The sequence below is a fragment of the Heteronotia binoei genome, chromosome 20 (assembly GCF_032191835.1).
Source record: "Heteronotia binoei isolate CCM8104 ecotype False Entrance Well chromosome 20, APGP_CSIRO_Hbin_v1, whole genome shotgun sequence".
Taxonomy (NCBI): Eukaryota; Metazoa; Chordata; class Lepidosauria; order Squamata; family Gekkonidae; genus Heteronotia; species Heteronotia binoei.
This window is the reverse complement of record NC_083242.1, coordinates 17,711,469-18,245,157: the sequence shown is the minus strand read 5'-3', so window position 1 is coordinate 18,245,157 and position 533,689 is coordinate 17,711,469. Positions and strand designations below refer to the sequence as shown.

General features: G+C 46.3%; 1 protein-coding gene and 1 non-coding gene across 2 annotated transcripts; both read left to right on the top strand.

Moving 5' to 3' along the window:
• The first annotated feature begins 68,202 nt into the window (after positions 1–68,202).
• Positions 68,203–528,004, top strand: SHISA9 (shisa family member 9). The gene is given in 5 exon segments (XM_060260483.1): positions 68,203–68,321; positions 68,323–68,666; positions 96,685–96,812; positions 463,355–463,510; positions 527,621–528,004. Coding segments are annotated over 5 exon segments (1,062 nt in total). The 5' UTR covers positions 68,203–68,246; the 3' UTR covers positions 527,980–528,004.
• TRNAL-AAG (transfer RNA leucine (anticodon AAG)) lies at positions 511,228–511,298 on the top strand. Its single transcript has one exon. It is a non-coding gene; the product is annotated as a tRNA-Leu (tRNA).
• Positions 528,005–533,689: the final 5,685 nt, after the last annotated feature.

Below are 533,689 nucleotides of genomic sequence, written 5' to 3'. Positions count from 1 at the left end.
TGTCTGATGAAGTGTGCTTAGAGAGCACACAAAAGCTTACGCTCTGAATAAAACTTGGTCTTAAAGGTGCAACTTGACTCCTGCCTTGTTTCAGTAACTAGTTAACGACACCGCTTCCCCTCCATAATGTGATTAAACAGTAAAATGGCACAGCATTTAACATGAATAACAAAATAAAAAATACCCCTGATTAAAAATACCTTTCTGGGACAGTGAGGTGTATTGTTTAGACTGGGGTGGCCAAATTTGCTTAATGTAAGAGCCACATGGAATAAATGTCAGATGTTTGAGAGCTAGAAAACACAAATGTCAGATGAGAGAGCAGGAAGGCAGCCAGGCAAATAGATGGAGGGGAGGGGAGAGGAGAGAAGTGTTAGAAAGAAAGCAACTTTTAACTCTTAGGAGTTGTCCTTGAAAGGGCAGCTTCTGAGAGAGCTCTCTCAGCCCTACAGGGTGTCTGTTGTGTGTGTGGGGGGGGGGGTAGAGGAGATTGTGAGCCACTCTTAGACTCTGAGAGTGGCTTCAGACTGGGAAATTGATGCAATAGTATCCCAAGGCGGAAAAAACTGATTCAGACAGTTTTAGGGAGATCAGACAGCCATCAAAGTGGCAGCACCCCGGCAGCTTCTGCCTTCAGACTGCTAGCTCGGCTCCACTGCAGAAAGGGTAGTTTTTCCGTGAAGGGCCCCTGTGTGTGCACTCATGCCAAGAAGCGCACAAGTGCACCGTGGAGAGGGGTAGGGGGGAAAAAACACCCTGACTGTGCTGGAAACGGTTTGGCACAATCACACAGCTCTTCCGTTCATGACTTGCACCGGGACATTCAGATAGCAGCCAGTTATGCGACCTGCAATCGATTCAGGGGGATGCTACTGGGAGAATCCAGGTAGCTTTTAAATGCAGATAGAAGGCTGCTGGGAACGCGGCTGGGCTCGGAGACCAGATGTGCTTGTGTGAATGTGCGCCTTTGAATCGAACTGGAGGTGTTCCTAGGTCAGCTCTCGTGTGAAACCACCCTGAGATTCAGAGTATAGGGTGGGGTATAAATCCAATATCTTCTTCGATTAAAAGCAGACCTAAAAAAATCAGTACCTTGCTGTTCTAAAAGCTGGTCGAGGATTCATTCCAGCAGTTTCGCTGACCAAGCTCACACGCAGTCACTTCGAAAGGCCGTTGCTAATCTGTAGAATATTTGAGCTATTTGCTATGTGTGAGTGATTTAAATAAGTTTGAAGCTTGTAGAGGCCTTGTGTGAAACAGGGCAGTATGTGCATCCCTGTTGCTGTTATGTGCCTTGCTGTCATTCTTCTCTACACCGGCTACTGCTGAAAGAAGCTGGAGCATTGGACTCTATTTTCACGACCTATCTTACCACATCTCGGACCTACCACTTTAAGGAATAAGAGCATTTGTTGTAAATGGAGGGCCGTTGTATTCGGGTGTGATATGCATTGCACTTTTGTATAAGTTTTCTATGTTATAAATTTATGAATTTTCATACTTGAGACTGGTTTATTGTGGATGCCTTAGTGCTTCTTACCTGCTTCTGATTTGTGGCAACTTCATTAAGGTTTTCAAGGCAAGAGACTTCCAAGGTGGTTTGCCATTGCCTGGCTCGATGTAATAACCCTGGTATTCCCTGGTGGTCGCCTTACCCACTCCTGAGAGCCAGCTTGATGTTGTAGTTAAGTGTGCAGACTCTTCTCTGGGCAAACCAGATCTCGGAGAACCAGACTTTTATCTGGGAGAACCCCACTCCTCCACATGCACCAGCTGGAGTGACCTTGAGTCACTCACAAGTTCTCACAGAGCTACTCCTCTCGAGCAGTTTCGCCAGAAGTCTCTCAGTCCTATCTACCTCACAGCCCTACCTACTTCACAGGGTGTCTGTTGTGGGGAGGGGAAGGGAAAAGAGATTGCAAGTTGCTTTGAGACTCCTTTGAGTAACGAAGGGTGGGGTATAAATCCAATCTCCTCCTCCTCCTCCTCCTCTTCTTCTTCTTGTAAACTCCCCAGGATCTACCTTCCCCTTAAGACCAAGATAATAAATTGAAATAATCTACATGAGAGTCAGTTTTGTGTAGTGGTTAGGAGCATGGACTCTAAACTGGGAGAACCAAGTTTGATTCCCTACTTCTCCACTTGCAGCTGATGAGTGATCATGAGCAAGCCACAGTTCTCTCAGAGCTGTTCTCTCAGCAGTTCTCTCAGAGCTCTCTCAGCCCTACCTACCTCATAGGATGTCTGTTGTGGGGAAAGGAAGGAAAGGAGATTGTAAGCCGCTCTGAGAGTCTGAGTGAGGGGTGTGGTATAAAAACCAACTCCTCTTCCTCCTCCTTCTTCCTATCCAAATACTAACCCAGGGCGATCCTGCTTAGCTTTTGAGATCTGCCGAGATCAGGCTAGCCAGCATGCCAGAGCTTGCTTCTCTCTTAACTCAAAACAATTCAGCAATGTTGTGTTATCCCTACGGTGGATTTCTTTCATAAAGCGCTGCAGGTTTTAAGGCTCGACAAATGTCTCCGTTCTGTTTTAGATGCTAGCTGTGCTCTCAAACACTTCCCAGAAACAGTGCTTATTTATTTATTTAAAGCATCAATGCATTTGCCAAGGCAACAAGATCCACAGAGGGGGAAAGTGACAGGGCTTAATTTATGTATTGAATAGAACCTTGATTTCAGACCAGGATTCAGGGACCTGCTGATTCTCTACCAAAATATTAATATCTCCTTCAGAGACCCTGTGGCAAATGTCCTGTGTTACCAAGGTATATTTATTCATGCAAGGCAGGGATGGCCAACGGTAGCTCTCCAGATCTCTTCTGCCTACAACTCCCATCTGCCCCAGCCATTGGCCATGCTGGCTGGGGCTGATGGGAGTTGTAGGCAAAAAAACATCTGGAGAGCTACCATTGGCCACCCCTGATTTAAGAGACAAGGTAGTGGCACTTTGAGGAACTCCCTTCTCACCCATGTCTACCAGGTACCACCTCTGCTAAGCCTTTAGTGAGAGGATTTAAAAATGCTTTTTTGGAAGGAAAAAAAGAACAGGCGCTTTTTGGGAAAGGGTGTTCTGTGTGCAATGGCAGGCTCCAGGGCCATTCATTTCTTCCCTCTGTATTGTATCCCACCCTTCCAAGCAGCTCAGAGCAGCATCTTTGTTTCTACCTTCTTCCATTTTATGTTCACAACAACTCTGTGCTGGAGAGCTGGCAAGTTCAAACCATCATCACCGAGTGGGGATTTGAACCAGGGTCTTCCATGTCCTAGTCCAACCCTTGAACCTCTACACCAGTTCTCCAGGGACATTTCTGATCCTTGGGGACATTGTATTTGTGAAGCTGAATAAGGCAGTAAGGAAAGTTATTTTCAGGGCTTTTTGTGTAGAAAAAGCCCAGCAGGAGCTCATTTGCATATTAGGCTACACCCCTTGATACCAAGCCAGTTGGAACTGTGTTCTGGTGCATTCCTGCTTTTTTTTTTTTTTTTAAGCCCTGGCTATTTTTTTCATCAGGGTTTTTTTTGTAGTACTAGTACTCATTTTAAGGCCTAGGTAGGGTTGCCAGCCTCCAGGTAGGGCCTGGAGATTTCCCACTTTTACAACTGATCTCCAGCTGGCAGAGAGCAGATCCCCTGGAAGAAATGGCTGCTTGGAAGGGTAGACTTTCTGGCATTGCACCCTGCTGAGGCCCCTCCCCTCCCCAAACCCCACCCTCTCCTGGATCCATCTCCAAAGTCTCCAAGTATTATCCAACACAGACCTGGCAGCCTTAGGTGTATGTGATTCCACCTTCCCCTCCTTTATCCTCACAATATCATCCTGTAAGGTAGGCTAGTAACTGGCTTAAGATGGTTATCTGGCTTAAGATCACCTAGTGAGCTTCATGATGGCTGAATGGGGAGTGGAAATGTCTTTCCTGGTCGATACGCTGATGTTATGGTTCCAGTGCTTTGGAACCAAGATCCAAATACTTGGCTTGCTTGTTAGCTGAACTAGATGACCACCGATCTAATCGAGCCAAAACATGAGGGGTTTATTTATTTATTTATTGTTCCAATTTATATGCCACCAGTGTTCCCTCTAAACTGTGGGGTCTTGTGAGCAAAACTTCTACTTTGTGAGCTACTGGAATAAAGTTGTGAGCTACTAGCAATAAAACTGTGAGCTACTGCATAAATTACTTTGCTCTGGGGCCATTTTTCCTGAGCTAAGACAAAAATGTGTGAGCCGGAGGCTAAAAATCTGTGAGCCAGCACACACTAACTCAGCTTAGAGGGAACACTGTATGCCACCAGCCTCCCTGCAAGTGGGCTCAAGGCGGATCACGACGCAAAGATAAAAGCATATACAATCAATATAGATCATTTTAAACCAGCAAAACAGGATACATTTATGGAACATCAGGGTTTCCAGCTGGGATTGTTGCTCTCCAAACTGGACACTTTCCCTTTCCTGCTGTTTTAGCATAAGGGAAAGTCTCCCTATTTGTTTTGGTGGCTGCAAAATCGCACCCATCTTATCCAGAAACCCATGCAGTTGGTTGTCATAAAGATAATTGAGAATTTTATTGTGCGTTTTCTTCTGTGATTGTTTTCTTTTATTGCTTCTCCAAAGAGGATTGTACCTAATTTGTTGGAATTGTTTTCACATTATCTCTTTATAATGCCCCTTTCTTTCGATCTCTGGTCAAGGTAGTAAATTATTTTCACAGGAACAGCAATGTTAACAGTTACATCTAGCCATTTGAGACCAACCCTGAGAAGCTAACATGCAAAGTATAACATATATAGATATAAAACCCCAGCTCCTGGCTTGAAGAGGAAGACGACCTCTGAATATGGATGTTTCCAAGCTTCATTTTGGACAGGAGCTCATTGTGCTCTTTCTTTCTTTCTTTCTTTCTTTCTTTCTTTCTTTCTTTCTTTCTTTCTTTCTTTCTTTCTTTCTTTCTTTCTTTCTTTCTTTCTTTCTTTCTTTCTTTCTTTCTTTCTTTCTTTCTTTCTTTCTCCCCTCCCCCCAAATACCTGTTTCTGGGCTCCATTGTTCAAGCCTCCTGTGAGAATTTGGCTGAACTCTAAGATTTGACAAACTTTCTAATATCCCCCCCCCCCCACCAAAAAATGGAAAAATAACCCAAACATATAAAGCAGACAGATGGAAATCTTCATCATGCCCCTGTGGCCCCATAGGAGAAAGGAATTTAAAAAGTATGATGGGAGTATGACCATTCTAATCCAAGAAGCATTTTCAGGTAGATGCTGAGCTGATGTAATTTAGACCTTCCAGTGATGTCAGGGGTGTGTGGCATACGCAAGTGAGTTATGCAAATGAGTTGTGCTAATGAGCTTTTTCTACGAAATGACCCTTGGATGTTTCATTCTTAGTCATCATGATCAATAGTCCATACTAGGGTTGCCAAGTCCTCTTCATCCCCCGGCGGGGGACATTCGCACGGGGGACATTCGGGTACATACCGAAATGATGTCACCCGGAAGTGACATCATTAAAATGGCGGCACCTGTGTGGGGCCGCTCTAGGCGTTTCCGGGAAAACTATGGTTTTTCCAAACGCTCTAGACATTTGTAAGGTTAAAACTCTATGGCACCTATTGTACCATAGAGTTTTACCTCCCAAATGGCTAGAACATCTGGGAAAACCATAGAGTTTTCCCAGAAATGCCTAGAGTGGCCCCGCATGGGCATCACCATTTTGATGACATCACTTCTGGGTGATGTCATTGCGCCAGTGATGCAAGGGGAGGTTCCCCCCACCGGGCTGGCGGGTTGGGAACCTCCCGGGCATAGGGTTGCCAAGTCCAATTCAAGAAATATCTGGGGACTTTGGAGGCAGAGCCAGGAGATTAGGGGTGCAGCCAAGATCAAGGCGGTGACAAGCATAATTGATCTCCAAAGGGCGTTCTGGCCATCATATTTAAAGGGACGGCACACCTTTTCAATTCCTTCCTTCCATAGGAAATAATGAAGGATAGAGCACCTTCTTTTGGGGTTCATAGAATTGGACCCCCTGGTCCAATCTTTTTTAAACTTGAGGGGTATTTTGGGGGGAGGCACTAGATGCTATACTGAAAATTTGGTGCCTCTACCCCAAAAGACAGCACCCCCCCCCCAGAACCCCAGATACCCGCAGATCAATTCTCCATGATTTTCTATGGGAATAAATCTCCATAGGGAATAATAGAGTTCCCAGGAGACATTTCTTCCCCTCCCCCCGCTTTCTGACAACCCTGAGGTGGGGGAGGGTCTCCAAACCGGGGGATTCCCTGCCCCCACCTGGGAATTGGCAACCCTACCCGGGCAGGAGATTTCCTGCCCAGACTGGGGGTTTGGCAACCCTAGTCCATGCAACGAAACTCTAGGAATTTGTTTAAAGATGCACACACATGTGCACAACTGTATTTGTTATCCCAGCTTTCTGCCAAAAGGGTCAGGGGCTTTCTACCTATTCTACCTCTTCCCATATTCTCCTCAAAATAGTCCTGTAAGGTTGGTTAAGCTGAAAGAAAATGAGTGACCCAAGGGAATGAGGGACTGACAGGGCAGTCTTGTGCAGAGTCTGGGGTTGCCAAGTCAAATTCCAGAAATATCTGGGGACTTTGGGGGTGGAGCCAGGAGACACTGGGGTGGAGCTAGGAGCAAGGATGTGACAAGCACAATTGAACTCCAACGGGAGTTCTGTCCATCACAATTAAAGGGACCTCACAACTTTTTAAATGCCTTCCTTCCCTCCACCCTCCCCTTCTCTGATTTCACCTCAGAGGTGGAGTGGAGCGGGCGACGCCGCTGCGCTGCTGCCGCCTCTTCTCCGCTTCACCGTAGCAGCTCCTCCGAGATGGGCTCAGCCTGAGCCCATCTCGGAGGAGCAGCTACGGTGAAGCGGAGAAAAGGCGGCAGCGCAGCGGCGTCGCCCGCTCCGCCTCTGAGGTGAAATCAGAGAAGGGGAGGGTGGAGGCAGGCCAGGAGCATGGCGAGTCGTGAGTCCGGGTCCTAGAAGGAACAAGATTCACGACTCGCCATGCTCCTGGCCTGCCTCCACCCTCTCCTTCTCTGATTTTACCTCAGAGGCGGAGCGGGCGATGCCGCTGCGCTGTTGCCGCCTCTTCTCTGCTTCATCTTAGCTGCTCCTCCGAGATGGGCTCAGCCTGAGCCCATCTCGGAGGAGCAGCTACGGTGAAGCGGAGAAGAGGCGGCAGCCGCACAGCGGCGTCGCCCGCTCCAATATGGGGCGGCTTGCCATGCTCCTTGGCGCCGTTTCCCCCCTCCCCCCGCTTTCGTTTTTTTTTTGAAAACGGGGGAAGAGGCTGGAAATCCTGGGGTCCCCTGCCATTGCGGGAGGGTTGGGAAGCCTAGCAGAGTCACTCCAGTCTAAATCCGCTGGTTTCAAAAGGCTTAGTCTGAAATAAATTCTACATGGGGTTGCACTGTGAGTCCATTGTAAAAGATAGTCTTTTCTAATCGTGGGATGTTAACTGAGATGCCTTTGTGATGGCGCATTCACCTCCTCTCAAGCGTGAAGGTGACTAACAGCATTCCCCCACCCTTTTGTTGAAGTGGGGTGCTGATCCATGAAGGCAGAGGACAGTCAGAGAAGGCAATCTCTTACTGTCTGGAACAGGGGTGGCCAAACTTGTTTAATGTAAGAGCCACACAGAATAAACTTGGAGGGAACTTGGAAGTAGGGCTGCCAACCCCCCCGGTCCGGGGCGAACCTCCCCCTGCATCGCTGGCACGATAATGTCACCCGGAAGGGACATCATCAAAATGGCAGCACACATGCAGGGTTGCTCTAGGCATTTCTGGGAAAACTCTATGGTTTTCCCAGATGCTCTAGCCATTTGGGAGGTAAAACTCTATGGTACAATAGTTACCACAGAGTTTTAACCTCCCAAACGGCTAGAGCATCTGGGAAAACCATAGATTTTTCCCGGAAACACCTAGAGTGGCCCCACACGGGTGCCACCATTTTGATGACGTCACTTCTGGGTGACATTATTTTGTCACAGGCATTGTGCACGCAAATGCCCCCCACCGGGGGAGGACTTGGCAACCCTAATTGGAAGCCTACCCTTGCCTAAATATGGCCTGTTCCTTTCCCTGGCTTTCATTACTCTCCAGTCAGTTCACAAGTTGGTAATAAAGGGTAGGGCTGGATTAACCATTACGCAAAGTAGGCACTGACCTATGGGCCCCCATGCCTTTAGGGGCCCTGGGCCAGCTTCCCCTCCACCATTTCTCCTCCTCTTGCAGCCCTCCCAGCCTGCAAAGGCAGCCAGCAACTGAGCCACTCTTTGCCCGACTTGCCTGGTGTGGCTGCTGGCATGGGGGCCATGGGTGGTGGGGCAGGTGCTCCAACTCTGAGATAATTTACGAGGGGCCTCCCAATATTTTGACTGCCTAGGGGCCTCCACAGGGTTTAATCTGGCACTGATAAAGGGACAGAGCATAAAGGGCTGATTGGCCCGTAGTTGGATGAGTCCGCTTTTTCTCCCTTCTTATAAACTGATATTGTGATAACATGTCTCCAGGCAAGTGGCCGTTTAACTCCTGTCTCATTTATCTGAATGAATTCAGTTGCAAATAGAATCATAGAAGCATAGAATCATAGAGTTGGGCCCTCCAGGGTCATCTAGTCCAACCCCCTGCACAATGCAGGATCCTTCTATAGATAGGATCCTTCTATAAATAGATCCTTCTACCATGAAATATTGGCTTTGAAAAGTTCTGGGGGAATTGATTCTGCACCAGGGGCCTTCCCATTCTTTGAGAAATCAGAAGACTATTTTCAGCTGGTCAAGCAGGGGGCCACTCTGGTAGTTCATCTAGGTTCCAATTACTCTGATAATTACAGTTACTATAAGAACTAGCAAAGACATTAGTGAAAGTGTTCCTCCAAGGTATGCAAGGAGATACTAGATGAATGTGGATTCCAAGTTTGTAAAACAGAGTTAACCATAGGGCCGCCAATCCCCAGGTGGGGAGAGGAGAAAACAAGCCCTAAAAAGAATAAGATATTAGATTTATATCCCGCCCTCCACTCCAAAGAGTCTCAGAGCAGCTCACAATCTCCTTTACCTTCCTCCCCCACAACAGACACCCTGTGAGGTGGGTGGGGCTGGAGAGGGCTCTCACAGCAGCTGCCCTTTCAAGGACAACCTCTGCCAGAGCTATGGCTGACCCAAGGCCATGCTAGCAGGTACAAGTGGAGGAGTGGGGAATCAAACCCAGTTCTCCCAGATAAGAGTCCTCACACTTCACCATTACACCAGACTGGCTCTCCTAAGGCATCCACAAAAGACCAGCCTCAATTATAAAAATATAAAGTTTATCAAACAGTAGCAAAAATACAAAAAATCACCCGGAAACCCAACGTCCTTTCAATTCATAATAGAAATTAATAGTCTTTATGGTGGAGATCTGGGAAAGAAGTTGGCAAAGTCGTGAATGGAGAGTCCGATGCTCCAGAGGTTTCTTTCAATACATGCCAATATAGGGACAATTGGCAGCCCAGCACAAGAACGCAACAGGGAAGCACATATTGCCCTGTTTCACAGAAGGCTTTACAAGCTTCAAAGTACATTCAAAAATTTACAAGAGGCACAAAGCTCAATTATTCTGCAGAGTACAAAAGGCCGTTTGTACTCTGCAGAATATTTGAGCTTTGTGCCTCTTGTAAATTTTTGAATGTACTTTGACAGACATGCAAATAATGTTGGGAAATGTGTACATTTGAGCAGGAAAAAACTATCCCAGGGAAACAGAAAATGATGCAAAAGGGGGGGAGGGGAAGAGAGAGGAACAAAAACTAGAATGGGGATATTTGAAATGTGGTTGGGGAAGGCAATGGCAAACCACCCCGTAAAAAGTCTGCCGTGAAAACATTATGAAAGCAACATCACCCCAGAATCGAAAAGGACTGGTGCTTGCACAGGGGACTACCTTTACCTTTTTTTTTTTTTTAATCCTCTCTAGTAGGAGATCTATTCACATATTCCAATGTGTCTTTTGATATTTAAAGGTAAAGCTGAACTGTTTAAAATGTAGGCTGACCTTATTAACACATCTGGAATTCATGGAAGTTAGAATATCAAGGATTTGTAAAACAACTCACCGAAGATTCTTTGACAGCTACTTGTAATGTGCCCTGATCAACATGAAACTTTGAAGGAGGAAAATGATGTAACGCAGGAAACCAAACCCTGCAATACAAGCACTTATACCACCGTATGTGCTGTTAGACCCCAGGTATTAAGAAAAGCTGGTTAACCTTGGGGAGGGAAATGAGGAAAATCTGCAAACTGGTAAAATATTCAGACACTTTAAAACCAAAGAATACCCGCAGCTGGTAAACGGATTACAGCTACGTGAGAGACTCACAGAAAGAAGATCAAAATCCAAAAGAGAGGAAAAAACGTGATAATATTACTAAATGAAACACGAAACATCCCAAAAGGACGTTTGAATTTTATTGCTTCATTATACTGAAGAAGCCGATACAATGTTTTGAAGTCCACATTTGTTTGAAGAAGGAAAGCAGAAAGAACAGACTTTTACAATGAGGTCAGTATTCAGTTGGTTGCCATTGGTACACATCTCAGCAAGTTAATTATATTGTGATGATTTACGGAAGAAACTTCAACAGCGCTAGATATTTATTAATTTCAATATTTATTTATGGACTTTCATGCAGACTTTTCTATAAAATGATTTATGTGGTGGGTTATTGATAAACTTTATTCAGATGTGAGTAGTTTGATAATTACACGTTGATAATTATACATTAATATATCTTCATATTTCATTTCGTAATAGTATCAAGGGTTTCTGTGAGAGCCGGTTTGGTGTGGTGATTAAGTGTGTGGACTCTTATCTGGGAGAACTGGGTTTGATTCCCCACTCCTCCACTTGCACCTGCTGGAATGGCCTTGGGTCAGCCATAGCTCTCTCAGAGGTTGTCCTTGAAAGGGCAGCTGCTGTGAGAGTCCTCTCAGCCCCACCCACCTCACAGGTGCCTGCTGTGGGGGGAAGGAGATAAAGGAGATTGTAAGCCGCTCTGAGACTGATTCAAAGAGAAGGGCGGGGTATAAATTTTCAGTCTTCTTCTTGTCCATTGGTAAGCAGATTAAAGCCTTAATGGTCGCAGATACAGCCATGTGTGAATGGCATGAATAAATATTTTGAATCCTACCACAGCCATACTCTTCTCTCATCAGGAGTTTTGGATCAGCCAGGAAGAGCAGGCTCAATTGTAGCAAATTATCAACTGCAAAGCAGAAGGTTCATTTTAGAATATTTCTGCACCAGATTACAAAGCCACAGGGTGGCGAACTGTATTCTGGCATCCCACCGTTGGATGATATGTGCCGCTTTCTTTCCACAGCTCGACAGATGCAGCGATGGCTACTGGCTTTGATAGCTTCAAATGGGGGTGAGGTAAATTCACAGAGGAGAGTTCTATCAATGGCAATAGATCATGATGACTTAAAAGGACCTCTGAATACCAGTTACTGGGGTCAAAAGTCATGGAGGACTGTTCCCATCATGCCCTACTTCAGTTGGCTTTGGGTCACTCAGTTACAGGGTTATCATGGAGGTCAAATCAGGGGTTGTTTTGTAGAAAAAGAGGTGCTGGAGCTCATTAGCACAGCTCATTTGCATATGTCACACTCCCCTGATGTCACCGGAAGGTGTACTAAATTATATGGATTCCTCTCTAACAATGGAGACCCAAGTAGCTGCCACTGCTAAGTCAGCTTTCTACCATCTGCGGATGGTAAGGCAGTTGATCCCCTTTCTCGAACGCGATGGCTTGGCAACTGATCCTTGCTACGGTCACCTCGAGGCTGGATTACTGTAATGCCCTCTCCATGGGGCTGCCCTTGTTCCAAATCCGGTGACTCCAGCTAGTGTAGAATGCCGCCACCAGGCTGTTAATGGGAGTTCCTTTACGGGAACACATTCAGCCTGTGCTGAAAGCACTGCACTGGCTACCAATAATGTACCGGACTCGCTTCAAGGTGCTGGTCTTAACCTTTAAAGCCCTACATGGCCAGGGTCCTACATACCTTAGGGACCGCCTTTCCCCGCATATGCCCCAGCGAGCACTTCAGTCCGGGTCTCAAAACCTGTGGACAGTCCCCAGCATCAGAGAAGCCAGGCTTAAGTCAACTAGAGCCAGGGCCTAGCTGGTGGAATGAGCTGCCAGAGGAGGTTAGAGCCCTGGGAGAGCTTCTATAGTTCTACAGGGCCTGTAAAACGGCACTCTTCCACCATGCTTTCTCCTAATGGTAACATCTATAGCAACGGATTAGGCCCATAAACCTAAACATTACTCAGGATTTCTCTTAGCATGCTATGGCGTCCCTGGGTCCTCTTTGGAACACTTAATACTGACCAACTCGCCATCTGCTGTCACTGGTATTCTAACTGTCTGTATGAATTATTGCATTAGCACCTATTGATATTGATGTTTTAATAATTGTTTTATGTCTTATGTTTTATTGCTGTTTTATCTTGTTTGGTCATTGTTTGACCCTAACCTGTGAGTCGCCCTGAACCTGCCTTTGGCAGGGAGGACGGGATATAAATTAATTAAACAAATAAATATATCAGCTCAGCATCTACCTGAAAATGCTTCTTGAATTAGAATTGTCATAATAAAACCTTACTCCCATCATCATACTTTTAAAATTACTTTCTCCTCTGTGGTCATAGGATGAAGAGTTCCATCTGTCTGCTTTAGATGTTTTGGTTTTTTCCCCATTGGTGGTGGGGGGAAATATTAGAAAGTTTGTCAAATCTTAAGAGCTCAGCAAAATTCTCTCAGGAGGGTTTGAACAATGGAGCCGAGAAGCAAGTTTTTCTTTTTCTGGTTGTGGTGATGAGGGTTTAAGTAAGGAAGAGCACAATAAAATTTAGAGGTTCTGGAGCTCTGCTCCTGTTAGCTCCTGCCCCAAATAAGGTCTAGGCCAAATGAAGAAAAGTGGTCTAAAGTGGAGGAGAGTTGTTGGAGAATGGGTGGGCTAAAAATGGCTAAAGAGAGCTCAAGGAAATGTCACAGACTTCTGTACCGCAACAAATTATTTGCATCATTGATATTCTAACTTTCTCCCCTATTGAGACCCAAAGCAGTCCACATCCTTCTCTTCTCTTTCAACACCATGCTGGGAATTATTAGGAAGGGGATTGAAAACAAATCAGCCAGTATCATAATGCCCCTGTATAAATCGATGGTGCGGTCTCATTTGGAATACTGTGTGCAATTCTGGTCACCACACTTCAAAAAGGATATTATAGCATTGGAAAAAGTGCAGAAAAGGGCAATTAGAATGATTAAAGGTTTGGAACACTTTCCCTACGAAGAAAGGTTAAAACGCTTGGGGCTCTTTAGCTTGGAGAAACGTCGACTGTGGGGTAACATGATAGAGGTTTACAAGATTAAGCATGGGATGGAGAAAGTAGAGAAAGAAGTACTTTTCTCCCTTTCTCACAGTACAAGAACTCGTGGGCATTCAATGAAATTGCTGAGCAATCGTGTTAGAATGGATAAAAGGAAGTCCTTCTTCACCCAAAGGATGATCTTACTCAATTCCGCAGGGCCTGTAAGACAACCCTCTTCCGGCTGGCCCACAACTAACCGGCCCTGTATCCCTGTATACCTGTATACTGATTACTGAATATTGAATATGGAACACCGGAATGCTGAAGACGGTATACCGAATCAGTATTTGAATTTGAATAGAGTGTAGCTTCACGACCGCTGTCTGATTTTTAACGATATGTATATTTATAACAAATGTTGGATTTTAATTATTTAATATGAAATGTTAATTTTAAAGTGTAATTTATTTTTATGTTAGTTTTACATATGTTGTAAGCCGCCCTGAGCCACTCGGTGGGAAGGGCGGGATATAAATCCCAGATAAATAAAATAAATAAATAAACATGTGGGATTCACTGCTACAGGAGGTGGTGGCGGCTACATGCATAGACAGCTTCAATAGGGGACTGGATAAAAATATGGAGCAGAGGTCCATCAGTGGCTATTAGCCACAGTGTGTGTGTGTGTGTGTGTATTGGCCACTGTGTGACACAGAGTGTTGGACTGGATGGGCCATTGGCCAGATCCAACATGGCTTCTCTTATGTTCTTTATCTTCACATTGACCCGGTGAGGTAGGTTATGCAATTGACCAGCCAAAGGTCAGTCAGTGAACTTCCATGGTAGAGTGGGCAGTCGAAACTGGGTCTCTCAGATCCTAGTCTGACGCTCTAAGTACTACACCGCATGGGTAGAATTTAAGAAATTCTACCAGTTAACTGGCATTAACCATCTAAGGCAGGCAAGTGGCATTCACTCTGATCGGGAGAACTGGGTTTGATTCCCCACTCTTCTTCCATTTGCGGCTGCTGGGTGACCTTGAGTCACACAGTTCTCTTGGAGCCATTCTCTCAAGAGCAGTTTCTCTCAGAGCTCTTTCAACCCCACTGACCTCACCAGGTGTCTGTTATGGAGAGAGGAAGGGAAGGAGATTGTAAGCCACTCTGAGACTCCAAGCGAAGGGCGGGGTATAAAACCCAACTTTCTTGTTCTTCTTCCTCTTTTCCCCTCTTCTCCTCCTCCTCTTTACATTTGGAATGGCCTTCCCATTGAGGCTTACCTGGCACCTATTTTTTTCACTGGCTTTCAGGTGCCAGACAAAAGGATTTCATTTTATCCAGACTTTTAAGTAAGGGGGTTCTACTGTTTTCAGCAGGGCTTTTTTGTGGGGGGGGGGGGAAGCCCAGCAGGAACTCATTTGCATATTAGGCCACACCCCCTGATGGCACCATTGTCCTAGGGCCTTTTTGTAGAAAAAGCCCAGAGGGGACTCATTTGCATATTAGGCCGCATCCCCTGACACCAAGCCAGCCAGAACTACATTCCTGTGCGTTCCTGCTCAAAAAAGCCCTGCTTTTAAGCATGTGTGTGTGTGTCAATGTCTTGAGCATCGTTTTTATGAGTATAATTTTAAGCAGTTTTATGTTGTTTTATGCTGTTTTCATACCTTTGGTTTCTTGTTACTGTTGTTATTTTATTTTTTTTAACCCTCTGCAAGCTGCCTCTGGAGAGGCAACATTTACATTTTCTAAATAAACTCATAAAGAGGATAAGAATAAAGTCCAGAACAAACTCCGGAGGAATGAAAGAATCAAAAGACGGAACTCGGGAGGGATAGATCAGTGCGCCATTTTTCCTTTCATGGGCCATCACTGTCAGCTTTTGATTTAGTCATTTTTCTTACCACTGTTCCAATCGATTTTTTTTTGTTTAATGCTTTTTTTTTTTAAAGCATTGAATGGAGGCATGCCACTTACATGTAATTGATGTGAAACTAATGTTTAAAATAAGGGTTCATTGTAATGGGAACAATGAGGTGTTAGGAAAACAAAAGATGATGCAGGAGCCCAAATTCACCCATGTGATTCCTGCGCTGGATAAAGGAAACCGAAATGGGATTTGAGACAAACCAGGCAGCAGGGCTTTTTTTGTAGCAGGAACTCCCTTGCATATTAGGCCACACCCTCTGATGTAGCCAATCCTCCTGGAGCTTACAGTAAGCCCTGTACGAAGAGCCCTGTACTAAGAGAGTCAGTTTGGTGTAGTGGTTAAGTGCCTGGACTCTTATCTGGGAGAACCGGGTTTGATTCCCCACTCCTCCACTTGCAGCTGCTGGAATGGCCTTGGGTCAGCCATAGCTCTCGCAGGAGTTGTCCTTGAAAGGGCAGCTGCTGCAGTTCCGGATTAAACTCTATGGAGGTCCCTAAGCAGTCAAAATCTTGGGGCCCCCTCACAAATTATCTCAGAATCCAAGCGCCCGCCCTACCACCCACGGCCCCCGCTGCAGCCTGCAGGCACTTTCTCAAAAGTGCCTTTGACAAAGCTGCAGGGGAGAGGCAGAGAAAGGCATACTTGGTGACAATGCCAGCAGCAGCCGTACCAGGCAAATCAGGCAAAGAGCAGCTCAGTCGCTGGCTGCATGTGCAGGCTGGGAGAACTGCAAGCTGGGGGAAAAGCCAGCCCGGGGTCCCTAAAGGCATGGGGGCCCATAGGCCAGTGCCTACTTGGCCTAATTATTAATCCAGCCCTGAGTTGCTGTGAGAGCCCTATCAGCCCCACCCACCTCACAGGGTGTCTGTTGTGGGTGGAGAAGATAAAGGAGATTGTTCACGAATTTGAGCAGAGTTCAGAGGATGGTGGAAGACAGGAGGGCTTGGCGTGACTTTGCCCATGGGTTCGCAAAGAGTTAGACTCGACTGTGTGACTGAACAACAACAAAACCTGCTCTGAGTCTCTGATTCAGAGAGAAGGGTGGGGTATAAATCTGCAGTCTTCTTCTTCTTCTTCTTGGAAGCTTGGCTACATCAGGGGTGTGTGGCCTAATATGCAAAGGAGTCCCTGCTGCTAAAAAAAAAGCCCTGCCAGCCGGAATGAGAGATTCAAAAGCATCTGTTGATATTAGCTCATTGTTAGGGTGGGGGGAAAAATGGCCAGGCAGTGCTGTGGGCTTTGTATGCACATATCTGGGCCAGCTGTTCACTAAGAGAACACTTGCTGTTCTTGGTGCGAGTGACAGCCATTTGGCATTAATTAGACAGTATTAGCAGGGACAAAATTTCCTCGGGTAATGGGAGAGTGAGTGAAGCAGGGACTTGAGATTCTCAAAGTGTGAATGAGTCATCACAATGGAGTGGATTAGCTGACTTGTTCACATTTGCACACGTGCTTTGAACACACACGCACGCAAATCCAAAGGGGGGGGGGGAGCTGCTTGCTCTACTTTTACCAGAAGACAGAATCCCAGTCCTCAAAAAAACCAGTGGCGTACCTTGCAGCTTATGGGTGTTGTCAGGTGCATCAGTGTTTTTGCATCTCATTGTATAGAAGTTGGTTAGTTTGTCAGAGCAGTTTTTTGGGGGGATTTTTTGCTAGGGTGTGGACTGAACTGGCATCGATTGTTTCCACAGTTAATCCGCGCTAATTGATTTTTATCTGAGTCATTCAGTGTGGGCAGGCTCCATTTGTTCAAGAAACCTATAATATGTTCCTTGATTCACTGTAATGAGGAGAGTGAGGAGAACAATGTCATGACGCAAGCCCTTCACAATGGTCCTTGTCCACCAAACCGCTGGTTTTCATTGCAACAAATTTTTGTCCTGTAGAGATTGTCCTTTGTGCAATGGGGTTTACCTGGAGGAGGCAGATGTTTAAGATGAATCTCTTGATTAGAAGTGCTTTGCTTCAACAAAACCTACTTTAAAAAAAATGTATATGGATGGTGACGAGGGGTGGAATTCTAGCAGGAGCTCCTTTGCATATTAGGCCACACACCCCTGATGTAGCCAATCCTCCAAGAGCTTATAAGGCTCTTTCTTGTAAGCTCTTGGAGGATTGGCTACATCAGGGGTGTGTGGCCTAATATGCAAAGGAGCTCCTGCTAGAATTCTACCCCTGATGGTGACCAATACTCCCCTCTAAGCTGTGGAGTCTTGTGAGCAAAAATTCTACTTCATTAACTACTGGCATTAAAGTTGTGAGCTACTGCATACATTATTTTGCTTTGGAACCATTTTTCCTGAGCTGGAGGCTAAGAACCCGTGAGCTAGCTCATGAATACTCAGCTTAGAGGGAACACTGCGCTTCTTGTTGTGCTTTCAGTTGAGCTGGAGTTTGCAAAAGGCTGTCCAATGTTTGAGAGTGAGTTCAGGGCAGTACTCTTAACCCTTGTTCTCATTGAGATGGTTAGCTTGTGTCTAGGTCTTTAGTGGGGGAGCGCGGGATACGCTTTCATGCAAAAAAAAAAAAAGTCCCTGCTCACAGAAAAGGTAGATCCAAGCGGGCAGCCGTGTTAGTCTGAAGCAATAGAACAAAACAGTAGACAAGTGGCACCTTTAAGACCAACTTGGTCTTAAGGTGGTCTTAAAGGTACCCTTTGTCTACTGCTTTGTTCCACAGAAAAGGTAGTACATTTAGTGCGGGGGTGATCAAACTTGCTTAATATAAGAGCCACATAGAATAAATGTCAGATGTTTGAGAGCCACAAGAAATGAACATCAGATGTTTGAGAGCTGCAAGACAGGAGGGAAGGATGGAAGGAAATAGATGGGGAGGGAGGGAGAGGTAGAAGGAAAGCAATTTTAACTTTAAATGCATTCTCCAAGCTGCCAGCTGGCTTGGCAAAGTGATTTAAAGAGAGAAATGCCTTCTCCAAGTTGGCCAATGGGGCAGTGGGGACTTTGAGAGCCACACAATATGTGTGAAAGAGCCACATGTGGCTCCTGAGCAACAGTTTGGCCACTCCTGATCTAGCACATTGTGTGTTCGGTTGAGGGCGAAGAGGGAAGAAAAGGTTCGGGGGGGGTATACTCTTATGTATAAACTGGGTACGGCCATATTTACATTGCCAGCAGTATGCCCCCTTTTCCTAGGGTTGCCATCCTCCAGATGAAGTCCAGAGATCTCCTGGGATTACAACTGATTTCCAAGCAATGGAAATCAGTTCACCTGGAGAAAATGTTTTGGAACTCTATGGCATTATATCCAGGACTTTTTTTTGGCAGGAACACAGTTCCAGCTGGATCGGCATCAGGGGGTGTGGCCTAATATGCAAATGAGTTTCACTGAGGTCCCTCCCCAAACCTTGCCCTTTTCAGGCTCCACTCCCAAAATTTGGTTTGGTCAAAAGGTATCTGGTCACAATTGGTCCAACTTGTGTATATTGTACACTTTTATTCTGCATGGAGGCTACAAGCCCATAATTTGAAACTAATTAATAATAAATGTGTATTTTTGATGATATTTTAAATTATAATTACAGTTTTTAATCACTGGCCCTTTTACTTTATATGCAACTAACTTTTCAGGTACTTGACTTTTATCCAGCCCATGAGCAACTGTTGCAAGGGAGGGAAGAAGAGGAAGAGGAAGAGGAGGAGGAGGGAGAAGGAGAAGAAGAAGGAGAAAAAGAAAAAGAGGAGGAAAAAGAAGAAGGAGAAGAAGAAGAGGAGGAGGAGGAAAAAGAAGAAGAAGAAAAGGAGGAAGAGGAGGAAGAAGAAGAGGGAGAAGAAGAAGGAGAAGGAGAAGGAGAAGAGGAGAAGGAGGAAGAAGAAGAAGAAGAAAAGGAGGAAGAGGAGGAAGAAGAGGAGGAGGAGGGGGAAGGAGAGGGGGAGATTGGATATATACCCCACCCTTCACTATCTGAAGGCATCTCAGAGCGGTTTACAATCTCCTCTCCCTTCCCTCCCCACAGCAGACACCCTGTGAGGCATGCAGGACTGAGAGAACTCACCAAGAACTGCTCTTGAGCAGAACAGCTCTGAGAGAACTTTTGATTGATCCAAGGTCACACCAGCAGTCGCATGTGGAGGAGGAGTGGGGAATCAAACCCGGTTCTTCAGATTAGAGTTTGTCACTCTTAACCACTACACCGAACTGGCTCTTGAAGCAGCAAGACCACTATTCACCATCTTCTCCTGGGGAACTTCCCTTTCTCTATTCAAAAAAAAAATTGTAGCCTTCCGCTTGAGAGGAGTGAAATAATGAAATGAGCTGAAACAGAAGGAACCAAATGTAATGTCTTAGTGATTGTTAAGGTGCAAGGAGCGGAACCGGGTACAAACATTTAGTAACCATAGCACAGGGGTAGTAGCCATTGTTAAAACGCAGAAGCCGAAAAGAAATAACACGGCTGAACAAGCCATGGCAACAGTAAAGATTAATAGCAATCGAGATTAATAAGCAGCAAGTACGCAGGCGTAATCAAGTAATGAATATTAACTGACACACCCCACCTCGGGGAAAGGTAAATTTAAATGCACATGCAATGTATGTAACGGGAGGGGTACATATCAAGGAGGGGGTGAAGTAGGCGTGCCGGGTAGCCTGTACCCTCTAAGTACCTCAGCCTATGGGGAAAGGAGGAGGGACTCATCGGCCGGGAGTAAAGGATAAAATGGCATGTATGGAACTAATCAGGGAGCTCGTTGAAAAGCGACTCCCCTCTTTCTTGATATCAATAAAGTTGTATACTTCAAAGGAGACTCCCGACTGACAGCTCTTTTTCTTTGCATCTCCTGGAGGGGCCAGGGGAGGCATACAAATTGTCTCTAACACGCTTGATGAAGAGTTCTGGAGTGCTCAAAAGCTCTTGCACTGTTATGTGATATTTGGACAGTAGTCAGAGCTTTTTTTGAGCAGGAACACAGTTCCGTTTGGCTTGGTGTCAGGGGGTGTGGCCTAACATGCAAATGAGTTCCTGCTGGGCTCCTTCTACAAAAAGCCCCTTGTGAAACAATGGTAATACCAGGGGGTGTGGCCTCATATGCAAATGAATTCCTGCTGGGCCTTCCTTTTCTATTTTAAAAAAGCCCTGAGGGTAGTAATATGCAGATTGTGCTATGGCAGCTCACAGCATTCTAAAAATGCAAACCACAGTCAGTATCAAATGTACAAACATACATATCATAGTCTTCTGCTGGGGGAGGGGGAGAGGAATGGTTTCATGGTCTTGCTCCCTCTATCTGCCTCTGCCAGCGGATGCTCTGTGGTAGAATTTAATTTGCAGCACAGTAAAAATAATATTTTATTAGCCAGCCGCGTGAGGGGGCGGGCAGTGGCTTTATAGCGGAGCCCCTGCTTCCCACGCAGAAGGCCGGATTCTGTCTCTGGTTGAAGGATCTCAGGGTAGCTGAGCTTGGCGAAGATCTCTCTCTGCCCAAGACCCTGCAGAGCTCCTGCCAGGCTGCATAAGCTGCCCAAAGTTAATTGGATTGGTGTTCAGGTTTCAGAGAGGGCAGCTGCATATTCACTTGCATTCCCCCCCTCCCCCCCCAAAAAAATCTGCACAGAATACTCAAAAAAGCAGGTGATTTCCATTCATTATATTGATCACGAGCCACATGTGGCATTTTCACACATATTGCTTGGCTCTCAAAGCCCCTCCCCCCCCCGCATTGGTCAGCTTGGAGAAGGCATCTGTCTCTTTAAATCACTTTTCCGAGCCAAGCCTCCTTTCTGTAGGCTAGAGTATTTTTTGTGTAATACAGCTTGGAAAATGCATTTAAAGTTGCTTTCGTTCCATCTCTCCCCCCTCCTCATCTTCCTTCCTTCCTTCCTTCCTTCCTTCCTTCCTTCCTTCCTTCCTTCCTTCCTTCCTTCCTTCCTTCCTTCCTTCCTTCCTTCCTTCCTCTGCAGAGCTGGATTAACAATTAGGCCAAGTAGGCACTAGCTTATGGGCTCCCACACCTTTAGGGGCCCCAGGCCAGCTCCCCCCCTCTCCCGTTTCCTCCTGCTTGCAGCCCTCCCAGCATGCGCAGCCAGCAACTGAGCTGCCCTTTACCCAACTTGCCTGGTGTGGCAGCTGGTGGCGTTGTCGCCAAGCTTGCCTCTCTCTGCCTCTCCCCCACAGCTTAGTCCAAGAAGGTGCCTCCAGGCTGCAGTGGGGGCTGTGGGTGGTGGAGTGGGTGCTCAGACTCTGAGATAATTTGCGAGGGGCCCCCCAAGATTTTGACTGCCTTGGGACCTTCACAGGATTTAATCTGGTACTGTTCATATGAACATATGAAGCTGCCTTCTACTGAATCAGACCCTGGGTCCATAAAAGTCAGTATTGTCTACTTAGACTGGTAGCGGCTTTCCAGGGTCTCACACTTACTTGCCTGGACCCTTTTTAGTTGGAGATGCTGGGGATTGAACCTGGGACCTTCTGCTTACCAAGCAGATGCTCTACCACTGAGCCACCATCCCTCCTCATTTGATGTTCATCTGACATTCATGTCTTGCAGCTCTCAAACATCTGATGTTTAATCTGTGTGGCTCTTCCATTAAGCAAGTTTGGCCACCCCTGATATAGATCTTGGCAGATTAGTTTCCCGACATTCTCCCTGGTTCACAGCCTGGCAAAACAACCAGGGTGGGTATAATATAGTGGGTTCCATACATGGAAGAGGTGAGGTGGTAGTGAATCATAAGCTCTTTATTGATTTCAGCATATTAAGGCCTAAGTATAAGACTGGGGAAAAGGGCCGATGACCACTCCTTATATACATGTCAGGGTTCCCACGCTAGTGTTCTATTGGCCCATTCAAACCAGCAGGGGGCTCGTGATTGGATCAGGGCAGCAGGGATTTGGATCGTTGCCTATTGTTCCCAAGTCCCCAACCTTTGGTTGTCTGGCTCCAATGAGCCCTGAGGGAATGCCCAGTTCAGTTCTCACTTGAGTCCACATACATAACGTGGGTATTAAGCAGTAGTCACACACCCCAAAGCAATAGCAGGGTGGGGTGGGTTTTTCTTTTTTTTTGGCCCTGAAATTTGTCTCTGTGTTGGAGAAGTTGAAATCAACTTCCCCATCAAGCCACCAGCTGGCTTGGCTTAGAGAAGTGATTTAAAAACACAAATGCCTTTTCCAAGCTGGCTGATGGAGCAATGGGGGCTTCGAGAGCCTCACAATACGTGCGAAAGAGTCCCATGTGGCTCCTGAGCCACAGTTTGGCCACGCCTGTTCTAGGCTGACTCTGCATTGAGCAGGGGATTGGACTATATGGCCCTTATGGCCCCTTCCAACTCTATGGTTCTCCCAGAAGTCCTTGAGAAGAAGAATTGCAGATTTATACCACGCCCTTCTTGTCAAGCATTATTTATTTATTTATGATGATAGCTATCAAAATATAGAAATGTTACTAACCATGAATAAAACTCAGGCACATCAAAGTAGAGAACTCTTTCACTTTTACTAACAAATGCGGGAATGCACTCCTTGAAGATAAAACCTCCTGGGACCAATTCCCAGGCCAGCCAGGCTTGGACCCAGGAAGCGCCAGCCATAATAGAGATAAGAAAGTTACAGTGTGAAGTTTCACACGTGAATGTAGAATGGTTTAGAGAATGTAGAATTGTTTATAGAAGCCTTTGATGTGCCATCTTTAAGTATGCATCTCACTGTTATACTGCATCAGTGCCAATACCCAGCTCGGCTGAGCCACATGGATTATCAATAAACCAAACTTTGTTTCAAAAATCCAAGGACTGGTTATTTTGAAATCGCATGCTTGACACTTCTCTCTGAATCAGAGACTCAGAGTGGTTTACAATCTCCTTCATCTTCTCCCCCCCACAACAGACACCCTGTGAGGTGGGTGGGGCTGAGAGGGCTCTCACAGCAGCTGCCCTTTCAAGGACAGAGTCTCAGAGTGGCCTACAATCTCCTTTACCTTCCTCCCCCACAACAGACACCCTATGAGGTGGGTGGGGCTGAGAGGGCTCTCACAGCAGCTGCCCTTTCAAGGACAACCTCTGCCAGAGCTATGGCTGACCCAAGACCATTCCAGCAGTTGCAAGTGGAGGAGTGGGGAATCAAACCTGGATCTCCCAGAAAAGAGTCTACGCACTTAACCACTGCACCAAACTGGGCCAGATCCATTGAGTGGGAATGGATCTGGCCCAGCAGCCAGACCCAGATATCTGGGCCATAGTTTTTCTAGGCAGAGGCTGCCAGGTGGTGTCAGGGAGCTAAAGACAGAGAGGCAGATGAAGGCATGCTGCCTGTTGGGTAGGATGGAGGGAGGGAAGCTGGAAAATGGGAGAGGTTCTGGGGTTTTCAGGGAAGGGGGAAAGGGAATCGTAGAGGACGGGGAAATTTGATGGCCCTCCCTACAAGTCCTTGTGGTTTCCACTTGTGTGTGTGTGTGTGTGTATTGTTCACCTTCCTGATGATGAGAGAGAATCACTTTTTTTAAAAAGTGCTTTCATGATAATGCATCCGAAACCAGCAAATTAACCCAAGTACCATTTTTCCAGATGGGCCCGTATCATCTGTAGACATTTTCATTGCTGTCAAATGGTGGTGGGCATATGGATCTTAATAGCATGCAGACAGGAGAGGCGTGATCTGTTCAACAAAAGACGAGAGAGTCTAGGTAAACAGCATTGTTTGCAGGGGGGTTTTTTGTAGCAGGAACTTCTTTGTGTATTAAGCCACACACCCCTGATGTAGCCAATCCTCCTGGAGCTTACAGCAGGCCCTGGAAGAAGAGCCCTGTAAGCTTCAAGAGGATTGGCTACATCAGGGCTGTGTGGCCTAATATGCAAAGGAGTTCCTGCTACAAAAAAAGCCCTGATTGTTTTTATCTCTGCATATACATCTTCTGCCTAGCAGCCTCCACAGGGTTTAATCCGGCACTGACTGAAGCATCAGGGAAGTAGGTAGTCTGCTCCTTCCCACCTTCAGGGTGGCAAGGCACGGCAAATGCCACCTTCCTGCCTCTAGGCCCACCTTCCTATAATAGGGTTGCCAATCCCCAGGTGGAAAAAAAATACAATAGAGAGAATCACGGAAACGTCGGGGAATCTTCAGATATATTCCTTTTGGAAGAAAAATCTTCACAGGCACCTTGACTTACAAGCACTTTGTAGCACTAAGCACTTTAAATTAATTGTTTTGATGTAACTGTGCTTAGATGTGTTTTGTAAATGAATTATATGTACTTACCTTATAATATTAATTATTGAAATGGATCATGACAATCAAATACTTTGAAATTTCATATACTAATAATTACAAGTATATTTTCGATTGTACTCATTAATCCCCAGGTGGGGGCAGGGAATCCCCCGGTTTGGAGGCCCTCCCCCCACTTGTGGGTTATCAGGAAGCATGGGGTGGGGGGGAGGAAATGACTGCTGGACACTCATATCCTATGCAGACTAGTCCCCATAGAGTATAATGGAGAATCGATCTGTGGCTCTGTGGGCCCCCGTTTTTTGAAGTAAAGGCACCAAATTTTCAGCATAGCATCTGGTGCCTCTACTCAAAACCTCCCCCCCAAGTTTCAAAAGGATTGGACCGGGTACCCAAAAAAGGTGCCCCCATCCTCCATTATTTCCAATGGAGGGGGGCATTTAAAAGGCATGCAGTCCCTCTAAATGTGATGGCTGGAACCAGGGCCAGTGCTAGGCTCTCTGGCACCCTAGGCGAATCACCCACTAGCCCCCCCCCCATTGTTAAAAAAATATAGGGAAAACGAAGAGCGCCAAACTTGAAACTTTTCACATTTTAAATTAATTGATTTTTAATGTTAATTTTTAAAAAAAATGTGATATATTATAAAAAAATTGTGAGAATAAGTGCTTGCTGGCCAGGAAAGAGGGTGGCGGGATAGGATGAGGTGGGAGACCAAGTCGCACATTGGGGAGAGGGGGATGGCTTGGCTTTGTTGAGGGCAGTTTGGTGATGGAAGAAGACAAGGTGACAGTGGTCAGGAGCCAGAGTCATGCATCTGGAAGGGGGCACCCAATGGTGCCCCTAGGCCAGGTGGCACCCTAGGCGATTGCCTGCTTTGCGTACTCCCACGCACCGGCCCTGGCTGGAACTCCCTTTGGAGTTCAATTGTGCTTGTCACACCCTTTGCTTCTGGCTCCAGCTCCAAAGTTCTGAGTCAGACCTGACAACCCTATATAAGTATGGTGGGGAGGTGAGGCAGGTGAGTGTCAGTGTGCTGCTCACTGTCCATTTAAAATACCTCACAGGGTTGTTGTAACAGTAATATGGAGAAGAGAGCCATGTATGCCTCCTCTCAGATCCTTGGAAGAGGGACAGCGTTGAAATGTGTTGTTTATTAAGTGCTAAGTGTGTGCGCATGAGCAGTGCATGCGCACGCATACTTAACATTTTTGACATCAGCAAAACTCTGTACCTGGGTCATACAATTTGGCTGGTGTACCGTTCGCCTAGCGCACCGGCCAACGCCTTACCGTCCCTGCTCGAGGCGGTGGCAGGCTGGGCATTGGAGCACCCAAGGCTGGTGATCCTGGGTAACTTCAACGTCCATGCGGATGACCCGGCCTCTAGTCAGGCGACGGACCTAGTGTCATCCATGGCGACACTAGGACTCTCTCAATTTGTAACATCCCCCACGCACCAGGCCAGGCACATGTTAGACTTGATCTTTGCGGCCGGGGTTGTGGTGGATGATATAACTATAGAAACTGTGCCATGGTCGGACCACCGCAACCTTAGGGCTCGTGTGAACGCCCCACCCCAAACCTGCTTAGGCAGTGAGCCTATTTTGGCTCACCTGCGGAGCCAAATGGACCCGGAACGGTTCCAAATGGCTCTTCGGGATCCCTGGCCCTCTGGCGATTCCCTGGAGGCCCTGGTCGAGGCCTGGCATAGCCAACTCTCCAGGGCTATTGAAGAGATCGCACCTCAACGCCCTCTGCGACCCCGGACTAGGCTGGCGCCGTGGTATACCCTGGAACTACGCCAGCTGAAACAAGGCCTCAGACGGCTAGAGAGGCAATGGCAGCGTACTCGAGATGAAGCGATTAGAGCATCTTATAGGAAATTTATGAGATCCTATGAGATGGCAGTCAAGGCCACAAAGAAAACGTTCTTTGCGGCTAAGATTGCGTCTGCAAATTCGTGCCCGGCACAATTATTTAGGATAATTCGAACGCTTACTATATTGCCACAGGGCAAACCAAATGTTAAGGAATTAGAGATAGGCTGGGAGGCTTTTCCGAAACATTTTGCAGACAAGGTCCAATCATTCCGCCGCGACTGCCCTGCCATATTGGATTCAGTATGTAAACTCGAGGCCCCGTGCCCGCCTTCCAGTTTGATCCTGGATCGTTTTGACCCGCTCAGCTTGGAGGAAGTTGGCAGAGTCCTCTCTGCTGCATGTGCAACAACTTGTGATCTTGACCCGTGTCCCTCCTGGCTAATTAAAGCTTGCCTGGAGGAGCTAAGATGTCCTATACGGGGCATCATAAATAGATCTCTTTCAGAGGGCCGTTTTCCTGCCCCTCTGAAAGAGGCAGTGGTCCGCCCTCTCTTAAAAAAGGTTACATCATTCCCGACCGAATTGGCACATTACCGGCCGGTCTCAAATTTGCCCTTTTTGGGCAAAGTTATTGAGAAGGCTGTTGCATTGCAGCTGCAGAGTTTTCTGGAGGACGCTTCCACCTTAGATCCATTCCAGTCCGGCTTCCGCCCGGGACATGGGACAGAGACAGTCTTGGTCGCTTTCATGGACGATCTCCGGAGGCACCTGGATCGAGGCGGCGCGGCAGTTTTGCTGCTGTTAGACATATCGGCTGCGTTCGATATGGTCAATCACCGGCTGCTGACCCGCCGCCTCGCCGACGCAGGGATTCAGGGGTCAGCTTTACAATGGCTTTCCTCTTTCCTTGAGGGTCGGGGACAAAGGGTGGCAATTGGGGGAGAGCTGCCCCAAAGGCACTCACTTGATTGTGGGGTGCCACAGGGAGCAGTTCTCTCTCCGATGCTATTTAACATCTTTATGTGCCCCCTTGCCCGGATAGCCCGGAGATATGGGCTGGGTTGTCATCAGTACGCTGATGATACCCAGCTCTATCTATTGATGGGTGACCGGACTGGCAATGCCCCAGAAAATTTGAACCGGGCGTTGCAAGCCGTGGCAGACTGGATTAAGCTGAGTGGGCTGAAATTGAATCCAGCGAAGACGGAGGTCCTTTGCCTGGGCCGTGGCGGTTCAGGGAATGGGGTCCCTCTCCCAGTTTTTGATGGGGCACAACTGGTAGCAGTGCGCAGAGTTAAGAGCTTGGGAGTCTTACTGGAGCCTTCCTTGACTATGGAGGCCCCGATAGCAGCTACTGCCAAGTCCGCCTTTTTTCATCTTAGATGGGCGAGGCAGTTGGCTTCCTCCCTGGAGCGCAGCGACCTGGCAAAAGTGATCCACGCAACAGTCACCTCGAGGCTAGACTACTGTAATGCCCTCTACATGGGGCTGCCCCTGTACTGAACCCGGAAACTGCAGCTAGTGCAAAATGCAGCAGCCAGGCTGTTATTGGTACTGCCTTGGTGGGAACATGTGCAGCCTGGGCTGCGGGAGTTGCACTGGCTGCCAATTGTTTACCGGGTCCGTTACAAGGTGCTGGTTATTACCTTTAAAGCCCTATATGGTCGAGGACCTGCCTACCTGAGGGACCGCCTCTCTCCATATGTTCCCCAGAGAGCACTATGATCAAGCTCAAAAAATCTCGAAATCCCTGGGCCAAAAGAAACCAAACTAAAAACTACCAGAGAACAAGCGTTCTCTACGAAGGCCCCCCAATGGTGGAATCAACTGCCGGAAGAGGTGCGGGCCCTGCGGGATTTTAACCAATTCCGTAGGGCCTGCAAAACTGTCCTCTTCCAGCTAGCTTTTTAAGACGGAACCCCTGATAACATCAATAACACCGAGCCATCTTACACACAAGTTGATTATAGTATAATGTTATACTGTTTTATTGGTTTTACTGTTTAAATTATTAATTATATTATATATTGTTTTATTGTATCATGGCTTTACCATGTCTTGTTAGCCGCCCTGAGCCTGCCTTGGCGGGGAGGGTGGGATATAAATAAAAGTTTATTATTATTATACAGATTCTGAGCCTAGGCAAAACCGCATTCTATTTATTTATTTATATTTCGATTTGTATCCCGCCCTTCCCACTGGAGTTTTCTGTGGAGTTTTCTCTGCTATACTCCTGAGTGTAGACGTTGTAGGTTTTTCTATTATTTATACTTCTGATACATTGGGAGAGGGTTTTAAAAAAAGTTTTCAATGCTCTTTCCACTGGCACAGAAAACACTGCATGTTCTTACCCTGTGAAATTTCCTTACCCTGTGAAATTTTCTTACCCTGTGAAATATCCTTACCCTGTGAAATTTCACCTAGAATTGTGCAAGTCTGCAAATAAAAGGCTAGGGAAAGGGAAGAGGGAAGGGAAGACTTCCTTATTCCTAGTGGGAGCAGATGCGCGAAATGCTTAGCAGCAGGTTCAGTAGCAGGCAGGGGTGGAATTCTGGCAGGAGCTCCTTTGCATATTAGGCCCCACCCAACCCCAGTATAGCCAGTCCTCCAAGAGTTTACAAGAGTCTTTTTTTGTAAGCTCTTGGAGAATTGGCTACATCAGGGGTGTGTGGCCTAATATGCAAAAGAGCTCCCGCTAGAATTCCACCCCTGGAAGCAGACCTTATGCTAGGCTGTGAGTTTCAGTGGATGCCCTCTCCCCCCCTCCTGCCAGCTGACCCTTGATGTCAACCCCGATTGGGTCTCTTGGAGGGAGGTGGGGGGAAAGAGCTTTCCCTCTCGCTCTCCTCTTATGCAATTTGAATCGCTGAACGGTTCGGCCAACTCCCTTCTGTGCTAACACTCCATCTCAAAAAACATTTCTAAATTAAACAAGCTTTCACAATCCAATTTCCAGTTTAATTTGGCTTCCCCTCAGGTACACAAGCTTGAAATATTTCTCGACGGACAAGCTCGGCGGTGGCTTCGCCCTCCTTGCCTTCCAGCAGAGAGATGTCAGACACACGCTCACCTTGGAAATCGCCGAGGTGCAACCGCGCATGCTGTACTGCCAGTGGCACCGTGCAGGTGCCGGCTGGAATGGACTCGGCTCCCTGATGATTTTGGTATAAATATTCATACCTTTCACCAATCACTTTAAAACACATGAGTGCCAGCTCAGGGCACCACTGGTGCAGCAAGATCACTCAAGGGGAGACAAGGAAAAGCTTACTCCCCTAACATTTCACAATTCAAAAACAGGAGCATTGTACACATGACTCTCATGCCAAGAAGAAGAAGAGGAGGAGGAGGAAGATATTGGATTTATACCCTACCTTTTACTCAGAGTCTCAGAGCAGTTTACAATCTCCTTTCCCTTCCTCTCCCTACAACAGACACCTTGTGAGGCAGGTGGGGCTGAGAGAGCTCTGAGCGAACTGCTCTTGAGAGAACAGCTCTGAGAGAACTTGTGACAGACCCAAGGTCACTCAGCAGGTGCAAGTGGAGGAGTGGGGAATTAAACACATTCTCCCAGATAAGAGTCCATGCACTTAACCACGACACCAAACTGGAACATAAGAATTGCTATGTTGGATCAGACCAGTGGTCAATCCAGCCCAAAATCCTGTCTCACACAAAGGCCAACCAGTTCTTCTGGTCATAAAGGCTGAGGCCTTCCCTGGTGTTGTCTCATGGGACTGTTATTCTGAGATTTGCTGCCTTGAATGTGAGGGTTCCTACAGTCACCATGGCTCGAATCTGTGAACCTGCCTAATCCATTTTTAAAGGTGTCTATTCCTACAGCCATCTTCTGGCAGTGAATTTCACATTTTAATTATTGGTTGAATAAAGAAGTATTTCCTTTTGTCCATCCTGCACTTCAACTTCCTTGGATGTCCTTGAGTGCTAGTATTTCGGAAGAAGGGAGAAAAGTTCTCTCTTTCTATTCTCTACTCCAGGGACATCAAACATGCAGTTCAGGGGACGAATCAGGCCTCCGGAGGTCTCCTATCAGACCCCCGAGCAACTGGCTGTCATCTGCTTGCTTCTCCCTCTCTCTTAGAATCATAGAGTTGGAAGGGACCTCCATGGTCATCTAGTCCAACCCCCTGCACAATGCAGGAAACTCACAAACACCTCCCCCTAAATTCACAGGATCTTCATTGCTCTCAGATGGCCATCTAGCCTCTGTTTAAAAACCTCCAAGGAAGGAGAGCCCACCAACTCCTGAGAAAGCCTGTTCCACTGAGGAATCGCTCTAACAGTCAGGAAGTTCTTCCTAATGTTGAGCCGGAAACTCTTCTGATTTAATTTCAACCCATTGGTTTTGGTCCTACCTTCCGGGGCCACAGAAAACAATTCCACACCATCCTCTAGATGACAGCCCTTCAAGTATTTGCAGAACTTTACATTTATCCCCGTTAAAATTCATTTTATTGATTTTAACCCAGTTTTCCAGCCTGTCAAAGTCATCCTGTATTCTGTTTCTGTCTTCTGTGTTTGCAACCCCTCCCAATTTAGTATCATCTGCAAATTTAATAAGCATTCCCTCTATTCCTTCATCCAAATCATTGATAAAGATGTTGAACAAAACAGGTCCCAGGACAGATCCTTGAGGCACTCCACGTCACTCCAAGAGGATGAGGAACCATTCACAAGCACTCTTTGGGTGCGATCTGTCAACCAGTTACAGATCCACTTAACGTTAACAGGATCCAAACCACATTTTACCAACTTATCAACAAGGACATTATGTGGAACCTTATCAAAAGCCTTACTGAAATCAAGATAAACGATGTCTACAGCATTCCCCTGATCCAGCAAGGTAGTCACTTTCTCACAAAAAGAGATCAGGTTAGTCTGACATGACTTGTTCTTGAGAAAACCATGCCGGCTCTTAGTAATCACATCCATTCTTTCTAAATGTTCCAGAACTGACTGTTTGATGATTTGTTCTAAAACTTTTCCAGGTATCGATGTCAAGCTGATGGGTCGGTAGTTACCCAAATAGTCTTTTTTCCCCTTCTTGAAGATGGAGACAACATTCGCCCGCCTCCAATCTTCCGGCACCTCTCTTGTTCTCCAAGAATTCTCAAAAATAACAGCCAGAGGCTCAGAAATTACATCCGCAAGCTCTTTTAGAACCCTTGGATGCAATTCATCTGGCCCTGAGGACTTAGTTTCATTTAAAGAAACTAAGTGTTTATGTACTACCCCTATGCTGATCCTAGGTTGGAACTTCATACCCTCCTTATATGTTCTGTTTTTGCCATGTTGAGCACCATTTCCTTCAGAAGAGAAGACTGAGGAAAAGTAGGAATTGAACAGTTCCGCCCTCTCTTCATTACCTGTTACAATTTCACTTTCTTGCCCTCGCCATGGGCCTACCATGTCCTTGCTCTTTTTCTTACTCTGAACATAAGAAAAGAACCTTTTTTGTTGTTGTTTTTAGCATCTTTGGCCAGCCTAAGCTTTAGCTTTCCTAACTTTTTCTCTACTGGTGATTTGTTTATATTCATCCTTAGTTATAAGGCCCTCCTTCCAATTCCTAAAGGAGTCTTTTTTATTTCTCAAGTCTTTAGAGAGCTGTTTATGAAGCCACTTCGGCTTCTTTAGGCTTTTTCCATTTTTTCTTCTCATAGGAATCGTCTGTGATTGCGCTTTCAGTATTTCACTTTTAAGAAACTCCCACCCCTCCTGAACCCCCTCCCTCCTAAGTATTTCTGACCATGGGATTTTACCCAGCATAGTTCTAAGTTTATCAAAGTTTGCCTTTCTGAAGTCCAACCTGTAAGTCTCACTATGTATAGCTTTTCCCTTCCCTAAGACTGTAAATTACAAAATCACATGGTCACTACTTCCCAGAGTGCCCACTATTTCCACTTCTTCAATCAATTCTTCCTTGTTGGTGAGAATCAAATCCAAGATAGCAGATCCCCTTGTTTCCTTCTTCACTTTCTGGAAAAGGAAGTTGTCAGTAAGACAAGTCAGGAATCTATTTGACTTTTCATTTTTAGCAGAGTTGGACTTCCAACAGATGTCCAGGTAATTGAAATCTCCCATGATCACTGTATCCCTTCTCTTGGAGAACTTTGCAATCTGCTGTAGAAATATCTCATCCAAGTCCTCTGCCTGACTTGGTGGTCTATAGCAGACCCCCCCCCCCCACAATAATATCACTGTTATTTCTTACTCCTTTTATTTTTACCCAGAGACTCTCAACTGAGCTGCCATGTTCAGATTCACATATTTCCTCATAAGTATATATTTCCTTCACATATACTGCTACGCCTCTGCCCTTTCTCATTTGCCTGTCCCTTTTAAATAAGTTGTACCCCTGAATCCTAATATTCCAGTTGTGAATCTCATCCCACCAAGTTTCAGTAAGGCCTATTAGGTCATAGTCTCCCTTTATTAGAACTTCCAGTTCCTCCTGTTTGTTTCCCTTACTCTGTGCATTAGTGTAGAGACATCCGAGTCCATGTTTTATGCATCCCGAGGGTTTAGTTTCCATACAAGCCTGCAAGTTAACATTATCCAGCGTATGTGCCACTCTTTGCAAATCTTTAACGTTCTTATCCCCAGTTTCTGCCATCATACAAGGCTTTGAATTATTGTCTCGCTCCCCCATACAATTTAGTTTAAAGTCCTCAGCAGGTTAGCAAGGCTGTTACCAAACACCCTTTTCCCTTCTGCCGTAAGGTGCAAATCATCTCCCAATAGAAGACCACCATCTCAAAAGCATAAGCCATGGTCCAGAATGTCAAGTTTGGCTTTAACTCTGGCTCAAAGGCAGAGCATGCTGGGTAGAACCGAAATGTAACCAAGTGCTGCTAGCAAATCCTCTCCTGTTCCCCCTCCCTCCTCTTAGAAGATATCCCAGCTTTGAAATGGTGATGTGAAAATGTGAAAAGTGAAATGTGAAAAGTCTTATCTGAGCCTTCTCAGCCCAGGCTCGGGGGAGCGGAAGGAGCCTGAGAGCATCAAGGCCAGCTGGGCCTCTAATCAACATGAGAATGTATTTGTTACATCTATGTGTGAATGTCCTCTGCACAATTCCCCTACCTGTAGGAATCCTTTTGAAGTATACCTTATATGCAATGTATCTACTGTACGGCCTTTAGTCTTTTCAAGCCTTGGCTTAGGCCACAAGTATTCAGTATCAATAAAATAGTTTCTTTGTACCTACATCGACTCATCATTGAATCTGCAGACTTGACACAGAAATCTGAATCTTTCCTGACGACATCATCGATGTAGCCAGTCATTTATTTGAAGTATTCTTCTTTCTCATCCTAAGCCATGGCCTTCAACAGGAAGCACTGATGAGAACACAACCTGTGCGCCCTGCTCCTTCACCTTCTGACCCAGAGCCACATAGTCTTTTCTAATACGTTCAGGGCTATAATGGACAGTATCATTCGTTCCCACGTGAATCAGCAAGAAAGGATAGTAATCCGTGGGCTTGATAAGTCTTCCAATCCTTTCTGTCACGTGCTGGATGCGTGCACCCAGCAGACAGCAGACATCTCAGGATGACAAGTCCGGTCGGCACACTTTGGGCTCCACCTCTCTGAGCAAGGAGTCTCCAATCACCTTCCTCTGCCTATATTGGGGAGCAGAAGCTCCAGGCTTCTTATCCACAGGATCCTGAGAAACTTTCTTCAAGCTTCGTGGAGGCTGGGGAAATAGCCCTTGTTGCAATGGTTCAGAATCAGTTACTGTGGGGAGATCCTCGAACCTATTGCTGAGCAGCAGGGGCTCAGAACATCTCCTGATTTTCTTTCTCCTTCGGGTTACATCTTGCTTCCTTCTACATTACAGCTTGCTTTACAAGGCTTGCTCAATGGCACAGGAGCTACAGAGCAAAACCTCTTTTCTCCATTGGCTGAGGCTCCTTCCTTGGGGAGGGAGGGATAGCTTGCTTTCCCAGGCTCTCTCAATCCCACAACAGAGCTACCGAGCCAAGCCTCTCTTCCTTCTATTGGCTGAGCACCCCCCCCCCCCAGTCCCCTGGGGAAAGAAGAAAAGAGCCAGAGCTTCCTTTGCCCAGTACCCTGGATCCCATGGGAGAAATACAAAGAAAGCATCTTTAAGACCAATGAGTGCTAACGTTTTAAGAATGTTTTAAGTTTAAAAATATATATATTTGTGTCTGTGTTCTTTATAAAATGTATACATCTGCTATCTAATCTTAAATAGGTACACACATGGCCCGGCATGACATGGCTTGGCCCAACCCAACATGGCCCGACCCAACAAGGTCTCATTTTTGTCAGATCCGGCCCTCATAACAAATAAGTTCGACACCCCTGCTCTACTCCATGTATAATTATAGAAACCTCTATAATGTCCCTACTTAGTTGTCTTTCTCTAAACTGAAATGTCCAGGCCTCTTCAGCCTTTCTTCATGGGAATGGTGGCCCAACCCCCTGTTCATCTTGGTTGTATTCTTCTGTACTTTTTCCTTTTTGAGATGGGGAAGCTTTTCAGATGGCCGATTTATTTCAGTATAGTAACTGGATAGTAACATTTTTTTTCCTGTCGTTTCAGACAGATTTGTTAGCGACTGGCTACTAAAAAAGGGTAAATGTGGTCCCCTGTGCAAGTACCGAGTTGTTACTGACCCATGGAGTGACGCCACATCAGGATGTTTCTTGGCAGACTTCTATGGGCTGGTTGCCCTTGCCTTCCCCAGCCGTCTATACTTTACCCCCAGCAAGCTGGGGACTCATTTGACTGATCTCGGAAGGGTGGAAGGCTGAGCCAACCTTGAAGTGGCTATTACCGGAACACATTTTACCCGTTCACACAATCCTGGTTGCCTCCCGTTGTTGAGGCATGCCTGAGGCTTTGTTGATGAAGACTGCTTCCATCCCATTTTGAACCTCTTCTTCCGGATCTGAATTGCAATGGTCGGCTGTGTAAAATGCCCTGTAGTGCCATCTGGAACAACAGATTTTTTTGTGCCCTTCTTCTTCTTTTTTTTTTTTTTAAAAAAAACACCCATTATATTGGGAGCACTATGGGACTGAAATGCCAGACAACCAAATGGTGGTGCTATTCCACTGTGTTGTGGCCCTGTTTCAGTGCCATAGCACTCCCAAAAGAAAGTAAAAAGAAAACCTCTGAGGCAGATCACATGCAGCGAAAAAGAGCGGGAAATGGAAAATGGTGCAGTTTGAATTGACATAGAATCATAGAGTTAGAAGGAACCTCCAGCATCTAGTCCAGCCCCCTGCAGAATGCAGGAAACTCACAAATACCTCCCCCTAAATTCACAGGATCCTCATTGCTGTCACATGCCCATCTAGCCTCTGTTTAAAAACCTCCAAGGAAGGAGAGCCCATCTCCTCCTGAGGAAGCCTGTTCCACTGAGGAATTGCTCCAACAGTCAGGAAGTTCTTCCTAATGTTGAGCCGGAAAACCACAGAAAACAATTCCACACCATCCTCTATATGACAGCCCTTCAAGTACTTGAAGAAGGTGATCATATCACCTCTCAGCCACCTCCTCTCCAAGCTAAACATCCCCAGCTCCTTCAACCTTTGCTCATAAGACTTGGTCTCCAGACCCCTCACCATCTTCGACGCCCTCCTCTGGACCCATTCCAGCTTGTCTATATCCTTCTTAAAATGTGGCGCCCAAAACGGAACACAATACAGGTGAGGTCTTACCAGAGCACAGTAAAGTGTTACCATCACATGATCTGGACACTATACTTCTGTTGATACAACCCAAAATTGCATTTGCCTTCTGATTAGAATTCCATATAGTGCTGTGAAAGGCATTAAGATCCTAGGGAAGAAAAGTAGAATACTTTAGAGGACAGATTAGAGGCTAGATAGGAGCCAAAACCTAATGTTGTTAGAGTATTATAGGAGCGAGAGAGACAGAAGCTGTCAGAAAGGTGAGTTAGGAAAACAAAGGAGGATTTGAGAGTGAAGAGTGTGTGAAATAAAAGAGTGACACCTCAGTCAGAAGCAGGACTTTTTTTTTAAGCAGGAGCTCCTTTGCCTATTAGGCCACTCACCCCTGATGTAGCCAATCCACCAAGCGCTTACAGGACTCTTAGTACAGGGCCTACTGTAAGCTCCAGGAGGATTGGCTACAGAAATCTCATGGTCAATGCTTTGAACCTAAGACCCAGGAGAAAACATGAAATTGCTGGTCATTGTGACCTTCTGCACATGTGGCTTTATGTGCTGGTCAGCCAATGGAGAAAATAGAGGCTTTGCTCTGTATCTCCTGTGCAATTGAGGAAGCCTGGCAAAGCAAGCTGTGATGCAGAAGAAGGCAAGAGAGAGAGAAGGAAGCAGATGACAGTGAGTTGTTCGTGGGCCTGATAGGAGCCCTGCAGGGGCCTGATGTGGCCCTTGGGCCGCATGTTTGACACCTCTGGTTTAAAATACACTTCAGCCATTGCAGAGTGCAAGACGGCAAGTATTGTCCTGTATGGAGCCTTTAGTGTTCATGTGTGCATGCTTATATGCATTCAAATTTGAGACGAGACATATCCAATGTTCCCTCTAAGCTGCAGAGTCTTGTGAGTAAAAATTCTACTTTGTGAGCTATTGGCATTAATGTTGTGAGCTACTGCATAAATTAGTGTGCTCTGGGGCCATTCTTCCTGAGCTAAGACAAAAATGTGTGAGCTGGAGGCTAAAAATCTGTGCACTAGCTCACGCTAACTCAGCTTAGAGGGAATATTGGACACATCTATTCCCTGGTCAGAATTTTGACTTCTAAAGAACTGAAGCATGCAGGGTAGTGAAATTCGGAACAGAGACCTGAATTTTAAAAGGTCAAACGTTGACTAACATCTAGGCTGCTTCTATCTTCCCCCTACCCCCGTATTTTCAGCAATGCAGAGCACATCAAAATGCAGAGAAGAGGGAAAGGCAAAAATGAATTGCAATGTGATCTCACATGCTGTGATTCTGGAATTAATTTTTTAAAATTCTCATACTTAAACCAGAATTAAGGAGGGAATGAATGCCACACAGAGCAAATTTCCATTAATAATGACAAAGCAGGATGAAGAAAATCTGTTCCTTCCTCCGCTGGCTGTAATCCCTCCATAAGTCCTGCTAGTTCTCTCTAGCTTCAAAATTTCAGCAAATCTTGACCGTGTCTGTTTTGTTGTTGTTCCATCTTTGTCCTGTGGGCTAGATGCTTGCTCTTACTTTCCCGCAAAAACTGGAAAAAAGTGCTCTCAGGGCATTGAATTCTAGTGACAATGCTGTTGCTGAGCCAATTTGATGTAGTGGTTGAGAGCATGACTATGATTTGGGAGAACTGGGTTTGATTCCCCACTCCCCCTCCACATGCAACTGCTGGGTGACCTTGGGTCAGTTCTAGTTCTCCCAGAGCTGTTCTCTCAAGAGCAGTTCTCTCAGCACTCTCTCAGCCCTGCTTAACTCACAGGGCATCTGTTGTGGGGAGAGGAAGGGAAAAGAGATTGTAAACTGCTCTGAGACTCTGAGTGAAGGGCAGGGTATAAATCCAATCTCTCATCTTGTTCTCTCAAGAGCAGTTCTTGAAAGAGCTCTCTCAGCCCTGCTTACCTCACAGGGCATCTGTAGTGGGGAGAGGAAGCAAAAAGAGATTGTAAATTGCTCTGAGACTCTGAGTGAAGGGCAGGGTATAAATCCAATCTCTCATCTTGTTCTCTCAAGAGCAGTTCTTGAAAGAGCTCTCTCAGCCCTGCTTACCTCACAGGGCATCTGTAGTGGGGAGAGGAAGCAAAAAGAGATTGTAAATTGCTCTGAGTGAAGGACAGGGTATAAATCCAATCTCCTCCTTCTCCACTTCTTCTTCTTTGGTATAGTTTGGTGTAGTGGTTAAGTGTGCGGACTCTTATCTGGGAGAACTGGGTTTGATTCCCCACTCTTCCACTTGCAGCTGCTGGAATGGCCTTGGGTCAGCCATAGCTCTTGAAAGAGTTGTCCTTGAAAGGGCAGCTTCTGGGAGAGCTCTCTCAGCCCCACCCACCTCACATGGTGTCTGTTGTGGGGGAGAAAGATAAAGGAGATTGTAAGCCGCTCTGAGACTCTGGTTAAGAGAGAAGGGTGGGGTATAAATCTGCAGTTCTTCTTCTCCCACACCCCTCCTCTCTGTCTCTCTCTGAGCATTAGGGATTTTTTCCTGACTCACTGCTCCGTCAGTAATCCCCTCCTCTTTATTATAACACCCTCTCTCTATTACTCGACACCTTTCCCCCCTCCGCCTCCTCATAAGTTTAGAGTCACTGACAGAACTGCAAGAGAAGTGCAGTAAGTTAATTCCTTCATTTGAATAATTAAACATTTAAAATATTCCCTCCATACTTGAGATGTCGAGCTGCGGATACATTATTCATGCTCAGCCCTCACTGTGTACCGAAATCAAGAATTAGGTACATAATTTTCTAGTGCTTGGGGAGGGAATCATTTTCCTGACACTCACAATTTACTCCTCTTCTGTCAGAAGTTACCTTAGCCAAGGCTGGACTAGCTTCATACTGTAATAATTATACCACCCAAATGCGATACTTCCTCCTTTTATGAAAAATGCTGCACTTGGAGAATTCACTGCTATTACATTTTCGGTTTTGAAAAATGGCTGGGGCTGGTTCTCGAGTCTGCATTCAATAAAGAAAACCTGGTCTTTAGAACAATGGAGGGTCTTTAGAACATTATTTAACTTTGTACCAAGGATCGCATTTCTCTCTTACCTTAAGGCCATTCGTTGGAAGGAAATTGAAATTCAGCGGCAGTGGATTCTGCAGGGAAAATTCAGGAGCAGTCAAGGAACAGAGGAGACCTTGTTTATCCCTGATTTCAAACATCAGATTTTTTAATTTCGAAAAAAAAATGCAGTAGTTAAAATTCTGTCTTCTGCGCAAATGTTAAATGTTCACAAAGCCCCTTCCTCCCTTGCATGTAGTCACTGTGGCCAGATGGTTTGTTAGCTGCTTCAAATCAGGATACCCAGAGATCAACTTGGATGAAAGCCCTGCATGAGAAACTGATGAAAGCCGGAATGCCGATTGATGATATTTTTGAGATGGACAAAACCAAAGCATTTTCTCTGATCAAAAAGCGAGTCCTCAAAATCGACCATTGTAGTTTGAACCTGAGAGCCTGAAGAGTATGCTCACCCATATTTTTTGGGTATTTCTTATCCAAAATCTTTACTTTGCTACACTTACTATCCTACCATCCCATGTTGTTGCAGAGCTTTTTTGTTTGCAAGACTGAACATTATACCTTATAACGTTAGGGAGGGACAGTGGCTCAGTGGTAGAGCATCTGCTCAGTAAGCAGAAGGTCCCAGGTTCAGTCCCCGGCATCTCCAATTCAAAAGGTTCCAGGCCAAATAGGCATGAAAGACCTCAGCTTTGAGACCCTGGAGAACCGCGGTCAGGCAGGGGAGGGATGGTGGCTCAGTGGTAGAGAATCTGCTCGTTAAGCAGAAGGTCGCAGGTTCAATCCCCGACTTCTCCAACTAAAAGGGTCCAGGCAAATAGGCGTGAAAAACCTCAGCTTGAGATCCTGGAGAGCTGCTGCCAGTCTGAGTAGACAATACTGACTTTGATGGACCGAGGGTCTGATTCAGTGGAAGGCAGCTTCATGTGTTCATGTGTACCTATACTGATTTTGTGAGAGATTTTTGAATAGGCCCTACACTGATAGCATCTGCCCCAGTAGCCTTAATGGGACTGATACAGCCTTTCACACTCTGCTGGAATGCAGTTAAAAAAAAAAAACATTATGAGGGATTACTACATTAAGCATTTATTCAACCAATCATCTCCACTCTACTCCAGGAACTGTGGCTCTTTTGCTCCGTGAGATGGATCCTAAGAACACTCTAAAAAAGGTAGTCCCCTGTGCAAGCACCAGTTGTTTCCGACTCTGGGGTGACGTTGCTTTCACAATGTTTTCATGGCAGACTTTTTTAACGGGGTGGTTTGCCATTGCCTTCCCCAGTCATCTACACTTTCCCCCCCAGCAAGCTGGGTACTCATTTTACCTACCTCGGAAGGATGGAAGGCTGAGTCAACCTTGAGCCGGCTACCTGAAACCAGCTTCCGCTGGGATCGAACTCAGGTCGTGAGCAGAGAGTTCAGACTGCAGTACTGCAGCTTTACCACTCTGCACTACGGGGCTGTTAAGAACACTTTAGCACTTGAAAAATTAGTCATTTTAACCCTTGCATCAAAAAATACAAAATAAGTATCTTCTGCTGCTCAAAATTTGTGAATCTATGAGCTTCTAAGGGTACAAAAGGAAAGGAAAGGATACCGAGTGCAGGAAATAAATTTTCCAAGATGTATATTGCCATTGGGAATCATTAAGGTGCCATGAGGCTTTTGTTTCACATTGTAATATGATGTATACTTTACATGCAAAGCCACAGCCTGGTTCCCACAATGAGTTGGACATTTAGACTGCAATTTTGCCATATGAAGCTGCCTTATACTGAATGGGATTATTGGTCTTTCAAGATCTGCTCTGACTAGCACTCGTTGTCCTTTTTTCACATCATTTACCACCTGGTGGAACTCTCTGCCAAGTATCATCTGTGCCTTGTGGGACCTACAGCAGTTTCCACAGGCAGAGATGTCCCACCAGGAATTTGGTTGAGGACAACCAAGGTTTCATCTGCTGGCACCCCTAGTGCTTACTCCCTGCCTCCTCCATGAGGCAGTGAAACCGTTGGTTATTTCTTAGCATCAGCTTTTAGGTGGATTGTTGTTGTATTGTGATTTTAACTGTCTTAATTTACGCAGGGCTCTTTTTTTGTAGAAAAATCCCAGCAGAAACTCATTTGCAAATCAGACCACACCCCCTGACACTAACCCAGCTGGAACTGCATTCCTGCGCATTCTGACTCAAAAAAAGCCCTGAATTCATGCAATTTTTTGGTTATGCCTTATGTTGTACATCACCCTGAGCCAGGGCTATTTTTTATAGCAGGAACTCCTTTGCTTATTAAGGCCACACATCCCTGATGTAGCCAATCCTCCAAGAGCTTCCAGTAGGCCCTATAAGAAGAGCCTTGTAAACTCTTGGAGGATTGGCTATGTCAGGGGGGGCATAGCCTCATATGCAAAGGCGTTCCTGCTACAAAAAAGGCCTGCCCTGAGCTGTTTTTACAGGGGAGAGTGATTTAAAATCTAATTGGTGATGATGATAATCCTGATTCACATCATCTACTACCTGATTGCATGGCTTCCCCCCTCCCATTTTATCCCCAGAACAATGCTGTGAAGCTGGGGTCAGGCTCTGAGGAGAAGGAAGATGAGAGGAGGAGAAGGAGGAGAAGAAGAAGATTTTGGATTTATATCCCGCCCTATACTCTGAATCTCAGAGTCTCAGAGCGGTCACAATCTCCTCTACCTCCCCCCCCCCCACAACAAACACCCTGTGAGGTAGGTGGTGCTGAGAGTGCTTTTATAGCAGCTTCTTTGAAAGCTATGGCTGACCCAAGGCCATCTCAGCAGATGCAAGTGGAGCAGTGGGGAATCAAACCCGGTTCTCCCAGATAAGAGTCCGCGCACTTATCCACTACACCAAACTGGCTCTCAGAAGAAGGAGGAGGAGAAGGAGGAGGAGAAGAAGAGGAGGAGGAGGTTGAATTTATACCCTGCGCTTCACTTGGAGTCTCAGAGTGGCTTGCAATCTTCTTTCCCTTCCTCTCCCCACAACAGACCCCCTGTGAGGTAGTTGGGGCTGAGAGAGCTCTGAGAGAACTGTGACTGGCCCAGGGTCACCCTGCTGACTGCATGTGAAGGAGCGGGCAATCAAACCAGGTGCTCCCAGATTAGAACCCACACACTTAACCACAACACCAGACTGAGTGCATGACTGGCCCAAGATCACCCAACGAGATTCAGAGAAGAGTTTTCATCTTAGACCTTCCCAATCCTTGTCCAACATTATTACCACCACACCACCACTGGCTTTTATTAACCAGGTGAATTTCATATGAATCCCAAAACTGGAGCAAGTCCAACCTGCCCTATCTCAGGAGAGCCGAAGTGCTGCGCTCACGGTTCTCCAGCTGGCGGTTTCTCCAGAGAACAGTCCGGAAGCATCTCTTGACAGCTGTTTCTTCAGCATTTTCTACATCCTCCAGTGGGATTTTGGTAGCTTCCCTAGGCAGCTTTGCGATGGCACTGTAACAGCTCTTGCACTGAGACAGGTTCTTTCCCATGGGAAAAACCACATACGGGGAAGCAGTCCTGCGGTTGTTGCATTGAGCTTTGACATTGCGTTGTGTTCAGGTGTCTGCCATTTTGTCATTTGTGCTACTCAGTAAGCCTCCTAGGAGAATCATCAGGCGAGAGCTTCTCTGTAGGCTTGCTCTGCACACGCAGTAGAATGAGGTGGTAAATCCCTGAGGTGGTAGAATGGGCTGCACCACTCCAGACTGTGGCCCATGAGTGCTTCTGCCCTCCCCACTGACGGGAAAACTCACTGCAACGAAAGAACTAGGACATCATCAGAGAGACAGGACTCTGTTTAGTTCATCTCTTGTTGAGCTATTTTTTATGTCCTTCTAGGGAGATTTATATCCACAGAAGCATTCAGAAATTTGAGGGGCCCCCCGCCCTATCCCGCCTGCACTCTCTGTTGGTACTGTCCGCTCTATCACCCCAGAATTCTACCATTTAATTTTGCTGCATGTGTTGATCTGTGAAATACATTTTCATCATGCTTGTGTTTCATTCTTCCACCAGGGGTTTTTCATGGCAGCTCCCCATTTGATCATTCCATATGAACATATGAAGCTGCTTTCTACTGAACTCACGGCCTGGTTGCTAACAGGCCACAGACCGGGGGTTTGGGACCTATGAGCTAAACAATGCGAACTGGTAAACCTATTTAACCCTATCATGACTGAACATAGACATTGCCTAATGCAATATAAATACTCAGAATTCCAACAGATTTCAGATCAGGCTGGCAAAAGAAATAAGTAAATAAAAAAATAAAACCTTCAGCTCCAGTTCATGAGTCTGCTGTGCTTTCAGACCGTAAAAACTGGATGTGTAAGAAATACGGAAGGGGAGTTGATGCAATGTCAAATTGGGAAGCCTGCTTCTCTGTGGGGTGCGGAATTTGTTTTTGCTGTGCTCACAGTTCATGCCAGATGTTGGCTCAGAATAAAGGAGATTGTGGGATTCCATTGGGTGGCCAAGAGGGATTTGATTTGGATTTTGGGACAACGCTGGTTCAGTTGGACAGTTCAAGTTTCTGAATGTGGCAGGATACTTAACAGAGAATAAGGGTTTTAAAAATAAATTTGATTTGAAGGTGAAGGTGATTGTTGCTGATTGATTAGGAGTGGCTGTGTTCCCCACCCTCTTTGCATTATTAAGCTGTGCCTTGCCAGAGAGCTAAAGGGCTCTTGGCCTGTGGCTCTTAGCCTGGGGGCTCTGTAAGGACCAGGAACCCAGATTCCTTGTGCTCCCAATAAGGTAAGTAGACTCTCCAGGCGGGGAGCCACATAAACAAACAGGGTATAAAAGGGGACTGTATATTTTTAAAAAGCTATCATGAAGGTAGAATGCCAGCAGAGGGGTGGGGGCTTTCCAGTGTTTTGCATTGAGTGTCACATGTATGACTATCTGCCCACAGGCAGAAGTCTTGGGTGTGTGCTCGATGCAAGGAGCTCCTGGTCCTCAGGGAACGAGTTCGTGCCCTTGAGGCTGAGGTGACTGACCTGGAGAAGCAGAGACAGTCAGTTAGGCACTCGGAGAAGACTCTTGGGGACGTGTTAGATGAGCCCCACTCTGAACGTGGCAGCCCCGTTGCTGCCAGGGAGCATGAGGGTCGAGAGGGAACAGGGCACCGGGCTGAGGATAAGGGGAATGCACCCTCAGAAGGGACCTCTTCTTCAGTTGGTGAGTGGGAATCCTTTCGCGCCAAGGAACCATCCCTGGGCAGGGAGAGTGGGGGGGGGGGTCTTGGTAGTTGGTGATTCGATCCTTAGGCAAGTAGTCAGCTGGGTGGCAAAAGCGCGTACTGACCGTATGGTGACTTGCCTGCCTGGTGCGAAGGTAGCAGACATTACGCGTGTAGTAGATAGGCTGATAGACAGTGCGGAGGTGGAGCTGGTGGTCGTGGTGCATGTTGGCACCAACGATGTGAGGAAATGCAGTCGTGAGGTCCTGGAGGAAAAATTTAGGCTGCTAGGCAGGAGACTTAAGGACAGGACCTCCAAGATAGCCTTCTCAGAAGTGCTACCTGTTCCACGTGCAGGATTGGAGAGACAGGCACAAATTAGAAGTCTCAATGTGTGGATGAGACGATGGGGTAAGGAGGAAGAGTTTCAGTTCGTTAGGCACTGGGATGCTTTCTAGAACAAGCGGGAGCTGTACAAAAAAGACGGTCTCCACTTGTCCCCGGATGGAACCAGGCTGCTGGCGCTTAAAATCAAAAAGGTGGCAGAGCAGTTTTTAAACTAAATCTTGGGGGAAAGCTGACAGGAGATGAAATGTCTCTGGTTCGGGAGGACTCATCTCAAAGAGATGAAGGGTTAGCTGTTACTTTTCTACCGAGTAATGGATCAGAGTTGTCCACTGAGATGGTGACAAACAGAATGGACTAACTGCCAGAGTCTCGAGGCGGCAGGAGGAAGGTGGCGGGCCTAGCTTGCCTGGGAAATTATAGATGTTTGTACACAAATGCTAGAAGTCTTCAAAGTAAAATTGGTGAGTTGGAATGTTTAGTGTTGGGAGAAAACATAGACATTATGGGAATTTCAGAAACTTGGTGGAATGAGGAGAATCAGTGGGACACGGTGATTCCTGGATATAAGTTATGCCAGAAGGATAGGGAGGGAAGGGCTGGAGGTGGGGTGGCTCTGTATGTCAGAGAGGGCATACGGTCCAGTAAGACTGAGGTCAGAAAATTAGATTCCCTTCTAGAAATGCTTTGGGTTGAAATAGAGGGCCCAAAAGGAAATTTAACTATGGGAGTTTGTTATCGCCCACCAAATCAAAAGATAGAAGATGACTATAATATGATGGAAGGCTTAAAGGTAGTGGCTAGACATAAAAACTGTGTTGTCATAGGTGATTTTAACTACCCGCAGATTGATTGGGTCAATATGTGTTCTGGTCGAGAGAAAGAGATTGAGTTTCTAGATGCTCTCAATGACTGTGCTATGGAGCAGATGGTCTCTGAACCTATCAGAGGTGGGGCGATCCTGGATTTGGTCCGAAGTAATGCCCAAGACGTGGTGAGAGATGTAAAAGTGATCGCACCGTTTGGGAGCAGTGACCATAACGTTATTGATTTCACCATTCGTATAAATAGAGAGTTGCCCCAAAAGACAGGCACAACCACGTTTAACTTTAAAAGGGGTAAATTTTCTGAGATGAGGAGGCATGTGAAGAGGAAACTGAAAGGAAAGGTAAATACAGTCAAAACCCTTGGGAAGCTTGGAGGCTATTTAAAACTACAATCCTAGAAGCTCAGATAATATATATACCACAAGTTAGGAAAGGCACAAACAGGTATAAGAGAAGGCCTGCATGGTTAACAAACAAAGTAATGGAAGCTGTAAAAGGTAAGAAGGACTCCTTTAAGCGGTGGAAAGCTAGTCCAAGTGAGATTAATAAAAGGGAACAGGCAGTGGCAAAACAAATGCAAGACTGTGATCAGGCAGGCAAAAAGGGACTATGAGGAGCATATTGCAAAAAACATAAAGACCAAGAATAAACATTTCTTCAAATATATTAGAAGCAGGAAACCAGCCAGGGAGGCAGTGGGGCCCTTGGATGACCAAGGGGTCAAAGGATTACTGGAGGAGGATAGGGAAATGGCTGAGAAGCTGAATGCATTTTTTGCCTCCGTCTTCACTGTGGAAGATGAGAAGTGTTTGTCTGCTCCAGAACCACTTATATTGGAAGGGGTGTTGAAAGACCTGAGTCAGATTGAGGTGACAAGAGAGGAGGTCCTATAACTGATAGACAAATTAATAACTAATAAGTCACCAGGTCTGGATGGCATACATCCAAGAGTTCTGAAAGAACTCATAGTTGAACTTGTGGATTTTCTGACAAAAATATGTAATCTTTCATTGAAATCTGCCTCCGTTCCTGAGGACTGGAAGGTAGCAAATGTCACCCCCATCTTTAAAAAGGGTTCCAGAGGAGATCCGGGAAACTACAGGTCAGTCAGTCTGACTTCAATACCGGGAAAGTTGGCAGAAAACATTATCAAGGACAGAATGAGTAGGCACATTGATGAACATGAGTTATTGAGGAAGACTCTGCATGGGTTCTGTAAGAGAAGATCTTGCCTCACTAACCTGTTACATTTCTTTGAGGGGGGTGAACAAACATGTGGACAAAGGAGACCCAATAGATATTGTTTACCTTGACTTCCAGAAAGCTTTTGATAAAGTTCCTCATCAAAGGCTCCTTAGTAAGCTTGAGAGTCATGGAGTAAAAGGACAGGTCCTCTTGTGGATCAAAAACTGGCTAATTAATAGGAAGCAGAGAGTGAGTATAAATGGGCAGTCTTCGCAGTGGAGGATGGTAAGCAGTGGAGTGCCGCAGGGCTCGGTACTGGGTCCCATGCTCTTTAACTTGTTCATAAATGATTTGGAGTTGAGAGTAAGCAGTGAAGTGGCCAAGTTTGCGGATGACACTAAATTGTTCAGGGTGGTAAAAACCAGAGAGGATTGTGAGGAACTCCAAAGGGATCTGTTAAGGCTTGGTGAAAGGGCGTCAACGTGGCAGATGAGGTTCAATGTGGCCAAGTGCGAAGTAATACACATTGGGGCCAAGAATCCCAGCTACAAATACAAGTTGATGGGGTGTGAACTGGCAGAGACTGACCAAGAGGGAGATCTTGGGGTCGTGGTAGATAACACACTGAAAATGTCAAGACAGTGTGCAATTGCAATAAAAAGGCCAATGCCATGCTGGGAATTATTAGGAAGGGAATTGAAAACAAATCAGCCAGTATCATAATGTCCCTGTATAAATCGATGGTGCAGTCTCATTTGGAATACTGTGTGCAATTCTGGTCACCGCACCTCAAAAAGGATATTATAGCATTGGAAGTGAAGAAAAGGGTAACTAGAATGATTAAAGGTTTGGAACACTTTCTCTATGAAGAAAGGTTAAAACGCTTGGGGCTCTTTAGCTTGGAGAAACGTCGACTGCGGGGTGACATGATAGAGGTTTACAAGATTATGCATGGGATGGAGAAGGTAGAGAAAGAAGTACTTTTCTCCCTTTCTCACAATACAAGAACTCGTGGGCATTCAATGAAATTGCTGAGCAGTCGGGTTAGAACGGATAAAAGGAGGTACTTCTTCACCCAAAGGTGACATGTGGAATTCACTGCCACAGGAGGTGGTGGCAGCCACAAGCATGGCCAGCTTCAAGAGGGGGTTAGATAAAAATATGGAGCAGAGGTCCATCAGTGGCTATTTGCCACAGTGTGTGTGTGTGTGTGTATAAATTTTTTGGCCCCTGTGTGACACAGAGTGTTGGACTGGATGAGCCATTGGCCTGATACAACATGGCTTCTCTTATGTTCTTATGATTTTGAATTTTTAAGGGAATACAGAGTGAAAAAGGGGAAGAGGAAAAAAACGAATGAGAGATATAATTACTAGAAACACAATGTAAAGGGCAGTAAAGGGCAGATATTAAGGACATTATATACATGTGTATATAAAAATTGTATATGGCATAAGAACATAAGAGAAGACATTTCTCCAAGCTAAAGAGCCCCAAGTGCTTTAACCTTTCTTCATAGGGAAAGTGTTCCAACCCTTTCAACATTCTAGTTGCCTTTTGCTGGACTGCCCATGAGAGGGAGCTCACCACCTCCCCAGGTAGCTGATTCCACAACCTACTCGTATGGTAGAAAAAAAGTTTTTCCTAATAGCCAACTGGCACCTTCCTGCCCTTAATTTAAACCCATTGTTGCGAGTCCTCTCCTCTGCTGCCATCAGGAACAGCTCCCTGCCCTCCTCCTCTTTGGCAGCCCTTCAAATACTTCAAGAGTGCCATCATGTTGCCCCTAAGCCTCTTCTTCTCCAGACTGAACATTCCCAAGTCCCTCAGCCTTCCCTCACAGGCCCTTGAATATTCTCGTCGCTCTCCTCTGCACCCGCTCCGTTCTGTCCACATCCTTCTTGACGTGAGGCCTCCAGAACTGCACACAATACTCCAGGTGCGGCTTGACCAATGTAGTGTACAGTGGGACCGTGACATCTTGCGATTTGGATGTTATGCCTCTGTTTATACTCCCCAAGATGGCATTAGCCTTTTTTGTTGCTGCATCACATGGACGGCTCATATTTAACTTATGGTCCACCTGTACCCCAAGATCTTGAGAATCAGTTAAAGGAGGGTGGAGGAGAGACATGTCTCCTCCATTCCCATGCAGCTCTTAGAGACCTTGAAGGGTAGCATGGGGGAGATAAGATTTGAGGTGGTCCCAACCTCCCCCCACTACAATTCCTTTTTGGGTTGTTATTTTCAATAGACTCTGCACCAGAGCACTTCCTGGTGGACTGAGTCCCAGGTGCCTCACAAAAGCAATTCTGTCAAGCTTCATCTGCTGTCCAGAGAGTTTGATCCCCACGCTCTTTCTTCCAATAACATAGCTTGCAACTAGTGATTTTTCTCTCCAAGGCTGGTATCACCCTGGAGACCAGCAAAACAAACCTCTCGGGGAGTTTAATTTGAGTGCTATTCTGAGGACTGACTGAATGCTAAAGCAGCGTTAAGTAACAACAGGTCAGTGTGTAAGAGGCATGCATGCTTGGCAGAGGGGGCAAAAGCAACATTCGCTTGCTCACACTTGACTACGGAGTGTTCGGCAGTTCCAGAAAAGAGTTTTTAAGATCCCAATGTAGCACCCACCCAATCCATGTCATGGGGGGTGGTGGTGGTAAATACTGGGTCCCCCAGTTCCATTTCAGCTCTTGTGTGACAGCCAGGACTTTTTTGTAGCAGAAACTCCTTTGCAGGCCACACCCCCCATGATGTAGCCAATCCTCCTGGAGCTTACAGGAGGCCCTGTACGAAGAGCCCTGTAAGCTCTTGGAGGATTGGCTACATCACAGGGATGTGTGGCTTAACATTCAAAGGAGTTCCTGCTACCAAAAAAGCCCTGGCAAAGGCTCTACAACAGGGATGGCCAAAGTTTGTTAATGTAAGAGCCACACAGAATAAATGCCAGATGTTTGAGAGCTCCAAGGAAGGAAGACTTTTTTTGTAGCAGGAGCTCCTTTGCGTATTAGGCCACAAACCCCCGATGTAGCCTGTCCTCCAAGAGTTTACAGAGCTCTTAGTACAGGGCCTACTGTAAGCTCCAGGAGGACTGGCTACACCAGGGTGTATGTGGCTTAATATGGAAACGAGTTCCTGCTACTAAAAAAGTCTTGGAAAGGAGGGAGGGAGGGAGGGAGGGAGGGAAGGAAGGAAGGAAGGAAGGAAGGAAGGAAGGAGGAAGGAAGGAAGGAAGGAAGGAAGGAAGGAAGGAAGGAAGGAAGGAAGGAAGGAAGGAAGGAAGGAAGGAAGGAAGGAAGGAAGGAAGGAAGGAAGGAAGGAAGGAAGGAAGGAAGGAAGGAAGGAAGGAAGGAAGGAATATAGATGGGGAGGGAGGGTGGAAAGAGATCAACTTTAATTTTTAATGCATTTTCCAAGTCATCAGCTGGGTTGGCTAAGAGAAGTGATTTAAAGAGAGAAATGTCCTCTCCATGCTGACCAACGGGGCAGTGGGAAATGGGAGAGCCACCCCACTCTACGACTTTCCTTTCAAAAGAGGATAGTCTCAGTCAGTGTGCCCTCTGAGCTGAGTTAGTGTGAGCTAGCTCACAGTTCCCTTAGCCGCCAGCTCACACATTATTTGTCTGAGCTCAGGAAGGATGGCCCCAGAGCAAACGAACTTACGCAGGAGCTCACAACTTGAGTGCCAGTAGCTCGCCAAGTAGAATGTTTGCTCACAGGACTCCACAGCTTAAAGGGCCATAGCCAGCAGGAGGTGCCCCCTATAGACTCTGCAGCACCCCCATCCAATTTCCCCCAATTAAGGCAGATTGGGTGAGGGTGCTGCCAATTCTATAGTGGACGCTGCCCCTGTGGCTCCCTACTGCCTAGGGCCCTGATCAGCGGCCTTCCACAGCAAAAGCAGTGATGGCAAATGGAAAGCTGACTTTCATAGACCCGTAGACTGCTGCTGACAGCTCATATTCATCTACTGTGGCAGTGGTGATTCATTTGCATATGTATTTGATGGCATTTGTAGTCCAGCTGTCTCAAGAAGGGCAAAAAAGGAGGGCTGCCATTCTTAGCTTCTCCCGCTGCTACCAGCTTTAGAGCCAGTTTGGCATAAAGAGTCAGTGTGGTGCAATGGTTCAGAGCTGCAGCCTCTAATCTGGAGAACCGGGTTTGAATCCCTATTCTTCCACATGCAGCCATCTGGGTGACCTTGGGTCAGTCACTGTTCTCCCAGAGCAGTTCTCTCAGAGCTCTTTCAGCCCCAACTACCTCACAGGGTGTCTGTTCTGGGGAGAGGAAGGGAAGGTGATTGTAAGCTGCCCTGAGACTCCAAGTGAAGGGTGGGGTACAAATCCAGTTCTTCTTCTTCCTCCTCCTCTTCCTGCTGTCCTGGAGAGTCAGTTTGGTGTGGCAGACTCTCATCTGAGAGAACTAGGTCTGATTCCCTGCTCCTCCACTTGCACTTGCTGATTTGACCTTGGGTCAGTCGCAAGTTCTGTTCTACTCAACAGCAGTTCTGGGAGAGCTCTCTCAGCCCCGCCTACCTTACATGGTGTCTGCTGTGGGGAAGAGAAGGGAAATGAGATTGTAGGCCATTCTGAGACTCCATCGGGTAGTGTAGAGCGGGGCATAAATCCAATCTCTCCTCCTCCTCCTCTTCTTCCTCCCGTTTACCTCACTGCTTATCTCTCCCCTGCCTCCTTGCCAATATTCCTGAGACAGGAGGCAAATATTTTTCTACCTCCTCACCTTGGTACAACAGGCTTGGAAAAAGAAATGCAATTTGAACATAACTACTGGAATATCAGCCTTACTTGAAATGACAAAAGATCACTGTCCTGCCACAGTGCAGCATTTCCAGCTCCCCTTGACTTCACCAGGGAGTTTTAAATCTCTCCCCAGTGAAAGATGAGAGTGCTTTCTTCTAGCTGGATTGTGTCCAGTGAGAGAGTGGGGGTGCATTCAAATGAGTCTCTGGGATGAGGCTTGCGATTGTGGCATCGGAATGTCCATTCCGTAACCGTGATTGAGACGTGTCGTCTTCCTCGGGAGACTAACAATGGCCCGGCAGGGAACGTTGGCTTCTGGATCTCACCCTGGCACAGTGATTAATCTCCAGGGGAATGTCCTGATGTCAGGAGAGCTATCATTGAAACGCAACAAATTGAAATACGGATATTTGAAATGGTGATTGTGCTTGGCACGCACGGCGTCCCCCAGGGAATGAATCCTCTGCCTATGAGGCCATTACATTTCACTCTGCATTCCGTTCAGCCCGTCGTTATTATTTCTTAATTGATTCCTCCTCCTGTTTTTTTTTTAAAAACTTATAGCAGCCTCGGCTACCCATAATGAAAAACTGGAACAATTCCTGCCAGCGCTACAAGAAAGCTGTCCGAACATGATACTGCAGAGCGGTTAAAGCGGCGTGTGCCTTTGCCTTTATCCATGTCCCTAGTGGAATTAGGGCAATGATAACCAAGGAGCTGTTCTGCATCTGAATGCAGTTAATAAATTGATACAGATGAATGATCTGGAGGTTCCACCCACCACCGCCCTCATTCCTGAAGGATCGGCAATGCAAAATGGTTGCTGATTATGAACAGGCCATGGGCGTCGTGCACCAAAGTCATTCTAGCAACAATGTGGCATTGCCCAGCAGTGCCGGATTAAACCCTGTGGAGGCCCCTAGGCAGTCAGTTTGGTGTAGAGCCAGTTTGGTGTAGTGGTTAAGTGTGCCGACTCTTATCCGGGAGAACTGGGTTTGATTCCCCACTCTTCCGCTTGCAGCTGCTGGAATGGCCTTGGGTCAGTCATAGCTCTTGTACGAGTTGTCCTTGAAAGGGCAGCTGCTGTGAGAGCCCTCTCAACCCCACCTACCTCACAGGGTGTCTGTTGTGAGGGAGGAAGGTAAAGGAGATTGTGAGCTGCTATGAGATTCAGAGTGAAGGGTGGGGTATAAATCCAATATCTTCTTCAGAGAGCCAGTTTGGTGTAGTGGTTAAGTGTGCGGACTCTTATCTGGGAGAACCGGGTTTGATTCCCCACTCCTCCACTTGGACCTGCTGGAATGGCCTTGGGTCGGCCATAGCTCTGGCAGAGGTTGTCCTTGAAAGGGCAGCTGCTGTGAGAGCTCTCTCAGCCCCACCCACCTCACAGGGTGTCTGTTGTGGGGGAGACGATATAGGAGATAGTAAGCCGCTCTGAGTCTCTGATTCAGGGAGAAGGGTGGGGTATAAATCTGCAATTCTTCTTCTTCTTCAGTCAAAGTTTTGGGAGCTCACAATTGCAAATTATCTCAGAGTTGGAACACCTGCCTTGCCACCTGTGGTCCCCACTGCAGCCTGCAGGCATTTCCCAAAAGCCCCTTTGACAAAGCTGTGGGGGAGAGGCAGAGAGAGGCAAAATTGGCAATGATGCCAGCAGCAGCCGCACAGGGCGAGTTGGGCAAAGAGCGGCTCAGTTGCTGGCTGCGCGTGGAAGCTGAGAGAGCTGCAAGCGGAGGGTGGGGGGAAGCCAGCCCCTAAAGGCATGGGGGTCCATAGGCCAGTGCCTACTTGGCCTAATTGTTAATCCAACGCTGTTGCCCAGATTGGACTCCATGCAGGCCTCATTTTGGGCAGGAGCTCACAGGAGTGGAGCTCCAGAACCTCTACGTTTTATTATGCTTTTTCTTAACCCTTCCCCCTCCCCATAATTGCTTTTGGGCTCCATTGTTCAAACACCCTGTGAGAATTTTCCTGAACTTTAAGATTTGACAAATTTTCTCATATCCCCCCCCCCCCCCAAAAAAAAACCTGGGGAGAAAACCAAAACATATAAAGCAGACAGATGGAAATCTTCATCATGCCACTGTGGCCACATAACATAAAGTAATTTTAAAAGCATGAAGGGAAGGAAAAGGAGGAAAGGTCCCCTGTACAAGCACCAGTCATTTCCAATTCTGAGGTGATGTTGCTTTCACAACGTTTTCACAACAGACTTTTTACAGGGTGGTTTGCCATTGCCTTCCCCAGTCATCTACACTTCCCCCCCAGCAAGTTGGGTACTCATTTGACCGACCTTGGAAGGATGGAAGGCAGTCAACCTTGAGCCAGCTACCTGAACTCAGCTTCCGCCAGAGATCGAACTCAGGTCGTGAGCAGAGCTTAGGACTGCAGTACTGCAGCTTTAACACTCTGTGCCACGGGGCTCTAGTATGAGGGGAGTAAGGTTTTATTAAGACAATTATAATTCAAGAAATGTTTTTAAGTAGATGCTGAGCCGATGCAATTTAGTTCACCTTCCGGTGATGTCAGGGTTGTGTGGTGTATGCAAATGAGTTATGCAAAATGAGTTGTGCTAATGAGCTCCGGCACCTCTTTTTCTATTAAACGAACCCTGTGCATGCACAAGGACTGAGAACACAAGCATGGGAATTTATACTAGAAACTTCCATGTCAGGCATCACTTGGCAGCAGTGTGCCGAAAATGGAGACCGATGTACCAGAGTAAATCGGGGTGAGGTAACGGTTTGAAAGATGAAATATGGAAGTCAAGGATGGCTGGGTGGGAACAGTGTTGATGATTTTCTTCTGGCCTGAAAGCCCCCCGTTTTACTTCTCACCGCCAGCCGAGAATATCTGTCTGGCTTTCAGAATTTTTAGCGGAAATCCTCAGTGAGTCTCCCAGTCTGTTTTAAAGAGGAGGCCAAGAAGTGGCAATCAGCAGCACAACAGTCTTCTCCAATTTCGGAAAGTCTGCGTTGTCCTCTGACTCACCTTATTATTTATTTGCTGCACCTTAACGATTTATGGAGGAAGTTAGCCGAAGTTCTCTGTGCACATCAGCAATTCAGATCTTTCGATAAAAAAGAGGGCGAAAGGGAATTGCGGAGAACAACCCACTGGGGTGAAGTCCAGCTACTGAGGAGCCTTTTCGGCCTGGATTCTGATCCTTTGGTCTCATGCAATAAGTAGGTGAAATCTTAAGCAAACCCTGGTCACTGTCATGAGAAGTGGTTGTGCCAAGGCGGAACAGTGTTGACTGGCTATGCTTGGTAAAAGAAGGACAAGAGAAGAGGAGATTGGATTTATATCTTACCCTTCACTCAGAGTCTCAGAGTGGCTTACAATCTCCTTCCCTTTCCCCTCCCCACAACAGACACCCTGTGAGCAATGGTCCCGCTAAGCTGCAGAGTCTTGTGAGCAAAAATTCTACTTTGTGAGCTACTGATATTAAAGTTGTGAGCTCCTGGCATTAAAGTTGTGAGCTCCCAGAGTTAAAGTTGTGAGTTACTGCATAAATTATTGTGCTCTGGCGTCATCCTTCCTGAACAAAGACAAAAATGTGTGAGCTGGAGGCTAAGAATCTGTGAGCTAGCTCACGCTAACTCAGCTTAGAGGGAACACTGCCTGTGTGGTAGGTGGGGCTGAGAGAGCCAGGGCTTTTTTTGTAGCAGCTACTGATTCCTTTGCATATTAGGCCACATACCCCTGATGTAGCCAATCCTGCTTTCAGGGCTCAGATTACAGGGCCATTGTAAGCTCTTGGAGGATTGGCTACATCATGGAGGTGTGGTCTAATATGCAAAGGAGTTCCTGTTAAAAAAAAAAAGCCCTGGAGGAAGTTCTTTTGAGAACTGCTCTTGAGAGAACAGCTCTGAGAGAACAGGGACTGACCCAAGATCACCCAGCTGGCTGCATGTGGAGGAGTGGGGAACTGAAACTGGTTCGCCAGATTAGTCCACTGCTCTTAAGCACTACACCAAACCAGATAAAATATTGGCCTGGTTTATAAACCATCATATGTCCCAGTTCCTTTTAATTTTTTTAAAGTTCAGAATAATATATGATTAAAAATATACAAAGTCAAAATTGACAGTTTACAAATAGATTGTTACATGTTCATATAAGATATAAAAATAATTGGTCATTAATGCCAAACCAACAAACTAGAATTAGATGCAGCCTGTCCAAAAATACCACAAGCAAAATAAGCTTAAGAAAAAGGGTAGACTTGCGACCTGGTCTCATCGTACCACCTGGATTGTGAGCATTTTTATCCAAGATAAAATATTCCCAGCACTTACTCAGCCAGACAACCGAGGGAGGCGAATTTAACCTCCAATTTGTCGCTATTGCAAACTTTGCTGCAGTTAGCAGAAGGATATTGACTCCTTCTTCTGCTCAGATATCCTCCCAGCCCTCCCAGAGATGGAGAAGGCAAATTTTAGGGGATTGTGGGATCCAGACATCTGTAATAAAAGTCCTTCAGCTCCTTCATGTCCTCTAGGCCAGGGGTCTCCAACCTCCGGACCGTGGACTGATACTTGTCCATGGCCTGTTAACAACCGATCTGTGAGTTGTGATATATAATGAAATAATTATACAATGTAGTAATAATAACAATAAGAAGACATTGGATTTATATCCTTCCCTCCACGCCGAATCTCAGAGCAGCTCACAATCTCCTTTATTTTCTCCCCCCAAAACAGACTTCCTGTGAGGTAGGTGGGGCTGAGAGAGCTCTCCCAGAAGCTGCCCTTTCAAGGACAACTCTGCGACAGCTATGGCTGACCCAAGGCCATTCCAGCAGCTGCAAGTGGAGGAGCAGGGAATCAAACCCAGTTCTCCCATATAAGAGTCTGCACACTTAACCACCACACCAAAATAAAGTGCACAATTGTATCATCCCGAAATCATCCCCCTTTCCCGGTCCGTGGAAAAATTGCCTTCTACAAAACTGATCCCTGGTGCCAAAAAAGGTTGGGGACCACTGCTCTAGGCTTTGTGTGAAGGGAAAAAACAAAGGGGACATACCTTTAATCGACATTAAGTAACACACATCTCTAAATCAGGGGTGGCCAACGGTAGCTTTCCAGATGTTTTTGTCTACAACTACCATCAGCCTCAGCCAGCACGGCCAATGGCTGGGACTGATGGGAGTTGTAGGCAAAAAACAACTGGAGAGCTACCATTGGCCACCCCTGCTCTAAATGACTGCACTAAACGGAACATGAATCCAACATCGCATTTTCCGCAGACTCTCTCCTTTGTCCTTGATGCACAATGTGCTTTATAAATCCGCAAGGAAATAAATACAGGCAGCAACCTAACCCACACTTACCACAGGCAGCCACTGCCGCGAGGGCTCGTTCAGCAAAAAGATGCTGAATTGCAGAGGTGATGAACCTGATGCGAATGAATAATTGTTGTGAGGGTTTTTTGGTTGTTTTTTTTTTAAAAACCCTTTTTGAATTATCAGGTGGCAGCGCTAAGCCCAACATGTTGAATCCATTTGACGTTGCTTCTCATTTGCCATGAAACTCCAATTTTGCAGCGGCAAAGTTGCAAAGTTGAAGGCATAGGACAGCGGGCACGCAACCACAACGTCACAAGCACAGTTCTGCACTCTTTCTCCCTCTCCTATTGAAGATCCACTGACTGGTAACATTTTTATTATGCTCTTTTTCTGAAGTTCTCAAGGTGATGTGCAAGCTGCTGCCCTGTGAGGTAGGTTAAGTTGAAAGACAGCGAATGCACAAAGTCAAGGGAGTGAGCTTCAGATGCAGGTCTCCACAGTCCTTGTCCGGCACTCTTAACCACTGCATCATAAGGGAACATAAGGGAAGTCATGTTGGATCAGGCCAGTGGCCCATCCAGTCCAGCACTCTGTGTCACATAGTGGACAAAAATCCCAGGCACGATCAGGAGGTCCATAAGTGGGGTCAGGACACTAGAACCCTCTCACTGTCTGTCCATTCCCCCCACCCCCAGCACCAAGAATATCGAGCATAACTTGCCCCAGACAGAGAGTTCCATCTGCACCCTGTGGCTAATAGTCACTAGTGGACCTCTGCTCCATATGTTTATCCAATCCCCTCTTGAAGCTGGCCTTGCTTGTAGCTGCCACCACCTTCTGTGGCAGTGAATTCCACATGTTAATCACCCTTTAGGTGAAGAAGTACCTCCTTTTATCCATTCTAACCTGACTGCTCAGCAATTTCATTGAGTGCCCCCGAGTTCTTGTATAATGAGAAAAACACATATTTCTCTACCTTCTCTATCCCATGCATAAACCTGTAAACAAGGCTTTTTTTTTTGTAGCAGGAACTCCTTTGCATGTTAGGTCACACACCCTTGATGTAGCCAATCCTTCAAGAGCTTACAGAACTCTTAGTACAGGGCCTACTGTAAGCTCCAGTAGGATTGGCTACATCAGGAGTGTGTGGTCTAACATGCAAAGGAGTTCCTGCTACAAAAAAAGCACTGTTTGTAAACCTCTATCACAGGGGTGGCCAAACTGCAGCTCAGGAGTCACATGTGGCTCTTTCACATGTATTGTGTGGCTCTCAAAGCCCCCACCACTCTGTTGGGCTGGCTTAGAGAAGAAGCTATTTGTCTCTTTAAATCACTTCTCCAAGCCAAGCCAGAATGCATTTAAAGTTACAGTTGCTTTCTTTCCACCTCTCTCTCCCCATATTCCTTCCTTCCTGTTCTCAGACATCTTACATTCATGTCTTGTAGCTCTCAAACATCTGATGTTTATTCTGTGTGCCTCCTACATTAAGCAAGTTTGGCCACCCCTGCTCTATCATGTCACCCTTCAGCCATCGTTTCTCCAAGGACTGAGACTGAGGACTGAGAACACAGTATCTCTTTGTATGCATGCATGACTGCTGGGACTGCCTGGCCTCCATCTCATCCATGGAATCAGGATGTAATCATGGACCATTACATACAGTTCTCACTTCCCTTCTTGGAAGCCAATAGAAGATTTCTTGTGCTGGCAAACATGATCAAACTGGTAACACATTAGACAGTTGGGAGAGGAGAGATGGCCCTGGTGGTTATGTCTTGTACAGTAAGATGTGTAGGAATCATGAATTCCTCCCAGTCTTTTTTGTTAGTCCAGGAGAGGCCAAACTTGCTTAACATAAAAGCCACACAGAATAAATGTCAGATGTTTGAGAGCCAGGAGGGAGGGAGGGAGGGAGGAAGGAAGGAAGGAAGGAAGGAAGGAAGGAAGGAAGGAAGGAAGGAAGGAAGGAAGGAAGGAAGGAAGGGAGGAAGGAAGGAAGGGAGGGAGGGAGGGAAGGGAGGGAGGGAGGGAGGGAGGAAGGAAGGAAGGAAGGAAGGAAGGAAGGAAGGAAGGGAGGGAGGGAGGGAGGGAGGAAGGGAAGGAAGGAAGGAAGGAAGGGAGGGAGGGAGGAAGGGAGGGAGGGAGGAAGGAAGGAAGGAAGGAAGGAAGGAAGGAAGGAAGGAAGGAAGGAAGGGAGGAAGGAAGGAAGGAAGGAAGGAAGGAAGGAAGGAAGGAAGGAAGGAAGGAAGGAAGGAAGGAAGGAAGGAAGGAAGGAAGGAAGGAAGGAAGGAAGGAAGGAAGGAGTCAGACAACTGGCCAGTCAAGGTCAATATTGTCTACTTTGGCTGGCAGCAGCTCGCCAGGGTCCTAGGTGGAGGTGTTTCCCATTACCTGCTCCTTGATTCTTTTCGCTGGGAATGCTAGAAAATTGAACTTGGGACCTTCTGCATGCAAAGTTTGGTGTAGTGCCCATTTTGGTGTACTGCCAGGAGAGCCAGTTTGGTGTAGTGATTAAGATCAGCAGACTCTAATCTGGAGAACCGGGTTTGATTCCCCCATTCCTCCACATAAATCCAGCTGAGTGACCCTGGGCCAGTCACAGTTCTCTAAGAACTCTCTCAACCGCACCTGCCTCAAAGGGTGTCTGTTGTGAGGAGAGGAAGGGACGGAGTTTGTAAGTCACTCTGAGAATTCTTCTTCTTCCTCCTCCTCCTCCTATTCTTTTCTATCACTGACCCACAACCCTTCTTCTCTTCCCCACGTCAGAGAGGACATTCTGGTCACATTACTGACTGTGTGGCTTGTGAGGGACCGCACAGCTCATACTGTGATTGGAAAATTCAGACACCACAACAGTCTACAATTAGTGCAAATTGTGCCCAATGAATTTATTGGGCTATAAACCCCATGTCTGAATCTTGCCTTGGAGTTACCCCCTGGCAGTGCCAGATTAAACCCTGTGGAGGCCCCTAGGCAGTCAAAATCTTTGGGGGGGGCCTCACAAATTATCTCAGAGTCAGAGCACCCGCCCGACTGCTTGTGGCCCCTGCTGCAGCCTTCAGGCCCCTTCTCAAAGCCCCCTTGACAAAGCTGCGGGGGAGAGGCAGAGAGGGGCAAACTCGGCAATGACACCAGCAGCAACCGCACCAGGCAACTCGGGCAAAGAGTGGCTCAATTGCTGGCTGCAAGCAGGGAAAAAACCTGGGGGGGGGGGAGTCAGCCCGGGGCAGCTATTATTATTATTGTTGTTGTTGTTGTTGTTGTTGTTATTTTGCTTCATCCCAGCCAATGCCGGGATCTAGGCAATGTACAACAAAAGGTACACATAAAATCATTAAAACCAGTTGCAACCCAATGGACATACTTCATAGTGTGCTGTAATTCTGCTTTCCAGGCATTGGGAGCAGTTCCCCCCTTAAGTGGGGGGTGGGGGGAGGGGAGTGCCAGCCCAGTGGAACATCTCTGCTTTTCAGGCCCTGCAGAATTCTAAAAGATTCCACAGGGCCCTGGTGTCTTCCGACAGAGAGTTCCACCAGGTTGGGGCCATGACTGAAAAAGTCCTGGCCCTCGTTGAGGACAGCCGGACCTCTTTAGGGCCAGGGGTCACCAATAGATTTTGACCGGTAGAGCGTAGTGCTCTTCCAGGGACAATAGTGGAGGAGGCGGCCCCATAGATACATCGGTCCCAGACTGCTCAAAGCCTTAAAGGTCATCACCAAAACCTTGACTCTAACTCGGTCATCAGAAGCCTAAAGGCATGGGGGCCCATAGGCCAGTGCCTACTTGGAATACTTGTTAATCCGGCCCTGCCCCCTGAGCCTTCTGCATTCAGAGGGCACAACCATGGTTTAACCATGGTGGCACCTTTGTGTTTAGAGAGTTGTTCGGTCTCCAGGCAGTGGTTTTTAATCCACTAAGGGATGGAGAAGAGTTAAGAAACGGAATGAATGTTGGACATTTGTCAGCGCTCAAATGGCTCTTCAGATAAGTAGCTTTCCTGTTTTTTCCCCTTAAGCTTCACAATGTAAATGTATCCTCTGGATTGCCAGTCGGCTGCAATAGCAGATAAAGCAACTTTTCAAAACTGTTTATCCAAGACAAACGTCAAACCCTAACAAGCAAGAGGAGTAGGATATCTTTTCTGGCAGTCTCTGCAGATAGGATTTCGTTCAGCCTCATTTCCGTAAGGCCTGAGTCCTGACCTGGCATTGTTGTTGGAAATGTCAGCTCTGAACCAGCTTTGTGTCTCTCCGTGGCCATGAATTCCCTCGATTGCCTTAGGCAAGCCATTTCCTCTGTGCCTCTCTCAACCCTTTTGTTGGCAATCCTCCCGTGCTCCTTTCTCCAGAACTGTTGCTTCTACGGAAGCCCACAGGGCTCACCTTCTCCTGACAAGGAGCTAGCAAGAGATGCTCTCCCAATGATTATCTCTGCTTAATGAAATATTCCCCCAGCATTCCAGAGTTGCTTCACTCAAACAAAGGAAGGGAAACAGCCAGCAGCTAGGATCCCACCCCACAAGCAGTGGCGGACTGGGTCTAGAAATATTGGTTGCCAGGAGATTAAGAACTTCTATTATATTGGAACTTCGATTATATTTTCAAGCTACTAAAACAGGGATGGCCAAACTTGCTAAATGTAAGAGCCACAAGACATGAATGGGGAACTGCGCAGACTCGGAGAAAGGCAAACGCTTGTTTCTTCGCTCCTAAAAACACTAAGTTGTTTTCCATCTTCTAACTTTTATCTTGCCTTGATAGAAGGAATTGTTTTTAAATAGTCTTATCTTATCACCTCACTTTTAATTTTTGGTGCAGCTGTTTCGTCTTTCTCAAGCTCTGGCTGTTTAATCAGTTAATAAGCTTCTGCTTTCGCTTTCTGACTCAGAAGCTGCTGCAGCTAACGAACTACAGCTGATGTTTTATTATGTTTTACAAAGTCTTACATTGTCCCTCAAAGACAGGATTTTTTTTAGAGTCTCTTAATTTGAACTGTGAACTGTTGAAATTAAGTGAAGAAATAAATAAAATGCAACCCCACAAACGGAGGAGGGAGAGTGATGAATCTGTACTTCCTGATTCTAAACAAACTAAGATTGAAGACTTTTCCCCCACAGATACCCTAGAATCAGCAGATGCCTTCCAAATACCTCTTTCCAACCGCTTTTTCTTGCTAGGAGGGGACACCATTGACCTTTCTGAGAGTATATACTTTGATTTACCAACTGTAACACCCAGTAGTAGATTAATTAACAGCGATAATGAAGCTCCTGACTCCTCTGTTATCCACCCTGAGGCAGCTTCTCTGGTCAGCAAAACCCATGCAGACTTGCACCAAGAGGTCCTCTTGGTGCAAATCAATGGACTTTATCTGCAGAAGACTAAATTCCCTACATTCAAAACTTGAGAATGTTGCTGAGTCACTTTCAAGTTTAGTCAGATACAAGGATGCCGGAAGTAAAAACAATTCAACTGATAAGCCCTCACCTCCACAGATGTCGTGTTTGAATCATCTTAAGCATGACCTTGATACTCAAGCTACTACAGATTTGAGGTCATTTAGTTTTTATCATCAACAACCCAAGCAAACAACCCAAGATCCATGGCAGCTGGCTTGGCAACCTTATTCAGTTTGCTTGACTGTTTGTAAATTCAGAGGAGCGTTCCTGTCTTGGAAGACCCCTATCCTGGTCAGGAGACACTTACATAATTTATTTGGCTCCCAAACTGGAATTGTAGACTTAAGGTCGGTAGAATTGCTACATAGCGTATTTCCAACTCAAAGGGTTCTTTTATCATTTCAACCTTACCTAACTTAATTTTTAAGGAAAAAGCTTACCTAAAGTCAAAAGGGATTTTTCCTACACAGGTCTTTCACAATGCAAATATTGTGCCACTCATTCCTGTGGGCACAACTGGGAAATTTCCAGCTAGTCCCAATGTCATCCATAAGAAGTTGCCACTGTTTTCTGAGACCCAACTCAAGGATATCGATCCTTCGGATCAAGAAGCTGTTGATCAAGAGGTCCAGAACCTCTTTAGTGGTCTCTCTATATCTGAAAAGGCAGCGATAGTTGATAGAATGGAAACAATGGAGCCTGCCTGCGAAGAAACGTTTTGGATGTTACAAGCCACTCGCCCATTACACTATCATCCCCAGCAGAAATCGCTAAGGACCCCAACAACCCCTGAGAGGATCATTTATCTTTCAACTCAAGCTGAGATACATACTACTATCTTGGGGACCAATAATTCCCCCTCTAGTGAGGGGTTTAAAGTAACTCAGCAAAACCTGCAAGAAACAATCTCCGACCTTCAAAGTGGTTCAGCCAATGGCTGCGTATTCCATGATATGAACAACTCTCTTGACCAACTTTCTGCAGCAAACTGACTTTCAGTTACTCCTCCTCCAACTACATTAAAAATAATTTCCTGGAACATTGCAGGATGGAGGAGGAAGATTAATGACGCCAATTTCTTAGTTATTTAAAAAGTTTTGATATCATACTTTTGCAGGAAACATGGTCTCACAATGTGATCTAATTAGAAGGATTCAATTCCTTCTGTCCTCCCAGCCTATAGAGTCAAACCTAAAGGTCGTTTTCAAGTTGGGCTGTCTATTTTCATTTCCTTATCATTAAACTGTAGAGCTACTATGTTACCATCGGATACGTATTCAGAACAAGCTGTCAAACTTGATTTTGAAAGCTCCATTTTGATTATTGTTAATCTATATGTGTCCCCTGCCTAAATAGCCATGCCCTTTCACAACATTGGGAACATTTGTCTATTTTTATGGGAACATTAGAAGGAAATTTCCCTCTGCTGAAATTATTCTGGCTGGGGATTTTAATGCAAGAGCAGTCAGGACCATCTGATATTTTTCAGAGCTCTTGAAGTCAACCAGAATGACACCCTTCCCCCTCTTTTTTCCTCAGAGAGATTATCTAAAGACTGCTACATAAATTCGGCTGGCCTACATCTCACTAAATTTTGCCTTCAGTTCAATAGAGTATGGCTGAATGGACTTATCTGTTTCCCTAAAGCCAGCTAATTCACTTTTGTTTCTATAATAGAATGTAGCGTAATTGATTACTTTCTAGTGTCTCCTCTTTTGGAACTTTGGAACTTTGAGATTGGGGATTTTGTTATTAGTGACCACTTGCCTCTGATCCTAATACTCAGAACCAGTCTTTTTGCTGCCCCTTTCCATCCACCAGTTTCTCTGACCTCTGAACCAGAAATCTTACTTAAAATTGTATAGAATGACCATTCTATGCAGGTGGCATCTCAACTACTTCAACTCAGATCTTTTTCTGATCTTAGAGTCTCTATAATTGATAGCATGGATCTCACACCAAAGATCGCAGCTTACAATACTCTGATTTCCCATTTTTCTCAGTCCGTCAGTATAAAACAAAGAGAGCAATAGGCGCATCAACTTTTGGTTCACTGAAGACTGCAGAGTATTAAAAACTCAATTACGTAATATCTATAGCCAATTCCGAATCTCTAACAACTCCTCTTTTCTTTTAGAGTACTTCCAGGTAAAAAAACAGCTAAGGGAGAGCATGACAAGGAAAAAATTAGAGTATTTGCACCATCAGTCGGATCAACTATACCAAGCCACTATTCTAAACAATTCTAAGAAGTTCTGGGGTATAACCTCAGGGTCTGAACGTGTGGGGCCTCTCCCCATGTCTGTGATTCCATCATGTGCAAAGTTTCAATATTTCTCTGACTTGTTTCAGCAAAATCAAAATTTTACCATTAAGTCATGTGATTGTATGATAAGGACTTACCAGCTTGGCCACCTGTGACACCAGACGAAGTAATAGAATTAATTAACCAACTGAAAACTGGGAAAGTTCCCATCCCTGATTTTATTCCCCCAGAGCTCTTAAAGTTAGATCCAGAATTGTGATCTGTCCCTCTTGCTTCTCTTTTTACCATGATTAATCAAATGGGTCTTATTCCTCATGCTTGGTGAAATGCAATTGTAGTCCCGCTCTACAAGAAAGGTGACTGTACAATTCCTTCTAATTACAGGCCAATCAGCCTCCTTTCCATTATAGACAAACTATACGCCAAGCATCTATTAACTAAATTAACTTCTTGGATGTTCCAGCAAAGAGTCTTAGGCCCTGAACAAATTGGGTTAGTAAGGGTAAATCTACTGTAGATCACTGTATCACTCTAGCACATCTGGCTGACAAATATACTACCCCTAGGAATTCCAAACTTTATGCAGCTTTTTTGAACCTTAAAGGGGCATTTGACTGTGTAGATAGAGAGTGACTATGGATTAAACTCCATCAACTGGGCTTTGATAAGAAACTTCTCAAACTAATCATAACTCTACATTCCTCCACCACTTGCCAAATCAAAACTTCAACTACTGGGGAACTGACACCTAAAATTCCCTTCAATAAAGGAGTTAAACAAAGATGCATACTTGCTTCTTTTTTATTCTATCTATTTCTCAATGATTTGGCTCCTGTACTAACAGAAGTAGACTGCCTCTGCCACTCCCCCAAAATTGGGCTCTATGTGCGTACCCATCTATATGCAGATGACACAGTACTCCTTTCTCATATGAGGGTTGGGCTTAGACGACTATTAAATAGATGTCTCAGTTTTTTTTCAAGAAATCAAACTGCATTTGAATTACAAAAAATCTAAGGTTCTGTTTTTTGCTAAGTCTTGTAAAATCCACAAATGGCTATTCGATGGGAACAAAATAGAACAGGTCAGGAATTTTAAATACCTAGGTCTCCATTTTAATTACAATATGTCCCGATCATGTCACCGTAACTCTGCAGTTAACTTAGCAGCCATTACCACATCAGCCATTTCCCGGTTTTTCTTTAATGAAGGAAACTAGCTTGTTCCAGCGGCTTTAAAAATCTATAAGGCCAAAGTAATCCCACAGTTATTGTATGGTATTCCAACTTGGATTAGTGCCTTTGGGTCTGATATTGAAAGAGTTCAGTCCAAATTTGCTAGCAAAATTATGGGCCTACCATGCTGTGTCTCATATGCCACTCTTTGTCTAGAAACAGGCCTCAATATGTTAGAAACTAGAGCATGGCTTATATCAATCAAATATTGGCTACGTGTGCACTATTCTGCCAGCTATGGGAGTTATTTATATCAAATGCTGTCTGAATCCACCTCATCCAAATGGATTTCCTGGATAGAGAGGAATATAATCACCTTAGGTTTGTCTATGGATTCTCTTTACATGCTTCCTCTTACAAATGCATACTATGTAATTAAATGCAGAATTTTAGATAATGAATTACAAAAACGAATGAGTGCTGTGAACAAATCTTGCTCCCCTCTTGATTTTTGGAATTTCCCCAACTATTGGTCATCTTCCTTCTTATTTATCAACTCTCCATGATCCAAAATTGTGTAGAGCATTTACCCTTGTTAGATGCAATACAATCCCATCAGCAGTTACCTACAGTAGATATAAAAAAATCCCACTTTCATTAAGGCTATGTATATGTAATTTAAAACAAGTTGACTCATTGTCCCATATTCTTCTTTATTGTCCCCTGTATGATACTATATGCCTTAGTTTTCTAGATCCAATTCTGTTCAATATGACAGGCTGCTCAGACGTTGTAAAGGTTTGCCGTCTTCTGAATGATTTGTCATCTGAAATAACTGAAAGGGTTGCTTTATTCTTGAGTCTGGTTATCAAGGATCAATTGTATAGCTGCATATGACAGTTTTATTATTTCTGTGGCTGTTTGTTTGTTTATAATCTGATATATGCCAATAAAGGCTTTTGATTGATTGATTGACATGAATGTCAGAGGCTTGAGAGCCGCAAGACCAGGTAGAAAGGAAGTAACTTTAAATGCATTCTCCAAGCCGCCATCTGGCTTGGCTTGGAGAAGTGATTTAAACAGAGAAATGCCTTTTCCAAGCCGGCCAACAGGGCAATGGGGGCTTCAAGAGCCACACAATATGTCTGAAAGAACCACATGTGGCTCCTGAGCCAGTTTGGCCACCCCTGTAGTAAAAGATCATTAACATTTTAAACATACTATCTTATGTTTACGGGCCCCACTTCAACAGAGGCCCACAGGGCCCACTTGCCATCGGGCAAGCTGACACCCTGGCCAGTCCGTCACTGCTGCCATAGAGGGTGGGCTGGTCTCAAGGTGAACGGGACGTTTCCTACATGTACACCCAACCCTCTTTCCTAGACAACCACTTCCTTTGTTTGGGTTTTTTGCCATTGCAGATGGAACCAAGGTCGAGGCTAGGAAGAACTGGCTTCAGCCCTGGATGTCTCCGGTACAGGAGAGAAAGCAGAAGCCAGCTTAGCTTGCGTTTTGGCTTGCCTTTGGTTTCTCCCTCCGCCCGCCCAAAGGAAACTGGCCCGAGAAAATCCTAACTTGAGAGGGGGGTGGGGTGGGGGTGTTTTCTTGGGTGAGCCCCGGTGTGACTTTTCAGCCGAGAGAGGAGCGGAAAAAACTAGCAGGGAGGCAGGAAGGAGGGGGGGGGGGACAGACCCTCCCCTCCCGAACTCCTATGCAGTTCTACATTCTCCGCCCCTTCGCCTTGGGTGGTGGTGGGGGGAGGGGAGAGGGCGGGGAGCGTCGCCCAGCGAGAGTTTCCCCGCCGGAGAACTTGGCGAGCTCCTCTCCAGGGGGAGCTGGAAAAGCAAGCGCGGCGCTGTGCGATCCCTCGCCTTCCATCGGCTGCGGACCTGCTTTCCCCTGTTCCCCTCCGGCGAGGCTCGGAGCCGGCCGCCCTCCGGGCCCACCGCCGGCGTCTCCCCGGAGGGCTCCCCTCGCTCGCTCGTTCGTCCGTCGCCAGCCCCCCACGGCTCTTCTTCGCCGCGCCGCCGCCTCCTCTCCTCCGCCTCCGCCTCCTCCCGCTCCAGCTCTCCCTCCTCCGTCCCTCGCTCCACAAGTGCCGCGCGCAGTCCACTCCCCTCGCTCGGCGGCGGCTCCGAGGCAGGCGAAGCGAAGCGGAGGACGCAGCGAGGGAGCGAAGGTGGTGGGATTCGGCCCCTTTCCCAGGCTCCGACGCGGCGGGCGCTCAGAGCTCTCCGCGGTGCTGAAAGGTAGCGCCGCGTCGGGCGTTAGGAGCTCTCCGCGGTGCTGAAAGGCTGCGCCGCGGCGGGCGCTCGGAGCTCTGGATGGCGCTGAAAGGCAGCGCCGCGTCGGGCGCTAGGAGCTCTCCATGGTGCTGAAAGACTGCGCCGCGGCGGGCGCTCGGAGCTGTCCATGGTGCTGAAAGGCAGCGCGGGCTGAGCAGCGGGGGGGAGAGAGCGGAGCTGAGCGCCGCCGCCGCGCTTCTTCTGCCTTCTTCTGCTTCGCCCCTGCATGCGCCCGGCTGGGCGCCGCCGCCGCCGCCGCGCAGCAGCAGCGTCGAGCGGCTCCGACTGCGGCGCCGGAGGGAGACAGCCTGGCCGCCGGCGCCGCTGGGGAGAATGGAGGGCTTCCTCCGGCTGCTTTTGGGCTACCTGGCGGCGGCGGACCTGGTGGCCCTGCGGTGCTGGGCGCAGGAGAGAGAAGGCCAGCACGTGGGCAGTATCGTGATGCTCTCCGGGGGCAACCAGAGCGGTCTCGGGGGGCCCGCCGACCCCTCGGAGCCGCCCCCCACCACCGGAGGAGTGCCGCGGCTACTTCGACGTGATGGGCCAGTGGGACCCGTCCTTCAACTGCAGCGTGCGGGAGTACCCCTTCTGCTGCGGCACTTGTGGCTTCCGCTTCTGCTGCAAGTACCAGAAGGGCCGCTTGGATCAGGAAATCTGCACCAACTACCACAAGCCCCGCTGGGTGAGCGCCGGCAAGCCCCCCATGCGCCCCATCGACTCATCCCACGACCCCACCAGGGACAAGACCAACCTCATCGTCTACATTATCTGCGGGGTGGTGGCCGTCATGGTGCTTGTGGGAATCTTCACCAAACTGGGGCTGGAGAAAGCACACAGACCCCAGCGAGAGCACATGTCCAGGTAAGGCTCGGCAGCTATCTGGAGTCTTGATGCCCACCGGTCCAGATGCCTAGCGGGCAATTCCTGCCAGCCCCAAGCTTTAAACCGGTTCCCCTAATTCCCTCTCCATTCAAGGCGTAGGGGCTCCCTACCCACCCAGCCACAGACCCCACTGGGAGACTAGGCAAGGGTGGTCATCCTTTGGTGCATCGGCAGAGAGTTGCACAAGGAGTAACCCACATTTCTTCTGTAGCTACAGCCAAACAGCTCCAGAGGGTGAAGAGATGGGAAACACACACACACATGCACACACATATGCACACGCACATGCACTCTCTGTCTCTCACATGCATATTACAAAGACACACAGCCGCACCAGCAAAGGCGGCACTGGACTGGGCACGGAAAGGTGTGCTGGTAGTTTCTCCCTTCCAACTGTTGCAAGTCATCATGTGCGGGGCAAACTTCTCCGCAGAGGCATGGATAAACACCCAGCTCCTTCCACCCGCCTCTTTTGTTTCCAGCGACAAAATAAAAATGGGAGCATTGCTTTCCCATCCTCCCTTTGGAAAGCACGAGCCACCATTAAATAGGTCTAACATTAATTTAAAAAAATTAATAAACTGGTATAAAACAAGGAAAGACCACAGCATCAAAGGTTTCATCTAAATATGTTGTATCAGAAGGATTCCCAGGGAGCTTCAGCTTGAACACTCCCCCAATAAGTAAAATGTGGCCTAGTGTGTGGTGAAAGTCCTTGCACAGTTGGTGTGCATGCTTATGTGCATGTGTGGTTTGTGTTCTGCATCTTATCAAGTGACTGCTATTTTAGAGCAAAGAGCTCACTTCTCTCACCCAAGCAAGGCTGGGGGGGGGGGTCATACTCCAGCCATCAGGAGGCTGGGGGGCTGCCACAGGATCGACTCCAGCTTGGCTATTTCTCCTTGAAGTTCTTAAGCCCACCCCACCACCCCCCTTCCCAGATTGAGGCACCAGTAGGGAATCAAAGCCCATTTGTCAAGTTTTCAGTCTGTCTGATTCATTATGCTAATACCCAATACATGAAAACAAAACAGATGGGGAAAGACATTTGCAGATTAAAATAAAAACAATTGTTAATAGCTCTGTTAAATGGATCTCAGTATCTGGGCAATGAACTTTCTTTTCTTTTTTTTAAGGCAAGCGACATTTCAGAGCTGGTCTGCCATTGCCTGCTTCTGTGTCACACCCCTGGTATTCCTTGGAGGTCACCCTTCCAAATACTATCCAAGGCTGAATACTATCCAAAGCCGAGATCAGGCTAACATGGGTATCTGGGTCAGGGCCAGGCAGGGAACTTTCCAGAGGAATGTTGCACTTGCAGGAAGACTCTCTATCGAGCACAGGCTGGTGTGCCCTGAAACAGAAGGGTAACTCAAAGGCAGAGTCCCACTTCCTTCTCTCCCTCCTGGAATAAACACCTGGAGTACCTTCCTTGTCCAACAGCTTATCTGCTTGGTGATTAACAGCCTCCCCCTGTACTGAGACACCCAAAATAGTTTTCGGAATGCATCACCAGTTCTTTCACTGGCAATTATTTGCTATTTATAAAACAGGCTGATGGGTGATCATTTTTACTACCAACGAAGAAAGCAGAGCTTGGAGATTTGTAGGCAATTCAACATGCGTGTGTGAGCAGGTAACCTGGGAGAGACCGTAAATTGGGAGAGCAAAGAAACCCCCCTCCCAACAGCTTTGAGGAACCTAATCCACTTAACTGAGGAAGGCCAAAACATGGTTTTTAAATTGACATTATCTCCTCAGCTTCTCTAGCTCTTGGGAGAAGTAGTATCATATTCCTTTCTCTCCTGCTTCTAGAGACTGTCCACAGAGAGATATAATTAAAGGTGAGTCTGAACTCTGTGGTGAAGGAGAACATGGGACATGGAAGCAGAATGGCTTGTGTCTGGTTCAGTCAGAGCTATGGCATCTAGATCAGGGTATCAAACATGAAGCCTGGGAGCCAAATCAAGCCACCACTGGAGGGCTCCTATCAGGCCCCCGAGCAACTGGCTGTCATCTACTTCCTTCTCCCTATCTCTTGTTTCCTTCTGCATCACAGCTTGCTTTAAAAGGCTTGCTCAATCACACAGCAGAGCTACTGAAGCTAGCCTCCACTTGCTTCTATTGGCTGAGGCTCCTCCCCTCCTGGTCCCCTGGGGAAGGAAGGAATGAGTCAGAGCTTCCTTTGCCCAGTTTCCTGGGTCCCATGGGAGAAATGCAAAGAAAGCACCTTTAAGATCAATGAATGCTAATGTTTTAATTAAAAAAAAAAAAATCTTTGTGTTTGTCCTGTGTCCCTTACAAAGTTTATATCTCTGCTACCTAATCTTAAATAGGTATACACATGGCCCAGCCCGACAAAGTCTCATTTATATCAGACTCAGCCCTCATAACAACATGAGTTTGACACCCCTGATCTAGGACATCTTGCAGACATTCAGTTTCAAAAGCACAGGAGAAGATTTTATACAGCAAAGGCTGGTTTCCCCTTTAAACCAGGAATTTCTTCTCAGAAGATGCCTGGATGGGGCTGTCTTTTCCTCACCATGGCCCTTCTCAAGACCCACCTTGCCCAATAAAAGCCATGCCCAGGGCTTTTTTTGTTTTTGTAGCAGGAACTCCTTTGCTTATTAGGCCACATCCCCTGATGTAGCTAATCCTCCAAGAGCTCACAGGCTTTTCCTTACAGGGCCTACTGTAAGCTTCAGGAGGATTGGCTACATCAGGGTGTGTGTGGCCTAATATGCAAAGGAGTTTCTGCTGCAAAATAAAAGTGCTGACCATGTTCATAATTCCAAATTTCCTCTATCCTAAACTTCTTTTCCAACAGCAACCAAGACCTCATGAATGTATGTGTTTTTGTCGCTGGGCTCACCTTTGTCCATTTATCCAAAGAGCTCAGTTGATTCTCCCTTCACTGCAAGGCAGGCTAGTCTGACAGAGAGAGAGACAGGCCCAAGGTCACCGGGAGAGTTGTGCAGCTGTGCGAGGACTTGAAATGGATCGCTTAAGACCTCGTCTAACACTTTTCCTCTTCGTTGACTCCTTGCATTTCCCCTCCTCCTTGTTCCTTTTGTTGCCTCCCCGCAGTCAAACTTTAAGTTGTGCTCTGCTTTGGGGGGGGGGACAATTGTCTTTTGGGGGGGCACACCTGTGTACATTGACCATATGGGCTGCCATCCTAAGAGTGCTTTTCTTGGCAGTAAGCCCCACAGACTGAAATGGGACTCACTTCCTCGTAGACCTCCTTGGGATTGCTCTTTTAGTCATTTATACGGCACCAGCAACGTGCCTGGAATTTTACAGCATCGAAAGCTCCTCCTTGCCTTAAGGAGCTTTCGATTTCAGCACAGTGAGGGGGAGGGGGGGTGGATGGCAAAAGAGAGACAGAGAAGAACAGGTGAAGAAATGCGCTGCTCTCAGCGTATGCTGATGTGCGCCAGGGCTGTAGCCAGGATTTCATGTTTGGTGGGGCCCACAGTAGGATTTGTTTGTTGTGTGTGTGTGTGTGGGGGGGGGGGGTGGCGAGGGCTACCCAGTTTGGCAGCTCTGGGCTCTCAGCACTGTAAGCTGCCTTGAGTTCCACAAGCTAACCCCTCTTCATGCCTGGGCAGTCACAGCAACTCTGCTCCCCCCACCCCTTTCTTATGTGCCCCTCTCTCAGAGAAAACAGAGATCTCTTGACTCCCCACTCCCTTCGCTCTGCAAGGTGTTAGGGAAGGGAAGAGCAAAAAAGTGGAAAGACCATCAGCAATGCTCTGTGGCATTTGTTTGGTGTAGTGGTTGGTGTAGAGCCAGTTTGGTGCAGTGGTTAAGTGTGAAGACTCTTATCTGGGAGAACCGGGTTTGATTCCCCACTTCTCTGCTTGCAGCTGCTGGAATGGCCTTGGGTCAGCCATAGTTATATCGCAGGAGTTGTCCTTGAAAGGGCAGCTGCTGTGAGAGTCCTCTCAGCCGCACCTACCTCACAGGGTGTCTGTTGTGGGGGAAGGAGATTGTAAGCCACTCTGAGTCTCTGATTCAGAGAGAAGGACAGGGTATACATCTGCAGTCTTCTTCTTCTACTACTTGTTCAGAGTGGGTGGTGAGCAAAGGGGACAGGTTGGGGGCCCTCCAATGGGGGGCATATAGTTTGAAGGGGGGTTGAAAGGATGGGCCTGGCTCCTCCCAGGCACCACTGTAGCTACGGGCCTGAATGTGCGCGATTGACTATTGGAGGCACTGCAGACTGATCATCAATAATCATCGCAGCTGCCGCGATGAGCGCATCGCCCCGTCTTCTAGTTATCCACTTTCCCTGTCGATTCAATTCTGATGGGAACGTGCCTCAGAGGCTGGAGTGATTCCTGAGGAAGTATGCGCGGGGGGGGGGGAGGGGAATGCCTCCTGTCAGTGAACTTGGTCTCGTTCCTTCCCGCTGCCCTTTCCACAATGCAGCCACGCACCATCTTTTATTGCTAAGTAGCGCTTTCGGGCTGCAAGCCGCTCCAGAAGGTATCCCCAGGCTGCAAGAAAGGTTTCCCCCCACTCTGCACCCTTCAGTAATGATCGCTTCAATCGCTTTCCACTGCAAATGTCTTCTCAGCTGTCTCCAGCGCCACGAAAGAAGTAAAAAGTGCACAGCATTTTTTTTTTAAAAATAAATCCCCTTTGCTTATCAGACTGAAGTTTTTTGACAGATCTTGTGAGTTTCATTAGCCTCGGATAAGGGATGGAATCTCTTGAACCCTGTTCAAGCAGCTATCTGGTTGAAATGCTTTTCTTTGTGCTCAAAAGGGGCCATCTGTTTGTTGGCATTAGTTCATGATCTTTGGATTGCGGTACAGTCTTATTGATCCGTACAAGACTTCAGACTATGACAGTTTTTAAGAACACAGTACAAAGATGTGGGATGACATGGTGTCTCTCTGTGTGCAAAACTGCAAACTGCCACCCAGCAAGGAGAACAGCTTCCTGAGAAAACCACACAGTTTAGAGCAGAGGTGTCAAACACATTTGTTATGAGGGATGGATCTGACATAAATGAGACCTTGTTGGGCCGAGCCATGTTGGGCCAGGCTGTGTGTGTACCTATTTAAAATTAGGTAGCAGAGATATACACGTTATACAAAAACAAACACAAAAAACTTAAAAACATGCTTAAAACATTAGCACTCATTGGTTTAAAAGGTGCTTTCTTTTGTATTTCTCCCATGGGATCCAGGGAACTGGGCAAAGGCAGCTCTGGCTCTTTCCCTTCCTTCCCCAGGGGACCAGGAGAGGGAAGAGCCTCAGCCAATAGAAGGAAGAGAGGCTTGGCTCAGTAGCTCTTCTGTCTGATTGAAAGCCTGGAAAAGGAAGCTATTCCTCCCCCCCCTTCCTCCCTTAGAGTGGAGTCTCAGCCAATGGAGAAAACAGAGGATTTGCTCTGTTGTTCCTATGCGATTGAGCAAGCCTTGCAAAGCAAGCTGTTATTCAGAAGGAAGCAAGAGAGAGAGGGAGAAGGAAGCAGACGACAGCCAGTTGCTCGGGGGCCTGATTGGAGCCCTCCAAGGGCCTGATTTGGCCCATGGGCTGCTTGTTTGACACCCCTGCTTTAGAGGATTTGCCAGTGAGCCAAAAATGGAATAAGGTGCCAACTATTTGTCGGGTTGAATCTGGAGACTCCCTTCTGCTAAGGGGGGGAGACTTGCTGTGGAGGAAGGCACTTGGGAGGGGAACAACAAACATTGTTTTTTCCCTCTGGAGCATATAAATCCTCACTCATTATAGCAGTGGTGCCGAATTCATTTGTTATGAGAACCGGATCTGACATAAATGAGACCTTGCTGGGCCAGACCATGTTGGGTCGGGCCAAGTCCTGTTGGGCTGGGCCATGTGTGTACCTATTTAAGATTAGGTAGCAGAGACATAAATTTTATAAAGAACACAAACACAAATATATATATTTTTTAAAACTTAAAAAATGCTTAACATGTTAGCACTCATTGGTCTTGAGGATGCTTTCTTTGTATTTCTCCCATGGGATCCAGGAAACTGGGCAAAGGAAGCTCTGGCTTTTTCCTTCCTTCCCCAGGGGTCTTGGGGGGTGCTCAGCCAACAGAGCTTGGCTCAGTAGCTCTGCTGTGCAATTGAAAGAGCCTGGCAAGGCAAGCTATTCCTTCCTCCCCAAGGGAGGAACCTCAGCTAATGGAGAAAACAGAGGCTTTTTTCTCTCTAGCTCTTGTGCAATTGAGCAAGTCTTACAAAGCAAGCTGTGATGCAGAAGGAAGCAAGAGAGAGGGAGAAGAAAGCAGATGACAGCCAGTTGCTCAGGGGCCTGATAGGAGCCCTCCGGGGGCCTGATTCAGCCCCTGAACTGCATAGTTGACTCGACACCCCTGTGTTAGAGGAAAGTTGTAGGATGGGATCCAACCCATTATGATTAGTAGAAAGAATTTAATACAGTAAATGTTTCAAACCAACCTTCTCTTTCTACTTTTTTTTTAACTTTTATTTAAATTTTATCATAGATTACAAACCAACAAAATAAAAAAACCTAAATAAATAGATAAACAAATAAAAATCCTAAGCAGAACAAAGTAGCCTTATATTCGAGGTAAACTGTATACAAGTAAGGGTCAAGTTGTAGAAAAAGAAGGGCCAGAACTCATTAGCATAACCTATGTGCACAACTCATTGCCATATGTCACACACTGCTGATATTACCATCTACCTTAAAATGCTTCTTGAATTATAATTGTCGTAATAAAACCTTATGCCCATCATACTTTTTTAATTAGATAGGTTTTATTTAGGGCAAAAGCCAACATCGTAAACAAAAGAATAAGAATAAGATATTGGATTTATATCCCGCCCCCCACTCCAAAGAGTCTCAGAGCGGCTCACAATCTCCTTTACCTTCCTCCCCCACAACAGACACCCTGTGAGGTGGGTGGGGCTGGAGAGGGCTCTCACAGCAGCTGCCCTTTCAAGGACAACCTCTGCCAGAGCTATGACTGACCCAAGGCCATGCTAGCAGGTGCAAGTGGAGGAGTGGGGAATCAAACCCGGTTCTCCCAGATAAGAGTCTGCACACTTAACCACTACACCAAACTATACATATCCATAAGAACTATCTGTAAAAACATGAAAAAAGTATTAGAAGATTATTAAAACTGAAAAATACACAGAAATGGCCATTAAAACAAATGTATTCCAGCATCTTAAGCTACTAGTAATTTAAATTACTTTCTGCCACAGGGGCAGGAAGTTTGGGTTATTTTCCTGTTTTGCATGGGGGGAGAAGATTAGAAACTTTGCCAAATCTTAGAGTTCAGCAAAATTCTCAAAGGGGGGTTGAACAATGGAGCCCAGAAGGAAGTATGGGGGGAAGAGGTGTGTGGTTAAGAAAGAAAGAGCACAATAAAATTTAGAGATTCCAGAGCTCTGCTCTTGTGAGCTCCTGCCCCAAACCAGACTTGATTCAAAGCAATCCACATACACTTTTATACTGTAATACAGGGGTGGCCAACGGTAGCTCTCCAGATGTTTTTTGCCTACAACTCCCATCAGCCCCAGCCAGCATGGCCAATGGCTGGGGCTGATGGGAGCTGTAGGCAAAAACCATCTGGAGAGCTACTGTTGGCCACCCCTGCAGTACTTACAACAACCCTGCAAAGCAGGTCAGTATTCGTCTCCCCATATTTCAGGGTTGAGGGGTTGAGGGTAAGAGATGGTAGCTTGTCCAAAGTCGCTTGCAAGTGGGTTTTAAAGCCAAGATGCATTCAGAGGTGGTTGGCCATTGCCTGTCTCTGCATAGCGACCCTGGGCTTCCTTGGTGATCTCCCATCTGAGTACCAACCAGGGCTGACCTGGCTGAGCTTCTGAGATCTGAAGAGATCAGGCAAGCCTGGGCCATCCTGTTGATAGAGTTAAACCAGAGATCTCTCCATTTGGAGCTCAGTCTGTTACAGAGCAATCCTAAACAGAGTTATACCTTTTTTAGCCCATCGACTCCAATGAATTTAAGAGGGCGTAGCTCTGCTTAGGATTCCACTGCTAAATCCTGTATCGCACCATCTCGTTGCTTTCCTTCACGTCGTCAGTTGACTGTGGAGGAGAACAAGCAGGAGACCCATTCTTGTCTTCTAGGCTTTCTTCTCACTGAGGTGGTTAGCCTATGCCTGGACTGGATCGTGTCAGACTGCAGGAAAGAGAGTTACATATACTTCTGCAAATGCAAAAATCCCCTGCATATAGAATATTAGAGGGTACTTTCCTTCTCCCCAATATGCTAGTTTTCTTTGCATGAGGATACTCATGTGAGTATCCATCTGAAGCCTGAAATGGTACAACATAGACAGAGGCTGACTACTTATTTGAGTGCTGAGCCTGGAACACTGCGGCTTTGATACTGAAGATCATAGAATCTTAGAGTTGGAAGCAGGGGAGGAATCCTAGCAGGAGCTCCTTTGCATATTAAGCCACACCCCCTGATGCAGCTAATCCTCCAAGAGCTTACAAGGCTCTTTTTTGCAAGCTCTTGGAGGATTGGCTACATCAGGGGGTGTGGCTTAATATGTAAAGGAGCTCCTGCTAGGATTCCACCCCTGGACTTGGAAGGGACTCCAGTGACCTGCACAATGCAGGAAACTCACAAATGCCTCCCCCCCACACAGTGACACCTGCTTCACGCCCAGAAGCTGGCAAAACAAAACAAAACAAAACCCCTCCAGGATCCCTGGCCAAACTGGCCTGGAGAAAAATGGCTGCCTGACCCCTAAAGTGGCGACCAGCAGTTCCCTGTGTAAGAAAGGGCCGATGCAGCACTTCCTGCTCTTCCTTCTACCAGGACATATTACAAGTGGTTACCCATTTTTGCCAGGTTGCTGGAAATGCCTCTTTACCTGCTCTAAAAGAGTTCCTTGCAAGATAAATGAAGTGCTGGATAACAGACTTAGAGAGAGATCTGAGTGGGCTGGAATATCACCCCAAATATGCATAATTCCTCAATTAATTATACAGAGCTCTGCAGGGTGTCCAATTTGTTGTAATCATCCTGTTTCCTGTCTACCCAGCAACCTGTGTGGTAGATTAGTCTTCCAGCATGTGACTGGCCTCAGGGCACTGTGCAGGTTTCAGGGCAGAGCAGACATTGGAACCTGGCTCTTCCCAACCTTAGCCAGTTCTGCTTTCTCACAACTATACCACACTGGCTGACCCTGCTGATAATTCTATAGCTGATTGTATTCGACTGAGAGCTACTGCACCATAGCGGCTAACAGAACTAAGCTGTGAATTTTCTTTATTGCATTGACCGGTGAGGGTCAGGATGAGATGAGGAGGACGTGTTCCTTGTAGTCCCAGACCTGAGCTGTAGACTGCAGGAAAGTTTGGAGCTGTTAATTGGCGCTGGCGGACCCATGCTTCAGGCACTCCAGGGTACCAGGAGCCCCTGCCCTCAACACCCCCAGACTCCTGGAAAGATATAAGCATGCTCCCTTATCCTCAGGGCAAGGATAGGAAGGGGAGAGAATTCTGCTTCTTAATTGACAGAATGATATTTTTCTGCATAACCAAACAGTCCTTTTCTTGTGTGTGTGTGTGTGTAGGGGGGCATTTTATGGTGACTGACCCCTGCTGGGGGCCTGGAGAATATTCAGAGAGGTGGCTGAATAAATCCTGCCCCTGCCCTACCCACTGCTGGTATTCCAAGGAGGTCTCCCATCCAAGCACTTGCCAGAGAAGAACCTGGAAGTCCTGGCATCCTCTGGTGACTGATCACTACTTGGGCGCCTGGAGGATATTCAGAGAGGCGGTTGAATAAAGTGCCTCTGCCTCCCGACTGCTGGTATTCCAAGGAGGTCTCCCATCCAAGTACTTGCCAGAGAAGAACCTGGGAGTCCTGGTGACCTCTGGTGACTGACCCCTACTGGGGGCCTGGAGGATATTCAGGGAGGTGGCTGAATAGAGCCTGCCCCTGCCCTCCGGATTGCTGGTATTCCAAGGAGGTCTCCCATCCAAGTACTTGCCAGAGAAGAATCTGGAAGTCCTGGTGACCTCTGGTGACTGACCCCTACTGGGGCCTGGAGGATATTCAGGGAGGTGGCTGAATAGAGCCTGCCCCTGCCCTCCTGACTGCTGGTATTCCAAGGAGGTCTCCCATCCAAGGACTTGCCAGAGAAGAACCTGGAAGTCCTGGTGACCTCTGTTGACTGATGCCTACTGGGGGCCTGGAGGGATATTCAGAGAGGTGGCTGAATAGAGCCTGTCCCTACCCTCCTGACTGCTGGTATTCCAAGGAGGTCTCCCACCCAAGGACTTGCCAGCGGGGCTTTTTTGAGCAGCAACTCTTAAGGCTATGTAGCTGAATTTCAGCATATGATTCTATTTAATAGAAACTCTTTTTTTTTATAATTAATATTTTATTGGAATTTTTAATACGGAACAATGATAATACAAATAACATTAGTCTACTGAGTATCAAAATACAACCAAGCAATAAGTATGAAAGAAAAACCAAAATAAGATCATAAGTACATTTCCAGTTCTTACGACTGTAAAGCTAGATTTGAAAATGTAGATCAATCTTCCAAAACGAGAATGCTTACAAAACTTTCTTAAATGCCACATGTTATAAACCCACTGCAATACTTTTTTTTTTTGAGGAGTGGGCAGGGTACCAAACCTAGTTGTGGGACATCCAGGTACAAATCCTTATTCTGCCACAAAGCTACCTATGTGACCTTGTAATTCTTTCTCAACCAAACCTGCCTCACAGGGGTATCATGAGGATACAATGGAGGAACGAAGAACCAGTGGTGGAATTCTAGCAGGAGCTCCTTTGCATATTAGGCCACATACCCCGATGTAGCCAATCCTCCAAGAGCTTGCAAAAAAGAGCCTTGTAAACTCTTGGAGGATTGGCTACATCAAGGGTGTGTGGAATAATATGCAAAGGAGCTCCTGCTAGAATTCCACCCCTGTGAAGAACGACACACACTGCCCTGAGCACAGCGCCATACCCAGCAGGGGGCACAGGGGGCGGTGCCCTCTATAGAATCTGCAGCATCCCCCCTTCCAGTGAACAATGCCCCCTGCTGGCTACGGCCCTTCCTGAGCACCATCGTGGAAGCTTAGGACACTAATGTGCTGAATAGATTTTTTAAAAAAACATTGTCACATTTTCAGTCATGGAATCCAGAGGAAGCATATGAATGAATAAAAGGATACCGCAACCCCCAGCCATTACTCAGACCTCCCCGCAACCCCACAACACAGCAATGCAACACTAATTTTAGTACAGTATATCTTTAAGTACTTTTGGTACCACACATTGTCAGATTCAGGGTACTGGTTCAGTTGGATCATTGTTTTGACGGTATAAGAAAACAGCAATGTAATGTATGCATTTGGGTGTCCTTGGAAAGGCCGGGCTTTTTTTGTAGCAGGAGCTCCTTTGCATATTAGGCCACACACCCCTGACGTAGCCAATCCTCCAAGAGCTTACAGGGCTCTTAGTACAGGGCCTACTGTAAGCTCCAGGAGGATTGGCTGCACCAGAGGGGTGTGGCCTAATATGCAAAGGAACTCCTGCTACAAAGAAAAGGCCTGCAGAAAGGAATTTAACACTAGGCAAGGGACTAAGCTGTCAAATTTCTACCTGGGTCTGAGGGTCAATCTCCTGATATGAACATATGAAGCTGCCTTACACTGAATCAGACCCTTGGTCCATTAAAGTCACTATTGTCTACTCAGACTGGCAGCAGCTCTCTAGGGTCTCAAGCTGAGGTTTTTCACACCTATTTGCCTGGATCCTTTTATAGTTGGAGATGCCAGGGATTGAACCTGGGACCTTCTGCTTACCAAGCAGATGCTCTACCACCGTCCCTCCCCTATCCCAGTGCTGAAACACCAGCAAGCTGTTGTTGTTGTTGTTGATGTTATTGTTATTGTTGTCATTGTTATTATTGTTATTTAAATTTATGAATTGCTGCAACCTGGCCAATGCCGGGCTCTAAGCGATGTACAACAAAAAGTACACATAAAATAAATAAAACTAGTAATTTAAAACAGTTGCAACCTAATGAACATACTTTATAGTGTGCTGTTGGTATGCATATCCCACTTCTCAGGGGCAACAACAGGGGGCGCCCTTGGCCTCTCTACCCTCTTTGTAGGAGCATCTGGACAGCCACCATGGGAGGAACAGGATGCTGGACAAAACGGACCCTTGGTTCTGTTCCGAAGCTACTCTTTCCATGCTTATGTATTGCTTGGTTCCTTTAAACTCCACTAAATTGACTCCTACATTTCTTGGAACATTGTGCAACTAGTATTTGCAATTCACATTTGTCTTCCCTTCCTTCTTCTAATGTGAAGTGTTGTCTCCTGCATTCTTATATCATATTTGCAGACTCAGTTTTTGTTTTGTTTTGTTGGGCTGGCAGTTTTTCTGTATCAAGAAAATTCTAACTGGGTATGTGTGTGCCTTTCTGTGGCTCACTCAGCTAACCAAGCCCTGCTGGGTCCTTTTGATGTCTTTGAGCCGAATTATAATAATATTTTCCTCCCTATTTAACATACACAGCCCTTTGAGGTTTTTACTAGCTCTATAGATTCCTCATTCTAGCTGTATTGGCTAAATCTGCAGTTGTGGGTCTGGAATGTCAAAAATCACTTATTCACTTAATTTATAGTCCCCCAAGCCCTATGGCACAGAGTGTTAAAGCTGCAATACTGCAGTCCTAAGCTTTGCTCATGACCTGAATTCAATTCTCGGTGGAAGCTGGGTTTTCAGGTAGCCGGCTCGAGGTTGACTCAGCCTTCCATCCTTCCGAGGTCAATAAAATGAGTACCCAGCTTGCTGGGGGGAAAGTGTAGAGGACTGGGGAAGGCAAGGGCAAACCACCCCGTAATAAGTCTGTTGTGAAAACGTGATGTGACGTCACCCCAGAGTTGGAAACGACTGGTGCTTGCACAAGGGGCCTTTCCTTTCCTTTCTCATTGAAATCCAAGGCAGAGTCTAGGGTTGCCAGGTCTGTGTTGAAAAATACCTGGAGACTTTGGGGGTGGATCTGGGAGCGGGAGGGGTTTGGGGAGGGGAGGAGCCTCAGCATGGTACAAGGCCATAGAGTCCACCCTTCAAAGCAGCCATTTTCTCCAGGGGAGCTTGTCTTTGTCAGCTAGAGATCATAGAATCATAGAGTTGGAAGGGACCTCCAGAGTCATCTAGTCCAACCCCCTGCACAATGCAGGAAACTCACAAACACTTCCCCCTAAATTCACAGGAGCTTCATTGCTGTCAGATGGCCATCTAGCCTCTGTTTAAAAACCTCCAAGGAAGGAGAGCCCACCACCTCCCGAGGAGGAAGCCTGTTCCACCGAGGAACCGCTCTAACGGTCAGGAAATTCTTCCTAATGTTGAGCTGGAAACTCTTTTGATTTAATTTCAACCCATTGGTTCTGGTCCTACCTTCCGGAGCCACAGAAAACAATTCCACACCATCCTCTCTAGGACAGCCCTTCAAGTACTTGAAGATGGGGATCCTATCACCTCTCAGCTACCTCCTCTCCAGGCTAAACATGCCCAGCTCCTTCAACCTTTCCTCATAGGACTTGGTCTCCAGACCCCTCCCCATCAGTTGTAAAAGAGGGAGATCTAGGGTTGCCAGGTCTATGTTGGAAATACCTGGAGACTTTGAGGGTGGATCTGGGAGAGGGTGGGGCTTGGGGAGGGGCCTCAGCAAGGGACAACACCCTAGAGCCCACCCTTCCAAGCAGCCATTTTCTCCAGGGGAGCTGGTCTCTGCCAGCTGGAGATAATTTGGAAAAGCGGGAGGTCTCCAGGCCCCACCTGCAGGCTCACAGCCCCTAGCAAAGCTGTCGTGGCTACCTCCCTTTACAAATTTCCTTTTGCCACATCAAGCGAGCAGTTTTTTTTATAGAAGAACCTTGTGATCAGAAATCTGTCCAACATTTTAATGACACAACACTGCCCACAGTCAAAAATCACTGAATATCGTGTGTAATTAGCTAGACACGGAGGCGTGGCCGTTTGAGAGGAGAATCTGGCCCTAAAATTCCTTTCACTGCTTGGCTCTCAAGAGCATCCAGAGGGGCTTGGCTAGCTGTTATACAATTAATTCTGCAGGCCAGGGTCCAGCTAAACTGAGGGCCTTGGTGTAGCTTAACGATCTGGCGTTTTTCCAACATGAGGAACATTTATCACTGGATAGAACTGTAAAAGGGCTGGTCTCTGCGCAGCTCGCAAAAAGGAGCAAAAGTGGGTTGCTCACAGACAAAATAGAGATTGTTACAATCGGGGCTTTTGGGGTATAAAAAGCCCAACAGGAGCTCATCTGCATATTAGACCACACCCCCTGACCACCACCATTGTTTCACGCAGGACTTTTTTCTAGAAAAAGTCCAGCAGGAACCCTGGCTGGTGCATGGGAGTAGTTGAGGCAGGCAGCCAGCTGGGGCACCACCTCCCCCTCCCCTCCCCCTGGGTCGAAGCTGAGAGCAGTGGGATGGCGCATTGGGGTGTGCTCTCTTCTGAGCCAGGCTTCCCTTGCAAGGGAAGCCTGGCTGGGAGAAGAACGGCCCCACCTGTCTGTTCTCACCTTCAAGGCGAGAGCACCTGGGTGGGGTGTTGGCGCGGCTTCTTGGAGCTGGGCTTCTTTTGCAAGGAAGCCCAGCTCAGAGAATACCCCCCACCCAGCAGCTCTCGCCTTCAGGGAAAGAGCAGCCAGATGGGCAGCCTTGAGAGGGAAGCCAGGCTTGGAAGAAAGCGCACTGTGCAGGTGCAGCTTGGCTGGAACCTGCCCAGCCCCCCTTCCACACTGCTGCACCTGCTGTCCCCGCAGGTGGGGGTGCAGCAGTGGGCCAGGCGCAGGGGCAGCACAGGGCAGGTGTCAACTTGGAGTGCCTGAGGCCCTAGTGCCGGGCCTGGCAGGAACTCCTTTGCATATTAGGCCACAGCCCTGATGCCAAGCCAGCCAGAACAGCTAAAAAAAGCGCCCTGATTACAATATTCAGGAGATTCTCTGCGTATTCAGGGGGGGGGGGGGGATGACTTTGTAAATTAACAAAAAACCCAAAACACACACCTACAAAACCTGCCTGAGGAAAACTGTACCAGGAGGCACAGAGTGTTGAGAGCAGTCGAGAACCTTGCTCAAGGGTTTTTATCATTCTAAAGGCAAATGATGCCAGCGTTCTGATTACAAGAACATCGGAGAGCCAGTGCGATAAAGCCAATCTGCATAACAGAAACTATGAAATTGAAGATGACTGATAACGGACATGTTGATCAATAATCCATAATGCTTCTGCCGTCCAAACACTCATTGCAAATCTGCATTTAGGAAATAGTAATAAATATATATGGGAGCACCCTATACAATTGTTTTCGTACACTGGCGCAGATCTGTGTATGGTTTGCACTGGGGTTAATGGCAACTGTCCACTCCTATCATTTTGCTTTCCATTAAGCATCTTAAAGTCACCCTTTAATTCCATGAAGATATTTGACTGACTTTTCCTTCACACATGGGCTATCTAACATCCCACTAGTCTACCTAAGAGTTCATTTTTTAAAGAACCATAATTGGTTCCCTACTGAGCAACATTTTACTTTTGAGCTATTGGTTGCAGACTCTGATCATATTGGAGGGGAAAAGGGGAGGAAAGTACCAGCTGGATATTAGGAAAAGCCTTTTAACAGTCAGAGTTGTTCAACAGTGGAATCAGCTACCAAGGGAGGTGGGGAGCTCTCCCTCACTGGCAGTCTTTGAGCAGCAGCTGGACAAACCCTTGTCAGGGATGCTCCAGGCTGATCCTGCATTGAGCAGGGGGTTGGACTAGATGGCCTCTATGGTCCCTTCCAACTCTGTGATTCTATGAATTATCAGCTTGTTCAAGCCCTTGGTGGTGGGTGGGATTTATTGAATTTCCCCTTTTCCCATAATTTCTTGCAGGCATCAGGCTTGTGTAATATATTTATAACTATACTCAAAAAAACCCAAACCTAAGGCAGTTTCTGATAAAACAGAATACAATAAAAGAATAAAAGCATCAAGGAGCATAGAAAGCATGAATCAGCAAATACTGGTGGCATAAAATCATAAGCATAAATGCAAAACATCATAAAAGAACAACAGAATAACAGAGCATGTAAATGCTATAAGTGAACTGAGAGAGAATTTTTGGCGTTCTTACCTGTTATCTGAAATGGATTTGTGAAGCTTGAAGAAGCAACTGCAAAACAAGGACATGAGTACAGCCTTGTTGGAATAACTGGACTGCTGGCTGCTGTATAAATCAGATTTGGACTGCTATGACACCATCCTTCTTCTTCTCACCATCGGATTCCTCGACAAGAAGATACCATTGGATTGCTTATGAGTTGGAGTTTAGTTCTGATGATCTTTTGAGCTGTTCTGTTTTGTTTAAATGATTGCATGGAATTTTGCTGCTTTTCATTATATATTATATGAGTTTTGATAGTTTCTTGGAATTTGTTAATTATTGAGGCTGGTATTCACGGAAGCCTTGCATTTTCTCTTTCTACCTACTACCGTGATTCTCATTTTGGTTTACTCAGCCTCCTGGTGGGGCCTGGAGTTCTCCTAGAATTACAAGCTACATAGATCCATTACCTTGGAGAAAATGCAATTAGGCTTCCTAATCCCTAGGTCCCAGCGGGGGATCCCCCGGTTTTACAGGTTTTCCCCCACCCCCAGCCAGCTGGCCGGTGGGGGGAAGCCCCGCCCCCACAGCCACCATGTATCTCTAGAGCTCCGGCAGGTTTAGAAACCGGCAAACAGGTCTGTTCTTAAAATGAGTGCCTTTAAAGTTGAGCAGGAAGCAGGAAACAGGAAGCGCTTCATGGGAAAGGTCAGCAACAGTTTCCTCAGAGCACAGACCCTCCATTTGTTTTGCTTTCATTCTCAGAGCAAGTAAAGTTGTGGAGGAACCAGACCCAGTAAGTGTGTGTGTGTGTGTGTGTGAGAGAGAGAGGGAGGGGGCAGGGGATTCCCAGGTTTGGAGGCCCTCCCCTCGCTTTAGAAAGCAAGGGGGGGGGGAGAGAAATGTCTACTGGGCACTCTATTATTCCCTATGGAGAACGATTCTCATAGGGAATAATAGGGAATAATGGAGAATTGATCTGCGGGTGTCTGGGGCTCTGGGGGGCAGGTGTTCTTTGAGGTCGAGGCACTAAATTTGCAGCATAGCATCTGATGCCTTTCCTCAAAAGACCCTCCAAGTTTCAAAAGGATTGGACCAGGGGGGAATTCTATGAGCCCCCAAAGAAGGTGCCCCTATCCTTCATTATTTCTAATGGAGGGAAGGCATTGAAAAGGTGTGCAGTGCCTTTCAATGTGATGGCCAGAACTCCATTTGGAGTTCAATTGTACTTGTTCCAACCTTGCTCATGACCCCACCCCAATGTCTTCTGGCCCCACCCCCAAAGTCTCCTGGCTCCACCCCCAAAGTCCCCAGATATTTCTTGAATTGGACTTGGCAACCCTAAATGCAATCTTTATAGAGCAGACTCTGGTATACTGTAGATTTCTCCCTCAAATCTCTAGGAATTTTCCAGGCTAGGGCTGGCACCCCTTGGACAGGCATGTGTAGTTCCCCCATGGCTGCCAATACAGCACAACAGCAACAGGACTTCCACATGGCTGGTTTCACCAGTTTCCTTATCCCAGTCCCTGGCAGTGGACTCCCCCACCTCACAACACTGGGGCCTTTTCACTTTAAAAACAAGAGTTGATCTATACAACATTAGAACAATATGTGCAACAGGTTCTCTGACCTCCTGGCTTTTTATTTTTTTTTAAGCAAGTCCCTAAAATCTTTTGTTGTGGAGGTATGCCTTTCCCCTTCTATTTATGTGAAAGAATATGCTAGAGATTGACTTTGGGAACCCCCCCCCCCCACTAAAGTTCAGAGAACAAGTTGCACATATTGTCACAATGTTATAGCGATATTTATTTATTTCATATGTTTTCTAACCTGTTCTCCCCGGAACTAGCTCAGGGTGAGTGACAACAATCCATACTATAGTTACAATATAACCTTCTAAAATACAGCATATGTTAATAACGGACAATAAAATCAGTACAACAATTAACATAGAATTTAGTTTAGGCTTTCCAATCCCCCAGTCCCAGCGGAGGATCCCCTGGTTTTACAGGCTCCACTCCACCCCCAGCCAGCTGACTGGCAGGGGGAAGCCCTGCCCCCACAGCCACCATGTACCTCTAGATTTCTAGCAGGTTTAGAAACCTGCAAACAGGTCCCATTTTAAAATGTGTGTGTGTGTGCCTTTAAATTTGAGCAGGAAGTGAAAGCTTCATGGGGAAAAGCCAGCAGCAGACCCATGTGAAAGCAGAATCCCTTAGTTTGTTTTGCTTTCACTTCAGAGCAAGTAAGTGTGTGCGTGTGAGAAAGAAAGAAAGAAAGAAAGAAAGAAAGAAAGAAAGAAAGAAAGAAAGAAAGAAAGAAAGAAAGAAAGAAGGAAGGAAGGAAAGAAGGAAGAAAAGAAGGAAAGAAAGAAAGAAGGAAAGAAAGAAAGAAAGAAAGAAAGAAAGAAAGAAAGAAAGAAAGAAAGAAAGAAAGAAAGAAAGCGAGTAAGCACAGTCTCTGTGCTTTTCAGAAGTCTTTGTGGAGGAACCAGAGCCAGTAAGTGTGTGTGTGTGAGAGAGAAAGAAAGAAAGCGAGCAAGCACAGCCCCTGTACTTTGCAGAGGTCTTTGTGGAGGAACCAGAGCCAGTAAGTGTGTGTGTGTGTGTGAGAGAGAGCGAGAGAGCACGTCAGAGTACAGTTTCTGTGCTTGTTTTGCATTGGTTTCAGAGTCTTTGTATAGGAACCTGTTTATGTGATGGAGGAAAACTCCACCTCTCTCTTTTTAGTGTAAAAACAATTATATCACTATTTCATTTACTTCTCTCAAATAAAAGTCAATATGTTGCATCACATTTCCCCCTCCCCCTCCTCCCTTTCAAGACTTCCCCAGTGTTACTTACAATATAAAAGCAATAAAGGTAATTTAACATTTAAAAAAAACTGTTTAAAAAGAAAAAAGGAACTTATACTTCTTTATGGTTATTACCTCATTTGATTAATGATCCAATATATTACTAAATTAAGTCATATTATCTATCTTATTATAATCTTTTAAGAAAGAACAAAATATTTTCTCATACTCTCATTTTAATTATCATTCTTATCTCAGTAAATTAAAAATAGCTGATAAACAAGTTATCCATTATCAAATATCACCAAGTGTCCTTTCACTCTCCAGTGTTCTTCCACATAGTTCTGAAACTTTCGCCATTCATTATTAAATTTTTCCATATCAAGTTCCTTTAGTGTTCTTGTTAATTTGTCCATTTCACTCCAGTGCAGTTTTCTAGCAGGTTTAGAAACCTGCAAACAGGTCCCATTTTAAAATGTGTGTGTCTGCCTTTAAATTTGAGCAGGAAGTGAAAGCTTCATGGGGAAAAGCCAGCAGCAGAGCCATGTGAAAGCAGAATCCCTTAGTTTGTTTTGCTTTCACTTCAGAGCAAGTGTGTGTGTGTGTGTGTGAGAAAGCCGGTGTTAGCCTGAAGAACAGCAGTTCCTGTGAGTAAAGCCCCAGTGAGATCACAAAAATTTGTGCTTGCAAACTCTGTGCATTTTGTCTGCTTTGTGTGTGTTCACTATCATTTACTAGAATTGCAGCTATTGGGGGATGAGGAAATTATGACTATTCAGGTGAACTGCACTGCTGTATTTTTATGTAGTTATTTGGGAATGGGAAAGTCTCCCGGCTTCACCCAAAAGCCTCCTGGCTCCAACCCCAAAGTCCCCAGATATATTCTGAATTAGAATTGGCAATTCTATTACAGTTTAAGATGGCATACTCAAACAGAGGGGTGATATAAAACATCTGAATAAGGGAAGAAAAGGGGGGGGGGGAAGCAGGGAGAGGAGGGAAGGGACGAGGGGGAACCCAAAACTTGCTGTAGCTATCAGTTAGGAGCCCAATATTGCCCTCAACCATAGGCCTGGTGGAACAACTGTTTGCAGGCCCTGTGGATATTAAAAATATGATACATTAAATTACCAACTCAAAAAAGTGGTGGTGGGAAGAAATGGCTGCTGTGGGGGCAGGTCCAGTTAAAATTTGAACTTTCCCACCATGGATAGGGTTGCCAGCCTCCAGGTGGGGCCTGGAGATCTCCCACTTTTACAACTGATCTCCAGCTGGCAGAGATCAGCTCCCCTGGAGAAAATGGCTACTTTGAAAACTGGACTCTATGGCCTTGTACCATGCTGAGGCCCCTCCCTTCTCCAAACCCTCCCCTCTCCCAGATCCATCCCCAAAGCCTCCAGGTATTTTCTAACGCAGACCTGGCAACCCTACTCACCAATGGGGCAACCACCCAGGCTTTGCTGTAATTTTCCTATAGATTTGGAGCAAAAGCAGATCTGGGCAAGATCCTAGAAGTTCAAGAGATTCACAAAATGCATCACAAAGCTGTGAAGAAGGGTTTTTTTTGTGGGAGGGGGGGATTCTGCTTTCCAATTGCATTGAACCTGGGGCAGACAACATGTGGCTATGGCTTGGAATTCATTCACTCAATGAAACTGATGGGCAGGAGATCCCACACAAAAAGGTTGTACTTCAGGCAATGCTTAGTTAACTTTGGAACTCACCACCACAGGTTGTGGTGAAGGACCACTTAGATGGCTTAAAAAAAAAGATTTGACAAATATTGTTGTTAGGTAGGGTTGCCAGGTCTGGCAAATATCTGGGGAGTTTGGCAGGGCTGGATCTAGGGGGGAGCAGAGGGGGCGTTTGCCCCTGGTGCTGCTGGAGGCAAGGGGCGCCAAATCGGGTATGAAGTCCATTCTATTCTATGGGCCCATGAGATAGAATGGGCCCATAAGGAGGCGTCATCTATAAATTTTGCAGCTCCTCAAAAAACATGTAGATCTGGCCCTTCTTTGGGGGTGGAGCCAGGGGACTTTGGGGGTGGACCAGAAGCAAGGGTGTGACAAGCATGACTGAACTCCAAAAGTAGTTCTGGCCATCACATTTAAAGGGACTGCACACCTTTTAAATGCCTTCCCTCCATTTGGAAATAATGGATAGGGGTACCTTCTTTGCGGGCTCATAGAATTGGACCCCCTGGTCCAATCATTTTGAAACTTGGGCAGGTTTTTTGAGGAGAGGGACCAGATGCTATGCTGAAAATTTCGTGCATATATCTAAACAAAAAAATCCCCCTCCACAGCCCCTAATACCCAATTCTCCATTATACCCTATGGGAACCAGTCTCCATAGCATATAATGGTGCCTAGTAGATATTTCTGTCCCCTCACTTTCTGCTAACCCTGAAGTGGATAAATAAAAAAACCGCTAAGACACACCATAAATTTTAAACAAGACAGTGTAATGTCAAGGTCAGTGGTGTACTGACAAAACTTGCACATAGAACTTCAAATAGAAAGCATGTAGCAATAAAAGCATAAACAGAAGACAGTTCAAAAGCAGTCTTTCCAATGACAAAGGAGTTACAATAGTCCAGTATTTAGTTCATGGAACTAAAAGAAGCCCTTCCAAAAGATGTCTGTTCTAGATATCAAGACATTTCATCTGTCTTTCTTCAGTTTGGAGACTTATTTATCACTGAAACCCAATCTTTACAATACATTTGTCAAGCAAGTGGATCTCAAAGTAACCAGTCCTTGAGTTGAAACAAAGTATAGGTTTATTGATAATCCACGTGCTTCTATTGAGCCAAGAATTGGAACTGATACATAGGAATAGTAGAAGGCATACTTAAAGATGGCACATCAAAGGTTCTATCAACAAAGCTACAATTACTAAACAGTCCTGTATTCATGTGTGAAAATTCACACAGTACTTTCTTCATCTCCCTGCGGTTATTCTTCCTGGGTCCAGGCCTGGCCTGGGAATATGTCCCTGGAGGCTTTATCTTCAAAGAACGAATTCCTGCATTTGTTAGTAAAAGCGAAAGAGGCACAGGAAGGAGGCGCCGGCTAACTCTCTCCTTTGATGTGCCTCAGCTTTGTTTTAGGGTTAGTAATAGCAGTTATATTCTGATAAACATAGGCAGTTATATTCTGATAAACATAGACAGTCATAGTAAGATCAAGCATTGCTTGACAACATTCACAGGAGACCAACAAGTTTCAGAACATGTCTGTAAGATTTCCAGGTTCTGAACCTTGTTGATTTCCTGTAAGATTTCCTGAAGTGGGGGCAGGGCCTCCATACTGGGGGATCCCCTGCCCCCAACTGGGGTTTGGCAACCCTATGGGCCTGGAGGATTACCGGAGTTACAACTGATCTCCAGACTACAGAGATCAGTCCCTCCTAGAGAAAATGGCCGCTTCAGTGAGCAGCTGCTACAGCGTCACATTCCTGCTGAGTTCCCTCCCTATAGTCTGCCCATAAACCTCCAGGAATTTCCCAACCTGGAGCTGGCAACCCTAAATCTTGCAGTGGAAATACAAACAGGGATCTTCATATCCTGTTTTCTCACCCTATACATTTAAATGGGTGCCAGAGATTGACTTTACCACATTCTGTTTGAAAAGCAAGTGTTCTGCAACTAAAGAAACTATTTAAATAGGCCTATTCAAAAATAACTTCCATTTTATTACTCAGAAAAGTTTTCTTAGGTTTGCAGCCTAAGCCGCCAACACATACTTTCTGTCTCTACTGCATACCTGTCATAGATATTCTGAAAGTTCCTGCCAGATTCCATTGTACTTTCCCTCCCATTATTTCCACATCAGGGATAGCAATAGTGGCAGTTGTATATTGTGGCTTCCCCCAAAGGATCATGGGAACTGTAGTTTGGGAAGAGTGCTGAGGATTCAGACTAATCTATAGAACCCTCTTTGTAATTTATTCAAAACACTCCAATTTGTTTTAAGTTCAGCATAAAATACAAACTCCTCTCCCCCCTATTGTTTAGAGTTCAAGAAAAAAAAAGACTTCAACGTGATAGACGCGTTAAAGTTATGCTGAGGTATTTGCTTGCCTCAGCCCCTGTTCTAAGCCATTGACTTGAATGGATTTATTTATTTAAATAAAGTTTATTTAGAGCAGGGGTGGGGAACGTCAGGCCCGAGGGCCATTTACGGCTCTTGAGATCATTTGGTCTGGCCCTCGGGGACAGATGGGCCACGTCTCTCTCTCTCTCGTGGGCATTGTGAAGGTCTGCTGCTGGGCTTTGTGGGTGCCTTTAAAGGTCTGCTGGGAGCAGCAGGAGGGAGGGAGGGCTGGCAGGGGTGGGGGATGGGAGCCAGCTACCACCAGTTCAATTTGCATGTGATTATCCCAGATGGTGTGGCCTAATATGCTAATTAGGGTTGCCAAGTCCAATTCAAGAAATATCTGGGGACTTTGGGGGTGGAGCCAGGAGACATTGGGGGTGGAGCCAGGAGCAAGGGTGTGACAAGCATAATTGAACTTCAAGGGAGTTCTGGCCATCACATTTAAAGGGACCACACATCTTTTAAATCCCTTCCCTCCATAGGAAATAATGAAGGATAGGGGCATCTTCTTTTGGGGCTCATAGAATTGGACCTCCTGGTCCAATCTTTTTGAAACTTGGGGGGTATTTTGGGGAGAGGTACTGGATGCTATGCTGCAAATCTGGTGCCTCAACCTCAATAAACAGCACCCCCAGAGCCCCAGATACTCGCGGATCAATTCTCCATTATTTCCTATGAGAAGTCTCCACAGGGAATAATAGAGTTCCCTCCCCTCTCCCCGTTTTCTCTCTCTCACTCACACACACACTTACTGTCTCTGGTGCAAGTGGGCAGCCGTGTTGGTCTGAAGCAGTAGAATAAAGCAGTGCCTCCACAACAAGGTCTGGAAAGTTCAGGGGCTACATTGCTCTTTTACACACACGCACACACACACTCACTTGTCCGTAAGGAAAGCAAAACAAACAGAGGGGCTGCACTCTCACCAGGTCTGCTGTTGCTAACCCTTCCTCATGAAGTACTTCCTGCTCCAATTTAAAGGCACACACACATTTTAAAACTGGACCTGTTTGCAGGTCCTGCCCAAGATCTAGAGGTACAGGGTGGCTGTGGGGGAGGAGCTTCCCCCACCAGCCAGCTGACTGGGGGTGGGGGGAAGCCTGTAAAACTGGGGAATCCCCTGCTGGGACCTGGGGATTAGGAAACCTAATGCTAATATTAGGAGTTGTGGTCTAATATGCTTGGATCTAGGCATTTGCCTAGGATGGCAGGCCGGGGTGTGTGTGTGTGCTGAATTAGGCTCTCCCCACGTGACTTCAAGTAGAAAAAACAATTATTTGCATTAATTTTGCTGGCCTGAATTGTTCTCCCTTGGTGAAGCACTGTTTTTTAAGTTGATAATGTTGTATTTATTTATTTATTTTTCGCATTTATATCCCGCCCTCCCCGCCGAAGCAGGCTCAGGGCGGCTAACAACATCATTAAATATCCACAATAAAACAACAAAACCATAAAGCAATAAAAACATGGTCCACGAATGATGTTATAAATATCCAAATGGCCCTTGAAAGAAAAAAGGTTCTTCACCTCTGATTTAGAGGCTTGAATGGATTTAGAAGGGTGTAGCCCTCCTTATAACTGTACTGCTTGTGAGCTCCAGGGCTTAGTGGAAGTTTAAACATAGAGGACCCCAACTTGGATTCTGCTTCCTTAATGGCTGTATAACTGTGGAGAAAGAGAGAGAAAGAGGAAGTGTAAGTCTTTCAGGGCTTTATTTCAGGGGTGTCAAACATGCGGCTCAGTGGCCAAATCAGGCCCCCTGAGAGGGTTCCTATCAGGCCCCCGAGCAACTGGCTCTCGTCTGCTTCCATCTCCCTCTCTCTTGCTTCCTGCTGCATCTCAGCTTGCTTTACAAGGCTTGCTCTATCGCACAGAAGCTACAAAGGAAAACCTCAATTTTCTCCATTGGTTGAGGCTCCTTCCCCTCCTGGTCCCCTGGGGAGGGAGGGAAAGCTTCCTTTGCCCAGTTCCCTGGATCCCAGGGGAGAAATACAAAGAAAGCACCTTTAAGACCAACAAGAGCTAATGTTTTAAGCATGTTTTATTTTAAGGTGTTTTTTTTTGTCATGTTTGTTTGTGTCCTTTAAAAAGTTTATATCTCTGCTACCTAATCTTAAATAGGTATACACAGGGCCCAGCCTAGGGTTGCCAAGTCCAATTCAAGAAATATCTGGGGACTTTGGGGGTGGAGCCAGGAGACATTAGGGGTGGAGCCAAGATCAAGGGTATGACAAGCATAATTGAACTCCAAAGGGAGTTCTGGCCATCACATTTAAAGGGACTGCACACCTTTTCAATTCCTTCCTTCCATAGGAAATAATGAAGGATAGGGACACCTCCTTTTGGGGCTCATAGAACTGGACCCCCTGGTCCAATCTTTTTAAAACTAGGGGGGTATTTTGGGGAGAGGCACTGGATGCTATACTGAAAATTTGGTGCCTCTACCTCAAAAAACAGCCCCCCCCCGAGCCCCAGATGCCTGCAGATCAGTTATCCATGATTTTCTATGGGAATAATAGAGTTCCCAGCAGACATTTCCCTCCCCTCCCCCCGCTTTCTGACGACCCTGAAGCAGGGGGAGAGTCTCCAAACCGGGGGATCCCCTGCCCCCACCTGGGGATTGGCAACCCTAGCCCAGCCTGACATGGCCCGGCCTGGCCCAACAAGGTCTCATTTATATCAGTTCCATCCCTCATAACAAATGAGTTCAACTCCTCTGCTTTATTTATTAAAAATCACACTGGAAAAAAACAACAGTATTTAGTTTTAAAAAGAGAGGGATAAAACCACCGTAAACATTAATTTGCAAGCTAAGTGTAGATTACAAAATTTTATAACGGTCCCTAAATAACAACAAACTTTCAGAAATACTTTATTTATTATTAATATTTTTAAAGGATACTGTTGACTGCGTTGTGGGCCCTGGTTTAGAAATGCTTAAGTGATTGCTGGGGAGAGGTTTTGGCAGGAGTTGCCTGGCTGGTGAGTTCTTGGGAAGGAGGAAACGGAAAGGAGAAGTCTGGGGGGAGGGGAAAAGCTGCGGTGTTTCCTGAGGAAGTGGTGGATTTGCTTCAGCAGAGTAGGAGACAAAGAGCAGTTGGTTGGCAAGAGAGGGGCCACAGTTCTGGGTGTGTTTGTTTTTTAGTACCTCAGAATTTACGGTGGGCTTCTCCGTTTGTGAGGAGAAACTACTCCTCAGAGCCTCTTAAGTTACCTCACAGGGTTGTTGCAAGGATAAAATGGAAGGGAAAAATGCTTTGAGGTCCTCACTTGAGGAGAAAGGGCAGAGCTGACTGCACATATCACACCTCAACACACACATTTTCTACCTGCCTTCATCCACAGAAAGCACCCAGACCATTTGTGTACACAACTCAGAGATTCAAGAGACTTCCCCCCTCACACTGATTTTATTTAGATCCAGGTGGGCAGCTGTGTTGGTCTGTAGCAATAGAACAAAGTTGGCGTCCAGTGGCACCTGTAAGACCAACAAAGTTTTATTCAAGGTATGAGCTTTCATATTCAGGCACACTTCTTCAGTTCATACCTTGAATGAAACTTTGTTGGTCTTAACGGTGCCACTGGACTCAGACTTTGTTCTATTGACTTTATTTATTTAGTACATGTCTACATTTAGTGCATTTATATCTCTCCTTCAAGGAGCTCACAGAAGTGTAGGTCATTCCCCAGTCCTCACAATTACCCCGTGAGGTAAATTACGCTGACAGAATGGCTGGCCTAGGGGTTAACCAGCAAATTTATGTTTCTCCTTTCAGCAATCCTGTCAAGTAGGTAGGCTTCCCAATCCCCAGGTCTCAGCGGGGGATCCCCCAGTTTTACAGGCTTCCCCCTGCCCCCAGCCAGCTGGCCGGTGGGGGGAAGCCCCACGCCCACAGCTACCATGTACCTCTAGAGCTCCAGCAGGTTTAGAAACCTGCAAACAGGTCCAGTTTTAAACTGTGTGTGTGTGTTTCTGTGTTTGTGTGCCTTTAAAGTTGAGCAGGAAGCAGGAAACAGGAAGCACTTCATGGGGTCAGTAGCAGCTTCGTCAAAGCATAGCCCTTCCGTTTGTTTTGCTTTCGTTTTCAGAGCAAGTAAGTGTGTAAAAGAGAGCCGCTTGTAACCCCTGTACTTTTCAGATGTCCTTGTGGAGGAACCAGATCAAGTAAGTGTGCGTGTGTGAGAGAGAGAGGGAGGGTTGCCAATCCCCTGGTGGGGGCAGGGGATTCCCCGGTTTGGAGGCCTTCCCCAGCTTTAGAAAGCAGGAGGGGGTGGAATGTCTACTGGGCACTCTATTATTCCTTATGGAGAACGATTCCCATAGGGAATAATGGGGAATTGATCCGCGGGTGTCTGGGGCTCTGGGGGTGGGGTGTTCTTTGAGGTAGAGGCACCAAATTTGCAGCATAGCATCTGATGCCTTTCCTCAAAACATCCTCCAAGTTTCCAAAGGATTGGACAAGGGGGGGGGCAATTTTATGAACCTCCAAAGAAGGTGCCCCTATTGTTGGTTATTTCTAATGGAGGGAAGGCATTGAAAAGATGTGCAGTCCCTTTCAATTTGATGGCCAGAACTCCCTTTGGAGTTCAATTGTACTTGTTCCAACCTTGCTCATGGCTCCAACTCAGTGTCTCCTGGCCACACCCCAAACAGTCCTTTGAGGTAGATGAGGGAGGGAGAGAAAAAGAATTCATGACTTTCCCAAAGTCACCCAGCAAACTTCATGGCAAAATGAGAATATGAACTCCCACTTCAGTACTTCTTTATTTCTGCCTTTAAAATAAAAAATTGTATTTTGTTTATGTGCCAGCTGAAGTTTGAATGGGGCAACAGCTTCCTCTGTGACAGTTAAAAGATTTACAGCTCACACCTTTCAAAGCTGAAAGGGTTATGGAAGTTTGACTCTAATTCTGTCCTCCCAACATTTCTCTCCCCCATCAATACTTGTAGAGCTCTTGCTGATGTTATGAGACCAGAAGCTCCCTGCACGACGGATCATATGGAACGAGATCTCAACATCGTTGTCCATGTGCAACATTATGAGAACATGGAAAACCGGCCATCTGCCAATAACATGCGTGAGTAGACTTTGTCTTTTTTCTCTCTTCCATGCTTTGTTAGAGATGATTTTATGGCTGCTAGAGAGTGGAAACAGGTTCTAGAGAAATGTATCATTTTATTTTCTTGTCATTGAATTCAACAGTGGAAAAGACTTCGTACTGGATATGATCAAATACCAGTAGAATGTGGAATTCATTATTTATATTTGAATGGTTTTCCATCTCACCCCCCTTTTTATTTTCTTCCCTTCTTAATAGAAATCCCCTTAGTCATTTCATCACCTAATAGTTTATTTTGGATTACAAGGTTCATCTCAGTGGGCAGTGTTGCAGCCTGAATCCTATATGTGTGAACTCAGTTTTGCTTTCAGTGGGACTTAAGTAAGTGCCTATAGGTTTGTAGACTTTGATAAAGCAGAAGTGACCAGACAGGGTACACTCTGCAAAGTGATAAAATGATAGTGTTCCGAATTTCCCCAGAGAGGTGTATTTCCTCGGCCAAAGCTGAAATAGTATTGAAATGTCCCTTGGGTAGCAGAAAGACTGATAAGGGTGTTGTGGTGTGTAGATTGCACGAAGGAAAGAGGATATTCTGTATTGGTGGTCAGAGATTTCCCCATCAAAGTGATAATAAAACCAGCTTTATGAATCTAGAAATCATTTTAGCTTTTCAGCAGAGGGTGGGCAGGGAGTAAGCTGTTCTGTAGAATACTTGCCTCTAGTTTTTATGACTGGGTACAGGCCTGGCTTTAGACCAAGTAACAAGCATCTTCACCGTCAATTTTTACATTTATTCAGTGTCTCATTTTCTACTGCCTCCGTAGCCTGTTTTCACAACTTTGATGTATGACCTGCATGTATGATTTATCCCTGTTGTATAATACTATCATGTTCAGTAATGACAGAAACACTGAAGTTAAAGATGTGAAAGTGAATTTGATTTTTTTTTACTAATCTTGCAATGTTTGATTATTTTGATTGTATCACAGCCACTTACACGCACAGCCATTTGTTGGGCAGGTAGCAATGCTGTAGATTTTCCTGTGAATTATTTTTGAAAACTTTAGCACCAGCATGCTATAGAAGATGACCTGGTATGTTATTTATTTCAGTTGCTGGGTAGATGATTGAATACGTGAGTCTCCCTTTCCCCCTTCAACTTTGGTGCCCTGAGAAGTCACCTGAGTTACCTGTCCTTAAATCTGTTTCTGAGATAAAGGCAAAATTCTGCCTGAGGAAAATTATTTACATGATTATATAATCTTAACACTGAAGTCTCATATTGGGTTTTTGTTTTCAGAATGAAAAAGATGAGTAATTTTTTAAAAGGGAAAAAATGTATTTTCTACCAAGAAATTTTCTACCCAAGAATTGCCTTTGGTAGAGATTCATCCCAAATAACTCCATATTCAGGGGAGATGTACAAAACCATGTTGCTACAAGTTGACTGTTCCAGCTTCTCCTGTCCATGGGTCCATCGTTCTGTTCTTGTATAACAAAGGAATTGTTAGACCATCAGCGGACTATATCTTTAAATTGAAAATTGCTCTTTGATTCATTTTAGAGGCAAATTGCAAGTGGCAAAATGCTTATTTGAGCCCTTATTCATTTGTATTTGGTGAACTCTTCAAATGCTATTTTTCCTTCTTTTGTTGATGACTGCCAGAGATCCTTGAGCACTTTCGTAAAGGCTATTTTTGTCTAGGATAAGAAATCTTCAATGGGGCCAGTCTTAAAGTAGCATAAGGGACCACCTCTTCTCTTCATAATCGCTGTGCACTTTTGAAGTAATACTGCTGTATTGGATATGGCTTTGGACCATGGTAGTATATCCTGTATGTCAGAGCTAGGATTGGATGGATTTTACCTGTTGCATTCTATATTTGTCCTGTAGGTTTGCTGCATGAAGTGTTGCATTCCCACATCCTTTGGCTGACCCACTGCAGTTTCTGTGGACTATTACTGTGGATGAACAAAGCAGGAGTCAAGTTGCACCTTTAAGACCAATAAAGTTTTATTCAGAATGTAAACTTTCGTGTAGGGATTAGAGAGCACACGAAAGCTTACGTTCTGAATAAAACTTTGTTGGTCTTAAAGGTGCAAATTGCTTTGTTCAACTGCTTCAGACCAACACAGCTGTCCTCTTGGATCTATTACTGTGGATGCATGCATAGCAAATATTTTGATAATGTTACACATATTAATTTATGTTGCCCGCCTTACTTTCAGTAGTTCTTCAATAATGATTATATGCATCCTTCTGATGTGCATACAACATTCAAATATACTGTGTGTGCCCCCCCCCCTTACCCAATGCAGGACACGCTAGCAGTAAGTCTATGTGAAGAAGACATAAGCAGGTCTGTTCCAGGACATGAACAATTCTGGTCAAAACATTGTACTCTATTAAGGATTCCTATTGGACAGGAATTTGGGAACATTCTTACAATGAATAAGTTTACATATGGAGAGCCAGTTTGGTGTAGTGGTTAAGTGTGCAGACTCTTATCTGGGAGAACCGGGTTTGATTCCCCACTCCTCCACTTGCACCTGCTAGCATGGCCTTGGGTCAGCCATAGCTCTGGCAGAGGTTGTCCTTGAAGGGGCAGCTGCTGTGACGGCCCTCTCCAGCCCCACCTACCTCACAGGGTGTCTGTTGTGGGGGAGGAAGGTAAAGGAGATTGTGAGCTGCTCTGAGACTCTTCGGAGTGGAGGGCGGGATATAAATCCAATATTGCTTTATTGCTCCCACTTTTTGCTCCCACTCTATCCAGGGCTTTTTTTGTAGCAGGAACTCCTTCACATATTAAGCCACACACCCCTGATGTAGGCGATCCTCCAAGAGTTTACAAGGCTCTTAGCACAGGGCCTACTGTAAGCTCCAGGAGGATTGGCTACATCAGTGGGGTGCAACCTAATATGCAAAGGAGTTCCTGCTACAAAAAAAGCCCAAAGTCTATCTAGTTTTCTGTCTTGGGCTATGTTTACATTGGTCTCCAATTAGCAAACTGAATGACTTAAAGTGATTAGGTGTTGTCATGTGGCAGTCTGCAACCAAACAACAAGGGATTCAACTGCTTCCCAAGTTTCCATTGGATTCACAGGAGAGTTGGCATTCCTGCTCTCGGTGGCATGATACGCCCCACTGTCCTCCATCTAGGAAGGAATAGCCCATGTAGTTTGCAACTAAAGAAATAGAACAACTGTGGAACATTACATAACTTTCATAACCTGTAGATGAGGATCAAACCATACATGTCCACAGCAATGTTTGCTTCCAGACTGATTCGAAAGAGGGCAAATTGGATCTGAGGCATGACATTGGGAAGGAAAGGTCCCCTGTGCAAGCACCAGTCGTTTCCGACTCTGGGGTGACATTGCTTTCACATCGTTTTCACGGCAGACTTTTTACGGGGTGGTTTGCCATTGCCTTCCCTGGTCATTTACACTTTACCCCCAGCAAGCTGGGCACTCATTTTACCAACCTCGGAAGGATGGAAGGCTGAGTCAACTTTGAGCCAGCAACCTGAACCAGCTTTTGCTGGGATTGAACTCAGGTCGTGAGCAGAGTTTAGGACTGCGGCACTGCAGCTTTAACACACTGCGCCATGGGGCTCTTAATGACATTGGGAGAAAGGGTTTAATCTTTTCCTATGATGTTTCTACTGGAAATTTCTCTAAGCTACTATTAGTTACAATGGTGGTGGTGGTGGTGGTTAGGGGTGGGCAGGGCTTTTTTTGTAGAAAAAGCCCAGCAGGAGCTCATTTACATATTAGGCCACACCCCCTGATGTCACCATAGTTTCACATGGGGCATTTTTGTAGAAAAGCCACACCTCCTGATGCCAAGTCACAATTTTGTGAAGGAAAGATTTAAATCCCCCCTCCTAGTTTGCCCCGTGGCGCAGAGTGGTAAAGCTGCAGTCCTGCAGTCCGAGCCCTCTGCTAGCGACCTGAGTTCGATCACCGGCAGAAGCTGGGCTCCGGTAGCTGGCTCAAGGTTGACTCGGCCTTCCTTCCGAGGAAAACAGTGTGATGCGACATCACGCCATAGGTCATTAATGACTTGCACAGGGGACTACCTTTACCTTCCCCCCCTGGTTTTGCAGGCCTGACATAATCTGACACTCACATGCTTTTGAGTCCCCCACAACAAACACCCTGTGAGGTGGGTGGGCATGATAGAGCTCTTCCATAAACTGCCCTTTCAAGGACAACTCTTGTAAGAGAGCTCTGGCTGACCCAAGGCCATTCCAGCAGCTATAAGTGGAGGAGTGGGGAATCAAACCCGGTTCTCCCAGAGAAGAGTCCACGCACTTAACCACTTCACCAAACTGGCTCTCTGTTGTTTAGCAGTACTGCTGTTTAACATCTCCCCAAAACACATAAGGGCAACAGGTTTCCCAATGCTTCTGTAGCCAAAGAGGATCTAGTTTTGTTTGGTGTATTGCCATTTTTCCCCACAATGTTGGTAGTGGGTCTTGTAAAAGGGCAAAGACTTGTTCCATGGACAACTTAATTTAGAAAGATGCACGTTTCTTGCTGAAGCTTGTCTTGACCTTTCATGCTTGTTGTGTTTCATATTTATCTCTTTTACTGTAGGGCCTTGTTTCAAACTAGTCATGCCCCCAGACTGCTGCTAACTTGGAAAATCACAAACAAGGTAGCATTTGTGCAAGGTAGCATTTGTGCAATTTGCCAGTGCTATTTGGGCAATTCGATTGGTGGCTAATGGATCGTTTTATGCACAAGGTTTTTTTGAAAAACAAAAATGTGCTTCTATGTATCTGAGCATTCAGACCGGATAATAATAATAACAGCTGCTTAACCAACAATCAAAAGATTGGTCTTCAGTCTCTCTGATAAGGGGCTGATGTCAGTCAAGGATGTAGAATCCTGTGTTCCAGTCACAGGAACAATGAAACCTATCCTGAACCTTTTCTGGAATGCCAGAGGAACTTAAATAATTGACTGCCTTCGAACAGCTGCAGTGTTTGAGAGCAGGGCTCTTCTTTTCAGTAGTGTCAGAATTGGGAATCTCGTGCACAGATGAGTGCAAACGGCAGCATTCATGCTCAGTGTATGTGTGAGGTGTCAGTTTGCATCTTGCACATACTTTTGGACCTATCCAGCAGTAAAGGATTACTTTCATACCCTAGCAGAATGCTTTTGTGAGCAAATCCTTAGAACGGGCTACTTAGATCGATTTCTCACTAGGGTTGTTCTAGTCTTGGGGCCCTTTCCCTCCTGGTGCTTCTTTCCATTTTTGCACAAGTTGCTACAGGACTGTGACTTGCCCCACCTCTTTCCTTTGGCAAGCAGAAGCCAGTTTTCAGAGGATCTTGCTTGCTGCGGGAAAGAGGTGGGGCAAGTCACAGCCCTGCGGCAGCTTGTGCGAAATCAGAGGCTCTGAGACTGGAACAAGCCTAATGAGAAATCGGTCTCTTTTAATCTGTGCAGTCTAGAAGCTTTTCAGCCTGCCTCATTTGTGAAATATGCCTCCTCTCATATGCACATCTCCCAATAGCGTATTTGGGGGGCCAACTATATCTTGGGAGTTTCAATCACAGGACCACAGGATGGTAGTTTTTTATGTGAGGGAAGACAGCATGGTATTATAGTCCAATCATCAGATCTTGGAAGCTAAGCAGGGTCAGTACTTGGAAGGGAGACCATCAAGGGACATTCTGTAGGAGAAGGCAATGGCAGACCACCTCTGCTTCTCACTTGCCTTGACAGCCCCTTGTTGAGGGCTTGCTGCAACTTGATAGCGCTTTACACACACACACACGTTTTTATATTTTTTGTTTTATTTATATTGCACACTGCCTTGAGTTCCTCAAGGTAGAAAGAGTAGCATATATATATATATATATATATATATATATATATATATATATATATATATATATATATATATATATAAATTACACCATCACATGATGTTTGACCCAAATTTAGAGCTGGCAGGTCCTCTCACGCATCCAATGAGAGGATTTGGGGGGCATTCTGGGAGTGGGCAAGGATGTCACGTGATGTCCCTGACATAATGACATCACCCAGAAGTGACATCATCATATCAGGAACATCATGTGAGGATTATCTGGTATTTGGGTGAAACTCCATGGGGTTTTTTGTCCTCAAAATCATAGAGTTTGGCCAAATACCAGAGTGTCCTTGTGTGACATCCCTGTTTAGGGGAAGGGTTTCCCTCACCAGCCAGCTGGTCCATGGTGGAGAGGAGCCCCCCCAAACCAGGTGATTCCCCCTCTGGGACCTAGGGATTGGAAACCCTACCCATATGGTATAGACCAATGCTTTTTTTTGAGCAGGAACACACAGGAATGCAGTTCCGGCTGGTTTGGCCAGAGTTCTGGCTAAAAAAAAGATCTTTGGTAGAGGGAAGGCACTAGGCAGCCATGTGCTTCTAGACTGCACACTCCATCCTCTCTGCCTCCAATGAGCTTGTGAAAAGAGCGAGAGATACAGAGCTGCCCATGAGCACCCCATTCCAGGAGAAGCTAGGCCTGCCACTTGCCACTCTGCCACATGTGGCTCTCTCTCTCCAGTCATGCTGTGGGGGGGGGGGCAAGGTCTCTCATTGGGCTGTGTGAGAATACACAGCCATGAAATGCAGCTGATGGCACTAAACCATTCTGTGTCAATATGTGGAAAGTAATCTACCAAACGGATGATGTCACTTCTGGTGATGTCAAGGTGTGTGGTCTTAATATGCAAATGAGTTCCTGCTGTGCTTTTTCTACAAAAAAGCCCTGTGATTGTGAGCAGAAGATGGAGGACAGGGAAGGTGGAAGGGGAAGCTAAATATGTAAATGACAGATAATGAAAAAAAAACCAAGAAGAAGAAAAAGACTGCAGATTTATACCCCGCCCTTCTCCGTGAATCAGAGACTCAGAGCGGCTTACAATCTCCTGTATCTTCTCCCCTCACAACAGACACCATGTGAGGTGGGTGGGGTTGAGAGGGCTCTCATAGCAGCTGCCCTTTCAAGGACAACCTCTGCCAGAGGCTGACCCAAGGCCATTCCAGCAGCTGCAAGTGGAGGAGTGGGGAATCAAACCCGGTCTCCCAGATAAGAGTCCGCACACTTAACCACTACACCAAACTGGCTCTCTACAGCAACAACCCTGAAGGTACAGCTCAGTCCAATCAGATTTTAATGGCAGTGGAAAAGGTGGTTCTGAGTCCTGGTGTCTGAAAGCCCTTCTAACTGGAGTTATCAGAAAGTGAACCTGTGACTTTACCCTACAGCACAGGCGCTCAGCCACCAAACGATGCCTTATTCGCTTGCTTGACTCTACAGGTCTCTCATTCCATCAGACAAAATTACAGCCTTTTGATCTGAAGCCACTTGGCAGATTTCTGTGTACGTTGCTACACAAAAACTGATTTAGAACCCCAAAGGGGCTATTCCCCCTCCTCTCGCCTTAATATGGAAATGTTCATTTATGTCTGAACTTTTAATTGACTCTGGAGAGTGCCATTTTAAACCTTTCCCTTAAACATATAGAAATATGCAGATGAAGATTGACAGTGTGCGTAAAACAAGAAACGGAGATTTGTCTGGCTTTAATGAGAACTCAGCAGGCTAGTGGCACAGAAGATCTATAGCAGTGGTTATAAAAGACCATCATGGAATGGTAAAGCATATTTAAGAACTGATTCATTCCCTATGAAAAAGGTAAAGGTACTCTCCTGTGCAAGCACCAGTCGTTTTTGACTCCCTATAGTATGCTGTTATTTGTTCTTAACCTGATATATGCCCCTCTTGTCTCTCTCTCTCTCTGTCTCTCTGTTTTTGTGTATTTGCATGCCTGGAAGTCATGGTTGCTTCTGTCAATCCCTAGTGGGGCTAGGATGTTTTCCCAAGAGGTGGCTTCTATTGCTTGCCTCTCCCCCCTGCTCCTGGTATTCCAAGGAGGTCTCCCATACAAGTACTTGCAAGGGTCAGCCCTGGATAGCTTCTGAAATCTGATGAGATCGGGCTTACCTGGGCTATCCATTAGTTCTTAATCTTTCAATTATTTGTATTAGTATTAGGAAGACAGCTTTACTGGAGTTGTTTAATTCTAGCTTCTCTTTTTGGGTTATATTTTATGGTACCATAATTGGAAGGTTTTTTTTTTTTTAAGAACTGCATTTTGGGAAACTATTGGCCATTTTAGGATTCAATCATTTTCAGATCCATCCTATGTTATTCTCATTATTATTATTTTTTCTCCAACTATCTCCAGTATATATTTATTCCACCCTTCCTCCAATAGAGGGGGACATACATGGTTCTCCTTTCCTTATTTTCAGGGCTCAGATTCAGCTGGAGCTCAGAGGAGCACAGCTCCTGAACCTTTCTGATGGCCCCCCTCCTCCTCCCCAACTTCCTACCTTGTTCACTGAATAGTAGGTGCAGCTGCGTAACAATCCCTGGATCAGGAAAGTGAGAAGTTAGCCAGCCATCTGGGGCTTTGCCATGCCCCCAGCAGCCCTCATTAACCTCTGGAGAAGTCCACGCCACACTTTCTCCACTTCTTATGTGATTTTGGCGCGGGTGGCTTGCTGGCCTTTTGACTGGGGTGGCGGTGGCCCAAGAGAGCCCCAGGTGAGTGAGGCCTGCTTCAGCTGGCTGGATCTCTAGCTAGCCCAAGCAGGCCTTGCTCGTTCTGGGCTCTCTTTTCTTGCATCAGGTTGCTTTTAGCTAGTGGGGGGGGGGCAGCACATACTAATGAGTTACGCTAATGAGCTCTACCACCTATTTTTCTACAAAACGACCCCTGGGGCTATCCATTAGTTCTTAACCTTTCGATAATTTGTATTAGAATTAGGAAGACAGCTTGTTGTTTAATTCTAGCTTCTCTTTCTTGGTTATAATTAGAAGGCTTTTTTTTGAAGAATTGCATTTTAGAAAATTATTGGCCATTTTAGGGTTCAATCATTTTTAGATTCATCCTATGTTATTATCATTATTTTTTTGTCCATATGCCTCCTGTATATATTTATGCCACCCTTCCAATAAACTTAGGGGGACATACATGGTTTTCCTTTCCCTATTCTATCCTCACAATAGCCCTATGAGATAGCTTAGCCCAAGAGAAAGTGACTAGCCCTCCCAGCAATGTTTGTGAGCTCTTTTTGTGGTTCAGTGGCCTCATCGCAACATGGTGAGTCCTTCTTTGAGGCATTATTGAATGATATCATCTAAATTGTGCTACAGTTCTGGTTAGGGTTGCCAGTCTCCAGGTGGGGGCAGGGGATCCCCCGGTTTGGAGGCCCTCCCCCTGTTTCAGGATCATCAGAAAGCAAGGGGGGGGGGAATGTCTGCTGGGCACTCATTATTCCCTATGGAGACCAATTCCCATAGGGAATAATGGAGAATTGATCTGCAAGTAACTGGGGCTCCGGGGGGGGGGACTGTTTTTTGAGGTAGAGGCACCAAACTTGCAGCACAGCATCCAATGCCTCTCCTCAAAAGTCTCTCCAAGTTTCAAAATGGTTGGACCAGGGAGTCCAATTCTATGAGCCCCCAAAGAAGGTGCCCCCATCCTTCATTATTTCCAATGGAGGGAAGGCATTTAAAAAGTGTGCGGTCGCTTTAAATGTGATGGCCAAAACTCCCTTTGGATTTCAATTATGCTTGTCACAAGCCTGCTCTTGGCTCCACCCCCAGTATCTCCTGGCTTCACCCCCCAAATCCCCAGATATTTCTTGAATTGGACTTGGCAACCCTAGTTTTGGTCCATTCACACAGTCAAGTGATCTTGCCTGTCGTCCAGGAATTAGCATTCATGAGTGCACTGATCTCTAAAGAACAAAGATCTTAGTAGATCAGGTGTTCGGTATTTCTCTTCACCAACTTTGTCTCTTCTCTTTCTGCCCCTCCAGCGCTTGAAATTGTTGTATTGCTGTCTAGAAGTTAAGGCTGAACGCAGTTTTGCTTGGGTTAGATGCACAAAGCAAGTTGTTCTGTAATTTCTCTGAGGATATATAGTCTGTTCTGATTTTGACAATGATTAGCTGGTAGCAAAAGAAAGCAGAGACAGAAAACAAATGGAGATGCTTGGTAAGTGTGGGCTAATAGCATTATTCAAAAATACTTTGTATATGATTCACTGGGAAATTTGCCCATGCAAACCCTATTGAACTGATGGGAAGCTGTCTAGCTGCAGGGGTGTTGAACTCATTTGTTATGGGGGCCAGATCTGACATAAATGAGACCTTCTCAGGCTGGGTGGGGCCATGTTGGGTCAGACCATGTGGATACCTATTTAAGATTAGGTAGCGCAAGGGTGGAATTCTAGCAGGAGCTCCTTTGCATAGTAGGCGGCACACCCTTGATGTAGCCAATCCTCTAAGAGCTTACAGTAGGCCCTGTAAGAAGAGCTCTGTAAGCTCTTGGAGGATTGGCTACATCAGGGGTGTGTGGCCTAATATGCAAAGCAGCTCCTGCTAGAATTCCACCCCTGGGTAGCAGAGATATAAACTTTTTAAAGGACATAGACAAACATAACTAAAGGTTTTTTTTTTTAAAAAAAACACCTTAAAATAAAACATGCTTTCTTTGCATTCTCCAATGGGATTCAGGGAACTGGGCAAACGAAGCTCTGGCTCTTTCCCTCCCTCCCCAGGGGACAAGGAGTCAGAGGAGCCTCAACCAATGGAGAAATAGAGGCTTCGCTCTGTAGCTCCTGTGCGATTGAGCAAGACTGGCAAAGCAAGCTGAGATGTAGAAAGAAGTAAGAGAGAGGGAGAAGGAAGCAGAGAAGAGCAAGTTGCTTGGGGGCTTGATAGGAGTCCTCTGGGGGCCTGATTCGGTCCTTGGGCTGCATATTTGACACCCATGAGTCAAGTATCTGCAAGCAAAGGTTTTTTTAAATGGTCATTCTGGATGCCTTCTACTTTTGGGCAGGAGACCAAGCCCTATGAGAAAAGGCTAAGTAACTTGGGAATGTTCAGTGTGGAGACAAGGAGGTTTCCCCCTTCTCTCCCCTTCAGTAAAGAGGCTGCTAGATTTAAACCCACACACCAATGGTGTCTTGTCCACAGTGACCAAATGTCTAGAATGTTGTTTATCCAGAGACCCTTTTGAGGGAGCTCACAAACAATGCAATGGAATCATCATCATCATCATCATCATCATCATCAAAATGGTCATTGACCCGCAGAAGTCCTATCAAAGTTCACAACCCCTCTAAAGAAGCACTTAAAAATTAACTCCCACATGCAATGTGTAATGAGTAAAATTATTATTATTTTTTTTCAATAAGCATAAGTAAAAAGCTTAAGCCACTTATCTGACAGATTTTACAAGCTACCGCACAAAACTTCGCACTGAGTGCTGAAATCAGTGGGTTTTCATTTATAAATAACATTCTAGCATACACTGAGTCTGAACCGCAATACCTATTAAGTAAGGGAAGGTGTTTGGTTTTTGCCAACTTCACTTCCTGTCGTCATGAGTTAATTAATTGTTTGTTTATGTATGCTGATGTTTAGCCAGTGAGTTGAAAGATCTATCAGACCTATCAGAATGTCTCCATGTATTTCCTGCCAGAAACTAGGTGTCAATATGCATAATGACCAGTAAGGGAAATACGTGATTGGATAATCAATACTTTTGGGGTCGGTCTGAGGGAAAGCATTAAACTTAGAACAAATCTCTTGACAAAAAAGGCAACAAAGTAGTGCGTGTTCTGTAGTTTTGATCTCCCCTGAGCCACAGGGCCATAGCCTGTCTGCCTTAGGAACCTTTTTATATTGTCTGTCTGTGACCCCAGAAGGGAGTGCTTGACATCTGGCAGGGGAGAATGCCCTCCTGTAAGTAGGAATCTCCAATTGGGAGAGATAAGCTGCCAGGAAACGACATATCTAGAGCTTTCCAAGGATAGATAAGCCAGTGACCTCCCTAAGTCTGTCTGTCGCTCAGTATCCATCATTCTTTGCTTTAAAATTTGTTTCGCCTGCTCATATCCCATTTCCAAGACAGAATGAGGGCAAAAACCCAAACTTGCCAATTTGTTATTATCTGCCTTATCCATGTGGATTGATGACTATCTCAAAGAGTCAAGGGAGTTCAAGTCTGAGGTTTAAGATTTAGCTATAGCCAAAGATTAATGGAGGCATGTAAGTGTTGTTTATCCAGAGATGGCTTGCAAAGTAACAACAAGGCAATGAAATCATCATAATCATTATTATTAAATCAAAAAGTTCCAACGTAAGACTGATCAATATAAAAATAAGCCATGAGAACAGCTTGAGATAACATTCATCAGCCTAAAATCATAATCTTTGCATCAAGCAGGCAAGTAATCATGTGGTAAAAATGCCTGTCACAGACCTTGCTTTCTATATGCCTAATAACCGAATCACATAACTATCAAAAGCCCATTTCCCCCAATCCCAGAGGGCAAGGGTTGTTTGGTAGAAAAATAGGTGGTGGAGCTCATTAGCATAACTCATTAGCATATGCTACCAGCCCCCCACCAGCCAAAAGCAAGAAAAGAGAGCCCCAGCTGAGCGAGACCTTCCTGGGCTGGCTTGAGATTCGTCAGCCCAAGGAGGCCTCGCTTGCCTGGGGCCCCCTTGGGCCACCCCCCCCCTGCCCCACAGTCAAAAGGCCAGCAAGCCACTTGCCATCCAAAATCACATAAGAAGTGGAGAAAGGGTGGCGTGGGCTTCTCCATGGGTTAATGAGGGCTGTTGGTGGTGTGGCAAAGCTCCTGGTGGGTGGGTGGCTGCCCGTTCTCCTAATCCAGGGATTGTTATGTAGCTGCACCTACTATCAATGGACAAGGTAGGTGGGGAGGAGGAGGGGGAACCCTCAGGAAGGTTCAGGAGCTGTGTTCCTGTGAGCTCCTGCTTCATCCAAGACCTGCCAGTGGGGTATTCTTGGAACAAGAGGATATTGGTATATCATCCAAGGAAAGGCTCCCTTCTAAGGGATCACATCTTTCCTCCTCAGACTGAGGCCCTCTAACCTCAATATATCAATCAATCATTAACCTTTATTGGCATGATAAACCTCAAGATAGGGTTGACAGCCTGGAGATCTCCCTCTTTTACAGCTGATCTCCAATTGACATGATAGGGGTGACATGATAGAGGTGTACAAGATTATGCACAGGATGGAGAAAGTGGAGAAAGAAGTACTTTTCTCCCTTTCTCACAATACAAGAACTCGTGGACATTCAATGAAATTGTTGAGCAGTCGGGTTAGAACGGATAAAAGGAAGTACTTCACCAGAAGGGTGATTAACATGTGGAATTCACTGCCACAGGAGGTGGTGGCGGCTACAAGCATAGCCAGCTTCAAGAGGGGATTGGATAAACATATGGAACAGAGGTCCATCAGTGGCTATTAGCCACAGCATATTATTGGAACTGTCTGGGGCAGTGATGCTCTGTATTCTTGGTGCTTCTGGGGGTGGGGGAGTGGAAGGGCTTCTAGCTCCACTTGTGAACCTCCTGATGCCACGAGGTTTTTTTGGGCCCCTGTGTGACACAGAGTGTTGGACTGGATGGGCCATTGGCCTGAACCAACATGGCTTCTCTTATGTTCTTATGTACAGAGTGTTGGACTGAATGGGCTATTGGCCTGATCCAATATGGCTTCTCTTATGTTCTTATGTACAGAGTGTTGGACTGGATGGGCCATTGGCCTGACCCAACATGGCTTGTCTTGTGTTCTTATGTACAGAGTGTTGGACTGGATGGGCCATTGGCCTGATCCAGCATGGCTTCTCTTATGTTCTTATGAGATCAACTTCCCTGGAGGAAATAGCTGCTTTGAAGGGTGGACTCTGTGGCATTGCACCATGTAAGGCCCCTCCCCAAACCCCGCCCTCTCCTGGATTCACACCCAGAGTTGCCAGGCATTTTCCAACACAGGCCTGGCAACCCTACCTCAAGGCTCTCACCCTCCAAACTGCAGAAGAGCTATCAGCACAGAAGTGGGATTTATTGATTTGTGCTAAGTAGCCATTTGTGATGTGTGGACGTCTTGGCCTACCTCGCATAAATTGCTGTACAATTTTATTGTGCCAGGTTTATTTATGTCACTGTTCAGTGATACTGTTTCGGCTATTCTGGGGCTTGTTTCAGGGCTGCTTGCTATTGTATTGCTAGTAGGGTGGTTTTTATGTAGAAAGCTTTACTGATTTTTACTGATGTGCAATCCATTCTTCTGCAGGTCTTTTAATGAGATGTTCTTGTTTTACACATTTTTGCAGTCTCTTGTGCAGAGAGGAAGGGAATAAAGATATTAAAATTACACTGCTAGTCTGATATTAAACAGCCAGGGACTTTTATACCCTGTTTGTTGCCCCAATAGTGCAATTGGTTGTTGGACACTTTGGGGAACAGGACTCAGGACTAGATGGACCACTGGTGTGATCCAGCAGGGCTCTTCTGAATCATAAATGGACCTAGGGATCCCAAGTCCCTCCACCGCTGCACGATGACATCACCCGGAAGTGACGTTATTGCACTGGGGATGTTGCACTAGGGACACTCTAGGACTTGTGAATTGTCATGATTCCTAGAGCATCACACTAGAAGCACACCATTTGCAGTAAAACTCTACCATAGAGTTTTTAGCATGAGTCCTGAAGTCTCCCCAGAGCGATGTCCCTGGTGCGATGACATCACTTCCAGGTGACGTCATCACGCCGGGGATGGCATGTGCTGATAGGGCTCTTTGGGGGCACCTTCTGATGCGTTGTGGATGGTTTTTGTTTGCCTATTTTGTTTTTTTGGGGCTAGAGCATTTTTATTGACCCTTGCTAAATTTTTTTACTCGGGCGTTGTTTTATATGGCCCTTCATAATATCATAATGCCCCTGTATAAATCGATGGTGTGGTCTCATTTGGAGTACTGTGTGCAGTTCTGGTCGCCGCACCTCAAAATGGATATTATAGCATTGGAGAAAGTCCAGAAAAGGGCAACTAGAATGATTAAAGGGCTGGAACACTTTCCCTATGAAGAAAGGTTGAAACGCTTAGGGCTCTTTAGCTTGGAGAAACGTCGATTGCGGGGTGACATGATAGAGGTTTACAAGATAATGCATGGGATGGAGAAAGTAGAGAAAGAAATACTTTTCTCCCTTTCTCACAATACAAGAACTCGTGGGCATTCCATGAAATTGTTGAGCAGAAAGGTTAAAACGGATAAAAGGAAGTACTTCTTCACCCAAAGGGTGATTAACATGTGGAATTCACTGCCACAGGAGGTGGTGGCGGCCACAAGCATAGCCACCTTCAAGAGGAGGTTAGATAAAAATATGGAGCAGAGGTCCATCAGTGGCTATTAGCCACAGTGTGTGTGTGTGTATATATATATATATTTGGCCGCTGTGTGACACAGAATGTTGGACTGGATGGGCCATTGGCCTGATCTAACATGGCTTCTCTTATTAGGGTTGCCAAGTCCAATTAAAGAAAAATCTGGGGACTTTGGGGGTGGAGCCAGGAGACATTGGGGTGGAGCCAAGAACAAGGATGTGACAAGCATAATTGAACTCCAAGGGAGTTCTGGCCATCACATTTAAAGGGACAGCACACCTTTTAAAATTCCTTTCTTCCATAGGAAATAATGAAGTATAGGGGCACCATCTTTTGGGGCTCATAGTATTGGACCCTCTGGTCCAATCGTTTTGAAACTTGGGGGGTATTTTGGGGAGAGGCACTAGATGTTATACTAAAAATTTGGTGCCTCTACCTCAAAAAATAGTCCCCCCCAGAGCCCCCAATACCAACGGATGAATTCCCTATTATTCCCTATGGGAATCGTTCTCCATAGGGAATAATAGAATGCCCAGTAGACATTTCCCCCCCACACGCTTTCTAAAAGGGGGGAGGGCCTCCAAACCAGGGAATCCCCTGCCCCCTCCCTCTCTCTCTCTCTCTCTCTCTCTCACACACACACACACACTTACCAGATCTTCTTCCGGAGAACTCTTGCTGTGAAAGTGAAAGCAAAAGAAAGGGCGGGGCTGTTCTCCCAAGCCCTTCCTGCTCCCTGCCCAGCCTTAAAGGGGCAGACATTTTACAAATGGCTCAGGAGCTCTATAATGAAGCCTACAGGTATGTTCTCCCCCCCTCCCCCCCACCCCCCGCTTCCCACTTCTTGAAGACCGGGAGATGAGGCTGCAAACCCAGGGGACTCCCGCCAGAGCGGGAGGGTTGGGAAGCCTATCTCTTATGTTCTTATGTTCTCTCCCTACCGATTCATGCATTTTATTCCCTGTTACTGTTGATTCTACCTTACGCCCAGGCCTCAGATTCAGTGGGAGCTCACAGGAGCACAGCTCCTGAACTTTTCTGAGATTTCCACCTCCTTGTCCATTGAATAATATTGCAGCCGCATAATAATCCCTGGATAAGCTCCACCACCTATTTTTCTACAAAATGACCCTTTCTTACGCCACTATATAGCTGCTGCTTATTTTGTTTATTATTATATAGTTGCTCTTCTGATTTTATTGGGTTATTAATTGCATTGCAAATGGCTTCAATAAATATCTTAAATAAATAAGGCAGATGGGGTTACTAGAACAGGATTTGCAGCCCTTCTTGATATATAAGTTTTGTAGAGGCCCCAAACCTTCTTTTCAGAGTAAAAGATTTCAAGGTCCAGTGCTCTTCCCTAGCCGGTCCACTCCAGACCAAACCCTTCTGAGTTCGCAGAAGGCATCGTGATCCTCCTCCTTCAGTCAGTTGACTGTATTTATCATTGATTTCCCATGCAAGTTATTTAGCCATTCGTCATCTATCCACATTGATTGATTAATTCTGAGCTTGCACTTAACCACTTTCAGCAAGCTGTTCAAGTAAAATATAATTAATTTCCATTTCATCAAATACAGATGCGGAAGACTCACATGGAGTGCAAGGAGGCAAGCCTTCCTTGGAAACCAGTAATTGTTTCAGAGGAACTTAATTGTTAAATTTGAAAAGCAGAGCGTATCGCTTTGTTTGTTTTTTGGTGTGTGTTACTACTCCAGTCAAAGAGATCCATGGTATTCAGCATGCTGGTACTTTAATGATATATTTGGATAGATAACGGCGGGGAGGAAGCAAGGTTTCTCTTCCTTTGCTCTCCTCTGCAGCAGGGAAGGGGAGGGAGATGAATTCTGTTGGGAAAGCAGAATGTGCAGTCCCTTTGCAAGCTATGGGCTTAATTTGGAGGTGGGGCTCAGTGGTAGAGCATCTAATTTATATGCAGAAGGCCTGAGATGCAATCCTCAGCATCTCTATTAGGATTGCCAGACCCCAGATTCCCAGGGAGGATCTAGGGTTGCCAAGTTCAATTCAAGAAATATCTGGGGACTTTGGGGGTGGAGCCAGGAGAATTTGGGGGTGGAGCCAGGAGACATCAGGGCGGAGCCAGGAACAAGGCTGTGACAAGCATAATTGAACGCCAAGGGAGTTCTGGACATCACATTTAAAGGGACCGCACACCTTTTTAAATTTCTTCCTTCCATAGGAAATAATGAAGGATAGGGGCACCTTCTTTTGGGGCTCGTAGAATTGGACCCCATGGTCCAATCGTTTTGAAACTTGGGGAATACTTTGAGGAGAGTCACTAGATACTATACGGAAAATTTGGTGCCTCTACCTCAAAAAACAGCGTCCCCAGAGCCCCCGAAACCTCTAGATCAATTCCCCATTATACCCTATGAGAATCGATCTCCACATAGATAATAATGAAGTACTCAGCAGACTTCCCCCCCCCCCCCATTTCTGGCAACACTGAAGGGGGACTGGCCTCTCTACTCACAAGTTGCTGCCAACTTCTTCAAAGTAACACAGACACCCCATCCCAAGAGGAAGCCTTTCAATCAGCGACTGAAGCCTCCGGAGGTAGAAACGCACATGGTCCTCTGGGGGCGGAGCTCCCCCCCCCTCTGCCGACCAGACTCCCCGAGGAGACGCCTGTAGCAGCCGGAGAGGACGCAAGGACTACGAGTCCCAGCATGCATCTCGCGAAGGGAGGTCGGACTGGAGCGAATAGCAGGCTGGCGGTGGGCGGGTCTTTGTGACCCGGAGGAAGGGAGAAGCCTAAAGCCTGCAAGGGAGGAAGGCAGGCAGGGAAAGAGACACCGAGTCGTTTCCCCACCCCCAAGCTTCCACATTTTTGGAGAGCGGGGTGTGTGGCTGCTAATCCAGGGGTCCGCCGGGAGGGCAGGGGGGTTGGGAAGCCTAGGAGGATCTCTCAGTTTCAGGAGCTCCTCTCTACCGCAGACCAGCTGACCAGCAGGGGCAGCCCCTCCACTAAACAGGAATGTCACCCTGTGAGGTCCCCGACATGATGATATCACCCAGAAGTGCTGTCATCACATCGGGGACATCGTGGAGGGACACTCTGGTGTTTTGGCAAACTCTATAGTTCTGAGGACAAAAAAACCACATAGAGTTTTGCCCAGAGTTTTTTTGTAGCAGGAACTCATTTGAATATTAGGCCACACACCCCAATGTAGCCAATCCTCCAAGAGCTTACAGTAGGCTTACAGTAGGCTACCTTTTTGTAGCAGCCCCTGCCCCGTGGAACGCTCTCCCCGGAAATATCAGGGCTTTGTGGGACTTGCCACAATTCTACAGGGCCTGTAAAACAGAATTGTTCAAACTGGCCTTTAATGACTAACGGGAAGCAACCACTACACCACAGCACTGATATCTAAACCCATCCCAGTATAAATATAGAGCACCAATCAATATTTGGCAACATTAATGTATGTAGTGCTAAATACGAATCAATAATACTGACGCCATCTTGGATTTTAGGATTGTGACTGTAAATGTATTGTATGTGTATGAAATGATTTTAATGATTCTATTGTATTCTGTTTTAACATTATGTATTTTAACTGTTGCTAGCCGCCCTGAGCCTCGATAGGGGAGGGCAGGATATAATAAATAAATACATAGGCTGTGTACTAAGAGTTCTGAAAGGTCTTGGGGGATTGGCTGCATCAGGGGTATGTGGCCTAATATGCAAAGGAGTTCCTGCAACAACAACAAAAAAGCCCTGGTTGTGCCCGAATACTAGAGCATCCCTGTAGGATGTCCCCTATGCAAAAATGTCACATCATCATTGCATCCCTGCCCACCCCAGAATGCCCTCCAAATCCCCCCGCCACTGGATGGGCAAGGGGACCCAGCAACCCTAATCTCCACTTAAAAGGCTCAGGTAGTAGAGACTTCTGCTGAAGACCCTGGAGAGCTGCTGCCAGTCAGAGCAAACAATACCAACTTTGCTGCACTCAGCAAAAGGCAGTTTTCATGCGTTCCACTCCAGTATGGCCTGAATGGGTTTTTTGTCCTTGGCAGAGTTTACCCCAGCGCACTGGAAGTCATTTCAGCTGGTTCGGTAGATCTTGTTTAGATGCAAAAATGGCTCTTGTCAGACATGATTTATCAGTTTGACTCATTGGGAAATCCGTGAAAGAGATCTTGTTTGTGGCTGCTGTTCAGGAGGGTTTGTCACATTTGTTTAGCACCTTATCTGCATTTGCCACTTAAGTCCCCCGAGAGCTGGCTTAAAAACCAGTGTTTTTTTTTTTTTTTTAAATACCATTAGCTTCCTTTTGGTAGAAATGTGGAGTTGACTTGAAATGTGCCCTGAGGGCTGGAGAGTCTGACACTGCTTGGCTTGGGATGTTTGCCATGTAAAGCATTTTGGCAGACGCTGCATCCTGGAAACCTTCCAAACAGAGTTTGTTCTGATGTGCAGCTGGGCACTGTGGGGAGGGGGAAACTGGAAACTAGCTTTTTGTAGGCAAATGGGGCTGAAGAAGGAGATAGGCTGTATCTTAGAAATGAGAACATTTTTGGCTCTTGTTATATTCCAGGGGTGGTCAAACTGTGGCTTGAGAGCTATATGTAATTCTTGCACACATTTTGTGTGGCTCTCAAAGCCCCCACCGCCCTGTTGGCCAGCTTGGAGAAGGCATTTGTCTTTAAATTACTTATTGAAGCCAAGTCAGCCAGCAGCTTGGAGAATGAGTTTAAAGTTAAAGTTGCTTTTTTTCTGCCTCTCTTTTCCTCTTTCCTTTCTCCCATCTTCCTTCCTTCCTTCCTTGCAGCTCTCAATCATCTGATACTTATTTTATGTGGCTCTTTTGTTAAGTAAGTTTGGGCATTTCTGTCATTTGTATTAGCATGCCCCATGAGTTGAGGGATTGAACAAAGCAGGTGTCAAGCCTGAGATTTCAAAATAACCAGTCCTTGGATTTTGAAACAAAGTTAGGTTTATTGATAATCCATGTGGCTCATTCAAGCTGAAGATTGGAACTGATATTTTGTAACACTAGAATACAAGCTTTAAAATGGCACATCAAAGGTTCTATAAACAATTCTACATTCACGTGTGAAATTCACACGCTGGGCTCCTTATCTATATTGCGGCTAGCACATCCTGGGTTCAGGCCTGGCTGAGCCTGAGAACAAGTCCCAGGAGGTCTTATCTTCAAAGAGGACATTGCTGCATCTGTTAGTAAAAGCGAAAGAAGAAAGGTGGAGGTTGCTACTTTGATGTGCCCATATTTCATTCTGGGTTAGTAACAATTCTAAAATCTGGATTCTATATTATAAAATGAGTATATAATGCTTGACAGCAGGAGTCAAGTGCACCTTTCAGACCAACAAAGTTTTATTCAGAATGTAAGCTTTTGTGTGCTCTCTAAGCACACTTCATCAGACGAGGGGATCAGGTATTCTGAATAAAACTTTGTTGGTCTTAAAGGTGCAGCTTGACTCCTGCTTTGTTCAACTGCTTCAGACCAACAGGGCTGCCCTCTTGGATCTATGTTTAGGGATTGGGAGTGACTTTTCAATCAAATAACACCAATATTGCAGTGGACAGAGTGAGGCCTGTCTACTAAAGAACCAAGTTACTAAAGGACCAAGTTTCAAGCAAATTAGATCAAGGGGATGAATTCCATGGACCCCTGAAAAAGCTGCCCCAGCAATCTGTTTACTCACCCACAGAGGAACAAAAGGGCCCCACCCCTACCAAGGAGGGAGGAAAGAGAGCTGTGTCTTTCTGTGGCTTGTCTCAAAACGCAATTGTCTGGAAGAACTCTGTGCTCCTCCTTTGCAAGGATCTGATTGGAAGGGAGAAATGCCATTGCTCAAGAAATCAGTAGAATCAAGGAAGAACATAAGCACATGCTGTAGCCAGGTAGCAGCATCTAAACTCAAAAACAACACAGATTTCTTTGCGGAGGGTAGTTTTATTTCACTAAGCATCTCAGATGCCTAATGTCATTTGAAAAATCACAGTAATGACCTGAAAGAGCGATTTCTGTGGATATCTTCAGCTTGTGTATTTCATTATGCACACCCCTACTGATTTCCCCCCTCATTTGCACACCTCTACTGATCACACTCCTCGTTTTCCCATTGCCACCCAGCCGTGCAGCAGTGGCCAGAGGAATTGGAGGGTAGGAGGCCTTCCACTGGAGACCTGGTCTCCATACATGTTGTCCTAATCTGGATTTCAGACAACTGATAGCAGCATACTCCTCTGGAGGTGGAAGATATATCCTCTTGAAGCTGCGGCATTACCTCTAGGTGTGCTGAGAACTCGGTGGTGAACAGGCTTACTGAGCAGATTTACCTTATTTGAACGCCCTTGATTATATGTGAGCTTCTGACTGGATCACCTTGATTTTTCATGGAGAAATTTCATGTTGCAAAAACATGTTGCAAACACAGTCCTGTTCTTGGATATTGCAGTTGTTTTTGCTCAGTTCAAGAGCTTGATCTTCTCATTTACCAGATAAGAGACAGTCCCCCAGGTCAGTCAACGGAAGTGCAGCCATTTGTTCCTGCTTTGTGCCAACATGTACTTTTTTATTATTTATTTAGTATACTTTTATCCTGATTTCCTTCCTAATGGGGACCCAAAAGCACCTTACCAAAACAAATTTACATAAAACATAACTCCCTGCCTAGGGCTCTTTCTCATTCTCATTTTCATCACTTCTAAATTCCTGTCTCTTGTGTGTGTGTGTGTGTGTGTGTGTGTTTTAATGCCAGGCACAAACCAATGTAATATCAGGACACTTCATACAAATATGTGTTTAGGAGAGAGCCAGTTTGGTGTAGTGGTTAAGTGCGTGGACTCTTATCTGGGAGAACCGGGTTTGATTCCTCACTCCTCCACTTGCAGCTGCTGGGATGGCCTTGGGTCAGCCATAGCTCTAGCAGAGGTTGTCCTTGAAAGGGCAGCTGCTGTGAGAGAACCAGGTTTGATTCCCCACTCCTCCACTTGCAGCTGCTGGAATGGCCTTGGGTCAGCGGTAGCTCTTGCAGAGCTGCCCTTGAAAGGGCAGCTTTCTGTGAGAGCTCTCTCAGCCCCACCCACTTCACACTGGGTCTGTTGTGGGGGGAAAAATAAAGGAGATTGTAAGTCGCTCTGACTCAGAGAGTAGGATGGGGTATAAATCTACGGTTTTCTTTTTCTTCTTGGGGTGACCTCTATTATAGAAGCTGTAGTACTATATGCATTGTGTCATATTGGGATCAGGTTTTTAGCATAAAGTCAGTTTGTAACTGCCATAGGGACGAAGAAAAGCATAATCTGGAAATGCAGTCATGCACTTTGTATGAAGGCTGTCAGATAATGTGTTTAGTCATTGTGGAAGGTATCAATTAACCACCAAATGTGTCTTCCTCACTATTGTGTGGGCATTGTAGCATGAAGAGGAAACAGGCGATTGTAGAGCTAAAGTGGGAATGAAGTCTGTCCCTATTGTGGAAATGAAGCCCTCAAGAGACACTAGCGATCACTTCTTAAATTTGCCTACATCTTTGAGATGACCCTGTAGCTATTCATGTTGTGCCACCAATATGATTTCTTTTTTAAAAAAACTTCTTTGATAGGAACTCTTTTTTAACAAGATGACATGACTACCACAAATTGCCAAAACTTTTACCTGTTTCTTTTTCAGCCTTCTCCTGTATCAGCAGAGCCAGTTTGGTGTAGTGGTTAAGTGTGCGGACTCTTATCTGGGAGAACCGGGTTTGATTCCCCACTCCTCCACTTGCAGCTGCTGGAATGGCCTTGGGTCAGCCATAGCTCTGGCAGAGGTTGTCCTTGAAAGGGCAGCTGCTGTGAGAGCCCTCTCAGCCCCACCCACCTCACAGGGTGTCTGTTGTGGGGGAGGAAGGTAAAGGAGATTGTGAGCCGCTCTGAGACTCTTCGGAGTGGAGGGCAGGATATAAATCCAATATCATCATCATCTTCTTCTTCTTCTCCTATCATGGATAATGGCCAGGGCTTTTTTTGAGCAGGAACGCACAGGAACACAGTTCCGGCTGGCTTGGCACCAGGGGTGTGTGGCCTAATATGCAAATGAGTTGCTGCTGGGCTTTTTCTACAAAGAAAGTCCTGATATTAATAGCCAACTTGTTATAACTGAAAGTAGTCTGTCTCACACTAACTTGATGACCTACTGCAAAACTTCTATAAAACTACTGTAAAGGACAGTCCTGGAAAGCTCCATAAGACAAATGTATTAATATGATGATCCTTCCCCCAATATTAGAAATTTTACTCACATGCTGAGTACAGGGTGGGCTCCACACCAGTTTGAGCAGGCTCTTGAAAACACGTTTCTCTATTTCCCAATTCAAAGGCTGTTTTGAATCCTTGAAGCCCTAAATGTTCTAGAACTAGGATATTTGCGGGGACTGCCTCCAACCATGCAACGTTGGCCACGAGTTTAGATATGGGAGTTTTTTTTTTGTAGCAGGAACTCTTTTGCATATTAGGCCATACCCTCTGATGTACAGGGCCTACTTTAAGCTCTTGGAGGATTGGCTGCATCAGGATGTGTGTGGCCTAATATGCAAAGGTGTTCCTGCTGCAGAAATTGCCCTGGGTACCCTGATCCATGTGCCTGAATTGTTAGTGGTCCAGAACCCTTTTCAGTCAGCCTCCTCTGCCAGAGCCCCGTGGCGCAGAGTGTTAAAGCTGCAGTACTGCAGTCGGAGCCTTCTGCTCACGACCTGAGTTCGATTCCCGGCAGAAGCTGGGTTTTCAGGTAGCCAGCTCAAGGTTGACTCAGCCTTCTATCCTTCCGAGGTTGGTAAAATGAGTGCCCAGCTTGCTGGGGGGAAAGTGTAGATGACTGGGGAAGGCAATGGCAAACCACCCCGTAAAAAGTCTGCCATGAAAATGTTGTGAAAGCAGCGTCACCCCAGAGTCGGAAACGACTGGTGCTTGCACAGGGGTAAAATGAGTGCCCAGCTTGCTGGGGGGAAAGTGTAGATGACTGGGGAAGGCAATGGCAAACCACCCCGTAAAAAGTCTGCCATGAAAACGTTGTGAAAGCAGCGTCATCCCAGAGTCGGAAACGACTGGTGCTTGCACAGGGGACCTTTCCTTTCCTCTCTCAGACAAATGAATTTCCTGTCCTGGCAGGTCTTTCAGGAAGTTGTGATAAATTACTTTATTCTGAAAAGCATTTCCTTGAAGTTGTTTTATTTTATTACTAACTTCTGATTTTATGACTGACCCACTTTTTAATCCTGCTTTAAACCCCACCCCCCACAAACTTTTATTTACTTTTTAAAAATTAACTTTTATTTACTTGCTAATTATTGTTTTTATTCTGCTATTGGCTACTCTTTCAGATTTTTAAATAAAATCTTCTAAATGTTTATATATTTTGTTATGAGTTGCTGCGTGTGCTTGGGGGGGGGGGCACAGTGGGAGGTCTTTCAGTGTCCTGGCCTCACTGATGGACCTCCTGATGGCACCTGGGTTTTTTTGGCCACTGTGTGTTGGACTGGATGGGCCATTGGCCTTGTCCAGCATGGCTTCTCTTAGGTTCTTATATTCTTATGTGCTGTTTGTAGGAGAGAAATGCAGGTTATAAATCTTACTAACAAATATATACCGGTAAGTAAAAATAGAGTCCAGTGACAGCCAGTGCTGCTCACCTGCATCATCACACCTGTTCACAGGAACAGGAAAATGCATTCCTACCTGATACTTCCACCCAAAGAATCACATTTCTACAGACTGTTATTTCAAAGTAAATATGGCTTGTTGCAACCTTACTTTTATTCTGCTGTTGGCTACCCTTTTAGATTTTTTTAAATGAAATATATCTTTAAAAAATGTTTATAATGTTTTGGTGCTTTGTTGTAAGTTGTCAATGATATTTACAATTTTTTTTCCTTTATTGAAATACACAAGCCATTCATTTTAGGTTACATCACTTGTTAAAACAGCCTTAATATTGTCACATGTGGGTCTGCATTTAATATCAGATGGTCATGCAGCAATATAAACAAATATTTTCAAACTGATATGATTCCTCTGTAGCTGACACATATATGGGGTCATGGCTCACTTCTAGACCACCTGTGCTGTGTACAGTCAGGGCCAGGACTTGACCAGGAGCAGGGCTTTTTTGACCTTGGCCCCTACCTGGTGGAACACTCTGCCTGAGGACATCCATGCCCTAGGGGACCTATCACCATTCTGCAGGGCTTGCAAGGCACTTCCTGGTGATGTCATCATGCTGGGCACATTGGGCAATGATGGAGCTCTTTGGGGATTGGGCTCCCCCCACCAGGCATCTCTGTGCTGGTGGGTTGGAGGTCCCAAAATTGGGGGAACCCTTGCTGGGGGTGGGGGAATGAGAACCCTAGGCAGCCTAAAAAGTTTAACAACAATAATAACTAATAAATAATACAATTGGTCCCAAATTCACTTAAGGGCTCTCAGGGAGTAGACATTGAGGAAAGACCTTTCCCTACCTGAGATTCTGAAGATCAGCTGTGATTCTGAGTAGATATTACTGGAACTGATAGACCAGTGATTTTACTCTGAACAAGGTTGTTCTTCATGGTCATACAAGTTCAACCTGAGCTGATTTCAGATCAAAGAAGGCTAGCTGTTTGATCGGATTATAGGGACCTTAAAAGGAAGACCGTAGATAACCACAGTGCTGCTCAAATAAAAAAAAAAAAGATGGTGTTACACACTGTGCCCTGTGGATCAAAAGTGTTTTTGGTGTGCATTTCCTAATCCGTGAAATTACACTTGAAAAATAAGGAAGCTACTGAATTTCTTTCACAGCTTTACTGTTTCAGCTGAAATATCCACCACTTCATTTCTTTGAATGGTGGATGCCAGAGAACTGATCCAGGGACCTTCTACATGTGGGCAGCCAGATGGAAACCATCTCTGTCCTCAGCCAAACACCTGGCAGAATGTCTCCACCTTACAGGCCCTGTGGAGCTGTATTAAGCCCTGCAGGGCTCAGATGTTATTTTGCAGGACGTTCCACCTGGGTAGAACCAGAGCTAGGATTGCCAAGTCCAATTCAAGAAATATCTGGGGACTTTGGGGGGTGGAGCCAGGAGACTTTGGGGATGAAGCCATAAGCAAAGTTGTGACAAGCATAATTGAACTCCAAAGGGAGTTCTGGTCATCACATTTAAAGGAACCGCACACCTGTTAAATGCCTTCCCTACATTAGAAATAATGAAGGATGGGGCACCTTCTTTTGGGGCTCATAGAATTCCACCCTCTGGTCCAATCTTTTTGAAACTTGGCGAGCATTTCGAGGAGAGTCATCAGATGCTATGCTGCACATTTGGTGCCTCTACCTCAAAAACAGCCCCTCCAGAGCCCCAGATACCCCCAGATCAATTCTCCATTATACCCTATGGGAATCGGTCTCCATAGGGAATAACGAAGTGCCCAGCAGATATTCCCCCCCTATTTCTGATGACTCTGAAGTGGGGGAGGGTCTGCTCCTACCTGGGGATTGGCATCTCTACTCACAAGTTGCCGAACTTCCAATGTCTTCAGAGTAACCAAAGGTTCAAGTTTACCTTTCCTATGCAAACAACCTCTGAAAAGATTGTGCAACCAACGGAGGGCTTGGGCTGCTTTCACAGCCATATTGTTCTGCCTGCTCCATTCAACCCCCATTCAGCCTTAAAGACACAGACACACCATCCCAAGAGGAAGCCTTTGCAAGCAGAGTCTGAAGACTCCAGAGGTGGAAAGGCACATGGTAGCTTTGGGAATGGGGCTTCTCCCCTCTGGCCAGCTGACTGGGAGCAGGAAGGAACCTGGGAAAGCAGGAGAACCCCTGCTGGGACCTGGGGGGTGGCAAGCCTAGCCAGAGCGGAAAAATTCCTAGCTCTGGTTGGGGACACCCAGATGTCCCTTGGGCTTGGATCACCAGTAGGTTCTTATCTGCTGAGCACAGTGTTCTTTGGGGGGTATATCAGGAGACACAGTCCCTTATTGTATGCTTTTTTAGTGTGAGAAGATAGTATGTGACAGTACTTCCCCATACTCACATGGTGTCCCAGGCAGTTGCTTGGCTCACCTGCCCCTGTATCCAGCCCTCACAGTCTACTTTGGTTGGCTGGTGGTCTTGAAAGTCTCCGGCGGAGAGATCTCACCCAGTTTTTCTTCCAGAAATCCCTTAATTGGCAGTGGCGATTATCAGATCTGGCACTACGATAGAGATGCCACACACATGCTTTACAGCTCTTCGAGAAATGCCTTCTTTCATCTTTGCAGTCTTTGTACTAAAGATCAGAAGCCAGGTCATTCTTAAAGATACCCTGATAGTTTTCTGGCACCGAATAGTCATGGTTTCAAAAGACCAGATTCGAATGGTTTTGTAGGCAAAACACTCACCTTTCCCCACCCTTCCCTCACCTTTTTCTTGTATTGATTTGAAACTGATAAGCCTGCAACAGATTTTGGTAGATGCAAGTTGAAGGGGGGTGGGTGGGTACGTTTGGCAGCATTAGTCAGGAAGTTCATGGTGAATACATTACCTAGGAATTCTTAGGCAGCTGTGAACGGTGCTGTATTAAACCCTGTGGAGGCCCCTAGGCAGTCAAAATCACAGGGGCCCTCTTGCAAATTATCAGAGTTGTAGCGTCCACCCTGCTGCCTGTGGCCCCCGCTGCAGCCTGCAGGCACCTTTTCAAAAGCCCCTTTGACAAAGTTGTGGGGGAGAGACAGAGAGGCAAATTTGGCGACGATGCTAGAAGCAACTACACCAGCCAAGTTGGGCAAAGAGCGGCTCAGCTGCTGGCTGCACGTGAAGGCTGGGAGGGCTGCAAGCAGGGGTGAAATGGGGCGAGAGAAGCATTCCAGGGCATCTAAAGGTGTGGGGCCCATAGGCCAGTGCCTACTTGGCCTAATTGTTAATCCAGCCCTGGCTGTGAAAGACTGGGGTTACTTGCCAGGTCTGTGTTGGAAAATACCTGGAGACTTTGGGGATGGATCTGGGAGAGAGCAGGGTTTGTGAAGGGGAGGGGCTTCAGCAGGGGATAACGCCTTAGAGCCCACCCTTCACAGCAGCCATTTTCTCCAGGGGAGCTGATCTCTGCCAGCTGGCGATCAGCTGTAAAAGTGGGAGGTCTCCAGGCCCCACCTGGAAGCTGGCAATCTTGTTTACCTGGAGACTTTGGGAGTGGATCTGGGAGAGGGTGGGGTTTTGGGGAGGGGAGGGGCCTCAGCAGGGGCCAGTGCCATAGAGTCCACCCTTCACACCAGCCATTTTCTCCAGGGGAGATCAGCTGTAAAAGTGGGAGATCTCCCGGTCCCACCTGGAGGCTGGCAACCCTATCAGGAAGGCTCATATTTCCCCCCCCCCCAGGTGTTTTCATCATTGGTTGAAATTCAAATGGTGTTGCATGTCCCTTTTTGATCCCTTTAATCTACTTCCGCTCCATAAGACGCACCTGAGCATAAGACGCACCTAGTTTTTAGAGCTGTTTGTGTGAATTTAGAGGCATTTGTGTGAATTTTTTGCAGTATTCGCTCCTTAAGACGCACACACTTTTCCCTCCACTTTTTTTGAGGGAAAAAGTGAGTCTTATGGTGCAAAAAATACGGTATGTTTCCTGCGGTATATTATGACTTCCTTCAGAATGAATCACGAGGCACGATTCATTATTATAAGATAAAGCCAAGGAAGGGACTGACTGTGTTTAATATTTATGAAACTGCTGCATTGTTGTTGTGGATAACACAGCACATAATAGGAGCAAGTCTCTAGAGACAAGGAACAGAGTTATATGCTTAATCATTCAAGGATTATCACAATATTGATTTGAATACCTGGCTAAGTATGTGATTAGACCGTTCAAGGCTTCATTTATTTTTAAGGCCTGTTATTTCGATGTTATCCCAAACCACCTAGACCGACCAACCCCCCCCCCCCCCAAAAAAAAATCAAAATAAATGTTGTAGTTCCTAATTGGACAGGAATCCAGGTTGCACCTCCAAAAACCAGAAAGTAACAACTGAAAGAAATCTGTGGCCATAACAATGCCTGTAGTGATTCTCCCTTTGGAGTTCAATTGTGCTTGCTCCTGGCTCCACCCCCCGCATTGGCAGTGTAGCCATAACTTTCTGGTAGCAAAACAAAAATTGGCAACTTTAAAGTTAAACGTGCCAAGGTTTTGATACACTTGTCTTAAGATATTAATGAAACACTTCAAAACACTGATGTGAAGTGTCCAGATTCACCATCCACTGACCCAGAAAAACTGTCATTTTTATTGTTTTTTATTCTCACCTGCCACTTGCTAGAAATAGCAAAGCCATGTCCTCCCCCCCCCCACCGGAATGACAAACTGCCCAGAAAATAAGTCTCTCCTTATTGAGAGTTATAGAGTACCAAGGGCAAAATAACAGTAAGTCCCCTTGTGTTGAATTGTAGGTCATGTCATTGGCACAGAAGCATGAAAATTCATTAAGCCAAAGTTGCAAGGATTTTGGCAGCGGCGAGAGGTACTGAGTTGTGAGCGCAGCATTAGCGATTGGAAGTGCTTCTGTAATTAACTACAAATATCTGGATGCTTCAAGACAAAACTTAACTTTTTAAATATGCACTCTAAAAGTATAACACAGTTAATCACAAAGCAAAGGGATACAGCAAAACAAACATGGCATGATAACCAACAAATATATAACAATTAGGACAACAGGAAAAATGACTCAAAGAGAAGGGTTTAAAAGGGGACTGCATATTTTTAAAAAGCTATCATGAAGGTAGAATGCCAGCAGAGGGGTGGGGGCTTTCCAGTGTTTTGCATTGAGTGTCACATGTATGACCATCTGCCCACAGGACAGAAGTCTTGGGTGTGTGCTCGATGCAAGGAGCTCCTGGTCCTCAGGGAACGAGTTCGTACCCTTGAGGCTGAGGTGACTGACCTGGAGAAGCAGAGACAGTCAGTTAGGCACTCGGAGAAGACTCTTGGGGACGTGTTAGATGAGCCCCGCTCTGAACGTGGCAGCCCCGTTGCTGCCAGGGAGCATGAGGGTCGAGAGGGAACAGGGAACTGGACTGAGGATAAAGGAAATGCGCCCTCAGAAGGGACCTCTTCTTCGGTTGGTGAGGGGGAATCCTTTCGCGTCAAGGAACCATCCCCGGGCAGGAAGAGAGCGGGGGTCTTGGTAGTTGGTGATTCGATTCTTAGGCAAGTAGACAGCTGGGTGGCAAAACCGCGTACTGACCGTATGGTGACTTGCCTGCCTGGTTGCCTGGTGCGAAGGTAGTGGACATTACGTGTGTAGTAGATAGGCTGATAGACAGTGCTGGGGAGGAGCCAGTGGTCGTGGTGCATGTTGGCACCAACGATGTGGGGAAAGCAGTCATGAGGTTCTGGAGGAAAAATTTAGGCTGCTAGGAGGGAGACTTAAGGCCAGGACCTCCAAGGTAGCCTTCTCAGAAGTGCTACCAGTTCTACGTGCAGGGTTGGAGAGACAGGCACAAATTAAAAGTCTCAATGTATGGATGAGACAATGGTGTAAAGAGAAGGGTTTAAGCTTGTTAGGCACTGGGATGCTTTCTGGAACAAGCGGGAGCTGTACAAAAAAGACAGTCTCCACTTGTCCCCGGATGGAACTAGGCTGCTGGCGCTTAAAATCAAAAAGGTGGCAGAGCAGTTTTTAAACTAAATCTTGGGGGAAAGCCGACAGGAGATAAAATGTCTCTGGTTTTGGAGGACTCATCTCAAAGAGCTATTACTTTTCTACGAGGTAATGGATCAGAGTTGTCCACTGAGATGGTGGCAAACAGAATGGACTAACTGCCAGAGTCTCGAGGCGGCAGGAGGAAGGTGGCGGGCCTAGCTTGCCTGGGAAATTCTAGATGTTTGTACACAAATGCTAGAAGTCTTCAAAGTAAAATTGGTGAGTTGGAATGTTTAGTGTTGGGAGAAAACATAGACATTATGGGAATTTCAGAAACTTGGTGGAATGAGGAGAATCAGTGGGACACGGTGATTCCTGGATATAAGTTATGCCAGAAGGATAGGGAGGGAAGGGCTGGAGGTGGGGTGGCTCTGTATGTCAGAGAGGGCATACGGTCCAGTAAGACTGAGGTCAGAGAATTAGATTCCCTTCTAGAAATGCTTTGGGTTGAAATAGAGGGCCCAAAAGGAAATTTAACTATGGTGGTTTGTTATCACCCACCAAATCAAAAGATAGAGGACGACTATAATATGATGGAAGGCTTAAAGATGGTGGCTAGACATAAAAACTGTGTCGTCATAGATGATTTTAACTACCCGCAGATTGATTGGGTCAATATGTGTTCTGGTCGAGAGAAAGAGATTGAGTTTCTAGATGCGCTCAGTGACTGTGCTATGGAGCAGATGGTCTCTGAACCTATCAGGGGTGGGGCGATCCTGGATTTGGTCCTAAGTAATGCCCAAGATTTGGTGAGAGATGTAAAAGTGATTGCACCGCTTGGGAGCAGTGACCATAACGTTATTGATTTCACCATTCGTATAAATAGAGAGTTGCTCCAAAAGACCGGCACAACCACATTTAACTTTAAAAAGGGTAAATTCTCTGAGATGAGGAGGCATGTGAAGAGGAAACTGAAAGGAAAGGTAAATACAGTCAAAACCCTTGGGGAAGCTTGGAGGCTATTTAAAACTACAATCATAGAAGCTCAGATAAAATATATACCACGAGTTAGGAAAGGCACAAACATGTATAAGAGAAGGCTTGCATGGTTAACAAACAAAGTAATGGAAGCTGTAAAAGGTAAGAAGGACTCCTTTAAGCGGTGGAAAGCTAGTCCAAGTGAAATTAATAAAAGGGAACAAACAGTGGCAAATCAAATGCAAGACTGTGATCAGGCAGGCAAAAAGGGACTATGAGGAGCATATTGCAAAAACCATAAAGACCAACAATAAAAATTTCCTCAAATATATTAAAAGCAGGAAACCAGCCCTTGGATGACCAAGAGGTCAAAGGATTACTGAAGGAGGATAGGGAAATGGCTGAGAAGCTGAATGCATTTTTTGCCTCCGTCTTCACTGTGGAAGATGAGAAGTGTTTGCCCACTCCAGAACCACTTATATTGGAAGGGGTGTTGAAAGACCTGAGTCAGATTGAGGTGACAAGAGATGAGGTCCTACAACTGATAGATGAATTAAAAACTAATAAGTCACCAGGTCTGGATGGCATACATCCAAGAGTTCTGAAAGAACTCAAAGTTGAACTTGTGGATCTTTTGACAAAAATATGTAATCTTTCATTGAAATCTGCCTCCGTTCCTGAGGACTGGAAGGTAGCAAATGTCACCCCCATCTTTAAAAAGGGTTCCAGAGGAGATCCGGGTAACTACAAGTCAGTCAGTCTGACTTCAATACCGGGAAAGTTGGTAAAAACCATTATCAAGGACAGAATGAGTAGGCACATTGATGAACACGAGTTATTGAGGAAGACTCAACATAGGTTCTGTAAGGGAAGATCTTGCCTCACTAACCTGTTACATTTCTTTGAGGGGGTGAACAAACATGTGGACAAAGGAGACCCGATAGATATTGTTTACCTTGACTTCCAGAAAGCTTTTGATAAAGTTCCTCATCAAAGGCTCCTTAGTAAGCTCGAGAGTCATGGAGTAAAAGGACAGGTCCTCTTGTGGATCAAAAACTGGCTAATTAATAGGAAGCAGAGAGTGAGTATAAATGGGCAGTCTTCGCAGTGGAGGATGGTAAGCAGTGGAGTGCCGCAGGGCTCAGTACTGGGTCCCATGCTCTTTAACTTGTTCATAAATGATTTGGAGTTGAGAGTAGGCCGTGAAGTGACCAAGTTTGCAGATGACACTAAATTGTTCAGGGTGGTGAGAACCAGAGAGGATTGTGAGGAACTCCAAAGGGATCTGTTGAGGCTGGGTAAGTGGGCATCAACGTGGCAGATGAGGTTCAATGTGGCCAAGTGCAAAGTAATGCACATTGGGGCCAGGAATCCCTGCCAGAAATACAAGTTGATGGGGTGTGAACTGGCAGAGACTGATTAAGAGAGAGATCTTGGGGTCGTGGTAGATAACACACTGAAAATGTCAAGACAGTGTGAGATTGCAATAAAAAAAGGCCAACGCCATGCTGGGCATTATTAGGAAGGGAATTTAAAACAAATCAGCCAGTATCATAATGCCCCTGTATAAATCCATGGTGCGGTCTCATTTGGAATACTGTGTGCAATTCTGGTCACTACACCTCAAAAAGGATATTATAGCATTGGGAAAAGTGCAGAAAAGGATGACTAGAATGATTAAAGGTTTGGAACACTTTCCCTATGAAGAAAGGTTAAAACGCTTGAGGCTCTTTAGCTTGGAGAAACGTCGGCTGCGGGGTGACATGATAGAGGTTTACAAGATTATGCATGGGATGGAGAAAGTAGAGAAAGAAGTACTTTTCTCTCTTTTTCACAATACAAGAACTCATGGGCATTCAATGAAATTGCTGAGCAGTCGGGTTCGAATGGTTAGAAAGGGTGATTAACGTGTGGAATTCACTGCCACAGGAGGTGGTGGCGGCTACAAGCATAGCCAGCTTCAAGAGGGGGTTAGATAAAAATATGGAGCAGAGGTCCTTCAGTGGCTATTAGCCACAGTGTGTAATGCACAGTATGTAATGCACATAAAATTTTTGGCCACTGTGTGATACAGAGTGTTGGCCTGGATGGGCCATTGGCCTGATCCAACATGGTTTCTCTTATGTTAAGAGTCAGAGGAGGGAAAACTGATTGCAATATCCCAAAGGTGGCCAAACTGTTGCTCAGGAACCACATGTGGCTCTTTCACACGTATTGTGTGCAGGCCTGGCGCTAGGGTTTCTGGCACTCCACGCCGTACCCTGCACCGGTGCCCCTTTTGATGTGTTTCTCGCACCACAAAGACATTCAAGTCACAAATCACTTCTGGTGACGTCATCGGGCCACAAACACTCAGCCTAGCCCTCTCCCTTTTCAAAGGGAGCCAGGAAGATGGTGGCCTCCCTCTGAAGAGGGAGAGGGACAGGCAATGGACAAGCCAAACCATATTCAGGAGGGGCAGAGGCCGGGGCCCCCAACGCCGCCTCCCCCTCAACAGCGGCCGAAAGTCGCTCCTGCCACTGCTCAGCAAGGGACGGCTGAGCCAGGATTGGGTCACATGAGCAGGGAGGGAGTGGGGGAGGGGGCAACTGCCCCCACCCCTGTGGTGAAGTGGCACCCCAGGTGACTGCCTATTTCGCTGACTCCCACGTGCCAGCCCTGATTGTGTGACTCTTGACGCCCACTACGCTGTCAACTGACTTGGAAAAGGTATTTGTCTCTTTAAATCACTTCACTAAGCCAGCTGGGCGCTTGGAGAAATCATTTAAAGTGAAAGTTGCTTTCTTTCCACCTCTCTCCTCCCTCACCCCATCTATTTTCTTTTCCTTCTTTCCTTCCTTCTCTCAAACATCTGATGCTCATTCTATGTGACTCTTATGCTGAGCAAGTTTGGCCACCTCTGGTATAAATTCTAGATGAAATCCCTCTTTATATCCCCCCTTCCACATGCACCACCTCCAAATCTTCAGGAATTTCCCAGGACAGAGCTGGCAATCATTCTAGTCTTAGGCCTGTGTATATACTGGCTTGCTTTGGCACACCCTTCCCCCAAAGAGGTTGAAAAAGAAAGATGTCTATTATAAGCAATAGCAAACTTTAACGACTAATCAGTGAACAAAGGCCAGTAAATTCATCAGTAAAGCAGTGATCAGTTCATAAGTGCAGTCACAACAGTCTCTGTCCGAGTGTGATTATTTCCTTTTCTTTTTTACAGTTGTTTTCCACCCTCCTCTAATTCCCTTTTGAGGGATGCAGCTGAGTAGGGTTATCAATCCCCAGGTGGGGCAGGGGGTCCCCCCATTTGGAGGACCTCCCCCCCATGCTTCAGTATCTTCAGAAAGTGGGGACTGGGGGAGGGGAATGTCTGCTGGGCACTCCATTATTCCCTTTGGAGACTGATTCCCATAGGGTATAATGGAGAATTAATCTGCAGGTATGTGGGGCTTTGGGGGGGCTGTTTTTTGAGGTAGAGGCACCAACTTTGCAGCATAGTTTCTGGAGCCTCTCCTCAAAACACCCTCCAAGTTTCTAAAAGATTGGACCAGGGGTCTAATTCTATGAGCCCCCAAAGAAGGTGCCCCGATCCTTCATTACTTCCAATGGAGGGAAGGCATTTAAAAGGTGTGCGGTCCCTTTAGATGTGATGGCCAGAACTCCCTTTGGAGTTCAATTATGCTTGTCACAATCTTGCTCCTGGCTCCACCCTCAAAGTCCTCAGGTATTTTTTTAATTGGACCTGGCAACCCTACATCTGAGGCAATAGTAAACCACCCCATAAAAACCACCCCATAAAAAAGTCTGCTGTGAAAACGTCGTGTGCCTTGCTTGAGGCAATTAACAACAAAAATAAAACAAGAATTCATGCAGTTAGTTTAAAACAATCCTGGTAATGGATAAAATCTGCAATAAAACAATTTTTGTACTGCTAGTTTTACTTATTTTCGGACAGGGGGCAGGCTGCACAGAGGGGTTGAAAATTATATGAGTGCATTAAAAGGTCAAGGTAGTCCCCTGTGCAAGCACCAGTCGTTTCTGACTCTGGAGCGATGTTGCATCACGACGTTTTCACAGCAGACTTTTTTATGGGGTGGTTTGCTATTGCCTTTCCCAGTCATCTACGCTTCCCTCCCCCCAGCAAGCTGGGTACTCATTTGACCAGCCTCGGAAGGATGGAAGGCTGAGTCAATCTGGAGGCTGTTACCTGAACCCAGCTTCCTCCAGAATCGAACTCAGGTCGTGAGCAGAGGGTTCGTACTGCAGTACTGCAGCTTTACCACTCTCCACCATGGGGCTATGAGTGGGTCACAAGTTACAAAAAAAACTTAAGTGAAGAGAAATTTCACGACATGAGTTTGATCCTGGTGGAAGCTGAGATCAGGTAGCCAGCTCGAGGTTGACTCAGCCTTCCATCCTTCCGAGGTCAGTAAAATGAGGACCCAACTTGCTGGGGGGGGAAGTGTAGGTGACTGGGGAAGGCAATGGCAAATCACCCTGTAAAGAGTCTGCCGTGAAAATGTCATGATGTGATGTCACCCCAGAGTTGGAAACAAATGTTGCTTGCACCTTTATCTTTTTATATAATCTGAGCTAGTAAAAAGTTCATGTTTGTAATGATCGGTTTCGTAATGCAGTGAGCAGTGTAAGCCGCTGAAATTCAAGCCCTGAGAGTTTATGAGCATTTCTAATTACCTCGATTCATTTCAGCACCAACTGAGACCACAACATTACTTCAGCACTTCTGGGGCAGGAAAGGGGGGCTGTAAGAACCCAGCAGTTACTTGCTGTCCTTTCTAGTTGCTGCCTCCAGTATGTTTGCCACATATTTAGGAATCCTGCTTCCCAAATCAATTAGTGCATTTCGAAGACCATGGAGAGAGATTGTTTAAAATTAATTTCTATCCAGCAAGAGGCCCTTTTATTCAATTCACTCCTGGTGCAATCTACCTTATCTGCCATCAATAATAAGAGCTGGTCATCATTTCAGTTAGAATGCCTTTAAAAATAATCTAACTGTGGTTTGTGGCCTAAATTACTGCTAAAAGCCCTGCTTAATTGAAAGACCTCTAGAATATTTCCCCCCAGCAAAATCATTTCAATACTCAATCAATTACTTTGCTGGTGTCGTTCTAAACACTTTTGTGCACGCGACTGTGGTTCAGCTCTTGCTTCTTTGTTTTATTATTGCTGTTTGCCATTCCAGTATATTCCACTGAAAAAAAAATCTAAAAACAAGTGCCAGTTCCATTGGAAATGGCCCAGTTGGCGTGAGCAAATGTTTTCTTGCTACCATAGAAATGGGCAGGAAAAAAACGGAGCCCATTTCATAGACTCCAAAGGGATACTTGCATGGGGTTGTCATTAACAGCCATGACATTTAAGTTAACTATGTTAACTCTTCGTTTGCCACAGCGATCAAGCCAGACTTTGCATGCAAGTTTAGTCTCTGGCATTTTTAAGTGGTTGTTTTTAAAACCAGAGCAAGTGAACATTTCATGAGCAATCTGAATAGATTCCAGGATGCGGGAAGGCTATTGGGCCATCCTTTCTGAGATACCTTTTCATAACTGAATTACAAAGAGGATTACTGCACAGGAGTGGCCACACTGCAGCTCAGGAGCGCATGTGGCTCTTTCACACATGCTGTGTGGCACTTGAAGCCCCCACCACCCAGTTGACCGGCTTGGAGAAGGCATTTGTTTCTTTAAATCACTTCTCCAAGCCAAGCCAGCTGGCAGCTTGGCGAATGCATTTAAAGCTAAAGTTGCTTTCTTTCCATCTCTCCTTCCTCCCTATTCCCATCTATTTCCTTGCCTTCCTGCCCTGTGGCCCTCAAACTCCTGGTGTTCACGTCTTGCAACTTTCAAACATCTGACGTTTATTCTGTGTGGCTCTTATGTTAAGGAAGTTTGACCACCCTTGCTTTAAGCAGTTTGTATTTCATTATTTGGGGTTATGATACTGAGTGTATTGCTCTTGAGCCTTCAGATGGGGGCTGAAGATCTCCCGCTTTTACAACTGATCTCCAGTTGGCAGAGATCCGCTCCCCTGGAGAAAATGGCTGCTTGGAAGGGTGGAATCTGTGGCATTGTCCCCTGATGAGGCCCCTCCACTACCCTCCCCAAAACCTGCCCTCTTCCGGATCCACACCCATAGTCTCCAGGTATTTTCCAACAGAGATCTGGCAACCCTATCTCCAAATGACATAGATCAGTTCTCCTGGCTGAAGAAAATGTTGCTTTGGAAGATGGACTGTATTGTACCTGCTGTGGTCCCTCCTCTCCCAATACGCCACCATCCCCAGGGTCCAATCCCCAAATCTCCAGATATTTCCCCACTCATAGCTGGCTTCCCTGATCACTTGGGGTGTGTGTTGCCATCTTTTGAATTTACCCGTGCTTTTAGTTTTGCGTATCTTAGGGGCAATAACTGCACAATCCCAAGAGCCAGAGCTTTTTTTCGAGCAGGAACACATAGGAACACAGTTCCGGCTGGCTTGGTGTCAGGGGTGTGGCCTAATATGCAAATGAGTTCCTGCTGGGCTTCCCCTTCAAAAAGTCCTGTGAAACAATGGTGACACCAGGGTGTGTGGCCTAATATGCAAATGAATTCCTGCTGGACTTCCCCCACAAAAAAGTCCTGTGAAACAATGGTGACATCAGGGGGTGTTGGCTAATATGCAAATGACTTCTTGCTGGGTTTCTACTACAAAAAAAAAAGCCCTGCTAAGAGCACTTTCCTGGGAATAAGTCCCATTGAACAGAGTATAGTAGAATTCTGAGTAGACCTGTTTAGGATGGATTGCTCTCTTAGTTTCTTAACGTGTTTGTGGTTGAGCTGCTAGAATCTGTTAATTTTAGAGCAGGGGTGGCCAAAGGTAGCTCTCCAGATGTTTTTTGCCTACAACTCCCATCAGCCCCAGCCAGCATGGCCAATAACTGGGGCTGATGGGAGTTGTAGGCAGAAAAACGTCTGGAGAGCTACCCTTGGCCACCCCTATTTTAGAGGCTTTTTGATGTTCACCTTGAATGCCATTGTGGCTGAAAAGTGGGTCAAGATGTTTCTAAAGTAGTGAGAGGGAGGAAAAAATAAAAGTTGCACAGATCTGTCTGCCCAAGAGTACAGACTCATGGGCACTCAAAATTGACCTTGCTATCTAGCATAAAATTCTGTAAAAGCCAAAACCAGTAAATGCACATAACCTTACAAAGTTTGCAGAACTGAACCAGAGAAGGCTGTTCACGCTCCCTCTGGGGTAGGTCATTCCTCAGGGTGAGGAGTTTCTACTGAGGAAGCTGCTGCTCTCACCGAGTTCAGACTTCCCGCAATAACTGTTTGGGTTTAATGTGGCTGGCAAGTGAATCTTCATAGAAAGAGGCACACCTTGAAGTTAGTTTAACTCAAGGGTGGGGAACCTCCGTCCTGAGGGCCGTATACGGCCTTCGAGATTACTTGGTGTGGCCCTCGGGGATTGCTGGGCTGAACCAAGCCATGTGGCAGCCTTCCTGGGGCCTGGCGGGCCAGTGAGGATCATGGGGCCCAGCCACGCTGTGCAGCAGCCTCCTCAGGGCCAGGCAGGGATCACAGGGCCCAGATGTACTGTGCGGCAGCCTCCCTGGGGCCTCACTGGCCGGCCAGAATTGCTGCAGGGCCTGGAAAAGTTGCTGTCACCGTTCAGTTTGCACTTGATTATCCCAGATGGTGTGGCTTAATATGCTAATGAGTGTGTGACCTAATATGCTAATATTAGGGAATGTGGTCTAATATGCTACTGAGTTCCTGCTGGGCTTTTTCTACAAAAAAGTTCTGGACCTATGCATTTGCCTAGGGCGGTGTGCCGTGTGTGTGTGTGCTGAATTAGGCTCTCCCCACATGACTCCAAATAGAAAAACAATCATTTGCATTAATTTTGCTGTTCTGAATTATTCTCCCTCAGCGGAACGCTGTTTTTTAAGTTGATAATTTTTTATGGCCCGCGAATGATGTTATAAATATCCTTATGGCCCTTGGAAGAAAAAAGGTTCCCTACCCCTGGTTTAACTAGAATTTCTAATTACCGAATCCGTTTCAAGGTGTTGGTCCTTATCTTTAAGGCCCTATACGGCCTGGGGCCTGCATATCTTCGGGACCGGCTCTCCCTATATGAGCCCCCTCCCCGGGCTTTGAGATCATCTTCTTGTGATCCCTTGTCCTAAGGATGCCTGGTTGGCATCAGTGAGGGCCAGGGCCTTTTCATTCCGGGCCCCTATCTGGTGGAATGAGCTCCCATTGGAGATCCGGGCCCTGCGGGATTTACCTAAGTTCTGCAGGGCCTGTAAGATGGAGCTCTTCCACCAGGCTTTTAATTTACCAGGCATCCTCTGTAACTTTCCCCAGCATCCTTGTGCTTGAGTTGGTCAGGGTCTGAGTGATATCAATGACCTGAAGCTGTGCTAAGTGGTGTTAACCAGCTGAAGTCGTACCAACTGCTGAACTATGGCTTCTGACTGTATTATTGTTGGAGTTATGATCCTCTACTTTTTGTATTGTGTTTGAGATTTTAAATTTGTTGTGTTTAATTGGATATGTTTTATTTATTGTTATTGCAATGTTTTAATGTTGTAGGCCGCCTTGAGCTTGCCTTGTGGGATAGGGTAAGGTATAAGTCGCAAATTAAATTAAATTAATGACCTCCATTCAGGCCTCATTTTGAGCAGGAGCTCATAGGAGTGGAGCTCCAGAACCTCTAAATCAGGGGTGTCGAACTCATTTGTTATGAGGACCTGATCTGACATAAAAGAGACCTTGTTGGGCCGAGCCATGTTGGGTTGGATTGGGCCATGTCGGGCCAGGCTATGCATGCACCTATTTAAGATTAGGTAGCAGATATATAAACTTTATAAAGGACACAGACAAAAACAAATATTTTTTTGAAAAAGACTTAAAACATTAACACTTTTTGGTCTTAAAGGTGCTTTCTTTGTAGTCCTCCCATGGGATCCAGGGAACAGGGCAAAGGAAGCTCTGGCTCTTTCCTTCCTTCCCCAGGGGACCAGGGGGGAGGAGCCTCAGCTCCAATGAAGAGAGGCTTGACTTAGTAGCTCTGCTGTGTGATTCAGAGAGCCTGGCTCTGCCTTTCCCCTTTCCTCCCCAAGGGAGGAGCCTCAGCTAATGGGGAAAATAGACGTTTTGCGCTGTAGCTCCTGTATGATTGAGCAAGCCTTGCAAAGCAAGCTATTATTGTAGAAGGAAGCAAGAGATAGAGAGAAGGAAGCAAATGTCAGCCAATTGCTTGGGGACCTGATAGGAACCTCTTGGGGGCCTGGTTCAGCCCCCGGGCCACATGTCTGACACCCCTTCTCTAAAATTTCTTGTGCTCTTTCTTTCTTAAACCACCCCTCCCCCCCATACTTGCTTCTGGACTCCATTGTTCTCAAACCCTGTGAGAATTTGGCTGAACTCTAAGATTTGACAACCTTTCTAATATTTTTCCCCAGAAAAAAATGGGAAGACAACCAAAACATATCAAGCAGACAGATGGAAAACTTCATCATGCCACTGTGGCAATCTAAAAAGTATAATGGGAGTAAGGTTTTATGATGACAAATATAATTCAAGAAGCATTTTAAGGTAGATGCTGAGCCGATATAATTATTACACCTTCCAATGATGTCAGGGGTGTGTGGCATATGCAAATAAGTTATGCAAGTCAGTCATGCTAATGAGCTCTGGCACCTTTTTTTCTATGAAATGACCCCTGCCTCCATTCATTTGGATTCTAATTACCTCCATCCTGTTTATTTCTTTATTGAAAAAACCAGCAAATGCTTCTAAAATATGCTGGGTTTTTCTAGTGTTGGGGCTATTCAGTTTTGAATACAGCCTTGCTGAGAATCCTGCACTAGAGTTTGAAACGTTGCTCTGGATTTGCTGCTCTTGACCCAGCCCACAAAGAAGATAATTTCCTGAGAGACGATGAGATCGACGCCTTCCAAAGGTGAGGTTGGTGCTTCGGAGCTGGAACTAACAGGCGGATGCATCTCTAGCCAATATTGATGCTTGCTTGGCCTCCTTAACCCTCTCCAGTGCCCTCAAGTAATTTGTCTGCCCATTCCTTCCAGGGCTTGTAAATGATGCTCTCCGGATGCTTGTGGCATCAACCGTGGATCGGAAAGAGGACTGCCAAGTAGCATCAGTCATTTTCCCTCCAGGGAAAAGAACTGCCATGCGTTCTTGCTCTTCCCAGCCTCCTGTTGCTTTTTATAAAGAGCGAGATAACCGCCGGATAAATAAGATGCTGAGTTTAATTAACGCTGCCAGATCTGATGCATTAATGGTCAGCTTCCCTTGATGTTCTGGATGCCTGGTCAACTGATTCTCTTAGGGATAATGCACTGAAAGTTTGTGAAGGGGGTTACAGGGGGAGGGGGGAATGTCTCGCAAGGAGTCACTTGATGACAATCCCTTTTTCTTCGTTTTACTTTCCTAACACATCTCAGCCTCCCTCAGCACGGAAGATCCTCACCTTTTTAAAAGTCACAACTGCCTCAGGAGCTTCACGGTGCCACCATTGAGGTGGCAGGGAAAAGTTTACACTTCCGATTCAGTGGAAGCCGTGCAATTAGGAGGTATTTCATTTGCAACGAGAAGTAGATCGGGCCTAATCCAAACGGCTCTGCAGGAGGCGGACACCATGATCCATCTAACATACGTGGGGGAAGCAGAGCCGGATTAACAATTAGGCCAAGTAGGCACTGGCCTATGGGCCCCCACGCCTTTAGGGGCTCCAGGCTGACTTTCCCCCCTGCTTGCAACCCTCTCAGTCTGTATGCAAAGCCAGCAACTGAGCTGCTCTTTCCCCCTTTTGCCTGGTGTGGCTGTTGCTGGCATTGTTGCCAAGTTTGCCTCTCCTTGGCAGAGAGAGTAGCTTAAGGGGCTTTTTAAGAAGGTGCCTGCAGTGGGGGCAGTGGGTGGTGGAGCAGGCACTGAGTCTCTGAGATAATTTGCAAGGGGCCCCCCAAGATTTCGACTGCCTAGGGGCCTCCACAGGGCTTAATCCGGCACTGGGGGGAAGTCCTTTCTTTCATGGAGGTACCTCATACTGTGCACATAATGGACTGGTATGTAGACACATTGAGTGAGATCACAGGTGAGATTTGACCTGACCTAGCCATGCCTTCTGGGCAGCTTGGGGAGTGACTGCAGAATGGGAGTAATATGTACGCTCCATGTAGCCTCCGATAATAGCTGAGTGGCAGCATCATGCACCCACTGGAATTTCCAAATTGATTTTGAGGGGAGACCAATGTACAGTGTATTACAGTAGTCTAGTCTTGCTGTAATTGTGTGTGGATCCAGGTGGCCATATCAGTCATATTGCAGTAAGAGATCATTTTATACGCTAAACTGAGTTGGAAGGAAGCCTTTTTTTACATGTGCATTAAGTTGCCTCTTCAGCAATAATGTTGGGTCCATTTTAACCCTGAGGCTCTTAACTGAGCTGGCAAGAGTAAACTGAACCCCAATGAAAGAGGGGCTGAGGGAGCTCTGACAGAAAGAGATCTGCCAGAGCTATGGCTGACCCAAGGCCATTCCAGCAGTTGCAAGTGGAGGAATGGGGAATCAAACCTGATTCTCCCAGATAAGAGTCTGTGCACTTAACCACTACACCAAACTGAGAGGTCCCACACCAATGATAACTGGTCTCCAATGATAATTCTTTGGGTCTGGTCACTGAGGAATGATTTGAAGTGGTCCAGTGGTCAACCCCTCATGCCTACTTCTGCCTCTGGGCACCTCAACAATATGGCACAGTCCATTGCTTGAAAAGTGTTCGATAAATACAGTAGGAGTAGCAAGGAGGCCTTACTTTTTTGACATTTAGCTGGAGGTTGTCAAAGAAGAAGAAGAAGATGATATTGAATTTATACCCTGTCCTTCACTCTGAATCTCAGACTGAAACCAGACGGCCAGTTTGGAGCGGCTTGCAGCCGCCCCAAAGAGAACCAGCCAGAAATAGAGCTCCCTGGGGCTTCCGGAAGGCGCTTGGGGAAAGGGGCGGGCTGTGGGCGCTGGGGGAGCATCTGGAATGCTCACGCGTCCTGTTCACGGCTCCCCAGATGCTTTTCAGGTTGCTTTGCAAGGCTTGCTCAATCGCACAGGAGCTACAGAGCAAAACCTCTATTTTCTCCATTGGCTGAGGCTCCTCCCTTGGGAAGGAAGGGGAGGGAGGCAGAGCTTGCTTTGCCAGGCTCTCTCAATCACATAGCAGAGCTACTGAGCCAAGTCTCTCTTTCTCCTGTTGACTGAGGCTCCTCTCCCTCCTGGTCCCCTGGGGAAGGAAGGAAAGAGCCAGAGCTTCTTTTGTCCAGTTCCCTGGATCCCATGGGAGAAATACAAAGAAAGCACCTTTAAGACTAAGTGCTAACGTTTTAAGCAAAATCTTTATTGTGTTTGTCTGTGACCTTTATAAAGTTTATATCTCTGCTACCTGATCTTAAATAGGTATACACAAGACCCAGCCTGACACGGCCCGGCCCGGCCTCATTTATGTCAGATTCGGCCCTCATAACAAAATGAGTTCGACAACCCTGGTTTACTGTGTCTGTCAGCTGCTCTCCAGGGTCTCAGGACAAGAAAGAAAGGCTTTCCCCAGTCCCTGCTCTCTGAGAAGGCAAAGATTGAACCTGGACTACATGCATTCTGCCACTGAGCCACAACCTCTCCCCAAACGATGCAGCATAGAACTTTCATGTCCTGCCACTCTGCTTTAACATCAAACCTCACTGTGGCTTCTGGAATGCCCTGGTAGTTTGTTTCATTGTTATTTCCAGGAGGGGAGGGGAGGGGAAGGTATGGCGTAACCTTAGCGTTAAGAAACTGCTTTGACAGCGGTGTCATACCAATTCCGAGAACTGCCAGCTCGGCTAAACTCCTTCAGGACTGTAATTCTAGGATGTCATCCTGGATATGCAGTTCAAGGGAAGAGCTCCTTTCCGTTACACTCTGCAATTAGCAACAGCATGAGGGGCTCAGAAATGCCAATAATAGCTTCAGCCCACCAGCAGGAGAGCAAAGCCTTCTCTCTGGAGCAAAGACCACTCTGCGTCAGTTTCTGTGCGTGTGTTGGGGTGGGGGTGGGAACCAAATCCATACTGTTCACTTGGGATGCTTATAGTCATAGAATCATGGAGTTGGAAGGGACCTCCAGAGTCATCTAGTCCAACCCCCTGCACAATGCAGGGAATTCACAAGTACCTACGACCTGCACACACAGTGACCCCTGCTCTACGTTTGGTGTAGTGGTTACGTGTGTGGACTCTTATCTGGGAGAACCGGGCTTGATTCCCCACTCCTCCACATGCACCTGTTGGAATGGCCTTGGGTCAGCCATAGCTATCGCAGGAGTTGTCCTTGAAAGGGCAGCTGTTGTGAGAGCTCTCTCAGCCCCACCCACCTCACAGGGTGTCTGTTGTGGGGGAGGAAGGTAAAGGAGATTGTGAGCTGCTCTGAGACTCTGAGATTCAGAGTATAGGGCGGGATATAAATTCAATATCTTCTTCTTCTTCCATGCCCAGGAGATGGCAAAAACCTTCAAAATCCTTTGCCAAAGTAGCCTGGAGAAAAATTACTTACCGACCCCAAAATGGCCGTCAGCATTTTCCTGGGCATTTAAGAAAGGGCCACGAGAACCAAGCACTGATGTAACGCTTCCTGCCCTCCTTCTCATGATCTGCCTAACTCACAGAATCAGCATTGCTGACAGATGGCCATCTTGCCTCTGTTTAAAACCCTTCAAGGAAGTAGAACCCACCACCTCCTGAGGAAGCCTGTTCCACTGAGGAACTGCTCTGTCAGGAAGTTCTTTTTAATATGCACACCTCTGACCCCTACTGGGGGCATGGAGGATATTCAGAGCGGTGACTGAATAAAGGCTGTCCCACCTCCTGACCGCTGGTATTTCAAGGAGGTCTCCCATCCATGTACTTGCTAGAATCAATGATCTATCCAGTTCAGAGCAATTAGGGGTGCTATTGATTTTCTCAGCCCCACCGTTTTGACTCTCTATGCCACCTCCCCATTTTGATTTTGTTAGTGCTTTGTGCAAAATGGACCCATCTCAGGTCTTTTTTCCCCCCAGCCATTTCCGGTTTCCTCTTGTTGAACTGGTTCCCATTAAGTGGATGCAAGTTTTAACATTCAATCAAGTAAAAAAAAAAATAGCAGAAAATAAACATACGGTTGGGAATGTCAGTAATGAAAATTTGTCAGGGCTGTTTTTGTAGCAGGAATTCCTTTGCATATCAGGCCATACACCCCTGTTGTAACCAATCCTCCAAGAGCTTACAGGGCTTTTATTACAGGGCCTACTGTATATTCCAGGAAAATTGGCTGCATTTGGGGGGGGGGGTGTAGCCTAATATGCAAAGGAGCTCCTGCAACAAAAAAAGCCCTGAAATGTGCAAAACAAAAAAATAGAACTGGGCATGGTTCAACATATTTTGTTAGCCTCAAGCAAAGTTCTCCTGTCACCTCCTGGATTTGCTCTAGGGATGGGCACAAACTGGGAATATGAAGTTTGATTTGGGATTCATGAGGTGCCCCATTTGTAAGCCAAGGACAATCATAAACTTTTATAGTAGGCCTTGTAAGAAGAGCCCTGTAAGCTCCCAGAGGATTGGCTACATCAGGGGTGTGTGGCCTAATATGCAAAGGAGTTCCTGCTACAAAAAAAGGCTCTGCTCCAAAGTATGTGGAGATCTATACTATCTGATGGTGACATTTTTCTTTGCTGCTGTCTTCATCTGCACAAGGGCCAGTCAGTTTAATATTACATATATTGTTTCCCTTGACCTAACATTACACGGAGAACAGATCACAATACACAACTAAAGATGTGGAGTGGAGTTGACAATGCCTTTTAAGAGTGCATGTCCTGCAAAGTGCTGATCAAAGTCATTCTTCGTTTTATTGAGTGAAGTTCTAATTGGAATAACGGAACTTTCCTAATCGGCATTAAATATATAATTGGCTTGAAGCTAATTGTGTTTGCCTGGCCTTGCACTTGCTATTTAATGGCTGCCCAAACGGATAAACTTTCAAAGCTTCCTTGAAGTAAAGAAATGCTAGAAGTGTGCATGGGGCACAGATTCAGCAATCCTACATCTACCTCGGTTGCAGCTGTGTGCCCTTGTGACCTGGCTCTTCTTGGTCACATGGAGGCATGACCTCTGGCAATCACCTGGCAAACTAGGCAATCACCTAGTTTGCCTAGTGGCAGGGCTGGCCCCGTTTGTTAGAACTGTAGTCTGCCTATGCTTTCTTGTCCTGAAACCAGTGGTCCTCATCCCTTTATCTCCTGACTAAAAAATGGATGTTGTTTTGTGAATCTCTGCTGTGTGAATCTAAGATGTTGCTATGTGAAATGGATGTTACTTTGTGAATCTCTGCTATGTGAATTTATTTATTTATTTATTTATTTTATTTAGAATTTATATCCCGCCCTTCCCACGGGTGGCTCAGGGCGGCTAAGAGCATGAACTTGAGTGAAGTTCTCTATTCGTGAATTGTGAGCAAAAGGGAAACAGCACCCTTTGTTTGTCTGACGTATGCCCTGGGAAGTTTATGATACATTAATGGAGGTTCTGTGAAGATGTTCTGGTCATGCATCCTCAGAGCATACTCTTCCCCTTTCCCATCCATTTGTTGTTTATTGACAGATAAATGTTGGGTGCCCATAAAATAACTACGGACCCACCAAAATCTCCCAGTTTGGTGTTGTGGTTAAGTGTGTCACAGTGGTTTAAGGGAGAGATGAAAAGGCAAACCACATCAGGTCGAAAGGACAACAGAAGGAATGCAACTGGTGAGAACCAATGAAAACTCTGCATGCTTCCCTCATGTAGATTAGAGATCCTATGTGCAAAAATGCATCTTGGATAGGAGGAGGAGGAGAAGGCGAAGAATAAATTGGATTTATACCCTGCCCTTCACTAGGAGTCTCAGAGTGGGTTATAATCACCTTTCCTTCCTTTCCTCACAAACACCTTGTGAGGGAGTTGGGGCTGAGAGAGCTCTGAGAGAACTGCTCTTGAGAGAACAGCTCTGAGAGAACTTTGACTGACCCAAGGTCACCCAGCTGGCTGCATGTGGAGAAGGAGTAGGGAATCAAACCCTATTCTCTCAGATTTGAGTCCACACCGCTAACCGCTGCACCAAACTGGTTCTTAAGAACCGCATGTGTTTACAGTATTTATTTTATTCAATTTATATCCTACCCCCGCCCCCCGTGAAAGCAGGCTCAGGGCAGCTTACACATCCATGTACAAGCACACATCCAAGTATACTCACCTTGTCTTTAAAAGCGTGCCACTCCTTTTAAAATAGATCCCCTTCCCAGTATTCCACAAAATTCCCAGTTTTTCCATTGGAAAAATGAGGGGAAAGGGCTGTGAAGGGGGGACAACAGAAAAAAAGGCCTTTTCCTTGAATGTTTCCAGTTGGTTTCCCCCACCCCCTGGTCTTTCACATCTCTAGCCCAATGCTAAGAGATCCAGCTTCCATTGACAGGCCACAGGGTAAATGCTACTCCATTTTTCTTGGGTCCTGAACTGATCGGGGGAAAGGCAGGCACCACAGCTCAAAAGCATGTATTCTTCTGCACTTGGGCTTCCTTATGGTCCAGCTCTCACAACCAAACATTACCCCTGGAAATACCATCACAGACCCTACTAGGGTATAATACTATGCAGTCCACCTTCCAAAACATCCATTTTCTCCAGAAGTGGAATACATAATAATAATAATAATAATAATAATAATAATAATAATAATAATAATAATAATAATAATAATAAATAATTACATACCCTGGAGATGAGTTGTAATTCCCAGAGATCTCTAGCCCTGACCTGGAAGTTGGCAACCCTGACTCCTTTCTTTCCCCCATGGGATTACACTGTCCCACATTCTACCCCCTCTCTCTGCTTTTCTATTTAACTTGGACAATTTCTCAAATTAATTTTTAAATGGCTGTACAGGTGCAGCAGTTTTTTGTTGGGCTTTTTCCAAATTACAGGTGATTCAAGGGCTCCTGGGCATTTGTGCCTAGTTTAAATCACAGAAAAGGGAATCTTAAGAACATAAGAGAAGCCATGTTGGATCAGGCCAATGGCCCATCCAGTCCAACACGCTGTATCACAGTGGCCAAAATACACACACACACACACACACACATACACACACACACATACACACACACACATACACTGTGGCTAATAGCCACTGATGGACCTCTGCTCCATATGTTTATCCAATCCCCTCTTGAAGCTGCCTATGCTTGTAGCTGCCACCACCTCCTGTGGCAGTGAATTCCACATGTTAATCACGCTATGGATGAAAAAGTACTTCCTTTTATCCGTTTTAACCCATCTGCTCAGCAATTTCATTGAATAATCTTGATTTACAGGACAATCCCAATCATCTATCTCCTTAGCGTAGTTTTTCTGGATTTGTTTGGGACTTGTATACTTCTCTAGCACTGTGGGTCACTGAAGCCCAGGGCTTTTTTCTGAGCAGGAACGCAGTTCTGGCTGGTGTGATGTCGGAGGCTGTGGCCTGATGTGCAAATGAGCTCCTGTTGGGCTTTTTCTACAAAAAAAGCCCTGTGTGAAACAATGGTGATGTCAGGGGTGTGTGGTCTAATATGCAAATGAGTTCCTGCTGGGCTTTTTCTACAAAAAAGCCCTGTGTGAAACAATGGTGGCATCAGGGGGTGTGACCTAATGTGCAAATGAGTTCCTGCTGGGCTTTTCCTGCAAAAACCCCGTGCGGAACAATGATGGTGCCGGTCGTGTGGCCTAATGCGCAAATGAGTTCCTGCTGGGCTTTTTCTCCAAAACAGCCCTGTGTGAAACAGTGGTGGTGTCAGGGGGTATGCAAATGAGTTCTTGCTGGACTTTTTCTACAAGAAAAGTCCTGCTGAAACCTTTTTTTAACATGGGGCAGGGTGTCTAGAATGTTGACTATAACAACATTAGAGCGGAATCCCTGGCTACCATCACAAACAATAAAGCCCGAGACAAACAACGAAGCCCTTTGATGAGACAACCCTCTAGCGTCAGAACGTTCTTTGATATCAGGAAGGAGCAATTAGTGTCTTCTCCGCATGGGTTATGGAGGCTTTGCTAACAAGCTGCGATGCCTCCTGTCAATAGTCATCAAGGAGCGGGAGTCGCACATTCTCAGTACACTGATGCGAATGGAACAGCGTGGTCCAGTCTGCAGTATGTAGGGCATTGCGAATGCATGACATGGCTGACTTCTGGCAGACAGCCTGCCTTAAATGGTAAAAATGCCTTACTATGCAGATGAACAGAGCAGGAGTCAAGTTGCACCTTTAAGACCAACAAATTTTTATTTAGAATGTAAGCTTTTGTGTGCTCTTAAGCACACTCCATCAGACAAGGAATCCAGCACAGTGAGCAAAGCCATACATAGCTGAGCAGAACCATACATAGCTGGTAGGCAATGGCTCAGAATGGAACATGGTACAGATTTAAGAAACAATGACAGTGAAGTAAAATTATCTGGTAGGCAGTGGTTTAGAATGTAAAATAGTACAATGACAGAACAGTAAAATTAACAAATTGAGCAAACCTTTGATCCGAGTAGCATGAGCATATGAAAGCAACAAAACTGTAGTATATCAAAATGTGAGATTGTCAATGACAATGGGAGATGGGTTCAATATATGTAATGGGATAAGCAACCAAAGTCCCTGTTTGAGTGTGTCAGTACAGCTAAAAGAGAAATATATCGGACAGTGATGTTCTTGTCCATTTAATTTACTTTTTAACATGTAAACATCATTCTAGTTTGCCATAGGGAAAAGGAATACAATAAAATATAGTGAAAATGGGTAAAGTATTTGTAATGAGATATACAGCCAATATCCCTATTTTGAGTATGTCAATACAAATAATTATTCTGATACACAATTCTAAAAGAGAAACACATTGGAATACTGTGGATGTATACCTATGCTCACTGAGAGTGGGTTTATCATCTGTAATGAGATAAAAAACCAAGATCCCTGTTCAGTCCTGGGGAGGTGTTTGTTCCAAGTTTCATAATAATTTGTAATTCAGCAATTTCTCTCTCCACTGTGTTCTGAAGTTCCTTTGCAGTAAAACAGCTACCTTGAGGTCACCCATTGAATGCTTTGGAAGGTTAAAGTGTTCTCCCACAGATTTCTCAGTTCTGTGATTCCTAATGTCAGATTTGTGTCCATTTATCCTTTGGCTTTGTCCTGTTTGCCCTATGTAGAGAACTGAAGGGCATTGTTGGCATTTAATGGCATATATAATGTTGGAAGATGAACAAGTGAATGAACCTGAGATGATGTAGTTAATGTTGTTAGGCCCAGTGATTGTGTTGTCTGGGTGTATGTGGCAGCAAAGTTGGCACGGGTTTATTGCAAGCTCTGGTACCGGTGTCCATGCTCAGATGAGATGCTGTATTGTTGTGGGTGAGGAGTTGTTTGAGGTTGGGGGGCTGATTGTGTGCAAGAAAATGTTTACCCCCCCAGTGCTTTTGAAAGAGAGCTGTCACTGTCCAAAAGAGGTTGTAAGTTCTTGATGATATGTTGAACTATTTTAAGTTGAGAGTTGTGTGACTACTAGCGGTATTCTGTTATTTTCTCTTTTGGGTCTGTCTTGTAACAGGTTTTCTCTGGGTATCATTCTGGCTTTGTTGATCTGACTTCATCAGGTGAGTACTTTAGCTCTCAGCTGAGAATCTCTGTCAGTAGGATTGGAGCAAATGCGACTATAGCGTAGAGCCTGGCTGTATACAATGGATCGTTTGGTATGTTTGGGGTGGTAGCTGGAGGCATGCAGGTATGTTTATCGTTCAGTAGGTTTCCGGTATAAAGTGGTGTCAATGCTCCATTGTTTATTTTTACAGTCATATCCAGAAAATGTATTTCTTGCATAGACTGGTTCATTGTCAGGTTGATGGTAGGGTGAAAGTCATTGAAAGCTTGATGGAATGTGTCCAGGGCTTCTTTACCATGTGTCCAGACCATAGTGAGTCCAAGCAGAGTGAGTCAGTGTCTTGACCGGTGGAGAGCTGTGACCTAATGGGGAACATAACTGGAGAGCAGCATATGCCTGCAACGGGCAAAGATGTGTTGATGGTTACCTGCTGAGTTATAGCCTTTGGAGAAAGGGGAATATAAATACAGATGGGTTATCAGGGAGGATGGATCAGTGCACCCAGAGAACGATTATATTGCATTTCTATGTATTACAAGTGACTACCTTCTTCATTTTACACGACACATCAGGGGTTCTTCATAATCAGACTTCTTTTCCAGAATGCATTCCGCTATTTGTATAACTACCCATCCTTGATAGCTTTGACTCTCCCTGCCAATATTGACATTATAATATTATAAGCAACTCAAAAACTTTTAAATTAGCATAATACTGACAGGTTTTTCCCCCCTCTGTGTCTCAGAATGATATTTGTGTCATCTGTGCAGTTTCCAGAGAGCCAGTTTGGTGTAGTGGTTAAGAGTGCAGACTCTTATCTGGGAGAACCGGGTTTGATTCCCCACTCCTCCACTTGACCTGCTGGAATGGCCTTGGATCAGCCGTTGCTCTCGCAGGAGTTGTCCTTGAAAGGGGAGCTGCTTGAAAGCCCTCTCAGCCCCCCCCACCTCACAGAGTGTCTGTTGTGGGGGGAGAAGGTATAGGAGATTGATTCAGGGAGAAGGGCAGGGTATAAATCTGCAATTCTTCTTCTTCCAGACAAACAGGTTTGAATGGGTAGACATGCACATTACTCATCATATGTTTATAAAGTTTATACCGGGGTGGCCAAACTTGCTTAACATAAGAGCCACATAGAATAAGCGTCAGATGCTTGAGAGCCGCAAGACGTGAACATCAGATGTTTGAGAACTGCAAGACAAGGAAGGAAGGAAGGAAGGAAGGAAGAGAGAAAGAGAGAAAGAGAGAAAGAGAGAAAGAGAGAAAGAGAGAAAGAGAGAAAGAGAGAAAGAGAGAAAGAGAGAAAGAAAGAAAGAAAGAAAGAAAGAAAGAAAGAAAGAAAGAAAGAAAGAAAGAAAGAAAGAAAGGAAGGAAGGTGGGGAGGGAGGAGAGAAGGAGAGGTGGAAAGAAAACAACTTTAACTTTAAATGCATTCTTCAAGCCACCGGCTGGCTTGGCATGGAGAAATAATTTACAGAGACGAATGCCTTATTCAAGCTTGTCAATGGGGGGGGGGGACTTCGAGAGCCACACAATTTGTGTGAAAGTGCCACATATGGCTCCCAAGCCACAGTTTGGCCGCTCCTGGTTTATACCTTTATATAAAGTTTATACCTCCCCTTTCTCACCTCATCAGGCCACTAATGCAATAAAGAGATTTTAAAAATTCACATCCTTAAAACCAGACAAAACCACATCATCAAAACATTAAAACCAAAGCTAAATGCATACCAAAACATAAAAACAGCAATTAAAACACAGTGCAGGAAGAAGTGACCACTGAGGGAATGCCACATGGAACAAAAAAGCCCTCAGCTCCTGGTGAAAAATGGCAATATAAGAGGAAAGACAAGTCTGCCTGGGGAAAAAGTTCCAGAGTTTTGGCACCATGACTGAAAAATCTCTCTCCCAGGTTGCCACCCACTGTATCTGAAAAGGCAGGTGCCCCTGAAGCAGAGCCCCAGAAGATGACTCAGAAGATGGTTGGGTTGGTTCTCAAGGAAGTAGGTGGTTCATCAGGTCATTTTGCAAGTTATGTATCAGCAGTAATCCCAGAAGTCAAGCAGCACCTTTAAGACCAACAAACCTTTATTCAGAATGTAAGCTTTCGTGTGCATGCATGCTTCTTCATTCCTTGTCTGAAGAAGTGTGCGTGCACATGAAAGCTTACATTCTGAATTAAAGTTTGTTGGTCTTAAAGGTGCTACTTGACTCCTGTTTTGTTCTACCGCTTCAGGCCAACACGGCTGCCCACCTGAATCAGTAAACCCAGGCTTTTACATGAAGCACACTTAACTCCTGATTTTCTTGGGAGTTGATCCACAAGCACTGGAATCAATTTAGACACAGTCCTTCTGCATTTCTGTCCCCTCTCTGCATTTTCACAGTTGGAGTCTTGTTTATTTTCTTCTGCATGTGCCTTCAGTAATGAGGGTTTTCAAGAGTGGGCAATGTCATAATCATCGGTGTCATCTGTGGTCTCTCAGCGTCGCGCCTTTTAAAAAAGCACTGAAGTATCAGTATATCATTAGAGCAGGAGTCCCCAGCCCTTTTGAGCCTGCAGGTGCATTTGGAATTCTAATATGGCATGGTGGGTGCAGTAACAAAATTGCTGCCTCAGGAAAGGGAACCAGATGTAAAATGATTGCCACAGCTTAACTTCAGTAACAGTGCAGATTCTTGTAGCAGCTACTGCCAAAGCAACATTTTAAAAAGTCTGCATGGCTGGCTGTTGAAATCTCCAAGAGTCAATTAGAAGCCTTGCTGGGCAAAAGCTCTTCCTGGCTCCACCCACTTCATAAAAACACTTGGCAGGCACCAGAAAAGGGGTCAATCTTTTGTCAGTCTGCTGAGCGAGGGCTCAGATTTCTCAGATGAAGAACTACCTGCAGCTAGCCCTCAGCCTGTAATTGAACAGCCAGTTGCAGCTGGCTCTGTGTCAGAAGGAGAACAACAACAAAAAAAGAGCAGTTGACTGGTTGATCACAAGTCTCAGCCTACAGCTGAAATGGAGCCAGTGCCTTGCAGCTCTGAAGCAGTAAACAAGTCTTCAGAAGCCACTCTCAGCCCACCTAGATCACCCACACCCCTGCAGTGCTGATGCTGTCAGAGACAGTTAGAGCTGCAAGAAAGGAGAAGTAGCGCTAGATTCATGGCCCATCATTAGCTGTCATCAGAGAGCCAGTTTGGTGTAGTGGTCAAGTGCGTAGACTCTTATCTGGGAGAACCGGGTTTGATTCCCCACTCCTCCACCTGCAGCTGCTAGAATGGCCTTGGGTCAGCCATAGATTTCGTAGAGTTGTCCTTGAAAGGGCAGCTGCTGTAAGAACTCTCTCAGCCCCACCTACCTCACAGGGTGTCTGTTGTGTATGTGGGGTGTGGGGGGGGGAAGGTAAAGGAGATTGTGACCACTCTGAGAATCAGAGATTCAGAGTATAGGGCGGGATATCAATCCAGTATCTTCTTATTTGAAGAGACAAATGAGTGGTTTCAGGATGACTGCCAAGGAATTGTTTGGGAGTTTAGCTTGTTAAGACTTGGCTTATAAATTCAGCTAGGTGAAGCAGCACTTTGCTACTGACCAACCTTGCTGTTACTGGGTCTCTGAAACCTTGAACTGGATCTGACAACCAACTTTTTGGGAACCCCTGACCAGGAATGGGACTTGCTGCCTGGAACTCTATGTCAAGCAATGTGAATCTTTCCTTTAATAATACAATGCTAACTGAATGTATCTGTAAAGCTCCATGAATGTTACTAACCATGAACAAGCTGGGCACATCAAAGCAGGAAATAGCTAGAGTGTAGTTCGTGCCTTTTTCGCCTCTCTCACTTTCACTAACAAATGCAGGCATTTACTCTTTGAAGATAAGCGCCTCCAAGGACAGGTTCTCAGGCCTGGTCCCAGGAAAAGAAACCACAGGGGAGATAAGAAGTTGTCGTGCGAAGATTCACACGTGAATACAGCATTGTTTAGAGAATGTAGCTTTGTTTAGGAAACCTTTGATGTGCCACCTTTAAGTATGCCCTCCACGGTTACTATGTATCAGTTCCAATACCTAGCTCAATAGAAGCATCTTGGATTATCAATAAATCATACTTTGTTTCAAATCAAGGACTGATTTCTTTGAGATCTAATTGCTTGACACTCTAGACTGGACTTTGTTAAACCTGCTTTCTGGAACCCCCAACTTTTAGACTGGACTTCAGTTACTCTCTGGAACTTTGTTACTCTGCCTGGCTTAACCCCAGCCCTTGTCTCTTGTGGGAAGCTGCACCAGTATAAATCGTGTCGGCGGACATCATGACATGCACAGGCAACACATTGGGGACACCTGCACTAGAGTGTAAGTTCCAGGAGGATTGGCTACATCAGGGGGGTGTATCCTAATATGCAAAGGAGTTCCTGCTACAAAAAAAAGCCCTGGTTGTAACAATAGTCTTAAGAACTTCTCTGAATTCCCAGCTTTCCCTTAAAGACTTAAAAGGAAAAGGCATAAGTCTGTGAGGGAAGGAGCTAAACAATTTGTTTTTAAAACAGAAGCTGGGAATTCAGAGAGCCTGATAAACATACAGTGCTCTAGTGATATATCAACATGTTTGTGCTGTTTAAAAAGGAAAACAAAATCACTAGTTTTCAGGGCAGGGGTGTAGCCAGAAAATTTTTGATAAAGCCTAGAGTTCCACAAATTAGAAATAAAAATACAACAAAATACTATGGAAAAATAACGAAAGAATCCTGAAAATACTTAACAATTCTACTAATTATTCAGTTGTGATTCACCAATAGAGCCAGTTTGGTGTAGTGGTTAAGTGTGCGGACTCTTATCTGGGAGAACTGGGTTTGATTCCCCACTCCTCTACTTGCACCTGCTGGAATGGCCTTGGGTCAGCCATAGCTCTAGCAGAGGTTGTCCTTGAAAGGGCAGCTGCTGTGAGAGCCCTCTCAGCCCCACCCACCTCACAGGGTGTCTGTTGTGGGGGAGGAAGGTAAAGGAGATTGTGAGCCGCTCTGAGACTCTTCGGAGTGGAGGGCGGGATATAAATCCAATATCTTCTTCTTCTTCTTCTTCTTCTTCTTCTTCTTCTTCTTCTTCTTCTTCTTCTTCTTCTTCTTCTTCTTCTTCTTCTTCTTCTTCTTCTTCTTCAATATTACAATGCAACTCATTGCATGCTATAAAAGTTTATAAACCTCAAATTCTACGTGCAAGGATAGAAATAAACTTCATAAAAGATTCCCAGTTCCTATATGTCAATTTCTTGACTTTAAAGCGCTCAAAGATGTTCACCCGACTCTGCGGGAAGACTAAAGTGCTAGTGCGGTCTGAATTTCGAATGCAGATGATTTAAATTTTAGAAATCATTTCTTCAATCTTGCAGATGTTATATTGAAACTTTCATCAGTTGTAGAAGTTCTGAAAATAGTGGGCCATGATAAGTCTATGACAGTAAAGCTGCCTGTAGTACTGTTTCAGATTCCTTGGTCTAAGAGACACCTCCCACATTCCAACATCCAATGAAACACTTCTTACAGCACTAGCTCTGGAGAAAACTCTCAAAAGTTTTCCCTCACGTTCTAGTCTTTATTAGCCTTATACTGGCAGTATAGATTCAATGTGAGGTGTTGCCCATAGAATGAGTAGGACCGGGTCCCCACTGGCGAATGAGCGTCTATGAAATTGGAGGAGAAATGCACAGTGATGTGCGGTGCAACCTGTGACTGAGGAAGGTGTGGCCGAAACCGGTCTCTTATTATTCCTTCTCCGAGGATTTACTTCTATGAAAAACTGTATTCCAAGTACTGAGTTCTGGACTGTATTGGAGAATTTTGTACACTGGGACTTTTTGTATTCTTTATGAACTTTTGATGCACTGTGTCTTTAAATAATATTTCCTTAAGAATCTTGTATGTGCTACTCAGATGCATTGTGTATTTTTTTTGCCAAATATTTACCAGGTATCTTCTGCATTTACCAAACACACCTGGAGATTAGAATCCCTTGGATGAACCATAGCAGTACGGGGTCAGACGTTGGGGGAAAAACATACAGAAAAGCCCAGTGACAGAATACACTGGTTTTTAGGTGTGATTTGAAAAACACAAATAGTCAAAACATTCTGTTGATATTCCACAAATTTAATAAGTATAATGCTCAGAGTACTGATTTTAGAAACCCTTTACCTTTAAAATGTTTTAATCGATAGGGAGACTTTTTTAAAAGTAAAAACCAAACAGGTACAATATATCATTTCCCCATGGATGGATTTTATTATCACTAGATTTTACTCTGCGTCAAAAAATAACGTCTCCTTCAATCTTTCTCCCAGGAGATGTTTCTGTCACCTAACATTGTGTTTAGGCCTTATACTATTGTATAAAGTTATTTTTCACCTCAGACAATCTGTTGGGACAAGAATACATTTCTGTCATCTTTAATCTCTCATATTGCAGTGCACGGAATATTTGCATTTCCAATTTTTGCTATTAAAAATAAACTTGGTAGGCTTTTATTGGCTGTGATGGATTCAGCAGCTCCTACTGCCACAGACATGGCTGTGTTCACATTTCCCCCCCCCCCCAGCCTTTTTTCATATTGCTTTGCTTCTTCTTCCATGGATAGATGGAAATGTAGGGTTTGCATATTAGACCACACCCCCTGATACAGGGTTGTTGGAAAAGCCCAGCAGGAACTCATTTGCATGTTAGGCCATACCTCCTGATGCCAAGCCACTGGAACTGTGTTCCTGTGTGTTCCTGCTAAAAAAAAAAGCCCTGATTTCTTCTAAGCTGAGTTAGTGTGAGCCAGCTCACAGATTTTTAGCCCCCAGCTCACAGATGTTTGTCTTAACTCAGGAAGGATGACCCCAGAGTGCAATAATTTATGCGGTAGCTCACAACTTTAATGCCAGTAGCTCACAAAGTAGAATTTTTGTTCACAGGGCTCTGCAGCTTAGAGGGAACATTGGCAGTGGATAAGAGTAGTGGACTGTAATCTGGAAGAACAGGGTTTGATTCCCCACTCCTCCTCCACTTGCGGCCTACTGGGCAGGGCGCTTTTTTTTTTAAAGCAGGAACGCACAGGAAGGCAGTCCCAGCTGTTTTGGCTTCCGGGGGTGTGGCCTAATATGCAAATGAGCTTCTGCTGGGCTTTTTCTACAAAAAGCCCTATGCGAAACAATGGTGATTTTGGGGTGTGGCCTAATATGGAGTTCCTGCTGGGCTTTTTCTACAAAAAAGGCCCTGCTACTGGGTAACCTCAGGCCAGGCAGTTCTTTCAGAGCTCTCTCAGCCCCACTTACCTCACAGGCTGTTGGCGGGGGGGAGGAAGGGAAAGTGATTGTAAGCCGCTCCGAGACTCCTATGGGTAGTGAAGGATGGGGTATAAAACCAGCTCTTCTTCTTTCATGGTGTGTGAGACATCTGAACATGGTTTGTGCTTGTCCTGCAAATATCAGGATTGCAAGCGGGGCATGAACCGCTGCCTGCAATCCTGATTTATAGGGAGAGCATGACCCCAATTTTAAGTACTTGTAACTTCTTTCTTTCCCAGTTGGAGACTCAGAGTGGCTTGCAAAAATACAATTCAAATAAACAAACAGTATAATAAACCACACCCTGGACTAGAACCAGATCTGATGGCCTGACTCGTTTAAGGCCACAGGCATGGGCGAAAAGTCCTTTGACTCTTGCTTTTCAGATCATGCCTCGGGCCACCCTCAGGCTTAAGTACTTGTATCAGGAAGGGAAATAGGAGCTCAGTTTAGAAATTATGCAGCTGGCAGAGTTATTCCCAAGATTACCATTCCCTGCTGTTTGTGGATTTGGGTGGAATGGAAGCAGAAGCAACTAGTTGGTTATTGAGGCTGCAAGCACAGACAGCTTCAAGAGTGGATTGGATAAACATATGGAGCAGAGGTCCATCAGTAGCTATTGGCCATAGCGTATTGTTGGAACTCTCTGTCTGGGGCAGTGATGCTCTGTATTCTTGTGCTTGGGGGGGGCACAGTGGAAGGGCTTCTAGCCCCACTGGTGGATCTCTTGATGGCACTTGGGGTTTTTAGCCACTGTGTGACACAGAGTGTTGGACTGGATGGGCCATTGGCCTGATCCAACATGGCTTCTCTTATGTTCTTAGGGGAGAAAGGAACAGACATATCTCTGACCCTGAAGTTCCTTAAAGACTCCTTCATGTAGCACCATGACATTATGGCTGAACAGGGGTGGAATTCTACCAGGAGCTCCTTTGCATTTAGGCCACACACCCTGATGTAGCCAATCCTCCTAGAGCTTACATGGCTCTTTTTTGCAAGCTCTTGCAGGATTGGCTTCATCAGAGGTGTGTGGCCTAATATGCAAAAGAGCTCCTGCTAGAATTCCACCCCTGTGGCTGAAGACTGAAAGTAGCGGGTGCCATTTTTTCACTACCCTGGATGCAAAAGGGGATTCAACATTTTTACAACATTTTATTGGATAAGCATATGCAGCAGAGGTCCATCTGTGGCTATTAGCCACAGTGTATTGTTGGAATTCTCTGTCTGGGGCAGTGATGCTCTGTATATGTGGGTGGGGGGCACAGTGGGAGAGCTTCTAACCCCGCTGGTGCACCTCCTGATGGCACCTGGGTTTTTTGGCCACTATGTGACACAGAGTGTTGGACTGGATGGGCCACACTGGTCTGATCCAGACATAAGGACATAAGAAAAATCAAGTTGAATCAGACCAGTGTGGCCCATCCAGTCCAACACTCTGTGTCACATAGTGGCCAAAAAACCCAGGTGCCATCAGGAGGTGCACCAGCGGGGTTAGAAGCCCTCCCACTGTGCCCCCCCTGCCAAGCACCAAGAATACAGAGCATCACTGCCCCAAACAGAGAATTCCAACAATACGCTGTGGCTGATAGCCACTGATGGACCTCTGCTCCATATGCTTATCCAATCCTCTTTTGCATCCAGGGTAGTGAAAAAATGGCACCCGCTACTTTCAGTCTGAAGTGATCTAGTTCACTCTACCGCTAATAGGGCACTACCATCTCATTTTGCTGCATGTGAAGCTTAGATATTGCTTAAATGCATACAAAGATGTACAGTCCCAAATTCTGCCATCCTATGTGATATCAATTCCTTCCTGGTGACGCCATTGCACGATGTCCCTGCCCAGCCCCAGAATGTTCTCCAAATCCCCCTGCTGGCAACTCTAGGCTGGATGGACAGACTTTCGTAGCATCATAGAGTTGGAAGGGACCATAAGGGCCATCTAGTCCAACCCCCTGAGCAATGCAGGAAATTCACAGATACCTCCCCCTAAGTTCCCAGGATCAGCATAGTTCTTGGGGAGGGGGGAGAGGCAGGTCCAGAGTAAGCAGAGGGAGGGTTCTTTTTGAGGGCTTTCCCCCCCTACCCATCGGCCCCTGTTATTCAGGGTTTCAGGCAATTCGTTCACAGTCACTGTTTGATCACAATAGCTGTTTCATACATGTATGTTAGTGCAGTATAGTGGTCGGCTTGTCCAGGGGTCATTTTGTAGAAAATGAGGTGCCAATTTGCATATGTGACACATCCCTGACATCACTGGAAGGTATACTAAATCGTATCATTTCAGCATCTACCTGAAAATGTTTCTTGAATTAGAATTGTCATCATAAAGCCTTACTCCCATCATACTTTTAAAACCACTTTTTCCTATGTGGCCACAGTGGCATGATGAAGATTTCCATCTGTCGGCTTGATAAATTTTCATTATATTCCCATTTTCTTGTGGGGGGAAATATTAGAAAGTTTGTCAGATCATAAGAGTTCAGCAAAATTCTCGCAGGGGGCTTGAACAATGTATTTGGGGGGTGGGAGAGAAAGAAAGTGCACAATAAAATTTAGAGGTTCTGGAGCTCTGCTCCTGTCCAAAATGAGGCCTGGGTTTGTCAGATTAGGACTGGGAGGGGGTGGGGGACTAGGGTTTATATGCCTTCTGAGCTGTGAAATTTGTTGGATGACTTTGATCCAAACTCTCTTCCTCATCCTGACTTAGCTCATAAGTTTGTTGTGAGGATATAACAGAGAAGGGGGAAACCAGGGCTTTTTTTGTAGCAGGAACTCCTTTGCATATTAGGCCACACCCCTGGATGTAGCCAATCCTCCTGGAGTTTACAGTAGGCCCTGTACTAAGAGTCCTCTAAACTCTTGGAGGATTGGCTACATCAGGGGTGTGTGGCCTAATATTTAAAGGAGTTCGTGCTATCAAGGTTGTGACCAGGGCTTTTTTTGAGCCGGAACGACCAGGAATGCAGTTCCGGCTGGCTTGGCATCAGGGGGTGTGGCTTAATATGCAAAGGAGTTCCTGCTACCAACAAAAGCCCCGGGGAAAACTATGTATGTTACTCTGAGCTCCTTGGAAGAAGGGTGGAATTAAAAAATGGGATTGAAAGATGATGTTATCCCTTCATTTGCAGCTGTGGCGTGATCATTGAGTTTCTGCAGCTGCAAGGAAGCGTGTGGCTCAGGTTAATCGCAATGGAACACCTTTCTGGCGTTCTTGTATTTGACGGCATAACGAGGACAAATGATGTCCTTACAATTCACTATTCAGATTGCGAATGTTCTTAGCTGTGGAAGGGCTCCAGAAAAAAAAGAAGGGCACTCCTCATCTTTGAAACCTGTTCTTATGATTTAAACAAAAGGATATTTGAAGGATTTGTTCAGGAATCAAAAGAGAACATTCCTCCATTTCCTACCCATAGATTCTAGCTGTCAGATCTTATCCTAGGCACTTCCCTTCGGGGAGATACAAGCTTCCTGGAGCTAAGTAAAGAGATTGATGTCAGAGGAGACTCCAAAGCCAAGATGAAGTGTAATGAATCTTATTCCCTCCTAAGGTTCACTCTCAAGAGGGAATGGCAGTTTCTGTTCCCTCTTTTCTTAGATAACAGCAAATCTCGATGGTTCTGAAAATATGGATAGGATTTAGGTCACAGTACTTAAGAAATTCATGTTTGAATCAAATTTACTTTGGAGGACAGGGCTTTTAAAGTACACATTCACAGGATGCTGCGCTTAACAAACCAGGCTCTTTTTGTTTTCTGCACGGAAGGAAGCTAATTGATGTAAACAAGGACTCTACAGACCTTCGATGCTGATTTGTCCTTCTGCCAAAAGAAGATTTATGATCATTTTTATTAAGCCTGTAATACACAAACCACTTACAGGACAATTTTGCTGGGTGAGTCTTGTTTACATAATCTCTTACGCTCCGATGAGTGGCCGTGTGCTGGAAAGGGACCCTTACAGTTTGTTAAAAGCTGCCCAGGGAATGTGTGGTGTTGCTAGAAAGAGCTGTGGGGAACATGATTTCTTTGTTTACTTCTGATTTAAAGTCTGCGCCTTTTCACACAGAAGGAATGTAGGGATTTAGCAGGTGTAAAGCAGTGAGAGAAACCACAGCTAATCAGATGGCTAAATGCAGGGGTCATTTTGTAGAAAAAGAGGTGGCAGAGCTCATTCGCACAACTCATTAGCATATGCTGCCCCCCCCCCAGCCCAAAGCGACCTGATGAAGAAAGGAGAGCCCTGGGTGAGCGAGCGAGACCCGCTTGGGCTGGCTAGAGATCCAGCCAGCCCAAGCAGGCCTTGCTCACGTGGGGCTCCTTGGCTGCTTCTCCACAATCAAAAGGCCAGCAAGCCACCTGCCACCTAAAATCACATACAAAGTGGAGAAAGGGTGGTGCGGGCTTCTCCAGGGGTTAATGAGGGCTTCTGGGGGTATGGCAAAGCCCCTGGTGGCTGACTGGCTACCCGCTCTCCTAATCCAGGGATTATTATGCAGCTGCACCTGCTATTCAATGGACAAGGGAGGTGGGGAGGAGGAAGGGGAACGCCCAGAAAGGTTCAGGAGCTGCACTCCTGTGAGCTCCTGCTGAATCTGAGGCCTGGCTAAATGGAACCTGCATATTCAGAGGCATTGTGCCATGGAATATCAGTCGCTAGAGGAAGAACAGTAGGAAAGTGCTGTTTGCCTTCATTCCTGGTTTATGGGCTTTCCGAGCTGCTTCATACCAAAGATTTCCCATTTTTCAGCCACCTTACTTTTGTGGGTATTTTCATGTTTCTACACACTGTTGTCCTCTATTTCTGCACAGACCACTGACAGCCTTTTCTTTTCCACCAAAACATTTTTTTAAAACCCCCAACATTTCCTGCCCAGCAGGACTTTAGTAAAATGCTAGTCAGTTATGGATGCAAGGTGCCAGCCCTTGGTAAAAATTAGCAGAACCAAAGATAATCTCCTGCAATGCTCGCTCTAAGCTGGGTAGTCTTGTGAGCAAATATTCTATTTTGTGAGCTACTGGCATGAAAGTTGTGAGCTACTGCATCAATTAGTTTGCTCTGGGGCCATCCTTCCTGAGCTAAGACAAAAATGCATGAGCCGGAGGCTAAAAACCGGTGAGCTAGCTCACACTAACTCAGCTTAGAGGGAACCTTGATCGCATGCCTTTTATACAGAGGGGAGGAGATCATTGGAGGCCCTGCATGTTCAAGGAGTTTTCAAAGGCTTTCACAGCCGGAGTCCATTGGTTGTTGTAGATTTTCCGGGCTGTGTGGCCATGGTCTTGGCATTGGGAGACCTGACATTTTGCCAGCAGCTGTGACTGGCATCCTCAGGTATAACCCAGAAAACTGAACTTCAGTTTTGTGGGTTATACCTTTGAGGATGCCAGTCACAGTTGCTGGCAAAACGTCAGGTCTCCCAATGCCAAGACCATGGCCACACAGCCCAGAAAATCTGAAACAATCAAGGAGTTTTGTTTGAAAGGTTGTTTAAAGGTATTGCATTATTCCTATCCAGTGTTACTCATGTTGCTTTTTTAAGAAACAGAAGAGAACACCCACCATTCATCCTGTCGTTTAGGGAGGGATTGTAGGAGGGTTGTGCAGATACTCCCCCCACCTCCTTATTGTGAGGCACTCCATTTATCATGCTCCATAGAATTATATTAAAAAAAATGACATAGTGATCAGATAACCCTGAGGGTCATGTCAGAATACAGCAGGGAGTGGGTGCCTTAATATACATTAGGTGTGAAAGGAAGACCACTGCAAAAGATGGAGAGAAAACAGATTAATCTGGGCTGCCTGGAATCTCCTTTGCAAGGGCAATTTCAAACAGAATTGCATCAGCAACCAGACTACCATGGAAAATCATCCTGCTATGCAAGCTTCTGACCCAGTAGATCCAGTGAAGATCTTTTCCTATCCCTAGATTTTTTGGTAATTTTTCAATCTCTGGCAACTTCCATTTCCCCTTAGAATTTTGTGATGTCTGTTAGGCTTGCCAATCCCCAGGTCCCAGCGGGGGTTCTCCGGCTTTCCCAGGCTCTTTCCTGCCCCCAGTCAGTTGGCCGGCGGGGGAAGCTCCACCCCCACAGCCATCATGAGCCTGTGGGATGTCCTGATGTGATGATATCACATGTCATGCTGGGGACAGCAATGCTCTATGTTTCGGGCAAAACTCTGTGGTAACCATAGAGTTTTAACCATAGAGTTTTGACCCAAATACGAGACCATTGCCATGCGGTGCCTCCAGTGTGACGATGTCACTTCTGTGTGATGTCATCACATCAGGGATGTTGTGTGTGCTGACATCACCCTGCACACTCCTGGAGAACTCCTTCCAACCTTCTGCTGATTCCAGGTAAGGTCCTGGCCACCATAATATGTTAAGATTTTTATTTCCTTCTTCCCAATATGCCCGTGCCATTTCTATGGAGGCAAAGGATTAGAGAGAAGAGAGCTAGCAACATCAGTTTTTCAAAGCATTATTTGGTTGTCTTCAGGATATCCCCCCCCCCAAAAAAAACCCAAAAACAAAAACACAGAGCTAGTTAGCTGCACCAGCTCTAGGTGAAATGCTGTGAGTGACCAGATGAAAAGGCTTCAATCAGAACCCTTGCCCTCATTCTAATGCAAGGGTTCATGTTCAATCACCGACTGCTTTCAGCATTGCTCTATTTATTTATTTATTTTGTGATAAACAAAAATCTATTTGCTATAATGGCTACCATGAGCGTAATGAAGGGTCCCACATTTGCTCAGCGGAGATGCGCTCAGGGCCTGTTTGAGAAGATCAAAGGTTCATTGAGCAGCTAATTAACAGAACCTTTTGAAGTCTGACCTGACTTCAAATTGGGAGTTCTTAAAAAGACAAATGATGGCCTCACCGCATGACCCACAAACCGCTTGGGCTGATGCTCATCTGCCTGAGCTGTTCTGTGACTTCAGCTGTAGGATGCAGATGACAAAGGTTGTGTTCTGGCAGGAGCAAGAATCTGGCTCAATCCGGCCTCAGTACTGTATCTTTTGCCCTGGAATCCTTTGACCATTATCTGTATCCAGGGCTTGTTTTTGTAGCAGGAACGCCTTTGCATATTAGGCCACACCCCCATGATGTTGCCAATCCTCCTGGAGCTTACAGTAGACCCTGTACTAAGAATCCTCTTGAAGGTCTTGGAGAATTGGCTACATCTCGGAGGTGTGACCTAAAATGCAAAGGAGTTCCTGTTACAAATAAGGCCCTGTCTGTAGTGTTTGCTGGCTGAGCGTGCCTGTTCAGAAGTAACAGGCAAATGTCCCTCAGCTCAGTTTCCATCCCTGACTACTTTGTGCTCGTAATATCTAGGTGCTCTAATGCTAGTATGCAGTAGTTGTGGGTTGCTGGGACCCACCTGTGAGGGCCATTTGTTTAAATGGCCAACATGGAGACTAAAATGTCTTTGAATAAATTAAAACAACACATTAGCCACTAAATCTCATCAGCGTCATCATAATAGTCATCATCATTGTATGGCATTGTGTATAGTATAATTAGGAGATCCTAAGACTGTCTGGCAACCAGAAGTTCTAGCTCTTTTAGAGTTATTCACCACTAGGTGGCAAGCTAGACTTGTTTTTAAGGCAGTAGACATTTCAGAAGTGGTTTGTCATTCCTCCCTCTGTGTCATGACTCTGGTATTCCTTGGAGGCCACCTTTCCAACTACTAGCCAAGACTGACCCGGCTTAGCTTCCAAGATATGACCAGATTAGGCTAGCCTGGGCTATCCACACCTCAGAGCACAATGCTTCTTGAGGACTGAATGTTTCCTCACAACATTCCACCTTTGCAGAAAACAGCCTCTAAGGAAGATACTGAGGTTGGTTGGTTGCAGGGGTGGAATTCTAGCAGGAGCTCCTTTGCATATTAGGTCACATGTAGCCAATCCCCCAAGAGTTTACCAGGCTCTTTTTTGTAAGCTCTTGGAGAATTGGCTACATCAGGGGTGTGCGGCCTAATATGCAAAGGAGTTCCTGCTAGAATTTCACTCTTGGTTGTTTTTTTTCAGATTCAAAGTGAAACGCTGTATCCAGCCAATAAGCAGTTAATATATGAATTAAAACTTTTATTGAATGAATACATTATTTATTCTGGTCATAGAGCAGCACAAAAAACTTGTATTTAAAAACAATTTGGTCACAGACACAGATCAATAATGGAATGGAACTATATCTCTTCTCTAAATAGGGCTAAAATGCACATGTGTATCTTTGGACGATACCACTGACCACAGTCCAGAAAGACAGCAACAGAAACAAAACTAGAAATTGAGCCAGTTTATAGTGGTTAAGATCATGGACTCTGATCTGGGAGGTGGGTTTAATTCTCCACTTCTTCACATGCACCTGCTGGTGTGGTCTTGGGTTAGATACAAGCTCTCACAGAGCTGTTCTCTCAAGAGCAGTTCTCTCAGCCCCACCTACCTCACAGTTGTGGGGAGGAGAAGGGAAAGGAGATTGTAAGCCGCTCTGAGACTCCGAGTGAAAGGTGAGGTATAAATCCAATCTCTTCTTCTCATGGCTGACTATTAAAGGGAAATAAACCATAATCTTTGTCTGCAGTACAAACCATGTGAACGAAAAAATATCATTTGAGGCATGGATAAAATGTGACATTTTGGGGGGAAGGGATAAGAGAAATGATAGAAGACTAATGTTTTTTCTTCTTCTTTTTTCTCCTCATCAGTTTTCCAGTCACTGGAATCCCTGAAATCAGCAGGGATGTAACATTTGCTGTCTCTCAAGACATTTAGCTACAATTGCTGGATTAGCATCATGCTCACTGATTGAATTTACTCCCCCCACCTCCTTTCCAGCTAGTAGCATAGCATTGACTCTAATTAATGAGAATTAGACTGTTGAGATGTTCAAGGACAATGTTATTTCAGTCAAAGCATGTAGCCAGAACACAAAATCCAAGAAATTATTCCGGAGCTTGCCATTTCTCTCTCTCATTTTTGCATTTGGCCTAGCGTGACATGCCTAGGGGTGATTCAGTCTCAGATTGAAAGGGGCCATAGCTCAGTGGGAGAGCAACTGCTTAGTCCGTAGAAGGCATTTCCAGTTAAAGGGATCAGGTAATAAGTGATATAGAGCCCCGTGGCGCAGAGTGGTAAAGCTGCAGTACTGTACTCTGCTCACGACCTGAGTTTGATCCCAGCGGAAGCTGGATTCAGGTAGCCAGCTCAGGGTTGACTTAGCCTTCCACCCTTCCGAGGTCAGTGAAATGAGTACCCAGCTTGCTGGGGGGGGGGAAGTGTAGATGACTGGGGAAGGCAATGGCAAACCACCCTATAAAAAAGTCTGCTGTGAAAATGTCGTGATGCAACATAACCCCAGGGTCCGAAGACTGGTGTTTGCACAGGGGACTACCTTTACCTTTTAAATAAGTAATATGAAACACCAGTTTGGTGTAGAGGTTTGATTCCCTACTCCTCCTCCACATGAAGCTGCTGGTGTGACCTTGGGCCAGTCACAAGTTCTCTCAGAAGAACAAGAGCAGTTCTCTCAGAACTCTGTCAGTCCCACCTAGAATAATAATAATAATAATAAGATACTGGATTTATATCCCACCCTATACTCTGAATCTCAGAGCAGTCACAATCTCCTTTGCCTCCCCCCCCACAACAAACACCCTGTGAGGTAGGTTGGGCTGAGAGAGCTCTCCCAGAAGCTACCCTTTCAAGGACAACCTCTGCAAGAGCTATGGCTGATCCAAGGCCATTCCAGCAGCTGGAAGTGGAGGAGTTGGGAATCAAACCTGGTTCTCCAAGATAAGAGTCCGCACACTTAATCACTACACCAAACTGGCTCTCAACCTACCTCACAGGGTGCCTGATATGGGGGGGGGGAGGTAAGGGAAAGGGGATTAATTTTTTTCTCATCTTAGATTTGCCCTACTTGCCACTGGCCCGGCCACACTGACAGTCAACTCTTCCAAGTAGGGCTTTTTTGTAGCAGGAACTCCTTTGCATATTAGGCCACACCCCTCTTATGAAGCCAATCCTTCAAGAGCTTACAGGGCTCTTCTTACAGGGCCTACTGTAAGCTCTTAGAGGATTGGCTACATCAAAGGTGTGTGGCCTAATATGCAAAGGAGTTCCTCCTTCAAAAAAAAAGCCCTACTTCCAAGGACAAGAAAACCTACACATCTTTGACCTTTCCTACCACCATTTCCTGTGCACCTTGCCAATTATATGCATTTGTGGTAAATAACAAGTCAATGGCCTCGACAGTTATTTTCCTATAGCTTTCTAAAACACACCTATATTATACAAAATGGATGATTACACACTAAAGGGTCTTTGGCTCTTTGATATTTTATGTGCATCCATATACAGTATAGCATCTGAAAACTTCAGATAGTAGATTATTAGACATATGTGACATTACATATACACAATCTCCCTTTTCATTTTTGGATAATTTTAATGAATAAAAATCTTTGCCCTTGTCCTATGGAAGTATTATTGTCTTACGCTAGTGTTCTTTCATTCTTCTCTGTTTTTGTTTATTCATTAAAAATAGTTATATCCCTCCTTATCTCCACAGACGCAAGGCAGCTAACAAAGTAACTACAAGTCACAGACATAAAACCAACATAATAGTTCATCAGCAGTTTAAAAACAGCACACGATAATGCAGTCAGATCCGCCAAATGCATTTGAACACGGGTGTCAAACTCATTTGTTACGTAGGCCAGATCTGACATAAATGAGACCCTGTCGGGCTGGGCCATAGCCATCATAAAATGTAATGCCAAGTAGCAGAGATATAAACTTAGCACTTATTGGTCTTAAATGTTCTGTCCTTGTATCTCTCCTGTGCAATCCAGGGAACTAGGCAAAGGAAGCTTTGGCTCTTTCCTTCCTTCCTCAGGCGATCAGGAGGGGGAGGAGCCTCAGTAAATAGAAAGGAGAGAGGATTGGCTCAGTAGCTTTGCTGTGCAATTGAGAGATACTAGCCCTCCCCTCCTCCTCCCCAACGAGGAGCCTCAGCCAATGGAGAAAATAGAGGCTTTGCTCTGTAGCTCCTGTATGCTTGAGCAAGCCTGGCAAAGCAAGCTGTAATGCAGAAGGAAGCAAGTGAGAGGGATAAGGAAGTAGATGACAGCCAGTTGCTCGAGGGCCTGTTAGGAACTCTCTGGGGGCCTGATTCGGCCCCTGGGTGTCAAGTCTGGCTTTCACTTTGGCTCAAATGTAGAGCATGCTGGGTAGAACCAAAGTGTAACCAAATGCTGCTAGCAAATCCTCTCCTGTTTCCCCCTCCCTCCTCTTAGAGAATATCCCTGCTTTGAAATGGTGATGTGTGAAAAGTCTTATCTGAGCCTTCTCAGCCCAGGCTCGGGGGAGAGGAAGGAGCCTGAGAGCATCAAGGCCAACGGGGCCTCTAATCAACATGAGAATGTATTAGGGGAGGGATGGTGGCTCAGTGGTAGAGCATCTGCTTGGGAAGCAGAAGGCCCCAGGTTCAATCCCTGGCATCTCCAAAAAAGGGTCCAGGCAAATAGGTGTGAAAAAAACACTTCAGCTTGAGACCCTGGAGAGCCGCTGCCAGTCTGAGAAGACAATACTGACTTTGATGGACCAAAGGTCTGATTCAGTATAAGGCAGCTTCATATGTTCAACATCTATGTGTGAATGTCCTCTGCACAATTCCCCTACCCGTAGGAATCCCTTTGAAGTATACCTTATATGCAATGTATCTACTGTATGTCCTTTAGTCTTTTCAAGCCTTGGCTTAAGACACAAGTATTCAGTATCAATAAAATAGTTTCTTTGTACCTACATCGACTCATCATTGAATCTGCAGACTTGACTCTGCATGTCTGACACCTCTGCCTTTGAACTAAATCTTCCACCAAATGCGCTGAGAAATAAAGCCCTTTTATGCACCATCCTAAATGCAGAAGGTAGAGTCCAGCCTCCAAAGCAGCCATTTTCCTCAAGGGAACTGATCTCTGTAACCTGGAGATCAGCTGTAATTCCAAGTGTGATGGACAGAGGCAGGTCTGTCCCCTTTTCAGTATCTGCCAATCAAGACCTTTTTTTTGCGGCAGGAATTCCTTTGCATATTAGGCTACACCTCCCTGATGTGACCAATCCTCCTGGAGCTTACAGTAGGCCCTGTAAGAAGAGCCCTGTAAGCTCTTGAAGGATTAATTGCATGGGGGGGGGGGGGGTGTAGCCTAATATGCAAAGGAGTTCCTGCTGCAAAAAATGCCCTGCTGCCAATCCTTTGTACCCTGTGGTCTAGAAAGAAATCAAGAAAATACTTATCAGAACCTCAGAGCATCTGGAGGGAGGGAGAGGAGCAGAGATGGAAATTGTTGTTTAACAGAAGTTTGGTCAGATAGGGGTTAGAGGTTCCTTAAACAGGGTGAGGATCTTAATCTGGCTCCAGTCATTTGAAGTGAAAGAGGACTGTTCAGTGGGTGTCCGGTGCAGCACACAAGTGGTATTATCCCTTTATTGCTCTATGCCAACGATGCAGTTGTACTGTCACGTTCGCAGAAGGGCCTCAAGCGCCTGTTACTCGCTTTTACTTCATACTGCGAGACAAATTTCCTGTCTATAAACTATGTGAAATCCAAAATGTTAGTATTTTCAAGGTCCTGGAAACCACAAAGCTGGTGCCTCAAGGGAAATAATATTGAACAGGTGAAATCTTTCAAATACTTGGGGGTCTTTTTCCAATATAATCATAACTGGAGAGTACAACGCAAGCAAGCAGTCATCTCAGCAAGGTGTTGTTTGTCTGTGGTGGTTAGATTTTTTACAGGAACGGCAACCAATTTGTCTCAGCTGCCGTTCGTGTTTTTAATGCTAAAACAGTTTCTCAGTTGTTATATAAGATCCCCATTTGGGTCTGTGCCCTCAATTTCCAACTTGAGCAAATTCAGGCAGCATTTTTACGCCATTTTTTGGGGGGGTCCCCAACTGTGTTAGCTATGCTGCAATGTGCCTAGAGACTGGAACCCATTTGATTGAGACCAGGGCATGGCTACTAACGATAAAGTTTTGGCTACGCCTACACTTTAGGGCAGACCCTTCTGGTTATATCCATATGATGCTAGAGGATTCCTTCGTTTCCACTTGGTATAGTCAGATCCAGAAGAAAATACATTCCATAGGTGTACCCCTGGACAACCTCTGTATGCTAAGTGAAACACAGGCATTCAGAATTCTGAAACAGAGGATCTTAGATATTGAGAAACAGTCTCTTTGTTCTTCTGGACATAAAACTTGTTCCCCTTTAGCATTTGGTATCTTCCCAGATCATGGGCTGCCTGCTCCCTACCTTTCCCAGATTATTTCACCCCAGTTACACTGCTCTTTTATGTTAGCAAGACTCGATGTTCTACCCTCAGTGGTACTGTCTGGGAGGTTTGCCAACACCCTTATCAGGATAGAGTCTGATCATGTAATGGAAGGCACCTTGAAACGGTCACCCATGTCTTACTTAATTGTGATTTTTATGAGAAAGTGCGAGACTGTATAATCAAACCTATTCTGTCTAATTTTTATGGATTACCTGAAGCGAAGTTAATTTTTTTCCCTACTGTCTGACCAATGTTCTCATATCACAAGCCTAGTTGCAAAGTACCTTTTGGCTGCCATAACAATCAGGGAGCAAAAGACTAGCTCCCCTTCTTGATGTTTGACTGGTTTTTATAGCTGAAACTCCATGTAAATTTGTTGTGCTGTACTTTTTATTTCTATGCCAATAAAGGTATTTGGAATTCTTCTTGGTATTAGATCTCATACATAGTCCCCCTGGGTTATTAGTGTGGAAAGGCTGAGGTCTGCATTTTTAAAAGGCTGTAGTGGTCATCTGAAAGGTTAAAAAATCTGAGGGGACCTTGGCAGTTCTGGCTTATTCTCCAGTCTCTCCATATTTAAATCTCTCTCTCTCACACACACACATTTCAATGGTGTACAGTTAGTCCTAAATGTAGGGGTCCTTTTGTAGAAAAATAGGTGGTGGAGTACATAAGCATAACTTATTAGCATATGCCACCCCCCACCAGCCAAAAGCAACCCGATGTAAGAAAGAAAAGCCCCGGGAGAGCGTGGCCTGCTCGGGCTGGCTAGAGATTCAGCCAGCCCAAGCAGGCCTCGCTCACCTGGGGCTCTCCTGGGTCGCTCCCCCCCCCCAATCAAAAGGCCAGCATGCCACCCGCCACCCCAAATCACATCAGAAATGGAGAAAGGGTGATGTGGGCTTCTCTTGGGGTTAATGAGGGCTGCTGGGGATGTGGCAAAGCCCCTTGTGGCTGGCCAGTTCCTTCTCTCCTAATCCAGGAATTGCTATGCAGCTGTACCTACTATTCAATGGAGAAGGTAGGTGGAAAGGAAGAGGGGGAACTAGGCTTGGCAATCCCCAGGTCCCAGCGGGGGTTCTTCCACTTTCCCAGACTCCTTCCCACCCCCAGTCAGCAGGCCGGCGGGGGGAAGCCCCGCCCCAAAGGACCATGTGCCTTTGCGCCTCCAGAGGCTTCAGTCTCTGATTGAAAGGCTTCCTCTTGGGATGGTGTGTCTGTGTTGCTGTGAAGAAGCTGGCAGCAACTCGTGAGTAGAGAGGCCAGTCCCTCACTTCAGAGTCGCCAGAAAACAGGGGGGGGGGGGGAGAGGGGAGGAATGTCTGCTGAGCACTTCATTATTTCCTATGTGGAGATCGATTCTCATAGGGTATAATGGGGAATTGATCTGGAGGTTTCGGGGGCTCTGGGGGAGCTGTTTTTTGAGGTAGAGGCACCGAATTTTCAGTATAGTATCTAGTGCCTCTTCCCAAAGCACCCCCCAAGTTTCAAAACTATTGGACCAGGGGGTCCAATTCTATGAGCCCCAAAAGAAGGTGCCCCTATCCTTCATTATTTCCTATGGAAGGAAGACATTTAAAAAGGTGTGCTGTCCCTTTAAATGTGATGGCCAGAACTCTCTTGGAGTTCAATTATGCTTGTCATACCCTTGTTCCTGGCTCTGCTCCCAAAGTCTTCTGGCTCCACCCCCAAAGTCCCCAGATATTTCTTTAATTGGCAACCCTAGGGGGAACCCTCAGAAAGGTTCAGGAGCTATGCTCCTGTGAGTTTCTGCTGAATCTGAGCCTGCCTAAATTCCCCCAGATTACCCCCTCCCCCACTGTAAATAAGCCTTTTTCTTGTGGTATTTGCTCTTCCCTTTAGTGTTAAGGATGGAAAAGGTTGTAACTGGGTTTACCAAGGCAGGGGGAGATGTTACCTCAGGAACACCATCTCAGTTAACATCCAGAGCAGCTAGCAGTAAATAGTGCCAAGCACTGGCAGGCCAGTAGATCAGCGCTCCCTTCGCCTCGGTGTGGGGAGGGGGGGAGGGTCCTATATAGTGCCTGCTGCTTCTGTCACCCCAAACCATCACACAGGAGAACTTAAGGACCCACCTGGAGGTTGTCAATCTACTAAACGACTTCCGACTAGACTTTCTCTCAGCCAAACGTATCACATGGTGTTGCTGTGAGGACATACTGTAGGAGAGCAGAAACACTTGAAAGAAGGGTGAGATTAAAAAAAATACAATTAATAGAAATATAATATATAGATTTCCAGAATTCAAAGTAAAGCCACATTTTAAAATAGGCCAAAGAGCACCTGGGTAATATCCCTCCTTGTTTAATTCAGTCCAGGTGAAGAAGAGTTTCTTCTTGACCTTAAATTTTAAGGTCTCCAGGGACTGAGATATATAGTTAGAATTTATTCTTTATGGATTTTTTTTTGAGAGTAGAAGGAATAATCAAGATATAGAAGAGGAAGGAAAATAAGAAGTTATATTGAATGCTTGTGGTACTAAGTTTTAAAAATCTGTTAGGGAAATTAGCATTGTTAAGCTTAATTATTCCTCTGCTATAAAAAAATAGAAAATACAAATAGACACACACACACACACACATATATAAATAAAGTGGTGTGGAATGGTAACACATGAGATATCTTTAAGTTGTGTTGCTTTTGATTTGTTATTATGGTACACCTACCTGTTGGAACAGGTAGTATTTGTAATGAGTCTATAATAAAAAAATTGAGTTATGAAAAAAATAGGTCAAAGAACCCAGAAAGAGCTAGATTCTCAGTGTTTTCTTTACCCTCGTGTGTGTGTGTGAGAAATGCGAAGATGGTATACAAATATTCTTCTTAGTTTCATTCGCTATACCTGAATGCGGAGTTATTTCTATTTCTATAAACAGGGACAAAAGGCAGTCTATCAGCTGCTGTAAACAGAAGGAATGCATTACTTTGATTACTTATTTCCCCAAAGGCTAATGCGTTCATTAGACAATTTTACTCCAGGGTGAATCCCGCAGCAGCAGCACGGAACAAACTTCAGTTTTCTCTTGGAACTTCTCTACCCTCATTAGCTTTATTTATGGAAGCAGTGTTGTATTTTGAATCCATATAACCTTAAGTGTGAGCAACCCTTTCTCTTTGGGATAATTTTTGTTTTCAGATCAGAAATAGAGTTGTCAATCCCCAGTTGGGGGCAGGGGATCCCCTGGTTTGGAGGCCCTCCCCCTGCTTCAGGGTCATCAGAAACCAGAGGGGGGGAGAGGGAAATGTCTGCTGGACACTCCAGTATTCCCTATGGAGACCAATTCTCATAGGGTATAATGCAGAATCAATCTGTGGGTATCTGAGGCTATGGGGGGATTGTTCTTTGAGGTAGTGGCACCAAATTTTCAGCATAGCATCTGGTACCTCTCCCATCATTTCCAGGTGATGTTATTGCTCCGGGGACGGTGTGTACCAATGGGGCTCCTTGAGGGCGGGGATTCCCTGTCCCCGGTGGGAGCTTGGCAGCCCTGGGCCAGAAACTAGAGTGGTTGCTACAGAAACAAGAATGTAGCCCCTCAGCAGAACAGACTTGGGGCAGAGCTCAGTCTAAGTGAACATTTTGTAGAAAAAGAGGTGCTGGAGCTCATTTTGGTGTAGTGGTTAAGTGAACTCTTATCAGGGAGAACCCGGTTTGATTACCCACTCCTCCACTTGCACCTGCTGGAATGGCCTTGGGTCAGCCATAGCTATTGCAGGAGTTGTCCTTGAAAGGGAAGCTGCTGTGGGAATCCTCTCAGCTCCACCCACCTCACAGGGTGCCTGTTGTGGGGGGAGAAGATAAAGGAGATTGTAAGCCACTCTGAGTCTCTGATTCAGAGAGAAGGGCAGGGTATAAATCTGCAATTCTTCTTCTTCTCATTAGCACAATTCATTTGCATTTGCCACACATCCCTGACATCACCGGAAGGTGTACTAAATTATATCAGCTCAGCATCTACCTTCAAATGCTACTTGAATTGTAATTGTCATCATAAAACTTTACTCCCATCATAACTTTAAAATTCCTTTCTTCTATGTGGCCACAGTGGCATGATGAAGATTTCCATCTGTCTCTTTATATGTTTTGGTTATTTCCCCTATTTTTTGTGGGGGGAAATATTAGAAAGCTTGTCAAGTCTTAGAGTTCAGCAAAATTCTCACAGGGGGTTTGAACAATGGAGTCCAGAAGCAAGTATTTGCGGGGGAGGGAGTAAGAAAGAAAGCACAAAAAAATCCAGAGGTTCCCGGAGCTCTGCTCCAGTGAGCTCCTGCCCCAAAAGAGGCCTGATGATACCTGACACCTTGTTGCAGAACATTTCTGCTGTACAATTTTCAACTGAACAAAGGCAAGACAGTTCTTTACAGGAACTGTGGCAACAAGCAGAGGCATCTTCAGAAGAAATAAGAATAGAGAATTGTTGTTTGTTTGAGGTCATAGGCCAGAGACTTTATAGAGTGTTTGTGAGTCGAAAATGCGCTGCTGTATGGGAAACGCATAAGCAGATGGTTATCCCAAGAAAATATAGACTGCAGCTTCAACATATTGTCCATTAAGCACTCATGTCTGGACATTTAGGAACTAGCAAAATTAGAGCTAGGTTGCAAACACTATTTTATTGGCCCAATATGGGAAAGGATATCAGATTAGATTACTGTAACTCGCTTTATGCTGGCCTGCCCTTGAGACTGGTCCGGAAACTCCAGCTGGTCCAGAATGTGGCAGTGTGGGTCCCAATGGGAACACCACAGACTGCACATATTTAATCTGTGCTGTGCCAGTTGCACTGGCTCCCAGTGGAGTACTAAGTCAGGTTCAAGGTTTTGGTGCTGACCTAGGGCTGCCAGTCTCCAGGTGGGGCCTGGAGATCTCCTGCTTTTACAATTGATCTCCAGCCAGCAGAGATCAGCTCCCCTGGAGAAAATGGCTGCTTTGGAGGGTGGACTGTACAGCGTTGTACCCCACTGAGGCCCCTCCCCAAACCCCGCCTTCTAGATCCGCCCCCAAAATCTCCCAGGCATTTTCCAACACAGATTTGGCAACCCTATGCTGACCGTTAATGCTATATGTAGTCTGGGACCCACATATCTGCGGGACTGCCTCCTCTGGAATGTCCCCCAAAGAGCCCTACACTCTGCTGAGAATAACTTTCTGGTGATCTCTATCCATAAAGATGTCTGGCTGTACTTGACCAGAGTCAGGGCTTTCTCAGTCTTTGATCCCAGTCAGTGATCCCAGAGGTCACACCCTGGGGTTTTTTTTGGCAAAACCCTATTTCTATTTTTGCTTCAAAACCATAGAGTTTGCCCCAAAACCAGAGCATCGTCATGTGACATCCCTAGCGTGCTATGTCACCCAGAAGTGATGTCATAATATTGGGGGCATTGTGCAATGACATCACTGTTTTGGGGTGGGGTTTTCCCCATCAGCCAGCTGGCTGGTGGCAGGCTGAAACCCCCGAAATGTAAGGAAAGCCCTGCTGAGACCTGGGGGCTGATGACCCTAATCTTTTCCCAGCTGTGGTTCTCTTCCTGTGGAGTCCTCACTGCTTCGTGGCAGTGAAAGAAGGAGTGAAGGAAGGCGTGCTCCTGCACCTTGGTTGTGGGAGGGTTTAGGAAGGAAAAGCTGATGTGATCTGAGGGAAAGGAGGAGTACTCCTAAATCTGTAGAAAGTGCTAGAAAGCTAAAGACGTTTCACCTCCATGGCTGGCCTGTGCACACGTGAACAACACTTACAGATAAGTATAACCCTGTTATTTGTAGCAGGGACTCCTTTGCATATTAGGCCACCCCCCCCCCCCATGTAGCCCATTCTTCTGGAGTTTACAGTAGGCCCTGTAAGAGAGCTACATTGGAGGATTGGCTACATCAGGGGTGCGTGGCCTAAAATGCAAAGGAGTTCCTGCTACAAAAAAAATCCCTGACTACCTTTGAATTGCTGGTGAATGATTCACTATAATGACTGGGGAGGGGGTGTCAGTGAAGCCCACAACAGCAGAACACACAAAAGCCAACCCTGTATGTCTAGTGAAATTCAAATAAGCCTCAAAGCTGAGCTTGAAAAAAATATAGAGAGAGATGGTCTTTAGTGAGTAAGCATTCAGCATTTTGATTGATGGCTGGGAATCAATGAGAAGACTTCTGCAGGAAGGTGCTAATTCTATTACACCTGACTTTATTGGGTTTCCTTTCTTCTAGAATTACACTTCCACACTGTGTGAGATCAAACGCCTATTTAACAACGGCTTTGTTTGGGTTTTTTTTTTGCATTTGACTAGTAATGAGAGATTTCCTTTTGAGGATTTGCATTTTCTTTGATGGAGGGAGGACACAGTTTCAGGCAAGCCTGTTGTGCTCCTCTTGGATTCAATTTCAAACAGAACCCTGCTTACTGAACCTAAAAACAAGTCGAACAAAGTCTGAGTCCAGTGACACCTTTAAGCCCAACAAGGTTGCACACTTCTTCAAGATATGGATGAAATGGAAATTACCTGATGGCTGTCAGGTCTAGGGACTACCTTCAATAATGACCACTCTCCACTCTTTTGTAAGATGGCATCAGAGACACTATCGGAGCGAGTGTCAGAACTGAAGTACAACTACAGGTGAGCAAGATATATACCCTTCTCACAACCGTTACAAATGCACCTTGTTTTAGTCACAGGGTCGGTTCAAATGCAAAGCCTTCTCAAACGGTTATATTTTTTTCTCCCATGACAAAAGCAGCAATTATAATCGCCACGAGATAATGCTGCGTAACCTTGAAGGTCAAGCGGAGATGAGAAAGCTGGTCTCCCTTGTAAAGTGCTTAAGTTTCAGTTTCTCTAGACAAAGCAAGCATGCAAGCAGTTACACTGAATACAGTAATGGCAAGGTATCTTGATAATGGCTAAAGGTAAAGGTAGTCCCCTGTGCAAGCACCAGTCATTTCCAACTCCGGGGTGACGTTGCTTTCACAACGTTTTCATGGCAGATTTTTTACGGGGTGGTTTGCCATTGCCTTCCCCAGTCATCTACACTTTCCCCCCAGCAAGCTGGGGACTCATTTGACCGACCTCGGAAGGATGGAAGGCCGAGTCAACCTGCAGCCGGCTACCTGAACCAGCTTCTGCTGGGATCGAACTCAGGTCCTGAGCAGAGTTTAGGCCTGCAGTACTGCAGCTTTACCACTCTGCACCAGAGGGCTCTTTGATAATGCCTAGGCAGGATTTTTTCTTGGGGGTAGGTAGGGGGCAGTTTAACATGGTGGCGCTTACTTATGAGGAAACCTGCTAAGCGGGTTGGGCTGTGCAGGGCTTTTTTTGTAGCAGGAACTCCTTTGCATATTAGGCCACACTCCCCAATGTAGCCAGTCCTCCAAGAGCTTACAGGGCTCTTCATACAGGGCCTACTGTAAGCTCCAAAGGGATTGGCTACATCAGGGTGTGTGGTCTGATATGCAAAAGAGTTCCTGCTACAAAAAAAAGCCCTGGTTACACATCTTCCTTATGCTGTATGCTAATTTAGCGCTCAACTACATGTATGGGCTGGTACCTTCCATTTCGCTGTATCTGAAGAAGTGTGTCTGCACATGAAAGCTCAGGGCTTTTTTCATAGAAAAAGCCCAGCAGGAACTCATTTGCATTTTAGACCACACCCCCTGACACCAAGCCAGCCAGAATTGTGTTCCTGTGCGTTTCTGCTCAAAAGAAGCCCTGTGGAAGCTCATGCCTTGAATGAACCTTGTTGGTCTTAAAGGTGCTACTGGATTCAAACTTTGTTCTGCTGCTTCAAACTGAGGCAGCCACACATCTGGATCTAAAAAGAAGTTTTCCATCAAACTTAGAGCCACATATTGTGGTTTTGAAATCATTTCTGTAGCTCAGACACCTTGGATATCTTGCAAGGTGGGGGAAAGAGGAGGCAGGATCGCATACGCTTAAAATGTGATATTGCAAGGAATGAAAATTTTGCTAAGTAAACTTCTTCAAGGTTTATTCCCCAGATTACTGTCATTCTGTTATTTAGCCATCTAAAATTCATAGTACTGACTTGCACAGTGAACGACTGTCTTACTCGGGCCAATTTAAACGCAAACATATGTTTGTGTGATGCTGAATTGCATATTCGTGGGAGGGAGCTGCACTGCTATTCCCCCTGTCAGATACGGTTTATTCAGATTTATCTGGTTGGTTGAAAGATTTATGACTCTACCTCTCCATTCAAAAGGGATAACTACACATTGAAAAACACTTACATAAAGAACAGCATAAAACTTTTCAGTAAAAAGAGTTATAAAAATTAGTGTGACAACTATCAAGTTATTTACAGCCAGGACATTTTTTGTAGAAAAAGCCCAGCAGGAACTCATTTGCATATTAAACCACACCCTGATGCCACCATTTGTTGTTTCACATAAGATCATTTTGTAGGAAAATCCAAGCAGGGACTTGTTTGCATGTTAGGCCACACCCCATGATGCCAAGCCAGCCGGAACTGCGTTCCTGTGTGCTCTTGCTCAAAAAAAGCCCTGTGTACAGCATAGCACACAGAGGAACTAACTTACTTCAGGCCCAAAAACCTTTCTCAAGAGCACTGTCTTTCCTTGTTCCTAGAGTCAGCAAGTTGGGGGTCTTTCAGAGACTTCTCGGGAGAGCATTTTTAGATTTGGACCTCCTCTGCACACTCTAGAATGTGCGGATCAGGGCCTCACGAACTTTTTGAACGTATGGGCATTTTTGGAATTGTGAAAAAGTTTGGGCCTTTTTTTTCTTAAGCATGAACACACAGGAATGTAGTTCCGGCTGACTTGGAGTCAGGGGGTGTGGCCTAATATGCAAACAAGTTCCTGTTTCAGGGGGTGTGGCCTAATATGCAAATGAGTTTCTGCTGGGCTTTTTCTACAAAGAAAGCCCTGGCTTGGAAGTAATAGGCTGGCCTCACTGTCTAGCTGATTGATGGTGGGATGAGATGGAGGGGGCTGATTTCTTCATGGATGGGGCCTGCTAGTAAAAGACCCTGTTCATCTTCCTCAGAAACATGGGTGGTCACCAGGAGAAGCTCCAGTGGGTGCTGTGTTAGAGGACATGACTGCTTCATGCCACACAACTAAATTTAAATCTGCTGAGCAGAAGGAACAGCCAGTGGCAAATGCTTGGAGAGCCAGTTTGGTGAAGTGTGCGGACTCTTATCTGGGAGAACCAGGTTTGATTCCTCACTCCTCCACTGACAGCTGCTGGAATGGCCTTGGGTTAGCCATAGCTATTGCAGGAGTTGTGCTTGAAAGGGCAGCTGCTGTGAGAGCCCTCTCAGCCCCACCCCCTCACAGGGTGTCTGTTGTGGGGGAGGAAGATAAAGGAGATTGTAAGCCACTCTGAGTCTCTGATTCAGAGAGATGGATGGGGTATAAATCTGCAGTCTACTTCTTCTAAGGGAGTAATTGGTTCACCTTTCTTTTGATTTGTTACTCCTTACTAGGGTTTGCCAGGTCCTACCTTGCAGCCAGCAGGGGGATCCTGGGTCCTTCCTGGGTCCTTTCTGGGATCTTTTGCTTTGTGCACAGTGTGATGATATCACCTGGAAGTGATGTCATCATGTCACCAACATCAGGGAGTGACACTCTAGTTTTGGGGCAGAACTCTATGGTTTGTAGCCAATTTTACCATAGAATTTTGTCTAAAAGAGACAAACCATGCAACATTGGTGACATGATGATGTCATTTGTGGGTGACATCATTGTGTCACCTTTGAGCCAGTGGGGGGGCAGAATTTCCCCCCTACTGGCCAGGCAGCCCTGCAGGGTCTGGCAACCCTGCTCCTTACTCCTCTTCGTGTTTGCAGAACACACACGTGTCCTTCAGTAAAGGATCTATCCGAGACAGTTGAAATGAGGAAGGGAAGAAATGTTGCTTGAAATGGCAGCCTTGGTTATCTACTCAAAGATACATTGACTTGGAACGTATGCACTCCAGCTGGTTGTCTCCAGAAGGGACAGGCAAGTTGCCTTGATGCAGTGCTCCTGTAGTTCTGCCTCCTCCCTTCTGTCTCAGCAACTTCCTTACTGCTGCTAATCAGGAGCGAGCAAATGGGTGCTTTGAGTCCTTTTCATATATCCATTATTGTAAAAATGAAGTGGGGAAGGGGATGATAAGAGCCATGCTCACTAACCCTGCCCCTGATCGCTGCGTGCCTGTCTGTTTGGCACACTGTTGTCCTGTTGTTCCTCTAAGAAGCTCAAGTCACATGCTTCATTCACCCTTGCACATTTTATTCTCATAGCCAGGGTGGAATTCTAGCAGGAGCTCCTTTGCATATTAGGCCACGCACCCCTGATGTAGCCAATCCTCCAAGAGCTTACAAAAAAGAGCCTCATAACCTCTTGGAGGATTGGCTACATCAGGGGTGTGTGGCCTAATATGCAAAGGAGCTCCTGCTAGAATTCCACCCTGGCTATGAGAATAAAATGTGCTAGAATTCCACCTGCTAGAATTCCACCCCTGCACACAGCAGTCCTGTCAGTTAGCTTAGGCAAAGAGAGTACAGCTGGCCCTGTGAACTTCATGGCCAAGTTGAAAACAAACATGGCTAAGATGTCACAGCTAACCAACAACCAACGCAAAATGATAATCATGGCAATTAATTACAAATCCATTAAAATACTACTGGTTTTATTTGAAGTTTTGTAAATTACGTTTCTTATTTATACTCTCTGTAAAGTACATTTCAATAAATAACCATGCAACATCCCCATTTGTATGTGTCATTTTTACAAACATTTTGTCAAATGCATGAAAATATGCAGCGTTTTACAGTTCTATCACGATGGATTCAAAATTGAACAATTGTAATATGTAGTAGTAAATATTTAAAGTCAGAGAAAAGGACAAAAAAAGAACTTTAATCTCTTAAAAGATTATAGATTTCAATTTTGAATCCATGGTGATATAATTGTAAAAAACTACTGGTATATTTTTGCACATTTGACAAAATATTTGTAAAAATCACACATACAAATGTGGATGTTATAGATGGTTATTTACTGAATTGTACATTACAGAGAGTATAAATGAGAACCCTAATTTACAAGAATTTGAATAAAATGAGTTGTATTTTTATAGTTCTGTAGTTAATGTTCACGGTCTTGTTTTTCTTTTGTTGTTGGTTTTCTGGAAACCGTGATAGTCCCATGTTGTGAGGTTCTCTAAGATGTCGCAGCTGGCAGGAGTGTTCTTCACAGTTTGTTCTCTCTGTCTTGCTCAGACCAGCTTGTCGGTCCTAGTTTGAGCTACTAATATCTGTGCCTGCATATCTGAATGTGCATGGGCTCCTATACAGCCAGTTTGGTGTAGCGGTTACCTGCATTGACTCAAATCTGGGAGAACCGGGTTTGAGCCCCCAGTCCTCCACTTGCAGCTGCTGAGTGACTTTGGGTCAGTCATAGTTCTTGAAAGAGCTCCCTCATCCCCACTTTCCTCACAGGGTTTCTGTTGTGGGGAAAGAAAGGGAAAGGAGACTGTAAGCTGCTCTGAGACTCCAAGTGAAGGGTGGGGTATAAATCCATTCTCCGGTGGTCCCTGGTAGTGGGACGGTCTGAAACTGTTGGGAGTAGGCTCTTCCTCCGGAAACAGGGTCGTTGATCGTTTGATCCAGCCTGGGGGAGGGGCCGCTCCATTGGAAACTCTCCAGTCCAAACGGCCCTGTTACGAGACAGGATGTGTTCATCGTGCATCGGACCACAGTGATCCGCGGAACGAGGTCTCCTTCTGAGAAAGTCTCTGCCACCTGTTCTTTAGCCGCAACGGCAGCGGGCAGAGCATTTTACCGCCCGCGTAGGGTTTTACCCAGCAAAGGCGGCACAACCGGGGACTGCCGCAGAGAGTGAGGTCACCCCTCCTAAACCTGTTGAGGCGGAGGTGGGGAGAGCGGCAAGTCCAACTTTGCGGTCCCACGCAGCGCCAGCGGGCGTAGTGCAGACGACCGAGGTCCAGCGCGGCCAAGAGCAGAAAACTCTTGGTGGTTCACTCAGACAGCGTGTCTACTCGAGAGGAGGGTAAGCTGCCTGAGGGAGAGCAGGAAAGCTCTTTGTGATGCGCAGACTGGAGAGCTCTTTGTGATGCGCAGTTGGAGAGGCCGTAGCAGGCCTCTCCAACTCAGGCACAGTTAGCGTGGCCTGGGGGGGGGCGCGGTTCTTTACTACACAGAAGGAGTCACCATTTCAGGCAGTTAGCCTGGTAACAGAGGCTTCTCCCTCTCCCCTTTCACTTTCGTTTCAGCCTTTTGCTGTAGCTGAGATGGCTGACGGACGGGGACAGACTAGTGAGACGGGTTCAACCAGTGATTTCTCCAATCTAAAGTACTCAGGATCCACTTCCGAAAAAGATCGAGAGGATTCTGAACCTGATTTAACTGGAGAGGATGCCAAGCTTAACTTAATCACTTGGTTAAAAAGAGAATTGAGCAAGGAGTTTGTCCCAGCCCGAGGCTCTACTGTGCCTTCTCACCCCCAGAAAAGGAAGAGACAAGCAGTTGCCACAGCTCCTACAGACCCAAAGAAAGCAAAATTGGGTATGAGCTTGGACTCTCCCGGTGATAGTTCTCAGGAGGCTGACTCTTCAGTAGACTCCTCCGCAAAGGAGGAAGGGGAACTCTCTGAGGAGGAGGATGCTACTCCTTCAGTGCAATCTAGGGTTTTTCCAGTGGAATATTATTCTAAACTCCTACCTAAGGTCCTCGGGGAACTGGACTTTACTGCCACACCCAGAGAGAAGGCAGAATTGGACCCTGACCTGCCTGCAGACTCAGGGAAGATGATGCCCAAAGTGGGGGTTTCTCAGACCGGGGTGCCCTTGCCTGCCCCCTTTTTTAGTCTTATTAAGGCGGAGTGGGAACACCCGGCTAAGCCAAAATCTAACCCACATCTGTTTTCCAAACTGTATGGGTTGAGTCCAGAGGCTACTAAATGGCTGAAATTGCCTGTAGTGGATGATCCTGTAAATAGTTTATTATCCACATCTGTGCTTCCCATGGATGCAGATGGGCTACCCAAGGATGCCTGCAATAGACAGATGGAACAGGCATTACGAAAGGACTTTGAAGCTTCGGCTTGGTCCATCCGGGCGTCTTCAGCGGGATCGCTGTTTGCATGCACAGTATATACCTGGGCATCCAATTTGGCCTCAGCAGATAGTGATGCGCCAAAGGAATTCAAGGATGAGCTTAAGAAAATAGCCTTGGGCACAGCATTTATTGCAGATGCGACCCTAGACGCAATGCAGTTGTCCGCAAGGGCAGTGGCTTGCAGTGTGGCAGCGCGCAGGAACATTTGGCTCAGGACTTGGGATGCCAATGCAGCTGCACAGGCTAGACTGGCAGCTGTACCATTCAAAGGCGTTAGTCTCTTTGGGGACGAACTGGAATGCCTCCTGATTGAGGGGAAGGACAAGAAGAAAGTCTTGCCTTCTAAGAGGAAGGATTTTAAGTCTAAAAATCCTTCCAGCCCTTTCAGGACTCCAAAAAATTCTCCTGGCCTTTGGGTTTTAAGCCTTTCCGAGGGAAGTGGCAGTCCCACAGTCGGGATGCTAAATCCTTTTCTAGCCAAAGCGACAAGGGAAGCAAAAGTGACTCCAAAAAGGGAGAGTCACAATGACTATGCCATAAGTCCAGAGCTGCTTCCTATCAGGGGTCGGCTACAGTTTTTTGCAGACCGATGGAGGGTGTCGGTTGCAGACCAATGGGTGATTGACACGGTATCCAAGGGCTATGCATTAGAACTGGAATCTTTCCCATGTCAGAGGTTTCGTTCAGTGCCGAGAAAACGAGACCCAACCACGCACCAGGGGATGTTGTGTGCCATTTAACATCTACTGGACATCAGGGCTATAGAACTCGTGCCTGTGACTCAGAGGGGTCAAAGGGTGTATTCCATTTTATTCTTGGTGCCAAAGAAGAATGGTGATGTCTGGGCCATTCTAGACTTAAAATGGGTAAATCGATTTGTGAAAACCAAAAAGTTTCGGATGGAGACATTGCATTCCATTCTATTGGTAGTTCAAGAATGAGAATACCTGATGTCCATCGATCTGTCCGAGGCGTATTTGCATGTTCCCATTCGACTAAGTCACAGACGGTTCCTCAGGTTTGCGTACGACAGGAAGCACTTCCAGTACCAGGCTTTGCCATTTGGGCTCAAGTCTTCCCCGCGAGTGTTTACAAAGATCGTGGTGGCTTTGGTTGCTCATTTACGGATGGGGGGGCATGGCTCTTCATCCGTATCTGGACGATCCCTTGGTCAGGGCCCCTTCCTTCCAGCAGAGCCTGGAGGACAGCAATCAGGCTATTCAAATACTGCAGGACCATGGTTTCATGGTCAACAAGACAAAAAGCAATCTTACTCCAACGCAAGAGATAGTGCATCTGGGTGTACTGATCAGTACTCAGAGGCACAAATTATTTTTGTTGGAAGTGCGACAGGTGAACTCAGATCCTTGTTGGAGGAGGTATTGTCCCTGAATCGGGTGCCTGTGATGACTCTAGCAACGCTTTTAGGGGTTCTGGTGTCGTGCCAGGATGTACTGTCTTGGGTGCGTTTCCATCTACGGCCCTTACAATGCTTCCTGATTCCTTATCAGCATGTGATAGCTCGCAAGCTGCACAAGCTAGTGTTTCTTCCACCGGAGCTGCGGACACAACTTCAGTGGTGGCTGGAACAATCCCGTTTTCAGCAAGGAGTGTCAATGAAGGAGCCACAGAGGATAGTGGTAACTATAGACTCCAGCCTCTCTGGCTGGGGAGCGCATTCTCAAGGGATGATGATTCAAGATCAGTGGTCCCTGATGGAGTCCTGACAGAGCATCAACCTGCTGGAGCTGAGGGCAATTCGTCTGGGGTTGTTACGTTTTCAGACGACGCTGCAGGGGAGTCACATGTTAGTGAAGACAGACAACGTGATAGTCAAAGCTTATGTCAACCGGCAAGGCGGGACCAGAATCAGGAAACTGTGCAGCGAGGCCAACAGTTTACTGGATTGGGCAGAGAAGTATCTGTTATCCATAAAGGCGTTTCATGTAGCCGGGAAGGACAATGGGCTGGCAGACTGGCTCAGCAGACAGAGGCTGGATCAGACGGAATGGTTGCTGGATAAAGCGGTGTTCCAGTCTCTTCAGCGCAGATATGGCAGAGTGATTGTGGATTTGTTTGCAACCGCAGACAATCGTCAAGTGCGATGGTTTTTTGCCAAACAGAAGGACGATCAGGCGGAGGGCATAGACGCTCTCAACTGCGACTGGCCGGACGTTCTTCTGTACGCCTTCCCACCACTGCAGCTGATTCCCCGGTTGGTTCACAAGATTCTTCAGCAAACAGCAGAGCTGGTTCTGGTTGCTTCCTTCTGGCCAAGACGGGGGTGGTTTCAAGACCTCATGTGGCTGTCGACGGAAAAGCCTTGGCGTCTCCCAGCATCCGAGACATTGCTGAGACAAGGGACAGTTTGCCATCCTCAGCCGGACATGTTACAGTTAACTGCGTGGAGGTTGAGCGGTTGCAGTTAGTTAAGTTGGGGTTTGACAAATCTGTGATTGACACTATGTTGGCATCCAGAAAATGTTCTACCACTCGGGTGTATAATAACACTTGGCGTGTCTTTTCCAGCTGGTGCGTGGAAAGGGGTTGGGATCCCTTAAAGTTACCAGTTCAGAAGCTGCTGCTGTTTTTGCAAGAGGGCCTGGATAAGGGGTTGGCTACTAATACCCTTCGTAGGCAGGTGGCAGCTATTTCTGCTGTTCATGGAGTTAAAAAGGGGCGTTCCTTGACATTGCATCCGCATGTTAAGCATTTTTTAAGGGGGGTGTCCCTGTTGAATCCCCCTACTGCACATAGGTTTCCTACATGGAAGTTAAATGTGGTGCTGAAGGCGTTGTGTCATGCACCTTTTGAGCCCTTAAAACGCTGTTTTTAGTTGGGATTACCTCTGCCCGCAGGGTATCTGAGTTGCAGGCTCTGTCCGTGGATAAAGATCTTTGTACCTTTCATGAGGACAGGGTAGTGTTGAGACCTGATCCGACATTTATCCCTAAAGTGAATTCAGTTTTTCACCGGTCTCAGGACGTGGTATTACCCTCATTCTGTCCCAACCCCAAACATGAGAAGGAAAAAGAGTGGCATTGGTTAGATGTTAAGCATGCCTTGAGCTTTTATATAGACAGAACCAAGGACTTTAGGAGGTCAGAGTCCTTGTTTGTTTCCTTTAATTCGCCCTCTTTGGGAAAACCAGTTACTTCTTCGACCCTGAGCAGGTGGTTGGGGCAATGTATTTCTGCAGCATACACAGCATCAGGGTTGGAGCCTCCAGGAGGAATTACGGCTCATTCCTTATGAGTGTACAAGTCCTTCTCATCCGTGGAAGGCATTTGTAGGGCATCCACCTGGAGTTCTGCTCATTCGTTCACCAGGCATTATAAGGTGGATAGGTGGGCATCTGCTGAAGTGGCTTTTGGCCACAGGGTGCTACAACAGGTTTTACATTGAATGTAGTGGTTCCCGCCCGGGGTACATATTGCTTTTGTATGTCCCAACAGTTTCGGACTGTCCCACTACCAGGGACCACTGGAGAATGGAAGATTGGAAGCTCTTACTGTGAATCTTCCTTCTCGGTGGTCCTGGAGTGGGACGGTCCATCCCACCCAGTGTTGTACCTTGCTCTAGGCTGGTAGCTGTGGGAGCTTGGTTGTGGGAGGTACTGGGGCACTGGTAGCGGAAGTTTCTTATTGGTTACAGTTACTTCTGCTGTTGCAGTTATTAAAATGGTGTTGAATCATTATGGTCTCTGAGTGGTTTGTTACCATTATGCAGAGTTTGTTTTATAGATTTCTACTGATGGGGGAGCATGGCTTTTCTACGGACTAGAGAGTTTCCAACGGAGCGGCCCCTCCCACAGGCCAGATCAAATGATCAACGACCCTGTTTCCGGAGGAGGAGCCTACTCCCAACAGTTTCGGACCGTCCCACTCCAGGACCACCGAGAAGGAAGCTTCACGGTAAGAGCTTCCAATCTTCCGATCTCCTCCTCCTCTTCCTCTCCTTCTCCTCCTCTTCTCCTCCTCCTCCTCCTCCTTCTCTTCTTCTCCTCCTCCTTCTTGTTCTCCTCTTCCTCTTCCTCCTTCTTCTCTGTAAATGCACTGGTAACTGGTAAAATACAGTGGTGACTCAAATGTACAGAGGCTTATGTGGATCCACACATATGAGTTCTGGGTGGATGGTGTCCTTCAGCATTTGGAGGTAGAGCCAATGCAATTAACACTGTGATCATCCCTTATGCTTTCATTTGCGCTTAAAAAGAAGAAGAAAATCCCCCGCTTTTGACTCTGCTTTCAAGAAGCACTAGATTCAAAGACTCAAATTAGCCAGATACGGGTAATACCCTAAAACATTAGCGCCTAATTTTAAACAACACATATCTTCACAACTCCCGTAATGTGGCATCATAGCAGAGTTTTAACATGAAAGAGACAATTCCCACTGAGACATAATGAATCAAAGGGAATTTTCTCAGGGGAATTAATTCTGAGGATCTTCCAGAAGGCTTGAAATATAAAAACATGAATATTGAGTTACTATTTATTAACAGATTCAAATATGGCAAATCAAATCAATGTGTTTGTTCCTTTTGTGATAATACATCATGGTTTAATTTTAGGTTATGTTTATTGAGTGATTGTTGAATGGACAGGTACTGGAAGAGGAATATTGTCAGAGCAAAAAACATGATTAGCAACTCAGTTGGGTTGTATGAAGACAGAAGCAGAAGAGTTTTTGTAATACGAACATATGAAGCTGCCTTATCCTGAATCAGACCCTCCTTCCATCAAAGTCAGTATTGTCTACTCAGACTGGCAGCAGCTTTCCAGGGTCTCAAGCTGAGGTTTTTCACACCTATTTGCCTGGACCCTTTTTAGTTGGAGATGCCGGGGATTGAACCTGGGACCTTCTGCTTACCAAGCAGATGCTCTACCACTGAGCCATCGTCCCTCCCCTGCACTAATTAGGCTGGTTGCAGGGATGGAATTCTAGCAGGAGCTCCTTTACATATTAGGCCACACCCCCTTATGTAGCCAATCCTCCAAGAGCTTAGAAGGCTTTATTTTGTAAGCTCTTGGAGGTTTGGCTGCATCAGGGGGTGTGGTGTTATATGCAAAGGAGCTCCTGCTAGAATTCCACCCCTGATCATAGAAAACTTTATTCATATAACAAAGCTGTTTCAGACAAGACTTTGTCTTGATAGAACTAAAGAGTTAGGTGCAGACAGTCAATGATATGGGTTGGTTCAGACTGTTATTTCATTTGAGTAATTTCCTACCAGTGAAGCAGCACCCCTTCCCCATTTTCACATTCCAGTTTCAACCAGCTGCAGCCATGAAAGCCCAAGTGTGTTACATACCTCAAGGGGAGAAAAAGATATTTGTAAGTTTCACAGACCTAATATGATTAGTTAGCCATCTGCATCTCCAAGCACAATAGCCCAGTGTTACAAAATCTGAACCAATATGGAAGTGCTCATGGCAAGGAGACACCTTGACACGGATAATGGGCATGACAAGGAGGTCATCCAGCCAGAGCAGTTAGCCCATCTTCCCACCCTAACCAAAATGCCTGGGTTGATATTTTTGTGGACAGCAATATACTTTCTGCTATTCACAAATAGGGATGGGCATGAAACAGGTCAATGCGGTTCAGTTTGTGGTTCTTCATGTGCCCTGATCGTGAACTATGGATTGTCACAAACTTTTCGGCGTCAAATGAATTGGTTCGCTTTGTGAGGTTTGTGACCTGGTAGAATGCCCCTGTGGTGTGCTAGAGACACCAAACTTGCAGGGGAGTTTGAGACCCAGTCTGGTGTAGTGGTGAAGATTCTAATCTGGAAAAATGGGTTTGATTTCCCAGTCCTCCACAGAAAGCTAGCGGGGTCACCTTGTGTCAGTCACAGCTCTCTCAGAGCTCTCTCAGCCCCACCTGCCTCACAGGGGTCTATTGTGGGGAGAGGAAGGGAAGACCCGAGAATCCTTTGTATAGTGAAGAGCAAGGTATAAAAGCCAACTCCTCCTCCTCCTCCTTCTCAACTCTAGCTAACTCTCCTCCACCTACCCTCCAAGTTTGGTGAGGATTGAATTTACAGAATCCAAGTTATAGTTCCCCCGCAAAGAAGGTGCTTCCAGGAAAGTGCTTTCTGGGGAAATGACAGGTGCAGATTATTCTTCTCTGTATCCATTGCTCTTGTCAGTTTCAATCAACTCTTGTCAGTTTTAAGAGGGTTTCCCTCCCTTCTTTGTTCTCATTTTCTTGCACAGATTTTGCAAATCGACCCTGTCCCCTCCTCCAACCCCCCCCCCCCCCAGCTTGGATTTCTTGTCATGCTGTATTTTGAGATCAATCTGTCCTTTTAAGCTTGCATTGCCATTGTGGTACTGGATTCTACTGGATAGTATGTTCACTGAACTGGTTGTGGTGGAATTGCAAAATCCCCACCACCACTTAGATCTCTTGCGACCAGGGCTTTTCTGCTTGAAAAAGGTCCAGCCAGAACTCACTTGCATATTAGGCCACACACCCTGATGTCACAATTGTCTTGCACAGGGTTTTTTTGTAGAAAAAGCCCAGAAGGAACTCATTTGCATATTAGGCCACTCCCCCTGATGCTAAGCCAGCCGGAACTGAGGAGGGATGGTGGCTCAGTGGTAGAGCATCTGCTTGGTAAGCAGAAGATCCCAGGTTCAATCCCCGGCATCTCCAACTAAAAAGGGTCCAGGCAAATGTGTGTGAAAAACCTCAGCTTGAGACCCTGGAGAGCCGCTGCCAGTCTGAGTAGACAATACTGACTTTGATGGACCGCGAGTCTGAGTCAGTATAAGGCAGCTTCATATGTTCCTGTGCATTTCTGCTCAAAAAAAGCCCTGCTTGTGACAATGTGTTTTGAGATCGATCAGTCCTTTAAAGCTTGCGTTGCCACAATACTGGATTCTTCTAGGCATTCTTTACACTGAACTGGTTGTACTGGGTTTGAAATGATTTGGAGTTGGGAGTAAGCAGTGAAGTGGCTAAGTTTGCGGATGACACTAAATTGTTTAGGGTGGTAAGAACCAGAGAGGATTGTGAGGCACTTCAAAGGGATCTGTCGAGGCTGGGCAAGTTGGGCTTCAACGTGGCAAATGAGGTTCAACATGGCCAAGTGCAAAGTAATGCACATTGGGGCCAAAAATCCTAACTATAAATACAAGTTGATGGGTTGTGAACTGGCAGAGTCTGACCAAGAGAGAGATCTTGGGGTCGTGGTAGATAACTCACTGAAAATGTCGAGACAGTGCGACTGCAATAAAAAAGGTCAACACTATTCTGGGAATTATTAGAAAGGGAAATGAAAACAAACCAGTCAGTATCATAACGTCCCTGTATAAATCAATGGTGCGGTCTCATTTGGAGTACTGTGTACAATTCTGGTCACCACATCTCAAAAAAGATATTATAGCATTGAAAAAAGTGCAGAAAAGGACAACTAGAATGATTAAAGGGTTAGAACACTTTCCCTATGAAGAAAGGCAGATCATACTTGGAGCTCTTTAGCTTGGAGAAACATTGACTGAGAGGTGATATTGCGTTGCACTAGGGAAGGGAAGGGAGGGGATGGGTGGCGGTGGTGGTGGGGGAGAAAATTAGGCATTTGCCTTGGGCAATTTGCCCCCCCCCCTCTGCCTAATGGCTAATTTGCCTAGTGGGCAAGCCGGCACTGTGGGCTATTGGCCTAATCCCACATGGCTTCTCTTATGTTGTTATTTTCTTATGTTCTTAATATCCCCCCATTTCAGATTGTAGTGCAGAAATTCTGTGGTTTGACATTAATCCTCCTTTGCTTGCATTGCTGCAGTTATGGGAGTCTGTGGAACTGCTCAGGAACAAGCCAGTGACACCAAACGCACTGGGAAACTTCTGTCCTCCTCCCCTTGCTCTGAAGTTTGGTAAACATCTTGATTGAGTGGGGACTGTCTGTCTGGAAATGTTCACTACAACAACAAACCTCCACTAACACAAACCTGCTTGTGGGGAGGGTGGGATATAAATGAATGAATGAATGAAAACAACAGCTTCAAAGTTTGTGAAAAGCTCATGCCAGTTTGCAATACAATACAATAATCTTTATTGGCATGATAACAAACATAACAGAGGACCAATCCATCCATCAAATGGCAATTTGCAAATATATTAAGCGTCTCCTAAATGCTAGATATAAAAAAATTGCAACAGTTTCAATTACCAATTGGTTCCGAGTTGACAACAGAAAGACAATTTTATATTTGTCGGGTTTCGCTGTTTGCTCACTCAGACAATGAGTATGGAGCGCAGGTCAAAGTACAGTTTAGAAACACACGTTCTAAAGTTGCTATCTCTGGACATGCACAAGTCCACAGTCTGTTAGCATAGGGAGTTTTATGGAATCTTCCAAGAAGTATGGCAGATGGTAGCACATTGAACCTAGCTAGCGAATAGGCTTATTCATGCCAGTTGATCTTTCATGAACTTGACTTTGCAAAGCACAAACTGGCCAGAATTCAATGCAACCTTTAGGTTGTGAGTCGGTTTGTGCCCAGTCTTAATCATTAAATAATCTTGCTGTCTTTGGGAAGGCTTTCTGATTTCATGTAAGCACAGGTTCTGTTCACATGAGCTGTTTAAATTTTCTGGGATTGTCCCTGACTGCTAGATGACCTATTTTTTAAAAAAGTCTGTGTTCATGTTCACTGTCAAGCAGGACTTGGACAGAGTATAGTGGCAGAGTTAAAAGCTCCCCCACATGCAGTGATAGGCAGCATGTAAGAGAAATCATATATTTATTGGCGGCTTTTCTTTCCAACAGGACCCAAACTGCCTTACAGCAAGGAAAGATACAATAAAAGAAATACAAGTTGCAAAGAAGTTGACCCCTGAGGTCAGACCGGAACCAACGGGTTGAAATCAAATCAAAAGAATTTTCGGCTAAACATTAGGAAGAACTTCCTGACAGAGCAGTTCCACGGTGGAACAGGCTTCCCCCACTCCTCCACTTGCAGGAGAGCCAGTCTGGTGTAGTGGTTAAGTGTGCGGATTCTTACCTGGGAGAACCGGGTTTGATTCCCCACTCCTCCACTTGCACCTGCTGGCATGGCCCTGGGTCAGCCAGAGCTCTGGCAGAGGTTGTCCTTGAAAGGGCAGCTGCTGTGAGAGCCCTCTCAGCCCCACCCACCTCACAGGGTGTCTGTTGTGGGGGAGGAAGGTAAAGGAGATTGTGAGCCGCTCTGAGACTCTTTGGAGTGGAGGGTGGGATATAAATCCAATATCTTCTCTTTTCTTCTTCCTGGGGAGGTGGTGGGCTCTCCTTCCTTGAAGGCTTTCAGATAGTGGGTAGATAGCCATCTGACAGCAAAGCTGATTCGGTGAACTTAGGCAGATCATGAGAAGGAGGGCAGGAAGGGTTACATCAGTGCTTGTGGCCCCTTCTTACATGCCCAGGGAAATGCTGATCACCACTTTGCGGTCAGGAAACAATTTTCTCCAGGCCAGTTTGGCTTGCACCCCACATTTGTGGCTGTCTGAACTCCCCTCTTGTGAAGTCAAGCCATTTAGGACATCTGAACCTTCCCTTCTATTTCTGACTCCTTTTTCCCCCTTTTGGATCAGGTAGTGATGTGTGCATAAGCGCGGAATCACCCCTGGCATTGTCAGTCACAGCAGCCAAGTAGGCATTCTGGATTGGGAGCCCCTGAGGGAGTTGTTTTTGAGCAAAACATTCTATTTGAGAGCATCCCATGATTGACACAACGTAGGGTAAATGTAAGGAAGTCAATGGGACAACTCTTGTGTAAACATGCACTTTAACCCCCCATGTATTCCAAGGAAGAGAGGTGAAGGGAAGGAGGCTGAAAGTATGTGTGTGTGATGCGGTGGCTAAAAAGGCAAATGCAATTTTGGGCTGTATCAACGGAAGTATAGTGTCCAGATCACATGATGTGGTGGTATCGCTTTACTCTGCTCTGGTTAGACCTCACCTAGGGTATTGTGTTCAGTTTTGGGCACCAAAATTTAAGAAGAATATAGACAAGCTGGAACGGGTCCAGAGGAGGGTGACGAAGATGGTGAGGGATCTGGAGACCAAGTCCTATGAAGGAGCTGGGGATGTTTAGCCTGGAGAGGAGGCGGCTGAGAGGTGATATGATCACCATCTTAAAGTACTTGAAGGGCTGTCATCTAGAGGATGGGGTGGAATTGTTTTTTGTGGCCCCGGAAGGTAGGACCAGAACCAGTAGGTTGAAATTAAATCAAAAGAGTTTCCGGCTCAACATTAGGAAGAACTTCTTGACTGTTAGAGCGATTCCTCAGTGGAACAGGCTTCCTCGGGAGGTGGTGGGCTCTCCTTCCTTGGAGGTTTTTAAACAGAGGCTAGATGGCCATCTGACAGCAATGAAGATCCTGTGAATTTAGGGGGAGGTGTTTGTGAGTTTCCTGCATTGTGCAGGGGGTTGGACTAGATGATCCTAGAGGTCCCTTCCAACTCTATGATTCTATGATTCTAGGAGCTGGAATACTTGACAAAGAGATTGTGGAGCTGTCAAAAAGGAGCCGGAGCTTTGGATACATGCTTATGCGCATGGGTGAAAGACAGGAAGGAAGGATGAAAAGAAAGCAACTTTAACTTTAAATGCATTCTCCAAGCCAGCTGATGGGGTGGTGGGGGCTTCGAGAGCCACACAATGTGTGTGAAAGAGCACTTGTGGCTCCCGAAGGATCAGCCATGGGATGAGTGCATGGTGAAGCAAGTTCAGGGATGTCTGATCAAAATTTACCTGTTACAAAATAAAATGGTGGAATTAGAGGCATGCCAGATCGCGCCAAGCCTGTCGTGTGAATACAACCCAAGATTCAGCCTTGCCGATTTGTGCGGAGACGGGAGAAGAGCCTAGCCGCGTTACAATCCTTACTTTGAGATAAGCACAGCCAGGAACCCAGCAGGAACTTATTTGCATATTAGACCATGCCCCCTAATGTCACCAGAAGTGATCACCCATTCAGTAGGTTAGTTTCTGCGTATTGACACAGAACAGTATGGGCCATCAGCTGCCTTTCATGGATATGTGTTCTCGCACCGCCCAATGAGAGGCCTTGTTTCACCCTCCCCCCAAACGCAGCCACAGAGGGAGAGCCACATGTACCAGATAGGGTTGCCAATCCCCAGGTGGGGGCAGGGAATCCCCCGGTTTGGATGCCCTCCCTCCACTTCAGGGTCATTAGAAAGCGGGGGGAGGGGAGGGAAATGTCTGCTAGGAACTCTATTATTCCCTATGGAGACTTATTCCCACAGGAAATAATGGAGAATTGATCCACGGGTATCTGGGGCTCTGGGGGGGGCTGTTTTTTGATGTAGAGGCACCACATTTTCAGTGTAGCATCCAGTGTCTCTCCCCAAAGTACCCCCCCAAAAAGGCTGGACCGGGGAGTCCAATTCTATGAGTCCCAAAAGAAGGTGCCTTCATTATTTCCTTCATTATTTCCTGTGGAAGGAAGGCATTTTAAAAGGTGTGTGGTCCCTTTAAATGTGATGGCCAGAACTCTCTTGGAGTTCAATGATGCTTGCCACACCCTTGCTCCTGGCTCCAGCCCCAATGTCTCCTGGCTCCACCCCCAAAGTCCCCAGATATTTCTTGAATTGGACTTGGCAACCCTAGACTGGCAGAGCAGGCAGTGGCAGGCCCAGCTTCTCCTGGGAGGGGGCACTTGTGGGTAGCTCAGCATCTCTCGCTGTCTTCACAAGCCCATTGGAGGCTGCAGGCAACAGAGAGTATGAAGAGTATGGTCTGGGAGTGCGTGGCTGCCTAATAACCTCCCCTCTGCCAGAGACTTTTTTTTGAACTGGAGCCCTGGCCAAGCCAGCTGGAACTGCATCCCTGTGCATTTCTGCTCAAAAAAGCCCTGAGCCCAGCTTAAATCCAGGTATCTAAGCATGTTGTGATGCACCAGACTAATATATTGTCATTAGAGGGTTTTTGTTTTGCATCGTTTTTGTGGCAGCCCTGTTCTGCATTTGAATTTCATTTAGATTATCTTCTGCCATTGAAATGGATTGATTCAATTATGTTTAAATTCTCCTTCCTTCTTATTTAAAAAAAGTACATTGAAAGCAAACATCTGTCTTTCGTCGGTGAGCTCTCAAGAGCAGAACTGTGGTTTTTATTTTACCTCCAAGCCCTTACAGCATATTGAAAAGTTCTATCCAGTAAGAGTAATTAGGCATATTCCTCCATTTATCTCCATGAAAGAAGAACCATCGCTGACAGTCGCTCATGTTTTGCATGCTAGCTTAAATCTACTTTATCACCAAAGCAGGCTTTAGTCAACCAAGAGATTCGGCAACTACAAGCCCCAAAAGAAGGTTGATGTATTTATTCAGCCTTGGCCTCTTGACAGCAAAACAACTGAAGTTGTTATTTCCTGTGTTTTAGTAATTTGTCCTTTTGGGCATATCTATTTCATTATATTTCAGTCTGCCCCAGGTACCATGAATATATCCATAGCTAAACAGAGCCACACTGTCAGGTACAACCAAGGTACAGCCAGTTTGATCCAATGCTTATTATACAGACATAGGAAAAACTTCATTGCATTAGCCATTGCCTAACGATATTTCACACAAGCAAGTAATATTTCACACAAAGAAATGTACAAGGCACAACGGTATCCTTGCCTATGTGCGTCCATAGCCTTAAACAAAGGTAAAGGTAGTCCCATGAGCAAGCACCAGTCATTTCTGACTCTGAGGTGATGTTTCTTTCACAATGTTTTCACAGCAGACTTTTTACGGGGTGGTTTGCCATTGCCTTCCCCAGTCATCTACACTTCCCCCCTCATTTTACTGATCATGGAAGGATGGAAGGCTGAGTCAACCTCGAGCCTGTTATCTGAAAACCCAGCTTCTGCCGGGATCAAACTCAGGTCGTGAGCAGAGAGTTCAGACTGCAGTACTGCAGCTTTACCACTCTGCACCACGGGGCTCTTACAGCTTCATAAACTGATAAAAATCCATTAGATCAAATGTATATAAAATGGCTCATGCACCCCTTCCAATTAATCCCCCCCGCCCACAAATTTGCAACCTGAAATGCATTGTGAGCCACTTTTCCAGAAATTTATGGTTGTTGACATCCCAATAAAAATCTTAATTCATACACGTTTTATTCTGAAGACCAGGTATGAAAATTGGGAGTCAAGTAATGCAGGTTTAAACAGATGCAGACATTAAGAAAGAGGTTCCTTCTCTTCATAGAGCTACAATGCCAGCTTATCAGCTTTCCTGGGAGGGAGCCTTTAAACTCCCGTGCTTTGCTTCCCCCTGCTCTGAAGTGTGTGTTTGTGAGTAGGGGGGCAAAATGGAGGTGTTGGCTTCCTCCAAGAGTGGGTCACCAGTCCTCTGATCGCCTTCCCTGAGAGGAAACCTTTGCATTTCTCCTTGCTTCCCTTCTTTTTGGTGTTGTGTGCCACTTCTGTGGCATGATTTGGAGAGGGAAGGGAAGGTGCAGAGCTGAATAAATTAGGTGATTCTGATTATTTCCTGAATTCCACTATCATACTGATATTGGGATTTGGGAATATATCAGTATTTTTGGGGTTTGGTATACCTAAGGCTGCCAATCCCCAGGTGGGGGCAGGGGATCCCCTGATTTGGGGGCCCTTCCCCCACTTCAGGGTCATCAGAAAGCGGGGAGGGGAGGGAAATGTCTGCTGGGAACTCTATTATTCCCTAGGAAGACCGATTCCCATAGGAAATAATGGAGAATTGATCTGTGGGTATCTGGGGCTCTGGGGGGGGGGGGTCTGTGTTTTGAGGTAGAGGCACCACATTTTCAGTATAGCATTCAGTGTCTCTCCCCAAAATACCCTCCAAGTTTCAAAAAGATAGGACTGGTGGAGTCCATTTCTATGAGCCCCAGCAGAAAGTGCCCCTATCCTGCATTATTTCCAGTGGAAGAAAGGCATTTAAAAGACTGGGACCTCCAAGATCACCTTTAAACGTGATGGCCAGAACTCCCTTTGGAGTTCAACTATGCTTGTCACACCCTTGCTCCTAGCTCCACCCCCAAAGTCCCCAGGCTCCACCCCCAAAGTCCCCAGATATTTCTTGAATTATACTTGGCAACCCTAGATATGCCTGAACCCGAAAAACACCCATTTTGTGTGTGTGTGTATGTGTGTGTACAACCCTAAAACAGACTGAGCAGTGCTGTGTTGCAGAATTAAACAGGGACCATCTACGAGAGTTGTTCACACAAGGCTTTGTCATTTTTCATTTCATTACAATGAACATCAGAGGGATGTTTGAGCTCCAGATATAGTTTCAGAGGCTTGTTCAAGCTTCCTTTTTCTTTCCTCACGTTGTCTTTGAAATTCTGAGCACTCCTTCCAAGACCTACGAGAGTTTTCAAAGGGCTTCTCTGTGATAATATATTGACCATCTGTTCAAAGACCATCCTGTCTGACAGACTCTCACAAACTTGCAATATTTATGAAGTGTCTTCGTCAGGACTTACAAAGCTTTGCCGACTCTATTGTTCAGCAACTGCAGCAGTAACTCCAACTTTAAAAACCTAGATATATGAATTAATATTTATTTGTCCAAAACATTTATTCTCCATCTTCATCCAGAGGCTGAAATCAGTTTGCAAATGCAACTGCAGCTTGGAATATGGATTAACAGCAATGACAACAATATAATGATTATATAATACATTCCAGCTATATACAAGCAGAATTTCTACTATAATCCTCCAGGGTTTGGTATTTTATCATCCTCTATACACACAAAATACCTCCTTCTGTGAAATAGGACAGCTTTGAATGTTCTACACCAGGGGTGGCCAAACTTGCTTAACATAAGAGCCACACAGAATAAGCATTAGATGTTTGAGAGCTGCAAGACATGGACATCAGATGTTTGAGAGATGCAAGAAGGCAGGAAGGCAGGAAGGAAGGCAGGAAGGAAGGCAGGAAGGAAGGCAGGAAGGAAGGAAGGAAGGAAGGAAGGAAGGAAGGAAGGAAGGAAGGAAGGAAGGAAGGAAGGAAGGAAGGAAAATAGTGGGGGAGGGAGAGGTGGAATAAAGCAACTTTATTTTTTAATGCATTCTGCAAGCTGCTGGCTGGCTTGACTTAGAGAAGTGATTTAAAGAGACAAATGTCTTTCCCAAGGCGGTGGAGGCTTTGAGAGCCTCACAATATATATGAAAGAGCCACATGGGGCTCCTGAGCCACAGTTTGGCCACCCCTGTTTTACACAGAAAGGCAAACTATCCCACTTAATTGGCCCTACCAAGAATACCCTTGCCTGAGCTGAAACAGAGTGAACTGGTTTAATGGAGGCTGCAGCAAGGAAAAGGTCATCTAAAGATAATATCTGATGAAGTATGGATGCACACGAAAACTTACACCCCATGTGAGGAAATGCATTTTTCTTTGGAAGTTTGAAATGAGCAAGACCTTCACTCTGAGGTTTAAAAGTCCCCCCCCCCCTTCTTGGAGTGGAGAATAGGCAGGAAGGAGGGAAGTCAGTTCAATTGCTTTGCAGACTTGCCTCAGCCTACCTTCATATAAACGTTAATAGGTCCAGACAATGAGATGGTCAAGCTTCCCCACCCCACCTTCAAGCAGGGAACAGAGATTTGGAGGAATTAAATACCAGGGAGACTTCAGGAAGGGAAATTCTGGAGACCTCAGGAAAAGCTTCTCTGACCTAGCCTGACCTAGTCAGTGAGTGGGGAAAAGAGAGGGGATTAAACTTGGGAGAGCAAGGAGGAAGTTGTTTTTGGTGCAGAGTCCATCAAACTGAACTCTTTTTTTTTTCTCATTCTCAAATTTTTTATTATAGACTCATTACAATTACTACCTGTTCCAACAGGTAGGTGTGCCATAATAACAAATCAAAAACAACACAACTTAAAGATATCTCATGTGTTACCATTCCACACCACTTAATATATATATATTTATGTCTATTTATATTTTCTATATTTTTATAGCTTTACAATGCTAATTTCCCTAACAGCTTTTTAAAACTTAGTGCCACAAGCATTCAATATAACTTCTTATTTTCCTTCTTCCAGATCTTGATTATTCCTTCTACTCTCAAAAAAAAATCCATAAAGAATAAATTCTAACAATATATCTCAGTCCCTGTAGACCTTAAAGTTTAAGGTCGAGAAGAAACTCTTCCCTCTTCACCTGGACTAAATTAAACAAGGAGGGAAATTACCCAGGTGCTCTCACCAGCTGTCCCCACCCAGCCCTTAATTCTGAAAGAAAAATCAATAAATATAAATTATAAGTTTCTTCAGCTTTTCCCTTTTCTTGTTGCTTCAATTTCTTCTCCAGATTAGCATAAACTTCCTCAGTACATACACGGGTTGTCCTTGGAGGGACGAGAGGAGAGCATTCCTTTCTCTTATTAATTCTTGATGTGGGAGAGGAGGGAGTTAACTTAGATAATAGTATCTCACCCGAGGCTGCGTCATATGCTGTAAACAAAGTGGAGCCTTTTTGGACACATAGTTTGCCTGATTGTAGCCATTTATATTTAATTTTTAATCCCACAATTTGGCAGTTGTGTCCTTGAGGTCTCTTCTGATTCTTAAAAATTCAGGAGGGAGATCAGGAAAGACCTGAATCTTTAACCCCTGGTAGTCCAAGCCTCCTCTCTCCCTAGCTTCTGCAAAGACTCTTTGCCTCATTCGATAATCCTTAAACTGTAGCACAATATCTCTGGTATAAGACAAATTGTCTTCACATACCTTGCCTACACGATATGCTTTTTGGATGAGTGGAAGAACCTCGACCTCCAGGTGGATTACTTCAGCAAGCCAATTTGCCATGAATATATATAAGTCCATTTCTGCTTCCACATCCGATTTAAAGCCTCTAAATTCTGGGCACAGCTCCCAGCTACGAAAGTCCACTGTTAAAACCCGTTCCCTCGTCCATGCATCTGATGTTATCTCTTGAGCTTTTTTTAACGCTTCTTGTGATGTCTGAATTGCTTGTTTACAAGAGTTCTCTAATTCATCAAGACGCTGACACATTGGTTGAAGCATAGATGTTATGTCCTCTCGTATTTCTTGTCTTAGTTTAGACATTGCCTGAAACAATAAATTCACCGTGAGAGGACTTTCTGCAGGTGGTTCCTCATATCTCTCCAAGCTTGCGTGGGAGGTGGAAGGCAGTTCCAAGAAATTAGTTAAAGGCTGAAAGCTTTTTTCCTTCTGCTTGGTCTTTTTCACCCCTTTCGGAGGCATCTTTCAAAAGTTCAAAAATATAGTTTAAAGGGGTAAAAAATGATATAACTTTGGAGCCAGCTGGGAGAGCGTTAGGCAAAGGCTCCTGACCGGATATTGGTCAAAGCCGCTCCCCGAACTGAACTCTTAACTGAGGTCCGGAGGAGGCAGCCATTAACTGAAGTCTGGAGGAGGTGGCCTGAGGAAACTTCAAGAATATTTTGTAGCAATCTGTAACTTCCTAAGCTAAGAAGCCTGTTTTATACTTTAACATCTGATAGGGTATGTATAGAGAGAGCAACAGAGGAATTGTATTTTACCCATTTCTTTTAAACCCCTTGCTCAGTCTGCTGCTGTGCTACAAGCATGCTTGTGAACATTTTCTTTTTAATAAATACTTTATAACTTTGGATGCTGGTAGTGGTTCTCCATAGCACATAGACCTCTTCCATCTTGGATGTGCTATTTTTAAAGAAGTGCCGGGGGAAGGAAGCCAGTTGACAAGTGGGTGTTCCTCCATGGCTGCACAACGCAGTAAAGGGTCTCCGTGGTGACCAGGTGCTGGGCAGTGGGAGACAGAGGCAAGGCCTCAGAATTTGGAAGGGAAGCTGGGAGTCCTAACCCTTTTGTTGTTGTTCAGTTGCACAGTCGAGTCCGACTCTTTGAGACCCCATGGACAAAGTCATGCCAGGCCCTCCTGTCTTCCACCATCCTCCAAAATCCACTCAGATTCATGTTAATTACATCAGTAACGCTGTCCAGCCATCTCATCTTTTGCCGTCCCCTTCTTCTTTTGCCTTCTGTCTTTCCCAGCATCAGGGTCTTCTCCAGGGAGTGCTTCCTTCTCATTTGGTGGCCAAAGTATCTGAGCTTCAGCTTCAGCATCTGACCTTCCAGGGAACAGGCAGGGTTGATTTCCCTTAGGACTGACTGATTTGATCTTTCAGTCCAAGGGACTCTCAAGAGTCTCCTTCAGCACCACAATTTAAAAACATCTATTCTTCTGTGCTCAGCCTTTCTTATGGTCCAAGTCTCACAGCCATACATTACTACTGGGAATACCATCGCCTTGACTATATGGACTTTTGTTGGCAGGTTGATGTCTCTGCTTTTTATTATACTGCTTAGGTTCGCCATAGCTGTCCTCCCAAGGAGCAAACGTCTTTTAATTTCATGGCTACAGTCACCATCTGCAGTGATCTTGAATCCCAGGAATGTGAAGTCTGTCACTACTTCATTGTCTACATAGGTCAGGTAGTGACAGCAGGTTACCAGAGAGAGAGAAAAGCCTCTCTGGGTGTTGGGAAAACACTGGAGAGCAGGGTAGAAGAGGACCTGCAAGCTACAGCTGACCTGTTCTACCACACCCAGAATTCAACTTTGCTGGTCTTCAAGGCGCCACTGGACTCAGACTTTGTTCTCTTGCTTCAGACCAACATGGCTACCCACCTGGATCTAAAGGCTACAGGGGCATGGATCAGCATGGCTAAATCAGCAGGGTTTAAGGGCTAACATATGAGCAAGATATAACTGGAAGAAGGTGGACTTAAAAATGATAGAACCTCCTTTTCCATCAACGAAGATGGGTCCTTTAGACTTTTAACTTGGTCTGTTAAAGTTAAAAAAAAGGTAAAGGTAGTCCCCTGTGCAAGCACCAGTCGTTTCCGACTCTGGGGTGACGTTGCTTTCACAGTGTTTTCATGGCAGACTTTTTACAGGGTGCCATTGCCTTACCCAGTCATCTAATTCTTCCCCCCCTGCAAGCTGGGTACTCATTTTACCGACCTCAGAAGGATGGAAGGCTGAGTCAACCTGAGCTGGCTACCTGAATCCAGCTTCCGCCGGGATCGAACTCAGGTCGTGAGCAGAGAGCTCAGACTGCAGTACTGTAACTTTACCACTTTGCCTCACGGGGCTCTTTCTGTTAAAGTAGGGCTCAACAAATGCCAGGTTCCAGGTTACCAGGACACCTAGAAAGTTTATTGTATTGCCCAAGGCTTTTTTTTTTGTCTCAAGAACTCCTTTGCATATTAGGCTACAGCCCCCCTGATGTAGCCAATCCTCCAAGAGCTTACAGGTATGTGAAGTTGACATTATTCGATTAGATATTAACGTTACACTATTCAGTGGTGGTTTCATTTCTCAGGAGAAAACAGAAAAGGCACACCAATCACAGAAATAAAAACAGGCAAAAGAGCCAGCGGTGCAAATGAAGAATATTTTATTGTTCAGGTAAAAAAACCCTCAACCCCCCAATGTGTTTCACAGTAAAGCTCCTTCAGGGGAATCTGATGAGAAACTGCGCAGAGCTGAACATTAGGTTTCGTGATAGTAGTAATTAGAAAATGTGGTCATTCAAATATACTAACCCCTCCTACATTTTGGGCTGGCTCCTAGAGCAAGAGAAAATTTATCAAGGCCTGTCTCAAGGCAAGATTAACCCCATCAAAAGTTGGTAAAACTAGTCTCCTCTACTGCCAACAGGAATGGCTCCCTGCCCTTCTCCTCCTCTAAGGGACGGCCCTTCAAATACTTCAAGAAAGCAATCCTGTCCCCTACCTCCCCCCACAACCTACTCTTTCTCCAGACTGAACATTCCCCTCTGGGGTCTCCAGGCCTCTGATCATCCTGAAAGCCAGTTTGGTGTGGTGATGAAGTGCGCGGACTCTTGTCTGGGAGAACCGAGTTTGATTCCCCACTCCTCCACTTGCAGCTGCTGGAATGGCTGTGGGTCAGCCATAGGTCTGGCAGAGTTGTTCTTGAAATGGCAGCTGCCGTCAGAGCTCTCTCAGCTCCACCCACCTCACAGGGTGTCTGTTGTGGGGGAGGAAGATAAAGAAGATTGTGAGCCGCTCTGAGACTCTGATTCGGAGAGAAGGGCGGGGTATAAATCTGCGGTTGTCTTCTTAAAATGAAAAAAAAAATGCTACATTTAAATTCTGGACTGGTTGCAGGTTTTTTCATGGCCTGTTGGGCAGGGCTGGCCCTACCACTAGACAAACTAGGTGATTGCCTAGGGCACCGGGCTTCTGGGGGCGCCATATTGGTCCGCTCATGTGGCAGTGACATTATCAGTGCAGAGGGGGGCACCAGAAGTTAGCCTTGCTGAGGGTGACAGACAGTCTAGGGCTGGCTCTGCTGTTGGGACAGAATGTCATGAATCACTTCACTGTGGCTGCCTTCTTCCTCTGTTGTGCTAGGATGGAGGGACTGGAATGAGATTCTCTAGGAGTGTGACAGTGTCAGAGTTCATCATTCTTCTTAATAGCACCTGGGAGATTTCCCCCAGAAGCCTTTGTAAATTCGTAAGAACTTTTGGAGGGATTCTCTTGTACACTGCTTTCTGCAGGCAACTTTCCCAATGAGGGCTTGGAGACTGCACTGGAGGCTTAATTAAGACATAACAAGAAACAGTGCCATAATTAAACTATAGGTAATGCTATGCAGGTCACTCCACTAGCAACACCAGTATCTCAAATTTGGTAAAGGTAAAGGTAGTCCCCTGTGCAAGCACCAGTTGTTTCTGACTATGGGGTGATGTCACATCACGTTTTCACGGCAGACTTTTTATGGGGTGGTTTGCCATTGCCTTCCCCAGACATCTACACTTTCCCCCCAGCCAGCTGGGTCCTCATTTTACATACCTCGGAAGGATAAAAGACTGAGTCAACCTTGAGCCGGCTACCTGAACCAGCTTCCACCGGGATTGAACTCAGGTCGTGGGTAGAGAGCTTGGACTGCAGTACTGTAGCTTTACCATTCTGCTCTGTATTAACATCAAATCAAAGATCTACTTGCAACTGGTGAGCTTGGAAATTATGGTCCACTGTGCAGCTGGGAATCATTGCTATGCCTGTGTTAGGCTCCATGCAAATGTTCTCCCAAACGCTGTTATGTATGACAAGATGAGTGTTCTTCCTCTCCCTTTACTCATTGAAATGATACCTGAATAGTGTGATGGGCTTCTGAGATAGCAGCAGCATGGCTCACATATTTCAAGTATTTGTCACAGCTGTAATGGCTAGAACTTTGGTGGTTTTTAAAAACAAAGAACTTGGTCATTTCAGTGGGCACAGAATTCAGCACCCGTGTCGCATCCCTATGGAATCAGGCTATGCCTGAACCTCTGATACATCTTGTGGTTGAATACTCTGTATGTTGCATATATCTCATTTATAGAAGGATGCAGAGAGAATGGAGCAAATGGAGAGGAGAACAATGAGGATGATCAGGGGCCTGGAGACCTCTGAAGGGAATGGTCAGTCTGGAGAAGAGTAGGTTGGGATGCAGGATTGCTTTCTTGAAGTATTTGAAGGGCTGTCCCTTACAGGAGGAGGGCAGGGAGAAGAAGAAGACTGCAGATTTATACCCCTCCCTTCTCTCTGAATCAGAGACTCAGAGCAGCTTACAATCTCCTATATCTTCTCCCCCCGACAACAGACACCCTGGGAGGTGGGTGGGGCTGAGCGGGCTCTCACAGCAGCTGCCCTTTCAAGGACAACCCCTGTGAGAGGTATGGCTAACCCAAGGTCATTCCAGCAGGTGCAAGTGGAGGAGTGGGGAATCAAACCCAGTTCTATTCAGATAAGAGTCTGCACACTTAACCACTACGCCAACTGGCTCTCCAGTTCCTGTTGACTGCAGAGGAGAAGACTCGCAACAGTGCGTCTAAATTAAGGGTGTGAAGGCACCAGCTAGGTATTAGGAAAAATGTTTGGACAGATGGAGTTGTTCAACAGTGGAACCCGCTACCCAGGGAAGTGGTGAGCACACTGGCAGTCTTGAAGCAGCGGCTGGACAAATACTTGTCTGGGATTCTCTAGGTTGATTCTTCATTGAGCAGGGGGTTGGACTAGATGGACTCTATGGCCCCTTCCAGCTCTATGTTTCTATAATTTTATGAACTTAACCAGTAAGATCTTCCAGCTCTGTTTGGGAAGGGAGGTGGGTGACTTCCATGGGTGTGTGAACTGTAAGAAGATGTGTGTTTTCCAGACAACCTCAATGGTCCAGTTCCACACCCCCCCCATTGTTACTGGTTTGTTTCCTTGTTTTCTTGTTTGCTGTCTCAGTTTTTCAGTGTCTCCCCCCCCCGCCCTTTTTTTTGAAACCTGTTTTCCCCAGGTATCAGAAAGAGTGAGGAGGGGGAGGAATGTTGAAAAACCAGGATAATGACAGATTGCTTATGAATCTGTGTGGAAATGAAGGGTGGGGTGTGAGGAACAGTAACAAAGGGAAATGAAACTGGAACATTAAGGTTGTCTGGAAACTCCCCCAGCTGGGAGAGCCTCTTGTCTTGGATACAGCAAGCCTGGCTACTTGCCTAAAGCTCTCCTTCTCATCGGCAAACCAAATGTCTTTTTCTTGGGAAAGCTGTTTTTAGATGTTCAGATTCTTAGGCCAGATTTGAATCTTCCTGTTACGCCAGCAAATGTTCACGGTTCTGGGGGGAAATTAACCTGCTTCGGCCCAACGAGACAAACATCAGGCTCAGTGAACACTGAAGGCCTTTAGTGCATCCAAACCCTAAAGAAATAAGCAAGCACATGTGCCCCAACCTGACACTGCTGTTATAGCTTCTAGGGACAATTGCCGCAAAGCAAACACCACAGGCTAGCTACGGTGGTTGCATAGAGATAGCCTAGTATTGTCTTTGCCATATGGTAGATTCCTTCCCGTGATGAAGAGTCTTGTTTATTTGAATCGTCTGATGGAGTCCCTGATGCATCTGTGGTGTAATGTCAGTGCAACCTAATAAGAAATCCAAATCCCTGATTATCTGAATCAAACAGTGGGTCATCTTGAACCACATGCAGTTTCTAAGCAAGCGCATATACTGTATATCAGTCCCTGGGAGAGCCCATAACTAGACATCTTTTGTTTGCCCGGTGCAGTGACCTCTATAAACAGCTTTAAGAGACTCACTTTGACATGATGTCAAACTGGACATTGGCATGTGAACAAATCTTCCATTTTTTTTAAAGACTAACAAAATTTGTTGTAGGGTATGAGCTTTCATGAGTCACCACTCACTTCTTTAGCTACAGCTAGATAATGAGTCCATCTGTCCTTATATCTTGGAGAGTGGAATGATTTCAATGTCAAATGACAATAGCAGGTGTCATTGGATTAGGACAATAGCAGGTGTCATTGGATATGCAGAGGAGTAGTAGGTATTGAGAAATCAGCATTGATAACAAGACAAGAAACCTAAGTCTCAATTCAGTCCAGGACGATGCAATGTTTTGAGCTTTGTTATCGGTTGCAATTCAGCAGTCTCTTTCCCAATCCCTCTTTGAAATTCCTTTGTAAGAAAACTGCTACTCTTAGGTCAACAACTGAATGTCCTGGGAAATTAAAATGTTCCCCACTGGTTTTTGAATGTTGTGGTTTCTAATGTCAAACTCAGGTCCATTTATTCTTTGTTGTAGGGGCTGGCCTGTTTATCCAACACAGAGGGCAAAAGAGCATTCTTGGCACTTGATAACATAAATCACATTAGAGGACTGACAGGCTTATGAACCTGAGATGGTACAGCTGATGTTGCTTGTTCCACTGATGGTGTTTTAAAAAGAAGTAAAGGTAGTCCCCTGTGCAAGCACCAGTCATTTCCAACTCTGGGGTGACATCGCATCATAACGTTTTCACAGCAGACTTTTTACAGGGTGGTTTGCCATTGCCTTCCCCGGTCATCTACACTTTCCCTCCCAGCAAGGATCCTTGGAAGGATGGAAGGCTGAGTCAACCTTGAGCCGGCTACCTGAACCCAGCTTCTTCTGGGATTGAACTCAGGTCACGAGCAGAGAGCTTGGACTGCAGAACTGCAGTTTACCATTTCGTGCCACGGGGCTCCAACTGATACTCCTTCTTGGTACTAGATACTCCAACAAATACTTCTACTTGGTACTCGAGTCCATGTTACTGTTAAGTAGGTTATCATTGCGGGTGAAAAGGTGTTTTAGGTTAGCAGGCTGTCTGCAAGCAAGATAGTGTCAGCGAAGGTTCATTGAAGTTCCCAAAATGAGCAGACTTAGTTATTTGAAACAAAGTTGCATTTATTGTATTCTCCAAAGTTACTTCAGCATGAAAGACATTGGAACTGATGGCTAGCAGTTGGAGTCATTGGTATTTAACATTATACATCAAAGCGTTCACATCTACCCCTAATTCCCAAAACAAAGGCTCTCTTTGCGTGTGATACATTTCACACGGCTCCCCCTTATCTCCTACAGTTGGTGGTTACATTTCCCAGCGGCAATGTCCTTGCCGCCTCTAGGGGGGAGGTGAGAATTTGCCCAGGCACTTTCTACTTCAAAGACTAGCTAGCAACCTTTGATATTCCTGGGAAGCTACTCTTGGGCTAGCCTCTACTTGGCCCCCCTTCTACTACTATACTAATATGGGTTAGTAAGCATATATCTTTTATTAATCAGTATGGTTAGTGATCAGCATTCAAGAAAAGTATCAATGAACAGAGTCTGACAGATAGGGTCAATCCCCCCCTCTCCCCAAATTCCTGTGTGAAGGAAGTGTCACTATCCAGTATGGGTTGTGGTTTGTTAATAATACATTGAACTGGCTTTAGTTGTGAGCTGCAAGTGATCACCAGTGGTGTTCTGTTGTCATTTTGTTTGGTTTTGTCTTGTCACAAGCTGTCTCTGGGTATCATTCTGGCCTTTCCAATCATTTTTCTCACCATATCAGGAGGATACTGCAGTAGCAAAAATGCCTGCTGTAAATCCTTGGAGTATCTCTGTCTGAGCGTCTGGAGCAGATGTGGCTATAGCAGGGGTGGGCAAACTTGCTTAATGTTAGAGCCTCATAGAATAAATGTCAGATGTTTGAGAGCTGTAAGACATAAATGTCAGACGTTTGAGAGCCGCAAGACAGGAAGGAAGGAAGGAAGGAAGGAAGGAAGGAAGGAAGGAAGGAAGGAAGGAAGGAAGGAAGGAAGGAAGGAAGGAAGGAAGGAAGGAAGGAGAAGATATTGGATTTATATCCCGCCCTCCACTCCGAAGAGTCTCAGATCGGCTCACAATCTCCTTTACCTTCCTCCCCCACAACAGACACCCTGTGAGGTGGGTGGGGCTGGAGAGGGCTCTCACAGCAGCTGCCCTTTCAAGGACAACCTCTGCCAGAGCTATGGCTGACCAGCAGGTGCAAGTGGAGGAGTGGGGAATCAAACCCGGTTCTCCCAGATAAGAGTCCGCACACCACTACACCAAACTGGCTCTCCAGTTGGGAAGATGGGAGGAGGTAGAAAGAAAGCAACGTTAACTTTAAATGCATTCTCCAAGCCGTCTGGCTTGGCTAGGAGAAGTGATTTAAAGAGAGAACTGCTGACGACGATATGTGTGAAACAACAACAACAATATGGCTGCAATCACAGATGCTACATAATGCAGTCTCAATCCACTTTCAGTGCACTTTCAAACTGGATTTTGCCAGTTCACACTAATATCTAGTTGGAAAGTGCACTACAAGTGGATTGAAACTGCATTATTTAGCATGTGTGATCTCAGCCTATGTGTGAAACAGCCACATGTGGCTCCCAAGCTGCAGCTTGGCCACCCCTGGGATATGACATAGGGCTTGGCTATAGGCAATGAGTTGTTTGATGTGGCTGGGCTGGGCTGGAAGCTGGGAATGTGTAGGTATTTTTGCCAATTTGTCCCTTTCTGGTATAATGTGGAACTTAAGTGGCCCTCGTGTATTTATTTTTATTTTTATTTATTTCTATTTGTATCCTGTCCTCCCTGTGAACAGGCTCAGTTTAAAAGTTGTGTATCTGTGCTGTGATGTCTTCCTGGACTCTCTTGCTCTTTTGGTGTAGTGGTTTGGCATAGTGGTTAAGCATGTGGACTCTTATCTGGAAGAACTGGGTTTGATTCCCCAGTCCTCCACTTGCAGCTGCTGGAATGGCCTTGGGTCAGCCATAGCTATTGCAGAAGTTGTCCTTGAAAGGGCAGCTGCTGTAAGGGCCCTCTCAGCCCCACCCACCTCACAGGGTGTCTGTTGGGGGGAGGGGAGAAGATATAGGAGATTGTAAGCCGCTCTGAGTCTCTGATTCAAAGAGAAGGGCAGGGTATAAATCTGCAATTCTTCTTTTTTTCTGCTGCTACAGACTGTCTAACATGGCTACCCATCTTGTTCTAATTTTTTTTAAAAAAATGACAAATAGTATTAGCAGCTGCATGTGGGAGTAGAAGAACAGGGAAAGGAGTGGCTGGTATATCCCTTTCCTTCCTGTCATTGTTCTTGTACAAAATCACATATACTCACTGGCTTTGAAAACTCTAAAGAAACTAGGGTTGACATGTCCGACTCATGAAATATCTGGAGACTTTGGGCATTGAGCCAGAAGCAAGGGTGTGACAAGCATGATTGAGCTCCAGAGGGAGTTCTGGCCATCACATTTAAAGGGACCACACACCTTTTAAATGCCTTCCTTCTTCCATTGGAAATAATGAAGGATAGGACACCTTCTTTTGGGGCTTATAGAATTGGACCTTCTGGTCTAGTATTTCTGAAACATGGGGGATGTTTTGAGGAGAGGCATCGGATGCTATGCTGATAATTTGGTGCCTCTACCTCAAAAAACAGCCCCCAGACACTCACAGATTTATTCTCCATTATACCCTATGGGAATTGGTCTCCATAGGGTATAATGAAGTGCCCAGCAGACATTTCTGTTCTCCCTTTCCCCCCACATGCTTTCTGATAACCCTGAAGTGTGGAGAGGGCCTCCAAACCAGAGGATCCCCTATCCCCAACTGGGGATTGGCAAACCTAATTGGCAGCCCTATATTTTTCTCCCCAGAAGGACAAACACTGTTTTGGGAGGGAAGACATTAAAGAGGTCCTCTCTACTATCTGTTCTGCGCTAGTCTACTTGTCACTGCTTTGCACTCCTTAGAAAGCTTGAGAATCATGGAGTAAAAGGACAGGTCCTCTTGTGGATCAAAAACTGGCTGAGTAATAGGAAGCAGAGAGTGAGTATAAATGGGCAGTCTTCGCAGTGGAGGACGGTAAGCAGTGGGGTGCCACAGGGCTCGGTACTGGGTCCCATGCTCTTTAACTTGTTCATAAATGATTTAGAGTTGGGAGTGAGCAGTGAAGTGGCCAAGTTTGCGGATGACACTAAATTGTTCAGGGTGGTGAGAACCAGAGAGGATTGTGAGGAACTCCAAAGGGATCTGTTGAGGCTGGGTGAGTGGGCGTCAACGTGGCAGATGCGGTTCAATGTGGCCAAGTGCAAAGTGATGCACATTGGGGCTAAGAATCCCAGCTACAAATACAAGTTGATGGGGTGTGAACTGGCAGAGACTGATCCAGAGAGAGATCTTGGGGTCATGATAGATAACTCACTGAAAGTGTCAAGAGAGTGTGCGTTTGCAATAAAAAAGGCCAATGCCATGCTGGGAATTATTAGGAAGGGAATTGAAAACAAATCAGCCAGTATCATAATGCCCCTGTATAAATCGATGGTGCGGTCTCATTTGGAGTACTGTGTGCAGTTCTGGTCGCCGCACCTCAAAAAGGATATTATAGCTTTAGAGAAGGTGCAGAGAAGGGCAACTAGAATGATTAAAGGGCTGGAGCACTTTCCCTATGAAGAAAGGTTGAAACGCTTGGGACTCTTTAGCTTGGAGAAACGTCGACTGCCGGGTGACATGATAGAGGTTTACAAGATAATGCATGGAATGGAGAAAGTAGAGAAAGAAGTACTTTTCTCCCTTTCTCACAATACAAGAACTCGTGGGCATTCGATGAAATTGCTGAGCAGACAGGTTAAGACGGATAAAAGGAAGTACTTCTTCACCCAAAGGGTGATTAACATGTGGAATTCACTGCCACAGGAGGTGGTGGCGGCCACAAGTATAGCCACCTTCAAGAGGGGTTTAGATAAAAATATGGAGCACAGGTCCATCAGTGGCTATTAGCCACAGTGTATGTGTGTATATAACATTTTTTGCCACTGTGTGACACAGAGTGTTGGACTTGATGGGCCGTTGGCCTGATCCAACATGGCTTCTCTTATGTTCTTATGTTCTTATGCAACAAAAAGAAATCAGAAGATTGCACAAAGATCTCCAATACATTGCCTACCTTGGCCCGAAATGTGAATCAGAGGCAAGTCTAAGCAGGGAGGAAAGGAGAACCCTTCTGGAGTCTTGATGTTCCCTGCAGGTTTGCATGCTGTCTACCGGTGCAGTGAGAGCACTGAGGCCTTTAGAAGTTGAACTCTGGTTATTACTGATTATGCTAGAAAAGAGAGGTAAACTGTCTCTGGAGTCTCCCTGCACTCAAACTGGTGACTGATGTTATGAGACGTTTCCAGGTTTTCCCATGAAGTTGAAATAATTCTCATTGCGTGAATCAGCTTGGAAGAGCCAGTCTGGTGTAGTGGTTAAGTGCGCAGACTCTTATCTGGGAGAACTGGGTTTGATTCCCCACTCCTCCATTTGCAGCTGCTGGAATGGCCTTGGGTCAGCCATAGCTATTGCAGGAGTTGTCCTTGAAAGAGCAGCTGCTTGTAAGAGCTCTGTCAGCCCCACCTACCTCACAGGGTGGGGAGGGGGGAAGGTAAAGGAGATTGTGACCGCTCTGAGATTCAGAGTGTAGGAAAGGAAAGGAAAGGAAAGGAAAGGAAAGGAAAGGAAAGGAAAGGAAAGGAAAGGAAAGGAAAGGAAAGGAAAGGAAAGGAAAGGAAAGGAAAGGTCCGCTGTGCAAGCACCAGTCATTTCTGACTCTGGGGTGATGTTGCTTTCACAACGTTTTCTTGGCAGACTTTTTGCAGGGTGGTTTGCCCTTGCCTTCCCCAGTCATCTACACTTTCGCCCCAGCAAGCTGGGGACTCATTTTACCGACCTTGGAAGGATGGAAGGGTGGGATATAAATCCAATGTCTTCTTCTTCGCTAAGGGGAGGGCATGGCTTAGTTGGTAGGTCTGCTTTTTCCAGGGTAGAGAGTGCACAGGACAAACAGAGCAGTCCTTTGACAAAGAATGAATAGACTTAATCCAATCACGACTGCTGTCGATCTTCACCTGCTACTGTCACTAGCATCTGAAATCACACCACTTTCCCAGATAGAAGACAGAGGGACTCACATTCAAGCTGCATCTGAAGAAGTGAGCCATGGCTCACAAAAGCTCCTCCCCTGCCACAACTTTTGCTAGTCTTTAAGGTGCTGCTGGACCTTTACTCCTTTCTGCTGCTGCAGACAAATTAACACAGCTCCTCATATCGATCTGTCTCCTAAAGATCTGTAATGGTGACCTTTGATGCGGCTTACTGTAATATTGCCCCTACCCGTTTGTACGTGTGTGCACATACACATCAGCAAGGATGGAATTCTAGCAGGAGCTCCTTTGCATATTAGTCTGCACACTCCTGATGTAACCTGGTAAGCTCTTGGAGGATTGGCTACATCGGGGTGTGTGGCCTAATATGCAAAGGAGCTTCTGCTAGAATTCCAGTCCTGCACATAAGTATACACTCAAGGTACCTCTTCTTATACAAAGGTGATGGAAAATAAATTAGCACTTGAAGTCCACACGTTTTTGCATGTGTGCTGCTCTCTGCTAGGCGTTGAAAAGATGATCATTCAAAGCATGCATTTCTGATTACACACTGTTTTGCAGTAGTGTATTCCTTAAGACATATCGACGGAAAGAGGCCCAGCAGATGTGCTCTGGTGAGTGCAGTGGTGAGCACTAAAAAAAGTCACCTCCTTGCATTGCCTGAAACATGTTGAAGGAGGGTTTTGATACAGAACGGGGCCCTCAGCTTTGACAAGATGAAGCGGCTGCAGCGGACCAGAGATTGATTTATTTATTTGACTTACGTAAGAGTTTGTGTCTATGGCTGAGCCAAGGATGTATGGCTGTGATGCTGCTGTGAGGATGAACTCAGCACTTTGGTAGCTAGCCAGTTGGTACAGAACAAGGGCTGCAAAGCTCCCACCAGGGGCTGGGGATCCCCCGGCCTGGAAGGCTCCTTCCTGCCGACAGGGAGCAGACCACTGGGGGAACCCCATCCCCAAAGAGCCCTGTCACCTTGTGTCATCCCCAGCTTGATGACATCACCCGGAAGTGATGTTACCGTGCTGGGAATGTTGCGCCAGGGATGCTCTAGGACTTGTGGTAAAAACTCTATGGTACCATAGGGTTTTACTGCAAATCCTAGAGCATTTCTGGTGTGACTCTGTAAGACTCATGGTAAAACTCTATGATACCACAGAGTTTTATCACGAGTCTTAGAGCATCCCTGGCACAGCGTCCTCAGCGTGATGATGTCAGTTGTGGGTGATGTCATTGTGCCACACGTTCAAAGCGCACACAAGGAAAAAGTCCCCCACTGTGGCAGCGGAGGGACTTGGCAACCCTATTCAGAACTATGAAAAGCTTCCTGCTTTTATTCCCAATGACTTTCAAGGTGCTCGAGATTTTATCCCCAAGATTCAAAAGGAAGGTTGTTGGTAGGGGTGTGCATTTGGTTCAGCCGAACCGCATAGAACACCGAATCACCCCTGATTTGGAAGTATACGGCACCGTATACTTCCGATTCCATTTTCAGGCCATTAAATGGGAGCCGTATATGGCTCCCCGTATACTTCTGTATATATATTCGGAAGTATACTGAAGTCAATGGAAAAGGCGGGAAAGGAGCTTCTGCAGCCTCAGGGGAGCTGCTTGCTTCCTTTCCCGCCTTTGGAAGCCTTTTCCCACCTCTCCCATAGCCTCCCTGGGATCAGGGAGGGGGAGGTGCCCCAACAGCCAATCCAAAGCATGCATTTGCAAAATGCATTGCAAATGCATGCTTTGAATGGCTTTTGTGTAGCGGATGGCTGGGCTAATCCCTTAGCCATCATCTACATTGTTGTTCTTTTGTTTACTTGGGTATCCAAGTAAACAGTGTTCTCTGGTCAATCACAGAGCAGTGCTATTTTTTGAAACTGCTCTGTGTAGGGTCAGAGTCTGCCTGGCTGGACTCCATTCCATTGCTGTTGTGTTTTGTGTTGGTGTGTGAGAGAGATTGTGCTGCACTGGCCCTTGGCCTCAGCTGCTGCTGCTCTCTCTCAGCCTTTCCTGACCTGCCTTGAGAAGAGAAGACGTCTAAGGTAAGACAGTCTTGGGGTTCTTGTTTTTATTTTAGTTAGTAAAAGGATTTTTTAAGACTCAGTGTGTCAAGTCTGCAGATTGAATGATGAGTCGATGTAGGTACAAAGAAACTATTTTATTGATACTGAATACTTGTGGCTTAAGCCAAGGCTTGAAAAGACTATACAGTAGATACATTGCATATAAGGTATACTTCAAAGGGATTCCTACGGGTAGGGGAACTGTGCAGAGGACATTCACACATAGATTTTACAAATACATTCTCATGTTGATTAGAGGCCCAGTTGGCCTTGATGCTTCCAGGCTCCTTCCTCTCCCCCTGGGCTGAGAAGGTTCAGATAAGACTTTTCACACATCACCATTTCAAAGCAGGAATATTCTCTAAGAGGAGAGGGGGAACAGGAGGGGATTTGCTAGCAGCATTTGGTTACACTTTGGTTCTACCCAGCATGCTCTATATTTGAGCCAGAGTTATAGCCATTCTTGACACAGAGTCCCTATGTCAAACATTGTTTAATATCTCTTTTATTGTATGAATAAAACCAATGTAGTATAGAGATGTTATTAACTCTAAATTAAACCCGGGCACATCAAAGTAGAAACGTAGAGACAGATCTTTCGCACCTCTTTCGCTTTCACTAACAAATGCAGTAATTTGCTCTTTGAAGATAAGGCCTGATAGACTTTACGGACAAAAGGTGTAAGCACCACCACTGGCTGGAGATTTGGGGACCCAACCCACCCCCCAGAAATGAAAAAAATGTGTGTATCGGTGGAAGAGATTCAATCCATTCCCAGAGAATACCGAGATTTACGCAGGGTGTTTAGCGAGGAGGAGGCGAACGAACTTCCGCCGCACAGAAGCACTGACTGCGCCATTGAATTAATCCCCGGGCAGGAGCTGTCAGACAATGGAAATTCAAAGTAAGCAGGCTTCCATTGGTTACAATGTTAACACTTTATTTTGATAATCCAAAGGTTCTAAACAGGGATTCTGTCGGGTCTTCGGTACCCCTCCCGGTCTCCCGGCGTTGCCGTTGCCCCTCCCGGGCACTCTGGGGCGTTCCCCGGAGGTCTCAGAAACAGGGGGGTGGGCGTTGGGTTACTTCACCGCAGGCCCCCGTTCCCCTCTTGGCTGTGCCGTGGCTCCTGTCCCTCTCTCTCGCGAGGCAGCCTCTTTGCGCATCAGCCAGCTTCCTCAGCGACCTCCTCCCTCCCTCCTTTTATGCTTCCCGACCCATCCTTCCCCCTTCCCGGGTCCTGCCCCTCTCTGGCTCCTCCCCCCTTCAAAGCCCCAGACGCCCGGGAGAGGCGCGCCAGGGCTGGGCTGACTGGGCGTGCCTCGGGCGTCCTAGCCCTCGGCTGCGTGCTGCGATGGAGCGTCTCGCGCTGCGACGAGACGAACGGCTCTCCCCCTCCTGGCCTGGTGCTGGGCTCAGCTTCTCCCTTTTGCTCCCCAGCGTCTTGCCCTGGCCAGACTTCACGGACTCGAAGCCGGGCTCGCCGTCTGGGAGGCATCGCTCGGGTGGCTGCTGTCGCCCCGTCAGTCGAGGTGAGGGGTGGGGCCGCCACGGGGGCTTGGAGAGGTGGGGAAGGCTCTTGGGGTGACGACGAGGGCTTGGAATGGCTGGCAGGCGCCGGGGGGTCTCCTCCGCGCAGTCCCCGCCCGTGCTGGGCGGGACACCCCCCCGTCTCCCTTGCTTCTCTGCCTCCTCCTCGAAGACCCTGGAGAGGTAGTCGGCCACGCGGTGGTCGGCCCCGGCTTGATGGTGCACTGTGAAGGAAAAGGGGAGAAGAGACATATACCAGCGAAGGACTCGGTCATTGGAGTCCTTCATCCTCGACATCCACAGCAGGGGGGCGTGGTCCACCACCAACCGGAAAGGGTTGTTGGTGAGGTAGAACTTCAATGCCCCGATGGCCCACTTGACCGCCAGGGCCTCCTTTTCTACGGTGGAGTACGCCCGCTTGGCGGGCAGGAGCTTGCGGCTGATGAATAGCACCGGGCGTTCGTCCCCGGGGCCCCCCTGGAGCAGGGCCACCCCGATACCGGTCCCTGAAGCATCCGTGTGTAACACAAAGGGCTGGGAGAAGTCCTGGTTTCTCAGCACGGGTTCGCGGGAGAGGCTCGTACGCAGCGCCTCAAATGCTGCGTCCTGGGCTGGCCCCCACTGGAGGACGTTCGGGCACGCCTTCCGCAGGCTGTCCGTCAACGGGGTGGCCACTGCCGCAAAGTTGGGGATAAACTTGCTGTAGTAGCCCGCGAATCCCAAGAAGCGCCGTAGCTGCTTCTTGGTGCGCGGGCGGGGCTGCTGCTCCAGGGTGACGATCTTCTCTGGCAGGGGTCGGAGTTGGCCTTTCCCTACTAGGAACCCTAGATATTTTAGCTCCTGGAAGCCGAGGCGGCTTTTTCGTGGGTTAGCGTGGAGCCCGGCGGCCTACAGGACTTGGAGTACCTGGCTTAGGTGGAGCAGGTGGGCCTCCCAGGTGGGACTACACACCACGATGTCGTCGATATAGGCCCGAGCGAAACCCTCGCACTGGGCTAGGGTTTCCACCAGTCGCTGGAACGTGGCCGCAGCCCCATTCAAGCCAAAGGGCATGCGCTTGAATTGGAACAAGCCTTGTGGGGTGGCGAAGGCGGTCTTTTCCCTGTCGGCCGGGTGCATGGGCACCTGCCAATAGCCCTTGGTGAGGTCCAGGGCGGAGAGGTACCGGGCCTCCCCCAGCTGGTCGATCAGGATATCGTCTCATGGCATCGGGTAGGCATCGAATTTGGCCAGTTTGTTCACTTCCCGGTAGTCCACACAGAAGCGCACGATGCCGTCAGGCTTTGGCACCAGGACCACCGGTCTGCGCCACTCACTCTGTGATGGTTCGATGACGTCGAGGCGCAGCATCTCCCCTACCTCCTGGGCGATAACGTCCCAGCGCTTCTGTGGGACGGGCCTCCACCGGGCGCGTGCCACCTGGCCTGCAGGGGTTACTACCCGGTGCTTGACCAGGGTGGTCAGGCCCGGCTGGTCGGAGAATACCGTCGGGCACTCGGCCAGGACCTTCTGCAGCTCCTGCCGCTGGCTGGGGGTGAGAGCGGCGTCCAACACCAGGCCTCCCCGGGCACCCCCTGCGGTCGTCCAGGGCAGGGTTCCGTCCTGCAGCTCGCCCGGATCTTCGGCCAAGAGCCCCCGCTCCAGCCGCGCCTCCCGCCGCACCCAGGCCTTTAGGCTGTTCACATGGAGGGTCTTCCTTTGGCGGGCGCGAGGCCCGCACTGGACCTCGTACGCCAGGGGACCTAGGACTCGGGTGATTTGGAGGGCTCCCCGCCACGGGTCCCCCTGGCTCTGGCCCATCGCTCCCCTGTGGACCAGGACGTCGTCTCCCGCCTGGAACCCGCGGGCCTTAGCGCCCTTGTCATAACGCCTCTTCTGGACCTCCTGGGCCTGTGCGAGGTTCTACCGGGCCCCCCGCCGCACGTCTTCCAGGCGTTCCTGCAGCTGCCTGACGTACTCCTCCGGGGCCTCTTCTGGCCCTGCTCTGCCTTGTACCCACTGCTCCCCGAGCAGGCCCAGGATGCCCCGGGGTTGCCGCCCGTACAGCAGCTCGAACGGGGAATACCCCAGGGACGCCTGGGGCGTCTCTCGGATGGCAAAGACCAGCGGGTCCACATAGAGATCTCAGGCAGTGGGGTGGTCATATGCTGTCTTCCTCAGCATGGCCTTCAGGGTCTGGTTCATCCGCTCCACCAGCCCATCAGTCTGGGGGTGGTGGACGGTGAAGAGCTGCTTGATGTGCAGCGTCTGGCACACCTGTCGCATGAGGCTCACCGTGAAGGGTGTGCCTCGGTCTGTGAGTATCTCCCGGGGCAACCCCACATGCGCGAAATAGTGCATCAAGGCCCTGGCCACGCCCGCGCTCTTCATGGTGGGCAGGGGGATAGCCTCCGGGTACCGGGTGGCGTAGTCCATGAGGACCAGGATGTAGCGGGCCCCACGAGGGGTGCGGGGTAGGGGCCCCACAAAGTCCATGGCCACTCGTTCGAACGGAACCCCCACTATGGGCAAGGGGGCTAGGGGGGCTTGCGGCTCGGCCCTAGACGCGAGGCGTTGGCAGATGCCGCAGGAGCGACAGTAGGCCTGGAGCTCCCGGGCTACGGAAGGCCAGAAGAAGTTGGCTAACACCCGGGTCAGAGTACTCTTCACCCCCTGGTGGCCCGCCCATTGGTGGTCGTGGGCGCCCTTCAGAACCTCGGGCCGGTACCTGTGAGGAACCAACAGCTGTTTCCCGGGGCCCAGCCGCCCTTTTACCTCTCTGAACCACACGCCCTCTTCCCGGATGATTTGAGGCAGGCGCCGGCTCCTGCGCTTGTCCACGATCACCCCGTCTCGGACTGCTTCGTGCTGTCGCAGCGCCTCCAACTCTTCGTCCTCGGCCTGAGCCTCCACGAACTGTGGGTCCGCTGGCCACGTCTCTCGGCCGCCCGCCACGGGATGTTCTGCGGTGGATGGGCCTTCCCCAGGGTCGCTGTCCTCTGTCTCCCCAGCGGGGGCGGCGGCGTCATAACCGGCCCCGGCGGGCTGGCCTGGTCAGCCGGGGTTGGCTGCCTCCACTACGTCACCAAAACGCGGAGCATCCCGCCCGAGCAGTATTGGGTAGGGCAGGTTGGTGACTTTGGCGACCGGCACGCTCCAGTAGCGGCCCAAGTATTTCAGTGGGATGGACACCACTGGGCTTCTTTCGATGTGCCCATGGACGCACCTGATGGCGGCGGTACGGATGACAGGCAGCGGGGCGGACACCAAGTGGGCCCGTATCATGGACAGCGAGCTGCCATTGTCGACCATGGCCTGCAGTTGCCGCCCTCCCAAGGACACCGGGAACATCCGGGGGGGGGGGGGCCCGAGCCCCCGCCTCAGCCGTCTGCCAGGACTCTTCCCAGTTCACGTCGCACTCCATCAGGGGGCACTCGCGTTTGAGATGGCCCCACTGGCCACAGGTGAAGCAGGGCCCTATGTCTCCCGCCAGACGGTGGGCCTCTGGCGGTGGGCGTCCCTCCTTCTCCCCCTCGTGGCCTCTGGGGCGTAGACCCAGTCTGGGTAGCGCCGGGCGTGCTCCGGGCCTCCACCACCCCGGCGTGGCACGGGCCGGCGGCGGCCGCGCCCAGCCCCCATGGTCTCCGGCTCCGGGCGCCCTCCCTGGTGTTGCTCCTTGGGCGGCCCGTCCGCCGGGTGGGGGCAAGCCCTTCCCTGGCTTGCCGCCCTCTGTGCGGAGGGGCAGGCCGTGGTGGTCGGTGGCCTGAAAGTTCTCCCACAGCTTCTGGACCTCACTGAGACGGGTTGGCTTCCAGCAGGCCACCCAATGGCGGGTACGCGGCGGCAACACCTGCAGCAGCTGCTCCACTACCACCAGCTCCACGATGCGCTGCCCGTCGCTGGTGGTGGGGTTGAGCCAACGGGTGGCGGCATCCTTGATGGTCGCTATTGCTGAGCGCGGTCGCGTCTCCCCCGTTGGAAGCCAGGAACGCAGCTTCTGGCGGTGGGCTTCGGGCGTGATCTCCAGGCGGTCCAGGATGGCTGCCTTGAGCGCTGTGTAGTCCGCCGCCTGAGCCCGCTCCAGGGCCTTCATGGCAGCTTGGGCCTCCCCGGTCAGGTATGGTCCCAAAATAAAGGCCCACTGCTCTCTGGGCCAACAAGCGGCCTTAGCCACTCGCTCAAACGCCTCCAAGTAGGCCTCGACATCGTCCTCTGCCCCCAGCTTCATCAGAGGGGGCCAGGGGCTCCTCCCGGCGCCGAATGGTGTTGGCCCCGCCGGCTCTGGGCGGGCAAGGAGCGCCTGGTGAAGATCTCGCACGAGGGTGGCTTGGGCCGCCGTCTGCTGCTGGGTGACCTCACGTAGGAGCTGCGCCTGGTGGTCTGCGAGCCACTGCCCAAACTGGGCCAAATCCACGGGGGCGGGGTTAGTGTCCATGGCGGCGGTCAGCCCCAGGTGTATCACGGAGTCCTCACTTGACTCGTCCGTCGACGACTCGCTGGACTCCGGCTCAATGGTTGGGGTCGCCACTCGGCTTGAGTGCCACCCGGGCGGGGCCGGAATATGGGGGCGTGGCCGTCCTAGGCTCGGGAGAGGGCCCGCATCCTCCACCACGTTGTCGGGTCTTCAGTACCCCTCCCGGTCTCCCGGCGTCGCCGTTGCCCCTCCCGGGCACTCTGGGGCGTTCCCCAGAGGTCTCAGAAACAGGGGGGTGGGCGCTGGGTTACTTCACCGCAGGCCCCCATTCCCCTCTTGGCTGTGCCATGGCTCCTGTCCCTCTCTCTCGCGAGGCAGACTCTTTGCGCATCAGCCAGCTTCCTCAGCGACCTCCCTCCCTCCTTTTATGCTTCCCGACCCATCCTTCCCCCTTCCCGGGTCCTGCCCCTCTCTGGCTCCTCCCCCCTTCAAAGCCCCAGATGCCCGGGAGAGGCGCGCCGGGGCTGGGCTGACTGGGCGTGCCTCGGGCGTCCTAGCCCTCGGCTGCGTGCTGCGATGGAGCGTCTCGCGCTGCGACGAGACGAACGGCTCTCCCCCTCCTGGCCCGGTGCTGGGCTCAGCTTCTCCCTCTTGCTCCCCGGCGTCTTGCCGTGGCCAGACTTCGCGGACTCGAAGCTGGGCTCGCCGTCTGGGAGGCATCGCTCGGGTGGCTGCTGTCGCCCCGTCAGTCGAGGTGAGGGGTGGGGCCGCCACGGGGGCTTGGAGAGGTGGGGAAGGCTCTTGGGGCGACGACGAGGGCTTGGAACGGCTGGCGGGCGCTGGGGGGTCTCCTCCTCGCAGTCCCCGCCCGGGCTGGGTGGAACAGATTCATAGAGCATAGACATTTTAACTAGGAGTACATCAAAGAATACTACATTCCCACAATATAGTGATACATTTCACAAGTTAGGTTATTCTTATCTTGCTGTGGTTCCCGTTCTTATAGGAATAGCTGCTAGCTGCCCCTGAGGCATTTTATCTTCAAAGGATTGTTGCATTTGTTAGTACCGCCAGAACTGGCGATTTACTAGGTGCAGGGTCTTTACATTTTCAGTCTCTTCGATCAGCCGGCTTCCGTCCCACGGTTCTGACCGCCCCGTTTTTTTTCCAGAGCGAGTGGTCACTCCACCAGCGATTGCCAAAGGGGGGATGATAGAGTTTATGACTTCCTCTCTTTGGCTCTCATGCTGTGGCAAGCGTGAGAGAGCGTCTGCTAAGAAATTCTTAGAGCCAGGAATGTGTCGGAGGACAAAGTCAAATTTTGCAAAAAATCCTGCCCACCGGATTTGTTTAGCCGTCAATTTCCTCCGGCCTGTGAGCGCTTCTAAATTTTTATGGTTGGTCCATATCTCAAATGGCACTCTCGCCCCCTCTAATCAGGACCTCCATGTCTTTAAGGCGGACGTTACTGTGAACGCCTCTTTATCCCAGACCGACCAGTTGCGCTGCTCTTGCGAGAATTTGTGGGAGATATAGGCGCAAGGTCTCAACCTCCCCTCCTCATCTTTCTGCATTAATATGGCTCCGACGGCTACATTGGAGGCGTCACATTGCACTATGAAGGGCTTTAGCTCATCTGGGTGGGCCAGTATCGGTTCACTAGTAAACAGTCTTTTGAGCTCATCGAAAGCCGCTTGGCACCTAGGCGTCCACGGCAGCTTGGCCCCTGGTTTCTGGGCTTCCGGCCCTTTCCCCTTGGTTTTCAGCAAATCTGTCAGGGGCCGCATTACTTGGGCGAACCCCTGAATGAACCTTCTATAAAAATTGGTGAACCTGAGGAAGGACTGGAGTTGTTTACGTGTCCTCAGGGGCTCCCAATCCAGCACTGCTTGTATTTTGGCTGGGTCCATCGCTAATCCCTTCCCGGACACAAGAAAGCCCAAGTAGTCTAGTTCCGTCTGGTGGAACTCACATTTGGACAACTTTGCATACTATTTGTGCTGATACAGAGTGGAGAGTACTTTTCTGACTAAAGGCACATGGGATGCTAGATCCTTCGAATAGATAATGATGTCATCCAGATACACCCCCCCCCCCTTGTACAGATATTCTCTGAGTACTTCGTTTATAAAGTTCATGAAGACCCCAGGTGCCCCTTGCAGACCGAATGGCATTACAAGATACTCGAACTGTCGCGTGGGCATGTTGAACGCCGTTTTCCACTGATCCCCCTCTTTGATCCTGACTCGAAAGTAAGCGTCCCTCAGGTCTAGTTTTGTGAACACGGACCCCTCTGACACTGTGCTTAGCAAGTCTTTGATCAACGGGATGGGGTAGGCGTTGGACATTGAAATCCCATTTATCCCGCGAAAGTCTATGCAAAGTCTCAGATTCTTGTCCTTCTTCTTCCGGAAGAGGACCGGGGCGGCATGCAGGGCGGTCGCTGGTCTAATGAATCCCCACTTTAAGTTTTTGTCGATAAACTTGCGTAACTCTGCTTTCTCTGCCCACCCTCATTGAGTACAGCTTTGCTTTTGGTAGCTCCTGCCCCGGGATCAACTCGATGGCACAGTCAGTGTCCCTGTGGGGCGGCAGCTCGTTAGCCTCCTCCTCGCTAAACACTTTTCGGAGGTCTCGGTACTCCTTTGGGATTGAGCGGACCTCTTCTACTGACACGCACATTTTTTCATTCTTGGGGGGGTGTAGGCCCCCATCGCCCTGCCAATGATGGTGGGTGCACCGCCGGTCAGTGAAGTCTATCGTCTGCGCCCCCCACTGTATGTCCGGCTGGTGGCGGACCAGCCACCCTACCCCTACTACGACATCAAATGATGAGGAGGGGGCGATAACGAAAATCTCCACCTCCCAATGTTCTTTTATCCCTACCGGTAACCCTTGGGTTTCTTCGGTGAAAGGCTCCCCTCTCATGGCAGTCCCGTCCATTTCCCGAATTGGATCGGGTGGGGAAGGGGGGTCCTAGCCAGCCCTAGGGCATCTACCAGTCTTGGGGTGATGATTTCGCGGGTGCAGCCTGAGTCGACTAAGGCTCGGGCATGCATAAACCGCTTCAGTTTTGGAGTCAACAAAGTCACTGGCACAAATAATAGGGCCCCTGTTATCCTCACCCATAGCGGTGCCTTAAAACCCACGACCTGCCATCCGGAACCCTTCAGTGCAGGTCATTCTCGTTTCCTGCTGGCTCCAGCTTCCACGATTCTTCCCCCGAGTCCTCGGTAATTATAGAATCCTCGTCAAGCGCCATGGATGTGGCGACATTGCCCCGACTGGGCTCTGGTCGGCTTCGGAGTTGGAGGGGGGCCCCGGGGCTTTTCTGGACAGTTGGCGGCCAGGTGCCCCGGGTCGCCACATTGAAAGCACCTCCGGCCCTGGGTCGGTTGGGAAGCCCCCCCATGGGCTGTCGCCTTATTGGGCTCGGCTTTAGACCCCGCCTTGGCCTCGTGTCCCCTCTTCGACCCCTGCTGCTTCTGTCGTTGAAGAGCTATGTGCTTCATGTTGGTCTCGATCTCCCCCGCCAGCTGTATCCACCCCACTAGGGTTGTTGGCCAAGCTTGGTGGAAGGCTCGGTCGAGGAGGCTTGCGTTGAGGCCCCGTTGGTAGGCTTCAACTTTCATTCTTTCGTTCCAGCCTCGGACTTTTGAGGAATGGGCTCTGAAGTCAGTGGTGTACTCCCTCACCATCCTCGACCCCTGTTGTAACTCGTTCAGGGTGTTAGGGCCCTCACTTCTTGCAATGGGTCCCCATATTGTTGCAGCATGGTTTGTAGAAAGCCGGCCACGTTAGTCAGTTCGGGGGCTCAGCTCCCATATAGTCCCACATACCATCGTCTGGCTGCCCCCTTCAGCTTCGACCCTAGGTAATCCACCCGGCTGGGTTCATTCGGGAAGGTGTTTCCCCAGTGGGTCATGTAGCTGTTGCACTGGATGGTGAAGTATTCTACTTCCTCGGGGTCGCCATCGAACGTGATGTCCAGGCCCCGTCCCCTGCCTCCACCCCAGGGCATCAGGGGTTGTAGCCTGAGTGGTGGCACCGGCCACACAGGTGGGGGCGCCGGCAGACCTGCAGGTCCCGGGATCACTGCTGGCGGCCCCACCGGGGCTGGTGGTCCGGCTGGCTTGTCCAGCTCTTCTGGTTCACCCGGTTCGCCTGGCTCGTTTGGCTGTGGCGCCAGCCGGTCCGGGTCGGGTCGTGGCTCCGGTTGGCCTGGTGGGGGTCGCAGTTGCTCCCGCATCTGGTCTAACTGCCTTTGCACCTCATGGGCGATGTGCACCATGGCCATTTGGAACTCATTTCGGATTTCTCGCACCCAGATACGCATCTCGTTCCTCAGCAGTTGGACATCCTCTCCCTCTTTTGGGGCCTGTCCTTCGTCTCTGCCCGGCCCGCCGTTTCGGTCTTCTCCGATCGGGGTGTCCTCTCCCCATCTCCCGACCCGGTAAACAGGTTCCCAAAACGTCCTGCCACCTCGTTCATTAGTGCTGTCAAGGTGCGGGGTTTCCACTTCTGTGGCGTGATGAGTAGGGTTGAGAAGTGTAGCAGGGACCCCCCCCTTCATCTTTCAACGGTGACTCCCAGCGGGACCTTCGACTCCTCTGTAGTTTTGGTGGGTGCTCCATTTTCCGGAAATTTGGCAGCCATCCAGCTTAAAAGTTGCCGTTTCGTATAAACCCGTATTGGATCAGTTCCAAAATGTCAGACGATGGGAATTCAAAGTAAGCAGGCTTCCATTGGTTACAATGTTAAGACTTTATTTTGATAATCCAAAGGTTCTGAACAGGGATTCATTGGAACTGATGCCCTTCCTTTAGAGCATAGACATTTTAACTAGGAGTACATTAGAGGATTTTCTAAACAATACTACGTTCCCACAGTATGGTGATACATTTCACAAGTTAGGTTCTTCTTATCTCGCTGTGGTTTCCGTTCTCACAGGAATAGCTGCTAGCTGCCCCTGAAGCATTTTATCTTCAAAGGATTGTTGCATTTGTTAGTACCAAGGACAGAAACTCACAGCAGGGTTAATAACAATTTTGCTTTGCTTTGATATGCATGGCTTCTTCACTGGGGTTAGTGGCAGAGGTTAGAAAATGGAGTAGGTTAGGTCAAGCAGCTCACAGCAACTTAAACATAGCATCATCTTATATTAAGCATTATATCATAACAGTAAAGGTTTCCAGTGTCTGACAGGAGCTGCCTAAAGCCAAACTATACTCCATGGGGTGGGCAGAAAAAGCGGAACTGAGAAAGTTCATAGACAAAAACTTAAAAAGGGGGTGGTGGTGTACCTGGATGACATCATTATTTATTCGAAGGACCTAGCCTCCCACGTCCAGCTGGTGAGGAAGGTGCTTACCATTTTGTTTAAGCACAAACTCTGCCAAATTGTCAAAGTGTGAGTTCCACCAAACTTAGCTCGACTACTTGGGATTCTGGGTCTCCGGGAAGGGTCTGGCAATGGACCCCGCTAAGATACAAGCGGTGCTAGATTGGGAACCCTCGAGGACACGTAGACAGCTACAATCTTTCCTCGGATTCGCAAATTTTTACAGAAACTTCATTCAGGGGTTTGCCCAAGTAATGTTGCCCCTAACGGACTTACTAAAGACTAAGGGGAAGGGGCCCGAACCGAAAAAACCACCCACTTGCCAAAAAGCCTTTGAGAAACTTAAACGGTTGTTCAGAAGTGAACTGGTATTAACCCACCCTGATGAGCTTAAGCCCTTCGTGGTTCAATGTGATGCCTCCGACATGGCCATAGGAGCAATATTGATGCAAAGAGACCCAGAGGGGAGGCTGAGACCATGCGCTTATATCTCAAAAATTTTTTTGCAAGAAAAGCGCAACTGGTCAGTGTGGGATAAGGAGGCGTTTGCAGTAACATTTGCCTTGAAAACATGGCAGTCCTGGTTAGAGGGAGCAAGGGTGCCATTCGAAATCTGGGCTGACTACAAAAATTTGGAAGCGCTCACGGGCCGCAGAAAGCTAACCGAAAAGCAGATCCGATGGGCCGGGTTCTTTGCAAAATTTGACTTTACCCTCAAGCATATACCCGGGTCAAAAAATTTCTTGGCTGATGTGCTCTCTCGACTACCGCAGCATGAGAGCCAGAGGGAGGAAGTAGTGGACTCCATAATTCCTCCAAGCGCTGTAGCAGGAGCAGTGACCATGCGGTCCGGGAAGAAGCCTAAAATGCCAGAACCGTGGTGGGGGGGGGGGGGAAACTGATTGAAGAAACAGAGCGCAAGGGGGAAGAGCGGCCAGAAGGGCTCGAAAAGGGGACCGGGGGATTTTGGTACTACGAGGGAAAGTTGTATGTCCCAAAAACCCTGCAGAAGGAGGTTTTGCAGCATTGCCATTGCAATAAACTATCAGGTCACTTCGGATACGTAAAAACGCTGCATTTAGTAAATCGGCAGTTTTGGTGGCCACACATGAAAAAGGACATTTCAGAATTTGTGGCCACCTGTCTGGTTTCCATCATGGCCAAGAAACAGGGAGGGAAGCCCCCAGGTCTCCTCCAACCAACCCCCACGGCTGAACGCCCTTGGTCAGTAGTCTCCATGGACTTTATAGTGGAATTACCAGTGTCCCAAGGGCGGACTGTAATTTTGGTAGTGGTGGACACTTTCTCAAAGCAAGCTCACTTCATCCCTTGCAAGAAATTGCCAACAGCAAGGAAGCTTGCCTATTTGTTTTTCCAACACATTGTTAAAGTACACTCGTTCCCGGACAAGGTCATTAGCGACCGCCATGAGGAAGTGGCTCTAATTGGTTTTTTCTCACCATTGGGAGCAGTGTTCCTTTTGGGGTGCCCACTGATGGGTGCAGTCTTTTTGGGCCAGGGGGGTTTCATGCTGGGGAGTCCCCTGAAGCTGCCCTTCAGTTTTGGGGCCTCTCCTTCAAACTCCCCTCTGGCCAGAGGCACTTTCCCCACAGCAATTATAGTGAAGGAAGTGGCTAATTGGGCTTTCCCCATCATTGGTGGCAATGGGCCTTTTGGGGAGCCCAAAGACAGGGACCCTCTGGCCCAATCTTTTTGGAACTTGGGGGTTTTATAGGGGAGAGTTCCCTGCGGGTTCCCTGCAGTTTTTGGGGCTCTCCCACAAACCCCCTGCTCCCCAGTAGCCTCTAATTATGCCCTACGTTGCCATTGATTTCAATGGCCCATAGGGTATAATGGTGGGATAGGGGCACCCTCTTTGGTGCTCCTGGAATGGGACCCCCTGGCCCAATCTTTTTGGGACTTGGAGGGTTTGTAGGGGAGAATCCCTTGAAGGTCCCCTGCAAATTTGGAGGCTCTCCCTCAAACCGCCTCCCCTCCAGGAGGCTTCCAATATACCATATTTTGCCATTGATTTCAATGGCCATAGGGTATAATGGGGCCGTATATTTGGAAATAGCCGCACATCTACTGTATATGCGGCTATTCCGAGTGCGGTAATAGGAAATACACAGTATTCCATATCTTTTTGGCCCCGTGTATTTCCGAATCCGTGTAATTCTGTATTTTTTTTTTTGCACACCCCTAGTTGTTGGTAGAAAATACATGGCTGAGTGCCACATTTGGGGTCACTGAGTAAGATGGAGCAGTAGGGTTGCCAGAACCCAGGTCCCAGTGGGGTTTCCCCTCACTTTTGGGGGCTTTGATCTGGGAAACCCCACCCCCCAAACAGGGATACAATGACATCAATGGGTGACCTCATGGTATTTGGTCAAACTCTATGGTTTGAGGGCGAAAAAAACCATAATTTCACCCAAATACCAGAATGTCCCCATGCACCACCCCCAACACAATAATGTCACTTCCAGGTGATGTCATCATGTTGGGGATATCACATGATGTCCCTGCCTGCTGCCAGAATGCCCCAAAATCCCCCCTCCAGATAGGTAGGGGGGACTTGGCAACCATAGGGAGTAGTCATCTGACTTCATATGAGACAGCATTATATATTCAGCATAATGCTATATGCAATCTACAGGAATATCCATTTTACATCTTAATTGAGTCGTGTCATTAAGAGCAAACAGTAGAATTGCATTCTCCTGAGTACCATAAGAAAGACTGGATGGGCTGATAGTTCTATAGCACTTTAAGGTATTTAAAAATCAACATGTTCTCTTCACCAGGGGTGGAATTCTAGCAGGAGATCCTTAGCATATTAGTCCACACAGCCCTGATGTAGCCAGTCCTCCAAGACTTTACATGGCTCTTTTTTGTAAGCTCTTGGAGGATTGGCTACATCATGGGAGCGTGGCCTAATATGCAAAGGAGCTCCTGCTAGAATTCCACCCCTGCTCTTCACTCTGGAGATGATGGCTGATGTACACACTTGGGGAAATCATATAGTGTAGCTCGCACCGGCCTATAGGCAGCAGCCGGATGGATCGTACTGAAGGTATGTTTTATCCAGCATCTTGCTTTCCACAGTGGCAAATCACAATTCTTTGAGGAGCTCATGATTGCTATAGCTGCTCAACAGTAGTGTAGTGACTGCTGTGGGGGATGCGACCTGATTGGCCGTATAAGCTTGTGATCATCTTGCTCATTATATGACCCCTGATTAGTTGGGGCAGCCAGGTGGTGGAGATAAAAATAGTAACAGTAGAAAAGGAGGGACAAAAGCAGGGGTGGAATTCTAGCAGGAGCTCCTTTGCATATTAGGCCACACCCCCTGATGTAGCCAATCCTCCAAGGGCTTAGAAGGCTATTTTTTGTAAGCTGTTGGAGGACTGGCTACATTAGGGGGTGTGGCCTAATATGCAAAGCAGTTCCTGCTAGAATTCCACCCCTGGACAAAAGGTTTGTTCAACAGCCACTAAAAATCTAGTAAAGTAGTCTTGAAGGTTTGGCATTTTGTACCTGTGAAACACCCACTTCATCCCAAAATGTCCCATGGCTCAAAATTCAACCACAGGTGCCCTCTGCAAGATACCCTTGAGGATTTCAAGATACCCTTTGAGGAACCCTCAGGTGTTCTGTCAGAAATGAAATACATGGGGGGAGGGGAGGAGGGAAAAGCGTAATGTATGGGGAAGGTAGTAAGTGTTTATTAATATTTTATTAGTAGTGGATATAATTACCATATATTACCAAATAAAATTGTTTAATCAAGAAATGAAATACATGGGTAGTATTGAAAACATTGGAAATATCAATTATTTAAACCAATGGGAGCAGCTTCTCTGAGGCCAGGCTTTCTGCCAGTGCCGTGTATAAGCAACGGTCTAATTAGGAACAGCACATTAATCTCAAAAACATGTTATTATTTGTCTCTTCTTTGGATCATGTTTAATGGCCCACTCACCCTTTTTTTCTCTCCTCACTTTCGCATATAATTTTATCAGGCCTTTTAATCTTGTTGACCACATTTTATGTAAAGCACTCTTAAGTCTGTTTTGTCTTGCTTTATGTTCTCAAAGGCCGTTTTCGCACTCACGTTTTACTGGCGCCACGACCCTCCTGACGCCGGCGAATCTGCATGGATTTCGCACCAGAAGCGCCGGCGCACCCAGAAGCGCCGGCTACTTCCGTCGCTAAGCCAGCGCAAACGGAAATCGCAAAGATGCAGGAAAACGTTTGCGCTGGCTTAGCGACGGAAGTAGCTGGCGCTTCTGGGTGCGCCGGCGCTTCTGGTGCGAAATCCATGCAGATTCGCCGGCGTCAGGAGGGTCGTGGCGCCAGTAAAACGTGAGTGCGAAAACACCCAAAGTGTAGCAAATAAAATCCATATATCTCCCTTTTCTGACAGAAAGTCTCCTTCATTGTCATCGTAGCTCCGAGTTAGGGGGCTTTATCCTAGGGGTGATTGATGACTTCCTCCTGCAGGCCATCTGAGCTACAGGGCATCTGGGGTGGTGGCCCCAGGAGGATCCACTTCTGGGGAAGACTACTGCCTCTGCCACTGCCTCTTTTCTCTTTCCTTTATTTGGGGCACAGCCAGGCTCAGCCAAAGCAGCCACTGCTTCGTGTCAGACCTTTGCTGGAGTCCCCCATGTTTTCCCCAAGCTGAGACCTTGATGTAAAATTCACTATTGCACCATTCAAAAGGTCAGGCCTCATTTTGGGCAGGAGAGAACATTTCAAGATACCCTTTGAGGATCCCTCAAAGTTGTTGGAACTCTCTGTCTGGGGCATGTAATGCTCTGTCTTTTGGTACTTGAGAGGGGCAACAGTGTGAGGACTTCTAGTGTCCTGGCCCTACTGATGGACCTCCTGATAGCACCTAGGTTTTTTGGCCACTGTGTGACACCGAGTGTTGAATTGGATGGGCCATTGGCCTGATCCAGCATGGCTTCTTTTAGGAGCTCACAGGAGCGGGACTCTGGAACCTCTAAATTTTATTGTGTTCTCTTCCCCCCCCCCAAAAAAAACCCCGAACGAACAAAAAAACCCCCTTGCTTCTGGGCTCCATTGTTCAAAACCCCTGTGAGAATTTTGCTGAACTCTAAGATCTGACAAACTTTCTAATATTTTTTTCCCATACACAAAAAAGGGGAATATAACCAAAACCTATAAAGCAGACAGATGGAACTCTTCATCATGCCACTGTGGCCGCAGAGGAGAAAGTAATTTTAAAAGTATGATGGGAGTAAGGTTTTGTTATGACAATTACAATTCAAGAAGCATTTTAAGGTAGATGCTGAGCTGATATAATTTATGGCATATGCAAATGAGTTATGCAAATGCATTGTGCTAATGAGCACCGCCACCTCTTTTTCTATGAAATGGCCCCTGCAAAAGGTTACTTCCAGAGTTAATAGGACCATTTGCCATGAGCCATATTGTGCTGTGCTTCCCCCTCCTCAGATGGTTTTATTCAATAAATTATACTGATTTACAGTAATATTTCAAAATTAAATTTCTGAAATAATACAGAGGTACTAAGGTTGAATACATTAAACAGTGGTTATCAATTATACAGTAATACAGTTAGGTTATGCTCAGATAATAAATTTAGAATATTTGTATAGATTAATGAAAAAGAAGATTTTGGTCTTTGTTTGATAACTGGGAGGAGTTGGGTGAATAGTCAGGAACAGCATTCAACCATGCAGACCATTTACTCATTAAATTATGTGTAGTAGAGATACTCGTAATTTCAGCTACTAAAAAATAGTCCCAAACTTTCATGTACCACTGATGCATCTCTGGAATATACTTTTTCTTCCAGTATGATGCTAAGTCACTTTTTGCTGCAGTTAATAATATTGAAATAAGGGTTTAAACAGTATATTTGGAGAAATATGCTTAGTTTGGTTTTATGTATAATTGTATTCTGTGTTTTGTTTCCCTTCCCCCCCCCCCATCATCATCATCTGTTTATTTATATAGGGACTGTGAGCGGAGCACAACATGAATAATAAAATCACAATAAAATCAACATAACAATAAAACAGCATAACAGTAAAAACCGATTACGATGTTCAGTCCAACAGAATAGTTCAACAGGTCCAAGATGGTATAACAATGGAAAGGAAAGGTCCCCAGTGCAAGCAGCAGTCGTTTCCGACTCTGGGGTGACGTTGCTTTCACAGCAGGCTTTTTACGGGGTGGTTTGCCATTGCCTTCCCCAGTCATCTACACTTTCCCCCCAGCAAGCTGGGTCCTCATTTGACCGACCTCGGAAGGATGGAAGGCTGAGTCAACCTTGAGCTGGCTACCTGAAAACCCAGCTTCCACCAGGGATCGAACTGAGGTCGTGAGCAGAGCTTAGGACTGCAGTACTGCAGCTTTAACACTCTGTGTCACGGGGCTCTTGAAAAGGTATAACAACACGATGCAGCAAAACAGCACAGCAGGATAGTACGGTAGGGGAGGCCAACCGATCTAGTGAACAGATGCCCACTGCCTCACCCCAAAACCTGGTGGCACAACTCTGTTTTACAGGCTCTATGAAGGACTAACAAGGCGGGTAGGGCCTGGAGCTCCATAGGGAGCTGATTCCACCAGGTTGGGGCCAGGACCGAGAAAGACCTGGCCCTCGGCCTTTCCCTCATGTTGGTGAATCTTTATAACTTAATAAATTGTTAAAACCGAAAAAAAGAAAAAAATAATATTGAAATAAGGTCTCTAATATCATGTGAAATTGTTGACCTAGACCAGGGTGGCTAGACTGTGGCTTGGGAGCCACATGTGACTCTTTCACACATATTGGGTGAGAACAGACGGTGTTTAAAGTCGCCCTGGGGACGGGAGGCAGACGGACCAAAAAAGTGCATTCCCATGCGCACATCTGCCTCCCGCCCCTGTCCCACCCCTAGCTGCCTCAGGGTTATACAATGAATGTCATGACTGAATGGAAGTTTAAACCATGTTCCAATAAATTGGTGCATGTGTTGTGATTTGTCTGATTTTTAAGGAAGTAAAATCACTCCAAGGGGACTTTCCCAGAAAAAGTTTTCCCCTCAGTTTTCACATGGTGAAATTTTCATGTGAGAGCAGTTCCCTGTGGTCAGGTATCAGTCTTGACAATAGCTGGTGTGCCTGCAGTTTTCCCTGCTACCTACCATATACTGGGGGATGCCTTTCCCAAGACAGGCTACTTCACTGCAGATAAAAACTGAGGTGCAATATAATATATCAACTTTTCTACTTCATGCTTTTCTAGGGGCATCTCTTCCTCTGTCATTTTCTATTGCACCTGCCTTGGCTAAAAGAAAGTCTGCTGTGCTGCACAACGAACTGTGGAGCAAGTCTCATTATTATTCCAAGCCGTGCTATGCTGTTAAATATCCTTTCTGACATCACCGCTTGTTTACTCCCTTCCCTCATCTTGCAATGGTTCTCCCCTTTAAATGCTGAAAGACTTTGGTTTGCCATAAAGTTTTCATAAGTTTACAGTCTCTTCCTGCCATAAATTATTGATGGAGTGCCTCAGGGTACGCACCAAAAGCAAAGAACCTGGTGTGTTTGCTTATCTGTGCATTCTTTAACTGTGTGATTCTGCTGTGGGAGGGGAGGAACGACAGCTCTGCTGTTCAGAATTGCACACCCCATGTCTTCAGCGCAGGTCAACGTAACAGTGTGATTCTATAATTGCAGTCAGTTCTGAGCTTCCAACTCTGATGGTTTGCTGAACTGCTTTCATGTAAAACAAAGTAGGAGTCAAGTGCATCTTTAAGACCAACAAAGTTTTATTCAGAATGTAAGCTTTCGTGTGCTCCAAGCACACTTCATCTGACGAAGAATCAGGTGCAGTGGGCAAAGCTATGTATAGCTGGTAGGCAGTGGTTTAGAGTGCAAATTTTTTTTTTTTTGGTACAAAAAATGGTACAAATTGACAGAATAGTAAAATTAACAAATTGAGCAAATCTTTAATCTGGGTGGCATGAGTATGAGAAAGCAATGAAATAGTAATATGTCAAAATGTGGGAATGTCTGTCAATCACTCTATTATATAAGCCTCAGTCAAAAAGAGGGCATTACTTTCTCAGACGTTCTTCCATCCAGCTAATTTACCTTTTAACATGTAGCATAGTCATTAGGGAGTTATAGTTTGCCATTAGAAGAAAAATACATTATAATATAGTGGAAGATGGGTTTAGTATATGTTCCGTCTAAGCTGCAGTGTCTTGTGAGCAAAAATTCTACTTAGTGAGCTACTGGCATTAAAGTTGTGAGTTCCTGCATAAATTAGTGTGCTCTAGGGTCATCCTTCCTGAGCTAAGACAAAAATGTGCGAGCTGAAGGCTAAAAATCTGTGAGCTAGCTCACGCTAACTCAGTTTAGAGGGAATACTGGTAATGAGATAAACAGCCAATATCCCTATTTGAGGGATATATGTCAATACAGCTAAAAGAGAAATACATTGGATAGTGATGTTCTTGTCCACCTAATTTACTATTTAACATGTAAACATCATTCTAGTTTGCCATTAGAAAAAAAAGAATACAATAAAATATAGTGAAAATGCAGTCAGGTTAATCACCTATCCTATTTACCTGAAAGGAGGACTAGTTTTAAGAAGAAGAAGATATTGGATTTATATCTTGCCCTCCACTCCGAAGAGTCTCAGAGCGGCTCACAATCTCCTTTACCTTCCTCCCCCACAATAGACACCCTGTGAGGTGGGTGGGGCTGGAGAGGGCTCTCACAACAGCTGCCCTTTCAAGGACAACCTCTGCCAGAGCTATGGCTGACCCAAGGGAGACCAGGGAATACGTCACAGAATGGCTAATGTCTCTACCCCATCAGAAAATGGGGTAGCGGAGAGAAAAGTGGGAGTCCTTCAAACAATGCCCCACGCTATGTTAAAAGATAGCGAACGAAAATCAGAAGCTTGCAGCCTGCAGCGTAGCTGCTAGGCTGCTTCTGCGCTGTTTGCCTCCCTGGGAGGGAAGAGTCAGAAGTCGCCCGTTTGGGCGCGCAATGTGAGGGGCGGGGCTAGCCGCTTTAACAGCTAGCTCCACGTCCCCCTCAGTTCATTCTGTCGTTGATCGGATTTGGACGACGTTTGGGGGCTTCGCTGCAGGCTCTTCCGATCAGACGGTCGGGAGCCTGTTGTTGCGTCGGCGGGCCGCTCTTTGGACTGAGGATCGTTTCGGCAGCGTTTGCGGCGGCGGCAGTGACAACACCATCTGGCTGAGTTTCAGGGAGCGTTGGGCTGCGGGTGGTCGCCCTGTTGGTGAAGGGGTCATTGGTGTCTTGGGCGAGTTGTGTGGCTCCAGGGGTCTCTGAGCGGGGGGTTTTCTTAGGAGGTGGGATAGCGAACGAAAAATAGCTTTTTGGGGAGAGGCACTGAAAACAGCATACTTTATTATAAACCGGTTGTGGACCCAAGCAACTGATGACATTCCATACAGGGTACTGTATGGGAAGAAACCATGCTTTGTTTTTCTAAGAATCTTTGGCTCCAAGGCCTGGGTAAATGTGCCATTAGACAAAAGAAGAAAAGGGGGTGCCAGAGCAAGGAAATTGCAGTTCTTGGGGTACCAGAATGGGATGAAAGCGTATAGATTCGCCGATGAGAGAAATATGCTGCGGTTTAGCAGGTCTTCCTCATTCTGTGAGGACGAAAGCTGGAGCAGGGTGCATGCAAATGAAGTACCCAGCAGTATAAAGTTACCGGTGTCTCAGCAGAGTGAGGAGGGGCAAGTAACTATCAAACAGGAGACTTCCTCAACTGAGGGGAGGTAGAGAACTTAAGGCTCTGACGTTTTAGAGGCTGTAAAAAGAGAAAGCTCTGTTAGTACACAGAGTGCACAGCCAGAAGTCAGGGTGTCAACCCGGATGAACAAGGGGGTGCCTCCGAAGAGGTATGGGTTTGACACAGCCGTAAACTATGTGCCCGCCACAGAGCCTCGATGCTATCAAAGTGTGTTAGATTTGGACTATGGGGAAGAATGAAGGCTGGTGGGCGGAACATTAAACAAACATGTGATTGTTAAATAAACACTAAAGTGTGCAAGCCTGAGGAGCTGCCAGCAGGAATGTGATTATAAAGGGCTGGGAGAAGCCAACTTAACTAAGTTGCCTAACAGCAACTGATGTGTAAAGAAAGGCAATGCTGGCTGCTAAGGTACTAAACTATGACACAATGACAATAAAAATGGAATTGTAAAAGGAATGCTGTTGATGCAATGTAATGTTGCTGATGTGTGCATTAAATGTCACTGTGGAAAAATTCATAAAATTAAGGGATATGCTGCAACTAGTGGTCTGCACCTGAGGAGGGGTGTTAGTATATGTGCAGGCATCAGACCACTGCTGACAGCACAAGATCTAAATGACAGTAGATGATCTGGCTGGCAGGGGCAGTTGGGAGACTGCCAGATTGCATCAGCCAGGCTGAGGTGAGCATGACGCAGCACTAACCTGATTGGTTCATCACCTGGAAGAATTGTATAAATGTACAGAAGTACTTCACTACTTGTTGAGGTTGGATGGTGAATTGTAAGTGGAGCACTTTGACGGTCTGTATCATAATTGTAAATAAATTTTATATAGCTAGTTTAATCACAGCTGTGTACAGGACTGGATTTCTTGGCGTCTTCAGAGCTCTTAATAAATGCGGAAGACCAACATCCTCACCCCGTCCTCCAGGCTCCTTTGACCAGCTCAAAAAGCTTCCAAAGTGGTAGCAAATATCTGAGCGAGCCGTCAGTCATCTCCCCGCCATCTGGGTGGGGAAGGGTGCAAGCGAGGCAACTTGGCAGTGTGGAACTGCCAAGCCATCCCAAGGTGTTCCGGGTTTTTTTAAAGGAATCCAATCAGAGCACTGGTGTGCTTGTGCGCATGAGCGCTCGCCCCACAAGGGGGAAAAAATGGAATCCAGCTTCTAGGGAGCCTTCCCATGTGGAGGTGTCCAGCTGCCTCACAGACGGGATGGAGCTGTGTTGCCGGGGACCGTCTGGAGGCCCCAAAATGGCTGTTCTCAGCCATAGAATCAGAGTTGGAAGGGGCCATACAGGCCATCTAGTCCAATGCCCTGCTCAATGCAGGATCAGTCTAAGCAGGGGTGTCAAACACATTTGTTATGAGGGCCAGATCAGACATAAATGAGACTTCGTTGGGCTGAGCTGTGTTGGTTCAGGCTGTGTTTGTACCTATTTAATAGGTAGAACTTTATAAACTTTATAAAGGACACAAACATAATTAAAGATTTTTTTAAATTTAAAAACTTAAAATAAAACATGCTTAAAATATTAGCACTTGTTGGTCTGAAAGGTGCTTTCTTTGTATCTCTATCATGGGATCCAGGGAACTGAGCAAAGGAAGCTCTGGCTCTTTCCTTCAATCCCCATGAAACCAGAAGGGGGAGGAGCCTCAGCCAATAGAAGGAGGAGAAGCTTGGCTCAGCAGCTCTGCTGTATAATTGAGAAAGTCTGGCAAAGTAAGCTATCCCTCCCACCCCTTCCTCCCCAAAGGAGGAGCCTCAGCCAATGGAGAAAATAGAGGCTTTGCTCTGTAGCTCCTGTGCAATTGAGCAAGCCTGGCAAAGCAAGCTGTGATGTAGAAGGAAGCAAGAGAGAGGGAGAAGGAAGCAGATGACAGCCAGTTGCTTTGCGGGGGCGCGGATAGGAGCCCTCTGAGGGCCTGATTCAGCCCACAGGCTACAGGTTTGACACCCCTGTAGAGCATCCCTGACAAAATGTTTGATAGAAGAAAATGAGGAACAGAATCACACATGCAACTTCAAGCTCTGTTGGAAGAAGGAAAAGAAAAGGAAAGGTCTCCTGTGAACATATGAACATATGAACATATGAAGCTGCCTTATACTGAATCAGACCCTCGGTCCATCAAAGTCAGTATTGTCTTCTCAGACTGGCAGCGGCTCTCCAGGGTCTCAAGCTGAGGCTTTTCACACCTATTTGCCCGGACCCTTTTTTTTTGGAGATGCCAGGGATTGAACCTGGGACCTTCTGCTTCCCAAGCAGATGCTCTACCACTGAGCCACCGTCCCTCCCCAACGTTTCACAACGTTTTCAAGGCAGATTTTTTACGGGGTGGTTTGCCATTGCCTTCCCCAGTCATCTACACTTTCCCCCCAACAAGCTGGGTACTCATTTTACTGACCTTGGAAGGATGGAAGGCTGAGTCAAACTTGAGCCGGCTACCTGAAAACCCAGCTTCCACTGGGGATCGAACTCAGGTCGTGAGCAGAGCTTAGGACTGCAGTACTGTAGCTTTAGCACTCTGCGCCACGAGGCTCTTCTTGTTGGAAGAAGGGGGGGGGGATTTAAAAACCCCGCTACACAAATCAATCCCTAAAATTCATCTCAAGGGAGACCAGAAAGGAAAGGGAAGCAGAAGGAGATGGGGGTGGGAGGTGATCATGGGAAGAAACTTCATTTGATTCAACATATGCTCATTTTAATTCCTGGATGGGAACTGCATCTCCACTTCTCCACATGCAGCCATCTGGGTGACCTTGGGCTAGTCACAGTTCTCTCAAGAGCAGTTCTCTCAGAGCTCTTTCAGGGTATCTGTTGTGGGCAGAGGAAGGAAAGGAAATTGTAAGCCACTCTGAGTGAAGGGTGGGGTATAAATCCTCCTCCTCCACCACCACTACTACCACCACCTCCTTCTCTTCCTCCTCCTAATACCAGGTCCTCCATATGACCTAAAGTGGTCTGTCATAAATTGTGTCATGGACTTCATCAGGACATACAGCATGTGTCTAGAAGTAACCAACCTCTTGCATATCCATCTCAACCTCCAGATTTACCTGGGATGCTTTAAGAACTTTCTACCCAAATGTGAAATGTCATTTGTCGAATGTTATATGTAACATGCAACTACAAAAGTTCTTAGCATGAAATGATTGGAGTAATAGCAGGCGTCAAGGACCCTGTGAGCTGCATGCAAATAACCAGACTGTTGTTATTTTAAATATATATTAATGTAATTTATTACAAAGGCAATTTAATGAAAATTTAGCCAACAGATTACCATAGATCAAACAGCAAACGAAACAAAAAAGCTATCTACCTAACATTGTTCAGAAACGAGGGCTGCGAACAGACGGGCAGTTGGGGGCTGTTGGGAGGCCGGCTCGAAAAGAGCCACCCCGAAGCCTCCACATGGTCCCAGCGAAGCACCTGCATCCCGTCTGCCAGGAGCCTCTGGATGAAGATGTGCCTCAGAAGCTGAACCACTCTTTCTTCCCTCAACAAGTTAAGTGCTCAAACGCGCATGTGCTCAAGCACTTCCCAACAGTTTTTAAGAGGGAAAAAAGGCGGAAGCAGCTTGGGGTGGCTTGGTGCTTTCACACAGTCAAATCGCCTGGCATCTGCCCTGCTGCTTCCAGATGCCAATGGGGCGACTGGCTGGCGGCTCAGAAATTTACTACCGCTTTGGAAGTGGTAGCTTTTTGAACCGGCCTGCGGAGGCCAGAGGACGGGGTGAGTTTGGGAGCGGGACGGGCGGCAGATGTTTGTGTGTGGAAGGATTTCTTGGGTCAATTTCAGAGCCATCTCTGAGTTGGCCCAACGTGCCGGTCTGCAATCACCCTATGTTAGTTACCCATATGCTACAGCCAAAGCTAAACACTGTCAATAAATCAACAGTTTGTAATGTTATGTAAAAACAAGTTTCAATCTATTTTAATAAAGTATTTCCCATTAATTTTCTAATCTGCCACACTCATTTCATTTGCAATCTCTCATATTCATTTCATAATTACCATATCACGTAAATCATCTATCAATGAAATAAATCATTAAACACAACATATGTGGACCACCAGTTCCCCAAAAAGCCTGTAAACTCTTCAGCAAATATTTATGCAGACACCAATACTCAGGAAGCTTGCGGACTCTGCTATAAGTATTATTTAAAGTATCAAACTGTATACAATGTAATCCGCTGCTTCAAGGCATTGTGCTAATGAATTCCAATGAGCCTGGAGATGTTGTCAGGTTGAAATGACTCATATGAACCAGACAGAGCTTGACAAAAGTTGTGTTCTAACACGACAGATTGAGCTTGACCCTTTCTCACAATACAAGAACTCATGGACACTCGATGAAATTGCTGAGCAGTCAGGTTAGAAGAACAGATAAAAGGAAGTATTTCTTCACCCAAAGGGTGATTAACACATGGAATTCACTGCCACGGGAGGTGGTGGCAGCTACAAACATGGACAGCTTCAAGAGGGGGTTGGATAAACATATGGAGCAGAGGCCCATCAGTGGCTATGATGGTTAATGATTTCAGTGTGACATAGACAGAAAGTTGGGTGCAAATCTCTATTCAGACAGGGCTATCTTAGGGGTGGTTGTTGCTTTTTCAGCTTAACTGGAGAAGCCATTGGCCTGATCCAACATGGCTTCCCTTATGTTCTTATGAAGGTGAGCCCTACAGTAGTGCTCTAACGTAGATCCTGGGCATTGGTTCTTACGATTTGAACCTTCACCAGAGTAAGATTAACAGAAAAGACAAAGAAGAAGACTGCAGAGGCTCAGAGCAGCTATATTTTCTCCCCCCACAACAGACACCCTGTGAGGTGGGTGGGGCTGAGAGGGCTCTCACAGCAGCTGCCCTTTCAAGGACAATTCCTGTGATAGCTATGGCTGACCCAAGGCCATTCCAGCAGATGTAAGGAGGAGTGGGGAATTAAACCCGGTTCTCCCAGATAAGAGTCCGTGCACTTAACCACTACACCAAACTGATTCTGCAGTAGTAGTTGCTCCACCTTTGGGCTATTGCTTCCCCCAGCTTAACTGATTGATTCCCCACCAGTTGCTGCTCCAATGTGTTTTGAAAATAGATTCTTCTGTGCTCCTTCATATCATAGTGTCCAAAAGACCTCCTGAAGTCCAAAGAAAAGGCGAAGGATGTCCCAGAGAGATTTCTGTAGCCGATATGTCCTTCCCAGGTATACCAGAGAACCCCAAGATTCCATTTGAGATCTGGGCTGTGCCTGAAGTATTGTGGAAATCGAGTTCTATCTTTCAGTCCTGTAACTGATGAAGAATTGTTTTGAAACGTCTTTTGGGTCTCTTGTTGGATTCATGGTTACCACTGAAGAATGTTTCTTGAACTGTGATATTTATTTCTTACTACTTGTATCTGAAATGTGACCACCAATTCTATTACATTATCTGTATTTACTAGGATTATCTGTTTCAATAGTTTGATGTCTAGTGGTACTTGTGAATTCTTGAGCAATTTTTATGGTCTACCCTTGCGTTCCCCATCTTTGTTCATTTACCAGCTTTTGGCAGGCAAACCTGCCTGAAGCACCTCAGCTAAAACCTGAACATGATGTTGCCAGCACTTAGGATAGTTCTAAATTCAGTGTTTTTACCATGGAGGTATTTTTACCATGCACACACCCGCCCTCCTAACTGCCACTTTTCTTCTTGCTCTTTGTGTAGCAGTGACAATTGTCCTTTGAGAAGCAGCTTGTATCCATGGCTGGCCATTGATAGATTGTGGAAATCCTTGTGAAATCCTTTTTCTCTCTGAATTTTAGAGTCCTCTCTGAGCGGAAGCCAATATAGAAGAAGAAGAGTTGGTTTCTATAACCCGCTTTTCACTACCCAAAGGAGCCTCAAGGAGTGGGGAATCAAACTCGGTTCTTCAGACACCTCTCATAGTTAATGATTTCAGTGTTGGGTTCAAATCTCCATTCAGGCAGGGTTATCTTAGGGGCAGTTGTTGCCTTTTCAGCCTAAATCATCTCATAGGGATATTCTGAGGCCAAAACACAGAGAGTCAGAGAGAATTCAGCATGCTGGTGTGAGTCCTCAGTGGGATTTTAAAAAGATTAATAATAAATAAGCAATTCCTGGTATCTTTGACAGGAAAACAGCTGTATGTATCTGTACCAAGGAAAGAGGTGGGAAGGATTAGGCACATTTTAGTTGCTTTTTTGTAGGGGGGAAGGAAGCCAGTAGCCTTTCCAGCTTGTTTGTTTCCACGCTTGTGCCCATTCATCTAATATGTTTTAAATAAAGAGCTTTGTTTATTTTCAGTATAAATAGGGAAGGAAATGAGAAGGAAATAGAAAGAGCATTTGAATTAAATATTTTTATTTTTTTATTTTTTAAAAAGGAATGAACTCCAGCTATTTTTACCTTCTCATGAATCTTTCATTACAACTTCCCACCAGACACCTCCTGTTGTTCTTCAACTGTTCCATAAAGTTGCTCCTTTGGATGGAAAGGGAAGTGATACTGAAGAAACCGAGCTGAAGCAGAGAGAAAGGCTCCTCAGCCAGTGAAAGTGTGGCATTTAAACAGGGGTGGAATTCTAGCAGGAGCTCGTTTGCCTATTAGGCCACTACACCCCTGATGTAGCCATAGCCAATCCTCCAAGAGCTTAAAGTAGGTTCCATAAGAAGAGCCCTGTAAGCTCCTGGAGGATTGGCTGCATCAGGGGTGTGTGGCCTCATATGCAAAGGAGTTCTTGCTATAAAAAAAGCCCACTATTTAAAATGGCCATGACTTACTTTTTTTTTTCTTTTTGCAGGGCTCTTGGCAGGGCCCTTGAGCAGACGGTCTGCTCACACTGATCCTTTGCTAGAGATGGCAATGAATATATCTGTGTAGGACTCTCTCTATCATGGAGAGATCAGCACTGGCTCTGTATCGAGGATGGCCAAACTGTGACTTGGGAGCCACATGTGGCCCTTTCACACACATTTGAAGCCCTCACCATCCCATCGGCCAGCCGGGAGAAGGCATTTCTCTCTTTAAATCACTTCTCCAAGCCAAGTCAGCCGGCAACTTGGAGAATGCATTTAAAGATAAAGTTCCTTTCTTTCCACCTCTCCCTCCCTCCCGCTCCCATCTATTTTCCTTCCTTCCTTCCTTGTCTTGCAGCTCTCAAACATCCAGGGCTTTTTTTGTAGCAGGAACTCCTTTGCCTATTAGGCCACGCACCCCTAATGTAGCCAATCCTCCAAGAGCTTACAGGGCTCTTCTTACAGGACCTACTGTAAGCTCTTGGAGGATTGGCTGTGTGAAACAATGGTGATGTTGGGGGGGGGGTTCTGACCTAATATGTAAATGAGTTCCTGCTGGGCTTTTTGCTAAAAAAAAGCAAAAAAGGCCCTGCTTTAAAGGAAGGTCTAACGTTGGCAGAATGTGATAAACACTTTGCCATTCAATTGTGAAGCTGGAAATTCTGACTTTCCTTGGCTTTTTACCATTGCTATTGATCAAAGCCAAGGTGGGGCATTGTTCAGCGTGTCAAACTATAATGGTGTAAATTCCCATGTGACCACAAAAGTGACCTTGGGTCACTATTTCTCAGCCTCACCTGCCTCACAAGGTTCTTGAGAACCTCACTGACCTTCTTGGAGTAGGGGTTGGACATGAATTTGATCTTCTGAGCTCAGAATAATTAACCTGAAATTATTGTTATTATAAATAATAAATGTAAGAGGGAATCAGGTCAATCATTTTTTAACAATTTTTTTGCTTATTTTCTCTCTTTCTATAAATAAGATATTTCGTACAATGTTGCCATGGTGAGATTTTTATAATGTGTTTAAAGGCACTCATTACAGAAGCATTTCCACACCATCTTCATTTAAATGTGAATTCTGGACACCCTTGGGGGGGAGAGGGGGAGGACAGGGGAGGAAATTGCAATTATAATTTCTTAAATAAACTCTTAGGCCTTTCTTCTTTTCTCCATCATAGGCTAAATACTGAGTTTATCTGAGTTCATTTTGGACGGAGTGTGATTTGATTATCACTGAGACGAAATTAATAAAGTTAGATAAATGTCATTTTGCATCTCTCCAGCCAAGCCATGTGCATTAACGTCTTAGAATACATTTTTTCCCACATTCCCTGATTCTCTTCCTGCTTTTTAGATGGAAATATAAGCAGATCTGTGTTCTAAATTGCTCACAATTCTGCTCCACCTACCGTGGGCTTGGGAAATTCAGATGTTGAAGCCATATCTGTGGGGTTCTATCAGTGCTGTAAGAGCCCTATGGCGCAGAGTGGTAAAGCTGCAGTACTGCAGTCCTAAACTCTGCTCATGACCTGAGTTCAATCCCAGCGGAAGCTAGGGTTCAGGTAGCCGGTTCGAGGTTGACTCAGCCTTCCATCCCTCCAAGGTCATAGAATCATAGAGTTGGAAGGGACCTCCAGGGTCAGTTGCTTGGGAGAAAGTGTAGTTGACTGGGGAAGGCAATGGCAAACCACCCCGCAAAAAGTCTGCCGTGAAAACATGCAGACAAATGGTGAACAAGTTGGCCAACGGGTGGTGAGGGTTTCGAGAGCCACACAATATGTGTGAAAGAGCCACATGTTGCACCTGAGCCACAGTTTGGCTACCCCTGGCTTACACTTTGAATAAAACTTTGTTATCTTATGAACATATATGAACATATGAAGCTGCCTTATACTGAATCAGACCCTTGGTCCATCAAAGTCAGTATTGTCTACTCAGATTGGCAGCGGTTCTCCAGGGTCTCAAGCTGAGGTTTTTCACACCTATTTGCCTGGACCCTTTTTGGAGATGCCAGGGATTGAACCTGGGACCTTCTGCTTGCCAAGCAGATGCTCTACCACTGAGCCATTGTCCCTCCCCTAAATCTTAGAGGTGCCACTGGACTTAAACTGCATTCTAGGTTTTTATCTATAACCTTTCTCCAGGTGGATCAAGACTGCTGAGAGTGCGGGTTGCCAAGAAACAGACTGTAGAGCGGGCCAAATCACAAAAATCATGAAATCATGAAAATTTGCTTTCAAATAATGTTCAGGGTCTGGGTGGCATGGAGTGGTATCTGGGGGGGCATATTCATGTGGGCAGGGGTGGAGTTCTAGCAGGAGCTCCTTTGCATATTAGACCACACACCCCTGATGTAGCCAATCCTCCAAGAGCTTACAAGGCTCTTTTTACAGGGCCTACTGTAAGTTCCAAGAGACTGGGTACATCAGGGGTGTGTGGTCTAATATGCAAAGGAGCGCCTGCTAGAATTCCACCCCTTCATGTGGGAAAATGTTGGCAGCCCAGGTCTGAGGTCACATACATTCTGGGCTTGTATAAGCGTTGGAACTCAAGTTTCCCCAGTCGAAATGCAACCTAACTACTTTCTGGCCCCTTTCACATTACAGTTATAAACTGGATATTATCAGTCTCTGAAGTGATCTGGACATTTCAAACTGCACTGTGATCCTCGCCCTTTTAGCTGCGTGGTTTTAAACTTCTATTTCTTTATTTCTAAATCCGCTCAGGGCAGTGTACAACGTTGCTTAAATCACAGTTTCACAGGCATATATAAAATTAGTCTAAAACTCATTTAAATTGAATCTTAAGAACATCCTGATGGCATAGATAAATTATTGATTCTTCTTAGGGGGGGCAGATCAGGGCCAGATATGATAGTAAACCCAGGACTGGCCCTGCGACTAGGCAAACTAGGTGATTGCCTAGGGCACCGGTCTTCTTGGGGTGCCAAATTGGGCACCCCCATGTGACTTGGTGATGTTATCAATGCGGGGGAGGTGGATGTGTGTGCCAGAAGTTAGCCTTGTCTAGGGTAACAGAGAGTCTAGGGCCGGCCCTGGGTAAACCGTTGCTATCCTTGGCCAGAGACTTGGTGGAACATCTCTGTACAGGGCATGGATGTTACCAGGTAGAGAATTCTACCAGGCAAGATCAGGGCCAAAAAGGATAGTCGGATGTCCTTTGGGCTAGGGACCACCAGTAGTTTCTGATCTTTGAAGCGCAGGGCTCTCTGGGAATATGTTTTAATGTTCTAAGCTGAGCTCTATAGCACTAGAACAGTATAGCAGTTCACTGCTACAGCAGCATAATTGACTGATGTTTCAGAAATTGCTAGCCAAAGGTATAGGGTTGCCAATCCGCAAGTGGGGGCAGGAGATCCCCTGATTTGGAGGCCCTCCCACCACTTCAGGGTCATCAGAAAGCAGGGGGAAGGAGGGAAATGTCTGCTGGGCACTCCATTATTCCCTATGGAGACCAATTCCCATAAGGCAGGGGTGGCCAAACTGTGGCTCTTTCCCACATATTATGTGGCTCTCGAAGCTCCCCCCCCCCCAATCAGCCAGCTTGGAGAAGGCATTTGTCTCTTGAAATCACTTCTCTAAGCCAAGCCGGCTGGTGGCTTGGAGAATGCATTTAAAGTTAAAGTTGCTTTCTTTCTTATTCTCCCTCCCTTTCCCCTTCCCCATGTATTTTCCTCCCTTCCTTCCTCTCAAACATCTGATGTTCATGTCTTGTGGCTCTCAAACATCTGATGTTTATTCAATGTGGCTTTTAACGTTAAGCAAGTTTGGCCACCTCTGCCATAGGGTATAATAGTGAATTGATCTGGAAGTATCTGGGGCTCTGGGGGGCTGTTTTTTGAGGTAGAGGCATCAATTTTGCAGCATAGCATCTGGTGCCTCTCTTCAAAACACCCTCCAAGTTTCAAAAGGATTGGATCAGGGGGTTCAATTCTATGAGCCCCCAAAGAAGGTGCCGCTATCCTTCATTATTTCCAGTGGAGGGAAGGCATTTAAAAGGTGTGCGGTCCCTTTAAATGTGATGGTCAGACCTCCCTTTGGAGTTCAATGATTCTGGTCACAACCTTCCTCTTGGCTCCACCCCTAATGTCTCCTGGCTCCATCCCAAAGTACCCAGATATTTCTTGAATTGGACTTGGCAACCCTAATGCAGGGGCTTAGTTCAAATCAGGTCCGCATAAAGAAGTGACTCCCCCACCATGCCATTGTAACTTTAAAAATACAATTTAAAATATTTGGGGTTTTTTATTTCAATAACAGGATGCAAAAGCTGTTTCAGTTAGTGAAATCACTTGGGAGTGGAAGGTCTAACCCTCCTTCTATCCTCCCTGTGCCTCTGCATTCCTGTAGGACCTGTAAAATGGAGCCGTTCTGCCATTTAGCTGAGGCTGTGGGTGTCTATTCTTGATCTGGTTGGCCTCCCCGGCCAGCACTGTCATCTGTGCTAGGAAATGGAATAAAGACTGCCATCTCTATGAGATATGATGTGAGACAGCCAGGCTGGGCAATATGTGATGACATGGTAATCTGAGTGCTGTGAAGTTGTCGGTTTATAGAATGTTTTGATTGTATTTTCTTGTTTTATCATATGTTGTACTCCGCCCTGAGCCCTGCGGGGAATGGGCAGAATAGAAATATACTAAAATAAAAATAAATAAATAAAGTCAGGCCTAGGGTTGCCAATCCCCAGTTGGGGCAGGGAATACCCTGGTTTTGAGGCCCTCCCCTCCCCCCCCCGCTTCAGGGCAATCAGAAAATGGGTGTGGGGGAATGTCTGCTGAGTACGCCATTATACTCTATGGAGAATGTTTCCCATAGGGTATAAAGGAGAATCAGGATATCTGGGGGGGGGGGTCTAGGGAGGTTATTTTTTGAGCTAGGGACACCATGTGGTGCCTCTCCTCAAAAAACCCCACTCAGTTTTCAAAAAGATTGGACGAAGGGGTCCGAGTCTATGAGTCCCAAAGGAAGGTGCCCCTATCCTTCATTATTTCCAAATGGAGGGAAAGCATTTAAAAGGTGTGCAGCCCCTTTAAATGTGATGGCCAGAGCTCCCTCTGGAATTCAGTCATGCTTGTCACCACCTTGCTCCTGGCTCCACCCCTGAAGTCCCCAGATATTTCTTGAATTGGACTTGGCAATCCTAACCGGGCCCCTACTCACTTGCAATTGCACTTACAAAGATTCTAGGAGGTGATTTGTGATCTCCCGTGACTTCTAGGTTGACCCTGAGACAAGTAAGATCCTAAGGGATAAGACAGTTCAAGTATCTGGTGATTATACAAGTTAAGCACGCCCTAAACTTTGCATGTTCTAAGTCTGCATTTCTTTGAAGAGTTCTGCCGGTTCTCGCTGAGGGCTGAACTCGGCCCCCGAGCGGTTCTCCTAATTAGGCTGTACATCTATTTACACCGCAGAGCCGATGATCCCGCTGCACCTTCCTTCTCCTAGTTATTCAACAAGAGTACTATATTTCCCCTTCCGTCTAGACACTAAAAGCACCAACGTGTGCATTTTTTGGTTGGCCGTAATGCCATAATTATCCCCTGACCTACTATTATGCATAACAGTGTGCGCAATGTGAATTGCCACCATATGAAAAGATGACATCGGTTCCAAGGCAAACCAGGTGGAAAATGAAAAGGCCGTAGGCTCTTTAGACTGAGGTAACAAAGGTTTCACGTTGGATTAGCATGGCAGAGAACATTCCTGCATAATAATTAAAAGCTGATTTTTTGGGGTGGGGTGGGGTGGGGGGAGATGCCTTTTGATTTCCTAAGGAGACCTGCGTAATCCAGATCTCTTTAGTTGTTTGCTTGTTCTTCGTCTGGCGTCTATGTTGCTGTAATTTCCTGTTAAACTTCTTCAAAAGACCACATATTTAGAGCTTAGTCTGAGCCGGGGCTTTTCTTTGTAGCAGGAACTCCTTTGCATTTTAGGCCACACACCCCTGATGTAGCCAATCCTCCAGGAGCTTTCAGGGCTCTTCTTACAGGGCCTACTGTAAGCTCCTGGAGGATTGGCTACATCAGGGGTGTGTGGCCTAATATGCAAAGGAGTTCCTGCTACAAAAAAAGCCCTGTTTCTGGGTCTCGTGTAGGGCAATATTTGTGTAAATTGAAAACTTTTCCTATAAAAATGTACTCCCAATTAATTGGGAAACGTCTTTTAAAACATTATTCATCATTAGAGGATGTAACTTACCTTTATTTCCTTCCAGAAACGGTTCTCTTTTATTACTAAATATAATGGACATATTGTTGTTTGAGAAAAACCTGAACAATAAAAATGTTGGGGGTGGGGGGGTGAGGAACCCATTATTAGTCCAAGTGCTTTCAAAGCAGTGGATGGTAGGCACTGATAGAGAAAGAATAACTGATGGACTTCCGGGAGTTGGAGAATGCTGAGCTGACCTGCCTCTCTAAGGAGCTTCTGGTCAGGGTAGTAAAGGGCAAATTTTTGCCTTCTGCCTACTTTTTCAGTGAGAAATTAGTTCAAGATATGCACAGAAAACTTTGAGGTGATTTACCTTGGCTAAAAGGGAGTCCCAGGGGGGGGGGTCCTTTGAGGGATCCCCGGAGAAGGGTTGCATAGTCATAATCTGCAGAAGCTTACAGAGTCATTTATTTGACATAAGCTTGACAAGATCCTAATCTTCTTTGAGACTGCTAAACATCTGATGCTGTACGAGACCAGTGTTGTTCTGGATAACCTTAGAAAAAGGTACTGATTGTTATCTACCATTCCGGGACTATTTTAAAGCAAACAAAATAATATTAGAAGGTGGGAAAGAGAAAGTTTGAAAGCTTGGAAGAAAAAGAGGAGAAGGGGTGAATTTTGGACTTCGTTAAATTAAGGACAGTGTTAAAAATTGGAAAGGAATTTATTGTTTTGTCTACCTGCGATCGTGGAGTGAAAGCACCATCATCAGAGATCTGCAGTTTCTACAGTCAACACAGGAAATACGTCAAGTATCGTGAGACTTTGTTACCAGTGAGAATGTGACTTGGGACAAGCAAAGCAGGAAGTAATTATTGAAATAATGGACCTACTCTAGGATTGTATTACAATAGAAAAACATCGGTGGCCATTACTGGGAGGCTAAATTAAAAAAAAAAATCTGAGCCTGGTAAGGTTGGAGGACGGTGAAATTAGGCTCATTTGAAAGTGCAAGTTCTAATCTATCAAACCTGATAGTTGAAATTTAATTTGGTGATATTGAATTTTTCGCTGTTTTTTTTAATGTCAGAGTAACACATGCAAGGGCTGCCTCATTGGAGAAGATGCAAGATCAGTTGGAAGCAATGGAAGCTAGGATGATGAAAGGGGTGGAAAAGATGATAAATGCTTACAAAAAAGAACTTTAAAAAGATATTGAGGACTTTAAAAAAGAAATGGAAGAGCTTAGAAATGAAACAGTGGTGGTGTCAAAAAAAGTGCAGGAGGTAGAAGGGAAAGTTAAACTCCAAAATTCCACCTTATTAAAAATGCAAGAAAAAATAACAATCCATGACTGTAAATTGATGGAGACACAAATATGTCTGAGAGGAGTACCTAAAGAAGAAGGGACAGACTTAAAAGAACATGTAATAAAAATAATTGCTGATTTCTTGGAGGAGGATCCTGAGGGGACTAGAAATATGTATGATTATATGTATAGAGTGAATTCATCATATGCCAAGAAAAATTACTTACCAAGAGATGTGGTTATAAGATATATGACAAAAGAAATGGTGGGGGAAATTGACAGTGGGAGGAAGCAGAGTAAGAATAATGAAAGAATTGCCAAGACAAGTGATAAATGACAGGAGAACATATAAGAAATTAACAGAAAAACTACGTGACTGAGGTATGGAATGAGGTATAGATGGATAATACCTGAAGGTTTGAGCTTCGAGCTGCAAGGAAGAAGGATTACAATTACAAATACACAGGAGCTGAGTAAATTTTATGAAGAGAATAAAGAATTTGCCCCATGATGGATTATAAATTATTATCTTGGACTGTAAATGGACTAAATTCACCACAAAAAAGGCAATATTTCATTGGATTAAAAAACAAAACTGTAATATAATTTGCTTACAAGAAGTTCATATTAAACAAAAGGATTATAAATTTTTATGGAATAAACAATTGGGACTGGAATTTTTTTCATTGGCTGAACAGAAGAAAAGGGGTGTTATTTTTTATATTAAACAATAATTGGATCCAAAAATAATATTTAAAGATAAAGATGGAAGATTTGTGGCAGTAGAAGTAATAATAAATGCGAAAAAGACTTTATTATTGGGACTGTATGCACCAAATGGTGCAAAAGATTTTTTTTAAAGACATTATAAAACAACTTGATGAAGTGACATATGATCAGGTCATGATTATGGGAGACTTTAATGGAACAATTCAGAATACATTGGACAGATCTGGGGAAAAAAATAACAATAAAGAAGGAAAATTGCCAAAATCCTTCTTTGAACTGGTTAAACAAGAAAACCTGGAAGACATATGGAGAAAATTTAATCCTGAAGTACGAGATTATACATTTTTTTCAGCAAGATATAATACTTTTTCCAGAATTGACATGTTATGGGGTACAAAGGACTTCGGCCTTATAACTAAGAAAATAGAGATCTTACCGAAGATAGGTGCAGATCATAACCCAATATTATCGATTACAAAATTGTCTAAAAAAGTGAGAAGATGGAGATTAAATGAAGATTTACTACAAAATAAAGAATTAGTGACATCTCTAGAAAATGAAACTAAAGCTTTCTTCTAAATAAATGATAAAGATGATATAGAATTTCAGATGGTGTGGGATGCTTATAAAGCCGTAACGAGAGGAATATTGGTTACATTAAACAATAAGGACAAAAGGGCAAAAGAAAAACAGATGTTGGACATTCAAAATTAAATAAAGAAAAAAGAAGGGGAACCGAGGAAAAGGCCAGAGAAAAAGAAAATTATAAGGGAGATTACAATACTACAAGCACAAATGAGATATTTGTTAAATAAGGAATTGGAATGGAATTTGAAAAAAATTACAATAGAAGTCCTTTGAGGGAGCGAATAAACCTGGAAAGCATTTAGCCTGGCAACTGAAGAAAAAGAGAGGAAGTAAAATTATTAATAAAATTGTGGTTGATGGAAGAGAGATGGTAGATCAAGAAGGAATAAAGAGAGAATTTTTCAAGTACTATGCTAAATTATTTAAAGGTGTTAAAGTGAAGAAGGAAAGGATGGAAGCGTATTTGCAAAAGATTAAAATAGCACCCTTAACTGAATATACGAAAAAAAAAATTGAATGATCCAATTGAAAAAAATAGATATTGAAGCAGTGATTAATGCATTGAAAATTGGAAAAGCACCTGGGCCAGATGGATATACAGCAAATTTTTTTAAAATTTTTAAAGAATTAGTACCGAAACTTCAAAAATTGATGAATATGATAAGAATAAAAAGGAAAATACCAAATACATAGAAGGAAGCTGTAATTTCTTTGATTCCTAAGGAAGGTAGAGATGTCACGAATGTAAAGAACTATAGACCAATTTCATTACTAAATAATGACTATAAGATATATACAAGAATTTTGACAGAACGACTTAAACAATATTTGATAAATTTCATAAAGGAAGACCAAGTGGGATATCTCCCTAAAAGACAAATAAGAGAAAATATTAGAACTGTTGTAAATATTGTAGAATATTATGAAAGACATCCAGAGAAGGAAGTTGCATTATTCTTTGCGGATGCAGAGAAAACTTTTGATAATTTGAACTGGGACTTTATGTTTGCAGTAATGGAGAAAATAGAGTTGGGGGAAAACTTTATAAGAATGATAAAGGCAATATATACTGAACAACGTGCAAGGTTATGTATAAATGCAGATCTTACAGATGAAATGATAATCAGCAAAGGTACAAGATAAGGTTGTCCGCTTTCACCTTTGTTGTTTATAATGACTCTTGAAATTTTATTGATGCAAAACGAGATGATAAAGAAATAGAAGGGTTGAGAGTTAAAGGATTTATTTACAAATATAGAGCATTTGCAGATGATATAATGTTTATAAATGAAAACCCTACACAAGTAACACCTTTGTTGTTAGCTAAAATACAAGAATATGGAGAACTGGCGGGATTTTACGTTTTTATGTATTTTAATGTATTTTATTGTATAATTATTAATATATTTTAAACTGACTTACTGTTAGCATTTTGTATTGTAAGCCGCCCTGAGCCCGCCTTGGTGGGGTAGGGTGGGATATAAATTGAACAAACAAATAAATAAATAATAAAGAAAAATAATTTTTTATGTAAAAATATGCAAGTAAATAAACAAAAGGAGTTGCAGAGACTAACAGGATGTGAAGTTACCTCTAAAGTAAAATAATTGGGTGTGGAAATAACAATGAAGAATATTGACGTGTTCAAAAATAACTATGAAAAGCTATGGCGTAAAATGGATGAAGATATGATAAAATGGAATAAACTTAACTTGTCATTGCTTGGAAGAATAGCTGCAATTAAGACGAATATTTTGCCGAGAATAATGTATTTGTTTCAAATTATTCCGATTGTGAAGGACAGTAAACAATTTAACAAATGGCAAAGGAAGATTTCGGAATTTGTATGGGCTGGGAAGAAACCAAGGATTAAAATGAAAGTTTTAATAGATGCTAAAGAAAGAGGAGGATTCCAATTACCAGATTTAAGATTATATCATGAAGCAGTTTGTTTAGTGTGGATAAAAGATTGGGTGATGCTGTTGAATAAAAAACTTTTAGCGTTGGAAGGTCATGGGAATAAATTCGGCTGGCACGCTTATATGTATTATGGGAAGAAAAAGATGGATAGTTTTTTCTCTCACCATTATATATGAAATAATTTGTTGAATACCTGGATGAAGTATAAGAAATATGGTGATGAAAGAAAACCATTATGGATAGTGCCAGCAGAAGTGATAAAAATAACAGCTGAGATAGGTGAGGAAAAATGGCTGTCATACAATCAACTATTAAAAATACAAAGTGGCAAAATAGAATTGAAAACTGCTGGGGAGTTGAATAACAAATACGATTGGTTTCAAATGCAACAAATAAAGAGTTTGGTGGAAAACGATATTAAAACTGAAGGAATAAGACGAGAGCAAACAGAAATGGAAAAAGTTCTGCTTGGAGATAATGAAAAATTAATTTCAAAAACTTATAAGTAACTTTTAAAATGGTCTACAGAAGATGAAGTAGTGAAATCTCAAATGATTAAATGGGCAATAAATGTAAATAAAGAAATATAGATGGATACATGGGAATATTTATGGAAGAACTCTATGAAACTTTCAACATGTCAGAGTATTAAAGAGAACTGTTTTAAAATGATTTATAGATGGTATATGACTCCTAAAAAATTGGCAAAGATGAATAACAAAATGCCAGATAGATGTTGGAAATGTAAAAAACATGAAGGTTCTTTCTACCATATGTGGTGGACTTGTGAAAGAGCGAAAAAGTATTGGCAGATGATCCAACAAGAAATTTCTAGGATCTTGGGATATGAATTCAAGAAAGCTGCAGAGACTTTTCTGTTAGGATTACAAATGGAAAAATTTCCAAAAGAAGATAGAACTATAATTTGGTACTTGCTTTCAGCTGCTAGGACACTATATGCGCAGTTATGGAAGTAAGAAAAAATACCAGAAAAATGGGATTGGATTGTAAAAGTTATGACATGGAGTGAGATGGACAAATTAACAAGAACTTTAAGAGACTATGATTTAGAAGATTTTAAAAGGGAGTGGAAAAATTTAGAAGTTATGTAGAAGACGAGTCGAAAGTAAAAGGACATTAGACAATTTTTGATAATGATTAAACTTTAGAAGAAAGAAGAATATTAATTTTAGTTCTTAGGAATTAAGGGTACCTTTTAATGTTAGTATTTTGAGTAAATAACACTGGCGGGGGTCAAGTAACGGGGGGAGGGGTGATTAGAAAGAAGCATATGGGACAGATGAAAAAAAGTTATTAATGGAAATTATTACCATATGTTAGCAATAAAATTGTTTAAAAGAGAAAGAATAACTGATGCACAACAAAATGCCTTTTCTGAGGAGATAAATCTAGGGAATCACAATGAACCAGAGAAGTACAAGAAAAAAAAACACACCATGCTAGTTTGGTGTGGTGGTTAAGTGTGTGAACTCTTATCTGGGAGAACCGGCTTTGATTCCCCACTTCTCCACTTGCAGCTGCTGGGATGGCCTTCGGTCAGCCATGGCTTTTGTAGGAGTTGTCTTTGAAAGGGCAGCTGCTGTGAGAACTCTCTCAGCCCCATCCACCTCACAGAAGGATATCTGTTGTGGGGGAGGAAGGGAAAGGAGATTGTGACCACTCTGAGATTTAGAGTATAGGGTGGGATATAAATCCAATATCATCATCATCTTCTTCTATAAAGACTTAGTATAAATGAGTATAAAATATAGTGTAATTTGAATGCAGTATATATAGACAACACAAAGTTGCAGGGCCGGATCTAGGGAGGGGCAAAGGGGGCGCTTGCCCCGGGCGCCACTGGAGGGGGGGCTCTAAATTGGGTATGGAGTCCATTCTATTCTATGGGCCCATAAGATAGAATGGACCCACAAGGGGGAGTCATTTTTAAATTTTGCCCCTCCTGCCCCAAAACATGTAGATCTGGTCCTGCAAAGCTGACCCAAAATTGACTAAACAGTTGCTGCAGTTGGTCAAGAAGTGATTATATTCGGTCAGACTGAATGTCTGAAGGCTTTGGTTTTGTTGTTGAATGGCGTGGTCCCAAGGCCAGCCCTGCCACTAGGCAAACTAGGTGATTGCCTAGGGTGCCAGCCTTCTTGGGTCACTGAATTGTGTGCTCCCATGTGACTTGGTGATGTTATCAGTGCGAGGAGAAGTTAGCCTTTCCTTGGGTTCCAGACAGTCAAGTTAGCCTTTCCTTGGGTTTCCTTGGCCCTTCACAGTCCTGAGGAAGACTGAAGAAACTCCTGCCATTCTGGAATAGGGAGTTGACCGTTTGGATTCATCTTGAATTTATAAAGGACTTTTGAGGGAAAGTGCTATCCCAGGGGTGGCCAAACTGTGGGAGTCACATGTGGCTCTTTCACACATATTGTGTGGCTCTTGAAGCCCCCACCCCACCCCATCAGCTGACCTGGAAAAGGCATTTCTCTCTTTAAATCAGGTCTGCAAGCCAAGCCAGCTAGCAGCTTGGAGAATGCATTTCAAGTTAAAGTTGCTTTCTTTCCACTTCTCCTTCCCCATCTTTTTGCCTTCCTTCCTTCCAGCTCTCAAACATCTGACATTCATGTCTTGTGGCTCTCAAACATCTGATGTTTATTCTATGTGACTCTTACGTTAAGCAAGTTTGGCCACCCTTGTGCTATACCATTGTGGAACTGTGTTAAGTTTTCTTTGTATTTTTGGGAAAGAATTCTGTGTATAGGGTGATAACACCTATGGTTTGTTGTAGTCTTCTGAGATGGTGCCTGGCCATGACAAGTGTGCGTATGCGTTGCACCTTTTAAAGAAGTACGCTATTTTCTTCAGAATGAAAGGCTTTGCATTTGAATACAGGCAGATTTCATCTATTCACCCATCAGTCAGTAGTTTAAAATTCATATGCAAGGGGTTGCAGCAGTCTTGATCGCACAGTGCTTGAAGCGTGCTGCCCGCAAGAGCTTCCCTACTCTGCCCATGCAAAATATAGATTGTGGCATGATCCTGTCCATGGCTGAGAGGGTGAAAGAAAGTGCAGTTCAGTTCATGAGCCGGTGACCAGCCAAGCAGCAACTGTTTCTGCAAGTGGACTCTGGAGTTGGCATGGCAGGTACCTGCTGAAATAAGGACATAAGAGAAACCATGTTGGATCAGACCAAAGGGCCATCCAGTCCAACACTGTGTGTCACACAGTGGCCAAAATACCCCAGGTGCCATCAGGAGGTCCACCAGTGGGGCCAGGACACTAGAAGCCCTCCCACTGTTGCCCCCCCCCCCCAAGCACCAAGAATACTTTTGGGGCAAGTGATGCCCCAAACAGAGAGTTCAAACAATACACTGTGGCTAATAGCCACTGATGGAGCTCTGCTCCATATGCTTATTCAATCCCCTCTTGAAGCTGTCTATGCTTGTAGCCACCACCACCTCCTATGGCAGTGAATTCCATGTGTTAATCACCCTTTGGTGTTAATCACCCTTCCTTTTATCTGTTCTAACCTGACTGCTCAGCAGTTTCATTGTGTGCCCAAGAGTTCTCCTATTGTGAGAAAAGGAGAAATCTCACCATAGACTTTCGCAGGACTCTTGCTTTTCCAGTCAACACTATCTTATGGAACTGAGCTGGTGTTATTTGGTGTTTTATTTGTCATTATTACTATCATCATCACCATCATTTACAATATGTCTTTCTCATGAGGAGTCAAGGCAGATTACATATATGCTAAGAACTATTCAATCAATCAGCAAGTGAATCACAAAGCATGATAAAAAGAAAATTCAATCACAAAGTACGATTTAAAAAATTCAATCTAACAGCAAATGTTCCTAATAAAACAAAGATGTGGCTGTGGCAACAAAAAAAAAATCAATGCAGGTGACACTGATTCCTTATACAAAGTAATTCAGTCTAACACCAAGATTCTTAATAAAACAAACTAATGGAATGAGACTGGGAATTGAAGAATTGTTATCTAAGAAAATGTCTTAGCAGTGTAGGAAAATGGCATCCCTTATACAAGTCACCTCCTGAATCAATCCATTATACTATAGTTCTGCTCCTTTTATAAGAATTCTGTTTTGTATATTCTGTGAAGAGGCCTTCCTCATATAGGGTTGCCAGGTGGAGGGATTTGGGGGACATTCCAGGAATGGGTGGGATGTTGTCCAATGTGCTGATGTCACCCGAAAGTGACATAAGTGTGTTGGCGACATTGGGGTGATGCTCTGGTTTTTGAACAAAGCTCTATGGTAAAACTGGCATCACACCACAGAGTTTTGCCCAAAAACCAGAGTGTCGCCACACAATGTCACTGTTTGGGGATGGGGTTTGGTGGCAAAAGCCCCCAAAACTGGGCTATTCCCTGCTTGGACCTGGGGAACGTAGCCAACAGAGAGTCATGGGATAAGGTGAAGGCAAACACAAGCCATGACAAAATAAAAGAAATAGAAATATAATTATATATTTCAGTCAGTCAGTCTTCCATTTGCTCCCTCATTGGATTGTGGTGAGGGCAGGGCTTTTTTTGTAGCAGGAGCTCCTTTGCATATTAGGCCACACACCCCTGATGTAGCCAATCCTCCAAGAGCTTACAGGGCCTACTGTAAGCTCTTGGAGGATTGGTTACATCAGGAGGGGTGTGGCCTAATATGCAAAGGAATTCCTGCTACAAAAAAAAAAAGCCCTGGGTGAGGGTAAAATGCAGGTGTGAAAAACTCTGTCCTCAGCTCCTTGGAGGAAGTGAATTCTGTCGTCAAATTTTGCCAATTTCATTTTCATCCTGTGAAATCCATGTGTTGCTGGGTTTTTTTTGTCACCAGCTGGTCTTTTAAGGGAACTCTTTCCTGACAAATCAGAGGCGGTACTTAAAAACCATTCATGGCCTTTTGTGTAATATTCGCTTTGGAAAGCTACCTAGTTATTTTGTGCGGTTTGCCCCCTTTTCCCCTTGATCTTCCTTTATTTGACAAGAATTGCTCTTGGTCAGGGAGCTGAAACTCTGCATTTTATTCATATGAAAGCAGAGCATCCCTTCTGTTCGAGCTACACACAGCGACACGTGAAGCTGCTGTATCCCCAGCTCCAACCCCTGGCCTGTTTGTTTGTTTGTTTACATCATGTGGACTGCTGTGTTCTGATAGTTGCCGGCAGGCCTCCTTTTGGGCAGGAGCTCACAGGAGCGAAGTCTCACGGAGACTCAAACTGGATTATATAGTGTCAGTCAACTACTGTCAATGGGATGAAAATCCAATAAATGGAGCAATAGGGCTTGGATTGCAGGAGCTGAAACAAACTTGAAACAAAGCATACACATTTAAGGAAAGGAAAGGTCCCTTGTGCAAGCACCAGTCATTTCTGACTCTGGGATGACGCTGCTTTCATGTTTTCACGGCAGACTTTTTATGGGGTGGTTTGCCATTGCCTTCCCCAGTCATCCACACTTGCCCCCCAGCAAGCTGGGTCCTCATTTGACCGACCTCGGAAGGATGGAAGGCTGGGTCAACCTCGAGCTGGCTACCTGAAAACCCAGCTTCCACCGGGGATTGAACTCAGGTCGTGAACAGAGCTTAGGACTGCAGTACTTTAACACTCTGCACCACGGGGCTCTTTAAACATTTAAACAGGGGTGGAATTCTAGCAGGAGCTCATTTGCATATTGGACCACACACACCCCTGATTTAGACAATCTCCCAAGAGCTTAAAAAAAAGTGCCTCGTACTCTCTTGGAGGATTGGCTACATCAGGGGTGTGTGGCCTAATATGCAAACAAGCTCCTGCTAGAATTCCACCTCTGGGGAAATGGGAGTAATATTCATCCATTCCAATAGTAACCAAGCTGTGGCATTCTGTACCAATGGGAGTTTCTGAATTGACTTTGAAGGGAGACCTATGTAGAGTGCTTTTACGTTTTCTAGTCTTGATACCATGAGGTGGATCCATGTGGCCAGACAGGCTGTGTCAAGGTAGGGTGGCTGTCTTACAGGCTTCACTGAGCTGGAAGAAAGTCGATTCTGAAAGGAGGCACTTCTGCAAAGTCTCAGGCAGACAAAACTTATTTCTTTGCTGTTTTCATTGGAGATACACAGGACTGAATCGATGACCTTCAGAACGCTTTGCCACTGAGCCCCTCATTTACTTTCTAATGAGAATGAAGAAGAAGAAGATGATATTGGATTTATATCCTGCCTACGGTTGCCATTCCCCAGGTGGGGGCAGGAGATCCTCCCATTTGGAGGCCCTTCCCCCACTTCAGGGTTATCAGAAAGTGGGGGGGGGGGAAGACGGAAAATGTCTGCTGGGCACTCCATTATTTCCTATGCAGACCAATTTCCATAGTGTATAATGGAGAATTGATCCATGGGTATCTGGGGCTTCGAAGGGGCTGTTTTTTTATATAAAGGCACCAACTTTTCAGCATAGTATCCAGTGCCTCTCCCCAAAATACCCTCCAAGTTTCAAAAAGATTGGACCAGGGGGTCCAATTCTAAGAGCCCCCAAAGAAAGTGCCCTGGTTTTTCATTATTTCCAGTGGAGGGAAGGCATTTAAAAGGTGTGCAGTCCTTTTAAATGTCCTTTCAAGGACAGCTTTGCGAGAGCTACAGCTGCCCCAAGGCCATTCCGAAGCTGCAGGTAGAGGAGTGGGGAATCAAACCCAGTTCTCCCAGATAAGAGTCCACACACTTAACCACTACACTAAACTGACTTTAATTTAATTTGTACTCATTTAATGTGTCTCCATGCCATGGTTTGACAGCAATAATGCCACAGATTTTAAATTGTGTGTATCCTAAGACAACCTATATGGATTTCTGAAGCTGTCTTCAGGCTTTCATAACAGGTTTCAGTTGCCCATTTAAGAAAATTCTCACTTGCTCTAATGTAAGTAAAAAGGATACTTTGCAAAGGCTCTTTTATAACAGGGATGATTGGATGGATTTCCCCAGTTCTTTTCATTTGCTGCTCTGGAATTTCACTCAGTTCCACATTTCACACCTCTTTACTTCCAAACTGGCAGAACGTCTAATCTTTCAGCATGTACGTACAATGTCACAATTTCATTTTTATTCTCCCCCCCCCCACACACACACATAATTCATGTGCACTTCCACACTGATAAAACATTTCAGAAAAGTAGTGTTGATGTGATGACGGAATGACTGCATGTGCAGATTCTTTTTCTGTGGTGTCTTACTGATACGTGAGTCTGTGGGTGTGGGTGAGCAAAATACCACACTGATGGGAACCTGTTCCTTCTTCTCTCCAGAGCCAGGATTCCCAGGAGTTTTGCATGCAGTCATAGAAAGGACGTGAGTGGCTCTCAAGGGCTTAACTCTTCAATATCTGATTAAAAAATTGAACTCTTCTTGTCTCTTTCTTGTTCAGTGACACCAGCAAAACTGACTATTGGCTAGGGTTGCCAAGTCCAATTCAAGAAATATCTGGTGACTTTGGGAATGGAGCCAGGGGACTTTGGGGGTGGAGCCAGGGGACATTGGGGTGGAGCCAGGAGCAAGGGTGTGAGAAGCATAATTGAACTAGAACTAATGGGGCTTCCTTTGGGGCTCATAGAATGGACCCCCGGTCCAATCTTTTTTAATCTTAGGAGGTGTTTTGAGGAGAGGCACTGGATGCTATGCTGAAAATTTGGTTCCTCCACCTCAAAAAACAGCCCCCCCCCAGAGCCCCAGATACCTGCAGATCAATTCTTCATCATACCTTACGGAAACCGGTCTCCATAGGGGATAATGGAGTCCTCAGCAGGCATTCTCCCCCCCCCCCGGCCCCGCTTTCTGATGACTCTGAAGCAGAGAGAGGTCCTCCAAACCAGGGAGAATTGATTTCCTTAGGGAAGAATGCCCAGCAGACATTTCCCCCCCCTCTGCTTTCTGATGACTCTGAAGTGGGGGGAGGGCCTCCAAACCGGGGATCCCCTGCCCCCACCTGGGGATTGGCAACCCTACTGGCATCCTTCATAGGGCCTGACACAGCCCAGTTCACATTTCTGCCCTAGAAGTCCACAGGGCTTGTCACATACTCTCAGCCTAGCCCACCTCACAGGGTGATGGTTGGCAGGCTAAGGTGGAGGAGGGATGAAGAATGAGCTGATAAGCTGTTTTAGCTCCTTGGGGAGAAAAGCAAAAAACTGGCATAATAAGCAGGCAGAAAAAGGAAATGTTCAGAAGAAGGATTCTAGCCTTGGGTTCTCCTTGATGATGTCTCTAGGTTGCTTTTTAAACAAAGGTTTTATGTTCTCACGGACAAGAAAGAGTTATCCTTTCTGCTCTATATACTGGTGTAGCATAACATTTTAAATGGGTTGTAGTACTGTATAAATTACTAACTGGATTATCTCATATTAGGTGGGGGTTTTTTTTAATGAAATTGATTTTATTTTAAATGGCATTTTAAGAACATAAGAGAAGCCTTGTTGGATCAGGCCAGTGGCCCATCCAGTCCAACACTCTGTGTCACACAGTGGCCAATATATTTTGATGTTATGATAAGTATTTTATATGTTGTTGTTCAGTCGCGCAGTCAAGTCCGACTCTTTGCGACCCCATGGACCAAGTCACACCCGGCCCTTCTATCTTCCACCATTCTCCGAAGTCTGCTGAAATTCAGGCTAGTCACACCAGTAATGCTGTCCAGCCATCTCCTCTTTTGCCATCCCCTTCTTCTTTTGCCTTCTGTCTTTCCCATCTCCAGTGAGTGCTCCCTTCTCATTTGGTGGCCAAGGTATTTCAGCTTCAGCATCTGACCTTCCAGGGAACAGTCAGGGTTGATTTCCCTTAGGACTGACTGATTGGATCTTCTTGCAGTCCAAACGGACTCTCAAGCTTCTTCTCCAGCACCACAGCTCGAAAGCATCTAGTCTTCTGCACTCCGCCTTTCTTATGGTCCAATTATATATATACATATATATGTGTGTGTTTGTGCGTGCACATGTTATTTGTAGTCTGCCTTTCTTACTGAGAGTCAAGGCAAATTAAACAATGTAAGTCACTGCAGCCCTGTGGCGCAGAGTGGTAAGCTGCAGTACTGCAGTCCAAGCTCTGCTGATAACCTGAGTTAGGTTCTGGTAGCCTGATCAAGGTTGACTCAGCCTTCCATCCTTCCGAGATCGGTAAAATGAGTACCCAGCTTGCTGTGGGAAAAGTGTAGCCTGGGGAAGGAAATGGCAAACCACCCTGCAAAAAGCCTGCCAAGAAAATGTCCTGATGTGACGTCACCCCATGGGTCTGTAATGACTTGGTGCTTGCACAGGGGACTACCTTTTACCTTTTTAAAGAACCAGAACAAACCTGAAACAAAGCATAAGTATTAACATGACATATTAAACAATGCAGAAATTGCAGAATAGGATGATGCATGCAGTAGCCAGTCCCGCAAGCATAGTCCAGTAAGTGTGATCCTGTCCCTTTCTCTTTATTAAAACATTCTTCTTGAATCGGCACTGTTATAATGAAGCCTGGTTGCCTTTGTAAAAATGCCATCCCAAGTAATTCAGCTTTGCATAGTTTGTGGAATGCCAGGAGTGGAAATTGACTTGACTTGTGTAACAGAGATGTGGTTGAAAGGATGTGATGTAGTATCTCTTTCCCAACTAACTCCACCTTGTCATGCAGCCCTCCACCAACTTCTCCCAGGTGTTTGGGGAGGAGGGGTGGCTATCATCTTTGATGAGCTCTTCAGCTTCCACAGACTCCCAGTGCAACCAATCACTGATGAGGGTTGTATGGTCCTCATCACAGTGGGGATAAGGGATATGTTAGACATATCCAGGGGTGGAATTCTAGCAGAAGCTCCTGTGCATATTAGGCCACACACCCTGAAATAACCAATCCTCCAGGCTCTTTTTTGCAAGCTCTTGGAGGATTGGCTACATCAGGGGTGCATGGCCTAATATGCAAAGGAGCTCCTGTTGAATTCTACCCCTGGACATATTGTTGGAGGAGAGTCACAGTGCCATTCTAAACAGTCACGCTAGTCAAAGCCCATGGATTTTGATGGCCTTAGAAGGATGGATTTCTGCTCAGGAGGAGACTGCCTGTAGTGTGATCCTCAGCCTGAACTGAGTGTAGCCCCAGGGCAGGTTCACTCCTCTGGTGAGAAGAACCAGTTTCAGGGACATTTGCAGGAGCCTGCTACTTTCCCCCGTAATGTGGCAGAGTGCAAGCAGAATTCCGTTGCTTCCTTTGTACCCTCTGGATTGGGTCTAATGAATTTGATAATTTGTGAGTTTTGCAAAATTGCAGTCAAGGTTGTAGGAGATTTGACAGTATTCACACCATTTTTGTAAGCCTTGTCCCAAGGGCTGGGGGGAGGAGAGTGCCAGAAATCCCCCCCTGTTCTCTGTCTTTACAAAACTGTTATGTATTATGAGTGCAATTATCCAAGTGAGAGACTGTGGCTTCCCCCCCCCCCCCATACATTTCTCTCTTACCAACACATTTCACTACTTTTAAGTTCTTATGAGAGTGGAGGAGAGGGGAGGGGGGAAATCCTGCACTATTTTTCTCAATTTTTTTTTCTCAAAAAGTGATGTGTCGCAGTGAGTTCTCATAGATACAGTATGTGCTGGTTACCTAGGAAACAGCTGTAGAACGGAATTTGATTGGCTGGGTTGTCAGATGAAGTAGCTGGAGTAGGAGCCAATTTTCTGGAGACAGATACGTGCAGGTGATGCAACACAGTAAGCTAATTTTTCCCTCATAGTAGTTCCTGGCAAAAAAACTTTTTGTTAGAATTTAGGTAAAAAGTGTTTTGATTAAGCCCAGGGCTTAATTTCCTTGCTCTGATTCCTATGCTATATCAGCAACCACTCTGATTCCGAATGAAAGTGAGCGGTGGCTTTTCTTTTCAACCCTGTCTCACACATTTCTCTTGCGCTTGCTCTTTTGTGCCTGGCTCCCTAGTCTGTGTCAAAATTAGGACAAAGGAAGGACAGCCTCTGTATGTCCCCAGATACTGCAATGCAGAATGGGTGAAAGAAAAGTCCAGAGCAGGAATCTACCCCAAACCCTCAAAAATGTAGATAGATCCAGTTTGCATTCTGAGCCACTGATTACCAGCTATGTGTGGCTTTGCTCACTGTACTGGATTCTTTGTCTGATGAAGTGTGCTTAGAGAGCACACGAAAGGTTACATTCTAAATAAAACTAAGTTGGTCTTAAAGGTGCACTTGACTCCTATTTTGTCCTCCAAATGTTGCAGTTGAATCTGGAGATTCTTGAACATGTAATTAGCAGCTGGACAAGCTCACTCGCTCCCTTTGAAGTTTTCCTCCCCTTCTGATTTCACTTTTTCTTGCGATAAAGAAACCTGAACAAGGCAGGAGTCAAGTACACCTTTAAGCCCAACAAAGCTTTTTTCAGAACGTAAGCTTCCGTGCGCTAAAAGCACACTTCTTCAGACGAGGAGATCAGGTACAGTGGGCTGAAATACATGCCGTTTGTTGATTAAGAGGGCAAACTGATACAGAGCTGGGATCATATGGTGGAACACTGTGATAATTTAGACTTACAATATAAATGCATCAAAATATATTATCTTGATGTTGATGACAATGTAAAGAGATAATGATATGTGATAATATTTGTATTCTAAGAAAGTATATTACATGCATATTAGATTATTTTTGTAACTACAATTTTCTACTCCCTCTTACCCATTTCCCTTAATTTTCAAGAAAATCAATAAAACTTTCAAAATCGCAAGTAGCAGAGGCAGCGACCCTTCATTTGAAAACCAGGGTGTAATAAATAAGGCTGAACCAATACTTTATCCCCCCCCCCCCATACTGTATATCAGCATTGCTTCCTTTCCGCCTAATTTTCATTGCTGTTTTGTTTTCCTTTTACTACCATTCATCCATATGCACCATGTTTACACCGTTGAGGTGCAAATAACATCTTTAAACAGGGAATAAACAGCCTGAAGAAACTGTAAAGTGGCATAAGAAACCCAATGTATTTCTCTTTAATAATAGTGTATCAGAATAATGTTTTATATTGACATACTCAAATAAGGGATATTGGCTATTTATCTCATTGCATATACTTAACCCATTTTCATTTTATGTATTCTTTTTTTCTAATGGCAAACTAGAATGATGTTTATAATGTATAGATTGATGTTGAAAAGTAAATTAGGTGGACAACAACAAGGAAATACATGTCCTTTTGTAATTTACCTAGACTTGCAGAAACACCAATTGGCAGGCAACTTTTTTTTAACCTTTTATGGCTATCCAATTTTTTCTTGAAAATTAAGGGAAATGGGTAAGAGGGAGTAGAAAATTGTAGTTACAAAAATAATCTAATCTGCATGTAATATACTTTCTTAGAATACAAATATTATCACATATCGTTATCTCTTTACATTGTCATCAACATCAAGATAATATATTTTGATACATTTATAATGTAAGTCTTCTAGTTGAAGTATCTATTTGAGCTAACCTTTCCAATAAAAATAATATAATAAAAGATATAGGAAAAAAAAGGAGATATAAATTCACACCAAAGAATCTTAAGAGTCTTGACTGTCTAGCCAGGTAATAGTTTCACCCAGTATTTTCTTGCTTCTTCTTTAGATTTCCCAGCCAATAACTGGGATAAATAGTCCATCTTAGCCATTTCCAGAATTTTCCCCACCAAGTCCATTCTCATGGGGATCTCCTGAAGTTTCCATCTTTGTGCCAAAAGAATCCTAGCCGCTGTATTAATATGTGCCAGCAAATGTCTCATCTCTTTAGAATAATCACCAGGATATATGTTCAATAAAAACAGTTCTGGTTTGAATTGGATCTGTGTCTTCAGAATTTTCTGTAATAGTTCATGAACCATCTTCCAATAGTCTTTCACCACCCCACAGGTCCACCACATATGATAAAAAGACCCCTCATGTTTGGTACATTTCCAACATTTGTTAGACATGTTAGTATACATCTTACACAATTTCTGTGGGGTTGTGTACCATCTATAAAACATCTTGTACAGATTTTCTTTAAAGGTTACTGACTTAGTTGGTTTAATATTGAATTTCCACAGACTCTCCCATTCTTCTAACATGATGTTACGTCCCAGGTTTTTTGCCCATTGGACCATACAATCTTTTACTATCTCATCTTGCATCTTCATCTGTAATAAGTATGAATATAGCTTGGAAATTAGTTTTTCTTGAGAACCTAAGAAGATTAGGGATTAGGGAAGACGCAGGGATTAGGGGGTCGGCCTTACAGTGGCTTTCCTCCTTCCTTGATGGACAGGGACAAAGGGTGGCAATTGGGGGAGAGCTGTCCCGGAGGCACCCACTAGTGTGTGGGGTGCCACAAGGGGCAGTTCTCTCTCCGATGTTGTTCAACATCTACATGCGCCCCCTTGCCCAGATTGCTCGGAGGTTTGGGCTTGGGTGCCATCAATACGCAGATGACACCCAGCTCTACCAATACGCAGATGACACCCAGCTCTACTAATGGACGGCTGACCTGACTGCGTCCCAGAAAACCTGGACCTAGCATTGCAGGCTGAGCGGGCTGAAGTTGAATCCAACGAAGACAGAGGTCCTTTGCTTGGGCTGCGGTGCCCTGGGAAGGGAAATCCCCTTGCCGGTCTTTGACGGTGTGCTGCTGAAAGCAGCCCATAGGGTCAAGAGCTTGGGGGTTCTTCTGGAGCCTTCATTATCATTGGAGGCCCAGATAGCGGCCACTGCCAAGTCCGCGTTTTTTCATCTTCGACGGGCGAAGCAGTTGGCCCCCTTCCTGGAGCGCCGGGACCTAGCAACGGTGATCCATGCTACGGTCACCTCGAGACTGGATTATTGCAACGCCCTCTACATGGGGCTGCCCTTGTGCCGAACTCGGCGGCTGCAGCTGGTGCAGAACGCGGCGGCTAGGCTGCTGTTGGGGCTCCCAAGATGGGAGCACATACAGCCGGGGCTGCGCGGACTGCACTGGCTGCCAGTGGTATACCGAGTTCGTTACAAAGTGCTGGTTATTACCTTTAAAGCCCCATATGGTCGAGGACCTGCCTACCTGAGGGACCGTCTCTCCCCATATGAGCCCCAGAGAGCACTGAGGTCAGCTGGAAAGAACCAGCTGAATATCCCTGGCCAAGGGAGGCCAGATTGAAGACCACCCGGGATCGGGCCTTCTCCATTGCAGCTCCACTGCTGTGGAATCAACTCCCAGAAGAGGTGTGGGCCCTACGATGTTTAGATCAGTTCCGCAGGGCCTGTAAGACCTACCTCTTCAAAATAGCCTTCACCATTGCCAAGCCAAGAAAGTGCCGCTGGATATGTTTTTAGCTACTGAACCTTACTGAAGACTTAATGTTTATAGCACCATAATGTTAATTTTAATATAACTTGTAAATTGTTTTAATGATGATTTTATAATTATAACTGTTGCTGTATATTGCATTCCTATGCTGTAAGCCGCCCTGAGCCTGCCCTGGCGGGGAGGGCGGGATACAAATAAAAAGTATTATTATTATTATTTTATTTTCTCAAATGGATATTGCTCTGTATTAAAGTCTGTTGTCTTGTCTTTAGCACACCTAGATTCAACTTGTGTTCTTAACCACCAACTCATTTTAATGTCCATGTTTTCCAGCTCTTCCCCGGTTTTCAGTTGATGATCATTTTTCAGCAGTTCTTCATATCTATAACTCTGATTAGGTTTCAAAAGGTTTGGGGGAATGAATGCTCCCACTGGAGAGATCCATCTTGGAATTTTCTGGTAAATTCTCAGTTTTAGCCACGGCCATGTATGATACAGAGATTTCCGGAACCAATGATTTTTAAAGTAAGAATGTCCTTCTAGTTTTTGATACCATAAATATGCATGACAACCCAAATTGAGGTTGTGTCCCTCTAGCAACAACTGTCTCTTATTGTTCAGTAGTACCCAGTCTCTTACCCACGAAAGCACAGAAGTTCTGCAGTACAATTGCCAATCTGGGAGGCCCAAGCCTGCTCTCAATTTAGAGTCTTGTAATATCTTTAATTTGATTCTTGGTTTTTTGCCTTGCCAAATATAATTGGAAACCATCTTATTCAATCTTGAAAAAACACACTAGTTAAAAGTACTGGAATAGTTTGAAAGAAAAATAACAACAAAATGTTCATCTTTATTGAGGCTATTCTTCCCATTAGAGATCAAATATTGCCATTTTCCCAGGTCTTTTTTAATTTCTTGAAGTAATTTATCATAGTTCTCCATCTTTAAGCTGCTACATTATTTGAAATAAGTACACCTAGGTATTTAATTCTTTTCTCATACAAAAAACCTGATTTTTGTTGAAGAAGTTGAATTTGTTCTGTCATCATATTCTTCGTCAGAAATTTTGTTTTATGATAGTTAATTTTCAATCCTGCCCAGTAGCCAAATTGGTTAATCTTATTTATCAAACAGTCAATTGAATCTGTTGGTTGTTCTAATATAAAGACCTGCCTTAGTGGGGGAGGGTGGTTTAAAATTGAATGAATGAATGAAAATGAATGAATTAATGATATTGTGATGGGGATAGTAGAAGAAGGAAGAAGGTTTTGGATGTATACCCAGTCTGGGTGTCTCAGAGCAGCTCACAATCTCCCTCCCTTCCTCTCCCCATAATAGACACCTTGTGAGGTAGGTGGGGCTGAAAGAGCTCTGAGAGAACTGCTCTTGAGAGAACAGCTCTGAGAGAACTGGGACTGACCCAAGGTCACCCAGCTGGCTGCATGTGGAGGAGTGGGGAATCAAACCCAGTTCTTCAAATTAGAGTCTGCCACTCTTAACCACTACACCAAACTGGCTCTCTGATGGACATGCAGGGGCCAGCGGGCAATTGGGGGAATTGCCCTGGACCTTGTGCCGGAGGGCCCTTGACCTCCATCACTCCACCTTCTGACAGAGTGAGAAAAAAAAGAAAAAGAGCAGGCACCCATTCATGATGACAGCCAGTTCTGCCTGCTCTGGTTGGTGCTCGGGCAACCACTCTGTCAGGGGCTTAGGCAATTGACTTCTGGTTGGTCCCAGTGGGAAGGGGGGAGCAAAGGGGCAGTGACTGTCTGGCAACCTAAGCAAGGCTAACCTTGGGTGCCCCCCTCTGCACTGATAACATCACCAAGTCACATGGGGGGGGGCATCCAGTTTGGCACCCCAGAAGGCTAACACCCTAGGCAGTTGCCTAGTTTGCCTAGTGGAGGGGCCAGCCCTGCCCAGCATCCCCCCTCCCCGTGGTTGTGGCCCCCCTCTTCTGTATCATACTAACCATCGGGGTCCTTTTGTAGGAAAAAAAAAGGTGCAGGAGCTCAGTAGCATACTTGTGTATGCCCCAGGATCTGCGTGCAGCAGGGAGAGAACTCCCCACTGCATGCAGACCCTGGCTGGAGGTTCAGGAGCTGTGCTCCTGTGAGCGCCTGCTGAATTCAAGCCCTGCTAACCATGTACAAGACCTAAACTCAACTGGTTTGCTATCAGACGCTCTCGCAATCTTTGCTAGGATTAAGTCATGGAGCCTTTGTAAACACTGTGCAATTTATCTGCCATAATAACTCAGTTTTTGTGGTGAGACCAGTAAAATAACAGCAGCCGTGTTTATGTAAACTGCCAAAAACAAAGATGAATTGCATATTTGTCCTCTGGAAAGGCAGCAGAATCTTTTCCCTCCAAATCTGTCTGTCTCTGTAGGAACTATAGGATATGTTGGCTGTGAGAAGGGACAGGGGGAAGTTGTCAGAAGTTAATGAAGTGAGACTCTGACAATGACAATGAAGGGAATGGATGCCCAGTTTGCTTGTTGGTCCTGACTTGACCTTGAAACAGGCTGCCAAGTTGACGGGCGATTGGCAGGGACTGTGGAACACCTGCTTTTGGCAGGTGCGGATGGGAGGCTTGTAAGAGAGATGCACAGTTTCAAGTTTCACTCCTTTGGCAGGTGGTCCACTGTGGAGAATATCCTTGACAGACTATAACAGGCATCTGGGGGAAGGAGTCACACATCCTTTGGTTAATGTATGGAAAAATGCCACTAAGTCTTCTGACATCTGCCCAGCATTGATTTGGCCCACCAAACGCGGTTTTTCTTCTTTTTCATCATCTTCTCTCTCTCTCTCTCAATATTAACTTTATCAATTTGACAACAATTTCTAATTTCTAATTGTACAAGTTACAGTTAAGGCATTCAATACCATTCATGCACAAATAACTTTAGAACAATGATGCCTTGTCTTCTTCTTCTTCTTCTTCCTCCTCCTCCTCCTCTTCTTCCTCCTCTTCCTCCTCTTCTTCTTCTCTCTCTCAATATTAATTTTATCCATCTGACAACTATTTATAATTTTTAGTTGTACAAGTTACAATTAAGGCATTCAACACCATTCATGCACAAATAACTTTAGAACAATGATGCCTTGTCTTCTTCTTCCTCTTCTTCTTCCTCTTCTTCTTCTTCTTCTTCTTCTCTCTCTCTCTCTCTCTCTCAATATTAACTTTATCAATCTGACAACTATTTATAATTTCTAGTTGTACAAGTTACAACTAAGGCATTCAACACCATTCATGCACAAATAACTTTAGAACAATGATGCCTTGTCTTCTTATTCCTCTTCTTCTTCTTCTTCCTCTTCTTCTTCTTCTCTTTCTCTCTCTCAATATTAATTTTATCCATCTGACAACTATTTATAATTTCTGATTGTAAGTTACAGTTAAGGCATTCAACACTGTTCATGCACAAATAACTTTAGAACTATGATGCCTTGTCTTCTTCTCTTCCTCTTCTTCTTCTTCCTCCTCTTCTTCTTCTTCTCTCTCTCAATATTAACTTTATCAATCTGACAACTATTTATAATTTCTAGTTGTACAGGTTACAATTAAATTACAAGTTGTTCAAGTTACAATTCAACACCATTCATTCACAAATAACTTTAGAACAATGATACCTTGTCTTCTTCTTCTTCCTCTTCTTCTTCCTCTTCTTCTTCTTCTCTCTCTCTCTGTCTCAATATTAATTTTATCCATCTGACAACTATTTATAATTTCTAATCATACAAGTTACAGTTAAGACATTCAATACCATTTATGCACAAATAACCTTAGAACAATGATGCCTTGTCTTCTTCTTCCTCTACTTATTTCTCTTCCTCTTCTTCCTCCTCTCCTCTTCTTCTCTCTCTCTGTCTCAATATTAATTTTATCGATCTGACAACTATTTATAATTTCTAATTGTACAAGTTACAATTAAGGCATTCAACACCATTCATGCACAAATAACTTTAGAACAGTGATGTCTTGTAAATCCCGTTCCAGCCTAAATAATATAACATCAGCATGAAGACACAGTTTGCTGCCGCAATTGTATATAGACAACATTAAGTTGACTTTCTTCTGCCCCCCACCTTAAATACAGTTATCCTATGGGGGGGGGGGGGAATCCCTTTAAATTTTAGTCAAGCTCTAGTCTAAGAAATTTTGCTGGAGTGACTTGGGTTATTTATCTTAAAGAAAAATGGGCGTGTGGTTTGTCATGAACAACATTTCTTGCAACTGATTCACACAACTTTTAGAGGAGGAGGAGAGTTGGATTAATACATAGGTCATTTTGTAGAAAAATAGGTGGAATCAGAGCTCATTCGCATAGCTCATTAGCATATGCCACCCACCCCCAGCCAAAAGCAACCCAATGCAAGAAAGGAGAGCCCCAGGAAAGCGAGACATGCTTGGGCTGGCTAGAGATTCAGCCAGCCCAAGCAGGCCTCACTTGCCTGGGGTTCTCCTGGGCCACCCCCAGTCAAAAGGCCAGCAAGCCACCCACTGCTCAAAATCACATAAGAAGTGGAGAAAAGGTGGTGCGGGCTTCTCCAGGGGTTTATGAGGGCAGCTGGGGGTGTGGCAAAGCCCCTGGTGGCTGGCTGGCTGCCCACTCTCCTAATCCAGGAATTGTTATGCAGCTGCAGCTGCTAGTCAATGGACAAGGTAGGTGGGGAGGAGGAGGGGGGACCATCTGGAAGGTTCAGGAACTGTGCTTCTGTGAGCTCCTGCTGAATCTAAGGCCTGGGTTTATACAAGGCCCTTCACTTGGGGTGCATTCATATTACAATAACTAATGTGTTTTACATCTGAATTTTTGCTATTCTTACACAATAAACATTTGGCTGTAAAACGCATTACAATTTCCTTCCCTTCCTCTCCTCACAACAGACACCCTGTGAGCAATGTTCCCTCTGACCTGCAGAATTTTGTGAGCAAAAATTCTACTTTGTGAGCTACTGGTATTAAAGTTGTGAGCGACTGCATAAATTATTGTGCTCTGCAGCCATTTTTCCTGAGCTAAGACAAAAATGTGTGAGCTGGAGGCTAAAAATCTGTGAGCTTGTTCACGCTAACTCAGCTTAGAGGGAACACTGCCTGTGAAGTAGGTGGGGCTGAGAGAGCTCTGAGAGAACTGTTCTTTAGCGGAACAGCTCAGAGAGAACTGGGACTGTCCCAAGGTCACCCAGCTGGCTGCATATGGAGGAAGAGTGGGGAATCAAACCCGGTTCTCCAGATTACAGTATGTTACTCTTAACCACGACACCAAACTGGCTCTACACCAAAAAGCTGAATAATGTTTTATGACTACTGGAGGGGTGGCTGACCTATGTTCAGTTCCCGGACAGCTGGTGACAAGATGCAGAGTTCTTCAAAAGAAGACGACGACCGTAGATTTATACCCTGCCCTTCTCTCTGAATCGGAGTCTCAGGGCGGTCACAATTTCCTTTATCTCCCCTCCCCCCACAACAGACACCCTGTGTGGTGGGTGGGGCTGAGAGAGCTCTCCCAGCAGCTGCCCTTTCAAGGACAACTCTGCGAGAGTAGTGCTAGATTAAACCCCATGAAGGCCCCTAGGCAGTCAAAATCTCAGGGGCCCCATCACAAATTATCTCAATCTGAGTGTCCGCCCCATTGCCTGTGGCCCCCTCTGCAGCCTGCAGGAACCTTCTAGAAAGCCCCTTTGACAAAGTTGTGGGGGAGAGGCAAACTTGGCAAGGATGCCAGCAGCTGCTGCATCAGGCAAGCCGAGCAAAGAGAGGCTGCAAGGGTTGCAAGCAGGGGGAAAACCTGAGTGAGGGGAAGCTGGCCAGCGCCTCTAAAGACGTGGGGGCCCATAGGCCAGTGCCTACTTGGCCTAATTATTAATCTGGCCCTGTGTGATAGCTATGGCTGACCCAAGGCCATTCCAGCAGGTGCAAGTGGAGGAGTGGGGAATCAAACCCGGTTCTCCCAGATAAGAGTCTGCACACTTAACCACTACACCAAACTGCACCAAAGAGCCCAGGATAGGTTTCCACAGCCTCCCATAACTATATTTCTCTCCCAAGTCTCTTCAGCCCTCTCTGCCTGCCAGGGGGTTCAGGCCATGCATTTTTCTTGGTTGCATCAATGAGGGTTGGCTGTTGCTGGGGGAGGGAAGCCCAAGCCTCTGTTTCTTCCCTTGTTTAGATGAATTACAATATCTGTATTAATGAATGGAGTCTGTTCGCATTAAATTTTGATTAGTTTCTGCATCAGTGCCGTCGCCAGTGTTTGTGTTAAGCAATGTACAAATTACAAAATGTACGCCTTCCATTATTTTAATAGATCATGTTTACAGATGACAAAGCAAAAAAAAACAAAAAAACCAAACAACCCAAAGTGAGCTAATTCACACCGTCTGCAGCGACTGCAAAAATAGAAGCCCGCGTCGTCTTACCATAGTCTGAAAAGTATGGAAGAACCTTAATTGAGCATAATCACAATATGTTAGCTGCACATGTTATTTTTTTTCTTTTTCTACTTTGATATCTTCAGATGTGTGGAAGGAAGATCTTCCCTTCCCCCGTTGTACCATCATTGTGTTTAACAGATGTTCGGAACCAACTTTCAAATGCATTTATTTCCATTTGGCATTTTTTCCCTCCCTTCAAACACCCTTTTAAGCCTAGGGTTGCCAAGTCCAATTCAAGAAATATCTGGGGACTTTGGGGGTGGAGCCAGGAGCAAAGTTGTGATAAGCACAATTGAACTCCAAAGGGAGTTCTGGCCATTGTATTTAAAGGGACTGCTCACCTTTTAAATGCCTTCCATCCATTGGAATTAATAAAGCATAGGGGCTCACAGAATTGGACCCCTGGTCCAATCTTTTTGAAACTTGGAGGGTATTTTGGGAAGAGGGATTGGATGCTATGCTGAAAATTTGGTGCCTCTATCTCAAAAAACAGCCCCCTCAGAGCACCAGTCTCCATAGAGATGAGTCTCCATAGGGAATAATGGAGTGCCCAGGAGATATTCCCCTCCCTTGCTTTCTGATGACCCTGAAGTGGGGGGAGGGCCTCCATACCTGAGGATCCCCTGCTCCCACCTGGGGACTGGCAACCCTGCCTAAGCCTGTGATGCGTGGCATGTGGATCTGGAGCCCGATTCACAAAGTATCCTTTCTTTCACTGCTTTTGGGATGGTAAATTATAGCTCTGAAAGGGGAAAAAAGAACAGTGAATGAATGATGTTATCTGATGGAAGCATAATGGGGCAGAGTGACTGAGAGTTGTAGAGAGAATCCAAGTAAAGAAGGTAATTGTGGGCTCACATTAGGAAGAAAGGAGAAGCAGCAGAGACAGACAGATGAAGAAAAGGCGTCAGGGTATAAATAAGGGACATTATCCAAGAGATGAGGCAAAGAGAAGAAAAAGGAGAAAGCAAATGAAGAAAATAATGATGATAATCAGGGCTTTTTTTTAATAGCAGGGACTGTTCGCATATTAGGCTACACCCCCCTGATGTAGCCAATCCACCAACAGCTTACTGTAGACCCTGTAAGAAGACCTCTGTAATTTCTTGGAGGATTGACTACATGGGGGGGGGGCAGGGGGTAGAATAACCAAATATGCCAAGTAGTTCCTGCTACAGAAAAAGCCCTGATGATAATTGGGTGGAGGGGATGGGTACAATATACAGTGCCCTGAGGACCTTTTAGGAAGACTGGGATAAAAATTCACCCAACAGATCGATGTCAGTTGAGCCAGATTGGCTAGTAGGGCTGCCAAGTTCCTGCATTGGGCCGGCGGAGGGGATTCTCCCCCAACATCGCTGGTGCAATGATGTCACTCGCAGTGATGTCATCACACCGGCAATGTCACACACCAGTTGCTCTAGGAGCTTCTGGGAAAACTCTGTGGCATTCCTGGACACTCTAGCAATTTGGGAGGGAAAACTCTGTGGTACTTATTGTACCATAGAGTTTTTCCTCTCAAATTGCTAGAGCATCTGGGAAAACCATAGAGTTTTCCTGGAAGCTCATTGAGCATGTGGCGTGTGGTATCACTGGCACAATGACGACACTTGTGGAGACTGCGGGGCATTTGGCAACCCTACTGGCCAGTTCTCTTTCCCTCTCTTGCAGAGTGGCTAGGTGCAGTTTTCCCTTCCCTCTAAGCTAGGGTTGCCAGACCCCTGGTCTGGGTGGGGGTCCCCTCACTTTTGTAGGCTTTTCCTCTCCACTGGCCAGCTGACTGGCAGGGGAAACCCCACCCACAAATGCCCCCAAATGTGGCACAATGACATCACCTGGAAGTAAATTCAGGAAGGCCTGAAGAGTCCCTCACTGGGAAGAAGGTAGGGCCTGGCAACCCAACTCTAAGCTGTGTGGGTGAGTGGCCACTCATTAACTCAGGAAGCCCTGCTCAGGAGCAGTCTGGAGTCCCACAGGGCCTTGCAGTGCCCACTACCCAGTCTAAGATTACAGCAGTTATCTTCTGCTCAGGATGTGAACTGCTCCACTCTGTAAGAAGGCAAAAAATCAGAGGGGACATCGGTTATTTGCACAGATGTCCTGGTATCCAGTACAGTATACTAGCCAGCAGGGGTGGAATTCAAGAAGGGCTCCTTTGCATATTAGGCCACACACTCCTGATGTAGCCAATCCTCCAAGAGTTTACAAAGCTCTTTTTCATAAGCTCTTGGAGGACTGGCTACATCAGGGGTATGTGGCCTAATATGCATAGGAGCTCCTGCTAGATTTCCACCCCTGCTGGCCACGGATCTGGACCATGATCTATCAGATTTGGTTGAAGCCCCTCTACTGCATGAAGCCTCCTGGGTGACCTTAGGTCAGTCTAATTTTTGTAGACTAGCCTACTTTACAGAGTTGGTGTGAAGATCAAATGGAGAAAGAAAGAGCTATGTAAACTATCCTGAGCTCCTTGAAGCTAGAGGGAAGTTTGACTCTCAATACAGTGACACAGCAAGAGCCTTCTCGGTTGCAGCCCCAATACTCTGGAACACCCTCTCAGAAGCCATCAAGGCCCTGCAGGACTTATCGCAGTTCCGCAGGGTCTGCAAAACTGAACTGTTTTGGATGGCATGTGACATCTAATGGGAGAAGGCTGGCACCACATCTGGATCTAGTACTAACTGCCTATGATCTGAATGCGTTGAGAAAGAAAATATTATATGCTTGAAGTAACACCATTGCAATTTATCTGATTGTTTCATTGTTTTAATATTGCTTATTATTTATTATGTATTTTATGCTGTCAGCGGCCTTGAGTCTGCATAGAATAGGCAGGATATAAATATAACGTAAATAAATAAATATAAAGGAATCCAGAATTGGGAAGGGAAAAGGAGTAAAAATAAAATAGAGTGCACATCATTTTTTCCCTACATCATTAAATTACATAATAGTACTCTTAGCCTTGACAAGTTTATAGCCTATAGGTTGTGCTAAATAATTTGCTACTATAAATTCAATCATCTCAAAATGAGGAATACATTGAAAAATCCGACAGGTAATATACAAATCAAGTTCATGTATTAAGCCCTTCATAAAAAGGTTTCCGAAGATTTTCTCCCTCTTTCGGTAGCCTGCCCCTTAAGACGAAGTACAAGTGTATCCAGGGCTTTTTTTGGTAGAAAAAGGAACTCATTTGCATATTAGACTACACTCCCTGGCATCACCATTGTTTCACACAGGGCTTTTCTGTAGAAAAAGCCCATCAGGAACTCATTTACATATTAGACCACACCCCTTGACAACAAGGCGGCTGGAACTGCGTTCTTGCTCAAAAAAAAAGCTCTGAGTGTATCCATTTCTGCTGTCTCTAATATTTTGTCAATCTAATCTTGTTTCTTTGGAGCTGCATGGTGTTTCCAGCATTCTGCAATCAAAAGTCTTGCTGCTGTTATAATATGTATCATCAAATGTTTACTCTGCCTTGGAAGGTCCGTTGGTAATATATTCAATAAAATTAGTTCTGATTTAAAATGGACATGTGTTTTCAGTATCTTTTGTAGCATTTCATGCACCATCATCCAATATTTTTTCATAACACCACAAGTCCGCCACATGTGGAGAATTTGCTATAGAGTTTTGACCTCAAACCAGAGCGTCCTCTGCGACGTCGCCAACATCATGATGTCACTTTCCTATGCAACGTTGCCATTTGGGGGTGGAGCCCCTCCCCCTTCCTGGAAGGCTTCCCCTCTCCACTTCCATCAGCAGACAGTTACCCAACAACTGTAGCCTCAGCCCATGCTGAAAATAAAGTTCCCAAGCTCCAAGTTATTTACAGTATGTGAGGAAAGCAGACTGGGGGATGTTCAGGAAACGTTTCATCACTGAAATGCATATATATGATCAGGGCTTTTTTGTCCAAAAGGTCCAGCAGGAATTCATTTGCATATTAGGCCACACCCCCTGATGCCAAGTCAGCCAGAACTGTGTTTCTGTGCATTCCTGCTAGGGAAAAAGCCCTGTATATGATGATAAGGAAAAAAAGACCGAAATATGGAAAATGGACGATCCGTGTCACGAGGTGCTATGTACTGAATTTACTGTTTCGTGACAGCCTTGTGTGTTTTGAGTTACCATGGGGAACCATGGACTACCTTGATAGATTTGAACTCTGAGCTTAAACCAATGAGCGGTTAGGGCGCAAAGCATGACCATAGTGTTGAACTCCGCTGCATCAAACTCACTATCATGAGGGCGGTTGGAATCGTTTTCTGGGAGCCCATGGTGGCTCTCAGAAGTCCTGGAGGCTTCTAGAATAAAAGCTAGAAGAGAAGGGGGGGGGGGGGAGAAAAGAGCCATACATCCCCGAGAAAAGCCAGGAGGGCAGCTGATAACTGTACTGTAGGCTTGCCAATCCCCAGGTCCCAGCGGGGATTCTTCCACTTTCCCAGGCTCCTTCCCACCCCCAGTCAGCTGGCCGGTGGGGGGGAAGCCCCGCCCCCAGAGGACCATGTGCCTTTCCACCTCCGGAGGCTTCAGTCTCTGATTGAAAGGCTTCCTCTTGGAATGGTGTGTCTGTGTTACTTTGAAGAAGTTGGCAGCAACTCATGAGTAGAGAGGCCAATCCCTCACTTCAGAGTTACTGGAAATGGCGGGGGGGGGGGGAGGAAACGTCTGCTGAGCACTTCATTATTCCCTATGTGGAGATCAATTCTCATAGGGTATAATGGGGAAGTGATCTGGAGGTTTTGGGGGCTCTGGGGGAGCTGTTTTTTGAGGTAGAGGCACCAAATTTTCAGTGTAGTATTTAGTGCCTCTCCCCAAAATACCCTCCAAGTTTCAAAATGATTGGACCAGGGGGTCCAATTCTATGAGCCCCAAAAGAAGGTGCCCCTATCCTTCATTATTTTCTATGGAAGGAAGACATTTAAAAAGGTGTGCTGTCCCTTTAAATGTGATGGCCAGAACTCCCTTTGATTTCAGTTATGCTTGTTCCTGGCTCCACCCCCAATGTCTCCTGGCTGCACCCCCAAAGTCCCCAGATATTTCTTGAATTGGACTTGGCAACCCTACTGTACTGTGAACAATGAAAGGGCAAAGCGGTGGCTGGCTGGGGAATCCAAAGATTTACAGAGGGAGGGAGGAGAAGACCCCGATAGCAGCACACAAAGTGGAAAACGACAGTCCAGCTTGCCCTGCTGCGGCCAGAAGCCTGTGGGGAGTGAAAGAAAGAAGTGGTCCTAAAGGAAAGAGAGTGACAGTATCAGCGTGTCATTCAGTCAGGTTTTAGTCGGGGCCTAGGTGGACAGTTTGCGATAATGGAAGTGATCCTGGAGGACAGAAGTTTCCCCCCTGCCCCCACTGTAACTCATGGAAATTCAGAATAACACTGGAGGGGGGGGAGAAGCCAAATGATGAAGCGGAAGGTACCTCAAGGAAAATTAGCACAGTCTAGCTTTAGAGAAGCATCTGTGGATAGGAGAAGAGGATAAACAAGCTAAAGAGAAGAGAGACATAATTAAAACAGACAGAGGCAGCCACAGGGGCAATATAAGAATAGGAGCTGGAGGCCTAGTCCAAACATTACATACAAAATCACGGTTTACTTTAACTACAGTAGGATTGCTAGTTCCCTCCTGACCACCAGCAGGAACATGGAAAGTTAAATAAATCAGGAAAAAGCTGTGCTCTAAGATGCTATAAAGTTTCAATATATGATATATGATTATATTATATGGTCATTATCACGATTTTACACAGGGGTGGAATTCTAGCAAGAGCTCCTTTGCATATTAGACCACACACCCCTGATGTAGCCAATCCTCCAAGAGCTTACAAAAAAGAGCCTCCAAGAGCTTACAAAAAAGGAGGATTGGAGGGGTGTGTGGCCTAATATGCAAAGGAGCTCCTGCTAGAATTCCACCTCTGATTTTACGCATTATAACAATACAAAAGATATTGGTCAATTCCACGTAAATGAAAACACTTCCTGTTCGTTCTTTCTTTCTTTCTTTCTTTCTTTCTTTCTTTCTTTCTTTCTTTCTTTCTTTCTTTCTTTCTTTCTTTCTTTCTTTCTTTCTTTCTTTCTTATCCCACCCTCCCCGCCAAAGCAGGCGCAGGGCAGCTCACAACAATAAAACATTTGCAATTCTAAGCTTTAACAGTTTAAAGTCGCAAAAGCTAGGCCGGCCATGGGCATCTTTTTTTTCCGTAAGTTTTAAAAAGATTTGAAAAGATTAACAGTCCACAGAGTTCGTAAGATACCTTCCTGCGGTCGACCAGGTTCTCCGTTTGTTGTAAAAAACACAGGGCAAGGCAGTTGTAGAATTTTTCCTGCAGGAGCCCCAGCATCAAAACTCCATGCACGACGCCATCTTCTTAAACAACCAAAGTCTGAAAAGTGAAAGTCCAAGCAAAGCTGTGAAGTAGCTCATGAAATGGAGGGTATGTTCCAAGAAGAAAGCAAAATGTACGTCTATGATGTGGCTTCTGGATAAAGTTGAACGTTTCAGGATCAAGTCCTAATTCAGGAAATAAATTCACCTCAAGGAAACATCTTACACAGCGAGGTCCCAATTGCACCATTCAAATTGGCAAAGCTCACAGCATCTTCAGAGTTTGGGTATAACCCAGGGGGTCCAATTCTATGGGCCCCAAAAGAAGGTGCCGCTATCCTTCATTATCTGAAATTGGAGAGAAGGCATGTAAAAGGTGTGTGGTCCCTTTAAATGTGATGACTGGAACTGCCTTTGGAGTTCAATCCTGGTTGTCACACCCTTGCTCCTGGCCAGGGCTGGCCCTAGACTGTCTGGCACCCTAGGCACGGCTAACTTCTGGTCTCCCCGCCCCCGCACTGATAATGTCACTGCGTCACAGATGGCTAGTGCCCTAGGCAATTGCCTGGTTTGCCTAGTGGCAGGGCTGGCTCTGCTTCTGGTTCCACTGCCCAAGTCTCCGGGCTATACCCCCAAAGTCCCCAGATATTTCTTGTATTGGACCTGACAATCCTACATTGAGAGCCAGTTTGGTGTAGTGGTTAAGTGTGCGGATCTTATCTGGGAGAACCTGGTTTGATTCCCCACTCCTCCACTTGCAGCTGCTGGAATGGCCTTGGGTCAGCCATAGCTCTGGCAGAGGTGGTCCTTGAAAGGGCAGCTGCTATGAGAGCACTCTTAGCCCCACCTACCTCACAGGGTGTCTGTTGTGTGTGTGTGTGTGTGGAAGGTAAAGGAGATTGTGACCACCCTGAGACTCTGAGATTCAGCCTGTAGGGTGGGATATGAAATTTTGTGATGATGCTATTTGCGACATGGTTTCCTCTCCATTTAGGACAAAGTTGCAGTCCTCTTTTATCCTCCCACCATACTAGTGAACTTTGATGGGAACTGCTAACAGTGACATTTGGTGGTGGGGTTTTTTTTGTTTGAATGGTGTAGAAATGGTTTATAAAAGGTACAAACAACATGAACAATTTCCAGCAGACCAACAACAAAAATGGATGCAAGGCATGTGAAGATACCATGCAAAATTTGTCTTGTGGCTGCTACTACTTTGGAAATGAGAAATGAATCAAGGGGCAGCCAGTCCTTAAAACCATTAAAATAGGCTCTTTTCCCAAGCAAACAAATTAATACTTGGGTCTCCATTAGCTTTTTTAAAAAAACCCATCTGTCTGTATATTCTCTATAAAGTAAATTGTTTCCTGCTGCCTGAACTTGCCCAAGAACAAACCAGACAAATATGGAAATATTCTGCTGGAAGCCTTTATAGCCATTAAAGGCGAGCAATAAAGGATTATGTTCTCACTCAAAGTTCAGCAAGAATGAAGCTTTTATTTTCCAACTGGGTTCTGAAATTTGTCAGCCGGTGTAAAACACATTTTTAAGATGGCTCATCAAAACATTCTCTTTCTTTCCTCCCTAGAAGATGAGAGAGAGAGAGAGAGAGAGAGAGAGAGAGAGAGAGAGAGAGAGATCCTCATCCATTAAGGCAATGTGCATTTTTTGCTCCTTGGGAGATTACTCAAATGTTAGAGCACATCAGTCAGTTTCTCCAAGTCCTAACTTCTCACCAAGGCAGGGAGAGAAAACATGTCCCAGGGGTAGACTTGCCAGTCCCCAGGTCCCAGCGGGGGTTCTCCTGCTTTCCCAGGCTCCTTCCCCTCCCAGTCAGCTGGCTGGTGGGGGATGCCCCACCCTCACAGCCACCATGTGCCTTTCCACTTCTGGAGGCTTCAGGCTTCACTTGGAAAGGCTTCCTCTTGTGTCTGTAAGGCTGAAGGGATGGTGTGTCTGTGTCTTTAAGGCTGAATGGGGGTGGGGTGGGGAATAAGCAGAAGAACATGGCTGCTCCCAGTTGCTGTGGTTGCACAATCTTTTCAGAGGTCCTTTGCATAGGAAAGGTAAACTTGAACCTTTGGTTGCTTTGTGTTACTTTGAAGAAGTTGGAAGTTAAGCAACTTGTGAGTAGACACGCCAATCCCCTGCTTCAGAGTCATCAGAAATGGGGGGAAGGGGGGAGGGAAATGTCTGCCGGGCACTTCATTATTCCCTATGGAGATTGATTCTCATAGGGTATAATGGAGAATTGATCTGGGGGTATCTGGGGCTCTGGAGGAGCTGTTCTTTGAGTTAGAGGCACCAAATTTTTAGCATAGCATCTGCTGACTCTCTGCAAAATGCTCTCCAAATTTCAAAACGATTGGACCAGGGGGTCCAATTCTATGAGTCCCAAAACAAGGTACCCCTATCCTTCATTATTTCTAATGTAGGGAAGGCATTTAAAAGGTGTGCGGTTCCTTTAAATGTGATGGCCAGAACTCCCTTTGGAGTTCAATTGTGCTTGTCACAACTGTGCCTATGGCTCCACCCCCAAAGTCTCCTGGCTCCACCCCCAAAGTCTCCAGATATTTCTTGAATTGGACTTGGCAACCCTACCCAGGGGTTTTTTCATGTTGCCCTAATTGTTTTTTTGTAAAGTTTTAATTGTTTTCCATGAGCTTCCTTGAGAGTAATGATGTTGTTTTAACTTTTTAAAACATGAAGCTTCTTGGGCTGAGATGCGAAAGCAGAGACTAGCAGTACCAAATTAAACCCTGTGGAGGCCCCTAGTAGTCAAAATCTTGCCCCCCTCTGCAAATTATCTCTGAGTCGGAGCATCTGCTCCTCCACCCACGGCCCCCACTGCAGTCTGCAGGCACCTTCTCAAAAGCCCCTTTGACAAAGCTGCGGGGGAGAGGCAGAGAGAGGCAAACTTGGTGACAATGCCAGCAGCAGCCGCCACACTAGGCAAGCTGGGCAAAGAGCAGCTCAGTTACTGGCTGCATGTGCAGGCTGGGAGGGCTGCAAGCAGGGGGAAAACGGGGAGGGGGGAGAGCCAGCCTCGTGCCCCTAAAGGCATGCAGCCCCATAGGCCAGTGCCTACTTGGCCTAATTGTTAATCCGGCCCTGGAGACTAGCGTGTGGTGTTGGTGAGGGATTTGTCATCACGTTCTTGTTTTACCTCCTGGAAAATCACTACCCATCCCAAGCTGCTTTTGCTGTCACTGGGAGAACGACTGGCACTTGTAGGCTATAGGTCTTTCTGAGAAGGGGTAAGCACAGCTTGGTGGGGAACAGGGCTTTTTTTGTTCTTGCAGGAACTCCTTTGCATATTCGGCCTACACCCCGCTGATGTAGCCAATCCTCCAAGAGCTTACAGGGCTGTTAGTACAGGGCCTACTATAGCTCCAGGAGGATTGGCTATGTCAGGGGGTGTGGCCTAAAATACAAAGGAGATCATGCTACAAAAAAAGCCCTGGTGGGGAATGATTTTCACTGAAGAAACAGAGTAAAGATAGGGTGGGAGGCTTGCTTCAGGTGGGGTCAGCAACATTGTGACATCATCACATAGGTTTAATCGTAGACTTTGGGGGCAATGCTAGAATGTTACCTGATGCCTGGGTCATGGAGGAAGTGATGTCACTGTTTTGGAACAACACCAATCACTCCTCCCATATCTCCCAGCATTTCTCCCCTGCCATCCAGTTGACCCAGCAGGGCATGGGAGGTCTAGTGAAGGAAAAGGGATTATTTTTTTATATGCTGCCTCTGCAAAGACTTGCCTGAGGCAGCTTACAACTAAAACAATAAAACCATTGTAAGAGAGGCATTTAAGCAAAGCTACTAAAAATGATCAAGGGCTTAAACCCAGCAAAAAACACAAAAGTCTGAAATGATATTGATTTAGCAGATCTGCAGAAATGGGCCATGTGGAGCTCCTTGCAGCTGTTTTTCTCCCAAATTACACAATTAATTTCTTTGTCTCAAGCCCCAAACTAACTTCTGATCCCTAGTTAACAGGGACCTGGAGGTAACATCCAAAGTATGCTGCCACATATCCTTGAGCAAGTGGGAAACTTCCTTTGAAACATCTTTAGTTCAGTTACTTTATCTTCAAATACCATCATATATAATTTATTGAATATCTTCCTCCTTGGCCCTCATAAACAGAGAAGGAAATAGCTAGTCTCATTACAAATCTCAAAATTGGCAATGCCTCGGTCTAAATTTTATTATAAACACACTCTTTAAGGGTAATGTTCTAAGTTGAAGTAAGATCTTAGCCCCCCCCCCTTTTTTTTTTTCAAATGTCAGTAACTCTGGCTCTACACCACAATCTTGGCTTAAATCAATAATCATTCCTGTTCACAAAAAAAAAAACCAATTATTTCCTTCTGGATAACTATAGACTGATTATCCTGTGTAGGTACTAGGGCTGCCAAGTTCCCACCAGGGGCAGGGGATCCCCCGGTCTGGAGGATCCCAACCCACCGGCAGGGAGCAGGCTGTCGGGGAATCCCCGACCCCGAAGAGTCCTGTCACCATGCATCATCCCCAGCGTGATGACATCATTCAGAAGTGATGTCATTGTGCTGGGGACATCGAGTTGGGGACGCTCTAGGACTTGCGGTAAAACTCTATGGTATCATAGAGTTTTACCATGATTCCTAGAGCATCCCCAGTGCAATGTTATCACTTCCGGGTGATGTCATTGCTCCACACATGCGAAGCACACATAAGAGAGCAGTCTTGGCAACCCTAGTAGGCAAATTATTCACTTCCTACCTGCATATTGAATTATGATCTTAGTTGTCAGAAAATTGTGTTCTTATGACCTCTCAGATCAGTTTTAAAAGACAAGCCTCTACTTTAGACCATTGTGCAATACTCACCCATTTGGCTGAAAAATCCACTAAACCATTTGGAGGTATATGTGGCCTTTATCGACCTGAGAAGAACTGCTTGTTGTATTTCTTGAGCCAGATTGTGGGGGAAAGTAGTGATGACCTCCATGGATCGCCAACTTCTTGGGTTAATTCATAAACTATACCAAAATAATACTGCACATGTGAGGTGTGGAAATAAAGTCCAGTTGACAAAGGAGATTAGAATAAATAGAGGTGTCCAACGAGGCTGCCTCTTGATTCCCTTCCTTTTTAACCTCTATAGAAATTATATCAGTAGTAATCTTTCTGACAAACACTTTCACCCACCTCACCTGGCTCAAAGACCAATTTCAAACCTGTTTTATGCTGACGATGCTGTGTTGTTATCTCAGTCTCGTGTTGGGCTATGATGTCCATTGAATGCTTTTGCTTCTTATTGTTTCCAGAAGTCTTTGGATATACAGTATCGAAAGATGAAAAGGTTTTGTTTTTTTTTGCAAAGGTGCACCTTCACACCATTTATTTTGGTTTAAGAATGGCCATCTGATTGTTCAGGTGAACACCTTTTGCTATTTAGGGGTCTTGTTTTCCTATAATGTGTCCTGGACGAGCCAGATTAATACTACCATCGATACATTTGTCAGCTCTTCTAAGTTTTGTTTATTTTTAACCACAGGAGGAAATTAAATACCAACTGCCATTTGTGCCTTTCAGGTGGCACCTATGTTATTATATGGTGTGCCACTGGCCATAGCCAAGGTCAATGGCAAGTATGACTCCTGCTAAACTTCTTTCCTGTGGTCATTGTGAAATCTCCCTTGGTGTATCTCTGGTCTGTTTAGAACAGGCATGGCCAAGCTTGCCTGACGCAAGAACCACATAGAATAAACTCCAAACATTTGAGAGCTGCAAGACATGAATATCAGATGTTTGAGAGCAGGCAGGCAGGCAGGAAGGAAGGAAGGAAGGAAGGAAGGAAGGAAGGAAGGAAGGAAGGAAGGAAAGAAAATAGATGGGGAGGAGGGAGGTAGAGCAACTTTAAAGCAACTTTAAATACATTTTCCAAGTCACCAGTTGGCTTGGTTTGGAGAAGTAAATTAAAGAGAAATTAAATGCCTTCTCCTAGCTGGTCATCAGGGTGGTGGGGGCTTTGAGAGCTACACAATATGTGTGAAAGAGCCGCGTGTGGTTCTTGAGCCACAGTTTGGCCACCCCTGGTTTAGAATTTGCTGAACCATCCTTGGAAGCTAAAGTTTGGATAGCAACTTTCCTCTTTAGACTAAAGATCCTTTATTCCTCAGAGAGGTGCTATCTATACCACCTAGATAAAGATGGTTTTCGAAGTTCTTGGTTACAATTGGTTGATGACAGGCTATAGAGAATTGGTTTTTTCCCCTTGAGTTCTTTAACCAAATGGATTATTGCTCTGCATGGAAATTGATCAGATCTCGTATTTCACATTTTGATAAACGGAGTACTGACTGCAGAGCTCGAAGGATACGTCCACTATATTATCTAGGTCTTTCAATCCCAAAGTCTCTGCCTGCTTGCTGTAAATATTTAACGGTTCCTAAGTATAGAATACTTTTCTCCAAGGCTAGATTAAATGCCTTGCCATTAGAATTAGCAGGCAGATTCTTAGGAATTCCTTTTTCTGACTGTAATGTGAAGCAGCCCCGTGGCGCAGAGTGGTAAGCTGCAGTACTACAGTCCTAAACTCTGCTCATGACCTGAATTTAATCCTGGCGGAAGCTGGGTTCAGATAGCTGGCTCCAGGTTGACTCAGCCTTCCATCCTTCTGAGGTCAGTAAAATGAGTACCCAGCTTGCTGGGGAGAAGTGTAGATGACTGGGGAAGGCAATGGCAAACCACCCTGTAAAAAGTCTGCCATAAAAACATCGTGATGCGACGCCACCCCAGAGTCAGAAATGACTGGTGCTTACACAGGGGACTACCTTTACGTGACTGTAAATCTGGCGATTTGGACACTATTTGGCACTTCTTTATGGATTATAATAATCTGTTTTACAATAAATGGATTACAATCTGTATCCAAAAATGGAGTTATGCCACAAAACAAGAGGTTGTTATTAACAGATATTCATCCCAAAGTCTGGTAGTTGCAAAATTTTTGTCTGTCACTTAATGATGTTTCCTAATATAAACTTTTAGATCCATGTTTTCCATTTTGTACATCTATGTTCTCTATATTGTCTGTATAATCAGGGGTGGCCCTAAGGCACCTTGTGCTTTAGGTGCCCCACCACACCCACTCTCCCCCCTCCCTTGCTGCTGCCCTTGTGGGCAATGCCAGAGGGTGGGGTGGGTGCACACTGCAGTGCATTGCTTCAGCTTCCAGAAGCAGAGTGATGCACTGGCACATGTACCTCCCCACTTTCTGCCTGTACCCTCATGGGGCTGGTGGAAAGCAGCAAGCACTGGGAAGAGGGGGTGCTGTAGAAGAGAACGGGCAGTGCGTGGCCTCTTCCAGGCTCCCAGGGTCTCTCCTCCTGGGTGATATGAATCACCCTGGAGGCAGGGGCAGGTGTGAGGGCCCAATCCAGGGCCCTCCCCTGGCCCACACCCTAGGCAGCTGCCTAGGCTTGCCTAGTGGATGGACCAGCCCTTTGTACAGTAATATAATCCTTTTGTAGGCTTACAACCTGTTGGTTTTCAAGCGTTAGTAAACGGCCGAGACTGAGACTGTACCTCAGCCACGGAGGTGAGATCTTCGTCGCCCTCCTCTGGACCCGTTCCAGCTTGTCTATATCCTTCTTATAATGTGGTGTCCAAAACTGAACACAATACTTACCAGAGCAGAGTAAAGCGATACCATCACATCACGTGATCTGGACACTATACACTGTTGACTCATGTGCAACGTATGATCCACTAAGATCCCTTGATCCTTTTCACACATACTACTGCTAAGACAAGTCTCCCACATCCTATAACCTTAGTTTCCTGCCCCATCTGGGGATTGGCAAAGCTGTTTGGTGCAGCTTTGTCATCCTGGTGTGGGACTGGCAAGGCGACAACAGGCTGACCCCGTTGGTTCCCAGGATAGATGCACAGAAATCTTTATAAAGTTTATTGTAAGAATTGAAGTTAATGTAAATATAGCCAACAGATTACCTAAAGTCAAACAGCAAACAAAAGAAAGAAGTGCCAAATTGCAGCTGCCAATTAATGTTCTGATCTAGCGAGCCAGTAGTGTGACTCAGCAAAATGAAGCCTTAATGATCACCCAAGAAACGTTGATAATTCACATTGTGGCAAAGATTGCCCTGTGGTTGTGGCAAAGATTGCCCTGCTAGGATACATTGCTATTTCCTGGCTGTTCCAGAAGCGAACATGTTGATCTGGAGACTCCGTTAATGAGCTTCAAGCAGAATGCATTCCTAGAGGAGAAGCAACTCCAACGGCCCACACAGCCTTCAATGAAATTACAAAACAGTAATCAACACTGTGTAAAAACAGTGACGGAGAGGGGAGGAAGTCAAATCAAAGGTATATGTTTACTGTTACCTGTGAAAACATCCTAACAACCTGATCCTATGTATGTTTATGCTGGTGAATCTCTCTGCAGTTCTGTTCAGAAACAAAACCTACTGGTGTGCGGCATAGTGGTTAGAGCAGGGTTGTCAAACTCATTTGTTATGAGGGCCGGATCTGATATAAATGAGATCTTCTTGGGCCAGACCACGTCTGTCATAAAATGTAATGCTTTAAACTGTTAAATAAAGCATGCTTAAAAGATTAGCACTCTTGCGATATTTTGTTTATTTAACAGTTTCTGATAACTGACACCTCTTGCTCTGAATTATTGCATCAAAATCTGGAGACAATGTCTCTGCTGTAGCAATCTTGAGTATCCTGTTCAGATGTTGTTCAGGTGTGTATCTGTAAATTGCAAACTTACTTTTGATTTATTGACATTCATTACAGAAATCTCATGTTCAATGCTTTGAGCCTAAGACCCAGAGGAAAGTATGAAATGGCTGGGCATTGCCAGCTTTTGTAGATAATTTACTTCATGTGCTAGTCAGCCAATGGAGAAGATAGAGGCTTTGTTCTGTAGCTTGATTGAACAAGCCTGGCAGAGCAAGCTGTGATGCAGGACGCAAGATAGGGAGAAGGAAGCAGGCAACAGTGAGTTGCTTGTGTGCTTGATAGGAGCCCTCCAGGGGCCTGATCCAGCCGATGGGCCACATGTTTGACACCCTTAGGTTAGAGTGTTGGACTCAGGCCAAGGAACCTCGGATTCAAATGCCCATGAAGCCATTCGCTTTCCCTTAGCCACACTTACCCCCCAAACGGGTGCTTTTATCAGTGCTCATATATATATTATTAGTGTATGTCAAGGAGAGATATATGAATATCCTACAAGAACTAAAATCTGGCTTGCCTCCAGTGCTCTATTATCAAATTTACAAATGAAAAGGAACAATAGATGTTTACAAAAAAATACAATTTCTACTTTGGAAGCAAGACCAGGTAATTTGGGTTCCAAAAACTGGGGGGGAATGGATAAGAACAGAGCTGTGAAAGCATCCCTAATTAGGAATGCCTAATTAGATTTAGCCTGAAATGAGCAGGAAGAATATGAATGTCACACTGAGAGTTGAGGTGGTAGAATGAATAGAGTAAAAAGCTTGGAGAGTCCTAAATTGGTTCTCACTCAGATATGGAAGCTTACTAGGGGATCCTGGGCCAATCTTTCCCTCTAAACCTGATCAACCTCATGGTGTTGCCATGATTGGTTTTGTTGTTGTTGCTTTTGTTGACTGACTTTTTGTGATATTTTGTTGTTGTTGTCTTTTTGTGATATTAATTTGTATTGTCTTATATTGTTTTAATTATCCATTATTTGGTGAAGTTCTTCAAATACTTCTGAAGTAGAAGAACAAAGTGTACCTTTTATGAATGGGTAAACTCAGAGGCAGTCCTGTGGTGCAGAGTGGTAAACTGCATTGCTGTAGTCCAAGCTCTGTTCAGGTACAAATAACATCGTTAAACGGGGAATAAACAGCCAGAGCCCCATGGCGCAGAGTGGTAAAGCTGCCGTACTGCAGTCAGACTTGCTGCTCATTACCTGAGTTCAATCCCAGCAGAAGCTGGGTTCAGGTAGCTGGCTTGAGGTTGACTTTTAGCCTTCCATCCTTCCGAGGTTGGTAAAAGGAGTATGCAGCTTGCTGGGGGGGAAGCGTAGACTGGGGAAGGCAATGACAAACCACTCCGTAAAAAGTCTGCCATGAAAACATTGTGAAAGCAACGTCACCCCAGAGTCGGAAACGACTGGTGCTTGCACAGGGGACTACTTTTACCTTTTAAACGCAGAGGAGACCTGCGTACTTCACTTTGAGTTCCTTAAAGGAACAGTGGGATAACAGCAGAACATTTACTTAGATATATGGGGGAGGGACCATAAAATGCACATTTGTGAAAGCTGATCCTTTGGTAACACCTTGAACTAGTGCTAGGTTATTGTCTTCTTGGTGTGTACTGAAGTGAACTGAATTGCTAGAGGTCCTTGTCAGGAGAAATTAAATACATATACAAAAGCTCCAGAGGGGAGTTTCTGTATCTGTTTACATACCTGCTTGTCACCAACAGCTGACCCGGGGAAAACTCAAACAGAGAAGCAGGAGAAGAGACAGAGCTGCAGAAATTCATGACCCAGGTTTCCATTTGCCCTTGAAGTTTTGCACAAAATGTCCCTCCTGAGTCCCAAATATATGCACTGTAATAAATAAATATGATGATGATGATGTAATGAATGAACGAACGAATGAATGATAAGATCCTCATGACGCAGAATGGTAAAGCTGCAGTACTGCAGTCCTAAACTCTGCTCATGACCTGAGTTCGATCCCAGCAGAAGCTGGTTCAGGTAGCCGACTCCAGGTTGACTCAGCCTTCCATCCATCAAATGAGTACCCAGCTTGCTGGGGGGAAAGTGTAGATGACTGGGGAAGGCAATGGCAAACCACCCCATAAAAAGTGTGCCGTGAAAACGTTGTGAAAACAACATCACCCCAGTGCCTAAAATGACGGGTGCTTTCACAAGGGACTACTTTTACCTTTTTTAACCTTTAATAAATAAATGACATTTCAACTCAGGAACAGAAGCAGCCCAATCATTTAGTTATTGTAGCTTAAACCTTTGACTATGACAACTACCCAGGTGGTAACGGGAACGCAACTTATCAGCATGAACAGCAGAATTAGGGGAAACAGCATGGGTGGGAAATTGCCCATCTGGGTGGTTTTGCCATTACAAGGCAATTCCGTTAACCCGGTTGTTGTTGTTTTTTATTATGAATCTGCTTTCCAGAGCATTATGGGGGAGTTCTGATTGCAGCTAATTCCTTATTTTGACGGGTGCATCTATTCATATCTGGCAGACAGGTAATTATTGCTGCTGTAAGCATTGCTTTGCACTCCCTCCCCTGAGCAGAGAACCAGCGGGAAGCCACGGCACTAATTTGCTTCCTGTGCCAGAGTCACCAGCTACAACTTCGCACACATCGCATATGAATCACAGGATGGGGCCACAGCTTAATAGGAAAGCACACGCTTGATATGTTCAAGGTCTCAGGTTCCATCCCTGTTAAAAGCAATATCAGGCAGCTGTGCTGGGAAATATGGACACCCTGGGGAGCTGCTGCCAGTTAGAGTTGTCCAGGGGTGGAGAGCCCATCCCTGCATTTACCAAGGCTAGAAGATGGTGGAGGCAATGATCAGTCGCTAGGTCTGACTCAAGAAATATCTGGGGGCTTTGGGGATGGAGCCAGGAGCAAGGGAGTGAATTCTGAAGGGAGTTCTGGCCATCACATGTAAAGGGACCACACTCCTTTTAAACGCCTTCCCTCCATTTGGAATAAAGAAGGATAGGGGCACATTCTTTTGAGGCTCATAGAATTGGACCAGAAGGTCCAGTTCTATGAGCCTCAAAAGAATGTGCCCCTATCCTTCTTTATTATTTTGGAAACATTGCGGGGGGGGGGGGGGCTTGAGAAGAGGCATCAGATGCTATACTGAAAATTTGGTGCCTCTACCTCAAAACACCCCCCACCCGAATCCCAAATACTCACAGATCAGTTTTCCATTATACTCTATGGGAATCAGTCTCCATAGGGGATGATGGAGTGCCCAGCAGACATTTCCCTCCCCCCTCCCGCTTTCTGATGACCCTGAAGTGTGGGGAGGGCCTCCAAACTGGGGGATCCCCTGCCCCCACCTTCCATATGCATGAGCGGTGTGACTGCTCCTCTGGGCTGTGTGCAGCCTGTGCCTCTCTCGGAAGTCGGACTGCGGTATCTGCCTGCCATGGGGTGCCTCCAACTGCACCAGCTTTTTTAAAGCCAAGAGGCCACTTTCGGGCCCTCCCTTTCTGAATCCAGCCCTATGCAGCTGTGTGGGGTGACAATGGGCTCATCTGGCTCTTAAGAAAACCATTTCAAATCAAAGATTCTTCCTCAAGGTCACCTTAATAATGAGGAGCTGATGCTCTTATCAATGTTTTGCATGGAGGAAGCTATTCACCAATTGTATAGGCAGGTAGGCTCTCAGATCTGTACAGGAGATTATAATATTGAAAGCCTATCCAAAGATATTACAGTGTTTTTGTTTGGTCCCCCCCACTCTTTGTACATTGTGAGTCCTGATTATTATGCCAACAGAGGCTCACTGATCCAGCAGCAGTGTCCAAAAGGGCAGCAGTGCCAGTAAAGCCACATGGGAGTGGTGCCTAATAGCTGGGCTGTTGCCAGTTAGCCAGGAGCCACAGAAGCAGGGCCTTTTTTTTGTAGCAGAAACTCATTTGCATATTAGGTCACACCCCCTGATGTAGCCAATCCTCCAAGAGCTTAGAGGACTCTTTGTACAGGGCCTACTGTAAGCTCCAGAAGGATTGGTTACATCAAGGGTGTGTGGCCTAATATGCAAAGGAGTTCCTGCTACAAAAAAAAAAGCCCTGCACAGAAGGATTAGCAGGGGAATTCCCCAGCCAGGGATAAAGCCGTACCCCCATCTGAAGTCTCACAGGAATATTAAATCTCATGGGATTTCCCTGGGATTCCCTGGATGGGTTGGGCTCTAGTGACTCCTTTAAAAGGAGTTTGCACAAGGCCAAGGAGGACTTGCCAAAGTGCTCTGTGCTACATTGTGGAGAGGCCCAGCATGGGAGAGAAAGGATACAAGGTGAGTTGAACCCCCTTATCTCCCAGTACTGAGGCCACAACCACTTCCTACAAAGGATCCTGGGCAAATTCTTCAGAGGACAAGGCTAGCTTTAAATTACAGTATATTTATGCAAGTGATTTCAAAGGCATCCAATTTGGAAACAAGGCCTGGCCATTGAAAGCATCCATATTTGGGGACACCCTTGGATGAGGAAGATTCCAGAACTCTCTTCAGAGGGAGGGCCAGAATTCAGGAGGGTAAGAATAGAAGGCAAAGTAACGCCCTCCGGTCCCCAAATGATAAAGAATCACAGCTAGGGAAATCTGGAGTGCAGTGGCACCTTTAAGACCAACAAAAGTTTGTTAAAGGGTATGAGTTAGCATTTGGCATGTAAAAATCTTAGCACTTGTCTTGTTCCGTTTATACTTTTTTTTAACGGTTGCTATTCTGTACTTTTAATTTTCGAGTTATACTCTGCCCTGTCCAGCAAGCCGGCTCAGGGCTGCTTACAACATTAAAAACTTTACAACAACATTAAATAAACCACATCCAAATAAAACAACATCATAATTACAGGAGTATCAGATTAGCTAAAAAACCAGGATCCACGTCATTGGCTACCAGTCATAAAACTACATATAGGCTGGTAGTAGTCAGCATAACTTACACACCTAGAGAGAAAGGCACTGGGGGAAGTGATGACTTCACTACTGGACACCTACTGGATCAGTTAAAAGCCTGGCGGAAGAGCTCCATCTTACAGGCTCTGCGGAATTTAGATAAGTCCCACAGGGCCCAGATCTCTAGTGGGAGCTCATTCCATCAGATAGAGGCCCAGACCGAAAAGGCCCTGGCCCTCACTGAAGCCAGTCAGGCATCCCTAGGGATGAATTGCCTGTAACCTGTAATAACCTCTGGGGGTCTAGCTTGGCTACTAACTTTTGGCACTTTTGCATTTGAACTATGTAATGGATGGACCCCGGCTCATGCCTGAGGTGGGTAAGCCCCTCTGACATTAGTTTTAGCAAGACCCTGTCTGACTGTCATATCTTTAAAAGGTAAAGGTAGTCCCCTGTGCAAGCACCAGTCGTTTCCGACTCTGGGGTGATGTTGCTTTCACAACATTTTCATGGTAGACTTTTTACGGGGTGGTTTGCCATTGCCTTCCCCAGTCATCTACACTTTCCCCCAGCAAGCTGGGTACTCATTTGATTGACCTCGAAAGGATGGAAGGCTGAGTCAACCTAGAACTGGCTACCTGAAACCAGCTTCCGCGGGATCGAACTCAGGTTGTGAGCAGAGGGCTCCGACTGCAGTACTGCAGCTTTACCACTCTGGTCATCAATAAATGCCTTTGTGAACCTCAGGAGAGTTGATTGGTGAAGAACTTGCAGTACTTGACACTGGAACTCACTCTTCAAAGCAACCAAGAACTGCTCTGAAATTAGACTTCTGCAGCCAAAGAGTGGGCAGTTTCCCCAGCACAGAACATGTTCTCTTCTCCATACTCCCTGGGCTGGGCCACTCTTCCGTTGCCATCCACAGCCAGTCTGACTCTCCTTGGAAGTGTACGAAGCAGTTCAAAACGGAGGCAGCCCCTTCCACCACAAACATTCTGTTCCAGCCAGCCAGGGGTAAAGGCTTGAAGTATCAGGTCAGGGATCCATTCCAAGCCTAAGTGTTCGAAGAGCAGGAGTCCATGTGTCAGGGAGCTGTCCAGGCCCAGCTGGTGCTGATTTGGAGATCTTGAATTAGCGAAGGTAGAAGAAACTCGGCTAAAGGGCATGAAAAGGATGATGATGATGATGATGATGATGATGACAACGATGATGATGACACCGGACCTTTATCCCGCCCTCCATTCTGAATCTCAGAGTCTCAGAGTGGCTCACAATCTCCCTTCCCTTCCTCCCCCCACAACAGACACCCTGTGAGGTGGGTGAGACTGAGAGGGCTCTCACAGCAGCTGCCCTTTTGCAGACACTTTGCTTAACTGAAGAGCGAGTTCTACTCTCTTCAGTGGAATTTCAGCTGACAGTGACCGATTCCCACTAGACTTGTTCCAGTGTCAGAGCTCTTTCCCCCTGACACTTCTGTCCAATTTCGCACAAGTTGCCCTGGGACTGCAGCTCGCTTTGCCTCTTTCCTGCAGCAAGCAGAAACCGGTTTTCAGAGGATCTTGCTTCCTGCAGGAAAGAGGCAAAGCGAGTTGCAACCCCAAGGCAACTTGTGCAAAACTGGAGGGAAGTGTCAGGGGGGAAAAGAACTCCAATGCCGGAATAACCCTAGTGGGGAATCGGTCAGTGAGATTTCCCTAGCCTTTCCCAAGGGCGATGCACCTGCTTAACGGCAAAGAGAAACCCTTCTCTCTGGGTAGCATCTTATCTGGGTTTCCTTGGTGCCACAGATATTGCTTATAACCAGGGGTGGAATTCTAGCAGGAGCTCATTTGCATATTAGGCCACATGCCCTGATGTAGCCAATTCTCCAGGAGCTTACAAGGCTCATTTTTGTAAGCTCTTGGAGGATTGGCTACAGCAGGGGGTGTAGCCTAATATGCAAAGGGGCTCCTGCTAGAATTCCACTGGGCTTATAACTGCCCAGTCCCACCTGCCTCAGCAGAAGCTTCCAAAGCACTGTGACTGCACAGGAGAGCACTCAAACAACAATTAAATGAACATATGAACATATGAAGCTGCCTTATACTGAATCAGACCCTTGTTCCATCAAAGTCAGTATTGTCTACTCAGACTTGCAGCAGCTCTCCAGGGTCTCAAACTGAGGTTTTTCACACCTTTTTGCCTGGATCCTTTTTTGGAGATGTCAGGGATTGAACCTGGGACCTTCTGCTTACCAAGCAGATGCTCTACCACTGAGCCACTGTCCCACCCCATTAAGTGCAACTCTGTTTTGTCACTGCTTTAAACATCATTGTTGGCCCTGTGACAAACTGCACTTTAACCCTAACCAGTTTGGTGTAGTGGTTAAGTGCGTGGACTCTTATCTGGGAGAATCAGGTTTGATTCCGCACTCCTCCACTTGCAGCTGCTGGAATGGCCTTGGGTTAGCCATAGCTCTCACTGGTGTTGTCCTTGAAAGGGCAGCTTCTGTGAGAGCTCTCTCAGCCCCACCCACCTCACAGGGTGTCTGTTGTGGGAAAAGAAGATAAAGGAGATTGTAAATTGCTCCGGTTTTGAGGCCTTCCCCCTGCTTTCGGGTCATCAGAAATCAGGGTGGGGGGAGAGAAATGTCTGCTAGGCACTCCATTATTCCCTATGGAGACTGATTCCCATAGGGTATAGTTGAGAATTTATCTGTGGGTATCTGGGGCTCTGGGAAGGCAGTTTTTTGAGGTAGAGACACCAAATTTACAGCATCTAGTGACTCTCCTCAAAACTTCCTCCAAATGTCAAAAGGATTGGACCAGGGGGTCTAATTCTTTGAGCCCCAAAAGAAGGTGCCCCTATCCTTCACTATTTCCAATGTAGGAAAGGCATTCAAAAGGTCTCTTTAAATATGATGGCCCTTTAGATGGGATGACCAGAACTCCCTTTAGAGTTCAATTTGCTTGTCACAACCTTCATTCTGGCTCCACCCCCAAAGTCTCCTGGCTCCACTCCCAAATTCCCCAGATATTTCTTGAATTGGACTTGGCAACCCTTGTGTGGACACTCCCATTCAGGCCAAGGAAAAGGGAAAGACCTTCTAGGGAGAAAAGATTTCCTATCCAGTTAAATAGGGAATTAGCTCTGAATAGTTCAGAGATCCTTGGTCTGGTGTGAATAAAAACTGGCTGTAGAGACCTAAAGAGGCCATCAAAAGCTAGTGTTTAAAGAGAAGGCTTTTGAGTACTGAAAAGGGCATACCAACCTTCTGGGAAACAAAAAGAGTTGGAGAGATACTAAAAAAGTGTGCTGGAGTGTTATGGAAAAATACTTGGGGAAAGCCTTTCAATATAAAGTTTCAAGGAACTTCAAAACATCTTAAGAAACTCATAAAGTCTGTGCAAAACAGGTTTTACCTCAGAAATTTCAGCCCTTGAATTCACTTAGCCTTTCTCCTCTATGTCAAATAAAATATTTCTCAAGTGCCATTATCAGTGATTTAAGAGAGCTTCTGATCCTTCCTGGGCTGTGCAAAAAAGCCAAAATTCCTGGGCTGTGCAAAAAAGCCAAAATACTGAACCGTCAAAGGTTAGACAGCCATACTTCTTAGCTAGAGAAGAAGACATATTATGTGGGCAGAGGGAACAGAAAATTGGAGGGAAAATTTTGCCTCTGGGGGAGGGAAGAGGAAAGGGTCCATCATAGGCCTCTTTTCTTTATCTGGGACATCCTTTTAGATGCATTTCAGCGTTTTCAGAAATGTTCAATGGAACCAGAGAGTGGGTGAAAGACTTTAAAGTTTGGAAATCAGAGAAATAGGTAGAAATAAAGAACTAAGGATGGCCTCAACAAGTCGTAGAATGGAGCTCTTGTACTGCTTGCAGTCTATGATTATGCCAGCATTAAAAAATGAAGACACGCTGCAATTTAGATACTGAAAAAGACAATTAATACAAAAATATATTCCCTCCTCTATCCAATTGAAATATATGTGACGGCACCAAGGGTGTGATCACATGAGAAGAATAGCTGCTTTTGAGATGTGGTGCTGGAGAAGACTCTTGAGAGTCCCTTGGACTGCAAGAAGATCCAATCAGTCAGTCCTAAGGGAAATCAACCCTGACTGTTCCCTGGAAGGTCAGATGCTGAAGCTGAAGCTCCAGTACTTTGGCTACCAAATGAGCATTCACTGGAGAAGACCCTGATGCTGGGAAAGACAGAGGCAAAAGAAGAAGGGAACGGCAAAAGATGAGATGGATGGACAGCATTACTGATGTAACAAACACGAATTGGTTCAGAGGATGGCAGAAGACAGGAGGGCCTGGCGTGACTTTGTCCATGGGGTCACAAAGAGTTGGACTTGACTGTGCGACTGAACAACAAAAAGCCACGCCTCCCACCTGGATTTAATGTGCACAATCACACACGCACACATCTCCCCCCCACCCCAAGTCCCTCCCATGCCTACTTCTTCTTAAATAAATAGCTACCAGGAACTTCCCAGTAGCAAGCCTCTAAGACATATGTAGGGTGCATTTTCCGACCGTCTGTATGACCGGGCACACAATGCACACGCCGGGCATACTCACATGCGCATAAGCAGTCTGAGTGCTCATCTTTCAGCTCTCAAACATCTGATATTTATTCTGTGTGGCTCTCATGTTAAGCAAGTTTGGCCACCCCTGTCCCAGGTGATCCGGTTTTACAAGGTGAGCCAGAACACCTTAAAAGATGTCGTCTGTTTGATGTTTTGTAAGGGTTTTTTTTTAATGTTGTAAGCTGCCCAGAGCTCACTTGCAGGATAGGGCGGGGTATAAATCGAAAAATTTAATTAAAATTAAATGAAATTAAAAACTAACCTGTTGATTGTTGCAGACGTTTTGCAGACAGGCACATTAAATGGAATCAGAGGGCATTTTCCCACAGAGCTTACCGTGGAGCGACGTCCCTCTGCACCGCACAGCGTCTGCACGGATCTCCCACCAACTGCTCCGCAGAACCAGGAAGTGCTGGACCTTTTGCGTCGCAGATGTAAACCGCTAAAAACCAGTTTACGTTAGTGATGCAAAAGCCGCGGCTCTTCCTGGTTATGTGGAGCAGTTGGTGGGAAATCCGCACAGACGCTGCGCAGTGAAGAGGGACGTCGCTCCGCGGTAAGCTCTGTGGGAAAATGCCCAGACTCTGACCATGACACATTTCTTGAGTCTTTGAAGCACCATGGCTCTGCAGTATTTCACTCCATTCCCATAATCATGATACTTTTCATCTTCCCTGCCATCCAGATCCTGGGTTTTTGCATTGCTTTTCTGTGCGGCCATCCCGTCCCTCTGCGAGCCCACATACTTGTTAACTGTTTCAGCTGTTACTTGATGACATTCAGTCATCAGAAACTTGCAGCCTCTTATTAAACAGATGGAGAGAAAATGGCTGCAGATGGTTTCTGGACATGTCTGTTCAAAATAGATTTGAAAGCCTGCAATCCTAATTGCAATCAATTGCAATAACCCAGTGGATATTCTGTTGTCCTTGGACTTGGAGTGATGGAAGTGATCTCTGATATTATCTTCAGAGATATTGTATCACTGGCTGCTATTTTAATTGATTGCTTTATGTACTGTTCTTACTATACTTCAGGCCTTTATATCTACTTTTGATTGTGAATCATGATTGCTTTTATACCAATAAAGGTCTGAATGGAATGAATGGCAATAACCCAGTGATACCTCTGAGCCAAATAAGAGAGCCAGGGTGGCACAGACTTGGGGAACCTTGGTCCCCTTGCTAGGTGACCTACTGGATTTACCTTTGCACAGTCAGTCTCTCTCAGTGTAACCTGCCTCAGCACTAGGGCTTTTTTTGTAACAGGAACTCCTTTGCATATTTGGCCACACACCCCTGATGTAGCCAATCCTCCAAGAGCTTGCAGAGCTCTTCATGCAGGGCCTACTGTAAGCTCCAGGAGGATTGGCTATATCTGGGGTGTAGCGGCCTAATATGCAAAGGCCGCTACAAAAAAAGCCCTGATTACTGTGTGTATAAAATGGAGGAGTGGAGAACCAAGTGCATTTGTAACCCTGAGCTCCTTGGAGGATGGGTGGAATAAAAATGAAAACAAGTCTGATTTCTCTCATATCAAAGCAATAGGAACTAGCATTTGGGTTTTTTTTAAATCAATAATGTTTAAAAAGGCAGTATTTGTAAAAAGAGAGACACATGCTTAACAACAACATATTCAGCCAAGCCCTGACCTGATCTCACCAGATCTCAACAAACCTGATCTCATCAGATCTCAGAAGCTAAGCAGTTTTGTCTCTGGCACATACTTGGGTGAGAGACCTCCACAGTATACCAGAATTGGAGGTAGGGGCAAGCTTTATTCAGCCACCTCTCTGAATATCCTCCAGGCCCCCAGTAGGGGTCAGTCACCAGAGGTCGCCAGGACTTCCAGGTTCTTCTCTGGCAAGTGCTTGGATGGGAGACCTCCTTGGAATACCAGCAGTCAGGAGGGTAGGGACAGGCTCTATTCAGCCACCTCTCTGAATATCCTCCAGGCCCCCAGTAGGGGTCAGTCAACAGAGGTCACCAGGACTTCCAGGTTCTTCTCTGACAAGTACTTGGATGGGAGACCTCCTTGGAATACCAGCAGTCAGGAGGGCAGGGGCAGGCTTTATTCAGCCACCTCTCTGAATATCATCCAGGCCCTCAGTAGGGGTCAGTCACCAGAAGTGACTTCCATGACTTCCAGGGGTGTGTGTGTGAGCACGTACACACACACGTACATAAAATACCCCCCCCCACACACATATTCAGCCAAGACACTTATAAAAAAGATGACCTTCTTTAACATACCACAGAATGCCAGCAAGGATGAGGCGAGGCAGACCCTTATTTGGAGTGAAACCCAAAGCTATAGGAATAGAGAAGACCCTGTATAGTTGCCATCCATCATAGTTCAAACACTGGGGCACTTTTGGAATGACTTCCAGTGGAAAGTCCAGTCACTGAACAGGTTTCTATAGAATGTGGCTTATCATCAGTGATGGCATATGCACTGTCCAATAGGTGCTTGAGGTATTAATGCAGTCACTTTCAACACAATACCAAAAATTAGAAATAATGTTCTTGCTGGCTGGGGAAAAATGTGTGCTATCATTTTAATTCCTAATCTTGTTACCCACTGAATGTAACAATATTGTTTTTAAAAGTTTGTTTCCCTATTCATTTTGAAATAAATGCACATTCCTATTCTGAGGTGGACTTCCTTTAAACCACAGGTTGTGGGATCATTGTAACCCTCCTCCTTTTAAAAACCTTCATTTAAGTGGAAAACTAATACAGCAAAGACAAGTTCATGAAAAGGCATGACACAAATCTAACAAATCAAATAATACATCCCACGTACTCCGATGATGTAGGGTTTTTATTTTTATTTTTTACTTGCAGGGAGGTTTTGCTTAGGGAAGCATTAAAAATGGTAATTGCTGTCTGGAATGATATAGTCTATTGTAGCATCTTGGAATTCTGTTGTCTACTTTTGGTGAATGTATAGACTGTGACAAGTCTTAAAGGTAGATAAACTTGGAAAATATACAGGTAAATTACTTATATTCAACTTGCCCTTCTGTGTTACTCTACACATGACATTGATATGGCATTGTTCCATTATATGTTCCATTGTTATTTTTCACTGCTCAAAAAGTTTCATCACAGAGTGCACTTTTCAGATTTGCTAAGGCAGCATTTCAATCCATTAGTGATGATTTTTGCTCCTATGGATGTCGTCTGTAAACTAGGGAAGCCCACTTGCTTGGTTTGTTAGTCCTCATATATCTGGGCCATTCATGCCTAATATCTGAGATGGCCTGTATGTCATCTGTTTGACTCTGGTGTATGTCTGCTGTGTGGTCATAAGAGCTTCTTGTGTAGTCATAAGAGCTTGAGAGCCAGTTTCTTGTAGTGGTTAAGTGCACGGACTCTTATCTGGGAGAACCCAGTTTGATTCCCCGCTCCTCTACTTGCAGCTGCTGGTTTGGCTTTGGGTCAGCCATAGCTCTCACAGAGCTGTCTTTGAAGGACCAGCTGCTGTAAGAGCTCTCAGCCCCATCTACTTCACAGGATGTCTGTTGTGGGGGGGGGAGGTAAAGGAGACTCTGAGATTCAGAGTATAGGGCAATATAAATCCAATATCATCATCATCTTCTTCTTCATCATCATCATCATCATCATCATCATCATCATCATCATCATCATCATCATCATCATCATCCAAATGTAACATGAAACAATAGTTTATTTTAGCCTTGGTTAGTGTGTGAAACCAGATTGCAGAACAATCTCTCTGCTCCGGATTTGACTAGAAAACACGCTGGTCTTGTCATCTTCTCTCTGTAGCCTGGGGCAGCAGTATTGGGATACAAACCATGATTAAGCCAGGATTCCTGCATTCATACATCATGTGAAACCAAGTTTAAGACTAACTACAGTTAACAAACCAACTTCAGACCATGATTTCAGATCCTGGATTCATGAATCCTAACGAAGAAGAAGAAATTGGATTTACATACCCCATACTCCTTTACCTTCCTCCCCCACAACAGACACCCTGTGAGGTGGGTGGGGCTGAGAGAGCTCTCCCAGAAGTTGCCCATTCAAGAGAACCAGTTTGGTGTAGTGGTTAGATGTGTGGACTCTTACCTGGGAGAACTGGGTTTGATTCCCCACTCTTCCACTTGCACCTGCTGGAATGGCCTTGGGTCAGCCATAGCTCTCTCAGAGGTTGTCCTTGAAAGGGTAGCTTCCGTGAGAGCCCTCTCAACCCCACCCACCTCACAGGGTGTCTGTTGTGGGAGAGGAAAGGAAAGGAGATTATGACCACTCTGAGACTCTGGTATTCGGAGTAGAGGGTGGGATATAAATCCAATAAATCCAAATCCAAACTTTTATGAGAGCTATGGCTGACTCAAGGCCGTTCCAGTAGGTGAAAGTGGAGGAGTGGGGAATCATACCCGGTGCTCCCAGATAAGAGTCCGCACACTTAACCACTACACCAAAGGTTAGTGGCTTGCATCAAGGCAATTCCGCAAAACATAGTTTAATAAAACCATGCTTTTACATGTCTGAACTGAGCCAGAGAGAGATTTTTGCACCTATGCAATCCCACTTTCCGCATTCCAGCTATATTTTCCTCATTGACCTGATGAGGGCTCCCAAACTTGAAGATTTCCAATAAGATTTTTAGTGGTTGGTGCAGGACTTCAGTTTCAGGTCTGTTTGCCTTTTGCCTTGACTAGGATAAATTATGCTAAAGAATAAATAAAATGCAAATACACTTAGTTGGCATATTTTATATAGATCACAGAATTCAGCCTATCTGGGTACAAAACTGGGGAGGGCCGGGGAGGGAGTGTTGTAGACCACAAATACTTTTGAGCTGAATAGGTTGAATCATGCTGCCTCTACCTCTTGTCAGGGGAGGTAATCAAGAGCGTTGAACCTGTAGGCGAGCAGAGGTCACAAGAGGCGATCGATACTTCTTTGAGCTGCACGCAGAGGCTGGAATCCTTGCGAGGAATTCATTGGGGAGGTATAAAAGACACTTGAAAATCAATAGGAGAGCATTTTGTTAAGTGTTTAAATGGATTCAAGGAGCTGAAGAGCTGTGAAAGGTGCCAAATGAGCACCAATTTATTTAGCAAATATCTCCAGGTACCTGGGAACCCATTATATCCTGGGCTTTTAGAAAAATTATTCACTGAACATGATTAAGCCGAAAGAACGGGGCAGGTAGAACAGTCAACATCACCTGCCACCTCCGTGGTCTTTTAAATAATTGAGGAGTGATGTTGCTTCCAAAGTGAACATAGCGGGCACCACGCTGCTCCCATTTTACGAGTTTCCAAAGAATGCTTAGCGAGGGCTGATGAGTATATTTTGTCAGCCCTTCTGCTTTTTCTCTGCTGGAGCTCAATGCCTGGAACTCTAAACACAAGTTTGGTTTTTTTGATAAACGGTAACCATGTGATGATGAAGTGTCTGCACACGAAAGCACACACCTTGGATAAAGCATTGTCAGTTTTCAAGGTGCCACTGGACTAAAAATTTGTTCCTGTGACTGGCAAAGCATCAATTTCTAGCTGGCATAACAAAGTGCAAGACAAGCTTATCATACAGGGTTCCCAAGTCCCCTGCGGCTTCTGGTGGGAAACTTTTTTCCTGGCCTAGAATGGCCAGTGAGCAACATCGCTGGTGTGATGATGTCACCCGGAAGTTATGTCATCGCACTGGTGATGTTGCGCACTGGCCGCTCAATGTGTCTCTGGGAAAATTCTATGTTTTTCCCAGACGCTCTAACAATTTGGGAGGAAAAAACTATGCCACCTATTGTACCATAGAGTTTTCCCTCCCTAAATGCTAGAGCATCTGGGAAAACCATAGAGTTTTCCCAGAAACACATTGAGCGGCCAGTGAGCAACATCGCCAGTGTGATGACGTAACTTTCGGGTGATGTCATTGTGCCGGTTACGTCAGGGGAGGTTCCCCCCATGAGCCCAATGTGGGCCAGCGGGTTGGGAACCTCCAGTATGGGAAACCTCTGCCCAGCCCGGGGGCTTGACAGCCCTATCATCATACTATCTGCCAGGGTTTGGGGGGTTTTTTGTAGCAGGAACTCCTTTGCATATTAGGCTACACCCCCCCCCCTTATTTAGCCAATCCTCCATGAGCTTACATGGCTCTTCTTACAATCTTGGAGGACTGGCTGCATTAGGGCTGTGTGGCCTAATATGCAAACGAGTTCCTGCTACAAAAAAAAAGGCCTGACCCTGCCCTTCAGTCAGAGCAGCTTACAATCATACCATACAAACCTTTAGTGGCATAACAGTTGAAAATAAAAATACACAGAATATAAAAATTTAAACATTGGAGATAAAATCAAAATGAAACTGAGCTTAAAGATGCATTCATATATGGTCAGATTTAAATTTAAGGATGTCAGCCAAAACTTTTGCCACAGCCTCGCTAACCTCCCCCTCAGTATCGTTCAATAAATAATAACAGGGTGGCAGAATAGACAAATCTGGGGAGAAAGAAAGCTTGCAAAATAAATCTTTACGGAGATTATAAGGAACAATCAGGCAATATATGCTGAATTGAGTCAGGAATATTTGTTCCACAGGAGCAGAGTCTGTCGCCTAAAGGGACTCGATGATATCTCCCTTGTAAGACTTTCTAGGGAAACGCATTTAGTCTAGCCTACATAAATGCCCTGTGATGACTTGGAATGGTTAAGTCTGATAAATAATGGGGCATTTTGCCGCAGAAAGAATAAAGACCTAATGAAGCTGGGGAGCAAATATAAGGGTCTGTTGGACGTAGTTTCATTTCCTCCAACTCCAACAGTCTCAATTTAATACATCTGAAGATATATGACTCATCAGAAGTAAAAAAATCATCAACCTCTATCCCCAACTAGTTAAGTATGGACATAAGAACTGCTGACCAGGATGAAATATATGGGTCTCTTTTCATACAATCAAGAAGGCTGTTAGGATCTGTTCTAAAGTGAATCGAGAGCTTGAAGAGACACTTCCAGTTTAGAGAAGACTATTTTGACCTTGATAAGAGAAGCCTATTCTGACCAGTGTTGTGACTCAGTAGCAGACAGCTTCATGCATTCAAGATTTCTGTTCTCCAGGTGAGAAAGACACCCAGTTCCTTCAACCTTTCTCCCATGAGGATAAGATGGCTTTTTGGTACTCCTTAGCCTACTAAACCATGATTTTATAGTAGAAGAAGACCGCAGATTTATATGCTGCCCTTCTCTCTGAATCAGAGTCTCAAAGCGGCTTACAATCTCCTTTATCTCCTTCCCCCACAACAGACACCCTGTGAGGTGGGTGGGGCTGAGAGAGCTTTCCCAGAAGCTGCCCTTTCAAGGACAACTCCTACAAGAGCTATGGCTGACCCAAGGCCATTCCAGCAGGTGCAAGTGGAGAAGTGGGGAATCAAACCCGGTTCTCCCAGATAAGAGTCCGTGCATTTCACCACTACACCAAACTGGCTCTCTTATATGCTCTCCTGTTCTGGCTCTCCATAATGTTAAATACAGTTGCTGTATAGGCAGTTTCTGTTGAAATCAACTCAGCAGTGTTGTGCAATAAACTTCTAACAAAGAGGAACCCCCTCACTCACTCTATCTGTCTCCCCTGGTGTGGTGCATGTTGGCAGTGTTTTTCGGCTTTTAATGAAGAGTGGCAGGCCTGGTTGTTTATCATTAGTAAATACATTAATCTTTATTTTTGGACTGAAATTCAATAATAGCACTGTTGCCTGGCAGGAATGAAGGGGGAGGGTGGGTGGGATGGGTGATATATTGTCCTTTGATAACAGTGATTTATGAGGCTTCTACTCTGAGGAGAGGAAAGTGACTCTGACTAGGGTTGAATTATGGCCTATAGCATGACCACATAATGTCTTAAGTATCCATAAAAATATAGACGACAGCTGGGAGTCTCGAGTGGAAACTCAGATGGGCTGAGATACTGACAGAAGCAGCAAGCAGGGATGGCCCAACCAATTGGAAATGCCTCAGAGCTCAGCCAAAACATGGCCGTTGATCTCGAAATCAGATCAGCTCCTTTCTCAGCCGTAGATAGGCAAACTCTTAGAAACGTCTGCTAATAAAAGCCAGGAAGATCAGAGCAGAAAAGAGCAGGAGTCCAGTTGCAACTTAAGCACTAACAAAATTTTTGGCAGGATCTGAGCTTTCATGAGTCACTGCTCACCAGGCCTTGAATTCAGCAGGAGCTCACAGGAGCACAGCTCCTGAACCTTTCTGATGCCCCCAGCAGCCCTCATTAACCCCTGGAGAAGCCCACACCACCTGGAGAGCCAGTTTAGTGTAGTGGTTAAATGCGTGGACTCTTATCTGGGAGAACTGGGTTTGATTCCCCACTCCTCCACTTGCACCTGCTGGAATGGCCTTGGGTCAGCTGTAGCTCTCTCGCAGGAGTTGTCCTTGAAAGGACAGCTGCTGTGAGAGCCCTCTCAGCCCCACGCACCTCACAGGGTGTCTGTTGTGGGGGGAGAAGATATAGGAGATTGTAAGCTGCTCTGAGTCTCTGATTCAGAGAGAAGAGCGGGGTATAAATCTGCAATTCTTATTCTTATTCTTCTTTCTCCACTTCTTATGTGATTTTGGGCAGCAGGTGGCTTGTTGGCCTTTTGACTGGAGGGGGGCAGCCCAGGAGAGCCCCAGGTGAGTGAGGCCTTCTTGGGCTGGCTGGATCTAGGGTTGCCAAGTCCAATTCAAGAAATATCTGGGGACTTTGGGGTGGAGCCAGGAGACTTTGGGGGTGGAGACAGAAACAAGGGTGTGACAAGCAGAATTGAACTCCAAGGGAGTTCTGGCCATCAAATTTAAAGGGACTGCACACCTTTTTAAATGTCTTTCTTCCATTTAAAAAAAAAATGAAAGATAGGGGCACCTTCTTTTGGGGCTCATAAAATTGGACCCCCTGGTCCAATCATTTTGGAACTTCGGGGGTACTTTGGGGAGAAGCACTAGATACTATACTGGAAATTCGGTGCCTCTACCTCAAAAAACAGCTCCCCCAGAGCCCCCGAAACCTCCAGATCAATTCCCCATTATACCCTATGAGAATCAATCTCCACATAGGGAATAATGAATCTTCCAGGTAACACAGACAAACCATCCCAAGAGGAAGCCTTTCATTCGGAGACTGAAGCCTCCGGAGGTGGAAAGGCACATGGTCCTCTGGGGGAGGGGCTTCCCCCTGCAGGTCAGCTGACTGGGGGTGGGAAGGAGCCTGGGAAAGTGGAAGAACTCCTGCTGGGACCTGGGGATTGGCAAGCCTAGCTGGATCTCTAGCCAGCTCAAGCAGGCCTCACTTTCTTGGGCCAGTTTGCTTTTGGCTGGTGAGGAGGTGGCATATATTGAGTTATGCTAATGAGCTTCACCACCTGTTTTTCTACAAAACGACCCCTGCTGCTCACCAATGCTCCCTCTAAGCTGTGGTGTCTTGTGAGCAAAAATTCTACTTCATGAGCTACTGGCGTTAAAGTGGTGAGCTCCTGCATAAATTAGTGTGTTCAGGGATCATCCTTCCTGAGCTAAGACAAAAATGTGAGCTGGAGGCTAAAAAACTCTGTGAGCTAGCTCACACTAATTCAGCTTTGAGGGAACACTGCCTTTCACCATAAGGGACTGAGCATATCAAGGAGAGAGCTGCACTTAATGCATCTCTCTAGTCCGTGTTTCATTTTGCACTTCCTCCAAGGAGCTTATAGTGAGGTGTCTGGTTCTCCCCTTCTTCATTTTATCCTCACAACACCTGGTGATGTAGAACAGGCTGAGAGAGTGTGGGTCATCCAGCAAGCGTCACGACAGTGTAGGCATTTTAGGGAAGCATTCAGAAGAATGAAACACTTATCCAGGGAAAGGCCATGGTTCTGTGGTAATAAAGTATCTGCTTCCCATGCCGAAGGTCCCAGGTTCAATCCCAGCCTCTTTGGTTTAAAATACTTAGGTAATCAGTGATGTAAAAGGTCTCAACCCAAGATCTTGAAGAACTGCTGCCAGTCAGCATATTGACATTGGTCTGACTCAAGAAGAAGAAGAAGAGGAGGAGGAGGAGGAGGAGGAGGAGGAAGTGTTGGATTTATATCTCATCCTTCACTGGGAGTCTCAGAATGGCTTACAATGCCCTTCCCTTTCTCTCCCCACAACAGGCACCTTGTGAGGTAGGTGGGGCTGAGAGAGCTCTTTCAAGAACTGCTCTTGAGAGAACAGCTCTGAGCGAATGGTGACTGGCCCAAGGTCACCCAGCTGGCTGCATGCGGAGGAGGAATGGGGAATCAAACCCAGTTCTCTAGATTAGAGTCCACTGCTCTTAACCACTACACTAAACTGGCTTTCGTGGAAAATGGTTCCAGCTCCCTCAGGAGAAAACAGGATATTGGTTATGAGATTTGTGGGTACTTTAGTGAGTGTTTGTATATCTCTGCATGCTGCAAATCAGGTGAGGAGAACCCTGTGCTGCTCAATGCATTGGTGGGAATTTGGTACTTTTTCATTTGTGTGTGTGTGTTTGTCTGTGTGCGTCCATGTCTGGAAGTCATGTGTCCATGTCATGGAAGTCCTTCAAGGTTGAAGAAGCTGGGCATGTTTAGCCTGGAGATGAGGCGGCTGAGAGGTGATATCATCTCCATCTTCAAGTACTTGAAGGGCTGTCATATAGAGGAGGGTGTGAAATTGTTTTCTGTGTCCCCAGAAGGTTGGACCAGAACCACTTGGTTGAAATTAAATCAACAGAGTTTCCGGCTCAACATTAGGAAGAACTTCCTGACCGTTAGAGCAGTTCCTCAGTGGAGCAGGCTTCCTTGGGAGGTGGTGGGCTCTCCTTTCTTGGAGGTTTTTGAACAGAGGCTAGATGACCATCTGATGGCAATGAAGATCCTGTGAATTTAGAGGGAGGTATTTGTGAGTTAAGAGCCCCAAGGCACAGAGTGGTAAAGCTGCAGTACTGCAGTCTGACCTCTCTGCTCACAACCTGAATTTGATCCCAGTGGAAGCTGGTTTCAGGTAGCTGGCTCAGGTAGACTCAGGCTTCCATCCTTCCGAGGTCGGTAAAATGAGTACCCAGCTTGCTGGGGGCAAAGTGTAGATGGCTGGGGAAGGCAATGGCAAACCACCCTGTAAAAAGTCTGCCATGAAAACGTTGTGAAAGCAATGTCACCCCAGAGTCGGAAACGACTGGTGCTTGCACAGGGGACTACCTTTACCTTTTTATTTGTGAGTGTCCTGCATTGTGCAGGGGGTTGGACTAGATGACCCTGGAGGTCCCTTCCAACTCTATGATTGTATGACCTCAGGTGATTCCTTCTGGGGCACGGAGGATATTCAGAGAAGTGGCTTGACAGCCTGCCTCTTTCTCCCAGCCCTGTCATTCTTTGAAGGTCTCCCATCCACATACTTGCCAGAGTCGGCCCTGCTTAGCTTCCGAGATCTGACGAGATCGGGCTTGCCTGGGCTATCCAGGTCAGGGCAAAATGTCTGTCTTTTAAAGCGTGTGTGTAGTTAAGCAGGGTGGGAGGATTAGAATAAGGGGACCCAGACAAAAAGAAGCTAAGCACAAAATTGTACCCCTGCAATGTATGTTCAACTTGTACACAACAGGACAGATTGTGTTCTGAATAATGCATTTAATATCGCAAGATGGGAGGTAGTTCCAAATAACTCAGAGGGGGGGAAATGGAGCAGTGTTCAGTGTGTAGGACAATTAAAAGGAATTTTGTAAAGGGCTTTCTGATCTACCTCTGAATGACATTCATTATTTATAGCTGAGATCCAATCGCATGAATATTTATGGGACCACATGCTCAAAGATGAAGCAAGAAGAGACAGCGACTGAACTGGGGAGGGTTTTGTTTAAAAAAGTAGGAACAAGAGCACTTTTGGCAGAAAGTCCCTGATTGCTTGTGGCAAAGTTTGCCATGAGCCGTCCGCATTGATTTAAGAGAGACAACTGTAGAGCTGGGGTGGCCAAACTGCGGCTCGGGAGCCACATGTGGCTCTTTCACACATAATGTGTGGCTCTTGAAGTCTTCACCATCCTGTTGGCTGACTTGGAGAAGGCACTTGTCTCTTTAAATCACTTCCCCAAGCCAAACCAGCTGGCAGCTTGGAGAAAGCATTTAAAGTTGATTTCTTTCCATATCTCCCTCCCTCCCCATCTATATTCCTTCCTCCCTCCCTCCAACATCTGATGTTCATGTCTTGTGGCTCTCAAACATCTGAAGTTATTCTGTGTGGCTCTTGCATTAGGCAAGTTTGGCCAACTCTGCTGTAGACCAAGGGCTCCAAACAAGATGTACATGGAGAAATGCACCCTCTGTGCTGTTATTAAAGCAGTAGGCTGTTTTTGTTGGAGGGTAGACGTTTGTGTGTGTATGTGGGGGGTAAAAGTTGGAGGAAGGTATGTAATTGTTTCCTCCACTTTCCAAAACTTCTCCAAAAACTGTAGGTTTTAAAATTCCATTCCCCCTAGCCGATGTCTAAAATCAGAAATGAATCAGGAAGTGTGTGTTATTTGATTAGATCTGAATCCCACCTTTTCTTCAAGGAGCGCCAGCTGATGTACTGAGGTGTCTCCTGCCCTTCTTAGTTTATCCTTGATTATGAGGATAAACGAACCCTTCTTAGGAAGAAAATGGCTGCCACGAGGCTACCACTTTTGAGAGAAAATGGCTACTACAAGGTTACTCAGTGAACTTTGTGAAAGAGATGATCTTTACTCTTTGAGATCATAGAGCTGAAGATTCCAGAGGTTTAAACCTTGCCCCCAGCAAATGGTGCATGATTGAGTTTTGGTCAGGGTTGTCAATCCCTGGTTGGGAAACAAAGAGGATACTCGGTGAGAATATGGCAAAAAGATACAAACAATCCAAGTGGCACACACAATATTCTATTCTCAAACTAATAAAGCATCCACAATATTCTATTCTTGATTTAGTAAAGACATAAATTTTAAAGACACAGTAACATCAGTAAACCTACAAAAGTCCCAATATACACAACTCTCTCTTATATAGTCCTTAGACTTATATACAGGGTGTAGTCTTCGGTGACGTCAAGATGAATCAAAGGAGAAGAATTCAACCAATCAGTGATTTGAAAAGGAGGCCGGTTTCGGCAACACAACCAGCTGTGGAATTCATTGGGAGGCTTTGCCTGTAAACACAGTAAGTCTGGGGTCCCAGCTAGTGAACGATCGTTTGCAATATGGAAGAAGCTGCATGCATTGATTTGCATAAGGATTTATGACTGAGGAAGGTGTTGCCAAAACCAGCCCTACTTTTAGATTCGGCCCTTCCCCTAGACTTGGCCTGGGCCCCTCAGCGTTCTCCTCCCTCACTGGAATAGAACAAAGCAGTAGACAAGTGCACCTTTAAGACCAACTAAGTTTTATTCAGAATGTAAGCTTTCGTATTCTCTTAAGCAGACTTCATCAGACAAAATGGGAATGGCAAGCAGCAATTCTTAATAGAAGTGGGCAGTGTGGAATCATGGGAATGTTTTTAGCAGATTAAAAGAATCACAGATAGGGATCTGTGTTTGTTAGTGTAGGACAGAACAGGGTTGAAAGAACATTGGAGAGTGATAAAAAGCAGACTGCTGTTGTAGGTGCGAAGTATCATAAATCTAGGTAACATTTTGGCTTTGTTAGTTTAAATAGAGGACATGGTTCCTCAAGAGATTATAACATCCATTATAGTTTGCCATAAAATGGGTTGGTATATGCAATAAGACAAACAACCAGTATTCCCCATTTGAGTATGTCAATACAAAAAGACAACCCTCCCAAATATTCTGATACACTGTTCTAAAAGAGAAATAATATAAGTTAGTCCTTAGAAAAACAGGGTGCATTAAAGTATAGTGGAAGGTGCTGAAAGTGAGTGTGCTGAGAGGCCCCTTTGAGTGTGTGTGTGTGGGGGGGGGTGGAGCATGGTGCCACAGAAGAGGAGGGAAGGGAGGAGGTAGCAGCATTTTACCACCGATCAGCTGATTGGCAGGGGCGCAGCAGGCGGTGAGTCATGAGCCCTAAGGCTGGCCCTGCAAGCCTGGTTCTCCCAGATAAGAGTCCACACACTTAACCACTACACTAAATTGGCTCTCATCTATGGCTGGTGCAACCAACTCTGTAGATATAAACAAGAAATTCCAAGAAATCCTATCTTGTTTGCTTTTTGCCCCCTTCTTCCTCCCAGCAAAGAGGACATATTGTTACAGGTGGCTGCGAGGGGGTGGCATTGTTCAACAACCTGCGGTTTGCAAACTCACCCATCGTGAAAAGCCACAGTTAGTGTAAAATGGTGGGTAACAAACCAGCTACTAATCCTGTTTTGAAATCTCAGTTGGGCACCAACCAGCAAATCCACCCCCACCCCCCACCCCCACCCCAAATTGGCTGGCTCGTCTGTGTTGATTGGCACAACTAAACGGTCTGACTGGGCCATGATTTACTGTGATGTCTGAATAGAGTTTTTGAGAAACTTCCTAGGATCAAAACTCAATGATGGAACACATTCTGTGCGCAAGCTTAAAACTGCTGAGACCTTCCCTAGGTTAATCTACTTTAAAAGGTTTCTTGTGAGTTAAAGTGGGAGATTATTTTAGTACATGGAAAAGTGCTCTCGCCACGAAGGTAGTGGAGAATTGTCTGTGACTGACAGATAGTGATAAATTTCATCTTTACATCTATAATGAATCTCATTGCCCTATTCAGGTGTCGACCACTTAGTGGGGGGAAATGGCTTTGCGGTGGATGGGAAGGGAGCGTCTCCCTGTTCTTCTGCGATAATACTTTTAAAAGCAGCTACTTGGTTGCTAAGTTATTAAGGGGGGAAAGAAGAGGGGAGGGAAAGTAGAGAAAGTTCTGCTGCAGTGAGTTTTATAATTATAATCCACACAGGTTTATCCATGTGAAATTTTGTAGTCATGTCACATTAAAGAAGGAGCTATGAGAATCTTGCACCGGGGTGTGTGTGTGCACATTCATGCTGAAATAGGACTGAAGTGAGAACATAAATCCTTTTCAGATGGCTCGCACCTGAGGAGACTTCAAAAGTTCTCCTTTGAAGTTTGGGGAACTCCTTTGAAGTTGTTAAATATGCAAAGAGCTTCGACTTCATTAAGTGGTTTTGTAAATTGAGGGAGGGAAAGAGAAAAAGCACAGGACTCGATTGTATTCTGAAGACAGATTTGATAACTAAAAGGCTAATGAAGACTTTTGAAATCCCCTACGAAGAGCCAATGATAGCTGCCGAATTTCAGAATGGGAATAACCCCTACTGAGAATTCAGAGCTGAATTTGCGGTTCTGCTTATGGAGTGGGGGGCCCGTGATGGAACAAACCAGGGCTGTACAGAGTCCAGCCTTATTGAAAAAGATGACGCCTCGGATCATTGAATTCTATCATCTGGTCTCCCCATCGAATGTCTGACTCGTGTTTGGCTAGCCACCCCACTCCCAAAACCACATTGTAAGAGGAGGATGGGGCTATTACAAATGCCTCCTGATCCCAGTGGTCTTTAATGCCCACCGGTACTAGTTGAGTCTCTAACACGCATGGCTCCCTTCTCATCACTGACCCATCCATCTACTCAAACTGGATGGGGTGCGGCAAAGCCATCATTGGAAGCCCCAATGCGTCCACCAGCTTAGGGGTGATTATGTCTCTCATGCACTCTGAGTCAATCAAAGCTTTCACCTGCACGAACCTCTTGAGTCTGCTGTTTAGTAAAATTACTGGCACAAAATATAGCAACCCTGTTACTCTCACCCTGAGTGGTGCCGGTTCATCGGTGACCTGCTGACTGGCACCATTTAGAGCAGGTCATCCTCGTTTCCCGCCGGCTCGGGCAGGACATCTCACTCAGCTCATCGATGATGATGGTGTCCTCATCCGGCATCGAACTCGCGGCTGCACTTCTCTTAACCGCATCCTTAGGGCAGCCGGTCTGCTTCTTTGGAGTCGGAGTGCTTGTCTTGGAGGTGCTATATGGTGGTCTAGGGGGGTTCGGGCAGCTGCTGGCCAGGTGGTTCGGGTCCCCGCACCGAAAACACTTATGGGTTGCCAGGGGCTTTCCGGCTGCTCCACACACCTGGGTTTTCTTCGCCTCCATCTTCACCCCTTGTTTCGGGTCACGACCCAACTTGCTGTTTTGTTGCTGGCATTGCATGGCCACTCGCTTCATATTGGTTTCCACTTCTCCCGCCAGTTGTATCCATCCCACCAGGGTGGTTGGCCTCGCTTGCTGCAGGGCTCGATCCAGGATACTCACGTTCAGCCCATGGGTGAAATGCTTGATCTTCATCAGCTCACTCCATCCCCTCACCTTGGCCGTGTTGGTGTGGAACTTGGCCAAATTGTCACGAATTGTCTTGGAGCCTTGTTGCATATCCCTCAGGGTGGCCAATGCGTGGGTCTCCTGCAGGGGGTCCTCGTACTGGGCCAGGAGAGCCTGCAGGAAAGTGGCCACAAAGTCCAGCTCCAGGCTCATGGCGTCATACAGGCTCACGTACCATCCTTTGGCAGCCCCCTTCAATTTCGATCCTAGATAGTGTCAAGCAAGCGGATTTCAAAGTGACTAGTCCTTGCTTTGAAACAAAGTATAGCTTTATTGATAATCCATATGCTTCTATTGAGCCAAGTATTGGAACTGATACAGTGTAACAGCAGAAGGCATATTTTAAAGATGGCACATCAAAGGTTCTATAAACAAAGCTACAATTGCTAAGCAGTCTGGTATTCACGTGTGAAAAGTCACACAGTGCTCTTCTCTTATCTCCCTGCGGTTGTTCTTCCTGGGTCTAAGCTAGGCCTGGAAAAATGTCCCTGGAGGCTTTATCTTCAAAGAGCGAATTCCTGCATTTGTTAGTAAAGGCGAGAGAGGTGCAGGGAGGGGCGCCAGCTAACTCTATTGCTTTGAAGTGCCTCAGCTTGAATTCAGGGTTAGTAACAGGTACAGTATAACAGTTACATTATAATAAACATAGCCAGTTATGATTATATGAAACATTGCTTGACATACTGCCCCCCCTAAGCTCCTGCTCGGGGTTTTTCTGGGTGCAGTAGGTAAAACCTTTTGAGAAGGAGGGGGGCCCTTAGATCAGAGGACTTTACCCATTCATCACAGTTGGGGGAAAATATTTCCAGCGGATTAAGTAATACAACACCCCCCTCTTCATCTTGGCATCCAGCATTTCCTGGACCTCGTGGTGACTCTGACCCTCCACTTGAATAGCTTTGGGTTCTGGAGGGCGGGGATGCCAACTCGTACCCCCCGGGTCCTTCTGAAGAAGACTGCAATGGAAAACAGGGTGAATTTTACTGAACAGTTTAGGCAGTTCTAACTCTACTATCACTTTATTGATCACCCGTTTTATTTTGAATGGCCCTAGGTATTTGTAGGACAGTTTTTTTGACGTTTGGGGCAATGGCAAGTTCTTGGTAGATAGAAATACTATCTCTCCTACTTTGAAGTCCCACTCCGGGGAGTGCTTTTTGTCAAAGTGTGCTTTGTAATCCCTTTTGGCCATTTCCAGGTTGTCTTGGATCACAGCCCAGCCTTTTCCCAATGTTTCCCACCATTGCTGGCACGATGTAGGAGTTTGGGTCCCACTGTTGCTGGGTAGTAGAGGGAAGAGCTTCCCCTCATAGCCATTTACAATTGTAAACAGTGTTGTTTTATTGGAGCTATGGAGACTGTTATTGTATCTTCACAAAACTTCACAAAAGGCAGTAACTCCACCCAGTTAGACTGTTGGTAGTTAACATAATACCGTAAATATTGTCCTAGAAGGGCGTTCCCTCGTTCCGTCTGTCTGGGGGTGGTACACAGAGCTTAGTCCCTGCTCCATGCCTGTCAGTTTGCAAAACTCCCGCCAGAAGTTGGAAACGAACTGTGGCCCGCGGTCACTAATGACCTTGTCTGGGAACGAGTGTACTTTAACAATGTGCTGAAAGAACAAATAAGCCAGCTTTTTCGCAGTAGGCAATTTTTTACAAGGAATAAAGTGGGCTTGTTTTGAAAAGGTGTCCACCACTACCAATATTACAGTTCGTCCCTGGGACACCGGCAATTCCACTATGAAGTCCATAGAGACCACTGACCAGGGGCGTTCGGCCGTAGGGGTTGGCTGGAGGAGACCTGGTGTTTTCCCTTTTCTTTTCTTTGCCATTATGCAGACCGGGCAGGTAGCTACAAATTCTGAAATGTCCTTTTTCATGCGTGGCCACCAGAATTGCCTGTTGACTAAGTGCAGGGTTTTCACGTACCCAAAGTGGCCAGCCAGTTTGTTACAGTGGCAATGCTGTAGAACCTCCCTGCACAAAGTCTTGGGACATACAGTTTTTCATCAAAATACCACCCCCCCCCGGCCCCTTTTGTAATTCCTTCGGGTCTTTCTTCCCCCTCCCGCTCCGTTTCCTTGATCAGTCTATTGCCCCCCCCCCCCACAGCTCTGGCGCACTGGGCTTTTTTCCCGATCGTGTTGTCATTGCGCCTGCTATGGTGCTTGGGGGTATGATAGAGTCCACCACCTCCTCCCTTTGGCTCTCATGTTGGGGCAGCCTCGACAGGGCATCAGCTAAGAAGTTTTTAGACCCAGGAATATGCTTGAGGGTGAAGTCGAACTTTGCAAAGAACCCGGCCCACCGAATCTGCTTTTCAGTCAATTTCTGGCGCCCTGTGAGCACTTTTAGGTTCTTGTGATCTGTCCAGATCTCAAACGGCACCCTTGCTCCTTTGAGCCAGGACCGTCATGTCTTTAAGGCAAAAGTCACTACAAACGCCTCCTTGTCCCACACTGACCAGTTACGCTGTTCCTGTGAGAATTTTTTAGAAATGTAGGCGCATGGCCTCAGCCTCCCTCTGAGTCCTTTTGCATTAATATGGCACCTACGGCCACATCGGAAGCATCACATTGGACCACGAAGGGCTTAAGCTCGTTGGGATGGGCCAACACTGGGTCGCTAGTAAACAAGCGTTTGAGCCGCTCGAAGGCTTTCTGACAGGTGGGAGTCCAAACCAGCTTTGCTCTCGGTTTTTTCACCTCAGGCCCTTTTCCCTTAGTTTTTAACAAGTCTGTTAGGGGCAAAATCATCTGTGCGAACCCCTGAATGAAGCCCCTGTAAAAATTTGAGAACCCGATAAAAGATTGTATCTGTCTACGTGTCCTCAGGGGTTCCCAGTCTAACAACGCCTGTATTTTGGCGGGGTCCATCGCCAATCCCTTCCCCAAAACGTGAAACCCCAAGTAGTCAAGTTCCGACTTGTGGAATTCACATTTCGGCAGCTTGGCATATAGTTTATGCTCATACAAGGTGGATAGCACCTTTCTCACAAGCTGTACGTGGGAGTTCAGGTCTTTCGAGTAAATAATAATGTCATCCAGGTACACGACCACCCCCTTGTACAAAAACTCTCTTAGAACCTCATTTATAAAGTTCATGAACACTCCCGGGGCCCCTTGCAGTCCGAAGGGCATCACTAAGTACTTGAACTGTCCCATCGGAGTGTTAAATGCTGTCTTCCACTCGTCCCCCTCTTTGATTTGCACTCTAAAGTAGGCGTCCCTCAGGTCCAATTTCGTGAATATGGACCCCTACGACACTGTACTTACCAAATCTTTGATCAGAGGGATGGGGTAGGCGTTGGACATTGAGATTCCGTTTATTCCGCGAAAGTCTGTGCAAAGCCTGAAACTCCCGTCCTTCTTTTTCCTGAACAGAACGGGAGCGGCATGCGGGGCTGTGGCCGATCTAATGAAGCCCCTCTGTAAATTCTTGTCTATGAATTTCCTTAATTCTGCTTTTTCTGCCCACCCCATGGAGAATAATTTCGCTTTGGGTAGCTCTTGGCCAGGAATAAGTCCAATAGCACAGTTGGTGTCTCGGTGCGGGGGGAGTTTGTTCGCTGCCTCCTCACTGAACACCCTGCGTAAATCCCGGTATTCTCGGGGAATGGATTAGATTTCCTCCACGGACACACGCATCCTTTCGTTCCGGGGGGGTGGATTAAGTCCCAATCCCCCAGCCACCTGTGGTGGGTGCACCTTTTGTCGGTAAAGTTTATGGTTTGATCCCCCCACTGTATATCCAGCTGGTGCCTGGCTAGCCATCTGACTCCCAATGCTATATCAAAAGATGAGGAGGGGGCTATTACGAAGACTTTTACGTCCCAGTGGTTCTCTATTCCTACCGGGATGCCTTGAGCCTCTTCTACACAGGGCTTCCCCCACATTATGGACCCGTCCATTTGTTCAAATTGGATCGGGTGGGGTAGGGGGTTTCGGGTTAGCCCGAGAGCATCCACTAATTTTGGGGTGATGATTTCCCTCGTGCACCCTGAGTCAATTAGCACTTGGGCATGCATGAAGCGTTTGAGTTTCCGATTCAACAAAGTCAATGGGACAAAAAACAAGGATCCGGTTATTCTCACCCATAGCGGTGCCGTTAGATCCACAACCTGCCTCCCGGCACCCTTCAGTGCAGGTCGCTTTCGTTTCCTGCTGGCTCGGCTCCCCATGACTCCTCACTCGGGTCGTCCAGAATTATAGTATCCTCATCTAGCACCAACGATGTAGCGGTGCTTCCTCGACTCGACTCCTTCGGCCTGGCTGCTGGTTTCTTGGGGCCCGCTGCCGTTGGTTTCGGGGTTGGGGGGAGCTTGAGGTTTCTCCGGGAAGTTGGCCGCCAAATGGCCTGGATCTCTGCAGTGGAAGCACTTGCGGCCCGAGGGGTTTTTGGTGGCTCCCCCTTGGGTTGATCCTTTCTTCGGCTCCGATTTGCTCTGTGACAGAGCCTCATGTCCCCCCATTCCCCCTTGCTGCAGTTGGCGCTGGAGGGCCACTCGTTTCATGTTGATTTCTACCTCACCGGCTAGTTGCACCCATCCCTTGAGAGTTGTGGGGCGGGCTTGTTGGAGGACCTGGTCCAGTAAGCTAGCATTCAGGCCGCGCTGGTAAGCCTCGATCTTCATCATCTCATTCCAGCCGCGAATTTTGGCGCACTGTGCTCGGAAGTCGGCCGTGTATTCGCGCACTGACTTCGACCCTTGATGCATGTCTTGCACAGCGGTTATGGCCCAGGTCTCCTGGAGAGGGTCTTCATACTGGACTAACAAGGCCTGTAGGAAGCCGGCTATGCTGTCAAGCTCAGGGCCTCGGGTTTCATATAGGCTCACACATCAGTTTCTGGTGGCCCCTTTTAGTTTGGACCCGAGGTAGTCCACCCGGCTGAAGTCATCCGGGAATGTGTTCCCCCAATAGTGCATGTAACTATTAGCTTGAATGGTGAAGTATTCCACCTTTTCGAGGTCGCCATCGAAGGTGGCGTCCAGCTCCCAGCCTCTCCCATAGTTTCGTGGTTCGGAGAGCACCGGCGCAGGTGCTGGGACCGCTGGTGGTGCAGAAGCCGCCGGGGCCGCTGGTTCCACTGGTGGGGCCGGAGCCGCAGGTGGTGCTGGCGGGGCGGGCGGCGCTGGCAGAGCTGGTGGGGCCCTCCCAAAGTTGCGTAGTAGCATTTGGTCGATTTGCCTCTGCATCTCTCGTGCCATGAAGGTGGCATTTGCTTGGATCTCATCCCGCAGCTCTCGAGCCAGGGTCGCCATTTTCCCCCTTATGGTTTTCAGGACCTCCTTTTCTTTCGGAGGATTCCCATTCTCCTCCTCCGAGTCCGACCCCTTGCGGCGGTCCTCATCGGATTGCGGCCCTCCACGATCCTCCTCCTCATGGCTGGAACCCTCGTCTCCATGTTCTCTGGGGTTTCCTTCACTGGTCTCGTTAGGAAGGTCTTGTGCCATGCCGGGGCCTTGTCCATCAGGGTGGTTGAGGTGCGGGGCTCCCACTTCTGAGGAGAGATGAACAGCTCTTAGATGGGCAGTAAAGACCTGCGTCCTGCGACTCTTTGGGCGCCAACGATGTGCTGGGGGGGGGGGTCTTTACTTCTACTCCTTCCCAAGGATCAGTAGGTTCTCTGCTATCCGGAGCCTTTTCAGCTATTCGGCTTAAAAGTTGCCGGTGCAGATAAACCTTATTGGATCAGTTCCAAAATGTCAAGTAAGTGGATTTCAAAGTGACTAGTCCTTGCTTTGAAACAAAGTATAGCCTTATTGATAATCCATATGCTTCTATTGAGCCAAGTATTGGAAATGATACAGTGTAACCATAGAAGGCATATTTTAAAGATGGCACATCAAAGGTTCTATAAACAAAGCTACAATTGCTAAACAGTCTGGTATTCACATGTGAAAAGTCACACAGTGCTCTTCTCTTATCTCCCTGCGGTTGTTCTTCCTGGGTCCAAGCTAGGCCTGGGAAAATGTCCCTGGAGGCTTTATCTTCAAAGAGCGATTTCCTGCATTTGTTAGTAAAGGTGAGAGAGGCGCAGGGAGGGGCGCCAGCTAACTCTATTGCTTTGATGTGCCTCAGCTTGAATTCAGGGTTAGTAACAGGTACAGTATAACAGTTACATTATAATAAGCATAGCCAGTTATGATTATATGAAACATTGCTTGACAGATAGTCCACACAACTAAATTCATCCGGGAAGGTGTTCCCCCAATAGTGCATGTAGCTATTGGCCTGGATCGTGAAATACACCTCCTCAGGATCCCCGTCAAAGGTGGCTTCTAGTTCCCTTCCTTGGCCCCCTTCTCGCGGGGCTGGGGGAGCCGCCAGTTGCGCCCGTGGCGGTACTGCTGAGGGTCTAGCCGCGGGCGGTTGCGGGGCTCTTCTCGGGTCAGTCATCCCCAGGATCCAGTCGACTTGCCTGTTGAACTCTCTGGCCATCATGGTGGTCATCGCTTGCATCTCATCCCGCAACCCCTTGGCGACCTCTTCGACTTCCTTTTGAACCATCGCTCGGAATTCTCGAGCAATCTTGTCTTCCTCCTCTCTCGGGCCCATTGATTCGTGGTCCCAACCACCTCGGCTAGAGGCGGTTTGGCTTCCGCGCCAGTCACTGCTGTGCTCCCCTCCTCTCCAGGCTTGGGCACCTCACCCTCTTCGTTAAGCATCTTCATCCGACGCATGTGCCTGGTTAGGATGGCCTCTCTGCACGCCGGGGCCTCATCTATCATGGTGGGAGAGGTACGCGGTTGCCACTGACGCGGGGTGACCAAGAGTTGTTGAATGTGGAGAGGGGACTTTCCAGCAACTCTTCGGGCGTCTAGCACGTGCCACGGTGATGTTGGTGCTCTCACCCCTTCCTCAGGTTCTGGAAGTTCACTGCTCACTGGAATCTTTTCAGCCATTCGGTTATAAAGTTGCCAGGGCGGTTAAACTTCTTGCAAGATTACTCTCAAAATGTCAAGCATGTGGGTTCAATGATGAGTCGAAGTTGATACAAAGACTAGGTTTATTGATAAACCGATATTTTCTGTGTAACAGGTTCTTGAGAATAATGCTGTACATACATTGATACAATACTTTTAAGGCTTACTTCAAAAGGATTCCAAAGGGTAGTGGTGCAGGGTAGCCCTCACACATAAACTATCATAAATGTCTACATTCTCATAGTGTTATCAGGACTCTGTCCTTGCTTTCCCCAGATGTGTCGCACTCCCTACCAGGAATGTATGGGAAGGTGCTGATTACTTCTTCTCAAGTTAGTTTTGTTTCTCACTACTTCTACTTTTCAGGCAATTAAGCAAGATGGGGGAAGGGAAAGAATATCAGAGCTAGCAAAGTTTGGTCCTCCCTGATGCTTCACAGACCAGTGTTAGGAAGGACCCTATAACAATCAATTATCAATGGAATTTCACCATGCTTGACATCTATGGCATTGCACCCATCTCCTTTCTAGTTTGGTTGGGAATCCTCGCAACAAAATTGCAGGATATACTTGCTGAGAAAGTGAAAATGTTTTCCCAGTGGGATCCATCCTGCTGGCTTCATGCCAAGGTGACTTGCATTTTTGTGTTAGCAACTTCTTTTTTATGGGGGAAAAGTGCAAGATTTCTAAGCCAATCATTGGCCTCTAGCTCATATTATACATACATGCGTGTATATGTCTATAGAATATATACATGTTGTGTTCATACATATTCCCATGCTAACTAACTATAGGAGCCCTGTGGCATAGAGAGGTAAGCTGCAGTACTGCAGTCCAAACTCTGCTCACAACCTGAGTTCAATCCCAGCAAAAGCTAGGTTCAGGTAGCCAGCTCAAGGTTGACTCATCCTTCCGTCCTTCTGAGGTTGGTAAAATGAGTACCCAGCTTGCTGGGGAGAAAGCGTAGATGATGTAGAAGAAGACTGCAGATTTATACCCCACCCTTCTCTCTGAATCAGAGACTTAGAGCGGCTTACTATCTCCTATATCTTTACCCCCCACAACAGACACCCTATGAGGTGGGGGGGGCTGAGAGGGCTCTCACAGCAGCTGCCCTTTCAAGGACAACTCCTGCAAAAGCTATGGCTGACCCAAGGCCATTCCAGCAGCTGCAAGTGGAGGAGTGGGGAATCAAACCCGGTTCTTCCAGATAAGAGTCTCCAAATGACTGGGGAAGGCAATGGCAAACCACTCCATAAAAAGTCTGCCAAAAAAAGTCCTGATGTGACATCAGCTCATGGGTCGGTAATGACTTGGTGCTTGCACAGGGGACTACCTTTTCCTTTTAAACTAACTATATAGCCAGATTAAGTAGAGCTTTATGAACTGTTTTAGAGTTCTCAGTTAAACATGAATCAGGGAAGACTCAGTTGCCTCCCCCCACCCCCAGGGTTTTGTGGCCCCACACCGATTGTTTTGGATAGCTTGAAACATCTTACCTGGCACAGAAGGAAACCAAATGCCCTTAGAAAGTGGCTGTCTTCATAAAAGCCTGTTTCCTGGATTTCAGCCATTGCTGAATCACTGGCCTTGAATGAATCATTTATCCTTAAAAAATTTTAAAAGCAGCACAACAGATCATAAATAAAGCCTTAAACATTTGTCATACACAAACAGAGGCAGTGAGTGCTCAGCGATGCAGTTGCTTTGCTGAATGTTTGTAACAAATGCACATGTTTATCTGCAAGCTCTGTAGGAAGTGGGAAAGTTATACAGCAACAGGACTTTTTTTGAGCAGGAACGCGTTCCGGATGGCTTGGTGTCAGGGGGTGTGCCTAATATGCAAATGAGTTGAGGTGGACTTTTTCTACCAAAAAAGCCCTGTACAGCCACATGCAAAATCCAGAACGAAGAACAAAATCTATGTAATACCTTTTGTTAGGACCAGCACAATTGACACAAAAATTTAGTACCAGTTTCCACTGGCTGGATGTTGCAAAAGTTTAAGTGATAGAAAGGTAGAAGCTAGATTTTTCAGGCCATGATGTTAATTCCTCATCTTGCAAACCTCTATGAAATGCAAGCAGGCAACGATACTTAACTTTATTGTTGAGGTGTTGAGTTACATCACAGGAAGTTTCCTTATAATGAGTCAGGCTTTTGGTCCACCTAGTCGGGGTGGAATTCTAGCAGGAGCTCCTTTGCGCATTAGGCCACACACCCCTGATGTAGCCAATCTTCCAAGAGCTTACAAAAAAGAGCCTTGTAAGCTCTTGGAGGATTGGCTAAATCAGGGTGATGTGGCCTAATATGCAAGGGAGTTCCTGTTAGAATTCCACCCTTGCACTTAGTTTGATTGGCAGTGGCCCTTCAAGATCTCAGGTTGAAAAAGGTCTTGCTTGACACCTGCTACCAGGGGTTGAGCTGGTGACCTCCAAAGAATGTGTTCTGCCACTGAGCTGTGGCCCCCATGTACAGGTGCATGCTCCCAGTACTTAAGTCACCCTCAGTTTCCTGCCTGTGGAGTGCATATGCAGTCAATATTGTTGTAGGGTGTGTGCCAGGGACTGCAGTCCACGAGACAGAAGCAAGTCTTTGTTCCCAGATTGTCAATTAACCTGACCCATTCAGGCTGTTGGAAGAAGAGTCTCAACAACAAGCAATTATTTTAGTATCTTTCCTGGTTTTGAAAAGAATGCGGTGGGTAAGAGTTCCTCCACTTCCTTCCCTCCAACACAAATGCATAGTCAACTTCATCCTATAGCTCAGAAGTGTCAAACATGCATCCCAAGGGCTGGATCAGGCCCCCAGAGGGTTCCTATCAAGCCAGCGAACAACTCACTTTCATTTGCTTCCTTCTTCCTTTTTTGCTTCCTTCTTCCTCTTTTGCTTCCTTCTTGCTTTGCCAGGCTTGCTCAATCGCACAGGAGCTACAGAGCAAAGCCTCTATCTTCTCCATTGGCTGACCAGCACACGAAGCAATTTATGAACAAAAGCTCACAATGCCCAGCCATTCCATGTTTTCCTCTAGGTCTTAGGCTCAAAGCATTGACTATGAGATTTCTGTAATGTCAGTTTTTAATTAATTTATTCGGCCAATGACCAGTGCAAGTCAAACGCAAAAACTATTCAATAAAACACTGAAGAAAAGAATTGGTCTAAATATAACAAATATCTCTGATATTTAAAATCCATACATAAAAACTTAAGATCTACACCGGTTAGATATCTCTAAAATTTAGAATCTATGCATAAAATTTCACGCCGAATTCTACAGGCTGCTGAAAAATTTATTAGCAGCTAATAGTGATCTGGGGGTTTGCACCCATCAAAAGCTTCCTTAAAATACCAACATCAGAACAACTTAGGTAATTGTTAAGCAGAGGGGAAATTACATTAGAAACGACAACAAAACAGTACATGTTCTTCAGATTCTACCTCTTCAGTGCCACATGGACAGATTCTCAACTTCATGGGAGTTTTTAAAAATATCCCTTCTAAAACAGCAGACAAAAGGGCTCGCCATCTCGCCAAGGTGAAAGCCCTCCATCGACTGGGTACTTCTAGAATGGGGAAGTAGGATGCCGGGGCAACAACATATTTTAGCTTCTCTGGAATTAGGAAATTTGGGGTATTATTGATATCTCTTTGGCACTCTATCTTAATCTTTGTTAGATCGTTGATATTGCTTGATCATAACCAATTTGCAAAACGAATTCAGAAGAGAAACCCATATTCTGCAGTTTAGAGCAAAAGGGTTTTTTTTTAAAAAAAAAACGTTCATTGTATCTGTTTGTGTCCTTTATAAAGTTTATATCTCTGCTACCTGGCATTACATTTTAAGACACACATGGCCTGGCCTGACAAAGTCTCATTTATGTTAAATCCAGCCCTTATAACAAATGAGTTTGACACCTTTGATCTAGCTGTTAATATTACTCAGATACTACAATGGGTTTGGGTGGGTTTTTGTTGTGGCCCCTTCTGCATCCTTTAGAGGGGTATCCTGCTGTTGGGCAATACAGAAATCAGATTGATTATATACTCTGCAGTCAAAGATGGAGAAGCTCCTTACAGTCAGCAAAAACAAGACCTGGAGCTGACTGCGGCTCAGATCATGAGCTACTCATTGCAAAATTCAGGCTTAAACTGAAGAAAACTGGGGAAGCCATTAGTCCATACAGGTTTGACCTTGATCACATCCCTTATGAAGAATAGGTTCAAGGAACTAGAGTTGATAGACAGAATGCCAGAAGAACTATGGACCGAAGTTCATGACGTACAGAAGGCAGCAATCAGCACCATCCCAAAGAAAAAGAAATGCAAGAAAGCAAACTGGCTGTCTGATGAGTCTTTACAAATAGCTGAGGAAAGAAGGAAAGCAAAAGGCAAAGGTGAAAAACAAAAATTCACCCAACTGAATGCAGATTTTCAAAGAACAGCAAGGAGAGATAAGGAGGCCTTCCTGAAGGAACAATGCAAAGCAATAGAGAAAAATAATAGAATGGGAAGGACAAGAGATCTTTTCAAGAAAATTGGAGAAATCAAGGGTACATTTTGTTTAAAGATGGCCATGATAAAGAACAAAAACAGTAGGGACCTAACAGAAGCAGACGAGATCAGGAAGAGGTGGCAAGAATACATAGAAGAATTATACAAGAAGAATCTCAATGTCCTTGACAAACATGACAGTGAAATCGCTGACCTTGAGCCAGACATCCTGGACTGTGAAATGGGCCTTAGAAAGCATTACTAACAAAGCGAGCGGAGATAACGGTATCCCAGTTGAGCTATTCAAAGTCCTAAAAGATGATGCTGTTAAAGTGATGCACACATTATGTCAACAAATCTGGGAAACGCAACAGTGGCCACGTGATTGGAAAAGGTCAGTTTATATTCCAATCCCAAAGAGGGGTAATGCCAAGGAATGTTCAAACTATCATACCATTGCACTCATTTCACATGCCAGCAAGGTCATGTTAAAGATCCTACAAGCTAGGCTTCAGCAGTATGTAGATCGAGAACTACCAGAAGTTCAAACTGGGTTTCGCAGAGGTAGAGGAACTAGAGATCAAATTGCCAACATTCGCTGGATTATGGAGAAAGCATGGGAGTATCAGAAAAACATCTATTTCTGTTTCACTGACTACGCTAAAGCCTTTAATTGTGTGGATCACAACAAACTGGCAAGTTCTTAAAGAGATAGGAGTACCAGACCACCTCACATGTCTCCTGAGAAACCTGTATAGGGTCAAGAAGCAACTGTCAGAATGGGATATGGAACAACTGATTGGTTTAGAATAGGAAAAGGAGTTCGACGAGGATGTATATTGTCACCCTGCTTATTTAATTTATATGCAGAGTACATCATGCGGAATGCTGGCCTGGATGAAGCAGAAGCCAGAATTAAGATTGCCGGGAAAAAACATCAACAACCTCAGATGTAGATGATACCACTCTAATGACAGAAAGTGAGGAGGACCTAAAGAACCTCTTGTTGAGGGAGGAAGAGGGAGAGCACAAAAGTAGGCTTGAAACTCAGCATCAAAAAAACTAAGATCATGGCATCCAGCCCCATCACACCTTGGCAAATAGAAGGGGAAGACATGGAAATAGTGACAGCCTTCACATTTCTGTGATCCAAGATCACTTCAGATGGTGACTGTAGCCATGAAATTAAAAGACATTTTCTCCTTGGGAGGACAGCTATGGCGAACCTGGGCAGTATAATAAAAAGTAGAGACATCACCCTGCCAACAAAAGTCCGTATAGTCAAAGCGATGTTATTCCCAATAGTAATGTATCGCTGTGAGAGCTGGACCATAAGGAAGGCAGAAGAATAGATGCTTTCCAGCTGTGGTGCTGGAGAAGAATCTTGAGAGTCCCTTGGACTGCAAGAAGATCCAGTCAGTCAGTCCTAAGGGAAATCAACCCAGGCTGTTCCCTGGAAGGTCAGATGCTGAAGCTGAAGCTCAAATCGTTTGGCCACCAAATGAGAAGGGAGCACTCACTGGAGAAGGGCCTGATGCTGGGAAAGACAGAAGGCAAAAGAAGAAGGGGATGGCAGAAGATGAGATGGCTGGCAGCGTTACTGATGTAACCAACATGAATTTGAGCAGACTTCGGAAGATGGTGGAAGACAGGAGGGCCTGACGCGACTTTGTCCATGGGGTCGCAAAGAGTCAGAATCGACTGTGCGACTGAACAACAACCTTCCTGTTGCCATCTGTGGGTCTCCAGTCTGGGCTGCAATCCTCCTATCCAACAGAACAGCTGCTGTCTTCAGGACAACTGGCTTTGACTGCCTTTCCCCCCTTCCATCAGCCAAGCCATAAAACAGGGAGTTCCTTCTATACAGGGGTGGAATTCTAGCAGGAGCTCCTTTGCATATTAGGCCACCCCCCCTCGATGTAGCCAGTCCTCCAAGAGCTTAGAAAAAAGAGCCTTGTAAGCTCTTGGAGGATTAGCTACATCAGGGGCGTGTGGCCTAAAATGTAAAGGAGCTCCTGCTAGAATTCTACCCTTACTTCTATACTGCAGTGGGCCCCACCTCCCTGAATCAGACTCTCTCCCCCTTCCAGGCTTACTAGGGAACAGCTGTTGGTGCTACTGGTTCTCTCTAGTGTTGTCAGATGAGACCTCTCCTCTTTTCTGCCAGCATCTCGCCTCTTGAGGTAGGGAGACAGTTTCCTTCTGGCCTGGTAAGGGATTATCATCTGTCTGACCCAGGGGTCATCTTGTAGAAAAAGAGGTGCCGGAGTTCATTAGCACAACTCATTTGCCTATGCCACACACCCCTGACACCACCAGAAGGTGCACTCAATTATACCAGGAAAGGAAAGGTCCCCTGTGCAAGCACCAGTCGTTTCCAACTCTGGGGTGATGTTTCTTTCACAATGTTTTCACGGAAGATTTTTTATGGGGTGGTTTGCCATTGCCTTCCCTGGTCATCTGCGCTTTCCCCCCAGCAAGCTGGGTACTCATTTTACCGACCTGGGAAGGATGGAAGGCTGAGTCAACCTCGAGCCGGCTACCTGAAAACCCAGCTTCCACTGGGGATCGAACTCAGGTCGTGAGCAGAGCTTAGGACTGCAGTACTGCAACTTTAACACTCTGTGCCATGGGGCTCTTATTATATCAGCTCAGCATCTAACTGAAAGCGCTTCTTGAATTATAAATGCCATCATAAAACCTTACTCCCCTCATGCATTTTAAATTCCTTTCTCCTCTGTGGCCCCAGTGGCATGATGAAAATGTCCATCTGTCTGCTTTATATGTTTTGGTTATTTTCCCATTGTTTTGTGGGGAGGGAAACATAAGAAAGTTTGTCAAATCTTAGAGTTCAGCAAAATTCTCACAGGGTGTTTGAACAATGGAGCCCAGAAGCAAGTATTTGGGAGAAAGAAAGCACAATAAAATTTAGGGGTTCCAGAGCTCTGCTCCTGTGAGTTCCTGCCCAAAATAAGGCCTGGTCTGATCTCAGAGTGAGGTGGTATCTTCAGGAGGTTCATTTTTAATTTTATTTATTCAGACCTTTTGTGCAGAGCACAGCACCTATGTTCCATTTGCCATCAACTTCATATGATGAATATATGAACATATGAAGCTGCCTTATACTGAATCAGACCCTTGGTCCAGCAAAGTCAGTATTGTCTACTCAGACTGACAGCAGCTCTCCAGGGTCTCAAGCTGAGGTTTTTCATGCCTCTTTGCTTGGACCCTTTAAGTTGGAGATGCCGGGGATTGAACCTGGTCCTTCTGCTTACCAAGCAGATGCTCTACCACTGAGCCACCGTCCCTCCAAAACTTCAGGTGAGCATTGGTGAAGCACTGAAAAAGAGCAAACTTGATATAGCTGAAGAGTGTACTGAAGTTCTTCTTGTGTGGCGCTTTACATCAGTAAAACATACACACCCACACACCCCAACCACAACATCTTTCGCAAGCTACCAACCGTATCTTAACATTTGTATTGGGCTGGGTTTTGACAGGTTGCCTAGGACAGCGCTTGCTTCTCTCATTCTCCATTTGTCTTTGGAAGAACCTGTCTCCGAGAAAAGGAGATTTGCAGTCTTCCACTGCTGTGGAGATTTTCTAGGAAAGGGGTTGATTTGCAGTGGTGTGGGGTCACCCAAAGCAGTAGCTGGGACGCAAGCACTGACATAAGCAGGCCTCGGATTCAGCAGGAGCTCACAGGAGCACAGCTCCTGAGCCTTTCTGAGGGTTCCCCCGTCTCCTCCCCACCTTGTCCATTGAATAGTAAGTACAGCTGCCTAACAATCCCCGGATGAGCTCCACCACCTATTTTTCTACAACGCGACCCCTGGACATAAGCGAGCTTTAGGGTTGCCAGTTTCCTCCCCTCCCCAGGCAACCTGGAGGGGATGGAGGGAAAGTAAAGTTGCCAGGTCCAGGCTGGGAAACTCCTGAAGATATGGTAGGGTTGCCAGGTCCGACTCAGGAAATATCTGGGGACTTTGGGGGTGGAGCCGGGAGACTTTGGGGGTGGAGCCAGGAGCAAGGTTGTGACAAGCACGGTTGAGCTCCAAAGGGAGTTCTGGGCATCACGTTTAAAGGGACTGTACTCCTTTTAAATGCCTTTCCTCTATTGGAAATAATGGGGGTGGGGGCACTTTCTTTGGGGGCTCATAGAATTGGACCCCCTGGTCCAATCTTTTTGAAACTTGGGGGGTTTTTTGGGGGGGGAGGTTTGAGTAGAGGAACCAGATGCTATGCTGAAAATGTGGTGCCTCTACCTCAAAAAACAGGCCCTTTCAAGAGAAGCCAAGGACAAATAGAAGTGTGGAGTCGTGCTTGATCCTTTGGAGATAGACAGAGCAGCGCCAAATCGAAATCGTATCCCTTGGTGAGCTGCCTGAAGAAGGATTCACTCTGAAAGTGGACAGAAGCAGCAGTCCAGTTGCAGCCACACCAGTTCGAGAACTGCAGTCACACCTGCATTGGACTTCAGGAAGTCCTACAAATGAAGAAAAGCATGCATAGCAGCACATTAGAGCATGCGTGGATCCATGTTGTAAAGAATAGAGCTGTGGCTCCATGTAGTGTCGGGAGAAAGAGGCTGAGGAAGAACTATTGAAACCGTGAGGAGTCCTTTTAAAAGCGGTTCCTTATTCTCTCTGTACCATCACGAATGGAACACTAAGAAATTAAAGACTTCACCCACGTCTTCATTAAGTCCTATTTGAAGAGGCTATCATTCTGTGTAACTGTTGAGAGACTTTGTGGGAAACATTTCAAGAATGTTCAGTGTTTCTTATTTTTGTTTTACTTCACTAAAAATGCATATTTACATGCTTTGCGTGAAAGTTTTATTGCTTCCGGTGATTATCTCATATTGCTTATAGTCTGGAACTGAGCTGTAATTCTGGGGGATCCCCAGGTTCTGCTTGGAGGCTGGCATCCATAGAACTTTGTCTAACAGAAATGACTGCTGAATGCTCACTTCTTGAAAATGTACAGGGTGAAAAATTTCCTTTTGCAAATATGATGGTCTTCAAATACCCACAGACCCCACAGCACACACTGTGACAAATTTCAGTCTATTTTTTTCTTTTTCCATCTATCAGGCACTTTATTGTCCTTGGAAATACAGATTCATAGTCCTGTCCAAAATTTACTAGTCCAGATCCCACCCAAGATATGTCCATTTGTAAATATTATAATGAGCGTAAATGCTTTCAATCCGATCAGAATTATTTTATCCACTAGCAGCTGGAAACATTCTGACTTGACATTTCTTGTGGAGTGGAAAGACAGCAAAGGGACACTGTGACTGCAGCTGCTGTATGTCTGACAGAGATGTTAGCCAACCAGTACAGTTAGCCAGGCATGCAGTCCAACAGGATAACCCTAACTGGTGTTTCTGTGCCCAGTGGCTCTGCTTTTAACCCATGGGAGGGAGGATTCCTACAGTGAAGGATTTCATTCCATTTGGGGGTATACATACATTTTAAAGTTTCATAAGACTCTTTTTTGTAAGCACTTGGAGGATTAGCTACATCAGGAGTGTGTGGCCTAATATGCAAAGGAGCTCCTGCTAGAATTCCACCCCTGCCCTGTGTGAACAACCAACTCATGGTGACATGAACCTACGAACATATGAAATTGCCTTATACTGAATTGCCTTATACTAAAGTCAGTATTGTCTACTCAGACTGGCAGTGGCTCTCCAGGGTCTCAAGCTGAAGTTTTTCACACCTGCTTGTTTGGACCCTTTTTTAGTTGGAGATGTCGGGGATTGAACCAAGCAGATGCTCTACCACTGAGCCACCATCCCTCCCTACATTTCTTGATAATTTTCTTCAGGTTGGATGTCAAAGTGCCCTGCTTTAGGTTTTGGACCCCTGCTTTAGTGTCTCGTAGAGAGAACGTGTGACATATGGAGATGAATGTCAATACAGTCGCCAGCTAAGCCCCTATACCTATTTGCCGAATCAGGACATAGGACCTGTGGCATCTGGTGATACCTTTCCTGGTGCCTTTCAAGTGGTTTTTTTATTTTAAAATAAGTGGTTGGGACCAGATGGTGTTCCTGTCCAGCAGAACTTCTGATTCCCCAGTGGAGACCTGGTTGTTTGTGTCAATTACAACAATATTGTTTTGATAGCAGTTTCCACTCAGAGTGTTTGTAGTAAGTTTGTGGTAGAAATGAGGACAACTCTGATATCAGCCTGTGCGACAATTGTGGTCAGCCCAACAATTTCTGGCCCTTCTTGTAGATTGGTAAGAACAACCTGAGCCTTTTCTTGGGCATCCTCTAGAATTGCCACTACAATATACAGTGATCCCCCCCCCCCTACTCTTTTTTCAATTTTGGGAGAAGTAAAGTGGAGTTTCTTAGCTTTTACCCTTGGCAACTAATTATCCAGTGATTATTGTTGTGTTAGAGAGGCACTGGCATGTTACAATTTTGCGAGTATGTGTGATATGAAAGTAAAGGGACACCTCCAGATAATAGAGCCAAGGGACTGATATGGTTAAAACCGTGAGCTTCTAAAACCTGGACTTTCCCCCTTCTCACCCCACATTTTGGAAATCCCCAGTTTTAGCTTGTTATGAAACTGCAGGGTAAGAAGGAAAAAAACCTTCAGGTTTGCACCTGCAAACATAATACACAGACAAACAATTTCACACATTACAGTTTTGAAAACATCAATGTAGGGAATTTCATACTGTGGAAATGGTCTCAGGCAGGAAAAAGATGAGCAGGAACTCATTTGCATATTAGGCCACACACCCCGACATCACCATTGTTTTGCACAAGGCTTTTTTGTAGGAAAAGTCCAGCAGAAACTCATTCACATATTTAGGCCACACCCCCTGACATCACCTTTTTTGAAAGGATTCCTTGCAGGAAAAGCCCAGCTGGAACTCATTTGCATATTAGACCACACCCCCTATATCACCATTGTTTTGCGCAGGGCTTTTTTGCAGAAAACCCCAACAGGAACTCATTTGCATATTAAGCCACACCCCCTGACATCACCATTGTTTTGCACAGGGCTTTTTTTGTAGAAAAAGCCCAACAGGAACTCATTCACATGTTAGACCATACTCCCTGATATCATCATTTTTTCGCACAGTGATTTTTTTGTGGGAAAAGCCCAGCAGGAACTCATTTGCATATTAGGCCACACTAAGCCAGCCGGAACTGAGTTCTTGCTCAAAAAAAGCCCTGGTCTTAGGGCTGTAGACATAAATAACTATAATAAATAAATAATAAATACATAAAATGTCTTAACACCAAAGCATTTGGAAGTGCTGGTCTTCAGCTCCCTGGATGCTCTCATACTCAATTTGTGGCTCTGGGAGTTCAGCAAGCAGGCCCAGAGGTTCTGAAACTGCACTTAAGTGCCTCTGGGCTAGTCCCTTCACTCTTGCTTGTTCAGTCAAAGCTCTTTCTCTTATTTGGAGGTGCTTCTGACGTTTTGCCTAAGCAGGAAGCTCTCAGTTTTATCCTGGATTTTTGCTCCAGGCAAATTCCACTGGCAACTGGGAATGTTGGCATCGGCAGTGTCTGGTGCCATCTGTGTTCTGGAAACACAGCCACAAACAGCCCCTGCCGTTGCTCAAAATGCTAAGTGAAATCCCCCCCCCCTCCTTCTTTCATCCGTATGATGTTGCCCCGCTGATCTTGCCTTATGGGCACTGACATGGATAATCTCCTTGGGACTTCAAGATCAAATAGCTTTTGTGTCGCTGCCTTTTTTTTTTTGCCTGCCAGGTAAACGACCTGTAGGGATTGATCAAAAGTCACATTACCGTCTGACAACTGAATTAACTCAATAGATTCTAGAGATTGGACCAGAAGCGTCCGATGTTATTTCATCGTCGAAGCTAAGCAGTAATAAGGCTGGTCAAACTGAGTTGCCTGGGAATGGAAACCCACCTCTCTCAGTTTGAGGGGTTCCCCCAGTGGTGAGGTTCGTGCCATCTCTGCCAATCTCAAGGGAAGACTTTTCTTTCCCAGAAGGCCCTTGGGCTTGATCAAATGCTAGGGACAATGCTGCTATCCTTGTAACCTCCAACTCTTGCCATCTTGTTGTGATTTAAAAAAAAAAAAAGTGTGTGTCTTGTTTTATATAAAATCAGGGCTTTTTTGTAGCAGGAACTCCTTTGCATATTAGGCCACACCCCCCTGATGTAGCCAATCCTCCTGGAGCTTACAGTTGGCCCTGTACTAAGAGCATTGTAAGCTCTTGGAGGATTGGCTACATCTGGTGTGTGTGGCCTAATATGCAAAGAAGTTCCTGCTACAAAAAAAAAAGCCCTGGCAGAAGGTTCTTGAACTGAGGTCATTGAGGTGCGTGTCAGGTGACTGAACGCAACAGAGCATGACAGACTATGCCCCCTCCCTCACAAACCTAAAATGAAGTACAGCAAAAAACATCCACTCTCCCCTGTTCTGGTGAAATTAAGAAGAACAAAAACAAAAACAAAACATATTCAACACGTGAGATTTAGTTACGCTGCAAGTGCACTGGAAATCTATTCGGTAAATGTACCAGACACACTTTTAATGCCCACTATGTGAAACAACAGGAAAAATCTGTTGCATTGTGGCATCCAGGGGTAGAATATTTAACTTTGAATGATGTAATTCCAGATAATGTTGTATAGGGAGCTTTTATTCTTTTAATCTGATATTTGGAATTGTTGACAAAAGACGGTGCTATTGAATGCTTTCCCCCTTTGTGAATAAATTATATATATTTTTTGCAAAAAGGAAATGTATTTGGGATGCCTTGTGACTGAGAGTGGAATGTTCCAGACAAAAAGTGGACCTGTCAACAGTGGAAGAGAGGAAATGAGGGAGAAGTGAACTAGTAATAATGACAGACCCAGTGACCTTTACTATGCCAATGATTACAGCTATTATCTTCTTAATTATGCACATTTCACATGTGTGTGATCTACTAATACTGGCCCAGCACTTTTTTACTTCGAGTCAATCAAGGCCACACTATTCTGAGCTCTAGGCTAACAACAGCAAAGAAAAAAAAAAGTCCATCCGTCCCCCCCCCACCCCCTGAAATGTCTTGATTCAGATATGCCTCATTTACAGGGATGGGCACAAACTAGGAAAGCCCAGTTTGGTTTCGGGTTCATGAACTGAACAGCCCTGAACTGAACCCTTGGACTAATCCCCGAACTAAGCCTGCCAAAAATTAAGAGTTTCAGCCCCCCTCCCCCTCCCCGGTGACAAACACACATAACTTCTTGAGAGCCAGTTTGGTGTAGTGGTTAAGTACGTGGACTCTTATCTGGGAGAACCGGGTTTGATTTCCCACTCCTCCACGTGCACCTGCTGGAATGGTCTTGTGTCAGCCATAGCTATCACAAGAGTTGTCCTTGAAAGGGCAGCTTCTGTGAGAACTCACAGGGTGTCTGTTGTGGGGGAGAAAGTGAAGGAGATTGTGACCTCTCTGAGACTCTGAGATTCAGAGTATAGGAAAGGAAAGGTCCTCTGTGTAGTCGTTTCTGACTCTGGGGTGACGTATAAGGCGGGATATAAATCCAAGATCATCTTTATTATTATTCTGGGCTGCCCAGTGTGTCTGCATCATCTGGAAGAGAAGCAAGCATGTTGATGCCACCCCAGATGTGCTCACATCATCCAGAAGCAACACAAGTCACTTCTAGATCATGCAGGTGCACTTCCAGATTATACAGATGCACTGGAGGTGGTGCCCAACCCCACCTGGGATTGAGAAGGTAGAGAAAGAAGTGCTTTTCTCCCTTTCTCACAATATGAGAATTCATGGACATTCAATGAGATTGCTGAGCAGTCGGGTTAGAACAGATAAAAGGAAGTACTTCTTCACCCAAAGGGTGATTAACACGTGGAATTCACTGCCACAGGAGGTGGCGGCAACTACAAGCATAGCTTTAAGAGGGGATCAACATATGGAGCAGAGGTCCAGCAGTGGCTATTAGCCACAGCTTATTGCTGGAACTCTCTGTCTGGGGCAGTGATGCTCTGTATTCATGGTGCTTGGCGGGGGGCAACAGTGGAAGGCCTTCTAGTGTCCTGGCCCTACTGGTGGACCTCCTGATGGCACCTGGGGGGGGGGGGGGGTTGGCCACTGTGTGACCCAGAGTGTTGGAGTGGATGGGCCGTTGGCCTGATCCAACATGGCTTCTCTTATGTTCTTATGAAGTGGCATGTGCACATGGGGGAGGGAACCCCAAGCACCTGAATTGAACTGAAGCTCAGCGAGCATTTGGGGAAGGCTCTTTGTTTGCAGAAAACATACTGTGTTTGTGCTGAAGGATTTATATTGGCTACCTATTTGTCTCAGGGCTCAATCCAGATAGCTGGTTATGACCTTTAAAGTTGGAAAAGATCTGGGGACCAGGCTATTTGAAGGACCACGTGTAAGGAAACAGGAAACGGTGCACCCAGGGGTGGAATTCTAGCAGGAGCTCCTTTGCATATTAGGTCCCCCCCCTGATGTAACCAATCGTCCAAGAGCTTACAAGGCTCTTTTTTGTAAGCTCTTGGAGGATTGGCTACATCAGGGGTGTGTGGTCTAATATGCAAAGGAGCTCCTGCTAGAATTCCACCCCTGGGCGCACTTTTCAGTTTCGCAAAGGAGAAGCAAAATCAAAAAGGGGATAAGGAAAGGGAAGAGATCCCTGCTGGCCCATCACACCCTGGAGACCAGTTGGCTAACTGCCATTTAATCAAATGACAAAAAAGAGAAAACTATTGGATGACCGTAATCTTAAAACAGTTTGTTTATCAGTTTGGTAAAAAGGGGGAGGGGGGAGTTCCAGTATTGACTCTGCTTGCTGTGTAATAGACCTTGGCACATTTACTTTCATTACAGCTGGTAATAAGTGGTAATGTTTTATTGCAATCACCGGGATCTTTGGCTCATTGGTTTCAGTGTAATATTAATACATTGCAATATTAATTCAGAGCAACCAAGTGTTTTCTGTATTCAAATTGCCACCAGAGAAGCATCCATTACATGGACAATTAGAAACCTGGGGGTAATAAAAAGGGGAGGGATTCCAGACTGGGATTCTATTTGTTGTTTTCGGTGTTGCAAAAAGCAGCAGCAGCAGCAACACCAAGCTGCCAGAAGTGATGAGGTTGGTTGGAATGCCATTATCACTGGGTCTAACGTTTGCTTAGCCCCTGAAGTGTGGAAGGAAATAATACACAATAGGGTTGCCAAGTCCAATTCAAAAAATATCTGGAGACTTTGGGGGTGGAGCCAGGAGACATTGGGGGTGGAGCCAGAAGCAAGGGTGTGACAAGCATAACTGAACTCCAAAGAGAGTTCTGGCCATCAAATTTAAGGGACCGCACACCTTTTCAGTGCCTTCCCTCCATTGGAAATAATGAAGGATAGGGGCATCTTCTTTTGGGGCTTATGAATTGGACCCCCTGGTCCAATACTTTTGAAACTTGGAGGTTGTTTTGAAGAGAGGTATCAGATGCTATGCTGCAAATTTGTGCCTCTACCTCAAAAAAACAGCCTCCCCAGAGCCCCAGATACCCCAGATCAATTCTCCATTATACCCTATGGGAATCGGTGTCAAGCATGGTTGAACATTATTGTCAATTGATTGCTTTAGGGTCCTGCCTATATCTAGTCTGTGAATTGTCATGAAGGACCCCAGTTCATTTGTTTGTTGTTCTTTTCCTTTTCTTTTCCCGCTTTATGGCTGTTAATTTAGAGTAGTGTGAAGGGAACAAAGTAATCAGCACCTTCCCATATATCCTCCGGAAGGAGGATGAGACATCTGGCGAAAGCAAGGACAAAGTTCTGATAAACGTCCTGGGAAAGTATACAGTCTGATAGTTTAGGTGTGAACGCTTCCCTGCAGTCCCCTCCCTTGGAATCCCTTTGAAGTATGCCTTAAAAGTTTTGTATCAATGTATCAGTTTCATTACTCTCAAGAAATGCCTTTGGCTAAAGTATCGGTCTATCAATAAACGTAGTCTTTGTATCAACTTCGACTCGTCATTGAACCCGCATTCTTGACAATCGGTCTCCATAGGGAATAAATGAAGTGTCCAGCAGACATCCCCCCCCCCCCCTGCTTCCTGATGACTCTGAAGTGGGGAGAGGGTCTCCAAACTGGGGGATCCCCTGCCCCCACCTAGGGATTGGCAACCCTATTATCACTGGGTCTACCATTTGTTTAGGCCCTGAAGAGTGGTAGGAAATAAATAGACACGAGTCTGGAAAGCTTGCTTTCTAGACTAGATAGAGAAACATCTCTGTATGTGCCACTCAGATATGGTCGGAAGACTCGAGCATGCTTTATTATACCAGAATATTCAAAATACTGATATTTTATTTTACCAGAATATTCAAAAAATTTATATTACTCCAGTTTTATGCAATTTCCCAAGTAGAACCAACCAAATTTAACTTGAATCTGACTAGATAAGCCAAACAGGAGCAATGGGTGAACTTTATCAACGTCCTGGCCCTGACTTGGTGGAACACTCTGCCAGAAGATGTCAGGGCCCTTGCGGGATCTTTTATAGTTTTTCAAGGCCTGTAAGGCAGAGATGTTCCGCCAAGCCTTTGCATAAGGACAGCAGCCTTTTCCTTTTCACTCCTCTTGGGGGGATCCCCCCACCCCTGATGTGATGAAATGACTGAATAGGAAAGGAAAAGGAAAGGTCCCCTGTGCAAGCACCAGTCATTTCAGACTCTGGGGTGATGTTGCTTTCACAACTTTTTCACGGCAGACTTTTTATGGGGTGGTTTGTCATTGCCTTCCCCCATCATCTACACTTTCCCCCCTGCAAGCTGGGTACTCATTTCACCAACCTCAGAAGGATGGAAGGCTGAGTCAACCTGGAGCCGGCTACCTGAACCAGCTTCCGCTGGGATCGAACTCAGGTAGTGAAGAGAGGGCTTCGACTGCAGTACTGCAGCTTTACCACTCTGCGCCACGGGGCTCTTACAATGACTGAATAAGAGCACTTTAAAGATGCCATCAGGGTTTGTAATTTTTTAATGTCCTGAGCCTGGTGCTAGCCGGGATAGGATGATTAATCAAATAATAACAACAATAATAACAACAACTATTAGAGTCCTGCGACGTTCCTTGGGGGAAGGGGGAAGTAAAATTTTTCTATTTAGGCATGTGCAGGGTTTTTTTTGAGCAAGAATGCGCAGGAATGCAGTTCTGGCTGGCTTCATGTTAGAAGGTGTGGCCTAATATGCAAATGATTTCCTGATGGCCCTCATTCTGTGTCATGATGCCCTCACATGTTCATGACCAGCACACAAAGCAACTTATGTACAAAAGTATGCAAAGCTTAGCCATTTTATGTTTACCCTGGGTGCTAGCTCAGAACACCGACCATGAAATTTCTGTAACAAATGTCAATAAATGAAAAGCCAGTTTGCAGCTTACAGATACACACCTGAACAGCATACTCAAGCTTGCTACAGCACAGACATTGTCTCCAGATTTTGATGCAATAATTCAGAGCAAGAGGCCTCAGTTATCAACAACTGTTAAATAAAAAAAATACTGCAAGAGTCTTTTAAATATTGCTAGAATCTTTAAAGCATATTTTATTTTAAGTTTTTTTTTTAAAAAAAGCTTTAATTGTGTTTGCCTGTGTCCTTTATAAAGTTTATATTTCCACTACCTGTCATTATGTTTTATGACACACATGGCCTGGCCCGACAAGGACCCATTTGTATAAAAAATGGCCCTCATAACAAGTGAGTTTGACACCCTTGGAGTAGAGATTTGAACCTGGGTCTCCTAGATTATAGCCCAACACTGTAACTACCAGGGCTTTTTTTGTAGCAGGAACTCCTTTGCATATTAGGCCATGCCCCTTGATGTAGCCAATCACCCTGGAGCTTACATTAAGCCCTGTACTAAGAGCCCTGAAAACTCTTGGAGGATTGGCTACATGAGAGGTGTGTGGCCTAATATGCAAAGGAGTTCCTGCTACAAAAAAGCCCTGGTAACTACTATAAACGCTGGCTCTTTCCCAAGACCTGCTAGCTGATACCCTCTTTGCTTGAACTGCTACTGCCTGAATAACAGAAATTTAGCATATCATACAAGTCCTCTACCACTGAGCCACTGCGTTTCCTTTTTTATTATGGCCAGTTACCAGAAAATAAAGCTAGTTTCCAGGTAAATAGGGACAATATAAAAGGCCATGTTTTGTTCTAAGGCCAGAGGAGGAGGAACTGTTGGGAGTTGATATTCCAGCGCTTGAAGTGAATGCAGCTGGCTGGGAGATGTGCTGCCAGCTCTATTAAAATCACCCGTGTTGTCAGTTTGAAAATGCCATGGTGTGCAAAGTGTGCCACCTCTTCTAACACCATCCATCTCCCTCCTCGTCTTGAATGCTGTCAGCAGTTGGTTACTTCTGCATTTCAACCAGCATTTAAAGGATAATTACAAATACCCTGCATCCGTCCTGTTGGGTGAGGGATTGTGGTGCAGATTGCCAGTTGAGAAACACAGTCAATACTTGTTTTAAAACGACAGCCTTGTAAAAGGATGTTCAACCCACTATAGAATTGCAGCTAGCAGTAGCGCTATGTGTATTCTGCAGCAATCAACCTATCAATCAATCAATCACTCAAACCAAATACATATATTTTTTAAAGACCCTAAAGCTCAGTGTTAAATACTGGCTATCTGTAAAAATACTGATGTTACATTCTGGGTATATACAGTGTTACTGGCTATCATTGCAGTCCCATGGCACAGAGTGGTAAAGCTGCAGTACTGCAGTCCTAAGCTCTGCTCACGACCTGAGTTCAATCCTGGCGGAAGCTGTGTTCAGGTAGCCGGCCCGAGGTTGACTCAGCCTTCCATCCTTCGGAGGCTGGTAAGATGAGTGTCCAGCTTGCTTGGGGGGAAAGTGTAGATGACTGGGGAAGGCAATGGCAAACCACCCCGTAAAAAAGTCTGCCCTGAAAACGTGAAAGCAATGTCACCTGAGTCAGAAATGACTGGTCCTTGCACAGGGGACTACCTTTACCTTTTTATCGGTGAAAAACTGACTATTTTAATCACAGTTGCAACTGTATTCATTTAATTGCATTAGCAGTTATATTTTGAGTTTTGAGAAAAGATTTTATGGAAATGCCTGTTTGGCTGCCTTCTAGCCAGTACTGAATTTGGTCCTCAATGAATTTTGTGGATTTCCAGGTTGCTTTGTAATTTGTTGTTGTTCAGTCACAGTCAATTCCAACTCTTTGCGAACCCATGGACAAAGTCACGCCAGGCCCTCCTGTCTTCTACCATCCTCCGAAGTCTGCTCAAATTTGTGCTTGTTGCATCAGTAACACTGTCCAGCCATCTCATCTTTCGCAGTCCCCTTCTTCTTTTGCCTTCTGTCTTTCCTAGCATCAGGGTCTTCTCCAGGGAGTGCTCCCTTCTCATTTGGTGGCCAAAGTATTTGAGCTTCTGCTTCAGCATCTGACCTTCCAGTGAACAGTCTTCCAACTCTACGATTCTATGGTTCTGTAGTGGTGTCAGTAGATAATAGCCACTGTAGCTGAAGGAGACCTCTATTCAGAAGCAATATATGTGCCCCTGAAATTCCAGTTCCTGGGGGCAACTGTGGAGTGAAGAGTTTTCTGCTCGTGGGGTTTCCAAGGCTTCTGCTTGGCTAGTATGAGAGACCAGCTGATAGACTAGATGGACACTGAGACTGTGGTCAGACAACTGGCTCGGCATGAACTGGCCGCACCTCTAATTTCTCCAGAACTGTTTCAGAGATTTTTGACCAGACATGCCATCATGCCAACCTAATCCTGCCTCATCCCATGGTTGACTGATCAGACTACTGATGTACAGTCACCACAGAGCAGGTGGGCAGCTTCTTCTTGAGCCAGTTTGGTGTAGTGGTTAAGTGTGCAGACTCTTATCTGGGAGAACAGGGTTTGATTCCCCACTCCTCCACTTGCACCTGCTGGAATGGCCTTGGTTCAGCCATAGCTCTGGCAGAGGTTGTCCTTGAAGGGGCAGCTGCTGTGAGAGCCCTCTCAGCCCCACCCACCTCACAGGGCGTCTGTTGTGGAGGAGGAAGGTAAAGGAGATTTATTTATTTATCAAATTTATATCCCGCTCTCCCCCAACAGACTCGGGGATTGTGAGCCACTCTGTGACTCTGAGATTCGGAGTGGAGGGCGGGATATAAATCTAATATCTTCTTCTTCTAAAAAAGGTCTACCTTGTACATGTGCAGAACAGTGTTCCCTTTAAGCTGAGTTAGCGTGAGCTAGCTCAGATTTTTAGCCTCCAGCTCACACAGTTTTATCTTAGGAAAAATGGCCCCAGAGCACAATAATTTATGCGGTAGCTCTCAACTTTAATGCCAGTAGCTCACAAAGTAAAATTTTTGCTCACAAGATGCTACTGCAGGGGTGGCCAGCAGTAGCTCTCTGGATGTTTTTGGCCTACAACTCCCATCAGCCCCAGCCAGCATGGCTGATGGCTGGGGCTGATGGGAGTTGTAGGCAAAAAACATCTTGAGAGCTACCGTTGGCCACCCCTGCTCTACAGCTTAGAGGGAACATTGGTGCAGTACCACCTATTCTCCAGGAGCAAATATGCGGTTATGCACATATCACTAGCTGTGGTGGTGGTGGGGAAAATGGAGGCCAGGGAACAGAGGCCTTAGATCTCCCAAAGGCCTTGAGCAGGCAACAGAGAGTTCAGACATTTGGAAATGCGCAGTGAGAACAATTAATCCATAAATACCGGACTTTCTCCAGTGTCGGGAAAACTGAAAGTCAGGAAAGGTTCTGACGAGTAGGGAATGGAAGACAGATGTTGCTATCTGGACATGCACTTTAAATCTGGTAGGTAGAAGCAGCAACATCAGAACAAACAGTTCATTTGATCGCAGCTCCAATCTGATCCAGCAGAATTCTTCCTGTGTTCTCCTGTCACTAAACAAAGTTGTTCTGGTTTTTTTTTTAAAAAAAAAATTAGAACCCATTGTTGTGATTTTGCCCTGCAATTATTCTTAAGAAATCTAAGCATTAAACCCTTGTATATTGTAAAGGGGAAGAAATGAAAATAGTATAGTATAGTATAAAGCTATGCAGGGAAGTATGTACGCTGATAATTATATGCTATACATAAATCATCTGGTCTAATTTTGTGCCTTATTTAAATGCATTGGGAAACGTAACATACGGGTGACAAACGTGTGCTTAACAGATTGTTCTGGCAGGACGAATGAGCCAGGGAGGTGGGGGTGGCCACAGTATCCTAGTGTTTCCACACTCAAAGGAATAAAAACAGGCGCTTATTGCTGGTTAAAAGGAACCTGCCTTCCTTAACTTGAGGAAGGCACTGCTGGAGTCAATGCTATTCTGGTAGGAAAAGCCCAGCAGCAGCTTATTTGTATATTAGCCCACACCGCCTGGTAGGGTTGCCAATCCCCAGGTGGGGGCAGGGGATCCCCCGGTTTGGAGGCCCTCCCCCCGCTTCAGGGTTATCAGAAAGCGGGGGCGGGGGGAGGGAAATGTCTGCTGGGAAGTCTGTTATTCCCTATGGCATTCCCCATGGCATTCCCATAGAAAATAATGGAGAATTGATCTGCAGGTCTCTGGGTCTCTGAGAGGGCTGTTTTCTTGAGGTAGAGGCGCCACATTTTCAGCATAGCATCCAGTGCCTCACCCCAAAATACCCACCAAATTTCAAAAAGATTGGATCAGGGTGTCCAATTCTATGAGCCCCCCCAAAAGGTGCCCCTATCTTTCATTATTTCTAATGGAGGGAAGGCATTTAAAAGGTGTGTGGTCCCTTTCAATGTGATGGCCTCTGTGGCTAAGTTGAGGATGAAATAAGTTTACCAACTAGGCTTGTCAGCCTCCAGGTCCCAGTGTGGGATCCCTCCAGTTTTGCAGGCGCTTCCCCACCACCAGCCAGTTGATCAGCAGGGGAAAGGCCTGCCCCCAACAACCACCATGTGCCTTTAAACCTTGGAGGGCTGAGAAGATACTTGCCACTGTTTGTGTTTTGGAATGTGTGTGTGCCTTTAAATCTCAGCAGCAGGAAAGCAGGGGGTGGAGTGAGCAGGTAGAACCACAAGTGTGTGAAGGTGTGAGAAAGACAGAGAGAAGAGTTTTGCATTTGCTAAATAAATAAATAAATAGAAGTCGACGCAGGGATTCAGGGGTTGGCCTTACAATGGCTTTTCTCTTTCCTTGATGGTCGGGGACAAAGGGTGGCGATTGAGAGTGAATTGTCCAGGCGGCGCCCGCTTGATTGCGGGGTCCCTCAGAGAGCAGTCTTCTCCCCGATGTTGTTCAACATCTATATGCGCCCCCTTGCCCAGATTGCCTGGAGGTATGGGCTGGGTTGCCACCAGTACGCTGATGACACCCAGCTCTATCTACTCATGGACGGCCGGCCTGGCTGTGTCCCAGGAAACCTGGACCTGGTATTACAAGCCATGGCTAGATGGCTCAGGCTGAGTGGATTGAAATTAAATCCAGCGAAGACAGAGGTCCTTTGCTTGGGTCAGCATGGTCCGGGAGGGGAAATTCCCTTACCAGCTTTTGACGGTGTGCCCCTGACAGTGGCACACAGGGTCAGGAGCTTGGGGGTACTATTGGAGCCTGCCCTAACCAGGGAGGCCCAAATAGCAGCCACTGCCAAGTCTGCATTTTTTCATCTTAGGCCGGCAAGGCAGTTGGCCCCTTTCCTGGAAAACTACAATCTTGCAACAGTGATCCATGCAATGGTCACCTCAAGGTTGGATTACTGCAATGCCCTCTACATGGGGCTGCCCCTGTGCCGAACCCAGAAATTGCAGCTAGTGCAGAACGCCGCTGCCCGGTTGCTATTAGGGCTCTCTAGATGGGAGCATATTCAGCCAGGGCTTCGGGGACTTCACTGGCTGCCAATAATATACCGAGTTCGGTACAAGATGCTGGTTATTACCTTTAAAGCCCTATATGGCCTAGGACCTGCTTACCTTAGGGACCGTCTCTCCCCTTATGTTCCCCGGAGAGTACTGAGATCGGGTTCTCAGAATCTCCTTACAATCCCCGGGCCAAAGGAGTCCCGTCTGAAGTCAACTAGGGACAGGGCTCTTTCGATCACAGCCCCCTGTTGGTGGAACCAGCTGCCGGAAGAGGTGAGGGCCCTGTGGAACCTTGGACAGTTCCGCAGGGCCTGTAAGACAGTCCTCTTCTGGTTGGCGTACAACTGACCGGCATCTGAATATCTGAATTTTAAGGAAGACTGTAGGATAGTATGCTGACAAATTATGTTTATTTTTATTGTGTAAATTATTAATGTATTTTAATTCTTGATTTTATTGTTAGAATTCTGTGTTGTGAGCCGCCCTTTGGTGGGGTAGGGTGGGATATAAATAAATATAAATACATACATACATACATACATACATACATACATACGTACGTACATACATACATAAATAGTCATTCCTATAGTAAAATGGATAGGAAAGAGCAAGAACCTGATTATGGGATGGAGGAAAACTCCGCCCCATAGGCTGCTCTCCTTTCCTGTCTGAAGAAGCTTATTGAAATACAGCAGATTGTTACACTCAGCAACTCTCTGAGTAAATTGCCCTGTGAGATCACAAAAGTGTGGCCTTCCAAATGGTGTTTATTTTGGCTGCTCTTTGAGAGAGAGAAGGAGAGAGAGAGAGACCCTTTAAAAAGTCATGCTTGGAAATGCTTCCAAATCCCAACACGGTGGGAACTTGTGGGGGCATGACAAATTTCACTTTCATTTAGTGGAAGTGCAACTGCCACTGTAGGCAAAAAAAAAGAGGATGAGGAAATGACTTTATTCAGGGGAACTGCACTGCATTGTTTTTATTTATTCATTTAGAGAATGGGGAAGTCTGTCTCCACCCCCAAAGTCCCCAGGTATTTTCTGAGTAAGACCTGGCAACCCTATTACCAACTTCCAGATCTGGCCTGGTGTTCATCCAGATCTCCAGACTACAGTTTCCCTGGAGGAAATATCAACTTCAGAGTGTATGAAAACACATTCTCACAGACCTCCGTCCCCTCCCTAGCACCATTGCCTGGATTGGGGGGGGGGGGGGGGAGGGCAGGCAGGGGTTAGTTAGTATGATGGAGCTTACTTCCAAGGAAACCTGCTAAGCAGATCAGGCTGCGCAAAGGAATGGAGAAGCTGCTCTTGTTTTGTTTTGACTGAGCAGCCGACGTGTCTATTCCAAGTTAGAGCTTGCAACTGAACATTTATAGGAAACCTCCTATTAGCTTTACCTGCAGAGTACTTTGGAGGTCTGGATTATTCAAAACCTCCCTGGCCAGACAATGATGGTTAGTTTACACCTCCAGCTACAAGCTTGACAGCTAGCAGGGAAATGACAACAGCTTTTACCTACAAAAGGTTTTTTCCCCCTCTGTCTCTCCTACCAGAGCAGACAAGCACAATCAATCTTCTGGATGGACTGGGCAAATTTGGGAGGGGGCATTGTCTGGTGAGAGCCCTCTCATAGCTACAGGTGTCCCCCTCCCTAAATTCCAACCTCTCCACACACTGCTTCCAGATCTTCAGGGGTTTCCCCAAGTAAGAGACTGAAGGTGTTTTTGGTTCTCCACTTTTTGCTGCTGGTTTGTAGATTTGCCTACACATTTTGTTGTGATTCTTAATACCATTTGGGTGATATTTTGTACATATGACATTTACATATATATAGGACACGGAATGCTGGTTTATCAGTGCACCAATAACATGGAAAAATGTGTACAGTTTATGGGGAAAATTCAGTGCCTGAAAATAAGCTATCTTGAGTTTTATTTGTATACAGGAAAAGTGAACTTAGAATTGGGATTTCAGGGTCAAAACAGCATGGATCAGAAATTTAAAATTGCTGCTTAGCTAATTAGTTGATGTTTCCTACTCTCATCTCAGTATTCACGCAAAGAAACGACGTGGGCAAGCTCATTGAGTTAATAGCTAAGCAGTTCACTTGAAGAATAATTAGCTCGAAGAAGTTACTGCTGCAGGACATTATGATGACCGCTACTTGAGTTAGCCTTATACAATATAATGGTCTTTGACTTGACTTGACTTGAAAAGGGGCTAGGCAAAATCATTTTTCATCAATGGCGACGGTGCCATTTTGGCCAGGTTTTACCAAGGATCTGGGAATGCCACCAAGGCTGGGTACAGAGAGGCAGCTCTGTGAAACCAGGCAGCATCTCAAATTGGAGTGGACAAATCCTGTTCACGCACTCCCATGTGAGGTGTTTGTATATGCATAGGGATTGCTTTGGCACATTTGCATGATTGTTTTATGTCATCTCCTTAGAACAGTTTGTTTCTTCTTTTCCTTACATTTTTAATGACCATGTGCTTATGCGTTCATGTGCTCTGTGGCAGCGATTTTTTTAAAAAAGAATACTGGTGAGTGCCTAGAGCGGACTGGTGGCTTCACACCACCAATCCGCCTTGTTTGCATACTCTCATGGTCAGACACCAGGAACGTGGGAAGGGTGCAGGAGATTTCGCTACCACTTCCATACTGGTAGTGTTAGATAGTGGGTTCAGTGCACGGAGAGGCAAGTTGCAGTGATGAAAGCTTTTTTATTAGTGATAGCAGCATTGCAACGGTTAACTAAAGACTATTCAACTGGGCCAACGAGGCCAAATATATACACAGTAAAGTTCCCGCGCTGGGATGCCATTGGGTCGTTTGAACCAACAGGGGGCTGGTGGTTGGTCCGGGGAAGCAGAGATTTGGATCCTGCTTCCCATTGTTCCCCGTCCCCAAGCTCAATTGTTCAGGCTCCAATGAGCCAGGCAGAAATTGTCTACAAAGGGAAAACATGAAGTCGCATACACAGCAGGTAGCTATTTGATCCATCTCAGAGACTTTGGAGGACGGGGTGAGTATGAGAACAGAATGGGTGGCAGCTGTGACCTTGACTTTTTAATCCGCCTGGGGGAAGTGCCTATATCAGCTCAAACTGGCTGTCCGAATACAGCCCTAGTGCCCATTAGCTGGCCTGGATTCTCTGCTTTCATCGTTTAAAAGGCTCCAAGCCTTCTAGATCTGTTGATAGAAGGCAAAGTGTACAGTTTTCTGTGGAGGAAACACACCCATTCTAACTTCCTTCAGAGCTAAGCAGTGAGGGAAATCAGGACTGTGATTGGCATGTATGGGAAAAACAAGGAGCCAGGTTTACCCTTCCTTTCCTGTTGCGGCAAGCTACTTTTTCTGAGCTTGCTTTAGAGGAGGATCTGCAGCACAAAACTTTGTTTTTTAAATCCAAGTCATTTTAAGGGAAAGTATCTCATGCCTTCTTGCAAATTCCCAAATATTCTGAACAGCCTTTCATCTGTTCTGTTCCCAAACGTTTATGGCATTAAAAGTCAAAACCAGGCCTTCAGATTGGAAATAAAGCTGGATTAAAAGGGAAGAGATATAAAAACTGCCATTGAGGTCTTGCTGAAGATGTGATCTCAGATGGGTGCAAGGTGGATCCATCAAAAACAAGGTTGTTTTATTAGTAGCCTTTATACCGTGGCATTCATTCCCCAGGAATGTTTGTGTGCTCCCCTTCTCTTGCCTCCTTTGGGGGCAGGCAAAGATAGATAGCCCAGGCTAGCATGATCTTATTTATTTTTTCTTAATTTTTTTAAAATTTTTTTGTTAATTTCTAGTCTGCCCTGTTCCATGAGCGAGCTCAGAGCAGATCATAACAGACTTAAATAATAACAATAGGCAATAAAATTAGAAGGAAAATATGTAATGTATTGGAGAAGTATATTTGAATTTGAATAGATGAATGTATCTCAATATATTGCAAAATAAAAGTTTGGTTACAAAAAAAAAAAAGAAGTAAATTAAACAATAAAAACAATAAAAGTACTCCATTTCAGGTGAAAGACATCTAATCAGGCCCTAGTACAAACAGAGCTGGAACCTATGATGTTCCAATAGGCCCGATAGACGATGGAATGCTGCAACTGAGAGGCTAGAGTTGATGTACTATGGGCGTCCGCTGCCGAAGATGAAGATGATGATGATAAGAACATAAGAGAAGCCATGCTAGATCAGGCCAATGGCCCATCCAGTCCAACACTCTGTCACACAGTGGCCAAAAAACCCACAAAACCCAAGTGCCATCAGGAGGTTCACAAGTGGGGCTAGAAGCCCTTCTACTTTGCCCCCCCCCCCCAGCACCAAGAATACAGAGCATCACTGCCCCAGACAGTTCCAACAATACCCTGTGGCTAATAGCCACTGATGGACCTCTGCTCCATATTTTTATCCAGTCCCTGTCAGGCGATGGATACTCAAGGCAGTATTCATTGAAACGATGTATACTTTATTGGAAACTCATAGCTGGATACAAAAGTTGAGACTAATACCTGGGACTGGGCGTCTCTTAGTCTTAAGGAATCTACTTCAAAGCAATATCTAAACAAAGCCACTATTCTCAAAACAACAGGGAGTGAAGGTGCAAACTTTCACACGAGAGCTTCCGCTTATCTCTTTGCCTCTGGGAAGATGCTGGTCGACCGTGGTATCTACTAACAGTCGCATTCCTTTGCTCCTTTTACAACCTAAACAAAATTAACACTTCAAATGTCCCCCCTTTGATATGCATGTTAGCTACAGTACAACAAAAGGCTTGGGGTTAGTATGAAGAGTCCATTTGGTTAGTATTCTATAATTTTAATATGATAGAGTTACAGAGACTGACATACTGCCCCACCCCCTAAGCTAGTGCTCGGGGTTTGTTTGGGTGCAGTAGGTAAAATCTTTTTAAAAGAAGAGGTGCCCTTAGATCTGTTGATTTAACCCATTCGTTGCAAGAGGGGGGAAAGTACTTCCACTGAACCAGGAAGTACACTGTCTCTCGCTTTAGCTTGGCATCTAGTATCTCTTGCACTTCATGATGACTCTGACCCCTCACTTGAATAGGGGTGGGCGTCGTAGGGCGTGGATGCCAAGACGTAGCTCCAGGATCTTTTTTCAGAAGGCTGCAATGGAAAACAGGGTGAATTTTACTAAACATTTTAGGTAGTTGTAGTTCAACAGTCACTGCATTTATCACTCTTTTGATTCTGAAAGGTCCTAAGTATTTGTATGCCAGTTTTCTGGATGACTGTGGTAATGGTAAGGTTTTGGTTGAGAGGAATACAGTATCCCCTACTTTGAAGTTCCATTAGGGTGAGTGTTTTTTGTCGAAGTGCGCCTTGTAATCTTGTTTGGCCACCTCCAGGTTTTCTTGGATTATTTCCCACCCTTTGGTAAGAGTTTCCCACCATTGGTGACACGAGGTGGGGGAACTTGTAGGGTTGGTTTCTGGCAAATTGGGGAAGGGTTTCCCTTCATAGCCATTCACAATTTGGAATGGGGTGGTTTTTGTTGAGCTATGCAGGCTATTGTTGTAGCCATACTCTGCAAAAGGCAATAGTTCCACCCAGTTGTCTTGTTCGTAATTGATAAAGCACCTTAGATATTGTTCGAGAAGAGAGTTCACGCGTTCTGTCTGTCTGTCCGTTTGCGGGTGGTAGGCGGAACTCAGTCCCTGTTCAATACCTGTTAGCTTACAAAACTCCCGCCAGAAGTTGGCAACGAATTGTGGGCCGCGGTCACTAATGACCTTGTCCGGGAATGAGTGTAGTTTCACAACGTGTTGGGAAAACAGGTGCGCCAGTTTCTTAGTGGTGGGGAGTTGTTTGCAAGGGATGAAGTGGGCTTGTTTTGAAAACGTGTCAACCACTACTAGAATTACGGTCCGTCCTTGCGAGACAGGTAGTTCGACTATAAAGTCCATAGACACCACTGACCAAGGTCATCCGGTGGTGGGAGTGGGACGCAGTAAACCGGGTGGTTTCCCCCCCTCCTTTTGGCCATTATGCAGGTTGGACAAGACGCTACAAATTCTGAAACATCTTTTTTCATTTGGGGCCACCAGAATTGCCTATTGACTAAGTGCAGTGTTTTTACGTAGCCAAAATGCCCTGCTAATTTGCTACTGTGGCAGTGCTGTAGTACTTCCTGGCGGAGGCTTTTGGGAACGTACAACTTTCCTTCATGATACCAAAATCTTCCTTCTCCCTTTACTAGCCCTTCCGGCTGCTCCTCCCCTTCTTGTTCTGCTTCCGTGATTAGTTTGTTTCCCCCCCACCACGGTTCTGGTTTCTCGGTCTTTTTCCCTAACCGGGTAGTCACGCCTCCTGCAACAGCTGAAGGCGGGATGAGAAAGTCTATGGTCTCCTCCCGTTGGCTTTCGTGTTGCGGCAGCCAAGAGAGGGCACCTACTAAAAAGTTTTTTGAGCCATGGATGTGTCGTAACGTGAAATCATATTTGGTGAAGAACCCCACCCACCTAATCTGTTTGGCGGTTAATTTTCAGCGCCCAGTGAGCGCCTCTAAGTTTTTGTGATCCGTCCATATTTCAAATGGTACTCTGGCCCCTTCCAGCCAGGACCGCCATGTCTTTAAGGCGAAGGTTACGGCAAAGGCTTCTTTGTCCCAGACTGACCAATTATGCTGTTCATTGGAAAATTTCTTGGATATGTAGGCGCAGGGTTTTAATCTGCCCTCGGGGTCTTTTTGCATCAGTATGGCTCTGATGGCTACATCGGAGGCGTCACATTGCACCAAGAAGGGTTTCAGTTCATTTGGGTGCGCTAGGATGGGTTCACTAGTGAATAGTTGTTTTAATTTTTCAAATGCTTTCTGACACTCGGGGGACCATGCTAATCTCGAGCCTGGTCTTTTTGCCTCGGGCCCACGCCCCTTAGTTTTTAACAGATCGGTTAGTGGTAGCATCACTTTGGCAAAGCCCTCTATGAATCCACGGTAAAAATGTGTGAATCCGATAAAAGATTGGAGCTGTCTACGTGTCCTCGGGGTTTCCCAGTCCAACACTGCTTGGATTTTTACTGGGTCCATGGCTAAGCCTTTTCCCGACACTCTGAAGCCCAAGTAATCTAGTTCCTTTTGGTGAAATTCACATTTCGACAACTTAGCATAGAGTTTGTGCTCTAGCAGGGTGTTGAGCACTTTCCTCACCAACTTTATGTGGGAGGGTAGATCTTTCGAATAGATAATGATGTCATCCAGGTACACCACCACCCCTTTGCACAGGTATTCCCTCAGTACTTTGTTGATGAAGTTCATAAACACTCCGGGGACCCCTTGCAACCCAAACGGCATCACTAAATACTCGAACTGTCCCAAGGGGGTGTTGAACACGGTCTTCCATTCGTCTCCTTCTTTAATTCTGACTCGGAAGTAAGCGTCCTTCAGATCTAACTTTGTAAAGATGGACCCCTCCGATACTGTGCTTAATAAGTCTTTAATCAGTAAGATGGGGGTAGGCATTTGACATGGATATGGCATTTATCCCACGAAAATCTGTGCAAAGTCCCCCGTCCTTCTTCTTCCTGAACAGTACTGGGGCCACGTGCGGGGCCGTAGCTGGTCGGATGAACCCCCATTTTAAATTCTTGTCCAAGAATTTTCTCAGTTCTACTTTCTCTGTCCATCCCATTGAATACAGTTTTGCTTTGGGTAACTCCTGCCCAGGTATGAGTTCATTGGCACAGTCTGTGTTTCTGTGGGGGGGGGAGTTTGTTCACCTCTTCCTCAGTAAACACTCTACGCAAGGCCCGATACTCTTGCGGGATGGATCGTACTTCCTCTATTGTTAGACATAGTCTCTCATTCTTGGGGGGAGGCGCGGGGCCCCACTTTACCGACCAATGGTGGTGGGTACATTTTTTGCTGTCAAAGTCTATGGTTTGCTCAGCCCACTGGATGTTTGGTTGGTGCCTCGCTAGCCATCCTACCCCCACTACTACATCGAAGGATGAGGAGGGTGCAGTTACAAACACCTCCATATCCCAGTGCTCTTTAATCCCTACTGGGAAAAATTGGGTTTCTTCTACACACGGTTCCCCCTTCATTACCCTCCCGTCCATTTGCTCGAATTGTAGCGGGTGAAGTAGGGGTGTTCTTGCTAACCCTAGCGCTTCCACTAGCCTCGGGGTGATGATTTCCCTAGTGCACCCCGAGTCGATTAGCGCTCGGGCGTGCATAAACCGTTTGGAATTGGGGTTCAATAAAGTCAAAGGGACTAGGAATAGTTCTCCGGATATTCTCACTCGCAGTGGTGCCGGTGTGGCGTCGACCTGCCTTTCGGCACCGCTTAGGGCAGGTTGTGCTCGTTTCCCGATGGCTCCGACTCCTCTCCCGACTCGTTCTCCCTGGTAAAATCCTCGTCAAGCACCACCGACAATGCGGTGTTGCCCTGGCTGGGCTCCTTCGGTCTTCCCGGCGTTTTCTTTGCCTTGGGGCCCGTGGTCTTCGGTGCAGGGGGGGGGCTTGAGATTTCTCGGGGCATTCCCCGGCTAGATGCCCCGAGTCGCCACATCGGTAGCACCTGCAAGTGGCAGACCCCTTTGCGGAGCTGCTCGGGGGGGGGGGGTAGATTTTTTGGCCTCAGTCTTTGCCCCTGACCGAGCCTCACGTCCCCCACTGCTCATCTCTCACTGTCGCTGCAGGGCCACTCGATCCATGTTGGTTTCAACTTCGCCTGCCAATTGGACCCACCCCACCAGCGTCGTCGGTCGTGCCTGGTGGAGGGCCTGACCCAGGAGGGCGGATCTGAGGCCACTCTGGTAGGCTTCGATTTTCATCACCTCGTTCCATCCTCTCACTCGGGCACAGTGGGTCTGGAACTCCGCCGTGTATTCTCTCACCAAACGGGCCCCTTGCTTCAGGTCTTTCAGCATGTTGAGGGTCCGAGCCTCTCGAAGGGGATCCTCGTATTGGTGCAGCATGGCTTGTAAGAAAGCGTGCACACTCCCCAGCTCCGGACCTCTCGACTCGTATAAACTCACGTACCATCTTTGGGCTGCTCCCGTGAGTTTTGATCCTAGGTAGTCCACTCGGCTCGGCTCATCGGGGAAGGTGTTTTCCCAGTAGTGCATATAGTTGGTTGCCTCGATGGTGAAGTATTGCACTTCCTCTGGGTCCCCGTCGAACTTGAGGTCGAGTTCACGGGATTTCCCTGGTTCTCGAGGTGCTGGACCTCCGGGTGGGGGTGCTGGCGGTGCTGGTGCCCCCCCACTGCCACCCCCTTCGAGATTCACTGGAGGTGGTTGTGCGGGCAGTCCCGGCCCTCGGGGTTGCCGGCGTTCCATCTCCCACAGGGACTGCAGGTGGTTGATCTGCCTCCCTACTTCCCAGGCAATTGCCTGGGTGTTACTCTGGATCTCGCTTTGGAGGTCCTTCACCAGCCCCTTCATCTGGGTCTTCACTTTCCCCAAGATCTTTTCTTCCAAGCAGGCGGCCTCATATTCTCTCTCCGGGCCCTCGGCCCCATCCTCCTCGTCCTCCGAGTCAGGTATGATGCGTGTGATGCGTCGTGTGATGTGTCGACCTCTTCTCCTGATGCTCTTGTAGGCGGTCAGGTGAGGAGGGTCTCGTGCCGGGCCAGGGCTTCATCCATCATTGCAGTGGAGGTTCTCGGCTTCCACTGGTGCGGGCTGATGAACAGGGTCTGGATGTAGGAAGGGAATTCGATCCCTGGATGTAGGAAGGGGATTCGATCCCTGTGGCGCACCTATGTCCAAGGATGTGCCACGGGGGAGTTTTCGGTTCCCCTGGAGGTTCTCCATTATCTGGAACTTTTTCAGCCATTCGACTTCAAAGTGGCTGGTTCAGATAAACCCCTTTTCAAGGATTAGTCTCAAAATGTCAGGCGACAGAGACTCAAGGCAGTATTCATTGAAACAATGTATACTTTATTGGAAACTCATAGCTGGATACAAAAGTTGAGACTAATACCTGGGACTGGGTGTCTCTTAGTCTTAAGGAATCTACTTCAAAGCAATATCTAAACAAAGCCACTATTCTCAAAACAACAGGGAGTGAAGGTGCAAACTTTCACATGAGAGCTTCCGCTTATCTCTTTGCCTCTGGGAAGATGCTGGTCAACCACGGTATCTACTAATGGTCACATTCCTTTGCTCCTTTTACAACCTAAACAAAGTTAACACTTCAAATGTCCCCCCTTTGATATGCATGTTAGCTACAGTACAACAAAAGGCTTGGGGTTAGTATGAAGAGTCCATTTGGTTAGTATTCTATAATTTTAATATGATAGAGTTACAGAGGCTGACAGTCCCCTCTTGAAGCTGGCTATGCTTGTAGCCACCACCACCTCTTGCGGCAGTGAATTCCACATGTTAATCACCTTTTGGGTGAAGAAGTACTTCCTTTTATCCGTTCTAACCCAACTGCTCAGCAATTTCATTGAATTCCCATGAGTTCTTGTATTGTGAGAAAGGGAGAAAAGGACTTCTTTCTCTACTTTCTCCATCCCATGCATAATCTTGTAAACTTCTATCATGTCACCCCGCAGGCAACATTTCTCCAAGCTAAAGAGCCCCAAGCGTTTTAACCTTTCTTCATAGGGAAAGTGTTCCAACCCTTTAATCATTCTAGTTGACCTTTTCTGCACTTTTTCCAATGCTGATGACATCGGATTTATATCCTGCCCTATACACTGTATCTCAGAGTCTCAGAGTGGTCACAATCTCCTTTACCTTCCCCCGCACACACACACACATCAGACACCCTGTGAGGTAGGTGGGGCTGAGAGAGCTCTCCCCAGAAGCTGCACTTTCAAGGACAACTGCGAGAGCTATGGCTGACTCAAGGCCATTCCAGCAGCTGCAAGTGGAGGAGTGGGGAATCAAACCTGGTTTTCCCAGATAAGAGTCCGTGCATGTAACCACTACACCAAACTGGCTCTGAAGGCCTCTCAGAAGCTAAGCAGGGTCGGTGCTGGCTAGTACTGGGATGGGAGACCACCATGGGGTACCAGGGGCATGATGCAGATGCAGGCAATGGCAAACCACCTCTGAACATCTCGTGCCTTGAAAGCTCCAGAGGGTTACCGTAAGGCAGCTGTAAGTCAATGGCACTTTCCACCACCATCACCAAAGATGGTGGTTTTCTGCTGAGCATTTTGCACTTTATCTTTTGCACTTTGTACATAGAATAGAAGTTTTGCGCTGGTTCTGTTGCTTCCAATTTGTATGATTTTAACAGAGGTTTTATGCTTGTCTTCCTTTGGTTCCGATGTCTGTTTGCTGCTTCTCCACAAAAAGTGCCCCGAGTGATTTGGAGCCAAATTCGTACATATTAAAATTCATAAAACTCATTTTGTTTTTATGTTTGTCAGGACTTTTCTTTTTTTGCTGTGCAGCAGTGGAGAAGAGTTTTTGCAAAGCAAAGATAAATGAGAGAAATTCAAGCAGGTGAGAATTAGTCTATTTTAAAGTCAGCAGCTCACTGGAAAAGGCCCATCAGTACTTTCTTCGTCAGCACCTGAATGAATGACTGCAATTAAAACCATTTAGATATGTGCAGACCATGAAGTTAATGAAGCATGCATGGTGTTCAGCTAAAGTCCTTCCTTAGAGATCCGAGAAAATGGTTAACAGTTCAGTCGTGTTAGAAATGAGGGTCAGGCAACCAATAGAAAGCATAGCATTTGTCTTTTTGTTGCGATCAGAAGACAGGGTTTCTGTTGTGTATGTTGCGTACGTCTTGTGCTGCTATCTAGGAGTTCCTGCCAGATTCATTGGAGCCTATAGGACTGAGCGTGGGAATGAAGAAACAATGGGTAGCAGGATCCAAATCCCTTCTCCCCTGGTCCAATCACCGGCTCCTGCTGGTTCAAATGACCCAATGGTGTCCTAGCATGGGAATTTGGGACTGTATATAGTTGGCCCTGTTGGCCCAGATCAGCAGTCTTTTAGTTTAATTGTTGCCATGCCATGTAACACAATGAAGAGTTTTGATCACTCCAGCCGCGTCTCTCCATGAATCCTAAATCTTCAGTTTCCTAAATCTTGATGCTAAAGAAGGGATGATAACTACTCCTCAAGATTTGAACATTGGGTTCTCATAATGTTTGCTTTATGTTGTAGTTGCTTCAAGATTCCCTTAAACATCAGAGGTTTGAAATGCCTAGGATAATGGTGGTGCTACAGAGGAGACCTCAACAGAGGTGGGTTAGTACTGGAAGTTCTGTTTCAGGACACCTTGAAGTCCACTCTGCAGAAAAACACTGTGTAGGAGGACAAGGACACTTGTCTATTTCTCTAAAGCCACACTTTTGTAGTGATTAGATTGTTCGACTATCACTAGAGGAGACAGCCTTTCTAATTTCATATGATATTTACACGCAATTGATGCAAAAATAACATTAAATGTTGTGTAATTTTGGTACAAGACTGGGAAAAGTGTGAAAATAAAACAAAAGATTTGCAAGAGAAAGGAAAAGAAAAAGGGGATTTTGAGTAGAATCCACAACCCCACAGAATTTGGTGGCAGACTGAATCATGATCCAGAGACTGGACTGCTTTCTCAACAATGGTAATACTTCTGTTGGACTAGATGACCCTGGGGGTCCCTTCCAACCCTATGATTCTAGGATTCCATTGTGCCACCCAGCTGCAATAAGTAGGGATGGCCACAAATTAGGAAAATGTGGTTCATTTCAGTTAGTGGTTCATGGCATGCCTGATTCATGAGCCATGAGCCATCATGAAGTTTTAAGAGGTTCATGATGTGGTAGAATGCCCCCAGTATACTAGAGATACCAAACTTTCAGGGGATCTCCAGCTGACTCTACTCGCCTCCAAGTTTGGTGAGGATTGGCTTTACAGGGTCCAAATTATGGGCCCCCAGAAAAGATACCTCCATCCTCCATTTTTTCCAAGGGAGCAAATAGCAAAAAAGCAGGGGCAATAGAAGTCCAGCAGAACATAATCAGAGTTCCAGAGAATCTCTGAATTAGGAACAGAAGCCGGGGGAGGGGGGGATTTTTGCAAGCCCAGCAGAACCAGTGCCGCTGTGGCAGTGCAAACTCAACAGGACTAAGGTGAAAAACAGAGAATCTCTGTAGTAGACTCTAAAGGAGGGACATTTTTGCAAGCCCAGAAGAACCAGTACAACGTACAGAGTGCCCAGCACAACCCAGTGCCACTGTGGCAATGCCAGCACAACAGGACTGATGAAAAGCACAGAATCACAATCCATGCAGTGTGTGGTAGGGTGGAAGCCCAGCAGAACCAGTTCAATGTACTAATGTGCGGCATGACCCAGTGTCAATGTGGCAAGGCCAGCTCAATCACAATCCAAGCCGGGGGAGGGGCATTTTTGCTGAGGATTTCCTTGCTGGGCTAAACAAGTCATCTGAGATCATGTTTCCAATTCTCCTTACTGGATATATACAGCCCCTCTTTTTTAAAAAGTTCTTATACCTTACTTATTCCACCATCTGTGACCTGAGCCAGGGGAAAACTGAGAAGGACTTTGGCTCCAGCTCCCTGGCTCAGGGAGAGGAAAGGTTTGAATTTCAATTATTTATTTGAAATAGGCAGTCCAACCTTTGTAATTTGGGAGATTATATTCAGCATATTGTATAATGGATGTCACACAGTTGCAATACAATTGTGTGGGAAAGGCCCAGATGGAATTCTAAAAGCTTTCAAATGAATGGTCATGTATGAATTATGGGAGCATTAGCAGATATTTTTTGTTGTTGTTGGTTGGTTGGTTTCCTAGCATTTCACAGCACCACAAATGTTCTCCAGGCAGCTGTGTGTTGCTCAGAATGCTCCCGTTGGGCCGGATTAATTACCACAAAAGCAATTTTAAAGGTGGAAGTCCCTGCAACTTAAATACCCCTTTTAAAGAGTCTTCTCTGTCTGATTCTTCTTCCAATCAGTTCCATAACTCAACTCGGCATATTTAAGAACATTAAAGGCCCTGAGGGCTCACTTTGGAAACGGTCTTGAGAGGTTTTAAAAAAAATACCAAAAAAATATCATAAAATAAATTAGGAGCAAAGAGACTTGTGAAGAGACCATCACTCCACTTGCAAAGTTAATGGTGTTATTAAAACCTCTCCCATCCAAAGAGGGAGCTCTCAGGTTTCCAATAATTACTGCGTTCCATTATATCAGAGGCTGCAAAATGCTTAGGAGTTGGTTTTAAAGTTTCATTGGTCTCTTGGCCCCCGCCACTGGAATTGCAACATATACTGGAAGTCTGGAAGTACCACTGCAGCAGAAGCAGTAACTGCTTTCCGTGTGCAAAGATGCTTCTGGGTGGGAGAACGGAATTTAGGTTTGTGAGGAGAATATGATAGAGGAGGGGTGGCCAAACTTGCTTAACATTAGAACCACATAGAATAAGCATCAGATGGTTGAGAGCCATAAGACATGAACGTCAGATGGTTGAGAGCCACAAGGAAAGGAGGAAGGAAGGAAGGAAGGAAGGAAGGAAGGAAGGAAGGAAGGAAGGAAGGAAGGAAGGAAGGAAGGAAGGAAGGAAGGAAGGAAGGAAGGAAGGAAGGAAGGAAGGAAGGAAGGGAGGGAGGGAGGGAGGGAGGGAGGGGGAAAGAAAGCAACTTTAACTTTAAATGCATTTTCCAAGCTGCTGACTGGCTTGGCTTGGAGTAGTGATTTAAAGAGACAAATGCCTTCTCCAAACCAGTCGACAGGATGATGGGGGTGTTGAGAGCCACACAATATGTGTGAAAGAGCCACATGCGGCTCCTAAGTCACAGTTTGGCCACCCCTGTGATAGTTTATAAAATTATGCATGGAGCAGAGAGAGTTCTCTCCTCAGATCCAGTCACTGGCTCGACTGGAACCGACCCAGGCTGAAGAGAGGCCCAGAACGCCCTTGTCTTTCACTTCTGATAAGCCTCCAGTTTTGATTCTGTACTCCACCATGAAAGCTTATCTTGGGCTTTCCACCCTCTCTCATTGGGCTCATGATGTGAGAATAAAATGCAGGCAGAAACAACAATGCTGAAGAAAGCTTTAGCTCCACCCAACGATTTGCATCTTCTCAGGGCTTCTTTTTGAACAGAAATGCACAGAAACACAGTTCCAGGTGGCTTGGCCAGGGCTCCGGCTCAAAAAGAGGTTTCTGGCAGAGGGGCACTAGGCAGCCATGGGCTCCTAAACCATGTGTTCCATCCTCTCTGCTGCCTTCAGCCTCCAACGAGCTTGTAAACTGCCCATGAGCGCCCGCTCCTGGTAGAAGCTGGGCCCACCGTTGCCCACTGCACTGCACATGGCTCTCTCTCTCTGCCTGTTTTTTTTTCGGGGGGGGGGGGGAGGTGAAACAAGGTCTCTCACTGGGCTGTGTGAGAACACACATTCATCAAATGCAGCTGATGGCACTGTACTGTTCTATGTCAAAATGCAGATCGTAACCTACTGAACGGGTGACGTCACTTCTGAGAGCCAGTTTGGTGTAGTGGTTATGTGTGCGGACTCTTATCTGGGAGAACCGGGTTTGATTCCCCACTCCTCCACTGGCAGCTGCTGGAATGGCCTTGGGTTAGCCATAGCTATCGCAAGAGTTGTCCTTGAAATGACAGCTGCTGTAAGAGCTCTCTCAGCCCTACCTACCTCACAGGGTGTCTGTTGTGGGAGAAGGAGATAAAGGAGATTGTAAGCCGCTCTGAGTCTCTGATTCAGAGAGAAGGGTAGGACATAAATCTGCAGTCTTCTTCTTCTTAAATATGCAAATGAGTTCCTGATGGGCTTTTTCTACAAAAAAAGCCCTGCCTCTTCTGCTCCTTCTCTATTTCTACTGGGCATTCGTGCAGTATTTCCTGCAACACTCCCCTCCCCCGGCAAGCAATATTGATATGTTCATACCTCCAAATGGCTGAGCCTGAAAAATCCCCAAAGTCTTCATCCAGGCAGCTAGAGGGGTGGTCACCAAGGTCTCCTTGCTTTGTTTTGAAAGCAACGGGGCTTTAGCTGGAGGCCATTAGAAAGACATACATCTTTTTATGAAAGAACCTGGAAGAGTGGTGCCGGTGAAGCATATAATGCTGCGGAGCGCATGCGGTCACTGTCAGAAGAGTCCTGCTGTCAGGAAATACAAAGCCATCTGAGCCAGGAGAAGGGAAACAAATGAAGAGCTGAAGGGATAGCCTGAGATGACAAAACGCTATGAAACCTTTTGGGCGACCGGGCTTCTGCATCGTTGCATTTATAAAAGGGAGAATCATCTTCGCTCTGCGACTTGGGCCTGTATTGATTCTGGGTCCCTGTTCCTAGGGAGCTGTTGAAAGCTTTGTCATAGGGCTTTTGTGCACAACCATGAGAAGCAGGCATGAATGTGTCCGTCACTGCCTTCTGCCAGAAGCTCAGAGTAGTAACGGTATTCTTGCTTGAGCTTCACCATTAGCCCTTTTGTCATTCATTTGTATGCATGCATTTTCAGGGTTTTTATTTTAGCAGGAACACACAGGAATGCAGTTCTGTCTGGCTTGGCATCAGGGGGTGTGGCCTAATATGCAAATGAGTCTACACGGGGCTTTTTCTGATGAAGATATGACACCTCACAGAAATCCAGGGATAAGGTCAGGGCTTTTTTGTCAAAAAAAGCCCATCAGGAACTCATTTGCATATTAGGTCACACCCCTTGACGTCATCATTGTTTCACACAGGGCTTACAGGGCTTTTTGCAGAAAAAGCCCAGCAGGAACTTGTTTGCATATTAGGCCACACCGCTGATGCCAAGCTAGCCAGAACTGTGTTCCGGTGCATTCCTGCTCAAAAAGCCCATAAGGTTATATGGGGGAGGGCCTTGCTCCCTTACTGCAGCATTCCCAGGGCTGGCCCTGGACTATCTGGCACCCTCGGCAAGGCTAACTTCTGGTTGGCGACTGCCTTCCTCTGCAGAGTCCCTTCCAAGTACCAGCCCTGCTTAGCTTACAAGATAGGACCAGACTGGGCTGTACCACGCTGCCTCCCCTTCTGAAAGATGAAATGCTATTTCTAAAATTCTTACTAAGCCTTTTCAGAAAAGATAAGCTGACTGCAACGCAGATCTGAGAGATTCCGGTTTTTTAGGATGTGGCTATCTTTCCGAGACGCAATCGTATGAGCCTTGCATTACTTTCTTAAACCACCTCATATGTTTCCTGTAAGGTGTGATGTTAGACACCCCCGAGCATTTCAAAGAATAATTGTTGCCAACTTTGTTCCATTTATTCTGAACATAAAGCTATTGATTCTAGGTTATCTTTCTCAAGAATTAAGCTACAGTGTTTGCTGGAACGGTGGGAAAATGCATGTTTGCAGATTTACGCAATAACCCCAAAGCAAACCGTCAACCCTGCTGTGCCAAAACATTTTAAATAGTGATTTAAAGTTAAATCTGCAACAATGGCATCTGTGGAATTTAACTTAAAAGGAAAGACTTGAAGGAGAGGTTTGAGTTTGTTGTTGTCCCCAAAGGGAAGGGATTAGATCAGGGGTGTCAAACATGTGGCCCAGGGGCCGAATCAGCCTGCCGGAGGGCTCCTATCAGGCCCCCGAGCAACTGGCTATCATCTTCTTCCTTCTCCCTCTCTTTTGTTTCCTTTTGCATAACAGTTTGCTTTGCAGGGCTTGCTCAATCGCACAGGAGCTGCAGAGCAAAGCCTCTATTTTCTCCATTGGCTGAGGCTCCTCCCTTGAGAGGGAGGGCTTGCTTTGCCAGCAGATCTAATGAGCCAAGCCTCTCTTCCTTCTATTGGATAAGGCTCCCCCTCCTGATGCCCTGGGGAAGGAAAGGAAAGAAGAAGATTTTGGATTTATATCCCACCCTATACTCTGAATCTCAGAGTCTCAGAGCGGTCACACATCTCCTCTGCCCCCCCCCCCACCCCACAACAAACACCCTGTGAGGTAGGTGGGGCTGAGAGTGCTTTTATAGCAGCTTCCCTTTCAAGGACAGCCTCTGTGAAAGTTATGGCTGACCCAAGGCCATCTCAGCAGGTGCAAGTGGAAGAGTGGGGAATCAAACCCGGTTCTCCCAGATAAGAGTCCACGCACTTAAGCACTACACCAGACTGAAAGAGCCAGCGCTTCCTTTGCCCAGTTCCCTGGATCCCTTGGGAGAAATACAAAGAAAGCACCTATAAGACCAATGAGTGCTAATGTTTTAAGCACGTTAAAAAAAACTTTAATTGTGTTTGTCCTTTATAAAGTTTATACCTGTTCTACCTAATTTTAAATAGGTACACATATGGCCCAGGCCGACACGGCCCAGCCTGAAAGGTCTCATTTATGTCAGATCTGGTCCTCATAACAAATGAGTTCAACACTCCTGGATCAGATGTTCTTTTTCTTCTTTAGGATGGACTTTACATTGGCTACTAGGGTGGGAAGGCATCGCCATCCTTTTAAATGCAGGTTAGAGAAGCATTTGTTGAAACTAATTTAGGTTGATTCAGTCTCTGAAGCAGGAAGGCTGGCTTGTCACCCTCTGAAGATGCTGCCTAGTAGAATATCTAAGATTATCTGCCACTGGAGTTGACAAAGAGAAACCCAGGTGGGCAGCCGTGTTGGTGTGAGGCAGTGAAACAGGTTTGGAATCTAGCAGCACCTTTAAGATCAACAAAGGTTTGTTCAAGGCAGGGCTTTTTTTGTAGCAGGAACTCCTTTGCATATTAGGCCACACCCCCTGATGTAGCCAATCTTCCAAGAGCTTACAGTAGGCCCTGTAAGCTCCAAGCGGAGTGGTTACATCATGGGGGTGTGGCCTAATATGCAAAGGAGTTCCTGCTGCAAAAAAAGTCCTGGTTCAGGGTATGAGCTTTCATGTGCAAGGCACGCTTTCTCTGGTATTTGAGGAAGTCTGTGTGCACATGAAAGCCCATGCCTTGAATAAACTTTTGTTGGTCTTAAAGGTGCCACTGGACTCAAAAATTGTTTTTCTGGAATTGACAAAGCCAGCTTTGGCTTGAATTTTCCTGCTTTGTCGATAGCGTCAAATGTGTAATTGCTTTCCAGGATGATGTAAAATTTCTCATCTCTATTGATTTGACTTGAAAATCCCCGTTGTGATTTTGTTTCTTCCTCACGAATGTGCGGTTCTTTATTTTCACACCATTTTGTTTCATCATACTGGACTCCCCCTACCCGGGAAAATACTGTTTTCAACATCCGTTGTGCATCAGTAAATCAGCAATATAACTCATATTTCTGTTGTGCTTAGAAACAGTGCATAAATACCACATACACAGTAAATAAAAACCTGGATGGAACATGCATGCCCAATACAAAGAACGTACAAAGCCAACTGTGAAAAACAGAGAGCTGAAATGGATCACAGGGACAACATGAAGAAGCAAAAAGAAATGAAACAAGGTCTTATTCCTCTGTTTCCTGGTTAGCAAAGTAAATTCCACATGTTATATATCCAGGGGTCATTTTGCAGAAAAAGAGGTGCTGGAACTCATTAGCACAGAAGAAGAAAAAGACTGCAGATTTATACCCCGCCCTTCTCTCTGAATCAGAGTTTCAGAGCGGTTCACAATCTCCTATATCTTCTCTCCCCCACAACAGGCACCCTGTGAGGTGGGTGGGGCTGAGAGGGCTCTCCAGCTGCCCTTTCAAGGACAACTCTTGCGATAGCTATATCTAACCCAAGGCCATTTCAGCAGCTGTAACTGGAGGAGTGGGGAATCAGACCTGGTTATCCCAGATAAAAGTCCGCACACTTAACCACTACACCAAACCACGTCATTTGCATAACTCATTTGCATATGCCACACATCCCTGACAGCACCCGAAGGTGTACTAAATTGTATAAACTCAGCATCTACCTTAAAATGCTTCTTGAATTATAATTGTCTTAATCAAACTTTACTCATATCCAATACTCTCTTTAAAGCTGCAGAGTCTTGTGAGCAAAAATTCTACTTTATGAGCTACTGCCATTAAAGTTGTGAGCTACTGCATAAATTAGTGTGCTCTGGGGCCATTTTTCCTGAGCTAAGACAAAAATGTGTAAGCCAGAGGCTAAAAAACTGTAAGCTAGCTCACACTAACTCAGCTTAGAGGGAACACTGCAAATCATACTTTTTAAATTACATTCTCCTATGTGGCCACAGTGGTATGATGAAGATTTTCATCTGTCTGCTTTATATGTTTTGGTTATTTCCCCATTTTTTTGGGGGGGGGATTAGAAAGTTTGTCAGATCTTCAACAAAATTCTCACAGAGGATTTGAACAATTTTTTTTGAGCTCTCTGCTCACGACTTGAGTTCGATCCCGGCAGAAGCTGGGTTCAGGTAGCCGGCTCAAGGTTGACTCAGGCTTCCATCCTTCTGAGGTTGATAAAATGAGTACCCAGCTTTTTTGGGGGGGAAGTGTAGATGACTAGGAAAGGCAATGGCAAACCACCCCGTAAAAAAGTCTGCTGTGAAAATGTTGTGATGCAACGTCACTCCAGAGTTGGAAATGCACAGGGGACTACCTTTACCTTTAAGAAAGAAAGAGCACAATAAAATTTAGAGGTCCTGGAGCTCCGATCCTGTGAACTCCTGCCCATTTTTTCTTATCCCACCCTTACCATAAGGAGTTTAGGGAAGTGTACATACTTCCCTCCACCTCCGTTTCATGTTCACAACAACCCTTTGAGGTAGATCAGGCTGACTGGCTCAAGATAATCTAGTGAGCTTCAAACTTGTGTGTGGATTCGAACTAGTATCTCACAGGTCCTGATCCAACGCTCCAACAAACACTGGACTCTCTTCATGGACTCCCAACTTCTGAGCAGGTCCGTGGTATTCTAATATTGAGTGGGATGCCACACCACAAACTATGCTAATGCTGCATGGTATGTGCCGCTGGATATTTTTCATACAGCTTCCAGATGCTTGCGTAACTTTTATCCATACTATGAAATCCACTGGCATCTTTCAGAGAGCGCCTTTTTATTCTTCTGCCCAATTGTCTATCTAAAGACTGATGGTTTGCAGCAACAATCACCATGGTAACAGGGCTCTTTGCCCTAGTTACAAGGGGTGTTACTTGGGGTGTTTTATATATATTCATACACACAATTCTAAAGAGGATGCAACATTTTTTTTTTTTGTCCTGAAAGGCTTATAGAGCGTCTCAGCAGTAGCCAGACTTCTGGAAGTTGTTTGTAGATATGATGTGCACCCTCTGATCTTCAGGTATTTGTTGGTTCCCATGAGCAGAGCAGGTGTTTACTATATATACACCAAAGGAATTGCAAATTCACGGGTGGCCCTCTTTGGTAGTGACTGATGTGTGTGTGTTTGTGGGGGGGTGTTATTTAAATTTCTGTCTCCTTTTCTATACTAAACAAGATTCAAAGAAATATTGAAAATATAAAACAGCACAGAAACAACCAATATAGCTGCTCTTTATCATAGGCTAGTATGGGGGTAGCCAAACTTGCTTAAGGTAAGAGCCACATAGAATAAACATCAGATGTTTGATAGCCACAAGATACTTAAGAGCTGCAAGATAGGATGGGAGGGATGCAGGCAGGCAGGTAATAAAATGGGGGGAGGGAGGAGAGAGGGATTAAAAAAAGCAACTTTAAATGCATTCTCCAAGCCACCAGCATGTGAGGGCTTTGAGAACCACACAATATGTGTGAAAGAGCCACACATGGCTCCCAAGCTACAGTTTGGCCACCCCTGGGCTAGTAGCTGCAGGGCTTTTCTTGAACAGGAACACACAAGAACATAGTTCCAACTGGTTTTGGTGCTGAAGGGGTGTGATCTAATATGCAAATTAGTTCCTGCTGAGCTTTTTTAAAAGTCCTGTGTGAAACAATGGTGACATCAGGGGGTGTGGCCTAACATGCACATGAGTTCCTGCTGGGCTTTTTCTACCAAAAAAGCCCTGAGCAGCTGTAAAATAAATGAATAAAATCAGCTTATAACAATGAACATCATGGGGCATAACACTGAAAATAGCCAGGTGGGTAGTCATGTTGGTCTGAAGCAGCAGAACAAATTTTGAGAGATGCCTTTAAGACCTACAAAAGTTTGTTCAAGGTATGGGCTTTGTGTGAAGGCACACTTCCTCAGATAACATAGAAATGAAAGTTAATATTCCATATGTACAGGCAGATGCCTCTACATATGTCAAAACATCTTCGATAAGTTGTATGCTAATTTGAACATACATACGAAGCTGCCTTATACTGAATCGGACCCTTGGTCCATCAAAGTCAGTATTGTCTACTCAGACTGGCAGCAGCTCTCCAGGGTCTCAAGCTGAGGTTTTTCACGCCTATTTGCCTGGGCCCTTTTTAGTTGGAGATGCCGGGGATTGAACCTGGGACCTTCTGCTTACCAAGCAGATGCTCTACCACTGAGCCACTGTCCCTCCCCTAATTTGCTGTTCACCGAGACATCTGCCTATATATGTTAATTGTTGTTAACGTCTGTTTCTAGGTATCTGAGGAAGTGTGCTTGCACATGCCTTGAATAAACTTTTCTTGGTCTTAAAGGTGCTGCTGGACTCAAACTTTGTTTATTGAAAAGATCAGCAGCACTAAAACTGGCAGTTAAAACCATCAGTGTATAAGGAAAGGAAAAGGAAAGGTCCCCTGTGCAAGCACCAGTCATTTCCGACTCTGGGGTGACGTTGCTTTCACAATGGTCGTTTTCGCACTCACCTCCAGCCGGCGCGACCCCCTCTTCACCACGCAGGATCTGCGTGGATTTCGCACTAAATGCTGCGGAGCAGCCTTTTGCGCAGGAAACTCCCGTCGCAAAAGCCGCGCAAACGCCAAACTGCTTTTTGGCGATTTACGTTTGAGCAGCTTTTGCGCCGGGAGTTTCCGGCGCAAAAGGCTGCTCCGTGGCATTTAGTGCGAAATCCACGCAGATCCTGCGCGGTGAAGAGGGGGTCACACCGGCTGGAGGTGAGTGCGAAAACGACCAATGTTTTCACAGCAGACTTTTTACGGGATGATTTGCCATTGCCTTCCCCAGTCATCTACACTTTCCCCCAGCAAGCTGGAGACTCATTTTACCGACCTCGGAAGGATGGAAGGCTGAGTCAACCTCGAGCCGGCTACCTGAAATCCTAGCTTCCACTGGGGATTGAACTCAAGTGGTGAGCAGAGCTTAGGACTGCAGTACTGTAACTTTAACACTCTGTGCCATGGGGCTCTTATATCAGTGTATAATTAAATGTATAAATAATCCAGGATTCCACAGTAGGGAGTTTTCACCAGTTGGCGGGAAGCGAAAACTGAGGGAGGCAAGTATGCTTCTGCCGGTAGCATACTCTGAAATTAGAGGTAATGATTGAGAAAACTCTGTCTCCAACAGCTGCTGGCCTGAACTCAGATGATGGAACTCAAAAAGCCATGACCCACTGAAGAGCCACACAGAAAAAAAAAGTCAGATGTTTGAGAGCTGCAGTTCATGAGTGGCAGATGTTTGAGAGATCTTGGGGTCATGGTAGATAATTCACTGAAAATGTCAAGACAATGTGCGATTGCAATAAAAAAGGCCAACGCCATGCTGGGAATTATTAGGAAGGGAATTGAAAACAAATCAGCCAGTATCATAATGCCCCTGTATAAATCGATGGTGCGGTCTCATTTGGAATACTGTGTGCAATTCTAGTCACCGCACCTCAAAAAGGATATTATAGCATTGGAAAAAGTGCAGAAAAGGGCAACTAGAATGATTAAAGGTTTGGAACACTTTCCCTATGAAGAAAGGTTAAAATGCTTGGGGCTCTTTAGCTTGGAGAAATGTCAACTGCAGGGTGACATGATAGAGGTTTACAAGATTATGCATGGGATGGAGAAGTTAGAGAAAGAAGTACTTTTCTCCCTTTCTCACAATACAAGAACTCGTGGGCATTCAATGAAATTGCTGAGCAATTTTAGAACGGATAAAAGGAGGTACTTCTTCACCCAAAGGGTGATTAACATGTGGAATTCACTGCCACAGGAGGTGTTGGCGGCTACAAGCATAGCTAGCTTCAAGAGGGAGTTAGATAAAAATATGGAGCAGAGGTCCATCAGTGGCTATTAGCCACAGTGTGTGTATATATATATATATATATATACATTTTTTGGCCACTGTGTGACACAGAGTGTTGGACTGGATGGGCCATTGGCCTGATCCAACATGGTTTCTCTTATGTTCTTATGAGAGCCACGGGGAGGGAGGGAGGGAGGGAGGAAGGAAGGAAGGAAGGAAGGAAGGAAGGAAGGAAGGAAGGAAGGAAGGAAGGAAGGAAGGAAGGAAGGAAGGAAGGAAGGAAGGAAGGAAGGAAAATAGATGGAGAGGAGGGATAGAGAGGTGGGAAGAAAGCAACTTTAACATTAAATGGCTTCTCCAAACAACCAGCTGACTCCAAACAATATGTATGAAAAATCCACATGTGACTCCTGACCCACAGTTTGGCCACCCCTGGGCTAGAAGCTGGGGATAATCTCTGAGTATGGTTCACCAGGTGGTGGAAATCTTCCCAATCCCTAGTCTCACAGCTTTGCAGGAGCTTTTTATTCCTCCCCAGATTTGTGGAGAAGTGTTTTTTGCCTCCTCACCTACAAAGGTCACGAAGATAATGCCAGCAGGCTGGCAGAATAACAATAACGGTCTAGCTTGACACAGATTTCTCTGGGTTGAAAAGTTTCTCAAAGTACAGGGAGATAAACTCAGGAATTGCATAACTTTCTCCCCAAGGCTCCAGAGTTTCCTTGGACTCAGTTTCTAGAACTTTTTTTTTAAAAACGCACTTTTGGGATATGGCTCTGTCTGAGCTCAGAGCCAATTCCAAAAGATAAACAGAAAGCACATTCTGCAGAATCTTGGTTTCTCTTCTGAGACCAGTTAGAACTCTAGAGGGGGGAGAAATCCCCGTTTGTTTAAACACCCTTGAAGGGCGCTTATAATTACTGACCTATTTCTGAAGTGAGCTGAAGGAAACTTGCCTTCTATACTTACAGCCCAGTCTTATACTGGAGCCTATAGGATGGGAAGCAGGTATAGATTTTAAAAAGAGGTAAAGGTAGTCCCCTGTGCAAGCCCTAGTCATTTCCGACTCTAGGGTGATGTCGCATCACGACATTTTCATGGCAGACTTTTTATGGGGTGGTTTGCCATCGCCTTCGCCAGTCATCCACACTTTACCCCCAAGCAAACTGGGTCCTCATTTTACCAACGTCGGAAGGATGGAAGGCTGAGTCAACCTTGAGCCGGCTACCTGAACCCAACTTCTGCCAGGATCGAACTCAGGTTGTGAGCAGAGCTTGGACTGCAATACTTCAGCTTTACCACTCTGTGCCATGGGGTTCTTAGGTACAGATTAACACCTCAGAATTGGAGCTTGGAAAATAAATACCTAGTGGGTGAATCTCCAGGAGGATTTGCCAACAGGCGGGGAAAGCACAGATCCTCCAGGGCTGCCATCAAAAGCAATGTATAATATGCAGGGCTTTTTTGGTAGAAAAAGCCTGGCAGGAACTCATCTGCATATTAGACTACACCCCTTGACATCACCATTGTTTCACACTGGGCTTTTTTGGTAGAAAAAGCCCAGCAGGAACTCATTTGCATATTAGACCACACCCTGTGATACCAAGCCAGTTGGAACTGCGTTCCTGTGCATTCCTGCTCAAAAAAAGCTCTGATAATATGTATCTTCCTGCAATGCAAAGTTTGATTTGTCTTAAGCCACTTCATATGGGTTATGCAGGGGTTTTTTTGTAGCAGGAACTTCTTTGCATATTAGACCACATACCACTGATGTAGCCAATCCTCCTGGAGCTTCCAGTAGGCCCTGCACTAAGAACCATGTAAGCTCTTGGAGGATTGGCTACATCGGGGGTGGGGGTGGCCTGATATGCAAATGAGCTCCTGCTACAAAAAAGCCCTGGAGATATGCGTTTGTACCATTAGCACTGCAGATCTCAGCCAGAATGAGATAATTTCTGTTGTGCCTTGTTCACAAGCGGCACAACTGTCAGCCAGTTTCAACATCCTGAATCTTTATTACTTCCAGGGTTGTACAAAAGAGCCAAAATACAGATGTATTCTTCCCCAGCCCCCTATAACTTCACATGAGACTGCTATGCTAGTGAGTCTATGGACTGGGGAAGGAAAACTTGTCCTGAGTTGTAGCCCAGCTCTAGAATGTTTTGGCCCATTCCAAAGCACTGTACATTTTTTATCTATCTATCTATCTATCTATCTATCTATCTATCTATCTATCTATCTATCTATCTATCTATCTATCTATCTATCTATCTATCTATCTATCATCTATCATCGCCTACCTCCCTCACTGAATCTCAAGGTAGAAATACTTGAGAGTCACTTTGGGGCAGTGGTTAAGAGTGTCCAATTCTAATCTGGAGAACCAAGTTTGATTCCCCCCTCCTTCACATGTAGCCAGCTGGGTGACCTTGGACCAGTCAAAGTACTTTCAGAGCTCTCTCAGCCCCACCTACTGTGAGGAGAGGAAGGGAAGGCAATTGTAAACTGCTCTGAGACTCTGACTGAAGGATGGGGTATAAATCCGATCTCCTCTTCCTCCTCCTCCTCCTTCTTCTTCCCCCTTAGCTCAGTGTGTTCCTGAGCCACTATTACTTTTCAATCCACCCTGGTCTACACAAGAGGACTTTGTATTACAAAGTAATTAATGCTGCGGTTAAAGTTTCATTCATTTTTGCTTGTCATTAACATTTGTGCCAAATAAGTGCTCTGACCTAATCATTCCTCTTTCATATCTGTGGAAAGGCTGATTCGTATGTTACCAGCTAACTTTCCATATGGGGATCATACAAATAGGAACTTTTCCATTTATTTCTGGTTTCAGACAATGCTGTTTCATCCATTTTCATTGGTGGTAGTATAAATATGTTTCTTCTACTGCGTCTTAAATCCTACAGTGAATCTGGTTGTTCTACAGGGCTGTATCTATGCAATCATTGGGTACTGTGTTGTTGTCATTAACAACTATATAGACAAGCCAAACCAGTTGCAAATGCTTGGGCAGTGAGAGCTCAATATCCAGCAATGTGTTAATTAGGGTGACCATAATGTCTGAAGGCCAGCCAGGGACACCTGGGGGGGGGGGAGGTAGGGGTGTGCGCGCGCGAAGCGTGCGCCGCCGCCGGAAACAGGAAGTGACGTCACTTCCGGTGACGTCATGCCACCGCCGGAAGCAGGAAGTGACACCACTTCCTGTGACATCATTTCCCCGCGTCACCTGCCGGAAACGGGAAGTGACATCACTTCCTCTGACATCACTTCCCCCAAATGACATCATTTCCCCCAAATGCCACTGCCGGAAACAGGAAGTGACTTCACAGCACTTCCTGTGACGTCCCCAAAAATCCCCCAAATATCACCGCCGGAAACAATTTTGTTCTCAAATCCTGTATATACTTCATCAGTATATGGGATAAGGCACTTTCTCAACTGTGCTGCATAATGCAGCCTATTTATTTTGTCCTGTTTGCTCTGTTGGCTCTATCTGCGCCACCTTCATCACTTTCGGGGTGTGGATCCCCCAGTGGGGTGGTCTCCCGACTCCCTCCGCCGGCTGTTTCTGATAGCCCTGCGCCCCCTCTTTCATTTGATATGTGTCCCGTGCGGGTGCCACCCTCCCGCCGGGAGATGCCGCAAAATGAGCCCCCTTGAGGCTTATGGCGGCAGGGCTCGGGGGAAGCGAGCTAGACTGCTGTTCTTTTGAGGGGTTATAGAGTGTTTCGAGCCCGTCCCTGTGGCATCGGTCTCATCGTTGTGGGACCCAGGGGGCCGGCGCAGCGGCCCGCCGAAGCAGCCTGTCACTAATAACACAGGTCGAGATGCAGGACAGGAACCCGGAAGTGACCGACAGGCTGCTTCAGCAGGCCGCTGCACCGGCCCCCTGGGTCCCATCCAGTCCAACACTCTGCGTCACATAAGAACATAACAGAAGCCCTGTTGGATCAGGCCAGTGGCCCATCCAGTCCAACACTCTGCGTCACATAAGAACATAAGAGAAGCCCTGTTGGATCAGGCCAGTGGCCCATCCAGTCCAACACTCTGTGTCACATAAAAATATAAGAGAAGCCCTGTTGCATCAGGCCAGTGGCCCCTCCAGTCCAACACTCTGTGTCACATAAGAACATAAGAGAAGCCCTGTTGGATCAGGCCAGTGGCCCCTCCAGTCCAACACTCTGTGTCACATAAGAACATAAGGAGGGAGGGAACGGAAGGGAAGGGAAGGGAGGAAGGAAGGAAGGAAGGAAGGAAGGAAGGAAGGAAGGAAGGAAGGAAGGAAGGAAGGAAGGAAGGAAGGAAGGAAGGGGGGAGGGAGGGAGGGAAGGAAGGAAGGAAGAAAGGAAGGAAGGGAGGAGGGAGGGAAGGAAGGAAGGAAGGGAAGGGAGTGAGGGAAGGAAGGGAGGGAAGGAAGGAAGGAAGGAAGGAAGGAAGGAAGGGAGGGAGGGAGGGAGGAGGGAGGGAAGAAAGGAAGGCCGCCCCCCGCCCCCCCCGCGCTTTCGGCCCCCTTACCTGATTCCAGGGCGGCGGAGAGTCCAGCGGCGGCGGCGAGTCCTGCGGGCCTGCGGCGGCGGCCTTGCGGCGAGGGAGGGAGGGAGCTGCCGGCGCTGGCCTCTGGAGGCCTCCAGGGACCAGCGCCGGCTGCTCCGCGGCTTCCCCGCGGCCTCCGCTGGTCCCTGGAGGCCCTCCAGAGACTCTGGAGGGCCTCCAGGGACCAGCGGAGGCCGCGGGGAGGCCTTCGCTGGCCGGCGCTGGTCCCGGAAGGCCTTCCAGAGGCTCTGGAAGGCCTTCCGGGACCAGCGCCGGGTGCTCCGCGGCTTCCCCGCGGCCTCCGCTGGTCCCTGGAGGCCCTCCAGAGACTCTGGAGGGCCTCCAGGGACCAGCGGAGGCCGTGGGGAAACCTTCGCTGGCCGGCGCTGGCCCCGGAAGGCCTTCCAGAGGCTCTGGAAGGCCTTCCGGGGCCAGCGCCGGGTGCTCCGCGGCTTCCCCGCGGCCTCCGCTGGTCCCTGGAGGCCCTCCAGAGACTCTGGAGGGCCTCCAGGGACCAGCGGAGGCCGCGGGGAGGCCTTCGCTGGCCGGCGCTGGCCCCGGAAGGCCTTCCAGAGGCTTTGGAAGGCCTTCTGGGACCAGCGCTGGGTGCTCCGCAACGTCCCCGCGGCCTCCGCTGGTCCCTGGAGGCCCTCCAGAGAATCTGGAGGGCCTCCAGGGACCAGCGGAGGCCGCGGGGAGGCCTTCGCTGGCCGGCGCTGGCCCCGGAAGGCCTTCCAGAGGCTCTGGAAGGCCTTCCGGGACCAGCGCCGGGTGCTCCGCGGCGTCCCCGCCGCCTCCGCTGGTCCCTGGAGGCCCTCCAGAGACTCTGGAGGGCCTCCAGGGACCAGCGGAGGCCGCGGGGAGGCCTTCGCTGGCCGGCGCTGGCCCCGGAAGGCCTTCCAGAGGCTCTGGAAGGCCTTCCGGGACCAGCGCCGGGTGCTCCGCGGCGTCCCCGCCGCCTCCGCTGGTCCCTGGAGGCCCTCCAGAGACTCTGGAGGGCCTCCAGGGACCAGCGGAGGCCGCGGGGAGGCCTTCGCTGGCTGGCGCTGGCCCCGGAAGGCCTTCCAGAGGCTCTGGAAGGCCTTCCGGGACCAGCGCCGGGTGCTCCGCGGCTTCCCCGCGGCCTCCGCTGGTCCCTGGAGGCCCTCCAGAGACTCTGGAGGGCCTCCAGGGACCAGCGGAGGCCTCGGGGAAGCCTTCGCTGGCCGGCGCTGGTCCCGGAAGGCCTTCCAGAGGCTCTGGAAGGCCTTCCGGGACCAGCGCCGGGTGCTCCGCGGCTTCCCCGCGGCCTCCGCTGGTCCCTGGAGGCCCTCCAGAGACCAGCAGAGGCCGCGGGGAGGCCTCCGCCACCGCCGCCGGGCCCCGCGCGCGGGCGGGGAAGGTGGCGAGTGAGGGAGGGAGCGTCCCTGCGCGTGCGCAGGGTCCCTGCGCAGGCGCAGGGACGCTCCCTCCCTCACTCGCCGGCGCCCGCGGCCCACCGCCTCCGGGGCTGGCTAAACCGGGACCTTTAATGGTCCCGGTATAGGCAGCCCGGGAGCCGGGATTGGGTGGCCAGAACCGGGAATGTCCCGGGAGACCGGGACGGTCTGGCCACCCTAGTGTTAATACAACATGTGAATAGAAGCACCACAGCTAAAGCTATTCAGTGTTTATCAGGAATGCTGTTCCAGCTGGCTTGGTGTCAGGGGTGTGGCCTAGTATGCAAATGAGTTCCCATTGGGCTTTTTCTATTTAAAAAGCCCTGGTGTTTAGTGAATAGTGTGGAGGATTGTGTGGAGTCGTTTTCTGTTGCCCCAGAACGGTGGGCCAGAACCAAGGAGTTGAAATCAAATCAAACGAGTTTTTGGCTAAACATTAGGAAGAACATACTGAGAGTGAAAGCAGTTCCACAGTGGAAGAGGCTTCCTCAGGAGGTGGTGGGCTCTCCTTCTTTGGAGGTTTTCAAACAGAGGCTAGATGGCCACCTGAAAGCAATGCTGATTCTGTCAACATCAGCAGATCATGGGAAGGAGGGCAGAAAGGGTTGCATCAGTGCTTAGTTCTTGTGGCCTTTTCTTACACACCCAGGGAAATGCTGATCACACTTTGGGGTCAGGAGACAATGTTCCTCCAAGCCAGTATGGCCAGGATTCTGGAGGGGGGTTTTTTTTCTATCTTCTGGGCATGGAGCAGAGTTCACTGGGTGTGTGTTGGGGAGATATTTGTAAGTTTCCTGCATTCTGCAGTGGGTTGGGCTAGATGACCTTGGAGGTCCCTTTCGATTCTATGAATAAGCAGGATGGATTGATAGGAAGTCAGTAAAAAAAAACAGACTCATATCTGAATGATCAAGGATGGGTATCAGAAAATGGGGGTGCTCCTATTAAATCAGTCCACTTGGCGTGGATGCAAGGAGTCAACATTGAAAGAAACTGCAGACTCCTGTGTGGTTTGAGATCTAATTTTCTCCACAGCAGCAGCCAAATTGGAGGCTTCATAGTTGATGAATTTGTCTTAATCTGATAATAACACAATTGCTTTTCCCCTACACTTCAAGCTCACATCACTATTACAGAAATATGACCTGTCGATTGCTGCCCAGTTTTCAGTAAAATAGGGGTATTTTGGAAGCATCTCAATAGTTTTTGGCTTGATGAACAGCTGCTTTGTGGTTCTTTCTTCGGTGACTCCAGAAGCAGATTTTACAAGCCAGGATGTGAGATTAGGAACAGGTAGGCCCAGATTAAAATCTCCACAAATCCCCAAAGCCAGTTTGGTGTGGTGGTTAAGACCGGTGGACTCTAATCCAGAGAACCAAGTTTGATTCTCCACTCCTCCTCCACATGCAGCTGCTGGTGTGACCTTGAGTCAGTCACAAGTTCTGTCAGAGCTGTCTTCTCAAGAGCCGTTCTCTCGGAGCTCTCTCAACCCCACCTGCCTCACAGGGTGTCTGTTGTGGGGGAGATGAAGGGAAGCTGCTCTGAGATGTTGAGTGAAGAGTGAGGTATGAATCCAATATCCTCCTCCTCACCTCCTCCTCCTCTTTTACATGAATTTTGCAGGCTGATTCTAAGCCAGCTTTTTGCCTAACCCACCTCACAGAGTTGTTGTATGGCTAAAATGAGGAGGGGGGAATCATCTATGCTGCCTTGAAGTATTTAGAAGAAAGGCAGGAGAACAGTGTGATTGTGGCTGAATCCAGTTCTATTCAGGGACCTTACTATAGAGGTTTACAGGAGTATGCATGGGAAAGAGAAGACAGAGAAAGATGTACTTTTGCCCTTTTCTCACAATACAAGAATTTAATGAAATTGCTGAGCAGTCAGGTTAGAACGGATAAAAGGAAGTCCTTCTTCATCCAAAGAGTGATTAACATAAGGAATTCACTGCCACAGGAGATTGTGGCAGCTACAAGCATAGGCGGCTTCAAGAGGGAATTGGAGAAACATCTGGAGCAGAGGTCCATCAGTAGCTATTAGCCACAGGGATGCTCTGTATTCCTGGTGCTGGGGGGGGGGCAACAGTGGGAGGGCTTCTGGTGTCCTGGCCCCACTGGTGGACCTCCTGGTGGCACCTGAATTTGCTGTAGTGGTTAAGGGTGCAGACTCTTATCTGGGAGAACTGGGTTTGATTCCCCACTCCTCCACTTGCTCTTGCTGGGATGGTCTTGGGTCAGCCATAGCTCTGGCAGAGGTTGTCCTTGAAAGGGCAGCTGCTGTGAGAGTCCTCTCAGCCCCACCCACCTCACAGGGTGTCTGTTGTGTGGGAGGAAGATAAAGGAGATTGTGAGCTATTCTGAGACGCTGAGATTTGGAGTGAAGGGCAGTATATAAATCCAATTTCTTCTTCTTCTTCTTTGGCCACTGTGTGACAGAGTGTTGGACCAGATGGGCCATTGGCCTGATCCAACAGGGCTTCTCTTATGTTCTTATGCATGTTTACTTGGGTTCAGGCTCTACCACTCCATCTGCTTATTTCCTGGTAAGTATGTTGAGGCCTGTAGCCCTAGTATCGTCAAAGTGCTATTTCTGAACGCTGTTTAATGAAACATAGACAGCAGAAGAGAGCTATTTTAAAATCTATTTTCATTCTAATCAAATGTGCCTAATTTGATTTACAAACATAGGAAATGCAAGCTCTATTCTTAGCATCTTTTGTGACGCCCCCCCCCCCTCGTGAGCACTTTGAATGACTCTCGTGTGGCCTGTCACTTGGCAGAGGTTTGTTTAAATTTGGCTGGGTTGGTGGGGGAACAGGCTCCAAAAATGATACCGTTTATGAGTGTTCAGTGCCTGATGCTCTCTCTCTCTCTCAGTCAGCTGTCTTCAGCCACAGGTGCATTAGTGCCGTTACTGCCAATGAAATACCCCATCCCAGGGCTGAGGTCTTTAAAAATGGATAACTGAAGGAACTGGGAAGAAATTCTCCAGTGCAAAAGTTCAAAATGTGACTGTTTCTTTTCTTTTCTTTTTTTTTAAAGCAAGTTACTTTTTATTATTAAACATTTAACACAGTAATACACAGTAATACACCTTACATACTAAAATATACACATTTACATATCAACATCAACCTACTAACATACAACACCTAATGGAGCGATTGAGTCAATAAAAGACTATAACTTTCAATATTTTCATATCGTTTCAAATCCTAATGTTTTAGCCCACAAATACATCGGGCTCCATGTCTCTTTACATTCTTCCATATTTCCTCCTTTCAATCTACAAGTTAACATATCCATTTCAGCTGCTTCCATTAATTTGGACAAAAATTCATTCTTGTTTGGTGTTTGCGGCTTTTTCCAATACTTAGCATACAATATCCTAGTTATAGTAATAATATGCAGTAACAGCCTTTTTATTTTCTTGGATAATGTGATTTGACAAATATTTAACAAGTATAGTTCTGGTACATGAGGAATTCTTGTTTTTAACATCTTTTGGCACCAGAGGGATATTTGTACCCAATATTTTTTCGCATAATCACATTTCCACCACAAGTGATATAACGAACCCTTTACTTTTGTGCACTTCCAGCACTTGTCCGAGCTATTTGGAAATGCTTTAGAGAGTCTTTCGGGGGTATAGTACCAGCGGTAAACCATTTTGTACAAATTTTCTTTTAATAAAGAGGATTTAGACAATTTATTATTTTCTTTCCATATTTCCCCCCAATTATCTAAGTCAATAGTGTAGCCAAATTCTTGTAACCATTTAATCCAACTTCCCTTTACATTTTCCTCTTGCATCTTCGTTTCCAATAGCCAAGTATAACATCTAGAAATCATTTTTCTTTCAGATTCCAATATAATGCAATCGAATTTGTTCAATTTTTTTGGGAAACCTAACCCCTTATCTGACTTATGCCTAGATTTAACTTGTGTTTTCTCAACCACCAGTCCATTTTAGAGATTACCTCTATATTCAATTCCTGTCTGACATCTAACAGGCTTTCGTAAGTATAATCTTCTTCTCAATTAAAAAGATTGGGTTGAACCGATGCTTCAACCGGAGAGAGCCACTTGGGAGTATATTTATATATTTGATTTTTAACCTCAGACCAGGTCTTATATAAGGACTTTCTTATTTCATGTCTAAGGAATTTACTTCCTTTTATTGGGTGATCATACCATATAAACGCATGCCACCCTTTAGCCAAGTCAGCCCCTTCCAATCTTAAAAGTCTTTTATTTTTTAGAAGCAGCCAGTCTTTAACCCATGTCAAAATACAAGCTTTGTGATAGATTTGCCAATCAGGTAAGGCAACCCCCCCCCCTTTCTTTGCTATCTTGAAGAATTTTTAACTTAATCCTTGGTTTTTTGTTTTGCCAGATAAATCTTACTACCATTTTATTCAGTTGTTTAAAAAAGGATTTGGGTAACATAATCGGTAACATTTGGAACAAAAATAATATTCTTGGAAGTACATTCATTTTAACTGATGCTATTCTCCCCAGAAGGGAAATTTGTAGGTCACACCACCATTCTAAATCTGTTTTGACCTCTTTTAAAATTCTTTCATAATTGTCCCTTTCAAGAGTTTTTAGTTCCGATGTTAAATATATACCTAAATATTTGACTTTCCTTTCGCAATGAAATCCTGATTTAGCTTCCAATTCTAGAATCTGTTCTTTCGTCATATTTCGGGACAAAACCTTGGTTTTTTGGTAATTAACCTTAAAACCCGCCACCTCACCATATTGCTTTAAGATTTTCTTCAATTCTTCCATCGAGCTATTAGGGTCTTCCAAAGTAACTAATATATCATCTGCAAAAGCTTGTATTTTGTAAACTTCCTTCCTAATTTTGACCCCTCTGATCTCCACGTTTTCTCTCATCCTCTGTAATAAGGGTTCTAATGTCAATACAAAAAGAATAGGGGATAACGGGCAACCTTGCCTTGTCCCTTGTCCAATCATTATTGGATCTGATACAGATTCATTAACCTTAATTCTTGCCTTTTGGTTTGTGTAAATTGATTTAATCAATTTCACCAGGTTCTCTCCACAACCGATCGAGGTCAACGTTTCCAGCATGAAAGTCCAATTAACATTATCAAACACTTTTTCAGCATCTAATGTTATTGCTGCAAACTGTTTCTCCGGATGCTCCTTGTAGTATTCCAGAATATTCATGATCACTCTTAAATTTTGCCTCATAACTCTCCCAGGTATAAAACCTGACTGATCTTCATGTATAATATCTGGTAAAATTCTTTTCAATCTTTTCGCTAATATCGATGCAAATATTTTATAATCTGCATTTAACAGAGAGATCGGTCTATAATTTTTAACTTCGACTGGATCAGTTCCTTCCTTGTGCAACAACGAAATTAAAGCTTCCTTCCATGATTCCGGGATCTCATTTGTTCTATATATCCCCTCCAATACTCTTTTATAAGGTAACAGGAGATTTTCTTCAAAACACCTGTAAAATTCAATTGGCAGACCGTCCAAACCTGGAGTTTTGTTGTTTTTCTGTATCTTTATTGCTTCTATAATCTCTTGTATTGTTATTGAATCTTCCAGAGAATCCCGTTGCTGGTTTGCTAGTTGTTGTAACTTAGTTTGTTCTATATATTCATTCTGCTGGGTTTCCTTCAAGTTCTGTTCTTGATATAGCTTTTGGTAAAACTTTTAAACTATTTCTTCTATTTGGGATTTCTGCGTCACTTCTAATTGATTCTCATCTTTTAGGGATCTAATAATTTTTTTCTCCCTTTCTTTTCTCAGCTTAAATGCAAGGCACCTACTAGTTTTATTCGCATTTTCGAAATAGTATTGTTTGGCCCAAATCAGTTTTTTCTCTAATTCCTCTTGAAGTATTAAATTTATTTGGTGTTGCAATACCCGGATCTTCATTTTTATCTGCTCCGTGTTATTTGTTTTCTGTAGGTCCTCTATGTCAGAACTTGTACTTTTCCTGCTTGCTAAGCTTAGCAATGTTAGCCTAACTGACTCCATCTTGTGTGTCAATACTAACCCTGTATACTCATAGCTAGGCCTCTAATCAAAGTGCTTTGCATTTCAAACAAACTGTAACCGCTGGAGGAATGACAGCCCCTGGGAATAGCCTGCAGGTGTCCTTTGAAGGCAACCGCCCAGGACATCGCAGCAGAACTCCTTCCTCCCTCTGCTGATAACAGACTCTGAGAACAGACCAGTGTCTCTGGAAGTGTGAGAACCAACTTGATTGTTTCTGTAACAACCGCATAAAATTGTAATCAATGCTAAACCCGTTATCAGAGTTATTCTGTGCCTTCATGAACTTAGTTCTCAATAAACCCCTATACTTTGTAACGAAGTACTGGGCCTCGTTTGAAGTTCTTCAAGTTCTGACATTATAACTCCGATCCCAATTTTGGAGCTTATCCGAACTGGCAACTTAGCTGGATGGCAGCAAAGGCTCCAGATAACGGAGAGCCCAGCACCCCGCCGAAGGAGCAACCGATAGAGCCGGGGGTGATGGCGGTGAGGCGCAAGGTGAAAGACCCAGCGCACTTCTCCACACTTGTATTCACCCCGCGGAGCTGGAGTCCGCGGAAGTCCACCACGCTGATGGACGCCGCGGACGAAAGATACAAGGCGTTGGTGACCGGCGCCGGGGCGGACGACCTGGACCCGGAGAGGGGAGAGGGCCCGATCCCGTGAGAGGACGACCCATCCCAGGCGCTACGCAACGAATTGTTCCAGTGGGTGAGAGATCCACGATGAGGTCCATGAGACCCGCATACAACTGGCCGGCGAGATGCACCGGCAGATGGACGCGATCCAGAACCAGATCCGAGTGCTACAGGGAGCCGGCCCGGGAGCACCGGCCGGCCCGCCCGGGGATGGACTGGCCCCACCGGCGGCACCGGGCGATGGAGGAGCGCCAGCGGCGCCCGGCGACGGAGTACCGGGGCAACCCGCGGCTCCCCCCGGGGACGGGGGGAGGCCCCGCCGCACCAGCAGCACCGGCGGGACCAGGGCCAATACCCCCCGCGGGGCCGCCGCCGCCGCCAGCGGGGCCGGCACCGGGCCCGGCGCTGGCGTGCCCCGCCGCCCCGGCCGCTCCAGGAGCCGGGGAGGGGGCGAGGAGCCGAGAACTCCAGATCACGTTCAACGGGGATGCGGAGGAAGTGGAGTACTTCACCATCCAATGCAACAGCTTCATGACCCATTGGGGAGCGAGCTTCCCGTCGGAAGCCAGCCGAGTGGACCACATCGCGTCCAAGCTCAAAGGGGCCGCGAGAAAATGGTACGTGGGGCTCTACGTCGGTAGGAAACCCGAGCTGGCGACGGTAGCGGAGTTCCTCCAGGCCATGCTACGGCAATACGGTGACCCCCTGAGAGAGGAGAAGGCCATAGAGGCGCTCCAGAGGATCGAGCAGGGGAACCGCTCCATTCGAGAGTACGCCGCAGAATTCATGGCGCACTGCGCGGTGGTGAGGGGTTGGAGCGAACTGATGAGGTACTCGGCGTTCAAGAACGGCCTAAACGCCAACATCCTCGACCGGTGCTATCACCAGGGGAGGCCCGACACCCTAGTGGGTTGGATCCAACTGGCCGGGGAGGTAGAGACGAACATCCAGCATGTGGGAATGCGCCGCCAGCAGCAATTGGGGAAGAAAGGAGCAAAGTCGGGCCCCTCCACCACCAAGTACGATGGGAAGAATACACCGGCGACCTTGACCCCCGCCGGACCCTCGGGCCAAAGGAGATGCTTCAGATGCGGCGACCCGGGGCACCTGGCCGCCAACTGCCCAGAGAAACCACGCCTAGCAACCCCACCACCCAAGCCGTTCGCACCCACCCCAAAGAAGGGGGGCGGACGAGCTAAGGAGCCCAGTCGGGGCGCCATCGCCACATCCATGGCAATTGACGAGGATGTTATAACCATCGAGGAGTCGAGCAAGGAGTCCTGGGATCCCGAGCCGGCGGGAAACGACAGCGACCGGCTTTAATTGGTGCCACGAAGCAGGTCCACAAATTGACGACACCGATGACGGTGAGAATAACCGGGGAACTCTTGTTTATGGCAGTGACCTTATTAAACCCCAGCCTAAAGCGATTTATGCACGCCCGGGCCTTGATAGACTCAGGTTGCACCCGGGACATCATCACCCCCCGCCTAGTAGAGGCGCTTGGGTTAGCCAGGTCACCCCTGCCCCACCCAATCCAATTTGAGCAGATGGACGGGACGGTGATGAAAGGGGAGCCCTGCACAGAAGAGACTCAGGCGGTGTCGGTGGGGACGAAAGAGCACTGGGGGATAGAAACTTTTGTGATAGCTCCCTCCTCCTCATTTGATGTAGTGGTGGGAGTGGGGTGGCTAGCAAGGCACCAGGCAGACATCCAGTGGGAAGCGCAAATTGTTAACTTCCCGGACTGGAGGTGCGAGCACCACCACTGGCGGAGGGAGTGGGGACCCAAACCCCCGCCGCAAAATGAGAGACTGTGTCTGACCATAGAGGAGGTGAGATCGATCCCCAGGGAATATAGAGACTTGAAACAAGCCTTCAGCGAGGAGGAGGCTAACTAGCTCCCCCCGCACCGCCCCACAGACTGTGCTATCGAACTGATCCCGGGGCAGGAGCTACTGAAAGCCAAACTCTACTCGATGGGGTGGGCGGAAAAGGCGGAACTGAAAAAGTTTATAGACAAAAACTTAAAGAGGGGGTTCATCCGCCCTGCCACAGCCCCCCATGCGGCCCCGGTCTTATTCCAGAAGAAGAAGGACGGGAGACTGAGACTTTGCACTGATTTTCGCGGGATAAATGGGATTTCTATGTCCAACGCCTACCCAATCCCGCTGATAAAAGATCTGCTTAGCACAGTGGCAGAGGGCAAGGTATTCACGAAGCTCGACCTCCGGGACGCTTACTTCCGAGTGCGGATTAAGGAGGGAGACGAGTGGAAGACGGCGTTTAATACGCCGATGGGACAATTTGAGTACCTGGTCATGCCATTTGGACTCCAGGAGGCACCGAGGGTGTTTATGAACTTTATAAATGAGGTGCTAAGGGAGTACCTGTACAAAGGGGTGGTGGTGTACCTGGATGACATCATTATTTATTCCAAGGACTTAGAGTCACATGTGCCGCTAGTCAGGAAAGTACTAACCACCTTGTACCAAAACAAACTGTATGCTAAACTGTCAAAATGTGAATTCCACCAAACGGAACTAGATTACCTGGGGTTTCGTGTGTCGGGGGAGGGATTGGCGATGGACCCAGCCAAGATCCAAGCTGTATTGGACTGGGAACCACCCCGAACCCGACGGCAGCTACAATCTTTCCTGGGGTTCGCAAACTTTTACCGCGGGTTCATAAAGGGGTTCGCCCGGGTTATGCTGCCCCTCACAGAGCTCCTCAAAACCAAGGGGAAGGGGGAGGACGCCAAGAAGCCAGGGGCTCGCTTAGATTGGTCACCTGAGTGCCAAGGTGCATTCGATGAGCTAAAGCGGTTGTTCACCAGCGAGCCCGTGCTAGCCCACCCCAATGAACTTAAGCCGTTTGTGGTGCAATGCGACGCCTCCGACGTCGCTGTAGGAGCCATATTAATGCAGAATGACGAGGAGGGTGGGTTAAGGCCTTGCGCATACATCTCACGCAAATTCTCGAACAAGCAGCGAAACTGGTCAGTGTGGGATAAGGAAGCATTCGCGGTCACGTTCGCCCTGAAAACTTGGCGGTCGTGGCTGGAGGGGGCCCGAGTCCCGTTCGAAATATGGACGGATCATAAGAACCTTGAGGCACGAACAGGCCAGCGCAAACTCACCGCCAAGCAAATTCGATGGGCGGGGTTTTTCTCCAAATTTGACTTTGTGCTGAAACACATCCCCGGTACTAAGAACTTTCTGGCTGACGCGCTCTCCCGCATGCCGCAGCACGACAGCCAGAAAGAGGAAGTGGTCGATTCACTCATCCCCCCCTCTCAAGTAGCGGCTGGAGTCACCACTCGATCAGGGAAGACGACCAGGTCCCCAGAGCCCAAAGAGAAGGAACGATTTGTAAAGGAGTCAGAAGCAGAAGGAGGGGAAAGACCCTTGGGCCTAGAAAGAGGGGAGGGGGGGACTCTGGTTTCATAACGGAAAGATCTATGTGCCGAAATGCCTAAGAGGGGAAGTCCTCGCGCAATGCCACTCCAGCCGCCTAGCGGGGCATTTCGGCTATGTGAAAACTCTGCACTTATTGACTAGGCAATTCTGGTGGCCGCAGATGAAAAGAGAAGATTGGAGTTTGTGAGCTCATGCCCAACGTGTGTCATGGCCAAACGGAGGGGGGGAAAACCACCTGGGCTCTTGCATCCACTACCCACCGCGACGAGACCCTGGGCGGTAGTGTCAATGGACTTTATAGTGGAACTACCACCCTCCCAGGGGAAGACAGTAATCCTAGTGGTGGTAGACACCTTCTCCAAGCAGGCCCACTTCATTCCATGCAAAAAGCTGCCCACCGCTAAGAAATTGGCCCATTTATTCTTCCACCATGTGGTCCGCCTCCACTCGTTCCCTGATAAGGTAATTAGCGACCGCGGACCACAGTTCGTTGCCAACTTCTGGCGGGAGTTCTGTAAAATCACAGGCATGGAACAGGGGCTCAGCTCCGCTTACCACCCACAGACGGACGGACAGACAGAGAGGGTGAACGGGCTGCTGGAGCAATACCTTAGGTGCTATGTCAACTACAAGCAAACCAATTGGGTTGAGCTCTTACCCTTCGCCGAGTATGGGTACAATAACAGCCTCCATAGCTCCACCAAGTCCTCCCCCTTTCAGATAGTCAATGGGTATGAGGGCAAGCCCTTCCCGCTATTAGCCATGCCAGCCGGGGTACCCAAACTAACTTCATGCCAACAATGGTGGGAAGGGATCCGCAAGGGGTGGGAGGTGATACAGGACAACCTGGAGAGTGCAAAAGAGGAGTACAAAAAACAATTTGACAGAAAACACTCCCCCCATTGGACATTCAAGGAAGGGGAGAAGGTATTTCTCTCGACCAAAAACCTCCCCTTACCGCAGACTTGCCGGAAACTAGCATACAAATACCTAGGTCCGTTCAAAATCAAACGAGTAATCAATGAGGTGACAGTGGAACTGGAGCTGCCCAAACTGTTTAGTAAGATCCACCCTGTTTTTCATTGCAGCCTTCTTCGCAAAGATCCTGGAGCTACGTGTTGGCACCCTCGCCCTCCCGAGCCACCTCCCATTCAAGGGAAGGGCCAGAGCCACCATGAGGTGCAGGAAATCCTGGACTCCAGGGTCCAGCGTGGGGTCTTGTACTACCTAATCAGATGGAAGTACTTTCCCCCAAGCTGCGATGAGTGGGTCAAGGCCAGTGACGTGTCAGCTCCGCAATTGCTCAAGAAATTCCACCTACTGTACCCGCACAAGCCCCGAGCGAGAGCTTAGGGGGGGCAGTATGTCAGAACTTGTACTTTTCCTGCTTGCTAAGCTTAGCAATGTTAGCCTAACTGACTCCATCTTGTGTGTCAATACTAACCCTGTATACTCATAGCTAGGCCTCTAATCAAAGTGCTTTGCATTTCAAACAAACTGTAACCGCTGGAGGAATGACAGCCCCTGGGAATAGCCTGCAGGTGTCCTTTGAAGGCAACCGCCCAGGACATCGCAGCAGGACTCCTTCCTCCCTCTGCTGATAACAGACTCTGGGAACAGACCAGTGTCTCTGGAAGTGTGAGAACCAACTTGATTGTTTCTGTAACAACCGCATAAAATTGTAACCAATGCTAAACCCATTATCAGAGTTATTCTGTGCCTTCATGAACTTAGTTCTCAATAAACCCCTATACTTTGTAACGAAGTACTGGGCCTCGTTTGAAGTTCTTCAAGTTCTGACACTCTTGTTTCTTCAGATTCGCCAATAATTCATTATATCTTCGTGTTCTTTGTCTTTTTCTTCGTGCTGAATAGCTAATTGCTAAATCCCTGAAAAAGGCCTTAAAAGCATCCCAAATAGTTTGTATGGCAGAATCTTCCTCTCTATTACACTCAAAAAACGTTTTAATTTTCTCTTTAGATTCTTCTACAAATTCCTTATCTTTCAATATTTGGAGATATAGGGTCCAATGAGATTTTAATCAGGGAGGGCGGGATATAAATAAAAAGTATTTATTATTATTATTATTATTATTATTATTATTATTATTATTATTATTATTATTATTATTATTATTATTATTTTTCCAAAGTTATCTGAATTGGACTATGGTCTGCAAAAGTTTTAGGAAGTATGTCAACTTTGTCCACTGTTATTGCCATTGATGTTGACATCCAGCCCATGTCTATTCTCGACCATGAGTCGTGAACTTGAGAATAGAAAGTATAGTCACTTGTCCAAGGGTTCTTCATTCTCCAGACAACAATCAAATTTAGCTCATCTACTATCTTAAAGAAGGTTTTCGGTAGAGAACCACGCATCTTTTTCGTCTTCTTTTTCCCAGTTTTTTTAATCTTTGTAAACATCCAGAACTGCATTAAAGTCTCCCAAAGTCTTTCTTTTTCTCTCTTCCTTCACTCGTCTCTGCACATTTTTCTCCTCCGTTTCACTGACTCCGGCTGAATCGCTCTCACGTTTAAATCTCAGTCCCTCTATCTCAGTCTCTCAAACTCTTACGTCTTCTTAATCCACTTTACTCCCCTTTTCTTCCCACTTCTCTCAACGGAAATCTCAGTCACACAAACAGAAAAGGGGGGTGGGAAAGTCCATGAACGCTCACCTTCTTCCGAAGCAGCTGCTGCTGTCCGCTGTCAACGCCGCCATTCTCCGCCGCTCCGCCAAAACAACTTTCGCCTTCCTCTCGCAATGTGTTCGCTTTCCGATCAGAGCAGCATTTTCAGTTCCATCCTTCCAATGATTCCTTTTGCAAGTTATTGGGCTATTGCAGATTTACCAAGACGCTGTAGCCTCAAACGCTCCTTCCTCCAGCGGCCCAGTTGGTGCTCGAGAGCATTACAAGCCTCTGCCCAGGGAAGGCAGGGGTTGATCGGAGAGGCCTTTGCCGCTCCTTTCAGCCCTCTGCAGGCTCCCTTCGGCTGCGGAGGCGTCCCCAGACACCTCCTTGGGGCAAGACCCAAGGGGTACACCTAAAGGGCACACCAAGGGGACACCCCAAAGGCTTGTAATTCAGGTGTCTTCCAAGAGCACTTGGACAGGCACTCTGCCTTACCGCGCCATCTTGCCGGTCCCATAATGTGACTGTTTCTAATGCCTTGGAGTTATATGAGAGCAGAATTTCCCAGGGAACTGCTTTGTAGCCTGAACCAAGATGGCGTCTGTACTAGGGTTACCAATCCCTCAAGAACTCAATGAAATTGGTGAGCAGTCAAGTTAGAATGGATAAAATCCAATCTCCTCCTCCTCCTCCTCCTCACCTTCTCCTCTTCCTCTCTCTTATATGAATTTCGTAGGCTGATTCCGAGCCAGTTGGACTTTCTGCCTAACCTTCCTCACAGAGTTGTTGTATGGATAAAATGAGGAGGGAGGGGATCATCTATGATGCCCTGAAGTGTTTAGAAGAAGGGCAGGAGAACAGTGCAATTGTGGCTGAATCCAGTTTTATGCGGCGATCCAACTATAGAGGTTTACAGGAGTATGCATGGGAAAGAGAAGGTAGAGAAAGGGCCCTGCTTATATGCATGCAAATGACCCCATCCAAAACTCATCAGCTCTAGAATGTGACAGTTTCTAATGTCTTGGAGGTACATGACAGCAGAATCTCCCAGGGAACTGCTTTGTAGGCTGAAGCAAGATGGCGTCTGTACTAGGGTTACCAATCCCCAGGTGGAGCAGGGGATCCCTCGGTTTGAAGGCCCTCCCCTTGCTTCAGGGTCATCAGAAAGCCGGGGAGGGGGGGGAGGAAATGTCTGTTGGGCACTCCATTATTCCCTGTGGAGAACAATTCCCATAGGATATAATGGAGAATTGATTTGCAGGCATCAGGGGCTCTGGGGGGGACTGTTTTTTGAGGCAGAGGCATAGCATTGCCTTTCCTCAAAACACCCTCCAAGTTTCAAAAGGATTGGATCAGGGGGTCCAATTCTATGAGCTCCAAAAGAAGATGCCCCTATCCATTATTTCCAGTGGAGGGAAGGCATTTTAAAAGGTGTGTGGTCCCTTTAAATGTGATGGCCAGAACTCCCTTTGGAGTTCAATTATGCCTGTCATAACCTTGCTCCTGGCTCCACTACCAAGGTCTCCTGGCTCCACCCCCAAATTCTCCTTGCTCCACTCCCAAAGTCTCCTGGCTCCACCCCCAAAGTCTCCAGATATTTATTGAATTGCATTTGGCAACCCTAGTCTGTATGCAAGGGTGGGCAAAGTCACAGAAAGGTGGCAAGGGAAACTGGTTGGAGCAGTGGTACCTGTAGTGGATCCTTGGTGTTCACCTTTGGCTGTTAGGCTCTTCGGATCCAAAGAGTCTCACATACAAAAGGTAGCCTTTGTGACCTATACTGACAGCCAACTTTCTTATGCTAGTTAGAGGAAATGTGAATGAAAACACGGCATAATGTGTCTGGTGTACTTGGATGTGGGTTTTTTCCCACGCACATTAAACCAAAAATGTGGAACAAAGTTTGAATCCAGTGGCACCTTTAAGATTAACAAAGTTTTATTCAAGGATAATATTAAAAGACCCCCGTGGTGCAGAGTGGTAAAGCTGCAGTACTGCAGTCCTAAGCTCTGCTCACGACCTGAGTTTGATCCTGACGGAAGCTGGGTTCAGGTAGCTGACTCAAGGTTGACTCATCCTTCCATCCTTCTGAGGTCGGTAAAATTTGGACCCAGCTTGCTGGGGGGAAAGTGTAGATGACTGGGGAAGGCAAGGGCAAGCCACCCTGTAAAAAAGTCTGCTGTGAAAACGTGATGTGACGTCACCCCAGAGTCAGAAACAACTGGTGCTTGCACAGGGGGCTACCTTTACCTTTACTCATACAGATAGAGGGTGAGAACAGTAAATGAGCATACAGCATAATGAAAACGTTTAACGTATTCAAGGACCAAACAGAAATAACAAGCTTAGTTTATATGGTTACAATTTGTTTGGGTTGAATCCCCAGGGGGGGGGGGAGGGAAACGCAGTGAAGGAAATAAATATGTCCACACTGGAGACTGATTGGCAAATGTATCCTTAATTGTGGGATGCTGAGAGTAGCTAATGGAGACCCTGTCATTATGCTCCATTTGTCTCCTCTCAAGCCTGGAGGCGACTTTACAGCATCTTCTTCTTTAAAGTAAGGCAATTGGCTGTGTTGAGTTATCTCCCCTGTCCCCAGAGCAGAGAAATGTATTCCAATCTACCATTCCAAATAGGGCTCTCAAGCCCCCGGTCCGGGTGGGGTTCCCCTGCCCGGGAGGTTCATAACCCGCCAGCCCACATTGGGCCAGAGGGGGGAACCTCCCCCGACATTGTCGTCGTGGTGACGTCATCCAGAAGTGACGTCATAGTGCCGGCAATGCTGTGTGGCAGCCGCTGTAGGAATTTTCAGGGAAACTCTAGCCATTTGGGAGGGAAAACTCTAACACTAACCACTGAGGACTTGGCAACCCTAATTCCAAATTACATTACCTTCTACTGTTTATTATGTTACATTACAATCTACTATCCTAATCTGTTATTCTAAATAAGAAATAAAACAAAGACATACGGCCCTTCTGGGGGAATGGTAAGAATACAGAAGAAAGGGCTGAATGAGGTTAGCATATGCAGTGAGATAAGAAACCAATATCTCTCTTAAGTCCTGGGGATTCCATTATTCTGAGTGCTATAATAAGTTGCAACTCAGTAATTTCCCTTTCTAGTCTGTTCCTGAAGTTCTTTTGCATTAAAACAGCTACTCTGAGGTCACCCACTGAAACTGAATATCCTGGAAGTGTTCTCCTACAAATTTCTCAGTCTTGTGATTCTTGATGTCAGATTTGTGTCCAATAACCCTTTGGTGTAGGGTTTAACCTGTTTGCCCTATATAGAGAACCAAAAGGCATTGATAGCATTTAATGTCAATTACAATGTTACTCGAGGAGCAAGTGAATGAGCCTGAGAGGGGGTATAGTTGTTGGGACCAGTAATTGTGTTGTCTGGGTATATGTGGCAGCAGAGTTGGCATCTGGGTTTATTGCAAGCTCTGGTACCCGTGACCATGTTCAAATTAGATGTTGTATTATTATGGGTGAGGAGCTGTTTGAGATGGGGGGAGCTGGACAGCGTTACTGATGTAACAAACACGAATTTGAGCAGACTTCGTAGGATGGTGGAAGACAGGAGGGCCTGGTGTGACTTTGTCCATGGGGTCGCAAAGAGTCAGACTTGACTGTACAACTGAACAACAACAACTTGTGAAAGAGAGCTGTCATTGTCTAGTAGAAGTCGTAAGTCATTGATGATGTGTTGAACTGTTTTGAATTGAGTTGAGACAGAGTTGTATGTAACAACTAGTGGTGTTCTATTATTGTCTTTTTTGTACCTGTCTTGTAACAGGTTTTCTCTGGGTACCACTCTGGCTTTGTTAGTATGTTTTTTACCTGAACCAAAAATGTGATTGGTCATTCATAACCTTCATTGTCTTTTAATTAACTTCTTGGACTTTCGCTGGTCACCATTTCCAGGGCCAGAGTGGTATAATGGATAGAAGGTTGGACTACTCTCTGGGAAACTCATTTTCAAATCCCTGCTCATTAACAAAGCTTGCTAGTCACATGCATTCATTCTAGCCTACTTCACACATGGTGGTCACGAGAAGAAAATGGGGAGGGGAGACACATGTATGCCACTCTGGTCTCCCCTAGTGGGATCAAAATGGACCATCACAATGCATTGCCTTCCCTGTTCTTAGTAGGGTTTCCGGGTCCTCTTCACTCCCTTGTGGGGGGGGGGGCAGAGGGAGCTCTCTGGAAGTGTGGGGGAGGGGCACTGTCACCACATGTGATGTCCCTGATGAGATGAAGCTCTGGTATGGAGGCCCTCCTGCTGCTTCAGGGTCATCAGAAAGTGGGGAGGGGTGGGAATGTCTGCTGGGCACTCTGTTATTCCCTATGGAGACCGATTCTGATAGGGTATAATGGATAATTGATCTGCAGGTATCTGGGGCTCTGGAGGGCTGTTTTTTGAGATAGAGGCACCAAATATTCAGCATAGCATCCAATGCTTCTCCCCGAAACACCCTCCAAGTTTCAAAAGGATTGGACTGGAGTATCCAATTTTATGAGCCCCAGAAGAAGGCGCCCCTATCCTTCATTATTCCAAACGCGGGGGAAGGCATTTAAAAGGTGTGCAGTCCCTTTAAATGGGATGGTCAGAACTCCCTTTGGAGTTCAATTATGCTTGTCACAACCTTGCTCCTGGCTCCACCCACAATGTCTCCTGGCTGCATTCCCAAAGTCTCCTGGCTCCACCCCCAAAGTCCCCAGATATTTCTTGAATAGGACTTGGCAACCATAAAGAATGATCAATCTTAAAACATTCTAAAAATTTAATTCCCCTCCCCCCACCCAACCCACAGCAGTATTCAGGAGGATAAAAATCCCAGAATACGAGAGAGAGATTCGTTCCTTCCCAGACCTCATCAAGAAGAAAGGCAAGATTTGCACCCTTTTGGCTTCTGTTCCTCATTCAGAAAATGCCTGTGGGCTGATGAATAGGTTTTTGACACTATTTCCAGGGAGAGGTCAGGGGAAGCGATGGCGTTAAATGAAATTCAATGACATTGGCAGTTGCAGAAGGATCAATGGGGCTGACAGGGTTAAGGCTGAGTTTTCCTGTTATTTTGTTTCTCACACTCTGGCTTTCATTAAGCGGGAAGCCATCACGGATTCCATTTTAAAAGAGACCCATGGAGGGAGAAGCATAGAATTGTTTTATTTATTTTTTCTTATACAGACTGAAAGAACAGATAGCAAACGTCTAATGCAACAACGGCTGTTGGGTTTTGGTAGGCCAGAAAATCAACCTCTGATGGAGGATTTTCTTCTGTGGCAGTGGAGGGGGAGAGGAAAGTGAATTATGGGTAGGCTTGTCAATCCCCAGGTCCCAGCGGGGATTCTTCCGCTTTCCCAGGCTACTTCCCACCCCCAGTCAGCTGGCCAGCGGGGGGGGGGGAGTCCCGCCCCACCCTGCCCCCAGAGGGCCATGTGTGTTTCCAGCTCCAGAGGCTTCAGTCTCCTATTGAAAAGCTTCCTCTTGGGATGGGGTGTCTGTGTTACTTTGAAGAAGTTAGCAGCAACTTGTGAGTAGAGAGGCCAGTCCCTCGCTTCAGTCACCAGAAACGGGGGGAAGGGGGGAGAGGGAGGGAAACGTCCGCTGAGCACTTCATTATTCCTTATGTGAAGATCGATTCTCATAGGGTATAATGGGGAATTAATCTGGAGGTTTCGGGGGCTCTGGGGGAGCTGTTTTTTGAGGTAGAGGCACCAAAATTTCAGTATAGTATCTAGTGCCTCTCCTCAAAGTACCCCCCCCAAGTTTCAAAACGAGTGGACCAGGGGGTCCAATTCTATGAGTCCCAAAAGAAGGTGCCTCTATCCTTCATTATTTCCTATGGAAGGAAGACATTTAAAAAGGTGTGCTGTCCCTTTAAATGTGATGGCCAGAACTCCCTTGGAGTTCAATTCTGCTTGTCACACCCTTGTTCCTGGCTCCACCCCCAATGTCTCCTGGGTCCACCCCCAAAGTCCCCAGATATTTCTTGAATTGGACTTGGCAACCTTAATTATGGGCCCAAGCAAACATAGAATTGTAGAATCACAGAGTTGGAAGGAGCCATACAGGCGGGGTCATTTTGTAGAAAAATAGGTGGTGGAGCTCATTAGCATAACTCATTAACATATGCTGCCCCCCACAAGCCAAAAACAACCCAACAAAAGAGAGCCCTGGGTTAGCGAGGCCTGCTTGGGCCAGTTTTTGAAGTAGCAGAAATGGATGCTCTTTCAACCGCATTGAGTAGAGGGGATACTCAAAGAAACAAAGCCATTTGATCACCGTTCCATAGTTGGCTTCGAACAAATATGGGTATCCCAACACGAATGACAGGCTAATCTCACACCATAAATGAATAGATCCAAGCGGGCAGTCGTGTTGTTCTGAAGCAGTTGAACAAAGCAGGAGTCAAGTTGTACCTTTAAGACCAACCAATTTTTATTTAGAACGTAAGCTTTCGTGTGCTCTTAAGCACACTTCATCAGACGAGGAATCCAGCACAGTGAGCAAAGCCATACATAGCTGAGCAGAGCCATACATAGCCACTGCCTACCAGCTATGTATAGCTCTGCTCAGCTATGTATGTCTTCTCTCACTGTGCTGGATTCCTCGTCTGATGAAGTGTGCTTAAGAGCACACGAAAGCTTACGTTCTAAATAAAAATTGGTTGGTCTTAAAGGTGCACCTTGACTCCTGCTTTGTTCAACCATAAATGAATGGACACGCAGAATGAATATAGTGATATGTATATTACTCATAGACATCTTCAAGGGTTGTTTTCACCATGGTTGACCAGATGCTATGTAAGACCTGCAGAGGAAGAAGAAGACTTACAGATTTATACCCCACCTTTCTCTCTGAATCAGAGACTCAGAGCGGCTTACAATCTCCTATATCTTTTCTTCCCACAACAGTCACCCTGTGAGGTGGGTGGGGCTGAGAGGGCTCTCGCAGCAGCTGCCCTTTCAAGGACAACTCCTGCGGTAGCTATGGCTAACCCAAGGCCATTCCAGCAGGTGCAAGTTGAGGAGTGGGGAATCAAACCCAGTTCTATCAGATAAGAATCTGCACACTTAACCACTACACCTTTACACCAAACCACTACACCACTACACCTTTACACCAAACCACTACACCACTACGCCACACTGGCTCTAGATGCCATGCAGGCATGACGGTAGAGGTTTCGGGCTACTTTTTTTACCCTCTGACTGATGGCTCAATTGCTGTAGGGAAACAGGCTTTTGGTAGGAGCAAGATCCAGCGAGACGAAAGGGTACTGAAGATCTTTCCTGTCCTCTCTCTGATGGACCCATTTATGTTAATTAGAAGCTGGATTGAAGCACAACAGATCACTGAGGAGTGCACGCTCCGCTTTGTTTTGGTGGTTTATATGGATGTTCTCTTATAATGAAAGCGGGAAGGCAATAGTCGTAGTGCTCTCAGGGCTGGGGGTTGGCTGCAGGACTGCGATGTGCTCTTTCCGAGTGCCCCAGGACAGCCAAGCTGTCAGCGTGTCATCTGTAATCTTCCTCGGCTTAATCGGCTGCGCGTTGTTGCCGCTGTGTCACTCCAGAGAGATTCAGTTTCTATTCTGAACCCAGTTTCTCAAGGGGTTGTGATAAACAGACCCATTTATGCACAGTAGGGTTTGGTGTTAGGGGTTTTAAAAAAGAAAAGAAAATGGAAACAGTCTCTGCAAAGAGTATTGCAGCTTTGGGCTTGGGAAATTTTAACCAGCTGTGCCTCATGCATGGACTTTAAACTGTACTTGGGGAGGAAGAAGAAAAAGAGGAGAAGGAGAAGGAAGAGGAAGAGAAGGAGATTGGATTCAGGGCCATCCCTAGACTGTCTAGCACCCTAGGCAACTTCTGGCACCCTCCCCCTGCACTGATAACATCACCAAGTCACATGGGACACCCAATTCAGCACCCCCAGAAGGCTGGCACCCTAGTTTGCCTAGTGGTAGGGCCGGCCCTGATTGGATTTATCCCCGCCCTTTACTCGGGGCCTCAGAGCAGCTTACAGTCTCCTTTCCCTTTCCCTCCCCACAACAGACACCCCAGAAGGTAGGTGCGGCTGAGAGAGCTCTGAGAGAACTGCTCTTGAGCAGAACAGCTCTGAGAGAATGGGGGCTGACCCAAGGTCTCACCAGCAGCTGCATGTGGAGGAGTGAGGAACCAAACCCAGTTCTCCCAGACACTATGCACACTTAATCACTACACCAAACAGGGGAGGGGAAATTTACCTAGAGGGGATTTGAGAGCAGAGCACCATGTAACACCCAAAGACATCTGAGCCTTTTGGGTTCTTTGAGATTTGAATAGTGTCGTCATTTCACCACTGTGTCCCACACTGTGCAGAAAAGATGGTGCAGGAAGAGACCAGAGGCTTGACTGAAGTTGGGTTTGCTCAGGGCTATTTTTTTGTAGCAGGAACTCCTTTGCATATTAGGCCACACACCCCTGATGTAGCCAGTCCTCCTGGAGTTTACAGTAGGCCCTGGAAGAAGAGCCCTGGAAGCTCTTGGAGGATTGGCTGCATCAGGGGACGTGGCCTAATATGCAAAGGAGTTCCTGCTACAAAAAGAAGCTCTGAGTTTGCTGTGTGGCCCAGTTATCTGGGTTTTGTTCAGGTTCCAAATTGGCCTGGTTTGGAGGCCTTTCCCCCCACTTCAACGTTATCAGAAAATTTTTTTGGGGGGAGCTGAATGTCCGCTGGGCACTTCATTATACCTATGGAGACTTGTCCCCATAGGGCTTAATGGAGAATCAATCTGTGGGTATCTGCAGCTCTGGGGGGTGGTGGTTTTTTAGGTAGAGGCACCAGATTTTCAGCATAGCATCTGGTGCCTCTCAAAAAGGTTTCAAAAGGATTGGACCAGGAGGTCCAGTTCTATGAGTCTCAAAAGAAGGTGCCCCATCCTCCATGATTTCCAGTGAAGGGAAGGCATTTAAAAGGTGTGCAGTCCCTTTAAATAAGGCAGCCAGAATTCCCTGAAAAATTCAATTGTGCTTGTCACATCCCTGCTCCTGGCTCCACCCACAAAGTCTCCACAGTGCCGGATTAAACCCTGTGGAGGCCTCTAGGCAGTCAAAATCTCAAGGGTCCCCTTGCAGATGATCTCAGAGTTGGAGCGCCCACCCCACCACCTGTGGCCCCCACTGCAGCCTGCAGGCACCTTCTCAAAAGCCCCTTTGACAAAGCTGTGGGGGAGAGGCAAACTTGGCGACGACACCAGCAGCAGCCTCACCAGGCAAATTGGGCAGAGTGGCTCAGTTGCTAGCTGTGTGTGCAGGCTCTGAGGACTGGAAACTGGGGGGAGGGGGAAGCTGGCCTGGGGCCCCTAAAGGCATGGACCATAGGCCAGTGCCTGCTTGGCCTAATTGTTCATCCAGCCCTGCACGCCTGTGAGCTCTCGCTGAATCTGAGGCCTGTGTATAACACAGAGATGATGTTGCCTGGATTTTGAGAAGTTTAAGGAAGCGTGGGGGGTGCTGATCTTGTCGTTTAGAAGGGGGCGACTGACTTTTCAACTTCCGTTAATAACGTTGTAGCGTTGTAACGTTGTATGGAAAGTATTCACAAGTGATGCTCTTAGAATACATGGTTTTAAAAAAAAAACTAGTGTATGTTTGTGATACAATCCTAGATATGTCCAAGAGACAGCGTGCTCCAAGTCATAGAATCATAGAGTTGGAAGGGACCTCTAGGGTCATCTAGTCCAAACGCCTGGACAATGCAGGAAACTCACAGACACTTCCCCCTAAATTCTTGAACACAATGCTCGATCAAGGTTACCTTGATCTGATACAAGAAGGAACTGCTTGTATTCATAAACGGAGGATCTCTTAGCACAGGTTAGGGACAGTGTAACCACTGAGAAATCTTGAGGACACACTCTAGCTTTGTAAATTTACAAATCATAGGCAGGCCATAGGAATTCTATTAAAAGAAAACAGACTGCACAAGAGTGAAGTTAACCCTTGCCCTCTGCGCTGGATGAATTGGTGCACACCAAAACGATGGCAAAGCAAGAACTCTCTCATATATACTCAAGAGGGGATAAACAAATACTATCTGAGTCTTTTGTTCACATTCCATTGTATTTCTCGTTGTGATTTCATTCCCCGATTTTTTGCCATTGATTTCATAGATTCATCTCTCTCATGTATGCAACTTGTATCATTCGTATGCTGCACAGGGCTTTTTTGAGCAGGAACGCAGTTTTGGCAGGCTTGGTTTCGGTGTGTGGCCTAATATGCAAATGAGTTCCTGCTGAGCTTTTCCTACACAAAAGCCCTGTGTGAAACAATGGTGACATCAGGGGGTGTGGCCTAATATGCAAATGAGTTCCTGCCAGGCTCTTTCTACAAAAAAAGCCCTGCTTATATACCAGGGGTGGCCGAACTTGCTGAATGTAAGAGCCACATAGAATAAACCTCAGGTGTTTGAGAGCCACAAGACATGAATGTCAGGTTTTTGAGAGCCACAAGAAAGGAAGGAAAGGCAAATAGATGGGGGGAGAGAGGTGGTAAGAAAGCAATTTTAACTTTAAATGCACTCTCCAAGCAGCTATCTGGCTTGGCAAGGTGATTTAAGGAGAGAAAAGACTTCTCCAAACCGGCCAATGGGCAGCAGGGGCTTTGAGAGCCATGCAATATGTGTGAAAGAGCCACATGTGACTCCCGAACCAGAGTTTGACCACTCTTGTTATATACAATTCATATGAATGTTTATATCGCTTGCGGGATACGGTGGGGTACAAATCTAAAATTAAATTTAAAAATTAAATTAAAAATTAAATTAAATTAAATTAAATATAGCTCACACATACCATCTATAGCAGGGGTCCCCAACCTCCAGTCCGTGGACCAGTACCAGTTCGTGGCCTGTTAGCAACCGGGCCATGAGTTGTATAATTATTTCATTATATATTACAATGTAGTAATAATAAGAAGACCACATTGGATTTATATCCTGCCCTCCACTCCAGATCTCAGAGTGGCTCACAATCTCCTTTATCTTCTTCCCCCACAACAGACACCCTGTGAGGTGGGTGGGGCTGAGAGGGTTCTCACATCAGCTGCCCTTTCAAGGTCAACTCTGCGAGAGCTATGGCTAACCCAAGGCCATTCCAGTAGCTGCAAGTGGAGGAGTGGGAAATCAAACCTGGTTCCCCCAGATAAGAGTCCGCACACTTAACCATTACACCAAAATAAAGTTCACAAGTGTATTATTTTCTTCGTGGTCTCTGTGCTTCACACCCATGGGATAGAGCGCCTGCGCCGATCCCCGAATCGGTACCTGAAAAGCCCAGGATTTTTCCGCGCTCAGTGCCAATGGGCATGCGCAGGCGTCCCAGTACGCATCCTCACCGGTGCCAGCGCGGGGATCCCGCCAGTTCCTTTCTGACCGCTGCGCGGAGAGGTTTCCCTTTCATGTCCCCGGTCGGTGAGATTTTTTGGCCTTTGCCTTTCTCGTTGTAAATAGCCTGTTTGTTGTTTCCTTAGTGTAGTTAGTTAGATAAATAGTTATATATATATATATATATATATATATATATATATATATATATATATATATATATATATATATATATATATATATGTGTGTGTGTGTGTGTGTGTGTGTGTGTGTGTGTGTGTGTGTGTGTGTTTTCGTGTGTGTTTGTCGGACTGCCCTCTGAGGCCTTCCCTCCATTGGTTTTCCCGCAGTTTTCCCCCTCAGAAGACTCTGAGCGGGTTTTTTGGCGGCTGGTGTCTATGGACAGTCGCTGGGGTTTTTTCAAGTGGTGCCGTTCCTGCGGGAAGAAGATTGCCCCCCCCCCAGACAGCCATTCTTTGTGTCTTCTCTGCTTGGGTGAAGCGCACCGTGTGGAGGCCTGCCCACACTGTCTACGCTTCTCCAAGCAAACGCGGAAGAACCGGGCGGCGCTGCAGTCGGCAGCCTTAACCGAATCAGCACTCCACCCTCAGAGGTCGGCATCGGGCCCGTCGGCATCGAAAATGGCGTACACCCCGGTCCCAACGGTCACATCGGCCTATGCGACCCCGATTGTGACTGAACTGCCAATAGAGCGAGGTTCCTCCACTAAACGGTCCCGTGATGGATCAGTAGACACGCCCGCCAAAAAGCGTCGAGATGACTCGGGGACCCGAGCATCTGCTTTCAAGAAGGGCAAGGCAAAAGAGAAATGGAAGAGGCCCCGCACTCCATCGCCTTCATCAGATGCTTCGGCACCGATGCCCTCCGAGCCGCCGAGGAAGATCCTGGCTTCCCCACGCCGTAGTCCATCGACATCGAGAGGCGGTACTCAGCAGCCCCGTCTCTCAACATCGGAGCAGGAGATTGACCTTACCCAGTGATCCTCGTCATCAGGGTTGTGACGACGTAGTGGCAGCGAGTTGATCTCGGAGTTGGAGGCATCGGTGCCGATGGGCCCGGCTACACCAATAGGACCCAGAGGCAGACGGGAGCTAGAGCCTCCTTTTGAACCACGCCGTTTCCCACCTCCACCACCGTGGGAGCAGCATCGATGGCAGCCCGCCTACTCGTGCCCCACCCTCCGTACCAGTGGTACCCACCGATGGAGTTTCTGGAGTGGGAGCAGCAGTCGGAGGTGTCCTGCATGTCCCGGGTCTCGCATCACTCCCGAAAACTATCGGCATCGATCCCTCCAGAGAGGCGCATTGTACCGATCGAACCTCCTCGGCGACCATCGATGTCAATCCGGTCGCCGTTGCGGGAATCGACGCCGATCCTTTCGGAGCACTCCGCTCATCAGGAGTCTTTCTCATCAGATTCGGAGAGTGACGTCCAGGAAGGTGCCTTGGAGCCCTCGCCAGTTTCCCAGATGGCCGAAGATCTTCCGATTTTGCAGTAGGAGGATTTGAACTCTTATGGAGACCTAGTGAGAAGAATGGCTGCCACCCTCTCTCTGCCTGTGACACAGCCACAACCAGTTGTGGATGACAGTGTCTTCGACATTATGCAGAGGGGCACATCCACAGCAATCACTTTGCCGGTCACCAAAGTGATTCTACAAGCAGTGAAGGAACCCTGGAAGAAACCATCAACAACACCGGTGTCTTCCAGGAGGCTGGACCACATGTACAGGGTCCAGGAGACGGGGGCTGAGTTCCTTTTCACCCACCCGAAACCAAACTCAGTCGTCGTCTCATCCTCATCCAAGGCTCGCAAGGTCCACTCCTCCCCACTGGAAAAGGAGGGGAAGAAGCTAGACAGCATGGGAAGGAAGGTTTACTCAGCAGGGGCCCTCGGTGTAAAGGTATCTAACTATGCGGCTTGCATGGCTAGATACCAGTACTCTATATGGGAACAGCTCACCCCTCTCCTCTCCTCCCTGAGCGAGGATAAGAAGGCTGCTGCTAGGAAGCTGCAAAAAGAAGGCTTTGCTGTGGCCAAGCAGCAACTGGCTGCAGCAAAGCACATGGTAGACGTGTCAGCTAAGGCCATCATGTCTGCTATGTGTATTTGCTGTCACTTGTGGCTGAGGTCGACTGCCCTGCAGCAGGATACCAAGGCATTTGTAGAGGACTTGCCTTTTGAGGGAGATGGCCTCTTCAGCACTACCACGGATAGTGCACAGCAGGAGTTCGACAAAAGCCTCAAGACTTCCAGGAACCTGGGTGTGCAGGCCACCTCCAGAACCCCCAGGACGAAGCAGTGGCACAAACCTTGGGCCAAGAAGCCCTACCAAAAGTTTTCGCCAGAACAGCAATGGCGTCCCCGCTCTACTCAGCCTGACAGACCATCATACTCGGGCAACAATAGGAACCGCTATGGTTCTCAGTCCACGGGCAAGTCCAAGGGTGCCCGCCCTCAAAAGCAGGGCCTTTGACTTTCTCGTGGCACGCGTCATCGCCCCACTGGTTCATCTATCTGCCTCCGCCCTTTCCTGCCTGCCTGGGAGTTGATCTCCTCAGACAGGTGGGCTCTGTCCATCATAGAAGAGGGCTACAAAATAGAGTTTGCTCAGATTCCGAACCAATCCATGGTGATCACCACTCCCCCTTCCCCACCTCTGCTGGCAGAGGTGAACAACCTCCTACAGAAACAAGCCATAGAGAAAGTTCCATTGGAGGCCAGGACGGGAGGTTTTTACTCTCGCTACTTCCTGGTCCCCAAAAGGGACGGGGGCTTGAGACCAATTATGGATCTTCGGAATCTGAACACATTTATTCTGTACCAGAAGTTCAGAATGTCCACGCTGCAAACAATCCTGCCCCTCATCAATCAAGGGGACTGGATGGCAACTCTGGACCTCAAGGATGCCTACTTCCATGTCAGCATCCATCCGGCGTTCAGGCGTTTCCTCAGGTTTGCAGTGGGTGCCCAGCACTTCCAGTTCAAAGCCCTTCCATTCGGCCTGTCTACTGCACCTCGGGTGTTTACGAAGATGATGAGCGTTGTGGCTGCCCATCTTCGTCTCCAGGGAGTTGTCGTTTTCCCATACATCGACGACTGGCTCCTTGTGGCGAAATCGAGGGAAAGTCTGTCAATGCACATTGCCATCACTCTGCGTCTTCTCGACACCCTGGGGTTGCAGGTCAATTTGGAGAAATCCCATCTCACTCCGTCAAGGACAGAGCAGTTCATAGGGGCTTTGCTGGATACAAATCAACATCGTGCATTCCTGCCTTCGCAGAGGGCAAAGGACATTGTCAGCCTGGTACAACTGCTTCGAAGGCGAAAGTGGGGCACAGCACAGCAGCTTCAGCGGAGGCTGAGGCTGAGGCTGATGGCGGCGACGACAAGTGTGCTTCTTTTTGCGAAACTGAGAATGAGAGGCCTACAGTTGTGGTTTCTTCGCCAGTTTCGCCCACTCAGAGACTCACCTCGAATAAGGTTCAACATTTCATCCGAGACGCTTCAAACGCTACAGTGGTGGGAGTCGGAGAACAACATCTGCCAGGGAGCTCCCTTCCACCTTCCGACTCCTGCTGTGACCATCACCACAGATGCTTCTTTGTGGGGCTGGGGGGCCCACATGGAAGGCTTGTGTGTGGGAGGCCAGTGGCCGCCAAAACTGACTCAGTTCCATATAAACTGTCTGGAGCTTCTGGCGGTTCACTTTGCTTTGCGTTCTTTCCGCCCCCTAGTGACGGGGAAGACTGTAGCACTGCTCACGGACAATACCACTGCCCTCTGCTACATCAACAGGCAGGGTGGGACAGTGTCTCGTCGGCTCTGCGCATTGGCAATGGATCTCTGGTCAGAGTGTGTGCAGTACAACATCTTTGTGAAGGTGGCACACCTTCTGGGGGTCCTCAACCTCCAGGCAGATTCCCTCCGCAAGGGGGGGGGGGTCTTCCCCACACGAGTGGGAGCTGCAGTGGCGCTTCCTTAAGCCGGTATTTCAGCGTTGGGGGTACCCGCAGCTGGATGTCTTCACCACGGCAGAGAACATGAAGTGCCCCATGTTCTGCTCTGGGGGGGGGGTGGCGGATCCAGCCTCTCTGGGAGACGGGCTCCTGCTTCCCGGGGAGGGTTGGTTCCTCTACATGTTCCCGCCCCTGCCGTTGTTGACGTAGGTGGTCAACAAAATTGCAAGGGAGAGGCCATGCTGCATCCTGGTGACACCTTGGTGGCCCCGCCAGAACTGGTTCTCGATCCTGCTCCAACTGTCGGGGGGGGGGGGCGCATTCTACCAGTTCCCAGCAGAGCCGGATCTTCTGTCAGCTCAGGGAGGGCATGTGCTCCATCACAACATGCCGCACCTGAAGCTGACAGCGTGGCTCATCGACCAGTAGGGTTCTCTGACAGAGTCCAGCAAGTTCTTACGAACAGTAGAAAGCCATCCACCCGCGCTTCCTATGACAGGAAGTGGCAGAAGTTTACCAAGTTTTTGGTTGACCCTTTGGTCTCGCCTACTAAGGCGGGATTGTCAGCTATTTTTGATTTTTTGTTGTCCCTAGTGGATGCAGGCCTGGTTTTCTCCTCCATCAAAGTTTATTTGGCGGCATTATCTGCCTTCCATAATCCAGTGGAGGGGTACTCTGTCTTCGCGCACCCTCAATCTAAAATTTTTTTGAAGGGCTTGTTTAGGTTGCATCCGCCATCAAGATCGCCCCCACAGTTGTGGGACTTGACGTTAGTGCTGGACAAACTAACTCGGCGCCCCTTTGAGCCAATGGCCACATGCTCCCTGCAGCTCCTGTCCTGGAAGACTGCCTTTTTGGTTGCCATCACATCAGCACGTCGTGTTGGGGAGCTCACGGCGATGTGTTGTGATTACCCTTATCTTGTTTTTAGAGAGGCTGGGGTTTCCATGGCTCCGGACATTAGTTTTCTTCCAAAGGTGGTCTCCCAGTTCCACCTCAATTTAGAAGTCTGGTTGCCCACATTTTACCCTAGCCCTTCCTCAGACGAGGAACGTAGGTTGCATGCTCTGGACGTTAAGCGTGTTTTGCTGTTTTATTTGAAACGTTCAGAGGTTTTTTGTAAGGACAAGCAGCTTTTTGTTTCATATGCTGCTCCCAAGTTAGGTTCCAGGGTTTTGTCTCAGAGGCTCTCAAAATGGCTCACTGAGACGATTAAACTCTGTTATTTGTTGGCGAAGAAGCCTCTACCTGGACCTGTTCGTGGACACTCCACAAGAGCGATGGCCACGTCGGTGGCGTTCCTGAGAGGCGTGTCCCTTTCTGATGTCTGCAAGGCTGCTACCTGGTCTTCTCCACATGCCTTCAAGAAGCACTACGCGCTGGACGTGCATGCACAGCAGAGGACTCGGTTGGGAACTGCGGTGCTGCAAGCTGTTTCTTCCGGTTGACCATCTTCCCGCCTCCAGGTATGCTTTGCTTGCTAATCTCCCATGGGTGTGAAGCACAGAGACCACGAAGAAGATAGACAGGTTGCTTACCTGTAACTGTAGATCTTCGAGTGGTCATCTGTGCATTCACACTACCCGTCCTCCTTCCCCACTGCTGACGGTCTCCCTCCAGTAGGGGCTTGCAGCGGTCAGGAAGGAACTGGCGGGATCCCCATGCTGGTGCCGGTAAGCATGCGTACTGGGACGCCTGTGCATGCCCATTGGCGCCGAGCACGGAAAAATCCCGCGCTTTTCAGGTACCGATTCGGAGATCGGTGCAGGCGCTCTATCCCATGGGTGTGAATGCACAGATGACCACTCGAAGATCTACAGTTACAGGTAAGCAACTTGTCTATCCCGAAACTATCCCCCCCCCCCCAGTCCATGGAAAAATTATCTTCCACAAAACCGGTTCCTGGTGCCAGAAAGGTTGGGGATTGCTGATCTATACCAGCAGTGAACAATGTTCCTTTGGCCAAGTACCAAAAATATGCAGCATCTACCTCTAAAGATGTCTGTGTGCTGGAAAACAAAATGTATGTATGAGAGTGGTGGAAACAAGGGTGGTACTTTGCAAGAGTTGCTTGGAGCGAGCCGAGGCTCCAAGTGCTGCCAGCTTTTCAGGGATTCACCTTAGACTTGGCTGGTGGCTGTGTTGGTTTGGGAGGCCACGATGGGCATCAGTCATGGCTCAAGTTGCCAGCCAGGCTCTTCACTCCAGCAAGAGCAAAAATGGAAGGTGGACTGATGCTGTAGAACACCTGGAGGTCACGCCCCATGAGGAAAGGCTGAAGGACTTTGAAATGTTCAGTCTGCAGAAGAGGAGGTTGAATGAGGGGGGGGACATGATTGTTCTCTTTAAGTATTTGAAAGGGCTGTCACTTAGAGGAGGAGGGCAGGGAGCTGCTTCGTTTGGCAGCAGAGGAGAGGACTCGCAAGAATGGGTTTAAAGTAATGGCAAGAAGGTACTGGCTGGGTTTCAGAAAAACCCTTTTTACCATCAGAGTTTTTAAACAGTGGAATCAGCTACCGAGGGAGGTGGTGAGTAGGGGTGTGCATTCAGTTCGGCCGAACCGAATCAACTGCCGAATCATCCCTGATTCGGCTGTATACGGAATCGCATACAGCCAATTCCGATTGGGGCCCATTATGCGGGAGCCGAGTATAGCTCCCCGTATACTTCCATATAAATATTCGGAAGTATACGGAAGTCAATGCAAAAGGCGGGAAAGGAGCTTCTGCAGCCTCAGGGGAGCTGCTTGCCTACTTTCCCGCCTTTGGTAGCCTTTTCCCGCCTCTCTCATAGCCTCCTTGGGATCGGGGGGGGGGGGAGGAGGAAGAGGAACCCCAGCAGCCAATCCAAAGCATGCATTTGCAAAATGCATTGCAAATGAATGCGTTGAAGGGCTTTTGTGTAGCTGATCCTCCAGACATCAGCAACGTTGTTGTTCTTTTGATCGTTTGCTTACTTGGGTATCCAAGTAAGCACCGTTGTCTGGCCAATCACAGAGCAGTGCTATTTTTTGAAACTGCTCTCTGTAGGGCCAGAGAACCTTTTTAAGGAGTCTGCCTGGCTGGACTCCTCCATTGCTGCTGTGTTGGTGTGAGAGAGAGATTGTGCTATGCTGGCCCTTGGCCTCAGGCAGCTGCTGCTGCTCTCTCTCAGCCTTACCAGACTTGCCTGGAGTAGAGAAGACATCTAAAAGGTGACAGTCTTGGGGTTCTTGTTTTTATTTTAGTTGCTAAAAGGACTTTTTAAGACCCAGAGTCCCTTTACTTGTCCAGATTTGGGTGGTGGGTACTAGCTTATTTGGTGTTAGGGGGTTCTGCTGGGGTTGGGGGGTTTTTTGCCAATTTGCCCATATCTTACTTTAGTGAGAGGACTTTTAAAAGTGCAGTGTCCTTTTACTTTTCCTAATTTGAGTGGCTTGGATTTTTTGGGGTTAGGGTGAAGGTTTTGTTGGGGGGGGGGGTGGTAAAGTTCCTGTATTGTTAAAAGTTAAGTTTTTTACTATTTTAAAAGGATTCTGTGTTTGATTTGTTGCTGCTGTGTTGTGCTGCTGTTGTTCCTTTTCTCTTCTGGTTCTGGTTCTTGAGGGGGGGGTGCTGTTTGGCCTAATTTTCATTGTTTAAAAGGCCACTTTTTTAACAGTTATGTTTCTTGGCCTTCTCCTGTTGTCCCTTTTCCTGGTTCTGGGGTTTTTTTGGGGGGGGGGAAGCTGGCACCTGGGTGAGAGACCCAGAACCAGCAGGCTTGTTGTGCTTGGCCAGCTCCCCGTGTTGTTTGGGGCAGAGCTGGAGAGCTGGCTTCTGTAGATTGTGTGTTCTGTGGCAGGGAAGCTGGCACCTGGGTGAGAGACCCAGAACCAGCAGGCTTGTTGTGCTTGGCCAGCTCCCCGTGTTGTTTGGGGCAGGGCTGGAGAGCTGGCATCTGTAGATTGTGTGTTCTGTGGCAGGGAAGCTGGCACCTGGGTGAGAGACCCAGAACCAGCAGGCTTGTTGTGCTTGGCCAGTTCTCCCCGTGTTGTTTGGGGCAGGGCTGGAGAGCTGGCATCTGGGTTTGCTGCAGCCAGGTCTGCAGAGCAGACCTTGAGCAGATTGTGTTTTGTGTGGCAGTGACGTTGGCAACTGAGTTTATATTGCTTCCAGGCCTGCAGGGTTCATAGAGTAGATAGAGGGATGTAGCGCATTTGGATCCTATAGAGATTACGTATCTGGTGTGAAGTTAGGTTTGGCTTTGGGTGCCCCAGGAATTGGACCCCCTGGTCCAATTTTTTTTGGCCTTGTGGGTTTTGTGCGGGACAGTGCCCTGAAGCTGCACAGCAGTTTGGGGGGCTCTCCTCAAAACCTCCTGCTCCCCAGAGCCACTTTTCCCACGACAATTACAGTGAGGAAGTGGCTCTAATTGTTTTTTTCTCACCATTGGGAGCAGTGTTCCTTTTGGGGTGCCCACAGATGGGTGCAGTCTTTTTGGGCCAGGGGGGTTGCATGCTGGGGAGTCCCCTGAAGCTGCCCTGCAGTTTTGGGGCCTCTCCGTCAAACTCCCCTCTGGCCAGAGCCACTTTCCCCGCAGCAATTATAGTGGAGGAAGTGGCTAATTGGGCTTTCCCCATCATTGTTGGCAATGGGCCTTTTGGGGAGCCCAAAGACAGGGACCCCCTGGCCCAATCTTTTTGGGACTTGGGGGTTTTGTAGGGGAGAGTCCCCTGTGGGTTCCCTGCAGTTTTGGGGGCTCTCCCTCAAACCCCCTGCCCCCAGTAGCCTCTAATTATGCCCTATTTGCCATTGATTTCAATGGTCCATAGCGTATAATAGGGCCGTATATTCGGAAATAGCCGCGCATCTACCGTATATGCGGCTATTCCGACTACGGAATTCAGAAATATACAGGATTCCATATTTTTTTTCCCCATATACTTCTGAATCCGTGTTCTACCGAATTTTTTTTTGCACATCCCTAGTGGTGAGCTCCCTCTCACTTGCAATCTTTAAGCAGTGGCTGGACAAACACCTGTCAGGGATGCTCTAGGCCAGGGGTGGCCAAACTTGCTTAACCTAAGAGCCACACAGAATAAACATTAGATGTTTGAGAGCTGCAAGACATGAACAAATGTTACACAAACATCTTTATGAAAACTCTTAATACATTATTTGCGCAGAAAGATAAAATACATATGTATGCACTGTAATAACATGACCATGTTAGCAGGAGACATCTTAAGGAACAAAAGCTGGGAATAACAGTCCCCATAAGACCAGCACAGGGAAGCCTTGAGAGCAAGTCTGCATTACGTTCCTCATTGACCTCTGGGAGCTGCATAATGTGTGTGAAAGAGCTGCATGTGGTTCCAGAGGCTGATCCTGCATTGAGCAGGGGGTTGGACTAGATGGTCTGTGTGACCCTTCCAACTCTGGAAGTTGTACCTGGAAGTGATGGTGTGATGCTCTCATGGCAAAAAAAAAAAATAGAGGTTTGGGAATGGAGATTTGGACTGTGATCAGACATGAAAGTTGTTCCAGCATGGCTCTGCTTCTAATTGATCCAGGGTTGTTGTTGTTTTTGTAATAGAGAGTTTTGATCAGACATCCCCCCTTTAGCCTGCTTCAATGAACTTTCATCCCTTGGTTGATTGATCAGATGCAGCAGCCATGGAGTTCAGCAATTGGGCATTTTTCTTTTAATCATTTGTCTTTTGAGCATGTGCATAAGTGCTTATGGGAAGCAGAACTTCAAACAGAAGCAGAGCAGGATACGGCAGGGTATAAATCGGAATTAAATTAAATTAAAATTAAACTCCTGTCAGAATGGCAGCATCTGGTGACCCATGGGATTTCTGGGGAAGGCTGCTAGGGTATGTAGTTCAGGGGGGGGGGGGGTGAGAAACTGTGCTTTTGATAATTTTTATTTTAAAAACATTTAATTTTTTTTTAAAAAAACAATAAAAATATTTCAAATGTTTCAAAGCCAGGGGGAGAGAATAGAGTTTTGAGAAATTCCAGAGAGGGAGAGGAGAGAGAGAGAGAGAAACTCCAGAGAGAGGGGGGGGGTGCAATATGCAATTATACATACCTCACTAACTACCTCACACACACACACACAGCAGCCTTAGTTCAGGAAAGGGACAAGCAAGGTGGTGGGTCTGGAGGGAGGAGGGGGCTTTCTCTAGTCCAGCTGAGGGACAGAGGAGTGAATGGAGCATGAAGGGGGGGGAGGTGTTGAAATGTACAAGTAGTGCTTTGCAGCACAGATCAGCTTATGCACAGATCAGTAACTCGGGGTGGGGGGAGGATGGTGGCAAAACAGGACGTGAGTGATCTGACATCCTCAAAGGCTTCACCCTGCAAGAGAGTGATCAGACATTCCCAGAAGCTCTATGAAACCAGTAGGCTCTGTAAATACCAGACTTTCTTCAGTGTCAAGAAAGTTGGGAGTGAGCATGGTGGGTCTGACAGCTGCAGGACAGGAGCCAGGTCTGTCTGATCCAGCACTTTAAATCTGTTCTGGACGAGCAATGGCAATGGATCAAAGTGCTCGTCTGATTGCTCCCTTGGATACAACTGGAAGTGACATTGCAATCTCATGTGACTTTACTTCCCACCCCTCATTTTTGCTTCCAGCAGTGGCGGGAGCCTGGAGCTGGGGCAGTAGATTGCAATGGCAGGCAATCTGGTAAGCCCAGACTTTTGATGTTGCCTTCTCCCAAGCTTCTGGCTCCAGCAGTGTTTCCAAGTGCCTTGATTCCTTGGGCAGTGCTAAATGATCTGATATGTTGCTTTTAGTGCATGTGCCGGGGTTGCCTACCCCTGATCTATCTATCTATCTGTCTGTCTGTCTGTCTGTCTATCTATCTATCTATCTATCTATCTATCTATCTATCTATCTATCTATCTATCTATCTATCTATCTATCTATCTATCTATCTATCTATCTATCTATCTATCGATGATATAGTATATTTACTATACTATATATAGTATAGTATATTTATGATTTATTGAAGCAAATATAATCTTGAGAAATGGAGCTGTTATATGGTAAAATTTCGGCATGAGTCATGAATCTCAGTTTTGATTCACACAAAGGAGAAGTTAAATCCAATGAGAGGACTTTTAAAAAATTGGTGTGTAGTCAGCAGGGCTGAGGAATTTTGAAACCACCCCTGATATATGAAGCAGGGGATTTTACTCAGTGTGTTTTCCAAAGATAATATATCTATATCAAAATGGCCAGGCAACGAAAGTCTGAATCTCCAGCGATACCCTAAATCAAAACATCTTAAAAGCCAATCCAAGAATAGGAATAATTATAGTCTCTTTGTCCATTTTCTCTTGCTGCTTTTTTCAGTTCCAGAGGAATGACTGAGATAAACTGATGTCAACAACACAGATTTGAAATCACAATATAAATACTTAACAAGGCCATGGCATTATTCACAGCATTTAGTCCAATCAGGCCATTTGTTTGGTTTGTAGATATCTATTTCTAAACCATATCCCCATCTTCAGGGTCCTGTGTATTTCATGAGTCAGTGTCAATGGCGCCTTTAAGATTAGGGGTAGGAATGAGCTAATATGGCCATTCTCATTTTGTTTTCATTTTGTATGTTGTCATTATTATTGGTTTACCCCATTTCTGGTGCTATCTTATTCTTTTGATGCTATTTATATGCTCATTATACATGTACCATGTTCTATGCCATTTCCAAGCAATTGATGCCAAAATAATGTAGGAGAGAAACGACTTAATTTTAATTAGGGAGCATTTGGCTTGAGGAAATAGAGTGCAGATAAAAGATAAATTTGTTTCTGACAAGGGAGAAACAAGACAGGATGGAGTTGCCCACAACCAATACTCCCCTCTAAGTGGTAGAGTCTTGTGAGCAAAAATTCTACTTTGTGAGCTCCTGGCATTAAAGTTGGGAGCTACTGCATAAATTAATTTGCTCTGGGGCTATTTTGTCCAAGCTGAGACAAAAAATGTGTAAGCTGGAGGCTAAAAAACTGTGAGCTAGCTCACACACTAAGGCGCCCCATGGCGCAGAGTGGTAAAGCTGCAGTACTGCAGCCTGCGCTCTCTGCTCATGACCTGAGTTTGATCCCGGTGGAAGCTGGGTTCAGGTAGCTGGCTCAAGGTTGACTCAGCCTTCCATCCTTCTGAGGTCGGTAAAATGAGTACCCAGCTTGCTGGGGGGGGGGGGGGCAGGGAAGTGTAGATGATTGGGGAAGGCAATGGCAAACCACCCCGTAAAAAGTCTGCCATGAAAACGTCGTGATGTGACTTCATCCCAGAGTCAGAAATGACACTAACTCAGTTTAGAGGGAATACTGACCACAGCTCTGTAACCCTTAAAATCTGTATGATAACAGCATATTACCCAAAAAAATCTTAGGGGAGGGTCTCGTGTCTTCATTCATGCTGGGGCACCAAGATTTAAAGCTGACAAACAAAAAGACTCACAAAATAAATAAATACATACATAACAGGAGGGATATCTATGCACCCTTAATTATATATCATTTCATGTATACTACTTCAGGGATTCTTCTGAACTGTATGATGGGCTAAGAATCTTAGCTATTTCAGCACAATTTTCATGTCTGTGGTTGCTACAGTTTATGGTAACTACATCTTCCCATAGCTGTATGTGCACCATATATATATCAATGTTATGATATTTCGAATCCATCTGTTCTACATCTGATATAGTAACTTCAACCTCCTCATTCAAAACATCATCAGCAGCATTTTAATCTGCTGCGTCACTGTGTTCAGTTCGTTCGGCTCATTTGTATCTTTATTTCTCCTCTGTGGGTTACTGATGCATCTGTGCACATAGATAAAACAAGGCAAAAAGAGCTATCTCAGTGCAATTGGACGAGTTTTGATATCACTGAAGATTCCTTCTGTGCAGTGAATTCAGGGGTGGAATTCTAGCAGGAGCTCCTTTGCATATTAGGCCACACACCCCTGTTGTAGCCAACCCTCCAGGAGCTCCCGGGCTCTTTTTTGTAAACTCTTGGAGGATTGGCTACATCACGGGTGTGTGGCCTAATATGCAAAGGAGCTCTTCCTAGAATTCCACCCCTGAGTGTATTACAAATGCATGCATGCAGTCCTGTGCATTGTTCCAATGCCACAGCAGAAAGAACCTTGACGCATGCAATCACATTAAGGTTGACTTTAGTGCATCAGTAATGCAGAGATGGGGATGAGAGTATGGACAGCAGTGTCAAAGAGTGCATGAAATGTGCTTGGTAGAAAATTAAGTAGTTCAACCAGTGGAACATTGGAGAAGTCTTAATATGGATGTTCTGCAAGTCCAGATAATTCAGTAGTACAGAACCTGAGAGGAAAGCCAGCCAGGAGCCTCCAGATGTGATCTTAATTGGCATTTGGGTTCATAAAAAATATAAGGGTGGATATTTTCAAGTTCTTAAGGATTTTGAAACTAAAAGCTTTCTTTGGGGAAAATTAATTAGAACATAGTTCTTTTTCTACCAACTTGTTTCAACCTGTTTCATGCATTGTGCCCTTGGGTCCAGTGCCTCTCTCCATTCGAGTATTTGAAAATAAATTAATGCAGGATCTAGAGAAACTTTCCTATTCTAAATTTTCTATTATTCCACTAGATTCCCACTGATGAATCATGTATGCAGAACACATAGGGGTTGTATAATTAATAAATATTCCATTTCCCTCTGCACCATTTTGTTTTTTGTCCTTTGCACATGGGCATCATAGTCCACATTACCAGTCTGAATCTCTCTCTCTCTGTCTCTCTCTCTCACACACAGAGAGAGCTTTTCTTGAGCAGGAATGCACAGGAACACAGTTCTGGCTGGCTTTGCATCAGGGGATGTGGCCTAATATGCAAATGAGTTCCTGCTGGGCTTTTCCTACAAAACACCCCCCCCCTCACATGCACACACACATACACGTGTTTTAGCAAGTAGTGCTTAAGCTTCTTCTGGTAGGTATTATTCCTATAATTAGGTAACTAAATTTAGAGGATAATTGTGGCAGATTTCACAAGCACTTCCTTGCAGGCCGCCCAGACCAGCGAGTGTAATTCATGCCCTAGAATTAATGCAGCCGGAGGTGCCACTTGACAAGACCTCACAACCTGACCTCCCGATTCTTTCTTAACAACCAGCAATCTGTCCCTGGAAGGGATCAGCCAAGTTCAACCGCTCAACTCTCCTCAGGTCTAAATAGCATCAACTTCCATACTCAGGGAGATGCTTATCCTATTAAGAGAATCATTTTCCTAATTTATTCTTGGTTACTAAATTCCTAATTATATAATTAGGCATGGGGGGGGGGGTTGTTGCTGTCTCTGTATATGGTAACTATAGGCTTACAGGGTTAGCTGTTTTTTGTCTTTAGTTTTGAGAAAAGTGTGAGAAAAGATTAGAAGACAACTTTAGGGAGAGAGGATGTGCCATGGTTATATACCAAGCTGCGGAGTGTCAGACGTATCAAACTCAATCTGCTTCCATACTGTATGTGCGTTCTCAATAAATGGATTAATTGTTTAAAAACAACATGGTCCTGCTTTGCTTGAAGTTCCACGTCTTGACATGGAGTCCTGTGAGCAAGAATTCCACTTTGTGAGCTACTGGCATTAAAGTTGTGAGCAACCGCATAAATTAGTTTGTTTTGGGGCCACTTTTCCTGAGCTAAGACAAAAATGTGTGAGCTGGCTCACACTTACACTTCTCAACTAGCGCTAGGTTCCTATCAGGTAAGGCTGAGCCAAAATCCCTCCAATTTCACCACAAAAATGTGTGAGCCAGAGACTAAAAAACTGTGAACTGGCTCACACTGACTCAGCTTAGAGGGAACACTGGTTATACCCAGGGCGTTGGGTTTTTTTTAGCAGGAAAGCATAGGAACGCAGTTGCAGCTGGCTCGGTTTCAGGGGGTGTGGCCTAATATGCAAATGAGTCCCTGCTGGGCTTTTTCTACAAAGAAAAAGCCCTGGTTATACCTGTCTCCCTAAAGTGAGATATGTGGCTGAGTTTGATGTAGTGATTAAGAGCAGCTGACTCTGATCTGGAGAGCCGGGTTTGATTCCGCACTCCTTCACATGCAGCCAGCTGCTGTGACCTTGGGTCAGTCACAAATTTTCCCAGAACTGTTCTTTCAAGAGCAGTTCTCTCAGAGCTCTCTGAGCACCACCTACCTCACAGGGTGTCTGTTGTGGGGAGAAGAAGGGAAGGTGATTGTAAGCCACCCTGAGACTTCGAGTGAAGGGCAGAGAATAAATACAATCTCTTCTTTTCCTCTTGATCCACCAGCTCCATTCAGTAGGGCTCACTCTGAAGAGTCTTCAGATAGCACCTTCCTACTCTTTTGGGGCATGACAGTTGCAGTTAATCTTTGCAGAGAATCAAGTTGTTCCACAGAGTGTACATTGTCACATGAACAAAAATTCATCTTTAAAAGGAGCATAATCTCTAAGATACTCCTTCTGGACTTTAAAAAAAAAATTCTTGCAAAGTTTTGTATTGTATCATCTTGTAAGTCTTGTCCTTGAGAAGCATTGCATTGGACTTAATTCCTTTAAAATGAGCAGAAAGTGGGGAAATGGTTGGTTATCCATTCACGCACGTCTTTCTGCTCGATAGGGAAGACTTCTCAACTAGCGCTACATTCCTATCAGGTAAGGCTGAGCCGAAATCCCTCCAATTTCACCACTTTGTTGGTAGCCACTGAAACCCCCTTCCTCTTTTTATCAATGGTTTATTTTTAATGGATGTCCTAAAAAGATATAATATAGTGGGCTCAATGCAGAGAGGAGATGTGGGGTGTTATTACACTGACAGTTTGTGACTCTCTATCACCGCATTGGAAACTCACCTTTTACATTACCTAACGTTCTCACAACTGTTTTGCATCGTTGCTTCCCGAAGCATCTACATTTGTTTCAGCGAGATGCGTCCTGGCACTGCTGTTGCAACGTTTTCCTCAAAACTAGTTTTGATCTGGTCATTTCTCTACAGACATTTCAAGCTTGTATTGTAGAAGTTTTCATGCCTTTTAAAAGATACCTCCAAAAGCCACCACAAGGTGCAGTTATCTGCATGAGAACTGACAGCACTTGAAATTTTTACATATCATTGCTTGCCTCATCTAGTGATTTAAATTTGCATTGTTTTTGCAGTGTTGACACCATTTCCAAGCAATTGTATACATTTAATTAAGCACTGGTATTCCGTCTGCCCTCTGATCAGAGACACCATCCCCCCAAAATTGAAACGCTTAAATGCCGAGGACGCGGCTTCCACTCGAGCGACGGACCGAGTGCTTTCCATGGCAGCACTAGGACTCTCCCAATATATCCCCCCAGAGCTGGCTCTTCGCCACCTTTCAGTACTGCTATATGCAGATGACGTGGTACTATTATCTAGAACACCTATTGGGTTGTGGAGGGCATTAGACAGCTTTGTTAAGTATTGTGAAAACGAACGTTTGGTAATAAATTTTGAAAAAAACAAAAGTGATGGCATTTGGTAAAAAAGCCAAGAAGAGGTATTGGACTATGAAAGGGGAGAAAATAGAACAAGTAACAAAATTTACTTATTTGGGAATGGTAATTCAGGATACAGGCGCCTATACTGAACATTGTAATATGAGGGTGGAGAAAGCTGAGAAAACAATGTACGCTATCCTGAGATTTTTTCGTTCCAAGGGGGGCTTTTATGTTCCTGCAGCACTGAAACTGTTCCAATATAAAGTTTTAACACAACTGCTCTATGGTATTAACCTGGGCATCTCGGCTAAAAAATTACAGGCTCTTGAAAAAGTGCAATCTAAATTTCTCCGTAACATCTTGCAGCTCCCACCAGGTGTGCCAAATGCCCTTTTGCGACTAGAAACTGGGCAAATGAGAATTGAGGCCAGAATTATGTTGTCTTCGGCATACCAATGGCTAAGAATCTATACAAACAAAAAAGGCCTCTTTCCTCTAATAATTCAAGACCTCTATAGGCCAAGGTGGCTGCAATTGGTTGAAAGCAATTTGGAAAGTATAGGATTCTCACTTGAAAACCTCTTGACGCAGAGTAATGCCAAAGCAAAAAGTATTATCAAACAAAGAATCTGTGATATAGAGAGACAAAGGGATCTAGAACAGGCCCCTTCTTCCTTGGCGTCTACTGAGACCAAATATGTTATGAGGATGGCCAAGTACTTTTCTTATTTGGAGGTACCAGCTCACAGAAGAGCCTTTACATTGGCTCGATGCGCAGTCATGCCCTCAAAAGTGTTAGAAGGGAAATATAGAAAAGTTCCATATGAAGATCGACGCTGTTCTTGTTCTATGGGAGAGTTGGAGTCGATGATTCATATGTTTTTTCGATGCCCATTCCACCAAGCATATAGGGACAGGTTTGTTTCCCCGTTTGGAGTCAAACCAATAGTAGATGCGGACAGGGCGTGTTTGGAGAAACTTTTGGTGGATGCAAGTCCATCTATCTCTAGACAGATAGCTAAATTCTGCCATTACCTTGTGAAGTTCCATACTAAGAAACAAGGAATTGTAGGTTTTATATGATCTGTTTGAATTTTAGGTTATAAACGATTTTATATATTCGGATTTAAAGGATTTTATATTAATTTGAACTGATTCAGGATTTTAAAATTGGTTAAATTATATTTTAGTTATCCCCGACCTGTATAGGTGCGGAAAAGTTTTAAGTATTTTATTGTATTTTATGTATTTTAGGAGGGGTTTTACATGATGTGTTATAATTTTTATATTGGTCTATGACTGTAATAAAAAGTTCATTCATATATCACAGCGCCCACACACCGGTCTGGGCACACACTAGACCTGATCTTTGCGGCGGGAGTTGTAGTGGATCAGATTTCTGCTGAGGCAGTGCCATGGTCTGACCACCAGGCCTCGAAGGCTCGTGTGGACATACCACCCCTTTCCCATTTAGGTGGTGAGCAAGTTTTAGCTCGCCCGTGTAGCCAGATAGACCCTTTGCGGCTTCAAATGGCCATGCGGGATCCCTGGCCCTCTGGTGACTCGCTGGATGAGCTAGTGGAGATTTGGAACAACCAACTCTCCACGGCCATCGATGAGATCGCTCCCTGACATCCTCTTCCTCCTCGTTCACGATCTGCTCCATGGTATACCATGGAGTTGCGATCAATGAAACAGCGATTAAGACGACTAGAGAGACGATGGCAACGTACTCGCGATGAAGCTACGAGAACATCCTATAGGTCATTTATGTGGACCTATGAGATGGCAGTTCAGCCTGCAAAAAAGACCTATTTTGCATCCAGAATTGCATCTGCGACCTCACGCCCAGCACAATTGTTTAGTATAATTCTGTCACTAACAACTCTATCACCGGGTAAACAAAATATTAGAGAATTGGAAATAGGCTGTGAGGCTTTTGCGAGTTTTTTCGCAGATAAGGTCTCATCGATCCGATGCGACCTTCCCGCCATAGTTGATACAGTAAAAGAACTTGGGGCACTGAGCACGTCTTCTGGTCCAATTTTGGCTTCTTTCAGCCCACTCAGCCTGGAGGAAGTCGACAGGATCCTTTTGGCTGTATGCCCTACGACTTGTAGGTTGGATCCGTGCCCAGACGTGGCTACGTGACCCACTACAAGGTATTGTCAACAGATCCCTGGTAGAAGGAATCTTTCCCACACCTCTTAAAGAGGCAGTGGTCCGTCCCCTCTTAAAAAAACCATCTGCAGATCCGGTCATATTGGCAAATTATCGGCCGGTATCAAACCTTCCCTTTTTGGGTAAGGTTATAGAGCGGGCGGTGGCAACTCAGCTACAGGGATTCCCGGAGGACACTTCCGCACTGGATCCATTCCAGTCCGGCTTTTGACCAGGTCACGGGACGGAGACAGTTCTGGTCGCTCTCATAGATGACTTCATGTGACATATGGATCGGGGCGGCTCAGCGGTGCTATTGTTATTAGATCTGTCAGCTGATTTTGATATGGTTGACCATCAGCTACTGACTAGCTGCCTTGCTGATGTGGGGATTCAGGGGTCCACCTTACAGTGGTTGACCTCCTTTCTCCAAAATTGGGGACAAAGGGTGGTGATAGGGGAGGAAGCATCCCAGAGGCACTCTCTCAGTTGTGGGGTGCCACAGGGAGCAGTCCTATCCCCAATGCTATTTAATATCTATATGCGCCCCCTTGCCCAGATTGTCAGGAGGTATGGACTGGGTTGTCATCAATATGCAGATGACACCCAGCTCTATCTATTGATGGGCGGCCAGTCCGAATGTACCCCGGAAAATCTAGACCTGGCCCTTCAAGCCGTGGCTTCGTGGCTCAGGTTGAGTCGACTGAAATTGAATCCGACGAAGACGGAGGTTCTCTATCTGAGCCGGGGTGGTCCGGGGGGAGGGGTTCATCTGCCGGCTCTTGACGGGGTGCTATTAATACCGGCCCCTAAGGTCAGGAGCTTGGGCATGCTCCTTGAGTCCTCCCTTACAATGGAGGCCCAGATAGCAGCCACAGTTAGATCCGCCTTTTTCCACCTTCGGTGGGCATGGCAGCTGGCCCCGTTCCTGGAGCACAACGACTTAGCAATGGTGATCCGTGCTACAGTCACCTCAAGAATAGATCACTGTAACGCTCTCTACATGGGGCTACCCTTGATGCTAACCCGGAGACTACAGCTAGTGCAGAACGCTGCGGCGCAGCTGTTAATGAGACTCCCTCGATGGGAGCACATTCAGCCGGTGCTGAAAGAGCTGCACTGGCTTCCTGTTGTGTTCCGAGTTCGTTTCAAGGTGTTGGTGTTGACCTTTAAAGCCCTTTATGGTCAGGGACCTGTCTATCTGCGGGACCGCCTTTCTCCGCATATTCCCCAGAGAGCACTGCGTTCAGGGATGAAAAATCTATTGTCCATCCCTGGACCAAAAGAAGCCAGGTTGCGTACAACACGAGCCAGGGCCTTCTCGGTGACAGCGCCAGAACTCTGGAACGCTCTCCCGGAGGCCACAAGGGCCCTGCGGAATTTGTCTACAATTCGCAGGGCCTGTAAGACCGAATTGTTCCGACAGGCCTTCGACATTTAACCGAGAGAGAGCTGCCACTGGACATCATAAAGAGCACCATGCAGAGTACCGATGGTCACCATCGAACTTTCAGAACTGCTAGACTGTACTGTATTAATACAGCACCATGAAATGTTTTAAATAATTTAAATATGTAATTATGTTTTATATGTTTTATTGGTTTTTAATGTGATGTTGTGAGCCGCCCTGAGTCCGCTTGCGGAGAGGGCGGGATACAAGCTTAACGTAATAATAATAATAATAATAATAATAATAATAATAATAATAATAATAATAATAATAATAATAATAATAATAATAATAATAGGAAAATAATTAAAGCGGAACAGTGGCAGGCGATTTGAAGACTCTAAAACTCTGGACCAAACTGAATGTAAAAACACCCGTGGTTGCAGTGATCATAGCTCTCTTTATTAGTTACAGCATGGTAATGGGTAAACTACAAGACTGCTTATCTGGGTCAGCGGGGCCAGCTATATATAGTTCAAGGTTCCCGCACTAGGACACCATTGGGTCATTCGAAACCAGCAGGGGCCTGGGATTGGACAAGGGCAGCACGGATTTGGATCCTACTTGCCCATTGTTCCTCAGTCCCCAAACTCAGTCCTATAGGCTCCAAAGAACCAGGCAGGAGCACAGGTAATTGCAACATTAGTCCTCATTCGCAACAAAAGAAGAGCAAAACATTTGACCACACATCAGAAGAAGCTGAGCAGTTGTGCTTTCAGCCACTTTAAGGTGCCATCATTATTTTTTCTTAGCAAAAAAGCCAGAGTGCAGGCAGAAAGCACTACATTCACTGCAGCCCTAATGGTGTCTTCAAATAGCAGCTTCCTATTCATTCAGGATTCAGGTAGCCGGCTCCAGGTTGACTCAGCCTTCCATCCTTCCAAGGTCGGTAAAATGAGGACCCAGCTTGCTGGGGGGAAAGTGTGGATGACTGGGGAAGGCAATGGCAAACCACTCCATAAAAAGTCTGACGTGAAAACATTGTGAAAGCGACGTTGCCCCAGAGTCGGAAATGACTGATGCTTGCACAGGGGACCTTTCCTTTTCTATTCATTCGGGACATTAGGGTGTTTTGACTTCTGGTGTTGTCATGTGGTTAAATCTCTACAAGCCAACATGATGAAGCCAAGACAGGAGGAGGAGGAGGAGGAGAAGTGAGTTTTGTACCCCCGCTCTTCTCTGTGCAAAGGAATCTCAGGCTGGAATCACATATACTAAGTCAGAGGTGTTGAATTCATTTGTTAGGAGGGCCAGATCTGACATAAATGAGACTTTGTCAAGCTGGGCCATGTGTGTCATGAAATGTAATGCCAGGTAGCAGAGATATAAACTTTATAAAAGACACAGACAAAGACAATTAAAGATTTTGTGTCTCTCCGGTGTGATCGAAGGAACTGGGCAAAGGAAGCTGTGGCTCTTTCCATCCATCCCCAGGGGATAGAGGAGGGGGTAGAGCTTCAGCCAATAGAAGAAAAAATGGCTTGGCTCAGTAGCTTTGCTGTGCGATTGAGAGAGCCTGGCAAAGCAAGCTCTCCCTCCTCCCCTTCCTCCGCAAGGGAGGAGCCTAAGCCAATGGAGAAAGTAGAGGCTTTGCTCTGTCGCTCCTGTATGATTGAGTAAGCCTGGCAAAGCAAGCTGTGATGCAGAAGGAAGCAAGAGAGAGGGAGAAGAAAGAAGTCTTGCTTGTGGGTCTCATTAGGAGCCCTCTGGGGGCCTGATCTGGCCCTGGGCCGCATGTTTGACACTCCTGGTGTAGTCTGTGTAGATAAGGATCCAGTCTAGGGTTGGGATCCTGATGGAGGCAGAAAGCACTCCATTCACTGCAACCCTAATGGTGTCTTCAAATAGCAGCTTCCTACTCATTTGTGGCATTAGGTTGTTTTGACTCCTGGTGTTGTCATGTGGTTTAATCTCTACAAACCAACATGATGAAGCCAAGACAGCATCTTTAATTCCAGTGTTTTCTGGTTAAATTATAAGGGAGGGGGAAGGGATGGTGCACAGTGGCAAGCACAATTGTATTTGAATTTTTGGGCCCATCTTCATAAGCAGCAGCAGCAGCAGCATGATACGTTTAGCAACTGGCTGTAGAGAGGGAAGCAGAAGCCTTTACATTCCAGAGTTGTGACTGTTCTGATAAAATTAAAGCTTGTCAGATTTTTCAGACACTGAGGCTTGTCTTCCCAGGTCGCCTTTGCTCTGCTCCAAGACAGTTCCAGACATCACTTTTTTTAAAAAAGCACACAGAAGGAAATACATTTCTGGGAAGGCTTTTTGACATGTACTTTTCTCTAACAAAGATTCATGATAGTCTTGTCGGTTTCCCGAGCTCGTGGAATCAGAACAGCTCAATTGCTGGAGGAAAGATTAGGCTTTGGGGGAGTGGGCAGGAGGAAGACATTTCAAAGCTTCACAGAGGTGGGTTTGTGTGTTGTGTGTCAAGAAGATGCCGGTTTGTTGTTCAGTGTTTTGAAAGAGAGCCATCAGAAACGAAGAGGCTGCCCCTCTGTTGCCAGGTCTTCGTTTGCAAACATTTCACCTTGCTCTTCTTGCTACCATGAAATCATCCAATATGAGTAAATGTGGATAACGGATCTAGTGCAGGCAGGCTAACAATGCATTTGACTGGTTTTGCTTCAATGTAATCTGCCCTGAGCCCTTTTGGGAAAGGGCAGAATATAAATTTACCAAAATAAATAAATAAAAGAATTTAGAAGCTGATTTTTTTAAAAAAAAGCTCACACTTTGTTATCCTCTATGCCAGAGGTGTCAAACTCATTTGTTACGAGGGCCGGATCGGACATAAATGAGACCTTGTTGGGACAGGCCATGTGTGTCATAAAATACAATGCCAGGTAAACCAGGGGTGGAATTCTAGCAGGAGCTCCTTTGCATATTAGGCCACACACCCCTGATGTAGCAATCCTCCGAGAGCTTACTAGGCTCTTTTTTGTAAGCTTTTGGAGGATTGGCTACATTAGGGTGTGTGGCCTAATATGCAAAGGAGCTCCTGCTAGAATTCCACCCCTCCAGGTAGCAGAAAATAAGCTTTATAAAGGACACAGACAAACACAGAGAATTTCAAAAAAAACAACAACCCTAAAATAAAACATGCTTAAAATATTAGCACTCTTGCAATATTCTGGTCAGTGTCAAAGGGAGCTCTTCCCCCCTTTCTCTCCAAGAGAAGAGCCTCAGCCAATGGAGAAAATAGAGGTTTTTCCTCTGTAATTCTTGGGTAATTGAAAAATCCCAGCAAAGCAAGCTGTAACACAGAAAGAAGCAGGAGATGGGGCAAAGGAAGCAGACTTGCTTGTGGACCTGATAGGAGCCCTCCAGGGGCCTGATCCGGCCCATAGGCTGCACGTTTGACACGCCTGCTTTATGGATTTAATTATGGGAAGCAAATGGTCATCATTTTGTTTTATATTCATTTGCATTTTGGTCTCTGGTTTTGTTCCTCCATATCTTCTTGTACTGATGGTTTATTTATAGTTGTATAGTTGAAATGAGGAAGGTCTTTGCCCAGGGTGGAATTCTAGCAGAAGCTCCTTTGCATATTAGGCCACACACCCCTGATGTAGCCAATCCTCAAAGAGTTTACAAAGCTGCTTCAGGGTTGGCTGCTTCAGGGGTGTGTGGCCTAATATGCAAAGGAGCTCCTGCTAGAATTCCACCCCTGGTCTTTGCCATCTAGTCCAACCCCCTGCTCAATTCAGATTAAAGCATCCCCTAGAGATGTTGCTTAAAGGCCTCCAATGAGGGATGAAACCCTTTCCCAGCACAATTACTTTAGTGCAGGGGTGGGGAACCTTTTTTCTGCCAAGGGCCATATGGATATTTATAACATCATTCGCGGGCCATACAAATTAACAATTTATAAAAACAGTGCTCTGCCAAGAGAGAACGATTCAGGCCAGCAAAATTAATACAAACAATTGTTTTTCTATTTGAAGTCATGTGGAGAGAACCTAATCTGGCACACACACACACATACACACCCGGCCCACTGTAGAAAAAGCCCAGCAGGAACTCAGTAGCATATTAGACCACATCACCTAATATTAGCATATGAGGTCACACACTCATTAGCATATTAGGCCACACCATCTGGGATAATCAGGTGCAAACTGAACGGTGACAGCAACTTTTCCAGGCCCTGCAGCAATTCTGGCTGGCCAGCCAGGCCCCAGGGAGGCTGCTGCACAGTACATCTGGGCCCTGTGATCCCTGCCTGGCCCCAGGGAGGCTGCTGCACTGTACATCTGGGCCCTGTGATCCCTGCCTGGCCCTGGGGAGACTGCTGCACAGCGTGGCTGGGCCCCACGATCCTCGTTGGCCAGCCAGGCCCCAGGGAGGCTGCCATGTGGCTCGGTTCGGTCCAGCAATCCCCGAGGGCCACACCAAGTGACCTCGAGGGCCCTCTGGACAGAGGCTCCCCACCCCTGCTTTAGTTGTTGAGCTGCTCTTGTCATTAGGAAGTCTCTTGTAAAGTTCAACTGAAACCTACCTATCAGTTACTTAAGGCTGTAAGATCTAGCTGTGCCCTTTGGAGGAGCACGGAACAAGTCTTTGCCCTCTTCTATGTGACAGCTCTTCAGGCATTTAAAGAATAGAGTCACTCAATCTTCTTTTCTTCAACCTAAACATAGCCAGTTCTTTGACATTTCTTTGCAGGACTTCTTTTCCAAGAAAAAAAAACCCACTCTCCCTGTCGTTCTTGCCCTCCTATTAACCTTTTCTGATTTGTCTCGGTCTTTCTTGAGGCGTGCCATTTGTATTGTATGTGCACACCATGGGGTTTGCTGTTCAGATTATATGATATTAATGAGTGTACAGCCTACATCCTTGATGCCTACGATGTCTATAGAATATATGAAGATGATTTATTAATGCACAAGTGACACAAAAATGTGTTCATTTTACAGGAAAGTTTTGGTACAAAACAAACCCCGCCCCCCCCAAAAAAATTACACCAAGAATAAAGAATCATATGTTCCATGGGAATGAAGGAAGAACTAAAACAAATCGAAGTGGGGATTTTTGGATTGAAAAATTCAGGATAACCCCAACATCTAACCCTTTGTTGCCACAAAGGGTTGACCCCGCCCCGCCCCCCCTTCTCTTGCTCCCTTTCCAACAACCTCAGCAACTGCTTTTGTGGTGAGTTACATAGGGGACTGTTTCTCGAGAAAGGAAAATAGGAGGTTGCAATCAGAAGATACATCAGAGCACCCCTGTAGAGCAGGGATGACAAACATGTGGCCCATGGGCTGGATCAGGCCAATGGAGGGCTCCTATCAGGCCCGCAAGCAAGTTTGCTTCCTTTGCCCTCTCTCTTGCTGATTTCTGTGTCACAGCTTGCTTTGCCAGGATTTCTCAATTGCACAGGAACTACAGAGCAAAGCCTCTATTTTCTCCATTGGCTGAGGCTCCTCTCTTGGGGAGAAAGAGGGGGAGGGAGATCTTGCTTTGATACTGACCACAATATTGCAAGAGTGCTAATACTTTAAGCATATTTTATTTTAGGTTTTTTAAAAAAACAAAATTAATTGTGTTTCTCCTTTTATAAATGTTGCTTATGTGGACTTTATGGTTCATGTGTGGCACAGAGTGGTAAAGCTGCAGTACTGCAGTCATACTCTCTACTCACGACCTGAGTTCGATCCCAGAAGAAGCTGGGTTCAGGTAGCCAGCTCCAGGTTGACTCAGCCTTCCATCCTTCCGAGGTTGGTAAAATTAGTCCCCAGCTTGCTGGGAGGAAAGTGTAGATGACTGGGGAAGGCAATGGCAAACCACCCCGTAAAAAGTCTGCCGTGAAAACGTGAAAGCAGCGTCACCCCAGAATCGGAAACAACTGGTGCTTGCACTGGGGACTACCTTTACCTAGTCCCTGCCTGGCTCATTGGAGCCTTTAGAACTGAGCTTGGGAACTGGGAACAATGGGAAGCAGGATCCAAATCCCTGCTCGCCTGGTCCCATCACCAGCCCCCTGCTGCTTCAAATGGCCCAATGACGTTCTAGCGTGGGAACTTGGTAGTGTATATAGTTGGCCCCATTGGTCCAGTTTAGCAGTCTTAGTCTGCTTATTACTATGCTGTAATCAGAATAAAGAGCTTTGATTCACTGCTACCAAGTCTACTCATGCATCGAACTCACTATTTAACAACAAAGTTTATATCTCCTCTACCTGGCATTATAATTTATGACACATATGGCCCGGCCGAACAAGGTCTCATTTATATCCAATCCAGCCCTCATAACAAATGAGTTCAACACCCCTGCTATAGAGCTTGGGTTGTACTTTCAACTGTTACTGTAATCTGGGAAGGCTGTATGCAAAGGTCTTTAACTTTTCTTGTTATCCCTGCTACAGCTCACACAATGCATCCTCCAGGGTACGTGTGTTTACTTGCTTATTTACAGGGCTTGTTTTGTAGCAGGAACTCCTTTTAAGGTTTCCAAGTCCCCTGCTGGAGGGGGACTTCGCAAGTGACATCATTGCACCAGCGACATCACATGCCAGCCACTCTAGGAATGTCCAGGGAAACTCTATCGTACCGTAGAGTTTCCCTCCCAAGTTGCTAGAGCATCTGGGAAAACAATAGAGTTTTCCCAGACGTTCCTAGAGTGGCTGCTGCACGATGTTGCTGCTGTGATGACATCCCTTGCAAGTGACATAATCGCACTGCTGACGTTGGGAGGGGATCGCCTCCCGGCCTGGGAGCTTGGCCTAACTCCTTTGCATTTTAGTCCAGACACCCCTGATGTAGCCAATCCTCCAAGAGCTTACAGGGCCTACTGTAAGCTCCAGGAGGATTGGCTACAGCAGGGGTGTGTGGCCTAATATGCAAAGGAATTCCTGCTGCAATAAAAGCCCTGCAGTTAATTTAAAATATTTATATCCTGCTTTCCACAAGGGCTTGTATGAAGGTTATGAAGGAGATTCTATAGTTTAATTCTGCCCTGAGCTTTCAATTGATTTAAGGTTTATTCATTCAATGTCCAGGAGCTGTGAACTTTTAATAATTTTTTTTCAAATCAGCAAAGTACAGAACATGGTCAATTTATTTATTTAAACAATGCATTAACCTCCTAGGAAACAAATCTGCCTTTAAAAAGCACCTAGAGAGAATTTAAAAGCCAGTTTGGTGTAGTGGCTAGGTGCATGGGGGAACCGGGTTTGATTCCCCACTTGTCCACATGCAGCAAGCTGGTGTGACTTTGGGTCAGTTATAACTCCGTCAGAACTGTTCTCTCAACAGCAGTTCTCAAAAGAGCTCTCTCTGTCCCACCTACCTCACAGGGTGTCTGTTGTAGGTAGGATTGCCAAGTCCAATTCAAGAAATATCTGGGGACTTTGGGGGTGGAGCCAGGAGACATCGGGGCAGAGCCAGGAACAAAGCTGTGACAAGCATAATTGAACTCCAAGGGAGTTCTAGACATCACATTTAAAGGGACTGCACACCTTTTTAAATGTCTTCCTTTCATAGGAAATAATGAAGGATGGGGGCACCTTTTTGGGGGGCTCATAGAATTGGACCCCATGGTCCAATCATTTTGAAACTTGGGGGATACTTTGGGGAGAGTCACTAGATACTATACTGAAATTTTGGTGCCTCTACCTCAAAAAACAGGGCCCCAAGAGCCCCCGAAACCTCCAGATCAATTCCCCATTATACCCTATGAGAATCGATCTCCACATAGAGAATAATGAAGTACTCAGCAGACTCCCCCCCCCCCCATTTCTGGCAACACTGAAGGGGGACTGGCCTCTCTACTCACGAGTTGCTGCCAACTTCTTCCAAGTAACACAGACACCCCATCCCAAGAGGAAGCCTTTCAATCAGCGACTGAAGCCTCCGGAGGTAGAAACGCACATGGTCCTCTGGGGGCGGAGCTCCCCCCCCCTCCACCAGCCAGACTCCCTGAGGAAACGCCTGTGGCAGCCGGGGAAGATGCAAGGACCAGCATGCACCTCGCGAAGGGAGGCCAAACTGGAGCGAATAGCAGGCCGGCGGTGGGCGGGTCTTTGTGACCCGGAGGAAAGGAGAAGCCTAAAGCCTGCAAGGGAGGAAGGCAGGCAGGGAAAGAGACACCGAGCCGTTTCCCCACCCCACCCCCCGGTACCACATTTTTGGAGAGCGGGGGATGAGGCTGCTAATCCAGGGGTCCCCCGGAAGGGCGGGGGGGTTGGAAAGCCTAGTTGTAGGGAGAGGAAGGGAAAGGCAGGCCAGCCCTGCCACTAGGCAAACTAGGAAATTGCCTAGGGTGCCTGCGCCAGGGCATTCCATCTACAGCCTGTGGCTAATAGCTGCTGATGAACCTTTGCTCCATGTGTTGATCCAATCCCCTCTTGAAGCTGGCTATGCTTGCAGCCGCGACCACCTCCTGTGACAGTGAATTCCATCTGTTAATCACCCTTTGGAGGAAGTACTTCTTCACCCAAAGGGTGATTTACAAATGGAATTCACTGCCACAGAGGTGGCGGCAGCTACAAGCATAGCTTCAAGAGGCTATTGGAGAAGCATATGGAGCAGAGGTCTATCAGTGGTATTAGCCACAGACTATAGATGGAACTCTCTGTCTAGGGCAGTGATGCTCTGTCTTCTTGGTGATGGGGGGGCAGCAGTGGGAGGGCTTCTGGTGAACTGGCCCCACTGATGGACTTCCTGATGGCACCTGGGGGCTTTTTTGGCCACTTTGTGACACAGAGTGGAGGCCTGGATGGGCCATTGGCCTGATCCAACATGGTTTCTCTTATGTTCTTAGCCTTCTGGGGGCATCGAACTGGCAGCCCCCCAGGTAACTCAGTGACCTGGGCTATCCAGGTCAGGGAGCAATTTCAGGGAGCAATGTTGTGCTTTTCATTCCCCCCCCCCCCCAATTCATCTGTTGTTGAAAACTGGTCATCAGTGTGCGCGGGGCGGGGGGGGGGGGCGGGCACCAGAAGTTAGCCTTGCCTGGGGTGCCAAATAGTTTAACACCAGCCCCGGGGAAAGGAGATTATAAACTGCTCTGAGATTCCTAGTGAAGGGCAGAGCGTAGATCCAATTCTACTTCCTCCTCCTCCTCTTTAACAGATTGATTGATTAAACAAACAGAGGAGATTCCAAGGCTGCATCTTGGGCAGATTCTGAAGCCTGTGGCTATAAGGCTGTGAGCAGCAACCTAAGATCCCTTTAGCTCATACGAAAAGCCTTGTATATTTGCTTTTAACTACCTGCAGGCGGGAGGGAGACAAACACTCATCTGGACATTCTGTAGCCTGCAAGATGTTCCCCCAAATGCCTTTCTGTAGATATGGAGCCTCTAGCCATGGCCAGGCTTTCAGTACCTGTGGGCACGAAGGAAGCAAATGCTCAATTTGATGTTCTGTCACTGGCAAGATGTCCCCAATATCCTCCGAAAGGATTATGGAATTGACAAAGCACTTTATTTTAGCATTAGGTAGGGCATGTTTTTACAGCACAGGGAACAACTTTCAACAGTTTAAAGTGTGGGGGGGGGGAGGATGGTCAGTGAAATGATGGGGGGGGTCTCTGTGCTTTGAGGAAAGAGCTTTGCTCATGAAGGAATGAGAAAGTCACTTTGCTGGGGGGTTAATCGCTGTGAGGCAGGGGTTGTTTTGTAGAAAAATAGGTGGTGGGGCTCATTAGCATAACTCATTAGCATATGCCACCACCACCACCACCACCACAGCCAAAAGCAACCTAATGCAAGAAAGGAGAACCCTGGTTGAGCAAGGCCTGCTTGGGCTAGCTAGAAATCCAGACAGCCCAAGCAGGCCTCGCTCACCTGGGGCTCTCCTGGGCCACCCCCCTCCCTTCAGTCAAAAGGCCAGCAAGCCACCCTCCACCCAAAATCACATCAGAAGTGGAAAAAGAGTGGTGCAGGCTTCTCCAGTGGTTAATGAGGGCTGCTGGGGGCCTGGCAAAGCTCCTGGTGATTGGCTGGCTGCCCACTCTCCTAATTCAGGGGTTGTTATGCTAGGCTTCCCAAATCCCCCGCTTTGCCTGGTGACCCCCGATTTGAAGCCTTCTTCTCCCGCTAGCCAAAACTCTGGAAAGCGGGGGGGAATGGCGGCCCTTCCCACCCAGCCCCGATCTCAGCAACTTTTCCTTGCCCTGCCCTTCCCACCCAGCCCCGATCGCAGCAGCCTTTCTCCAGTTTTCCCAGGCTGCTTCCGGTCCCAATCAGCTGGCTGGCGGGAGAGGGGGGGAGAGGGAGCCCCGCCTGCAAAGGACCATGTGCCTTTGCACCTCCAGAGGCTTGACTTGAAAGTCTTCCATTTAGGATGGTGTGTCTGTGTGTGTTTCTGTGAAGAAGCTGGCAGCAAATGGTGAGTTGAGAGGCTGATCCGCTGCTTCAGACTGGCCAGAAAGAGGGGGGGGGGGGAGAGGGAAACGTCTTCATTATTTCCTATGTGATCGATTTTCATAGGGTATAATGGGGAATTGTTCTGGAGGTTTCGGGGGCTCTGGAGGAGCTGTTTTTTGAGGTAGAGGCACCAAACTTTCAATATAGTATCTAGTGCCTCTTCCCAAAGTACCCCCCAAGTTTCAAAAAGATTGGACCAGGGGGTCCAATTCTATGAGCCCCAAAAGAAGGTGCCCCTATCCTTCATTATTTCCTATGGAAGGAAGACATTTAAAAAGGTGTGCTGTCCCTTTAAATGTGATGGCCAGAACTCTCTTGGAGTTCAATTATGCTTGTCACACCCTTGTTCCTGGCTCCGCCCCCAGTGTCTCCTGGCTCCACCCCCAAAGTCCCCAGATATTTCTTGAATTGGACTTGGCAACCCTATGTTATGCAGCTGCACCTACTATTCAATGGACAGGGGAGGAGGAGGGGGAATCTTTAGGAAGGTTCAGGAGCTATGCTCCTGTGAGCTCCTGCTGAATCTGAGGCTTGCTGTGAAGGAAACGGCTTTCCTGGTCTGAGAACTGCTGTGGAAGTTGTAACGTGGCAGTTCTAGAATGCGTTTCTGCCTCGATTTCTCCTACGAATATGTGCTTTGAGGCCCTTGAAGTAGCAGGCAAAAGTTAACAGTGCATGAGGAACCGCCGGATTACACGATTGAATGTGCCCTTCATATCCGAGTGTCTCATCTCTTCGGGTCTCATATCTTCAGTGTTCTACTCACTGAACATTTAATTAAAACGGGAGCAAGCAATCTCTTTGAATTACAGGTGTGGCAAATTATTGAAGTTTATTTCTTTCCATCTTCGAAAAAGAGCACAACGCAAGGGGCTTTTGGAGGACAGGCCTAAAGGCTTTAGGAAATGAATTGTTCCAGTGAGATGCTAAGCTAGAACAGGAATGAGGTAGTAAGGAGAAGGGCCAGCTGTAGACTGTCTGGCACCCTAGACAAGGCTAACTTCTGGCATCCCCCACCCATCACCAACTCACATGGGGGCATTCAATTTGGCACCCCTCCAGAAGGCCGGCGCTCTAGGTAATAGCCTAGTTTGCCTAGTGGCAGAACCGGCTGTGGTAAGGAGCCAGCATGGTGTAGAAGTCAGATTAAGATCTGAGAGAGCTAGGTTCAAAACCCCAGTCTGCCATGGAAACTTGCAGAGTAATGTTGGGCCAGTGAGTCACATACTGTCCACTTAACTTACCTTGCAGGAGAGCAGTTAGCTTTCAGTCCAATATCATAGGGTGGGCTCACACAGGGAATTTGGCATGGCAGTGTCCTGGATTTGAAAGAGCCACTGCTCTTTGATGCATGCTGTTGCAGTCACACAGCCACCCCCTGCATTGTGCGCCCTGGCCATTCAGACAGCTGGACGCTCTAGCAATTTGGGAGGGAACTCTATGGTACCATGGCACAATCTAATCTTAGGCTGTTTTTTAATTACAATGATGATTAATTTTATAAATGTTTGATTTATAATATGTATGTACGTATAATATGTATTGTTTTAATTGTTGAAGTCCCTGTGCTGTAAGCCGCCCTGAGCCTGCTTCGGCGGGGAGGGCAGGATACAAATTTATTATTATTATTATTATTATTATTATTATTATTATTATTATTATTATTATTATTATTATTATTATTATTATTATTATTATTGTAACTTATATGTATTTCTCTTTTAGAACAGTGTATTAGAATATTTGGGGGTTTTTTGTTTTGTTTTTTTGTATTGACATACTCAAATGGGGGATATTGGCTGTTTGTCTTATTGCATATACCAACCCATCCTCTACTGCATTTTAATGTCTTCCTTTTTTTCTAATGGCAAACTATAATGGATGTTATAACCTCTTGAGAAACCATGCCCTCTATTTAAACTAACAAAGCCAGAATGTTACCTAGATTTATGGCACTTCGCACCTACAACAGCCGTCTGCTTTTTATCACCCTCCACTGTTGTTTCAGCCCTGCTTTGTTCTAACGCTAAGAAACACAGATCCCTATCTGTGATTCTTTTAATCTGCTAAAAACATTCCCATGATTCTACGTACCAACTCACTGCCCACTTATATTAAGAATTGCTGCTTGCCATTCCCATTTTGTCTGATGAAGTCTGCTTAAGAGCATACGAAAGCTTACGTTCTGAATAAAACCTAGTTGGTCTTGTCTACTGCTTTGTTCTATTGCTTCAGACCAACATGGCTGGGATCTATCAACATTTTGGAGTATAAGCTTTCAAGAGTCAACTCTCCCTTTGTCAGATCTGATGAAGGGAATTTTGGCTCTTGAAAGCTTATATTGCCCTCTGAAATTACCGTGCTGGGTTGCTGAGAGGATAGAACAGAGGAGATGGAAACAACATAAGCTGCTTTGGAGAAGGAGTTGGAGGAAGAAGAATAGCAGGAGTTTTTTCACCCTGCCCTTCCCTCGGAGTCTCAGAGCAGCTTATATCTCCTTCCTTTCCTCTCCCCACACCCTGTGAAGTAGGTGAGGCTGAGAGAACTGGGACTGACCCAAGGTCACCCAGCTGGCTGCCTGTGGAGAATGAAACCTAGCTATCCAGATTAGAGTTCACTACTCTTAACCACAATACCAAACTGAGTCCCTGCTGGGGAGAAAGGCAAGGGTATAAATGAAACGTAAGTAAAATGAAACAAATCGTAAGAATCCAATGGACAAATCTCTTCTCATTTCTATCCCCTCGAGCATGGATTGGGCTACACATCTTGTGGTGGAGCCCATAAGGCCACAACACCATACAGAGAGAATTTCTGTATCCCTGGTTCTTCTCTGTATTCATTGTAGCAATGTTAACATCATTTGTCACTACCAGGACAATTGGGCAGATTTATAGTCAAAGAGAAGGGCATTCTGGGGTTCTCATCAAACTGTGCTTGGTAGGACCAATGTCCTTCAAAGCTTGAGTTTTAATATTTAGCTCTCTACACCAATACTCTCTCTAAGTTTTGAAGTCCTGTGAGCAATAATTCTACTTCATGAGCTACTTCTACTTCGTGAGCAACAATTCTACTTCATGAGAGCAAGTTTGGTGTAGTGGTTAAGTGTGTAGACTCTTATCTGGGAGAACCGGGCTTGATTGTCGACTCCTGCACTTGCAGCTGCTGGAATAGCTGTTGGAGGAGTTGTCCTTGAAAGGGCAGCTGCTGCAAGAGCTCTCTCAGCCCCACCTACCTCACAGGGTGTCTGTTGTGGGAGGGGAGGTAAAGGAGATTGTGACCACCTAGAGACTCTGAGATTCAGAGTATAGAACAGGATAAAAATCCAATATCTTCTTCTTCTACTGACATTAAAGTTGTGAGCTACCGCATAAAATCATAGAGTTGGAAGGGACCTCCAGGGTCATCTAGTCCAACCCCATGCACAATGCAGGAAACTCACAAACACCTCCCCCTAAATTCACAGGATCTTCATAGCTGTCAGATGGCCATCTAGCCTCTGTTTAAAAACCTCCAAGGAAGGAGAGCCCACCACTTCCCAAGGAAGCCTGTTCCACTTAGGAACCACTCTAACCTGGTTCCTTAGGAACCGCACTGAGCCTGCTTCAGCGGGGAGGCCGGGATATAAATAAAAATTATTATTATTATTAACGGTCAGGAAGCTCTTCTAATGTTGAGACGGAAACTCTTTTGATTTAATTTCAACCCATTGGTTCTGGTCCTACCTTCTGGGGCCACAGAAAACAATTCCACACCATCCGCTATATGACAGCCCTTCAAGTACTTGAAGATGGTGATCATATCACCTCTCAGCCGCCTCCTCTCCAGGCTAAACATCCCCAGCTCCTTCAACTTTTCCTCATAGGACTTGGTCTCCAGATCCCTCACTATCTTTGTCGCCCTCCTCTGGACCCATTCCAGCTTGTCTATATCCTTCTTAAAATGTGGTGCCCAAAACTGAACACAATACTCCAGGTGAGGTCTTACCAGAGCAGAGTAAAGCAATACCATCACTTCACGTGATCTGGACACTATACTTCTGTGGATACAGGCCAAAATTGCATTTGCCTTTTTAGCCACCGCATCACACTGTTGACTCATGTTCAGCATATGATCCACTAAGACCCCTAGATCCTTTTCGCACATACTGCTGCTAAGACAAGTCTCCTCCATCCTATAACCATGCATTGGATTTTTCCTACCTAAATGCAGAACTTTACATTTATCCCTGTTAAAATTCATTTTATTGGTTTTAGCCCAGTTTTCCAGCCTGTCAAGGTCTTCCTGTATCCTGTTTCTGTCTTCTACTGTGTTTGCAACTCCTCCCATAAATTAGTTTGCTCTGGAGCCATTTTTCCCTGAGTTAAGACAAAAACATGTGAGCCAAAGGCTAAAAAACTGTGAGCTAACTAAATCAGCTAAGAGGGAACACTGCTCTATTTCAAGCCGGTGGATTCAATGACGAGTCGAGGTTGATACAAAGACTACGTTTATTGATAGACCGCTACTTTGGCTCAAGTCTTGGCTTGAGAAGAATGAAACCAATACATTGATACACAAGTTTTAAGATACACTTCAAAGGGATTCCTAAGGGGAGGGGAAGCAAGGGAGCGTTCACACATAAAGTATCAAAACTACATACATTCCCAGGGTGTTATCAGGCACTCGGCCTTGCATTGCCCAGATGGCTCTTCCTCCGGCAGGAGGATTCATAGGAAGGTGCTGATTGCTTTGTTCCCTCTAATTAACAGTCATAAAACAAAGAGGGGCCAGGAATAAACTAACAGGATAATAAACTAGCAGCATTTGGTTCTGTATGATCTTACCCAGGCCTGCTTATGTCAGGCCAGAAACCCATCAGTTATTGATCAGAATTAGCCGTGCTTGACACTCTACACATATCTGTGCTTAAATTAACAGAGAAATAGATTTTCCCCTCTAGAGAAACAGGCTATAAAAATTCTGTCTTTACTGAGATCATCCATTCTGTGCACTTCTCCACTTTCATGTGAACATTCCACATTTCTCCTGCCCACATAAAAAGGGAAATGATATAATTTTCTGGAAAGCAGAAGAAAATAAACTTGGCACATTCATACATAACGAATTGAACATTCCCAAATGAGGAACATTTTGCTATGCATTAAAAAAAAAAAGCGCATATAGAGTATGGCTGTGCATTTGGCTGTGAATGCATGATACCAAAAAACAAACCCCCCAAGGTGCATTTGTTAAATAACCTAGGGTAATAACAGCAAATGGAAATAACCAGTGAATGAAAATGAGCTCAATCTTGGTCCAGAACATTCAGAAATTCAAACTTACTGCCCATCATTCCAAAACATCTGCGGCCCTCTGCAATCAGACTTGACACCTCTGCTATTTTCCTTGGTACTTAAAGCCATTTTTTTGGTGGTTCCATATAAAAATGAATTCAGGAAGGTAAGATTTAGGGTTGCCAAGTCCAATTCAAGAAATATCTGGGGACTTTGGGGGTGGGGCCAGGAGCAAGGTTGTGACCAGTGTTCCCTCTAAGCTGAGTTAGTGTGAGCCAGCTCACAGATTTTTTGCCTCCAGCTCACACATTTTTGTCTTAGCTCAGGAAGGACGGCCCCAGAACACAATAATCTATGCAGTAGCACAACAACTTCAATGTCAGTAGCTCACAAAGTAGAATTTTTGCTCACAAGACTCTGCAGCTTAGAGGGAACATTGATTGTTACAAGCATAACTGAGCTCCAAAGGGAGTTCTGGCCGTCACATTTAAAGAGTCCGCACACCTTTTCAATGCCTTCCCTCTTTGGAAATAATGAAGGATAGGGGTATCTTCTTTAGGGACTTATAGAATTAGAATTGGACCCCCTGATCCAATCCAAACTGGGAGAGTATTTTGGGGAGAGGCACTAGATGCCATGCTGAACATTTGGTTCCTTTACCTCAAAAAACAGACACCCCCCCCCCCCCGAGCCTCAGATACCTTCCCATCAGTTCTCCATTATGCCCTATGGCAGGGGTGGCCAACGGTAGCTCTCCAGATGTTTTTTGCCTACAACTCCCATCAGCCCCAGCCAGCATGGCCAATGGTTGGGGCTGATGGGAATTGTAGGCAAAAAACATCTGGAGAGCTACCGTTGGCCACCCCTGCCCTATGGGAATTGGTCTCCATAGGGAATAATGAGTGCCCAGCAGACATTTCCCTCCCCTCCCCCCAGCTTTCTGATGACCCTGAAGTGGCAGGGAGGCCCTCCAAACTGGGGGATCCCCTGCCCCCACCTGGGGATTGGCAACCCTATTAAGATTTGTCATGAAGGTTAGGCATTCATGGGGAAAGAGGAAGCGTCACGTGTGTTCAAAATGGCCAGGCTGAAGGCAATTTTCCGACTGAACTGCTCAGTATTGTTTCCTGGATTCATGAGACCTCTGAATAGTTTCATCCAGGGCTTTTTTTGTAGCAGGAACTCCTTTGCATATTAGGCCACACACCCCTGGATACAGCCGATCTAGATGTAGCCGATTATCAAGAGATGTCACCATGAGTTGGTTGTTCACACAGGGCGTCTGTCAACATTGAGGACAATTACATGTGGAGGGAGGTTGCATGGAGGCAGGGCTTTTTTGTAGCAAGACCTCCCTTGCACACTAGGCCACACACCCCTGGATGTAGCCAATCCTCCAAGAGCTTACAGGGCTCTTCGTACAGGGCCTGCCATAAGCTCTTGAAGGACTGACTACATCAGGGATGTGTGGCCTAATATGCAAAGGAGCTCCTGCTACAGAAAAAGCCTTGGCTCCATCCATCCATGTAAACATATAACTTTTTTTAAAAAAATGTATCTTTTAAACAAGGCTGTTGCAAACCCTTCTTCTGACGTTTGCAAAATAAATCAATTCTGGGCTAAGCGTCCCCCACCCCACCCCAAATGCAGCATGCAAAATATGTCCCTGCAAATGCCAATTATTTTCTAATGAGATCCATAATTTTGAATGTACCCCTTTGAAAACAAGCCCCATGCTGCTTGAAAGGCATTTGCCTGTCTCTGGAGAAAAAAGATATCCTGGATCCTTAAAAAGGGATGCCAGAAGCATCCATGTAATGTGGACCATTTTCTTTTTAAAAAAGATAAAGGCAGTCCCCTAGGCAAGCACTAGTCCTTTCCAACTCTGGGGTGACGTTGCATCACCACGTTTTCACAGCAGACTTTTTACAGGGTGGTTTGCCATTGCCTTCCCCAGTCATCTACACTTTCCCCCTGTCAAGACGTGGAACTTTAAGCAAAGTAGGACCATGTTGGTTTAAACAATTAATCCATTTATTGAGAATGCACATACAGTATGGAAGCAGATTGAGTTTGATACTGGTCCAAGGTTGGGGCCAGTCTTTTCTAGGTTACTACATGTGGGAAACAATACAGCCTTTTTCACACCCCCAGAGATAGCCAGCTCTTCTCAGGGTGTTATCTCATTCCCAGCGGAAAAGTCCTTGAGGATGTGCACTTCAAAGCTCCAGCTGGCTTCCCACATAGGAGTGAGATTTCACTCTCGTGGTTACAATGTGCTTTGGGAAACAGGCACTGGCTACAATTCTCATGGTTAGTAAAGCAGAGTTCATTCTAAGATACATCATGGCGTTAGTCATGTCAAGCATTCTATTCTATATTTCAGTTTCAGTAAGTTACACGTCTGACACCCCCCAGCAAGCTGGGTACTCATTTTACCGACCTCAGAAGGATGGAAGGCTGAGTCAACCTTGAGCTGGCTACCTGAACCCAGCTTCCACCGGGATTGAGCGCAGTTTGTGAGCAGAGCTTGGTCTGCAGTACTGCAGCTTTATCACTCTGCACCAGAGGGCTTCTTTTTTCTAAGGCATGCCTGGTTTTAAAGCTTATTTCCGTCTCTTGGTTTGAACTTCGTAAGACCAATGTGATACAAGTTTTTACTTGTTTTTTTAATGGCTGTTTATAGTTTAAATAAAGGTTTAATAATTAAAAAAAAACTCGGTATCAATATATAAGAGGGGTGAGGAAAGAACATTTTTCAAATAACCAAAGAAGAGCACAACCATTATTGTTGGTCGGGGGATATAGTATTGAATCTCCATTGGGTTCAGACTTTTGCCATTCGTGACCTCAGTTGGGGTATAAGAGGTGTGGACTTTGAGGCAGAAATCTGGGGCTTAGCAGCTCTGTAGACACAAGATGGGTGAGGTCCACCTAACCCATTTCCAGTTTGGCGTAGTGGTTAAGTACGCGGGTTTGATTCCCCACTCCTCCACTTGCAGCTGCTGGAATGTCCTTGGGTCAGCCATAGCTATCACAGGAATTGTCCTTGAAAGGGCAGCTTTTGTCAGAGCTCTCTCAGCCCCACCTACCTCACAGGGTGTCTGTTGTCATGGGGGGGGGGAGGTAAAGGAGAATGTGACTGCTCTAAGATTCAGAGTATAGGGTGGGATATAAATCCAATATCTTCTTCCTCTTCTTCTTTTGTTCTTCCCCCTGTCCAGTGCACTCAAGGAATTGCATTTCATAGAACCCGTTAATTATGATGAAGAGTGGGGACCTAAAAGCATTAAGAACAGAGTTTAAAGTGATCTGGCTATATATGTTAATCTTGGTACCAATTCACACTTCTTTTAATAAAGTCCAGTGTTGTCCAAAGGGTTTTGTTTGCTAGCTCCAAGTCTGTATGTAGATATTCCATGATTTCATATGGAAACATGTTTGTAAAGAATGGTGGCAAACAGACTCTCTCTGACTCCAGTTTTTACAGAGAGAAGCAAAAAAAAAAAAAGGCCTTGTGAATCAAGAAATCTTTAATTCGGAGAGCACAAATGTAAACAGTATACAGTCCAAAGAGACAATGATCCGGTCAGAGTTAAGTGAAAAAGACCACACTTGCTGGAGAGGATTTAGAAAAAGACAGTTTCTCTTGAGAATGATCTACACCCAGGCTCTATTCAGACCACTTCAGGTGTGCACTAATTTGGGTTCTGAACTTGGCAGTTTCACGCTGTAGATAGGGTTGCCATCCTCCAGGTGGGGCCTGGAGATTTCCCACTTTTACAACTGATCTCCAGCTGGCAGAGATCAGCTCCCCTGGAGAAAATGGCTATCTTAGAGGGTGGGCTCTAGGGCACTGTACACTGCTGAGGCCCCTTCCCTCCCTAAACCCCACCCTCAAAGTCTCCAGCTATTTTCCAACACAGACCTGGCAACCGTAAGTTTTCCTTTAAAATTATGCTGAAGGATGTCGACTTTCAAGTCTGTTACCACATGCCCAGGGAGGTTGGAATTTTTCTTGAGCGTTTCCATTTTTAGCTTCAGATTTTTGACCATTTACGCTTTCACACTGAGACTGTTCATTTTGGCCAGTGTACATGACAGAAAGGCATTGTTGCTGCACACCAGGAGACTTCAGGTTCTAAGTTTAGGCAGGTATAGCTTTTGTTAGCGTGGCACATCCCTAAAAACAGCTTTTGGAGCTGGTCTTCATAGAGATAAGTGATCACAATCAATATAATTGTTTATAAGTGTGTGTGTGTGTGCGTGTATTCAACGTGTTCCCCTGTTATTAAATAGAGTTGCTGACCTCCAAGTGGGGTCTGGAAATCTCCCAATGTTGTAGCTAATCTCCAGACAACCAAGATTTTCTCCTGGAGGAAATGGCAGCTTTGGTGGGTAGATTTGGGAATGTTATACCCTGCTGAGATCTCTCCACTTCCCATATTCTGCCCTCCCCGGGCTCCACCCCCCCCCCCCCCACTCAAAATCTCCAGATATTTCCCAACCCAGAGCTGGCAAAGAGTGAAATTACTTTTGTGACCCATTTCTAAGCCTCTCTGCACAACTGTAAGCCCCTATGAATTCAGTAGCATTATATCAATATACCATCATAGCAAGATGAGTACCATGTTCTCTGACTTCCCAGCTTAAAAAAAAAAAAAACCTGCTGAGTCTACCTCCTTCCCCATTCCACCACATGCAGCTGTTGGTGTGACTTTGGGCCAGTCACAATTCTCTCAGAGCTCTCTCAGCCCCACCTATCTCACCTAAGCTGCTCTTCCTTTGGGTAGTGAAGGATGGGGTATACTTAAGAACATAAGAGAAGCCCTGTTGGATAAGGCCAACACTCTGTGTCACACAGTGGCCAAAAATACCAAGTGCCATCAGGAGGTCCACCAGTGGGGCTAGAAGCGTCTTTTGTGAGGGTAAAACTGAGTTGAGTGAAGTCATATAGGCTACCTTGAAGAATGGTGGTATAAACTGTAATAGACCATCAACTGGTTTTGTGTAAGCTGAAGTTAGTCTCCACATTAATTGTTGTATGTCTTGAATGTTAATCTTCTCCCTCTCCCAAAAAATGTAAATATGATATACTTTTGGATATCAATAAGTACACTAAGCTTCCTTCTATTCCTTATTTTTTAAGACTATGAACATATGAAGCTGCCTTATACTGAATCAGACCCGTGGTCCATCAAAGTCAGTATTGTCTACTCAGACTGGCAGCGGCTCTCCAAGGTCTCAAGTTGAGGTTTTTCACACCTATTTGCCTGGACCCTTTTTGGGAGATGCCAGGGATTGAACCTGGGACCTTCTGCTTACCAAGCAGATGCTCTACCACTGAGCCACCGTCCCTCCCCTAATTAATTTTCAAAGTGGGTCAAAGGACTTACTGGGCTGTTTGAGGATTGTTAATGGTCACAATTATTAATAAGTCATCCTTACCCTAGGTTGCAACAATCCTTTAAATTCTCTCCTAAAACTATTTCAAACCCCATTAAAATTCTCCCATTGCACCTCTTCATTAGTGGGTATCACTAGAATGACATAAATCAGACTGGTCACCAGACTGGGAGATGTTACATCTCAAACCACCATGCCTAGTAATTATTTCTAACAATGATCTAGCGTTATTAAGACAAAGCTGAACTGAAAAACTTAGCATGATTATTGTAACAAACCTGATTTTGAAAAAAGTCAATAAGATACAGAAACCTTTGGGTGTAGCCATTATTTTGGATTCTCATTAACTGATTTCGTGTTCACTAAGAACAGAAAGAAAGGGCTGCAGTGAATCTGCAGATAGGTACCTGACAGGGACATTTACCAAATGACAGAGTTATGTCAATCATGCCACCAAAGAGGATTTTGACTCTCAAAAGTGTATCACTTGTCTCTTAAAAAGCTTATACCCTTGAGTCTCAGAAGCTTATACCCTTGACTCTCAAAAGCTTATACCCTTGACACTCAAACGTTTATAACTCTCAAAGCTTATATCCTTTACTCTCAAAAGTGTATACCCTTGACTCTGAAAAGCTTATACCCTTGTCTCTCAAAAGTGTATACCCTTGATTCTCAAAAGCTTATACCCTTGACTCTCAAAGCTTATATCCTTGACTCTCAAAAGTGTATACCCTTGACTCTGAAAAGCTTATACCTTTGTCTCTCAAAAGTGTATACCCTTGACACTAAAAAGTTCATAACTCTCAAAGCTTATATCCTTGACTCTCAAAAGTGTATACCCTTTACTCTTGAAAAGCTTATACCCTTGTCTCTCAAAAGTGTATACCCTTGACTCTCAAAAGCTTATATCCTTGGGTGTTTTCGCACTGACCTTAATCGGCAGCGACGTCCCTCTTCACCGCGCAGGATCTGCGCGGATTTCGCACCAATTGCTGCAGAGCACCCGGAAGAGCCTCAAAGTCCCGCGGCTTTTGCAGCGCAAATGGAAACCGCCAAAAACCAGTTTCCATTTGCGCCGCAAAAGCCACGGGACTTTGCGGCTCTTCCGGGTGCTCCGCAGCAATTGGTGCGAAATCCGCGCATATCCTGCGCGGTGAAGAGGGACGTCGCTGCCGATTAAGGTCATTGCGAAAACGCCCCTTGACTCTCAAAAGCTTATACCCAGGGCTTTTTTTGAGCAGGAACACAGTTCCGGCTGGCTTGGTACCAGGGGGTGTGGCCTATTATGCAAATAAGTTCCTGCTGGGCTTTTTCTGCAGAAAAGCCCCATGTGAAACATTGGTGATGTCAGAGGGTGTAGCCTAGTATGCAAATGAGTTTCTGCTGGGCTTTTTCTACCAAAAAAGCCCTGCTTATACCCTTGACACTCAAAAGTTTATAACTTTCAAAGCTTATACCCTTGACCCTCAAAAAGCATATACCCTTGACTTTCAAAAGTTTATACCCTTGACTATCCAATGTTTATACCCTTGACTATCCAAAGTTTATGCCCTTGACTCTCAAAAGCTTATACCCTTGACTCTCAGAAACTTATAACCTTGACTCTGGAAATCTTCTTGGTCTCTACTGTGCTATTGGATTTGAATCTAGCACTTCTACGGACCTAGATGGCTTCCCTCTGAAATTATTCGGTGGAATTATTCAGATGGAAATCCCACAAATAAATAAATAAATAATGTTTTTAATAGTCCATCTTTCTCATTTAAGGTAGGTCACACAGCAGGAGACAATTTAGATCAATAGGAATGGGAAGAAAAATAAATAATGCAACAGGGCTTATCTTTCTATAGAATGGGCATTGAATGTTTATTTTATGTATTTCATAGAATAATAATAAAAAGCCCAGCATGAACTCATTTGCATATTAGGCCACACCCCCTGACACCAAGCCAGCCAGAACTGTGTTCCTGGGTGTTCCTGCTCAAGAAGAGCCCTGGGATTTCCTGCTCCAAGATGAGTTTGTTGCATAGTAACTTCGAGATTTTATTACAGCATTTTGATTAAAAGTTTGTGTTTGTGTTTGCTTTCCTACTTTCCGTGTTTCTCACTTTTTGCTCTGCTAATGTCATTTGGCACCTGAAATCACTCCACTGTCCAATGTATAGGACAGATGGGCTCTCATTCTAGCTGTTTCTGAAGAAGTGAGCAGTGACTCAAGAAAGCTTATACCCGGCCACACATTTTGTTCATCTTTAAGGTGCTACCAGACTTTTGCTCTTTTCTCCCATGGAAGAGGACGGACTTCACCTGAGGCCCAAAAATATACCACATCTAAGGAGGGAGGTCTGTATTCAGAGTACAGTCACAGGAAAATGCCACTTGATACTACCCAGAAGTTAGCCTTGCCTAGGGTGCCAGACAGTCTAGGGCTGGCCCTGAATCAAGGTCTTTTAGGGTCCTGAAGAATGGTGCTCTCCCAGGTAGCTTCCTGTCAAATAAATAATGCCAGGTAGGAAGGAGTGGTGGGGGAGGACTATACATGATTTGAACACCAGAGCAGGAAGAGAGGCATCCAGGTCTGGTCACATGTCTGTGATGTCATTATCACATTTTCAGACCTAGAGGTCTCTCAGGGGCTACCCCAGATAATTTCTGCAGGCCTGATGGATCTCCATTCACTGCTCAGTTACACATGCACATAGACATGGATTCAGAGATCCATAATCTTCCAGTTTCTAGCTGGTGTGATGTGCAATCCAGAATGAATCCCTCAAGGATATATTGAGTTTAAGAACTAAAGTAGAACCGTGCTGGATGGGACTAGTGGTCAGTTGAGCCCAGCATCTTGTTTTTGACATTGGCCAACGAGTTGCCCCGGAGGGCTACCAAATAGGGCACATAGGCCAAGGTCCAATCAGTGTTCCCTCTAAACCAGGGGTAGGGAACCTTTTTTCTGTCAAGGGCCATATGGATATTTAGGCTTCCCAACCCTCCCGCCCTGGCGGGGGACCCCAGGATTTCCACCCTCTTCCCCTGCTCCCCCAAAAAACGGAAGCGGGGGGAGGGGGGAAACAGCGCCGGGGTGCCCCCCTTTCCCCTCTCCTAAGACTCCACAGGGACAGTTGACCCTTACAGGGGCAGCGGCAGCCCGTCCCTGATTGGATAGGGGTATGGCAAAAGGGGGGCGGGGAGAAACCACGCGGGAAAAAGATGCTCGCCTCACCAAGCCTCGCCTCTGCAGCGCGAGGCGCTCCCCAGCCCCACCTACTAAATCGCCGCTCTCTTTTCCGCCTCCCTCTGCCGGCGCCACCTCCTCTCAGTGACTGGAGCGCGAGGAAGGGAAGGGGGGGGGAGAGAGAGAGGAGAGCGTTCCCAACCCTGCCTGATGGACATTTTGATGGTAAGAGAGATCCTGCTCCACGAGGATTGTTTGCTCTCCCTGCTGCCACCGCCGCCGTGAGGCTCTTCTCCCTTTGAACTTTTGCAGCCAGCGGGAAGCCGGTAAAGGGGCGCGCGAGGTTCTTTCGCCTCCATCTCCCCGCGGCAACGAAGCTGGACGGCCGGCGGGAGCAGCGAGGGTGAGGGGAGCCCCCTTTCTCGTGGTGGTGGCGGGGGGGGAAGTGTCCCTTTAAATGTGAGGGCCAGAACTCCCTTGGAGTTCAATTCTGCTTATCACACCCTTGCTCCTGGCTCCGCCCCCAATGTCTCCTGGCTCCACCCCCAAAGCCCCCAGATATTTCTTTAATTGGACTTGGCAACCCTATGGATATTTATAACATAATTCACGGGCCATAAAAAAATATAAAATTAAAAAACAGTGCTCCGCTGAGGGAGAATGATTCAGGGCAGCAAAATTAATGCAAATAATTGTTTTTTTTCTATTTGAAGTCATGTGGGGAGAGCCTAATTCAGCACACACACAGCACACCGCATAGGCCCAGCAGGAACTCACTAGCATATTAGACCACATCCCCTAATATTAGCATATAAGGTCACACATTCATTAGCATATTAGGCCACACCATCTGGGATAATCAAGTGCAAACTGAACGGTGACAGCAACTTTTCCAGGCCCTGCAGGAATTCTGACCGGCCAGCAAGGCCCCAGGGAGGCTGATGCACAGTACATCTGGGCCCTGTGATCCCTGCCTGGCCCCAGGGAGGCTGCCACACAGTACATCTGGGCCCTGTGATCCCTGCCTGGCCCTGGGGAGGCTGCTGCACAGCGTGGCTGGGCCCCACAATCCTCGTTGGCCAGCCAGGCCCCAGGGAGGCTGCCACATGGCTTGGTTCGGCCCAGCAATCCCTGAGAGCCACACCAAGTAACCTCGAGGGCTGTATACGGCCCTCAGGATGGAGGTTCCCCACCCCTGCTCTAAACTGAGTTAGAGTGAGCTAGCTCACAGATTTTTAGCCTCCAACTCACACATTTTTGTCTTAGCTCAGGAAGGATGGCCCCAGAGCACAATAATTCATGCAGTAGGTCACAACTTTCATGCCAGTAGCTCACAAAGTAGAATTTTTGCTCACAAGACTCCGCAGCTTAGAGGGAACATTGCCTCTGATATTGCTTCCTGGCACTGATATTCAGAGCTGTGCTGCCTCTGACTATGGAGGTTCTCCTTAGTTACCACAGCTAGTAATTATGGATGTGGATCTCTCCCCCATGGATCTGTTTATAACAGGGGGGGCCAAACTGTGGCTCAGGAGCCACGTGTGGCTCTTTCACACATATTGTGTGGCTCTCAATGCCCCTACCATCCTGTCAACTGGTTTGGAGAAGGCATTTGTCTCTTTAAATCACTTCTCCAAGCCAAACCAGTCAGCAGCTTGGAAAATCCATTTAAAGCTAAAGTTATTTTGTTTCCACCTCCTTCCTTCCTTCCTTCCTTCCTTCCTTCCTTCCTTCCTTCCTTCCTTCCTTCCTTCCTTCCTTCCTTCCTTCCTTCCTTCCTTCCTTCCTTCCTTCCCTTCCTTCCTTCCTTGTGGCTCTCAAATATCTGATGTTCATGTCTTGTGGCTCTAAACCATCTGATGTTTATTCTATGTGACTCTAACCTAATGTTAAGCAAGTTTGTCCACCCCTGGTTTTTAAGATCACAAGCAGATCCATGCATTATGCAGGGGGCTGGACTAGATGACCCTGGAAGTTCCTTCCAATGCCATGATTCTATGATTCAGTCCAAGACACAGTTTACAAATCTGGGTTCAGTGGCGTTCCTTGAAAAAGTCTGTTAGCCATGGTCTCTTACACAGAAATCTCACTGTTCATAGTGTAGTCGAAGATGAATACCTTTCAGATGGAGATGCGATCGGTAACTAAGCCGAATGTTCTCTTATTAGGTAAATACAGAAAACAGCATCATTTGGGGTGGCAAGAGAACCGCAGGTGACAGATTACTTTTCCTTTCTTTTCATCTGTCAAGTCAGACTAGCGAGGTAGTTAACATATTTTACCATAATATTAGAGACAGTTTAGCATTAAGAAACCATTAAATTAAAAAAAAATATTTCTCGGAGGTATTAATTAGGAAAATTTCGCTCTATGCTCATAAACCCTTTATGCTTTCCCAACTAAGGAGGTCATTTTCATAAATAATTCGAAATGTTTGCAGTTCTGATTGCAGAGAACAAGAATTTTAAAGGCCTGGAGGGAAGGGGGATTAAAGATAAAGAGTAAATCAGCCATATCAGTCTCAAACACACACACCACTGTTTTTCAATGGAAACTATGCAAGCGAACCAATTATTGCTGATAGGGAACGAGGAATTAGAAATTATCCACTGATCCAACTTCTGTATAACTTGGATTAGTGAGGTAGAGGGATTCAGATAAGAGTCCCGTGCCCTTAAACCCATTATGGTTCAATCAAATTCAATGCAGGGCATGAAACGATTTTTTTTTTAGCAGGAACGCAGTTCCAGCTGGCTTGATGTCAGGGGGTGTGGCCTAATATGTGAATGACTTTCCACCGGGCTTTTTCTACAAAAAAGCCTTGTGTGAAACAATGGTGATGTCAGGGGTGTGGCCTAATATGCAAATGAGTTCCTGTTGGGCTTTTTCTACAAAAGAACCCTGTGCAGTTCCAGCTGACTTGGTGTCAGGGGTGTGGCCTAATATGCAAATGAGTTCTTGCTGAGCTTTTTCTTTAAAAAAACCCCTATGTGCAAGATAGTGATGATGTTAGGGGGTGTGACCTAATACACAAATGAGTTCTGCCAGGCTTTTTCTACAAAAAAGCCCTGTGCAGTTCCAGCTGGTTTGGTGTCAGGGGGTGTGGCCTAATTTGCAAATGAGTTCCTGTTGGGCTTTTTCTACAAAAGAACCCTGTGCAATTCCAACTGACTTGGTGTCAGGGTTGTGGCTTAATATACAAATGAGTTTTTGCTGAGCTTTTTCTTTTAAAAACCCCGTGTGCAAGACAGTGGTGATGTCAGGGGGTGTGGCCTAATATGCAAATGAGTTTCTACTGGACTTTTTCCACACACACAAAAAAGCCCTGGCATGGACTACTCATGTGGCAGAATGAAGTGGTAAAACCTAGAGGCGATATAGTGGACCGTATTGTTTCTGATGGCAGATGGGTTGTGGTTTTGGAATGCTCCTCCATGTGAAAGACTCCCAACAAGCAGTAGTACCAAAAAACCCCCTCTAGCACAGGGAGAAAAACTCTAGATAGGCATGCTGCCTGCTGTGCTGCTTTTGCACTCGTGGGAAGGTCTTTCTTTAAATGTAGGAGATGTTAGAATCATAGGATAGCAGAGCTGGAAGGGGCCATAGAGGCCATCTAGTCCAACCCCCTGCTCAACGCAGGACCATAGTTGGGCCGCTTCAGCTCCTTGTACTCAAAATGGGGTTGTCCATTGGATCACAGGAGTACCATCCCATTCTGCTATCTGCAAGTATGTCAGTGATTAGGGTTTCCAATTACAGCCTCCCACTGGGGGTGGGGTTTCCCCCAATTTCGGGGCTTCCAACCGGTGGCCATGGAACTGGCTGGCAGGGGGAGCCCTGCCTCTGAAGAGCACCGATGCACCACAACATCACCAGCACAATGCCATCACTATTATCATGCTGGGCATGCCGTGGGCAGCTCTAGCATTTGCAAAAACTCTATGATAATCATAGGCTGAACCCAGATGGCCATTTTAAGCTGCCTCAGGAATGCCCCACATCTGGACCAAAAAGGCACAAATGTGCACAGCTGGGTCCTGCCCTTACCTACTCCTTACCCATCCTCCTGCTGCTTCAAAAAGCTTACAAAATGGTAGCAATTCCCCCAAGTGCTTCCCTATAGAACATAGGGCAGGGCTTGGATTCAGCAGGAGCTTACAGAGCGCAGCTCCTGAACCTCCAGACAGGGTTTGCATGCAGTGGGGAGTTCTCTCCTCACTCAGGGCCGGTGCTTGGGTTTTTGGTTCCCTAGGCAACCGGCTAGGGTTGCCAAGTCCAATTCAAGAAATATCTGGGGATTTTGGGGGTGGAGCCAGGAGACATCGGGGTGGAGCCAGGAACAAGGGTGTGACAAGCATAATTGAACTCCAAGGGAGTTCTGGCCATCACATTTAAAGGAACCGCACACCTTTTTGAATGTCTTCCTTCCATAGGAAATAATGAAGGATAGGGGCACCTTCTTTTGGGGCTCATAGAATGGGACCCCTTGGTCCAATCGTTTTGAAACTTGGGAGATACTTTGGGGAGAGTCACTAGATACTATACTGAAAATTTGGTGCCTCTACCTTTAAAAACAGCTCCCCCAGAGCCCCTGAAACCTCCAGATCAATTCCCCATTATACCCTATGAGAATCAATCTCCACATAGAGAATAATGCTCAGCAGACGTGAGAGGATGCAAGGACTACAAGTCCCAGCATGCACCTCACGAAGGGAGGCCAGACTGGAGCGAATAGCAGGCCGGCGGTGGGCGGGTCTTTGTAACTCGGAGGAAGGGAGAATCCTGAAGCCAGGCAAGGAAAGAGACACGACGCCGTTCCACCCCACCCCCACCCCCGCTATCAGATTTTTAGGAAGCGGGGGATTAGGCTGCTAATCCAGGGGTCCCCCGGCAGGGCGGGGGTGTTGGGAAGCCTACGACCAGCCCACTAGCATCCCCCCAGAAATTTAAAAAACAGAGAATTGTAGGAGAAATGAAGAAACTTGAAACCCTTTTTAATTTACTGGTTTTTTATTTTAATTTTTTTTTTAAAAAAATTGTGAGATTAAACAATAAAAAAATGTGAGAATGCTACTTGATCCTTTTAGTTGGAGGTGCCAGGGAAAAGACCTTGTGCATGTGAGAAAGATGCTTTGCCACTGAACTATGGCTCCCACCCCACGGCTCTGTTAAAGCAGAGTAGGAAGGATGAGTGGCAGCAGACAACTTCGACAGGAGCCAGTTTTTACCAACTGTAATTGGCTCTTCTCAGGGCTTTTTTTTTTAGAAAAAGCCCAGCAGGAACTTATTTGCATATTAGGCCATACTCATTTGCATATTAGGCCATACTCCCTGACATCACCATGGTTTCACACAAACTTTTGGGGTAGAAAAAGCCCAACAGGAACTCATTTGCATATTAGGCCACACACCCCGACACCAAGCCAGCCGGAACTGCGTTCCTGCTAAAAGAAAAAAAGCCCTGGCTCTTCTTCAGCCTTTACAATTGGTTATTTTATCCCTTCCAGGCTCCAAGGAGTGCACTGCCCAGGCCCCGTCCGCTTTCACATTTCCCAGGTCTGTAACAGACCAGGGGAATGCAAAACCAGCCAGGCAACATCTGCGCTCCAAGAAGCCTGCTTTCCATTAGGGAAGGCAGGCTCCAAGGAGCACACACTGCGCGTGGGCAGAGGCAGCTTGCCAACTTGGCCTACTCCCATGCACCGGCCCTGTCCGCGCTGCACACAGATCCCGGGGCATATGCAAATGAGATACTCTGCTGAGCTCCTGCACCGGGTTTTTTTTCCTGCAAAAAGACCCCTGATGTAAGGCCACACAAGGGCAACTTCTTTCCTGCAACGGCGACTTGCATTCAAAACACCCTGATCGCTAGTTAACTTTGGTGGAAATTTAGGAATAGCCTCAACTCCTCTGCAGGTTTTTATTACTCCTTTTGTCATATAATTCACCTGGCGCATAATTGGTGATACTTAAAGCAAATCTTTCTTGCAGGTCCCACAAACGAAGGCTAGCACATTAACATCAGGACAGAAAGCAATTGGGATTTAATGAGCCAGTAATGACTTCTTAAAAACGAGAAGTAAATCTCTTTCAATCCAGTCAATGCATTTTCTCTACAAGGTGATTGTGATTTTTAAGAAGAAGAAGATATTGGATTTATATCCCGCCCTCCACTCTGAAGAGTCTCAGAGCAGCCTACAATCTCCTTTACCTTCCTCCCCCACAACAGACACCCTGTGAGGTGGGTGGGGCTGAGAGGGCTCTCACAACAGCTGCCCTTTCAAGGATAATCTCTGCCAGAGCTCTGGCTGACCCAAGGCCATTCCAGCAGCTGCAAGTGGAGGAGTGGGGAGTCAAACCCGGTTGTCCCAGATAAGAGTCCTCACACTTAACCACTACACCAAACTGGCTCTCCATCTTTAAGAGATTTGTTTTGTATTGCTATGGGTGCTGGTGCTGCTGCTGCTGTGGGGGCAGAGCTGTTTGAAGAGATTATTGGTTCTTTGGTATATATGAAATGTCCCAATTTTTCCTGTTTAATCCAATGCAGTTTACAAAGATGCGCCGTACCACTCTCTGCAAAGGACAAACCACATAAACAGCCAGGAAAAAAGACTTTAGAATATTTGTGCTGATTTTATTATTTGCTTGCTGTCATTTAAATCTTTTAAAAACGATCTTCATCTCATTATGGAGGGGAGGGGTGTTAGTAAATATTTTCAATAATAGATGTTTCATTGACATTTGTGAAGTCCCCCAAGACCCAAGAGCTATTCTGCACCGCCTCCAAGAAATGGCAGATTGAGAATCCCTCTGTATGCTCCTGTTGGGCTTTGATTTGGTCCTTAAGAGTGATGAGCATTCAACAGAGGTCCTCAGATTTGGGGGTGGGTGGGCTTGAATACCAATCTTTGCCGATTAGAGAGCCAGTCTGGTGCAGTGGTTAAGGGAAGGGACGGTGGCTCAGTGGTAGAGCATCTGCTTGGTAAGCAGAAGGTCCCAGGTTCAATCCCTGGCATCGCCAAAAACGGGTCCAGGCAAATAGGTGTGAAAAATCTCAGCTTGAGACCCTGGAGAGCCGCTGCCAGTCTGAGTAGACAATACTGACTTTGATGGACCCAGGGTCTGATCCAGTATAAGACAGCATCATATGTTCATATGTTCAAGTTCGTGGACCAATACTCCTTCTAAACTGTGGGGTTTTGTGAGCAAAAATTCTACTTCATGAGCTACTGGCATTAAAATTGCGAGCAACTTCATTAACTAGTTTGCTCTGGGGCATTTTTCCTGAGCTGAGTCGAAAATATGTGAGCTGGAGGTTAAAAAACTGTGAGCTAGCTCACACTAACTCAGCTTAGAGGAACCACTGGCACGGACTCTTATCTGGGAGAACTGGTTTGATTCCCCACTCCTCCGCTTGCAGCTGCTGGAATGGCCACAGGTCAGCCATAGCCCTGGCAGAGGTTGTCCTTGAAAGGGCAGCTTCTGTGAGACAGCTCTCAGCCAATATCTACCTCACAGGGTGTCTGTTGTGGGGGAGAAAGGTAAAGGGATTGTAAGCCACTCTGAGATTCAGAGTGAAGGGTGGGGTATAAATCCAATATCATCATCATCACCACCACCACTATCGTTATCAGGGGTCATTTTGTAGAAAAATAGGTGGTGGAGCTCATCCAAGGATTGTTATGCAGCTGCACCTACTGTTCAATGGACAAGGAAGTGGAATTCTCAGAAGGAGGTGGAACTCTCAGAAAGGTTCAGGAGCTGTGCTCCTGCGAGTTCAAACTGAATTCGAGGCATGATCGTCATCATCTCCTTCTTCTTCTCCTTCTCCTCCTCCTCCTCCTCCTCCAAGTTGCCTTGAAATCTGGGCATTCTTGCTTCTAGCTTATATACACAGGCAAAGTCAGTATCTCTCTTTTGTGCCCTTTCCAAGCAAATGGTTTTTTGCAGGAGACAAGGAGCGGGTCGAATTCTTTGTGTTTTTAACCTAGGACGTTATCGCAGGACGCAACCCTCTGCCATTTTGAGCCTGGCATTCTCTGCCTGTCTGTGCTGCTGGCAGCTTTTCCCAAACATTATCCTTCGGAGAAGCACACCAGAGGTTGTCCTTGCTGGCTGCCGGAATTAAATTTACGGTTGCTACTGGTGACCTGGCGATTGTCGTTGTGGACTCCTGCCACACTGGTAGTCTTTATTTAATGAGGTCATTGGTGAAACTCATTGAAACTGTTTTCAATGCGCCATAACAGTAGGACTCCTTCCAGTTTTAAATGCAGCCGTTATAAGGACAGCAGTAGCTATCATACAATAATTAAAGGTGTGATAATGTTACAATAGATCATCGCAGCATCCCGAGCAATTTTCAGTTCTCCTGATCTCACCTTTAGGGATTGCAGAAATACAAGTTCAATGTGTCAGCTTGTTCCAGGGAACACGTTCAGGCTAGCCGAAAGCAAATTTCCCCTAATCCATCCCTTTTATTGTCCCATAATTTCATGCTGTGCTGCGATTCACTACTCCTTAATTCTAGTTTAACTAGAAGGGTTTCTAAAATTAATTTTGGAATTGGAGTATGGGCATCGTGCTGCAGCTTTCTGTAGCTGGCATTCAGCTGCATCTGTTTCCTCTCCTGCATTATCAACACGCACATGTCTGCCTTGATACAACACTGCAAAAATATACAGATAGTGAGAGGATCGTATATTGTGGCAGGGGATTTTCTGGGCGCACAGATGCGTATGAGTAAAACACTGCGCACTAAAGAATCTTAACGTAAGCATTGCTACAGCAACCAGTGTGGTGTAGTAGGAAGAAGAAGAAGAAGAAGAAGAAGAAGAAGAAGAAGAAGAAGAAGAAGAAGAAGAAGAAGAAGAAGAAGAAGAAGAAGAAGAAGAAGAAGAAGAAGAAGAAGAAGAAGAAGAAGAAGAAGAAGAAGAAGAAAACTGTTCTGTGAAAACCTGAAGCTGCAGGACAATAGAGTTGCCAGGCCTGGCCAGGCAATTGGCAGAAAACATGGGGGGACAAGGAATGGGGTTTGACTCTCAGCGACAGCATGATATTACTTCCAGGGGAAAAAAACCTGGAAATTATACCAGTGCTCTCTAGGAATTGCCCAAAATTCTGTGGCTTTACTATAGAGTTTCCAGTGTTCTCTAAAGAGGTGTGATGTGATTTCCATTTTTTTTTTCTCGAAAATGACATCAGGTCATTGGCCTGATAGCCCCAGCTCAGAGAAGTTGCAGGAAACAGGTGAATGCTGTTCACCAAGAAGAAGAAAAGAAGAAGAAGATGATGATATTGGATTTATATCCCACCCTTCACTCTGAACCTCAGAGTCTTAGAATGGCTTACAATTACCTTTACCTTCCTCCCCTACAACAGACACCCAGTGAGGTAGGTGGGACTGAGAGAGCTCTCTCAGAAGTTGCCCTTTCAAGAACAGTTCTGTGAGAGCTATGGCCATTCCAGCAGCTGCAAGTGGAGGAGTGGGGAATCAAACCTGGTTCTCCCAGATAAGAGTCCACGCACTGAACCACTACGCCAAACTGGCTCTCTCAGTGGGCAGGGACATGGTGGGGTGGCCACTGGCAATGGCATAATGCCACTTCCAGGAAAACACAGAAATGATGTCATGGCCTTCTAGGAATGACTAGAAACTTCATGATAAAACCATAAAGTTCTCCTCCTCCTCCCCCTTCTGGTTGGGGGGCCATGCCTGGCAATCCTATTTTAGAGAATGTCTGGTCCAGGCGTGTCGAACTCATTTGTTATGAGGGCCGGATGTGACATAAATGAGACCTTGAGGGGCCGGACCACGTCAGGTTGGGCCAGGCCATGTCAGACCAGGCCATGGGTGTTCCTCTTTAAGATTAGGTAGCACAGATATAAATTTTATAAAGAACACAAGTACAAATACATATTTTTAAAAAAAATTAAAACAGGCTTAAAACGTTAGCACTCCTTGGTCTTAAAGGTGCTTTCTTTGTATTTCTCCCATAGGAGCCAGAGAACTGGGCAAAGGAAGCTCTGGCTCTTTCCTTCCTTCCCCAGAGACTGGGGGGGAGGGGGGGAGCCTCAGTCAATAGAAGGAAGAGAGGCTTGGCTCAGTAGCTCTGCTGTGCAATTAAGAGAGCCTGGCAAAGCAAGCTCTCCCTCCCCTCCTTCCTCCCCAAGGGAGGAGCCTCAGCCAATGAAGAAAATAGAGGTTTTGTTCTGTAGCTCCTGCGTGATTGAGCAAGCCTGGCAAAGCAAGCTGTGATGCAGAAGGAAGCAAGAGAGAGGGGGCAGAAAGCGGACAAGAGCAAGTTGCTCAAGGGCCTGAAAGGAGCCCTCCAGGGACCTGATTTGGCCCCCAAACTGCACGTTTGACACCCCTGGTCTAGTCCATGCAACAGGAATGTACTTTTTAAAGTAGCAAAACTGTCCTTTGCACACCCATGTTCTCAGCAGAACGGCTTATCAAAGGGCATCCATTCCTCCACAAAAAGAACAAGTAATGCAAAGCAGAAGGGGTATGAAAAAAAGGGAACTTTATGTCCTTAAAGCTGAATCACTCAGGCAAGTAGTGGAAGACACCTATTAGATGATTGGATTCTGCCGGGGCTGGATGATTTCCTAATTGGCACTTAGGGTCTCATTTGTCTGCCTTTGAGATAATTTCACCATCACCTTTTTGTCTGTTAGAGAAATGAAAAATGCTGCAGGCTTTTTTGGTAAATGCAAGAGCTTTTGTCGTGAGTCGAACATCTGCTCTCTCGACTGACTCTTGAGGAGAGCGTCTCGGAGTGAATCCTATTGGAACGAAGAGCTGAAGGAGGATGGGTTTCCCTTTCCTCGTATTTAATGCATAAAATAGGAATAAGCGGATTCCCCCCATGTCATTGTTTCAGAAATTATGATTTGTGCTGGGTTCCACTCCTCCTGAAATCTGACATCTCCAGGATAATTTCTAAAACAAATTCCACATTTGAAGCTCCCTTATAGAGCTCTTGCTTTGGGGGTTTCCCAACCCCCAAAAGAGAAGAGCGCCGTGGCGCAGAGTGGTAAAGCTGCAGCACTGCAGTTGGAGCCCTCTGCTCACGACCTGAGTTTGATCCCAGCGGAAGCTGGTTCAGGTAGCTGGCTCAAGGTTGACTCAGTCTTCCACCCTTCTGAGGTCGATAAAATGAGTACCCAGCTTGCTGTGGGGAGAGTGTAGATGACTGGAGAAGGCAATGGCAAACCACCCCGTAAAAAGTCTGCTGTGAAAAAGTTGTGAAAGCAACATCACCTCAGAGTCGGAAATGACTGGTGCTTGCACAGGGGACTACCTTTACCTTTCCCTTTTAACCCACCAGCCAGAAGTGGACTGGCAGGGGCATCCTCACGTGACATTGCCTGCACGATTATATCGCCCGGAAGTGACGTCATCACACCGGCAATATTATGCGCTGGCTGCTCTGGGCATTTCCGGGAAACCTCTATGGTTTCCCCAGACGTTCTAGCAATTTGGGAGGAAAACACCATAGAGCAAAAAAAGTCCCCCACCGGAGGCCGCGAGGGATGTGGAAACCCTACTTATAGATCAGTGGTCTATCAAGATCAGTATTCCCCAGGGCTTTTTTTTGTAGCAGGAACGTCTTTACATATTAGGCCACACACTCCTGATGTAGCCAGTCCTCCAAGAGCTTACAAAAAAGAGCTGTGTAAGCTCTTGGAGGATTGGCTACATCAGGGGTGTGTGGCCTAATATGCAAAGGAGCTCCTGCTAGAATTCCACCCCTGATGTGGCCTAATATGCAAAGGAGTTCCTGCCACATAAAAAGCCCTGGTATTCTCTACTCAGAGTAGTAGCTGCTCTGCAGGGTCTTAGGCTGAGGTCTTTCACATCACCTGCTGCCTGATCCTTTTATCTGGACATGTTGGGGATTGAACCTTGCACCTCCTGCATACAAAGCTGATGCTCTGCCGCTGAGCCACGAGCCATCCTTTTTCAGAGGATGCCCAACTTCTGTAGCCTCCAGGTTCCAAGGCATGGCAGATTCCCTCATCAGGCAGGAATTCAGAATCATCTTTGGGGAGGGACGGTGGCTCAGTGGTATAGCATCTGCTTGGTAAGCAGAAGGTCCCAGGTTCAATCCCCAGCAACTCCAACTAAAAAGGGTCCAGGCAAGCAGGCGTGAAAAACCTCAGCTTGAGACCCTGGAGAGCCGCTGCCAGTCTGAGTAGACAATACTGACTTGGATGGACTGAGGGCCTGATTCAGTACAAGGCAGCTTCATATGTTTAAATCTTCTGTCTTTCCCCCTTTCTGATTATCTCATTGTGTAAACTAGAAGATGCTTCCACCGTCGAGGGTAGTTTCCAGGATGTGCAATTTTGAGAGTTGCTACTTGCTCAAAGCACCGGAGACCGCGTAAGCCGCAAGTTCAATTCTGAAATTAATTTCACATCCTTGTTGTAACACCTCTGAATCTTGTAAAGGCTTCACTAAGGCTGTCTGTCTCTATTCTGTACCTTTTTCATTGTCGTCGTCTTCTTTTTTGCTATGACTCATTTTTTCACTCTGTGTGTAATTGAACAAAGGTGAACTCCATCTAGAAGTGCAAACGTTTTTTCCTCTCCTTCCTGGTGTGCCATGACCTAAGTATGAAGGAACATAACAAATAATTAGAGCCTGTATGGCTAGAAGTCATACCTCCACACATTGAATTTCAATTTATCCTTAAAGCACATGCCGCTACGGCACAATGAGAGGGTTCTTTTACTAATAGAGATTCGGAAAGTCAATGCAATGTTTCTGTAGGCATTTGAATGGCTGACATGGAGAGCATTGGTTGGAGTGTATTAAATAATGGTCAGCATGAGTGTGACGGCCAGCATATGGAAAGAAGAGAAAAATCATAGCTTTTGCCTGCCCCCCCACCCCTTTTGCAGTATTGACAGAGTTTTGGCATTTCTTATAGGTTTTATTTCACACAATAAAGCCGCATGGCTTGTCGATCCAGAAAGCAGAACATTAGATTGAAATGCCACTCTAATTGCTGCACCCTGCTGGCTCTGATGTCTGCGAACGCTACTCTTGCTCCTGGGCATCTGAGGCAGGCTTGCCAGTCCCCAGGTGGGGGCGGGGGATAAACGTCAGATGTTTGAGAGCCGTTAGACATCAATGTCAGGTGCTTGAGAGAAGGAAGGAAGGATAGTAGATGGGGGACGGAAGGTGGAAAGAAAGCAACTTTAACTTTAAATACATTCCCCAAGTTGCTGGCTGGCTTGTCTTGGAGAAGTGATTTAAACAGAGAAATGCCTTCTCCCAGCTGACTGAAAGGGCGGTGAGGGCCCCAAGAGCCACACAATATGTGTGAAAGAGCCACATGTGGCTCCTGAGCTGCAGTTTGGCCACCCATGATCTAGGACAAAACTTAGGTTGGTGCAAACAAAAAACAGATGACTTCTAGCTTCTCCCGTGTCATAGAATCATGGAATCATAGAGTTGGAAGGGCCCCTCAGGGTCACCTCGTCCAACCCCCTGCACAATGCAAGCAATTCACAAGCAACTCTCCCTTCTTCTCATGATCTGCCTAAGTTCACTGAATCAGCATTGCTGTGAGATGGCCAGCTAGCCTCTGTCCTTCGGATGCGAAGAGTCCTTTGTATAAGAAGCAGCAGAAGCAGTATGTGCCTGAAAGCAGTATGTGTCACTTTTTTAATTGCAATGCAAAACTGCCAGACCCAGTCTGGAGGAAAGGAAATAATTTATTTGGGTATTAATATCAAGGCTTTTTTGTAGCAAGAGCTCCTTTGCATTATTAGGCCACACACCCCTGATGTAGCCAATCCTCCAAGAGCTTACAGGGCTCTTCTTACAGGGCCTACTGTAAGCTCTTGGAGGATTGGCCACATCAGGGGGGTGTAACCTAATATGCAAAGGAGTTCCTGCTACCAAAAAACCCCACAATCCTGTTGATATTCAAACATCACAGCAAACCATATGTTGATTCAAGGGTCCCCAAAGAGGACACTTTGGGTGGTGCTCTTACGCACAAAGGAAGGAGAGGGCGATGAGAAATGAACACACAAAGGCATGGCACCGTATTGTTTCTGTGCCCATCACAGTCAAACACAGCAGGGACTGTACTTGTTTATTTTGTGGCTGCCTTTGTGTGTGTGTGTGTGTGTGTTCCATGTATTTGAAAATGCTCAGCTCTTAAATTCTGCAGGAGGCTCATACCAAGGGGAAGAGAAATGTGTCTGGCTTCTTGTCTCCCCACCAACTGAGCACCTGGTTTTGTGCTGTCCCTGGTCTCATTTCTGCTTTTCCTCTTAAGTCTGCGACTGCTCGTTCGACTCAAAGATTCTGTCTCTTGCCTGCATCTCTGCCACCCTTCCTCACTTGCAAGGGGAAGCGTGAACGGCATAAGATGTCCTTTTAAACTTGAATAACTCAGCAGGGTTACTGTCACTCACACGTACAGCTCTTTTTCCTGAGATGAAGAGAAAATGTGAGGTAATAACTCATGGAATCTGCCTCATACTCTGTCAGACCAGTCCATCAGGGCTCATATTCTCTACTCAGAATGGCTGCAGCTGTCTAAGTTCTCTAGCTGAGTCCTCAGTTTCCAGGGCTTTTTTGTAGCAGGAACTCCTTTGCATATTAGGCCACACACCCCTGATGTAGCCAATCCTCCAGGAGCTTACAGGGCTCTTCTTACATAGCTTCCTGTAAGCTCTTAGAGGATTGGCTACATTGGGGGGGGGGGGGTGTAGCCTAATATCCAAAGTAGTCCTGCTACAAAAAACGTCCTATCAGTTTCACATCACCTACCCCTTTGATGCCTTTTATTGTTGATGTTGGGGATTAAACCTGAGACCTTCTGCATGCCAAACAGATACTCTGCCACTGAGCCACAGCCCCTCCTCGGTGAACTACCCACCACCGTTGCAGAGTGATTGGAAGGGAAGAGGAGAGAATGGCTGGTTGCTCTGGTGAGCTGTAAGAAGCCAGGCATAAAAAAACTAAGAGGCTCTCTGTTTTTTTTCTTTCTGTTTCTGTAGTGCAGACTGGTAAAGCTACAGTACTGCAGTCCGCACTCTGCTCACAACCTGAGTTCAATCCCAGCAGAGGTTGGGTTCAGGTCGCCAGCTCCAGGTTGACTCAGCCTTCCATCCTTCCGAGGTCGGTCAAATGAGTCCCCAGCTTGTTGGTGGTGGAGTGGGGGGGAAAGTGTAGATGACGAAGACAACGGCAAACCACCTTATTAAAAGTCTGCCATGAAAACATCGTGATGCGACGTCACCCCAGAGTTGGAAACGACTGGTGCTTGCACAGGGGACTACCTTTACCTTTTTTTTTCAATGCATGGAGAGGCGAGGTTGCAGTAATCAAACTTCTTTTATTATCAATAACAACATGGTAATGGCTGACTCAAGACTATTGAATTGGGCCAATGGGGCCAGCTATATACACAGTCAAGTTCCCGCACTGAGACGCCATTGGGCCGTTTGAATCAGCAGGGGGCTGGTGATTGGCCAGTGAAAGCAGGGATTTGGATCCTGCTGCCCATTGTTACCATGTCCCCAAGCTCAGTCCTAAAGGCTTCCATGAGCCAGCAGGAAGTAAAGGAACACACGAACCAAAGAGTTCACATACCACATACACAGCACTTACTTTTTTTGGGGGGGAAAGGGTTTATTCTTTCTTCTTTCTTTATTTTAATGCTTCTTTTGTGTTGCCGTATAATGCAGGAGCAACAGCAACAGAACCCTTCAGAAATCTAACACGTCGTCTAAATCAGCAGTCGTCACACCTCTCTATCTAGGGCTCTTTTTCTAGCAGGAGCTCCTCTGCATATTAGGCCATGCCCCCTGATGTAGCCAATCCTCCTGGAGCTTCCAGTAGGCCCTGTAAGAAGAGCCCTCTAAGCTCTTGGAGAATTGGCTACATCAGGGGTGTGTGGCCTAATATGCAGAAGAGCTTAGCACATTCCTATCCCCCCCCCCTTTCCTTCAAGGACTTTGGGTGGGGGAGCATGGTTCAACCTTCCCCGTTTTATCCTAGCAACTACCATGTGAGGTTGGGTAGGCTGGGACACTGTGCCTGCCTATAGTGGCTGAGCTGAGATTTGAACCCGTGGTTTCTCAGATCTGAGGCCGACAGTTTAACTGATGCGCCACACAAGCCCCCTACAGCCAATGCTCCCTCTGAGCTGTGGAGTCTTGTGAGCGGAAATTCTACTTTGTGAGCTACTGGCATTAAAGTTGTGAGCTACTGCATAAATTAGTTTGCCCTAGGGCCATTTTTCATGAGCTGAGACAAAAATGTGCGAGCCAGAGGCGAAAAAACTGTGAGCTAGCTCACACTAACTCAGCGTAGAGGGAACACTGCCCACAGCTGGTGGCGGTAGCTGGTGTAAACAAATCACGCATCTGTGAAGAAGCAGACCGATTTCGCACTCAGCTTACCCCGCTGTCACGTTCCTCTTCTCTGTGCAGCGTCCGTCGGATTTCCCACTATCTGCGCCAGAGTTACAGGAAGTGTTGCAACTTTTGCACAGCAAACGGAAACTGGTTTTTAGTGGTTTCCGTTTGCTGCACAAAAGCCGCAACGCTTCCTGTAACTCCGACGCAGACAGTGGGAAATCCAGTGGACGCTGCGCAGAGAAGAGGAACGTGACAGCGGGGTAAACTGAGTGTGAAATCAGTTGCAGTTTTTATTGCCTGTCCTGGATCTATTGCTCATCACTTTTGCAGGGCATCTGTTCTTGTATTACGAAAGAGAGAGACAGAGACAGACAGAGAGAGAGAGAGAGAGACAGAGAAAGAGAGAGACACAGAGAGAGATTTGCCTCTTCCTACCAGCAGTAATTTTATCATCCTCTCTCCTGTCCTCCTTAGTCAGCTGTCTGCTGAACCAGAAAGCCCCAGACCCTGGATCCTTTGCCCTCCCAGCTTCATCTTTATTTGTCTGTCCTGAATCGACTGCTGGCGTTTATTTATGTTTATTCATGTTTCTTTGTCCGCCCTGAGTCTACCGCTCATCGCTTTTACAGGGTGTCTGTGAGCTCTGGTATTATGAAAGACCGCCAGAGAGAGATCTTGGCCTCTCCCCACCAGCCGTAATTTTATAATCCTCTCTCCTGTCCCCCTTAGTCAGCAGTCTGCTAAATCGAAAAGCCCCAAACTCTGGAGCCTTTTGCCCTGCCACTTTCGTGTTTATTTCTGTGGATTTGGTTTTATCTGCAACCACCGCTTCGAAGAAAGGACCTGAGATCTTCTCCCCCCTCCTTTGATTTTTCCTCCTCCCCCACCTTACAAACTCACTCTGCTTGGCTTGCTGTCTCCAGACGGGCAAGTGGCCAGCGTCCATGACCACCCTGTCTGCCTTTGTTGGGGCACTGGGCGCGGTCACTTCACTCCGTGGGCCTAAGATGGCTGCCTCTCCCTGTGGAGCGTCCCCCTCTGCTCGCTCGTCGTAATCTGACATTGGATGCTGAGGGAGCTAATGAGATTGTCACAGGTTCAGCTTTCTAGCTCCGCAGAAGGGCTTAAGCATTCTGTGGATTTCATTTACGGCACAGAAGCTACCAGCGGCTCGACAGCTTTGTCCTATACAAATCTCTCCACATGGAGGTGTGCTGAGAATGGCATGCAGTTGAATGGAAACTTCCAAAGGTGGTGGTTATTGCCCAATGTGCAAGCTGGGAAAGAAGCTGTGTTAAGTAATGGAGGGTACTGAATCACTTGGGGAGCGACGGCACCTCTCCAGAGGCAATGTGCTTTGTCTTCATTGCCATTCCTGAGGTTGTTGATTACTCCCTCAGGTTTATATTCTGTCTTTCTTCTAAGGAAGTCAGAGTGGCAATAAATAAGTGGGATGGTCATACTGGACGATTCTGGTCACCCCGTCTCAAAGAAAGCTAATCGCTGAGCTAGAAAAGGTGCTGAAAAGGGAAATCAAAATGGCAGCGGTTAGAACAAGTGTTGTCAGGTTTGACTCAAGAAATGTCTGGGGACTTTGGGGGTGGAGCCAGGAGCAAGGGCATGACAAGCACAGTTGAACTCCAAAGGGAAGTCTGGCCATCACGTTTAAATGCCTTCCCTCCATTTGGAAATAGTGAAGGAGAGGGGCACCTTCTTTTGGGGGCTCACAGAATTGGACCCCCTGGTCCAACCTTTTTGAAACTTGGGAGTGTTTTGAAGAGAGGCACCAGATGCAATGCTGAGAAATTGCTGGCTCTACCTTAAAAAAAAAAAAAAAGGAGCCTTCCAGAGCCCCAGATACCCACAGATCAATTCTCCATTATACTGTATGTGGATCGGGCTCTATAGGGTATAATGCAGTGCCCAGCAGACATTCCCCCTCCCTGCTTTCTGCTAGCCCTGAAGTGGGAGGAACACCTTCCCTCTGAGGTGAGGCTAAAGAGTTTGGAGTGTTTCATAAAGGAGGGGAAATTACCAGTGGAGTAAAAACATAGAAAGACAGGGCTGGGAGACACCTCTGGGGTCTAGTCTAACCCCCTGCACGATGCAGAAAATTCACAACTGCCCCTTTCCCCCAGCGACCCCTGCTCTATGTCCAGAGGAAGGCAAAACTTCAGCAAGGGACTGCTCTCTCTCTCTTGTGAAGCGAGGATGTCACCTGGAAGTGACATCACCGCACCAGGGACGTCACACTGGGAACGCTCTAGGACTTGCGACAAAACTCTATGGCACCATCCAGGGTGGTACCATAGAGTTTCACTGCAAGTCCTAGAACATCACACCTGGGACACTCTAGGGTCCACAATTAAATTCTATGGTACCACAGAGTTTTACTATGAGTCCTAGAGTGTCCCCGGCACAACATCCCCGGTGTGATAAAGTCACTTCCGGGTGATGTCATTGTGACAGGGGCAGCGCATGGCAATGGGGCTCATCGGGAGTGGGGAACCCCCCAGCTGCCTGCTCCCTGCTGGTGGGTTGTGGTCCTCCAGACCGGGGGATTCCCGTCCCCCAACAGGAGCTTAGCAGCCCTATCGGAAGCTCTGCTTAGGATGGTTCTTTCAGCCTAGTTAGTATAAGGTTACCAGGTCCCCTCTTCATCCCAGCTGGTGGATTTAGGGGGTATTCCAGGGGTCTTGATATGATAACGACACCCATATATGACATCATTGCATCGGGGACATCACATGATGATGTCACTGTTTGTTGGTGAGTTTTCCTCCATGGGCAAGCTGACTGGTGGTGGGCTAAAGCCTCCACAAGTGGGGGAACCCCTTCCAGCACCGGGGGAGGGGGCTGGCAACCCTAGGAGGAGTGCATCGAGCAAGCCTTCCTCTGCTGGAAAAAGGTCCTTGAACTGAAAGAAGGCTCCCGCACCAGCAGGACAGATCTGAAGAATCCAAATGGTAGCTCTCGCTTTGAAATGGGTTTCGGTTCTCTTTGTTGGATTTCCTTTGTGTATCTCCCCATTTATTATTCAGTGACTTATTTGTGAGTCACTGAAGAACTTTGGCTCAGGCAGCTCTGCTTAAGCGGGGCGTCTCAGCTCTCCTTAAAGCAGAGCAGCATCATTCTACTCACGGAGAGGTGAGCCCGGGGAACCTCCTGATCTTTGGACGGCAGCATATCAGTGTAAATCAGAGAGCATTATGCATCCTTGAATCCCACTGAGAGACTTGCTGCTTTAAAGTCCCATTGCTTTCAACTCCTCCACTGAGCCGTGAACACACCAAGCTGCCTTATACTGATACTGAATCAGACCATCGGTCCATCAAGGTCATTTTTTGGTCTGCTCAAACCAGCAGCAGCTCTCCGGGATCTCGGGCAGAGGTCTCTCACATCATCTGCTACCTGATCCTTTTAACCGTAGATGCCAGGGATTGAACTTGGGGATGTCTGCGTGCAAAGCAGATGCTTTACCATTGAGCCACAGTCACTCTTCTTCTTAGAATTTTGCTAATGTCGCTCATTGTGCTTAGGTGTAGCTGAATATACACTTTCTCCTCTTTCCTTTAATGGTTGAGATGACCAGTTTTTTGTGTTATTTCCTTAGGCAAATTTATTTGTTTATTTCAGAGCAGGGGTGGCTAAATTTGCTTGACATGAGAGCCTCATAGAGTAAATGTCAGATGTTTAGAGCTGCAAGACAGGAAGGAAGGAAGGTGATAGACAGACAGGGAGCAGTGGGAAGAAAGCAACTTTAAATGCATTTGTACTGAAATATCTACTAGATAAGAAACACAGGAGACATAATAATTGTTAAATTTTGTGTTCTGATATTTATTATACCAAAAATTTACAGTAAGAATATTGAGCATGGCAAGGCTTTGTGATTATTTTGCAAGATATGAATGTCAGATATTTGAGAGCTGCAGGAAGGAAGGAAGGAAGGAAGGAAGGAAGGAAGGAAGGAAGGAAAATAGATGGGGGGAGGGAGGAAGAGGTGAAAAGAAAGCAACTAACTTCAAATGCATTCTCCAAGTTGCTGGTTGGCTTGGCTTGGAGAAGTGATTTAAAGAGAGAAATGCCTCCTCCAAGCTGGCTGACGGGGCAGTGAGAGCTTTGAGAGCCACACAATATGTGTGAAAGAGCCACACGTGGCTCCTGAGCCTCAGTTTGGCCACTCCTGTGCTAGAGTGAAGAGCCCAGCTGGGAATCCTACTGGTTACTCGTCTAGTGGGTCTGTGCCTTGTTCCTTTGGAATGGGGGAGTAGCCTGTTTAATTCAACTGCACCTACTCTCCTTTAGGAAGTGTTCCTTGACCTAATGCTGTATTGGTTTAATGAGTGGGATACAACGTTGACATTTAACCCCAACACCCAATCATTCTTTTTAAAAATCAGACTATTCCCCTCTTGTTTTCTTTCCTGCAGATGCAACGCAGATGAACAATGTGGTGCCGACCTCTCCCCTCCTTCCTCAACTAACACACCCACACTCCTATCCCAGCATGGGACAGATCACAAACCCATATGAGCAGCAGCCTCCGGGAAAGGAACTGAACAAGTACGCTTCCCTAAAGGCAGTGGGTAAGGAACAACAGTGCGGTTTTATTCCCTTCTGGGTTTGTTTCCCTGTCTGCCATTCTAACCAATTTACTATTTGCAGGGGTCATTTCCTAGATAAAGAGGTGCCAGAGTTCATTAGCACAACTCATTCGCATCTGCCACACACCCCTGACATCACCGGAAGGTGTACTAAATTCTATGGGCTCAGCATCTACCTGAAAATACTTCTTGAATTATAATTGTCATCATAAAACCCCGGGCTTTTTTTGAGGAGGAATGCACAGGAATGCAGTTTCAGCTGGCTTGGGATCTGGAGGTGTGGCCTAATATATAAATGAATTCCTGCTATGTAAAACAATGGTGACATCAGGGGGCGTGGCTTAATATACAAATGAGTTCCTGCTGGGCTTTTTCTACCAAAAGAGCCTTGATAAAACCTTATTCCCAACATACTTTTAAAATTACTTTCTCCTAGGTGGCCATAGCAGCATGTTGAAGATTTCCTTCTGTCTGCTTTATATGTTTTGGTTATATTCTCATTTTTTGTGGGGGAAAATATTGGAAAGTTTGTTAAATCTTAAAGTTCAGCAAAATTTTCGCAGGGGAGTTGAACAGTGAAGCCCAGAAGCAAGTATTGGGGGGGGGGGGGTAAAGAAAGAAAGAGCACAAGAGATTCCGGAGCTCCGCTCCTGTGAGCTCCAGCCCAAAATGAGGCCTGACTATTTGACTCCTAAACTCAAGTGAAACATAATCTTTCTTGAGCCAGTCTGCTGTAGTGGTTAAGTGCACAGACTCTAATTTGGGAGAACCGGGCTTGTTTCCCCACACCTCCACTTGCAGCTGCTGGTATGATCTTGAGTCAGTCATAACTCTCTCAGAAATTTTCCTCTCAAGAGCAGTTCTTGGAGAGCTCTCTCAGCTCCACTTACCTCTCAGGGTATCTTTTGCAGGGAGGGGAAGGGGAAGGAGCTTGTGAGCCGCTCTGAGACTTCGAGTGAAAGGCAGGGCATAAATCCAATCTCTTCTCTTCTTGAATTTCTGGATTTTATTGTGCTGGCTCAGAGCGGCTTATGATCTCCTTTCCCTTCTCCTCCCCACAACAGACACCCTGCGAGGTGGGTGGGACTGAGAGAGCTCTCCCTGAGATGCTCTTGAGCAGAACAGCCTTGAGAAACTTTGTAGATGATCCAAGGTCACATCAGCAGCTGCAAGTGGAGAAGTGGGGAATCAAGTCCACACGCTTAATCCCTACATCAGACTGGCTCTCTGGGATCCAAGGATCATTTTGGAGAACCTGCTTTTATATTTAAAACCACTTTGCCTTTTCTTTAGGAAGTGCCAGATGCCTGCTAAGAAGTTCTTGTTTTGTCAGTTCATTCTGCCCGTATCCCTACTAAAACTTCCATCTCTTTGAAGGTAATCCCCAAATTGGCTTAGGTGCTGTTTACTGCAGCTTTCTCTTTCCCCTTGTTCATCCAAACCTTTTCTCTCCAATTGATCCCATGCATCACTGATCTTCATGTATGCATTACAAGCCACTGCAAAAAAAAACCCCTCCCAATGTGGATACAAATATACAGGGGAAAACCAAAGGAGTCAAGAGAACCGAAAATCTCCAAAATTTTGGGCTATGACTTTAAGAAAACTGCAGAGACTTTTTTGCTTGGATTACAATTAGAAAAATTTCCAAAGGAAGACAGGACTTTAATTTGATATTTGCTCTCAGCTGCTAGGACATTGTATGTGCAGCTGTGGAAACAAGAAAAAATACCAGAGAAATGGGACTGGATTGTGAAAGTTTTATCGTGGAGTGAGATGGATAAATTAACAAGAACTCTAAGAGACTATGATTTAGATGTGTTTAAAAAGGAGTGGAAGAAATTTAAAGGATATATAGAGAAAGAGTGGAACGTAAAAAGACATTGGACAATTTTTTAGTATGAATGGGGGGGGGTGGAGTATTGAATTTTGATTGGTTAGGGGTATCTTTATAATTGAACACATATGTAGGCACTTGACAACATGACCATGCTAGAAGGAGACTTTTTAAAAAAACAAAAGCTGGGAATAACAGTTCCCATAAGACCAACATATGGAAAGGTTATGGAATTATTTTTTGGCACCAGTGGGAGACGAAAACACAACATGTACCATATTTGCGCAATGTTGCATCTCTCTTTGCCTTTTTAAAATCTGGATACTGTTGATTGGATGAGCAGCCAGTGTGACACAGCAACAAAAAAGGCTAATACCATATTGAGGTATATCAACAGAAGCATAATATCCACCTTGCAAGATGTTGTAATCCCACTGTACACTGCATTGGTCAGGCTGCGCCTGGAGTATCATGTGTAGTTCTGGATGTGGACAGAATGGAGCAGGTGCAGAGGAGAGTGATGAGAATGATCAGGGTCCTGGAGACCAAGCCCTGTGAGGAAAGGCTGGGGGACTTGGGAATGTTCAGTCTGGAAAAGGGGAAGCTGAAGGGGGCCATGCTTGCTCTCTTTAAGTATTTCAAGAGCAGTCACTTAGAGGATAGTAGGGGGCTGTTCCTGTTGGCAGCAGGGGAGAGGACTTACAAGAATGGGTTTAAATGAACAGCAGGAAGGTACCGGCTGGATATTAGGGAAAACTTTTTTTACAGTAAGAGTTGTTCAACAGCTACCTAGTGAGGTGGATGAGCTCCCCCTCCCTGGCAGTCTTTCAGCAGCAGCTGGAGAAATACTTGGCAGGGATGTTCTAGGCCACGGGTGTCAAACATGCGGCCCAGAGGCCAAATCAGGCCCCCGGAGGGCTCCTATCAGGCTCCTGAGCAGCTGGCTGTCATCTGCTTCCTTCTCCCTCTCTCTTGCTTCCTTCTGCGTCACAGCTTGTTTTGCCAGGCTTGCTTAATTGCAGAGGAGCTACAGAGCAAAGCCCCTGTTTTCTCCATTGGCTGAGGCTCCTCCCTTGAAGAGGAGAAAGGAGGGATAGGTTGCTTTGCCAGGCTCTCTCAATTGCACAGCAGAACTACTGTACCAAGCTTCTCTTCTATTGGCTGAGGCTCCTCCCCCTCCTGTTCCCCTGGGGAAGGAAAGAGCCAGAGCTTTCTTTGGCCAGTTCTCTGGATTCCATGGGAGAAATACAAAGAAAGCACCTTTAAAAACAATGAGTGCTAACGTTTTAAGCATGTTTTAAGTTTACATCTCTGCTACCTAATCTTAAATAGCTATACACATGGCCCAGCTCGACATAGCCCAACCCAACAAGGTCTCATTTTTGTCAGATTTGGCCCTCATAACAAATGAGTTTGACACCCCTGCTCTAGGCTGATTCTGCATTGAGCAGGGGGTTGGACTAGATGGCCTCTATGGCTCCTTCCTGCTCTGTGATTCTGTGTTCCTATGATGTGACCAGATAACTCAGAAGTCCTTGGAGGGTTGTGGAATTGGCAGGGGAGCCAAAAGACCAGGGAGGCCAAACAAAGAGAATGGAATTTCACAAATTCAATTTGGCTGTTGATTCCAGTTGACATATGCAAGTCATTCTGGTACATGTCAGCTAAAGAGTTTAGCATCGTTTCGTGGGGAGTGGGGAGAAAATAGCTACTCAGCCTTTGGCCAACCCCAGATAGAACTCAGTTTCCAAAGGCTGTCACAGCCCGTGGTCATTTGTGACATACAGCCCTGCTTGCCCTAAAGAGAAACACAGAGTCTAAGGAGCCGCCAAGAAGGAAATCGAGACTCTGCGATTAATTAATGATTATGCTAAAAATGCGCTGAAGGTCTCATTCAGCTCACAGAGGGGAGGCAAGTGGCCAAATGCGAAAGGTCACCATTATTTATCTTTTGTTTAAATAGCAAAGAGTTCTTATATGTATATATATATAAACACTTCCCAGACAGTGAGGGGTGAGCTTGCTGTGCCTCACCTCCTAATTAGCTCACTTGTCCCAAGCGCTCTCTGAGAGGTCTTGGGGAAAGGTTGAGAGCTCTTTTTGAGGGTCCTCAAAGAGTCCTCAGCAAAGGCACCTCTGGTGGTGGGAGGGAAGTCTGGCCTTGAGAAGAAGCAAAGTCCCTGTGCAGAGACCTTCAGTGAATCCATCCAAGTTCTGTTATGTTCTGGCTTGTGGGTAGGGTTGCCAAGTCCGATTCAAGAAATATCTGGGGACTTTGGGGGTGGAGCCAGGAGACATTAGGGGTGGAGCCAAGATCAAGGCTGTGACAAGCATAATTGAACTCCAAAGGGAGTTCTGGACATCGCATTTAAAGGACGGCACACCTTTTCAATTCCTTCCTTCCATAGGAAATAATGAAGGATAGGGGCACCTTCTTTTGGGACTCATAGAATTGGACCCCCTGGTCCAACCTTTTTGAAACTTGGGGAGTATTTTGGGGAGAGGCACTAGATGCTATATGGAAAATTTGGTGCCTCTACCCCAAAAAACAGCTCCCCAGAGCCCCAGATACCCGCAGATCCAATTCTCTATGATTTTCTATGGGAATAAATCTCCATAGGGAATAATAGAGTTCCCAGCAGACATTTCCCTCCCCTCCCCTCACTTTCTGATGACCCTGAAGCGGCAGGAGGGCCTTCAAATTGGGGGATCCCCTGCCTCCACCTGGGGATTGGCAACCCTAGCTGCACGCGACGAAATGTAACGGCAAAAAAAAAGAAGGCAGGCAGGGAGAGAAGGCGGGGGAGGGGGGACGTGCCAGTCTGGACAACAAAATGTCACGTCCCTAAAATGATTTGCTTGCCCGTCTTCTCTCTCCCCAGCCCCAGCCCCTCTCCACCCATGTTTTAATCATAGGAGTTGCAGATCGGCTTCTGTGCGCGCAAACAGAGCGCGCTCTTCAACCTCTACATGTACAACAAAACAATACAATACAAGCGCGCCAAGGGAAAGCCCCTGCCTGTGTCTCTCTCCCCTCGCCCTCCCCGCAGCCGAGCAGGCCGCCTCGGTGCTGCCTAGGCAAGCCCTTCCCCGCCCACCTCTCCGTGCAAGGCGAGCATCCACCCCAGCGTGGCGGAAGGGAAGCTAAGGAAAGCAGCCGGGGAGGGAAGGCCAGGGCAAGGAAAAGTTGTACTGACGGTGAGAGGTCTGCAGCTCCTGGCTGAGCGACGGGCTACTCAAGGCCTGCAGCATGGATGCCTTCTGCTGCTCCCCCTTTTGGTTAAGCACCATCCAACCCCTTCGCTGCGTTCCAGGATCCCTGAGGAGCCGGTGCCCTGGAGAGGAGCCCGCGCATCCTCATCAGGCTTCTTCCCTTATTCAAGAAAGGGAAGTTTTCAGCTGAGCCGCCTGCCGAAGCTTCCAAACAAGGGACGTTGCATGAGGTCTGCGCGGTCGTGGTGGTCCTTGAAACAAAGGTGGTGGGGTAGGGGGGGGGGAGTAAATTTTAATGCAGCGAATCAGGAGCCCCGGGCAAGTGGTGCTCGGACTTGAGCAAAGTTTCTTTCGGCGGGCGTGAAATGTTGGTTTCTCTGGGTGAACTCCTGCCGGGTATTAGGAAAGGTTGAAGTTGGGGAAAAGCAACCGAAACTATTGGAACTCCTAGAAGGATCCAGAGGCGGGACAGAGGTCGCCCGCTCCGAGATGGGGCGGCTGCCACGCTCCTTGGCGCCGTTTCCCCTCTCCTCCCCCGCTTCCATTTGGGGGTGGGGGTGGGGGAAGAGGCTAAAAATCCTGGGGTCCCCCACCAGGGCGGGAGGTTTGGGATGCCTACTTGTGGGAAAGTTGATTTTTCTCAGTTGGTTGGAGCCTACAGAGACCCCTTTAGACAGAGAAAAGCTCATCTGCTAGTAGAATGGATGCATGCGATCAGGGCTTTTTTAGTAGCAGGAACTCCTTTGCATATTAGGCCACACCCCCGATGTAGCCAATGTTCCAAGAGCTTACAGCAGGCCTTGTAATGAGCCCTATAAGCTCTTGGAGGATTGGCTGCATCGGGGTGTGTGGTCTAATATGCAAAGGAGTTCCTGCTACAATAAAGCCCTGATATTAGACCACACACCCCTGATGTAGCCAATCCTCCTGGAGCTTACAGTAGGTCCTGTACAAAGAGCCCTGTAAGCCCTTGGAAGATTGGCTACATCAGAGGGGTGTGGCCTAATATGCAAAGAAGTTCCTGCTACAAAAAAAGCCTTGCTGCCAGTTACTGTAAACATGTGAATTGTCTTCACTGAAAAGAGTTCTATTTGGGGTGAACATTCTATGTGTGGTAGAGACATATACGCACTACACATATACAGGGTTCATTTGTAGAAAAAGAGGTGCTGGAACTCCTTAGCACAACTCATCTGCATATGCCACACACCCCTGACATCACCAGAAGGTGTACTAACTTAATATCAGCTCAGCATTTACATTAAAATGCTTCTTGAATTATAATTGTCATAATAAAACCTTAGTCCCATCAGACTTTTAAAATTACTTTCTCCTGTGTGGCCACAGTGGCATGAGGAAGATTTCCATCCCCTTCCCCCACCTGGGGATTGGCAACCCTACACTCTGCTAAGCTTCTGAAATCCACACAGAGAGCGAGAAACACACACAGACACAGATGTATGTTGGCCTCATTCGAATCATGTGCAGTTATAATCACCACATTTCTTTTATTTAATTTATGCTCACCTTTCTAAGAGGCAGTTTGGTGTGGTGATTAAGAGTGGCAGTTTGGTGTAGTGGTGAAGAGCGGTGGACTTTGTCTCAAGAACCGGGTTTGATTCCCCACTCCTCCTCCACATGCAGCCAGCTGGGTGACCTTGGGTCAGTCCCAGTTCTCTCAGAGCTGTTCTCTCAAGAGAAATTCTCTAGGAGCTCTCTCAGCCCTGTCTACCTCACAGGGTGTCTATTGTGGGCAGAGGAAGGGAAGTCAGTTGTAAACTGCTCTGAGACACCTTTGAGTAGTGAAGAGCAAGGAATAAAACCAACTCTTCTTCCTCCTTTTCTTCCTCCTGCTTGCTGAGACTCAATGTGAATTACAAAATGTTAAAAATCAGTCAGACAGAAGATATTCAATAAACAACGTAGCAGGAGCTGTATTACAGAACTGAAATCCATGCACATAAACAAGCAAAAAGGAAAGACTTGCCTAAGGCATGACATACCATAATGCAGAAAGTAGATTACAAAGGTAGAAGACGATGCAATAAAAATGATATGTTCAATAAGCCCTGCAATAGACCACAATCCTGTTCCCTTATAAAAATGACACATACCAAACCTACATGTTCCCCAGGCCCTCGCTTGAGATACCTGCAAATGTATTTACTTGAAACATTTCTATCCTATGTTCTATCATGGTGCTTTCATGGACGCTTTATACACTAGTCTAAAACAAAACAATATATATAACAAAATGTACATATAACTCAAACCACTCAACTGTTCCTGAACAATTTCAACCCCCCTTCTTGCTGCAAATCCAAAAGCAAATGAATAGGGAACGAGACAGATGATAAATCATTAAGAGAAGGAAATGCTGTTCCAAGAGTTTTCTGCAGGTGCATTTTTATCCCACCGTTCCTCCAAGGCCCTGTGGCGCAGAATGTTAAAGCTGCAGTACTGCAGTCCTAAGCTGTGCTCACGACCTGAGTTCGATCCCTGGTGGAAGCTCAATCAATCATTTTATTTATATCCCGCCCTCCCCGCCGATGCAGGCTCAGGGCGGCTAACAACATCATATCAAATACAGTAAATTATACAATAAATATTTAAAAGCAATAGCTAGTTTAACAGTTAAATTAAAATTCTAAAATTAATAAAATTAACATTCTGGTGCTGTTTCAACAGATGGCGAAAGTCACTTAGGCAAGTCCCTCTATCTTTTTAATCGGTGAAGGCCATCCCAAAGAGGATGGTCTTGCAGGCCCTGCAAAACTGTTCAAAGTCCCGCAGGGCCTACACTTCTTCCAGGAGCTGGTTCCATAGGTGTGGAGCTACAATAGAGAAGGCCCGCATGTGAGTGCTCTGTAGTTTTGCCTCCTTTGGCCTGGGGATGGTCAGTTGGTTCTTCCCTGCTGACCTCAGTGCTCTTTGGGGTTCATATGGGGAAAGACGGTCCCTCAGGTAGGCAGGTCCTCAGCCATATAGAGCTTTAAAGGTAATAACCAGCACTTTGTAACGAATCCGGTATGTAACTGGCAACCAGTGCAGTCCGCGCAGCCCTGGCTGTATGTGCTCCCATTTTGGGAGCCCCAATAACAGCCTAGCCGCCGCGTTCTGCACCAGCTGCAGCTTCTGGGTTCAGCACAGAGGCAGCCCCATGTAGAGGGCATTACAGTAATCCAATCTCGAGGTGACCGTTGCATGAATCACTGTTGCTAGGTCCTGACGCTCCAGGAAGGGGGCCAACTGCCTTGCCCACCTTAGGTGAAAAAAGGCTGACTTAGCAGTGGCTGCTATCTGGGCCTCCATTGATAATGAAGGCTCCAGTAGAATTCCCAAGCTTTTGACCCGGTGCCCCGTCAAAAACTGAGAGAGGTATTTCCCTCCCCAAAGCGCCCCGACCCACACAAAGGACTTCTGTCTTCGCTGGATTCAGCTTCACTCAGCCTTAGCCAAGTTGCCACGGCCTGCAGTGCCAGGTCCAAATTCCCTGGGACACAGCCAGGCCGGCCATCCATTAGCAGATAGAGCTGGGTGTCATCTGCATATTGGTGACACCCAAGCCCATGCCTCCGGGCAATCTGGGCAAGGGGGCGCATATAGATATTAAATAGCATCGGTGAGAGAACTGCTCCCTGAGGCACCCCACAATCTAGTGTGCTGAGTTTTCAGGTAGCCGGCTCAAGGTTGACTCAGCCTTCCATCCTTCCGAGGTTGGTCAAAAGAGTCCCCAGCTTGCTGGGGGGAAAGTGTAGATGACTGGGGAAAGCAATGGCAAACCACCTCGTAAAAAGTCTGCCGTGAAAACCTTGTGAAAGCAACGTCACCCCGGAGTTGGAAACGACTGGTGCTTGCACAGGGGGCCTTTCCTTTTTTCCTCCTCCAAGGCATCCAAAGTAGAATACATAATTCTCTCTCTTTTTCTTTTCTCCTCACACCAGCCCTACGAGTTAGGTAGGCGAGGGCTGAGAGAGACTGGCTGGGTCAAGGTCACTCTGCAACCTTCATTTCGAGTGTGGAGATCTGAAACTTGTCTGACACTCAAAAGATCCAAAACTTGTTGAGCCTGTGGCTGTGCATGGAATTTTAAAGCCCTATAAATTTTAAAGCCCTGCCTTTAAAACCCTATATGGCCCAGGGCCTGCTTACCTTCAAGACCAGCTTTCCCCATACATACCCCAGCGGGCACTATGTTCAGCCTCTCAAAATATTTTAACGATCCCTGGGCCAAAAGAGGTATGGTTGGCCACCCCCAGGGCTTTTTCCATGGTGGCCTGCATTTGGTGGAATGCCCTTCCAGAAGAAATTAGAGCCCTGCGGGACCTGGTAGGGTTCTGCAGGGCCTGCAAGAGAGCCAGTTTGATGTAGTGGTTAAGTGCGCGGACTCTTATCTGAGATAACCAGGTTTGATTCCCCACTCCTCCACTTGCACCTCCTGGAATGGCCTTGGGTTAGCCATAGCTCTGGCAGAGGTCCTTGAAAGGGCAGCTGCTATGAAAGTCTTTTCAGCCCCACCCACCTCACAGGGTGTCTGTTGTGGGGGGAGAAGATAAAGGAGATTGTAAGCTGCTCTGAGGCTCTGATTCAGAGAGAAGGGCGGGGTATAAATCTGCAATTCTTCTTCTTCTAAGTTCACCCATCACCAATAACAATGAAGTTCTAAGAGTAACAGAAGTTCCACCTGACTTCTCCTTGTAGGATTATTTTGACCAAAGCTGTAAAGGAAAAGGCCGGAAATATGTGAGCCAAAACTCTCTTCTTCCAGATTTTTCATTACTGACATGATCGTGGTCCCTTTGGGAACATCTCCAGTACTCTATTATTCATATTGAAAAGTGCAGAAAGTGGTTTTTCTGCATAAATTATTCTTATTTCCTGATTCATCAAGCTTTGATTGTTTTTTTAATAACTCCTACGCTTCAATGGTCAATATGCACACATGCTCCAGTGATTCTTTTAGTCAGTCTTTTACTAATGCTCAAAGACCAAGAGGTCATAAGCATACAAAAGGATTATATTAATATACAGGCAATATAGAAAACATAGATATGCACTATGGGAAACGCGGATATAAAATTTTACATTAGGAAATTATACCATTACATACCATAGCAAAACTTTTGCAACCACCTGAGTCGCATGGGGATCAATATCTGCTAATAATCTTGCTACAACCTCTTGTTTTATGACTGAACTCCATTTTGGGATATAGATCGTAATCCATCTTTCACGAGCCAAATTACACTTATTGCAATCTATAAAGAAGTGGCAAATTACCAGTTTTAGAATGGATTACACCAGATGCCCCAATGATGTGTACCCCACTAGTGTTCCTGAACTTTTTCATCACATTATTTGAGCAAGACCCATGCAATTTTCCATTGCACTGCAACTTAATATTCAGGTTGTCAAAGTAGGTAAACTTTTAGTTCATTTCATCCCTCAGCATAGTAGACATTCTATGGCTTCTTTTCATATTCTGCATTTCCACAATTTCAGATTCCTCATGTTAGGAAATAAATACAGGTAAAGGTGTCAAACAACTGCTCTGTTCAATTTTTATAGTATTTAGATGGTTGAAAGGTTGTGTAACCCCAGCTTTTGTCCTCCCCAGATTTGCCTCTAGACCACTTCCAACATTACTGTAAAAAAAAAAATAGACTGCTGCTTATCTGCACCTTCGATCTTATTTGCTGTAAAATAGTGTTCCAACCTCTCCACATGTTCAGACAACTCACTGACTCCATCATAGAATCCTAGAATCATAGAGTTGGAAGGGACCTCCAAGGTCATCTAATCCAACCCCCTGCACAATGCAGGAAACTCAGAAATACCTCTCCCTAAATTCACAGGCTCAGCATTGCTGTCAGATGGCCATCTAGCCTCTGTTTAAAAACCTCCAAGGAAGGAAAGCCCACCACCTCCCGAGGAAGCCTGTTCCACTGAGGAACCGCTCTAACGGTCAGGAATCATAGAGTTGGAAGAGACCTCCAGGGTCATCTAGTCCAACCCCCTGCACAATGCAGGAAACTCACAAACACCTCCCCCTAAATTCATAGGATCTTCATTGCTGTCAGATGACCATCTAGCCTCTGTTTAAAAAGGCCTCTCCAAGGAAGGAGAGCACACCACCTCCCAAGGAAGCCTGTTCTACTGAGGAACTGCTCTAACGGTCAAGAAGTTCTTCCTAATGTTGAGCCAGAAACTCTTTTGATTTAATTTCAACTCATTGGTTCTGGTCCTACCTTCTGGGGCCACAGAAAACAATTCTGCACCATCATCTATATGACAGCCCTTCAAGTACTTGAAGATGGTGATCATATCACCTCTCAGCCGCCGCCTCTCCAGGCTAAACATGCCCAGCTCCTTCAACCTTTCTTCATAGGACTTGGTCTCCAGATTCTGGCATCAGAACATTTGTTCATTCGTTCATTCGTTCATTTGTTTGTTCATTCATTTGTTCGTTCCTTCCTTCCTTCAGTTTGTATCCCACCCTCCCCACCAAAGCAGGCTTAGGGTGGCTTACATATTCATAGAACATCACATAAAACATCACCATGGTTACTGTACCTTTATCCTCATCGCCAATGTAATAATTCTACAAGCGTACATTAAGGGATATTTAGGGGAGAGATAGTGGCTCAGTGGTAGAGCATATGCTTAGTAAGCAGAAGGTCCCAGGTTCAATCCCTGGCATCTCCAACTAAAAAGGGCCTAGGCAAATGGCCATGAAAGACCTCCGCTTGAGACCCTGGAGAGCCGCTGCCAATCTGAGTAGACAATACTGACTTTGATAGACCCAGGGTCTGATTCAGTAGAAGGCAGCTTCATACGTTCGAATGTTCATGCCGTGCCAGGATTGAAAGTTTTGTTGGAATAAAAGCAGGACCTTTCCTGTCCTGTGCTTGAACAGAAAAGTAACAGGCAACAACCAGCAGAGGAAAGTGAAACTAAACTACAATGCATGCTTTTCAGCCCTAAGGGCAGGGCTTTTTTGATAGAGAAAGCCCAGCATGAACTCATTTGCATATTAGGCCACACCCCGGACATCACCATTATTACACATAGGATTTTTTCTAGCAAAAGCCCAGCAGGGCCTCATTTGCATATTAGGCCACACACCCCTGACACCAAGCCAGACGGAACTGCGTTCCTGCTCCAAAAAAGCCCTGCCTAAGGGTCTAGGGGAAAATAACTAAACAGTTCAATAAGAAGATCTAGGCAGAGATGGGGGATTGATAGGAATATTATTGAGACAGTGGCATCTTTCTAATATTCAAGTATATTTTTCATTCCTCTGGGTTTTGGCACACTCAAATTAAGTTTGTGGTTGGAAATGCCCACTCCAACTGAACCGGAGAGAACTGGCTCCTCCCTCCTCAGGATGAAACTTATCTCTTTCATTCTCTCCCCCCTTTCAAAAGCACAGTTTAAAAAAAAAAAAAAAACTTCCATGCTGAACTACAGATCCCATTGGCCACCAGCTGCAGCAATCCAGCCAGGAGTCTGAATCACTACTTCCCATAAGCACCAATGTGCATACCCAGAAGACAGATAAAAATTGCCTCCTTCCCCACTCTATGGCCACTGCATCTGATCAATCAACCACGGGGTGAACATGTGGTAAGGCAGGTTAAAGGAGGGTGGGGGGAACGTCTGATCAAAACTCTCAGTTTCAAAGAGGCAGCTCCAGAGCACAATAAGCTTGATGTCTGACCACAGCCGATGTCTGAATGGATAAGGAAGATTACCAGGAGTGCAGAGACTTAGTATCAAGAGAAGGTATCCAACTGAGCAATATGCACAAGTAATTTAAGCAGCCTTCTTTACGGACTAAGCCTGAAATGGACATTTAATAGCCTTTCCCAGTTACTAATATTTAAAGAGCTTCAATCTGTTTAATGTCGTTTTTCCTTAATTGCAGATAAGAGTCTGAGACTAGATGGACTTTATTCTAATCAGTACTGATTCTGGCTAAGATTGACTAATTGACTTTGGACATTAGCCCTTTGGAGCTACAGCTGCGATTTCTCTTTTTTCTCACAGAGGAGATTATGAAAGAATGCAAATAACTGACACCCCCCCCCAAACTTTATCCTTGAGAGGGGAATGATGGTTGCCCCTTTCTGGGACTCTGGTGGCAGGAGTTGGGCACAGCAGCAGGCACAGCAGGGAGTAGCAGTAATTCTGAAGCCTTATCCTTGGATTTATGCCCAGAGCTCCAGGGTCACAAAGCTTGCCCTTGCATGATGCATCTAGCTATTTGATTGTTCACTTATTTTCCATGAACTATCTCATAACTATTTGCAGGGGGGGGGGGTTGCAGCAGGAACTCCTTTGTATATTAGGCCACACACCCCTGATGTAGCCAATCCTCCGAGAGTTTACAGGGCTCTTAGTACAGGGCCTACCATAAGCTCCAGGAAGATGGCTACATTAGGAAGGTGTGGCCTAATATGCAAAGGAGTTCCTGCTACAAAAAAAGCCCTGACTATTTGTATACAACAGGGTGGCCAAACTTGCTTAAAGTAAGAGCCACATAGAATTAACATCAGATGTTTGAGAGCCACAAGACAGGGAGGGAGAAAGGAAGGAAGGAAAATAGATGGGGAGGAAGGAGAGGTGGAAAGAAAGAAACTTCAAATACATTCTCCAAGCTGCCAGCTGGTTCGGCTTAGAAAATTGATTTAAAGAGATAAATGCCTTCTCCATGGCAGCTGATGGGATGGTGGGGGCTTCAAGAACCACACATGTGGTTCCCAAGCCCTGGCATACAAGATCAACTCAGGATTTGCAAAGAAGGAATGTTTATTTTCCTAATATTTTCTGAATGTGTGAATATTTAATATTTGAAATTTAACATTTTTTTCAGTAAGATTGTTTGACAGTATTTAACAAGAATTTGAGAACCTGTGTAGTATAGTATAGTGTGTACTGTAGTATAGTATGTACTGTGTAGTATAGTATGGCTGTGAGAGCTGGACCATAAGGAAGGCCGAGCGAGAAGAATAGAAGCTTTTGAGATGCGGTGCTGGAGAAGAATCTTGAGAGTCCCTTGGACTGCAAGAAGATCCAATCAGTCAGTCCTAAGGGAAATCAACCCAGACTGTTCCCTAGAAGGTCAGATGCTGAAGCTGAAGATCCAATACTTTGGCCACCAAATGAGAAGGGAGCACTCACTGGAGAAGATCCTGATGCTGGGAAATACAGAAGGCAAAAGAAGAAGGGGACGGCAAAAGAGGAGATGGCTGGACAGCGTTACTGATGTAACAAACATGAATTTGACAGACTTCAGAGGATGGTGGAAGACAGGAGGGCCTGGTGTGACTTTGTCCATGGGGTTGCAAAGAGTCGAACTCAACTGTGCGACTGAACAACAACAAAAGTAGTATAGTGGTCAGAATGTCAGGCTAGGAACTGAGAGACTCAGGTTCAAATCCTCATTCTGCCATGCTGCTTGGTGGGTGACCTTGGGCCAGTCACATACTCTTAGCCTAACTTTCCTCACAGATTTGTTGGGAAGTTAAAATTGGGAAAAGGTAACCATTTATGCCAGTCTAAGCTATTTGAAAGACAGTTTGGTGTAGTGGTTAAGAGCAACAGACTCTAATTGGAAGAACTGAATTTGATTCCTCCACTCCCCCACAGGCAGCTGCTGGGTGACCTTAGGTCAGTCACAGTTCTCTCAGAGCTGTTCTCTCAAGAGCAGTTTTCGAAAGAGCTCTCTCAGCCCCACCTGTATCTGTTGTGGGGAGAGGATGGGAAGGAGATTGTAAGCCACTCTCTGACGCTCAGTGAAGGGCAGGGTATAAATCCAACTCTTCTTCTTGAGGAAGAAAAGCAGGATAAAAATGTACTAGACAGACATACAATAACCATTAATGTTTTCTCCTTAGCTAACATGGAAGAAAGCTTAGTAAATGTCATTAACTCATTTAGCCAATCAGGAAACATCTCCTTGAAAGGGAGAAAAACCAAGCTGAAATTTTCTGTCAATTTAATTTTGAATTTTGGCCTCAACCCATTATATCAAAATCATATCTCATTCTTCGAAGGTATTTTGATCTTTGCCAGAGTTATTTCCCTCCTGGCATCTTTTGTTTGATGTGTTCGGCTGCATGCAGAGCAAGCTATTGCCACCTGTCCCTGTAGGATGCAGTAAGATGTACACACAGCCCTGAACACTGGGAACGGAGGGAGGGATGATAAGACGTTCCCCTGTGAAACACAGCTTCTTTCTTGTAAAGGAAAAGGAGATATCCAAGTGTGGCTTCAGGACAGATGACATTTTCTGATGTTGTGGGAATGGGAAGCCAGAAAACGGTCAAGCTAATGCATTCTGGCCATGTTGCCAACCCACATTGCTAGATCTTAGGAGCAGAACTCTCAGGAAGGAATCTGGTTCCCTGACAAACTTTGGCAGGAAAAGAAGAAGAAGAAGAGCAACAATAACAACAACAACAACAGAGAAGCTATGTTGGATCAGGCCAATGGCCCATCCAGTCCAACACTCTGTCACACAGTGGCCAAAAAACCCAGGTGCCATCAGGAGGTCCATCAGTGGAACCAGGACACTAGAAGCCCTCCCACTGTTGACCCCACCTCAAGCACCAAAAATACATTGCAGGAGGAGGAGGAGGAAGAAGGAGAAGGAGAAGATTGAATTTATACCCTACCCTTCACTTAGAGTGGTTTATAATCTCCTTCTCTTCCTCTCCCCACAACAGACACCTTGAGGTAAGTGGACTGAGGGAACAGCTCTGAGGTCACTCAGCATGTGTTTATGGAGAAGTGGGGAATCAAACCCAGTTCTCCCAGATTAGAGTCCACGCACAACCACTACATCAAACTGGCTTTCCTCCCCTCCCCCTCCTGTATTTCAGACAGCAGTATATCTTGAGTGCACAGCTTCTGTAAGTGCCTTTAGGTTTTTAAAAAAGAGAGAGATGAATAGAGTCTTGGCTTTAGGGATATCTCACTAGGTTTAAGGTCCAAGGAGAGGACAGAATATTAATGCCTGTCACATCTAGAGGATGGTTCCATTAGTGAATTTCATACGTATTAAAGTAGGTTCATAATGCACAGTGACACTATTGAGCAACTATTTTAAATGGGACAACACAAATATTCTAAACAAATACATTTGCTTTCATTGAGCTCTCAGCTCAGGGATGTCTCGTGTTCACAAATAAAACAAGAATCTTGAAATGTCCCTCCTACCCCTGCCCTTGATCCAAAGTGGCTGGCAGACTTGTAGCTTTGGATTTCACTAAATCCTATAAAAGCTGAAGGTAGGGTGATTACAGACCAGCACTTTGGGCCGACTCAGAGACAGCTCTGAAATCAACCCAAAATATCCTTCCATGCACAAATATCTGCTGCTCGTCCCTGTCCCACACTTACCCCGTCCTCCAGCCTCCACAGGCCGGCTCCAAAAAGGTACCACTTCAGAATTTCTGAGTCGACAGCCGGTCACCCCACCGGCATCTGGAAGCGGCAGGATGGATGCAAGGCGCCTTAGTGGTGTGAAACCGCCAGCCGCCCCAAGCCACTTTCAGCTTTTTTAAATGAAACCTAATCAGAGCACTTGAGCGCATTAGCTTCTGAGGGGCCTCCCCATCTGAACGCCCCAAGTTGCCTTGCAGATGGGATGGGGCCGCCTCACCAGGGAGCGTGTGGAAGTGTCAGGGCGGCTCTTTTTGAGCCGGTTCAATTTGGAACGCTTCCCAACCTCCCTAAACTGCCCATCTGTTATCACCCATAATGTAGCTTTTGGGGGCAAGAGCTACATTCCTGCAAAATTCAAACCCAGCATTATAAATGTTGTCTTTAGAGGTTGCAAGTTTTAAGACAAAGTATTAGGAGTTATTGAAGAAGGAACTGACCTCTGCATGGCTGTTGGCTTGAGTGTCGTCTTGGGTGGGTATTTGGAGTCCTACTTGTCTCCTCTGCTTCTGATGAGCAAACATTTTTTCCACATAAAACCCTAAAATCATATTGGCCCTTTGGTGTGAGAGCCAGTTTGCTGTAGTGGTTACTTTAAGGCTCCATAATACTGTGTAAAGATTATGTAACTCCCACTATACAGCTGTAACTAGAAGCATGTGAGCAACATGTGGAACTAATCAGCTAATTGAGCAAAGGGATTGGCTAATGGATGTATAACAACAGTGGCCACACTTCTAATTCTTGTGGGTGAATATTGGAGGAGAGACGTGGAGAGGAGCTGGAGAGTGGCGTGTTATTCTGTTGGATTGATTGACTGTATTGGATTGATGGACTGGTAAATGACTATACTTCTGGACTGTGATATTGTACCATTGAACTGGCTGGACTGAATGTGAGTGACCTGACCATTGGACTGACTTTGACTTATGCTTATTGCCTGAACCCTAATATACTTGTTGAACTGGCTGTTGTTGAGTTTGTCTTCATTAGAACTATAGCTGGGGCTGGGCTGACCAGAGTGCTCTACACAAGGAACTTCCTACACTCTGACGGTTAAGTGCGTGGACTAACCGGATTTGATTCCCCACTCCTCCACTTGCATCTGCTGGAATGGCCTTGGGTCAGCCATAGCTCTTGCAGGAGTTGTCTTTGAAAGGGCAGCTGCTGGGAGAGCCCCCTCAGCCCTACCCTCCTCACAGGGTATCTATTGTGGGGAAGGAAGATAAAGGAGATTGTGAGCCGCTCTGAGATTCAGAGTGGAGGGCAGGATATAAATCCAATATCATCTTCTTCTTTCTGCAATAGCTGTGTGATCCTTTCTTTGTGCGCGTTCTAAAGCTACCTTCTACATTACAGATCGCCTTCAGTTCTGTCTTGCCTCACGGTTTCTTTTAGCTTCTACATTTGTTTAGCGCAAATGTGTACCGACACCATTTTCACCCTGCTGTTGCCCTGTGGTTCTCAGAACTTGTTTTGGCCTGGAGCTTTCTCCAGATCCAGATCTAAGTCTTAATTATAGAATTTTTTCCTTCACATTTCCAAACTTCTCCCCAAACCGCTATAGTTTGCATTTAAATGTCAGATTGTTGTGTTAATTTACATCTCAGTGTGTACTCCATGGCAATCTAGCTTCTAATTTTAATTTGTATGGGGAATCACAATTCAGTAATGACATGGCCCCATCTTCAACACTATGAAATAATCTGAAGAGTTTTTCAACGCGTGAAAACAACTTTCACTTTTAAACAAAGGCAAAATAAGTTTTGTTAATAGGGTTGCCAAGTCCTCTGTGGCCTCCAGCGGGGGATTTTCTTCACGTGATGATGTCACTCGCAAGTAGGGTGGCCATAATATCTGCAGACCAGCCAGGGACACCTTGAGGGGGGAAGGAATGTGTGTGCGCGCGCGCTCTGTGCGCGCGCCGCCGGAAACAGAAAGCGACGTCACTTCCGATGATGTCATGCCACTGCCAGAAACAGGAAGTGGCGTCACTTCCGGTGATGTCATGCCACCGCCGGAAACAGGAAGTGACATCACTTCCGGTGACATCATTTCCCCCACGCCACCTGCCGGAAACAGGAAGTGACATCACTTCCTGTGACATCATTTCCCCCGCGCCACCTGCCGGAAGCAGGAAGTGACATCACTTCCGATGACATCATTTCCCCCAAATGACATCATTTCCCCCAAATGCCACTGCCGGAAACAGGAAGTGACTTCACAGCACTTCCTGTGACGTCCCCAAAAATCCCCCAAATATCACCGCCGGAAACACCAAGATTATTTATAGAGAGGGAAAGGGGGAAATAAAGTTAAATAAAACTCTTTTTTTACTTTTTTCAAAGTGAGAAGACTAGAGAGAACGGGTTCCACGCTGAGAAGCCAGTCAGATTCCAGTGAGATTCCAGTGAGACTGTGCTGCATAATGCAGCCTATTTATTTTGTCCTGTTTGCTCTGTTGGCTCTATCTGCACCACCTTCATCACTTTCGGGGCGTGGATCCCCCAGTGGGGTGGTCTCCCGACTCCCTCCGCCGGCTGTTTCTGATAGCCCTGCGCCCCCTCTTTCATTTGATATGTGTCCCGTGCAGGTGCCACCCTCCCGCCGGGAGATGCCGCAAAATGAGCCCCCTTGAGGCTTATGGCGGCAGGGCTCGGGGGAAGCGAGCTAGACTGCTGTTCTTTTGAGGGGTCATAGAGTGTTTCGAGCCCGTCCCTGTGGCATCGGTCCCATCGTTGTGGGACCCAGGGGGCCGGCGCAGCGGCACGCCGAAGCAGCCTGTCACTAATAACACAGGTCGAGATGCAGGACAGGAACCCGGAAGTGACCGACAGGCTGCTTCAGCGTGCTGCTGTGCCGGCCCCCTGGGTCCCACAACAATGGGACCGATGCCACAGGGACGGGCTCGAAACACTCTATAACCCCTCAAAAGAACAGCAGTCTAGCTCGCTTCCCCCGAGCCCTGCCGCCATAAGCCTCAAGGGGGCTCATTTTGCGGCATCTCCCGGCGGGAGGGTGGCACCCGCACGGGACACATATCAAATGAAAGAGGGGGCGCAGGGCTATTAGAAACAGCCGGCGGAGGGAGTCGCGAGACCACCCCACTGGGGGATCCACACCCCGAAAGTGATGAAGGTGGCGCAGATAGAGCCAACAGAGCAAACAGGACAAAATAAATAGGCTGCATTATGCAGCACAGTTGAGAAAGTGCCTTATCCCATATACTGATGAAGTAAATACAGGATTTGAGAACAAAATTGCACCAGAAGACACAAACACAAAGCTCCCTTACACTGAATCAGTGCTTGGGTCCACCAAAGTCAGTATTGTCTACTCCAGGAGTGGCCAGAGTTGCTTAACAAAAGAGCAACACAGAATAAAGGTCAGATGTTTGAGAGCCGCAAGACATGAACATCGGATATTTGAGAGCCACGGAAGGAAGGGAGGGAGGGAGGGAGGAAGGGAGGGAGGGAGGAAGGGAGGGAGGAGGGAGGGAAAGGAGGGAGGAGGGAGGGAGGGAAGGAAGGAGGAAGGAAGGAGGGAGGAGGGAGGGAGGAAGGAGGGAGTGAAGGAGGGAATGAAGGAGGGAGGAAGGAAGAAAGGAAGGAGGGAGGAAGGAGGAAGGGAAGGAAGGGAGGAGGGAAGGAAGAAAGGAAGGAAGGAGGGAGGGAGGGAAGGAAGGGAGGAGGGAAGGAAGAAAGGAAGGAGGGAGGGGAGGAAGGAAGGAAGGAAGGAAGGAAGGAAGGAAGGAAGGCCAGCCGCCCCCTCCCGCCAGCCGCCCCCCCCGCTTTCGGCCCCCTCCCTCCCTGCCTGCCTGCTTACCTTCTTCCAGGGCGGGTGGCGGCCTCCCCTCCGGGCGGGCTGGCCAGGAGGTGCAGCGGCGGCTGGCGGGGCTGGTGGGGCTGGCGGCGGCTGAGGAGGAGGCGGCCGAGCCCACCGACCCGGGGCCTCCCGCCACGCCGCCTTCCCCCGCGGGACTCCAGCGACCAGCGCCGGCCTCTCCGCCGCCTCCCCGGCCTCCGCCACCGGGCCGCGCGCGGGGGCCTCCAGCGACCAGCGCCGGCCTCTCCACCGCCGCCGGGCCGCGCGCGGGCCTCCAGCGACCAGTGCCGGCCTCTTCGCCGGCCACCGCCGCCGCCGGGCCGCGCGCGCGCGGCCGGGGAAGGCGGCGAGGGAGGGAGGGAGCGTCCCCGCGCATGCGCAGAGCCCGCCACACCGCCGCCAATCGCCATGCGCACGCGCAGGGACGCTCCCTCATTCACTCGCCGCCTTCCCCGCCCGCGCGCGCGGCCCGCCGGCTCTCTGGCTGGCTAAACCGGGATCTCTAATGGTCCCAGTATAGCCAGCCCGGGAGGCGGGAATTCGCGACCAGAATCGGGACTTTCCCGGGCAACCGGGACGATCTGGCCACCCTACTCGCAAGTGACGTCATTGCACTGGCAACGTCACATGCTGGCTGCTCTTGGAGCTCCAGGGGAAAACTCTATCGTTTCCCCGGATGCTCTAGCAATTTGGGAGGGAAATTCCATGTCACCATAGAGTTTTTAGCACGAGTCCTAGAGCAGCCCCAAGCAACATCCCTGGTGCGATGATGTCACTTCTGAGTAAGGTCATTGCGCCAGGGATGGCAAATGCCCATGGGGCTCTTTGGGGGTGGGGATCCCCTTAGTGGCTTGCTCCCTGCCGGTGGGTTGCGGGCCTCCCAGGTGGGGGATCCCCCGGCCCTGGCAGGAGATTGGCAGCCCTAGGCACCAGACATCCAAATCCATTGGCCTCCCTCTGCTGATAATGCTGATTCTTTAAATCTTGCAAGTTACCCAGGTGCACTGCTCTGAAAAGTCTTCATCCGAGCTTGTTATTAAGGCAAGCTTGCTCTGGTTTGTTTCATAGCTGATTTTAATGTTAATTTTATTGTTAAATTTCTATTATTATTTGTCACGATTCCTGTATGACTTTGTAACCCGCCCAGAACCTACTCACAGGGACAGCAAGATAGAGACTAAATTAATAAATGAGTGAATCTGAAGATTTGGCACAAACTAAGATCTTGCATCACCCCATAGTTACTTTGGTGTCTTTCCTGCAGTTTTCGCTGAGCCTTAAGCAAGCTGGAATTTCATTGTGCTGCCTGAATTCCCCAAAGCCAATCAGTTCTCGCAAAAAAAAAAAGAACTCTGTCCCAGAGCAACCAAGAAGAACAGCGAAAGACTAAAGGTTTGATTTGGTCACTGCAGATGTAACACACAGATCAAGACTGGGAATCTTCACTCGAAAGCATTGGCCCTGTCAAAACAGAACTCATGCCGAAGGATGACATGCTTTCCAACAGTTCTGCTGGTGTCATCTCACCTTTTCTTGTCAAATCTTCCATCGAGCTTGAAAGAACTGGGCAAGCGGCCACCATCCGTATTATCATCCCCAGAAATTTACTGCCACCATTCTTCAGGGCTTATTGTGAGAAAGTATCTGGGCATGCCCAGATTACCCATTAGGCTAGGCTGAGTAAATACTACTCTAAATAAATATTAGACTAAATCGCTGGTAACAGATGGGCAGTTGGGGGCGACTCAGAGACGCTTCAGAAAACGACCCCAAAAATCCTTGCAAACATGAACATCAGCCACCCGACCCCATCCCATACTCACCCCTGGTGGCCTCAGAGTAGCTCAAAAAGCTTCCACTGTCAAAGTGGTAGCAAATTTTTGAGCCTCACACCAGTCGCCTCTTGAGATCCAGTTTGGTGAAGTGGTTAAGTGCGCGGACTCTTATCTGGGAGAACAAGGTTTGATTCCCCACTCCTCCATTTGCAGCTGCTGGAATGGCCTTGGGTCAGCCATAGCTCTTGCAAGAGTTGTCCTTGAAAGGGCAGCTGCTGTGAGAGCTCTCTCAGCCCCACCCACCTCACAGGGTGTCTGTTGTGGGGGGGAGAAGGTAAAGGAGATTGTGTGACCTCTCTGAGACTCTGAGATTCAGAGTATAAGGCAGGATATAAATCAGATATCTTTTTCTTCAGAATCTTCTCTTTAGTGTCTGGATGGGGAAGTGCACGAGCAAGGTTCCTTGGTGGTGTGAAACTGCCAAGCTGCCCCACGCCATTTCTGGCTTTTTTTAGGGGGGGAGGGGGTAAAAACTAGTCAGAGCACTTGAGCGCTTGACTCGGGGGGAGAAAAAGAGCAGTCCGGTTTCTGATCGCACCAAGTTGCCTGGCAGATGGGATGGGGCTGCCTCGCTGGAGAGCGTATGGAGGGTTTGGGATGACTTTTTTTGAGCTGGACCAATTTGGGATGCCTCCAATCTGCCCCTAACCTCCTGTCTGTTATCAGCCAATATGTTATAGAATAGACCTTGCCAGAAGAGGAGATCTTCGTATGCAATTACTGAAGAAAATAAGAACCAAAAGCCTGGTGAAATATCTCTGCCTTACAGGCCTGTGGAACTGTGTAAGATGGAATTTGGCAGAGAATTCCACTAGGTTGGGGCCAGGACCAAGAAGGCTCTGGCCGTGGTCAAGGGCAGTACTTGATGGTGACACTTGCAACACACACCCCCACCACCCCCACCAATATTTCTTTAGACAAGCTTGGGAGAGGGAATTGGCCATCACTATCGCTTTATTCTTATTATTGAAATAATAAAATAATATTCATTCATAGATTATCTATTACCAGGGCCGGCTCGTCCATTAGGCAATCTAGACAGTTGCTTAGGGCACCAGCAGCGGGGCACCGAATTGGACTCCCCCCTTCCCGGTGCCCAGAAAACCCGCCTAGTTTGCCTCTTTCTCGCTGCTGCCAGCCACAGACAGCCCCTCCTTTCCCTTCCGCCATGCTCCACCCACCCCCCATCCCACCAAAGCTCAACATCGCTGCTGCTGCCAGCCACTGCCAGCCCCTTCCCTTCCCTGCCTCATTGCACTTCAGGGGGGAGGAGAGGAGGGAGGGGGCAAGCGATGGAGCGCAACGCTGTGGAGGGAGGGCAGGAGACGGCAGTGGGGGGGCACTGGGCAGGGAGCCTGCCTGGGGCGCCATACACCCTGGGGCTGGCACTGTCTATTACTCAGCCCTTGCAAAGCCTTCACAATGAAAGATATTTTGCAAAGCCTTCTGCTTTCTGACTTCAGTGGAGGCCGATGTCAGGACCCCGGGCTCTTGGCCTGAGAGTTTCCAGTCACTGCTGTGAAGTGTAAAACCCCAGAAAATATTGCTTGTTGATTCAGCCTTCGATCTCTTTAGTCTCCGTTGGTAACTTCACACCAATTTTTGTCTGTGTTGCTCTAAAGTGCAAACATCAGGTGGGGTATCTCCTGCACCAACAGCACCGCAACCAATGTTCCTTCTAAGCTGCTGAGTCTTATGAGCAAAAAATTCTACTTTGTGAGCTACTGGCATGAAAGTTGTGGGCTGCTGCATTAATTAGTGTGCTCTGGGGTCCTCCTTCCTGAGCTAAGACAAAAATGTGTGAGCTGGAGGCTAAAAATCTGTGAGCTAGCTCACTCTATCTCAGCTTAGAGGGAACATTGACCACAACTTTAGCTATGATGTAAAATTATTTGCAACATCATTGTTTCTTGGAAGCCGGCAAAAAGGTTTGCAAAGTTGGATGCTTTATTCTGAATGCAAAAGTGTAAATATTCCTCACCCTACAATGGAGACTTTTTTCCTCCGGCACAGAGTGCCTTCACAGCTTCGTAAGTGGCTTCGAATGCTCAACCTACCTCTTCCCTTGTTGGCCAGCAATACATCAAGACAAAGGGGGAATCATTTGTACATTTGCTTGCCAAGGAACAACCAGTCGAGTGTTTGTCTGAGCTGACAAGACATGCTGGCAGCTCAAAATCAATTTGCCTGATTCTCACAAAGTAATTTTGTACTCTTGTTATTGTAGGTAAGGCTGTTTGCACAGGGAATTAACAGAATTCTACTTCGACTCTCTGTCTTGGTTCGACAGGAGCCAGCTCAGGGAATCCAAATATAACCCTGCTTCATTTTGCATCCTAGATGAAGATAACAAGGATACTTGCAATGTTCCAGCTGCAGCCCAGCTAGTTAGGCAAGGCAGATTTATAATCCAAGATGGTGGCTGATCCTTTATCACAGATAGATAGATTTTATTTACGGCAAAAGCCAACATCTTAAACAAAAGGGATAACTATACATATCCGTAAGATAGCTATAAAACATGATAAAAGTATTATAATATTATCAAAATTGAAAATTATACAGCAATTGAAACAAATGTACTCCACATTTTAGGCTACTAGTAATTTTCTCATCCTAAAGGTGAATCAACCAAATTTAGCTATTTTAAGAGTAATTGCAGGATATTTGCCTTCCAAGAGTTCTTTAAGTTGGCATATTTTTGGACTGCTATTAGAGAGAATAATCATGGAAGGCAGGAGGGATCCCCTAGGCTTATTGTACACCTTGCAATCATAAAAGACATGAACTAATGACTCTTTGCAACCATTACAGCAAGGGCATATACGAGCTTCATAGGGGATTTTCCTGTATCTGCCCTCTGTCACTGCAGAAGGGAGGGCGTCCCACCTCATAAGGGAGAATATTCTTCTGTATTCATGGTTTTCTAGGTGAAACAAATATGGCATTGGATTGAAACGGCTCTATAAAGGTGCGCCACAACCCTTTTATCACAGAGATCCTGATGGTTTCCTGATTCTGAGGAATCTTTTTGAATACTTACTAGAGTTTGAAGAAGGTGGCCTCTTGCAGATGGAAGAGGACAGAGAGATGGCAGAAACCATCTCTCTTTTGTAGCAGGAACTCCTTTGCATATTAGGCCATGCGCCCTTGATGTGGCCAATCCTCCTGGAGCTTATAGTAAGCCCTATAAGAAGAGCCCTGCAAGCTCTTGGAGGATTGGCTACATATGAGGGGAGTGGCCTAATATGCAAAGGAGTTCCTGTTACCAAAAAAGCCCTGGCAGAAACAGCAGTTGTGAAATGGAAGAGTGAGGGACAGACTGCGAGTTGGCTAAAATTGGAACACATTAAGGTTCGGACGCAGGGATGGGCATGAACCTGGAAAATGTGGTTTGGTTTGTGATGTGGCTGTCATGAACTTTTAGGGGCCAAACTGGTTCAGTTTGTGAGGTTTGTGACATGGTAGAACAGCTTCCTGACATGCTAAAGCACCAAACTTGCAGGGGACCTCCAACTGATTTCCCTCTATCTGCTCTCCAAGTATGCTGAGGATTGGATTTACAGTCCAAGTTATTCCCCCTCCCCCCGAAGGTGCTACCAGGAAAGTGCTTTCTGGGGAAATGTCATTTTGACAGGTGCAGGTTCAGTCACAGGGGATCTCCCCCGGATGCTCCTCTACATGCCCTCCAAGTCCCACCCCCCTGTAGCTTTGAAGGTCAGTAAACATTTAGATTCAGCGGAGACAGTCTGTCTGGAAGTGTATTTGTTGATGAACTGACACAAACCTCCATGAACAGCTAGAAAGTTCATGGAAAGCTTGTGCCAGTTGACTTTGCAAACCATGAACTGGCCAAAATTAATCATGAACTTTAATTTGTGAGCTGGTTCGTGCCCATCCCCATCCAAGAGCTCTCTCTTTGGACATCTTATCTGAGATACCAGACTTGTTGCCTTGTAGCAAGCCTGTTTGTCTCAGCTTATGTTCGGTGTATATATTTGGAAACAATATGAAGCTGCTTTATGTGGAGTCAGGCTGCAGGTCTGTAGTCCAGCACTAGCAACACCTCTCCAGGATTTAGTTAGAGGGCATTCTCTGCTTTGCTACCAGGCAGTGGACCATCTGCTTTGCATGCAGAAGGTCCCAGGTTCAATCCACAGCATCTCCAATTCAGACACTCAGGCAATAGTCATGAGAAATGTCTGAGATCAGGGCTTTTTTTGTAGCAGGAACTCCCTTTTCATATTTGGCCACACATCTCCAAGAACTGTTGCCATGCAAAGTAGACAATACTGACCTTGAAAGATGAATGGTCTGACTCAATTAAAGAACAACAGTGACAGATTGTCCAGTTCTCATACAATTACTATTTCTGAAGGCCAAGGCTGAGGTTCAGGTTGTCAAGGACTCAAGATAACTTTTTGGAGCAATAATTGTGCATTTGGAGGGAAGTGGCTGAATAGTCAGAGAGAGATGGAGGTGTGTGTGTGGATGTCCTCACAGGTTTTTAGCTAAGCTGAATGTAATAATTCGTCTTATATCTATGTGCTTACAATTTTGTACTTGACAGTTAATCTTTAGCAAAGTTACACCCTCCTAAGCCTGTTTCTTTCAATGGATTTAGAAGGGTGCAAATCATTTAAACATCCCTACATAGATCTCACATTCAATTTATGTCAGAAAAAGTGTAAATAACTGGACTGTTCTCTTCCAAAGCAGGGGTGGCCAAACTGAGGCTCAGGAACCACATGTGGCTCTTTCACACATAGTGTGTGGCTCTCAAAGCCCCCACTGCCTTACCTGTCGGTTGGCTTGAAGAAGGCGTTTGTCTCTTTAAATCACTTCTCCAAACCAAACCAGCTGGCAGCTGGGAGAATGTATTTAAAGTTGCTTTCTTTCTACCTCTCCCTACCTCCCATCTATTTTCCTTCCTTCCTTCCTTCCATGTCTTGTGGCTCTCAAGTATCTGATGTTCATTCAATATGGTTCTTATGTTACGCAAGTTTAGCTACCCCCTGTTCTAGAGCTTGGATTTAGTAGATGACAGTTAAGATAGCTGGATCCATACTATGTCTCCTGTCATGTGTCCTTCGTGGATGGTTTCACATGTGATTGTCACTGTCTTGCGATGTAGTATGCTTTGGGTTAAATATGTAACATTCTTGGGATGATCTGGGAAGGTTGTCTCTCAAAGTGTAGATGTTGAGGATGCCTGGGAATGTGGAGGTTCTCTATGCCATCTGGAGGCAGAGGCTGGGAACAGCCTTCGCTTCACAGGAGATAAGGAGATGGACTCTCTTTGAACTGTCTTTTAAAGTGTTATGTGTTAGAAGGTGGGGGGGGGGTGCTTTCCTGAGTTACTGAATGCTGCCTCTGACTCTTGTTTTCAGTTCTGGCAAGGCCCCGAAAGGGAAGGGAAGGTCTGAACCAATGTTCCCTCTAAGCTGCAGTGTCTTGTGAGCAAAAATTCTACTTTGTGAGCTACTGGCATTAAAGTTGTGAGCTACTGCATAAATTAGTGTGCTCTGGGGCCATTCTTCCTGAGCTAAGACAAAAATGTGTGAGCCAGAGGCTAAAAATCTGTGAGCTAGCTAATGCTAACTCAGTTTAGAGGGAACACTGATCTGAACTAGTAACATATCAATAAAACTTCACTTATGTTTTCCTAGTCACAATCTATTTGAGTGTTACTTAGCAAAACCTCACAGCCCAGAAGAAGATGATAATGAAGATGATGATGAAGAAGAAGATGATGATATTGGATTTATACTCTGCCCTTCGCTCTGACTCTCAAGAGTCTCAGAGCAGCTCATAATCTCCTTTACCTTCCTTCCCTATGCAATGTTCCCTCTAAGCTGTGGAGTCTTGTGAGCAAAAATTCTACTTTGTGAGTTACTGGCATTAAATTTGTGAGCTATTGCATAAATTAGTTTGTTGTAGGGCCATTTTCCATGAGCTAAGACAAAAATGTGTGAGCCAGAGGCTAAAAAACTGTGAGCTAGCTCACACTAGCACAGTTTAGAGGGAACACTGCCTGTGAGGTGGTTGGGGCTGAGAGAGCTCTCCCAGAAGCTGCCCTTTCAAGGACAGCTCTGCAAGAGCTATGGCTGACCGAAGGCATGCCAGCAGCTGCAAATGGAGGAGTGGGGAATCCATGCACTTAACCACTACACCGAACTGGCTCTCATTTTTGGTGGTCTGCACGTGTTCAGACGGTCTGATTGTGTCATGAGCTAGATCCTTCCCTGCAATCTGAAGATGCCAAGGATTGAGTTCGGTCCCTTCTGTATCCGAGGCTCTGCCACTGACCAAGCCGCCCTGAGTCTGCTTCGGCTGGGAGAGCGGAATATAAATCAAATCAAATAAAAAAAAATAATAAAAAATAAGACTTTTCCACTGGATATGAACAAGGGTTTCTGGAGGTGGGGCCAGGCTTCACATGACACAAATTGCAGAGTGATGTCACTGCATCACTGCAACACTACTAATTCCCCCTCCCCCCAGCTTAAAGTTCTGGATGATTACTAGAGCATTGTAGCAACTCATGATGTCACTTCCAGTTAACCAATCAGAAGTAGTATAACAAAGGGTGGAATTCTAGCAGGAGCTCATTTGCATATTAGATCACACACCCCTTATGTGGCCAATCCTCCAAGAGCTTACAAAAAAGAGCCTTGTAAGCTCTTGGAGGATTGGCTACATCAGGATTGTGTGGGCTAAAATGCAAAGGAGCTCCTGCTAGAATTCTACCCCTGAGTTATAACAGCATGGGCAACTGGAGGCAAGGGATAGGAAGTGTTCATTATTGCAGGAGATCTGGTTTCTCTGAAGCACAAGGGATCTTCTCAGTGATTTTTCATACCTGCAATGTTTTCTTCCAAAATAAGCCTTTCTTCTTTGGAAACAGCTTGCACGCAGAACCAATATGGCAAACTCATAATGGTTGCTATTTATATTGTTGTTACAATGAAGGATTCAGACCTATTATTTTCCTAATTGTTCCACGTTGGCCTTAACAAAAGAAAAACAAACTTCACACCTGACTTCAGTGTCTTTCATTGTAACCGGGGGGGGGGGGGGGGAGGATCTTGAGAACTATTTGAAAGTTTATCAGGATATGGATGTGTTTATCATCCACAGCAGTGGCCCCCAGGGCACCAGGGACCAGTTTTGTGGAAGACAATTTTTCCACGGACTGGTGGGGTTGCTGTGGTTTTTGCTGCCCCAGGCTGCCCCCACACCCTGTCCCTGCCCCCCATGGAGGGCTTTAAATGAGGAGTAGGCAAAGGTCTCTGTCTCACTCTGTGGCCTGGTTGCTAACAGGCCACGGACCAGGGTTTGGGGACCCCTGATGTAGAGAACAAAAGAGCCTGAATTCAAATTCTGCAACTTGAATCACATGACAAGCAGGCTGCCGCCAAAAATTCCTAAAAAAAGTTAATTAAGACCTGCTTGAAACTTCTGTTTTGTGACGTTTCATGTCATCACTTCCATTCCCCTACCCAACATCTTATTTTTATTCTGTGCTCAATGAGCACAAGGCTTCTGGATCCTGTATTCTCTTCTGCTTCTCTTCTAGTGACAGGTGGTGGAACCAGCTGCCGGAGGAGGTGAGGGCCCTGCGGGACCTTGGCCAGTTCTGCAGGGCCTGTAAGACAGCCCTTTTCCGGCTGGCCTATAACTAACTGGCATTAGAAACTCTATAGAAGATTGCAGTGTAGTATTCTGATAGATCGTTTGTTTTTATGTTTTACCATTTTACTGTTTTAACGGTGTAATTTGTTGTATTTTGAATCCAAAACCTATGTTAGTTCTTATGTGTTGTAAACCGCCCTGAGCCACTTCGGTGGGAAGGGCGGGATATAAATTGAAATAAACTGAAACTGAAACAGGTGACCCTTCCCTGATTTGATTCAGAATTGGGCCTAGCCAGGGATCGTTTTGTAGAAAAATAGGTGATGGATCTCATTAGTATAACTCATTAGCATATGCCACCTCCCCCAGCCAAAAGGAACCCGATGTAAGCAAGGAGAGCCCTGGGTGAGTGAGGCCTGCTCAGGCTGGCTTAGGGCTGCCAAGCCCCTGGTCCGGGAGGTCCCCAACCCACCAGCCCACATTGGGCCAGCAGGGGGAACCTTCCCCTATGTCGCTGGCACGATGACATCACCTGAAAGTGATGTTATTCCGCCAGTGATGTCACGTGCGACCACTCGAGGTGTTTCCGGGGAAACGCTATGGTTTTCCTGGACACTCTAGCCATTTGGGAAGAAAAACTCTATGATACAATTACATCAGTGATAACATCACTGACACGCCCACCCACCCCCACTTCACCGAGGCTTCCGGAAGCCACGGGCGTGCTCAGAGTCCGGCTCTGGGCATGCCCGCTGCTGTCTTGACTTTGCCCAGGCTTCCCGAGCCTCGAAGGCAGGATGGGATGGCGGCGGGTGCTTGCGGCCACCCCCCCAACTTTGCCCAGGCTTCCTGAGTCTCAGGAAGCCTAGGCAAAGTCAGGACAGGTATGGACATGCAAAGAGGGGGCACCTCGTGGCGCCCCTAGGCCAGGTGGTGCCCGAGGCTGCTGCGTAGTTGGCTTACTCCCACACACGGGCCCTGATGGGAGAAACACAAAGAAAGCACCTTTAAGACCAACAAGTGTTAATGTTTTAAACATGTTTTATTTAAAAAAAAAAAATTAAAAAAATCTTTAGTCATATTTGTTTGTTTCCCTTTAAAAGTTTATATCTCTGCTGCCTAATCTTAAATAGGTACACACATGACCTGGCCCGGCACAGCCTGGTCCAACACAGCCTGGCCCAGTCCAACAAGGTCTCATTTATGTTAGAACCGGCCCTCATAACAAATGAGTTTGCCACCCCTGCCCTAGACCATCATGCTGTCACTTCCCAGTACAAACAAGCATGATACCACTCCCCCCCCCCGCCCAAAAGACCCTCCTGATTATCAGCATTCACCTGGTAGCCCTAGACATAGGCTGGCATTCACTGGGCTCTGGACCCAGGGGTAGATCTAGGGGGGAGCAGAGGGGGTGCTTGCCCTGGGCACCGCTGGAGGGGAGGGTGTCAAATTGGGTATGGAGTCCATTCTATTCTATAAGATAGAATGGGCCCATATGGGGGCATCATTTTTTTTATTTTGCCCGCCCTCAAAAAACATGTAGATCTGGTCCTGACTGGACCAAAGTTTGTTATGAGCTGAACTTTTGTACACCTTTCTGTGAGAAAGAAAATGGGATATGTGTGTTGAACTGTTGAACTACAATTTTATAGAAGAACCAAACACGCACACGTGGATGCAAGTACATAATAGGCTATTTCAGTCGGCCTTTTTGTTGACTGCAGAACTGAAACCACAAATTTAGCACTTAGTGAAATGTTCGTGCTGATGTGAGAAAACCATATTTTAAGGAATTGTCCTGGAGCTGCCGAGTTCCATTAAGAAGAAATCTGCCGTCATAGAGACAACAGGGCCTTCATTCCTAGTGCTATATTAAGGTACAAAGAGCTCACGCTTCCAAGGGAGCAAAAAGAACATTCAGTAATTGAAATAACTTTTAACACATGTAGAACTTGATTTGACCAGACTCTGATTTCAGATTTCTTATGCGTGGTGTCTTGACTCAAAGCAATCCATGTGTTGGTTTTTCCTTTCCTCTGCTTCTTCATTTTTGTGCCATGTTGTGTTTCCTTGCCCCAGACTTCTCCCATAAGAAGATGGACATCAAGAAGCCAATATTATATTTATTTTAGGAACTCTCTTGCTTAGCTCCCCACCCCATACACAGGGGATTCAAAGAAGCTTACAAAATGAAACACACATAAAAATACACACAAAAATGAAATAAACATTTTTAAAAATTACCTCAGAGCCCTCAGCACAATCTTAAGGAGGAACTGAGCCACAAAGGTGTCCCGGCCTGGCACTGGTTTTGCTGATGGAGTGTACACAGGGCTACAGTCTTCGTCAGAGCTTTGAAGTCTGAACTCATTTGTCACTATTTGTAGAGTAATTAACACAAGATCTCCATACTTCATTAACTTTTCTTTTTTTCCAATTTATAATTTTTATTAAGTTTTCCTTTACAGCAGTAAAACAGTCAGTATAAACAATACAGTTCCTATTGTTATAAGCATCTTTTACAGGCATATTAAGAAAATAAATAGAGGGTTCACAATCTTTGCTTTTCATGGATACAACAGCAAATGTGTATAAAAGTAAAATAAATTCTGTGTTCTAAAAAGGAACATCTTAAAAATAAATCAGTGACCGAGACAATGGTTTATGGTTTATTGGATTTGTGCCCCGCCCCGCCCCGCCCCCCCCCAGGCAGGCTCAGGGCGGCTCACAAAATAAAATAGCAATAAAACATAAATTATAAATGTAAAAATACAACATTCAATAATATAACAATTAAAAACAGTTTGGTGCTAATGTTGTTAATATCCGATGGCATTCAGTGTTCTTAGGTATCCACTTATTACTGTATCAAGAGTTCAGTCGAAGGCTAGCCAGAATAATGTTGTCTTACAAGCAGGGGCACATCTAGGGTGGGCAGAGGGGGGTGCCTGGGCGCCACTGGAGGGGGGATGCTGTGAGAAAAAGACCCCTCTGTCACACACACATGGTTGCCAGGGCGCCTGGAGAAGTGAGCGTGCACCCGCCTGGCCAGTGGATGCGAGTAGAACTATCCAGGAATTACATAGGACTCTTGTGTACCTAACACCAATTATACCAGTGCTTGAGACAGGCACAAAGTGTCTGCAGACGCACACAGACGTTTCCCCACTACCACGTGGAGTCTGCCATGGTGAGGAGGAGGCTACGCCGCCACGGAACTATCCAGGCGAACGGTGTTGAGCACTAAGCATGGAAGCCACTGTGTTTCGTTAACTCCACATGTAGCCATCTTCCTGCCTGGCTGGGCTTCATTCCTTCTGAATGGGAACCTCACGTACACACCGCGAGTCATTCTTAGCCCGCAAGCAACCTATCTAGTCTATAAATGGATTAATGGTTCAACCATTGATCCTGATTGCTAAGCAATATCCTGAGCAACAGTCCTCACCCAGGGGGGGTGATGAGTAAGAGGAAGAATCTCTCCTGGCACCTCCAAACCCTTTTGTCTACACCGGAATACCTAGGCACATATCTGATTTCCTATTGTCACCTTCCCACTCAATCCCCTTTCATCCCAATGACCCAACCATTTCCATGCTAATATCAATGGAGCCGCCCCAGGTCCTGGCGCCACTTGGAAGTTTCCAGGATGCCCAGGATAAAGGTGATGTTCATTGGTTGAAGCATACACCCAATCAGGTGTCGCCATGGACTCACCATTGGTCCAGCCGATGCCCAGCCTTCTTGGTCATCAGCGGAACCTCCCATTACCACTCCCAGTCACCTCCCATCCCCTCAGGGCTAAGGTGACCGTATATAACCCGTGGACTAGCTACCCACAGGTGTGCTCTCTATTCAGCAACCCCCTCATCCCGCTGTATAGATCCATCCCCGATTCCTGATCAGTTTCGGGCCCATCTCCCCCATTCCCTCATTCGTCGCCATCGGAGTCTTCCTTGGAGTCTGCGAGAGGTAGTATCACCCTGTATGTCCATCCTTTTATGTTCCCCTATCGATCTCTCTATATTTCTTTAGACCTGTGTGAATGTGTGATTGTTTTTGTACCTTGAGTGAAAGAACTATTTTTCCAAATAAAATACAATTGATTTTACTCCAGTTTATTGAGCATTGACTATCTGAATGGTTGAGCCTGGTATACACAGATAACAAAGATTCCGGTTGGGCCAGCTGTCTCTCAGTCTATTTCCCCAATCTCATTTTGAGAGCAGTTTCCCTAACAATGCCAAATTGGGTATGGAGCCCATTCTATTCTATGGGCTTATAAGGTAGAATGGGCCCATAAGGGGGTGCCAATTTTTAAATTTTGCCCCCCTCCTTAAAAAGTGTAGATCCGCTCCTGCTTATAAGCCTTGCGGAACTGGGCAAGGTCCCACAAGGCTCTAATCTCCTCTGGTAGTTGGTTCCACCAGTAAGGGGCAGTGATCGAGCAGGTTCTCTCCCTGGTAGATTTTAATCTTTCCTCCCTCAGCCTGGGGATCGATCATAGATTTTTCTGTTCCGGATCTGAGCACTCTCTGGGGAACATGTGAGGAGAGACAGTCCCTAAGGTAAGCAGGTTCTCGGCCATATCCAATGTATTACCTGGTAAAATTTCCTGTTGAGTTAAAAAAGTAATATCTGGGAACCAAGGAATTATGATTTTCTTCTCATAAGTTGGTAATGATGTAGAATAATAACAACCAAAAGCTATTTTACAGTAAATAAAATATTCTCAGATTTTGTTGAACCAACTTTGGAGAGTGGGTAAATGTACGATGGCGACAGTGGTAGAAGCCTAGGTGCTAGGGCTCCCGCTGGCTGATGACCGCTACAACTATAGCATAGCTATAACAACTAGCCATCAATAGCAGACTAACACTAACTGGACAGTCAACTTACAATTTACAAGATGACAGGGGTGGCGGCGCAGGCGGCAACTCTTGGTGTCTGTTATAGGAGGAACATCGCTGCCATCCGGGCCGACGCCGAGGCAGAGCTGGGGCGCGGCCGCGGGCTGGCGTATGGGAAGGGCCGAGCCAACGCCGGAGAAGGGAGTGCAGTGCAGGCCAGTGCAACAAAAGCTCCTGGTGCCCGCTATGTGAGGAACATCGCTGCCGTCCGGGCTGACGCCGACGTAGAGCCGGGGCGCGGCCGTGGGCTGGCGCACGGGAAGGGCCGAACCAACACCGGAGAAAGGACTGTAGTGCGGGTCGGCGCGACGAGGGGTAGGAGTGGTGAGCGGAGTGTGTGGTGCAGCCGGGGGTCACCGCAGACAGAGGCTGGGAGTCTTTTGGGGGGTAGTGAGTGGGCAGAGTAGTGGACTGGTCCCGGGGCGTTGCCGTCGGCGAACATCCCAATCTTCGCCCCTTGCCCTACCCCTACCCCTCCTCATCCTCACCCTCATCCTTACCCTCATCCTCTCATCTTCATTCTGCAGCCGTCAACGAGGCACGGCTGGGCCGGTAGCCGGGAACTCTCCCGACCATGAAGCCCTGTACGGGGCTCGTTTGCCGGGAGGCTCAGAGTGCCGGGAGGCCCAGAGTGTGGGTGAGAGCTGCGGAACAGTTGAAGGGGCGCCAACGGGGCTATAGCCTCCTAGCTGAAGTTGTAAGGTTCCAACTAAACAGCTGGGAGGGAACGGGGAAGGTTTTACCCCTCCACACCTAAACTGTGAACACCACCCGCACTTTAAGAACTGCACTTAAGAACTGCACCCGCACTTTAAAAGCGCTATGGACACCTGCAAGCATTGGCACCTTAATTTTAACCTTAACAACAGCACCTTAAGAACAATATCCAGTCTACCTCTCTAACTCAATATCCTCGATTCCTACTTCGTCGGATGGAAAGATCTTAATGACCACTAATGGGAACTATTATTAATTTAACTAGAGATTTTATAATTTGATTAGCAATTGGATTTTATTATGTATCTATATATTTAAATGCATATTGACCTACTTATTTATTTATATTAGCACATTAAGTTGGGACATAGGAATGGGGGATTTCATTTTACTAATGTGCTAAGAAAGAGAGAAATTACTTTGACTAATCAATCAGAGGGAGAATCAGGGTGGATCCTGATATTAACTAAATTGATTAAATTATAGTGAGTCAGACAACTAGGGGACTGGAGATGGAGGGTGGGCTAGGGACTTATGCTGTGAATTGGGATAATCTAATCTAGTTAGGTGGGTGCGGCCATCCTATTATTATCAATAAGACCATACCAGGGCATAGGTGTGGATGCCCGGCCAGGGGATCCCAGTGCTCCTGGGGAGGAGAAGGTATGACGGTGGGAGTAGACAGAAGTTTAAGGGAAGGAGATGGAGACAAAACAGTGCTCGGCCCCCTTCCAGTCTACTTCCCATCCCAACGGTGACAGGTAGTTGGACCAAGGGGAATTGCCCGCGTCCGTCATTGGTGTTATGCAACGCCAGGTCTATAAATAATAAGACCGAGATCCTTAGGGAACTCCTGCTCTGGCAGGATGCAGACCTGGCCTGCGTGACCGAGACCTGGGTGCAAGAGGGGGAGACGGTGTCTCTCTCCCAGATGACCCCCCCCCGGGTTACTCAGTCTTTCACCAATCACGGATTAGCGGGGGGGAGGGGTAGCGCTATTCATACGGGAGGGTTACTCCTTCCGGGCTCTTCCAGCCCCAACGATCGATGGTATTTAATGTGCCGGTCTGGCATGGGATGTCGGAGAGGGGTTGGCGATATGGCTGGTGTACCGTCCACCTAACGCATCAGCCAGCGCCTTACCATCCCTGATGGAGGCAGCGGCGGGCTGGGCGTTGGAGCACCCAGGGCTTATGGTCCTGAGTGACTTTAATGTCCACGCCGACAACGCGGCCTCCAATTGGGCAATGGACCTAGTGTCTTCCATGGTGACACTAGGACTCTCTCAATTTGTCACGACTCCTACGCACCAGGCAGGGCACACATTAGACCTGATCTTTGCATCCGGGATTCGGGTGAACGATATCGCAGTGGAGGTGGTGCCATGGTCGGATCACCTAACCCTCAAGGCCCGTATGGAGATGCTACCTCGACCCTGTAAGGGCGGAGAGCCTATTTTGGCTTGCCCGCAGAGTCTGATGGACCCGGAACGGTTCCAAATGGCTCTATGGGATCTCTGGCCCCCTGGCAATTCCCTTGACATCCTGGTTGATGCCTGGCAAGATCAGCTATCCAGGACGATCAACGAGATCGCACCTCGACGCCCTCTGCGCCTTCATGTGAGGCTGGCTCCATGGTATACCTTGGAGTTACGCCAGCTGAAACAAGGGCTCAGACGACTAGAGAGGCAGTGGTGGCGCACTCATGATGAAGCGACGAGAACATCCTATAGAACGTTTATGAGGTCTTATGAGATGGCAGTCAAGGCCGTGAAGAAAGATTACTTCACGGCCAGGATTGTGTCTGCAAATTCGCCTCCGGCACAATTGTTTAAAATAATTGGACATTTAACTACGCTGCCCCAAGGCAGACCAAACGTTAGAGAATTAGAAATAGGCTGCGAGGCTTGTGCGAAATTTTTTGCAGACAAAATCACGTCGCTCCACCAGGACCTGCCCATCACATTGGATACAGTACATGAACTGGAGGCTCTGTGCCTGTCTTCTGGTTTAGTCCTGGACCGCTTCGACCCACTGAGCCTGGAGGAAGTTGACAGAATTCTCTCCTCTGCACACCCAACAACTTGCGATTTGGACCCATGCCCCTCTTGGCTAATTAAATCTTGCCTGAGGGAGCTTAGATGTTCTTTACGGGACATCATAAATAGATCCCTCCTGGAGGGGCGTTTTCCAACACCCTTAAAAAGAGGCTATGGTCCTCCCCCTCCTGCAAAAAAGTACAGCAGATCCGGCCGAATTGGCAAATTACCGACCGGTTTTTAATTTACCGTTTTTAGGTAAAATTATTGAGAGGGCAGCGGCGTTGCAGCTGCAGGGTTTTCTGGATGATGCTTCCGTCCTAGACCCTTGCCAGTCTGGCTTTCGTCCAGGTCATGGGATGGAGACAGTGCTGGTCGCCTTGGCGGATGACCTCCAGCGGCATCTGGATCGAGGTGGTGTGGCGGTGCTGATGCTGTTAGATCTGTCGGCCGCGTTCGACACGGTCAACCATCGGCTACTGACCTGCTGCCTCGCCGACGTAGGGGTTAGGGGGTTGGCTTTACAATCACTCTCCTCCTTCCTCAAGGATCAGGGACAAAGGGTGGCAATCAGGGGTGAGCTGTCCCAGAGGCACACACTAGAGTGTGGGGTGCCTCAGGGAGCAGTTCTCTCACCGATGCTATTTAATATCTATATGCGCCCCCTTGCCCAGATTGCCCGGAGGCATGGGCTTGGGTGTCACCAGTATGTGGATGACACCCAGCTCTATTTGTTAATGGATGGCCGGCCTGGCTGCGTCCCTGGGAATTTGGACCTGGCACTGCAGGCCGTGGCAACTTGGCTAAGGCTGAGTTGGTTGAAGCTGAATGCAGCGAAGACAGAAGTACTGTGCCTGGGTCGGGGCATTCTGGAGAGGGAAATACCTCTCCCAGTTTTTGATGGTGTGCCTCTGAAAGCGGCGCACTGGGTCAGGAGCTTGGGAGTTCTACTGGAGCCTTCATTATCAATGGAGGCCCAGATAGCAGCCACTGCTAAGTCAGCCTTTTTTTCATCTGAGGCGGGCAAGGCAGTTGGCGCCAGGACCTGGCAACAGTGATTCACGCAACGGTCACCTCGAGACTGGATTACTGTAATGCCCTCTACATGGGGCTGCCTCTGTGCCGAACCCGGAAGCTGCAGCTGGTGCAGAACGCGGCGGCTAGGCTGCTATTGGGGCTCCCAAAGTGGGAGCACATACAGCCATGGCTGCACGGACTACACTGGTTGCCAGTTACATACCGGATTCGTTACAAAGTGCTGATTATTACCTTTAAAGCCCTATATGGCCGAGGACCTGCCTACCTGAGGGACCGTCTCTCCCCATATGAACCCCAGAGAGCACCGAGGTCAGCAGGGAAGAACCTGCTGACCATCCCCTGGCCGAAAGAGGTAAAACTACAGAGTACCCGCATGCGGGCCTTCTCTGTTGTGGCTCCACACCTATGGAATCAGCTCCCGGAAGAAACGCAGACCCTGCGGGACTTTGATAAGTTTCGCAGGGCCTGCAAGACCATTCTTTTCGGGATGGCCTTCACTGATTAAAAGAAAGAGACTGCTTAAGTAATTTTACCATCCGTTGAAATAGCACCAGGATGTTAATTTTAATAAGCTTAGAATTTTAATTAAATTGTTATATTAGTTACTGTTTTTAAACACTGTTGTATAACTTAATGTATTTGATCTAATGTTGTTAGCCGCCCTGAGCCTGCTTCGGCGGGGAGGGCAGGATATAAATAAAATGATTGATTGATTGATACATCTTTCCATTTTTGAGCTATCAGGGTTTTAGCAATTGAAACCAATAATACAACCATTTCTTTTTGTGTCTATCTATATTCTTTGTACTCCATTGATTCAATAATATGGTCTCTGAAACATTAGGAATCTTCATTGAAAGCATTTTCTGTGGTTTTTTTAATGATTTGTTGCCAAAAAATCTGTATTTGGGGGCAAGACCACCAACGGTGCATGTAGACAGCTTCCATCCCACAGTTTTTGTAACATTGTCCTGAGTATGAGGGGTTAATATGAGTTAGTGTTTGGGGAGTCATATACCATCTGGTAATTAGTTTCAAGGATTGCATTTTTACTGAAAGAATTTTTGATGGTGAGTCTGCTAATTCCCATATTTCATCCCAGTCGTCTTCAGTTAATTGTTTTTGTAAGTCTCTGTGCCATTGCTTTTGGGGAAAGCATGTTTTCCCCCCTCATTTAGTGAATTGAGTAGTTTGTACATTTTAGGAATCCTGGTTCTTGTTCTACTTTGTATTGAATAAGGTATTCAAAAGACATTTGTTGCCTTTTTTCTAGTCTCTAACATAGGAGGAGAGTTTACCTACCTTTACTTGTAGGTAAAGGTACCAATGAATTTTTTGTTTCGTTAACATTTCTAATCATGTTCTTTGAGTGAACTTTACCTCATGATTCCAGTCAATGCCAACAGCAGTTGTGGAAGGTCGTTTTAACCAAACTCCAGTGGCCCAACGTTTATGCATTTGCAGTTCTCATGCATGCAATTGAGGACTTACTTCACTATTTACTTTTCTGTCAGCTGTATTCTAGTCCAAGGGCCAAATTTTGAGATGGAATTCTATCAGGTTTAAGTGCTTATTCAGATGAGGGAAAAATAGTATTTCTTTTATCTGATATTGATGCTTATATCTCCCAGAAAGTTTCAGCCTTTGCCCTTGCAGCAAAGAAAATACATGCCAAAGCAACAATGCGGAGGGATAATTTGTAGATTTATGTTTATATCTCCATTGTTATTGCTATTGTATTGCATCTCGTTGTTATACCCTTTTGCTTTACAAAACACTTCTCTGTGCGGAGGAAGACCTCTGGAGCATAACAGCAGCAAGGAAGTTGCATGTGGAATTGACTCAGATGTACTGTTTCTGTTTGCTGTGCTTCATTTTTGCCCCCCGTTGGTGTAGATTCTTTGTGTTTCCTTGAGATTTTTGTAGACTTGTAACAGCCAATGGCTAATTACAATAAATGAACTGAACTGAGTAATTAAAACAGTAACAGTGCACAACCTGATTAAAAGAGTAGATAAAGATTTCGGAATTAGCATACTGGATAGGAAAAAGGAGATACAGAGATAGATTCCTAACTACCTCTCTAGCTGAGAGAGAGGGAAGAACGGATGTGACACTTCTAAGAGAAAGAGTAGGCAGGATAGGCGGCCACTTGGGACCTGACACCCCATTGGGGGATCCTGCCAGGTGCACCCTCTCTCCCAGTCACCTCTGGGGTGTTGCAGCATCCCTGACCCCTCCCAGGCTTCCTGCGACCTGGGAAGCCTGAGCGAGGCCGCGCTTGTGTAGCACACTCTTGCGAGCATTGTAGCGCTCCCCTGACCCCTCTTCCCACGACCCCTCTTCCTGTGACTTGGGAACCTTGAGTGGAGTCAGTAGGGTGCTGTTGCAGCGGGCATGCTCGGAGCCAGGCTCTGACCATGGCCACTGCCATTCCACCCAAAAAAAACTGGAAGTCAGGGGCGGGGCCTTGCCTAGGGCAGCAAAAGCCCCAGCACTGGCCCTGCCCTGAGAGTAGCAATCTGGAATTAAACAAGAAATTAAAGGAGAGAAGGTGCTGCTCTCTGGAGCATAACAGCAGCAAGGAAGCTGCATGTGGAATCGACTCAGATGTGCTGTTTACTGTGCTTTGTTTTGTTTTTTTCCTGCTGGTGTAGATTCACTAAAAACAAAACCTTTGTTTCTGTGCAAATCCACACTGCATGTGTGCTTTTTCTTCCTCCACACACAGATTTGTTAATGAGGCTCCCTCGATGGGAGCACATTCGGCCGGTGCTGAAAGAACTGCACTGGCTGCCTATTGTGTTCCGAGTCTGTTTCAAAGTGTTGGTATTGACCTTTAAAGCCCTAGATGATCGGGGGCCTATCTATCTTCGAGACCGCCTTTCTCCACATGTTCCCCAGAGAGCACTGCATTCAGGGACACAACATCTACTGTCCATCCTTGGACCAAGGGAGGCCAGGCTGTGTTCTACATGGTCCAGGGCCTTCTCAGTGGCAGCATCTGAAATATGGAATCCACTCCTGGAGGCCATAAGGGCCCTGCGGGATCTCTCTCAATTCCACAGGGCCTGTAAAACCGAGTTATTCCGACAGGCTTTTGGCACTTAAACTGGGAAGGACTGCCACCTACACTACTGAGATGTTGGAATTACTACGGGTTTAACTGTTAGTGAAGGACAATCCCACCTAGGTAGTTATTTAACAGTACCATAAAGTGGTTTTAAAATGTTTTTTAAATGTTTTAATAGTGTTTATTGTTTGACGTTTGATTGTTCAATTTGTATTTATTGTCTGTGCGACCGAATTGTCCGGCGGTATAACCGGATGGGCAGGCTGGGCCCACCAACCTCGTCAGCCTAAGAGAAGGAAAACTCTAACATCAAACCCGGGCAGATAGAGCTCGTTAATGTAACACCTACCACCTGGAGGACTCACTGCCGGCGTCCCGGCTTACTGGGCCATGGCAGATGACCCCCAGGTGAAAGGGTGGAGCCAGTACCGCGCACACTGCGCTTCACCTAAAAAATTCCTCTGCGCAGGCCTGAAGGGCATATCCACACACACAACCCACAACGCATCAAGTCCTGCAGCCATAGGCAAGGGGCGAAACGGCAGGTGGAAGGTGCCACTGGAAGCCGCTGTCCCGATCCTGCATGTAGGCGGTTCAGGATATTGGTCGCCTGATGCTAACCCGGAGACGAAAGCATCTTTCGGCAGCACCCTGAACGACCAAGCAGCCTTATCTAGGGACAGCACTGCTTGCTCCACACGGAGAGGGGCCTAGAAAAGGTGGCCTAAACAAAGCTCATCTCCCCCACCCCAGTTGGCTAGCCGCGGTCAACGGGCATCCTTACTTGCGGTCGAAAAATAACAACAAAGAAAAGGCATGCACCTGCCTCACAAAGTGTGCAAAGACTAAAGCTTGCGTGTTGGAACATCAGAACCATGCTTGACACAGTAGGCAGTGGTCGCCCTGAACGACGCTCTGCTCTAGTTGCCCACGAACTTCTCAGGTTAAATATCGACATAGCAGCTCTCAGTGAGGTCCGTTTCCCTGAGGAAGGTAGTCTTCAAGAACACGGTGCTGGCTATACCCTCTACTGGTCGGGTAAGTCAAAGGCTGAGAGCCGCCTTTCTGGCGTTGGCTCCCTTGCCTCCAAACTCGAAAACCTTCCAACAGGTCACTCAGATCGCATCATGTCCATGCGCCTCCCACTTCAAAACAAGCAGCATGCAACACTCTTCAGTGTGTATGCCCCAACCCTTCAAGCAGATCCTGCAGAAAAGAACAAGTTCTATGCTGATCTACGCAACCTCGTATGGAAGACCCCTACAGAGGACAAGGTGATCATCCTTGGCGACTTCAATGCCAGAGTAGGTAAAGACTCGGAAGCCTGGAAAGAAGTACTTGGCAAACACGGCATTGGCAACTGCAATGACAACGGGCGCCTCCTGCTAGAATTCTGCATGGAGCACCAGCTCACCATCACCAACACTATCTTCCAGCAGAAGAACAGTCTGAAGACAACCTGGATGCACCCACGGTCCAAGCATTGGCACCTTATTGACTACATTCTGGTGCGCCAGAGAGACCTTCGAGATGTCTTACACACCCGAGTAATGCCCAGCGCAGAATGTCATACGGATCATCGTCTTGTACGCTGCAATCTCCGTCTTCACTTTAAACCCACACCCAGGAGAGGAGGTATCCCTCGGAGGAAGTTTCAGGTTGGCAGCCTCCAGTCAGCCGAAGTTAAAGCTGCCTTCCAGGCAAAACTCCAGTCAAGAATTGAGGACCTCAGTTGCCCCACAGACCCTTCTCCAGAAGCACTCTGGGAACACCTAAAAACTACCGTCCTGCAGATCTCTGAAGAAGTCCTCGGGTTCTCCACAAGGAAGAACAAGGACTGGTTTGATGAGAACAATCAAGAGATCCAAGAATTACTGGCGAAAAAGAGATCTGCCTACCAAGCACATCTTGCTCAGCCCTCCTGTCCTGGGAAAAAAGCAACCTTTCGCGCTGCATGTAGCAACCTCCAGCGCAAGCTTCGAGACATTCAGAACGAGTGGTGGACCAAGCTTGCAGAGAGAACCCAGCTGTGTGCAGACACTGGCGATTTAAGAGGGTTCTACGAAGCCCTGAAGGCAGTATATGGTCCATCATATCAGGCTCAGAGTCCCTTGCATAGTGCAGACGGCCAAGTGCTCCTCACAGACAAGGCATCCATACTGAACCGGTGGTCGGAGTATTTTCAGGTTCTCTTCAGTGCCAACCGCGTAGTTCAAGATTCAGCAATCCACCTCACCCCACTTCAACCGGTGAAAACAGAGTTGGATGAGATCCCCACCCTAGAAGAGTGTCATGGGTGCTGGGGACCCTGCAGAGGAAGTTGAGTCTGACGAGGAAACTGTGCCCCTGCCACCTGCACCAGTGCCCCTGCCTCCTGCTGGAGAAGATCCCAGCCCCCCTGCCTCGCCCTCTCGGGTGGCTCGTGTGCGTGACCGCCTCCGGCAGGACCTCAGGGATCGGAGGAGGGCGGCACGCTCACAAGCAAGACGCTCCCTGAGCCCTGAGTTCTGAGAGGATTCTGGCCCTCCTAAGAGCAAGGATGCTTGAGTTATGACAGGATCCTGGCTGCCTCCCTGAGCCAGCAATTAGCCCAAACGGGCAACAGCCAGCAGAGGGCTATATAGCTGTGGGCTTTGGGAGGAGGCTTTGTGGAAGCAACTAGTCATCTCCCTGATATCCTAGCATCCACTCCGGCTTGTCTTTGGTTCCTGACTCCCTGACTTTGGCTTTTGACTTCTGGACTCCCTGACCTCGGCTTCTGGACCTCGGACCTGCGATACTTGTACACTGATTCGGATTTGGCGCCTCAGACCCTCCTGCTTACTGGCTACAGACCTCGGACTGCCTCTGGACTTTGCCTGACCCGGCCCCAGCCGTGACAAAGAGACTGTTAAAGCCATCAAGCAACTGAAAAGTGGCAAGGCAGCAGGAGTTGATGGAATTCCACCAGAGATCTGGAAGCATGGGGGCACAGTACTACATAGCTCACTTCACAAAGTACTTGTCACCTGCTGGGAACAAGGCAAATTACCACAGGACTTTCGCGATGCAATCATCATCACCCTATACAAGAACAAAGGGGAAAAGTCAGACTGCTCCAACTACCGGGGGATAACCCTGCTCTCCATCGCAGGCAAAATCCTTGCCAGAATACTCCTGAACAGACTGGTGCCCACCATTGCAGAAGAACTCCTCCCAGAGAGCCAGTGCGGCTTCAGAGCTAACAGGAGCACCACCGACATGGTATTTGTTCTCAGGCAGCTCCAAGAGAAATGCAGGGAACAGAACAAGGCTCTGTATGTGACTTTTGTCGACCTTACCAAAGCTTTCGATACCGTTAGCAGGAAAGGCCTGTGGCAAATCTTGGAACGTTTAGGATGTCCCCCAAGGTTCCTCAGCATGATCATCCAGCTACACGAAGACCAGCGAGGCCAAGTCAGACACTGCAACGACCTCTCGGAGCCCTTCCCAATAGGCACAGGTGTAAAGCAAGGCTGCGTTCTCGCGCCAACTCTCTTTACGATCTTCTTTAGCATGATGCTTCAAAGAGCCGCAGTAGATCTAGATGAGGACGATGGTGTCTACATCCGCTATCGCACCGATGGCAGCCTGTTCAACCTGAGGCGACTAAAGGCACACTCCAAGACAATGAAAAAACTCATCCGAGAGCTACTGTTTGCTGATGATGCTGCACTCGTCTCCCACTCGGTATCAGCTCTGCAGCATATGACGTCCTGCTTTGCAGAGGCTGCCAAGCTATTCGGCCTAGAAGTTAGTCTGAAGAATACAGAAGTTCTCCACCAGCCTGCACCCCAGGAAGATTATCACCCTCCCTGCATCACTGTGGGTGAATCAGTTCTGAAGACAGTCCAGCAGTTCAGCTACCTGGGGTGCATCATCTCCTCAGATGCCAAGATCGACAAGGAGATTGACAACAGGCTGGCAAAGGCAAACCGTGCCTTTGGCCGACTGCACAAAAGAGCGTGGAGCAACAAGCATCTGAAAAAAGGCACAAAGATCAATGTTTACAAAGCGGTTGTGATGACAACCCTCATCTACGGCTCCGAATCGTGGGTTTTATACCGTCATCACCTGCGACTCCTTGAGCGCTTTCATCAGCGCTGCCTTCGCACCATCCTCAACATCCACTGGAGTGACTTTGTGACCAACACTGAAGTCCTCAAGCGGGCGGAGGTTACCAGCATCGAGGCACTGCTGTTGAAGACGCAGCTGCGCTGGGCAGGGCATATTTCTAGGATGGAAAACCACCGCCTTCCCAAGATTGCCCTGTATGGCGAACTCTCCACCGGCCATCGAAATAGAGAGGCACCAAAGAAGAGGTACAAGGACTCCTTGAAGAAATCCCTTATCACCTGTCACATCAACCATCACCAGTGGTCTGACCTAGCCTCAGATCGCAAAGCATGGAGGCACACCATCCACCAGGCTGTCTCTTCCTTTGAGAACGCACGCATAGCTGGTCTTGAGGACAAAAGGAGATTGAGGAAGAATCGCACTGCTACAGGACCAACCCTAAATCAGACTTTTCCCTGCAGCCGCTGTGGCCGGACCTGCCTGTCCCACATTGGTCTTGTCAGCCACCAGCGAGCCTGCAGCAAACGTGGACTATTGCACCCTTCTTAAATCTTCGTTCGCGAAGCCAAGCCGAGAGAGAGAGAGAGAGATTTATTGTCTGAAATTTGAAACTGATTGTTAGCCGCCCTGAGTCTGCTTGCGGAGAGGGCGGGGTATAAATTAAAGGTAATAAATAAATAAAACAACTCAAGTGAATATGTTGAGAACTGTCTGGAGTGGCATGGTATTATGTTAGCGCTTAGTAATGAATGTAGATGAAATGGTTCGGTAGCACTCCATGATTTTTCTCGTATTCTGCTCCTGCCCAAGTTCCTTCTGTCACAATTGTGACTGAGACAGATAGCCCTTTCCTTTAGCAGACCGCAATCAACACCTTCCCCAGCCAGCAGAAGAAAATGTTTTGCAGGGGAAAAACACAATTATGTTTAACCCTATCGAAGTATTGCTACAGTGAACAAGAAGGCTTGTGTCCTTCACTTTGGAACCAAACTTTATAACTGTACTGGCTTGCAGGCTCTGAGTATCAGGTGCCGGAAGTCACTCAAGGCAAAGTCATTTAGTCCAAGGTCAGAGGTTCTAAAGCCAGGCAAGGCAAAATCAGTGGATTGGAGTCTATTGTACACATTGCATCGATGCCTAACAGCTTCTCTTGGCTGGTTTTGTAACCCCACATCTATGCAACTACTCATCTTCATTATCAGCAAGCAGCTGGCATTGGGCCAGGAGGTGTGCACTTTGCTGTCTTGTCTGTAGCTCTATTCTCAGCCTTTGTCTGCGGTGCTTTAAAGGTGTAGGTGACACTGGTGGGCCAGAAATGGCCAATCGAGGATTACCTGCTGAATCAGGGCTGGAAGATGTTGGTGGCTCTGCACCAGCTGTTGGCTGTGAATCCTGACAAGCCTGCAGCTCATTTTCCTTCTATTCAGCTTCTGTTAGCTCAAGGTTGGCTATGTGGGGCTCCTGTTCTGTTGAGGAGTCCTCTTCTCCTAAGGAGTTCTCACAACCACTGAGCCCTGGCTGACTTATAACAATAACTATGGTAATGCTAATTTTTGGTCACATTGGAGGTTAAAAGAAGTGGGTTTGGAGGGGAGTGTTTCATGCATTTTTCATGCATTGATTCTTGCCTGCTTGCAACTGCATTAATTGCAAGCAACTGCAACTGTGGCATTGATTGTTGCCTGCTTTCCCCAATATGTATCTTGCACCATTTCTTTTATATTCTGGGGTTTCTTCGCAAGGTGATGCCAGCCATTTGGTGACCCGATAGGAATTCAGTGTGGTATCATGGACAGAATGTTGAACTGGAGATAACAGAATCTGTATCTCCACTTTAGTTTGTGACGTTCATTGTCACCTCAAGTTAGTCGGGAGAACAGGCAACGTGGTGTAGTGGTTAAGAGCCTCAGACTCTGATCTGAAGAACTGGGTTTGATTCCCCACCCCTTCACATGTAGCCAGCTGGGTGACCTTGGGCCAGTCACAGCTCTCTCTCAGAGGTCTCTCAGCCCCACCTACCTCACAAAGGTAGGGACCGTGGCTCAGTGGTAGAGCATCTGCTTAAGAAGCAGAAGGTCCCAGGTTCAATCCCTGGCATCTCCAACTAAAAAAAAAAAGGGTCCAGACGAGTAGGCATGAGAAACCTCAGCTTGAGACCCTGGAGAGCTGCTGCCAGTCTGAGTAGACAATACGGGCTTTGATGGACCAAGGGTCTGATTCAGTAGAAGGCAGCTTCATATGTTCATATGTTCAAGGGTGTCTGTTGTGGGGAAAGGAAGAGAAGGTGATTGTAAGCTGCTCCAGGACTCCTTTGGGTAGTGAAAAACTCTCCTCCTCCTTCTATTCCTGCCAAAGTTTGTCAGGGAACAAAGTTCCTTCCTGCAGCTGCTGGAATGGTCTTGGGTCAGCCATAGCTCTCACAGGAATTGTCCTTGAAAGGGAAGCTTCTGTGAGAGCTCTCTCAGCCCCACCTACCTCACAGGGTGTCTGTTGTGGGGGAGAAAGATAAAGGAGATTGTGAGCTGCTCTGAGACTCTGATTCAGAGAGAAGAGTGAGATATAAATCTATAGTCTTCTTCTGAGATTTCTGCTTCTAAGATGTGGTTGGTCACAAGGCAAGAATGCATTAACTCAGCCGCTTTCTGACTTATCATTCTCAAATGCTTGAGCCAACCCTGGGGTCAGGTAATGGGTGGTGTGAAAGACTCTGCCTCAGACCCTGCAGAGTGCTGCCTGTCAGACTTGACAGGCTGATGCTCTGATGTGGTATAAGGCAACCTCATATGCAATCCCTGGCAGTTCTTTCATATTCTGAAATTCTTCCCCTCCCCCTTCCCCGATGACAAGTGCAATTTGGAGAGTGCATAAAAATGTGGCATGTAAGAACACCGACAGTCTTGACGACTGATTCTGCTTGTTTTTTTATTGTGTTTTTATTTAGCTAGGGTTTTTTTTTTAAAGCTCTTTTTTCAAGGAAGTGGAAAATTGGATTTGCCAGGCTAGCTTTCAGACTTTTACAAGTTACAGTTGTACAAAGCCTTAATAGTTGAATAGGGGTTGGGGGGAGGGGGAAGTGGGCAGTAATGAGGGTTTTCTGTCTGTACTTTCAGTCCAAAGCAGATTTAGGCATCATTTACATTTAGGTACCATAAAAACAGATTAAGGTAGAGCAATGGGAGTGGGGGAATAGAAGATCCAGCCATTGGAACATCTGAACTGGGTTTTTCTTTTCTGTTTTCAAAACCTTCATTTTATTATTGCATGGGTTTGGGGTTTTTTACGACCACATTCTGTTTCATGCCTTGCTTCCGGATGCTCAGAGCAGCACCTAGTCTTCCATTTTTATCCTCAAAAGTACCCTATAAGCAGCGTTATTAGTTAGCCATGGACAGTGTACAATGCCATGCTTTCTGCACTGCATCATTTATGGATGGAGACGGCAACATCCAGCCACCACAAAACGAGCAACAGGACTGGCTACTTCTATCTTAATAAGAAAAAGAATGCTGGTCCACCCCACCCCCAGCATTTCTTAAACAGGTATTTGCTTCCTGTAACAAACTTGCATTAGAACACATTTTTGGCCTTTGCATTTAATCGTAATATGCTTCCAAACCTCATCAGTGTTTCACTCCATGTTTTGGATTTCTGAATTTCCTGTTCTTGGCTCCAAACCATCAGTTAACAATTCTCTGTTGGTTTGGGAGGGTTTTTTCCCCACTTTATTTGTTTGTTTTTCATTTCCACTTTTTGTACAGCACTCTGCACCTGTGCATGTTGCTACACCTTCACTCATTTGCATCTCCCCCCCACACACACACACACTGGCTGATTTCGCACTGACCTTTTACTGGCGCGACCACCCTCCTCACGCCGGCGGATCTGCAGGGATTTCGCACCAGAAGCGCCGGCGCAGCCAAAAGAGCCGGCAACTTCCGTCGCGAAACCAGCTCAAACGGAAACCGCCAAGAAGCAGGAAAACATTTGAGCGGGTTTCGCGACGGAAGTAGCCGGCTCTTTTGGCTGCGCCGGCGCTTCTGGTGCGAAATCCCTGCAGATCTGCCGGCGTGAGGAGGGTGGTCGCGCCAGTAAAAGGTCAGTGCGAAAACGCCCACTGTGTTACCGATGTGTGCATGAGCACTGATAAAACATGACCAAAAAAGCAAAGGGAGGATATACAGCTCAATGGTTACTGGCTTTGTATGCTGGAGGTTCCATGTTTAGTCCTCAAAATCTCTAGTTACAGTAGAGTTCTCATTCCCCAAGGCAGAGACAGGCAATCCCCCACTTTGGGCAGCTTCTGCGCCCCCCCCCCCGCCAGCCAGCTGGCCAATGGGGAAACCCCCACCCTCCATCACATGACATCACATGGAAGTGACATAGGGTTGCCAAGTAAAAAACTCTTTGGTGCCATAGAGTTTTTACCTGATTGCTAGAGCATGACATGTGCAATGTGCCTGGCGCAATAATGTCACTTCTGGGTGATGTCTTCATGCCAGGCATGTCACGGTGCACCAGACCTCTTCAGGATGGGGCTTCCCCTCCAGCCCATTATGGGATGGCAGGTTGTAGGCCCCGAAATGGGGGGAACCCCTGCCGCCAGCAGGAACTTGGGAATCCTAACGTGACTTCATCATGTCCAGGATGTTGCACATCAGTGCTTTGGCTTTTAGCAAAACTATGGTTTGAGGGTAATTTTACCATAGAATTTTGTCTTCAAACCAGAGCACTGCCAAGCAACATTGCTAAATGGGGGTGGAGGCCTATTCCGTTCCCAGAAGGCTCCCTCCCACCCTCCTGCCAGCTAGGGTTGCCAAGTCCAATTCAAGAAATATCTGGGGACTTTGGGGGTGGAGCCAGGAGACTTTGGGGGTGGGGCCAGGAGATATTAGGGGTGGAGCCAAGATCAAGGCTGTGACTCCAAAGGGAGTTCTGGCCATCACATTTAAAGGGACGGCGCACCTTTTCAATGCCTTCCTTCCATAGGAAATAGTGAAGGATAGGGGCACCTTCTTTTGGGGCTCATAGAATTGGATGCCCTGATCCAATCTTTTTGAAACTTGGGGGGTATTTTGGGGAGAGGCACTAGATGCTATACTGAAAATTTGGTGCCTCTACCCCAAAAAACAGCCCCCCCAGAACCCCAGATACCCATGGATCAATTCTCCATGATTTTCTATGGGAATAAATCTCCATAGGGAATAATAGAGTTCCCAGCAGACATTTCCCTCCCCTCCCCCCGCTTTCTGACAACCCTGAAGCAGGGGGAGGGTCTCCAGACCTGGGGATCCCCTGCCCCCACCTGGGGATTGGCAACCCTACTGCCAGCACGTCCTTGTGACATGGCAACCCTAAGGTAGAAAATGTTGGAAAAGATCTTGTGCAGAGCCATGAGCAGCAAAGACAGACAGTCAGGGCTTTTTTTGAGCAGGAACGCAGTTCCGGCTGGCTTGGCATCAGGGGGTGTGGCCTAATATGCAAACGAGTTCCTGCTGGGCTTTTTCTACAAAAAATCCCTGTGTAAAAGAGTAGTGACATCAGGGGTGTGGCCTAATGGGCTATTTCTACAAAAAAAGCCTTATGGGAAACAATGGTGATGTCTGGGTGTGTGGCCTAATATGCGAATGAGTCCCTGCTGGACTTTTTCTTCAAAAAAGCCCTGTGAGAAACAATGATGTCAGGGGGTGTGGCCTAATACGCAAATGAGTTCTTGCTGGGCTATTTCTACAAAAAGCCCTATGAAAAACAATGATGTCAGGGGGTGTGGCCTAATCTGCAAATGAGTTCCTGCTGTGCTATTTCTACAAAAAAGCCCTCCAGATACTACTCAGCTAACAATGATGATGTCAGGGGGTGTGGGAGAAACAATGATGATGTCAGGGTGTGTGGCCCAATATTCAAATGAGTTCCTGCTGGGCTATTTCTATTAAAAAGCCCTGTGTGAAACAATGGTGATGTCAGGGGGTGTGGCTTAATCTGCAAATGAGTTCCTGCTGTGCTATTTCTACCAAAAAAGCCCTCCAGATAGTACTCAGCTAACAATGATGATGTCAGGGGGTGTGGGAGAAACAGTGATGATGTCAGGGGATGTGGCCTAATATGCAAATGATTTATTGCTGGGCTATTTCTACAAAAATCCCCACGTGAAACAATGATGATGTCAGGGGGTGTGGCCTAATATGCAAATGAGTTCCTGCTGGGCTATTTCTACAAAAACCCGTGTGAAACAATGGTGATGTCAGGGGATGTGGTTTAATCTGCAAAAAAGCCCTCCAGATAGTACTCAGCTAGACAGACCAATGAGCTAAGTTGATGGAAGGCAACTTCATATCTTCAGTTGATATGCTTGCAACTATGATAGTACTATGATTTTTGTTTGTGTAAAACTCTGCCAAAAAAAAAGAGAGAGAGAAGAGAATCTATTTATAAAGTTCAGGATGTGTATACAGAACAGATCCTTATCTAAGTACAGCTTGAATAGGGAGCCAGGAGTTCCTTCAAGTCAACTCTGTAGCAAACTAGCTGTAAATGAAAGCAGCCTGTTTCGGCTGGCTTCTGGTGTTGAAAATTGCTTTAAACATGCCATAAAGCAACTTGCTAGAAGCAAGACACAAAACACTGAAAACATGCAGGAGGGGAAAACAATGCAAACTAAAGCCAAAACATTACTATCATCACTGGGAGAATGATACAAAACCAAGTTCCATCACACTTCGAGGTTAAGAGCCTTCTTAAAAACTAAATGGCAGAGTATAAAGCATAGTTATGCCACAAAATATATCACTCATGATTGTTGGCAGGGCTTTTTTTGCAGCAGGAACTTCTTTGCATATTAGGTCACACCCCCTTGATTTAGCCAATCCTTCAAGAGCTTACAGGGCTCTTCATACAGGGCCTACTATAAACTCCAGGAAGATTGGCTACATCAGGGGTGTGGGGGCTGATATGCAAAGGAGTTCCTGCTACAAAAAAAGCCCTGATAGCTGGGCGAGGGCCTAAAATTCCATAGGCCTGCTGGCATAATAGCCTAGGTAAACGGAGTAATTATTTACCAAGTAGTGGTGTTTGCTTTAATAAGCAGCTAAAATCAATTTTAGTTAATTGGTTTTACTGGTTTTTATATGTCTGTATTTATTGTTCAATGCTGTAAATCGCCCAAGGCTAGCTGGGATGGGGTGATTCGTTAAATCAAATGAATAATTATTAAATACTGGGTTCGATGCATGAGGAGGCTCTTTCGTAGTGATTAGAGCTCTTTATTAATGATTCAGCATCTCTACTAAGTGACTACCAGGGTCTTGAATTCAGCAGGAGCTCACAAGAGCACAGGCCCTGAACCTCCAGCCAGGGTCTGCATGCAGTAGGGCAGGGGTGGCCAATGATAGCTTTCCAGATATTTTTTTTTGCCTACAACTCCCATCAGCCCCAGTCATTGGCCATGCTGGCTGGGGTTGATGGGAGTTGTAGGCAAAAAACATCTGGAGAGCTACCATTGGCCCACCCCTGCAGTAGGGAGTTCTCTCTCTGCTGCACATAGATCCTGGGGCATATGCAAATGAAATCTGCTACTGAGCTCCTGCAGCTTCTTTTCCCTACAAAATGACCCCTGGTGACTACAAACTACTGCCAAGCATCAGAATTGGTAACAATATGTACATTTGGGGCAGGAAAAACCCAGCGCTGAAGAAGCAGAAACTCAACTGTGATTGTGCCCTTTTTGAATCCTTCATTAGAATATGCATCCTCATTGGCAGAGTCTATAGGGCTACCAAGTTCTCCTGCCCTGGAGGTTCCCAACACGCCGGCCCACATTGGGCTGGCGGGAGGATCCTCCCCTTATGGCGCCAGCATGATGATGTCACTCGGAAGTGATGTCATCATGCCAGTGATGGTGTGTGCCAAGCGCTCTATGAGTGTTGGGGAAAACTCTATGGTTTTCCCAGACGCTCTAGCAATTTGGGGTGAAAACTCTATGGTGCCATATGAAAACCATATGGCACCATGGAGTTTTCCCTCCTAAATTGCTAGAGCGTCCAGGAAAACCATAGCGTTTTCCCCAATGCTCATAGAGCAGCTGGCACACAATGTCACTGGCACGATGACATCACTTTGCGCGTGCGAAAACAGTCCCCCGCCGGAGGCCATGAGGGACTTGGCAAACTTAAGAGCCTAGGATCCTCTCAAGCTTAAGAGCCTAGGATCCTCTCAAGCTGTCAAGCATGCGGGTTCAATGACGAGTCAAAGTTGATACAAAGACTACGTTTATTGATAGACCGATACTTCGGCTCAAGCCGTTGCTTGAGAAGAATGAAACCAATACATTGATGCACAACTTTTAAGATACACTTCAAAGGGATTCCTACGGGGAGGGGAAGCAGGGGAGCGTTCACACATAGAATATCAAAACTACATACATTCTCTTGGAATGGGTCTTCGTACTGGGCCATCAAAGCCTGGAGGAACGTAGCGACATAGTCCAGTTCCGGGCTCATGGCTTCATACAGGCTCACGTACCACCTTTTGGCGGCCCCCTTCAGTTTCAATCCCGGGTAGTCCACTCGACTGAATTTATCGGGGAACGTGTTTCCCCAGTAGTGCATGTAGCTGTTGGCCTGGATCATGAAGTATTCCACCTCCTCTGGGTCCCCATCGAATGTGGCCTCCAACTCCCGCCCACGGCTCCCTTCTCTGGGCGCCGGAGGTGCCGCCAGTCTAGGTGCCAGCCCCACAGGTGGTGGAGCGACCGGTGCCACCAGGGCTGCCAGCGGCCTGCCCGGAGGGGGTGGGTGAACCCTCCGGGGCCCGGGCAGTCCCACGGCTCGGTTGATTTGCTTGGTGATGTCCCCCGCCATCGAAGTGGTCATCGCCTGCATCTCGTCCCTCAGTCCCTTGGCCACGTCCTCCACCTCCTTGCACATCATCACATGGAACATGTGGGCCACCTCATCTTCCTCCTCCGGGGCCAGGGCCTCCGGATCCCTCTCCCCTGGATCGGGATCGCCGTCTGGCAGGGGAACGACCATGATGGTATTGATCTCCTCCAGCTCCACCAGTCCCGGATTATCACCCCCTTCATTGGCCATCTTCACCCGTCTCATGTGTCTAGTTAGGATGGCCTCTCTCCGTACCGGGGCCTCGTCCATCATGGTGGTGGAGGTCCACGATTGCCACTGCCGAGGTGTGACCAGGAGCTGTTGGATCTGGAGAGGCGAGCCTGGTCCTCTCCGGGCATCCAGCACATGCCATGGTATGGGCATCCCATCTTCAGGTTCGTGAAACTCACCGCCTCCTGGAATCTTTTCAGCCATTCGGTTATAAAGTGGCCAGGGTAGTTAAACTTCAAAAAGGATTCTTCTCAAAATGTCAAGCATGCGGGTTCAATGACGAGTTGAAGTTGATACAAAGACTACGTTTATTGATAGACTGATACTTTGGCTCAAGCCGTTGCTTGAGAAGAATGAAACCAATACATTGATACACAACTTTTAAGATACACTTCAAAGGGATTCCTACAGGAAGGGGAAGCAGGGGAACGTTCACACATAGAATATCAAAACTACATACATTCCCAGGGCGTTATCAGGCATTCAGTCTTGCAATGCCCAGATGGCTCATCCTCCTGGAGGAGAATTGATGGGAAGGTGCTGATTGCTTTGTTCCCTCTAATTAACAGTCATAAAGCAAGAGAGGACCGAGGAAAGAATAATAAACTAACAACATTTAGTTCCCTGGGATCTTACCCAGGTCTGCTTTTAATCAGGCCCTAAAACCATCAGTTATTGATCAGAATTAGCCATGCTTGACACAAGCTCAGTCCTATAGCTCCAATGAGCCAGGCAAGAGCTTCCACCCAACACGTCTTGGCAGGCCTTCACATACACAACAATAATAAAGTCAAGTTTGTAAAAATCACAGCAATAAAATGGCAGTGGTATCAATTGCCATTGCATCCCATGGTCTCAGAGCATGGCTGAAAAGCAGAAATGGCAGCTCAGCGGATTTGGGTTGTTAGTATCCAGGTAGGAACCCACCCAAATGTGGTGTATTTATTGTCTACATCAGGGGGGTAGTCAAACTTGTTTAACGTGAGAGCCACATAGAATAAAATCAGATGTTTGAGAGCTGCAAGACATGAATGCGAGGGAAAGGAATGAAGGAAATAGATTGGGGGGAGGGAGAGATGGAAAGAAAGAAACTTTCAATGCGTGCTCCAAGACCCCCCCCCCCCATCAGCTCGCTTGACATGGAGAAGGGGTCAAAAGAGAGAAATCCCTTTGAGATTTGAGAGCTTTGAGAGCCCCACAACCAGTGTTCCCTGTAAGCTGAGTTAGTGTGAGCTAGCTCCCAGATTTTTAGCCTCCAGCTCACACATTTTTGTCTTAGGAAAAATGACCCTAAAACACAATAATTTATGCAGCAGCGCACAACTTTAATGCCAGTAGCTCACAACAACCTTAGTGCCAGTAGCTCACAAAGTAGAATTTTTGCTCACAAGACTCTGCAGCTTAGAGGGAAGATTGCCCACAATATATGTGAAAGAGTCACATGTGGCTCCCGAGCCACAGTTTGACCACCCCTGGTATACATTATAATGGGAGAGTGTGTCCCCCCTCCCCCATTTGGTGTAGTGGTTAAGTGTGCAGACTCTTATCTGGAAGAACCGGGTTTGATTCCCTACTCCTCCACTTGCAGCTGCTGGGATGGCCTTGGGTCAGCCATAGCTCTTGCAGAGTTGTCCTTGAAAGGGCAGCTTCTGTCAGAACTCTCTCAGCCCCACCCAGTTTGGTGTAGTAGTTAAGTGTGTGGACTCTTATCTGGAAGAACCGGGTTTGATTCCCCACTCCTCCACTTGCAGCTGCTGGGATGGCCTTGGGTCAGCCATAGCTCTGGCAGAGGTGGTCCTTGAAAGCGCAGCTGCTGTGAGAGCCCTCTCCAGCCCCACCCACCTCACAGGGTGTCTGTTGTGGGGGGAGAAGATATGGGAGATTGTGAGCTGCTCTGAGTCTCTGATTCAGAGAGAAGGGCTGGGTATAAATCTGCAGTCTTTTTCTTCTTCTATTTGTGTGTGTTGATTTAATCTTATACGGAGAAGTCCCCATTCAGTTAACTTTGTTTCTTAGTTAGAATTGTACACTGTGTGAGTTCGCTTGTCCTGAATCCTGCTGCTCCCACTCCTATGTCTCCTGGCTAATCAACGGAAGTTGTTTCGAACACACCTGTCTCTGCTGTGTGAACTTAAGAGCAGGAACTTGAGAGACTACCCTGTTCTTGAGTTGCAAGCAAAAGGGAACATCACACCAGGAACCCTATCAACGTTGAATTTCTTCCACAATGGGAAGAAAGAGTCACTTTTTTATTTATATCCTCCTCTCTGGCTTTCAGCCTTCTCCTGCAGCCTTTTGCTAACACAAATGGAAGAGACACTTTTAGAAACTGAGAAATGAAAAAGGGAGATCATGGAATGCTCCAACCCCCTTCCTGAGACAGAACCCTCCAAATGCCTCCTTGTATTGTGAATACTTTTCGGTTGTCTTACCTTTGCCTAAAACCTATTTGCATGTGTAGCAGGAAAATAACGAAGCCCCACACATTGCTTGGTTTGAAACAAGGTATTTTACTTTGACATCAAAGTGAACTTGACGGCATAAGCCCAAAAATGATTAAGTTAAAATCATCAGCCTTCTGACCATTTTTATTCATCCCCAAAACAAGCAGACTAGCCCCCTCTTATCTAATTCAAATGCTCCACCTCCTGCTTTCCTTCCACTAATTTCTTGTAGTTTTCCACTGCTCTGTCCCTCTGTTATCAGCAAGAAGCTCCTTCTCTGCGGGGCACCTGTTATCTTGGATTCACACCCTCAGCCTGTCTGGTTTTAACACTTTAGCAGAAGCTCCTCTGAGGGGCCTCTTAACAGTCACTCTAAATGTTGCATCAGACATTCTCTTTTGAAGGCACAACCATATTTCCCATTATTATTATTATTGAGGTATTCATTAATTATTCAGGGGTCCCTCTTCACATGCCTAGCAATCTTCACACTTTAGATTAAGGAAAGGCAGGCCTCAGCTCCTGAACCTTTCTGGAGGTTCCCCCTCTTCTTCCCCACCTACCTACCTTGTCCATTGAATAGTAGGTGCAGCTGCATAACAACCCCTGGATTAGGAGAGCGGGCAGCCAGCCAGCCACCAGGGGCTTCGCCAGGGTCCCAGCAGCCCTCATTAACCCCTGGAGACGCCCCACCCTTTCTCCACTTCTGATGTGATTTCGGGTGGTGGATGGCTTGCTGGTCTTTTGACTGGGAGGGGCAGGAGAACTCCAGAAAAGTGAGGCCTTCTTGGGCTGGCTGCATCTCTAGCCAGCTCAAGCAGACCTCGCTCGCCCAGAGCTCTTTTCTTGCTTCTGGCTGGTGTGGGTGGGGAGAGGCATACGCTAATGCTAATGAGCTCCACCACCTATTTTTCTACAAACCAACCCCTGAGGAAAGGGGTGACAGTTGCTAGGCAAAGGACTGAGCAAGGCTGCAGGTACACAGACAGGGAAAACAAATGCTGCCTAGTGATGTAAGTAAGGGCAGAATTCGGGAAGCAGAGGCAAAGGGGAGGGGCCCAAAGCATAGAAGCAAGGGAAGAGAGTAGAATCTAAGGAAACTGGGACAGGGCAAAGTTGGCCAGGCTTAACAGTTTACATCTTCAAGTCAACGTACAAATCCTCACGATCTGATTGAACATCCTGCTGTATCTAAGGCCTGTGTTGCCACGGTATCGAGATGAGGGAAGGCTCCTGATTTTGCTTTTGTTTTTTATATCCACATTTCCTTTTGTTGCCTATTTCATTTTCATTGGCTTTTTACCTTTGCTGGTGCTGTGGATGCCTGATGGAACATTTTTTATTAATGTATGATTTATATGTTTCAGAGGGAAACTGGTGGCTTACAGTAGGGTTGCCAGGTCTGCGTTGGAAAATACCTGGAGACTTTGGGGGTGGATCTGGGAGAGGGTGGGGTTTAGGGAGGGGCCTTAGCAGGGTACAATGCCTCAGAGTCCATCCTTCAAAGCAGCCATTTTCACCAGGGGACGATGTATAACAACAGGTTTTGGTGTACTTAATGGAAAAACCAAACACTTCATCAGAATAAAGCTTCATGTTGACACTTTTTCCTTTAAATTAGGGCTGCCAATCCCCCAGTCTGGGCAGGGGTTTCCCCATCCAGGAGGTTCCCAACCTGGTGGCCCTCATTGGGCCGGCAGGGGAAACCTCTCCCTGTGTCGCCCGCACGATGACGTCACCCAGAAGTGATGTCATAAAATGGCAGCGCACATGCAGGGCCGCTCTAGGCATTTCTGGGCAAACTTTATGGTTTTCCCAGATGCTCTGGCTATTTGGGAGGTAGAACTATATGGTACAATAGGCACCATAGAGTTTTAACCTCCCAAATGTCTAGAGCATCCAGGGAAACCATAGAGTTTTGCCAGAAATGCCTAGAGCGGTCCATGTGTGCGCCGCCATTTTGATGACATCACTTCCTGGTGACATCATTTTGTTGCGCACATGCATTGCACGCACACAAATGTCCCCCCCCCCCCCCAGGACTTTAAGAGGACTTGGCAACCCTATATTAGCCACAGCTAATGTCTGTCTGGGGCAAAGATGCTCTGTATTCTTGGTGCTTGGGGGGGCACAGTGGGAGGGCTTCTAGTGTCCTGACCCCACTGGTGGACCTCCTGATGGCACCCCACACTGATAACATCATCAAGTCACATGGGGGTCACCCAATTCGGCGCACCCAGAAGGCTGGCACCCTAGGCAATTACCTAGTTAGGGCCAGCCTGGCTGTTAGGGTTGTATGGGGAAGGGGCTATTTTCCCCATGTACCTATGAACTGCTTATGTGAGGTTGTACAAAGTAAGGATTGATGCCTAACTCAAACCTACCACCCACGACTGGTAAGTGCAGTAGATGTGGAAATAGAACCATGTACGGAGGCAGGGCAAGTTTAAATTCATAATAATATAGAATTATTATAATCAGCAACTTAGCAAAAGGGGAACGCGACTGGTTATGAGCCCTGCGATCAGTGAAGAAACAGGAGGATGCATCCCTGTTACTGATAACAGCCCTATACGATGCAATTTCAAATCCTGTTTTGGAAATTGTAACAGGCCATTATCTCCTTTCCATGCTTTAATTAAAAAGGGAAGGCAAGCCTTTAACTGCACCTGTATGTTATATAAAGCACTCAGACGCCAATTACGCAGGAGACAGATGGAGACAGGTAAAGTGTGCCGAGCCAAATTTGACAACATGGGCTCTTTCAAAAGCAATTTAAATTCACCTGCAGGAGGAGAAGCGTCTCTTTAAGACAGGGAACGGATCTGCCACACTGAAAAGAATCCTCCCCATACAAAGCTATTAAACAACTGATGTCCTGATAGGACGAGATTGGCAGGGGTTGAATTCTCGCAGGAGCTCCTTTGCATATTAGGCCACACCCCCATAGCCAATCCTCCTGGAGCTTACAAAAAAGAGCCTTGTAAGTTCTTGGAGGATTGGCTCCCGACGCCGGCAGTGCAATGATGTCACCCACGATGATGTCATCACGCCGGAGACATCACACACCTTCCACTCTAGGAGTTTCCAGGAAAACTCTATGGTTTTCCTAGACGCTCTAGCATTTGGGGAGGGAAAACTCCATGGTACAAACAAAACAGCCCCCCGCTGGAGGCTGTGGGGGACTTGGCAACCCTAACAGGAAGGGGATTCTCCGAGCTCGTTGCCTTTCCCTCTGTACAGAGTTCTACTCGTTCACATCACGGTCTCACTGACTTTCTGTAACGCGCTGTTTGCTGCAATGTTTGTTTCCTTCTGTTGGGTGATTATTTTACCCTCCCGCTATCTCATTCCCCCCCCCCCCCATCTGCCTTCGAGGCCTGTTCTCAGGCGGAATGGCAGCATACAAATACATCAAATATATGAATAGAATACCATAAATATTTAATCTAAAAGCTATTCACCATGCATATTCAATTCAGATGAATCATTATGTAACAGAACTGCAGAAAGTATATAAATATGATAAACAGTCAATGACTAATCTTTTTTTAAAAAAGAAATTAACGGCTAGTCTTTTCAGAGGTTACCAGCCCAACCACATGCCCTAATTCCGATGGGGTTTACTCCCAAAGTAAACGTGCACAGGATAGTACTATCCAGAGGTGTCAAACTTGGGACGGATCAGACATAAAAGTGACTGTCGGCCCGGGCCACGTGTGTCATAAAATGTACTGCCAGGTGCTGGAGATACAAACTTTACAAACAGCACAAGCAAAACCAGTTAATATTATTTTTATTCAAAATACAAACAAAAGCAATTGACTCCTAGGAATGAAAGCAGTTGATTTACTGGGAAATCCATAAAAGCCCCATTAAATGTATTTAATCTTATGCAAGACGAGTGTCAGGCTTCCCCCCTGAGTACTCAATAAACAGTCCGTTCTATTTCAAATGGTTCCATTTATTAAGAGTTTCAGGTAAGATGTGCCTCAGATCAGGCTCTCAGTCTGAACTGGATACATTCAACAGGTCCGGCAATATTATAGGTTCAATGCATGGCATAGCAAACTGAGATACAACCCCCGCCCCCCCCCCCCCCCTTTTACTCTACCTCGTAGCATTTCTTTGAGAACTCTGGTTTCCATTCCCACTGTCCCCAAGGTTGCGTCTTTGATACAATGTGTTACCAAGCGTTGGCCTGGACATAACATCCTGAGCCACTAGCTACTCTTAGCCTTAAGCAGGTGTGCGAGAGCCTGAGAAAATAGCAGCAGATAACATTCATAGAGCTCAACGTAGAGCAAAGGCAAGTATAGTAAGACAATAACCCTTTCATGAGAGCCCTGTGGTGCAGAGTGGTAAAGCTGCAGTACTGCAGTCTGAACTCTCTGCTCACAACCTGAGTTCGATCCCGGCAGAAACTGGTTTCAGGTAGATGGCTCAGGTTGACTCAGCCTTCCATCCTTCCGAGGTCAGAAAAATGAGTCCCCAGCTTGACGGGGGGAAAGTGTAGATGGCTGGGGAAGTCAGTGGCAAACCACCCCATAAAAAGTCTGCCGTGAAAACGTTGTGAAAGCAACATCACCCCAAAGTCAGAAACGACTGGTGCTTGCACAAGGAACTACCTTGACCTTAACCCTTTCGTGGCAGGGTCCTTGACAACTAGGCTTTCCAAGGGAAACCATATCCACCCCCTAGTGGGGTTGCCAATCCCCAGTTAGGGGGAGGGGGTCCCCTGCTTTGGAGGCCTTCCCCCCACTGCAGGGTTAGCAGAAAGTGGGGGGGGGAGGTAAATGTCTGCTGGGCATGCCATTATACCTTGCAGAGACTGATTCCCATAGGGTATGATGGTGAATTGATTTGTGAGTATTTGGGGCTCTAGGGAGGGTTGTTCTTTGAGGTAGAGGCACCAAATTTTCAGCATAACATCTGGTAGCTTTCCTCAACCCACCCCCCAAGTTTCAAAATGATTGGACCAGGGGGTCCCGTTCTATGAGCCTCCAAAGAAGGTGCCTCATCCTTCATTATTTCCAAATGGAGGGAACACATTTAAAGGGCATGCAGTCCCTTTACCTATTGTGGCCAGAACTCCCTTTGGAGTTCAGTTGTGCTTGTCACAACCTTACCCCTGGCTCAACCTTCAGAGTCCCCAGATATTTCTTGAGTCGGACCTGGCAACCCTACCCCCTAGCTGTTTCCTTTCATTTCTTGCTAACTTTGACCACACACACCTCACCATGAGCATCTGTGCACCCACTTCTCCCCTCAAGCAGTCTCCTGTCCTCCTTCTTTCACACCAGTTGTTCATGGGCTGAATAAGAACTCTAGACAGACCAGTTCCACCCCTGGGCCACATGGTTGATACCCCCATCCAGTACTTTCTTAATCTTTCTTTTTCCTGCAAGGAGCTCAGAGTGGCAATCATATTTTCCCTTTCCCCTCTTGTCCTCACAACTAGGTGAGGCTGAGTGTGAGTGGGTGGCCTAAGGCAGTGTGGAGATTTGAACTCAGCTCATCCATATCCTGGACTGAGGCTCTAACTGCTGAATCTCACAGACTTTCTAACCCAAAGGAATTGTGCTGAGCTTAAGGCCATTTTTGATTGATTAAAATATTTTTAACCTGTTGTTCTAACCCAGGGGTGTCGAACTCGTTTGTTTCAAGGGCCAGATCTGGCATAAATGAGACCTTGAGGAGCCGGGCCATGTTGGGCTGGGCCAAAACATATTGGGCCCAGCCATGTGTGTACCAGCTTGGTGTAGTGGTTAAGTGTGTGGACCCTTATCTGAGAGAACCGGGTTTGATTCCCCACTCCTCCACTTACACCTACTGGAATGGCCTTGGGTAAGCAATAGCTCTGGCAGAGGTTGTCCTTGAAAGGGCAGCTGCTGTGAGAGCCCTCTCCAGCCCCACCCACCTCACAGGGTGTCTGGTGTGGGGGAGGAAGGTAAAGGAGAATGTGAGCCGCTCTGAGTCTCTTCAGAATGGAGGGCGGGATATAAATCCAATATCTTCTTCTTCTACTACTTGTTTAAGATTAAATAGCAGAAATATAAATTTTATAAAGAACACAAACACAAATATATATAATACATATATATAAACACAAATATATAATATATATAAACACAAATATAAATACAAAGAAAGCACCTTTAAGACCAATGAGTGCTAACGTTTTAAGCATGTTTTAAGTTATATATATATATATATATAACTTAAAACATGCTTAAAAAGTTAGCACTCATTGGTCTTGAAGGTGCTTTCTTTGTATTTCTCGCATGGAATCCAGGGAACTGGCCAAAGAAAGCTCTGGTTCTTTCCTTCCTTCCCCAGGGACTGGGCGGAGGGGAGCCTCAGTCAATAGAAGGAAGAGAGGTTTGGCTCAGTAGCTCTGCTGTGCGATTGACAGAGCCTGTCAAAGCAAGCTATTCCTCCCCCCTTCCTCCCCAAAGGAGGAGCCTCAGCCAATGGAGAAAATAGAGGTTTTGCTTTGTAGCTCCTGTGCAATTGAGCAAGTCTGGCAAAGCAAGGTGTGGTGCAGAAGGAAGCAAGGGAGAGGGAGAAGAAAGCAGATGACAGTCAGTTGCTTGGGGGCCTGATAGGAGCCCTCTAGGGGCCTGATTCAGCCCCCGAACTGCATGTTTGACACCTCTGTTCTAACCGATTAGATTTCTGAGATACGGCTTTTGGCTACCAGAAGTGAGCATAGTCTGACGGGAATGTTGTTCCCATCTGGAAGGATGTCTTTTTTTAGTCAACGTGGCTGTCTATTTATACATTCTTGTCTGTCAATTGTATGCTTTATTTTAAACGCTTGTCACTGATGCTGTTTTTTTTTTTTTAATCTCCCTCCCTCCCCCCCCCCCCCCAGCTGACAAGGTCAACGATGATTTCTACTCGAAACGGAGACATCTCGCCGAGCTGGCAGCGAAAGGGAGCCTGCCTCTCCATCCGGTTCGCCCTGAGGAGGATCGGCCGTATGTCCTTGAGGGGGGCACGATGAAGCAAAATGGGCAGAAGTCCAAAGCCTCGAAGCCACACATGCACCCCTTAGCGTACAAAACCTGGGACCCTAGCGACCAGTCCCTCCGTCGGCAGGCTTATGCCACCAAAGGGAGAAACCTCGGAGGAGACCCGGCCGTGAGTGACCCGCTGACCACACGGAGTCAGCATTACCTACCCACACAGCCATACTTCATCACTAACAGTAAAACAGAGGTGACTGTTTGAGATCACTGTCCTTTTTCTTTTTTTAAACAAAGATTTGTTTGAAAAACAAAACCCAAGTGGCAAAAAAAAAATATTAAAAAATGAGAAGCAAGAAGTGGAGTTGAATATCCCTGGTGAAGACAGCCAGCTCGGACCGAAGACTGGGCCAGCACTTATCCAGCAATACACAGAAGTTTGTTTGAACTCATTTATATTTTACACTGGAAATCTACCCCTTGGGACGAACCTCTCTCTATCTATCTATCTATCTATCTATCTATCTATCTATCTATCTATCTATCTATCTATCTATCTATCTATCTATCTATCTATCTATCTATCTATCTTTTTTGTTCATTTTTACTCCAAAATTCAAATCCATGATGAGAAGTAGCACAAAGAGACACCCTACGTCAGCTTAAGAAGACAAATTCTTACTGGGGTGCAGCTGCTTTCAGGCAGCTGGACAAAGAGATGGAAAAAATATACTGAAATACATTGTTGGGATCAGGAATCGTTTTTTGTACAAATCTTAAGATCAGTCGTATTAACTAAACCTGTGATTTAAAAAAAAAGAAAAAAAAACGAATCAAAAGAGCAAAACCACCTTGGTAAAATCCTAATGTTGAGTGTTATGTTTTCGTATCATCAGTACAAAAGCAAGCAAAGCAAAAAAATATACATACTTAACAAACGAGGAAGGGGGGGGGGAGACTTTCAGATGGAACCTACAAAGACTGTTATAATGAAAAGCAGATGGAGGCATTCTCCTTTATGGAAAGCGACGAAGAGTTTATTTTGTATCAGTTGTCTCTTACATTTTTCAGGACCTAAAAAAAAAAGGTGGACGAGTTTGTGTCAACATGACACTCCTCACTCCCGTCACTGTTCCAAATCACTCCGTTTCCTGAGCGCATCATATAGCGATTTTGATCTGCACCTTGTTTGGAATTTCCTTCCCGATAGCAAACCCCCCCCCCCCCACACACACACACACTTTTCAGTTATTTGGACCGAAGATCAGTTAGCGTGAGTGGTGCCTTTACTGTGTTACTAATGTTGAATGACCGTCTTGTTTTCAAGTGAAATTTGTATCCATTTTAGGGGTCCTTTCCTCAACGTAAGGAGGCTCCGTTCATGTCCTCCTGTCCATCTCGCGGGCCCCTAACATCAACAGGTCATTGATCAATGTAGTGTTTGCAAGGTCAGAAAAACAAATAGTTACCCTCCCTTCCTCCCGGCTCAAGCCCTTTCCCCAGTAAAACATGCTTTTTGCTACTGAGAATCCCTTTGGAGCATCTCGATTCATTCTTTGCATTTATGGCTCTGCTCCTTCGTGACTGCTTTCAGATCTCTCTCTCTCGCCTTCCTTTTTATTGGTATCCCTTTATTCATAAGATCATGCCGTGTGATTTTGTGATACCCTTAAAAATTAGCCTATATTTATTTCTTAAAATCTGTCACATCTTTCTCCTGCCCTTCCAGCGGGAGGCTCACGTGGTCCTCCTGTCCTCCATAGATAAATTAGGCTGGAAGATGGCAACTGGGACAAGGTGAGGTTCATAGCCAAGTGAGCACCTGAACTAGGGCTGCCTGATTTTGCAGGCTCCTGCCCACCGCTGTCCAGCTGGAGGGAGCCCTGCCCTCAACAGCCACCACCCAGCACAGCGTCCCCAGCATGATGGTGTCATGTGGAAGTGATGTCATTGTGCCAGGGAGGTTGCTTGGTGACCGGGGTCCTCTTGTAGAAAAATAGTAGTGGAGCTCATTAGCACAACTCATTAGCATATACTGCCCCCCCTCAGTCCAAAAAAACCCCCAATACAAGAAAGTAGAGCCCCGGGTGAGTGAGGCCTGCTTGGGCGGGCTAGAGATTCAACCAGCCCAAGCAGGCCTTTCTCACCTGGGGCTCTCCTGGGCCACTCCCCCCAGTTAAAAGGCCAGCAAGCCACCCACTACCCAAAATCACATAAGAAGTGGAGAAAGGGTGGTGTGAGCTTCTCCAGGGGTTAATGAGGGCTGCTGGGGGTGTGGCAAAGCTCCTGGTGGCTGGGTGGCTGGCTGCCCGCTCTCCTAATCCAGAGATTGTTATGCAGCTGCACCTACTATTCAATGGACAAGAGAGATGGGGAGGAGAAGGGGAACTCTCAGAAAGGTTCAGGAGTTGCGCTCTGTGAGCTCCTGCTGAATCTGAGGCCTGGTGGTGACACTCTGGTATTTTGTCCCAAAACTCTAGAGTTTAGCCCAAAATACCAGAGCATCACTGTATCACATTTCCAGCTTGATGTCACTTCCACATGACATCATCATACTGGGGATGCTGCACATGGCAACATTGTTCCCCACTCCCTCCCCCTTCCACTGATGAGAAGGTAGGACTTGGCAACCCTAGTGTGAACTCAAATCTCGCTAGGCTCAATATGAATCCTCAGTTCTCTAGAAGCAAAGCCAGATTTTTCAAAGTTTCCCATCATTTCAATGCATTTGTCCATATTAAAATCCCCAGGGAATTGTGTGGCAGGAACCCAGAAGGAATGAATTGAGATAAGGTTGCCAGATCCAGGTTGGGAAACTCCTGGAGATTTGGGGATGGAGCTGGGGGAGGACTTCGGTAGGGTACAAGGCCATAGAGTCCATCCTCCAAAGCAGCCATTTTGTCCAGGGAAACTGATCTCTATAGTCTGGAGATAAGGTGTAATTCTGGGGGATAAACCTGAGACCCAGCTGTCTGAATGTCTGTTTCACAAGATGTGACATGGCATTGCTTTGAAGTGCTAAGTTGTTTAAGCAACAAAATATGTATGGAGTGACAGTATACAATGTAACAGACAAAAAACCCTGACACTTGGCAATTATAAATGAAGAATTATGAATGAAAAATTGCCCAAATGGTCCATATGAAAACCCAGGTATTTTATTCTCTCCGTTTCAATATAATCTTCTGCAATGGTAAAGGCTTTAAGAATGAATGTGAACATCAATGATCCAATCTGACTGCAAATATTATGTTTTGTCCTTCCTTCTTTTTTCAAAAATTTCTTTTGGACACCAAGGAGCCATCAGAGTTTCAGGGAAAAGGAAAAGGTGGCAAAATAGTTATTGCAAACATAATTTGCTCCTTGGCATCCAAAAGACATTTTTGAAGTTAAGAGAAGGAAGGATAAAACATAATATTTGAAGTCAAATTGGATAATTGATGTTCAAATTCGTTCACTGTAGAAGATTATATTGAAATGGAGAGAATAAAAAACCTGGGTCTTTGTGTGGACCATTGGGGCTAGAAGAAAAGCAACGTGGAACTTGAATTCTTCATTCGTAATTGCCAAGTATCAGGGGGTTTTGTCTGTTAAGTTGTTTAAGAAAACACGGGAAAATCCCATGTGTGAAGGTGTATCTTCTTCATCAGATCTAGAGAGTTTTGTTGTTTTTGCCTGAATGACCCATAAAGTGGGGAGGGGGGTTTAAAGGAGGGAGCTAATTTCATCCATTTGTAAATGATCAGCCTGTTGGAGGCATTGCAGATGTAACGGTACTCTACTGACACTTTGCATTCATATGGTCCTTTGAAGTGCTCAAAGCATTCCTCCACTATTTTGTAATCTTTACATCCCACCCTCTAAAGGAATCAGTTTTACTGCCCCCCTAGTGCAGATGGGGGAAGGGCTGAGAAAGCCCACTTAAGTGAGTTCATGATAGGAACAAGATTCAAACTCAGGACTTCCTGATTCCTTACTCAGACCAATTCCTCACTAGCAGTCATTCTGCCCCCTAGGCTTCTGCTTTCCTTGGATCAAGCGATCAATTCTCCACCAGTTGCTGTGCGGGCACATTTTGATCTGCAGCTCCCTCCAATTTTCCTCTCAGCTTCCTGCTCTGGTATTTTGGAGATCCAGAAGCTGCAAGGGAAACTGGAGGGAGCTGTGAGTCAAAATGTGACCATGCAGTGACTAGTGGGGAATTGATTGCTTAATTCGAGGAAAGCAGAAGTCCAGTGGTGGAGCGACTTCTACTGAGGAATCAGTCTTGATTCTACACCAGCTCACAAATATGAAGGGATCTGGTCTAATTCCAATGTGTCCATAAACATGCAGAGCAGAGGTACAACCTTTTCCCTTTCACCTTGAGTTATGCCATGTAGTTCGATAATGCTTCACACTGGTGGACCAGTGCACAAATTGACACCCCCAGACCATAACACAGCGCTAATCTGTGTATTTAAGACCATTGATTCCAGGGAGCTTAGATGTGCTTAATTCTGGGTCGGATTGTGACCCCTCTTTTCTGTGGTGATTAGTTTGGGGCAATGCTCCCTCTGAGCTGTGGGGTCTTGTAAGCAAAATTCTATTTCATGAGCTGCTGGCATTGAAGTTGTGAGTGAGCAATTTGGCTGCTGCATACATTAGTTTGCCCTGGGGCCATTATTCCTGAGTGAAGTCAAATATGTGTGAGCCAGAGGCTAAAAAACTGTGAGCAAGCTCACACTGACTCAACTGAGAGGGAACACTGGTCTGGGGAAATAAAGTGTGCAAACCTTCCAAAAGCTTTCATGGTGAACTTCTTTTAAAGATTTAGAAGGCTATAGATATGGGGGGAGGATTATACAATATACTTACCTGTATTGGCAATGTAATCTCTCTAGCTGATATTGACAATAGCTAAATGACTTTACCCTGTTAACTGGTTATCTGTCTTGGGCTGCTATGGATATTTTCCAAAATTTCCTAACCCAGGACTTTTTTGTAGCAGGAACTCCTATGCATATTAGGCCACACATCCCTGATGTAGCCTGTCCTCCAAGAACTTACAGTAGGCCCTGTACTAAGAGTCCTGTAAGCTCCAGGAGGATTGGCTACATCAGAGGTATGTGGCGTAATATGCAACTGAGTTCCTGCTACAAAAAAGCCCTGTCCTAGCCTATATACACATGCTTGCTGAGACAGATACAGTTGAATTGTTTCCTTTGCTTCAGGTAATAAATAACAGATAGGTCCCTGGAAAACTGGGTCCAATGGTTCACTGAACATGACACCCACATGGGCCGCTAAAACATGTGATCATCAAAGAAGTCTAGAAAGAATAGACAAATCCCACGGAGGGGGGCACCTACTCTCACAGAACTCCCCCCCCCCACCTCTGCCACCATGTAGTTCCTTTTCAGTCATTTCACATTCTTATTGCTTTCACAATCGTAGGGCTGCCTCAGCACTCAGTGTGACTTACCACTAAGAGCAACACTGTGCAGAAGTGATGGCTGGAGGACCCAGGTCTCCTCTGTCACTTGGTCTTCTTTGTCCCAGGGCTTTTTTTAGTAGCAGAAACTCCTTTGCATATTAGGCCACACCCCCTGATATAGCCAATCCTCCTGGAGCTTACAGTAAGCCCTGTACTAAGAGCCCTTTAAGCTCTTGGAGGATTGGCTATATCGGGGTGTGTGGCCTAATATACAAAGGAGTTCAAGCTACAACGCCTCCCTCCACTTCTTCTCACGTTTCCAGGTACTGTTTGTAGAGGGAATAAATCACATATAGCCCCTAAGAATACTTCTGTAATGTGCCTCATGGGAATTTCTCCCCAGATTTTGGATTTCAGCATACTGATGATGAACAGGGGTTTTTTTTTTTAGCGGGAATGCACAGGAATGGCTGGTTTGGCATCAGGGGTATGGCCTAATATGCAAATGAATCCCTGCTGGACTTTTTCTACAAAAAAACCCTCTGCCAATGAACAGATT